At 46.7% G+C, this 576716-nt stretch overlaps 1 protein-coding gene, 1 long non-coding RNA gene and 1 other non-coding gene across 8 annotated transcripts; 1 reads left to right on the top strand and 2 right to left on the bottom strand.

The window, feature by feature from the left end:
• Positions 1 to 105653: 105653 nt before the first annotated feature.
• LOC147710101 (U6 spliceosomal RNA) lies at positions 105654 to 105760 on the bottom strand. The gene has a single exon (XR_015296260.1). It is a non-coding gene; the product is annotated as a U6 spliceosomal RNA (small nuclear RNA).
• A 69415-nt stretch (positions 105761 to 175175) lies between these two features.
• On the top strand, positions 175176 to 529047 carry LOC147710099 (butyrophilin subfamily 3 member A3-like). Of its 6 annotated transcripts, XM_086920795.1 has the most exons (16): positions 175176 to 175305; positions 198236 to 198339; positions 216815 to 216894; positions 225635 to 225711; positions 267012 to 267365; positions 276910 to 276942; positions 288626 to 288658; positions 364706 to 364726; positions 367832 to 367852; positions 370311 to 370331; positions 374956 to 374976; positions 395193 to 395213; positions 405011 to 405031; positions 442102 to 442122; positions 442851 to 442877; positions 525411 to 529046. In XM_086920795.1, exons 2-16 carry the CDS (start codon positions 198238 to 198240, stop codon positions 525920 to 525922), a joined length of 1365 nt encoding a protein of 454 aa, XP_086776921.1. In that variant the 5' UTR covers positions 175176 to 175305; positions 198236 to 198237; the 3' UTR covers positions 525923 to 529046. The 6 variants fall into 6 exon arrangements, with proteins under 6 accessions (XP_086776921.1, XP_086776923.1, XP_086776922.1 ...); XM_086920797.1 differs by lacking the exon at positions 288626 to 288658; XM_086920796.1 differs by lacking the exon at positions 367832 to 367852.
• LOC147710100 (uncharacterized) lies at positions 406730 to 430341 on the bottom strand. The gene is made up of 5 exons (XR_015295842.1): positions 430277 to 430341; positions 430140 to 430196; positions 429995 to 430056; positions 429875 to 429899; positions 406730 to 407870 (listed from the first exon to the last, which is right to left on the bottom strand). It is a non-coding gene; the product is annotated as an uncharacterized LOC147710100 (long non-coding RNA).
• Positions 529048 to 576716: the final 47669 nt, after the last annotated feature.

Raw genomic sequence — 576716 nt, 5'->3', positions numbered from 1 at the left:
TCTGTAGCCGGATAAGGGTGTTGTGCGCAGAGAATCTACTGCCAGCTGGCTGTCCCAGTCTCAAAGCACTGGTCTTTTACAGGCCGGCGCGAGACCAAAGTGTTACTACATTGGCCCCATAAGCAGGTCGATCTCTGTGACTTACCAAAGGCAGGACTCCCTTCCGCGGCAATTTCATTGGCGCGGCCGAGGGTCAAATTTACTGCAACTGCAGAGACAGCTGAGGCCTGCAGCGGGGGAGGCCCGAGGGGCAAAAGGCAGCACTGCCTGCGTGCCGTGATCATGATGATGTATTCGAATTTTCCGCAAAGAAGGCCAGCACCTTGGCCTACTGCCTCCCACAAGGGAACTTTGGAAGCAGGATGTGACATCAGGTCCCAGCGGAGCCTACATCAGTGTTACATAACCTAACTGGCTGTGTCATGTCTCAGTAGTAGCCATTGGGCACTACCTCGACCTGACATCATCAGATAACCGCGCCACAAATCATCTCCAAGGCGAGAATTCAACTAATGATACAACACCAAAGAGCTCTTCAGCATCGTGAAAGAACTCTCCAAGCCCAGCTCCAACGCCAACGACATTCCATCATCACAGGACCTGTGTGACTCCCTGGCCAACTTCTTTCACCACGAGATCATCGACATCCACAACAGCTTCAACTCCGACACCCCTGCACCCACCACCGAGACTACCACCCCGTGACCTCCACCCGCACCCACCACCGAGACCACCCCCGCGACCTCCACCCGCACCAGCTGCCTGACCACCTGGTCCACCGTCAGCGACAAAGACACCATCAAGACCATGAACTCCATTCACTCCGGATCCCCATCCGACCCCTGCCCTCACCACGTCTTCAACAAAGCCAGCACAACAATCACATCCCACCTCCGGAAAGCAATCAACATCTCCTTCGAAACAGCAACCTTCCCAGAAAGTTGGAAACACGCAGCGATCAATGCCCTACTGAAGAAACCCAAGTCAGACCTCAAGGACCTCAAGAACTTCCGGCCCATCTCCCTGTTCCCGTTCCCGGCAAAAGTGACAGAGAAGATTGTCAACAAACAACTAACCCTCTACCTCGAAGAAAACAACATCCTGGACCCTTCCCAATCTGGTTTTCGCAGCAACCACAGCACCGAGACCACCCTCATCGCTGCCACTGACGACATCAGGATCCTGATGGACAAGGGAGAAACAGCCGCCCTCATCCTCCTGAACCTATCAGCAGCCTTCGACACGGTCTGCCACCGCACCTTATCAGCACGCCTCCACGACGCCGGAATCCAAGAGAAGGCCCTGGCCTGGACCACTTCCTTTCTCTCCGACAGAACCCAGAGCGTCCTCCTCCCACCCTTCCGCTTCAAAATCACCGAGATAATCTGCTGCGTCCCTCAGGCATCCTCCCTCAGCCCGACGCTGTTCAATATCTACATGGCACCTATAGCCCACGTCGCACGACAACATAGCCTCAACATCATCTCCTACGCCGACGACACCCAGCTGATCATCTCCCTCACCGAAGACCCCCACACCGCCAAAGCCAATCTCCACAGAGGAATGAAGGCCATCACCGACTAGATTAAGAACAGCAGGCTGAAGCTGAATTCAGACAAGACAGAGGTCCTCATCCTCGGACCCACCCCATCAGCCTGGGACGACTCCTGGTGGCCCACATTGCTAGGCACCGCCCCGGAACCCCCCCGACACAAGAAAAACCATCACCCAGGCCCTCGTCACCAGCAGACTCGACTACGGAAACACCCTCTACTTAGGAACAACATCCAAGCTCCTGAGACGACTACAACGAATCCAGAACGCCTCGGCATGACTGATCCTCGACGTATCCCGACGCAGCTACATCACACCCCATCTGAGAAGTCTACACTGGCTCCCTGTCAACAAGAGGATCACCTTCAAACTCCTCATCCAGGCACACAAAGCGCTACACAACACTGACCTACATACCTCAACAACCAACTCAGCTTCCACACCCCCACCCGCAGCCTCCGCTCTGCCAGCCTCGCCCTGGCCTCAGTTCCTCGTATCCGGAAAACCACCGCTGGCAGCAGATCCTTCTCCTACCTTGCCGCCAAGACCTGGAACACTCTCCCTACCAGCCTACGACAGACCCAGGACCTGCGGGCATTCAGAAGAATTCTCAATACCTGGCTCTTCGATCAGTAGCAGCCCCCCTCCCCCCCCCCAGCGCCTTGACCCCCTCACGGGTAAGTAGCGCGCTTTAGAAATGCAGTGATTGATTGATTGATTGATTGTGGCATTAAGCAGCAATGTGAGTGCCACAAGCCTGTCAGAGCTGCACACACACACACACGCCACGGCTGCTAGCTGCCCAGTGACTCCACAGTTTAATTTGGCAGCCGAGCACTCAATAAAAGAGGATGTCTTCCAGCTGAGGCGCTATGAATTATGAGTGACAATGCATTTCAGTGCGTGAGCACCACACTGAAATGCGTTAGTGTCACGTTTGATGCATGATACTTGGCAGGACTTGAGGAAACACAGCTAATAGGGACTTATCACAGGGAATTTGCAGAAAGTAGAAAAACATGTGATATGTAACATCTGTGTGTGTGCGTGCGTGTGTGTTTGAGTGTGTTGTGCGTGTGTTGCATTGGTGGTTCCACAATTAACATTTGCAAGAGCTACTCTACGCTTAACTCTGCTGATATCTGAGCAATAACAAGCATTTCAAATGCAATAGGTCTCGCATTTACGTGAGTTTAAGCTATTGGCATTGTAAATGACAAAGCCTTTTACTTATGTTTTAAAACCCAAAACATAAATAAAAGGCATTGTAATTTTCAATGCCAATAGCTAAAACATGTGTACACGTGAGACCTATTGCATTGCAAATGCTTGTTTTTTTTATCACACCGTGAATAAAAGGGATACAGTCGTGTTTGCAGGTAATTTTAGCCCAAGACCCCGGCGGACGAATTATCCAAAGTGCTCGCTGGGGCATCGTCCTGGTTTTTAGGGTCCAGGGTGACCCCCGATGATGAAGCATGACATCCATAGGGTGTGCAAGAGTCTACCTAATAAAACCATGTGATGTCCAGAATATGGGAATAGATTCACTCCGTATGCACTACTGTTCCTCCATGTTCCAGGAGGAGCAGTTAAGCATGTAGGAAACCTTGCGGTGGAGATGTAACCACGGAAGAGCCACAATTTAACCACGGAATTAACCACGGAAGAACCGCAATTGCCCCACTAACAAGCCCATCATCCACTGTGATAGAGGGTGAAGGATCAACACAATTTTTGCATTTGGCAGAAAATGTATCCTAAAAAAATTGAGAGTTCATCACAGAGACATTGAGAATGCTCAAAGTGGAGCATTAGGGAGAGAACAATGAGCGCACTACGGACAAATTCTCATTTGAAGAGTTCAGTGTAGCCGACATCTTATTGACAAAGAAATCTGCTTTAGCAGAAAACACTAGTTTCTTCTACGTCTTGAGTGCAGATTGCAGCTGGAGTTTGGCCTCTAGAGAGTATAGTGGGACAGTCAGATCTTTGCTAACGTTTCCAGCCGCATCTTGTCCATTTTAAAGAAGAGGAGTAGCCAATTGCTATGAAAGCTCTCAGGAGGAAAAGTAGCAACTAGGCCACGATTTAGCTAGTCTACATCGCCCTTCTAAACAGGGCCAACCAAGCCCATGTCTCTCACTCTGATCAAGGAGTCAAGAGGGTCTCTTAATTTGTTAACAGAGTTTCCGCCATGGACCTGCCGGCTCTGGCTTACTCGCAGGATGAACCTACATCCATTGATGTCCAAGTTCCCAAAAACGGACTGTCCATACTTAGGGCAAGTGTTCTTACAAATTACCCTGCATATAGGGCTGAAAATAAGGTCAGGCGTTGGCCGCTTTGGTGGGCAGGTCCTGCAACCACTTGAGAAGGTTCACAGGGTTCCAGAGTATCAGAGAAATAACAAGATGCCCGGCCTGCCAATGGGAGGCTCCTCGAGGCAGATAATAAAACCACCCAATACCAAAAGAGCAGAATGGAAGAGAAGAAACAGTAACACAGAATCCACAAAGGAATCAGTACTTCCGCCCCAAGGGTCCTAAGGGAGAATAACACATGATCCCACTAAACAGAGCCAAACCAGTCCTTCAGAGGGAGAAACCAATGATTTTTACGAGAGAAGGGAATTCAAACACAACTCTTCATCCTTTAGGCCAACCTTGAAAATGATGACAACCCTCCATCCCGCCATTAAGGATGGTGGAGAATGGTAACGCCCTGGAACAAAATCAGCACTGAACTACGTTTCAGTGACAAAGAATGAATCCAAATAACCCCTTGAAAGCAAATGAAAAATGTGAGTTGCATGCTTAACTGAAGGACACATCAGAGTGTCCTAATCTAGAACCGGGGGATGGGGGGGTCAGATGGTTCGCATCATTCCAGCCGGCACAACAGTTACCTGTGGATTACTCTTCCCAGGTGTAATCTGCAGGGGCTCCATTAGGGCCGAAAACTGGGATGGACGAAGCCGGACAGATCAATAGTTAGTAAGTCAAGTCATCTTTAGAATACCCAATGTGATATGGTGGACAAACAACAGATAGAGATCCATCATTCTCTAGAAGAAGAAGAACTGGCAGCATGTCTTCAGCTGAGCACAGATAGAAACCCACCATTCTCAGAAGAACAGGCAGCATGTCTTCAACTGAGCACAGATAGAGACCCACCATTCTCACAGGCAGCATGTCTTCAGCTGAGCACAGATAGAGCCCCACCGTTCTCAGAAAACCAGGCAGCATGTCTTCAACTGAGCACATACAGAGACCCACCATTCTCAGAAAAACAGGCAGCATGTCTTCAGCTGAGCACAGATAGAGACCCACCATTCTCACAGGCAGCATGTCTTCAGCTGAGCACAGGTAGAGACCCACCATTCTCACAGGCAGCATGTCTTCAGCTGAGCACAGGTATAGACCCACCATTCTCAGAAAAACAGGCAGCATGTCTTCAGCTGAGCACAGATAGAGCCCCACCATTCTCAGAAAACCAGGCAGCATGTCTTCAGCTGAGCACATATAGAGCCCCACCATTCTCAGAAAAATAGGCAGCATGTCTTCAGCTGAGCACAGATAGAGCCCCACCATTCTCACAGGCAGCATGTCTTCAGCTGAGCACAGATAGAGCCCAACCATTCTCACAGGCAGCATGTCTTCAACTGAGCACAGATAGAGCCCCACCATTCTCACAGGCAGCATGTCTTCAGCTGAGCACAGATAGAGCACCACCATCCTCATAAAAACAGGCAGCATGTCTTCAGCTGAGCACAGCCGGGCTTGGATTTCCCTCTTGTCTTCAGCTCTTTCCTAGGTCAGAGCAGGGTTGGAACAGGCTAGATGGATACATGGATCGCGTTCGACAGCTTTGGTACATTGATGTAGAGGGCCTTTTGCTTCATTTGTTTCATCCTTCGTCTCACGTCTGATGGTATCCTAGTTGCTAAGAGCAACTGGAGCTGTTAAGCTTGTCAGCCAGACAGGCCGGGTAGCTGGTTGTGATTCAGCTGGTGTGAAGATGGTGAGGGCTGCCAAGTGAAGGCTGGGAGCTTGCACTGGGTATAGGATGGTGACACATTTTCCACTAAGTAGGGTTAGGGTGTACGTCTGCTTCCGTGGCGGTCCCCACCTTCCTCATCCAGACTGCTTTGAAATGCAGGTTCCTAAGTTTGATACTCCTCAGAGTAATGATAATGGGTGGTGGTCACTGCTCTATTTGCTGCAGTTTAAAACATGAGACAAGTTTGATCCATAACTAGGCCCAAAAGGAACTGTGAAGTAACTGAGGCCCAGTTAGTGCTGGTGAGCTGGGCAGATGCCAGGTAGACCTCTGGAAGCCTCTTTTGTCCCTGTGGTTCAAACAGGATGTCAGCCAACTGAACCTTGTAGTCACTTCTGGGTTCCTGGGTTCAAGGCAAGAATGTCCAGTCTTCCTTCTTCACACAGCCGGTCAGTCCTTCTTCTGAATCTTCCACAGGTCCACTAGTGTTCCAATGAGAAGTTCTGAGGGTGTCATTTTTATACCCTGAGCCAGCCTGTGTGTATAGAGTTCTTTCTCTACCTCAAAACTGGGTTTTGTCAGTTCTTCCTCTTACCTGGAGTCAGGCTTCAATCTGTCTGGACTAACGAAGGGCAGGTAGGCTCAGATGTGGGCTGAATTTGCCAGTGACAGGGAAGGAAGTTTCGCAAGTCAGGAAGGATGTGGGCACAGCTCTCAAGCTACCCTATGAAGCTCAAGAAGGGCTAAGTACAGCCCCCCAGGCTGTCAGGCCGTCCTGCTCAAGAGAGGAAGACCGTCCCCATATCCAAGGCCCTTTTGAGTCCTGTCTGCATAAATTAACATCACACCACAGGAAAGCCATTAACAGTCAATTGACTGTGGACACTGTCAGAAAGACACATTTGGTTTAGGCAGGAGATTGCCGACTTAATAAAAGTAGCATTTTCAGAATAGTAACTTAAAGTCTGATTTTACCATTAAAGTGGGTTTTTGAATTAGAATTCAAATGGGTGGAAGACATATTTCTCTACTTGCTAAGTGTAATAAGGTAACTGAAACTGACTCGGACAAGACGGAAGTCCTCATCCTGGGATCTTCTCCCTCTGCCTGGGACGACTCCTGGTGGCCCCCCGCCCTGGGCAGCGCACCCAAACCAACAGACCACGCACGCAACCTGGGCTTCATCCTGGACTCCTCCCTCTCCATGACCAGACAAGTCAACGCCGTCTCCTCGTCATGCTTCAACATCCTGCGAATGCTACGTAAGGTCTTCCGGTGGATCCCCACCGGGACCAGGAAGACGGTCACCCAGGCCCTCGTCACCAGCCGTCTGGACGACGGCAACTCCCTCCACGCCGGAACCACCGCCAAACTCCAGAAGAGACTCCAGCGGATTCAGAACGCCTCAGCACGACTCATCCTGGACATCCCCCGTCGCAGCCACATCTCCGGACACCTGAGAGATCTGCACTGGCTCCCGGTCAACAAAAGAATCACCTTCCGTCTCCTCACCCACGCACACAAAGCCCTACACAACCAAGGCCCAGGATACTTCAACAGCCGCCTCAACTTCTACGCTCCCACATGCCAACTTCGATCAACTGGCCACGCCCTCGCCGCCGTCCCCCGCATCCGAAGAGCCACCACAGGAGGAAGGTCCTTCTCCTACCTGGCCGCCAAGACTTGGAACTCCCTCCCGACCTACCTCCGCCTGACCCAGGACCACCTTGCCTTCAGGAAGCAGCTCAAGACCTGGCTGTTCGAACAGTAGCGGACCCCCCCTCCCCTAGCGCTTTGAGACCCTCCGGGTGAGTAGTGCGCTATATAAATGCTTTGATTGATTGATTGATTGACCAAGTGTTAGTCTATAGGAGAGTTAGCCTTGCTTTAGTGAAAAACTACTTCGGGAGTTGTTCACTGCTAGGACATATAGCCCTAAAGTACACATATACTACATTTTAAATACCATGCACCCTGCGTACGAGCTTTTAGGGCCTACTTTGGGGGGGTATTAGAAGAATTAAAAATGAAGGTTAGTCCTAGCAAAAAAAAAGTATCTTACCAGGTTGAAATGGCAGTTATAAACTGCTCTACAGGTGCAGTGGCCAGAGGCATGATTTACAGTGCTACTTCAGTTGGTGGCCCAATGAGTACTGCACCCACACTGGCATTTAATTCACAGGCTCAGAGTGCATGTAGTGCCATTTACTAGGTACTTATAAGTAAATTGAAAGGGCCAATTAGGTGAATACCAATTTTACTGTGTTTAAGGGAGACAGCACAAGCACTTTACCAGTGGTTATCCAGGGTAAAGTGCACAGAGTATTAATGCCAACAAAAACGGGTTCAGCAAAACAGGGTAGTGAAGGCAAAAACTGTGGGGAAATGCAACATCAAAGGTGTCCGTTCACCCAGCTGGAACTGGAGATCAGTTTTAGGCACCCTAAAATCACCATTTACTTTGCCTTGGATAGCATCATTATTCGTTTGGTTGTGCATTTTTGGACAAAGTGATTTTTACTAGGAAATTCAGCAGCTCGATCTTTAGCCGAGTTATCCCATTTGCACCCACAGTCAGAGGAGCGGATCTATCACACGTGTTTACTAACCCTGCTGTAAACCCAACAAGTATTGAAGAGAGCTGGGAGCTTTCAAACCCTGCCCCATGGAATAGCACTGGAAACTTTCACTAAGTTGCATCCTGTGCTCTGATGTATCAGAGTTTGTAACCCTCCTGCCAGAGACAATGAGCCTTGACAGCTCCAATTCATTCCCACTCAACTTCATTCCAATGGCAGTGCAGCAGCACTGATGGCTGTGGAGCTCTCATGGTAAAGACACGTCACCAATAAGGACTAGCTAGTTTTAAGGAAAGTAGAAGACTCAGGTATGTACGTCAACAAATAAGGAAAAGCACTGTTTTCCTTATAAAGCCCTCACCCACCGACCTAGTCGGTGGCATGCTTCATCATCGGGCCCACCACAGTGGCACCGAATGTGCCCCGGGTGTGCTTCAACGCCAGGTGACTGCGGAGCTGGTATGTTGCTGAGTGTGCGGTGAATAGGGTGAGAAAGGTGAAGTTTAAAAGCTATACAGAAGGTCCCAGCACCCGAGGGTTACTTATTTGTTAGCAGATAAAAGGCAGGAAGACTGGAAAGGGGCGACCATTCGGTCCCCCCGAACGTATGGCGGAGTACCACGATCCCCCCGGGAAGCCATCTTGGGCGGGAGGCGAGTCTCGGCTGGTATGCCCGAAGCGGCGTAGCCGGGCGCGCTTTTTCCCGCCCTGGGGTGGGCTGGCCTAGACACTGACGCTGATGGCCACGCCCTTTGGGGCAGGCAGGGGCGGGTTTACGCCCGCCCTGAAGACGGATAAAAGGAGCAACAAGCCAAGAAAGCATCCTCTTGTTCCTGTGCTCTGAAGCTGCACCTCCTCGCTGCACGTGAGCTCGAGACGGAACGAAGAGCCAATTTTGAGCGTGGTAATCTTTCTTTTTGTCTTACAGATACTCTGTCGAAGAATGCCTAAGAAAGCCGGAAAGCGAATGACTACCGACCAGATGCTGCGGATACTCATGAAAGAGGTGTCCGATCTGAAAAAACGGGTGGCGGATAGAGATGGGGATGGGGGACCAAAGCGACCTTTGGCAGGAGCAGCTCCGGGAGGAAAAGGCAAGAGGCCCAGAAGGGGAGCTGCTGGGGGGGACATCCCGGTTCCCTGTGCCCCACTCAAAGAGCCATCTCCGGTGCCGGCAGAGGGGAATCCGATTCCCGTGTTGATCACCCCCGCGTCGGGGGGGGATATGCCGCCCGAGCTGGCGGCACAATTAGCAGCGTGGTTGGGGAAAGAAAGCGAGGGCGCCACGGCTGACGACGCACGGTTGTTAATGAAGCAACTGCGTGAAACGAGGGAGGCGGCGAAGGCATCATCGCCTGTTATCACGCCGGCTGCGGCAGTAGAAAAACCACCAGGAACAGGTCCAGCCGCAGATACAGCTTCCGTTTCAGGTAAGCGGCCATTGCCGATTGCGAGGGATGAGTCTGCACCTTCACGAAGGGAAAAGTTGGGTCAGCATGTCCCTCGGGATATTAAGGAAAAGATATGGGCAAATGAGTATATAAACATCTTCTCGTTGCTTACCGATCATTATGAGATGGAGCATGTTAAGAGCCAAAAGGAGCTCATGCATCCGAGTGTTTGGCGCGCAAAGATGGCCGCCTTTAAAGTTGATGAAAACATTGGCACTTGGGGGAAGGCGTGGGGAATTTTTACCTCCATCATGGGCGAACGTAGACCCGAGTTGCTGTCCGAATTGCCGATATACCAGACACGGATCATGGAATATTCCGTATCATATGCGGGCAATCAGTGGTTCTGTTACGATAATATTTTTAGAAAAGCAAAGGAACATGATAAAAATTTAACTTGGGATTGTTACGATGCTGTTTCATGGTCAAAAATGGAGAGTACTGGTATGTTGAAAGTACCATTAGTAGGGAGTAGCGGGGGTGAACCCTCCCGCCAATATGCCGGGAACCCCTTTCGATCAGGTACAGGCAACGAATACAACTCGAGGCCGAACGGCAACACAGGTAAAAGGGGAATTTGTTGGAACTTCAACAGAGGTAAATGTACGAGGCCCCAGGGTTCATGTAAATTCCGTCACGAATGTGGAGGGTGTGGGCAGCCATCCCATCCCGAGTCCATGTGCAGAGCCAAAACGGGTGATAACGGGGGGAGAGGAGGCGCCAAACAGGTCTAAAATAGTCCGAGGGGCGCCTTTACCTACTCCGGTTGATACCCTGGCAATGATTCCTTGGCTCAGCGAATACCCGGATCACGCTTCCGCTGGGGTGTTGAGGAACGGGTTTTCATATGGTTTCCGCATCCCAGTGGGGGAGTTTCGGGGTGTAAGTAAATGTAAAAATCAAATATCGGTCTTGCAGCATACGACCGTGGTACAGGAAAAGATTGGGAAAGAGGTTACTCAAGGTCGAGTCGCCGACCCATTTGGTGAGCCACCGTGTGCTAACTTTGTTTGTTCTCCTTTGGGGGTGGTCCCTAAGAAGGACCCGGGTGAGTTCCGACTGATACATAATTTATCAGCCCCACGTGGTCTGTCCGTAAATGAGGCAATAGACCCGGATGTGTGTTCGGTGCGGTACGCATCTTTCGATGAGGCCGTGGCCATGTTGAATCGCCTAGGGCCCGGGGGGCTGATGGCAACGTCAGATATTGAGTCAGCGTTCCGGTTGCTCCCGGTACACCCAGACGATCAGCGTCTCCTTGGTTTCATGTTTCAGGGGCAGTATTACATGGATAGATGTATGCCAATGGGTTGCTCTATTTCTTGTGCATATTTTGAACAGTTCAGTTGTTTTCTGCAATGGGTCTTCACAAAGAAGACGGGTTTACAACATGTCATGCATTATCTCGATGATTTTTTGTTTCTGGGGGCGGCCGGGGGTCCGGAATGTGGACAGGCTTTGAATGAATTTTGTACTTTAATGCAGCATTTCGGTGTGCCATTGGCACCAGGTAAGACTGTGGGTCCCTCGACTTGCCTCGAGTTCCTGGGGATCGAACTCGACTCTGTGGAAGGTTGTTTTAGATTACCTAAAGAGAAGGTGATAAGGTTCAGGGCTGCCCTGGAAGCTTGTATTAGCGAGTCCAAGGTCAGGCTGCATCAGTTGCAACAATTGGTGGGACAGCTGAATTTTGCCCTGAGAGTCATGCCGATGGCCCGCCCCTTTTCCCGCTCGATCGCTCAAGCCATGGTCGGCCTGAAGGAGGGTCATCATCGCACACGGTTATCGGCAGAGGTTCGTCAGGACATGCGCATTTGGTTGGCATTTCTGGCGGATTTCAATGGTCGAATTGTCTGGAACAAACCGGCGGTGTCCTCCGAGGAGCTGGGGCTGTGGACAGATTCAGCAGGGAGCACTGGTTTTGGTGCCATATTCGGCACACGATGGTCGGCCCAAAAATGGCCGTTATGGTGGCATAAGTGTGGACTGACAAGTAACATTGCCTTTTTGGAACTTTTTCCCATTCTTGTGGCCCTGAAAACTTGGCCCGAAGGGTTCAGAGAGCACTCTGTGGTGTTTTGGTCTGATAACATGACCGTGGTTGAGTGTATCAACAGCCAGGCAGCACGTTGCAAATGGATTCTGAGATTGCTCAAAGAAATTGTGTTATTGTGTATGCAGTTGAACGTACTATTCAAAGCAAGACATGTGCCAGGGGTAATGAATAAAGCGGCTGATGCGCTTTCTCGTTTTCGTATGCAGGCCTTCTGGGGTTTTCTGCCCACAGCGGACCCGGTGGCGGCACCCTTTCCCGAAGCTCTCTGGTCTCTCGGTGCCCCGAATTACAGAACCTCGTGGGAGAGAGTTTAGCACCCAGGACGAGGAAGGCATACCAAGGGGCGTTCCGATCCTACTGGGCCTTTGTGGGGGATGCTAGGAGAGAGCTTTGGGGCCAGGAAGAACTAGTAGTGGATTTTCTGCTGTCCTTACACCAGGCAGGCAAATCAGTGGCTACGGCCCAGAGGCATCGGGCCGCCATTTCCTTTATGGCAAGGGCTCATGGGATCCAGGACCCGACTGCGTCTTTCATTGTGCAAAAAGCGCTACGTGGGTGGCAACGCCTTGAGGGTCGCAGAGTAGATGAAAGGCGCCCGATAGGTCTGGATAGGTTGGCTTTGTTGTTATCTGTACTTCCTGCAACGTGTTCATCCCAGTATGAAGCAGTGTTATTCCGAGCCGCTTTTGTGCTAGCATTCCATGGGGCTATGCGGGTAAGCGAACTAGTGGCAAGGAACAAGCAGGATACCCTGGGGGGACTGTGCCGAGAGCACGTTCAGGTCAGGGGGGAGACAATGACTGTCTCATTTGTCAAGTCCAAGACCGATCAGGGTTCGATGGGGGACTGCGTAGTGATACAAAGGATTCCCGGGTCGCCCATGTGCCCGGTGGGTTGCGTTGAGGAATATTTAGCGCAAAGGGTGGCATCATGGGGGGGGACCCTGTTGAGACACGCTGACGCCACCCCACTGACGAGGTTTCAGTTTCAGCGGGTGCTTGCGATGTCGATTTCTGCCGCGGGCATGAACCCCGGCGAGTTTGGGACCCATTCCTTTCGGATAGGGGCTGCTACCGAGGCTACAGCCAGGGGTCTGAATGTCGATCAAGTAAAACGTGTGGGGCGTTGGTCCTCGAATTGTTATAAAAGGTATGTGCGGTTGCACATGTTGTGAAGCTGTAATGATGTACTCACGCTTCTTGTTTTTGTTTGGTTTCAGTTGCGCAAGCCTACGAGGCGGGGCGGACTGTGCAGTCGACCCAACACCGGGCCAGCGGTCAGACATCACCGGCTGCGAAAAAGGAGGTGTGGGTTGTGGGCCACTCATACGTGAGGCGTGCCGCGGACGTATTCAAAGCAGGTGACATGATTCACGTGGCTGGGGAATACGGGTACAGTGTGTCCTTCTACGGAAAGGGCGGGCTCTGTATTGACCAGTTTCGATCATTTTTCGAGGGTTTGTTAGAGCGGACAAGGTCACCGCCGTCTGTAGTCATAGTACATCTTGGGGGCAATGATTTGGTGACCACTGGTAGACGACTTCTTCTTGAGGCGATGCTTTCCACGGTAAGTTGGTTAGCGAAAAGAGTTCCAGGGTGCACAATTGCATGGTCCCATATGATCCCACGGAAAGTGTGGCGGGGGGCTCTTTCGGTTTCTGCTCTGAATTATTCAGTAAGGAAAATTAATAATAAAATGAGTAGATTGTTCCGTTCAAGTACACTGCACTCTATTTCGCATGGTTGTATTAAAGGGGACAGTATGTATTTGGGGGATGGTGTTCATTTGTCCCGGGTGGGGAACGAGTTACTCATAGGAGACCTGATAGCTTGGCTAAGGACTTTGTGACATGACCTTTAGGCAGGAGTGTTGTGGGGGGTCCGGATAGCCGGTCAACTATCCGGCCTGTGGCGGTAAGGTCATGATCGGTGAGCAGTAATTGGAAGATCCCTATGGGTGGGCGTCACCCATTACGGATGGGAGTGCTCGAGGGAGGTGGCCATTGGCCCCTCAACGGGGAGGCGGTCCCTTCTAAGGATGGGCCGCCGGAAGGAAAGGAAAGGCGGTCAAGGCCCCTTCCTGGGTAGGAGGGGCTACAGCCCCCTCCTGGGGAATTTCCCGGGGCCAGGACATCTGCGACGGCAGATGTGGTAAGTGGTGTGGGGTTTGGGAGGGGGTCTACGCTACCTTCTAGATACCTCACACGAGTCCTCGGACGACCTTTAAATGGCGTCGAGTTTATTGGGGCCCCCGTCAAGTCAAGGGAAATTGGTAAATGCACTTGAGGTACACCTCTGTGCGGTCGCCCCTCACAAGTGAGGGGGATATGTCTGGTTTAGGGATCTTGACACCGGTTACGACCTTGCCGTTGGCCCTTAACGTTAGGATGTACAATTTCAATTTAAAAGTTTTGTAGGATGTTAGTTCGGCTAGGAGAACCTTTGTATTAGAGAATATGTTAAGGTTAGCCAAACATCGCAATGTGGAAATGAAATTGTACATTAATATGAAACTGTTATTTTAATGTTTTAATTTTGTTTCATATTTTAATAAATACGGCCGGGAGGGTCACTCCCTCCCGTCTTCCAAAAGTTCAGAACCGTTTCCGGTTTCCCATCATTGGGGATTGTGTTGAGAGGGGGTGGCGGGTATCTCAGCCATATGGAAAGGGGCGACCATTCGGTCCCCCCGAACGTATGGCGGAGTACCACGAACCCCCCGGGAAGCCATCTTGGGCGGGAGGCGAGTCTCGGCTGGTATGCCCGAAGCGGCGTAGCCGGGGCGCGCTTTTTCCCGCCCTGGGGTGGGCTGGCCTAGACACTGACGCTGACGGCCACGCCCTTTGGGGCAGGCAGGGGCGGGTTTACGCCCGCCCTGAAGACGGATAAAAGGAGCAACAAGCCAAGAAAGCATCCTCTTGTTCCTGTGCTCTGAAGCTGCACCTCCTCGCTGCACGTGAGCTCGAGACGGAACGAAGAGCCAATTTTGACCCACCCACCAGCCCCTGAGGACAGCAAGTGGTTTTGAATAAAGTTTGATGTGATAACGCTAATTTTTGCAGGTCGTGATGATTATAGTGATAACTTTGAATATGCAATAAAGAATGGATAAATGGTAGTATGTTTTTGCGAATAAAGTAATTATGCACTAGTGTTGACCAGTAATCATGCCTTTTTATAAGTCGTAATTGTTACTGTCTTTAGGAAATTAGTCATTTAGTAAGTTAGTTAGAATTGTCGTATTTATTTTGGTCGGGCGGTAAGGTCATGATCGGTGAGCAGTAATTGGAAGATCCCTATGGGTGGGCGTCACCCATTACGGATGGGAGCGCTCGAGGGAGGTGGCCATTGGCCCCTCAACGGGGAGGCGGTCCCTTCTAAGGATGGGCCGCCGGAAGGAAAGGAAAGGCGGTCAAGGCCCCTTCCTGGGTAGGAGGGGCTACAGCCCCCTCCTGGGGAATTTCCCGGGGCCAGGACATCTGCGACGGCAGATGTGGTAAGTGGTGTGGGGTTTGGGAGGGGGTCTACGCTACCTTCTAGATACCTCACACGAGTCCTCGGACGACCTTTAAATGGCGTCGAGTTTATTGGGGCCCCCGTCAAGTCAAGGGAAATTGGTAAATGCACTTGAGGTACACCTCTGTGCGGTCGCCCCTCACAAGTGAGGGGGATATGTCTGGTTTAGGGATCTTGACACCGGTTACGACCTTGCCGTTGGCCCTTAACGTTAGGATGTACAATTTCAATTTAAAAGTTTTGTAGGATGTTAGTTCGGCTAGGAGAACCTTTGTATTAGAGAATATGTTAAGGTTAGCCAAACATCGCAATGTGGAAATGAAATTGTACATTAATATGAAACTGTTATTTTAATGTTTTAATTTTGTTTCATATTTTAATAAATACGGCCGTGAGGGTCACTCCCTCCCGTCTTCCAAAAGTTCAGAACCGTTTCCGGTTTCCCATCATTGGGGATTGTGTTGAGAGGGGGTGGCGGGTATCTCAGCCATATTAGATTGGAGTGCTAGTTATGACCTCCAACGTCTAGTGTGGTCTACATGTTTCAGCCAGTGCCTTGTAGATTTTAAGCTGGCTTTCCTCAGGACCGTTTAGATATGTGAAAAAAATGTGCAGATTAAATAATAAAATTAAATTTAAGTGATTGTGTAGACTTTTGGCTATGTGTAGCGCACACTAAGGCGCTATAACTGTTAGAGGGGGATTCCCTCAAGCTTGATCTGTTTTATCTTGTAAAAAGCTTCATGGGTCGCCTGGCAGAGAAAGAGACCGAGTATTGCAGTCTGGTTCCTCCTTGGACCTATTCGTCCTTCCGCGGCGCTTTTCCTTATTTGTTGACGTACATACCTGAGTCTTCTACTTTCCTTAAAACTAGCTAGTCCTTATTGATATATATATATAATCCAGGGGATACGGTCTAGCCTATCTAGTCCTCTCTCTCTCGTTGATTTAAGCAAAGAAACGTCACCACCATGAGCACTGGCACGCTGACTGCTGCCAAGACTGCAGGAAAGGCCCCTTGTGCCCATGGAATGTGCCCGCTGCATCGGTCATTGGGTCATTGACGGAGGCCACCTCAGGCCGCACTCATCCCTCTTATACCAAGAACAGTCCTGCCAGCTCTTTGAGTACTTACAAGGGGCCTTCAGGATAACCCTGCCGAGCCCATTAGGAAGAATACCCTGCCAGAAGCTGCCACCCCCACCATGCCAACCCAGGCTGGCAAAGGCTCCCTTCCCCCATTAGGGTGGACTCTACCTGAATGCCCCCCCAACCCTGCCAAACCAGGCTGGCAAAGGTTCCCCTCCGCCAATAGACTGGACTCTACCTGGATGCCTGGAGGGATCTGACGGGCTTCGCTTATGCAGTCATGTGCTCCCAGTGGGATATTCACTCTTAAGTGGGGATCCCATTGAATGCTCATATTAGAAGCCTCAGTGCCCACAGCCTGGTTTAACAGCCCCTCCTGCATTGAGGGGGATTGTGTTAACCGCAAAACTAAGGTATCTGAGGGGCTTTGCACAGCTGTGATGTGTGTTTGGGAAGAATTCACAAAAGACCCTTTCTTGTACTTAAGAGGAGATACCACCTGTGAGAATGATAAAGCCACATGACTCTCCCACGCCTTACCCTCACACTCGCCCTCTTTCATGGTTATCCCTTCGTGTGCACGTGCATTGATGTGCGGAAGTGATCAGAGTGTAATACGGCAGGGCCAAGGGCGGCCAAGGCCGTCCATCCGTCTGTCCTGCTCACCCTACTACAGCTGTTCCATCCGGGGCTTTTGCTTATCCATGAGCGGCTCAGGATGCTGAGCCATCGAGGGGAGGGACCAGTGTCTGCTTCGAAAGAGAGGCTGCTAGAGGGAGTGACGCAGACTGTCACAGGCGCGGGTCCGACCCCCAATCTCCTCGTGAGATGCGGCTCAGCGAGCACAGCTGGCCGGGTCCAGGGTACTGGGGGGTGAAATGGCAAAAGGAGGTCACAAGCCTCTGCCCCTTCAGATACTGCAACTCGATTGGATCTTAGATTGGTCACTTTGACCACTCTGGCAAGAAGATTATAGTACTATTTATATTTAAGGATCACCCTCTTATGAAAAAAGTAAGGACTGTAATAGTTAGATATGAGAGCCTTTTGAGTGCATTTTTACTGCCACCTCCAAATGTTCCATGGGTCGGCTGTTCTGGGTTAATACCCTGTGCACCTTTTTGTGCACATAGTTAGAAGCCCCTGTTCTTCGGTGGTATGCACGCCAGTGCCAATGCAATGCTTGTTCCAGGGGATGCTCAAGGAATCGCCGTTCAGTCCCACACATCTGCAGTTACTGCCCCTCATATCTCCCTTTCTGTCCGACTCAGAGATACTGGGCCTCCTGCACTCGCAGCGTAAATGTCCGCTGCACACACCGTGGAGCCGATGCCCAGGGCTGTGAATGCACCTGCAACCAGGGCTGTGAATGCGCCATGCTCCTGCAGCCAGGACTGTGAATGCACCTGCAGCCAGGGCTGTGAATGCGGCTGCAGCCAGGGCTGTGAATGCGGCTGCAGCCAGGGCTGTGAATGCGCCTGCAGCCAGGGCTGTGAATGCGGCTGCAGCCAGGGCTGTGAATGCACCTGCAGCCAGGGCTGTGAATGCGCCTGCAGCCAGGGCTGTGAATGCGGCTGCAGCCAGAGCTGTGAATGCGGCTGCAGCCAGGGCTGTGAATGAGGCTGCAGCCAGGACTGTGAATACTTCTGTAGTCAGGACTGTGAATGCGGCTGCAGCCAGGGCTGTGAATGCGCCTGCAGCCAAGGCTGTGAATGCGCCTGCAATCAAGGCTGTGAATACGCCTGCAGCCAGGGCTGTGAATGCGGCTGCAGCCAGGGCTGTGAATGCGGCTACAGCCAGGTTTGTGAATGCGGCTGCAGCCAGGGCTGTGAATTCGGCTGCAGCCAGGGCTGTGAATGCAGCTGCAATCAGGGCTGTGAATGCGGCTGCAGCCAGGGCTGTGAATGCAGCTGCAGCCAGGACTGTGAATGCAACTGCAGCCAGGGCTATGAATGTGCCTGCAGCCAGGGCTGTGAATGCGGGTGCAGCCAGGGCTGTGAATGCGACTGCAGCCGGGGCTGTGAATGCGAATGCAGCCAGGGCTGTGAATGCGGCTGCAGCCAGGGCTGTGAATGCAGATGCAGCCAGGGCTGTGAATGCAGCTGCAGTCAGGACTGTGAATGCTCCTGCAGTCAGGACTGTGAATGCAGCTGCAGCCAGGGCTGTGAATGCAGCTGCAGCCAGAGCTGTGAATGCGCCTGCAGCCAGGGCAGTGAATGCGCCTGCAGCCAGGGCTGTGAATGCGGCTGCAGCCAGGGCTGTGAATGTGGCTGCAGCCAGGGCTGTGAATGCGCCCGCAGCCAGGGCTGTGAATGTGCCTGCAGCCAGGGCTGTGAATGCGGCTGCAGCCAGGGCAGTGAATGCGGCTGCAGCTAGAGCTGTGAATTCGCCTGCAGCCAGGGCTGTGAATGTGCCTGCAGCCAGGGCTGTGAATGCGGCTGCAGCCAGGGCTATGAATGGGGCTGCAGCCAGGGCTGTGAATGCAGCTGCAGTCAGGGCTGTGAATGCTCCTGCAGTCAGGACTGTGAATGCAGCTGCAGCCAGGGCTGTGAATGTGCCTGCAGCCAGGGCTGTGAATGCGGCTGCAGCCAGGGCTGTGAATGCAGCTGCAGCCAGGGCTGTGAATGCGCCTGCAGCCAGGGCTGTGAATGCGGCTGCAGCCAGGGCTGTGAATGCAGCTGCAGTCCGGACCGTGAATGCTCCTGCAGTCAGGACTGTAAATGCAGCTGCAGCCAGGGCTGTGAATGAAGCTGCAGCCAGGGCTGTGAATGCACCTGCAGCCAGGGCTGTGAATGCGTCTGCAGCCAGGGCTGTGAATGCAGCTGCAGTCAGGGCTGTGAATGCTCCTGCAGTCAGGACTGTGAATGCAGCTGCAGCCAGGGCTGTGAATGTGCCTGCAGCCAGGGCTGTGAATGCGGCTGCAGCCAGGGCTGTGAATGCAGCTGCAGCCAGGGCTGTGAATGCGCCTGCAGCCAGGGCTGTGAATGCGGCTGCAGCCAGGGCTGTGAATGCACCTGCAGCCAGGGCTGTGAATGCGCCTGCAGCCAGGGCTGTGAATGCGGCTGCAGCCAGAGCTGTGAATGTGGCTGCAGCCAGGGCTGTGAATGCGGCTGCAGCCAGGACTGTGAATACTTCTGTAGTCAGGACTGTTAATGCGGCTGCAGCCAGGGCTGTGAATGCAGCTGCAGTCAGGGCTGTGAATGCTCCTGCAGTCAGGACTGTGAATGCAGCTGCAGCCAGGGCTGTGAATGTGCCTGCAGCCAGGGCTGTGAATGCGGCTGCAGCCAGGGCTGTGAATGCAGCTGCAGCCAGGGCTGTGAATGCGCCTGCAGCCAGGGCTGTGAATGCGGCTGCAGCCAGAGCTGTGAATGTGGCTGCAGCCAGGGCTGTGAATGCGGCTGCAGCCAGGACTGTGAATACTTCTGTAGTCAGGACTGTTAATGCGGCTGCAGCCAGGGCTGTGAATGCGCCTGCAGCCAAGGCTGTGAATGCGCCTGCAATCAAGGCTGTGAATACGCCTGCAGCCAGGGCTGTGAATGCGGCTGCAGCCAGGGCTGTGAATGCGGCTACAGCCAGGTTTGTGAATGCGGCTGCAGCCAGGGCTGTGAATTCGGCTGCAGCCAGGGCTGTGAATGCAGCTGCAATCAGGGCTGTGAATGCGGCTGCAGCCAGGGCTGTGAATGCAGCTGCAGCCAGGACTGTGAATGCAACTGCAGCCAGGGCAGTGAATGCGGCTGCAGCTAGAGCTGTGAATTCGCCTGCAGCCAGGGCTGTGAATGTGCCTGCAGCCAGGGCTGTGAATGCGGCTGCAGCCAGGGCTGTGAATGGGGCTGCAGCCAGGGCTGTGAATGCAGCTGCAGTCAGGGCGGTGAATGCTCCTGCAGTCAGGACTGTGAATGCAGCTGCAGCCAGGGCTGTGAATGTGCCTGCAGCCAGGGCTGTGAATGCGGCTGCAGCCAGGGCTGTGAATGCAGCTGCAGCCAGGGCTGTGAATGCGCCTGCAGCCAGGGCTGTGAATGCGGCTGCAGCCTGGGCTGTGAATGCGGCTGCAGCCAGGGCTATGAATGCAGCTGCAGTCAGGGCTGTCAATGTGGCTGCAGCCAGGGCTGTGAATGCAGCTGCAGTCCGGACCGTGAATGCTCCTGCAGTCAGGACTGTGAATGCAGCTGCAGCCAGGGCTGTGAATGAAGCTGCAGCCAGGGCTGGGAATGCGCCTGCAGCCAGGGCTGTGAATGCGTCTGCAGCCAGGGCTGTGAATGCGTCTGCAGCCAGGGCTGTGAATGCGACTGCAGCCAGGGCTGTGAATGCGCCTGCAGCCAGGGCTGTGAATGCGCCTGTAGCCAGGGCTGTGAATGCAGCTGAAATCAGGGCTGTGAATGCGCCTGCAGCCAGGGCTGTGAATGTGGCTGCAGCCAGGGCTGTGAATGCGCCTGCAGCCAGGGCTGTGAATGTGCCTGCAGCCAGGGCTGTGAATGCGGCTGCAGCCAGGGCAGTGAATGCGGCTGCAGCTAGGGCTGTGAATTCGCCTGCAGCCAGGGCTGTGAATGTGCCTGCAGCCAGGGCTGTGAATGCGGCTGCAGCCAGGGCTGTGAATGGGGCTGCAGCCAGGGCTGTGAATGCAGCTGCAGTCAGGGCTGTGAATGCTCCTGCAGTCAGGACTGTGAATGCAGCTGCAGCCAGGGCTGTGAATGTGCCTGCAGCCAGGGCTGTGAATGCGGCTGCAGCCAGGGCTGTGAATGCAGCTGCAGCCAGGGCTGTGAATGCGCCTGCAGCCAGGGATGTGAATGCGGCTGCAGCCTGGGCTGTGAATGCGGCTGCAGCCAGGGCTATGAATGCAGCTGCAGTCAGGGCTGTCAATGTGGCTGCAGCCAGGGCTGTGAATGCAGCTGCAGTCCGGACCGTGAATGCTCCTGCAGTCAGGACTGTGAATGCAGCTGCAGCCAGGGCTGTGAATGAAGCTGCAGCCAGGGCTGTGAATGCGTCTGCAGCCAGGGCTGTGAATGCGTCTGCAGCCAGGGCTGTGAATGCGACTGCAGCCAGGGCTGTGAATGCGCCTGCAGCCAGGGCTGTGAATGCGCCTGTAGCCAGGGCAGTGAATGCGGCTGCTCAGACAATTCACGGCCTCCAGCTGCAGCGTTAGATACCCAAGGACACAAGCTCTATTGTCACTGTCTGGTGCTGTCAAGAGTAAACAGATGGGACAGAACAACGTACACAGAGAAGAGAGACAGGGCTAGATAGGAGATGGAAGTGAGAGAGGAGGTACAATGAAAAAGGAGGTACAGGGCAGAAGAGAAGAGAGGAAGAAGAAACGAAAGAGATGGAAGCAAGACAAAGAAGCTTTAGAAAAGAGGATTAAGGATAAAGAATGGAGACAGAGGGGAAGATGGAGAGGGATTCCAACAGGGTAGGAGATGAGGGAAGGACCTGAGAGTATACAGGAAAAGAGATGGGGAACTGGGAGGGAAAAGGGAAAGGTACAAGATGGAAATGAGAACGAGAGTGGACATTTATAGTAAGAAAATGGGAATAGAAACATGGAGGGGTGAGGAGAATAAGAACAGAGAGAATCGATGAGAGAGCAGAATAAACAGGAAGGAAAATGAGATGGGGAAAGCAGGGCTTAGGCCGTAACAACTTGCTATACAAGGAAAAGGTGTTGGATTGAGTATGTTGTAGAGAAGGAAGAGAGAGCAAAGTGGCAGGGAGAATGGGAGCCTGAGAAAGAGAACTGCAAAGAAAGAAAAGAGAAGTTGAAGAAGTGAGGTGATACATGGGAGGGAACAAGGATGATCCATAGATAAAAAAAAGTGAAGAATCGATAGAAGGTACCAAGAAAGAGTTGATAAGGAAAGAATTGGAAGGAGGAAGAGACAGACAGTGAGAATGAAGGGGCATTAACGCACTTCTTGTTTTAGATGAAGGCACCAAAAATGTATTTTATTAATGTGCCTAAACATTGATGAAATAGATTTGGAGCAGTTTCTGTATGGTATGCTCAGACGTGAGTCCCGTGCTCTCCATGCCACTGGAGTCAAGCTATCCTGGCTGATGACGGCTGATAGCCAGACACCGGTCCTAGGAAAAAATGATGGATTTAGGCCCAGATCTCTGTACTGGGGTGAATGTATGACATTGTTCTGCAGTCTGTCCATCAACTGTTGTTTTTGCTCTTTTCTTAATGTGGCCCAAATATGTGCAATCTTCTGCCTCATTGCCTCTGTTTGGGATCTGGTCTTCTGTCTTCCAGATGCTCTTTAAAAACTTGGTTCATTTGTCAAGCATAATGTATTTACCAGTCCAACACATTTTGTTCAACTCATGAGTTAAAGCTAAGAAACCTGGGGGTGAATGTGGGCGCTACAGATATGAATACAATACCATAACAACATGATGTAAAACAGAATGGGGAAAAAATGGTCTGATTTTGACCCCAACTGTACGAAATGAAACTGGGTTGGCAACGGGCAAGAAACGATGTGGTTAGTAAACATGCTTGATGTTATTTCATTCCTTTTGGTAGGTCATTGTTTACCACATGAGACATTAGGAAAGTATGAAAGTGTTACCGAATATGCTGGGTATGGACAATGTTTTGTGACTGGAGAGGGTGTTCACCTGCTTTTGGTGCCAGTGACTGATTTTCCACACCAGGTGACCTGCATGATTTGCTCTTTCCCAGAACAGGTGAGGAGCAGTGAGACTTTACCTGCAGCAGAGAGAACAGGAGTGGAGCAGTAAGACTTTACCTGCCGCAGAGAGAACAGGAGTGGAGCAGTAAGATTTGACCTGCCGCAGAGAGAACAGGAGTGGAGCAGTAAGACTTTACCTGCTCCAAAGAGAACAGGAGTGGAGCAGTGAGACTTTACCTGCCGCAGAGAGAACAGGTGTGGAGCAGTAAGACTTTACCTGCCACAGAGAGAGCAGGAGTGGAGCAGTAAGACTTTAACTGCTGGAGAGAGAACAGGTGTGGATCAGTAAGACTGTACCTGCTGCTGACAATGATGTAGATGGGCGGGTACTATAAGGTGCTGAGTAGTTGCACTTCTGCATTTTGAAAGTAAAGTACAAGCATTTCTTAGCAGTGTCTCAATAAATGTAATAGGAAAGTACCAAGACTTCTCATTAAAGAACAAACACTGTGGATAGTCATTCCCTGCTGTTATCTCCATTTTAGACTATGGCTCCTTTGGTGGCTGCGTCCACTCACACCTTTTGTTTTAGCCTTGCACTGCAGGATACGGATTGATGTGGGGATTCCTGAAGACCAGATGAGCGCTGGCAGAGAACACTTGAGTGCGAAAGGGAGATCGGCGAGAACAGTTTGAATGTGAAAACAATTTGCTTTTGCATAATCCTGTTATATGTCGGAAAAATCGCATGAAATTACATGTGATTGCACCAAATTCAAATAAGATGGTTAGCACTATAGTTTACTGTTGGACTTGGCCCTTTTTGCAGAGTCATACCTGAACTTTGTGCCTTTCTCCTGTACTGTTTCCGGCCTGTTTTTATTGGTGTGATGGGCACTTTACCACTGCCGATCAGTACTAAAATGCATATGCTCTCCTTATAAATTGATCTATGAATTAGTGACTCCATGATTGGCTTGTTTGATTTACTGTCAGACCCTAGTACAGTGCACCGCGTGTGCCCAGGGCCTGTATATCAGATGCTGCTGGCAGGCTTGCAGCACTGGTTGTGCCACCCACCGGTGCAGCTTGTAAAGTGTGTCTCAGGCCTGCCATTGCAGAACCTGTGTGCAATCTAGTACTGCCATGTCGATTTGGTAAGTGCACCCACTTACCAGTCCCCAAAACCTCCCTTTTCTGCATGTTAGTCACCACTAAAGTAGGCATGCAGGCAGGGTGCATTTTATGTTGAAGGTAGGACCTGCCCTGATGTGTGTGGCATGTCCTGATAGTGAATTACAGCCAATTTCGTTTTTCAATATTGCATTGCTACCTGCTCCCATAGGCCAGAATGGACAGTTTGATTGTAACATTTCATAATCCTAACTGACCCAGAGAACATGGTAGAAAAACGAATTTAGTATGCCTGGACTCAGAATGATAAAATACATCTTTTTGTTGAGTTGGTTTTAACATTGTGTGTTTGAAAAGACCACTTTTAGAAGTAGGTTTTTTCTTGCCTAACCATCCAGTATGCTCTGCTGTTTTGTGTTTTGACTGTCTGGTTTTGGAGGGACAGGAGCTGGGGAGGGCAGGTTGAGTCAGCACTGGGCTAAATAGGAGAGCTGCATTTGGAGTAGGGGGAGGAGTTTTCCCTTTCACTTGCCTGAGTCGACATAGAATAGAGAGTATATGGAGGAGTTGTTCCCCGACCTGAATAGGGCTGTGCCTGCCCAGGTGAATGCTGGCTCCACCCCCTGTGGTGTGTGGGATGGCAGATCCCCAAGCTGATAAAGGAAAGAAGGAACTGTAAACAAAGGGCTCCAGGACTGCACATAACTGGTTTGGGCTATTAACAGGCCCCCTCTGCCTTTAGAGTACAAAGGATTTAGTAGTATAAATATTGGGGCCCAGACCCCAAGACTTTAGCTCATTTCTGGGAATCAACACATACCTTTGCCAAGGAGAAAAACCACGGAAGCCGAAGGAGGAGACTACCCCTATGCTGCGTGTTGTTGGGGTTGGCCTGCAGTGGTTGTTTTACTGCCAAGGAAAACAAGAGGACAGAGTGTGCTTTCATCATCTTCAAGAAGATCTCCAAGGGCATGAACATTGAGCTTGCTCCCGCCTGAAGTCTCAGAGATACAAGACTTCACCCCCAGGTCCTCTCCTGAATTTCCTTTGCAGGGAATTGAAGTGCCTACTGCTGTTGGGCCTTCTGAGAGACTGTGTGTCGCTGGGACCTGGAAGCACGGCTCAACGGAGAGGAAGCATGTTGCCGCCGCAGCTGTTGCATCACCAAGGAAGTGTGCTGCCGCCCTCACATCGCTGTAGCGGCTCGCATCACCGGAGAAGCATGCCGCCGCTGCAGAGGTCACAGTCGCATCACCGGAGAAGCGTGTTGCAGGGCCTGTCGCGGCTCAGAAGTTCATCGAGTCGCTGCACGGCTGTTGGGTGTGCACGCATCATGTCTAAGTTGTCCCACCAAAGCAAGACGCCATTTTGCTGCATTGGACAGGATCGTCATCACATTGAGGCACCATCTTGTCGCATTGTAACCGGGGCGCACACGAAACCAATGCATCACCTCCCCACGCGGTGAAGAGCCGACGCATCACTTCCTCTCTGGTAAGGAACCAACGCATCACCGTCCCTGCGCTGCAGTAGAGAACCGACGCATCACCTCCCCCGGAGCAAGGAACCAATGCATCCCCGTTCTTGCATGAAAGGAATCGACACATCACCTTCCCTGCAACCCTTTTGTTTGTTTAGGGTTACGCATCCAAAGGTGCATTAAGAGTAAAGTGTTGCATTTATCATCTACATTGAACTGAACTATTTTTACCAATTGACAGTCATATTTTGGAGTATTGTGGATTTTTGTCGTTTGGATCTTGTGTTAAGTCTATATAAAAATACTTATTTTTATATGTGGTGGTGTCTAAATGTAGTGTTGTCACTGTGTTACTGTATGTGTTCACAAATGCTTTACACACTCCCTCTGAGATAAGCCTGCCAGCTCGTGCCAAACTACCAAGAGGGTGAGCAGGGGTTACTTTAGGAGTGTACTCCCTTATCCTGACTAGAAGCAAGGGTCTCTATTTGGATAAAGGTGCAAACCATTGCCAACTAGAGACCCACAGTTCTAACATGTACCAAAAAAACCATTTTGTGCTAAAAGAAAAAATACACGTACTGTGAATGACTGTTTCACACGTTCCGCTCATTCACATTGTTTCCACGCTATGATTTTGCCAGAAATATATGCCTTATCGCTCGATAAGACTTAGTTGCATATTTACAGAAATTTTGAGTGGCAAGCATAATGTGAAATCCCCCAAATTACCCAAACGACACTATTTTAATTAAAATTTCACCCCAGCCTGGAAAAAGCCCGAGTCCTCTCTATGTGCTCTCAGCATGAACAGCTAAATATCAAACATAGGGGCGACCCTTCACATTTAGCAACAAGAGGTTGCTATGAACAGGTCATGGGAGGGAAGGAAGCTTCACAGTCACTGACAAAATGATGCCAGTGAGCGCTGCCCTCCAAAACATAACTTGTGGGACTAGGAAAACCCAGCGGACTTGAATGGCCGGATCCAGGCCCACCTTACAGCAGCCTACAAATAGTGAGCAGGAAAATACATCCAATAGCTTTAGGCCACCCACCAACCTTCCTGCTTCAAATTTACACCCTTTTTTGGGCATATATGTTAAATGTCACCGACAGCTAGAGGAAACGTTGCACAACCCTCCTCTTCAGTGAGCTTTGAGTGCGGAATGCAAGGCATGTGAGGTTGGGCTCAGCATCAGTACTCAACGGGTGCGTAGCCAAGAACAACCAGAACCTGTCTGCCAGGATGTGGGGCTCAGCATCAGTGCTTAACAGGAGCGTAGCCAAGAACAACCAGAACCTGTCTGTCAGGATGTGGGGCTCAGCATCAGTGCTTAACAGGAGCTCAGCCAAGAAGAACCAGAACCTGTCTGCCAGGATGTGGGGCTCAGCATCAGTGCTTAACAGGAGCATAGCCAAGAACAGCCAGAACCTGTCTGTCAGGATGTGGGGCTCAGCATCAGTGCTTAACAGGAGCTCAGCCAAGTACAACCAGAACCTGTCTGTCAGGATGTGGGGCTTAGTATCAGTGCTTCACAGGAGCTCAGCCAAGTACAACCAGAACCTGTCTGCCAGGATGTGGGACTCAGCATCAGTGCTTAACAGGATCGAGCCAAGTACAACCAGAACCAGTCTGTCAGGATGTGGGGCTCAGCATCACTGCTTAACAGGAGCTAAGCCAAGTACAACCAGAACCTGTCTGCCAGGATGTGGGGCTCAGCATCAGTGCTTAACAGGAGCTAAGCCAAGTACAACCAGAACCTGTCTGCCAGGATGTGGGGCTCAGCATCAGTGCTTAACAGGAGCTAAGCCAAGTACAACCAGAACCTGTCTGCCAGGATGCCATTAGTAACTTTAGCTCAACTTCGCATGTTTTAGTGATCTTTCACTATCTGACTTGCAAAACAATAAGAAATTAGGTAAAGAAGGAAGTGACTGATCTTTTAAAGTACTTCATACAGCTTAACTGTTCATGTAAATTAATAAGAAGCTCTGTCATTCTCAAGGGGCCTCCTTGAAAAGGGGGGCGGGGTCAGAGCCCACTTTGTCCATGCCTTAAAACGTCTCTGGGTGGTTGATTTTTTCTGCTTGATTCCAAACAGTCCTGGGGGCAAGTTAGGGGCTTAACACAGCCCTCTGCAGTCCCTGTGGTGCAGAGGGGCCTCCAAGGAGCCCCCAACTCTTCAAGGGGCCCCATCCAGCCCTATGTCAGTGAATATCCGTGAGGTTTGGGAAACTCAGGGGCCTTTCACATTCTGCAGAGGGCCCCATCATTGTGAGTTATGATGCTGGGGCAGGTCCCAAGTTATGATTGCTCCCCCTCTTTGTGTTTAAGGTGTCCGACCTGTCCTTCAGGGGTGGAGTTTACACCTTGCACTCTTGCAGTAGGGGCTATAAGTGCCCTAAGGCTATTTCAGAATTGTGTTTACCACCATCTCCATGGAAGCTGTCAAAAGAGCAGACTAAAGTGTCTCCCTTAAAACAAATCAGAAATATGCCTGGGATTGGATAACTTTTAGTGGAATGGTGGAAGAGGTACAAGGGGGCTGACCAGATCTATTGAAGCCACGCCTATCTGAACACTCATATTCTTTTCAGGGCGGAATCGCACATTCCACACATACATTTGAGTATTTTCTTTTCTTTATACAGCGAAAACTAGACCCACAGTATTGGAGTCCTTTACATGAACACTGTCTGGGGAGAAAAAATAAGGCGAGAATGTGCCATAACAGCCAAAGCTGCTGACTTTGTAACTAGACAACCAGGCTTAAGTCTCAGCGTCCCTTCAACATCATGGGATTCTGAGCAAATTACTCAATCTCCCCATACTTGAAAAATATAATGTAATCTTCTGTAATGTAACTGATACTCATGTAAAACATTCAATACCTGGGTGGTGTTGAGTTTGCACTCTTTAAAACTGGAAGCACAGGTATCAATAGTTCCTCAATCACAGGCTATGGGCACTAATTAGGTTAAAACAAAACGTTCTTTTAAATAATGCACACTCCACCATAGCCTGAAACTTCCAATGTGCTGCTACCATAAACAAATCAAGCAAGCACCAGGAGTAAAAAACAGCGTAATGTTTAATATATAGGGGACTTAAAATTTGCACTGTCCCTTTAGGAAACCAGCAGCCTCTTTATTTTAACATGTCCTGCACTGGCAGTTATTTTACAGGCTCCACTCTTTATTGCAGCTCATATAAAGAGGATCTCAGAACACTTGTCATCATATTCTATGAGGTTTTTATCTAAAAAAAAATATTTTTGTGTCTTAACTTGACATTTCAACATGTCTGAAGCCTTTCCAGCAATATGTTCCTCTACACTTCATCCTTTCTCTGCCCCTACAGTATATGAAAATCTTCTCGCAGGAGCAGTTGTTATTTTTATTATTATTATTATATGGATGTATAGAGCGCATGGCTGCCCTAGGGCTTCCAGCGCTAAGAGACACATAGTTAAAAGGAATTGAACAGACCTTAAAGGTGTTGCTTGAGCAGCCATGTTTTAATTGCTTTGTGAAATGCAGTTCTTTGTCCAGTGTCCGAAATTCCCATGGTAGAGAATTCCAGAGTGTGGGGGCCAGGTAGGAAGAAGATCTTCCTCCCCACCTCTCTCTTGTGACCCAAGTTGGTTTTAGAAGTCCCTCCGAGCTTGATCTCAGATGATTGTTTGGGGTGTAAAGGGATATTAGACTCTTGTTTTTCCTAGAGCCCCTATTATGTAGAGCTCCGTGCGTCATGACCAGAATCTTAAATTTGATTCTAGACTCTACTGGACGCCAGTGTAGCCCTTTTATGGGTTTTTTACCGACTCCAGAGCAGGAATATTGCATAGCATCCTTGCTGCCGCATTCTGGACCACTTGCAGTTTGTGGGTCACATATTTCGGTGCCCCTAAAAATAACGCGAAGTGACCAGGGATTGGACGACCCTCTTCCTGCACTGCATAGCAGTTTGATCTAAGATTTTTTGGAGACTTCTACGTAGTCCAAAGCAGTTGGCTGTGACTTTCTTGGCTTGTGTCACCATAGAAAGATCATTTTCTATCTAGAAACCTACGTTTTTTGATTATTTCTTTAGGTACAGGAGAGCTGTATAGACATTCCGGCCAGCATATGGAGGGCCTGGGAATTTACTTTTTCCAGAGGACCATTAACTCTGTTTTGTCCCCGTTTAATTTTAAGCAGCTTTTTGTCATCCACGGCTTGACTTTTTCCATGCAGGGTGATATTTTCTCGGAGTCCCTACAGGTTTTTGGGTCAAGGGAAATCACCAGCTGGGTGTTGTCCACGTAAGATGTCATGGAGATGTTAAACTCTTTAGACAATCTCCGAAAGTGGTTGCATATATACAGTGAATAGTGTGGGGCTTAGTGAGGAACCCTCTGGTACCCCACAGCTTAGTGAAATAGTTTTCGAGAGGGTGGTGTTTTCCAATACTTGGAATGTTCTTCCCTTCAGAAAATATGCCAACCACTTGAGCATAGTACCTTGTACCCCGATGGCCGAGAGTCTCTTTCGTAATATGTGGTGGTCTACCATGTTGAAGGGAGCACTCAAGTCCAAGAGGAGTAAGGCAACTAATTTTCCCTGGTCTAATGATGCTCTGAGTTCCTCCACCACCAAAGCGGACTCCGTGCTTTGTTGTGCCCGGAAACCCATCTGGGTGGGGTGGAGGCATTGATTTGTTTCTAGAAATTCTGCCAATGATCTATTGATGTGCTTTTCCACTAGCTTACCACAAAAGGCAGCAAGGAAATAGGGCGGTAATTAGCTAGTTGTGAAGCTAGTTGTTATCTAATCTTATGAAGACCCTGGTGGTTCCTCATTAATGTATGTTATTTCAACATCTCAAACACAGCCCTTGGGATATGGAGTTCCTTTTGATATCCCCTTCTCACAGCCACACCAGGGTAAGCCTAGCTAGATGCAACAAATATACTTGACTGCAAACCATACTTTGCTGAAAGTACTAAATTATTGGTATATATCCTCCAAAAATGAGTCTTCAGGCACACAATGATTTAGTCAAAGAAGCCCAGTACTAAGACGTCGATTACAATGGCGGACAGAAGGACGACCGCCGGCCTGGAGTATGCGGAAAATGCCTTTTCCAGTCCGCCAGCCGCGGCTAGTCCGTCCGCCATATTAGGATGGGAAGCACTGTCAAATTTCCGTACGCCGCGGAAGATCATGCACCATCGCCTAAATACACCCGACCCCGTGGCGGACGTAACCAATCCAGAGACACCGCCGTACAGAATGACGTCTCGACCGTCCTAGGAATCACGACGACGACGCAGGTACGTAAACACACCAACCGCTGTCGGAAGGGGAGTACCTGGCAGGGCGGTGACATGGGGAGGGGAAGTGGCATGTTGGGAGACAATAATGTATGGCAAACGGATGTATGCAGGTAAGTAAACATAGAAATGATTTGTACGAATATCTTAGCGTCCACTGCATCGCATTTGGTATGCAGTGCACACCACGAAAATGTAATGAGCAACACATATGTTCACTTACCTGCAAACATCCATCATCCATACATCACAAACCCCCAATGCCCCTCCCCCTCCCCACGTCACCACCCCGGCAGGTACTCCCCTGCCGACCACGGTTGCAACACACACACCACGCACGTGTCGGAGCCCCTGCCTACAGCAGAACATCTGCTCTGGACATGAAAACACAATCATGCACCACCAGCAAAACCACCTGGGCACAACAGACCCCACTCACCCAGAACACACGCACCGCTAACAAACAGCCACACCACAGACAACGCTACGGAGCAGAGCAGATGACGGAAACCATGCCCACATTCAACTAGGCAGGCAGGCTAGAATGGCTAGGCCACACAGCTCACAAGCCCACATATACACACCAACACACAAGGCATACCACACATAAGGAGACATGCTGGCCCACCCTCAGGCAAACCCCACACCTACCCCACCAACTGGCAGATGCCCATACACCACACACCACAAAAACAACACTGCTGCACACACATAAACAACCAACACACACACGATGAGCCCTGACATGTACACTGACAAAGTCACTGACAAAGTCGACACTGAACAACCTACTGTCTACCCACAAATCCTGAGTGTGACACATGCACCAAATGAAAAACATCCACATTACCTGCAGTTCATGGTAAGCCACTGTTGTCCCAAAATGAGACTCTGAGGGCCTCCTCCACCCTTACACAGTCAACAGCCACATTGCAATGACTATCCCCCCAGCCAAAGTAAATGAAACAGTGCTGGGCAATCGTAAAGTGAAAGTGGCAGACACAGCATGTACGACAGCAACAAAATATTAACAATGCAAGGAGACAACCAGGAATGACACAGAGAAACCACTACACATGAGTAACTTGCTTTATTGCACATAATTGAGGTTGACTCCAAGAGTAGCCAGGAGCATGGCCACTGGATAGAACAGAGAATGTACATCTGAGGCAGCACATGAGTAGGGCAACGAGCATTAACAGCCCATGGCACAGAATAGGTACATCTGAGGCAGCACATGAGGGGGGCTAAGTGCATCAACAGTCCATGGCACAGAACAGGTACATCTGAGGCAGCACATGAGAGGAACTAAGTGCATAAACAGTCCATGGCACAGAACTGGTACATCTGAGGCAGCACATGAGAGGGGTTAAGTGCATCAACAGTCCATGGCACAGAACAGGTACATCTGAGGCAGCACATGAGGGGCTAAGTGCATCAACAGTCCATGGCACAGAACAGGTACATCTGAGGCAGCACAGGAGGGTCTAAGTACATCAACAGTCCATGGCACAGAGCAGGTACATCTGAGGTTGCACATGAGTAGGATAACGAGCAGCAACAGTCCATGGCACAGAACAGGTGCATCTGAGGCAGCACATGAGAGGCTAAGTGCATCAACAGTCCATGGCGCAGAACAGGTACATCTGAGACAGCACATGAGAGGGGCTAAGTGCATCAACAGTCCATGGCACAGAACAGGTACATCTGAGGAAGCACATTAGGGGCTAAGTGCATCAACAGTCCATGGCACAGAACAGGTACATCTGAGGCAGCACATGAGTAGGGCAACGAGCATCAACAGTCCATGGCACAGAGCAGGTACATCTGAGGCAGCACAAGGATGTGTGTCATGCGCACCGTCACATGGACAATAATAATGCAAGGGTGGTTACAATGGACATTCCTGACATCAATTACAATCACATTTCAGTGATGTGAACTGCACCTCACAGCACAGAATCAGGTGGACTGTGTGAGCCCGTAGCTTCGGATCTGATACAGGAGTGTGAGACTCAGCCACAGCTCTAGTGACTGACACATGAGCCATAGACCCAGACACACTGGCAGCACCAGATACAGTAGTGTGAGACACAGCCACAGCTCTAGTGACTGACACATGAGCCATAGACCCAGACACACTGGCAGCACCGGATACAGGAGTGTGAGACACAGCCAGAGCTCTAGTGACTGACACATGAGCCATAGACCCAGACACACTGGCAGCACCAGATACAGTAGTGTGAGACACAGCCACAGCTCTAGTGACTGACACATGAGCCATAGACCCAGACACACTGGCAGCACCATATACAGGAGTGTGAGACACAGCCACAGCTCTAGTGGCTGACACATGAGCCATAGACCCAGACACACTGGCAGCACCAGATACAGGAGTGTGAGACACAACGACAGATCTAGTGACTGACACATGAGACAAAGACCCAGACACACTGCCAGGACATGTCCCTGTACAGTGACCACACAAACCATGCTAGCATCTGAGACATGAGAGTGGCAACACACACAGTGGCAGTACCTGAAACAGGAGAGAGCACAGCTGACACAGTCCCACTATGTGGCCCATGAGAGTGAACTGCAGCTGACTCACTAGGACCACTGAAATGATGAGTCTCAGGGCTGTATGGTCCAGGAGGCAGGGTGGCTCTGGGAGCTGGGGACAGCTCTATTGGAGCGACATAGGGGTGATCAGGTGTCACTGATGTGTGTTTCCGTTTCTTTGGGATATGTAAGGGCACCCTGGACATGACTGGACTGGTAAGTGGTGCGGGCTCATCAGAAACATCACCCATCAAAGGTGGATTATGTGCTGGTGGGGGTCTGCTCTCTGGGGATGTGCTGGACTCTGCTTGCTGTGACAAGTTAACAATCCTGGCAACCACTGTAGGAACGGGTTTGGTGTCCCAACCCAAAACAGATTTGATCTTTTATCAGGCCTAGAAGCCTGTGACTGACTTGAGGGCCCAGGAGAACAGGGAAGGGAGAGTTCGATTGACCGGGATTCACAGAAGCTACCTTGGGCAAAAGGTGCTCTAACAATGTAATCTCTTGGAACATTGCCGGCTTAAGTGCCAAGATGCAGGATTGTAATTGGATTACTTACAATAAACAGTATCTCATAATTTGTCTGCAGGAGACCTGGTCTATTGAATGTAATCACTTTTTAGAAGGGTATAAGGCATATTATGTTCCAGCCATTGCAACCAACAGGGGAAGACCTAAGGGGGGGCTGGTTACATATATCGCTGTTGCACTGATTTGTAAAGTACGTAGAGTACCATCTGCTAACCCTGGTATTCTTGTTTTAATTGTAAATGGAGAAAACTGTCTAGCTGGTCTGGTAAATTTTTATAATTCTGTCAACTCATGCTCAGCTTTTAGTCACTTATCTGCTTTGAATGTTTTCATTAGTATGTCAATGAAACAGAGCCTGCATAATTTTATGATTGTGGGTGACTTTAATGTTCATCCTTGTGGTGACCCCTTATTCAAATGTATCCTAGATCTAAACTGTGCACGGTCTAATGGTTTACACTTAGAGCATTCAATTGAGGGGGAGCTTTTCAATGACTTTTTGAATGATCTGGATGTGACACCAACCATGGCCTTGATGGATCCCGCTAAAAGATTTGAGACACCTACTTTTAAGGGTCATGGGAGGGAAACTTTCATTGACTATGTGCTAATCTCATTATCTATGCAGTGTTTTGTGGATTCTTTTATTATTGAAGAGAGTGAATTTAGCAACCATAACCCTCACACTGTACGTTTGCTGGGGCCCTGGATAGCTAAGGAAGGGCAGAACCCCAGTCAGGGAAGACTGAGCACAACTGATGGGAGACGCAGACTGAGATGGTCCAAGATTATGCCAGATCTGCTGTATAAAGACATTAAAGTCATATGTGAAGATGAAATTACCATCTGTACCCAAGAAGGCACAAATCCGAGAAAGGTGCTTGCGGTGTTTCAGTCACTCTCACATAAGGTCTCGAAACTGTTGTCGGCACCAGCTAAAAATCAAGCCAATGTGGACCCAAAGTGGTTCAATCATGACTGCACTAAAGCAGAAAGTAATATTAGGCTGACTTTAGTAGCTAAACCAAGAGAACAGGCGACCGTACAACTTTGCCGGAAAGAATATAAATCTATTATAGCCAAACATAAGGAATCCCTAAGGGAAGAGGCCTGGAATGAGATACTGGACCCCATAACTCTAAAGAGTAGCTCTAGATTTTGGGCCGTAATGAAAAAGCCTTTTCTTGTCCAGGAGACCGGTAATGGTCTTGAATGCCATATACCCAAGGGGGACTGGGAAGTGCACTTCAAGCAACTATACTGTAGTCCCATGGAAGAAACTTTTACCCCGGCACCTGCCATTAATGGAAAGAAGATTAGCATTGACAGGGGTGAAATGCCGCAGTGCAAAGTGGATGCCCACAATCCTGGGTGGTGTCTACAATTGTCCCAGTTTTCAAATAAGGAGACAAATGTATCCCACATTGCTATAGACCCATTTCGCTCATCGATTCCATGGTAAAAGTTAAAGGAAGGATACTACTGCAGAGACTTTCAGGTTCGATGATGGAAAATAACATCATGTCCATCTCCCAGTATGGATTCTGCAGTGGTCGTTCAACAATAACTAAATGCCTTAACCTGTTCTTAATTTTAAGTAAGTACACAGTGGCTCAGAGGGGCACCGTCCACCTCGCCTTCATGGACTTGTCCTCAGCTTTCGACTGTGTGAACAGGCGGAAGCTGTGGCAGTCCATGAGGGCGAGGGGGGTGGACAGTGGTATTGTTGATTTTCTTATAGATCTCCACAGCAATACCAGAGCCAATGTTAGATACTCTCAAGATCTGAGCGTGACAAACAATTTTGATATCAAAAAGGGAGTCCGCCAAGGATGCATCCTGGCTTCTTTCCTTTTTAATTTTTATATTGATGATCTGGATAGCGTTTTACAGGAGGTGTCGGCTGACTGCCCCAGAGTCGGTCGGTGGGGCATTCCAGTTCTCTTTATATGCAGATGATGCAGTATTAATATCGAGGACTGAAAGGGGCCTTCAAGCTCTTTTGAATGCTTTTAAGTCCTTCATGACAGATAGAGATCTAATGATTAATAACTCTAAATCATTTGTCATGCAAGTAGGTCAACAACCCAGAAGAAATTTTCTATTTAAAATAGACGAAGCAGTAATTTCCGATATCAAAAACATTCTCCTATCTTGGGGTCCTTTTTGATACTAAGTTGAACTGGGGCCCGCATCTACTTAAAAAGAAAGGAGAACTGGTCAGGGTGAACACCTCTATTTTTAATTTTGCCTCAAAATTGGGGAAAAAACATACTGGTGCTATGCTGCAAACCTATAATGCCAAATCAGTGGCCACGGCTACATATAGTAGCGAAATATGGGGGTATGTCGGTGGTGAGCAGCTGCAGATTGCTGAAAATTCTTTTATGAAGCGTCTCCTGTGTGTCCCCTCAGGTACGTCCAATCTTGCAGTTCATGAAGAACCGGGGACACAATATATAAGTGATATCCTCTCCCTACGCCCACTGACCTGTTGGATAAAACTTTGGCTGAATCCTGACATCCCATTGACACACCTGATTGTGATGGACTGCTTGTCTCAGGACAAGGCACTGGCTATCCCATAGATAAAATATCTAAAATCCAGTTTCTCTAGACTGGGGCGTCCTGATTTGTTTGAAAATCCCAGTCATATTGTCAAGGGGGACCTGGAGGTAACGAAACAGGCCTTCCTCATGGACAGGAAGACCCAGAGGGAAGGCATAGAGCTCCAGAAGCCGAGTGTCAGAAAATAAGTTATGTTGAAAACGTGTGTAACTACTGAGCCGTATTAATTGGGCTCCCTGACCTTTCATGAAATTTTTTTATTAACTAGGTTCAGGCTGAATCTTTTTCATCATCTGCTTATTAGGCCAAGAACTGCTAATTTTAACAAGACTGCAGCTCCCTGCGGCTGCGACGGAAAGTCTCAGCAGGATATGCTGCACTTTATATTTTTATGTAGTTTTTATGAATACCTCCGTAAGCACTATCTGGTGAATCTTTTAAGAAATCTTAATTTTACTCAGATCAGATCGGCCCTGATGTATTTTGCACAATGATAGTATTCTCCAAGTTACTGAATTTTTAAAATTAACTGTTAATTATAGAAAATGTATGGATCTGTAACGGGCCTTATGCAATGAATTTTTTTTTCAATCTCCTAGTTTTCTTGTAATGATGACATTATATCCTTGCACCTTTGCACTTTATTATGATATGTGTTTTTAACAAAAAGTATTATGAATTGCTAGCATTACTGTATATGTACTTTTATGGTTTTGAACAAAAACCGAAATAAAGTTTCAATGACGTGACTGGACTGTTAAGTGGTGCGGGCTCATCAGAAACATCACTCATCAAAGGTAGATCATGTGCTGGTGTGGGTCTGCTCTCTGGGGACGTGCTGGACAGTCACCCACCGCCGGGTGCGGGCGGTGGGTGACCGCCCACAGCATGGCCATCCATGCCAGGGTGACATCATTAAACAGGGTGGTCACCCATCGCCCGCACACGGCGGTGGGTGACCGACCGCTCCCAGCGGTCTGCGGTGGGTGCTGTAATGTGACTGAAAGGGGGGGTACCAACTGCCATTTCCACTTGCACATTCAAATGTATGTGTTAGCCTGCCCCGCCCCCGCGGAATGCGTGCTTCGCCATTGCGCTGCCAGTGAGTGATGAATTTCAAATGATGCACCATCGTGATGGACCCTGACCATGCAGCCAATGGCACGCACAATTGCAGTATCAAGGATCATCTTCTGTGATTGCGGAAGGCGTACCCGGATGCCGTGTGTAGACACACTGCATTTCTCCACACACATGTAATGATTATAGGTGTACATGTGTGTCAGGCCATGTCCGTAATGCGTCAAAACCCGTTATGTCATTTAAATGGCCCCTGTCCACGTGTCACATTAATGTCCATTTGTTGCATGTGTGATCATACTATTGACCTTCCCAGTGCTTTACAATGGACAGGGATGTGAGCCCAAGCTGCATCAGATGTGCATGTCAATGTGGTGACATCTTGGTTTTGGGATCACATGCTGCTGATTGTACACATCTACACAGTCCATGAAGGCTGTGTACCCACATTTTTAACTACTTCGATGCTGATGACGGAACCGCTCCGTCATCAGCTGCGGTTGAGCTGTGCTGATGACGGAGCGGTTCCGTCATGGCCCGGCCGCCGTGCCTGCGCGGCGCGTTCTATTAGGCGGGCGGGGCCACGACGGAACCGCTCCGTCACGAGCACAGCCTAACCGCGGCTGGTGACGGAGTGGTTCTGTCACCAGCATGCGGCCGCCCCGCCCTTTTAGCGCTGCGGCAGAATAGCCACCGCAGCGATGTGGTTAAGAAGTCATGAGTGTGTGTTTTGTGTGTGCAAGTAGCAATGATGGGGGTATACATGCTTTCTGTGTATGCGTCTGTGTGTCGTCTGTTGTGTGTCCATGCCTGTCATGAGAGGATGCACAGCATTGTTGGTGTGGTCATGGGCGCATGAAGACACGGAGGGTGTGTTCCATGTTCGAGTTGTGAGTGCACATCCATGTGTGTATGTGGGGATGGTTGTCCACACATGGGCACTCAGTCATGTGATGTTGGCTGTTCTTTCAACATGTGTGCACGTACCATTGGACATGATTGCACACAGGATGTTGTTTGTGGGTGAACAGTGTGTGTGTAGTTAGCTGTAGTGCCTTATATTTCTGTCACGTCACACATACAATCAGTGTCTGCAACATGTATTATTTGAATTGTGTTGGTCAAGATGTGATAGTGTTGTTCAGGTATGCGGTGCTGGAGAAATGACATCTGCTTCCATCTACTCCCACACAGGAGGGCTCCAAATGTGCATCGACCATACACTGTGCTGGAGGACATGGTTGATGAGGAGGTGATCTGCAAATTCCGGCTTTACTGACCGACATTGCTGGACCTTGTAGCACAATTGGCACCCCATCTGCAGCCACGAAGGCCATATCCTGGAGCAATTACACCCACAGCAAAGGTGACAGGCACATTCCAGTACACAGTTGGTCATGCCGGGCAGATGTCCCAATCCATGTTCAGCATGGTACTGCGGGATGTGCTGGACGCCATGATGCGTTACAAGGATGATTACATCCGTTTCCCGCATCCAGGCGAGCTGGCTGCAGTGAAAGGGTACTTTTATGACCTGGGCCAGATTCCACACGATTTGGTCTGGTTCCACCCCAGGCACGTGAACCTATCTATCGCAATCATAAGCACTACCATTCAATCAATGTGCAAGTGGTGTGCCTGGCTGACAACATCATCTCCCATGTGTGTGCCAGATTTCCCGTGTCGCACTTGACTCACACATCCTGCGGAGCAGCATTGTCCCCCAACTGATGGCCAATCTGCATCAAGAACGTGCGTGGCTTGTAGGTGAGTGTGCTGTGATGACTACTGTGTTGTATGTGTGCCATGCTGTTCACACCAGTCCTGGTAATGATGTATGTGTCTGTCATCCCCCCACCTAGGTGACTCTGCGTACCCAAACCGCCTGTGGCTGCTAAGCCCCCTATGAAATCATACTACCACCCGTGAGAAATGCGCTCTAATGATGCCCATGGGAAGACACGTAGGGTGGTGTATCATACTTTTGGACTGCTGAAGTCTAGCTTTCGCTGCCTGGATAAAACCAGAGGGGCCCTGCCATACTCACCCGGCAAAGTATGCAAAATCGTGGTTGCCTGCTGCATGGTCCACAACCTGGCCTTGCGCAAGGATATTGAACTGATCATGGTTCCTGCTGACCAACAGGTTGCTCCGCCTCCCATCGCAACCATGTCCAGTGATGAGGATAGTGGGGAGGAAGAAGGTGTGGACCAGAGGCGTCAGCTCATTGATCGCTACTTTCCTTGAATGTGAGTAACTACCTCTTGTGCTGCTGTTCAATGCATGATGTATGTCTGCTGGTGATGGGTGGATGTGGTGTGTGAATGCTGCCTGTTCTGTTATCTTCTGTTTGCACATGTGTGTGGGACATGGTGTACGAACAATGCTCCCTGATGTGTGTCCTGTGATCTGCTTACTTTGTGATGATTGTGGTTTGTGGCATGTTGCAGAATGTTGTTGTGTGATGGGTGTGATTCAGTTTCCTGACCTGTGCTTGTTGTTCTCTGATTGTCCCTAGGTCACTCACACAGAGCCATGATTCCAAACAACATTGATCCCTGCACCTGCTGATGACAACAACTAAGACAAATCTGTGTTTAAACATGAAGACCTTGAGTGTTTCCTTGAGTTGTATTTACAGGGTGTGGATTTGTGTTAGTAGATATTTACAAATGTGTGGTGGAGGGGAAGTGTGAGTTGAAGGTCATGTCAGATGACACTACCGTGGGGGCACCACATTGTGTGATGTACACCTAGTCCAACAGACATGTGCCAATGCTTGGCAATGTGGGGCAAGATATTTCACAGAGTCAATGCCAGGCTCAAGGAAGGGTGTAGTCAGTGCCTGCCCAAGTTCGTCCGGGTGTCTAGTGCTTTGCCACTGCTCTGTCCTGGGTCCAGCCTTGGATGGCCCCTCCGTCTTGGAGCCTGAATGGAGCCAGCTCTGGGGGCAGATTGTTCGGGGGACACCTCCCTGTCAGTGGCCTCAGGTGATGTTGGCGGTGGTGATGGTGCCCTGTCCTGCTGGCCACTTGGGGGAGGGGGAGGTGATGTTGTGTGGGATAACCACTCCCTCCAAAGAGTTGTTTGCTGCCCCATGAGGTCCACAATTTGGCCCATACGGTTGTCCATGGACCGCAACAGCTGGCAGGTGTCATGTGAGTCTTGGCACGCCCGATCCGCCTGTGCCTGCGACTGCTCGTACGACGCTTGCACTCTTGTAATGGCATCCAGGGTCTCGGTCCCAGGATTGTGTTGGTCTTGTCCCTGACCTCGCCTTGCACCTGCCCTCGTGTTCGTGACCTGTGGCCTCACCTGTGTCCTCCCCCGTCCACTCTCCCTGCTAGCCTGTGATGTTGATGGACCATCATCGTCCAATGGGTCTGGCAGGATGGCACTGGCAGGAGTGGTGGTGGTGGTGGTGGTAGTTGCACAGGTCACATGGGCAGTAGCTGCTGTTGTTCTAATGGCCGAGGTGGTGGAGGCAGGAATGTCCGGGGGGCCTGATGGCCCTGGGAGTGTAGTTGGACCGGCATCGACCTCCGCACCCGAGTTGTCCAGGGAATCATCACCGGAGAGTCCAAGCTGTGAGGGGGCGGACTGGTGCTGGCGGTTGGTGTTTTCTCCTGTCAAGTCTCGGTCACCTGAGGGACAAGAATTTAAGAATCAATGCTGTGGACATGACAGGTTTGTTGTTGTTACATTTTAATTTACTAGGGACATGAAGGCCTGTTGGGAGTTGTAGTGCTGGGCCCACCCCCACCCCCACCCTCCCTGTAGACATGGGGGTCTGTTGGGAGTTGTAGTGCTGGAGCCACCCCCCACCCACCCTCCCAGTAGACATGGGGGCCTGTTGGGAGTTGTAGTGCTGGAGCCACCCGCACACCCACCCTCACCCTCCCTGTAGACATGGGGGCCTGTTGGGAGTTGTAGTGCTGGAGCCACCCCCACACCCACCCTCCCTGTAGACATGGGGGTCTGTTGGGAGTTGTAGTGCTGGAGCTACCCCCACACCCACCCTCACCCTCGCTGTTGACATGGGGGCCTGTTGGGAGCTGCAGTGCTGGAGCTACCCCCACACCCACCCTCACCCTCGCTGTTGACATGGGGGCCTGTCGGGAGTTGTAGTGCTGGAGCCACACTCACACTCACCCTCCCTGAAGACATGGGGGCCTGTTGGGAGTTGTAGTGCTAGAGCCAACCCCACACCCGCCCTCACCCTCCTTGTAGACATGGGGGCCTGTTGGGAGTTGTAGTGCTGGGCCCACCCCCACCCCCACCCTCCCTGTAGACATGGGGGTCTGTTGGGAGTTGTAGTGCTCGAGCCACCCCCCCACCCACCCTCCCAGTAGACATGGGGGCCTGTTGGGAGTTGTAGTGCTGGAGCAACCCGCACACCCACCCTCACCCTCCCTGTAGACATGGGGGCCTGTTGGGAGTTGTAGTGCTGGAGCCACTCCCACACCCACCCTCCCTGTAGACATGGGGGTCTGTTGGGAGTTGTAGTGCTGGAGCTACCCCCACACCCACCCTCACCCTCGCTGTTGACATGGGGGCCTGTCGGGAGTTGTAGTGCTGGAGCCACACCCACACTCACCCTCCCTGAAGACATGGGGGCCTGTTGGGAGTTGTAGTGCTAGAGCCAACCCCACACCCGCCCTCACCCTCCTTGTAGACATGGGGGCATGTTGGGAGTTGTAGTGCTGGGCCCACCCCCACCCCAACCCTCCCTGTAGACATGGGGGTCTGTTGGGAGTTGTAGTGCTCGAGCCACCCCCCCACCCACCCTCCCAGTAGACATGGGGGCCTGTTGGGAGTTGTAGTGCTGGAGCCACCCGCACACCCACCCTCACCCTCCCTGTAGACATGGGGGTCTGTTGGGAGTTGTAGTGCTGGAGCTACCCCCACACCCACCCTCACCCTCGCTGTCGACATGGGGGCCTGTTGGGAGTTGTAGTGCTGGAGCCACACCCACACTCACCCTCCCTGAAGACATGGGGGCCTGTTGGGAGTTGTAGTGCTAGAGCCAACCCCACACCCGCCCTCACCCTCCCTGTAGACATGGGGGCCTGTTGGGAGTTGTAGTGCTGTGCCCACCCCCACACTCACCCTACCTGTAGACATGGGGACCTGTTGGGAGTTGTAGTGCTGGAGCCACCCCCACCCCCACACCCAGCCTCCCTGTAGACATGGGGGCCTGTTGGGAGTTGTAGTGCTGAAGCCACCCCCACACCCACCCTCACCCTCCCTGTAGACATGGGGGCCTGTTGGCAGTTGTAGTGCTGGAGCCACCCCCACACCCACCCTATCCTCCCTGTAGACATGGGGGCCTGTTGGGAGTTGTAGTGCTAGAGCCACCCCCACACCCACCCTCAACCTCCCTGTAGACATGGGGGCCTGTTGGGAGTTGTAGTGCTGGAGCCACCCCCACACCCACCCTCACCCTCCCTGTAGACATGGGGGCCTGTTGGGAGTTGTAGTGCTGGGCCCACCCCCACACCTACCCTCCCTGTAGACAAGGGGGTCTGTTCGGAGTTGTAGTGCTGGGCCCACACCCACACCAACCCTCCCTGTAGACATGGGGGCCTGTTGGGAGTTGTAGTACTGGGCCCACCCCCATACCCACCCTCCCTGTAGACATGGGGGACTGTTGGGAGTTGTAGTGCGGGAGCCACCCCCACACCAACCCTCCCTGTAAACAAGGGGGCCTGTTGGGAGTTGTAGTGCTGGGTCCCCCCCCACACCCACCCTCCCTGTAGACATGGGGGCCTGTTGGGAGTTGTAGTGCTGGGCCCACCCCCACACCCACCCTCCCTGTAGACATGGGGACCTGTTGGGAGTTGTAGTGCTAGAGCCACCCCCACACCCACCCACCCTGTAGACATGGGGGTCTGTTGGGAGTTGTAGTGCTGGAGCCACCCCCACACCCACCCTCACCCTCCCTGTAGACATGGGGGCCTGTTGGGAGTTGTAGTGCTGGGCCCACCCCCACACCTACCCTCCCTGTAGTCATGGGGGCCTGTTGGGAGTTGTAGTGCTGGGCCCACCCCCACACCCACCCTCCCTGTCGACATGGGGGTCTGTTGGGAGTTGTAGTGCTGGAGCCACCCCCACACCCACCCTCACCCTCCCTATAGGCATGTGGGCCTATTGGGAGTTGTAGCGCTGGGCCCACCCCCACACCCACCCTCCCTGTAGACATGGGGGCCTGTTGGGAGTTGTAGTGCTGGAGCCACCCCCACACCCACCCTCCCTGTCGACATTGGGGTCTGTTTAGGAGTTGTAGTCCTGGAGCCACCCCCACACCCACCCTCACCCTCCCTATAGACATGGGGGCCTGTTGGGAGTTGTATTGCTGGGCCCACCCTCACACCCACCCTCCCTGTAGACATGGGGGACTGTTGGGAGTTGTAGTGCTGTAGCCACCCCCACACCTACCCTCCCTGTAGACATGTGGGTCTGTTGGGAGTTGTAGTGCTGGAGCAACCCGCACACCCACCCTCACCCTCCCTGTAGACATGGGGGCCTGTTGGGAGTTGTAGTGCTGGAGCCACCCCCACACCCACCCTCACCCTCCCTGTAGACATGGGGGCCTGTTGGGAGTTGTAGTGCTAGAGCCACCCCCACACCCGCCCTCACCCTCCCTGTAGACATGGGGGCCTGTTGGGAGTTGTAGTGCTGGGCCCACCCCCACACCCACCCTCCCTGTAGACATGAGGGCCTGTTGGGAGTTGTAGTGCTGGAGCCACCCCCACACCCACCCTCCCTGTAGACATGGGGACCTGTTGCGAGTTGTAGTGCTGGAGCCACCCCCACACCCACCCTATCCTCCCTGTAGACATGGGGGCCTGTTGGGAGTTGTAGTGCTAGAGCCACCCTCACACCTGCCCTCACCCTCCCTGTAGACATGGGGGCCTGTTGGGAGTTGTAGTGCTGGAGCCACCCCCACACCCACCCTCACCCTCCCTGTAGACATGGGGGCCTGTTGGGAGTTGTAGTGCTGGCCCACCCCCACACCTACCCTCCCTGTAGACATGGGGGCCCATTGGGAGTTGTAGTACTGGGCCCACCCCAAACCCACCCTCCCTGTAGACATGGGGGTCTGTTGGGAGATGTAGTGCTGGGCCCACCCCACACCCACCCTCCCTGTAGACATGGGGGCCTGTTGGGAGTTGTAGTACTGGGCCCACCCCCACACCCACCCTCCCTGTAGACATGGGGGCCTGTTGGGAGTTGTAGTACTGGGCCCACCCCACACCCACCCTCCCTGTAGACATGGGGGCCTGTTGGGAGTTGTAGTGCTTGACCCACCCTCCATGTGGACATGGGGACCTGTTGGGAGTTGTAGTGCTAGAGCCACCCCCACACCCACCCTCCCTGTCGACATGGGGGTCTGTTGGGAGTTGAAGTGCTGGAGCCACCCCCACACCCACCCGCACCCTCCCGATAGACATGTGGGCCTGTTGGGAGTTTTAGTGCTGTGCCCACCCCCACGCACACCCTCCCTGTAGACATGGGGGCCTGTTGGGAGTTGTAGTGCTGGAGCCACCCCCACACCCACCCTCACCCTCCCTGTAGACATGGGGGCCTGTTGGGAGTTGTAGTGCTAGAGCCACCCCCACACCCGCCCTCACCCTCCCTGTAGACATGGGGGCCTGTTGGGAGTTGTAGTGCTGGAGCCACCCCCACACCCACCCTATCCTCCCTGTAGACATGGGGGCCTGTTGGGAATTGTAGTGCTAGAGCTACCCCCACACCCGCCCTCACCCTCCCTGTAGACATGGGGCCTGTTGGGAGTTGTAGTGCTGGAGCCACCCCCACACCCACCCTCACCCTCCCTGTAGACATGGGGGCCTGTTGGGAGTTGTAGTGCTGGGCCCACCCCACACCCACCCTCCCTGTAGACATGGGGGCCTGTTGGGAGTTGTAGTACTGGGCTCACCCCCACACCCACCCTCCCTGTAGACATGGGGGTCTGTTGGGAGTTGTAGTGCTGGGCCCACCCCACACCCACCCACCCTGTAGACATGGGGGCCTGTTGGGAGTTGTAGTACTGAGCCCACCCCACACCCACCCTCCCTGTAGACATGGGGGCCTGTTGGGAGTTGTAGTGCTGGGCCCACCCCCACACCCACCCTCCAAGTAGACATGGGGACCTATTGGGAGTTGTAGTGCTAGAGCCACCCCCACACCCACCCTCACCCTCCCGATAGACATGTGGGCCTGTTGGGAGTTGTAGTGCTGTGCCCACCCCCACACCCACCCTCCCTGTAGACATGGGGGCCTGTTGGGAGTTGTACTGCTGGAGCCACCCCCACCCCCACCCTCACCCTCCCTGTAGACATGGGGGCCTGTTGGGAGTTGTAGTGCTGGGCCCACCCCCACACCCACCCTCCCTGTAGACATGGGTGCCTGTTGGGAGTTGTAGTGCTGGAGCCACCCCCACACTCACCCTCCCTGTAGACATGGGGACCTGTTGGGAGTTGTTGTAGTGCTGGAGCCTCCCCCACCCCCACACCCACCCTCCCTGTAGACATGAAGGCCTGTTGGGAGTTGTAGTGCTGGGCCCACCCCCACACCTACCCTCCCTGTAGACATGGGGGCCTGTTGGGAGTTGTAGTGCTGGGCCCACCCCCACACCCACCCTCCCTGTAGACATGGGGGCCTGTTGGGAGTTGTAGTACTGGGCCCACCCCCACACCCACCCTCCCTGTGGACATGGGGGTCTGTTGGGAGTTGTAGTGCTGGAGCCACCCCCATACCCACCCTCCCTGTAGACATGGGGGCCTGTTAGGAGTTGTCGTGCTGGGCCCACACCCACACCCACCCTCCCTGTAGACATGGGGGCCTATTGGGAGTTGTAGTGCTGGGCCCACCCCCACACCCACCCTCCCTGTAGACATGGGGACCTGTTGGGAGTTGTAGTGCTAGAGCCACCCCCACACCCACCCTCACCCTCCCGATAGACATGTGGGCCTGTTGGGAGTTGTAGTGCTGTGCCCACCCCCACACCCACCCTCCCTGTAGACATGGGGGCCTGTTGGGAGTTGTAGTGCTGGAGCCACCCCCACCCCCACCCTCACCCTCCCTGTAGACATGGGGGCCTGTTGGGAGTTGTAGTGCTGGGCCCACCCCCACACCCACCCTCCCTGTAGACATGGGTGCCTGTTGGGAGTTGTAGTGCTGGAGCCACCCCCACACTCACCCTCCCTGTAGACATGGGGACCTGTTGGGAGTTGTTGTAGTGCTGGAGCCTCCCCCACCCCCACACCCACCCTCCCTGTAGACATGAAGGCCTGTTGGGAGTTGTAGTGCTGGGCCCACCCCCACACCTACCCTCCCTGTAGACATGGGGGCCTGTTGGGAGTTGTAGTGCTGGGCCCACCCCCACACCCACCCTCCCTGTAGACATGGGGGCCTGTTGGGAGTTGTAGTACTGGGCCCACCCCCACACCCACCCTCCCTGTGGACATGGGGGTCTGTTGGGAGTTGTAGTGCTGGAGCCACCCCCATACCCACCCTCCCTGTAGACATGGGGGCCTGTTAGGAGTTGTCGTGCTGGGCCCACACCCACACCCACCCTCCCTGTAGACATGGGGGCCTATTGGGAGTTGTAGTGCTGGGCCCACCCCCACACCCACCCTCCCTGTAGACATGGGGACCTGTTGGGAGTTGTAGTGCTAGAGCCACCCCCACACTCACCCTCCCTGTTGACATGGGGGTCTGTTGGGAGTTGTAGTGCTGGAGCCACCCCCACACCCACCCTCAACCTCCCTATAGACATGTGGGCCTGTTGGGAGTTGTAGTGCTGGGCCCACCCCCACACCCACCCTCCCTGTAGACATGGGGGCCTGTTGGGAGTTGTAGTGCTGGAGCCACCCCCACACCCACCCTCCCTGTTGACATGGGGGTCTGTTGGGAGTTGTAGTGCTGGGCCCACCCCCACACCCACCCTCCCTGTAGACATGGGGGCCTGTTGGGAGTTGTAGTGCTGGAGCTACCGCCACACCCACCCTCTCCCTCCCTGTAGACATGGGGGCCTGTTGGGAGTTGTAGTGCTGGAGCTACCCCACACCCACCCTCATCCTCCCTGTAGACATGGGGGCCTGTTGGGAGTTGTGGTGTTAGCTGCTTGACCACATGCAAGCCTGGGAACGTAGGAGGCTACATTTGTGGTTGATCATGGTGGGTGCATTTGAGCCCTGGCCTCCACATTTTGGTGACTGTGTGGTCCACATGCATGGATTGGAGCCTGGGAGATGTGTCTTAGCAGTTGTTCAAGGCAGAACATGACAGTGTGATAGTGGTCATTGGTTTGTACTTACCAGCCTCAATTCCCTCTTCTATTCCTTCCAGACTCTCAGGGTGCAGTATGCCTAGCACCTTCTCCTCCCATTCGGCGTATGGTATTTGCTCCGTGGGACCGCCACCGCCAGTGTCGTGTGCCTGCAGGTGGTTTTTGGACCCGATGCCTTTCACCCTTGCCTTGAGGTCGTGCCACCGCCTCTGGATGTCGTGTTTGGTGCGTGGCACGGTCCCTGAAGCATTGACTCTGGTCACTATCCTGTCCCACATAGTGGTTTTAGTTGCCAAGGTGGTCTGCTGCACTAGGGTACCAAACAAATGTGGTTCGACACGGATGATTTCATCCACCATGACCTTCAACTCACTCTCTGTGAACTTGGGGTTTTTCTTGGGTGCCATGGTGTGTGATGTGCAAGGTGTTGGTGTGGGGTGTGCAGGTGTGTGGTATGTAGGGATGGTGTTGTGGGGGTTTGTGTGGTGGGTGTGTGGGTGTGCAGGTTGTATATGTGTTTGTGTGTGTCTGTTGTATGTGATGTTCTGCCTCTTTCTTGCAGCTGTGCTGTGTTGCAAAGGATTGTGGTTATGGGTGGGATTCCTTTTATACTCTGTGTGGTGCTTGTGTCCCAATGGTTTTTTGCAGTCAGGTGTTCTGTGGGTGTGGTGACTTGGGTGCTCTTGTTAGTGCTGGGTGGGCGTTCCAGGTGGGTGTGTGTCCTGTTTTTGGGGTTTTCTATTTACTTCCGTCTGCCATTTTTGAATCGGTTTGACGGCAAGGGTCTTGTTTGTTTGGTCCTTCCGCAGTCATGCTCCGTTTGTCGATGCTTTTTTTCCGCAGCGGTCGAGGACGGTGGTGAGTTCCGTTGGGATGGCGGGGTTATCCTAATTGTGCGCCCGGACCCTCCACAGGTCTGGCGGCGTTTGGGCCTGTTTCCACGGTCATTGCGTCCGCGGCGGACGGTGTTTCTGTGGTTCGTGCGGTAGTCTTTGATGTGATCCGTCCGCCGCGGTTGGTGTGTGATGACAGAAATATCCTAATCGCACCCGCGGTTTATCCGCTGTGCGGACGGAGGTTTATTTGCCGCGACCATGGCGGTCGGACCCATTTCCGTCCGCCATTGTAATCGACCCCATAATTAGGGCAATTATCCCACCTGAATACAGGATGCCATGCCTAGGTCTTTCAAGGCTCGACTATGGCAAGCCCTGTTGACTGACATTCTCAGAATCCCTTTGACCCCCTTAAAAGCAACCTGGTTCCAGAATAACTGGCCACATTGCCTGAATCACTATCACTCTTAACCAGCCCCATAAAAGCCAAAAGGTTTTTAAGCTGGCCTGTGTAGTACCCAGGTCCTTAGATGGGCAGCAATCTATCTGGCACGTGAATTTCTCGCATCAGGAGGATGCCACTTAGTTTGAAGTGGTAACCTTCTCTGCCTGGAAACTTCAAGCTTCAAGATAGTGAAAGTCTGAAGCAAACCTTCGCAGGGAGTGATGTCAAAATCTGGGCCTCTATCCACCAGCTATGAAGACGCACCCTTCATAAGACTAAGGTGCTTCAACAGCTACTGTTTCTGTCCATTTCCAGCTGTGATCAGTTACAAACCAGTGTTCAGTGGTTGTCAAGAATTAGTGAGCTGACATTTGTGCCTAGGAAGGGCAAAGATATCCCACAGAGACTGAGTTGCACTCTAGTGGGGAGCTCCGCTCTATACCATCGCCTTAGTTTCCTCTAATCCTTCAGACTATAAGCTGCCACTATGGCCGCTGCTCCTCTGATACTATCATTTCTGTCTTGTATGTTATGTTTTCAGCTATTAACCTCCATATGCTACGTGCTATTTACATTCCTATACTACAGTAACTGTGCTGCTATTTATGATGCTCTACTGCCCTGGAGGGTTGGTTTACAGTAGATAAACCTGAAAAATAAACAAAGGTAATTGCAGGTCAGGCACTGTCCCCATTCTCTCCCCAACGATTCCTCAAAATGGGGGTTTCCCTTCCTGCTTGGATAGCTCTCCTTCAGGGTTTGGGAGTCAGCTGTTTATGCCACCCAGCAGAAGCCAGAGTGCATTAAACTCTGTGGAGCTCAGGGAGATCCGGCTAGCCATCAAAGCCTTCCTACTGCAAGCAAAGAACTCTTAGTAAATGGTTTGCATGGAGACTACAAAGACCATGTATTAGAACTGGGAGCAGAGAGGGGCAAGAACTCTTCCTTTGGCGCTAGCAGCTCACTTGTAGCAGTGGACCCTGAAATACATCCTGAGACAGTTCAGCTAAAGCTGCTCCAAGAATCAGGCTGTGCACCTACAATGCTGCAGACAGCTGCCCGTAATAGGAGAGGCACACCAGACAACTGTCACTTATACTAGCCTGCTGGTGAATGCTGCAGTGGAACATCTTTGCATCTGATGAGAACTTCAGATCTCTCCTTCACACCAGCAGATGGAGTTATCACAGGGTCCCATGGAGCGGTCTATTCAACAAGATTACATTTATTTAATTTTACAGGGTTTTTTATTGCACGAACTTGACCCGAATCGGGTATCCAAGTGCTTTACATAGAGACAGCTGCATACAGGAGGACACACTCATTTTTGTTAGGCACAGGGAGATTAAGTGATTTGCCCAGAATCACAGGATGTTCAGCGGCATCGCCGAGACTCAAACCTGGATCCCCAGACTTGAGGTTGACCCCCCTAGCCGTTCGGCCATCTCCTCTGCCCTAGAAGATGGTTTGACACATTTTATTACTAACTTTCCTCCATTTCCATAGAGTCTGGGGAACCATCCGCAGTGATCTGAATGGCACCGGCTTGGGCCGGAGAGCACGCATTCTTAGAGCTTTGGGAAGTGTAGACCTGGACCCAGATGCCTCCTCTGTTACCCTGGTGCAGGTGAGCGCGTCACCATCTTGGCACAGTCGCCGCAATAAATCCGTTGCTCAGAACTCGGAGCTTGACTTGTAGACCTGTCACAGAGAATATCAGGACTCCTCCTACTTTGCATCTTATGTGGCACAACTGGAAACACTGGACCTACTCTCAAAGTATCCCCAGCACTACTTGCCCTATCTTCTCCCTCTAGCAAGAGCAGGACTCAAATACTTGTGAATCAGGGTATATCTGGCTGCCATCCTTAGATACTTAAGGAAATCAAAGTGTCCCTCTTTATTCTCTTCAGTATTTTCAGCGCTCATGAGGGAACTTTTTCAATATGTTCCACCAGGAAGACTTTGTCATAAGAGCTGATTCTGGTGCTGACCACTAAAAAACAATTTGGAACTCATCCATCGGAGCCCCATCCAGCATTTGTCTTGGAAGACTGCTTTCATGCTCACTGTCACAAGAGTCAGATAAGAGAACAAGATGCACACCTTTTGCTGTAAAGAGCCTTACTTTTGTTTCTTCAAGGACAGGATGGTCCACAGAACTAAGAACATGTGTTCCCAAACTACCTTTTCCAGTTTATCTGAATCAATGTTATCATTTATCTGCACAGCCATCTACTGCAGCAGTTACTGCTTCACTCTCTCAACGTCCAAGATACTATTTATGGCAAATTTGAGCAAATCTTAAAGAAACAAGGTTACACAATGGTGTAGGAAGACCCTTTCCCAGTTGTGGTAGAGTTCTCTCAGTGAGGGCTTCTTTGCGGGAGTGACTAAGAGACATCTGAGAGTGGTGACTTTCAGGCAGACTCATGCCTTGGCCAAGTATTCTTGCCTTGGTGTAGAGTCCAGACCAGAGTCTACGGGGGAGAACATGTCAGCTCAGTACCTTTTCACATAAGATGATTCTCAACCCCAGCTGTCAGCTTCTCTGCTACTGTTTTGCAGCCATAATTTACGCTTGTACATCTTCGAAAGATCCAGTATTGCTAAACACAGATGAGTATGGTATCTTTCATACATTAATTTGCAACTAGCATCTCCTCCCATTTCATGGGGCTTTGTAAAATATTAATGTTTGATCAGCTTTGAAAATCTAAGTAATTAAGAGTAAGTGTGGGTGGAAGACCCTTGTCTTTATTTGACTAATTGTCTGGAGTTTGTCACATAATGAAGAAGGTGGACTACACGTAGTATACGGCTGATTTCAATGTTAATTACCTGCACATCTGTACAGCTGTGTCAGCAATGACTACAGAGGAACCACATCCTGACGTGGAATAATTCAAGCATGTGAATCTATGAAAGTTACCAACGCTGTAGAACTTTAGTTGGAGGTGGGCAACACATTTCATTGCAGCCCTGCTCTGAAATGTCCTGATTGTGCAGATGTACAGAGCAGCTGCCGAGAGATCAGTCTGCATACAATTCTGCTACTGCACTTCAGTATTCAGTCCTATAACCCTCTGCTATTACGGGCCCACTTCAGGGTACCCAATCCTCACATCCAGCAACACCCCCATCCCGCCCCCTCACCCCCCAACTGTTCCAGTACTGGGCTCTGCGGTACTCTCTGTGATTGTATACATAGCTCTACCATTTCATGCTTAGCCTAACGTTTTCCATCCTTTGTATCTTGGCTACTCCATTCTAGGCTTGACTTTCGGTTTCAGTTGTTATAAAGAAATGATAACCAAAAATGTTTCTGCCTTTTTAACTTTAACATTATTTGTATATACCCTATGTGTTTTTTCTGTAGTAGGGTTTATGTGCAGGTTTGTCATAATATCACAGCTCTGAACTTTAGCTAGCTTTGTTGTTTTGAAGGTCTCTACTACGCAGGGCACGTTTGTTGCATAGGAGAGAGACATTTAGCTATCAGCACAGCTTTGGGGGCAAAAACGTGCACGCGTTGCATCGCTTGAAATGGCAATGTGTGCACGTCTGGCGATTCCCTTGCATGCTGGTTTTGATTGACAGAGTGACGCCCATGTTGCTGTTTTTAACCATGGCCACCCGCCCTCACTATTGGAGATTAACTGTGTACGTCGCAGGATGCTTACTGGAGTGGAGTCTTTGTTACTGTAGCCTGTGAGGATCCCTGGGTTGCTGATCTGTTTGGCACAACGTGCGCAGCATCTCCTGTCTGTCTCCCCTGCCGCCGCTAACCACCATCTCAGCGGCCACAGAGCGGGGGGACCACATTACCCAGAGGCCATAGCGGGACTGCCACGCCCACCCGCCGCATCTACGTGCCCAGAGGCGCTTAAAAACACCTGTGTTGCCTCTGGGAAGCGGGAGACCGTGTACGCCGCAGGACGCTTACTGAAGTGGAGTCTTTGTTGCTGTAGCCTGTGAGGATCCCTGGGTTGCTGATCTGTTTGGCACTACGTGCGCAGCATCGCCTGTCTGTCCCCCCCGCCGCCGCTAACCACCATCTTAGCGGCCGCAGAGCGGGGGGACCACATTACACAGAGCCCATAGCGGGACTGCCACGCCCACCCGCCACATCTACGTGCCCGGAGGCGCTTAAAAACACCTGTGTTGCCTCTGGGCAGCTGGAGACCGTGTACGTCGCAGGACACTTACTGGAGTGGAGTCTTTGTTGCTGTAGCCTGTGAGGATCCCTGGGTTGCTGATCTGTTTGGCGCTACGTGCGTAGCATCGTCTGTCTGTCTCCCCCGCCGCCGCTAACCTCCATCTCAGCGGCCGCAGAGCGGGGGGACCACATTACCCAGAGCCCTGAGTGGGACTGCCACGCCCACCCGCCGCATCTATGTGCCCGGAGGCGCTTAAAAACACCTGTGTTACTTCCGCCTCGCGGGACGCGCACGGGCGGCGCCGGGCTAAGCCCGGGCAAAGGGCGGGCCGTCTGTGGCCATCCGAGGCCTGACGGAGACTGGACTGGGCTACCCCCTTTACACCTTACATCCCGCCTCTTGGAAACTGCGATCAAGGTGACTTTTAAAAACTCTTCGGTCCACATCAAAAACATGTTAAGTAGTTGGTATTTGCATTTATTGCATTGTGTAGACTCATTTTGAACACATACTCACAGTTGTTTAAAGGCAATTATAAATATGAGTAAGAACAAAAGAACACCAATGGCGACTCGTTCGTCCTCAAGGAAAAAAGCACAAATTACTACCCCACTCCCAACCCTAACTGCAATAGATAGGATGCTCCAAAAGACTATAGGAGTTGTTGTCACTGCGATAGCGAGCACGGAGAGGCGCCTCTCATAACCTCCAAGTATGTGCCTATCCACTCAGCTTACTCAGGAAATTAATATGAATGCAAATACCTCCACAATAATGGCGTATTCACAGGACTCCATTCTTATGGAATCATGTGCAGGCTTTCCGGTAAAAGAAAAAGAGAATAACTGCGCAACCTCACTATATCAAACCTCTCCAACTGACTTTTTCACTCGGGAAACCAGGTTGTCATTGACTCTTAACATGCGGACAAATGTAGAATTCCCCCCATCCACTAATGTTTCGGATGGTGTAGAGGGGACGGATGTTTGTATTATTAATGACAGTAATTCTGTAGATAAAGTGTCCACCTCTGGAGATCAAATACAGACAAAGGCTACCCAGGGAACCACAGGCCCGATATAGAACTGTCTAAACAGGCAAGTGATAATAATACTTGCGTGGAAACCCTAATGCAAAGAATGGAACACTTAATGAAGTCACTCATGCTCCCAATGTACGAAAGGATAAAAGTAATAGGGTAAAAATAGGTAAAAATAGAGGAATTGCAACAGCATAACAATGAAATTCTGGTGAAATATACTAAACCCCCCCAAACACAGACCCAGAACAAAGTTAATGACAGGCCAGTAAATCTACCAAATAATAAGAATACTATAGAAGCTGCACCAGGCATACGCAAATCCGCCAAACGTATGCAGCTACGGACACTATTAGGCAACGGGCATAAGGAGCCATCAAAGGACCCGCCAGTACACTCAGGTGGGAATAGAGATGAGTTGCCTGCTAGTGTACAGTCCAGAGAAGCAGGACCGGAAAATACAAACAGGAAGGATGAGAGTAAGATGGTAGCTGAGGGTGTGAATAATAACAACCAACAGAAGCAACCCAATAGAGCAAGACCACCCAACAAGAACACACACATTGATTTGCCACCTGAGTCTCCCCCTTTTACTGTGGTCATGATAGGAGTACCAATTTTAGGAGAGGGAGAGTTAGAAAACCACTCTAAACTAAAGAAAAAGGTTAGCTATTGGCTAAATAAACACAGGCCTATCCCCCTTTCCTAAATGGTCAAATACTCCATGTAAGAAGATTAAGTTGGGTGGGACAGAGGAAAAAGGACCAAGAAGGTGACTGTATTATTATAAATTTTAAAGATAGGCATGTGGTGAACTATACTAGCGGTTTGAGGGAAGGTGACTTAGAAAGTAGAATTCAAACAGTAGATATCAGTTATTTCTACCCTTCACCACCCATGGCTCAACGCAATATGTTCTCAAACTACACACAAGGAAGTAGGTACTATGACCCTTATGACAATCAATACAGGATACCTAGTCTCAACCGATTTGACACCTTCCACTCTCAGGAAGGCCTCGAGGGAGTGGATTGACCCTTTGTTGAGATTGGGACCCCAGCAACTTATAATTCGTTTGAACCACAAACCAGTGTAGCGAACAGGGAACAGGCGCAAGCAGTTCTGCATTCGGTGCCCGCCTCACGGGATGGATTGGATTCGCTACTACTGAATGTCCTGGGGGAAAGGGATGAGCCTGAGAAAGTCGCAGGGCAATTGGTGGTAGATAATGAATTACTGAGTAACAAAAATCTAGTTAAAGACCCATCCGCACAAATGTGCCAACTTATAAGATTGCCATTAACTGAGTGGAACAACGCCCCTGACTTAAAAATACTCAGCTGGAACGTTGCGGGCCTTCAACCTAGACTAATGGACAAAGACTGGGTTGACCTAATTTCATGGTACGACATAATTATGTTCCAAGAAACCTGGGCACCCTATGACTTGCATGTTAACGGGTTTCACTGTTATAACACAGTGGCTCGTAAGTCACACTATGGTCGAGCAGTCGGAGGATTGTTTGTTGGATTCAGTATAATGGCCGGGGGAAAACACAGGATTATTAACATTAATAATGCTAATATACAAGCTATTGAGTATACGCGGAAAGTTTCCTTTGTTTTAATGCATTTTTATAATAACGATTTTATTTCGGTTCCAAATAGGAATTTCCTAGCACTTTCTAAATTTATCTCTAAATTAGAGGATACTCGGGGCAAAAGTAACGGATTAGAGATTATTTTGGCTGGCGACTTCAATGCTCAGCTCTCAAAGAATGTACGGCAGGCAGATTTAAGAAAGGGGGACTCAGCTAATCAAAGGGGCCAAGAATTGAGAGTTATGCTAGGCTAGCATATTTTGAGTAACATAATGGACTTTGGCCAAAAGCCCCTGTCGCAGCAGGCCCCTGCGCATAGAGGACTAGCTTGCACCTCAACTATTGATTTTATTTTTGTTTCTCCGGGTATGGCAGACTGTATAATAACAATTTACACAATAGTATCAGACTTTGGGGACCATAATCCCGTAACTGTAACTATGAAATTAGAACCGACCCGTCTTTAGTATGATGCAAGGAGCAAAGGATATAAGTGTAACTACAGATAAACTGAGGTTAAAATGGAAAGGCATAGATAAAGAGGGAACTACCATGTCCCTACTAAGGGAAGAACAGAGATCAATAGATTGCTGTCTAGATTCCACAACTAGTGGTCAGGTAATTATTACATACTTTAGTACAATATGCTCCACAGTCAGAACTTTGTTGACAGTACCAGTGCCCAGGACCCCAAAGACCCTAGGTGGTTCGACAACAGCTGTTCTGTGGCAAATAGGAATCTACGCAAGGCCCTTTCAGACATCCCCAGAGTCAGGGCAAATGTTAGTGCAGCAAGGAAAGCATACAAATTAGCTTTAGATAAACGGAGAGCCAAACTATTGGGTGAACGCTCGGAGGCCCTGGCTGAAACTGCCGGAGGGAAATCAAGTAACTTATTCTGGCCTGCAGTAAAAGAACTTAGGAATATGGCCCAACAACTCACCCCAATTAGTTGTACCATTGCCAGTAGTTCCTGGGAATCCCACTTTTCAAAAATGTATGCCAGACCATTAAATAATCCGACCCTCGATACATTCGAGGCGACTAGCAATCTAAAGATAACTCTGGGAGAAGTGGAGGAGGCAATTGCCCAAAGTCTTGGAAATAAAGCTCCCGGTCCAGACGGGCTGCCCATAGACCTTATTAAATGGAAACCTGATGTCTGGGCTCCGATATTGGTGAATGTTTTTAATAGCCTACCTCAAGCTACAATGTCTAATACTTGGGGTACTAGTATAATAGTCCCCATATATAAGAAAGGAGATAGGTCTGACCCTATGAATTACAGACCGATCTCATTGTTAGATACCACACTAAACATTTTGGGCCAAAAGTCATCTACAATAGGCTAATCTCATGGACAGAGGAAAGTGGGATTTTATCACCTTGCCAACGAGGATTCAGAAGTAGGGTTGGTACAGTTGAACAATGCCTCAACCTCAAACTAATTATTGATAAATATAACATCGCTCGCTCCGTCCCTATTTATTTAGCATTTATGGACTTGTCATCCGCTTTTGAATTGGTTAACAGGTCCAAACGTTGGTCTATTTAATGGGAGTATGGCCTGGACATTTCCCTGGTCCACTGTTTAGCTTTTCTACACACAGATCTAAAGTCCAGAGTGAGAATAGGAATGGGTGGGGAACTATCAGGACCGTTTAAAATTGGAAGAGAAGTTAGGCAGGGGTGCGTTTTAGCACCTCTGCTTTTTATTATTTATATTAACGGCCTCAGTAACCATCTCGGAAAGTCAACCACAGATGTCCCCCTAATAAATGGTAAGCCTATACCGGCCCTATTGTATGCAGACGACGCGGTAATAATGGGACGCACTCCGAATTCACTCCGTATTTTGATTTTAAATTTTACAAACTTTATGGACAACTTAGACCTGCGGGGTAATTTAAAAAAATCTTTTATAATGTCATGTGGGCCAGGAAAACGACAGATGAACTCCATACAGGTAGGTATGGGCGGAAAATCCGTTCCGCTCGCGGATTTTGCGGATTTTCGGGAAATCCGCAATCCGCGAGATTCGCGAATCTCCCGCAAAATCCGCAAATCCGCGAGCAGCGGATTTTGCTCGCACTGCTCGCACTGTTCGCGTGAGTTCGCGGCTTCCCAGTACAACTTCGCGCCCCGCGAATAAGTGCTAAATTGCAGAAATACGATCTTAGCAAAACTGAAACTACTTGCCAGGTTCAAAAGTTCAGGCTCATCATTAGTAGCCATTTCCTGTAGTGCTTCCTGAGGGGCCCCTCCAGAGTTCAGTTGCCAGTTGCAACTATTATGTGACCCTGCTCTGAACCTCAGAATAGTTACACATATGCCACAAAGGTCCTGAATTACAGCTAAGGGAGACAAGCAGGAGCCAGGCTGGAAGTTAAAATCCATTAATCAGCCCCTAATTCATTATTGTCAGTTGGGGCAGGGCAGGTGTTGTAACTAATTTTGCAACAATGAAAGCACTTAGCAAGTGCAAAAGATCACTAATCAGGGCGCACTAAGGAAGCAGGTGCCAGCTAAAAAAATATTCTGTGACACATTAATCAGCCCCAAATTAATTCAGGTCACTTGAGGCAGGGAAGGTGTGCTTTGCTTTGCCGAAAATAATGTACACTGGACAACCAGAGGGTGTGGTGATGAAACAGAGGGTGGCATGGGTGGGCCAGAGGGTGGCATGAGTAGTCAGAGAGTGGCAGTGGTGACAGAGAGTGGCAGTGATGAAGAAGAGTGTCCCAAACAGGCTGGACACGTAGAAACAACAAGTTTGCAAAACTTGCGACCCGACAGGTAAGTTCGCAAATTGCGAAATTGTAAAAACCCTCGCGAACTGGCAGAAACACGGGCGAACACACAAAAAAAAAAAATCCGCAAATTCGCGGGAATTCGCGGATTTTGCGGATTGCGAGTTCGCAAATCCGCAAAATTCGCGAACGCGAGATCCGCAAAATTCGCCCATGCTTACATACAGGTTGGTGAAGAAAAACTCACTGCAACCCATAATTTTCCATATTTGGGAGTGACCTTTGCTGGGAATGGATCGTGGACTGGGCATATGGCCCAGGCCACGAGCAAATTCTCAAAGGCCACTAACTCGAATTTAAGTATTCCTAGACCAAAGAGATCAAACGTCACTAAAGCGATTGTTAAAATGTTTAAATTACAGTGTGTCCCTGTAGCAACCTATGGGGCAGAAGTATGGGGCATTGGGAATAGTACCATTATCCAGCAAGAAGAAAATAGGTTTTGCAGGAAATTGTTAAGTGTGCCAATTTTCACATCTAATTTTATTGCACACAATGAACTAAACTTACGATTTGTCTCGGATTTTGTTAGTGCCCGACCAGTACTATTCTGGCATTCAGTTTGGATGTATCACCCAGCGACACTCACACAAGAGATAATAACTGACTGCTTAAGCTGTGATAGGGGTATGAAGATCCCGTGGCTTCATATGTGTATAACAACTTGCGCAAAATAGGCATGGATAATAACTTTGTTAATCCAAGTAACGCTAGTACCGTCAAGAAATCTGAACTAAAGGAAGCACTATATGCACTTTATTCATCGAGAAGAATTAAGATTGAATTGAGGAAAACTACAGTTGTTAGGTACCTGAACATAGAGACACCCAGACATCCTTTTGCACTGTATCTAACATTACCACTGACAAATTGGGAAAGAAGTCTTTTGTTTCGATTAAGGGCTGGCTCCATCAGGTACTTGCTAAACTTTCCCTTGGGTCACCAGCCAAGTACAGTTAAAATCAGTTGCCCTTGCAACGGGCAAAGTAACCAAAATGATTTGCACTTTCTTTTTTCCTGTAAATACTATCTGAAATATACAAAATGGCATTTAATTCTGTTTTTTTAAAAACATAGACCTATTACTTTGGACCAACCTTATCAGGCGCTGTTAACTCTTGACAATGAGGAAATAATCTGTCGTATTTGTACTTCTTAAAAATTGCTGTTCATGCTCGCAAGATGATGGAAAATGCCTAAAGTAATACCTTCACCCGTTTTATCCCTAATTTTGTATTTTTAATGGAACACAGGTTTTTATGAATTGTGTATTAGGATATGTGCTTTTATGAATTTCTGTAATTCGAATAAAGATTTTGAACTGAACTGAACTGAAGTACTTAACCCATGATTTGAAGGCAGGTTTTAGAGTTTCCATAATCTGTTCATAATATATAACCATACATTGCAAGAAGGCCAAATAAATCTGTCAAAATTAATATTTCACAAATAACCATTTATGCAGCAATAACTAATACGTCTTACTACCCAAAATAACCATTTCAGCAACCTTGGAATTAGGAAAAACTGAGGGAAAAAAATAGTAAAGTTCCAAATTTCTGCACTTCAGCCTGCAAACAGCACCTTGATGCCAGTTCATAAGTAACTGAGCTATGATTCAAGAAATAGAACTTGAAACTTGCGGGTGACAAAAGGATCTTTCCACAATAAACAGAAACTGACAAAATTGTCTACATAAAATACAAATCTGTGACCCGTGTATTACATTTTGTGTTTTGTAGAAGGCACATTAACCCCAAGCTATTTTATGAACCTGTAACTAGAGAGTTGAGAATTCTCCAGCAAGTGCATTGACCACCAGGTACCTTAATGTCAATTAGCCTTCCTTATCAGTTGGTTTACAGCAGTTTCAAGGCTGTTTCCTTCTTTGCAGCAGTTTCAAGGCTTTCCCTTGTTCAAAGTGGGTCATTTCTGATTTTCAACTATCCACATGGAGCGTTTCACTCGAACTGTTACATATTTGGTAGTGAAATGCCACTCAGAAGTACACAGGAACCATAGAAAATCTCACATATAAGTGGTCTTAAAACCTGGCAGTTATGTTAGTGGAGATGGAAGGATACACTAAAACCTCTAAACGCTGCGGCGGGGCTGGCCTATTATTCTATCAGGCATTTCCCAGATGGTCTGGAGCCATTGGAGGCTGGTTTTCAAAAGCCAAAGCCAGTGTAGCCGACAGAGACAGACTGATGGAGCGGGTGGAGGGGGCTTGGGGGATTTCGGGCGGCTGGAAGCATGCAGGGAGAGAGCACAGCAGGGGGCTTGGGGTTAATCATAATAGCATCTATTACTGGTCCCAGCAGTCCTTGGAACAACATCGGACTCTCCATCCAATCCCTGGGTCGCTCTAAAGCATGAGAGCAGCGTGGGGATTTGCCTGAGCGGATTGGATAAACGCCCGTCCGTGTGCATGTCATCAATTAGTCTGCTTGACAGCTGCAATGTCAAAACTGAAAAGTAAAAATAGAATAATTCCCGTTTCTGAAAATGTGCACAAGGTAGCTATAGTATCAGAGAGACCTTAGGAGAGCACTAATTATGATGCTGTGGAAGTTCTGGAAAAACATAAAACTGTTGATTTCTTAGCTTTTTACAATAAACATAATTTTTGTCAGGCATGCGTATAAGATCGCCATACAATTCTTCCCTCAAACACAATGCTCTTTCCTTTATTAGGCACACTTCTTCAAGCGGTCTCCCCATCCTTCGCTTGTTGCAGGGCATCCTGGCAAAATGCACAGCCAAATCACTCGGGTGCGTGGTTGGTGCACTCCTAATTACAACATGCAGCGTTTGCAGTTTACAAGGGTTATGATTGTGGACTCACAAAAAGATCGGAGAAACAAATTTGGAAATTCTCCTAAAACCCTTTGCTGAAAGGCAGGGCCGTCATTACAGCATATGGGCCCTCAGGCAAACCAGCGCACTGGGCCCTGCCTCCACTCACAGGAATAAACATTTCAATGGCAGATGTGTGTTAAATTCTGGTCTGCACGTGCCTCCTATACCCATGGGGCCCCCTGGCAACTGCCCAGCATGCTCATGTGCTAAGACCGCACTACTGAAAGGGATGTCCTGGTCATACATCAGACTCTAAAAAAAACACCTACATTTACCAGTTACGGTGAGTTATGCGAGTATAACAATAGTTGATGTTTTATGTTTAAGTGAACTGATGGAGAAAGAAAGGTTTTGGGGCCCACATAAAGTTTATATTTTTTAGAATTAATAAATACCAACCAAAGTTCAAACTTCCAAATAGATTAACCTAATTTTGTTTGAGCAAGAATGCAATTCAGAAGACTTCTATGAGGCTTTCCTTTAGTGAAGTCTAAAGCTGATGCGGCCATGAGCTTATCTATGTTGGCGCATTTGGCCTCCTTTAGAGTATGGCCAAACATGAGGATGGCCAAACATGAGGATGGCCAAACATGAGGATGGCCAAACGTGAGGATGGCCACACTCATGGTTCCCTCATACTTTGTAGAGTCGGCAGCAACACTGGGTTAACACCAGCAAGCCTTTGACCTCATGGCCTGAAGCCACTGGGCATGTCAGGTTAAGGTGAGAGACACCTTCTGTGATTTTAACTTTCAATCTTTCGAGCACAGCTGCGCGGCTCAGCCATGAAGGCCAATGCGATTGTTGAGGGCATTGAGTAAGGTTGAGTGGTTAACTGTGTCAAATGCAGGGGTAAAGTCAAGAAGGATAAGTAGGCAGGTCTCGGGAAAGGTGGATGTCGTTGACTATGTTGAGCAGCGCAGTTTCCGTACTGCAACCTTTGCGGAAACTTGATTGTAGGGGATCTAGTAGGTTGTACGTGTCAATGTGTTTGTCCAATGGAAGTAGGGCACATTTTTCGAGGGCTTTAGAGAGGAGGGGGAGGTTAGAGATAGGGCAGAGGTTGTTAGGGCCGTTAGGGTCAGCCTTAGGGTTTTTCGGGATGGGAGTGATTTGTCCAAGTTAGAGGGAGATAGGAACACTCCCTGTTGAGAGGGAGGCGTTAATGATGCTGGTCCAATAGGGGACAATGACGTGCTTTGGTTCTTGGACAAGCCTTTCTCTGGCTTTATTATTAGTTTGTGGATGTATGTTGTTACTACGCATGCTTTTACAATGCATACCTTTACCACGCAGGTTTTACAACGCAAGTCGTTACAACGACTTGCGTTGGGGGGCGCTGGATAGTGAATAGTTTAATTTACTATTCCAACTCCAGTCTGGAAAATAGGGAAGGTTTTGGATAGTAAATTAAACTATTCCCTATCCTACAGCGCCCCCCAGCGCAAGTCGTTGTAACGACTTGCGTGGTAAAAGTTGCGTTGTAAACGCTGTTCCACACCTGGAACTATGATGACACCGTTGAAACCCAGCCAAGGTCAAGCTGGCAAGAATCACAAGAGAACTTAAACCATTGACAGAGGAACAAGAAATAAAAAAAATTGCATACAATGTATTGAGCATAATATGAAATGCGGGTGTGGAATAAAGCTTTGGGAAAGTAAATTAAGGGGCTGGAACATTGAACAATGAACCTAAAGTAAGCATGGTGTGATGAACCCACCCTCTTGCCCCGTCCAATCAGAAATAAGGGATTCACAATATTGAAACATTTGGGGGTGGTACACGAACACAGAATAGTATAATTGAGGTAGGTTGGTTAGTTAGATGTGTCAGACCCGTCATTCTGACCCGTCACAGACCCAACACAGATGCTGTCACAGACTCTGTCAGAGACGCTGTGCAGACCCTACAGATGCCAAAGCCCCTATTTGAGAGACCGAAATACTGATTGATAATCCAATCATCTAGAAGGGGAGTCGCAGAAGAAAAATCGAGGAGAGTAGTGCCAGAGAAGGGTGCAACGCTGGTATTGCACTTAGAAGAGGTCACCTTTCGGTCCTGAACCTGTCCTGATCCTTTGTCTTCCACCTGATCTGGTGGACTCTATCTGACCCATCTTCAAGGAGTTGGGTTCATCTATCACCTTAGCTAAATATAATTCTGTGAAATCTGTCCTTGTACCTGCTCTCTGTTTTCTCCCTCTTCAGGTGCTGTCATCACAATATTATATTGAGACTTATTATTGAACTAAACTTGATTTCTTCCTAAATGAAACCGGATGTTAACATGTATTTGATCTTTGACCCACAAAATTCTGATTAGATACAACTTTTAAAACTCTTTGAGTCTGTGGTTATTGGAGAAAGCCTTAAATGTTATTTCTACCTATTCTCCTAGCTACTAGATTCCTTGACCAGAGGACATGTATTAACAAGGAGATTGGAATGGTAAGATTTGGGTAAAGATAACAAAATCTTGCAGGTAAATAAAATTGACATCGGCAGTACTACGAGCTTATTGTATGAATGTTATGGGCCCAGGTGAGTATAAGTTGTGTGAGTAACCCAAGCTGGTAATCTGATGAATCAATTATGTATATCTTTGTACACATATACAATTGCGCAAATCCTTTCAGTAGAACAGAGTGAAAGAAAACGAAAAAGGCGTATTTACAGCCAATAAAAATGTCTGAATTTCGTTTCATTTTCATTTAGAAAAAGCAACCAGTTCAAATATTCCTTGATTACATAAAAGTGACCATAGAAATCTTTCATACACCTTCTTTAAAAGGAAATGGAATGAAGGGCACTGTGAGCCGATAGTCTGCCACTGGCCACTTGGGGACCTCACTGTCCCCACTGTATCCCTTCATGCCCCAGGGGTGATAAGTTAGTTCATTTTTACGGCCCCTACTAACAAGATCCTGGGGAACTGAGCTCTGACTTTTGGCTTTATTTTTCATTGGAAAGCTTTCAAAACCCGATTCGCTGGGCATCTCTGAAGACTAAGAGTACATTTAAATACTTTTCTGACAGAAAATACTTATTTTTCTGTCAGGATGCCCTCACTCTTTGCGAAGTTCCCTGCAATGGTCTTACTCTTTTGTGGGGGGGTCTTTGTCCCACCCTAAACCCCTTACTCCTCCCAGGAGCCCTTCCATTTTGTAGTAAGTAGTCCGCATTTTTCAGGTATTCCCCCCCCCCCTCCGTCCATCCCAAATTTACCACAAAAATGTATATGCAATCTAGTGATTTTCACGGTTGGGGCAGATGTATCTGCACAGCAAAAAAGGCAGAAACTTATTGTATTATGAGAGTTGACTGACTATAGTGCCGCTAAATGTGCTACACAATGAAGTTTAGGCCTCTTCATGTCATATACCTTTAATAGGGTATGTTTACAAAAAAAACATATGTTAAAAGTGATCTGGAATTCCAAACATCCATGGGACCTTTTTAGGTTTAAAACCATCAATCAAGATCCCTTGATTGACATAGTTGGCGACTGCGAAGTCCAGGTCAAGCACGGGTAGGTGGCGTGGCAGAATGGTTGTGCTAGGTGTTTTTCATCTAACTTCAAATTCATCCTTTGTTAATCCCCTTGGATTTCTCCATATCCCATGATTATACTAGGGGTTGGGTAAAAATGTACAAGTCAAAACTCCAAAAGGTTGTGGACTGCTGATTAAAAAGGACAAACAATAGATCTATTAGAAAGGTTTTATTCGCTGAAATGACTCAGATTAGACATCAGTGCAACACGTTTTGAAACCTGACATTGGACCAACAGTTTCTTTTTCTATTTGAGCTTCAATATCTGCCAAACAGTGCTTCTTTCTTGAGGCCCTGGTTGTGTATGGACGGATTCAAGGTGCTATGGCTTACATCACAATTTTTGCAGAACCACATTTATCAAACTCAAGCCCTGGTGAAATCTGTGTTAGTCCAATGAAATGGAAATCCTCCAGATGGAAACAAATTACAAAAATCAGCTAACAGCAATTGATTTATGGCAAGCAGACTGTCACGGAATCGCTCTTCCCCGTCCCTGAAAATGTTCATCCTCCCTAAATCACCCGTTTCAGTTTGCTGCATCATCTCGCTTCCGGTTCCACATGCCCCACTTCCGTCATATCTCTCTGCTGCTTTGGGCAGTTGCCTTCTGTTCCTAAGGAAGGTGGGTCCTTTCCTTCTTGGTGTGCAGATTGCCTGGCCCAGTATCCATATTGAACACAGAGCAGGAGTTCAATTTGCTGCAAGAGTTCTACAATAAAGTAGTGCTGAAGCCCTGTGCATGCCCAGCCTCTTCTGTCAGTCTGTGCATTACTTACAAGCATAGCTGCCATATTGGAGTATCTGCCTTCAGGCACGAGAGCCAGAAGAGCCCGCGTTGACCACAACACGAAGGTTGAATGATAACGGAGGTTGTGGTTACACAGCATTTCAGAGATAGGCAGAATTGAAATGGTTTGCAAAATTGTCCCTGGTGCTACTCCCTACATTTTTAACAAACTCTACACCCCAGATGTGAGTTAAGGCCCTGATATGAAAAAGTATTGGAGCAGAGACCCGCATCTACCAAAGGTTGAGCTTGGTAATCGCTCCACGAATAGAACTGAAGGAGTTGTGAAGAAAAAGAAACCGTTCCACACATGAGCTTACAGTCGCCAGCTTTGGTATCCTTCACTCTGATTGACCCATTGATTATCGCCCTATCAGAAGGCTGCTCATGTCCCACAAGATGAGTCCATTCAAAACCCAATGCTGGGGGAATAGGTTCATCGCCAGCGTCACTCATGCGGCCAGTCCTCTGACTGCCTCAGTCTTAGCTCCATGGATTCTTCCTGGCTGTACCATAGTTCACACTTGCAGGGGTCAGAAGGAAGCCTCAGCCCACAGGAGACTAGAAGAGGGAGTAGAAATGCAGACAGGCAGAGTTAGGTTGGCCAGGTCCTTGATGAAGCGACCACAGTAGTTTACCATGCCAAGAAAACTCCTGACTTCAGTGACCGTCGTGGGTGGTGGCGCATCCTTGATGTCTTTGACTTTGTCAGGATCGGGGTTGACGCCTTCAGCTGAGAAAACATATCCAAAAAACCCTATCTTGGTCCGCAAGAATTCACACTTGTCTCGGTGTAGCGTGAGCCCCGCACTGCGGAGCCTGCGGAATACCTGTGCCAACCGGTGATTGTGTTCTGGAATTGTTTGGGCATGCACCATGATGTCATCGCTGACATTTATCACTCCAGGTATGCCGGCAATCAGCTCCTGAATGACATTTTGGAAGACTTCAGCCGCACTGGATATCCCAAAACTAAGCCTAGTGTATCTGCGGAGTCCAATATGGGTGGAGAAGGTTGTGATATTTCTTGACTCTTTATCTAGCACCAGCTGATGGTACCCCGCACGGAGGTCAAGTTTGGAAAACCAGCAGGCTCCAGCCATTTCCCCGATTAAATCGTCTATTGTGGGGGTGATGTGGCGCTCCCGTTTGATGGCAGCATTTGGGAGGCGCATATCTACGCAGACCCGGACTGCTCCCGGCTGTTTTGGTTTCCGCGTGACCACAATAGGCGAAACCCATGGGGTGGGGCCTGATACCTTCTCGATTATTCCGGCTGCTTCCAGCTTGTGCAGTTCTTCTTCCACTAGTGGCCGAAGGTGGAATGCAATGCGACGGTGTCGCAGGGCCACAGGTTGCACTGTGGGGTCCACGTGCAGATGTATTTCACGACCTTTGAGACACCCAATTCCCTCAAATAGATCTGGAAAGTCCATGATCAGTTGTTGCACCAACTCTTCATGTACTCCAAAGGCAAATTTGACCACCCCCAGGTCCTCGGCTGTTCTGCAGCTCAGGAGCATGCCTTGGCCCACTTCCGACACGAAGATGTTGGCTCTTGTGACTTTGTCCCCATGGCGGACTGCCGCCCTGAACTTCCCACGGATCCGGAGCGGGATGTCTTGACCATAGGCAAACACAGTGATGGGGGTGGGGCTGAGGCTCGGAGGTGTAGGCATGGTTCTGTAGAGAGACGCACTCATAAGGTTTATAGATGCGCCTGTGTCCACTACCGCCATGATCTCCTGATCCGCCACCTGGATGGAGCATTGGGGCAGTGTCCTGGTGCGTCTGGTGGCGGTGCCGATCATGTGCACCTTGTGTACGGACCGCTCCTCTTCTTCATCGTCATCCATGTCGCTGTTGCTGGGCATCGTCATCCATGTCGTCTCGCCAGGCGGGCCGAGGTGCGCTTCACGCACGTGCCACCGAGCTCGGTGCGGCACCGTATGGGGAGATCCTGCGGGAGAAAAACCGCACACGACCAATCGTGCCTCGATGCGCAGCAGGGTAGCGTTGGGCAGCGCCGCTCACCTCCAACGTGCCAGGCGTGGAAGTCGTCATCTCTCCAGGCGCGCTGTGTGGGGGCGTGTGGGACAGCAAGGCACGAGCACCACGAGCGATTGGCAACGCTCGCAGCCGCCTCACCCGAAAGTGGGCACACACACACCCCAAGCGAGGGGTCGGCAACCACCCTCGTCGCCAATTGTTGTGTCCTGTAGTGGGGAAATGACCGCCCTAGGGGTATCAATCTGGGACCTACACTCCGGGGCATCTAATCCTAACTAGGCCTAACACGTGGCCCTAGAATAAACTCAGTCGGACACTGGGAATAACTTTGTTGCTCGGTCTGCGCGCCTCCGAATGCCTGCGTGCGAGACCTCTTTTTATTATAGGGAGTCACATGACTAGCGCGCCCCACGCCCGGGGCGTCAGGGGCGGGCCTCCGGGAACATAACAACCGTGGAGGAAGTGGTCATACTCCTGGGTGGCAAACTGCATCCCATTGGTAAGGGGTGCCTCCCTGATTGACACACAGGAACACTGAATAAATATGGGAGAGCTGCAGAGCATCTCAGATCCCTGCCTGAAACAACAAGGAGAAGAAGAACTGCCCTGCTGGAACCTGATCTGCACACCAACGATTGCACTTTGAAGAACTACAGCCCTAAGGACTCTGTCTGGCTTCACAAGGATTAAGTAATGAACTCCCTGAAAGCAACAGGTTAACAGAACTCCACCTGCATCATCTCCACCAAGAAGGACCCATCGTGACTGCGTCCAGTGGACTTTTAAGGATTCTGCCAGGTGCATTGTGGGAAACACAGTTCCAACATCCTGAGTACCATTTCAGTGCTTCTAGACCCTTGGAGTTGTGTTGTGGACACTTTGCAATCCCAAAAGGACCTTATGAAATAAGATCCAGAAGTTTGGATAATTTGTGACAAAAAGCTCCATAAGGTGACTGACCCGTCAACGAGAGTCAACCCGCAGATGTGAAACCGTGACCCGGCCTGGATTTCTGGTTCGTCCCGCTGAATGCTCTGGAGCTCAAGGATTTCCCTGAGGTTTTGCCCTGAACGAAGCCGCCGTCATCGACTCGAAACCCAGCCTGAAAAAGTTTCTAAGTGTGAAAGTAAAATTTTGGTCCAGGCGTCCCGCTTAGTGTATCCGACCCACGCTCCATCGTAGTTAGTCTCAAACTTTGACTTTGTCAAGGTCAAAAGCGACCAGATGTCCTATGCAGGCACTTTTGTTTTTTAAGCACTAGAACATGTCTCTGGTTCCCTACATTGGCTTTTTATCATGTTGGTGTGTATTTGATCATACAAATATAACCTATTTTTATAAATTGGTGTTGGATTTTTATTGTGTGTGGTGTCTTACTTATTTCATGTATTGGCGTTTAAAAAAAAATCTTTTTATTGACAAATAAAATGATAAACAAATAACAAGCATCAGGCAACAACAGATGAATTTACAATAATCACTCATTTAGCACCGACCATCACAATGGATACATCACGTTTTGTGGGGTCATGGAGATTCCGACTCCACAGTGTCATTATGGTCAACTGGAGGGGTACAAATATCACCTCTATAACTGTTCCAGGTTCCCCAAATTTTCCCCCACGTTCCAGGGCGGCCCCTAGCCACATATACCGATCTCTCCCTAAACATGCTCCAATCAAGATCTTCCATCCATTTCCCCAGTCGGGGTGCCTGAGCAGCACCCCAAAGTTGCGCGATATTACACATGGCGATCATACATGCTAGCGTCACCCATCGTTTCCCATGCGCTGTGAGGTCAGAGGGCTCCCAGACATTCAAAATACAGTGTCGGGCCTCCACCTGCACACTCATCCCCAGCACTTCCCGAAACTTCTCGTATATCTCCATTCAATAGGACTGCACCTCTGTACAGTGCCACAATACATTCATAAAAGTGCCAGTTTCTCCACACCCTCTTCGGCATCTCTCATCTTCCGCCAACCCCATTCGCACCAATCGAGGCCCCGTCACATAGGACCGATGTAGAATCTTCAATTGCACCAATCGCCACCTCATGTGAATGGCCACTGTTTTAGGAGATGATACCACCTCCCTCCAATCTTCATCGTCTATGACTAAGCCGTCAGCACTCCACTGCTCTCTAAGTTCCACTAGCGGATCCTCCATTGATTAATCAATTTTCTATAGATCAGTGAAATGGTTTTTGTCGGAAGATGCCCATCTAACACCCGATCTTCGAGTGGGGAAGCATCAGGAGGTGTAGTGTCCCGGGGAATCTTTGTCTGCAGGGCGTGCCTAACTGAGATATCTATACCTCTCGCTTAGTTGGTAACTTTTTTGCAGGGCCTCAAACGAGAGTCCCGTCTTTCCCCCAGACATCCTTGACTCTTGAAATCCCAATCAGGTCCCATCGGTCAAAGCCTTTTGTTTTTCACAGATTGCCCAAGCCCTCTGAGCTCCATAGGGGAGTGGCCTGTGTGATTATCCCTTCCCACTTGAGGTACCTGTTGACTACGTGCCAGACCTGAACTGCGTGAGCTGCCGGCCCAATGAGAGAGATCTTACCCGACTTAGTATAGAGGGCTCTCATATAATCATGCCCAGGCATCTGGCCCCGGTCCATTGCATAACCGGGGTCCAGGGGTGACCTGTAGATTGCATGATTAATCGGCGCCAGTTGGGAGGCCCAATAGTATTTACGGAGGTCAGACAAGCGAATTCCCCCATCATGCCAAGGCAGTGTGAGCTTGGAGTAAGCAATCCGTGGCCTTCCCTCCCAGAGGAGTCATCGCTGAAGAGACTCAATGTCCTTAATGTATTGGCGTTTTTAAATGCATTACACACCTGTCTCCCAAGGTAAGCCTACCTGCTCGTTACCAGCTACTAAGGATTGAGCAAGAGAATAATTTATTGAGACCTTGACTGAACCTTATATTGTTTTTGCGGCCATATTACTAGTGGTAGGCTCGTCCTTATCACTACTAATTCACCACTTTACAAGAGTCACTTTGCTGAGCTGCACCGCGTTACAGAGGAAGGGCAGGAATGCACAGTATTTATTACAAGATGATGCTCTCTCGTCCTTTTCCCAGTGCTGACACCAATGAGCTGCCTAGAATCAATGCATACATTCTTGCATCATCGTGCACGGGTGCATGCATTGTATGCAGGATTATTTTAATACAAACTTTACTGTACTTTCCTGCACAAAAACAATCCTGAGAGGCATTTTTCTCTTACCAGAATAGAAAGAGAAAGGAGGAAGCAGACATAAAGATATATCTTCTTGTTCACCTCCCCTGAAAAGGCATATCTTTTTGGAGCATTCCCAGGTACAACAGTGATGGTAACTCTGAGGTTGCATTAAAATCCACAGGCGTTGCATGTGCACACCCACGCAAGGCCCATGAAATGCCTTTCCAGGGCAGAGTAAAGCAACACAAAAATTTGTGCTGTGTTACTACTGATTTGTCAAGCCAGGCAGGGCCACGAAAGTAGGTTTGCATGGCATGATAAATCACATTTTAGGGTTTGCATCATGCATGCACCACGATGCATGGTGCAAACTCAATGCAAACCCTGGTAAATAAGGGCCTGGGGCTACCGACAAACTCATGGTGGTTTGTGAACACGTGTCTTGTGGAACCTTGCAAGATGAACGCTAAAGATTGTTGGCCCTTTCGGGCATGGTTCCTATTTATAAAACCTATGGGTTTTTTTTACATTTAAGGAAATAACACAGCGGAAGTTGACCTCCACAGACTTATCTCTTCCAAGGCTTCCCGTTCGTTGAAGACATCAAAGGGCTTCCAGATGAACGAACAACAGAAAAGACAAGTAAGGGTCACAGCTCATATTTAATATTGCCAATTTCAGAGGACTGTTTAGATATATTTTTGGAAACTCTGAGATTTTTGATACACATTCAAGATATTGTTTAATCAAAAAAGCACTTGAAGAAATCACTGACTTGTGTTGAATTAGTATTGCTGTACTTAGGAGACTTTGGGGCACATGCATCAAACTTCTATTTATTAATTACCAAATAGCGCCTTTTAAGGACTCGCTATTTGGTAATTGCAAATGTTTATGCAAGTATGAATCGTAAAACAATTTGTGATTCCTTAACATTACTTAATAGCGATTCAGTAAATAGCGAACCGCAATTAGGTAATGTGACTCTATTCATTCCTATGGGCCTGCATGCCCATAGGAATGAATGGTAATGCATTCACTAATGCAAAGCCAAGGGTGCCCCTGAAGCACCCCAAAAAAAACAAGTGCACACATATAAAGCACACACATGCCCTAAGGGCATGAGCAGCGCTACATGGCACTTTGAAAAATGCATTCTTGTGCATTTTTATAAGTATACACATATTACAATTCATTTGAAATTGATGGTAGTTAGCATTTCCTAAATGCACAGTTCGCATTTAGGAAAGGCTTGTTGCATCTGCTTTAGGGAAATTACTAATAGTGATTCCCTATTGGGTCAGACAGGGCCATCCTTAGGGGTGAGTTATATGTATAACAAGCATTGGAAATGCAATAGTTCTCGCAATTGCTTGAGTTGGAGCTATTGGCATTGTAAATGGCAATGTCCTTTACCTATGTGTTTTGTAGTGTATGTGTGCAGTATGTAGTCGAATTATGTGGGTTGGGTTGGATTGAACTTGTTAGTTGTGAAATTGTGTGGCACTGAATTGAAGTGATGTCGTAGAGTGGTATTGGTTAGTGCGGTGATGACAGGGTGTTCGTAGGCTGGTCCGGGTGGTAGTGGATACTGTAGGGTAGTTAGGCGGGTGGTAGTTATGGTGGTGAAGGAGGGTGGTGGTTGGTAGGGTGTCACGTAAGGTTAGTGAGGAGTTTTCTATAGCTCCTAGAAAATGAAAAGGGGAGATATTTAGCACTTCGGGGAGCCAGAGCAAGCAGTTAGTAAAGTGCCAGCTCCATCACCTGGGATGGCTGCCTTTGCCTGACAGAGTGAAACCTGCAGGGCTTCCATCCCTTTGAAACTGAAAGCACACACATGCCTTGTTTATGTAATAGTTTTACTACCAACCCAGCTGGTTTGCCTCTGCGCTGTGGCAATCTTATTAATTGTATTCCTAGGAGATCGTGTTACTGTCTGAGGCAGTGCTCAGAGGGCTGCTGTGCACGAACAGCTGACCAGAGGCAACATGATGGATTTAAAAGACAATCACTGTATGCATCACGTTGTATGTTTAGTATATGATGGAAAAATACAGCCATGCAATGTCAGATAGCCACAATGGGCAGCTTTCAGAGTAGGATCATTATGTTTGTCCATGGAGCTGTCGCTTAGCCCTAAAGACTCTTTGGTTAAGGGTATCCAGTCTTTACTGTTCGCTATAATAAATAACACGGAGGCAGCAAAGAGGCGCACAAAAAAATGAGAGAGCAAAACGAGAGGAAGTTAGAAAGTCATGAGCGAAACAGTAATGTGTTACGGGGTGCACAGGAGCACACAGAGCTTGAGAGGGCAGAGGGCAGGGATGAAAGAAGCATACAACGGACACAACTGAAAAACATTTATCTTTGCAACAGCGTATAAGCACCACAGATACCAATACCTGGTGTCACAGTTCTAAGTCCGCTCAGCGGATAACCAAATCCTCGGGAGCGAAGAAGGACCTCCACTCTCCCTCAGGGTACCACCAGGTCTGACTATAACCAGATTACTAGCTGCCTACCCTTAGGGCAGAGAAGAGTCAGCTCAGGACCACCAAGTAGAATGGAAGACACCAAATTCCCCGAGACTTGGGAACTTCAAGAATACTGAGCACAGGAGCGGATGCCCTAATAGGATACAAAAAGAAAGAGAGCCAAACATACATGGACACTAACTGTACACCACTATATGTATACTGACCCTAGAAAACTATCCCTGCGCATGGTTGTGCACTCTCTCAGACTCACCGTGGACAACAAGGAATGTGCTGAAGGAAGATCAGGAATCAAGACGCAATGGTGCAGGAACTCAGTGTAGTAACTTCTCAATCTGACACGGAGATGCAGAATAATGCATGTTTCCAGCTTCTCAAAATTCCAATAAAGTAAAAGTCCATGTGTCGTTGAAAGAATATTCTTCAACTGAGGCAATTCCAGAAAAGAGGAATTCACAAGCTGCTCAACGCACAAAGGATCAGAAAAAATAAAGATCACAGGAAGGTGTCTTGAAAAGTAATCACCACCGCTAAACAAAAGTGATTATGTGGTTAGGAAACCCACCAAGACAAAAGAGGAAACGCAGCAATAATATTAACCGCCGTAGACCTTGGCAGAAACTAAAGAAAAACTACCGCCGTTAACCGAGGCGGCAACGTCACAAAATAAACAACCGCCTAGAACTAAGGCGGCAACACACTCGGGCGTGAACAGAAAAAATTGTAGTGTGAGCGCAGCACTTCAATCCTTTCAAATGAAAACAGTGGCAGCGTAAACGCACGTTGGTGATTAGCACAAAAAGGAAAAAACGAGATCCAGCAATAAACGTAGAAGTTCATCCGAAGATGACAAGAACATAGGGAAAGATGTCAGCAATAGCAAACAGAATCCAAACAGAGTTATTGCACTGATACTGGGAAGCGTTGTCCATCAAGAAGAGGTTGCCAAGCACCTGTGCCTGGGGGAAGACTTTCTTTTTTGATCTAGGAAGTCACATGATGAGGTCTGAGAGTGCACACAAGCACTTCCCTAATAGTGCATTATGGGTATCGTAGTTTTACTCTTTAATGATATGTCAGAACCTCGCCCTAACGTGTAACACCTGGCCTTTGTCGTAGTGCGCCACGTGCCATGCAGGGACTGCAAAAGGCACCTGTCTTAGAATGGCCTTTAAAACCCTTCAAAGTTGGTGGCCTGTGCATGACTGCACATGCATGGACAGCCATCTTGGAGTGAAAGTAATGGCCAAAAATGAAAGTAATGGCATCAGTTGCCAATTTGCGACATGAGCAATACTGGCCTGATAAATGGATCATGGATACAAAGCGACTGACGGCAGCAGCCTGTCATTTAGTCTTCAAGCATAGCGCTGCAGTCGGTGTGCATTGCAGGTCACAGGAACTTCTCAGCATCAAACTGGCTCCTGCAGGGTGCCTGCTCTCCCCTTCCTGACATCAGAGGTGGGATAATTAAGAGACGCCGTGCGCGAGCAAAGAGACGCCGTGCGCGAGCAAAGATCCAGTCCTGGTGGGTGGGGGGCCAAAAGGAGACAGCACGGGAACAAATAAGCCTCACTGTCAATCAGAGGCCAGCGTTCAGCATTAAGGATGACGGCAGCCAATGAGATTCATGGGCGGAGTTTCTACCCCACTTCCGAAAGCAACCCGTTGACAATAGATGTCGCAGAGTGGGCAGTGCATGCGCTGCGACGCTAGGCGAGACCTAAAAAGGTCTGTGTTTCTTGAGAGCAGGGTGAAAAGTGAATGATATCAGGATGCCTCTGAGCACTAGGCAGACATGCAGTTTCTCATAAGACCCCGCCCAAAACCTGTTTACTCAGCCAGTGTATGACCATAAAAGCACATAGCATAAAACAATTTAAAAACCTTAATTTAAAATATCACTTTAAACAATCGCAGAATAAAAGTTTATTGTCCTCATGTTGCATATTTTTTTCTCAGTTTCACTGCTGGTACAAGATCATTTACAACCGCAAATCATAATGTGGGGGAGTCTAATCGCTGTATAAACTGCACCCCTTCTTGATGCCTGCTAAAATTTCTGCCACGTAAAAGGGATATATAAAACGAGATTGTAAAGATGCGGTATAAAGTGCTGAAAAGCATAAAATGCTTTGTCGAGTGAACGGGCACTCCATCACAAAGGTAACAAGGGAAAGACATGAACCAGGTCCCAGGTTGAGGGAAGACAAGTCGATTTTGGATTGTACTAAATCTCAGCCTAGTCAAATAGAATCCTAATTCTGCGTTCTCTATCCATGTCAGATATGGTTCCATGCCAGGCACAGGAGAGAGTGATTCTGTCAAGAGATGCTAAGATTCTCTTGCTCTCCTTGCATTCAAGGAACCTTTGCTTTACTAACTCTCTATCTTGTTTGTTAATGTTATATGGGGTGTAAAATAGTCTGCTTAAACCCAGATCACAGAGGGAAGAAGCCACGAGATGGCTTCCACCCTACTCAATTTAAGACAGTCCTCTAAAACTTTATGTGTGAATTTCAGCTCAGGGGTGACCCATATTTTGAGCCATAATAAAATGGGTGCCAAACTTGCACCATCTTCTTTATACATGTAATGCATTATGATGGAGGTATAGACGGCCAAGGCCCCCATTGCAGTTCGCATGTCCCTTCTTCCCATCTGATGCACATTCTCTTCCCTTACCAAATAAAGTTCTAAATGAGATCCTACAACTTAAGGGATGGCGTGTGGGAATGTTTAATACAAGTAAAGGATTCTAGGCAGGATTGTCATTCTCGCTGTTTCTATTCACCACATCATCCCATGCACCTTTTACTGAGGTTTGAAGTCATTTCCCTATTGACTCTAGTCACTTCAGGTATGAAGATATTTTTTGTGGTAACTGATCCTTAGTAGCCTATCTCATCTTCCTACCATCAAACGGGAGTGGAGATTTTAAGGGGTTAGATTGTTTGTATGAAATAATAATGTTTAGTTCATCACATTTGGACAGGTTGGTTTTGAACCAGGGAACACCTGAAAGTATTGAAGTTATGACAGTAGATCTGTCCTCAAGATTAGTGGGTGACAAATGTTATCATTGGCGAATGCTATGACCTTAGCATTATTGTCCACAGTTTAGTCCTCGGATGTCTGAGGTATCTTCGATTATCTATAGAAGTGGCTCAAGGGCTTCAGTAAAAATTTGTGGTGAGTGCAGCTCGCTCATGCTCCTTTCTGTGAAAACTATTTGAGAAAGCTTGTCATGTGCTCTGATTCTTGCTTCTGAGCACTGATGATTTGCTAAGACCCATCATATGAAGCAGTGTGCAAACCCTGATGTCCACAGATCATCCACCACAAAGACTAATCCTCCAGTCCGACACCTCTTTAGCATCTAATGCCAGGAGGATCATTTCCTTCTAACTTTTCATAGCTAGGCCCATAAAAGGCAGATTTTTTAAGTATGTCCTCTGATTTTCCTACCCCTGAAAAACTTTACCTGATTCAGTTGCATCAAACCAGGCAAAATATTTTCTATCAAAATAATGCCTTGTTACAGGCCTATTCAATTGAATTATCTGTGTGCCCTTCTGACTTTCGAATCCTTGGCAGTATATAAGTGATATCAGCACAAATACTGAGTGTCTCACCACATATATGGGCATATGTAAGGGCATTCATCTTAATTGGTAAATCATTTCTACGCACCATTATAAATTAACCTCCCAAAATCTCTGAGCAGAAAACAACCAATGTAGGTAATTGGGTAATAATTCAATTTATTACTAACTAGCGTAATCCGACGATAGAAGCTCTTCATGCAGTATCCCCCCTATGCCTGATCGGTGTTCCACCAGAGGCCCCCTCGAGTCTCCCTAGCCCGGCGAGGTTTCCACCCTCAGAGCTCCAATGTGACACAGCTTCAGAATGCCAGTGTCATAGATGAGTCTTCCAATCTCCTCTGAACGTTGCTTCATACATCAGTTTCCGTCAGAATCCAGTGCGCCCTGTTTTCTGTTGGATACTTCTAACAGGAGATTCCTCGCCTTCAGAATATTCCACAGCCACCAGACTGAATCTTGACATTTCCATTGCAGTGCCCCTGCTTGCCACTAGGTTGCATGTAAGCGCCGCTCCTGCATGGAGATGTCATGTCTTTGTTTCTGCGCCTTCATGCTCAGATGTGTTCTCTTTCAGCAGTTAATACATTCCTTCAACCATTCTTTCCAGTGTGCAAGGGAACAATGTCCCCACTGGAGGTGACAGGAGTCAAACCGTGCTGTGACGCTCTGAAGCAGATGTTGGTGATAGCCCTGCACGCGGTCCGCCTCTGGTGCTCGGGGCATGACTCTAAGACCTGCAAAGGATGTACCTTCAGCTCCCACTGGCGGTGCACGGCAGTGAAGTGCAGCTGTGCATTGCTGCACACTGTACAATCTCAGCCCTTGGGTAAGTCCCACTTCCGCTCAAAGCTCTCAAGGCCTTTTCCACAGCAGGTCTTTGTAGCTCTCGTGGCGTCTGGTAAGGCAAAATCAAAGAGAGACAAGACGCCGAATAGGCTCTACTTCATAGCATCACTCTCTGTTCAAAGAGAAATCAGGGCAGCCTCAAGGTGCCAACCGATCCTGCTCCCGATCTCCGGTTAAGGAGAGGAATCCACAACCGATTCCACTGCACCCTGAGTTTCCCGTGGCATCAGCGACACTGCAACAAGTCAAGGCCTACAAAGAGGTCATGATGCATATTGTTGGCAGACTTCGGGCCCCAACGATATGCAGGAGCCTCCAGTTGGGTCACTGCTGGTGGGTCTGCCCTCTGTTCGGATGAGCCCCTCGAACCCACCTCTGGGGCAGCTCTGACTCTCGCGCCACACCGGCTTACACTTAGACTACAGATCCAAAATCTCTTTCAGTTCTTTCTGCACTGGCGTCTGTCACTTCATTGTTGGCACCAGACGTCGAGCCCATGCCAACTTTTTTTTTATTTTTTTTAAATGGTTTTTATTAGGTCTCGCCTTTTCCATTCCGAAGGAATGGGAAATGGCGAGAATTCAAGTGCTCAAAATACTCGTGAAACCACCGGTTTTTTCGTGCGGTTTTCTTCGAGTTCACGTGAATCACGTGACCCAACAAGCACGCGCATCTGCCTCCCTCCCTCCCTCCTAATTGCATTTTTTCACGGCCGCCACCACATCAAAGGCCTTCTCCCAGCGTGTGCTCTGCGGCTTCTCCTCCCCTAATTATTCATGGCTGGCCGGTGGCCGGCCGTACTTTCAGTTTCCCTATAAAATGTAGCAGTCCGAGTTCTGTCTCTCACTTTGAACACATAGTGCAAAGCTCTTCTGGATGCCATGATACAAATATGGTTTCTCCAAACGTCCTAACACCAACTAATGTGGTATCGATTGCACAGGTTATCCCTTACTACACTGCGCATGTCAATCCTCCCAGCTATTCGACCTGTCCTGAGCGGCGGACATGACAGAGACAGGCAGTACGTTTCTCCACCTCCTCTTCGTTTAAATAAAGTATTCATCTGTGCTTTCATCCTAAATGAAGGACGTGAGCGAGATTGAATTGTTTTAAAACAGCACTGTTATTATGTATTAATCCATACGTACAAGGGTTAAACTTTAACATCGATTGCTAACCAACTTCAAAATGCGGTTCTGAGAAACCTGGATAAACCCAGATTAACAGGCTGACGAGAGTAATGCAAGGATTTTTGCAGTTTACTTTCCCAATAGTGAGATTGGTTATGGTTAGAAAAAAAGCCCCTTCCAAAATACCCAGGCTGCTTAACCGGAAGAGACTTCACCACTGCTCCGGAAGGCAGCCACTCAGCCGCACGCGAGTCTTGGTTTCAAGGCAGTGTGCCTTATTCCCTGCCGCAGCACTCGAATGTCCCGCTGTTCGAACAGTTTGAACTGCCTGTCTTTCCATGCCTCCATGGAAGCATAGGGTTACAACAAACGGAAGCCCGGGCGGACATAGTCTACTTACTGCCAGCGTGATGCCGAGAAGCGTGCATCCCTGGCAGAGCTGACTGGATAAGCAACAAACGCCGAGGTGTGTGATTCCTAAAAAAAACGGATCCTTATTTATTCTGCAGTTCCTGGTAACTGCGTGCGCTTTCCTAGTAGCTATCAATTCAACGCTCATACATTTAAAAAGACAAACAGGTGAAGAAGAGTTGCTCTATTTTCCTATGATTATAGCTATGTCATTCGTGATGCGAAAGCTGCATGGTTGCAGTGGTCCCAGCCATTTAGTCCGTTTTAAGACATGTTCCAATTATATAGTTTGGTGCTGGTAATTTTACACATTATAGTTAGTTTTTATGATACATGCAGCCTCACTCAGCCTCACATCCTCACCCTCACACACTCTCACCCTCACACCCCCTCACTCACCCTCACAAACTCACACACCCACTCACCCTCACCCTCACACCCTCACACCACTCAGTGCTACAACACATATGTGTGTGTAGGTGCAAATGCAATGTTCTTGGATTTTCGTCACAATAAAATACACTGAACATAATCTTCACAAAATTTATTTACAAACGTTTAAGCTATTGCCATTATAAATGACAATAACTTTTATTTAAATATTAATTATTTACAAAATTAAAAGCCATTGTTATGTGTAATATCAATACATCTAAGTCACGTAAATACAAAACACATTGCATTACAAATGCTATAGGTGTCACATTTGCGAAAGTTATAACTATTGGCATTGTAACCGACAAAGCTATTAATTTTGCTATTTTCAAAACCAACACATAAATTAAAAAAGTGTCATTTACAGTGTTATTTACAATACAATACAATACAATACAATACAATAGGTGTCACATTTGCGAAAAGTTAAAACTATTGACATTGTAACTGACAAAGCTATTAATTTTGCTATTTTCAAAACCAACACATAAATTAAAAAAGTGTCATTTACAGTCTCATTTACAATACAATACAATACAATACGAATCGCTCAAACTTTCCTAATGCGAAAAGTTAAAAGTATGGGCATTGTAAATCACAAAACAAAAAAATAAAATGTCATTTAGAAGACCAATAGCTCAAACTTTCCTACTGCGAGACCTATTGGCAACGCCAGTGCTTGTTAAAATTTCATCAAAAAGAAAGCTCTCACGATACATCATATTGCGATCAGAGATATTACATTGGTATAAACATGCCATCAGGAGGTAGTGGATGTATGACATTACAACGCATGCTTTTACATTGCATGCTTTTACAATGCGGTTTTTACAACGCATACCATTACAACGCATAGTGCTTTGGGGTGCTGGATAGTGAATTGTTTAATTTACTATTCCAACTCCAGTCCCCGTGGATAGTAGGGAAAGTGTTGGATAGTACATTAAACCTATTCCCTATCCTAGAGCGCCCCCCAGCGCAATGCGTTGTAATGGTTTGCGTGGTAAAAGTTGCGTTGAAAAGGTTGTTTACCGGAGGTAGTCATTATTTATATGAAGAGCGGAATTGTGGCATGGTACCGCCAGTGACTGACGCAGTGTGAGCGCAGGGGAGAACTAGGGGAAGAGGAACAGGGAATCGAGTGTGGGAGGAAGAGGACTGATAAGAGAAACTGGGGGGGAAGAAAAAAAGGGGGGGTAGCAAGATGAAGACTGAGTATGAGGAGCAGAATTGGACATGTTGTTCAGGGCACATCTGCGGGAAGGCAATGGAGGGGGGAAGCAGAGGAGTGAGGGGAAGGCAACCAGGGAGATGGAGGTGATCAAGTTATATGCACGTTAATGGGGAGTCGGTGCTGCAGGGGGGGTGGCGACACCTTGAGAAGTGTTCGGGGTAGCATGCTTGTGGGCCAACGCAAACTGGTGAGATAGTGTGGCCCATTCTAGAGATATAGGGTGTTTGCGCTGACCTTTCGCCTCCTCCTCCCTCAGGGCGTCCTCCTCCGCCATCGCCCATTTTTCCACTGCTCCCACCCATGCCTCGAGCGAGGGGCCGGAGATCGCGCACCTTTGCATGGCTATATTCCTTTTAGCTAGTAGCAGGGATAAAGCAGCGTATCGGGACTGTACCTTGTGTGTCTTCGGTCTGCGGAAAATCCCCAAAGCAACCGCCTCCCAGGTGTGCAGCTCTTTGATACCCGTGAGGGTACTGACGGAGTCAAGTATGGCCGACCAGTAGGTCTGAATGATCGGGCAGCTCCAGAACATGTTTTGAAAGTGTGCGTCTGGGGAATGACATCTGGGGCATAAGTATTGCGTATCGGGGTAAAACCTCTGGAGACCCGCCGGGGTCTGATAGGCGCTGTGTAAAATGTAATATTGTATGTTTTTGAACCGTGCGTTTCTCGACACTTTCTGCGGAAATTCAAGTGCTCTGTCCCATTCTCAGTCGTGTAGTTGTCGCCCACACTCGTCCTCCCAAGTAGCCCGCAGGGCGTGCAGGGGCTTGCTCATGAGTTCTCTGATTGACTTATACAGCCAAGTAACAAAGTGTCTGCCACTGCCCATGTAAAGGATGGTGTGGACTACGGGGTGTGTCGCGGGCTCGCCGGCTGTAAGGTCACTGTGCAGGCGATAGCCGTCAATGAGTTGGCGATGTGTCAGAAACTGCCCCGGGGCGAGGCCGTGTTCCTCCATGAGGTGGTCATATGGGCGAAGCTAGCCTTCCGCGAAGAGTGCCTCCGCCTCTGTGATGTCAGATTCCGTCCAGATGCGTAACATGGCACTCGTGAAGTATGTGTCCCCTTGTGGCCATACCGCCAGTGGCAGTCGTGGGGAATAGCAAGGGGTCTGCACTGCCATACGGTGAATTAGTTGCATGCACTGGCGCGCCACTGTTACTTGCAGGGGGTAGGTCCTACCGGGTTTGGTACCAGGGAGCAACAAACGACAGAGCTCTGGCATGGGGATGTGACCTTGTATAGTGCAAGTCTCCCCAGAGTGTCTGCCCGCCGTCCAGTACGAGAGCTACTGGAGTTGAGCTGCGAGAAAATATGATTCGAATGCTGGGGCACCGAGACCCCCCTGCGTGGTGGGTAACTGGAGTTTGGTGAGGGCTATTCTGTGTCGCCCGTTTCCCCACACAAGTGAGCGAAGGAGCGTATCCAACTCGCGGAAGAAATGTCTGGGTGGCACGACTAGAAGATTGGTGAAGTAATATAACAAGGGGGGGACTATGATCATTTTCGCCGTGGCCACCCAACCGATAGGGGCGAGTGGGAGATTTTTCCAGAAGCCCACTGAGGCGCGGATGCTAGCGAGGACTCTACAATGGTTGCCCTCGTATGTGTCAATGGGTAAATGATAAAGACGGACTGCCAGTTAACGGGGGGCGCCCGTGTTCCAGGATAGGCTCTGCGAACTAATCCGGACCTCTCGCGGAGCGAGGGAATGGTGCAGGGGATAAATCACGGATTTCTCCCAATTCACTCGGTGGCTGGAGGCCTCCGCGAATTCGGACAGGGCCGTCCATATGGGGGTGAGGTCCACAGTTATGTCCCGGACGTACAACAAAATATCGTTCGCGTACATGGAGACGCAGTGAAGCGTGTCCGCTATGGGAATGCCCCAGGCTGTGCCCTCCCGGCGTAGGCGGACTGCCAGTGGCTCCACCGCCAGGGCGATGATCAGGGTCAACGGAGCAGCGAAGGTACTATAGTATTCAAGAGGGAGCCCGTCTAGGCCGGGGGCCTTGTTCCGCGCCAGAGAGCGTATCGCACTGGAGACGTCTGTCGTTGTTATTTTTGCATCCAGGGCGTCCCTTGTCGCCTCCGAGACATGGGCGAGCGGCAGCGGGTCCAGGAACTGGGCCTCTGCCTCTTGCCCGTAGTGTGTCTGAGCACTGTACACGGCAGCGTAATAGTGCCTGAGCGCATCAAGTATGTCCTGTTGGGAGCGCACCAGTGTGCCCACGGACGTCTGGATCTCTGTAATTGGCGCTGCTGTGTCTTGGCGTGCCAACCATGCCAGTAGTGTGCCTGTTTTGTCACGTTCTCTTTGTACGCGAGCGGCGTAAGCACGGAAATGTAATTTTCGCAAGTCTGCTAAGGCTGTTACATATTTCGTTTTGGCCTCGGCTACCTGTGCTGTCGTAGCTGACCGGGCATCCTCTGTTTTGGTGAGCGTCGCCAGCGTGCATTCCGAGTCGGTGAGGGTGTGTTTGAGTGTGCAGTGGGCCCCCACTATTTGTTTGATACAGGCACCTCTTACAACTAGTTTGAAAGCGTCCCATTCCACTAGCCTAGAGGTGGCGGTCCCGGCGTTGTGGGTGAAGTAATCTTGGACCGTGTGTGTGTTCGTGTCTGATTACCTGGTCTGTGAGGCAGTCCCTCGGGAGGCGCCATGTGGGCACCGGAAGGTGTGGTGGTCTCCAGCGTATATTTAGGATGTCTGCATTGTGGTCTGAGACTACTCGGCCTAGGTAGATCAGTGTATTTGACCTTGGGTATCAGTGACGGGGTGCATAAAAACCTGTCAAGTCTAGTCCGCAAGTCATGTGGGATGGAGTGGAAGGAGTATAGCCGCGTGTGGGGATGGTGAGCCCTTCATGCGTCTACGAGCATCCAGTGGTTGACCCAGCGGCGGAATCTTTCAGTTCGTGCCATGACTTGACAACGTTGGGGTGGTGGGTGGGACCTGTCAAGTGTTACGTCCAGTTCACAGTTGTAGTCGCCCCCTAATACCCATGGGAGAGTGGCGAATTGGGCCAACACTCCAGAGAGGGAGTCCCAGAATATATCCTGCTCAACGTTGGGCGCATAGATGCTGCCTAATAGGATTGATTGCCCGTCTAGCAGACCCTCCAACAGGGCATACCTCCCCTCCTTATCTACTACTCTGCGTGTTTCCTGAAAAGGGGTGCCAAATGAGCACGCCGCGTGCGAACGCAGAGTATGATGTGGCGCATAGGTTACCCCACCAACAAGTTCTCAGTTTGTCTTGCTCGGGCGCTGCGTTTCTTGCAGGAACGCAATGTGGGCACGTTGGCACTTAATATATGCATATGTCGTGTATCGCTTGCGTGGCGTGTGCAGACCCTGCACGTTCAAGGTGAGTATACTAACGTCTGCGTGTTGCATGGGTAGGTGGGCGAAGGACTATCTGCGCCATCGCACTTGTTCTCGGATGTGGCGCGCGTCGTGGCGGCGGGGGAGGAGGCGGCGCTGCGCGTGGAAAGTGCCCCCCTCCATGTGTGTTATCTGCCCTGGTGCTCATGTCTTCTATTGGGTGTAGGGGAAGAAAGAACAGGGTGAACCAAACATACAACTGAGTGGGAAAACCGTCCCAATACTTTGGACGCATCGGCAAGCTCGATACGTCCAAACTATCGCTCCAGGAACCAGGGAGCGAGCAGTTAATTCGTAGGGGTGGCGGGCTGAGCCTGCGAGGCAAGTGCCTTTCGGGGCGTTAGTAGGAGAAATGGTCGTTGATTCAGGGTGTAGTGTGTCCAATGTGTTCTGATATGGATGGCGGGTGGCCCCCAGCCGGGGTACCACCTGTCAAGATCTATCTGCGGAGCACGTCGTCAGGCAATAACTGGGATCGCTCCTACTGGGTGATGACAGTGATCACTGGTGTGATCGGGGGCATAGTAATTGAGTCTGCTGTGGGACGAGCCGAGTTACGGTCCTCTCCGCTACTTGATGTGAAAAGGTGGGGGACCCCCTCAATGTCCTCCTCCGATGGGAGGGCACGAGATCCGCCGCAGCTTGAAGGGCCTTTCGACGCTCCTGCATGTGTTGTTCCAGGTCCGGGGATTCGACTTCCGGAAGCCTGGCGGGGTCCCCGCTGTTGTGTTTGTTGTGGGGCACGTTTTCTGTTGCGGGGTGCCCTGTGGCTGCACTTCTGCGGTTGGGCTGCTGCCGATCTTTGTGTGCAGTGGCGATCTGCCCAGTCGCAGGACTCCTCTGCCGTGGTGAAGAAGTGTGTGGAGCCAGCATGGATGACTTTCAAGCGAGTGGGAAATAACAATGAGTACTGTATGTCTTTCGCTCGTAGGTGCTGTTTCACTTCTAGGAAGGTCGCCCTAAGTTTTGTACCGCTTTGGCATAGTCCGGGAAGATCATAACATGCTGTTTTTCGACTTACAAGGGGCCTGCTCATCTGGCCGCCCATAAAACCACGTCGGGATCCTGAAAATTTTGAAATTTCACGAGCAGGGGGTGAGGGGTGCCGCCAGGTGGCTGTCTCCCAGTCGGAACCCGGTGGACTCGTTCCAACAAGAAAAAGGCAGTGCGGTCCTTGGTTGGAGTGAAGGACTTTACCCAGGCCTCCACATATTCAAAAGGGTGGGCTACCTCGACTTCCTCCGGCAGTCCGAGCACGCGTATGTTGCAACGCCGAGAGCGTCCATCCAAATCGTCCACCCGCTCCTCCATTGTCGCCAAGCGATCCATGGCTGTCCGAAGTGTCTGTTGCTGGGTCTTCAGGGTTGGCTGTACATCCGCCAGAGTCTTCTCTCCCTCCCGGACCCTATCGGCTAGTTTCCGCTGGTTGTCGCGGATGAGGTTGATATCCATAGTGAGAGTACCTAGGCGCTCGACCATGGAGGCCCTAGAAAGTTCAATGGCTGCTAGGACCCTGTCCAGCTTGTCAGATATAGTAGGGTCCGGTTGCGGCGATGGCACCTTGGAAAGGACGCTGGTGTGGGGTTGATTTTCTATCGCCGTTTCCGGGACCGCCGTTTGCTGCGTGGCCCTCGGCTTCCCCATGGCGGTGTCCCTTGAGGTTGTTCCCGCGGGGAAACATCCTTTACAACGCAACTTTTACCACGCAGTGCCTTTACGACACAACTTTTACAACGCAAACCATTACAACGCATTGCGCTGGGGGGCGCTCTAGGAAAGGGAATACGTTTAATTTACTATCCAACACCATTCCATAGTGTCCACGGGGACTGGAGTTGGAATAGTAAATTAAACTATTCATATCCAGCACCCCAAAGCGCTATGCGTTGTAAAGGTTTGCGTTGTAAAAACCGCGTTGTAAAGGCATGCGTGGTAAAAGCATGCATTGTAATGTCATACATCCGTTCCCGCGTTATGTTCTGTCCGGTGTGGGGGTGAAGTCGAAGTGTCGTGCCCCTGCGTGGCGGACGCATTGCCCGTCGCCTTCTTGTGGTAGGGGGCATAGTGTGCCCTGAGGTCTCCTGCGCCCCACTGGGGACCGCCCCGCCGTGTCGCCAGCCGGGTGGGGCCCACCGTGTGTCATCGAACCTTCGCCGTGCTTTCCAGCGCTCCCGCACCCAGGGTATGCCACCCTCCGAAAGCGATCGGCTCCAATACAGCAATGAATGCCCAGTAAATACCCTGAGGGTCTGCTTTCTTTATGGCTGGCCGGGGGTGGGCCCGGGTTCAGTCCAGGTCAATATGCTGCAGTCACCATCTTACAGTCAGGCAACGTCAGTGTGTTATTCAGCCCACCTGTAGCATGTTCAGGCCTACGGGGAGTCTCGTGGGGGGGGGCTCGCAGGGAAGCCAGCAGTGCGAGGCACTCACCCCTTGATGTCGCTTCTGATGTCCCTCAGGACCGCCGGGGGAGCCATCTGCTTCAGCGCAGTCGCATCATGGGCGCCATTTGGGGTCAGGCTGGTATCGCCTCGGAAGCCCCCGTCGGGTGTCTGACCCCCAAGAGGGCTGGGAAGTCTGGCCGCCGGCTCCCTCCTAGGCCGATGCAAGTGTTGGGGTGGGGGCCACCTCTCACTCCCCCTGTGGCCCGCACCTCTTTGGCGGTGTCCCCCGACGTCCAGCGGCCTCCGCCGCCTTGGAAATGGCACAGGCAGCCTGCCGTTCTCAGGTAGCGCCGCCGATCACTGTTGCGGAGGGTGGGGGTGGAACCACCTTGTGGCTGGTCCCAGATTCGTGAATCAGCCGAATGTGTTTGTGGGAGGTGCAGCGCCAGGCGGGATGCGCCGTCTACTCCCCTTTCAGCGGTGGGCCTCCGCCATCTTGACGATATATCCGCGGGCTAGGGACAACGCTGTTTTCTGCCCATGCAGAGTGGGGCACCGCAGTTTCACCGGCTGTACCGGAAGCCGACAGAGCTCCGCCGCAAGGAGGGATTTTTTTTTCCCCCAACGACGAGGATTACAGGGCTGTTGGGCCACCCGCCCATGGAGCCTCAGCACTGCACAGCCACTATCGTGGCTTGCTTAGCCACGCCCTCCGAGCCCATGCTAACTTCACCGTAAGACCTAGAGTGGGATTTGCTTTGACCCCCAACTGAGGACGTGCCTTGATTCCATTCCAGCGCTCCTTGTCCCACTACATTTCAAAGTCTTCCTCCAAGGTTTCACTACCTTTTAAGGTCGGATTCTGGTCAGCCTGGTAATGATGACTGAGAAGACAGGCTGATTTACCTTGACACTATGATGGTGATAGAGATGACATTTACATGGCCTTGGAAGACCTCAGTAGTTTGGATACCTCTCCCGACACAGTTGGTTGTTGTCCCTACAGAAGGGCACATCTTTTGCAGTGATAAATAGACATGCAGCTTAGGTCCTGGACTTGCAGCCACTCTCATTGTCTCAATGTACTAACTGAAACTTTGCACTCAGGGCTGGCTTCATCTGAGCCCTTACTCCCATTTAATGAAGCTTTGACTGATAGCCTATTGGTACCTATTCAAAGCTCATCTCTTTCCCGCTAGTAAATAGAAAGAGGCAGCGTGACCGTACCCCGGCTCCAGGAGAGCTAGGCTTTGTTGCTTAACACCTAACTCCTGAGAGTTTGCTGGTCCAAGCATCCACCAGTGAAGTTAACTTGAATATATTTCCTGAAGATCTCTCCGTACAGGAAGTTGAAAAGGATTGAGGCATTTATTAAAAGGATGTTCTCCTCTGCCAGTTTAGTGTTGATTTTAATCAGTGCAGTCTGCCTGTTAGGCTGTCACACATATGCCTTTTGGGATATGGCTAGTGAGATGTCACTCGTGGTTTCAAAGGAATTCCAGGCTTCTTTGGCCCAAACCATCCAGAACGGCCAGAACAATGTGTCATCCGGGCTGGCATTAACACTGCAGGCTACTTGGGTGTGTGGTGGGCACTAGTGTGGTGCTCCAGTGTGCCGTGTGGATAAGATCCACCAGCTTTTCTGGGGATGTACAGTTGTCCCTAATGGATATGCCTTTGGATGGGTCCACCTTTTTGGAGAAATGGTTAATTTTTCCTTCAAGTTCTTCAAAGAGAACAGTCACGGTGAATTCATAGGGCCTCTCAACTCCGGCCTAACAATTCCCACGGAGGTTGCGACCCTTTTGAGGCTAGTCCTGAGAGCAAGAATATAGGCATCTCCAAGCGCCACAACAACCTGCCTTTTTATGGCACGTCACAGGGTTTCAATAGACATCGCATAGCTCAGCAGTGTAGGAGAGTAGGGTCTGCAATCCTATGATCACCCAGATTTTTTGCTTTTGTTTCACTGGTTTACGACTTTCTCTGGCTGTGGGCCTGCTAATCAGACCCACAGCCTGGCTGTTCTCTTTCTAAATTACGATATGTACCCTAGGTGCATTTACCAATTGGTACTGGGCCACCTTATCAGACCCCGTAACGCAGGGCATAGGTGTACCCAGGGCCGCCAGGGGCTGAAGCATGTATTATGCCACCCCTGGCTGGCCTCCTAAATTTGACACAACTGGCTGCACGACAGCTGGGGCGAAGACGTGTAAACACCCTTCGCTTTAGGTATAGTAGCTCTATATCTAACCATACAATGGACACCCGAGTTCCTATCAGTCACTCCTATGGCAGGCCTTAACGATCCTGAAGGCAGAGTGCGTGGGCTCGTGTGAGCTAGGTTCAGGCCCGAGCCGAGCCCGGTTGCAGCTTGCGGAATCAAGACCCAATGGCTGTTCTATGATAACGCGTACCATATCGGTAACTCCGGTGTCGCGTTATCAAGGCATGTCGAGTAAGGTGTCATACGAATCGGGGTGCTGCCCTCTCACCAATTCTGGCGATGAGGTTAGCATTCCACCCTTCTAGAGGGACACGACATGTACGTAACTGTGAACCCCGGTTAAAGTTAACTGAAGCCTCAGCTCCACAAAATGGATGCTGCCACCACAGACACGAGTCTGACCTCCTGCTGCTGGGAGTCCTCCCAGCGAGGAGCACTTGGACAAAGGGTTTCCTGTCGAGGGCGGTGTTCGCACCGTCCCAGACAGGGTTTGTGTATTCTGGGTAGGTAGGGCTTTGGCGAGAAGGTGACTGCGGAGTGGCACCCCGGTGCTCACTACGCATCTGCCGGTTAGAACCAGTTCCAGGGGCGACATACCTGGCCTGGGGAAAGCCCGGCAGGGGAGAGGGGTGTAACTACCCCCCTTCCTGGTCCCACCCTTAGGGCAGGACCTAGTCATGTACCCACCCCTTTCTTTAGAATAAAGACCGGAGCGGGGACCCTTCCAAATTAGATCATCTTTGATTCAAGAACTACTTTCAACGAAAGGACATTCAAGACTCTTCTCAAGATTTCTCCCTTGTGACTAAGGAGTAGTCACCCTGCATCAGCGGGCACCAACTAAGAACTCTGCGGTTTGCTGTAAGTCCTTCCTCAAGGAATCCGACGGCCCAGCTCGACGAGAACCGGCTTCCCTGGCACCTCTGACCTCTACCCACGTCATCAACTCAGCTGTGATCTGTGGGTGCGACGAGACCTCGAGGGACCGGCCATCATCAGAACCTGCACGCTCTTAAAACCAGCACGACCATCGAGGTAACTCTCTGGTGAGTGCTCTGGGGTCCGAGAAGCCCCGACCCTGAGCCGCTCTAGCACCGAAGTGCAGTCTCCCAGCATCTCCACGATCTGCGTGGGGCCCTTCTGCTCGTCGCTCAGCACGTTGTCTGGTCACTAGCCGCTGGCTTGTGCCCTTCTGTGACGACATCCGAGAATCATCACTGCTGGTCTGGTTGCTCCAGACTGGCCCTTGCTTCCATCTTTGCGAGAAGCACCCCGGACCCTCCTGGTCCACTCAAGACGCCATCTTAGGCCCACCACGTGGCCCTGAGGTCTGCCAAGGCTTGTTGCCCCATCCTGGGCCCAGCGACGCCGACAGCATCATCCTTCGTGGGACAGCTCGCACCTCCACCGTGGTCGCCGACAACGCCTCCTGGTCCGTGAGACTGCAGAGCCTAGCGTCGCCCACTCACCTGGTCGAGGTGACGGCCAACCGGTGCCCTCCGGGTACCCTCTGACTACTGGCTAGTAGTACGAACTTGGTCCCCTCTGCTTTCAGGTTTCATCAATCTCCGATCCAGGCTTGGATCTCTACGAACTATTCAGCACTGGTCGCCGGCCAGCAACTCCTTTCTTCCGGCTCCTGGCTCGTCAGCGAAGACCCCGACGCCTGTAAGACTTGTGCAGCCGCAGCCCTCGTGGCTAGGTAACTCGGCATTTCGGTGCCTGCATAGCCTCCTTACTCTAGGGTCCCGAGTCCCTCGCTTCCGACTTGCCTTATCGGGTCCGCCCGAGACCTTAAACTTTCCGTGTCCTCGGACACTTGTTTTAATTGTGCACTTGAAGTATTTGCTAAAGAGATTTGGTTTGTGCTTAGTACCCTGTCCTCATAAAGAGTACAGGGCTGTTGTGATTCTTAATAAATATACTGTTTATTTTCATAACACTTGTGTGGTGTCCTTTCACTGGGTGTTCAAGGGGTACATGTGTGGTAAACAGCTGGCTTAACGCGCCCTCTCGAGTCTTTAGCCTTAGACTGCTCGTATCCACGCTACTAGGATAGCTGGTCTATAGGTTGACTTACAACCAAACACCATAAGGGTCGTTGGAACGATACATAGCGGTCGCTAGAATAGCGAACGTTGCATATCGGGCCAACTTCTCACATTGGTGAGCAGCGGTTGGGATTTGAGCTTGCTGTTGTTTTACCACACGTATCCTAAGAATATCTTGTTGAAAGATCGCACAAGTACTGTTAGTACATATAACTAAAGCTTAGAATACTCTGAGTTCTACTGAACCAGCTGTTGTAGCTCCTCAAGGCTTAGCACACCTTGGCTACAACTCTTAGCAAGGGTACAGTAGGCAAACACGTAGTGTAGGTAGGTGCATCACTTACACCACACTAGAAACAGTATGTCGGACAAAGGAGGAAACTCTGGGTCTCCCCTTGTGTCAGTTGACCCTCCACAGGTCATCCCTTCAGGATATACTGTGCTGAGCTTCAAGGAGTTAAGACGACTGTGTCACTCCAGCAGATTCAGCAGGGGTCTAACCCCACAACGTCCTTTCTGATTGGTCTCTTGGAGACTTATGATGCCAGAAGGGCTGAGAAACTTCGCAGCTCTTCTAATCCAGAAGGAGACATGCCTCCCCTCGAGGGAACCCGAGACGATCCTGACCTCATCCACCTCGCAACTGAGAACGAAGATGTGGAGGAGGATGAGGATGAGGATCTCTCTGGGGATGAGGCAGATAAGGGACAGGTAGAAGTCGTCAGACTAAGCAGGTCCAACTTAAGCAAACATGATAGCGGTACTAGGGGACTCCTGGGGCCACTATCAGGTCAGCTTAACATTGGGAATGGACGAGCCCGATCTCTATCAAGAGACTCTGGCAGATCCCTTCAAACCAATGGCTCTCACAACTCTTCTCAGAGAGGGATGACGTCCCCTCAGAGGAGAGTGTACGAAGCTAAGGAAAGGGCAGCCAATCTAAGGATTGAAAGGGAAGAACTTGCCCTGGCCAAAGAAAGGCTTGCCTTTGCTAGAGAGCAACAGTTAAGTGGGGTAGTCCCCACTGGTGGCAGCAATGTACCTAGTAATAGGGAAAAGAGTTTCGATACGAAACACCTTGGGAAGATAGTGCCCCCCTTTAAACAAGGGGACGACATCCACAAATGGATTACTGCTTTGGAGAGGGCCTGCACTGTGCAAGGTGTACCCCAGAGTCAGTGGGCAGCTATCTTGTGGCTCTCCTTTGAAGGAAAAGGAAGAGACAAGCTCCTCACCACAAGGGTGGAGGATGCTAACGATTACCAAATCTTGAAAAATACACTAGTTGAAGGGTTCGGCCTAACCACTGAGCAGTACAGGGTGCTGTTCAGGGATACCCAGAAAACGCAGTCTCAAGATTGGTCTGACTTTGTCGATTGTGCCACTAAGGCTTTTGAGGGCTGGTTGCTGGGCAGTAAGGTTACTGATTACAAAGGATTGTATAATTTGATGATGAGAGAACAGATTTTAAACAATTGTCAGAACCAGTTGTTGCATCAGCATCTTGTCGACTCGGATCTGACCTCTCCCCAAGAATTGGGAAAGAAGGCAGACAGATGGGTTCGTACAAGAGTTAAACAGAACCAGGGCCAGAATCAAGGTGGTCAGAAGAAAGCAGACCAGAAGGGTAAAGATTCTAAGGGGGAACAAAATGACCAGAAGTCTTCGACAGGTCCCCAACAACCCAAAGAGGGTGGGGGTCAGGCTCCCCAAAAGAAGAAAGAAGGCCAATCCAAAAGATGGTGCCAGTACTGTAAAAGTAAATCTCACTGGTTTAGTGAGTGCACCAAGAAAGGAGGAGGGCAGACTCCTGCCACTGCAGCCCCTAAGGCACCTGTGCCCCCTAGTACAGTCAGCAGTGGTAGTGCGCCTCCCAAGGGTTTAGTAGGGTTAACCCTGGGTTCTGAGGGGCGTGACAACTTAGTTGGCACACTCACTCAGGCTGTCCTTGTCAGTACAGGGGACGTGGACGTGTCCCCTGACGTAAGCCCCAATTCTTTGGGCAAATACCGACAGACGCCTTTCATAAATGGAAAGGTGGCTCAGGCCTATAGGGACACTTGTGCCAGCGTCACCATGGTGACGCCTAACTTTGTGGACCCTGGACAGATCATGCCAGGTACAGAATTCCTGGTGACCAATGCAAGCAATGTCACTACCAATCACAGTATGGCAATTGTAGCTTTCTCCTGGGGAGGGGTAACTGGCCAAAAGAAGGTTGTAGTTAGTCCAGACCTCCCAGTGGATTGTTTGTTGGGCAATGATTTGGAGTCGTCACAATGGTCAGAAGTGGAGCACCGGACTCACATGGAAATGTTAGGTTTGCCAGCACATGTGTTCGCTGTGACTAGGTCACAGGTCAGGAAATGCCCCGCTGAACAGGTGCTGGATCCTGGAACAACGGACCAGACACCTCCCAAGAAAAAGAGCAGTAGGGTTAAGGCTGCGCCTTCCCCCTTGCCCCAGGTCGAGGATCAAGTCTCAGAGGAGGCTGACCTACAGGAATTGAGGGAAACTGAGCCTAGGGAATTCGAACTTGATCAAGTTGAATTCTTGGGTTCAGGGGGACCCTCAAGGGAAGACCTGGGGAAGGACCAGTTAGACTGCCCTTCTCTTGAACCCCTCAGACAGCAGGCTGCTGCTGAGGCTGCTGGGAACGCCACAGGTACCCACAAGGTATACTGGGAAGATGGACTCCTGTACACTGAGTCAAGAGACCCCAAGCCTGGCATGACCAGGAGGCTGGTTGTACCCTTGTCTCAGCGTGGTTTCCTACTTACCTTGGCCCACGAGATTCCCTTAGCAGGTCACTTAGGCCAGACGAAAACGTGGGACAGGCTTGTCTCACACTTTCACTGGCCTCACATGAACGAAGATACCAAGGAGTTTTGCCGCTCCTGTGTCACTTGCCAAGCCAGTGGTAAGTCAGGTGGCACAACAAAGGCCCCCCTTATACCAATGCCTGTGGTGGGGGTGCCCTTTGAACGGGTGGGGATCGACATCGTCGGTCCCATGGAACCACCTACAGCATCAGGACACAAGTTTATACTGGTGGTAGTGGATCATGCCACCAGGTATCCTGAAGCTATTCCCCTTAGGACCACTACAGCACCTGTTGTGGCAAGAGCCCTAGTTGGAGTGTTCTCCAGGGTGGGCTTCCCTAAGGAGGTCGTCTCCGACAGAGGTGCAAACTTTATGTCGAGCTACTTAACTGCTATGTGGAAGGAATGTGGTGTTAACTACAAGTTCACTACCCCCTATCATCCACAATGCAATGGGCTTGTTGAGAGATTCAACAGGACCCTAAAAGGGATGATTCATGGACTACCGGAAAAGCTTCGGCGTAGATGGGACGTCCTGATCCCCTGCCTCTTGTTCGCCTACAGAGAAGTCCCGCAGAAGGGGGTTGGCTACAGCCCTTTTGAACTTTTGTACGGGCATCCTGTAAGGGGACCCCTGTGTTTGGTGAAGGAAGGATGGGAGAGACCTCTCAAAAAGCCTGCAGCCAACATAGTGGACTATGTGCTTGGCCTCCGCTCGCGGATGGCTGAATACATGGAAAAGGCATCTGAAAACCTTAAGGCCAGCCAAGAACTCCAAAAAGCTTGGCATGACCAAAAGGCTGTCTTGACTGTTTACCAGCCCGGACAGAAGGTGTGGGTGTTGGAGCCAGTGGCCCCAGCAGCACTCAAGGACAAATGGTCCGGGCCCTACACCATCCTGGAGAAAAAGGGAGAGGTCACCTACCTGGTCGACCTGGGAACTCCCCGGAGCCCCCACAGGGTGCTTCATGTCAACAGGCTAAAAGCATATGCCGACAGGAAGGACATGAGTTTGCTCATGGCCCTAGATGAGGGACAGGAAGAAGAGAGTGACCCTCTCCCCGACCTGCTCACTCAGAATCCTGACGATGGCTCGGTAGATGGTGTTGTCTTTTGTGGCAGCCTCTCCGAACATCAACAGAGCGACTGTAAACAGGTTCTTCAGTCGTTCAGGCATATGTTTTCTCTAACACCCAGCCAGACCGATTGGTGCACCCATGAGGTTGACACTGGTGACAGCTTGCCCGTCAAGAGTAAAATCTACAGGCAGCCTGATCACGTTAGAGACTGCATCAAGAGTGAAGTGCAGAAAATGTTGGAGCTGGGAGTCATTGAACCCTCGGATAGCCCTTGGGCTAGTCCCGTAGTTCTGGTGCCGAAACCTCACACCCAGGGTGGTAAGAGAGAGATGAGGTTTTGCGTAGACTACAGGGGTCTCAATGCAGTCACTAAGACTGACGCCCACCCAATACCAAGGGCAGACGAGCTTATCGATAGATTGGCTTCGGCCAACTACTTAAGTACGTTTGACCTGACAGCTGGGTATTGGCAAATCAGGTTAGCTGAGGACGCCAAGCCTAAAACCGCATTTTCAACCCCTGGTGGGCATTATCAGTTCGTGGTGATGCCCTTCGGTCTGAAAAATGCACCTGCCACCTTCCAACGGTTGGTGAATCAAGTCCTTACTGGGCTGGATGACTTCTGTGCGGCGTATCTTGACGATATTGCTGTCTTTAGCTCCACCTGGGAGGATCACCTGGTCCACCTGCGGAAGACGTTAGAGGCGCTGCAAGCAGCAGGTCTCACTATCAAGGCCACCAAGTGCCAGATAGGGCAGACACAGGTTGTATACCTGGGCCACCTTGTAGGTGGAGGTCAGGTTCAGCCACTGGAGAGCAAGATACAGTCAATCAGGGACTGGGCTCCTCCAACCACCCAGACTCAGGTTCGAGCTTTCTTGGGCCTGACTGGTTACTATAGGAAGTTTGTCAGGAACTATGGTTCAATTGTGACACCATTAAACGAACTGACAAGTAAGAAAATGCCAAAAAAAGTTCAGTGGACAGCGAGCTGTCAAAAAGCATTCGATGACCTAAAGCAGGCCATGTGCACGGCGCCTATCCTTAAGAGTCCAGACTACTCCAAACCATTCATTGTCCAAACAGATGCTTCTGAGTTGGGTGTGGGAGCTGTTCTATCTCAACTGAATTTTGATGTCCAAGACCAGCCCATTGCTTTTATAAGCAGAAGGCTGACCCCTAGAGAGAAGAATTGGTCAGCTATTGAGAGGGAGGCCTTTGCTGTGGTTTGGGCCCTGAAGAAGCTGAGGCCATACTTGTTTGGCACTCACTTCAAGATTCAGACCGACCATAAGCCCCTCTTGTGGCTAAATCAGATGAAGGGTGAAAACCCCAAACTGCTTAGGTGGTCCATTTCCCTACAGGGGATGGACTTTCCAGTGGAACATAGACCTGGTACTGATCATGGCAATGCCGATGGGCTCTCCAGATATTTCCACTTAGAACAAGAAGACTCACCTGGTCAAGGTTAGCTTATTGTTCCGACGTTTGGGGGGGGGTCATGTAGGAGAGTAGGGTCTGCAATCCTATGATCACCCAGATTTTTTGCTTTTGTTTCACTGGTTTACGACTTTCTCTGGCTGTGGGCCTGCTAATCAGACCCACAGCCTGGCTGTTCTCTTTCTAAATTACGATATGTACCCTAGGTGCATTTACCAATTGGTACTGGGCCACCTTATCAGACCCCGTAACGCAGGGCATAGGTGTACCCAGGGCCGCCAGGGGCTGAAGCATGTATTATGCCACCCCTGGCTGGCCTCCTAAATTTGACACAACTGGCTGCACGACAGCTGGGGCGAAGACGTGTAAACACCCTTCGCTTTAGGTATAGTAGCTCTATATCTAACCATACAATGGACACCCGAGTTCCTATCAGTCACTCCAATGGCAGGCCTTAACGATCCTGAAGGCAGAGTGCGTGGGCTCGTGTGAGCTAGGTTCAGGCCCGAGCCGAGCCCGGTTGCAGCTTGCGGAATCAAGACCCAATGGCTGTTCTATGATAACGCGTACCATATCGGTAACTCCGGTGTCGCGTTATCAAGGCATGTCGAGTAAGGTGTCATACGAATCGGGGTGCTGCCCTCTCACCAATTCTGGCGATGAGGTTAGCATTCCACCCTTCTAGAGGGACACGACATGTACGTAACTGTGAACCCCGGTTAAAGTTAACTGAAGCCTCAGCTCCACAAAATGGATGCTGCCACCACAGACACGAGTCTGACCTCCTGCTGCTGGGAGTCCTCCCAGCGAGGAGCACTTGGACAAAGGGTTTCCTGTCGAGGGCGGTGTTCGCACCGTCCCAGACAGGGTTTGTGTATTCTGGGTAGGTAGGGCTTTGGCGAGAAGGTGACTGCGGAGTGGCACCCCGGTGCTCACTACGCATCTGCCGGTTAGAACCAGTTCCAGGGGCGACAGCCCTGGCCTGGGGAAAGCCCGGCAGGGGAGAGGGGTGTAACTACCCCCCTTCCTGGTCCCACCCTTAGGGCAGGACCTAGTCATGTACCCACCCCTTTCTTTAGAATAAAGACCGGAGCGGGGACCCTTCCAAATTAGATCATCTTTGATTCAAGAACTACTTTCAACGAAAGGACATTCAAGACTCTTCTCAAGATTTCTCCCTTGTGACTAAGGAGTAGTCACCCTGCATCAGCGGGCACCAACTAAGAACTCTGCGGTTTGCTGTAAGTCCTTCCTCAAGGAATCCGACGGCCCAGCTCGACGAGAACCGGCTTCCCTGGCACCTCTGACCTCTACCCACGTCATCAGCTCAGCTGTGATCTGTGGGTGCGACGAGACCTCGAGGGACCGGCCATCATCAGAACCTGCACGCTCTTAAAACCAGCACAACCATCGAGGTAACTCTCTGGTGAGTGCTCTGGGGTCCGAGAAGCCCCGACCCTGAGCCGCTCTAGCACCGAAGTGCAGTCTCCCAGCATCTCCACGATCTGCGTGGGGCCCTTCTGCTCGCCGCTCAGCACGTTGTCTGGTCACTAGCCGCTGGCTTGTGCCCTTCTGTGACGACATCCGAGAATCATCACTGCTGGTCTGGTTGCTCCAGACTGGCCCTTGCTTCCATCTTTGCGAGAAGCACCCCGGACCCTCCTGGTCCACTCAAGACGCCATCTTAGGCCCACCACGTGGCCCTGAGGTCTGCCAAGGCTTGTTGCCCCATCCTGGGCCCAGCGACGCCGACAGCATCATCCTTCGTGGGACAGCTCGCACCTCCACCGTGGTCGCCGACAACGCCTCCTGGTCCGTGAGACTGCAGAGCCTAGCGTCGCCCACTCACCTGGTCGAGGTGACGGCCAACCGGTGCCCTCCGGGTACCCTCTGACTACTGGCTAGTAGTACGAACTTGGTCCCCTCTGCTTTCAGGTTTCATCAATCTCCGATCCAGGCTTGGATCTCTACGAACTATTCAGCACTGGTCGCCGGCCAGCAACTCCTTTCTTCCGGCTCCTGGCTCGTCAGCGAAGACCCCGACGCCTGTAAGACTTGTGCAGCCGCAGCCCTCGTGGCTAGGTAACTCGGCATTTCGGTGCCTGCATAGCCTCCTTACTCTAGGGTCCCGAGTCCCTCGCTTCCGACTTGCCTTATCGGGTCCGCCCGAGACCTTAAACTTTCCGTGTCCTCGGACACTTGTTTTAATTGTGCACTTGAAGTATTTGCTAAAGAGATTTGGTTTGTGCTTAGTACCCTGTCCTCAAAAAGAGTACAGGGCTGTTGTGATTCTTAATAAATATACTGTTTATTTTCATAACACTTGTGTGGTGTCCTTTCACTGGGTGTTCAAGGGGTACATGTGTGGTAAACAGCTGGCTTAACGCGCCCTCTCGAGTCTTTAGCCTTAGACTGCTCGTATCCACGCTACTAGGATAGCTGGTCTATAGGTTGACTTACAACCAAACACCATAAGGGTCGTTGGAACGATACATAGCGGTCGCTAGAATAGCGAACGTTGCATATCGGGCCAACTTCTCACAAGCAGGGTCTGCACTCCATTCAGTCCTTCTCTCCTACGGCATCAGTCTTCAAGCTGCTTTTATTTAGAAGACTAAAGCGTCTACTTTAGTGGCCTGTGTTCAACCTCATGGTCACAAGTTCAAATCCCAGCGGGTCCACTCAGCCAGCCATTCTTCTGAGGTCGATAAAATGTGTACCATTTAGTTGGGTAACAATAAACATCTGTTATTCAGCACCAAGATATACTTGGGTGAACGTGTGCTTTACAAATACACGTTTGGTTGTCTTTGACATTCAGGATGCATACTTTCATCTGCCGATCCTGCTGTCCCACAGGACAGCATCTGTGGTTCAGGGTCAACTAGGGCACGTTCAGTTTGCTCTTTTCCCCTTCAGCCTTACCAGAGCCCCTTGGGTGTTCATGCTGCCCTTTTTCAGAGTTTGAGGATACTTCTTTTCTCCTACCTCGATGACCAGCTGCTGAAGACCACAGTCAGTCGTAGACCACCTCCAGATGACAGCAAAGTCCAAACATCCCGGGGGTTCTTGATCAATGAGCCGAAGTTGTACCTGACTCTTTTGCCGAGGCTCCCCTTTACTGGAGCCATTCTGGACACAGTGCTGTTTATGGCCTTTTCTCCACCAATAGGAGTCCAGGACATTTGGACTATGGGGCTTATGTTTCATGCTTGAGCCTGGCTCTCATTCGGAGCAGCTATGAGACTCCTTTGACTGTTGGCATCTGCTAAAGCATCCGGGCACTACCCTGATTGAAAATCACCTAGTGGGATCTTTAAACTTCAGGGCAGACTAGCTCAGCGGATGCCGACGGGGATCACAAATGGCTCCTATACTCCGATGTGGCAGAGGGCATCTTCCAACAGTGAGGAGAACCCTGGCTTAATCTGTGTGCCACTGTCAAACCTGCAGTGTCACTACTTTGGCGGGCTGGAATTCTTAAGAATGCTCTCTCAATAGGAGATGCATTCCGATTAGAGTGGACAGGGGTCTCCATCCTTGTCTGTTGTAAAAGCTACCTAAGTTCAGTAACCGCTGAGCCTGTAACCAGGCGAGGTCACCCCCACACACCCCTGCTACTGCCTCCATCAGCTGTGCCCTGTTGCTGCCTTCGTTGTTAATCTTCGTTTTTCCCCTCTCCTAGCTGCCTAGCTGTGAACTTCTCTGCCTGTTGCTGCCTTCGTTGTCTCCCCTCTCCTAGTTGCCTAGCTGTGCCCTTTTGCCACCTGCTGCTACCTTCGTTTTCTTCGTTTTTTCCCCTCTCCTAGCAGCCTAGCTGTGCCCTCTCTGCCTGGTGCTGCCCTCGTTTTCTTCTTTTCCCCCTCTCCTAGCGTCTGTTCACAGGGCGACCCAGCCGCCGCTGAGCCGCCCTCTGCCCTCCTTCCCGCCACTGCATCCCTGCGGCCCCGCCCCCCTCCTGCCCATTCGCAGCCCCGCTCCCGCCACCCAGCTACTCCTCCCTTCCGGCTCCTTCTTATGTCGCCCCCACGTACGCGCAGCCTTCACGCGTAGCGGGCGCGCCGATTGTGCGCCGAAGGCGCGCCAAAGGCAAGCCCGTCTGCGCCTGTCCGCGCCTGCACCGCGCCCAGTGCCAGAACCCCTGGTCCCCGCCGTTGCAAGACGACCCGACGGACCTACGACGCCACCGCCCTCAACGCACTCAATGCCGGCCGAACCCCCGCCTGCTGCCGAGCCACCCCGAGACGCATCCACGGACCCTTCACCTGCAAAGCCTGCAAATTCACCTGCCTCCAAACCTGCACCGCACCCGCCAAGCCAAGCACCAGCAGGAACCACCTCAAGTGCATCCTGCTCAACACCCGCTCCGTCCATAGACACGCCGTGGAACTCTGGAACCTCCTCGACGCAACATCACCAGACGTCGCCTTCCTCATGGAAACCTGGATGAACACCTCCTCAGCCCCCGACATCGCCATCGCGGACGGGTACAAGATCATCAGGAGGGACCGCATCAATCAGACCGGAGGAGGCATCGCCATCGTCCACAGGAACACCATCCGCATCACGACCGACCCCAACGACACCTTCGCCGCTGCCGAGCATCTCCACTTCCAGATCCACACCGACCCAAAGACGACCCTCAGAGGCACCCTCGTCTACAGACCCCCGGGACCACGCACACAATTCAGCGAGGACATCACAGACTTCATCAGCCCGCACGTCCTCCCCTCCGCTGACTACATCCTCCTCGGAGACCTCAACTTCCACCTGGAGAACAACAAGGACCGCAACACCGCCGCCCTGCTGGACAACCTCGCCAACCTCGGACTCAAGCAACTGGTCAACACCCCCAACCACTACGCCGGCCACACGCTTGACCCCGTCTTCTCATCCAGCAAGCACATCACCTTCAGCCACTCCACCGAACTCCACTGGACCGACCACAGCTGCGTCCACTTCAGCTTCAGAAAAACCACGACCCACCACCACCCGCTCCAGGGTCCCCACAGAAGCTGGAGTAAGATCACCACCGACCAGCTCACCACCTCCCTCAGCCAGAACCCACCCGCCAGCGCAACGGACACCAACGAAGCAGCCCGCAACCTCTCGCAGTGGCTGACCGCCTGCACCGACGACCTCGCACCACTGAAGAACCCTCCCAGCAGACCCAGAATCAAGAAGGCATCCTGGTTCACCGACAAACTCAAGGACTCCAAGAAGACCTGCCTCACCCTCGAGAAAGCCTGAATCCTCGACCAGACCACCGACAACATGACCACCCTCAAACACGCCACCCGCAAGCACCACCAGCTCATCCGCACCACCAAGTAGAAATCTCTGAAGGAACGACTGGACAACAATGCCCATGACAGCAAGGAACTCTTCAGCATCGTCAAGGAGTTCTCCAACCCCAGCACCGGCAACAATGACATCCCTCCGTCACAAGACCTCTGCGACTCCCTCGCCTCGTTCTTCCACCGCAAGATCGCCGACATCCACAACAGCTTCAGCGCACCATCCACGCACCCCACCGTCGAACCAACGCCCCCCACCACCACCCTCCGCACCTGGACCACGATGACCACCGAGGACACAGCCCGCACGATGAACACTATCCACTCCGGATCACCGACCGACCCCTGCCCACACCACGTCTTCAACAAGGCCGACTCCACCATCGCACCCCAACTCCGGAACATCATCAACACCTCCTTCAACACCGCCACCTTCCTGGAGAGCTGGAAGAACGCCGAGCTCAGCGCCCTACTGAAGAAACCAACAGCGGACCCCACCGACCTCAAAAACTTCCGCCCCATCTCGCTCCTCCCTTTTCCTGCAAAAGTCATCCAGAAGATCGTCAACAGACAGCTTGCCGCCTTCCTCGAGACGAACGGATCCCTCGACCCCTCGCAGTCCGGTTTCAGAGCCAACCACAGCACCGAGACCGCCCTCATCGCAGCCACCTACGACATCCGAGCCCTGCTCGACAACGGGGAAACAGCAGCAGTCATCCTCATGGACCTCTTTTCAGCGTTCGACACTGTCTGCCACCGCACCCTAGTTCAACGCCTCAGCAACATCGGCATCCAAGAGAAGGCACTGGAGTGGATCACCTCGTTCCTCCCCGGAAGAACACAGAGAGTCCGCCTCCCCCAGTTTCGATCTGAGGCTACCGAAGTCATCTGCGGCGTTCTGCAAGGATCTTCACTCAGCCCCACCCTCTTCAACGTCTACATGAGACCTCTTGCAGCCATCGCACGCCAACATAACCTCAACATCATCTCCTACGCCGACGACACCCAGCTGATCCTCTCCCTCACCAGAGACCCCGACACCGCCAGAACCTGCCTACACAAAGGGATGAAAGACGTCGCCGAGTGGATGAAGAACAGCCGCCTGAAACTGAACTCAGACAAGACGGAAGTCCTCATCCTGGGACCATCGTCCTCCGCCTGGGACGACTCCTGGTGGCCCCCTGCCCTGGGCACCGCACGAAAGCCTACCGACCACGCACGCAACCTGGGCGTCATCCTGGACTCTTCCCTCTCGGTGACCAGACAAGTCAACGCTGTCTCCTCATCGTGCTTCAACACCCTGCGTATGCTCCGAAAGATCTTCCGATGGATCCCGACCGAAACCATGAAGACGGTCACCCAAGCACTCGTCACCAGCCGGCTAGACTACGGAAACACCCTCTACGCCGGAACAACAGCCAAGCTACAGAAAAAACTCCAACGCATCCAGAACGCCTCCGCCCGACTCATCCTGGACATCCCCCGACGCAGCCACATCTCCGGCCACCTGAAAGACCTGCACTGGCTCCCCGTCAACAAGAGGATCATGTTCCGGCTACTCACCCACACTCACAAGTCTCTCCACGACCTGGGCCCCAAGTACCTCAACGACCGCCTGACCTTCTACACGCCCACCCGCCAGCTACGGTCCACCAGCCTCGCCCTCGCCGTCGTACCACGCATCCGAAGAGCCACCGCCGGAGGAAGATCCTTCTCCTACCTGGCGGCCAAGACATGGAACTCCCTCCCCATCCACCTTCGGCTGACCGTGGACCATCTCGCCTTCAGGAGACAACTCAAGACCTGGCTGTTCGAGCAGTAGCAAACCCCTTCCCCCAAGCGCCTTGAGACCCTCCCGGGTGAGTAGTGCGCTATACAAGTGTTATGATTGATTGATTGATAGTAAAAATTATCATGATCTACTATTGTTAATAATGTTGTACTATTGACCAGACACGACTACATTAGTTGCTGCCATTTACAAGAATACTAGCAGTTATCACCTCAGTTTTTCAGGCACTGTTGCCAGTTGTAATGTAAAAACTGTATTAGAAAAGCAACAGTGGCAATGTGGTAAGCCTAGCAACAACCAGCACCTCTGTCTTAATGTTGGCAACAATGTAATAACATACAAAATATTTTTCAAAGCGTGCTCTATGTCTGATACAGTGCCACCCACAGTATCACTTAATACAATCGGAAAGATCCGATTGTTTTAAACAATTCAATAACAAAGACAGAGCACAACTAACACACAAGTAAATAGCTGATTGAGCCCAACCAGCAAACGTATTTAATGTAGAAATTGCGACAAATAAAATCTGTTCAGCAAATCAATCTTCTTTTACAGATGTTCTCAGTTCATAACATGGATACAGGTACAGCCAGCTGACACGTGTTTCTTCGCCATAAAATAAGTTTGTTGCGACTTTTTCAAGGCTTTAACAACGTTCTCTTGTGACTTCTGGGAATGCCCCGGTTACTTACCGGTAATCTTCATTACTCCGAGTATAGTCTTCCTCGCCACATGATTTACAAAGTGAGCTTTAGCTCCACAACAGAACCCTCCAAAGCAAAAAGAAACCACCTCCCACCCCCTCCCAACATGGCCGACCAGTCCCACCTGACCTCTATAAGAGGCGGACCGGCCCAACCAACAGCCTGATCTACCAAGCAAACAATGAAGCCAATAGCCAGACAGGGAGGGGGGGAGGGAACTCATGTGGCGAGGAAGACTATACTCGGAGTAATGAAGATTACCGGTAAGTAACCGGGGCATTACCTCCTCGTTAGTCTTCCTCGCCACATGATTTACAAAGTGAGCCAATACCCAAGCCAACAAGGCTTCATTGACCACCATAAGAACAACACCACACGGTGATGCAGAGAAACCAACACAAGGTTGAAGTAGAATAAATGAAAAGAAAACAGGGATCACAGGAAACCTGAAATCAAGACCTCCAGGAAAAGAAGGCCAACCAGGAGTCGCAGCTCCAGTACACAGAACGGCCCCAGCGAAGTCCCCCCGGGACTGCTAGAGACCCACGAACAAGGCGGGGGACGACCACGCCGAAGCCCGATAAAACTCCACCGAGGAGACATCCATGAAGGGGGCCCAGGGAACAGAGCCACACCCCGCGGACCGACCCTGGACCCCCGCCGGGCCCACCGAACCCAGTGAAGCCCAGGACAGGGGGGCAGCCCGAGTAAGCCAGCGACCCCTGCTGGGAAGAGAGAGTCCGAGGCCCGAACGAACCGGACCCAAAAGACACCAATAGGCCGACCCACCGGGAAAGGGAAGACGGGCGGCTAAGAGAAACCAACAACCGCTCACCGGACAACCAGCACGGACAAGAGAGGAACCGTGTCGGCAGGGAAAAGGCGGTAAAGACACTTCCCGAGCCCGGGACACCAGGGAAGGAACCCCGGGAAGGAAAACGGGGGACATGCCGGAGGAACAAAACGGTCCGGCAACACCCGCAAGAAGGGAGGGGAGCGGAGGCACGTCCCCCGCATGCTCCTCCGCCCAGCAGACACCACCGCCACCGGGCCTAAAACCACCCAAAAGGTGAGGAACCGCAAAGCCACCGAGGCCAGGGGCACAAAGGGCAGACCCTGAAGAGCTCGTAGAACGAGAGAGAGAACTCATATGGAACGCCTCACGAATTTGCGTGTCACCCCAGCGCAGGGGCCCTGCAAATCTCCTCCGAAACGTTCCAAGATCAGCATATGCGCTGCCGAAGCGAGCACCCAAGGGGGAGACCGGCAGAGCGTCCGTGGGCGATGGAGAAACAACCCCGGATCCAAGCGAGCCACCAGGGAAACTAGCCCGTCGAACACCGGACTGTGGAAGGCCCGCAAGGCCGCCCACCGGGCTCACCGGGATCCTCAGACCGGAAACCAAGATCCGCAAGGGGACCACGGAGGCGGGGACAGCACCAAGCCGACCGCGCCAACGCGAGAAGGACGCCCAGTGCCGGGCACAGGATCCGGCCTGCAGAAGGAGGCGGGCCAGCCGACAAGAGCCGGCCCAACACCGGCGCCGAGAGCGGGGGACCCAACCACGGTACGGGAAGCTCCGGGATCGGCCAGGAGGCTCGAACCGCCAGCTCGCCAAAGGAAAAGGCACCCGGGGCGGGGGACCCAGCCGGGAACTAAAAACCGGAACGCACCACGACTAGCGTGGTAATCACGCGCGGGTGCCAGGCAAAAGATCCACCTCGGGATACCTCAACAGCATAGGCAGGAATCGAACCCTGGCCCGTGAGGGCAGTCTGCACCCAAGGTACAAGACTCACCTGTGAGCTATAGCTCCATAGTTATTCATCACTGCCATGTCCCAAAACAAGGCCACTCGCTGCCGAGGCGAGCACCCAGGAGCACCCCGGCCCTGCCCAAGCGAATCCAGCCGAGGGCCCGCGATAACAGAGGGCACGGGGGAAACGCGCACATCAGACCGAATGGCCTTGCAAAAGACCGGGCACCACAAGGACCCGGGCGGAGACACCAGACTCCGGGCAGGAGGGCCGAGACCCCCTCCGTGAACAGAGTCACCGGAGGCAGACCGAGACGAGGCCCCAGGCGCTGTAACACCACCGGGGTCCGGGTGAGACCAGGCAACGAAGGAAGATCCGACTCAGTCGATCCGCCACCACCTAGTCGGACCCCGTAGAAAAGACAGCCCGAAGGGCCAGGACCGGCTACTCCGCCCAAGAAAACAATCCCCGAGCAAGGAAACCAAAGGGAGCGGATCCAGCACCCCCACCGAAGGCTGACACCGCTCCACACCACCAGGTCGACCGTCCCGACCAAGACCAGGGGGCATCAAAGCACAGGTGCAAACGAAGGCAGGTCACCCCTTAGCCAGGAGGACCGCCAGCAACTTCCGTGTTGCGCGACTGTCGGAGAACCAATGACCCCCAAACGACCCGGCGCCAACGGGCGCCCCCCCCCCTGAGCGAACCAGAGGGGAGGACGGGGCCCAGGTACACGACCCCCGAAGGAGGACAAGCCCGAGAAGGGCACCGAAGGGACCACCGCCCCTAGAGCAGGGAGCCGACGGAGGGGAGACACCGCAGAACAAGACGAGGCCAAAATCTAACACACGTCCAGACGGGGAACACCCAGATCCCCCCCCCGGCGAAGAAGAACCACCAGGCGGGCCAGGTGCACAGTACCCCTAGCCTGCAACCCCTGGGAACCCCAGGCAGTCTCCCCTCCCGGAACTAACCGGGCCCGACCCTGCAGAAATACTGAAATCAGACGAGATCAGGCGTAGGCAGGGAGGAATCGCCCTAGGCCCCACGGGCCAGAAGGCAAACCCACCGGAAGTAACCGCAACCGAGGGTGGGATCCACTCGCAGGTCGTAGCCTACAGCACCAGGTAATCCTTGCCACACTTCTGAGATCGGACGAGATCAGGTGCTATTAGGGTGGCCTGGCCATAGGCTCCCGGAAAGCCCTTCAGGGCAGACCCAGGAAGGAGCAGGTACCCCAACCCGTCCGAGAAGGAGGGACACCGCGGAGAATCCGCAAGACCAGCAAGGCCAGCCAGCCCGAAGAGCCCAAGAACCGTGCCAGCCACGGCCCCAGATGGGACGAAATGGAGGCGACAGCCCCCCCCACCCCCAGGGAACCCCCTGGAGCGGGACGGCCGAAGCCAGGAACTCGGGATGACAAACACGGGAGCGGCCGCACCAGTACCAGACCGGGAAACGCCGAAACAGGGGCCTGGAAGCCAACAAGAACGCACCTTGTGGAGACCGTCCTGTCTCCGGGAGGAACGTGCCAAACAACCCCCCCGCGGGAATTAAGTCCTGGACACCCCTAAGGAGGAGGCCAAGCATCCCAAGGAGAGAAAGCAGGCCAACTAACGTCATCAGGTCCTTTTGAGCCCAAGACCTGCCGCGGCGAGGAATCGACCCCTGGTCCCGGGCAAGACCTCTGCATCAGAGACAGCAGCTCTAACCATTGGGCCACAATACTCCATCTGGGCCATACACCCCTCCGGGGCCACCGAGAGGGCGACGAGGCGAGGAGGGGGCAGGGCAACCCGCCGCGCAAGGACCCCCCTATGGGACAGCGCGGTAACACCCGGAGAGCGCAGACAGTGACCGAAGAGGAGGCTGAACCCCCGCCACCTGAGGAGAGGCATCGCAGCACAGAAGAGCACCCCGCACACTAGTCCGGCGCTCAAGAAACTCGCCCCCCCGATGGGTCAGGGCGAGTTCATAAGGCATAGATCCAATACCCGCCGAGGCGGGTAAGTGCACCCAGGACTCGAGTTAGATCGCCGCCTTTAACAAACCTCAGACCCATAGACAGTATGGCTGCTCTCAGAGTCGGCACGTGGCGAGTATAAGAAATGCATTTCCTCTCACACGTCCTCCTTAAGTAGGTAAAAATAAACATACATGACATCAGCGAAGTGAGTAACATGGACAAGCCCCATTGAAAATTACCCACCTTGGGACATTTCTACAGCACTGGCAGGATGCGAACCCTGGCCTGTGAGGGCCCTCCGCACCGAAGGCACAAGACTCCTTTTGAGTAAGAGCTCCTTTCAATGAAATGGAGCACCGGACCCGCCGAGAAGGAGACAGACGCGCTGCCCACCATCCCAGCACGCCGTCTGCTGCGGCAGCCGGAGAAAACCGCACACGACCGATGACGTCAATCATCGGTCGCACCTGGTGGCAAAAACACCCCGCCCCCGAGAGGTGGGAGGCGCCCGGAGCCAACCACAGCGCGGCAACCCGCCGCGGCCCGTAGGGCCGCCACAATCCAAGACGGGAAGCGGAGGCGAGACTCGGCAGCGACCAGCGTCCCAGGCCTGCAGGAGGGGAGCACCCGGCCCGGACAGCAGAGCCCCCGAGGACCCGCCGTCAAAAAGGTAGGTAGGACCGAGCCCGCCCCCCCCCCCCCCCCCCCCGAACCACCGTAGCGTACCTGAGGGACTCCCAGGCTCGAAGGCGGACATGCGGCCTCCTTACCAGCAGCGCGCCCACCGGACACAACGCTCCGCAGAAGCGCCGCAGAGCCAGGCAAGGCTCCAGCACGCCTCGCACCACATAAACAATGTGGATGTATTTGCAATGCGCTCGAGGTGTCCATGCACCGGGAGAAAGTGACTTCCAAACGCAGGCAGTGCAACAGCGCCATCTGCTGAGCCCGCACCAAAACGTGAGTCAGCGCCCATGGCCACAACTCGTGGCAAGTAGACAGAGCGCACTTCCAGGCGGACTAAAGCCAGGCCTGAGGTTTAAAAACATGGCGCAAAACACCCCGTTACCGAGGCACACCCCACCTACACTGCCGTGAACAGGCGGAAACAGCACAGGAGAAAAGAAATTCACTGTTTGAAAATTTATTGGATGTATTAGCAATCACAGTACTGGCAGGATTCGAACCCTGGCCAGTGAGTATACATCCTAACTCCTGAGGGGTGTTGCAACCACCAGCATGTATCAACACACAGGAGAATGCGCCGGACCCAGAAGCCCACATAATGGCTCGGGCCCATCAGTAACGACCGGGGGAGACACGGGCAAGTATCACTCCACACCCCCGGCCGCCCCCCCCCCTGTAGACCCTTGGCACGCTATAGCAGCACCTAACCGGCCCCACAGGACCGGGGGAAGGAAGAGGGGGGGGGGATTAGTAGGCCTAAGGCACCAGGGACCGCTAGAGCAGGTCCACCACCCTAAACCCCAAGGGCCAGCTCACGCCGGCCCATCTTACCTGGCCAGCGCCTCTGGAGAGTATCGCGCAGAACAAAAAAAACAGGCTGTTGGTTGGCCCGGTCCGCCTCTTATAGAGGTCAGGTGGGACTGGTCGGCCATGTTGGGAGGGGGTGGGAGGTGGTTTCTTTTTGCTTTGGAGGGTTCTGTTGTGGAGCTAAAGCTCACTTTGTAAATCATGTGGCGAGGAAGACTAACGAGGAGGTAATTAGTAACAACCAGAAGGATCCATATGTTTCATTACCGGATTTAATAGTCCAGGCACGACTGGAACTACCACTGAGAGAAGGACTGTTCGATAGCACTAATGAAAGGACATTGGTGTCGTCTTTGAGTGACCTATCACTGTGAAAGAATTGTTCCTTCAATGGCCATACACTTCAAATATTAGTATACATACTACTAATTTAAACTTGGCGGCAAAGTTATTCTAGACAGATTTTATTTCAACATTTCTTTTATTTTCATTTTATATGATTTCTTATTTTTAGATTTGTAAAAAATTATTTCATCATGAATACATTTTTTATGAATATTTTTTCTTAATACATGTAAACAATTATCACAAGAATAGCTATACATATGTACAAAATAATGTGACACCGATTATTTAAGAAGACACCACCTGATACCCTACACACAAACTCAATATACTGACACTCTCACACCCATACTTCATTCAGATCACACCAACAAGGAAAAAGGGAAAGGCTGAGTTTCAGTTGGCAAGATCTAAGTGCCAATTCTAGGGTCTCAAGATGCAATTTGAGACCCCTGCACCAGGTCGACGCGCGTTTCGGCGGCTCTAGGCCACCTTCCTCAGGACCTTTTTCTCACAGTTTATTTCACAGATATCAAGGGATGGTAAAAACAGATATTTCCTATTGCTTTAGTTCTATCTTCATATAAGTCGACCAATTTTGAGAGACAGGATGTATAAATAAGAAGCACCAATTCTCGGTACAATATACGGTCCGTTATTAACAATAGCTCAGGTCTCCATGGTGGTATATGACAGTTCCTCCTGTGATCAGGGCGACTCCTGGTCGGCTAGTAGCTACCAATTCTCTTTTAATCGAAGTTTAGATGGTAAAACGTGTCTTCGCGATGAGGGGGGATTGGTCTGATTATAAATAATTTGTGTCAATCCTGCGGTACATTCCCATGGAGAATAGATTGAGAAAGTTTTACCGCGTACATTTGAAGAAGAGAGGGGAGTTCATTCGGCTACGTGAGACGCCCTGATGGTCGTACAGAGTTAGCGGTTTTAAAACTTTCTCAATCTATTCTCCATGGGAATGTACCGCAGGATTGACACAAATTATTTATAATCAGACCAAGCCCCCTCATCGCGAAGACACTTTTTACTTCCTGCTTCCTGCTGGCAAGGAGACCCCATGCAAAAATGTATGGGAAAGTGTTTTTTTAACCTAATTTTAAGGTTTGCAGGGAATTCTGGGTAAGAAAACGTTTGGTAGTTTCCAAAGAGGGCCGCCGAGCACGGGGCAAAAACCTCTGGTGCCCCCCCAAAAATAAGGTAGTTTTGCTATAGGTAATTTTTAAGTCTCCACCGTACTATTTGGGCCTTTTCCAGTTGCAGCCACTATGCCTACCCACACAGGTGAGGTACCATTTTTATCGGGAGACCTGGGGAAATGCTGTGTGGGAGGAAATTTGAGGATCCACTCAGATTCCACAACTTTACCACACAAAAAGGTGAGAAAAAAGTGATTTTTTTGGGCTAAATTTGAGTTTTGCAGTGGATTCTGGGTAGGAGAATGATGAGAGACCCACGCAAGCCATACCTCGCTGGACTCCCCCGAGTGTCTAGTTTCCAGAAATGTATAGGTTAGGTAGGTTTCCCTAGATGTCCGCCGAGCCCCTGAAGGACTGGGTTTTTAGAGCCCAGCGGCGTCAGGGAAAACGCCCGATGCCTTCGAGTTCCCCTGCCTCGGCAAACAGAGACACGGGACGCTTCTTGATGACGTCAAAGACCAAGTTTATTGGTTGCAACCAGGAACAGAGATTTACGAAGCACAACACGGGTGGTTCGACAGAGACTGCGCACTTTCAATGAGCGGAGCATGGTCTTTTATGCCAAAAATCAAGCCTTAGGCAACATTCCAGACTAGCATACAAACCAACCAATGAGGAAATGACATTTCAAAAGAAAAACATGACGACAATCCCATTTTCTGTTGTCCAGCACACCAGAAATGACTAAACACATTCCAAATTCTTGTTCGATCAGGCCGGACAAAACCATCATAAATCCTCAACCCAAATCAGTGATTATGTTGTAAAAGAAGGAGCAGGAACAGATTGGAAACAAGATAGAAAGGTGGGTGTAGTGTACTGTAAACTTCGGCATGTCCTGCTCTTTGATCTTTATCTGGCCAGCTGCTCAACAAGGAACTGGCTCAGAGAGGTCAGCTTCAGGCAAGGGAATCAGTTCGGCCAGGTCACACAGAAGTCAGCTAAGGTGTACGTGTCCCAAGGACTCGCTTGGCCGTAGTCATCGGCCTATGTGAGGGCAACCACACAAAATGGCTGCCGTACACAAAATGGAACCCGAAGGTTCAAATGAGATCCCTGATCGATTAATGCGAAAACACTCGTACCCACCGCACTCATCATTTGCGGTTCGCTGATACCAAAATCGTCTATTTCCGACGACCTTTATTGAACTGGTTCGGAACACCGAACCATAGGTCCTAAAACTACGGAATTACAGACCCTCCTTTTGCCCTCATATAGGCAATAAAACCAAACTCATGTTAATCTGAATCTAGGTCTATTTTCATCAGATCATCAAGATGTTGCTATAGCATCATCCTAGTAATTAGTACCTCTCTCCGGACAGGTCTCCCTGCACACGAAGTAGCACAAAGGCCACATATAGCAGGAGCACACTGTATGCAGAGACAGAACAGGAAAAGGATAGCTAAGACCATCCCAATGACCATCAGAATCTTCCATCCCCAGGTGGATACCAATCCCCAGAACCATCCCATCAACAACCAATCTCCTTTATCTGTATGTATGGAATCAGAGATTTTATATAGCTTGGAAATGGCCTGGAAGACTGTCGGAGCGTTGTCTGGGATGAAAACACAACTTGATTGGATCAGTTTACAGACTCCACCTCGGTCTGCAAGTATAACATCTAATGCAACTCTATTCTGAAGTGTCATAAGTCTATCCGACTGGAGCTCAGCAGTCAAGTTACTAAGGGCACCGGCAGTTTCGACTATGGTGGACTCAACCACTCTTGTCAACTGGCGAATGTTCCTGCTGTTTGCCATTGGTCCCCAGAACGGCAGAAAACCCTTAAAGAAATCTCCCAACTCTTGCCCTGCGGTATCTTCCTTACTGAAGACACCTCTAGCAACTCTCATTTTATGGTAATCTGCCGCAGCTGTAAAAGTGGGGGGCAACAGGAAGGAAACAAAACATGTGCCCGAGAAATCAGGGGGCAACCATGTGTACGCTTTGTCATAACAGATGAAATAGGAACCCTTAGCTGCTAGAAACAATGGGGAATTCAGGGACGTAAAAACATATGTCTCGGCACAAACGCTCTTTCCCAACTGAGCTCTCGGATTCCTGCTGTTACCTTGCAGACAATAATGACCCTGTTGGGGCATTATCCAAATCGGAGGTGATCTTTTTACTCGCTGACTAATGCTCAAACTAACTCCATATCCAGTCAGATTCCATCCAGTGTATGCTTGCAACTCATCCCTGGGAATCGTCCCATATGAATCCATATCTCTGCTCATATTCGTAATTCCCATTAGCAAGGCTTTGTTACTCGAGTTACTCCTCACAGAACGAGGAGGATATGGTTCGATGGCATATAAGAACATCGTCTGAAACGCCCACAAAGAACCATTGTAGCTAAATGGTAGAGTCAAGTAAGGAATACCCTTATCTGTCGTATGGGGCATAAGGCCGCATACCCAACAATTGGTTGTATTCACTACTAGTTGGTGGTGATGCAGAAGTTGGACGAAGGAATTATTAGCAAATTCCATTCTTCTAATAGTTTCATGTTCGGGCACAGGGTGAAAAGAATGTGAAGAAGCAGTGAGAGCAGGTATGGGTTGTACAGTGGGTGCAAACGTCACTTGAAATGAGAATGTCACATAACCAATTAAAAGCATCATTACACTAAATAACATAAACAAACACAATATTAAAAACTTTTCCGGATGATCAGTTTGTGTATCTTGTTTTTAAAACTCATTGTCTCTACAGGTCTCTCCAACTCGAAGAAATCCATCCTCACTAAATATGCTGCTCGCGGTGGTAGGGTGTTCTATGCTAAGGAATGCCTCTGTTAACGCAGGGCAACTCCCTTAGGCCAACCAGAACCTTCGACCTAGTGTCTCAGGCTTGCACTCCAAAGACTTCGGCGGTTGGAAAAACAAAAATGATTAGATCCTCGGAGGAGAATTAACCTGTAAACAGAAAAATTATAAAAATAAACGTTTATTAATTTTATTAGTCTTTTACTCTTGGTCGCAAATTGTAACGGTTTCTCTCAGGCAATGTTCAATTGATTCAAAGGAGACACAGCTTCTTGCAAGAGATTGTCACTTTCTTTGTCAGAGTTTGTTCTAATCAGGCGGGCATTGCTGAATGGCAAAAATTGTGGCACAGTTTCAGTCTCAGAGTCTAGGAGTCCTTCCTGGACCCACCGGTCCTACGGCAAGGGCAATGGAGCCCGCTTGCAGTGTACCCCGTGGATCCAGTGTTTCTTGCCTTGCACTCGAACTGCAGAACGTGTAGACAGAAGGACCAGATGTGGTCCCGTCCAACGGGGCTGATTTTTCTTGCTCCGCTGAAAGTTTTTCACAAGGACCCAGGCACCGGGTTTGATGGCGTGACCTGGATCTTCGGAAGCCTGTGGCAGACTATCGTGAACCTGTTGATGCAAGACACGCAGTTTAGCCGTCAGTTCGTGCAAGTAATCAAGCAACACTACACTTTGTTGGTGTTGGTACACCCCAAATGTTCGCCGGGCGACCAAACACAACCTCATACGGACTCAGACCCATTCGCGAGTGCACAGTCATTCTAGTGGACTAGAGCGCTAAAGGCTAAGCATCTGGCCATTGCAAACCAGAGCTCGCTTGGATTTTTGCTAATTTCAGTTTTAAAGTGCCGTTATAGCACTCAACTAAACCAGCTGATTGGGGGTGATTTGCAGCGTGGAACTTCTGCCGGATTCCTAATCCCTCGCATACTTTCTTCATCACTTGACCCACAAATTCACTCCCATTGTCACTCCAGATAATTCCCGGCAAACCAAACCTCGGGAAAAACTCTTTGATTAAGGCTTTCGCTGTGGACAAGGCAGTATTGTCCTTCAAAGGGTAAGCTTCCACCCATCTAGAAAAGGAGCAAACAACCACCAAAACATATTTTAGGTTGTTGCACCTCTCCATGTGGATGAAATCTAGCTGCAAAGCCTCGAACGGATACGTAGGAGGAGCAAAATGACCAGCTGGTGTTGGAGTTCCCTTACCAGGATTATACATCAGACACACCATACAATTTTTAACCAAATTCTCTGCACATTTGGGAATCCCTGTATTCTGCCAAACCGGAGCCAACAACTTGCAAATCCCTTTCACGCTAATATGTGCCAACCCATGAGCCATTGTAGCCACTGGAAGCACATACGCGTCAGGCAACAACCATCTTTGATGTTCAGATAAATCAGTCCAACAACCATTCGAATCTAATCTACCCTTATTTTCTCTCCATTCATTCAACTCATTTTCTGTAGCTTCAGCTTGGATATATTTCACGCTCTCAATCGTATCTTCACACATACTTTTCTCTGGAACCCATCTCGCCGGACCTGCAACATACATTCGGCTCATCACATTCCTCGCAGTTTCTTTCGCAACTTCATCCACAAACGCGTTTCGGCAACCAACATCATCCGTCACTTTCTTATGGGCACTACATTTCACAATCGCTACTTGCAATGGTAAAGTAAGTGAGTCGAGAAGTTCATTCACCAACTGCCCATGCTGGATCTTTGTTCCATGCGAAGTCAAAAACCCACGTTCACGCCACAAACGTCCAAAACTATGAGCCACACCAAATGCATACTGTCTGTCAGTGTACACATTCACTCGTTTTCCTTTTGCCAACACACATGCTCTTGTTAATGCAATCAACTCTGCTGCTTGTGCTGAATTGTGTGGGATACGTGCAGCTTCAACAATCGTATGCAAAGTCGTAACAGCATATGCCGCAGTCGTATCACCATTCGGAAGCTTGAAACACGAACCATCAACCCACAAAGTACCATCACACTCTGAAAGAGGAGTATCCTTGAGGTCTATCCTCCCTTTCGTTTCTTCCTCAGTTCTAAGAAAACAGTCATGTTGTTTTTCAAAATTCTCTATCTCAACTGAAATTGGCAACAACGTGGCTGGATTCAACGTGTTGCATCTTTTAATGTGCACATGACTCGCTAACAAAGTCAACTCGTAACCCGACAACCGGGCACTAGTTAAGTGCTGTGTCTTGGTACGGTTCAACAAGGTATCCACTGCATGTGGAACCTTTACGATTAACGTGTTATCCATAACCAAACCAGCAGACTGTCGAATCGAAACAGCCGCTGCCGCTGTAGCTCTCAAGCAACTCGGCAACGCTCTAGCTACCGGATCTAAAGTTGACGGAAAATATGCACATGGACGTTGCTTATCGCCAAATTGTTGAGTCAAAACTGACAATGCACATCCCTCTCTCTCATGGACATACAATGTGAAAAGCTTACTGTAGTCGGGAGTACCCAACACAGGAGCCGGACACAACGCATTGCGTAGTTCTGAAAAACTCCTCTGACATTCGTCAGTCCAAGGAATAGGATTTGGTGTATCCTTAACAGTAAGAGCTATCAAAGGCTTCGCTAGCAAGGAAAAATTAGGGATCCACTGTCTACAGTACGATGTAATACCCAAAAACGCACGTACTTCTCTCTGTGTAGTAGGAACACTCATTTTCACAATCGCTTGAATTCTTTCTGGGGTCAGTTTCCTTCCCTCCTTCAATAAGAGGTGACCTAAATAGGTAACTTCTTGTCGACAATATTGCAACTTCGAAAGAGACACCTTATGATGGCAATCAGACAAATGGTGTAACAACGACAAAGTAGCCTCTTTACAAAGTTCTTCATTGTCAGCAGCAACTAGCAGATCGTCAACATACTGTATAAGAGCAGCACCATCAGGTAAAACCAACAAATCAAGCTGCGTCTTCAAATCTTGGCTATAGATCGATGGACTCTCGCAATAGCCTTGAGGAGCGCGCTTCAAGCGGAAGCTTCGTCCTCCTAAAGAGAATCCAAAAATATCTCTACTCTCAACGGCAATCGGGATGCTGAAGAAAGCATTCTTCAAGTCAATCACTGAAAACCACGAAGCTGTAGCCGGGATTAAGGTCAGTAAAACAGTGATATCAGGCACAACAGGAAGTTGCGGAACAACAATCTTGTTCACCTCGCGAAAATCGATCACAAACCTATATACAGGCGGTTGTGAAGAATCAGTCCTTTTCAGAACAGGCAAAACCGGACTATTGCACACATTACCTCTCGTTTCCTCAATTACACCTTTTTCGATCAGATCATAGATGATCGCCAAAAGTGCTCGTTCCCCATCACTGGAAATCCTGTATTGTGGAATACGAGGCAGTCTAACATTTGCTTTCAACGTCACAACATACGGCGGAATCTCCAAAAGACCCACGTCGTTAGGACCAGTAGCCCAAAGAGAATCAGGAAGGGACAACAATTCAGCTGTAAGTCGGTCTTTAGACAAATACATCGGAGAGGTCACTCTCTTACCCAATGTAAGCTGTACTCCTGAAGGAGAACAATATAACGTCGCATATAATCTCTTCAGCAAATCCAATCCCAACAAATTCTCACTGCAACCTGTAGTCAAAATGAGGGGTGCTTTAAATTCACAAGGTCCAACAGAAATAGACAAAGGACTAGAGATCGGATTCGAAACCGGGGCGCCAGAAAAACCTACTGAAACATTTGTTAAGCCAGACAAAGGTGCGCCAGGGAGTTTAGAGTGCATAATAGAACTCTTCGTAGCACCAGTATGTAACAGAAAAGGCTCTGACACACCTGATGCAATCACTTCAACATAAGGTCCACTCTGATCTACTGGAACTGAAACAACTCCCTCTCTTTGTCCATGGCTGTCCTAACAATCATTACCATCCACTTCCTCACCTTCAACATAATAATCGTCCGTATAGTACTGAGCTGTCCTGCCAGATGAACCCTGTTGCTGATCAAAACTATTCATCAAATTCTGTCGGGGCAAAGAACGCACATTCTGTCCACGACCTCTACCTCTAGGCGCTTGTTGAGCACCTCGACCTCTCGCACCAAACCCATTTGTGCGCTGTAACAAAACCGGACAACTACTCTTGAAATGGCCCTCTTCTTTGCAATAAGCCCACTGGTTAGGCCCATAAGGAAAACGTTGTTGAGAAAACTCGTTCCTTTGCGAGTTTCTCGAATTATGATGATTCTGCTGATAATTGTGTTGATTATTAGTACGGGGTGTATAAGCTTGCTGTAGAAGAACTTTAGTCTTCAATTCCTTAGTCTTCTTATCCGCTTTCTCTATCTCATCTTTGTGCCTATTTTCATAGTACTGGGCCGTAGCTAAAATCTGCGCTGACATAGAAACAGCCCAAGCACTCTCAGAATCCTTTAACTTAGTGCACAATTCGGGAAGCAAATTATGCACAAATTTGTCGACGAACAATCTCTGGCCACCCTCAGTAGCCATATCCTGACCACTATGATCTACAAAAGTCTCTTCAAACCGCGTGAAAAAGTCGGACACCGTTTCATCTTTCTTCTGCTTACACGCAGACAACTTGTCCCAATTGACACGCAATTCAGGCATTAGAGTCTTCATATAAGTAATAATCTTACCAGGGAGTTCAGTAATCAAATCGTCAGGCTTAGCGCCACCTACTTGTCCATTATCGGCATTTCTGAGATTAACCCAAGTATCACCTAATTCGTCCGCGTGATCCGAATGACAAATCTTACTCCAAATAGGCTGTGGAACAACATTTCCAAACAACATATCTATGTCTGCTAGATTCATGATACATGAACCCACAGTCTGAGTGAGCTCTTTATAATATCCTGCTGGATTTTTGCGCGGATCAGGCAAAGACTGCTTAATTGCTAAAACTTCAACACGCTTCCAAGGAACATGTACCCAAACACGCTGAAAATGTGCATCAACAGCTGGATTAGCATTTAGATCAGCAGGTCTCCAAACTGGAGGAACCTCACGCATCGGATATTGGCGCGCTGTTCTCCTAACCGACGAATCAGGCTCAAACAGTCGCTCTGAAGGAGTGTCATTACAAAACGACAATATGGTCGCAACTGCTCTCCCAACATCATGAGGACCCACAATGGTCCCTTTCGCAAATTCGGAACGTATTCGACACAACTCATTAGGAGCCTTACCTATGTCCTCAACCCATTTGTCGTGAAGGAACATACACATTATCTCAAAAACATACCGTTGTTTTGGTGCATCCCATTGAAGAAAAACATCCATAACACCCTCAAGATCATACAGTGTAGTGCATGTAACCCAGTTACGCGCCAGGTGATCCAAAACCATACGTTCATCAGCATCAGGCAACTGACTACGTGATTGTCTACATTCAGTAGCAGGAGACATACCTAATTGTCCCAACAAAGGAGAAAAGAAACCGGAAACTGCAGCAGTCATTCTCTGTCCGGCAGAAGGAGAAGGTGAAAGAATAAGAGAAGACGGAACTATAGTGGAAGGATCCAAAGTCGAAACAGAAGGAGTATTATAGATAGGCGTAGGAGTAGCAGATGAAGAAGGAGACACAGGTGGCGGCCCCTGAGGAGGCTGCGCCAAAGGAACAGTAGCCAACGAAAGAGGAGCTGGCTGTGGAGGAATTGCAAGTGGCACAACAACCGGGTGTTGTGGAGCTGCAACTGGTGGCGGTGGTGCCGTAGCATTCTGTGCATAAGGGGGTGGCGAACTCAATAGATGTGACATTAAAGGATCTTTTGCAAGATCTTCCTTTGCTTCCTGTTCTTTAAGTGGCAAAACTGGGTAGCACTTATCTACCGCCAACTTCCTAACCCTAAGCATCTGTTCGCTCTCTTGCTCTTCCTCATTATCCCTATACGCTATAGCAGCTTGCACCATTGACAAACCTCGTTCTCGTTTATTCTTCTTCGCTAACTTAATTTCTTTCTGTTTGGCTTCCTTTCGCCATAAGCGGAAAGAGTCAAACATTGCCGGCCGGGCTCTCTTTTTGAACAATTGCACCTCGAGGTTATCTAAAATCTCTGTTTCAAAACTACCGTAACGGGGCCACTGTAGGACACCGTCCTTCCTTGCATACTTTACCCATATGTCATTATACGCGATGGGGCCCACTCCATGCTTCACATACAGTTCATAGATCGGAGTTCCAATCGGAGGAACCGGACACGAGTCCTCCAATCGGGATTCCCTAGTAGAACCACAACAAAACATCTTTCCAAGTCTGCTAAAACCAGGCATCTTCGCTCACTAGCCTAGCTTCAAACTTCAAGGGAAATCTTAAAAACGATAGCCTCGTGAAAACATGAGTCCCTCGGCTTTTGGGCCTGCAGGTACCAAATCAAAGCGATCCCGAAGGATACAGAAACACACTAAGGACTGGGAGAGGCTCCACTCATACTTAACTGAAATGTCGATGGCGTCACCAGAAGACCCGTCTATCATCTTGCTCTACAAAACATCTAAGGGCTCCAAGACAGGGCGACAGTCAGGGCAGCAGTCCTTCGTAGCCGTCAGAAAGCGGGGAACCTCGCAGCAAAGACTTTCAGACCACGACGACATACAGGGGGCGATGATGTGGCTGGCCTTCCTCCAGAATTTTCACACGAAGCTCCTCACGATCTTCGGGCTTGGATCGGTACCACTGAAGTCGCCCTACGTTGGGCGCCAACTGAAGGACTGGGTTTTTAGAGCCCAGCTGCGTCAGGGATAACGCCCGATGCCTTGGAGTTCCCCTGCCTCGGCAAACAGAGACACAGGACGCTTCTTGATGACGTCAAAGACCAAGTTTATTGGTTGTAGGAACAGAGATCTACGAAGCACAACACGGGTGGTTCGACAGAGACTGCGCACTTTCAATGAGCGGAGCATGGTCTTTTATGCCAAAAATCAAGCCTTAGGCAACATTCCAGACTAGCATACAAACCAACCAATGAGGAAATGACATTTCAAAAGTAACACATGACGAAAATCCCATTTTCCGTTGTCCAGCCCACCAGAAATGACTAAACACATTCCAAATTCTTGTTCGATCAGGCCGGACAAACCCATCATAAAACCTCAACCCAAATCAGTGATTATGTCTTAAAAGAAGGAGCAGGAACAGATTGGAAACAAGATAGAAAGGTGGGTGTAGTGTACTGTAAACTTCGGCATGTCCTGCTCTTTGATCTTTATCTGGCCAGCTGCTCAACAAGGAACTGGCTCAGTGAGGTCAGCTTCAGGCAAGGGAATCAGTTCGGCCAGGTCACACAGAAGTCAGCTAAGGTGTACGTGTCCTAAGGACTCGCTTGGCCGTAGTCATCGGCCTACGTGAGGGCAACCACACAAAATGGCTGCCATACACAAAATGGAACCCGAAGGTTCAAACGAGATCCCTGAATATGTAGTGTTCTCACTGATCGATTAATGCGAAAACACTCGTACACACCACACTCATCATTTGTGGTTCGCTGATACCAAAATTGTCTATTTCCGACGACCTTTATTGAACAGGTTCGGAACACCGAACCATAGGTCCTAAAACTACGGAACTACACCCCGGGCCAAAAACTCATGGGAACCCCCTTGCAAAACCAGGTTGTTTTGTGATAGGTAATTTTGATGTCGCCTCATTAGGTTTTGGGCCCTTGCCTGTTGCAGGTCCTTGAGCCACCCACGCAAGTGAGGTACCATTTTTATCGGGAGACCTGGGGGAACGGTGTGTGGGTGGAAATTTGTTGATCCATGCAGATTCCAGAGCTTTCCACCACAGAAATGTGAGGAAAATGCGTTTGTTAGTCAATTTTTTAGCTTAGATTTGCAAGGGTTTCTGGGTAACAGAACCTGGTGGGAGGCAGTCGAATCACCCCATCCTGAATTCCCCTGGGTATCTAGTTTTTAAAAATGTATAGGTTTGCTAGGTTTCCTGTTGTAATGTACATTGCTTGTTTCTTTTGGTTTGTACTATGACATACTGCCATTCCTTTTCCTTGTACATTCTTTCCTTCTCCTTATGATTCCATGCTCAGATGAGTCTTGGAGCCTGAAGGAGCTGGCAGAGTTGATGACAGCTATTGGTGATATTTTCCATTAAAACCTACTTATGAACCTTATCTGGTGTTACAGCATCTTTTTAACACTGGCGACGATTGGCAGCTTGGAAGGGACAAGCCACATCACCACTTAACCCTGAACCCACCTACTTGGATTTACATGGTGCAAATTGGATTTATTGATTTTTTCCACTTTATTTTCTTTCTTGAAGAATAATTTCATTGTGGATTTTGAGATTTACGGATTTTGGACTTAGTTTGCTAATGCTTCCTGGATCGTATTACTGACTTTCTTTGGATTTTGATCTACAGACTCGTTCACCAAACTCGGACCTTTTGGACTTTATTTTGCCTACATGCACTGCCTTTTGATTTTCTACTCCAGGTAACCTCCTTGTTGTGGATTTACCCCGTTTTTGTCTGCTCATTTACACCTTTCCACTTGATTATTGGAAAGAAGCGTGCTTGTTTACTCTTGACTGCCAACGGTCCTACCTGCCGTTTCAGGCGCGCTCCAACTTTTGCTTCACTCTCCCTCCTTGCTCCGGTGTCTTCAATCACCATTCCCGAACGAGCTGGTGCCGAGCTGATCACTCCCGCACCCGCCATAGCGCCGTTTCCTCATCCTTTCTTCTGACTTCCCAGCTGGCTTTGCGTGTAACGCAATGACGTAGTGACGCCACACGCATGCGTGCCGCCATTTTGGCCTCACTGGTTACCTGGTTACCGCCCGATACGCTGCTTTCTAGAGACCGGATCATCAGCGTTTTCACCCGGACTGTTTAAAATTGCATTTTCACTTGGGATTTTTACTTCTCTACATTTGACTTTGACTTTTCAACCTCGATTTCTTCAGGTTTGCTTTAAAATTCAGACTGTGTATCCTCCTCTTCTTCAGTGATACACACACTTTGTTTTTATTATTCATTCATTTGTTTAACTATTCTCATTTCTTTACAATGAGTTCATCCTCTTCTATGACGCAACCCCCTGCTTTTCTTTGTGAGAAGGGTGAACCCATTCTCCCTTGGAAAAGGTGGAGAAATCTATTCGATTCTTATTTACTGGCTATAGGGGGAGAAAAATTTTCAGCTGTAAGAAAACAAGCTATTTTGCTACTCAACTTAGGAGTTGAGGTCGTAATATATATGACAGTATTGATGAAATACCTATAAATGATGGTTCTGGTGATTCACCTTCGGATGTTTTTCACATGTCTCTAAAAATGTTAGAAGATTATTTTGGTCCCAGAATCAATGTTGTTTTAGAACGACATAAGTTCTTTATGAGAGTACAAGAGTCTAAGGAAAAGGTTGGAAATTACGTAGCTTCCTTAAAAACGTTGGCACGTACTTGTGAGTTTGGGGACCTTACAGATTCCTTGATTCGTGATCAATTAGTCAGATGCACGAATAGTTCAAGGGTACAAGAGAAACTCTTATCGAAAAATCCTTCTCTGATGGAAGCTTTAGCCATTGTGGAAGGTATAGAAAACACTTCTGGTTGGGCTAAAGAGATGAAAGAACATAAAGTTTCACCTGATTGTTCCTCCAGCTCCAGCAGTATTCATGAGGTTACTCAAGCTATGACCTCTACTCAACCATCTAATTCAGATGATAGCATTTGTAAGGTTATGCAAAACCCCAAGTCAAAGATTCCTTTTGATCGTAGTAAGATCAAGTGCTATAGATGTGGTAGTTCTAATCATTCTTCTTCCTTCCCCAACTGCTATGCCAAGTCTTCCACCTGTCTCAAATGTGGTATAAAAGGACACTATGCCAGGGTTTGCAAATCCACTACTTAAGTACACTCCATTGAATGTCCAGTATCTTCTCCAGATGCTCCCAGATTGGTAATTTCGAGTGTCACTAGTGATGGCAGCATTGACACTGATCCTATCTTCATGCCTGAGTGTAATGTGATAATTGGAGGGGAAAATGTAATAGTTTTAGCAGACTCTGGTTCGCCCTTCACTCTAATTGGAAATGAAAACTGGAACAAAACCTTTCCTAGAGTGGACTTATTTAAACCTGATATTAATGCTGTTAGTTACAATGGTTCCCGTATTGAAGTATCAGGTTATACTGTCATGAGAATTCATTTCAAAGGTCGTGAAACAGTTGGTAAGATTTATGTTGCTTACAGAGGTGGCAATCTTTTAGGCTGGAGGCATCAGAGGGATTTAGGCATTATCCTCAATCCTAATGCTCTCAAACCCTCTGATCAAGTCATGCTTATTGATCAAATCTCTTCTTCCAACATGTTTTTTGAGGAATTTCCCCATGTTTTCTCTGACAAATTGGGCTTACTGAAAGACTTTGAACATCGGATTATTCTAAAGAAAAATGCGGTTCATTGTGTATATAAAGTTAGGAAGGTTCCTAACATGATGCTTGCCCCACTTAAACAGGAACTTTCTAGACTTATTGAATTGAATGTTATAGAAGAGATTGAGTCATCAGAGTGGTTGGCCCCAGTGGTTTTGGCCCCCAAGGATGGTGGACGAACATTCGCATGTGTGTGGACCTTAGGGGGTTAAACAAATGCATATGGGTGGATCGACAACCTCTACCTAATATCCCTGAATGTATCACTATGCTGTCTGGGGCTAAAATATTCTCTGTCCTTGACTTGTCCTCAGCTTACCACCAAGTTCCACTCCATCATGATTCAAAACATCTTACCTCCTTTGTCACACCTCTTGGAGCGTTTCGTTTTGTCAGGATGCCATTTGGCTTAGCATCAGCAGCAGCTTGTTTTCAAAGAAATATGAAATTGGTAGTGGGTGATGTTTCTAACGTCATTTTCTTCCAAGATGATATTTTGGTTTTTGGCAAGGACAATATTGAACATGATAATGTTTTGAGGGCAGTTTTATTGAGATTGGCCGATAAGGGTTTGACGGTTAACAAAGCAAAATGTAAGATTGGTGTAACTTCGGTGACCTATCTTGGTCATGTAATTTCTGGGGAATGAATACAGCCTAAGTTGGAGTTAGCAAAGAGTATTGTAGAGGCTCCCACTCCATGTGACAAGGATCAAGTCAGATCATTTCTTGAACTAGCCGAGTTTTATGCAAAATTTATTGTGGAGCCTATTAGAAACCTTCTTAAAGGAATGTAAAGGCAAAGAGAGGCAAAGAGAGGTAAAGGGTGGTGAAAGTGAAAGAAATAAAGTGATAATGTGACAATGTAAAAGGAATAAAAGGAATAAAAGACTAAAAGATTAAATGAAAGAAGTGCAACTACAGCAGCCACAGCAAGTACAGCAGCAGGAACCGGAGTGCAAGTGCTGCCCAGCTGCAGCTACAGCTACAGCTACAGGAACGGTGGGCAAGCAGTGCAAGCTGTGGGGTTGAGGGGGGTCGGCGCACTGTTAGGTTTAGATAACACAGATACTTCCTCTAAACCTGTGATCAAAATTGAGCTGCGAATTAAAATCCACATAACCGAGCAAACCTGCAATTCTACAGGGTCTCAAACCCCAAGCCACCTCAAAACCCACAGCAGATCCTTTACAGTGCCTAAAAAAAAGCCTGGGCTGTTCTAAAATCGCTAATAAATAAAAAATCAAATAAAAGAGGGGTGTCGGTCCCCCTCGAAAAAACAAAAGGTCAAAATCAGCCACAAGATCAGCTTTGGACGTCAACACCTGAGCAACCGCAGATAAAGGATATGGCTGAAAATAATGGAACAGAGGCACAAAACTCATCACTGCCTAATCTAGAAAGAGGGGAAAGAGAAGAGGAGGGAGCTTCAGCAACCCGAAATATGCAAGAAATACAGACACGGGCGCAAAATCTTGAAGATCCAGACAGAGAGGTAGAAAGTACAGAGAGTCCGGAAAACCTAGGGAACAAGGAAGAACAAAAAACTACACAGAGTATGAAAAGCCACATCCCACACGAACACAAGGACACACAAAGACGGCCTGAAACCAGAGGATTTAAGGCCAAGGAGAATATTGTGGAGAAAGCTACACCTGAAGAGACCGATAAAAGCAAAATTAAAAATAAAAGCAAAAACACTGAAAAGGACAAGGAAAAAGCGAAACAAAAACAGAAAGAGAACGACAAAGAGAAAGACAAAGAGAAGGAAAACGATATAGCGGACAAAGCTAATTTGGAATTAATGACTAAAAAGGCTCAAAGACTGCAAACAATAAAAAACTTGAAAGCTGCCGCTAAAAATACTGGGCCCCCTACCTCCTCTCAGCCTCGGATATCTAATATCTTCATCCCAGTAGCCAAGGAGGGACCAAGTGACCCTACTGAAGCTACAAAACAAAAAAGCAACCAAGCAGGCATTGAGAACGGCATCAGAGGGGTCGAACCAAACACGTCTGTGGAGCAAATCACCGTGGAGGAGGAAAATACAACTCAAGCTCAAACTTCCACCTCACTATGCGCGCAGACATCCCCACCTGAGCCAGATCCACAGCCTGGTAATATGGCACTCTCCGAAACAGACTCGGACTCAGACATATATGAAACAGGGATGTCTACCTCAAGCAAAACAAGCGAAATAAGCGAAACAAATGATGATGAACAAATATTAGAAGCAACGGCCTCTGAAATTCCAGACCTAATGAAACCAGAAAACTTAGTGAAACATGTCAAAACTCGAATTCAAAGAAAAAACGGGAGAAAAAGAGGGCGAGAGACAAAAGGAGAAGAGCTAACCTACTCAATGATGAGACTACGGATCCTGGCAGTAACAATGAATATGCCATAACAAGACCAAAACCCATACGAAAAAGCCCGACTCCATAGCTACCAGGAGAAACTGAGCATGAGCATGATGATACCCTAGATGAGCCAGAAGGAAAAAGTCAGAAACAATCCGGAAATGGACATAGCTCAGCAACACCAGGAGAGCCACTGTTGAGTGAAGTGCTGAGCTCCATAAAAATTTTTCATAAGGACATTAAAAAGGAAACCCAAAGGAACCACGTTGCCATTGAGAAGCTACAAGGGGCAATTAAAAATGTCGGCAACATCTGCACTGAGATCTCGGACAGAATGGCATCAGTGGAAGCACGCGCAGAAAATTTGGAAATGGATGTAACCAAGCTTCAAAAACAGGAGAATGAGCACGATGGAATCATAAAGGACCTCATGATGAAAGTGGAAGATCATGAAAATAGATCGAGGAGAAACAATCTGAGGTTCCTTGGAATACCAGAAGGCTTTGAGGAGAATGACCCCAGGGGCTCCATGATTAATCTGCTGAAATCAGCCTTCCCGGAACTTGGTACCTGGGACATGGACAGAGAAATCCAGCGCGCCCATCGATTTCCTTTGACGCTATCCAAACATGCACAAAAATCACGTCAATATCCTCGAGCAATGTTGGTTTACTTTGGGAATTTCCTTTTAAGAGAAGCGCTCTATGATCTGGCTAGGCCAACAAAGCAGAGGAAACATAAAGATTTTATGTTCTTCACCAGACCAGACTTCGCCCACGCAACTGTTGAGAGAAGGTGGAGAATGAGACAATTAATCACTCCCTTTGAAAAAGTCGGAGCAACAGTCTACCTACAAAATCCAGCACGGCTAAAAATAATATACAAGGGATCAACAAGAACCTTCCCAAGCGAAATTCAAGCCGAAGCTTACCTAAGAGAAATCTCAGTAACCGAGAAAGGGAACTCAGGAATATAAATGCAAATCAGCAACCAGTCCATGAACACAAAAACATGGGGAGCAATCAGAAAGGGTTGGGGAAGGGGGGTGGGGGGAATAAATGCATCTGAAATTTGGTATGAATATTTGTGTACCCCACCCACTCGACACCACCAAAGTAAAAAGGGCCTGCCCGCGGGACGCACTGAGGCGCACTCTGCCCACACTGACGCCCACACCTGGGTACTCAGGGACCCAGCAAGCCTCATAGGATGGTAAGGGGGGAAGGGAGGGGGACCGAGGGAGGGGAACTGGTAGTGGGGGGGAGGAGCAATATGTGGGAGGGATCAGGGGGAAATAAGAGAGGGCCGGGGAGGGGAAAGTGGGGGGAAAAACTCCATCACATCAAGCTATAGAAGAAATTAAAGATGCCAGGTTAACAAAAACTGATTGGGGAAGAGTGAAAATGAAAAAGAAATGCCTATGCGGATAGTTTCGTTGAATGTCTGCGGACTAAATGATGGAAAAATACGAAGAGCAATGAAGGAATATTTAAGAACAGTGCATGCTGAGCTGATATGTCTACAAGAAACACACATAGAGGCCTCTCAAAAGGGGCTCTTAGAACAGCTGGGATACCAATTAGTATCATATACGACACAAGGAACAAGAACAAGAGGGGTAGCGATCTTAGCAAGGCATGGATGTGTGGTAGTAAATAGGCAAAAATCAGATCGCTATGGTAGATGGGTCTTGGTGGAGTGCCAGGTACAAAGCTTTAATTTCACACTATGTTCATTGTATGCTCCCACCGTAGACGACCCTGAAGCTATGGACTCTGTTAACCTAGAAATACCCAACTGGCCTCTGCCATTAATAGTCTGTGGAGACTTGAATGTGAATGGATTGAATGGCCTGTGGAAGAATGATCCGGGGAAATTCTCTGGTCGGAAGAAGAGAAGTCACAGAGCATTGATTCAATTAATGTGTGACAATGGTTTAGTAGATATATGGGAACTGCAAAATAATTTAGGGACCGGCAGTACATATTACTCTGCCCCTCACAAGGTCTTAGCAAGGCTAGACTATTTTCTGGTATCACCAGCAGTAGCATCCACCGCAAAGATTAGCATACTACCCCGGGTAATGTCCGACCATAACCCGCTTATCTTAGATATAACAACCGCTGTCCAACAAAAGAAGATGACAAATTGGACTTTTGAGAGAGCTTTGTTACAGGACTCAGAATACACTGCTCTAATGAAAGAATGGAAAAGAAACTTTTTGGTACTAAACAAAGGTTCTGCTCCCCCTGCAGTAGTATGGGACACCCTAAAAGCAGCTATAAGGGGGGAGACAATCAGATACTCGATTAGGCGGAATAAGGCAGAGAGGGAGGAAGTAGAAACGAGAATAAGGATAGTTTCCAGACTAGAACATGAACTCAGTAGCGCAATTAGGGCGAATCAGGATATTGTTAGAATAACATACGAGCTTGCTATGGCTAAGGCAGCGGTTGGGGAACTATTTGCGTCTAAAGCAGCAGGGAAATATTTGGCTTGGAGGAAAGATCAATATGAGTATAGTGAGCAGATAGGTCGAACGCTAGCTGTTCGAACAAGGCAGGCTGCTACAAAGGGGGATATATCTGAGATCAGATCTGAGAATGGAAGTGTCGCAACAACACCCGAGAGTATATGTGCTAGCTTTCGAGACTACTATCAGAAGCTATATGAAGCTGACTATATGGCATCTAGCGAAGATATATATAATTATCTTGGGAGTGTCAGATTAGAGAAACTAACGACCGAGGACAGAGGGACATTGGAGACGGCATTTAATAAAGTAGAAATACAGAGGGCAATTCATGACTTACCATCTGGCAAAGCAGTAGGCCCGGACTCTATACCCTTGGAGTTTTACAAAACATTTTTGCCAGAGATAGAAGAAGAACTATATGAGTTGGCTGTAAATATACAAGAGGGTGCGATACCTCCGGAGTCATGGGGAGAGGCAACTATGATTGTCTTTCTGAAAAAAGATAAACCTGCAACCAATCCTGGGTCGTATAGGCCGATAAGCCTAATGAACAGCGATGTGAAAATTTACTCCAAGATGCTGGCAAATAGGCTAGGTGCAGTAATTGGCAAGATTGTTTCCCCATGGCAGCACGGATTTATCCCTGGGAGAGGAACAGCGGAACATGTCAGAAGAGTGCTCACGTTATTCGATGGTACGGCATCCTCACGAGACCCTATGGCATTGATCCTTTTAGATGCTGAGAAGGCTTTTGATAGGGTCTCGTGGGGATTCCTCTGGGCTGCGTTGGAGAAGCTGAATCTGGGGGAGGGCTATGTGGGAGCTCTGAAAGCCTTATACCACAATCCAAGAATAAGAGTTAGAACCATGGGGGAGATGAGTGGTACAATAGTTATTGGACTGGGAACTAGGCAAGGGTGCCCCTGCTCCCCGCTACTCTTCGCTCTATACATAGATACATTCATTAGGAGAATAGAGCAGAACAGAAACATCTTGCCCATAGCATTGAACGGGTATGAAACTAAAATACTAGGATATGCGGATGACTTGGCCATAACATCAAGCGAACCAATGTCAGCCCTAACAGAAATAGAACAGGAAGCGGCTACATTTGGAAGACTGTCTGGGTATAAATTAAATGTAAATAAGACCCAAGTAGTGATAAATCAGAATACATCTTTGGTCGATCCAAGAGTGGTAGAAACAGCAGTATATTTGGGGGTTCGCATAACCTCAGACCTCTCGAAAGTGGTATCGAAGAATTTAAGCCCCATTATAGATAAGGCCAAAATTGATTTTGACAAATTGAATAACCTACATCTAACAACAATTGGTCGCTGCAATGTTATCAAAATGGTGTTTATGCCAAAAGTGCTTTATTTATTTAGGACTATACCATTAATTTTTAATAATAGTTGGTTCAGGGAGCTAGAAAAGGTAACAAACAGATTTATTTGGGCCAAGGGAAAAACACGTCGCAGCCAAAAATTTCTGTCACTCCCAAGAGAGAGAGGTGGGCTGGCGCTACCAGACTTTAAGGCATATTATTGGGCAACGGTCTTGCAATATACCAGAGGCATGCTGGGGGGGAGTGTTATAGACAGATGGAGAGGCAGAGATGGGATCCCAGACGTATACAAACTCGTAGTGAAAAACTCTAGTCAATGGTTACTCACTTATGAGGAGAGGAGCTATCACAAAAAAGTAAGGTTTAAGACCTTGGTGGCCGCAAGATCAGTCTGGTCTGGGATAAGGAGAAAATGAAAACTAGGGAAAATGAATTACTATACCCCTCTGTATGGGAACCCATCACTGCCGGGGGTATTTCACGACTCAGTTATGAGGGGATGGGATGCATTAGGGGTTAAAACCATCGGGGACCTTAGAGGGGCAACCGGTCTGATCTCGTTTGAACAAGCACAACGCTTATATAACTTAGGACGCAGAGATTTTTTTAAGTACTTACAAGTGAGGTCAGTTCTGGTAAAGAAACAGGGAGGAGACATGAATTTCCAGAGGGTCGAACTACTGGAATGTGTAAGGGAAGAAGGGGGATCCTCCATCTCGCAATTATACGAGGAAATCTGTAAATATAAAAAGGATGATTGTGATAGAATGTATGTGAAGTGGAGAGTCAAACTAGGTCTAACAGGAAATGAGGCAGAGAAGTCATTAAAACTGTCAAATTTGGTCTTAAGAGTAGGAAATTTACAATCTCAGCAATATAAGACTATGTTTGAACTTTATTATACCCCTCAAAAAATAGCGCAGTGGGGGGGAAATAACGGGGGCATCTGTCCGAGATGCCAATCCACACAAGCAGATACAATCCATATGTTTGCATCATGCCCCTCTCTGGATATATATAAAAAATCTTTGGAACAATTCTTCTCCGACTCTCTGGGGATACATTTAACTCTGACAGATGAAGTCGTGATTTTGGGTGTAGTGAGGGCGGGTGTAGACGTTCTTCACCATGAGTTTCTGTACTTAGCTATGACTCTCAGCAGACTATGTATAGCAACACTCTGGAAAGACCCAAACCCCCCAACATTACAACAATGGATCTCTTGTGTACTGGCCATATATATATTAGAAATGGCCCTATATGACAAAAAAGGTAGGGAAAAAAAAGAGGCTGGACGGAGGATATGGGCCCCAATAATTGAATGGAAAAGAAGGCTGGGAGAGACTTAAGATGAAATAGGTGGAAAGTCAGACGCAATTAAGAATATGTGATATCTCTTAATGATGGTCTTCCATTGTGTCTAAAGCTCTTTGTGTATTTGGAAAAAAATGCTTCATTAGTTTTAAAATTGACGTTAATGCTTTCCGAATTGCAAGAATATATATATATATATTTTTATTTTTTTTGTTGTTTCTGTTTCTCTGGCAATGTATTATGAATATGTAATTCTGATGTTGATGGAAAAATAAAAAAACTTTAAACTAAAAAAGAAACCTTCTTAAAAAAGGTGTTCATTTTGAGTGGAGTGCTGGTTGCAATGATGCGTTTCAAGTTGTGAAAAAGACTATCAGTCAATTGCCTAGTTTGGGTCATTTTGATACCAAGAAAAAGACATTCCTCTCCACTGATGCTAGTTTATCCAGTTTGGGAGCGGTTCTTTCTCAGTTGGATAATGGTGAAGAAAGAGTTGTGGCATTTTCTTCTAGAGCCCTGAAAAAGGCTGAAGGACAATATTCTTGCATCGAAAGAGAAGCTCTTGCTATTGTTTGGGCTATTGAACATTTCAAATTATATTTGTGGGGGATTCCTTTTATTGTAAAATCTGATCATAAACCCTTAATACAAGTGTTTTCTTGCATGGAGAGTGAGAGATTAACTCCTAGACTTAAACGCTGGAGTGAGGGGTTAGAAGAGTTTTATTTCATTGTGCAATATTTTCCGGGGTCTTTAAATAAGGCTGCGGATTGTCTCTCAGGTTTACCCTTACAAGATCAGACTGAACATCTTGATTTGGGCAGTGTCAAGGTGTCCTGGGTGAGTGAAAGTGCCATTTCTTTGGAAGATTGGGTTGGTGCTCAAGCTGGTGATCAGATTTTTCCTTTGGTAAAGGTTTTAGTGGTTAAAGGTTGGCCTAATAACAGCAGAGATATTAGCAAGGAGCTTTTGCCTTTTTGGTCGGTTCGTGACGAACTTACTATTGTTGATGACATTGTGATGCGAGGTGAGAGGTTAATTCCTCCTTCTTTAATGAGATCGAAGCTAATCAATCTTGCACATGATGGACACATGGGTAGGAGTCTTACCAAAGCACGTCTGAGAGAGAGGTATTGGTGGCCCAATATGGACAGTGAGGTTGAACTGGTGGTTAAAGATTGTTATCAGTGTGCCATTAATGACAAGTGTAAAGTTGTAAGCAAGGCCCCATTATCACCAGTAACAATTCCTGACCAACCTTGGTCCAAATTGGGTTTGGATATCATGGGTCCATTTGATTTGTTGATACCTTCTGAGAGATTTGTGATTCTTCTTGTTGATTATACTTCCAAATGGGTGTCCACTAAGTGTGTAGCCTCAGTCACTTCTAAAGTGGTCATTGATTTCTTACGTGATGAATTTGTGTCTGAAGGCATTCCCAAGTGCGTCATTACAGATAATGGTGTGCAGTTTATATCCACAGATATGGAGACTTTCTTGAATGACCATGGCATAACACATCTTAAAACTGCACTTTATGCACCCCAGGCTAATGGTCTTGCTGAGCGGATGAATCATGTTGTCAAGGGGTGCGTGCAGAGAACTATTGAGATGAACAGTTCTCTTAAAGATGTTTTACGTGATACCTGGTGGGCACATCGCACCACTATCAATTACATTTCAAAGTCCTCTCCAATTTTTTTTGTTACGGGGTAGGCAAGCTTGTTCAAAATTGAATCCCTCTTGGCTTCCTTCTCAATCTCTTCTCCCTTTGGATAAGGGGAATGTGGAGGACAGAATTCTCTGTTATCAACAAAAATATAAAGAACGTTATGATGTGAAGAATTCTACCAAACCTATGTTGTGGAGTGTGGTTGAATGGGTTCTGGTTAAAAAACCTAGGTTTTCTAAAAAAGGTGTTTCTGAGTTCTTGGGTCCATTCAAGATTACTAAGATTTACAAGAATGTTGTTACTATGCAGAATGGTTGTAAATGGAGCATGTCCAGGCTTGTTAAGTTTTCTCCAGCTTTGACTGTTCTTTCCCTGCCCCCTCCTCTGCTGGTCAAAGTGCTGTATCCTCTAGAAGGCTTCCACAGAGAACTCATCAAGCTCCTGTACGCTACAGAGACTACGTCTAGGTTATTTATTATATTCTTATTTTTCTGTTATGGTATTCTTTTTTGCTCATGATGTAATATTGTGCTTTTGTTTTTATTTCCTATTATTGTTCTTTTTCTCATTTCCTTTAGTATATGGGGATGTGTTGTAATGTGCATTGCTTGTTTCTTTTGGCTTGTACTATGACATACTGCCATTCCTTTTCCTTGTACATTATTTCCTTCTCCTTATGATTCCATGCTCAGATGAGTCTTGGAGCCTGAAGGAGCAGGCAGAGTTGATGACAGCTGTTGGTGATGTTTTCCATTAAAACCTACTTATGAATCTTATCTGGTGTTACAGCATCTTTTTAACATTTCCCTAGGTGCCTGCAGAGCTAGGGTTCAAAAACGGCAGGTAGGCACTTTGCCAAAAAAGGCCCATTTTTCAAAGCGAAATTGAGGAGCAACCACGTTGCGTTTTGTGCTGTTTCCTGATACAGGCACAAGGCAGACCCACGCAAGTGAGGTACCATTTTTCTCAGAAAACTTTGGGGAATACGGGGCGGGAGGAAATTTGTTGATCCACGCAAATTTCAGAACTTTCCACCACAGAAATGTGTGGAAAATGCGTTTTTTTGTCAATTGTTTTGCTTTGCAAGGGATTCTGGGTAACAGAACCTGGTGGGAGGCAGTTGAGTCACCCCATCCTGAATTTCCCTGGGTGTCTAGTTTTCAAAAATGTATAGGTCTGCTAGGTTTACCTCGGTGCCGGCAGAGCTAGGGTTCAAAAACGACAGGTAGGCACTTTGCCAAAAAAGGCCCATTTTTCAATGCGAAATTGAGGTGCAACCATGTTGCATTTTGCGCTGTTTCCTGACGCAGGCACTAGGCAGACCCATGCAAGTGAGGTACCATTTTTCTCAGAAGACTTTGGTGATCGCGGGGTGGGTAGAAATTTGTTGATCCACGCAGATTCCAGAACTTTCCACCACAGAAATGTGAGGAAAATGCGTTTTTTTGGTCAATTTTTTAGCTTTGCAAGGGATTCTGGGTAACAGAACCTGGTGGGAGGCAGTCGAGTCTCCCCCATCCTGAATTTCCCTGGGAGTCTAGTTTTCAAAAATGTATAGGTTTGCTAGGTTTCCCTAGGTGCTGGCAGAGCTAGGGTTCAAAAACGACAGGTAGGCAATTTGCCAAAAAAGTCCTATTTTTCACTGCGAACTTGAGGTGCGACCACATTGCGTTTTGCGCCATTTCCTGAGGCAGGCACTAGACAGACCCATGCAAGTGAGGTACCATTTTTCTCAGAAGACTTTATGAAACGCAGGGTGGGTGGAAATTTGGTGATCCACGCAGATTCCAGAACTTTCCACCACAGAAATGTGAGGAAAATGCATTTTTTTTTGTAAATTCTTTAGCTTTGCAAGGGATTCTGGGTAACAGAACCTGGTGGGATGCAGTCGAATCACCCCATCCTGAATTTCCCTGGGTGTCTAGTTTTCATAATGTTATAGGTTTGCTAGGTTTCCCTAGGTGCCGGCAGAGCTAGGGTTAAAAAACGACAGGTAGGCACTTTGCCAAAAAAGGCCCATTTTCACAGTGAAATTGAGGTGCGACCACATTGCGTTTTGCGCCATTTCCTGAGGCAGGCACTAGGCAGACCCGCACAAGTGGGGTACCATTTTTCTCAGAAGACTTTGGGGAACGCAGGGTGGGTCAAAATTCGTTGATCCACGCAGATTCCAGAACTTTCCACCACAGAAATGTGAGGAAAATATGTTTTTTTGTCAATTTTTTATATTTGCAAGGGATTCTGGGTAACAGAACCTGGTGGGAGGCAATCGAGTCACCCCATCCTGAATTCCCCTGGGTGTCTACTTTTTCAAAAATGTATAGGTCTGCTAGGTTTCCCTAGGTGCCGGCAGAGCTAGGGTTAATAAACTACAGCTAGTCACTTTGCCAAAACATGGTCATTTGTCCCTGCGAAATTGAGGTGTGACCACGTTGCGTTTTGTGCCGTTTCCTGTCGCAGGCACTAGGCCGACCCACACAAGTGGGGTACCATTTTTCTCAGAAGACTTTGGGAAACACAATATGGAAGGAAATTTGCGGATCCACGCAGATTCCAGAACTTTCCACCACAGAAATGTGGGGAAAATGTGTTTTTTGTACACTTTTTTAGGTTTGCAAGGAATTCTGGGTAATAGAACCTGGTGGGAGGCAGTCAAGTCACCCCATCATGGATTTCCCAGGGTGTCTACTTTTGAGGGGTCTATTTTTAACTGGGAAATTGAGGTATGACCACGTTGCATTTTTACCCGCTTTCTGTCGCAGGCACAAGGCCGACCCACACGAGTGAGGTACCGTTTTTATCGGGAGACTTAGGGTAATTCAGATTTGTAAATCAACTGTTATTACCTATTGAGTTTTTATGCATTTCTCCCTTCAAAATGACCGGGCAGGGTATGCTCAGACGTGAGTCCCTTGCTCACTTTGCCACTGGATCAATCAATCAATCAATGACATTTATAGAGCGCACTACATACCCGTAGGGTCTCAAGGCGCTGGGGGAGGGTGGGGGTGCCGCTACTGCTCGAACAGCCAGGTCTTCAGCTTCTTCCTGAAGGAGAGGTGGTCTTGGGTCAGGCGCAGGTCGGTCGGGAGGGAGTTCCAGGTCTTGGCGGCCAGGTAGGAGAAGGACCTTCCTCCTGTAGTCGCTCTTCAGATGCGGGGGACGGCGGCGAGGGCGTGGTTGGCTGATCGGAGGTGGCGTTTGGGAGCGTAGAAGTTGATTCGGCTGTTGAGGTAGCTCGGGCCTTGGTCGTGTAGGGCTTTGTGTGCGTGGGTGAGGAGGCGGAAGGTGATTCTTTTGTTGACGGGGAGCCAGTGGAGGTCTCTCAGATGTCCGGAGATGTGGCTGGTTCGTGGGATGTCGAGGATGAGTCTGGCAGAGGCGTTCTGGATCCGCTGGAGTCTCTTCTGGAGCTTGGCGGTGGTACCGGCGTAGAGGGCATTGCCGTAGTCCAGTCGGCTAGTGACGAGGGCCTGGGTGACGGTCTTCCTGGTCTCGGTGGGGATCCACCAGAAGATCTTCCGTAGCATGCGTAGGATGTTGAAGCACGCCGAGGAGACGTTGTTGACTTGCCTGGTCATGGAGAGGGAGGAGTCCAGGATGAAGGCCAGGTTGCGTGCATGGTCTGTTGGTTTGGGTGCGGTGCCCAGGGCGGGAAGCCACCAGGAGTCGTCCCAGGCGGAGGGTGAAGAGCCCAGGATGAGGACCTCCGTCTTGTCCGAGTTCAGTTTCAGGCGGCTGGTCGTCATCCACTCGGCTACCTCTTTCATCCCTTCGTGCAGGTTGGCTCTGGTGGTGGCGGGGTCGTTGGTCAGGGAGAGGATCAGCTGGGTGTCGTCGGCGTAGGAGATTATGCTGAGGTTGTGTTGGCGTGCGATGGCCGCGAGGGGGCTCATGTAGACGTTGAAGAGGGTGGGGCTCAGAGAGGATCCTTGAGGGACGCCGCAGATGACTTCGGAGGCCTCTGACTTGTACGGTGGTAGGCGGACTCTCTGTGTTCTTCCGTCGAGGAAGGAGATGATCCATTCCAGCGCCTTGTCCTGGATTCCGACGTTGCTGAGGCGCTGTACTAGGGTGCGGTGGCAGACAGTGTCAAATGCCGCGGAGAGGTCTAGGAGGATGAGGGCCGCTGTTTCTCCGTTGTCCATCAGGGCTCGGATGTCATCGGTGGCGGCGATGAGGGCGGTCTCGGTGCTGTGATTGGCTCGGAAGCCGGACTGTGAGGGGTCGAGGGATCCATTAGTCTCGAGGAAGGCGGCCATCTGCTTGTTGACGGTCTTCTCGATGACTTTGGCTGGAAACGGGAGGAGCGAGATGGGGCGGTAATTCTTGAGTTCGGTGGGGTCCGCTGTGGGTTTCTTGAGTAGAGCGCTGAGTTCGGCGTGCTTCCAGCTCTCAGGGAAGGTGGCGGTGTCGAAGGATGTGTTGATGATGTCTCGCAGGTGGGGTGCGATGACAGCGTCGGCCTTGTTGAAGACGTGGTGAGGGCAGGGGTCAGTCGGTGATCCGGAGTGGATGGAGTTCATCGTGCGGATGGTGTCTTCGGTGCTGATCGGGGTCCAGGCGTGGAGGGTGGTGGTGGGGGGTGGTTGTTCGGTCTTGGTGTGCGTTGGTTGGTTGTTGAAGCTGTTGTGTATGTCTGCGATCTTGTTGTGGAAGTATGAAGCGAGGGAGTTGCAGAGGTCTTGCGATGGGGTGATGTCGTTGTTTCCTGCGCTGGGGTTGGATAGCTCTTTCACGATGTTGAAGAGTTCCTTGCAGTTGTGTGCGTTGTTGTCCAGCCGGTCCTTGAATGCAGTTTTCTTGGCGGCGCGAATCAGCTGGTGGTGCTTCCGGGTGGCCAGCTTGAAGGTGGTCCTGTTGTCCGGTGTAGGTTCCCTTCTCCAGACTTTCTCGAGGGCTCGGCAGTTCTTCTTGGAGCTCTTGAGTTCGTCGGTGAACCACGGGGCTTTCTTGCTGCCGGGTCTGCTGGGCGGGGTCCTCAGCTGGGCGAGCTCATCCGCGCAGATGCTGATCCACTTTGTGAGGTTGTCGGCAGCCTGGCTGGGGTTCGCTGAGCTGGCAGGAGGGTGCTGGCTCAGGGAGGTGGCGAGCTGGTCTGCTGTGATCTTGTTCCAGCTTCTGCGGGCGGCCTGTTGCTGGTGGTGGTGGGTCGTCGTTCTCTTGAAGGTGAAGTGGACGCAGCTGTGGTCCGTCCATTGAAGCTCTGTGGCGTGGCTGAAGTCGATGTCTGTGCTGGAAGAGAAGACTGCGTCGAGTGTGTGTCCGGCGAGGTGGGTGGGGGTGGACACCAGCTGCTTGAGTCCAAGATTGGCGAGGTTGTCAAGCAGGGAGCTGGTGTTGCGGTCGTTGTTGTTCTCCAGGTGGAAGTTGAGGTCCCCCAGGAGGATGTAGTCAGCGGAGGGGAGGGCATGCGGGCTGATGAAGTCGGCGATGTCCTCGCTGAATTGTGTGCGTGGTCCCGGGGGTCGGTAGATCAGGGTGCCTCTGAGGGTGGTGTTCGGGTCGGTGTGGATCTGGAAATGCAGGTGTTCGGCGGTGGTCAGGGTGTTGTCGGTGCTGGTTGTGAGACGGATGGTGTTCCTGTGGATGATGGCGATGCCTCCTCCCATCTGGTTGGCGTTGCGGTCCCTCCGGACGATCTTGTAGCCCTCTGGGATAGCGATGGCGATGTCGGGAGCTGAAGAGGCGTTCATCCAGGTCTCCGTGAGGAAGGCGACGTCAGGGGCTGTGGCGTCTAGGAGGTTCCAGAGTTCGATGGCGTGCCAAGCCGGGCTGAAGACGGCTGGAATGCCAGAAACCGGTCCTTGGAAGCTTGTTTCCGGTCCAGGGAAGACATGGCTTGGCAGTTCGGGCTGGACTGTTCCCATGAGGCACAGGGTCAGACTGATTTGCATATAGCCATGTCTGAACTGGGGTGGCAGAGTGGGCTAAAGAACGGTGATGGATTAAACCCAGATCATTTGACTGGGTGTGAGTGTTTGATTGATTCAGATGATCCGTCCATCACCACCCCCTTTTGTACCACTTTTGGCCACCATAAGTGTGGCAGGGTATGCTCAGACGTGAGTCCCTTGCTTACTTTGCCACTGGATTCAATCAAGCCGGGCTGAAGACGGCTGGAATGCCAGAAACCGGTCCTTGGAAGCTTGTTTCTGGTCCAGGGAAGACATGGCTTGGCAGTTTGGGCTGGACTGTTCCCATGAGGCACAGGGTCAGACTGATTTGCATATAGCTATGTCTGAACTGGGGTGGCAGAGTGGGCTAAAGAACGGTGATGGATTAAACCCAGATCTTTTGACTAGGTGTGAGTGTTTGATTGATTCAGATGCTCCGTCCATCACCACCCCCTTTTGTACCGCTTTTGGCCGCCATAAGTGTGGCAGGGTATGCTCAGGCGTGAGTCCCTTGCTCACTCTGCCACTGGATTCAAGCAAGCCGGGCTGAAGACGGCTGGAATGCCAGAAACCGGTCCTCGGAAGCTTGCTTCCGGTCCAGGGAAGACATGGCTTGGCAGTTCGGGCTGGACTGTTCCCATGAGGCACAGGGTCAGACTAATTTGCATATAGCCTTGTCTGAACTGGGTGGCGAAGTAGGCTAAAGAACGGTGATGGATTAAACCCAGATCTTTTGACTGGGTGTGAGTGTTTGATTGATTCAGATGCTCCGTCCATCACCACCCCTTTTGTACCGCTTTTGGCCGCCATAAGTGTGGCAGGGTATGCTCAGACGTGAGTCCCTTGCTCACTTTGCCACTGGATTCAAGCCAGCCGGGCTGAAGACGGCTGGAATGCCAGAAACCGGTCCACGGAAGCTTGTTTCCGGTCCAGGGAAGACATGGCTTGGCAGTTCGGGCTGGACTGTTCCCATGAGGCACAGGGTCAGACTGATTTGCATATAGCCATGTCTGAACTGAGTGGGCTAAAGAACGGTGATGGATTAAAAGCAGATCTTTTGACTGGGAGTGAGTGTTTGATTGATTCAGATGCTCCGTCCATCACCACCCCCTTTTGTACCTCTCTCTCCACAGAGAGGCCCAAAGCAGGTGGTGTAGTCAACCCCTGCCGATCAGCAGGATTGGTGGAATAAAGAAGGGAAAAGTGATCAAACCACGCTTGCCCTGTAATGTTACATGTGATAAGGGTACAATCAGGCCTGTTCCTGGTCCTTACCAAGTTCCAGAAGCAACCGGCATGCCTCCCTGCAATGGCAACCATTAGGTCGCACCAAAACTGCCCATCCCAGTCCCTCCTAGCTTCCCTAGTGGTGAGCCTATAAACCTTCCTGGTGGCTCGAATCAGCTCTAGATCTTTTAGCTTGACAGCCTTCACCAGGGCTGTTTTCGACTTCCGGCACTTTTTAGAAAACCAACCTGAATTGCGCTTAGGTTTCTGGTGCCCCCTTGCAAGGGAATCCCTACACGGCTTTATAAGTTGGCTTCCCAGTGCTTGGGTTGTATTGCAAAAGAGACAAAGAACCACAGACGGGTCCAAGGTGGAGGTGTCCAACCTGGACATAGCCCCTTCCATCAGTGCCCCTATATTCTGCACCAGACCCTCATCAAGGGCAACCGTACACCATTTGAGGCGCCTCCCTCCATTTGATGAGCGAACTTCTGAGGTTATTCTTGATTGTGGTTGGTGAGCATCATTTATGGATGACCAAATCGACTTTAAACTTAGAGGTAGCGGATTGTGGTCACTATCGGCGGTGAACAGGACTTCCATATCTCGCATACAACTCCAGAGCTTTAGATCGAAAAAAATGTAGTCTATCCGTGAGGAGTGGTCTACCCTATTGAACGTATGGGCTCCTGAAGGGTCTGAAGGTGTTCTACCATTCACTGCCCTCAAGCCAAATTTTAGGGTTAAGATGTTAAGCTGGATGGACCGTTGGGACCATCTCTTAATAGGCGGAATAGTAAGAGCTGGAATACCCCTTCTAACATCCTCATCGGAAGTGTCCAAAATGTCTTCATCCGCCAGGGGCTCAAAAGTACAGTTGAAGTCCCCTGCAATCAAGACGTATGAATTCTTACTATATTTACTAAGCTCCTCTCCAAGAATAGAAATAGTAGGAGATTCAGAACCACCATTAATGCCTCTAGCGTAGGTGTTAGGTATCTCCAATGTACGCCCTCGGTGTGGACTCCTGACTGACAGTCTTAAAATATCAGGTGATTTAGATACAAGATGTCTAGTATGGCAGCCCAAGGAAATATTAATCCAAATTAAAAGACCTCCTGAAGGGCGACCTCTCGGGTGGGGCGGGATTGCTGGTATAAGTCTGAGTGGGGGGGGATTGCTGGTACAAAAAACGTAGTGAAGCCAACCTTGTGACAAGGTTCCACACTCCAAGTCTCCTGGAAGATACGAATCCCAAAGGACTCGATAAATAAGTTCCAATCAGGAACATCTGTTTCCTGGAGATACCTGCTATATTCCAGCTGAGGAACCTCAGATCATTGCTCATACTGACTACCTCAGAAGGATATAGTGTAACCACCGGACTGGGCCCAGCAATAGTCTCCACAGAAATGGCCTCCCGCTCCCCAGACCCACTGGTATTCTCAAGAACCAAGGGACCAGAGGATGATCAGGACTGATTAAAGACTCTGCCATCGGGGTCCTCAGTCACCTTTCTACACCCAGACATACCCATAGCCTTTGGGGGGGACTCGGCTAGCTTGGCAAGGGAATAAGTATCGTGTCACCAGCCATAGCCCATCCTATGTGCCGCTCTACCTCCCAAGGGCATATAACACTGATGGGAGTCATAGTTGGCTTGAGGATGGAACCTATTGTCCCTCCAACCCCTTGGATGATGACTAACAATGGGTTGAAGGATCGGGAGAGTTTAGAAGTGGCTAAGTTCGAATGTGCCAATTCCTGTATTCCTTGGGTTCAGCTGGAGGTTGCAGATATACCTGGCCACCCTGGGGTCCCTAAAGTTAACCAAAATGCAGTCACCTGGCAGATTCTTGGTCCTATTCCCAACCCAACTAACTCTTCTAACGTGGAGAACCTGGCAATCAAATGAGTTAGGAAGAGGTCTATTTTTGGATAACCAGAACATCATTTTATTCTTGAGCTCATTATACGATTCCTGGTTGCCAGGCTTACGGAGAGGTACCCCTGTGAGCACGACTACATATGGCTGGCATTCTGGAGGTAGGTTAATAATGGGGAGATCAATGTCTTTATTGGCTACAGTGGATGCTTGGATTAAGTCAGAATGTTTACCATTTGGGCTCTCGCTATTTCCCGTAGTGGTCTTAGAAGCCTTACTCTGGGCAGTCAAGCTTACGCGGCGCCTTTTGGGCCCTTTATCCTGAATAGAGGTCTTACTAGCTTGGACATTGGTTTGGATAGATCCGCCTTGGGTGGCAGAATTATCACACACTTGGAACCCTATTGCTTCCTCTGGTGCTGTTTGCCCCCTTGCACCTGGGGATGTTATGTCCAACTGTGTGACTTTAGTCGTTACAGGTGCCCCCTCCCTGATTTTGGTATGTAATTTAATAAGGGACTTGAGAGAGAAAAAGTAATCAAGAGTGGCCTGCTCGAACCGATCAAGCCTCTCGGTCAAAACTCTTACACTTTCAAGAACCGGGAGAATAATTGATTTCATCATTTTCTCGATTTGGGCTAAGGGGGGCAGATTGTCAGGATTAGCCAATGTACTAGAGGGCACCTGCTTCCCACTCTCCGACTCACTCGGGGTGGATGACACCTGAACTCCAGACGGAGGAATCCCATGAGAAGCAGGGGAAGAAGTAATAGTTTGGTGGTTCCCGGGCTCATCTCCCCTTATTAGTTTACCACATCCCTTAGGACATTTACCCTTGAACTTCTTAGAGGGTTTTAGATAGTCTGCCCTTTGATGGAGTGCAGCTCTTTTCCGCTTGATAGATACAATTCTGGGTCTGCTTATCGGCACTACCTCTAGTTGTACAGGGGGTTCCTTTGAGGAAATGGGATTGCTAATAGTAACTTGACCCCCTATAAGTGGACACGAATCAACCCCCAATGTAGGCTGTGTAGTCGGATATATACTACAATTAAGGGCATTAAGCCTATCGAGGCTAGCCCTAATGGCTCCTATTCTTGCCAAATCTGGGGCAGAGGGGCTTCATCAGGCGGGTCATCAGCCAACTGTACAGGAGATACTGCCAAACCCGCTGGTCCCAGGGTGGAGCGCTTTTGATTAAATAGTTAATGTGAAAAACGGCGCTCAGTGTTGGCGATCTCCTTATCAATAGCCGAAACGACTCTGGTAATAAACTAATCCATCGAGCCTATAACAGAACCTCCCCTGGCCCCCTTCCCCTTACCAGATCGAGTTGTCATTGGCATCCGCGGTCGCACTGGGCTTAGGAACAGACACCGCCAACAACTAAACTGCAAAATGTATCAAAAGAGCGATACTGTACAAAAATATAGAACCATACAAGTTAGGGGTGTGGCTCAACCCAACCCCGACCGGCCCCGGACGGCCACAGATGGTCCCGCCCTTGTCCCGGGCTTCTCCCGGGACGCTCCCGCGCAGCAGGCTTCTGGGTCAGTTAAATATCACTTGTGGCAGCCGTGGGCGGGGCTCTGAGCCGAACGCGGGACCAGCTGGATCAGGTCGGGCAAGGGCTCCTGCAACTTGGAGTCCCTGCTAGCGTTCGGCATGATCTTTCCTCTCGCCCCCTAGCCCCACAGCCTGCACACACAAACAGCCCAGTGACCAAGGCTCCCACCACAAATTCCAAGTCACGAAGCGGCACCCGCGGAGCAGGTGCGGCGAGAAGTGGCGTTCAAGTCCTGAGACTCCTCTCTTGGCAACAGTAGCAGCAAGGCTCCACTCGCAAATGCACAAACAGTTCCAGGATCCATTATTGCTTTCGAACTCATTTCTACCCTTAACTGGAAGGAGGTTGAAAGCACTAAAAATAGCAAAAATAGGCTATGTCCCAGAAAAATGCCAAAACTGTGTAAAAAATGTTGGTTCTCTAACAAAAGACTGTCATTTCCTAAAAGCTTAGAAAATGCTGATTTCAGCCCCAGAAACCGATTTTTGATAACATTTGCAGGGAAAAACCCAGAGGCTTTCATTTGCAACCCGTTTTCCCCATTTTTCTGAAAAAAACTACATTTTTACTGTATTTTACCTAATTTCTGGGACCCCTCCAAGGGAATCCACAAACCCTGGGTATCTTTAGAATCCTCATGATGTTGGAAGAAAAGGATGCAAATTTGGCATGGATACCTTATGTGGTCAAAAAGTTACAGGGGCCTAAGCGCGCACTGACCCAAATTGCCAAAAAATGGCTAGGCACAAGAGGGGAAAATGCCTAGCAGCGAAGGGGTTAACTCTTTGTGAAAATGTGTTCCACGATCTGTTTCAATGGTTACTGGGAAACCGTAGCGTGGAATGATTTCTCGCAACAACAGTTTTGCAACAGTCACTTCATCATTCCTCCTTGTAGGAAAGGCCTCCACCCACCGAGAAAACAGGCATATGATCACAAGTACCTATCGAAGTCGATTACAAGGTGGTAGTTCAATAAAATCCCATTGCATTCACGTGAGTGGACCTCCCTCCCATCCTATGGTTCCCAGACTCACAACTGTCTTTCTTCTTGGGTTCAACTGTTGACAAACAAGACATCGCTGACAAAGGCTCTCAGCATTCATCCTGAACTTAGGATTATACCATGTCTGTCTGAACATACGGATCATGGCATCCCTACCAATATGGGCTTCAACATGGCACATTCGGACCATATTTGGCATCATGTTATCAGGTATTACTGGTCTTTCATCTTTGTAATCCTAAATTTCATCCTCTTCTCTTTGTCTACATCCTGATTTTAACCAGACATCCTAATCCTCCTCACCTGCTTCTTCCTGCATTTATCTTACTTCCTGCCAAGTCTTAACTACTGTGGTTAGCATTAAAGGACTTGAAACATGTTTAGCTTTTCTGTCCCGATTTATAGATGCAATATTTTTAGCACAGTATTTTGCAATTGAGTCAATAAAACGATTACCTCTGGTGACATAGTCATCTCCTTTTTTGTGAGCTGCACATTTCACAACAGCAATTTTATCAAGTAACTGGATTGCATCAATCAACATTTTCACAAATTTAGCATTTCTAATTGGGGATCCTGCAGAAGGTATATAACTTCTTTGGGGCCACAGCTGACCATAATCATGGACAACCCCGAAGCTATATGGACTGTCAGTCTCTATGCTGACTCCTATCTCTTTTCCCAGTTCACATGGCCGAATGAAAGCAATCAATTCTGCTATCTGAGCAGAATGAATTCCTTTTAGACAAGATGCTTCCAGGACATCTGCCACTGTGCATACAGCATATGCAGTACTCGGAAACCCTCATCTGTTCTCAGACATGAACCATCAACAAACATTACATAATCAGATTCAGGCAATGGTTTATCTTTAACATCAGGTTTTGGCTTGGTACAGTATTCAAGAACATCCAAACATTTATGATCAACTTCATTTCTCACCTCAGCATCAGGTAACAGTGTAGATGGGTTTACATTCACACATCGTGACATTGTCACGTTATCTGCACCTAGAATTGTCTTTTCATATTTTGTCATCCTGTTATTAGTAAGGAACTGTGTCTTTGTCCTAGTAAGGAAAATCTCCACTGAATGAGGTACATATACCCTCAAAGGAAATCCCATCACTATACCTTCACTTTGTTCCAAACTCACACTTGTAGCATCTACTGCTTTTAAGCATTCTGGCAATGCTTTTGCAACGGGATCCAAAACAGCTGAGAAATATGCAATTGGCTTTCTCAGTTTTCTGTGTCTCTGAATTAGAACTGACAATCCCCATCCTTCTCGTACACTGCAATATAATTCAAACTCTTTTTCATAATCAGGCATTCCTAATGCTGGTGCTTCACATAGCCTGGTTTTTAGTTGCTCAAAAGGTTTCATTTCAGTTTTATTCAACACTATGGGATCTTTTACATCTGCTCTTGTCAATCTCTGTAATGGTTTGGCTATTAGTGAAAATCCACAAATCCATTGTCGACAGTAACCTACCATTTCTAGAAACATTCTCACTTGTCTCTGTGTTTTTGGAGGTTGCATTCCCTGAATCATCCTGATTCTCTCTATGGCGACTTGTCTGATTCCTTTAGAAATTTTGTGACCTAAGCATTTTACTTCCTTCTGACAAAACTGTAGCTTCGATGGGGACACCTTATGTCCTCCATCTGCCAAATGGTTCAGTAATGCAATGGTGTCTGAAACACATGCATCTTTTGTTCTTGATGCCACCAACAGGTCATCAATATATCAAACCAGTACTGATTCTCCAGGCATGTTTAGACTCTCTAATGATTTCTTTAGCAATTGATTAAAGATAGATGGACTCTCAGTATACCCCTGAGGAATTCAGCACCATGCCAAATTACGATCTCCAAACCGAAAAGCAAATATTGGCTGGCAATCAGGATGTAATGGAACAGTAAAGAACGTTTTACATAGATCAATGACTGTATACCATTCTGTATCATGTGGAATTTGGTACAGGATTACTGCTGGGTTAGGCACAATTGGACAACATGGGACAACAATTTTATTAATTTTTCTCAAATCCTGTACTATCCTGAACGTTCCATTAGGCTTCTTCAATCCCATTATAGGTGAATTACATGGACTGCTTACTATTTCTCTTAAAATTCCTCGTTCAATCATTTTGTTTATCACTGGAGTTATTCCTTCCACTATTTCTGCTGTCATTTTGTACTGGGGAATGTTTTAGTAACCCACTCCTTCCTTTACAGAAACTGTCACAGGATCTACATTTTTTTAGTCCAATATCTTCTTTCGGTCAAATACAGGAAACATACTACTCTTTCCAGATTCTATTAGTGACATAGTCATTTTATAGAGGCTATCTTCATCTGGGGTTTGAAGCTCAATGCCATCTGGTGAACAGTAAATGGCTCAATTCATTTTACACAGAATGTCCCTACCAAGAAGGTTAACAGGACTACTGTCACACACTACAAATCGATGCATGTTTTTGAAATTTCCAATTTCTACTTCTACTGGTTTTGTTAGGGATGTTTTGATCTGCCTATTTGCTACACCTACAACTTGGATGCTATAACCAGAGAGAGGAAGATTTTGGACTTCTACTGATCTAACAGTAGAACGGGTAGCACATGCGTCCACTAGGAAGGTCACATTTACATCATTCACCTTTCCATTCACAAAAGGAACAGAATGATCTACCTCTAGAGTTGCGCCAAGTACGCACTCTTCTCCCTCTCTCAGGCACCGTCAGAAGCTGTCATCCGACTCACTCCCATCTTCCTTCAACCAATACTGCGAACTCACATTCACTCTAGGTGATCTTATTACCTGTTCTCCTCCACAGAATCCTGTCTCTGCACTGTATTTCTGTAGATTTACACCATGTGGAAGTGGTGGTTGGGGCACCTGACTCTGTTGGGTAACTACCTGCTGCTGTGGCGATGGCTGTTGAATTACCTCATTCTGCACCTGCGGATTCAATTATGTATTTTCGGGATTAACTGTTGGTGGATACTTAAAGTCTTTCTTCCAATGCCCTAACCTGCCGCAATTGTGACAAGGAAACTTTTTCTTACCCTCATCCAGATTTCCCATTACTTTTGTTTTATTAAAATTTCCTTTCATTCTTACTTGACCTCCTTCTGAGTTCTTATTCTCCAATTGCGCTGCTTGATGTTCCGCCACTTTTACCTGTGCCCACATTGCTTTCTCTTTAAGCTTTCTTTGCTTATCCTCAATCTCATCACTACACTATTTTGCAAGTCTCAAAACCTCATCTACCGAACATGACTGCCATCCATCATATTATGCTTAATCATGTCTCCTATTTCTGGTCTTAATCCAAATACAAAGTGATACACAAAATAACTCATGTCCTTCCCATTCAACTCCTCATATCCACTCTACTGTTTAAACACTAACAGCAATCTCTCATAAAATGCATGTACTGATTCTTTTGGTTCTTGCAATGTCCTGTCAATCTTTACCCAATCGGTCTCTTTTGGTGGGATTTTATTTTTCAGAAACCCTATTACTTGTTCATACTTTCGCATTACCTCAGGTCCAGGAGCACATGTTACTGGATCTCGTGGATATTCAGTTTTTGGGCAGTCCACGGTAATTTTGCACTCAGACCATAGGTCTGCTGGTACTACTATGTCAAATAATCCATCTAAACCTTCGCGTAATACCTTTGAAACCTATACAAATCGATCCACTTGTTAATACCATTCCACTGGTTTTTCTCTCAACCTGGTGAAATCATTTGTGAACAACAATATATCCTGTCTAGTCCATGGAACATGTACATACTCTCCTCCCGGTATTTCTCTCATAGGGAATTCTTTTGCTACAGGCTCTTTTTCTTGCACTGGGAACGCAATGTTGTTTTATCATTGCTCTCTTCTTTTTTCTTTGCCCATCTAGCTTTCTATATATCTACAGCTCCCCAGTTTCTCAGCAACACAATTATTTCTTTTATCTGGGTTAATCTTCCAGCAGTATTCATGTTGTCATATCTTTTTCAGTAAAATCTACTCTGTAAGGTTTTTGCAACAATTTATGCTTTGCGAAATCTACATTTAGTTCACTTGCCAATTCTTCTAATCGATTATGCAGGTTTTTTGCTCTCCAAGTAATGCTTTTTCACATAAACATTAATTCATCTGCTTGGTATGTTTTCAACCTATCTGTTCCAATTGTTCCAATTATTAATTCTTCCATGTCGATTTTCAGCCTAACCACATCTAATACTTTAGGTTCTTGGGGCCAGATGTAGGTAAATATCATTTACAGATTCTAAAATTCCGAATTTTACTGATTCGGTATTTTAGAATCGGTAAATGATATATAGATAATGATTTGGTAACTTTTACCGAATCGGTAAATTTCGATAAATACTGATTTGGTATTTACCCAATCGGTATTCCCCATTCATTCCTATGGGCCTAGAGGCAAATACTGAATCGGTAATAGGGGGTAGACCTACAAGGGTGGCAGGGTGTCACATTGACACCCTGTTGCACCCCTGTATAGTGCATGGGTGCACATGTGGCACACATACATGTCCTGAGGGCATGTATGTCTGCCTCATGGCACAGTTGGAAAAAGCCCAAAATTGCTTTTTTTAAGGTTTTCGATATTTACCACCAACTATTACTTGGTGGTAAATAACAAATCCTTACAAGTGAAAAGCACTCACTTGAGTGCTTCCTACATCAAGGATTTGGTAAATTACTGAATCGGTATTTAGGAATTCGGTAATTTACCAATTCCTTAAATTACCGATTTGGTAAATTACCGAATCCTTAAATTAGGCCTCTACATCTCAAATGCTTAAGCCAATCACTTAATTCCTGCTCTGTCGGTCCTACCGGAGTTAGTGACAAATCGATTTTCTCTATACTTCTCTCGGGTGTTGCAGAATCTGATTCTGCACCAGTTGGAAACTTATATGGGAGACTTTAATTAAAAGTCAAGTCAGGCGGTGTCATATGGCTAGTACGCCTAACCTCGGACAAATCTGGATAAACTTTTTCTCTTACTTTTTGTAAACTTTGATGCAAAGAAATTGTGAAGGACGGTTCTTTTATTTTCTGGTTTTAAAACACTGGAATTACAGGACCTATTGTTACTCGGACAGTTACAGCTTCTATATTTTTAGTGAGTTCCTGTATCTTTTCAGTCAATTCATTAGTAGAACATATATATTCAGAAGTACTTGGTTGTTCTTCAATTCTACTCTCTACTCTAGCTACACTTGCTCTGTTTTCATCATTTTGTCTGGGTGTACCAGTAAGTCTGGTTTCCATTAATGGGGCATTCGAATCATATCTCATTTCTACCCTTTCCGGAAGATCTCTGAAATTAGAAAATCGTCTCGGGGTACCAGTAAATCTGTCCTCCATTAGTGGAGCATTTGGAGTCACATTTACAAAACTTGGTATGATATGGAGGTGGTCTTCTATTTAGTATCTCCTCCAGCACTACATCCTCTGCTTCACAATCCTCATAACTTTTCCTTTCTGACTCCACATTATTTCTTTTCTCCGTACATTTTCGTCCTACCATTTCATCAACTGTTCTTACCGGATACATTCCATCACACATATCAGCATTTCCCATCTCCGCATTCTACTTTCATGAGTCGTTCCCCACAATCCTTGCAATCTACCTCTCGGTCCTCTAAACTCTTCAAGCCTTTCTAGCTCCAATTCATGCATCTCATCTTCCCATTCAGCTAATGCTTCAAATTGAGTCAGTCTGGGTCTTGGTTCTAACTTTGTCATCTTTTCTCTCAAATTTCACAATACAGCAAGGCTAAAGGAACCTACTTCTGGAAATGCTAATGCACCATCATTCTTGGTATATCTAGCCCAATTTTCTAACCATATACATGTATGGTAGCCATATTTTGTCATCATATATGATGCAGGCATTTTAGGCGGAGGAAGCATTTTTCCCTCTCTTGTCACTATTGCCTTGTCCTTTTTAACACATTCTTCAACTTTTTGAACCATGTAGGTTTTTCTTTTTCCCCTCCATAATAAAACTCAATTTTTCTAACGATTTCCTGTCTTTCAAAACAATTGTGCACTCTTCCGCAAACTGATTCGCTACACCAACCTATAGCAGCACAGTTCACACTAATGCACCAATCAAATCAAGATACGTTTCACTTACTCACAACCAATGATTGCACAGCCTTTGCTCACACACCAATCAATGTTTATTCGGTCCTAGTCATGGGGACCATTCCCAGCGTGACACTTTTGACGTCAGCCATGCTCCGGCTACTGCAGCTTTGACTGACCCCTCCTTTACAAAATTTATCGGCACACTGTATTTACACCTTTATATAACTAAAATCAGTTAGTAACGACAGAAAACACAGAATTTTAGTTTTGCCAATAAAGTAGCACATCCCTCTACCTTACCCTCTCTCAAGCTTGAGTTAAACTCTATTACTCTCTCAGGGATAAGTTTTAAGTCAGATTACGCAATGATTCCTTTGCTTAAGCCCAAAATTTTATAGGTTGCCTGCGCTATACATTTACCACTTCTACACATAAAGGTCCTCAAACTTGTAACATACGATGATGTCACCACTTTGAAACAGATGTGAAGTGTGACTTACATGCCACACAGTGAGACTTACATGACACACGTTCCTCTTCCTAGGCAGAGTAACCAGCTTCCTACTTCCCAGAAGCCTCAAATTCCGGATTACATATAGCGCAATACAGACTCAACATATTATGTTAGTCCTAATTTCTGTACATCAAATTTCTATATACATTGCCCTATTCATTTTATACATTACTTATCCTAGTTAACCTATAGCAACCAATGCTCTGCTACCAGGTTTTACTGATCCAGCGCGGCTACAGACAAACCCTGCAAAACCATCACCATACTCCCTAGGAGCTATTCACGCATTACTCAGTAGGGCCAATAACACCGCGAGACATCTGTATACATACATTCACCCTGCTCCCAGGATTGGTGAAGACTTAGAGGAGAGCTGCTGGATTTTAGCGGAGTGTCTTATTTCATACTAAAAATGTATACACTATATACATCTGCAGTTTATCGATATTACCATGGTTTTATTTTCTAGAAACATTAAAACACCCCACCATTATTGTCAATTCATCTGCTAGTAAAAGTCAACTAATGGACAATAAGACCAGGTTAATTCTCCATGTATTTAGTTTTTATTTAGAGATTAAATCTCCTAGCATGACCTTACTTTTTTTCACTATATTTTAATAATCATTTAAACATTTAATAACCTAGAGAGAAAGAGAAGTTAAATTCAAACATTTATATTTATTAGCTAACAGTTCAGAAAATAAATTGAAAATATATAATAGCAAGATTTCAGGACACGGACATCAGAACAAGGACAGAACAGTTCCCAAAAACCACCTCTCTATTCTTTCTTGATGTTCACCTCCCATCAGGACTCCGCACCCCTTCAAAAGTTAAAGTCTAGAAAAATGTCAAAGTCTTTGCCCCATAGTAAAAGTTTGTCATTCCAACAGCATGTCATGGTGCGAAATAAAATTGAAAAGCAAGCTTTTTTTTAACTTCCAAACGACCACTTTTATACCCTTTTTCCCTAACTTATCTATCTAAGATTCAAAACTTTTAGGGTCCTCATTCATTCTTATTGGTCGAATCAAGGGATGGATGAACATAACCTCCTCTCCTCTTTGTCCATATTTCCGCCAAGTCACCGTTAAAATAAAAAAACAAAGTCTCAATTGTCCTTTAACAGTTCTTTCCGCTTGTGTCCTTTAAATTGTTATTTATGATCATTTTCCCATGCTCATGATGTGGACATACAAATTGTTGACACTAGCTCGAACGTCCAGGCCACGTTGACCTTGACCCACGCTGTACAGGCACAGGCTGCTTGCACTTCTCTCGAGCACAGTCGCGCATGCGTACATCATCACAATCTCAGAGTCTCGAAACCCCCAATCTTTTTGTAGGCCGCATGGGCCATAATGGGAACTATTATAGAAACAAACACAATTAAACGTTAATTTTGTGTTTACCCCCCTCGTTCTAAGGTAACCGTGTTAGTTATTACCTAGCAATTTAGCCACATATAAACATGGCTTACTCACTGTGAGAAGTTGGCCTGATAGGTAGTGTTTCCAATTCTGGAACCACTGGTTATCAGTCCAAACAAACCCCAAAGATGTCAGGTTGTAAGTCAACCTTGTAGACAAGCTATCCTAGTGGTAGCATGGACTAAGCAGCCTTAAAGGCTTAACTTAAGAGGTCGTGTTAAGCGAGCTTGTTTTACCACATACAATCCTGTAATCAAATGAAAGGACACCACACAAGTATATATTATAAAAATATATGTATTTATTACTAAATTACTCCCCAGTACTCTTTATGAGGAAAGGGGCACAAGCGTTAAACCAAAAGCACTGTTAAACATACAAAGTTGGCACAATTATGGCTGAGGGCGGGGGGGCCACTCAGACCATATACTAAAAAAGTGGTATAAGTAACACTTTACGAACAATGGTTAGGCCTAGGGCCTAGAGATTCGCTGGGAGCAGTCAGGACAAGCAATGAAGAAGTCGGGAGTAGCCCACAGGAGACGGGTGCAGCACGGAAAGTGCGGCGCGCACCAATGCACTGTCAATGGTGCGTAAAAGTTAGTTAAAGTGAATTAAATGATACTTCCGCTGAACCTAGGAACACAAAACTTTAGACACAGACCCTAGAGGTGTGTACCAGTGTAAAGACACCGGCGTTGCAAAGTTACCTCACCCACAGGCCGTGGGTGCACAGGGTCGAAGTGGCGTCGGGTTCTGTCACGCAGGTTCTTGGTGCTTGAAGCTGTTGCAGCTGCAGGCGCTGTGAAGCAGAAGTGTCCGGTGCGATCCAAGGGTGGATCGAAGTAGAAAAGTACCTGAAAGCAGAGGGGACAGAGTCTGGGTCACTCAGCAGTGACCAGGGTGGAACCAGGACGGAACCAGGCAATGTCGGGCGCAATCAGGCGGTTGTCGATAGGCTTCTCTCCGCTGTCACGTGGGCTCTGGGGCATCTGCGACGTCCAGGAGCAGGTCACGATCTGTCCCACGTAGGCTCTCGCCGTCAGCACCGTCGGCTTGAAGATTGTAGCAAACAGCACTTGGCAAAAGCAATCCACGCGGAACCGGGAGATTGCTTATCACTCGAACCAGGAGGGTCAGAGTGGGTGCTCCTTTTCACAGGAGCTGGTGCAGATCTGGAGCAACCAGAAAAGCAAGTCGGATTTCAAAGTTCGTCGGCACAGGGGCCACAAGCCAGCTGGCAAGTGACCGGGCCAACGCGTCGAGCGCACACAAGCAGAAGGGCCCCACGCAGCACTCAGCGAGTGTGGAGGGGTGAGCTTTGGTGCAAGTGGAGCTCGGGGCTGGGGCTTCTCAAACCCCGGTGCACAGCTTCGAGGGTCACTCGTGGGCTGCACGGTCAGCGTCTCGTGGCCTTTTCAAGATGGCGTGCCCCACGCTTCCGGTCGCCTCCACGGGTCTCAGCTCTGCAGGGACTGTGGATCGGGCAGGTAGAAGGCAGGCAAGCTTGATCTCGTCGATCTCTGTCGCTCGAGTTCCGGCGGGAACTGCAACAAAGCAAGGGTCGAGGGCTGGATGGTGCCTGTTTGCACAGGGTGGTCACTCCTTGACCACAAGGGAGATTCTTCAGTCTTCTCACGTCGTGTAGAAAGTCGAAGGGTCCAGATTTCGTTTCTTATGTTTCTTCAGGATGATCTGAGGTCCGTTGGGACTGCTCCCCCTCTTATTCGAATCTAGGGGGTTGGACATCCTGCTAGGTCCCCTCCTATGGGTGGGACCCAGGAAGGGGGTGGTTACACCCCTCTCCTTTGATCCTGGCCGCGCTGGGACAGGGGCTGGGAGGCCCCAGAACCGGTTTGGCCGGATCCTGCAAGGGGCAGCCTTGTGCTCCCCAGGCAGTGTCTGGTTTCATTGAAACCTCCCTACTCCAATCCACTATCTCCTGTCTGGGGTGGTTTGACACCGCCCTGTGACAGGAAACTCTTTGTCCAGGCCTCCTCTGCCGGGTTTCGGTCAGCAGCAGGAGGTCAGACCCGTGTCTGTGGCAGGGGCATCCATTTTGTGGATCTGAGGCTCATTTTAAATCAACGGCGTTTCAGTAAAGTAACATGTCTTCTCCCTCTAGAAGGGTGGAATGCTATCCCCGTCGCCAGAACTGGCGAGGGGATAGTATTCCAATTCGTATGACACCTTACACGACATGTTTTGATAAAGCCAAACCAAAGTTGCTATATAACCGCGAGGATTATAATGCGCTTAAGAGTATATGGTATGGCATTATCCCGGATCAGCTTAGGGAGTTGTTCCCGACAGCTGCAGACAGGCTCAGCTCATGCCAGAGCACCATCTCACATAAAACCACGCACTCTGCCTCCAGGATTGATGAGGCCTTCCATAGGAGTGGCTTACAGGCTATATATGTGTCCAGATATAGGTTTAGATATAGGTATACTATATCTAAGCAAGGGGTGATTACACCCACTTGCCCCAGCTGAGTGATCAGCCAGTTGTGTCAATTTAAGAACCAGCCAGGGGTGGCAAAAGCTATGCTTCAGCCCCTGGTAGGCCTTGGTGGCACCTATGCCCTGGGCACCTATAGTGCATGGTACAGGGGCTGACAAGGAGTCCATTTCCAATTGTGGTATGTACCTATAGCACATGTATTACAAATTTAGAGAGAGAACAGCAGGCTGGGGGTCTGATTAGCAGGCCCACAGCCTCAGTAAGTCGAAAACCAGTGAAGCAAAAAGCAAAAATTGGGGTGACCATAGGATAGCAGACCCTACTCTCCTACATAACCCCCCCCCAAACGCAGGGACATTAAACTTAACCTTGACCAGATAAGTCTTCATGTTCTAAGTGGAAGTACCTGGAGAGACCATCTGCATTACCATGGTCAGTCCCTGGGCGGTGCTCCACTGTAAAGTCCATCCCCTGTAGGGAAATGGACCACCTGAGCAGTTTGGGATTTTCACCCTTCATCTGATTTAGCCACAAGAGGGGCTTATGGTCTGTCTGAATTAGGAAGTGAGTACCAAACAAGTATGGCCTCAACTTCTTCAGGGCCCAAACCACAGCAAAGGCCTCCCTCTCAATAGCTGACCAACGTTTCTCCCTGGGGGTCAGCCTTCTGCTAATAAAAGCAATGGGCTGGTCTTGACCATCTTGATTAAGTTGTGAAAGCACAGCTCCCACCCCCAACTCAGAAGCATCTGTCTGTACAATGAACTGTTTGGAGTAGTCAGGACTCTTCAGGATAGGTGCAGAGCACATGGCCTTCTTCAGGCCATCAAATGCCTTTTGACAGCTAACTGTCCACTGAACCTTTTTGGGCATCTTCTTGGATGTCAAGTCATTCAATGGTGTCACAATGGACCCATAGTTCTTTACAAATTTTCTGTAGTACCCAGTCAGGCCCAAGAAGGCTCTGACTTGTGTCTGGGTAGTTGGAGGAGCCCAGTCCTGTATGGTCTGGATCTTGCTCTCCAGTGGTTGAACTTGACCCCCACCTACTAGGTGGCCCAAGTACACAACCTTGCTCTGCCCTATCTGGCACTTAGTAGCCTTGATAGTCAGGCCTGCCTTTTGCAGGGCCTCCAGAACCTTCTTCAGGTGGATCAGGTGATCCTCCCAGGTGGAGCTAAAGACAGCAATATCATCTAGATATGCTGCGCAAAAGTCATCCAACCCAGCAAGGACTTGGTTCACCAACCTTTGGAAAGTGGCAGGTGCATTCTTCAAACCAAAGGGCATTACCACAAACTGATAATGCCCACTAGGGGTAGAGAATGCTGTTTTGGCTTTTGACTCTTCAGCTAGTCTGATTTGCCAGTAGCCAGCTGTCAAATCAAATGTGCTCAGAAACTTGGCAGAAGCCAATTTATCAATGAGCTCATCTGCTCTTGGAATGGGATGAGCATCTGTCCTAGTGACAGCATTGAGACCTCTGTAGTCCACACAAAACCTCATTTCTCTCTTTCCATCTTTGGTATGAGGTTTTGGCACAAGGACCACTGGGCTAGCCCATGGGCTCTCTGATGGCTCAATCACTCCAAGCTCCAACATCTTTTGCACCTCAGCCTTTATACAATCCCTGACATGGTCAGGTTGCCTGTAGATCTTATTCTTCACAGGCAGATTGTCACCAGTGTCCACCTCATGGGTGCACCAGTTAGTCTGACTGGGTGTGAGTGAAAACAATTGTCTGTGGGCCTGCAACACCTGTCTGCAGTCCACCTGTTGCTGCTCAGTGAGGCTGCCTGCCAAGGCTACTCCATCAACTGAACCATCATCAGGGTTCTGGGAAAGCAGGTCTGGGAGAGGGTCACTCTCTTCCTCCTGTTCCCCATCTGTGGCCATGAGGAGACTCATGTCCTCCCTGTTAACAAATGCTTTCAAACGATTGACATGGAGCACCCTGTGGGGGCTCCTAGGGGTGCCAAAGTCAACCACATAGGTGACTTCTCCCTTTTTCTCAATGATAGGGTAGGGTCCAGTCCATTTGTCCTGGAGAGCTGCTGGCCCCACTGGGTCCAACACCCACACCTTCTGCCCTGGCTGGTACTCAACCAGAACAGCCTTTTGGTCATGCCAGGCTTTCTGTAATTCCTGACTTGCCTCAAGGTTTTTGGATGCTCTCTCCATGTATTCAGCCATCCTGGAGCGGAGACCAAGTACATAGTCCACAATGTCTAGTTTAGGCTTTTTGAGAGGTAACTCCCATCCTTCCTTCACTAAACTCAGTGGACCTCTTACAGGGTGGCCAAACAAAAGTTCAAAAGGGCTGTAGCCAACCCCCTTCTGTGGGACCTCTCTGTAAGCAAAGAGCAAGCAGGGTAAAAGGATGTCCCATTTCCGCCTAAGCTTCTCTGGTAAACCTTTTATCATTCCCTTTAGGGTCTTGTTGAACCTTTCCACAAGCCCATTGCACTGTGGATGGTAGGGTGTGGTAAACTTATAGTTTACTCCACACTCTTTCCACATTGCTTTTAAGTATCCAGACATAAAGTTGGCACCTCTGTCTGAAAGAACCTCCTTTGGAAAGCCCACTCTTGAGAAAACTGCAATGAGGGCTCTTGCCACCACAGGAGCTGTGGTGGTCCTCAGGGGAATTGCTTCTGGGTACCTGGTGGCATGATCCACTACCACCAGTATAAATCTGTGCCCAGATGCTGTTTGAGGATCCATGGGACCCACAATGTCTATTCCAACTCTTTCAAAGGGTACCCCCACCACAGGTAGTGGTATCAGGGGGGCCTTTGTTGTGCCACCTGACTTACCACTGGCTTGGCAAGTGACACAGGAGCGACAAAACTCCTTGACATCTTCTGACATGTGAGGCCAGTGAAAGTGTGGAACAAGCCTGTCCCAAGTCTTATTCTGGCCTAAGTGTCCTGCAAGGGGAATATCATGGGCCAAGGTAAGAAGGAAGCCCCTAAGCTTCAAAGGTATAACCAACCTCCTGGTGGTGCCAGGCTTGGGGTCTCTAGCCTCTGAATAAAGGAGCCCTTCATCCCAATACACCTTATGGGTACCTTGAGCATTCCCTGCAGCCTCAGCAGCAGCTTGCTGTCTGAGGGGTTCAAGTGAAGGGCAATCTAATTGGGCCTGCCCCAGGTCTGCCCTTGAGGGTCCCCCTGTCCCCAGAAACTCAACCTGGTCAGGTTCAAGCTCATCTGAGACAGTCTCCTCTTGGACTGCAGAATCAGTTTCCTGTGAAACTTGATCCTCAACCTGGGGCAAGTGGGAAGGCACAGCCTTAACCCTCTTGCTCCTCCTCTTGGGTTGTGGTTGGTCTATGGTTTCAAGATCCACCACTGGTTCAGGAAGGCACTTCTTAGCCTGAGACCTTGTCACTGCAAGGACATGAGCTGAAATCCCTAGCATTTCTGCATGAGTCCTGTACTCCACTTCTGACCAAACTGAGCTTTCAAGATCATTGCCTAACAGACAGTCTACTGGGAGGTCTGCACTCACAACAACTTTCTTTAGGCCATCTACCCCTCCCCAGGAGAAGTTCACAACAGCCACACTATGGGAAGTAGTGGAGTTGCTTGCATTGGTCACTAGGTAACTTTCACCTAGTACAATTTGTCCAGGGTCCACAAAGCCAGGTGCCACCATTGTGACACTGGCACAAGTGTCCCTGTAGGCCTGAGCCAGTTTCTCATTAATTAAAGGAGTCTGCCTATATTTGCCCAGGTTACTGGGGCTTACTGCAGTGGGCAAAGATATGTCCACATCATATAGGAGAACTGCCTGTGTGGGGATTCTGACTAGGCCAGATTCCACCTCAGTACCCAGGGTCAACCCTACTAAACCCTTTGGCTGTGTACCACCACTGTTAACTGTACTAGGGGGTGCAGGTGCTTTAGGAGCTGCAGTGGTGGGGACTGGATTTTTCTTAGTGCATTCACTGCCCCAGTGTGAAACTGATTTGCAGGTATTACACCAAGGTTTCTTTGGGCCATCACTCTTCTTTTTCTTGTTTCCATTTTGGGAACCCCCCTCCTTATTACAAGTTTGGGGGCCTGAAGACTTCTGGTCCTTTTCTTTATCTTTCTGATTCCTACCCTTCTGGTCTGTTTTCTTCTGGTCACCTTGGTTCTGGTTTTTCTGCTTAATCCTTGTTCTGACCCATTTGTCTGCCTTCTTTCCCAATTCTTGGGGAGAGGTCAAATCAGAGTCAACAAGGTATTGATGCAACAGCTGGTTCTGACAGTTATTAAGGATCTGTTCTCTCATCATAAGATTGTACAATCCTGTATAGTCTGAAACTTTACTTCCCTGCAGCCAACCCTCCAGAGCCTTAGTGGCACAATCTACAAAATCAGTCCAGTCCTGAGTCTGTGCTTTTTGGGTGTCTCTGAACAACAACCTGTATTGCTCAGTGGTTAGGCCAAACCCTTCAATAAGAGCACTCTTCAGAACAGAGTAGTTTTTGGCATCCTCAGGTCTAACAGTGAGGAGCCTGTCCCTCCCTTTCTCAGAAAAGGAGTACCATAAAATTGCTGCCCACTGATCCTCAGGGACCTGCTGTACCATGCAGGCCCTCTCAAGAGCAGTCATCCATTTGTGGATATCATCCCCTTCCTTGTAGGGGGGCACAATTTTTGTCAGGTTTCTATTGTCATAGGCCCTGTCTTTTTCTTTAGGAATTTTGCTGCCACCAGTGGCATATAAGCCACTTATTTTTTTCTCCCTTGCCAAGGTAAGTTTAGCTTGTTCCAAGGTAAGCTTAGCTTGAGCCAGGGCTACCTCTTCCCTCTCTATCTGGAGTTGGACAGCCCTCATTCTGGCCCTATGCTCTTTTCTCTGGGAGGAAGTCATCCCTCTTTGAGATTCTCTTGAGGCACTAGAAAGGTGAGAGTCCCCTGATAGAGACCTCTCCCTCCTATTACCTGGGAGAATTTGGTTATGAGATCTGGGGAGGTGCTGGCCCTCTCCATTCCCATGTAGGTCCAAGTTGGCCTGGTTAAGCCTGGCAACCTGTACCTGGTTTCCCACCTGATCCTGATCTTCAGGCTCTTCTAAATCAGAGTCTTCCTCTTCCTCTTCAGGAAGATCCTCATTCTCAGGGGAGTTTATCCCTTCACCTGATTCTAAGGGAGCCTGGCTCACCTTATCTAGGTCATCCTTTTCTAGGAGAGCTATTAGGGAAGGAATGGTAGGGCCTCTGCCCTTTTTTAGCCCCCTGGCTGTGCACAAGGCACCCAGGTCTTTGTGGCTAAGGTTGTCATATCTGGATGTTGTCCCTATAGGATCAACTTCTACAGGAGCAGAGCCTGAGGCTCTATCTGCATCAGACATGACTGCTAGTGAGGTGTAAGTGGTGCACTTACCTACACTAAGTGGTTTCCTACTGTCCCTTGCTAGTGAGTTGTAGTCAGGGTGTGCTAATCCCTTTAATCTACAACTACTAAGTTCAGTAGAACTTAATATGCTAAGCTTTTGATTTATATGTACCTAGAGGTACTTGATGTGATCTTTCAATTTGATAAAGATTGCAATGGTAAAACAAACAGCAAGCTCAAATCCGCACCGCTGCACACCAATGTGAGAAGTTGGCCTGATAGGTAGTGTTTCCAATTCTGGAACCACTGGTTATCAGTCCAAACAAACCCCAAAGATGTCAGGTTGTAAGTCAACCTTGTAGACAAGCTATCCTAGTGGTAGCATGGACTAAGCAGCCTTAAAGGCTTAACTTAAGAGGTCGTGTTAAGCGAGCTTGTTTTACCACATACAATCCTGTAATCAAATGAAAGGACACCACACAAGTATATATTATAAAAATATATGTATTTATTACTAAATTACTCCCCAGTACTCTTTATGAGGAAAGGGGCACAAGCGTTAAACCAAAAGCACTGTTAAACATACAAAGTTGGCACAATTATGGCTGAGGGCGGGGGGGCCACTCAGACCATATACTAAAAAAGTGGTATAAGTAACACTTTACGAACAATGGTTAGGCCTAGGGCCTAGAGATTCGCTGGGAGCAGTCAGGACAAGCAATGAAGAAGTCGGGAGTAGCCCACAGGAGACGGGTGCAGCACGGAAAGTGCGGCGCGCACCAATGCACTGTCAATGGTGCGTAAAAGTTAGTTAAAGTGAATTAAATGATACTTCCGCTGAACCTAGGAACACAAAACTTTAGACACAGACCCTAGAGGTGTGTACCAGTGTAAAGACACCGGCGTTGCAAAGTTACCTCACCCACAGGCCGTGGGTGCACAGGGTCGAAGTGGCGTCGGGTTCTGTCACGCAGGTTCTTGGTGCTTGAAGCTGTTGCAGCTGCAGGCGCTGTGAAGCAGAAGTGTCCGGTGCGATCCAAGGGTGGATCGAAGTAGAAAAGTACCTGAAAGCAGAGGGGACAGAGTCTGGGTCACTCAGCAGTGACCAGGGTGGAACCAGGACGGAACCAGGCAATGTCGGGCGCAATCAGGCGGTTGTCGATAGGCTTCTCTCCGCTGTCACGTGGGCTCTGGGGCATCTGCGACGTCCAGGAGCAGGTCACGATCTGTCCCACGTAGGCTCTCGCCGTCAGCACCGTCGGCTTGAAGATTGTAGCAAACAGCACTTGGCAAAAGCAATCCACGCGGAACCGGGAGATTGCTTATCACTCGAACCAGGAGGGTCAGAGTGGGTGCTCCTTTTCACAGGAGCTGGTGCAGATCTGGAGCAACCAGAAAAGCAAGTCGGATTTCAAAGTTCGTCGGCACAGGGGCCACAAGCCAGCTGGCAAGTGACCGGGCCAACGCGTCGAGCGCACACAAGCAGAAGGGCCCCACGCAGCACTCAGCGAGTGTGGAGGGGTGAGCTTTGGTGCAAGTGGAGCTCGGGGCTGGGGCTTCTCAAACCCCGGTGCACAGCTTCGAGGGTCACTCGTGGGCTGCACGGTCAGCGTCTCGTGGCCTTTTCAAGATGGCGTGCCCCACGCTTCCGGTCACCTCCACGGGTCTCAGCTCTGCAGGGACTGTGGATCGGGCAGGTAGAAGGCAGGCAAGCTTGATCTCGTCGATCTCTGTCGCTCGAGTTCCGGCGGGAACTGCAACAAAGCAAGGGTCGAGGGCTGGATGGTGCCTGTTTGCACAGGGTGGTCACTCCTTGACCACAAGGGAGATTCTTCAGTCTTCTCACGTCGTGTAGAAAGTCGAAGGGTCCAGATTTCGTTTCTTATGTTTCTTCAGGATGATCTGAGGTCCGTTGGGACTGCTCCCCCTCTTATTCGAATCTAGGGGGTTGGACATCCTGCTAGGTCCCCTCCTATGGGTGGGACCCAGGAAGGGGGTGGTTACACCCCTCTCCTTTGATCCTGGCCGCGCTGGGACAGGGGCTGGGAGGCCCCAGAACCGGTTTGGCCGGATCCTGCAAGGGGCAGCCTTGTGCTCCCCAGGCAGTGTCTGGTTTCATTGAAACCTCCCTACTCCAATCCACTATCTCCTGTCTGGGGTGGTTTGACACCGCCCTGTGACAGGAAACTCTTTGTCCAGGCCTCCTCTGCCGGGTTTCGGTCAGCAGCAGGAGGTCAGACCCGTGTCTGTGGCAGGGGCATCCATTTTGTGGATCTGAGGCTCATTTTAAATCAACCGCGTTTCAGTAAAGTAACATGTCTTCTCCCTCTAGAAGGGTGGAATGCTATCCCCGTCGCCAGAACTGGCGAGGGGATAGTATTCCAATTCGTATGACACCTTACACGACATGTTTTGATAAAGCCAAACCAAAGTTGCTATATAACCGCGAGGATTATAATGCGCTTAAGAGTATATGGTATGGCATTATCCCGGATCAGCTTAGGGAGTTGTTCCCGACAGCTGCAGACAGGCTCAGCTCATGCCAGAGCACCATCTCACATAAAACCACGCACTCTGCCTCCAGGATTGATGAGGCCTTCCATAGGAGTGGCTTACAGGCTATATATGTGTCCAGATATAGGTTTAGATATAGGTATACTATATCTAAGCAAGGGGTGATTACACCCACTTGCCCCAGCTGAGTGATCAGCCAGTTGTGTCAATTTAAGAACCAGCCAGGGGTGGCAAAAGCTATGCTTCAGCCCCTGGTAGGCCTTGGTGGCACCTATGCCCTGGGCACCTATAGTGCATGGTACAGGGGCTGACAAGGAGTCCATTTCCAATTGTGGTATGTACCTATAGCACATGTATTACAAATTTAGAGAGAGAACAGCAGGCTGGGGGTCTGATTAGCAGGCCCACAGCCTCAGTAAGTCGAAAACCAGTGAAGCAAAAAGCAAAAATTGGGGTGACCATAGGATAGCAGACCCTACTCTCCTACACTCACCATTCTCCATAATTTCTGCCACAATTAGAAATAAAAAAGCATAAACACACAGATTTTGGTTAGATTATGACATTTGTGCACAGGAATAAAATAACAACTTCACTTAGAAAAGACTCCAACGCATCCAGAACGCCTCCGCCTGACTCATCCTGGATATCCCCCGACGCAGCCACATCTCCGGCCACCTGAGGGACCTGCACTGGCTCCCCGTCTACACGCCCACCCACCAGCTACGATCTACTAGCGTCGCCCTCGCCGCCGTTCCACGCATCCGAAGAGCCACCGCCGGAGGCAGATCCTTCTCCTACCTGGCGGCCAAGACATGGAACTCCCTCTCCATCCACCTTCGGCTGACCCAGGACCATCTCGCCTTCAGGAGACAACTCAAGACCTGGCTGTTCGAGTAGTAACGGACCCCTTCCCCCAAGCACCTTGAGATCCTTCCGGGTGAGTAGTGCACTATACAAGTGTTCTGATTGATTGATTGATTGATTGACTTAATTAGTAAATTATGATTTGCAATACACGCAAATTAGTATCCCACGTGTATTTGTGTGTGCATTCTATTCTATATTGGTTACTTTCAAAACCAAACACTTAGTACATATTACTGTTATAGGTAAATGACTTCACAAGGGGTATCCAAAAAATTTAGTTTTTATCCTCGCTCCATCACATTGCGTGGTATTTTCTGGGGGTATGCCGATATGTCCCCCCATTCCCTGTCCGTGAGGTCCCGTCCTACGTCCACCCCCCATTGTGCCCGCGTGACATGTAGCGGAATTTGGGCATGTGTCCGGATACTGAGATATAACCATTTAATAAGATGGTTACCACTCCCCAGGTAATACAGGAATTTAACCAATTCATTTGTCTGGGGTTCCTCCCGCTGTGGGGCCCATTGTCTTTCAATATATTGCAGTAGGGCGGCGTGTGTCATGCAGAGTGTGGGAGGAGTGTGGGAGGAGCTCCCGTGGCTTGTATGAAAGTGTTGTGGTCCATAAGTATCTAATTTCCATAAAAAAGCACCAATGGTCTCCACCCCCACAAGAATTAGAAAACCTAACTGCCACATAAAATGTTAATCTAGGTTTCAAAAGCCGTTCAAAGTGGTTAAAACTAGGAGAAATTATGCACGCTGGAAAGATGGAAGGCAGTGGAATGCTAACCGAGTTTACAAAGTGCCCCGTGATTTGCCTTGTAAACGTGAAGCAGCCCCAAGATTCGCACCTTCAGTGGCCGAGCCACAGCTGGGAGGAGGACCTCGGGACAGTGGAAGAGGGAAAAGGCAGGCTGGAGATGGGACCTGCATCAGGGCACAAGTCCTAAAAAAAGAAGTGGGGGGACGCTGACATCACAACAGGAAGTGACGTCATGAAATGTGTCTTGCATTCAGTTGCAGTTTATAGTTATCGAGCGCCCGGTAAAAAAAGTGGGGGGACGCCGTCCACCGTGTGGTACCCCGACTCGAGCCCTGACCTGCATCAAGAGTCTACACATCCCCCCAAACTAGCGCGTCGGTGCGCAGGCAAGCGTGCCAAAAGGTGAACTCTCGGGAGGGGAGCGAAGGCCGGAAGCGGCTGAGGAAGACTGCGCCCGGATTGGACGGGAGAGTCGGCGACTTTTAAACAGGCAGATCCTGGGTAGATATGGGGGGCAGCAAAGTTGCTCCTCAAAGACAACCACCTTGCACTGAGGGAAGATTGTTGATTATTTGAATTTTCACTCTTCGTAATTATTATTTTTATTCAGTATCTGTTCTGACGCCTCGAGCTCTGTCCTATTCTGGCTGGCTAGTTGATCCTACACGAGCCAATCTTTAAAAGGCCCAGCTTTAACCCACTCGTCATTGTGCCTCATCCAGATGCATGACATGATTCTGGGTTTTTTACTCACTCGCTCCTATCCCTGGGGAATAAAGTTTTCCCTGAAGCCGTCTCTTGCGCTGGATGTTTGAGCCACAGTGTGTTCCGGCTGCTGAGGTGCGACGAGGGTGAGGCCGCACTGCTGGGATATCAAGGGGTTGCTGTGAGATGGAAAGAGGCGCGACAAGGACACGGTCAGTACTACATTTGTGTAAAGAAAAAAACAAGCATTTCAATAACTTTGTATACCAATGGCAATCTCACAATGCAAATATGATTAATTAACTGCTAACAGAAACACACAAGTAAAAAACATTGTCTTTTTCAAAGCCAACAGCTCTAACTTTAACAAATGTGAGACCTATTGCACCGCAAATGCTTGATTCCAACTGTTTTTTTCAGTTTTTAGAGTTGAGAGTTCAGGTGCAATTGCTATTTCTTTATGTTGCACTCAGTGGTGCGCCTTCCTTGTTAGTACAATGAGCAACGTGTCCGGCAGCACAAGTGTGAGGGAAAATGTTCCCGCAGGTGGCTCCACCTATAGGACAAGGGTTACCTTAATAATCAAAAGCGCGCCTTTCATTGCTATCCATGGAGTCTCCAGAAAGACTGTCATGAAAAAATGCATTCAGTGAAAATGTGAACAATGTTTTAAAGTACAGATGCTTGGTACTGGCAGGTCGAACCCCGGAATCAGAAGAGAAAAGTTAAAAACCAAAGCCAGTCACCACCACAAAGCACCGAGCAAGTGTCTTTTAGATGTGAATTTGTCAACCTGAAGAATTCCTCTAAATAGTCTGCGTATGCAACCGACTTTACACCTGGAGGGGCCTGGCGGGGCTGCTGATGTGAGGCGCAGCTGGTGTAAGCAATGCCCTGCTCTCAACACCATCTCCAAACACACGCGGGCCCAGATTAGAACCCAAGAAGCGGCCATAACCCTGGAAGGGATGGCATGGGAGCCCCTTTACATCAGGCTCCACGTCTTCCAGCTGCACAGGATAAAAGCCACTATCGGGTGGCCGTGAGTAGGGTGTCTCTGGGGGATCCGGCGCCGAGCTCTGCTGCTCCACATTGATCACTGGCGCGTCCTTATGTCTACTGCAGAGGCAGCGTCAGCTCTTGCCTACAAGTATTTGGCTAAAGCACTCAAGACTGCTTCTCTGACAGGGTATTCGTAAATTGTGTACTGCAGAATGGTCTCATAGCGCACGCTTGAGTAAAAAGAACCCCTTCCTGCCTCCTGCTCAGAGATGCGCTGGCACCAAGCAGCTTCGTGGGGGGTCAGAGATCACACTGCTTCACTTCCCAGCAGGTGCGCCCCTAGGCATCATGGTCAATGCAGTCGACAAGTGTGTGTACTTGCAAAGTCTCTCGAGTGTTTCACCAGGTAGGTGCAGATTAGTGCTGGCCATCTCTAAACATGTGTTTCTGGATTGTTATCCGTCATCAGTAGAGATTAGGAAATCCGAATGAAAGGGGTTGCTGAGCAGGCTGCCAAAATATTCTCGGTTCTCAGTAACTCTCAAGGTGCGGAGGAGCCTCTCCATGAGCTCGTCAGCTCAAATGGCTCAAGGGAGCCTTTTAAACAGGAAATAAATGTGGGCTCACACTGCTTCACCTCCCAGCAGGTTGGCCCCTAGGCATCATGGTCAATGCAGTTGTTTGGAGATACGTTTGGGTTTGGCGAGCTTGATGGGGCGACTCTATATGTGCAATTAGTGATCAAGACAAAGGAATTCTTGGCAGCCTGTTATAGGTTGGCTGCAATGTCGGATGGCATTAGTTGCTGCATGTAACAGCAAAGAGAGGGAAATTGAATGTCAAATAGCAACATATTGGTACAGCACTCTTCAGAGAATAGCCAAGTGGGACAAGACGAAACAGGGTTCCTGCTAGAGTGGATGTGGGCCAACAGATTCCCTGTTTTATCTACTGTGCTACTGCCCCACATTGGGGGGATACTGGGATGACGGTCTGACAAAATTGGAGAAAGTCTTTGAAATTAAAGTACAAAGAGAATGAGAGATCCCTGTTTCTTTTGATTCTGGAGATTTCCCATCATAGTATTGGGCTGACTGATCCTCGGAGGGTGATCTTATAGAGTGACGCCTCCCTACCCACGAACACTCAGAGGATGGTGATAGATAAAATCATTGTGGAGGAACCAGAGGTTCTGGATATAATTAGCTTAGCAAAGGTAGCCCTACAGAAGGAAGTAGATAGAGCTTATCAAGCATTAGGATAGGATAGTTTGGAATTCACACATAAGATGTGGTATAATGTCAAAAGATAAAATTCGGGAGTATTACGTTCAATGGGAAATAGTCAATGATAAAACCTTCTAACAACAGGTGTACAAGGAAGGGAATCCATGGGACCCTTTTAGCCTGGTGGACAAAAGAAAAGACTAATCAAAATCGAATCTCTAAAATCTAGGATCCCAAGGCTTACCACCGTACTGAAATGCTGGAAGAAATGAAACATGCCTACCCTAACTATTACTCGAGATTGTATGAGGATGAACTTGCAGGGAGTGACACAATGGTTCAGCAGGTGACAGATTTCCTTGGAAAGATACAACTGCCTGCTTTGATGGCGGAAGCGGCCTCTATCTTGTTCCGATCCATTACAGAGGAGGAGGTGGAAACACCATTAAATGTCTCCTGAACAGGAAAGCCTTAGCAGAAAATGGGTTTGGCCCCAAATTTTACAAAACCATTGTTTCAACTCTTAAATCCCCTTTGGACATCCATTTTAAGCAATTGCTAGAGGGAGTAAAGGTTCTGGTTTACGTCTGCAGGGGGGCCTTGGTGAATTTCTTGAAACTAGACAAATTACCAACAGCTCTGGGATCTTATAGACCAATAATCTTATGGCTGTAAGATTTATAGAAACGTTTAGGTTAATAGGATTGATAAGGTTGCTCCTTTTCTCATAACCAAAAATCACAATGCTTCCATCAGTGGGCAGAGACTCTATGTCAACACACAGTTCATGAATGGTTATATTGAGATGGTCCCAAAGAATGCCATTCCTGCTGTTATCATGATTATTGACGCCGAGAAGGCCCTTAACCTTGTTGACTGGAGTATTTATTTAAGATTTACATATGTTTAGGTTTTCTTTTCTGTTTACGAGATCTATTCATCTACTGTTTCAAGAAGCCTTGGCACTGCTTGTTATTAATATTTCTTCTGCAGGTCAAATTGGTTTGAGATGTGGCACACGGCAACAGGGGCAGCTCTAGGCTCATGGTGGCCCAGGGCAGGGAGCGTAGGTATGGAGCCCCGGAAGAGGGGGTCCGGGTGGGGCAGAGCGCAGAGGCCAGTGAAGAGGGGGGGTCAGGGTGTTTGGAAGTGGAACAGAGCCGGAGGCCACCAAATCCCTGCCAGGGGCCGCCACGCAAATATGTAACGATCCTCAGAGGATTATTATATTAAGGATATATATTGGAATGGTTTTCTGTCGCTCTTCTCTCTTATACCCGATAAAAAAACACACATGGGTGCTTTTGCTCGATTCCTCTGCATTTCATTGATCGAGCGCACAGACCTTCATCTTGGCACAGTATCTAGCCATACTATTAAGGTTTAGAAAAATGTATACTTTAACATCATTGACCTTCCCTACCGGGCTGTAATTTGAGACAGCCGTAAATTGAACAGGCTGGGGAAAAGATGTGTCTTTTAAGCTGAGCTCTAGAGAGCTCTTCCTCTTTCATTAGTTTTTCTTCTTTTACATTCAATAGAGCGGTGCTCCATTTGTACCTGAGCTGTAGCCGGGTGAGGTGGAGAGCTCATTCCCAGATTGTGGGTGAGTGAATATAATATTTTCTATACAAGAGACTTTTTTTGCCTTGCCTTCAGGTTGATTAGTAAACAATCATTGACTAACATTGGTTGGCAAAACATGCAACATCACAAGAGATTTTCTTTGTGTTTGAAGCTATCGTCATTAACTGTGTGTATCTTTTTGTGTGTATGTTTGTTCGGCTTTTGGTGACCATCTGGATCATTCTGACTGGCGATCTCAGGTGATATGATTTTGATCACTTAATACACATTTATCAGCAGTAGCATATCATTGTTAAGGTCCTGAGGAAGCAGACAGGTATCTTGTGAGCCTACAAATCTGCAGAAACATGTCGACCTGGATTACATCTAAGTAGTTATTTGTAAACACTACCCTGCACTGTTTTTTAACCTTGGGTGTGGGTAGGATCCTATTAAAATTCATTTTTCCACTCCCACAACCCAATATTAATTCACCTAATTACACGCTGCATATAGCACTTTCTGCACTGCTAATTATTTTTACCCCCTGATACCAACACATAGCTTTCATCCATACATCACTGCATCCTTCAAATACGATTAGGACACAATCCACCTAATCCATAGTGGATTTGATTCCACTTCCTTCGGGTGAAGGATCCCAAATGATGTAGGGCGGTACAGGACGGGTATCTGATGGGAATCTATTTTTCACCATGAATACCTTGGATTCAGGGATTGCAGCCTATCATTAACACATAGTTGTCTAGATAGCTTCATTTTGTTCTTTGACCCATTGTTATACATGGTTTTTCACTACTTACTAGGTAAACACATTGGTAACAAGGACACACCAGTGAAGTGCAGCAGCTGCAGGACAGTGTTTGACCTGATTCTTCTCATCCTACAGGTGACAGTGCGTATGCTGTCTGTGACTACTTACTGACCCCGTACCTGAATCCTGCCACCGCTGAGGAGCGGAGGTACAACAGTGCCCACACAGCCACCCGCTGTACCATTGAGAGGACCTTTGGGATACTCAAGAGCTGTTTCCGCTGCCTACACAAGAGTGGATGGGCACTACAGTACAACCCCGAGACCTGTTGCAAGATTGTGGTTCCGTTTGCCATGCTGCGCAACATCGCCACCAGGAAAGGCACCCCAGAGGAGCTCACCGATTCCGAATAATCTGATGAGGAGGGGCCAGCTCCAAGATGCAGGCCAGCTGGTGTCATTGGCGCGCTGGTTGGCGCCAAAGGCGAGATGAGATCACACAGAACTAATTCTAGGTGAGAAATGATGACACAATGCTGCAGATTGTTGTAAGACTGTTTTAATTTCCTTACAAACAGGGAGGTTCACATCACACAGCCTGTGTTGCACACTATATAGTTTTAAATGCCCCGCACATGTTATAACACACAGTGCAAAAAAATCATATTTATCATGGGTCTGTGTGCAATGGGTTAACTCACCCATTGCCATGTGTTAGTCAGGGCACCTCAACGTCGGCGTTCGCCCTTCGCTCAGAGTGCCCTTTCCTGAAGCACCGCCAGCCCTACCCTGAGGCACACTACGGCGCCTGTCCACTGGAAGGGGTGGAGTGATGCTGCTACACCTCAATTGCCCTTCCTCCTCCAGTGAGCTGAGGGCTCCTGTGCCAGCAGTGGCTGCTGCCCGCAGGTGGTCCACCGCAGGTGGCCTATACTTGTCCCCTGGCCACGGCCTTGCTGCAGTGTGCCAATTTATGCTGCATGCTGATGCAGCGACGTGACATCACTGAGGTGGCTGAGGCAGTCCGGTTAACAGCCCTCGAATGTAAGTGCAGGCGCTGTCTCTCCCTGCACCTGGCTGCACGTCCTCTCGCATCTCAGTGCACAGTACCTCCAGGGCACCCATCAGGACCTTGAAGCTCACCCTCATTTGCCGCTGAATTGATTTTATTGTCTTTGCCTGCAGGTGCTTTACCTCCAGCATGTGGCCCTCAAGCCCTCAGAAGACTGTGTCCTCTCCTGTGGCAGCTGTGCTTGTGTACAGATGTGCCGTGCACCTGGTTGTGATAGCTGGAATGGGATGTGCAGGGGACTGTGCTCTGTGTTGTGTGTCAGACTGGCCCTGGACTTGCTCCCCATCCTCCATCTGTGTTGGGTGTTTCTGACTCCAGTGGTGGCAATGGTGCTACTGTGACACTTCTGCCCTGTGGGATTCGTCCTCCCCTCCTTCCATTGGTCCCTGTGTTTCTGGGTGTGCTGTGGACATAAATGCACACATTAATTTGGTGTCCTGCCTTGCTTTTGTCATGGAATAAATTACACTGTTTGGAGTTACATGGGTCCTAATTGTCTGTATTTTGCCTTTTCGTGATACGCACATACTGATTGACCCTTGCTGGTTGTCACTGCTCCACTGTTTGGTGCATGTGACTACATCTCCCATAATGCATTGCTGTGTGTGCTTGTGTGCATGCACTTGACATGCATTTCTGTTGGGTGCCTGGGTCTCTCCTGGGTGTGTGGGTGAAGTAGGGAGGTATCAGGAGTGTGATGGCATGCTTCTTACCTTATCTGGGGTCTGGGGGTTCGGAGCTGTCAAGATCTGCCACGCCACTCACACTCTCCAGCAGCAGGGTCCCCTCGACCAATTCCTCCAGTGGCGTTGAATCAGTGGCAGTGGACGTCCCACCACCGGTCTTTCTTGCCCCTTCCAGCCTGGCAGCAACCTTTTCTTTAGAACGCTGGCGCAAGTCGTACCAGCGTTTTCGCAGGTCTTCTACGCTGCGGTGGGTGACACCAATTGTGTTGACCTTTTCCTGGATGTCAGCCCAGATTCTGCGTTTCCGGGTCTCTGGCACACGCAGGGATTTTTTCACAAATAGCAGCTCATGGCTCACCACCATCTCCTGGATGAGCACCTCCTGATCCCTTTCAGAGAACTTCTGTTTTCTCTTCCTGGTTGTTTTCCCTCTGCTGCTTATCCTGTGTGGCCATTTCTCCCGTCTCTGTAGCAGTGCACTGGTGCCTCAGCCATCCTTCCAGCCTCTCACTCTGCTTCTGAAAATCAGGTGCAGCATGGGTAGTCACAGTTCCTGGTCATCAAGCTGCACCTGAGTTTCCAATTCGCCGATTTGCGATTCCTTATTTGCGATTTCGCAATTAAGGAATCGCAAATTTGGTATTTGCATTAAATTTCTCACATTTATGGGAATCGCAAACTTTTTGCGAAGTTTTAATTACATCGGGTTTTGCAATTCTAAAAATGCGATTCGTAAAATCTGAGTTTCATACATATGGCCCTTACTTTTTAAGTAAATACATGTCAAATAGTAATGTGAAATTAACAAAATTACTCCAATTACTTCATGGAAGTAAAATTTCACCAATAACTATAATTGCATTTGGTTGATGAAGCAAATGTTGCACTTGCTGGTTAATGGATGTAGGCAATCTCTTCTGTGCATCAAAAATAAAAATAAAACGTTGACATTAAGGGCCACTTGCATCAAAAGAAAAACCGGTCACAAACAGGCAGATTCTCAGAATCTGCCCCTTGTGACCGGTATTTTTGCGTTTGGGATGCATCATCAAAAATGCAAAAAATTGCAATTTAAGGAATCGCAAAAGTAATGATTCCTTAAATTGCGATTGCATTTAAGGTGTCGCAAATTGCGATGCCTCAGATGCAATGCATGATGCCACTGAAAATAGAGAGTTCACTATTAGGGGATGCAAAGTACCGTCAAATGAAACTTGACGATAATTTGCAAAAACTTTGAAAAATGCACTAAAGTGCATTTTTCAAAGTTCCTGCTTACACACACACACACACATGCCCTTGGGGCATGTGTGTGCGCAGCATGTGTTCACATTACAATTTCAGGGGTGCAACAGGGTGTCCTTTTGGCACCCTTACACCCTTGAAATTGCATGCACAATTTGTGAGTACCTATTGAGTACTCGCAAATTAAGCATGCAATTCCCATTCATGAATGAAAGGGAAGCAATTTCTTAATTTTGACTCACAATTTGCGAGTCGCAATTAAGGAATTTGTAGAAATCGCAATTTTGTTTGCGATTCCAACATGCATCGGCAATAGCGATTCTTTAATTGTGATTCCTTAAAAATTGCAATTAAAGAATCACTATTGACTGCTTTGATGCATGTGCACCTAAATGTATAGTCTCTGGTCTGTAATGGAAATTGATTTGTTCAGAAAAATAACGTCTGATTGTTTGAAACTAGCTCTAAGACCTATGCGTCTCCTTATGGTGTACCACAGGGCTCAATCCTTAGCCCTGCGCTATTCAATCTCCATGTTAGCCCTCTAGCTACAATTGCGGAAAAAGCTGGGTTGTCTATCTTTTCTTATGCGGTTGACACCCAGCTTATCTACTCCTTATCCTCCAACGAGCCATCGACGGTATCATCTTTACAGGTAGGGATGCAAAAGATAGCTAGCTGGATGCACACTAATTGGCTAAAGTTAAATGGTGGAAAAACTGAGGTTCTGATCCTGGGGAACCACAAAGACCTTTGGGGCCCTAGTCACTGCCCCCCCCCAATGGGCACTCTGCCTTAACTGGTGCAAACAGCACGTAATCTAGGTGTGTGTCTATAGATGATCAGCTATCTATGAGGCAGCAAGCAGTCAAGGTCACATCAACTTGCTTCACCATCCTAAAATGGCTCCATAAAATACTTTGGATGTCGCCTGGTCCCACACAAAGAACTGTGATCCAGGCCCTGATTATGTCCAGGCTGGACTATGGCAACGTCCTATACCTAGGAGCAAATAAGGAGGTCGTTCGCAAACTGCAAGTTGTTCAGAACTCTACGACTAGACTGCTCTGTCATGTACCGAAAAAGTCTTCTACCTCATGCGCTCTCCGTGACCTCCACTGGATCAGAATAGAGAATCGCATTACATTTAAGGCCTTATGTTATATGCATAAGATCAAGCTGGGCACAGCACCCCAATACCTGAGCTCCTTAGCACATTCATATCTTCCGACGGTCCTTTTCGTATCTGGCCCGTACTGTGGAGTTCGTTACCCACACCTCTCTGTCACAAAACCAGTCACAAAAACGTTTGTAAGGGCCTTAAAACTTGGCTATTTAATCAGTAGATGTTGTTCTTTCTTTCGTATTGTGTCTGTTGGCGCCGATAAACCTCTGGGTAGCTGTGCGCCTTATAGATTTTAATAATAATAATAATAAAACTAGTTACTGGATAGTTTCCAGGATAATGACCCTGAAAGAGAAGCTGATGAAAGACAGAGTTCTCTTATCTGGAAGGCAAATATTCTCATGTTGTGCAACTCTAACCAGAAGAGTGCTAATTTTTCAGAAGTCATGTGATCATTTCCTGGCAGTGATTGAATTCCTGCTCTACCTAAATCACCCCCCCAGCAAGGAATACACAAGGCATGACCATTCAGCCCTTAAAAAGGCTGCACACCATAGAGTTTCTACTTGGCTGATACAGCTAAAGGTTGGCCATGTTTCTTCTCAACAGTGAAGGGTGCCGCATATGTTCCAAACTGAGGTAAACATTATCTGTTGTGTGCTGGGATTCAAAGTCCTTCAGACCAGGTAAATGGAAAAAATGTATTGACGTGTTGAAAGAGACGGGTGCCGGAGTCCTTCAATTTAACACTTTTGTAAATACAGCACAAAGATACAGTCTACTCTAAATGTACTGAAATGAAAACAGATTTTATAAAGCGCGACAATCACCCGTGGGTATCTAGGCGCCAAGCAGAACCTGACAGGCTGACATTGAGAATCATTTTTGAGACCCCGATCAAGGAATAAAGAATAGAAGCAAAGTAAAGGGAGACTCAGAGTGCACGGGGGGCATATTTACAGCAGGATGGAGGAGTGTGGTGTTAGGCAAATTGAAATAAGAAGTGGAGTCCGATGGCGTTGTAACAGGTAAGATCTTTATTTAAGATCAGAAAGTTGGAGCGAACCAGCAAATACACGTATTACACAGACATTGTTAACATCACGCTTCTCCATTCTGAAAATACAGGGGTGTGATGTATTCACAAGAGTGCAGCGCACCCCTATGTTCTCTCTAGCGCTGGCTCTGAGTTCAGCTGCCTGTCGCCAATGCAGGCCCCCTTGCACTGTAGATCAAGGGTATCTGCATTGGGGAAGATTGTTTATAGGCAGGAATGCCCCCCTTCCTGCACATAAACAATCATTAAATGTCGTTTTTACTTCTATGTGTGCTGCTTAATGCAGCACACATACAAGTTGCAAAATGGCAATTTAAAAAAAAGTATTGTCTATGTGTAGAAGAGGGACCTTCCTCCACATAAACTATCATAGGTAATTTGCTGTTTCTATGTGTGCTGCACAAGGCGACACACATGGAAACACCAAAAACGAGAAGAAATAAAGCCTTACTCTTTGTTTCACCTTTTAAGGCCAGGTTTTCCCTAATCTAAATTATGGCGCTGGCTTCTATTTACGCTGCCCTTGTATGCCCCGGTGTGTCTTGTAAACCTCATTTTTACACTCTCAAGAGGTGCACTCAAGATGCGTTTGCATCAGTGATGGATGTGGTAGTGCCGATGGATGCTGAACAGTAGAACCCATTAAACCCTTGTGTGCTGTCCAATTTGGAGTGGAAAGCCCAGAAAGGCCGAGGTGACAGCAGTGAATGATGAAAGACTAATGATCGCAGGAGAGTTTTGATACAGATCGAATCCACCATATTCTCATTGTCTCTTGTGTTCTCTGGTATTCGCTGGGGAGCTATTACCCATTTTCTCCTGCACATGGAATGTAAAATGTAATGTAATGGTACTTGTATAGCACACGAATCACCCTGAGGCATCTCGGCACTTGTACGAATACCGCTGAGGAACACTTCCTGGCCTTTCCCTGTGAAGTGCCCACTCCTGGGCATCCCCTAAGGTGAAGCCAGGCATCCTAGCGTTGTTGGGGCCGTTGTGGAGATTAAGCAAGCTATTGCCCAGAGTTGCAGAGTGGGACCAATGATTAGAATAGGCACCGAGGCGAGAATTATCAGGTCCGGGGAAATTGAGCCCAAGAGCTGCCGAGGCGGGAATTGAACCCTGGTCCCGGGCCAGACCTCTGCATCAGGGTCTGCCGCTCTAACCATTGAGCCACACTTCTCCACTGAGACACTGGAAGTGCCAGCTAGCCCACAAAAATCACCCATCCACCAATAATTTGATGAAATCTAATTATACCTTAAGTGTTCTAAATTATCAACATCCTTAAAAATTGATACTGTCGGACATCATTCATGTGGGGCAGATTTACTAACATTTGATGCAACACAACGCAACGCATCAAGACAAGTTGCTGTGCTGCGTCATATTGAGAGAGCAGAAATGGGCCGTAGGTACTAAGATACAGAGTGTTGCCTAGCCCCAATGCAGGCACCCTTGCGCCATGGTACACGTGTGTCTGCATTACAGGCAGCTTTGTTTCTGTGCAGCAAGAGACACCTTCCTGCACAAAAACACTCCTCAGAGGCATTTTCCTCTTTCTATGTGTGCTGCCGAAGAGGAATTCGAGAGGGTAAATAAACATATTTCTCCTCATTATGCCTTTTGGGATGCCGTAGCATTTTGACGCATTCCCAGGTTGATTAACCTAGTAACTCCAGGAAAGCGCCAAAATCCATGCGTGGATGCGTGGGAACCCATGGAACACCTTCGCAAAGCACAGTAATGCAAGAGAGTATACGGCGCTGCCCTGCGCACTCGGAATTCACTAACTCACACCAGGCGGCTTTGAGGGGCTCAGGAAATATCATGAAGCATTGCATTGGGGAAATTACCTTAACAAGCTCAACCACTCGTGCCTTAGCTACGCATGTGCCTTAACCATGCATATGCCTTAGCTACGCATGTGCCTTAACCACGCATATGCCTTAGCTACGCATGTGCCTTAACCACGCATATGCGGGGTTAAGGTAGTGCTCAGTCTTGATGCTGGGATGGGAGGGCCCAGGAGCAGGAAGGATCGGGAGAGGACGTGGTGAGGTAATTGGGGTTGGGGGTAGTTTATAGGGCTCAGGATAGTGTGTAGGTCTTAGGGTGGTATTGGGATAGTGTTTAGGGCTCAGATGGGGTCAGAGTAATATTTAGGGCTCAGGCTGGGTGGTGTGTAGGGCTTGGGGGGTCAGGATAGTGTTTTGGACTCAAGGGGGGTTGTGCTAGTGTTTAGGGCTCAAGACGGGAGGATTGAGGTGTGATCTTTACCACACATCCCTTTACCAGTCATGCCTTTACCACAAAATGGCATGGTAAAGGCATACATGGTAAATACATGAGTGGTAAAGGAATGCGTTGTATAGACGCATTCGCTGTTGGGGCCTCATGGTAGAAGCACGCATGGTTTAGCCATAAAACCCTTGCATTGCATTGCATTGTCTAGCATGATGCAAAGCCAATGCAAAGGCAATGCAAGCGCTCAGTAAATCTGGGCCCTGATGTCTGTTGTGTGTCTGCAAACTAAAGTCTCATTTGTCCTCATTAACAGAAGAATCTCTAGCAATTCTTAAACAGTGGGAACATATATATGACCCTTGACCATGCTCCCAGGGCCGGTCGCTCCACGCACCGCACGGCTCCCCGTGTGTTTCCAGGACGTCACCGCTGCTTCCGCGAGTTTGCCGCTGCTCCTGCGCCCTAAGTATTTTGTGTTTTGCTGTTCTGTGCCCCTTTGCATTTGTTTGTGACCACTGTTGTTCTGCCTGTATCTTTATTCATTTTTGCTCTGCCCGTGATTGTTTTTTCCCACTTGGTGCCCCCCCCGATCCCCGCCGCTGCTCCCCGGCAGCCCGCCCCTTTTTTCCTTCTGTACCTGCTTCCCCGCCGCCCATTCGCCGCCCCGCTCCCGCCTCCCAGCTGCGCCTCCCTCCCACTTCACCATATATGGAGGAGACTGGGCGGAAGCGCAGCGGGCACGTGCTTCGACTCCCCTCTTCCAAAAAGAGAGGCAGCGCTCAGTAAGCTCTATCTCTTGAGAAAGAACATTTGCGGCCCTTGTTAAAAAAGCATCAAGTGTATTAACTAATACCCCTCCAGTTATTCATCCATTGCCTTCCACTTACCCATTTTGGAGGTGCTCCTTTTGACAGTGTAGAGCAAATGGACCTCCTCCAAGTTCACATGTTAGGGGCGGGCCAGCCCGGCCTCTTTTGGGCTCTGACGGGTGTGGACGGGCCCGCCATTGGCACAGGCTTTGCTCCGGTGTAGCCTGGGTGCATCCCACACCTCAGGGCTTTTTGCGTCCTTTGTAGATCAAGGTTCCTGGAGGGTGATGGGAGATATAGTCTCCAGCGATGGAGGTGTCAGGCATGGCTCTCAGCCCCTCTCAGGCGTCAATTTCAGTTTGTTTTCTACTACAAAGGGTGCTGGCTGCGTTGTTTCCTTTGTAGGTCAAGCCTGCTGGAGGGTGATGGGAGATGTAGTCCCTACCGGTCTGGGTGTCAGGCATGGCTCTCGCCCCCTCTCCAGCATCAATTTTGGCTTGTTTTCTACAACCTTTCTAAGACCTTCATGTCCAACAGGGGGCAGACAGTGAGCAAATAAGTAGTGGTACATTGACTGTGGAGGAGTTTTTGTTGTTTACTGAGGAAGAAAGGAAAAGATCGGAGAGTGAATGCAAATAGTGAATTTAGTTTCTGGGTCACTGATAGATACTGCAATGATAACAGCCACCCAACATTGGGACAAAGCATCCATTCTGCAGGGCCTGTTCCTCCTGCACCTCATTTCTCAGCCCCCTCCTCCAGCAACATCAATGTACCCATCATTTTCAGGTCCCTACATACACTGTGAAAAGAATAACACACACAAGCAGGCACTGGCTACAAAACCAGGCTTATCACATGTCACTTATTTCCACATATCTCTGGGAGTTGATTTAACTATGGTATCTGACAAGTTAACTAGCAACAGAGAAGGCAGTTTTAGAACACCAGTCCTGAATGAGCACTTATCAGTTGGAAGAGACATGCTACATGCTTTGAATCACCAGCCCAAACTTCCGCATTTTGTCTGAGTGAAGAAGAGAGAAACAACCAGGAGGAAGGCAAGGAGTTGGCACACCTGAACAAGGAGGCAGATGAGTTCCAAGAAGATGTGAACACTGATAGGGAGGGAATACAATGCTCCATTAATAAACTCCAGTATAAGCTAGAGAAGAGGGAGCGGCTGATACATGCACGGTCAGGCACAGAGGCACTAAAGGGAAATGTTGAGAACTCATATACGAATCACTGACATATTATCAAACACAAAAATATCTACCTACACAAATATCGATGCAGAAATATCAATAGCTAAAATATCGACATCCTATGCTTATAAGGTAAATTACAAAAATATTGAAAAAATAATATTGATGTAAAAAATATCGATGTAAAAAATTTCATTTTTATATATATAAAAACATGTTAAATAAATGCAATAATAAAATTTACTTTTAAAATATGACAGGTGTAATGAACATATACAAAAATATAATAAACAAATGTAATTTGAAAAACTTTAAACATACATATATAAAATGTAATGTATAAGTATATATTTACTTTAAAACAATAAACTAATAACTTTATTTTTTTTATATTTTAAATATTTAAAAATGGAACGTTTAAATATATATTTGTGTATACATACACCTATAAGACAAAATTTAATAATAAAAACATTACATAATACAATAAATTGTTAAAATATTTATACATTTTTAAACTTACATTTTGCACTTCATTGAGTGCAAGGGTATGACATTTTTTGGATAGCGTAGGGGTGAACATTACTATTTCCACTCCAGTGAGTGCAACAGCAGGGAAAGTGTTGGATAGCGGAGGGGAAATAATTACTATTCCCACTCCAGTGAGTGCAACAGTAGGGAAAGTGTTGGATAGCAGAGGGCTAAAAATTACTATTCCTACTCCAGTGAGTGCAACAGTAGGGAAAATGTTGAATAGCGGTGGAGTAAATATTACTATTCCCACTGCAGTGAAAGAAACAGTAGGGAAAGTGTTGGATAGCGGAGTGGTTCAAAATACTATTCCCACTCCAGAGAGTGCAACAGTAGGGAAAGTGTTGGATAGCGTTGGGGTAAGAATTACTATTCCCACTCCAGTAAGTGCAACAGTAGGGAAGGTGTTGGATAGCGAAGGGTAACAATTACTATTCCTATTCCAGTGAGTGCAACAGAAGGGAAAGCGTGGGATAGCGAAGAAAAAAAATGATTATTCCCACTCCAGAGAGCGCAACAGTAGGGAAAGTGTTGGATAGCGGAGGAGTTCAAAATACTATTCCCACTCCAGAGAGTGCAACAGTAGGGAAAGTGTGGGATAGCGTTGGGGTAAGAATTACTATTCAATCAATCAATAAATCAATCAATCAATCAATCAAGCATTTGTATAGCGCACTACTCACCCGGTCCGCTACTGCTCGAACAGCCAGGTCTTGAGCTGCTTCCTGAAGGCAGGTGGTTTTGGGCAGGCGGAGGTGGGTCGGGAGGGAGTTCCAGATCTTGGCGGCCAGGTAGGAGAAGGACCTTCCTCCTGTGGTGGCTCTTCGGACGCGGCGAGGGCGTGGTTGGTCGATCGAAGCTGGCGTGTGGGAGTGTAGAAGTTGAGGCGGCTGTTGAGGTATCTTGGGCCTTGGTTGTGTAGGGCTTTGTGTGCGGGGGTGATGATACGGAAGGTGATTCTTTTGTTGACCGGGAGCCAGTGCAGGTCTCTCAGGTGTCCGGAGATGTGGCTGTGTCCGGGGATGTCGAGGATGAGTCTTGCTGAGGCGTTCTGGATCCGCTGGAGTCTCCTTTGGAGTTTGGCGGTGGTTCCGGCGTAGAGGGAGTTGCCGTAGTCCAGTCGGCTGGTGACGAGGGCCTGGGTGACCATCTTCCTGGTCTCGGTGGGGATCCACCGGAAGATCTTACGTAGCATGCGCAGGATGTTGAAGCGCGACAAGGAGACGGCGTTAACTTGTCTGGTCATGGAGAGGGAGGAGTCCAGGATGAAGCCCAGGTTGCGTGCGTGGTCTGTGGGTTTGGGTGCGCTGCCCAGGGCGGTGGGCCACCAGGAGTCGTCCCAGGCGGAGGGTGAAGAGCCCAGGATGAGGACTTCCGTCTTGTCTGAGTTCAGTTTCAGGCGGCTGTTCATCATCCACTCGGCTACGTCTGTCATCCCTTCGTGTAGGTTGGCTCAGGCGGTGGCGGGTTTCCACTCCAGTGAGTGCAACAGGACCGAAAGTGTTGTATAGCGTAAGTGAAAACATGTCTATTCCCCCTCCAGTGAGTGCCACAGTAGGGAAGGTGTTGGATAGCGAAGAGTGACACTTACTATTCCTATTCCACCGAGTGCAACAGTAGGGAAAGTGTGGAATAGCGAAGGAAAGAAATGTATTATTCCCACTCCAGAGAGTGCAACAGTAGGGAAAGTGTTGGATAGCGGAGGGGTTCAAAACACCATTCCCAATCCAGAGAGTGCAACAGTAGGGAAAGTGTTCGATAGCGGAGGGGTTCAAAATACTATTCCCACTCCAGAGATTGCACCAGTAGGGAATATGTTGGATAGCAGAGGGTTAACATTTATATTTCCAAAATAATAAATTCTACATAAAATGAAACAAAATATCAACTACAATACAACATTTGTCAATAACACAAAAATAAAAAATATATATAAAATATTAAAAATTTCAAGAGATAGAAACATAAAATGTTAAAAATACTAAACATTAACCACAAACATTCATTTATAAAAAATATTTTAAAAATATATATTTAATATAAATTAGTTATAATCAAAAACATTAATTATTACACAAAACAATACTTTTTATTTCCCACTCTATAACCCTACACCTTTCATAACACACATCTACATTTCTATCAAAGTGTAGCCCTATAATTAATATAATTAATTATCAAATAAACAATTATTATTAATCAAACATCTATTTTAAACATATACAAATTAATTTGCGCACCAAACATTACCTTTATAACTTCATAATTCTTGCACAAAATAAAAGTAAACATTTAGAATAAAAATGTCTAAATTAATAAATCAATAATAATTAGCAAATATGAACCAATTAATAAATCTTTAAATAATTTCCACCCTCTACGAAACACACACATACAAATTATTACACAATTTCCATAACTAATTTAACACTATAACATTATTATTAATTAGCAACTTATTAATTAATTAAAATTAATACACTCCCCACCCTTTACTACTATAAACCCCACAACTCACATCTCTAATTAATTACGCAATTTCCATATTTAATTTTCAATCAATAAAATACCATTAATCAACACATAATTACTAATTAATTTTAAATAAATAACTTCACACCCTATTCCCCTATAAACCTGCAAAGAACTCCTACATAATTGACACAATTAACATAATTACCAATTAGGTATTAATAATTATCAAACAATTAATAGCTCATTAATTAGAAATGGAATACCACAAACAACACTATAAAATATAAATCAAAAAAAGTAATTACTTTATTAAATTAAATTAGTTCCCACCATATTCCCCAATAAACCCCAACCCACTCATAAAAAACTACCACAATTAACATTATTACAATTAATTAATTAATTAATTAATTAAAATGAATAACCAATCAATAATTAATTAATACAAAATTAATTATAAATACTAATAAATAACAATTAATAATTACCTAATTAGAATTAAATGACTTCCCACCTTACTCCCCTATAAACCCACAACCTGCTCCTAAATCAAATAACACAATTAATTTAATTATCAATTAATTTAAAAAACTAATAACCAATTAATAATTAATACAAATACAAATATTCATAAATACTAATAAATACAAATTATTAATTACTTTATTATAATTAAATTACTTCCCACTCTATTCCCTTATAAACCCACAACCCACTCCTGAAAAAATATAACACTATTAAAATATTTATGAATGAATTAATTAATATATAATAATAAAAAATAAACAATTAATTATAAAACATGATTTATGAATACTAATAAATAAAAAATCTTAAATACCTTATTATAATCAATATACTTCCCATCCTATTCCACCATGTACACACAACCCGCTACAGAACAAAAAAAAGCAAAATTTCATTAACATAAAATTATTCACTTATACAAACAAATTAGATCACATACTTTTAAAATACAAACTAAAATACATAACACAAACATACAAATCGATATTATAAACAACTATATTTTTACAAATGTTATTACTGACTTCGATATTTAAAAAATATATATATTTCTTACCTTACTGTCGATATTCTGGGCCATGACATTCTTGCAGTCGATATTCTTGTATTACGATATTTGCAACTCGATATTATGGTGGTTCGATAAGCACAACTCGATATTCTGTCTGTGCACCCTCATATACTGATGAAATATTATTAAACACTAAAATATCTGCACCAAGCTGGGGAACATGGCGGCCGCTAGTTAGCAACGTTTGCAAGCTCTCCGAAGCGGATGGTGGACTTGGCTAGCTAGAAGCAGCAGTTTGTGCTTACTGTAACTGATTTGGCGATGTAAACCTGGCGTGAGGATGCTGCTGGGTTAAGTTTCTCTTTTTTTGGCAACATTTGGGTGTTTTTCTTTAGTTTCCTTGCCACGCTAGCCCCGACATTTTCGGCGGTGCTGCGCGGTGGAGGACAATCGTTAGTGAGAAGCGGGGAGGAGTGTGGGTGGAGGCGGCAGCGTCGCTTGGGAGGAGTCGCCGTGCTGCAGCAAGGAACGGTTTCCCGCAAAGGAGCACCGACGGGCTGGGAATACTCAGCACTGCCCAAGTCTACGCAAAGAAGAAATGCCTTGAGAAGTGTATGCTTAAAAATCCTGCTTTGATCTCTAATCAGAAGGCGCAGGGAAATGCAAGTGGACCAACCCCGGTAAGGAGGCGGGGCAGATCTCACCAGAGGATTCTGGTTCTGGAAAGTGGGCAAAAATTCCTGGTATGAACACAGTTAAAACAGGGAATAAGGTAAAACAGGCAAAAAAGGATAAGAGAGGGGAGTTTAAGGTAACAATAAGTAACAGTAATACCATAAACAGGTATACACTAAGGAGTAGAGGGGTTTGGTGTAGGGAGGATCTTACTTCAAGCATTGTGAATACAAAATCAAAAATCCAGGTGATCTCCAACCACGCAACCCGAATTTCTTCCAGATAACGCAGCTGCGTTTGCATCTGCACCAGACGTGAGTAAAGGGGCTGCATAGAATCAAGGGCATAATAAATTCAAACAGATAAAGAAGGAGAAGCCCAGGAAAGTAAAAATCACTCCCTCTCTGCGTTAATATTTTAAGGTACAAGCGCAGGAATCATCAACAAAAACAAGAGACTACTCGAGTCCAGGCTCACAACAACCCCCTAAGGCTGCACCAAATAGCCAGAAGGTGGAGGAGAGTATGTCTACTGCTACAGGCTCCAAGGAACTATCCATAATCCAAATAACAACAAAAAACAGATTTAAACCGTTAGTAGGTCTTGAAGACGGTTCAGACTTGTGTTCGGATAGCATAACTCCTAGGACCGAGCAGAGTCTGATCACTTCACAATCCCCTCAGGATGATCTGGCACCGGCTATGTTATGAGAATCAGAAACATTGCCAGCCCAGCCGAGCTTCCCCAATTTAGAGAACTTAATGACGACAATGGGAGAGGTTTGTTATCTCTGAAACTAATCAACAAAAAATACAAGGGCATTGTGAATCAATGGAAGAAAAAAATCAATAGTTTAGTGGAACGAGTTGGAGCTATTGAACTCGCACACGAACAGCTCTCAACGAAGGTGGCAGATAATCAAGAGGAGATTCTGAAGTTAAAGAAAAACTAACAAGAATTGAGAAACAAGTTAGAAGCCCTGCAAACAATGCAAGATGAAATAATATAGGAATTCTGAATGTTACTGAGGGGTCAGAAGGTGGGGATATTAAGGCCTTCGTAGTTTCCCTAATAATGGAGCAGAATAAGGATCTTGATCAAGCTTTACTGGAGGAAGATATACAGAGAGTTCATCTGGATCCCTTTGTACTGCGTATAGGTAGTAAGGCAGTGAGAAGGATCCTAGTAAACTTTAAAACCTAGATACTGAAAGAAAGCATCCTTACAGGAGCACTACAAGTGAGATCATACAGGAAAAATGACTGGTCATTCCGTATCAGGTCAGATAAATCCCGTACAACATCGGATAGACAGTGGGAGCTTGGCCAATATATTCAGGAACTAAGAGTTCTTGGCGCCACTGTGAATATCCGGTTCTCCGCAACCCTTAGGGTCATGAGGAATAATAAGATGCATAATTTCTGTGATCCAAATGATGTGAGAGTCTTTATAGAACAGATTAAAGCACAAGGAGAGCTCAAAAAAGAGGTGTAACCAGTATACCTCAAGTTGTGAGGGAGGGTTACCCAGGGAGGGTGGGGTGGGTAATAGGCATAAAATCGAAATGTAGGAAAAAGCAAAATAATAAGAATCACAAGGTGGGGGAGCATGTGGGAAAAAAGTTAAAAAATCCTCAAATGTCATTTATGTTTAATTTTTTAGTTAGTTTAGATGTGTTATGGTTGTCTTTATTATTTGAATTTTTACTCAAAAATTTACAGGAACGTTACCCATCTGAATGGCAGATTTAACGAAGTCTAGATGTCTGAAAATTCTGACATGAAACGTCAATGGGTTGAGGGTGATACTAAGCAAGAGAAGGATATTAGAGTATTTGAAGTTGTGTGATTCAGATATTATTTTTATTCAAGAATCACATCTCTTAAAAGAAGAATGGTCGGAAATTTTAAAAAATCATCCACGGATAGACCATTGTATTTGTACCGCTCAAGCAGGTACATTAAAAGGGGTTGCAATTGTGTTTAAGAAAGCTTCCCAATGTATTTTAAGTGAAACTTAGGTTGATCCATTAGGTAAATGGGTAATAGCAAAGGCAAAGATCCAGGGAAACTGGGCCGCACTCGTAGGTTATTATTGGCCAAACCTGGATGACCCGACTCCCCTAAACACATTATTTTTTATGTTGAATTGAGATAAACAAACCCGTTATCATGGGGGGATTTTAATGTACCCCTTAACCTTGCGCAGGATACAACCTCTAAGAGGGCGGCTGTCACTACACCAAAATTGAGAGTGACCCTAACACAAATAATCCAAGACCTAGGTTTTGTCGTTATTTGGTCCTTAAAATGCGTAGAGTCAGGGTCAGAACCGGGAAGATATACTTTCCATAACAAAAAACACAGTCTCCGATCGAGGATAGACTTTGCTCCTGGTAACCGTTGCTATTAGTGACCATCTTAAGAGTGTGGTACATATTCGGGAGCACTTATCCGATCATTCGGCAGTTTCACTGCAATTTTTGATGAAAGAAAAGTCAGCCGAAAGGCGCTGGACTTTGAACCGATCGGTGCTTTAAGATACTTTAATAATTAACAAATTGAAAAACTCTACGAACAAATTTTTTTCTTTTCAACCTGGACTCTGCTCCCTTAAATGAGGTGTATGGGACACATATAAAGCTTATATCAGAGGCATATTAGTTAGTTGTAATTTGTCACACAATAAAAAGGTTAAGAAGGAGATTACATTTTTAGAAGATACAATCAAAGAAATCGAGAGGAACATATGGTGTACTTCAAATCCAACAAATGGATTGGGTCTTGAAACAGAATTAGCAAAAGCAAAAATTCATTTAGTCTATTATCTGGAGATTAAGGTATAGCAAAAATGGGAAGCAAGTAAACTTGCTAACTATGAATATGGGGAAGGATGTGGCAAACTTTTGGCAGGGAAGGCGAAAGCAGATCAAACCAGAAATGCGATTAAATAAGTAAAATGCCAAACTACCGGGAATAGAATCACTGAAGATGGGGAGAATGAACAGGCTTTTGTCCAATTCTTCCAAGAACTCTACACAGAGGATACAAACCCGGACAGGGATTGAATAGCAGCCAAGATATTGATCTCCCACTCCTCAGTGATGAATTTAGGGTAGAATTATCCGCCCCCTTCACAATAGAAGAAATTTATAGCGCAATAAAAAGCCTAAAGAAAGGCAAGGCTACAGGACCAGATGCTCTCCCAAACGAAATCTATTCCCATCTGAAAGAAGAATTGGCTCCCATTTTGTTGATCTTTTTGATTCAGCATGTATTTTAAAACAAGAACTCCCCCCATCCTGGGACCTAGCCACAATAATCATCTTATTAAAACCTAATAAACATCCAAGGTTATGTGAATCATATAAGTCGATCTTCCTTCTCAACAGTGATTATAAATTGTATAATCAGATAATTACGAAAAGGTTGGATCGGATGGTTTACCTCTTGATTCACAATTATCATAAGGGTTTTATAAAGGGTAGGCATTAACATGACTTAACCCATGAGTTGGTAGGCGCAATTGACTTAGCCATGGAAAGTGTCAGCCCCTAACGGAGATGACATGCAACGCAGCCAAAGAGTTTGATAGGGTTAGTTGGCATTTCTTTCAAAAGTTGATTCAGCGTTTTAACCTAGGTCACAATTTCATTTCTGCAATTAAGACTCTCTATAAAAATCCATCAGCCCGAGTTTTAGTAGATGGCATTTAATCTAAGCAGGTTACAATTGGCAGGGGTGTCCACTTTCTCCCTGGTTGTTTAATGTGTATATAGAGGCACTCACCATTAAATTAAGGGTATTTAAGAATATCATACCATTCTGCTGTAACGGGTGGGCTAAGAAAATTTGCCATTATGCAGATGACTTGATGATATTTACCAGCCATTTACAGGACTCAATAGTAGCCATTTGGGAAACGTTAGAGAGATTGGGGGAAATATCTGGATATGCTGTTAATCCAGCCTAGACAGAGATTATGCAATGGAACACAAATTACAGGTGTGACCTAGTCCGACATAGCATCAGGTATTTAGGGACCGAGGTGGTCCAGGGACTTGATTTATTAGCAAAAACAAATTTTGATAAAGTTACTTCTAAAGTCAGGAAACAATTACAACAGTGGGAATCGCTACCTCTATCTTTCCTAGGCAAGTCTAATCTCCTGAAAATGGCAATTGTACCTAAATATACCTTTTTATCATGCGAGGCTCCTGCATGAGGGCGTATGGGGCGGAGCACCACCAGTCTCGGAGGAAGGAGATTGACAGACTGGTCTGAGGCTGCAGCACTTATTCTGTCTTATAGCAGTGCAGTACGGCCGTGTACAAACACACGCTGCACATGCGAGATGGACAACTTCAATATCGCCCAAATCACGCATGTGCAGTGTGTGTCTGTGAGGCAGTGGTGAGGGCAAACAGGCGCCACCTAAATCAGCTGTTTTTCCAGGACTTCGGTCGAAAACTCGGCTCGCCCGGATATCTGACGTAGCTCAGGACATTTTGCTAACATCCCGCCTCCTCCTCTGACTGGCTGACCCTTGAGATGGTCACTCTATGACAATAGGAGGCGGGATTTCAAGTACTGCTTCCTGTATTCTGTTCGTATTTCTCTCCTTGCTTCAGCCAGGCCCGAGAGAAACCTCTAGGAGAAATGGCGTAATCAAGCTGAAAACACTGAGTACAGGTGAGTGAGCCTTGCCTCGTTAGTCAAACTGCCTTAAATGCCTGGCCAGCGTCATCTCCATTCCATGGCTGCCACATTTACAGTCTGCAGTAAGCATAGGCGATTGTCCCCACCCCGTCTGCAGTTTGGGGGTTCAGCTTCAGTGAAGTGTCTGTGTGGCGAGGCCGATCTCAGCTGCGACTCTCTGCCCAGCCCAATGAAACGAACCACAAAACACTGCTGACTGTTTGCACCTTCAAAGGAAGAAATGCAGAATGCACTCCGACCTCAGCAACAGGAGCACAACCCATTCGAGCTGCCTTTTCAGTTGACAGTGTGTTAGCAAACTCCAGTAACTTCGTCCAGGCAGAAACGCTGCCACCCCCACAATAACAGCAGCCCTTTCAACCCTCCAGCCACCGCTTCTTGCAAACAGACATCATAAACAGTTATCACAAATTAACCTTAGGCACTTCTTTTAGCCATGCACAAAAACCGTAAGTGCAACACTTCATCTTTCCAAAGAGTTTTGTTTTAATATCAAACGAAAGCTAAACAAGTTCAGTTTTCCTTGTGTCTTTTTAGCATTGATAGACGATGCAAAAAGAACGAGAACACGTCATGAGCATAAAAAAAGAAATAGGGTTTGAGGTTGCAACAGCCCAGTTCTTTATGCAGAATAAAAACTGAAAGACAAGATTTAAATGAGATGCAGTGTTGGCAACCCCCGGAAACACTGCGACTACATTGCATAAAAGCCCCAGCGTGCACCCGCTCTCGAAGTTAATCTGTTTCCAAAACAAAATAATGTTTTTTTAAATCACTGGTCACCTCTCACTAAGACTTTAAACTGCACAAGCACACCTGTTGTGCACCTTTCGGTCACGTTGCTCTCGCAGAAATGGTGCCCATTTTCCAAGGAAAGGTGCAATTTAAAAATAAAAATGCCCAACAGAAATTCATAAATAAATGTGGTGTTTAGTGTATAGCAGCCATTTCATTCCAGGTTTAAGTTTTGCCTACCAGATGGTTTCAGAATGTAATTGTCCCCATGCATTGGGCGTATTTTCCTTTCCCAACAGCATATAGATATGTGTCTTTTTTAAATCTCTAGAACAAAACAACAATAGTAAGTATCCGTTTGACTCCATTATTTAGTGCACAAGGCCTCGTTACCTGCCTCTGTTAGATGCGATACTTGTTTGAATATTTCTTGTATGCTGGTAATACATACATACTATCATTAAGACGTATTCGTTTGTTTTTAGGTTGTTTTTTTCCATTAAACTCCTGAGCTAAAAAAAAAGTAGCCCTCTACAAAACACCGCAGGGATGACGCTTCTGTTGGGACAGGCTTGGATATAGTCTCCTGCTTGCTTCATCGCGCTACATTCATTCTCCTTGCGAGCCTCGCCTTCACACTTTCTGCTAATTGATTCCCACCAGCATCCCCACTAACTCCCATCTCCCATCTCCCTTCTTCCATTTTCCTGCTTTGCTGGAGCAGCACAGCCACAGAATGTGCTATATTATACCACATCATTAGCTTTTTCTTGCCGCATAATAAACAAAACGCCCCTCCACTCTTAAAGTTCACCGGCCGCAACTGCTTTTTATTTGACTCTATTCCTTTAGAGTTTAAGAAGGACTGGATAAAGAAAGTGCAAGGCATTTTTTCTAGTTTCATATGGGGCAAGAAAAGACCTAGAATAGCTTGGCGGAAATTCCCAGACCTCCTTCAATACCAAAGAGCCTTCCATCTAAAAATTTCAGTCAACTATTAAGAGACACCGCTGACCTTTCACTGTTTTTTCAAGCTCTTTCTTTCGGCCCTCCGGACCGATCCAGCTTTTTTCTTTTTAAATTTGAACCCGAAACTTTTTAAAAAGGTGAGACTGAAAATTCTTCAGGCACCATGTAAGGTATGGTTCCAAACGCGGGGGATATTGCATATCCTGTATTACCGCAACCACGCCCCAATCTGGAAATCGCCTGGAACACCAGTTTGTTCACAAGACTCTCTTCGGTTTCAATTAAAGAATAAGGAATTGACAGATGGGGCCAATTGTTAGAGGGCTCGGAACTAATTTCATGGCAGAAAATACAGGACATTACAGTAGGTTCTGTCTCCAAATCCAAATATTACCAGTTGCTAAGCTGGGCCAAAGAGTTGAGAAACGTGGAAAGGTTAATAATTTTTTTTGAGTCAAAATTAGTTTTGTCTCCACCGGGTCGAGAGGAAATATCAACAAGGTACTGGATGTTGATACAGTCTCATGAAGATTCACAGCCTTGGTTTAAAGCAACTTGGAGGAAGGAGCTGCCGAGCTACGATTTGGACATACTATGGCAAGTATCTCTATCTTTTTTATGGCACAGTGTTAAGTTTGCACCTCTAAGAAAAAATCACATATTTATTATCCACAATGCATATTGGACTCCGCGAAGGCTCTCCTAAATGGGTTTACAAGTCATGAAGAAGTGACTAAAGTGCAGCAAAACAAATGCAGACGAAGCACATATGTTTTGGCCGTATCCTTCCATGCAAGTCTTCTGGAAAAAAGTAGGTGCAACGATTTCCAGTATTGTGGGGCATGAAATTAAAGTGAGTCTAGCGCTGGTCATTTTCGGAGTAATTCCAGATGAAGACCCTATAATTAACATAACTAAACAATATAAAACCCTTATTTTTAGTTAATTTTACTGGTGCATAGAGAACTGTGCATTAAAAGGATTTCACCCGTTTCACCTTTAGAATGCAAATGGCTCAATTCTATGCATAGAACTGCAAAATTAGACAGGGCAACATATAACACGAAAAAACAAAACTTTGGAACTTATGGGATAATTGGTATAAGAATACACCTCCTTAAGTGGAATTTCTACAAGTATTCTTTTCCTATTTCTTTTTGTTTTTTCTCTTCTATGTTTTTTCCCTTTTTAGCTTTTTTTGTTTTGCTGGTTTTACAGCGATGTTCCCTGCAAAACGGCAATAACCTTGCTAATATGACCCACAGGTTCGTATCAGCATAATCCACCCCAATGTTGGTGAGAGGTAAGTCTGTATTTTAGCAGACGTTAGTTTTTGGATAAAACAGCGGTTTTCTCCAAAGACTAACGTGTGGTAAAATGTTGGGGCAGCCTTGTAAATATTGCAATGTGTACATCAGCGATATTTACAAGGTTGTCCATCTGGGGTATGCCCAGTGATCCCCAATGTGCATCTCTTTAGATATGTAAAGGGAGGCAATGGGAAAAAGGGTGCTAACATGTGATTATGCATGTTAGCACCCTCTTGTAAATATGGTGATATTTTAATCTCCGCTTTTAATAAATCCCTTGTAAATATGCCCCGGTATTTTAAGGATAAGGAAGGGCACCACTAAAAATGACAAAAGAATGATGTTTCAGCAAGAACAAAGAGAGGAGGAGCGAGATGGAATGTGCTATCAGGGGGCACCGCATAGACAGTATAACGGACAAGGACACCAGAGAAGAAACAAGAGTGGGGCTCATTGTTATGTTTGCCAAATATTCAAGCCCGATGCCAAGCGTCACCTATGGTGGAAAACGATGCCAAGGAAAATGCATTTCCTGCATGTATAAAGCATCATACTTAAGACATTTAAAAATTAGCAAGTGAACTGACATATTAGAATTTGATGATAGCACAGGTAATTGGAACATAAGGGAGAGACAGTTAGTAAGTAGGAACTGGACAGCTAAGGTACAAGGGAAACAAGTGAACTACACTTTACATTACTGGAACATCATTGTAGATGGAGAGACACTATTAATAACACCTAATGGTATTCTATATGATCCAATAACTGAGCAAAAGCATGCTTATGCTAGGGCACCAAATGTGATTTCTAAAATATTAGAATATCCATCGTGGTCAGCTTGCTGCTTACACATGGCACAGTGGACAAATGTTACGCTTATAAATTCATCATGGAGTGGTTACAAATGGTGTGATCAATTTCAAAACACTTTCCCTGAAAGGGTATGCCTTCCTCTCAGTAAATATCTCACATTGGACACACAGTTACAGGGCGGTATGCAGTTTATTTGTGGCCCATGACTCATTAAATTTGGGGTATTTTGTTCACAGATTTTAAAGAGGCATACATGCGCCTATTCTGAATGCTAGACAAGTTCTATTCTTTGAGGTAATGCGTATATTATTTACTGGATATGGGGTTTATGATTTAGAATTGGCCCATGTTAACGTGTCTACTGAGCCAGCTTTAGCATTCAGTGCAACAAGAGATGCATTTCACCAGTTCCAGATGGAAATAAATTCCGTGGTTGCCATGACTATTCAACATAGAATTGCACTTGACCTCCTAACACAACAACAAGTAGGACTGTGTGTTTTATTGAATTCCTCTTGCTGTTATTTTTTATATAATAGTGAACACATAGCAAGGGATGTGGCATGCAGTTCAAATATTCTGTGGAGCAGAGAAATTGACTGATTCTGATGATTGGTTCTGGCTATGGTCAGGGCTACCAACAGGATAGTTAAAGAGCTTAGAGGCCTATTAGCATAGTGGGCGGATCACCACCGCCAGCCCGGCGGTGGCAATCCACCCGCCAAATTACCCATCTTCGCCCGCCATATTAGCCTGGCGAGGGGCACCGTGGTAGACGGAAAGACCATGCAGCGCTTTCCGCCGGTTGGATTCCCGGCCGGGTGGAAAAGGCCCTCAATATGGTTGCGGTGCCTTGCAGGCACCGCTATCCATATTAGGATGTGTTGTTTTTAGGACCTTTCCATGGTGGAGACTCCGCCATGGAAGGGCCTGTGGAGTTTACTTTGTGGGCCCGTTGCGGGCCCCCAGAGGGGTGAGGGGCTGTACTGGGGTGTACCCATGGTACCCCCCCAACATTGGCATACACAAGGTGGCAGGTGGCAGGCACTACGTGGTTCCTGTCACGTTGTGCATGCCAATGTACAACATGCATATATTGCATTGTGGTGGGTGCTGCTAACAGCACCGCCCGCCAAATGTAAGATATGCGGGATGCCACCTCCCGGGTGGCGGTGGCATCCAAATTGCCATGGCAGGACCGCTACAACTCTGTGTACCACTACGTCCGCCTGCCATCATAATGAAACCCTTAGGGCACTATTACGATGTCCTTCCGCCACCGTAACAGTATGCGGGCCGCCCGCCAGGGGTGTGGCAGCCCCGCTGTGCACATTATGATGCGTCCGCCGCACTGGCGGGCGCAAACATTGCAGGATGTAAAATCAGCATGTTGTGCATTTGCATACAAATCATGACAGGCACCACGTGGTGCCTGCCACCTTGTATATGCCAATGTTGGGGGGTACCATGGATGCACAGCATATAGCACGGGGCAATGACTCAGCCTACTTGCACAATTGGCTTCTCTCCGGCATGTTTTGGTATATTAAATACCAAACTAATATGACTCTACCCTGTACGTCTTGTCTTTGTCCTTTGTGTTATCTGTAGTCAAGCTTGAGGGAATCCCCCTCTAACAGTTATAGCGCCTTAGCGTGCGCTCCACTTAGCCAAAAGACAACACAACCACTTAAATTAAATTTTATTAGTTAATCTGCACGTTTTTCACATATTAAAACGGTCCTGAGGAAAGCCAGCTTAAAATCTACAAGGCACTGGCTGAAAAATGTAGACCACACTAGACGCTGGAGGTCATAATTAGCACTCCAATATACATCTACCTGCCTTTTATCCGCTAACAGAGGCCCAGTTCATTAAAATATTTTACCCTCGGGTGCTGGGACCTACATTATAGCTTTTAATCTTCACCTTTCTCACCCTATTCACTGCACACTCAGCAACATACCAGCTCCGCAGTCACCTGGCGTTGAAGCACACCCGGGGCACATTCGGTGCCACTGTGGTGGGCCCGATGATGAAGCATGCCACCGACTAGGTCAGTGGGTGAGGGCTTTATAAGAAAAACAACGTTTCTCCTTATTTGACGTACTAACCTGAGTCTTCTACTTCCCTTAAACTAGCTAGTCCTTATTGATATACATACATAATCCAGGGGATACGGTCTAGCTTATCTAGTCCTCTCTCTCTCGTTGATTTAAGCATAATTTTTCTCAAAAACATTTCTTCTTCCTTTACCGTTTTTTAATCTAGCAAGACTGGAGGGAAGGCAGCAGCATTGGCCGCATGCGTAGCCTGATTGTTATGAGCAAACAGTAGAATTACCCGACTGTATTCATTAGAGTGCCCACATAGCGAAGGCCGCTGTCATCTGGGGAGACAGGCCTTGAGTATCTGCACTTTTTATTCCATTGCCATAAGTTGTTGGTTAATACTCGAACAGCTCAGCTAAATCTGACATATCAAGGGTTAAACTATAACATTTCAGTCATAGCCCCCCCATTACCACACTGACACATTTAAATCACCAATTCTCTGCTTGTTAGAATAGGGGGTTTCTGGTTGGCGCAAGTATTCACTTGTGACAAGCAGGGACCCTCTCCTCTAAGTCAGGGCGAAGGATGACCCCTTAGAATTACCCTTGCTCACCCTCTAGGTGCGTGGCGTGAGCAGCCAAGGCTATTCTTCAGGCATTATTGGGTTAAGCATTTGTAATCACACACACAGTAAATGTACCAATCCCCCCACAAATGGACACCAGGCTGTGAATATGTGAAAATAGTATTTATATATATATATTCTCAAGAAGACTTATCACAAGACCCAGTAACGTTGTTCAAGTAAGCCACAATACTTATAAAATAAAGAGTTCTTTTAAAACCGTTCAAGCAGAGACCGTGCGATGCGGCAGCCAAAATGGCCGCTCCTTCGTGAGCTCCGCAACCATGGCGGCGCTTCAAATACGGAGGACTCGCTTTTGAACGGTGTATCCTTCAAACAACGGTGGATTCTGACGTCGGAAATTCCCCTGTGACCCAGGGTATGCTTGCTGCTCTCTGCGCTTCTTTTTTCACGAAGAAATATGTGAAAAAGTAATTTATCCGATAATGGCCGCCATTTTGTTTTTCTGTTCTTACTTCCGCTACCTCGGCGGCGCTTCAAACACGGAGCACTCGCTTTGGAACGCCTTATCCTTCAGACAACGGTGGTTTTAGATGTTGGAAATACCCCTGTGAGCTTGCTGATCTTTGTGCTTACTTTTTCACGGAGTAACATGTGAAAAAGCGATTTTTCCGATAATGGCAGCCATTTTGTTTTATTGTCCTTATTCACACTCGTTTTTTTAAACAATCAAGTGACTTTCTACTCCCATTCTTATTGCTATAGACTTTGTGCTCTCCTGCTCCTCTTTGCTGCACCTATATCTCTGCAAGTCCTGTTCTTTTGACTCCAGCAGCATATAAATTGCCCACACCTGTTTTGCCTTAGCCTCTTGTGGTGCTCTTTGTCATTGGACTTACGGAACAGTAATTGACTCTGCCATTTTCGTGACCTCTTTGGTGCTGCTGCTCGATTTACATGTTCACACTGCTTTTTTAGGCAGTTTTTTTACTTTTTGCTGTGGCTCTCTTGGAATCTTCTGTCATTGGGGCATTTGTGTGAGGTGCTCGCTCATTTCACTGCATTGAGCCCCCTGCCTCACCCGCAATGGACCATACGCAGAATTCAAAGGCTTCTTCTGCGACTCCTGCAGTGCGCAAGGACTCTACCACTTCTGGTAAGCGCCTTAAAAAAGACCCTCCTTCACCTTCCAAGTCTCCACTTCCTGTAATGCTTGAGGATATTATGAAGGAACTTCGCCTTATTTGCCCCTTCATGGCGGATACCACCACAACTCGGTAGAGACTCGATGAAAAATGGTCTACCTTAGACAAAAGGATAACTGATGTTGAACAACAGATTAGTGATGTTCAGGATGTTGCCGCCAAGGGGATGTACCATGTTACAACGCATACCGTTACAACTACCTACCATTACAACGCGACCATTACAACGCATACCATTACAACGCATAGCGCTTTGGGGTGCTGGATAGTGGTAAGTATAATTTACTATTCTAACTCCAGTCCCCGTGGACCCTAGGGAAGGTGTTGGATAGTAAATTATACTTATTCCCTATCCTATAGCGCCCCCCAGCGCAATGCGTTGTAATGGTATGCGTTGTAAAAGTCGCGTTGTAATGGTAGTGCGGAGTAACGAATGCGTTGTAACAGGTGCATACCCCGCCAAGGTCGTCAGTCTCACCAAAGAAGTTGATATGCTTAAGAAAACTTCTGAGGACTTGGAAAATCGAAACAGGCGCAATAATCTGCGATTTTATGGTGTTCCAGAAAATTCGGAGGGGTCTTATATCATCCACTTCTTGAAGTCTCAAGTCCTGCCTATCACTGGTATCCCTAAACATTTGGACGTCAACATTCAGAGGGCACACCGCCTTGGCCCTAAAAATTCTTCTGCCTCCTTGAAACCCAGGGGTATCATTGCGTATTTTCTCCTCTACTCAGACCTAATGACCATCCTTCATTCTGCTAAGCAGCATAAGCAGTTATTATGGTCTGGTCACAAATAATTTTTCACTCAAGATGTATCGAAGCTGACCGCTGCTCGTCGTAAAGAATTTTTGGACTTAAGACCCATGCTTCGCGCCATGAATGCTAGATATGGGCTCATCCATCCATGTTTCTTCAAGGTCACGTATAAAGAAAGGTCATTCAGCTTCGACGATCCAGCTGACCTTCGCAAGTTCATTAACACTCATAAGGAGGATACTATGGAACACAGCGGGTCTTAATGTTTAACTGTTTCTATTTTGTTGTCCTATGAATTTTTTTTTTTTTTTTTTTTTGCTGCAACTTTTCTTGTTATAACGTGCTGTTGTTCTCTTCCCTTGTTTTTTAGATATGTCTTCCAAGTGTTTGATCCCACCTCTCCTTCGTTGTGTTGTCCCACCGTGCGATGTTTCTGTCACATCCCAGTATGACGTCTCCCCTCATGGTTGTCTGGTAAGTCTCCTTCAATTGTATTACATTGTCGGGCCTAGTCTCATTTTATTTGTCTTAGTTTATTTTACTTCTATGTTCCTTTTATATGGGGCTTTGCTTTCGACTTTCCCTTTTGTTGTGCGGCCGTCTTTCCCTGTTGCTCCTGCTCTCACTTTATTGTCTGTTTTGCTCTTGTTGTGTATGGCTAGAACCCTTTGGTTTTTTGCCATTCTGTTTTTCCCGTTTTACCTCATGGGAGTTTCTGTCTCCCGTTACTTTTTCTTTCTCTCTATCTTTCAGCTTCTTTCCCACTCTTTTCTATTACTTATGGCATTCGTTACTCACTTCTGCTTTCCTCTCTCCATTTTCCCTTGGCTTTCAATTCTAAACTCTGCTTCTTCCTTTCTACTTTCTTTATTCCTTACCTATTCTTTCTCTTTTTATAGTGGTAGTTATGTAACCCATTTTTTCACAATTGTTTCTCTTTCTGCAAGCATTTCTCCTTCCTCCTCTAAGCTTCTTATCTCTGGTCTCAATATGTCTTTCCTTTCCTCATCTTTCTTTATTTCTGTGCTTACTTTTTTCTCCAATCTTTAAATGACTGGTCTTCGAGTAATATCTTGGAATGTTAAGGGTCTCCGCAACCCGGTGAAAAAGCAAAGAGTTTTATCTCATTTAGCAAGATTAAAATGTCAGGTTGCTTTGTTACAGGAAATGCACCTCTCCCAGAAAGACCTATCCTCTTTACGTAAACAGTGGGTGGGAGAATTATTCTGTTCACCTTCAGTTAATAATAAGAATGGTGTTGTGATTTTGTTCCATAAGTCATTGTCTGTTCAGCTTACCAATGAGATCTCAGATTCCCATGGTAGATGGTTGTACTTAGATGTATTAGTTAATAAGTCTGCTTTATCTTTTTGCAATGTTTATAGTCCTAATGGTATAGACCTTACTTTTTGGAATGATTTTTCAAAATTTGTATCCTCCCACTCAAGTGTTGACCTACTTGTGGGGGGTGACTGCAATAAACTAAAGGACCCTTTCCTGGACCGTAAATCACAGACCAGATATATTCCTAATAAGATGCAAAAATCATTTTCCAAAGCAATTTCTTCTAGAGGATTAATCGACTCCTGGAGGTTGTCACACCCTGATACCTTGGAATTTTCTTTTTTTTCCCCTGTTCATGCTTCTCACTCCTGAATTGATTATATTTTCCTTACTCAACATACTTTTCAATTCATGACAAAAATTGAAATCGGTTCAATACTTATTTCCGACCATGCTCCAGTCATTCTTGATATGGATCTTCCTTCTCACGCTCCTTCTTCCCGTTGCTGGCATTTTAACAATTCGCTCCTTCTGGATCCTCAATTCATTGATCAATTTATTCTTTTCTTGGATGAATTCTTTCATAATAATCTAAACTCCTCTTCCCAGTTTCATTTTGTTTGGGATGCTTTTAAAACCTCGGCTAGAGGATTTATCATTGACTTCGTCTCCCGTAAAAAGAGGCAGGCCCTATCCAAGTCCTCTGCTATACTAAAACAGATTAAAGATCTCGAGCACCTTTTTTATACATCTAACTCCCAAGAAGCCCTTGCCTTTCTTATTAAAGCTAAACTCCAATTTAATAAATTCTCTTGTGAAGCGGCCTGCAATCATCTTTTAAAATGTAATTCTAAAATGTATGGCGGGCGCAATAAAGCAGGTCGATCTCTTGCCAATTATTTAAAAATCAAGAAACAAAAATCCAACATAGCTGTTATTACTGATTCGCATGGTACTCGCCATAGTACAGATGATAAGATCCTTTCCTGCTTTGTCCAATATTACTCCTCTTTATATACCCCTGAATCGCACCCTTCCTGCTCTCAAATAGACTCTTTCTTTCTTAATATACCTAAATCTTCTTCTACAGATCTTGATTTCTCCCCGCTAGATGCCCCCATCTCTGAACAAGAAATTTTACAAGCAATCACTCTTTTACCCAAGGATAAGTCTCCTGGCCCTGATGGCTTCATTGGTCGTTTTTATTTTCAATTTAAAAAACATCTTATACCTCACCTCTCCTTCTTGATAGCTTCCGTCCTCGCCATAGGAGAATCCAAAGGCTCTATCACCCAAGCCATGCTATGTTTACTCCCCAAAAAAGATAAAGATCCCTCGCTTTGCAAAAACTATCGACCCATTTCTTTAATCAATACTGATTGTAAAATATATGCAAAAATGTTGGCCTCTCGATTAAATACTGTTGTTCCAGATCTCATCAACATTTATCAATCCGGCTTCGTCAAAGTAGATCCATTACAGATAACTCCAGAACATTTCTCAATATTATTCACCTGGCTTCCAAGATGAAGGACCCCCTCGCGGCCATCACCCTTGATGCGGAAAAAGCCTTTGATAGAGTGAATTGTGACTTTATGTTTGGGGCTTTACTATGGCATGGTTTCAGTCCTCACTTCATTAATCTAATTCAACTACTCTATTCTGCCCCCTCCACTTCCATATGGGGTAATGGCGCTCAGTCTTCTTACTTTCCCTTGCATAGGGCCACCAGACAGGGCTGTCCTCTGTCTCCCCTCCTTTTTATTCTAGCATTAGAACCTTTCCTTGAAAAGATCCGGCGCTCTACCTCTTACTCCGGTTTTGTTTATAAATCTTTAGATATTAAGTTTACAGCATATACTGATGATATTTTACTTTATATTTCTAACCCTTCTACTTCCCTGCCTGCCCTATTTTCCTTACTCAAAGACTATTCCTCTGTCTCTGGTTACAAGCTAAACATCGATAAATCCGAAGTTTTGCCCGTAAATAAGCACTGTCTTCCACATATGTTTCAGGATTCGGGTTTTGAATGGAATCCTATTAGTATCAAATGCTTGGGTGTTTTGTATTCTAATTCTATCAAAGAAACTATTAAGATGAATCCCAAAGATATTTTTTCCAAGCTCTCTGCTCTTATATAACGTTGGTCTCCATTATTTTTATCCTGGTGGGGAAAACTGTCAACTATTAAGATGATGCTTCTCCCTATTGTTAACTTCTACCTCTCTATGTTACTTATTTCCCTTCCTGCCTCCTTTTTTACACAAATTAATCGCATTCTTGTTCGCTTCCTCTGGAATAACCGCAAATCTAGGATTTCTCTCTCTCGTCTTCAGCATCCAAAGCACATGGGAGGGGTAAATTTTCCGAATATTGTTTGTTTTCATTCATCCTTCACTTTAAAACAAATGTGGCCATTTCTATCTGATTCGCTCTCTCTTCCTATTACTGCATGGAGTGCCTTGGAGTTGGCGCAACTCTCACCCTTCACCTTCCTCGCTGCCACTCATTTATCTCAACCCCCTAAACGCTTCCTTTCACCCACTTTCAAACTCTCCAGGGCGCTTTCCCTCTCCCTGTTTCGCTCCTCTTTTTCTCAAGCTCATTTGCATTCCCTCACACCGTTATGGTACAATGCCTCCCTTAAAATAAATAATAAAGCTCTCTTTTGGAAGGAATGGACAGATAAAGTCATTATACTTGCTGATCAGCTTTTATCACACGGTTCTTTCATGGATTTTTCTGATATTTGTTCTTCTTTTTATCTATCTAATAAGTATTTCTCCCAGTTCCCAGCTTTTAGGCTGTTGCGTGCTTATCTAGGATCCTGATCGATACTGTGACCTTATGCCCCTATTCGGCTATAAATCCATTTATTCCCTATATTGGCATAACCGTTCAAGTACAATATTCAGAAAGTCATCTCTGGCCTCACACGAACAGAGCCACATTCCAGAATAGTTTTCTCTGCCACTTCCTTTGCAACCAACTAGTGCAATGACAGAGCAGAAGTCACTATCTGAGATTCCTAGATTAACACTCCGAGTTCTTCAACAAGATAAAAACTCAGCAAACCTGGAAATCCCCGCTTGCTGTGTTTTGATTAGTAATGGAACTCTAATGAGCAACTGATAGCGATCACTTCCTAGTGACATCTTTAATTGACGTCTTATGTCCAGCAAACTTACGTCAAACCAGGCACCTGTCAGGTGTAAATATTACCAACGTTGCCTTAAGCAAACGCTGTCTGCAGTACGCTGATGCTGCTGCTGTCTCGTTGCTGTTGGTGAAGCTACTGATACCATTATCGCTGCTAAAGCGCGAACGATGGTGTGGTGAACTTAGGAGCTGAACAGCCGTCCCTCTGCGAAGAGCCCAGCAGATGCCAGCTGCCCGCGGACGCTGTCCCCCCTCCTCCTCCTCGACGCGCTGAAGAAGAGACGCTGCCTTTCTCCTGCCGAGAAATCCAGCTCCAGCGTTTCTGGTCTACCCTTGCGGGTGACTGGGATACCGAGTTTTCCTGAAGGAGATACCAGACCTCCATCATTCTATTCAGAGGTATGGTGTTGACTAAACCCTTAGTGAGAATTCTTGAAGCAAACCTTGGCAAAACCAACTTAACTTAAAGCTCCTTACTTACTCCCCTCCCACGTATTAGGCTTAGGTCAGGTACACTGGGGTAGGCGTAGTTAGAAGCACCAGTTGAGTATGTTAGCCTAATGTATATATGACTGTATATATGTTTTATTACTTTTAAACCATTGTATGGCTAAGAAACCATATCAATGCTTTTACAGTATTATTTCGCAATACTTATCTTACTGTACGTACTTTTTATAATAACAAGTCTTGCAATTGTGGCAATTCATTTCTCTTGTACGAGAAGAAAGACTGTTCAATAAATGTTAACCCTTTATTGACAAACGCCCGTCTCTCTATTCTCTACATATTGTGAAAGTAATCTGCACTAACCTGACTGAGTAAAATAACTGTCTATTGTTTCACACGACCCTAGAGATCGACTCTTGATCTGAGGAGCAAAGTTGTCATGTTGCACGGTTGTTGGAAAACTGAATCCCTTCTTGTCTGTGCCAGGGAAGCTGATCACTTCCTATTTCAGTCAAGAAAGTTTCCAGTGACCTCTGAGCTAGTTGGTAACAAACCCAATTAAGTTTAGCATAGTCAGTAGAGGCCTGGAAGATCCGCACTTCTACGTCGATACTACTGTTTATGTTATTCCAATGCGCAGGGCCTAGTGGGAAACTAGGAACTACACTACAAGGCTTGCTTTATCCTCTCTTATCTCATACCATAACTCCCTCTCGGATGACATTCCAACACACTCTATTCATTTAGACTTTACCACCCCGCACAAAGCTGCTACTATTTATAAGATCCTCTCTCGTTCTATACCCGATCGCTCAAAATCCAAAACCGAACTTGCTTGGGAGAAGGATCTAGCACATGAATTTTCTTTTCCTGTCCGGGATTCCCTCTGGTCTGGGATTCACTCTGTGTCCCATTCAGCTAGCACTACTCAGACTCTGTTTTTCTTTTACAATCGACTTTTTCTTACCTCTTCTGACCTTCATAAGTTTAAAGCCTCAGACTCTAGTCAAAGCTGGTCATGTACTCATCCTGATAGTAACCTTTTCCACATGTTCTTTCAATGCCCCCTAGTTAATTCCCTATGGAAAAACATATGGTGCAAGCTGAATGACGCTTTTGATATTGCGCATATTTTTTTAGGTGGTTCCTCTCCTATATGGAATGTTTCTAATATTGTTCGTAAATTTATAGACTTGTTTATAGCCATTTCCTTGCAGATTATTACCACGTACTGGAAAGACACTTCTAAAATCTCTTATACTGCATGGTGGAACCTGTTATGTCATCGCCATAGACTTGATCATGCCCTTGCAATGACTACCTCTCTTTTGATTAAAAGAGATTTGTTAAGGTTACCATTAACTGAATTTCTTTCCAGATGTGTAACATAATATGCCTTACTGTTATTACTATGTTATATTTTTTACTCTCGTTCTCTTTTCTTTTTTTTCTCTTCTTTCTCTCCTTTTTCTCTCTCTCTCTCTCTCCTTTCTTTTCTTTTTTTTTTCTTTCCTTCTCTCTTCTCTTTCTTACTCATAAAAATTCTAAAAAAAAGCATTTTCTCTTAGTATAGGTATTATGTTTTCCCTTCCCTTGGGGATATCTAATATTTTACACTTCTCACTTATAATGTACTTATTAGTTTTTTTTCTTCTTCATCCTTTAATATCTTTTCATTTTCTGTTTCTCATTGCTTTGTGAATCGTAAATTGTACTTATGTTTTACTTTGTATATTTGATCTAATAAAGCTTTTTAAACTTAAAAAAAAATAAAAGTTCAAGCAAGTGCAGTTCATTCAGCCATGGGGTAGTTCCTTTAAAAATTGTTATTCACAGGTTTCTAGATACGTGGTGCCAGCCTTAGGCCCGCTGGATGGTTCGTAGCGCTTCTGGACACCTAAAACGGGAGGAATCACTGCACCCTACCAAGTCTCACGCATCTCGCGTGAGTCGCGTACACCGAGGCCCTACCAATCCTCACGCATCTCGCGTGAGACGGCGTACGCGGCGTACAGCTTCCAGGCAATGCAAAAGAATGGTGCGAGCTGTACCCAGCTTGTGCGGCTCGTACTGCGGGGTGATTGCAGCGTACTTGTGAGAACTACAGCGCGCACAGCTCACAGTTCTCAGTGTACTCTTGTGAATGCGGAGCGTACAGGTCACAGCTAACTGTACAGTTCGCTTCCTTAACTGCGAAGCACTCAATCTTTTCAATGCGCACCGTACCTTGGTTCTGATGATATCGGCGAAGGTGAATGCGAGGCGCACATCGGCTCCTAGGCAGAGCGAGGCTAGCGCCCGAGGCGTCCAGACTTCAGGGGGTCTGCTCTCTGGATCTTTGGGTCCGGTGGGGGCTTCAAGGGGGAGCGTGGGGGGCACATCAGCGAGCCTCCAGTGGCAAGGTGACAGGGCGGCCTGACACAGCGGGGGAAGAGCGGCTCAGGAGCGGGGCTATTCCTCGGCCGGAACGGCCAAACAGCAGCAGTCACGGCCTCAAGGAGGGGCTGGAGGGCACCAGGGTCACGGCTCCGGTGGAGCAGAAATCCTCACAGTTACCTGCAGACGAGCAGGGAGCAGGTTGAGCCAGATGGTCCTGTGGCTCAGGTCAGGGGGCAAGCTCTCTTCCAAGCCCTTTGAGATAGTTGAAAAGCACAAGTTCTTTGTAGATAAACAAGATGCAGCAAGTCTTTAAAAGTTCCTCTCTGCTCTCCTTTGGCAGCAAGGTCACCACTGCTGGCCAGTCTTCCTCCTTACAGCTTTACTGGCGCCTCCTCCTCAGGCAGAGCTTCTTCTTGGCTTCAAGCAGATCTTGTTTGTTAGGAGCAGGGCTCCTATATTTATACTCAGTTTCTTTTGTCTTTTCTGGCCAGCGGGGCCTTTGCATAGCCCATTTCAGTTTTGAAGCACTCTATTGTGCTGTTCCTGGCTTTTCCTTTCAGTGTGAGGGGCAGGCACATCAGATGCTCCACAGGAGGTGGAGCCAGCATTGTGATGACAGGGGCAGCCAGGAGTACTCTGATGACAGTCCTCCCACTTCATGGGCCAGGTGTCGGGCTAAGTCATCAGTCGCTCCCCAGGAGGCAGAGCCAGCATTTTGGTGGCAGAGCACAGCCCTATTCAGAGTCCAGGGGTACTCCCACCTCCCACTAAGGTGTAATCCTTGCATTCACCACCTGTCATACCCCAGCCCTTTCACTCACATAACCCAGACAGTCAGATACACATCCTAGCAGAGGCGGGCTGAAATGGTTAGGCAAGCAAAGGCTAGCTTTCTAAAAGTAGCATTTGCAAACACAGGATATGAAAATAACCTTTAGTAAAATAAGTATTTTGTTATTCTGAGTTCAGGCATACTAAACTTGACTTTCTACCATGTTCCCTGAGCCTGCTGGGATTATAGGGTGTAATAATTCCAGCAGCCCATCTTGGCCTATGAGAACAGGTAGCCTTACAATACTGAAAAACGAAATTGGCTGTAATTCACTATTAGGACATGCCACACACATCAGGGCTTGTCCTACCTTACACTTACAATGCACCCTGCCCTAGGGCCTACCATAGGGGTGACTAATATGAAGCAAAGGGAAGGTTTTTAGGCTGGCAAGTGTGTGCACTTACCCAGCCAGCATGACAGTACCAGACTGCACGCAGGTTCTGCAATGGCAGACCTTAGACACATTTTAAAAGGCTGCTTCTGTGGGTGGCGCAGCCAGCGCTGCAGGCCCCCTAGCAGTATTGGTATTTACAAGCCCTGGCACCACTGGTGCACTTTACTGGGGACTGACAGTAAATCCAATGAACCAATCATGGACATCAACTGTAGGTACACTTTGCACAGGGAGAGCATATGCACTTTAGCACTGGTCAGCAGTGGTAAAGTGCCCAGAGTCATTAAACCAACAAAAACAGGTCAGAGAGAATATTGGAGGAAGGCAAAAAGTTCAGGGATGACCCTGCCAAGAGGGCCAAGTCCAACACAACCCCCTTCCAGCCAAAACGCAGGGTAGACCAATTACCACTGTGATGGTCTTCCGGGCTTTGGGCGATAGAACATGGACCTGGCCCGCAACAGCAGGGGCACATTCCAGTTCTACGCCAATCTGAGCATATCTCAAATCCTCTGTCCATACTCTCAGGGTCCACCCAGCTAATCCATGGGGCATCCTTCTCTTCCTCTGTGGACAACACCTGTGCAGCATCTAACCTTAACTTGCTCATAGGTGTGTCCCAACAGATAGCCATCAAATCGCAGTGGCCACTGACAGTAGTCAGGGCTGAGACCCATGCCTCATGCCTCTCAGGGCTCTCAAGCCTCTGTGGCCTCAGAGAGCGGGGAGCGGTAGCCCCAGGTGCTTGGCACCCTTTGTCCACCCTCCCTCCTGTCAGGTCAGGTATGTCATCCTGGCACTGATCCACCAGCCCCAGGCCTGTAGCTGGTGGCTGGACCAAAGACTGGGGTGGGCTCTCACCCGGTCCTCCTCCTTGGGGCTCTGTACCCTCCCACCTGGAGTGGTACCCCCTTCCAAAATTGTCAGGTCACCTGTGGCAGGTGACCTGCACCATTCGCCCACCAGTTCAGGGGTGCTATCCTGCAACTGGGGCACCAGGTCAGGGGGGACACCCTGCAACTGGCCCTCTATCCTAGGGTCTAAACCCTCAAACTGCACCGGGGTCAGAGGCAAGGACTCCCTCCCTCTGCACCCCCTTCCAGAGTACTGCCCAATCTCCACTGGAGTGGTACCCCTAGAAGTGACATGGGTCAGGACACTGATTACAGTGGTCCCGCCCTCCAGGTCAGACAACACTTGAGCCTGGCTCTCCAACTCAGGGACCCAACCCTGCAGTTGAACACTTGCCTGGCGCACCAAGACTTCCCGGGGAGCACCCATGCCCCCCCTGAGGGTGGCACGTAGCTCATGTGTCGTGCAACAGTCTGCCTGGCTCAGATCCTCCAACCCCTTTCCCTCTGACAGTGTGGGAAGATCTCCCAGGACAGAAGTGGTGTCCCCCTGGTCATTCACTGGGGATGCAGCCCTGCTGGCTGGCCCCTGACCCACTGGTTCTTCCACTGGGGACTCTTTCCTCCTCTCGCCCCTCTTTCTGGACTTCTGTACCCTCCCAACTGGAGGGGTACGGCCAGACACCAGAACTACTGGAGCTCTGTTTACAGAGTCTCCACGTTCTCTAGCCACTGGGGGATCCTCCTCAGCGGGTGACTCATCCGGACAGCCTAGGCTCGCCACCTGGTGTTCCCTTAAAGAACCATCCAGGCTCTGAGACTGAGGTGGGGCACTACCGGGACCAAACCCATTTTCACTCCTTCCCCTTAAGGACAGGACGTGAGGCCCTTCACCCCTCTCACTACTACAGGACCTAGCTGGGCTACTCTGAGCCACTTCCACCACTCTGGGCTGGAAGATACCTGAGCCACTCTCCACAGGATCACACCCCAATGCCTCTCCAGACCCTCTGGAATCCACCACAAGGTCTGCCTCCAGTGTGAGCTCCCTGGGGTCAGAGAACTCACTCTCTAACAGGTGTTGGCATATCTCTGGAAAACTGGGACTTAAAGTGTGCTCACCCACAATTGGATTACACAGCCCGCTAGCAGGGTTAACCAAACTATCCTTCACCTCTCCATCCAGTGCCTCACACACATACTCCACACCATTCTTCTGAGACTGGCCAGACAGTAGCGGACTGTCTCTGTCACACAACCCACACTCTTCTGGGCGGTCTTTACACTCACCCACCAGGACCTCAACCATGGGGGAATCCCTCCCACGACGAGGACCATGAACTCCTACGCCAGCTACCCTATTCCCTTCAGGGACGCTGTGCACTACTGGAGCTACCTCATGCCCTTGAACCTCCTGGTGTATGTTAACCCCCTCCAAGTCAGGTGCCATATCTCTAGGTGTGCGCATTATGCTGTCAGCACTAGATACCCGAGTGTTGCTGCCACCAGCTGAGCTGGACTCTGCCTCCAACTCAGCAAAGCTCAATCTATTAGCTACACAAATCTCTGGATGTTGGGCTGAAGCCCTCCTGGCTTCAAGCTCCTTGAGCTCCAAATCAAGTTCTCTCATTTTCAAGTAGTGGTCTCTTTGGCGTTTTTGCGCCTCCATGGCTAATCTCTGTTTCTCCATTTCCATTTGTGCCTTTAATCTTGCCATCTCCATTTCATGTGCCCTGGTTGCTGCCCTGTCTGCCAACTCCTCTGGCGACAGACATCTGGTTGCTGCCTTTTCCATCCTCACTGAACCAGGCATGACGTTTCACAAGCACATGGAGATCTCCCAGCAAAATTAAAAAATAATAAAATCTGTGGCTGCGTTATCGGTCTGCTCTCACTATGTGGTGATCAATAATTCACTGTATGTTAACTACAAATGCAAATTCACAAATCCTCACCGCTGCGTCCAATGTTAGAATTGGGGGTCTCTGGTTGGCGCAAGTATTCAATTGTGAAAAGCAGGGACCCTCTCCTCTAAGTCAGGGAGAAGGAGGACCCCTTAGAATTACGCTTGCTCACCCTCTAGGTGCGTGGCGTGAGCAGCCAAGGCTATTCTTCAAGCGTTATTGGGTTAAGCATTTGTAATCACACACACAATAAATGTACCAATCCCCCCACAAATGGACACCCGGCTGTGGATATGTAAAAATAGTATTTATATATATATATTCTCAAGCAGACTTATCACAAGACCCAGTAACGTTGTTCAAGTGGGCCACAATACTTAATAAAGAGTTCTTTTAAAACCGTTCAAGCAAGTGCAGTTCATTCAGCCATGGGGTAGTTCCTTTAAAAATCATTATTCACAGGTTTCTAGATATGTGGGGCCAGCCTTGGGCCCGCTGGACGGTTCGTAGCACTTTTGGGCACCTAAAACGGGAGGAATCACTGCACCCTACCAAGTCTCACGCATCTCCCATGAGTCGCGTACACCGAGGCCCTATCAACCTTCACGCATCTCGTGTGAGACAGCGTACGTGGCGTACAGCTTCCAGGCAATGCAAAACAATGGTGCGAGCCGTACCCATCTTGTGCGGCTCGTACTGCGGGGTGACTGCAGCGTACTTGTGAGAACTACGGCGCGCACAGCTCACAGTTCTCAGCGCACTCTTGTGAATGCGGGGCGCACAGGTCACAGCTAACCCGAAGCACACAGGGCTGCGAGATGCTTGCCTTACAGTTCGCTTCCTTTACTGCGAAGCGCTCAATCTTTTCAATGTGCACCGTACCTTGGTTCTGATGATATCGGCGAAGGTGGAGGCGAGGCGCACAGCGGCTCCTGGGCTGAGCGAGGCTAGTGCCCGAGGTGTCCGGACTTCGGGGGGTCTGCTCTCTGGATCTTTGGGTCCGGTGGGGGCTTCAAGCAGGAGCGTGGGGGGCACACCAGCGAGCCTCCAGTGGTGAAGTGACAGGGGGGCCTGACACAGCGGGGGAAGAGCGGCTCAGCGGAACGGGGCTCTTTCTCGGCAGGAACGGCCAAACAGCAGCAGTCACGGCCTCAAGGAGGGGCTGGGGGGCACCAGGGTCACGGCTCCGGCGGGGCAAAAATCCTCACACTTACCTGCAGATGAGCAGGGAGCAGGTTGAGCCAGATGGTCCTGTGGCTCAGGTCAGGGGGCAAGCTCTCTTCCAAGCCCTTGGAGATAGTTGAAAAGCACAAGTTCTTTGTAGATAAACAAGATGCAGCAAGTCTTTAAAGGTTCCTCTCTGCTCTCCTTTGGCAGCAAGGTCACCACTGCAGGCCAGTCCATAGGAGAGGGACAGTCTTCCTCCTAACAGCTTTCCCGGCGCCTCCACCTCAGGCAGAGCTTCTTCTTGGCTTCAAGCAGATCTTGTTTGTTAGGAGCAGGGCTCCTATATTTATACTCAGTTTCGTTTGTCTTTTCTCGCCGGGGGGGCCTTTGCATAGCCCATTTCCTTTTTGAAGCACTCTGTTGTGCTGTTCCTGGCTTTTACTTTCAGTGTGAGGGGCAGGAACATCAGACGCTCCACAGGAGGTGGAGCCAGCATTGTGAGGACAGGGGCAGCCAGGAGTACTCTGATGACAGTCCTCCCTCTTCCTGGGTCAGGTGTCGGGCTGAGTCATCAGTCGCTTCCCAGGAGGCAGAGCCAGCATTGTGGTGGCAGAGCACAGCCCTATTCAGAGTCCAGGGGCACTCCCACCTCCCACTAAGGTGTAATCCTTGCATTCACCACCTGTCATCCCCCAGCCCTGTCACTCACATAACCCAGACAGTCAGATACACATCCTAGCAGAGGCGGGCTGAAATGGTTAGGCAAGCAAACGCTAGCTTTCTAAAAGTAGCATTTGCAAACACAGGATATTAAAATAACCTTTAGTAAAAGAAGTATTTTATTATTCTGAGTTCAGGCATACTAAACTTGACTTTCTACCATGTTCCCTGAGCCTGCTGGGATTATAGGGTGTAATAATTCCAGCAGCCCATATTGGCCTATGAGAACAGGTACCCTTACAATTGTGAAAAACGAAATTGGCAGTAATTCACTATTAGGACATGCCACACACATCAGGGCTTGTACTACCATACACTTACAATGCACCCTGCCCTAGGGCCTACCATAGGTGTGACTAATAAGAAGCAAAGGGAAGGTTTTGAGGCTGGCAAGTGTGTGCACTTACCCAGCCAGCATGACAGTACCAGACTGCACGCATGTTTTGCAATGGCAGACCTTAGAGACATTTTAAAAGGCTGCTTCTGTGGGTGGCACAACCAGCACTGCAGGCCCACTAGCAGTAATGGCATTTACAAGCCCTGGCACCCCTGGTGCACTTTACTGGGGACTGACAGTAAATCCAATGAACCAATCATGGACATCAATTATAGGTACACTTTGCACAGGGAGAGCATATGCACTTTAGCACTGGTCAGCAGTGGTAAAGTGCCCAGAGTCATTAAACCAACAAAAACAGGGCAGAGAGAATATTGGAGGAAGACAAAAAGTTCAGGGATGACCCTGCCAAGAGGGCCAAGTCCAACACTGCTCCTTTAGCTAGACCCCTCCTTTTAAATCAGATTCATGTCATGTGGAAAATGGCAGTGGGCACTTATTTGTGCCTCTGACTGAAAGCATTAAGCAGCTCGGCCCTTCAAGATCTCCTTGTGATTAAAGAAAAGGCATGCATGCCAGGATAACTGCTGGGACACTTGTGATGTGGAGATGACCTCTAATCGAGAAAGTTGCTACTGCCTCTTGCAACTTCCTGCAGTCAGTGTCTGATTCTGATTGGTAAGTCATACTGGTCAACATTCCTGGGCCACCTGCTTCTGGGCTCATTTTGGGCCATATGTACACAGCTTTTTTTCTTTTGCAAATGCCCAATTTGAAGAATCAGGCAATTTACAAATGCAAAAAGACATTTTAAACTGTACACTCTATTTGTGATTCAGTAACCTATTACCGAATCACAAATTGGGTCTGCGATTCGGTATCAGGAAGGGGTGTGTTTAGGGTGTCGCTTGCAAATACCAATTCACATTATTATGCACAAATCTTTTGCAACCGAAATGCGGTTGCAAAACAGTCTCACTTCACCAACAACTCAAAGTTGGTAGTAATCCGAACGCAAATGGAAGGGGGTCCCATATTTTTTAAGAGCAGGCAGTGGTCTCAAGAAAAATGGGGTGCATAACAAAATAATTTGCTTTATTTAAAAGCAAACGTAGACGTGGTGGTCTGCTGACCCCAGCAGGCCATCAACCCCAACACCATCAAACTCATGGTGGAGAAACAGTGGTGGTCCAGGCACCGCTGCAGCAGCAGTCTGACCGCTGGATTACAACTTGGGTGGCCGGACAGCCATGGAACAGCCGCCACCTCCAGGAGGGCTTCAATATGCTTGGTCTTATTACAACTTTCCTCACCGCCAGCGGTGTCAGGGAGGTTCTTACTCCATGAAATTGCTGGCAATTAGGAAAGACAGGCAGACCTACTGGGCCCCATCTTGGTCCTGTGCATGGGGGTGCAGACAGGGAGGCACATGGTGTGCCCCCCTGTGTGCATGCACCCCATTCCTGCATGGCATGGAGTGCACAGTCCATGCCATGCAGGAACGTGCACTGGTGGTCCCGCGGCGGTGCAGTTTAAGGCTCACATATGAGCCTTTAAACTGCACTGCTGCGTCCTGCTCACTCCAGCCGCCAGACCACGATAATACTCAGAATCTGGTGGGCGGCCGGCAGCCCTGTTTGGCGGTGTGGGAGCGGCCCCGGTGTGGCAGCCCGCTTCCACGCCACCAAACTGACGGACCCAGAGTAAATGCAGATCAATCACACATAACGAAACAACTTCCAGCAACCCATAACTGAACTCTGATATTCTGAACACATGTTGTAAATTAACACCTAAAAGTGAACTCCAGAAGAGTGCTTAGTGACAACAAAGGGATGTCACTTTGATACTTGTGTACCACATTGGCACTTTAAATGTGCATATTTAGGTGGGATGCAGAGCAGTGGCCTGTTGGGCCAGTGCATGTGAGTGTTGGCCTGTGTCTGGGTGTCACATACATTCCATTGCTGGAGGCACTTCTTGTGCCACTGTATTTCAAGTGGCCTTTGAGTAGCGCGTCATTGCTGTTTCATCCTGTTATCTTGATTAATGTAAATGTCCTTTAATTCTCATTACTTTTTTGGTGACACTTGAGTCATAGTCTGAGTTTTACGAATTTTAAAAGCGCACAATTCCTTTCAGTGCGAGGCTCCAGAAGGCAAGGAACTCCATGCGACTACATTCCTATACTGCTGGATTTCTAGTCCTCGAAAATGAGATGCCAAAAAAGAAATATGGACAAAAAGATGTATTGATTAATTCTTTTCCTTGAAAAGTAATCAATAAAATGGTGCACAGACAAAATATCGACTCCAAAATATCGACTGGACATAATATCAACTTTTAAATATAGACTGGACAAAATATCGACTGGACAGAATATCGACTACAAAAATATCGTTTTTAAGGTAAGTGAAGTAATATCGACTGTATAAAATATAGATAGCAAAAATATCGATTTTTTAATAATATATAATATTTTATAGTGTATTTTTATGTAATAATATGTGTGAAAAGTGTGTATTAATGTTATAAAATATTTTATTAAATGAATTTTGTTTTTATAACAATGCGTAATGTAGTTCTGTAGCGGGTTGTGGGTTTATAGGGGAATAGGGCGGGAAGTAATTTAATAATAATTAATTAATTAATATATGTTTGTAAATATTTTTAATGAATAAATAATTGATAATTAATTAATATTAATTAGTTAATTAATTAATATAATTTTGTACATATTTTTTTATTAGTAATTAATTGGTAATTAATTAATTGTAATTAGTTATTTACATTAATTAGAGTACATTTTAAATATATATAATTTTGTGTTATTGTTAAGTAATTAATTGGGAAAATATAATATTAATTATTAAATTAATTATAGTAATGTGCTAATATATTTACTTTATTGTTATTGTTAATTAATAATTAATTGGTAATTAAATAATATTGATTAATTTTGGGTAAAGGGGTATTTTTAGGGTTCAGGGTCAGTTTTCAGTTTTTGGGTAAAGGGGTATTTTTAGGGTTCAGGGTCAGTTTTGGGTTTTTGGGTAAAGGGGCATTTTTAGGGTTTTGGGTCAGTTTTCAGTTTTAGGGTAAAGGGGTATTTTTAGGGTTCAGGGTCAGTTTTGGGTTTTTGGGTAAAGGGGTATTTTTAGGGTTCAGGGTCAGTTTTCAGTTTTTGGGTAAAGGGGTATTTTTAGGGTTCAGGGTCAGTTTTCAGTTTTTGGGTAAAGGGGTCTTTTTAGGGTTCAGGGTCAGTTTTCAGTTTTTGAACGATATTTTAGCAAGTCGATAATGTGAACGTCGATACTCTTTGGAGTGGGAATAGTATTTTTTACACTTCTGGTATAGTATGGTAATATAATAGTATCTTATTTAATTATTGTATGTTACTATATATATATATGTTTTAACAAATATGATTGTAAAAAATTATTTTTATTATTTTCATTTATTATTTAATTATTATAAGTTTATTTAAGTATTTTTAAGTATATTTTAGTAATAAAATTTTAATATTAATTTAATTAAACACTGTTTTTAATAAAGTCGATATTTTTTATAACTATATTATTGTAAACGATATTTTGTACTCGATATTTTTGTACTTACCTGTTTGTAGATACAAACTTGATATTTTGACTGTCGATATTTTGTCCACGATATTTTTGCAAGTCGATATTTTGTCCCTTGATATTATTTCATTGATCCCAATAAAATATTTGCTGTTTCACATTCCTAAAATATATCGAGTGGAAAACTATGCTATAATTGTACACCTTTTGTCGCTGGTTCATAATTTTTTTTAATGCAGGTAAGTTTCTTCTTTGAATCACATAGATTGTGATTCATTGATTACCACGCCCCCTAGCAGTAAAGGTGAGTTCTGCAGCATTAAGAGCAACATCCTGTTTGAGCCACTAACACACTGTACTCACACAGCTTGGTGGAGGGAGTGTGGAGCAGGCGTAGCATCATTCTTTCATTGTTTCTAAACACGAACAAAGAGAGATGTCTTCTATTCCTGCCAAGAGGGTACATCCAATTGATGGTGCCAGCTTCAAGAGCATGGCAGGCCGCTAGGTGGCCGAATGGAGCCAGCACACATACAAAATAGCAAAAATTGGAAGTCACTTAACTTTCATTACAGAAAAGCCAGACAGATTGCCTAATATTTATAAAATCATGGGAAGGTTTGCAGAATCAATTAGTCCTTGCATTTTGGATTTGCACTCAGCATGAAAATGTGTTCAATGTTTGCGACTAGTTTTTCAGCATAGTCGATTAGTAATTAAATTAAGGTGCTACGTTTGATGGGTGTATTTTCATGCAAACGTCAGAGCTGTTGTCCTTTAGAGGGCTTGTTCTATTCTGTGAAGACTGCCAGACCCTACCTAAGCTTTGCTGGTGCTTGCACCGTGGCCCTGCCCATGGGTGCACTATTAGCAGCACCAATCTTTAAATCTAGGAAACTAAAGTGATTCAGAGATCACTACCAGTGCATCTGTATGCAGCCATCTTTGAATGATGTTTGTTACACTTTGCTAAGCACGATTGAAAGAGAACAAGCAGTGGAAAAGCTAATAGTTAGGCAGCCAGTGCCAGACCTATTGGCTTTGCCAATGCTTGTTTACTGTGGTACCTATTTCCTTCTAAGACTCCACCAAAGCTTCTTACCCTGAATCCTTTGCGCAGACAGATGCAGCTACCACAGCAGCTCCAGTATCATAGGCTCCCCCTGGGAAAGCATCACTCCCCCCTAATATCTGATTCTGCGGGGGGGGGGGCCTCAGGAGGAAACTCTCTCTGTCTCTGATGGACATGGCCTCCATCTCACCAGGGGGCATGTGGTGCTCAGCAGGACACCCACAGCCAGGCACTTCACTCTGACAATAAAGGCCCTTATTACAAAGCGCTCAGAAAACAGGCCAATCCGTCCATACCCTGGAGTTACCCATAGGGGGGGGGGGGCGTAAATCAGGGGGAGAGAAATCGAATCCCTGATGAACCGGAGCCTGAGGGGCCTCAAAGACATGAGGGATTGAGATGGAAACTGTAATCCGGGGTCTGATTCACCCAGTAATTCCTCATTTCATCCCAGTCTTTGACAACGAGATTTCATCATTTTGTAATCAGTGGGGGCTGGGGGGGCTGGGGGGGGGGCAGAAAGAAGGCGGCATGGACATGCACATACATGTGCCCCATTCCCGGTGCACTGTTGGAGAAGGGTCAGCAGCTGAAGCCCCTCAGCCCCTCCAGGGCACAGAGGGCACAGCCATCCCTCCCTGTGAGTGACACACGCTGACATCAAGCTGGCATGAACCCCAGGGGCTGCCCCGGCCCTTCTGTGTATTTAACCCTGCTTCCTCTAAACTGCACTGTTTACATTTCTATATGTGGAAATCACCATCGAGGCCAGAATTCAGACTTTGATCCCAGCTGTTGCCTTTTATTCCAAAGCTGCAGCCTGGCCACTCTTGTGGGAAGTTTCTTCGCTGCACCTGGTCCCTGAGCCCAGAGAGGTTCTTGTCTTCAGGCAGGTGAGTGACCATTTATCAACATTCATTGCATGTCCTACATGTTGTAAGCATCTCATGGCGCATATTTAAACCTGTTGTGAAAACAGCACAGAGCACTTTTGTCCCTCCCAGGCCACGCTCATTTCTTTTGCTAAACGAGTCTAAGAGGCAACTGCAGCCCGACAAGCTCATGACATGCTGTGGCTGCAAAGCACTTCACCTCGGGCACTGCAACAAAGTGTAAAACAACCGGGAGTTACAATGTGGGAGGATACAGGCAGACAGGAGACAAATGGACCTGCAACCATTAGAGCGACCTATAGTGCCTTTTCAAACAAGCATCGACAAAGCCAACAGCTCCGACATTTGTCCTGTGCATGAATATATTGGCATAGATCACACACATGTAGACCCATATGAAGATAGCAACATGCATATTGACATACAGCGCACCTACAGCAAAACACCTGCATGCATTCATGCACACACAGTTCAACACACAGACAGAAACATACACAGTCCAGGCATACATGTGTCAGTGCGCACATGACCTACAAATATCAGGGCACATGGAACCCAGACACTACCAGACATGCAGCCACTGACTGATGCACACAAACACATTAATGCTCAAAGAGAGAACCCTATAGACACACACATATCCACAACACACAAGGGCAGTCACAAATCACACATGCAGGCTTCAGTCTCTAGACAAATTTACTGACGGAAAGAGAAATCAACAAAGACACGTATTCTGACTTCACCACCATGTAATGTTTAACTCCTCTGTGCCCATTCAGTCCTTGGCCTCTCCTTTAGTGATGGGTTTGTTGCATGTAAGCATACTGAGTTTTAAAGACCCTAGACAAAAGGCAGAAGTGCACCATACCTATTTGAAAGAAGGTAGGTGGGTTCTGAGAAGCGAGGTGGTTAAGCATGTAAGTGTGGGGTGTTTCTGTAAGCCCAGCAAAATATGTATGATGTGTATGTACATGATAGAAGGCAGGCGGTCGGAACAGGAGAAAGATGATGATACCTCAGCTGATTAACAGTGTTGTGATTGGAAATGCTCCAAGAAGGCTGGAGAACAAAGAATGAAAAAATGAAAGAATCATTTCAAATACTGCATCAAACCAAGTCACCAAACCAGATCCAATGTTCTTTAAAAAGATGCACGAAAACGATGAATTAACTATCGTTCATGCGATATCTGCTAAATGTGTTGGGTCTTGCATGTGTAACAGCCCCTGAACTTCTGAAACAATTCTGTCTGTCTGTAGAATATAAACGCCAGCCTCTAAAGTCAAAGCGACATCTTTTTGCCAGAGAACAGGCATTAACATGTTTCAATTATCAAAACACATAGACTTCAGGTTTATACGAGGCAAGGGATGCGACTAGTGCTATTTTAAGGCAGTGGATACAAGGTCTTTCCACCACACTGAATAATTTCTGTAACTGTTATCAAGTTCTGCTGTCCGAGCTCCAACCCACAGCAGGTAACATTTGCTAGAAATAAATGAGAACCATTATTCAGGCGTTCTTGATGAGTAGGAATGGAGGCAATGGGGAAACAGGTAAAACACAGCTTAACCCTGGCATTAAAGCACTACACATTCTGTGTAAGGATATGGTGTCTCATAGAAGGGAGCATCCAAGAGGATTTCTGCAATATGCTGTGCTGCTATGCAAAACGTCTTATTCATTTTCATTTAAACAAATGTGAGAAAAAGGAAACTTCATTGAATAGAACAATTGTGCATTGTGCATAGTTTCAAACCACCCAAAGGATTTATATGTCTGACTGTCATGAAAATAAAAGGTTTAAATGGGTAAGGAAATAAGCATGCATAAGCCAAGAGATAGTTGGAGTGTCACTAACGGTAAATGGTACATCTTCTGTTTAGTAAGGCCGAAACAGGGCTGTGGATAGAATCAGGTTTAATGAGTACACTCTCTTAGAAAGTGTGCACATTCCATTGTTTTCTTGGTCTAACTGTCTAATTTCATTCTGCTGCACCTTTTTCTGAATATTTATTTCATTCATTATAAATAGTGTATATTCCTGTGGTGAGGAAACGTTTATTTCTTTTAGAACATGGTCAGAAAGAAATCTAAAAAATCCATATCATATTTTCCTTAATGAAGTAAAAGGGTTCCTTTCCAGCTATCATTGGCACAGCTTACTTACACTGTATGTGGTAACTATTGCAGGTGTTTGTGTTTGATAACACTGATCTGGATGATTCATTTTAGTTCCAGGAGTGTTGGAAAGAAAACGTTGCATGTGGCTGTCAGAATCATGAGGCCATAAGTCTAGTTTTCAATAGTCAGTTGAGTGGGATCATAGGCTCCATTTTGTATCATCTCATTTATGTGTGAGAAAGACATATTCATTTGGATATGCCAATTATTCAACACGGTCAAGTCGACTTTGGTAAAAAAAAAAAAAAAGGTTTCTTCAAGTTCCTCATTGCTCCCCATCCCAGACAGGTTGTCTGTGGATAGTTTTGTTCAGAAAGATTGTTTCTTTCTGAATTATTCAGGCCCAAAATGAGGCCTCTTTTCATTAGATCTGCCTGCAAAAAAGGGGTTCCCCAAATACTTTTTTCATCAACATTTACTTTCAAGACTCATATCCTTGAAAGATTTTGACTCAACTCAGTTGAGTAAATCAGCTTGTTGGTAGTGATTATATTTTTTGGAAGATGTTGTGGTCTCTGTGTGAAATGGTAGGCTGAAGGATGTGATCTCTCAGCACTCTGAAAATAGGGGATTTATTCAAGAAATTAGAATGACTATCAGGGAGCAGGGCCTTGCAACGTTCCTATTGTGTGCAATTGTGAATTCCTCTAGGATAGATAGATAGATAGATAGATAGATAGATAGATAGATAGATAGATAGATAGATAGATAGATAGATAGATAGCCTATGTGTGAAACAATGGGCGTTGTAGTCATAACAATCAATTTCCTCATAATAAGGATTTTTATTATTCAAAGTAGCTTATGCCTGTAAATCAGAAATCATTCTTTTAACAGTCTCAATGTCCCAATCATCTGATATAGAACCAGATTTTATCACATCATTCATTCAAACTTTTATCACATAAGGCAATTGGAATATTTCAGAGGGTTCCCTAATCTGTTATGGAATCTTTTCCCATACTGGGGCACAGGATAAGCTGCAATTTTTCAAAGTAAAACCTTCTTTGGGTTCTGAGAGATTAAGAGTGAGGCTACACTTCAAGAACCACAGGTGAGGCAATTGTCCTTACAGGGATAAAAAGTCCATGAAACAATGAGTATCATTGTCAACCACAAAAGGAGAATAACATTTCCCAAAGTGATCCAGGCGCAGGACCGCAGTGAAATCAAAAACTTGTCCCAAAACCATTAACAAATGCAAAGCAGTCTTTGGTGGTAAGAGACTGTATAAAGGGTTGAAAAATCTGTGAAATATCCAGAGTTATTTTAAATATTGTTGGTCTGTTGAGGCTCTTGAAAGGGTACTTTTCCAAATGATGTCGCATCAGATTGAATTTCATAGAAAACTATGGAATTAGGGTAGACAGTCACCACTGTCATGTTGTCAGCATCAGCTGTATATGTTGAACTCAATGTTCTGTGTAGACTGTTGCACTCAATTATCCCCAGCCGGGAAATCAAGCCAGTCATGTTACTGCTTTATCCATGGAATACGGCATTCCGAGTCGGGAGAGGCTATGAGGCACTACTCTGAACCTTTCTTGGTCCCTTCCAGTGGTCTGCTGTAGAGAACTAGCCACATAGTGTTCTTTAATGTGATCAATAGACACTTGTCTGGTTATTCTTGATCCAGGCAAAGGAGGCAGTATAACAGCTCTGTTACCTTTTCCCCCCAAGAACAGAGACAGGTGGTCTGTAGGATGATTCAAAAGCTTGCTTGCCATGGAGTTTCTCATGAACTAAGTCCCAAACTTTGGGAAACTGACTGTCAGCAGCACTGATAACCTTCTCTTCCCAGGTGGAGACGTCAGAGTTGTTTGTATTAGACAGCATGTCTCTGATGTCTTGGATACTCTGTAAAACATTCAAACATTCCTCCATGTCAAATATATCTTTAACCGCCACCTTCTCAGGGACATACATAGGAACTTCAAAGAGAAACTCATATGAAGTGCTTCCTCCCAATACTCATCTGCAATTTATTTAATTCTCGCAGATTGTGGTACCAGCTACGACCTGAGCTTCTGTCCCCAGCAGGCATCGCCTGTTGAAAAATTCCACTGGCGCTCTCTGCAATGCTGTTCAGTTCAGCTTTGAATGGGCTGCTTAATTGCAGATAAACTCTCAGAGCAGACATTGAATCCATGTAAGCCTTAGAGGCAAATGCAGGACCGTTATCTGAATAAAATGAATGAACTGCCCCCATTGACACTAGAAACTGCAAATCTTTCACTACTGCTGAAGAGCTTGCTTCTGTGGCCAAACCTATAGGAATTCAGAACATAAATCACTCGCTACCAACATATACTTGAATGGGTTAGCTGGATTGATGGGACCGATGTGGTCAAATAAATCACCCAGAAGGGGCTATTCGAAATCATGAGGATAATTGGCAAAAGTATTTTTACAGTGAAGTGTTTAATCTTTTAACAAATGTCATACTGTCTAACATAGTCCATAGTATGTTTATATAAACTGGGCTACCAGTAGTGGTTGCTGTACCATTACTAAAGTTGCTTTAATTACTGCATGTGCAGAAGCCCACCCCTTATGAGCTTCTTTGATGAAAGCTAAACTAGACAGACTATTAGGTATTATTACGTCTCCCACTGCTGATAATATGAGCACAGAAATGTTATCTGAATTGAGGGTGTAGGAGTATTTGAGAGTAAAACCTTTAGGAGACTTCGCTGCTTGCTTGGTTGCATTTATGGTTGTTCAATATCTGTGTTGATCTTTGTTTAAGATCTGGTTAAGACTGCTACTCCGACGGTCTGAAATGCAGCTTTTGCCATTAGCTTTCCTTTAGCGTGAAAGCCCTCACACTGATGGCCTCAATGGTGCCTTACATGGACAAATGGAAGCTCGTCTTCGTAAGATAGCTTCTTTCCCCAGAGCTGTTTATTCTTTATAGGTTTTACCTTTGAATCTTTGATTCCATTCAACCAATGATGCTGGAAATCAACATTGTAACCCTGCACACAAAAGGATGAACTGGACACAATAAGTGTGGGAACAGATGAGTCAGCCTTTTGAATGCAAGTAACAGGGCATGTAATTCTGAATGTTGTGCAGTGCTATCACCTATGATTTTATTGTGAGTGTGCTGTGGGATGATCTCATCATCATGCGCTACAACTTGTAAAGCAGCACAGGCTGTGGAGTTTTGTACTTCATACCTAATGCAGGTTGGGCAGAACCATCATTATAGCATATGCTCTGGTAAGACTCAATGGGTAAAGTAGCAAGAGTCAGAACAACATCTTGTGCATTTAGAAGGAAAGCTTGTGTGCAAAGAGTTGGATCATATTGAAGCTTTACATCCACTGTACCCATCTCTTGAATATGGCCTGAGCATTAGGAATGCTTGCCTTGGTGGCTGCTTCTAGTGCTGGTACGGGAGAAAAAACAAATATATGTTTTCCCTCCTTCAAAATAGATGTTTGCACAGCTGCAAGGATTTTTTCAATAGAAGCACAACAAGCTTTGCTAAGGAATACAAATGAAACTTGTAAGCAATAGAAATGATAAAACGTATATGCGTTTGTACCAAGTGCAGGTTGGGGGCAAAGTCCTTGGAATCCGTTCTAGAAGATATCACACATACAGAATGTTTTAACTTTTAAAAGCATTGCAGTGTAGATGATCTTTTAAAGATGATTGACTGATTTTTTATTATTATAACATATCAATGTTTGAGTTTGTTCTGTGTGGGAATGCAAGGACAGATTATAGCAATGAGAAAGTCACATTATTAAAGTTTACACTTCTTGTCTCACTAACTTGGTATTGAAATAAGTAGTTTATATTTCCAAATTATATTCTGTGAATGCCTTGCCACATGGTGTGATGAGAGCCTAGGAAGAGGCGACTGGTGAAAGTACTATACAGTTTGGTGAAAAGATTTATGTAACAAACATTGATTTGTAGGACCTATTGCTGATCTTTGTACAACTGTGAGGAATATTTATACTGACCATGTGAATCTACACAGTGAAAAAAACAGATAATTAGAGGATTTTGCTTGAAAGAGATGACAATGCCTGTACTCAGTCAGTGAGGAAATATTTCATTTATGTGTAGAGAGCATTAGAAATTAGAAAGACAATGGAGGAAAAACTATGATCCCGCCATCAAAAGCCAATACAAGCTGGGTATTAGACAGTACCATAATGGGAGCATCCAAGCCCAAGACAAATATTTTGATGGAAAAATTAATTCAGCATGTATCTCCTCAAGAGAGCTATTTAAGGTAGTGCGCTCCTTAACCTCCACTGATCAGGAAACTAACAAGCACTCCTCATTCAAAGAGAGATGTTATGTAATCAGATGGGGAAACTCTTCAAAAATAAGGTGGAAATAATATTTAACTCCCTGCAAAGAAACAGTAGTCCAAACAGCGCTGATGTTCACCCTAGTATCAATGATAACATGAGAATTAAAACAGAGACTAGATCTAAGTGAACAAGATATGACCTCAATCCTGCAGAAGATTAAATCTGGTCTCCACAAGACCCGATTCCACCAGACATCTTGCTGCAGGTAGGGAAAAGATCTAGGTCTACCACTGCAGCACTCGTATCACTCTCTCTTACACAAGGGATTATCCCCAAAACCTGGAAACACACCATAATCCAGACACTGCTGAAAAAGCCCCATTTTGACCCGGCAGAGCCAGGGAATTATCAACCAATATCACTTTTGCCACTGTTAGGCAAAATAACTAAAAACACTTCAATCAGGCCCTGTCCATTATCTAGAAGAGAATCAGGTGTTGCATACCACTCACATGGGTTCTGACTGCAACACAGCACAGAGTCAGCCTTGTTGGTGGTCACAGAGGAACTAAAGGAAATCCTAGACCGGGGGTGCACAGCAGCTATCCTGCTTCTCGATCTTAGCGCTGCGTTTGACACAGTGGATCACTATACCATGATCCACAGGCTAAAGGAAGAGGGTATTACAGGCTCTGTGCTTAAGTGGAAAACCTCATTTCTAGAAGATAGATCCTTCCAATTACTGGAAGGTGAGCACCTATCTAACACCCTTCAAATCTCGTGTGGAGTCCCACAGGGATCTGCATTAAGCCCGACACTATTTAACCTGTATATGCAACCACTAGCAGAGATAGTGCAAGATTTTGGATTATCCATAGTGTCATATGCGATGACACCCAGCTGATTCTATCAGTAATGGAAGGTCCCCAATCCATACACAACAACCTGGCACCGTGCATGGTACAAGTAGCATATTGCATGAATAAGTGTAGCCTAAAGCTGAATGGAGGAAAAACAGATCTCATGTTCTTGGGCAATAAGGCGGTCGCAAGCAACATTATCAGCTGGCCTCCAGAATTGGAAGAACCCCCTGTCCCAAAGAATGCTGTTAAAAATCTGGGAATATGGCTAGACGAAAGTCTGTCCATGGAAACTCAAGCCAAGAAACTATCAGGTGTATGCTATGTACTTCTGTGCATGCTCCGGATGATCCTTCCTCTTATTCCTGAACATACTCGCAGAACCATGGTCCAGGCCCTAGTGGTGTTGCAGCTGGAGTATGGTAACTCTGTATCTAGGCGCACCCAAATACGATATTGCTGCACATCCCGAGACAAAAGTCAGCTAAGGCAGCCCTGAAGACATTACACTGGCTCCCTATCCAGGCCAGGGTCGAGTTCAAGTCAATAACTATTGACCATGGAGCTATGAATGACAAAGGTCCGGCCTTAATCGAAAAGCTTATCCCACACTATATCCCAGGCAGACCCTTAAGATCCTCTGCAGATCTACTCACAAAACAGACTAGGATGAAGAGATCTAGGTGGGGCGGTAGATACTTCTCGCAACTAGCTCCTAGCCTGGGAAACGCACTGCCTATGGAACTGCGTCTGTTGACTGATGAATTGGCATTCAGGAAAATACTTAAAACTTGTCTCTTCCTTTAATATCCTTGCACCCGGACTGCCAACTTTCTCCTAGTGCTGGGAAGCCTTTGGGCATCCATGCGCTCTACAAATCCATAAACAGAGCTGAACGTAGGCCCAGTGGGGAGGACCCTTACCTTGTATGTGTTGTTATTGTTAGACTGAATCCCGAGTAATAATCAATTTGCAGTTCATACCATAGTTAATACTAAGCAGTGACAGTGAAGTGAATCTGTTCAAGCAAAATAGTAGAGGTGTAGTTAGTAGCTTTTTGGGGGTATGTATACTAAGCATAAGATTATTGTGATCTGAACTAATAGTATGAATTTCTTTCTCTGTTCATTTTGTTAAATTGTTAAGACATTGCATACAATAATATCTCACATTTTGTTTCATTTTTAATTTTGTAAATTTAATGTATTTTTTAACTTTTATTGTAAAGATGTGTTTGGTAATGCACATCTGCCATATTGTGTCAAGTATAAGGATGGCAACTCTTAGCAAATATTGCGCCTTCTACACTAAACCCTTAGTGAGAAGTGTAGTTATTTCATTCATTGCATTGTTTTGTTCATCACTGTGATCTCTATGAGAAACCTGTGGGATTTGTTCTTTCTCCTCTCACAGAATGATGGCCCTTCCGTGCCTGCCAGGACTCTTCTCACTGCTGGTGCTGTGTCAGTACCATGAAACACCTGTCTCAGGTAGGTTAACTCTGTTTTCTTGTTTTATAATTTCTGGCCTTATTTATTTTTACAATCCTCCAGTCTAGCAGAGTCCCTGAACCCACCACATTTGTGGAAGAAAGTCCCTCATATTCAAAGACAGCTCCCACAGTGTAGGGAGGTTTTCTCATAACGTGGGTTCTGCTGCAAAGACTTGAAACCACTTTGGGGGAAACACACTGTTCGACTCTCCGCCAAAAGATCACTGAAACAATATTGTGGTAAAACATATATGTACGTTGTTCTCTGAATTGATTACGATTCCAGATTCAGAAATAATATTTATCTGTGTCAAAAATAGTGCTAAATACTGCACTTCTTTCATTTCTAAGTGCACTAAATAAAATATGTTATCATTACACAATTTACTGACCAACGAAAGAATCGAAGGCTAATCCGACCTTTTGGGATTTGAACTCATGATCTCCAGGCACTGCAGTTTGGCAGTGGCTGGCATTCAAATTACTGACTCATCCATGTGGCTGACATGTTATGCTGTATGTATTTGTAAAGCGCACCAGCACTTGTAGGGGTTTCCTGGCACTGAGCAGGTGTATGTGACTAGCCTTGCCTATAGCTGGTTGGTTAATTGGAAAGCCAAGTCTTCAGCTTCTTGAGATTTCAAGAAGTGAGGAGGAGGCTCTGATGTGGAGTGTGAGGCTGTTCCACGCTATAGGAGAAATGTATGCTTTAGGAGCAATGTAAGATAAGTCCTGCTCTCCTGAACTGGCGGTGTGTATGTGTGGGGTGTGTGTGAGTAGAAGTCCTGCTGAGTTGAGGTCCCTGGGTGGTTGGTGGAAAGAGATGTGGCTGTTCAGGTAGCTGAGACCTGTGTAGTGCCTTGAACGTGTGTTTTTTTGTGTCAGGAGCGTGTGGAGTTTCCTGAGGTGTGGTGCGAGGTGCATTCTGTGTGGGGGGTTGAGGATGAGTCTGACTGCCAGGTTCTGGATGATTAGTCTTCTTCTGGTGAGTTTATTGGTGATCCCGGAATAAAGTGTGCTACCAAAGTCCAACTTATTGGTGACTAAACTCTTAGTGACAATTTTTCTAGTGTTGCTTGGAAGCCATTTGAAGATTATCTTCTACATCCTCAGGATGTGGAAGCAGGATTCATTGACGGCGTTGACTTGTGTGGTCATCATGTAAAGTTTGCTGTCCATGATTATTTCTGGGTTCCTGGTGTGGGATCTGGGTGTGGGTGTAGGTCTGAGTTTGGTGAGGTGCTCTTGCAGAAGATCACTACTCTTGTCTTGCCAGTGTTTAGATTGAGACAGCTGCTTTCGACCAGTTAGCAACTTCGGTCATGCAGACGGTAAACTTGTTTCTTGTGTTGGAAGTCTTGTCCGAGAGGGAGAGTAAAAGTTACACACTGTCTGTGTGGGAGAGGATGTTGGTGTTGTGCGCACAGATGAAGTTGATAAGAGGGATCATGCATGCATTCAAGAGTGTAGGGCTGAGCAGTGAACACGGTGGCATTCTGCAGAGGAGTTTGCGAGCTTCAGAGAAGTAAGATGCCAGGATGACAGCTTGTGCGATATCCATTATGAAGAAGCAGACCCAGCCAAGTGTGGGTTCTTGGATGCCTTTCTCAAGTAGGCTCCTGATAAGGATGGTGCGTGAGACCGTGTCTTTGGAATACCTCCTAGCAGAAGCGGTGTTGCATGGAGCAACTCCCAGCAAAGGTGGTATATCCATATGGCAGACTTTATAAAAAACGTATATATATATCCATAAACTAGCCTTCAACACAGTTGATGTAACTAAGGAGAACTATATAACAGAGGTATTATATCTATTGAAGAACATCTGAGATAGCATGGAAGAGTGTCTAAGGTAACGATGGATAAAACCCAGATCTGTGACTGTGGGGTGAATGTTTTGCCAATGTGCAACATTCCGTCCATCATCTTGTGTGTTTTGCTGTTCACTCTATGTGGGAAGGGTATGCCCAGACGTGGTTCCTGTGCTCACTACGCCACTGGAGTCAAGCTATCCCGGCTGATGACGGCTGATAGCCAGAATCCAGTCCTAGGTTGCTTGATTACGGTCCAGGGAAGACATGGCTTGGCAGTTCGGGCTGAACTGTTCCCATGAGGCACCGGGTCAAGACTGATTTGCATATGGCCATGTCTGAACTGGGGTGGTGTGATGAGCAAAATGACAATGGATTAAACCCAGATCTGTGTCTGGGGTGAATGTTTTGCCAATGTGCAACATTCCGTCCATCATCTTGTGTGTTTTGCTGTTCGCCCTATGTGGGAAGGGTATGCCCAGACGTAGGTCCTATGCTCAGTACGCCACTGGAGTCAAGCTATCCTGGCTGATGATGGCTGATAGCCAGAAACCGATCCTAGGATGCTGGATTATGGTCCAGGGAAGACATTGGCTTGGCAGTTCGGGCTGGACTGTTCCCATGAGGCACAGGGTCAAGACTGATTTGCATGGCCATGTCTGAAATGGGGTGGCGTGGTGAGCTAAATAACGATGGATTAAACCCAGATCTGTGACTGGGGATGAATGTTTTACTAATGTGCAACATTCCGTCCATCATCTTGTGTGTTTGGTGTTCACCCTATGTGGGAAGGGTATGCCCAGACTTGGGTCCTGTGCTCACTATGCCACTAGAGTCAAGCTATCTTGGCTGATGACAGCTTATAGCCAGAAACCGGTCCTAGTTTGCTTGATTATGGTCCAGGGAAGACATGGCTTGGCAGTTCGGGCTTGACTGTTCCCATGAGGCACAGGGTCAAGACTGATTTGCATATGGCCATGTCTGAAATGGGGTGGCGTGGTGAGCAAAATAACAATGGACTAAACCCAGATCTGTGACTGGGGGTGAATGTTTTGCCAATGTGCAACATTCCATCCATCATCTTGGGTGTTTTTCTGTTTGCCCTATGAGGGAAGGGTAGGCCCAGTCGTGGGTCCTGTGCTCACTACGCCACTGGAGTCAAGCTATCCTGGCTAACAACGGCTGATAGCCAGAAACCAGTCCTAGGATGCTTGATTACGGTTCAGGGTAGACATGGCTTGGCAGTTCGGGCTGGACTGTTCCCATGATGCACAGGGTCAAGACTGATTTGCATATGGCCATGTCTGAACTGGGGTGGCGTGGTGAGCAAAATAACAATGTATTAAACCCAGATCTGTGACTGGGGGTGAATGTTTTGCCAATGTGCAACATTCCGTCCATCATCTTGTGTGTTTTGCTTGTAGAATATATACTGCATCGTAGTGTTCCTTATAGAAGTGTGTAATTGACTCTTTTTTAAATTGAAGAAGGGTGGGGGCAATCCTGTGTTGATGGTCCATGTGAGATGTTATGCTCAGAAATATTTTGAGGCAGGGGAAAAGTGGACAATAGCTCAGGGCCCCAAACCTTCAAGGAGCCGCTGGTAAAGTGAGTGTTACAGTCAAAAATCATCCCTCAAAAACATTGCTGATAAAAAAGAAGCAGGCTTTTTTCTAATTTGTGAACAGAGTGTAGCTTAACAGAAAGTTACTGTTACATTTACTAGGGGTTTGTGTCAAGGCAAAGTCCAGCAAAGTGAAGGAAAGCAGCACACAATTTTGTAACAGTATTTACTTTAAAAAAAGGTATTCTGTGCTGAAAAGTGCCCTTTTCTCTGCACAAATAACACTTTCCACTGATTTCCCCTCAATTTGTGTCAAGGGGGTCTCATTGCTTATAAGATTAGCACAAGTAGTAATAGTTTCTGAGGCAAACTCTGATCTAGTTAAATAGCCAGAACAGGTTTTGGGTAAAACAATAATGCCTTCTTGAAACAGGCACTAACATGGAAAAAAAATATATTTCGCCACAATTTCCTTACATTGAATGTGTGGTGCACTGTACACCACATACACAATGAGTGTAAAGTTTATCAATGTGTCTACTCATAAGAGTTTCTACTGCAACTGTATACTTCTAGTGCATCTATGCTAAACAGCCACGCAAAAAACTGCACCATGATGCACAGCTTGTGTGTGGCAATAGGCACCCTGTTTGAGCACAAGGCATAGCAGTAGTGAACAGTAGCAGGCCATTTTTCACAAATGTAACTTTAAGCTGCTTTCTCCATTTTGCTATGAGCCTGCTTAGCCTTAACCCTCACAAATTAAGGCAAGTAAATTGAAGGATGATCTTTCTGCATCATTTCTCCCTCATTGCTTCACCTTATTCCTTTTTTTTATTTTTTATTATTTTTTTATTATACTTCTGTTCACACACATTATACATTCCACAATTTGTTTACTCCACAAACACAAATTCATTATGGTAATACATCACACGCAGTTTACAGCAAGAAGAAAGGAAATGAAAAGAAACAAACAAAAAAAAAAATGATAACCACACCATTATACTTTTCATTATTCATAAATCACCAATTTTTTTTTTTAAAACCAAAATCAGAATTTAAACAGAATCCTAATCATAGTTATATTACCCTATCCCTTGCCTCCAGCGAGCTAAAGGCTCCCAAATTCTTTCTCCTCGGGCTCTCCCTATGCTACCCTTCCTAGCATATATAGGTTTCTCCAAATTGTATGCAGCTATTACATTAGCCAACCAAAATTGCATCGTCGGGGGGGATCCTGTCAAGCCAAGCCCTTGCTAACGTTAATCTGTAGACTGCCATAACTAAGAACAAGAAGTCAGCCTGTGCAGAATTACTTCCTTCTGATACAATTCCCAACAGGATCCAAATAGGGGTTAAAATTATCTGTATCCCTAATGACCTGTCCAGGAACCCCTCTATGCCTTTAATTAAAGTGTGAAGTTACGGACAGGTGGCGAACATGTGAAAAATATCTGCATCAGAGGAATTACACCTGGGGCAAGTCTTCCCTCAGAGCCCTCCCATTTAGCAATCCTGGATGGCGTGTAGTAAAGTGAATATATAAGGTCTTGTAATGCTGGGATTGCAGGCGTGATGAACACAGGATAGTGCGGCCCAGATCCAATGACTCCTTAAAGGCTTCAGGTTCAGCCCCTATTTTCTCTATCCACTTACTGCTGTATTTAACCATATCATCTGGCTTGCCACTTACTAAAAACGCATACGCTGACCTGATCGTAGACTCACCACCCGAGTTATATTGTCCATAAAATCATTGCAATTATACCCTGCTGGGCCCCCCTGTTTATTGCTCAAAAAACTCCTAACCTGTAGAAACTTAAAAAAATCTCTTCTGTCTACACTATACTTACTTACAAGATCCCCAAACTGCATTATTCCCTCATGATTCCTTAAGTCGCCTATCTGTCTAATTCCTTTAACCTCCCAAGCAGCCATTACTGAATCAGAGAAGATTTCTGAAGGAAAGGATTTATTATTATATAATTTAATATACCTGTTGTGTCTCCCCAGTCCCATCTTTTTCAAAAAGGCATTCCATATTTTAAGGGCAGCACTAATAGTCTTAGATTGATTCCTTCTAAAGTAACCTAACTCAGTATAATATAAGAAACAATTTTCTGCCTCTTGCCCTAGCACTACTGCATATATTTCTGTGGACATAGTTGTAATTTTCTGCAGCTGACCCCCCCCTACAATCAATCCCTGCATATATTGCAGTGCAGCCGCCAGATAATACAGCCTAAAGTCCGGCGCGCCCCAACCCCCTCTTTCTCTTGGTAGAGACATATATCTATACCCCCTCCGAGTTCTTCCATGAGCCCATATAAACCTATTTAAGGTGCCTTCCAGGATATTAAACCATTTGGTCTAAAAAAAAAAAGGGGAATCGATCTAAATAAATAAAGAAACCTAGGTAAAATCATCATTTGCAAAACATTAGTACACCCCACCAAAGACAGATGCAAATTATTCATCCTTTCTAAATCTTTTTTAACTTTAGCCAGTAACGGAGCCATATTGATCTCAACCACAGTATCCAAGTTCGCGGAGATTAAAATCCCCAGATATGTTGCTGAACTAAACCCCCTGTTGTCAAAACTCCTCGTGAAATTGTTCATGACAATTTGCGTCTTGGATTTATTTAAGCTATATCCCGAGACTTGGCCAAACAGATGAGCTTCTGTGTCTACCCCCCCCGATAGCTGTGTCTGGGTCCGGAGTTAGTATAGCCACATCATCAGCGTAAGCTAAAGATTTGACTGTGTAGCCATTCAGTTTGATTGGTGGAATCCCTTCATTTCTATCTAGTCTTCGTAGCAGTGGCTCCAGATGTAGTGCAAAGAGCAGTGGGGACGACGGGCACCCTTGTCTCGTCCTCCTTAAAATTTTAACTGCCTCTGAGTGTCCCCTATTTACTCTGATCTTTGCGGTGGGATCATTGTACAAGGCTTGAATAGCTGTTATAAAACCTTCACCAATACCACTCCACCTCAGAACTGCCCATAGGAATTCCCAGGCGACCCTATCAAAGGCCTTTTCGGCGTCTAAAAAGAGTGCCGCGATAGGGCCGCCCAAGCCCCCTGCAGCATCGAACATAGTGACAACCATTCTAACATGCTGGGTCGTGCCCTTCCCAGGTATGAAGCTGTGTTGAAATGAGCTTACCAGCTGTTCAATACTCCCTGCAAGCCTTTTTGCCAACATTTTTGAATATATTTTGACGTCTGAGTTCATCAAAGTAATAGGTCTGTATGAACCAGGAAGTGTTGCAGGTTTCCCTTTTTTTGCCATGACAATAATATCCGCACCACCCCAGGTCTCTGGAGGTAACCCACCCCGTTGTGTATGTAACATAATATCAAACATGTCAACCAGTAAAACTTTTTGAAACACTTTATAAAATTCAACCGGGATTTGGTCAGGCCCAGCTGCTTTCCCCGAGGGGAGGCTACCCAGAGCTTCAGCAAGCTCCTCCAAACGCAGTGGGGCATCTAATATCTCCTTCTCCTCAGAAGACAAAGAAGGGGCAGGAATATCGCTAAGATATCTATCTATCTCGTTCTGACTCGTTGCATCACCTACGGCAACGCACTCTACGCCGGAATAAACAAAAACCTCATCCACAAGCTACAGAACATCCAGAATGCCGCCGCAAGACTGGTCCTCAACCTGCTAAAACAATGCCACATCTCCCAGCACCTGCGCACACTCCACTGGCTCCCCGTAGAGGCAAGAATCACCTTTAAGATGCCCACCCACGCACACAAGGCCCTCCACGGCACCGGACCAGCATACCTGAACAGCCAACTCAAATTCCACGCACCCCATAGGACCCTACGATCAGCCCAGCTTTCCTACGCCGTGGTCCCCCGCACCAGAAAGACCAGATCGGGAGGCCGCTCCTTCTCCTTCCTCGCAGCCAAAGCATGGAACGCCCTTCCGGTCCGCCTCAGACAGACAACATCGCTCCCCATCTTCGCAAGAAACCTCAAAACCTGGCTCTTCGACAGTCCCCCTCCTTGATGGAATGGAACCTGCAACCCCCACCCCTAGCGCCTTGAGACCCTTACGGGTGAGTAGTCACGCTTTAACAAACTCCTGATTGATTGATTGAGAGTATAAATCATCATAAAATTTCCTAAAAACTTCCCTTATCAGGTCTGGATCTGTAACAGAAGCCGCCTGTGAATCTAGAATCTCCTTTATATCGGTTGCAGCTGTACGCTGCCTGGTTCGCACCACCAGGATGTGACAAACTCTCTCACTCAGTTCGTACGCATCCTGCTTTTTAACCAAATAGTTCTCAGCTGCTTTCCTACTGAAGCCTTCTATAGCGTCCCCTTTGAGGGCTATAATTTGAAGCAAGAAGGGCTCCAATGAGATATTCTGTCTTATAGCTGTGGCTAGTTTTTCTTCCACTACAATTAGCCTTTGTCGAATTTCTTCAATTTTATTTCTTTCCCTTTTTCGACTTGCCAACACATAACTCATCGTCTCCCCTCTTATACTAGCTTTGAAGCAGTCCCAAACTGCCCCTGGAGATGCCGAACCTCTATTTATATCCCAGAAAAACTTTATCCAAGCTTCAATATGCTTCTGATAAGCCCCATCTTTTAATAGAACACGTTCAAAAGTCCACTGTGTGTTCCTACTCTGAACCATAGGCATATTAAAAGTTAACACCAGGGGACTATGATCTGAGATGATCCTAGGTTGTTTTCCACTTGCACACCCGGAATTAAAGAATTAGAAACTAAAAAATAATCCAATCTAACCAGGATTTTATGCGGGGCGGAAAAAAAAGTACTACCATCCAAAAAGGGATGTTGCTTCACCCAAGGGTCAGCTAAAGAGTTGTTCTGAACCATATTGGCTAATGCACTGTATGTCTTTTTCTTTCTCCCTACATATCTACCCCCCCGGTTGTGTAAAAGAGCTATCTGGATCATGAATGTTGAAGTCCCCACAGCATACTATGGGTTCTGGCCACTGGGCAACTTCCGTATCCATAAACTGCCAAACATCAGGATCGTCATCGGTGGAACCATATATTGTAACTAAAGTAAACCTCACCCCCTTAAAACATATTTCCACTATAACCCACCTACCCCATTGATCCTCCTTCTTCCTATGGACCACAACATCTCTGTGCCTCCCCAAAATTGCCACCCCTCTAGTCCCAAGTGATCCAAAAGATATACCTGTGGTGCCTCAATATGAGTCTCCTGGAGACATGCCAGATCTCGTTGGAGAGCTCTCAACAAACCCGCAACTTTCGATCTCTTATTAGAACCATTAAGACCACATACATTAATTGAAGCAATCTTACAAGACATTAAGAACCTTCAAACATGTCTCTGCTCATAAACCATGTAATGTAATGTAAGAAACATTTCTATAGCGCTACTTTCACTCCAATGAGTATCTTGGCGCTCACCCAACCCAGATGGAAGAGTTGGAGGGAAAAGGATGACTTACACTCTACACCACAAATTACACCAACGCCCTACATGCCGCATCGGGCAAAGAGAAGATCCAGGTTTTTAATGCCTTCCTGAAAGAAGTTTCTTGGGATAGTGAGCGTAAAAGGGGCGGAAGCTTATTCCAGGCCTTAGTACCTAATACAAAAAGGGATTTACCACCTTTTGTGGCCAGCTTGAATCGGGGAGGTGTAAGTAAATTCTGACTGGCAGACCTCAGACAACGTGTCGGGTGATATCTTTTGAAACCATTGCATAGGTATTTTGGGCCTTTCTGATGAAATGCCCTAAAGGTAATTATGAGAATTTTAAACACAATTCTTTTACCTATTGGCAGCCAGTGGAGGGTGTTAAGTGCTGCTGAGGCTGAAGACCTACGGGGCCAACGCAGTACGAGGCGGGCCGCCACATTTTGGACCATTTGTAACCTGTGGAGAACGGTTTTGTTAGCTCCAGCATATAAACCGTTACAATAGTCCAACCTGGAACTTATTAAGGCCACTGCAACTGTTTTCCTAGCCGACAACGGAAGTAGATCAAAAAACTTCCTCAGAGCTTTTATGATCTGGAAGCACGTCCCAGCTACTGCCACAGCCTGATGTTTAAAAGATAGTTGATCATCAAATTTGATGCCCAAATTGCGGGCAGATGTAATTGTGTTGGGAGGGGCTTCTGCATCCACCGGCCAGCACATTTTTGGGGAAAATAGATTATGACTCCCGAATGGCAAAATTTCTGTTTTTCCAGCGTTGCATTTTAAATGATTGTTGGTCATCCATTTAAAAGTTGCTGCTAGACATTCCTTAAGATCTTCCTCGGCACCTGGCCGTTCCCTATCCAACACCAGAATGAGTTGGGTGCCGTCAGCGTATGAAATAGAACTGATCTGGAATGACGCGATCAGTTTCACTAGGGGTACCATGTACAGGTTGAAAAGTACGGGACTTAGGCTCGAGCCCTGAGGGACCCCATAGCTGACGGCTTTAGCCTCAGACTGGTATTGACCCAACACTGTGACTTGGTGTCTGTTGCTAAGGAAATTCCTAAGCCAGGCCAAGACCTGCCCTCCTACCCCTGCGGCAGCCAATCGGGCCACTAAGATGTTATGTGAGACCGTATCGAAGGCTGCCGACAGGTCAAGTAGGATAAGGACAGCCTTCTTTCCTTGATCCATGGCCGCCCGTAGGGTCTCTGCTGTAAAAAGCAGGGCCGTCTCAATAGAATGTTTTGACCGGAACCCTGACTGGTTAGGATGGAGGATGTTGTTCTTCTCCAAAAAGTTTGTCAGTTGACTGTTGACGAACTTTTCTGTCAGTTTGAACAGGACAGGAAGCAAGGAGATAGGGCGCAGGTTGGAAAGAGTGGTAGGGTCAGCAGGTGCCTTTTTTTGGAGAGGCTTGACAGCTGCAAGCTTCCAGTCATTGGGAATGTCTGCCGTAGTTAGAGAGGAATTAATGATCCTGTTGATTATAGGATTAACCATCTCTACTAAGGTGTGTAACACTGGAGGAGGACAGGGGTCAAAAGGGGATCCCGATTTGCTGGCCAAAATAGCCTTAGAGGTGTCTTCAAGAGATACTGGGACAAATTCCTCCAGACGGGTGGAGGTCTTCATCTCCACTGTCTGTTCAGAAACCACCGGCGCGATTGGTCCTGGTGGAAAAGTCTTCACGATGGTAAGGATCTTGTTGTCAAAGTAATCAGATATCGCATTGCAAAGATCTTGAGATGGAGGGATCTCCTGCGATAGAGCTGATGGATTTATAAAGTCCTTTACAATCTTTATGATTTCTTTTTGTTCCTGGGCTGCCATGGATAGGGCCTGTAAATAATGAGTTTTCTTTGCGGATTTTATTCCAGCATGGTACTTCCGTCTCGCTGCCCTATAGATATTACGGGCGGTGGCATCATAATTTCTACGCCACCTCCTTTCCAGTGCTCTGACCTCACCCAGCTCTAGTTTCAAGGCCATTGAGAACCAAGGGGCACTTTTTTTGGTCTTAATGGTTCTTGAGTTATTATTTCTGGGTGAACTTGACAGGGCCCCCACTCCAGCAATCCAGTCACAAAAAGTCTGATTATCTACAGAGGTGAGGTCAAATAGGGCTGGTATACTGGCTTTTAGCTGTTCAACCACATCAGGTCTACTGGGTAGTGATTTCCAATTAGGAATGGGTTTAGCTTTGGAATATTTTGTGCTCATTATGGGGTTGGCGATGGATGTCGAGTTCCACACAATGTTAAAAGGAATAAAAAAATGATCGGTCCAGGTCTGAGGGCAAATGTCCCGCCTGATGAGTGGGTTCCCGATTCAAAAGCGTAAGTCCTAGCACATCAATGATGTCCATAAAGCAGCCTACTCCAGGTTCTTTAAGGGAATCTAGATGCAAATTTAAATCACCCAGTACTGAAAAATGGGAGAATCTAAGTGCCAGTTCACTCAGAGCATCGCCCACAGTTTCCAGGAACTTTAATGGAGGTCCCGGAGGGCGATAAATGAGAGCCCCGGAAAAGACAAAGGAGTCATGAATCCCCAAAGAAAATGCTAGCGCCTCTGCCCCCTTAATGTCCGTCAGTTCTTGAGTGGAGCACTTAAGAGTGTTACGGTAAATGATAGCAAGACCCCCTCACCGTAGTTCAGGTCTATCCAAACGTTGGATAAGAAAGTTCTGCGGAAGGGCTATGGCTCAGTTGGGGTTACACCACGGTTTTAACCATGTTTCGGTGACCAGAAGCCAGTCAAGATTAGTTTCGACGATAAGGTCATGAATATTCTGGGCATTCTTGGAGAGAGATCATGCATTAATTAATCCGCCCCGTATGACAGGGGAATCTGCAGATATTTCCATAGGGGGCTCAGGGGTCAGCGTCGTACGACACCGAATACAACAAACGGGGCCATGCCAATTGCCGGGATGTAACACACCATGCAGTGGACATGGGACCCTTTGCACGGCAACAAGAATTCCCTCGACATACCTAGATCATGAAGGAATCAAGATGGCCGCTGACCAGTAGTCCTAGGCAAGAGCTCCGGGATTTGGGATCGCCAAGTCTGGCATAAATCCCTGAATATCCCCCTCTGCAGCCTAAGATCGTCAGGACCGTCGACCCGTGACACGGGAACCGAAAGGAAAATCCAGGACAACACAATACCTCGTAAGGAGACGTGACAGCCTCGCAGTCTTCCGACTCCCGTGCTGAGAGGGGCGCTGGACTGGGAGGACGCCGGGCAGAGACGACATCGCCTGGCACGTTGGAGGCTGTTGGCGGAGCGGGTAGAGAGCGGAGGGCTCTCAGGGCGAGACGAGCGAGGTCCGTGCCGATGGTGGGCTGAGACGGCGTCACTGGGACCAAGGACGGGGACCAGGGACAGAGCACAGCAGAGAGGAGGTACGGGGCGATCGGAGGTACAGGCACCCGCGCTGCTGCAGCGCAGCTCCCCAACGCCCATCCTCGCCCCCCCCCCCGCCGCCACACTGAGGAGAGAGCAGGAAACTTACAATAAGTCTGCAGTCCGCCCCGCCTGACCTTAAAATGGCGGCCAATGCGGACATTTAACATGCATCAAATATTTTTGAGGATCTGGCACAAATATCCACACGTGTGTGAATAGCGGAATCTCTACAACACACAAGGTCACAGCAATATGACTATCTAAAGGAGAGCCAGGGAAGCGGGACCAATCGACGAGAGAAGCTGGTCTGGAGTAAGAAGGGGAAAGAGAGAAAGGTCTCACTGCCTGTATAAAAACGAATATAACGGCAGCCATCTTTCAAGGTTCTTACTAGGATTAGCTTTTACACCCAACACAGAGCTGAGCAAAGGTCAGCCGGCTTATAATTAATGAAATATTAAGCACTCTGAAACTACAACTACCAGAGGTAAATGTGGAATAATCATGGAATAAGAGAAGCTATATCCAGTACTACCTAGCAAAGTATAATCACACACTTCTAGATCGGGGAATAAATCCAGCATCAAATAACACCAGCAGTGGAGCTATCTGGAATAAAACGGAGCAAGAATCACCATAATTTGTGCAATTCGGAGCAAAAATGGCTGAAAGATACCTTGAGTCTGCTGGCTTAAGTGTCCAGAGTATAAAATACCCCCATAATCTATCTAAAAATGCAGCTAAGCAGTTTAAACATGACTCCCTGAGAAAAAACCCGGACATACTATTCGCAGACCTATACTTCAATATAACTAATGGTACGAAAATGAATGACCTAATATTCTACACATACAGAACAGCTAAATGGCGCAATGCCTTCTCGAGGATGCTTACCATAAAAACCACGAAAAACATCCCTCATGGCTTAAAGATGTCAACCTCTCCGTCAGAAAGATGCAGAGCCGAACTTAGAATCACGATTTATAAATCGGGAATGGTGCTGATACAAGCAGCAAATCGAGATCTAGAGAGATTTGCCAAGATTTTCCAATCGCTAAAGGACTCAATGGACGACCTGAGTAATATACGTCGCCTAACCCCACCAGTAGTAACTCTAGATATTCACGATGTCACCATCAGAGGCGCAAATAGAATTCTAACCCCACCAGTAGGCACTCTAGATATTCATGATGTCACCATCAGAGGCGCAAATAGAACCTGGAACGATCATGCGCAAAACCCTAACCAGGTAGAGACTACTGGTCTAGTAATGCCAGTACCGGAGAACACGACTGTAAGAACTGAGAAGTCCACCTATCAGACAAACAAAGAACACTACCAGTGCCAAAGAGAAGAGTCGCCCCTACTCCTGAACCACGAGGCCCCTCTCGTAGAGCATACACTGGTTGAGACAGAAGTCACCAGCCTTCCTACATCCCACACCCTCTCCAGCACAATTCCAACGGCGCTCACACCTCCACCATCAAACGAACTACCAACGACTCAGGATTTATCTAACTACATCAACCTCCCGTTACCGCTCGCTATGACAACGCCAGCGACATGCAGACCTTCACCCACACACATGCCCCTAGTAACTCGGAACATATCCAACACCAACGTCACACCTCATAGAATTGGAACCGACAATCAAAAAGAGGTGATAAAGGAAATAGCAGCGCAACTAAGAACCGAGCCAAAAAGGAGAAGAGTAGAAGGGAGGTACAGATCGGCCGCACTTAAGAAATCTCATCAGAACAAGAAGGACTTTAATAAGCTTCAGAAACTAGTGAGTAAGCTAGCAAAAGCCACTATTAATACCGTACAGACGATTGAAAAAATTGGAGATATGACGGTGAACATTCATGCTAAAGTCACGGATATCCAAAACCTTGCTCATTCTTCACATAGAGAGCGTAACGAGGCGGACATGGGTTTAAAACAGAGAGACAACAGACCAGACAGGACTAAACCACTATCTAAAGAGGAAACGCTTGCCTTAATCCGAACATATGATCGATCGGACCACTTCGAAGGGGAGAGAATCAAAACATTACCACCTGATGCTAACAGAACATCGAGAAAAAACAATAGAACATCCAACCCCCACAACTTACAGCATATACGGGTAACTCCTAACGAAGCCGAAAATGTGAACACTAGTACAAAGGAAAAACATCTGACCTGTCTACTACTCAACTGTCGATCAGCAACCAAACATGCATCGGACATAGCAGACCTCATCCTCAACAAGGACATTGACCTGGCAATCCTTACTGAAACATGGCTTACAGAATCTTCATCCCCAACCATGGATCTGTTAGTACCACCGCAATTCAACATTTTGAGACTTGATAGACCCATAAAGCTAGGGGGAGGGATAGCCTGTATTCATCGATCTGACATAGAGGTTAAACAAATTCAGGCCGACCCGCTAGAATCCTGTGAGTATCTTGGTCTTAACATAAGATCAACCAACATTCAACAATGCAACCTGCATACATTTTACCACCCACCAGGAGATAATGAAAAGTTTATAGTAGAGTTAATGGAGATCATAACAGCCAACTCTAACAACGCTGCCAATAACATATTTCTAGGCGACTTCAATCTTCACTGGGAGAACTGCAATGACAAACTGGTCAACATGCTGAAAGGCTTCCTCACTGAACTAAACCTCACTCAAGCGTGCACACTACCCACACACTCTAAAGGAGCGACGTTAGACTGGATTATCTCAAGAAACAATGCTGCAACAATCCACTCCATAACACCATGTGACTGGTCTGATCATCATGCCATAACTTTCATGATACCCACATTGAGAAAAGGTAGGACCAGACAACCTTTCAAAGCCAAAAAATGGACCCGGGAAACAAAAGAAGCAAATATGGAACTACTGGTCGAAAGCTGCGAAAGAGACTTAAAGCCACCCAACAACATGGAAAAAGTTAACGAGCTGACGGATCACTACATAGCAGCTGTTGAAAATATCGTTAATAACACCATGCCATTAAAATTGAAAAGAATCTCAGAGAAGACAAAAAACCCATGGTTTAACGAAGCACTAAACGAAGATAGACGCAAATTGAGAATGGCCGAAAGAAAATGGAGGCAACACCCATCATCTCCTGAACTGGAAGCCCTCAGAAAAATAAGGAACCAATATAATAAAAAGATCATCAACTCAAAAAAGGAATTTATAAGAGCAGAACTGGATAATGCCAAAAACAGACCACGAAAACTATTTGAAATCATAAAGGAGCAATCAAACAAACTAGCCAAATCAGTGCTAGAAAATTCAAAAACACCTCTAAACTGTGATGAATTTTCCACATTTTTCACGGAAAAGGCCAAAACACTCGAAGTAGAGCTTAGAAACTCGGCGTCGAACCTTCCCAACGAACCTCCGTTTACTAACGATGCTGACTCTACAACGGATCGCACAACGAATTGCACCATCACGAAAAACAAGGCGAGCTGGGAATCATTCGAACTATATGACCAACACACGATTGCTAAGACGCTCGCAGGAATCAAACCTAACAACCACTACCAAGACCCTCTGCCTGCAAAATGCGTAAAAGAAATTAATCACATCCTGATTCCAATATGGACCAAAATAATAAATGCGTCACTTTCACAAGGGATCCTTCCCGACTGCCTAAAAACAGGTCAAGTCGTTCCCATAATCAAAAAACCCACAGCGGATGCATCAGATCCAAATAACTTTCGCTCAGTGACCAACATCCCTTTACTGGCCAAGCTGACTGAGAAATGTGTGCAGAACCAACTGAGCCAACACATCACCAAATTCTCCTTGCTAGACGAATGTCAATCGGGATTCAGAGCAGGGCACAGCACGGAAACAGCGATTCTCCATATTATTGATGACGCGCTGCAGGCCCTTGACCAAAATCAAGCATGCTTATTGATTCTCCTAGACCTGTCATCGGCATTTGATACGGTAAACCATGAGGCATTACTGGCCAGGCTACGGGACAGGATGGGACTATCGGGAATTGTGCTGAACTGGTTCGAGTCCTTTTTACAGAACAGAACGCAACGCTTCCTGGTTAACCAATCAACTTCACCTCCGTGCCCTATCTCAATTGGAGTCCCTCAAGGCTCAACATTATCCCCTGATCTGTTTAACCTATACACGTCGAACCACTCACAGAAATTCTCCAAAAATCTCAACTATCTTATCACATGTATGCTGACGACACGCAAATATACTTAAAGATCGCATCCCTAAAGGATTTGGAATTAATGAATGAGACACTAAAAATGGCACTTCAATGGTTAACCACAAACCACCTGAAGCTGAATGCACATAAAACAGAGTTCTTACTAATTTCTCCACCAAGGAGCCATACAGAAATAAAGGAGTGGACGAAAGTCGTGACTGCGCTAAACTGCACCCCAACCCTTGTCAACTCAGCTAAATCGCTAGGAATCACCCTTGACGAGAATCTAGACATGAAAGCCCACATCAACTCAATGGCGAAAAGTGCACGCTTTCACTTGAACTACTTAAGAAAATTGAAACCTTACATCACAGAGTCTGACCTCAAAGTGGCAATCCAATCCTTAGTTATCTCGAGGATTGAATATGGTTGCACTACCTTGGCTGGATTACCAAAAACGTCCACAGCACCATTGAAAGCCTGCCTTAACGCTGCGGCAAGACTTATCACCGGAACCAGGAAATATGATCATATATCCCCGCACCTGAAAGTATTGAACTGGCTACCATATGAAGCAAGAATCCAAATGAAGATAGCATGCATCACACACAAAGCATTACACGAGAACACCCCAAGATATCTAGCCAAGAAAATTCAGTTGTCCGGTGGCAACAGACCAGCTAGGAGTGCTAAGGAGTTGCTTCTACAGCCAGCCTTCTTCCGAAAGAAAAAAACCTGTGACAGAGCGTTCTCAGGAGCTGCCCCCAGAATCTGGAACTCACTCCCTCCAAACATCAGGAAGATCCAGAATCTGGTAACATTCAAGCGTGAAGTGAAGAGCCTGCTGATGAATAGATACATTACTTAGTACACTGTTCTTGGTTAGGATTTACTGCTGCCCTGTACTGATCTTGTACGCCTTTAGAAAGGGAGACATAGGTCATTCTATAATGGAATACGTATCCTATGATATGAGAACAACCGAAAGGCCATTAGTAATGGCTACTTTGAGTGAACAGGAGAACAGCATCTTGCATGAACATATACCGAGCTACCTCATATCTGTAATATATACATGCTTTTGTTAGTAATTTTGCCATATCTGTTATATATACATGCTTTTGTTAGTAATTTTGTCATAGCATAGTTATGTACGCTAACGTCCACAGGTGTTACGAATATATATATCATCTACCTCACAGCGGTTGCTTGCTAACTGCTTATATATATGTTTACATTTTTTCTCTCTCATGTTACGAATATATATATCATCTACCTCACAGCGGTTGCTCGCTAACTGTTTATATATATGTTTATACTTTTCTCTCTTATGTTAAGCGCTCTGATACCCACGGGTCTTGTTCGCGCTATACAAAACTTTATAATAAATAAATAAATAAATATAGATCGGAATAGGTGAATAGCGGTGGTGATGCCTGTGCTGCATATGGTATAGCCGACACTCAGTGAAAATGTGTGTTATTACACTAGAAAAACCAACAATTTTAACCGTTTTTAAAACCCCTACCCCCCTCCCTTGCCATACCCTCCCCTTCTGTCCCCCCCGCTACAGGCAAATAGGTCAGAGATGACCTATATGTGACTGTTTCTGGGTTGCGTCGGTCGCCCCCCTCCCCCATCATCACCCGCCATCTAGTAGCCCCCTCAAGAAGGGCAAAAAGAGAAGAAAAAAAAAAAAGAAGAGAGAAAAAAAGGAAAAAAAATAAATAAAGGAGAAATTCCCCCTCCTCAACCGATGACCCTACTTGGCTCCTGATGCGTCTTAATGCTGCTACTTCTCTACCCAACCAGCAACTCAATTCAAACTGTTCCTTGTACCTCCTATTTTTTCAAGTCTTCCAAATATTTCTGTGCTATAACTGATAACTCTGATAGGAACATTCTGACTCTCCCTTTCGTAACTACTTTGAGTTTGGCAGGAAACAGTAGATAGGCCTCTGATCCCAGTGCCTGAAATTGCGAAATCATCTGCCTCAACCTCCACCTTCTCTCAACTGTCACATGGCAAAAATCTGGCCTGGCAAAAAATGTGGTACCCTCAAAAGATCTCTTCCTATCAGGTCTTGCCTTGTCGATAATTTCTTGTCGTAACAAAAAGTTCCCTACGTATACTAGAATAGCTCTAGGAAAGGATGCCTGGCCTCCTCCTTCTGCGCCGTGCACTTTCTTCTGCGTGAAAGGGAACCTATGTGCCCTCTGAATCGCCCTGTCCCACTGCCACTGGGACTCCGGGAACGCACCCTCAAGTAGGTTTATCACAAAAGGCCTGATGTCTTGCCCTTCCAGCCTCTCAGCCACACCCAAAAGTCTGACATTGTTTCGCCTTTGACGATTTTCAAAATCCTCCATCTTCCACTGGAGATCTTCTGACATCTTTTCCTGCGTTGTTTTAAAGGATTGCCAGTTCCCAAGATCATCTTCAAGCCTGTGCTTCACCTTATTCCTACCTTAACTCTGTTGCTCAGCCTTTCTCCTAGTCTATCTTAACTTCTCTACATACCCGCATCCCCTTTCTCTCTAGCTTTGCTTTCATTGTCTCACATTTATCTCCTTCTCTCTAAGTATACTTATTCCAAGTCATTCAATTTCATCTTTCCCTACCTCTTTCTTATGACCTTGTCTCCCTCTCAATCACACTCTGTGCCTCTATCTATGTGCCTCAAACCTCTCTCTCTACCTCAACACTCTGCACGTCATCATCTCTGCCCTTCACTACAATTTTTCTGTCTGACCTCCCATTATCTCACCTCCATCTGCTTCACATATCACGAAACCTTAAATGTCTCTACCTCTCCTCTCTCTCCATGTTTAACTTACCTTTCTCTCAGTCCCTTTTCTACCTAACTAATCTCCTTCACCTCTATCATATTTCTCTCTCCACCTTGCATCTATCTCAATATATCACCACTCTCTATCCCACCTTGCTCTTTCAGTACCTAATCTCACACCTACAAATCCCCTTTCTCTTGGTCCACCTCTGTTCCCTTTTCTTCAACTCTCTAAATTTCTTGCTGCATTCTGGCTACCCTCTTTTTTCTACCTCTCACGCTATTTCTCTTCCATCAAATCCTCTCACACCGTCTGTCTCTCTCTCACACAAACACATGGCTCTCTCTCTAGACCTCCTTCCCAATTTCAGCTTACTGTTCCACGTCTTACTTTATTAATCTCTCTATCTCACCAGCTTTTCCTCTCATTCACAACTTTCTACCACTGTATAGACCTCATCTTGTTATCAAATGCATGCATGTATATCTGTGAACAACAGATGCTTTCTGCCACAGGAGCATGGTTTCCCCAGATAACTCTGCCCTCGTGTTGTTCTAAGTCTTGATCATCTGTACCATCTCCGCATGTGGTATTTGGTGGTTGGAAAACCTTACGCCAAAGGGAGAACAGTGCCTCTTCAAAATCTAAGACACGTTCACAACTCAAAGGATCCAAACAAGTAAGAGTAGTCCCATGGGTTAACACACCTACTTCAGACACATGGTCTACTTGATTCCTGACTTTTCAGAGTTCTCAAGACAAGAGTTTTACTTTGTTTTTCTTCTCAGGCCCACTTTTTAATTCCCATGTGCTAGAGTGCAGTTTAACTTCCATTGCATTTCCCATAGATAGTCACCTAAACCTCAGCACTGTTCATCCTGGCCTGTGTCCCTCTTGACCATCCCTCCACGTGTCGCTGTCTTCTCTCCCATTCTCTGTCATCCTCCCTTTTCATTTTCTCAACCTGCTCATTTCCAAACAATATATTTCACCTTTGTTTTGTTTCATAATGAACATTGTCTCCTTGTTGCAGCCTGGTCTTTCCTGCTTTTCCTAAATTGCTTCACTACAGATGCAGATCAAAAGAGCGTACCAAATAATATAAAAGCAATGAATATTAAGAAGATGTTCACAACAAAGTGCACTCTGGGACAGAGAGGGTGCACTGTTGAGAGGGGATAAGAAGACAGGCTAAATAGAGATCACCACCATCTGTCCAAACTCTTAGAGCACAAAGTCAACAAAAAAATCACCATTCAAAAGGATAAAGTCGATTAGGTATCCAACAAAGTTCGCTGTTTCAGCCTCAACTGCTGCTCTCTTCCCAAACATCAGCTTCATCTATAACTTTCTTGATGATACTGATCCTGATGTGGTTTTCTTAAACAAAACCTGGCTCCATGATGGGTACTTAACTGATGTGATTGCTGCACTCCCTGACAACTTTGCGCTGTTAGGTATAAAATAGCAGCTGTATTGCCATTGTCTTTAAGAAACTCCACAATTGTTAAATCGTCAAACTCCAGATTTCTAACTGCCGAGCCATGCTCTTATCCATTCCTTTCTCCCCCAAATTCACCTTTTCGGGTGCTCTTATTTATCACTCCCCTGAGCCTTCTAACAGTAGGGGCGCAGCTTTTGCAGACTCACTGCCCCCCCATAGTCTCTGGGTGATATATTTCCCAGTGCTTGGTAACCTCAACCTCCATCTTGAGGACTCTAATAATAAATTGGCATTAGCTCTCATAGAAGACTTGAAGACTCTTAACCTCCAGCTTATTGATTCCTTACCTACTCACTCAGTGGGGCACCTCTTGGACCCCATTTTTTCCAATCTGTCTACCTTGTCTGCTGCACTTCCTATTCAACTCAGTTGGTCTGGCCACTTTGCTGTTCCTTTTATAATCAATTCTGTACTGGTCTCTCTTACTCGACTTTATCGCAATGATCCAGGAATTGGTCCAAACTCGAGCGGCTCTTAAGCACAATCCCTTGCCTTATATCTTTGTCTGGGCGGTGAACTCCATTCGGCTTGTGGAGTTTGCAGAGTTTTCCGCACTCTGCGTTACGTGGAGTTCCAAAAAACTCGGCTCCATGGAGCAGATTGTAGTTTTTTTCCTCGCTTCCATTCGTCAACATCAAGTTGGCGAGTGAGGAAAATCCACTTCATGGCAAGATTTGTCCTCATTCACGAATGTCAACATCAAGTTGGCGAGTGTGAGCTTGGAAAATCAACCTCTCTGTGAGATTTCTCAACGCAGGAGGTTTGATTTCTCATTGTGAATGGTCGTGTATGCCCGCAACCACTCGCATTGAGAAACCATCCATTCACATTGAGAAAGCTGCAGCTCAAGTAAAAATCTACTCAAGCGGCAGAAAGGAAGAAGCGCCCGCCCCTGAAAAGCATTGCAAACAGCATTTATCTAACGCACTCTGCAGCTTGCTGAGCTCCGCGTAACGTGGCAGAGTTTTATTTGCACTCTGCCCAGGCTTACTCATATCCCAACCTGACCCTGATACATTTTCTGTGCATCATTGGCTTTCGGAGGCTATTGAATCTACCCTCCCCCTATCAGCCAAACCTCAAGTCAGAGTACATCCTCCGGCCCTTGGTTCACAGACTCCCTCAAACAAGATAAAAAAAACATTGAAAGGCTTTAGAAAGACAATGGTGGAAGTACTACGTACCAGAGGCTAAGTTAGCGTACCTGACTGCACTGAAAAAATACCATGCTCTGTGTAGATCAGCTCGCACCACTTTCTTTACAGAAAGGATTACGAATTCCCAACACTGCCAGAAAACCCTATTTAAGGTTGGGAAACAACTTTCAGCATCTAGTACTTTTCTGCCTTCTCCTTCACTCTCACTACATCAGTGCAACAAGTTAGCATTGTTCTTTTTTAATGAAGTAGAGTCTATTCACCGCCAGCTTGATTCAGATTCTTCCCATCAAGGCAACGTTACCTTCCCTGCTACTTTTCATGCTGATCAGGCTGATATACTCCCTCAGGCTACCTCACCTGATGAGACTCGAAACATCAGCATCTGGCTCCCTCTAGACTTGGTTACTCTTCAATCTTCGTTGGAAACTTTGAAGTCTGGCTCTCCACTTGACCCTCTTACCCCATCCAAGATCAGACTTCTTCACAAGTTGGCCCTTAGCCTGATTCTTAATCTTCTCAACACCTCTTTAAGCTCTTATCTAGTTCCTCAGAACTGGAAACACGCTCGGGTGCTCCCCCTACTAAAAAAGATCCATCTTGATCCTCTCTGCTGGTCTAGTTATCGTCCTATTTCCCTCCTTTCTGTCTTCTATAAAGTCTTGGAAAGGCATATCAACTCCCAACACTCCTCTCACGTGGCTACTCACAATCTATTTCATCCGTCACAATCTGGCTTTTGTTCTGGCTACAGCACCGAATCAGCTCTGCTTGGGTCACTGAATATCTCAGGCTACAGCTTGATCGTGGTGACACAACAGCTTTCGTTTTACTGGATTTGAGCGCAGCCTTTGATACGGTCTCACATTCCATCTTGTTTGATCGTCTTGAAGCCTCAGGCATTGTGGGTGTGCCTTTGAGGTGGCTGATCTAATTTCTTTTTAGAGATCGCTCATTCCAAGTCTTCTTACCTACCACTAAATCAAATCCAGTAGCTCTAACTTCAGGAGTGCCGCAGGGCTCGATTTTAAGGCCTCTGCTTTTTAATCTTTACATTTGCCTTCAGGCGGACATTGCGGAGAAGTCGGGACTGACAGTGTTTTCCTACTCAGATGATACCTAGATCCACTTCTCTCTATCAGCTGCTCAGCATCAGGACTCTTCCTTCCTCCAGCTCCTACTGTGCAATATCTCTTTGTGGATGTCAAGAAATTCCTTGAAGCTGAAAATTTCTAAAATGGAGGTCCTCATTCTGGGAAACAACCCCGAACAATGGGAAAGTACCCATTGGCCTGACACTCTGAGACCTTAACATGCTCCGGTCTCTAAAGTTAAGAACCTGTGTTTCATTATTGACAACAATCTCTCCCTAGAGTCAGGTCTCCAAGGTCACCGCAATCTGCTTTGCAGCTCTCAAGTGGTTAAAAGAAATATTCTGGTTAATTCCACCTGCTGCCCAGAGAACAGTAATGCAGACGTTGGTGATTGGCAGACTTGAGTATGGCGATGTTTTGTACCTGGGCTCTGATAAAGCCTCTGTCCATCGCTTACAGCTCATTCAAAATGCGGCCGCTCGCCTTCTTTTTCTGCTGCCTCGACATGCCTCAGTCTCACCGTTGCTCCATCAACTCCATTGGCTCAAGGTGAATAAACCCGTCGAGTTCAAGGCCCTATGCTACATGTTCTGGCTCAAACATGGTTTGATGACCTCTTCTGTACAAAGTCTGGTCAAACCCTACGTGCCCTCTCGACAGCAGAGATCAATGAGCCTTTCTCTGTTTTTTGTTTCCAGAGTCCGTCTAATTCATTTGAGAGGTCGCTCGTTCGCATATCTTGGCCCCACATTTTGGAATTCTCTTCCGTTGCAACTTAGGTTGTGTCATTCGCTTTAAGTCTTCTATAAGAAATTAAAGACTTTCCTTTACTAAAAAGCATAACCCGCTTTCTGCTCCTTCTGCAGTCTGTGGCTTGTGTATTGTCCTGCTCAGTCCCAGGAAACCCTGTGGGTAGCTGTGCACTTAATCAATCTATAAATATAAGTTCATTGCAGTGCTTTTTTTATTAAAGAGAGGAAGTGGCTGTTCTTCTCGAGATGGGTTAAACACTTAGAAGGAATTAATTCCACTGATAAATGTACGTTCTTGTGCATACAGGGAGAGTGGAGCTAGGGCCTCAAAAATACCTTATCATCTTGTAGAGCTGAACTAATTCCTTTGTAGATAGAGCTGAGCTCCAGCACAGAGGCGGCCAAGTCCCTGCATACATAGTGCTAAATCCATGCACAAATAGAGCAGAGACTGCATACCAATAGGTCATTTCTTTCATTGAGCTGGAGCTCAGTTCCTGCATACATAGTACTGCAGCCCCGGCAGACAGAGTTGAGCTCTTCCAAGTATGCATTTGAGCTCTATTGCAGACAGTTGTGAGCCACTTCACAGCCAGAGTTGAGCTCTTTCGGCATTCATTCCCATAATGTAAAACCTGAGGTTCTGTGAGAACTAAGAACCTGGACCACCGAATATTCTGTGGGGGTATCACACGTCTCTCACCCTGGTTAATCTTCCTGATAGGGGGTGAGGAAGAGAAGGTGGAAGGGAGGTTGACAGTGAGAGAAGCGGGAGTGAGAGAAGCGATTGAAGAGAGAGAGAAAGAGAGAAAGACAAGGTAGATAGTAGTGAAAGAGAATTTAGCATAAGTGCGAATATGAGAAAGAAATGAGGATAGTGTGACTGAGGTGGAAAAGAAAAGAGAGGGAGATAAAACAAGAGACACCAGTGATAGATCTATGAACAACACCTAAACAATAATGCTAAGGCAAACCTTGTTATGTTCAGGGTATCTGTGAACTGCATAGCTCACCCTGGAAAGTATCCTAGTGCTGAGAAAGCAGGGGTTTTGCCATCTGTAAATGTGACTTCATCATCAAAATGCTTTATTCGTTATGCAGTGCACGACCATATAAGCAGATACAAATACACATGTTAAAATCATCACAGATACATAGATATTGATAATACTGCCAAGTTTGAAATAGAAAAGATGAGGAGACAAAACGTCTATCTCTTGAGGCTTAAAGTGGATGTTATCACTAAAAAAGGATGAAATTATTTCTAATTTCAGTTCAATTGCAGGAATGACGGATATTTTTAGCAGGGAACATCGTGTGGAAATAGCAATAAAGTGCATTTGTCTAGGCTCAGCAATGTGCAAATTTCGCTTTTAGATACTTACAAAAGGTGCAAAATAATACAGTGCTTGAGGCTGAGCTCAAAGATGTGCAAATTACGGTTTTAAGTGCCTACTGGAGATGCAAATTACACTGATTACATCATGAGTGCCCCGCTTATAATGGGAAACAACAGTTACAACGCAACTTTTACAACGGACTACTTTTACAACGCAACTATTACAACGCAGGATCTTTTACAACAACTGCATTTACAACGCATGGCATTACATAGCAGATGCTATTACAACGCATGCCATTACAAGGTAAGTATAGGTAAGTTTATTTTTTTTTAATCTTTTATTTAATTTGGGTTTTGGGGTATAGGGGTATTTTAAGGGTTCAGGGCTAGGTTTGGGATATGGGGTACAGGGGTATTTTTAGGTTTCAGGGCTAGGTATGGGTTTTGGGGTACAGGGGTATTTTAAGGTTTCAGGGCTAGGTTTGGGATATGGGGTACAGGGGTATTTTTAGGTTTCAGGGCTAGTTTTGGGTTTTGGGGTACAGGGGTATTTTTAGGTTTCAGGGCTAGGTTTGGGTTTTGGGGTACAGGGGTATTTTAAGGTTTCAGGGCTAGGTTTGGGATATGGGGTACAGGGGTATTTTAGGTTTCAGGGCTAGGTATGGGTTTTGGGGTACAGGGGTATTTTTAGGTTTCAGGGCTAGGTTTGAGTTATGGGGTAGAGGGGTATTTTTAGGTTTCAGGGCTAGGTTTGGGTTTTGGGGTACAGGGGTATTTTTAGGTTTCAGGGCTAGGTTTGGGTTTTGGGGTACAGGGGCATTTTTAGGTTTCAGGGCTAGGTTTGGGTTTTGCGGTACAGGGGTATTTTTAGGTTTCAGGGCTAGGTATGGGTTTTGGGGTACAGGGGTATTTTTAGGTTTCAGGGCTAGGTATGGGTGTTTGGGTACAGGGGTATTTTAAGGGTTCAGGGCTAGGTGTGGGTTTAAAAATTACTTAAAAAAATTACTTAAATAAATTAAATAAAATAAATAAATTAAATTATTATTACTAACAATTTATTAAAAAATGATATACTTACTTATACTTACGTTGTAATTGCATGCGTTGTGATAGCATCTGCTATGTAATGACATGCGTTGTAAAGGTAGTCGTTGTAAATGATCCTGCGTTGTAAAATACGCGTTGTAATGGTATGCAATGTAAAAGTTACTGTTGTAACGTCATACATCCGCTTATAATATATACTATGATATATAAGTTTCTCTAGGGACTTTCTTTAGTGACCGAGTAAAATGCATTAGGAGTTTTCCTGCTAGATCATGAAATACAAATTGCAATAACCTCTTAAAAAACATTATTAATCTGCTTTCTTAAAATGTTTCTTATCTAAATGTAAAAACATAATGTATAAAAAGAAATTCGTAAAACTAAGCTCAGACTACAGGTTGGTTCGATGTCGAATACAACATTTTAAAAACCTTGCCATATTTGTAGCTATAAACTCTGAGTACAGCATTTGAAGAGCCAGAAAGGCTGGTCGGCATTTACGTAAACCCATCAGTTTCAATAGCGGGATCAGCCAACGTTTTCTGGGTTCAGAATAAAATTTACAGAAAAGGGTTACGTGGAGAAGGGACTGCACTGAGATACCATCACACGGGCATTGGATTAGCTGCTTTGACCAATCGTTTGTGGATGGGAAAGTTATAAGACGATGGAAAACATTTAGTCTAAATCTAGTCAGTAGGAATGTGTCGTAGTTAGATACTGCAATGTGACTTGTTCTGGGTGGAGTGCCATGTTTTCAGTTTCTTGCATGGCGCAAGTACTGAGGAGGCAGATCAGATGTGCTGGGGTAGGTTGTTCCAGGCTTTGGGCACGAGGTAGGGGAAAGCTGGTTCTTTGTATGTGGGAGAGGTGTGTGAGCAGGATTCTGGCTGAGCAGAAGTGTCTGGAATCAATCACTCCTGGCCTCAACACAATAGAAGATTGGAGGGAAGCAGCGTTTGAATACTTCAATCTTTGTGTATATGATGGTAAATGAAAGTAGTTCACAGGCTCTCTCTTCCCAAATGCATCTTTTTGATAATTGAGTCTGACCTTGGAAAGGTTTGGCCATCTAATGTCAAAATATATTATGTTACATCCTCTAAATTATTTGTAATATTGCAGTGTATAAAATGGTGAATGACAGAAATTAAGGTGTTGTTATTACAAATTCAATCTTTTTGAATGTTGAGCTTTATCCTTTGAAAGTGATGGTCATTTGATCATCACTTATGCTATGCTCCCTCCTCAGTATATTCCTTTACATGTGTATTTTATAATAGATCATGCATAGTTTATGTTCTTCCTGATTCTATCTTATGTCAACATTGACAAATGGGTTTGCATAATCTCACGTAGAATAGATTTTGAATGCATGACATTTCCAATAGGGAATACCCTTAATACTCTGTGATTGTTTTATGTAAATACAATACTACACCTCCCTACAGGACTCATTTGTTTTCTGAGGTGATAGCATTTTTAAAGTGTACATACATTTGTTTATGACATTTTCTGAAAGGCCTTTTTCACCCTTAGTCAATTATTTTCTTTATGTTTTCCGGTATTTATCACAATAACTTAGGTACCATGAATTTAGTATTGGTAACTAATTTTGGAAGGCCATTAGTAACAAAAGACTCTGTTCTCATCGTGCGGGCGTCACTATGCACGTGTAGAGATGTAAAAAGATAGGCTCCTCACATTCATGCTTGTCGGCCTTGGAATCATAAGGCCTGCATACCTGAGTCAATGCATGAGACCCCTGGCTTTGTGGAATTCATGCATAGTTGCATGTTAAATGAGCTGCCAGCACATCTACTGTTTATTGGCAGTGTTACAGTCACAAGGGCTGCTTTGTCGCAATTTTTTTTGAGAGATCAAATTAGATTTTTTACCTTGCATTTGCATTGATGTAGCCTTATAGCCCACTGTAGCGGGCTTACTGGCTATTAAAGGCCCGCTCCAGCGTGAAATGTCTGAGCCCAGGGCGAAGGCCTTTAACTATAAAGTGGAACTTTAATAGCCGGTATAGCCCAGCTATGAGCATTCTGCCTCTAGTGGGCAGAATGTTCTAACAAATAAAACAAAGGACTCTCAAGCCCGAGGGGATTGAAATCCTTCAGGCTCCAAGAGACCTTTGTTAAAAAAACATTGGAATGTTGTTCTGCGGGCTTTTACCGGCCCATAGAAGCACGGAGCACTCCATTGTATTCATTAGAGTGCTCCACATTCCAATGTTCTAATACATGTTAGGCACGTGCCTAAGGGTGGAATTTATAGGATTTTAAATGGCCAGATGAGTATTCAATCAGCAGCCCCAGTGGTTGCCTTTTAGTGACTTACTGTTTGAAGGGGCGATCTCAGAGGGCCAGGTTATGCTCACCCGACCACCCCAGGACCCACCTCTCCCACAGATATTGCCGAGTCTTATCGTGAGGTCCCCACCGGGGGGGGGGGACTTCGAGTCTAGGATCGTACACACTGAACTCACACCACACATACGAACAGATACCACACCGTAGGTTTTCAGTAACAAGTCCTTTATCAAACAGTAAGAAGAAATTAGCACTCTTATTTACAAGCGATTGAGGGATCGTAAAGTCTTTGGGGATTCGGGAAGAGGGAAGCGGGACAGTCTCAGTCTTTAGGCCAATACGAAGCGTACCCTGCGCACAGCTCTCAATCCTCGAGCCGGGGGATACGGAAGATGATGGTCGTACTGGCTGCTTCACTTACTTCGAGTCGACTCAGGTCGGGGTGGTAGCGTTGATGGTCCAGCCGAACCAGAGTACTCCTCGAGCCGCGATGAGGTCAGCAGGGCTCAATCCGGAGATGTTCTTGAGGAGCCACGACAGCGTCAGCAGGGCTCGGAGGTCTTAGTTCGGTCCTTGCGAGGATGAGCCGAAACAGCGTCAGCAGGGCTCGATCCGGAGATGTTCTTGAGGAGCCGCGACAGCGTCAGCAGGGCTCGGAGGTCTTAGGTCGGGTCTTGGTAGAGAGGTGTGGCTCACTGGTTAGAGGTGTGGCTCACTGGTTAGAGGCGGCAGACCAGGAGGCTGAGAACGGCCCGGGACCAGGGTTCGATTCCCGACGCGGCAGGGTCGAGGACCAGGGTCAGCGGACTGATAATTCTCGCCTCGGTGCCCACTTTGGTCAGTGATCACACTCGGTAACTCTGGGCATTAAGCTTGCCTCATCTCTACAACGGCCCCCCACAGACGCCGGGGATGCCTGGCTTCACCTTAGAGATACCCAGCATGGGACCATCTCACAGGGAAAGCCAGGACGGGTTCCCCAGCGGTCATTCGCGCCAGGATACTCCGGTAGTAATTGAGCGCGCTACAAAACACCTTACATTTACATTGGCAAGGATGAGCCGCGTCAGCGTCAGCAGGGCTCCGATGGTCAAGTTCCGTGTTACGAGTAGGAGCCGCGACAGCATCAGCAGGGCTCGGATTCACAGGTTCAGTTCTCCCAAGGGTCAGCCGTGATCAGATCAGCAGGGCTTTCTTGTACAGGATACAACTGCCCGCTAGTTGTGGTGCGGGCCTTGATATAGTCCAGTGGCCCTTTGATGTCCGGACCCTCGCAGGCGGAGGTCTCAGGCCTTGGGGGCTGGCCGTTGGAGAGGTCCGGCGGTTGGCTCTTTGATCCTTTGAAGATGTGTCCGGGAATTCCCAGATGCCCAGCAGGTCTGGAGCCAGCCCTCGGGGAGGCCAGAGGTGCAATCAAAACTGGCCCCCAGGGGAGGGCAAAAGGTGTGACAACCACCAGTCTCCTGGGGGAGGCCGGAGGTGCCATAGAAACTCCCTGGCTAATCTCACTCGGGGAGCCCTTTACCCCCAAGCCGGGATTGGCGCGCCTTGGAGTCTAAGTTTCGCTGGGGCCGGGGTCATGCTAGGCCCAGGGAGTCAGGGGTCTCGGGGAAGGAAAATGGCTGCCGGGCCTTGTGGGGCATACAGGTTCTGGGCGCTCGGAGCCGGGAGCGGGACGGGACATGCAGGGCTGGCCGTTGATTACGGGGTTTGGGTGTACAGGGAGCAGGGTGACCAGGGGACTCGGGGTGCAGGTCTACGCTAACGGGGTGCTGAGGAACGGGAGGGAACAACGCCACGAGGCCAGGTCCAACACGCGTCCCCCCAGCTGAAAGGCGGAGAGAACTACTCATCCTCTTGGGGGTTCTCTTCACTGAGGCGGAAGAATCGGGACAGGCCGTCTGTGTTGGCGTGGTCAGCACCAGGCCGGTGCTCAACAGTGAAATCCATCCCCTGGAGGGAGATGGACCAACGCAACAGTTTGGGGTTCTCCCCTCTCATTTGCATTAGCCACTGGAGGGGTCGGTGGCCGGTCTGGACCCGGAAGTGAGTACCGAACAGGTAGGGCCACAGCTTCTTCAGGGCCCAAACCACCGCAAAGGCCTCCCGCTCGATGGTGCTCCACCTTTGTTCTCGAGGGAGAAACCTCCGGCTAAGGAATGCCACTGGCTGGTCTAGGCCTTTGTCGTTCAACTGGGACAGGACCGGTACTATGCCATGTTCGGACGCGTCCGTTTGGACCACGAACTCTCGGGAGTAGTCGGGGGCCTGTAGTACCGGGGCAGTGCACATGGCTTCCTTTAATGAACGCCTCTTGGCAGGTGGGGGTCTGCCAAGGTGGGGGTCTAGATGACTTTCTTTGGCTGGTTTTTGGAGGTAAACTCCGTGAGAGGGACTGCGAGGCTGCTGTATCCTTTTATGAATCTTCGGTAGTACCCCGTGAGCCCTAGGAACGCCCACACTTCTGTCTTGGTCGTGGGGGCCTCCCAGGCCATGATCGCATCGATCTTGGGCTGGAGGGGGGCTACGAGGCCGCTTCCGACCTGGTGGCCCAGGTAGACTACGGACCCTTGTCCGATCTGGCACTTGTTTGCCTTAATGGTGAGCCCGGCCCTCTGCAGGGCCGTTAGCACCTCTCAGAGGTGTTGGAGGTGCTCGGACCAGTGGGGGCTGAACACCGCAATATCATCTAGATACGCGGCGCTGAATTCCTCCAACCCAGCCAGTACCTGGTTAACCAGCCTCTGGAAGGTGGCGGGGGCGTTCCCGGAAATGGTAGTGACCATCCGGGGGGGAGAAGGCGGATCTCTCTCTGGCCCCCTTTGTGGGGGCGATCTGCCAGTACCCGCTGGTCAGGTCGAACGTGCTGAGATAGCGAGCAGTCCCTAGGCGGTCAATAAGCTCGTCTGCGCGGGGACTGGGATGGGCGTCGGTTCTGGTGACTGCGTTGAGCCCGCGGTGGTCTACGCAGAACCTCAGCTCGGGAACAGCACAGGGGGCGTCCGCCTTCGGAACCAGGACCACGGGGCTGGCCCATGGGCTGTCAGAGGCTTCGACCACTCCTAGAGCAAGCATCTTAGAGACTTAGGCCTTGATGCAGGCCCGGACTCTGTCAGGGACGCGGTAGGCTCGGTGCCGTACCGCAGGGCTGTCCCCGGTGTCTACGTCGTGGACGCACCAGCCGGTGATGCCGGGGGTGAGAGAGAAAAGGTCCGAGAATTGTCCCAGTAACTGGCGACAGTCCTCGCGATGCTCAGGGGTGAGGGAGGAGGAGAGACTCACTCCCTCTACGGAGCCATCATTTTCCTTCGCACACAGGAGATCGGGGAGAGGCTCCGTTTCCTCTTCTTCTCCGTCGTCAGTGGCGAGGAGCAAACTCAGATCGGACCGCGCGAAGTGGGGTTTGAGGCGGTTCACATGGAGGACCCTCAAGGGGTTCCTGGGGGACTGCACATCGATGAGATAGGTCACCTGGCTCTTGCGTTCCACCACCTTGAAGGGCCTGGTCCATTTGTCTTGCAGGGCACAGGGTTTCACTGGGGCCATCACCCAGACCTGCTGCCCGGGTTGAAACTCGACCAGAGTGGCATTCTGGTCATACCAACGTTTCATCTCTTCCTGACTGGCCTCGAGGTTTGCCTCGGCCAGTTCTCGTAACTTCCGAGTCTGGTTTCGGAGGGCCAGGATGTATCGAAACACATCCGGAGGGGGCTCTGGGGCCACCGTTTCCCAACCTTCCTTGACCAGGGTGAGGGGCCCCCTGACGGGGTGCCCATAGAGCAGCTCGAAGGGGCTAAACCCCAATGATTCCTGGGGGACTTCGCGGTACGCGAACAGGAGACAGGGAAGGAGGATGTCCCACTTGCGCCTCAGGGGCTCTTCGAGGCCCATGATCATTCCCTTGAGGGTCCGGTTGAATCGCTCAACCAGGCCGTTCCCTTGGGGTGGTACGGGGTGGTGAACTTGTACATCACCCCACATTGTTGCCAGAGGGACTTCATGTACTTCGAGATGAAGTTTGTTCCTCGGTCGCTCACTACTTCTCGGGGGAATCCTACCCGGGAGAAGATCCCCATGAGGACCCGCCCCACTACGGGGGCCGTCACCGTTCGGAGGGGGATGGCTTCGGGGTATCGGGTGGCATGGTCCACCAGGACGGGGATAAATCGGTGACCAAAGGAGGTCGGGGGGTCAAGAGTAAGCATGGGCGGAAAATCCGTTTCGCTCGCGGATTTTGCAGATTTTCGGGAAATTCGCAATCCGCGAGATTCGCGAATCTCCCGCAAAATCCGCAAATCCGCGAGCAGCGGATTTTGCTCGCACTGCTCACACTGTTCGCGTGAGTTCGCGTGAGTTCGCGCCCCGCGAATAAGTGCAAAATTGCAGAAATACGATTTTAGCAAACTGAAAGTAACTACTTACCAGGTTCAAAAGTTCAGGCTCATCATTAGTAGCCATTTCCTGTAGTGCTTGCTGAGGGGCCCCTCCAGAGTTCAGTTGCCAGTTGCAACTATTATGTGACCCTGCTCTGAACCTCAGAATAGTTACACATATGCCACAAAGGTCCTGAATTACAGCTAAGGGAGACAAGCAGGAGCCAGGCTGGCAGTTCAAATCCATTAATCAGCCCCTAATTCATTATTGTCAGTTGGGGCAGGGCAGGTGTTGTAACTAATTTTGCAACAATGAAAGCACTTAGCAAGTGCAAAAGTTCACTAATCAGGAAGCACTAAGGAAGCAGGTGCCAGCTAAAAAAATATTCTGTGACACATTAATCAGCCCCAAATTAATTCAGGTCACTTGAGGCAGGGAAGGTGTGCTTGCGTTGCCACAATAATGTACACTGACTGGACAACCAGAGGGTGCTGTGATGAAACAGAGGGTGGCATGGGTGGGCCAGAGGGTGGCATGAGTAGTCAGAGAGTGGCAGTGGTGACAGAGAGTGGCAGTGATGAAGAAGAGTGTCCCAAACAGGCTGGACACGTAGAAACAACAAGTTCGCGAAACTTGCGACCCAACAGGTAAGTTCGCAATTTGCGACATTGTACAAAACCCTCGCGAACTGGCAGAAACCCGCGCAAACACACAAAAAAAAAAATCCGCAAATTCGCGAGAATTCGCGGATTTTGCGGATTGCGAGTTCGCAAATCCGCAAAATTCGCGAACGCGAGATTCGCAAAATTCGCCCATGCTTAGTCAAGAGGCCCCACGATATCGATGTCCACCCGCTCAAAGGGGGTACTGACCACGGGGAAGGGTTGGAGGGGGGCCTTGCGCCTCCCACCGCTCTTCCCGCTGGACTGACACGTGGGGCAGGACTTGCAATGGGCCTCCACATCGGAGCGCATGCCGGGCCAGTAAAAGTGTGTGACCAGGCGGTGATACGTTTTGTCTTGTCCCAGGTGTCCCGCCAGGGGTGCATCATGGGCCAGGTTCAGGAGGAAGCCGCTGAAGCGTAGGGGTACCACCAGCACCCGGGCTGACCCTAGCTCGGCAGACTTCTGTTCGCTGTATAACAGGCCGTTTTTACAATAGACAAGGTGGGAGCCGGACTGGTCACCGGCGGCCTGCTGCCGCGGCCCAATTAAGGACGGACAGGAGGTCTGTTCTAGGCAGAATTCCTCTCGGGACGGTCCTCCCTCCTGGCGCCACTGGGCCAACTCAGGAAGGTCGTCCAAGCTCGGGGTCTGTTCGACGTCAGGGCCGAGGGGACCTGAGTCGGGGACAAGGCTCTTACTGGGAGACAGCTCGGGGGTTTCAGATGATCCGAAGGCCTCAGGATCCTCGGGGACTGGCTGGGAGTGCTCGGGGCATACCCCCTCTGGGGAGGACACTCAGGCGGTCATGGAATGGGTGCTCACACAGGCCCATTCGGGCAGGCCCACCATCTCCAGGTGGGTCCCTCGTTCTACCTGCTTCCACGGGGAGCTCTCCAGGTCGTTACCGAGTAGGCAGTCCATGGGCATGTCGGTGCGGACTGCTAGTCGTAACTCTCCGGAGACGCCCCCCCATTCGAACGGGACCTGAGCTATTCGGCAGGTGCGGGTGGAATTGTCAGCTGCGATCACCCTGCAGGAGGCGTGGGGTACAATTTGGTCTTCTGTGACTAGGTGACACCTGATGGCAGTGATGCTGGCCCCTGTGTCTCGGAGCGCCCCTATGTGGTGGCCATTGACGGTCACCTGCTGTCGGTACTTCTCAGTGTTGTCTGGCAGGGGGGCTCCGGGGACCATTTCCCTATCACCCAGGGAGACTAAAATCATGGCGGCTCGGTCACCCCCCTCGAATTCCTCCCCCTCTTCTTCTTCTAGGGCTACGGAGGCTAGCTGGCGCTCTGGGGGACCTGCCGCAGCAGGTTTCTTGAACAGAGGGCAGCGGGGGTCATTGGCATAATGCCATGGTTGCTGGCAATGGAAGCATGTTTGGCTGACTCAGGGTCCTGGTCTGGTGGGAGGGAACCCTGCTCTAGCTGTAGGAGGAGAGGTTCCGGACTGGTTTCTGGGGGGGCTTCGTGGGGACCCTACCTGGGACCCCCTCTGTCTACGCTCGTGCTCTAACTGGAGTCGTTTGCCTTCATGTTCTCTCTGGAGTTTCTTCTCCTCCAGTTCTTCTTGTAGCCGCAACTGCTCGATGGCCAATTTCTTCTCGGCCAACTTGAATTCTCCTTCTATCTTCAGGCGCGCTAGTTCTAGCTCGTGGTTTCGGTTGCGCTCTCGGTCGGTCATCTCCTCCGATGACAGACCTCTCTCCTCCGTGCTGGGACTCGGCGTCGGGGACTCTGCTCTCTCACCCTCTTAGCCGTGGGTTTCGGTCGGGGGTCCTCCCTCTCCACCGTCTTCTGCTGGTGGGGGAGGATGGGCTCCGGCCTCTATCCATGCTGTCAGGGCTTTTTGAAAGTCCTCCTTGGTGTTTAACCCAGTTGTAGTGATATGAAGGTCTTTGCAAAACTGCTTTAGCTCTCGGTGTGTATAATCTTCCAGAAGGTCCATCTGGAAGGTGGTCTTGTCGCTCGTTAGGATGAGACTCATGGTTGTTCTTCGTTCGAGTAGTGTGTCAGTTACTGTACGATCCCTAGACGTAGGTTCTTATCGCGTCGCTGCCACCAATGTTAGAAGGGGCGATCTCAGAGGGCCAGGTTATGCTCACCCGACCACCCCGGAACCCACCTCTCCCACAGATATTGCCGAGTCTTATTGTGAGGTCCCCACCGGGGGGGGGGGGACTTCGAGTCTAGGATCGTACACACTGAACTCACACCACACTTACGAACAGACACCACACCGTAGGTTTTCAGTAACAAGTCCTTTATCAAACAGTAAGAAGAAATTAGCACTTTTATTTACAAGCGATCGAGGGATCGTAAAGTCTTTGGGGATTCGGGAAGAGGGAAGCGGGACAGTCTCAGTCTTTAGGCCAATACGAAGCGTACCCTGCACACAGCTCTCAATCCTCGAGCCGGGGAATACGGAAATTGATGGTCGTACTGGTCTGCTTCACTCACTTCGAGTCGACTCAGGTCGGGTGGTAGCGTCGATGATCCAGCAGGACCAGAGTACTCCTCGAGCCGCGACGAGGTCAGCAGGGCTCGATCTGGAGATGTTCTTGAGGAGCCGCGACAGCGTCAGCAGGGCTCGGAGGTCTTAGTTCAGTCCTTGCGAGGATGAGCTGTGACAGCGTCAGCAGGGCTCGATCCGGAGATGTTCTTGAGGAGCCGCGACAGTGTCAGCAGGGCTCGGAGGTCTTAGGTCGGGTCTTGGCAAGGATGAGCTGCGACAGCATCAGCAGGGCTCCGATGGTCAAGTTCCGTGTTACGAGTAGGAGCCGCGACATCGTCAGCAGGGCTCGGATTCACAGGTTCAGTTCTCCCAGGGGTCAGCCGCGATCAGATCAGCAGGGCTTTCTTGTACAGGATACAACTGCCCGCTAGTTGTGGTGTGGGCCTTGATATAGTCCAGTGGCCCTTTGATGTCCGGACCCTCGCAGGCGGAGGTGTCAGGCCTTGGGGGCTGGCCATTGGAGAGGTCCGGCGGTTGGCTCTTTGATCCTTTGAAGATGCGTCCGGGAATTCCCAGACGCCCAGCAGGTCTGGAGCCAGCCCTCGGGGAGGCCAGAGGTGCAATTGAAACTGGCCCCCAGGGGAGGGCAAAAGGTGTGACAACCACCAGTCTCTCGGGGGAGGCCGGAGGTGCCATCGAAACTCCCTGGCTTATCTCACTCGGGGAGCCCTTTACCCCCAGCCGCGATTGGCGTGCCTTGGAGTCTAAGTTTCGCTGCGGCCGGGGTCATGCTAGGCCCAGGGAGTCAGGGGTCTCGGGGAAGGAAAATGGCTGCCGGGCCTTGTGGGGCATACAGGTTCTGAGCGCTCGGAGCCGGGAGCGGGACGGGACATGCAGGGCTGGTCGTTGATTAGGGGGTTTGGGCGTACAGGGTGACCAGGGGACTCGGGGTGCAGGGCTACGCTAATGGGGTGCTGAGGAATGGGGGGGAACCACGCCACGAGACCAGGTCCAACACTTACTGTATTCACACTGTCCTTTTGTTTGTAGATGATTTGAATTTCTTGTTGGTATTGGTATTCCTGTAGATACCACTGTTTGAATGTTACCACAATAATAACAACACTAAGACACATTCCTATTTCTTCACAGCCCCATTGAAATGACCAATTTGGGAATAGACATATGATTTTTTCTTTAGTGTTTTAAGCTTGTGTAAGTGTTCACTGCACATCGCATTGGAGGTTATACCACGCCATTACATCAAGGGATATGCGCCTTCCGCATGGATCTTTGGACGGTGGTGGTGACTTACCTAGTTAGTAAGTCATTCTCAGCAGTGTATCACATCAAACATATAGGCTCATTAATTAAACAGTTTTTTGCATCTTTACACCTTAGAAGCACCTGATGTGTGTATGTAACTGAGAACCAAATTACAATTAATTTCCTGATTTTAATAAGATGATTTCTCTAATAAATGATTTTCTTTAAATTCAACCTTTTTAATGAAGGTTTGTTCTTAACTATTGCAAGCTATTGCCTTGGAAGTCTTAGGTTATATTTCCCTTCTTAAGAACCATTTCTGTTTTGAATTATTGTCTCACCGAGGACACAAGGTTATTGAGTAGCCCCATAATCATTTCAGTTGGCATAGAGGGCAGAATATTCATTCATGTAGTGGGATAGTGCTTAGATGTTAAGACAATATGACATTGAATAGAATTGTGCTCTGATTTCCTGAGATTGTAACTTTTTTCATCTCAACACAGTAATTTTGCAGTTTGTTAATTTAATATGCAAAATAAGATATAAAACGTCTTGATTTAGAGGTGAGGCTGAAGAATTTTCTGAAGACGAGATGCTGGTGGGGTGCATTTTTTTCTCTTTTGATTTTGCTGCCCATTTGGGACTTTTTTATATTTAATTTCTCTGTATTGCCCTATTCATTAAGAACCTTCATGGAATTCACTCTGTATCGCTTAGTTCTTAATTTGTAATAAACCCCTTTAATTATTCTGGTCATCTGGAACTCGGTTATTGAGTGGGCGCTTTTACCTAATTAAATGTATTTTCAGATTTTTAATGGGAGTTGCCTTTTCCCTGGAACACATTGCCTCATGAACTTCAGGTTTAGGACTGGTTCCGATTCATCCTATTGTTGGCGTTCTCTAATGTAAATTTGGTGTGCCATAATTATGGACTCGCCGTAGCCGCCCACACTACCTCACATTTTTCTATTTACTTTTCTGTTGTCCCTACCTCCTGTATCTTTTTACATCATCTTTGTTTCTAACTCCTTTTCCCACTACTTTATATCTCTTGCTAAGCTGTTCTATTTCTGTGTTTGTCTGTCTCCTCTATGCTGTCCTTCCCATTTCTCTTACTCAGCAGGGTCACAGGTGACTGTCTAGCCAGAGAAGTGCACACATACAAAGGGAAGAAGGAGGAAGAGGTTGGTGAAGAGAAATCAGGGGAAAGTCATTAGATTCATGGAATAGGGAATATCCTGAGAGCAGTGCTTTGATTTTCAGTGTTTCATTAAGAATGCCAGGAGTGAAGGGGGATGTATTTGTGGTTACAAATATACAGAATCTAAAATTCCATTTCCAAGCGCTGTGGAATATGTTCTGTTTTAGCATCATGCTCTAATTCACTAATCATTTAACAAGTCACCATAAGCATATTGTTTTCTACATAGGGAGTAATAAGCTCGACACTGAATTCCAAATAAAATGTGGTGTTTGCACAAAATATTCTAGATCCAAACAAACAAAACACATAGCTCTATTTAGTTCAAGATTTAATTGCTACTGTTTGGCTGGCAGACGCAAGGCAGGTTGAGCTTTTGGCTGTTTTGTATATCCCATTTTCTACAGCTTTAAAATATCAATATTATTGGCATCAAAAGAGCTTGAATGAGCTAAGAAGAGGCAATATATTCAACGTTGTTAAGAACAGGGGTCCAAAAGATTAATTGCCCAGACCCCATAAATCCTTCAGATGTAGCTGGTTATACTGCACCAAAAATGGGCGATAGAGTAGGGTCTCTCTTGATAGACTAGGGTTGATTCCTCTCGCCCACGCATCGCTAGCTCACAGCTACTCAAGTAGGAGGATGGTTATGTAGAGCAGCAACATCTCTGAAAATAAGACCCTATATTGGCAAACATTCATGCAATGCACAGCAACAAACAGAGTTGCTGCACTGCACTGCATGAACTGAAGATAGTTGGAAAACGATAAATGTACTGAGATACGGCGCTCTTCGACTCTCTTCAAGTGCTAGGAAACTTTTGGCTGCCTAGCACCATTGCACGCCCCCTTGCACCATGGTACAAGGGTGTCTGCATTATGGGCAGGATTTATTGTGTGCAGGAAGGTATACCTTCCTGCACAAACATGATCCCAATACAATCCAAAGAGACATATTCTTCTTTCATTGCATGATGCAGAATGCATCGCACATAGAAAGAGGAAGTAATGAGGAGAAATAAACATGTTTCTCCTCATTATCCCTTTCTGTGATAGGTGTACCAATTTCACTCAATTCCAGAATTGTAAACTTTAGTGTTAGATCTGATAGGCTTATGGTGGTCTTTCCCACAACTTTTTGCCTGCCTCCATCTATTTTTCTGATCTTGTTATGCTGGCATTAGGACTCTGTGCACTTTAGGACTGCTTGTGCTCTCTCCCCTTAACATGGTAATATTGGCTCCTCCCCAGTTGGCATATTTAATTTATCCATAAGCCCTAGTAATGTGGTACCCCTTGCACCAGAGCCGGTAGATGAAATTATACTAGTGGATCTGCAGCACTAATTGTGCCACCCACATAAGTAAACCTTTAACCATGTATCAGGCCTGCCGCTGCAGAGCCTGTATGTGCAGATTACACTGCCATTTTGGCCCGGCAAAACAAACCTCCTACCAGGCCTAAACCTTCCCTTTTTGTACATGTAATTCACCCCTAAGGTAGGTCCTGTATAACCCATGGAACAGATGGTAATTTTGGCACAGCATGTACTTTTAAGTTGTATATGTCCTGGTAGTCAAAAACTCCCAAAGTCCATTTTAACTCTTTCTAGGCCTATATCTCCCATAGGGTAACATTGTGATTACCTTATTACATTCTATAGGTGTCATTTCCGATTGGGAGGAGATGAGAACCCCAAGTCTAGTGTCTCTGGAATCACAATATAAAATCCCAACTTATGGTGAAGTTAGATTTTAAATTGCAATTCTGAAAATGCCACTTTCTGAAAGTTCAAATGTACATATACTATACCCCCTCGACCATAGATTGATATTTCACTTTGTTTGATGTGTAACCCTTACACGTACCATAGGGCAATTAAGGCATCTGATCTCTTTCTTGAGGTGCTCTTTCCCTCTCATCACTCTCTCAAGATTCTGGTCTTTTAGTAGCATCTATATATATATATATATATATATATATATATATATATATATATATATATATATATCCCCTATATTATGTCAAATTAAATCTATACAATTAGGAGCAGTGAATGTGCTATGGCAAAGAAGACATTTATTGATTTGTCACTGATTTTTTTTAATAAGGTTATTACATGTATAGAATAGTGTTACAGAAAGAAGCGATATACTCATCTAATGTTTTTACAATTCAGACACATCTTACAACACTTCACTTACATATATTGTGTCTTTACATCTATACCACTTACACATATGCGTCCAACATAAAATTCACAAAGAATAGGTTTGGGGATGTATTACACTCCCTCAGACATATAGCATTTAATCTTTTAATGATGTTATTCCCCTCCTGACCACTTATTACAAAATGCCGAAAGGTTTCAACCTTCACAAGGGGCCTCCTGGTTTGCACGAAGCTCTTCCTCCGGGCTGGGTATGTGCTTTGATTGGGACACAGTGTTCCATTTGGACTGATCAGTATGTCTGTCTAATCTTGGAATGCCTAGGCTGCCTCCTCAAGGAGTAATTCGTTCTCTACTTCCTATCTTTGGGCTGTTATCTTCTTTCTGAATTCACTTTGTGTAAATACTGTTTTCTGGGAGTTACTCCTGAATCTTCATTCGCCTAGCTTTTTTGCTTCACATTTCATTTGGTTGTTGAAGGTTCAGGACACACATTGATGCGTTCAATGACACAATCTGCCTATAACAAGACATATTAACGTGAAAGAAAATAGGAATTTAGCTTAGATTTGTAAGAGTAGAAACTAAAACCCTTACAGAATAAAACATGACTTGGCTGGTTCCTTCCAGTGTGCTCCCTGTGAGCAGAACCACATCTGCTTTATCATTGTGCTGAAAGTTGTTATCGTCTGTCTTCCTTGACAGATGCAGCTGTGCAGTCTGTGGAGAGGGTGGGACCCACCCTCTCCATGTGTGCCATTGTTGGTGGGGAGACCATACTTTCCTGCCATCTCAACCCCCCTGTTAGTGCAGTGGAAATGGAAGTCTACTGGGAACATCGAAACTACCTTGTGCATCTCTATGAAAATGGGACGGAATATGATGATAACCCAGATGAGCCGTATAAAGGGAGGACAAAAATGATAAAAAAAGACATTACACAGGGAGGCGTGGCCGTGTCATTGACCAATCTCACCCGCTCTGATGCCGGACGATACATGTGCGCCTTCAGAACTCGGGATATGGACACCTATGCGGAATTTGAGCTACAGGTAGCAGGTCAGTGCCCATGTGGAGTCAGTTGTAGTTTTGTTATACTATAGGACTTGAAAATCATATGTACAGAAGAGGATCCATTGATAGAAAAGTGTTGTGCTAATCTTCACATTGGCAAGAATGTCTCTGCCCCCTGTGCTCTTGTATTATGTTTTGTCATGGTTTTGTTTTAGTGCAATGTGACAATTCAGAGCAGCCCTCTTGATTCCACCATAAGCTTCCATGGATGTATAGTACTGTGATCTGTGTTAAAGAGTGAATGTGGCACCTCGTATGAACTCATTCTACGTGTGAGAATTGCTCTGGATGGTTCCTTTGAATGGACCAGTTCATGCTTGTTCATTCTTTGTCTATATGTATGCATGTATGTGTATATGCGTGTGTGTGGTCATTTTATAGCATAAACATAAGCAGAAGGCAGTAGTTTATTTAGTATTATCCTAGATTCAGTGTGACAGAGACTTGTGCCTCCTTTATATTCACTTCCTGCCCATATGGAGTGATTGCTTGTGGTAGGGGCAGGGTTGGACTGGGACAAAAAGAGGCCTGGACACCAGAATAAAAGCAGCCTCTGTTAGAAAAAACAGATAGCTAAAAATAGTAAACGTAGCCACGAAGGAGTATGCAGTTCCTATAGGGAAGGGATGTAAATGCCGGAGGCTGGGTTGGCCAACACCCCTGCTCTAAAGTAGAGTCAGGGTCGCTCCCGATATGGGATGTGGGGCCCTCACACACCCGGTTGAGTGTCACGCTTCATCATAGGGCTTGCTCCTCGTCAGGCTGGCGCTGCAATGCCTGACGGGCAACCCGTGAGGGGCTCTTTGGCGGAGATCTTTTTCCCAAGCCGTATGGGTGAAGTGTGGGTGAGGGGCCTTGTGGTGTGGATGTGATAAGGAAATGTGTGGGAGAATAAAATGAGTCGACATGGTGCTCCAAAATGAGTTTAATCTGCAATCCCACTCATCTCATTGAAACAACATTGTATGCTGGATCTACAAGCGCCCCTTTCCCTTTTTGTACAAAAGCTAAAATAGTGACCCACATTTTGAATCAAGACAATTTAGAACTCTTGTGGATGCGCTTTATGGGTATTTTGCAAGGTATTGGACACTGCATGCATTTGTGTTTGATGAAGACAATGTTTGTGGTAATATTGGGGAAATCAACAGTCAAAACTGCCCCCCCTGGTCATCTGGCCAAGAAACTACAAAAAAATTGTCCCTACTGTAGAGGTGCTTTATGAACTACACTTGACACTACCCGTTGCCCCCTACGTGTGCTGCTTTGTCGTTGCATTGTTACGGAGTGAGTATTTGCTGAACAAGTGCTGTCTGGAGTGCCTTTCTAAGTGACTGAATCTTTCTATTTATTACACCCATATATATAGTATCTCAGCCCCACTTACCTGTCCACGTCCTCTCCCAATCCTTCATCTTCATTTGCCCGTCCATCTCAGCATCTAGACCGTACAGTGCCTTAATCACGCACATGCGTGGTTAAGGCAAGCGTGGTTCCGCGTTTGGGGAAAGGCACATGTGGCTCAGCCTGTGTTGTTACGGCTGTTTCCCTTTAAGGAGGGTTGTGCTTGCTTTAGTATTTTTAAATGTCGCAATTCAGCAGCAGTTGACAAACAGCAGCAAACAGGTAATGCAGACAGATAGGTGGTATCTGGGCCCCAGAGGGAGTGGCAAGTACCATAGGAAGTTAGTGCTTGGAGGCACAGTGTTTAGGCCACTTGCAGGAGGCAAATTGAGTAATGAGGCCTCTGTGGAATGGGGAAGTGATAGCAGGAGCCAGGAAAGTAATGCCCTGGATAATTCACAGGAGGAGTTCACTCTGCTGCCTGTAAATAAATGCAATTTTTCATAGTATTTACCCAGTGGAGTAGGTTACAGGCAAAGATGCTTATTGGTCCCATGTCATGGGAGGCCTCTTCTGGCACACTGACATGTTTTTGTCACCTGAACAATATATCTTGGGAATGGCAGTATTGATTTTTAACATGCTAAAAAGTGTTTAGTTGGACAAGGTCGGAGATCTCTTTTCTGTACTTGACAGTGCTGTTTCTGCAAAATAAATGTGAAAGCCACAAAAAAAAGAAGAAAAATCTGGGTGAAAGGAATGGAGCCTGTACCTAAGGCCATTGGGAAGAGGGTTTGGGGAATGAAGGTGTACGACCACTAGGAGCAGGTTGCGGGCAAGTAGGAGCATGACGACCAGAACGTGGACCACCAGGAGGGCTAGGACGGCCAGAGGCATGAGGAACAGGACAAGAAGAACCAGGCCTAATGAGACATAATCTATGAGGACCAGTGTTATCAGTGCCAGAGGTCTTCAGGAAGAAAGAGACGATATGGAACAGAACACGGACAGGAGGCGGTTAACACCTTAAATATTCTCCTTGATTCCCGCGCTTCAAAAAGCTTCAAGTTTAATATAAGAGAATTAGCCCCGCTGTTTCAACTTTAGATCAGATTGATTTAGTGCAAAAAAATGAAGATAATATGTTCCTAACGTTGATTCAAGTATTTCTAAGTGCATAAAAAGACTCCGTGAAATCACCTTACCTTTCATAAACTGGTATCTCCACCAGATCACACTAGCCAGCCGTTCACATGATAACTTGCTAAGCCAATTTCTTCACTTTGTACATGTACCGGGCCAGACACTTTTTCGATCATGCATTTTCATTTTTTCCACAGGGTTGGATGATCCACTCTCAAATGCTGTGGAAAATTCTATGAAGGCAGCGTATACAAGGGGCTCAATATAATGTTGGGCAGATCACCACCGACAGGCCATTGGTGGTGATTCGCCCAACAATCAGGGATGCGGACCAACTGCCTCATTACAGAATATATGTCATTATAATGCATGCGTTAAATCACATGCCATTACAACACGGTCGTTACAACGACCGCGTTGTTACATGGCAAGTCGTTACAATGACTTGCTGTAGGGGGCCTGCTGGATTTAGGAATAGAATAATATACTATTCCTACTCCAGTTTGTACAGTTGGGAAGGTGTTGGATTGTAAATCCAACACCTTCTGCCCCCTACAGCAAGTCGTAGTAACACCTTGAGATGCAATTTGAAGCAATGTAACAACGCAGTTATTGTAACGACCGCCGTGTAATGGCATTCGATGTATCGCATGCGAAGTAAACAATGTCTCTCCTCATGTTGATGCCGGTGGTTGCAACAGAAACTGTCGGGGGAAAGACCACTGCTTCTGACAGGATCTACGATCCCGCCGGGGTGACGGTCGTAATCATATTCCCTTAATGGCTGCGGTGCTCAGCAGACACCACCATCGAGATTATGATTACCATTTCCCAGAGCCTTTTCATGGCAGTCCGACTACCAAGAAAAGGTTGTCAAAAATGGTATTTGGGGCCCCCAAACAGGGCTGAAATGTGGCCCTGGGGACACATGTAGTGCCCCCACACACAAACATGCATGTGTGCCATGCACCACATGGTCATTCACCACATGGTGAATGGCACACGGTGCATGGATGTGAACATACTGTCCTTTTTCCTTGCGACATGTGCTGCAGCCCTTAAGCTGGGCCTCAGCACAAGCCACATTGGAAAAGAACAATTTCTCACCGTAACACCGGCGGTCATACCACAATATGCCTGCATGTCAGGCAATCTTCCGTCCGCCGTGATGTCGGGCTGTGGTCCTGCTGCCCGAAATCATAATCAGGCCTTAGTTTCAGCATAAAGATGCTATCTAGCATGCTGTAATTCTTCCCAAACCCCGCTTTTTTAACAGGGAGCATCTTTGGTCCTCAACCCACACTGAAAGATAAGAAAAACATACTGAAATGGCAGTAAGGGATTTATCTGTTGCACCACCTGACTATAAACTAGAGGTTTTTTAGTGAATATGTAATGTAATGATGTCTTGTAAAGCGCATGAATCACCCCACATGGGGTATCTCCACGCTGTAGGCCACTGGGGAACCCGTCCTGGCTTTCCCTGTGAGATGGTCCCTACTGGGTATCTCCAAGGTGAAACCAGGCATCCCCGGCGTATGTGGGGGGCCGTTGTGGAGATGAGGCAAGCTAATGCCCAGAGTTGCCGAGTGTGATCCCTGGTTAGAGTAGGCACCGAGGCGAGAATTATCGAGTCCGCTGACCATGGTCCATGACCCTGCCGCGTCGGGAATTGAACCCTGGTCCCGGGCCATCCTCTGCTTCCGGGTCTGCCGCCTCTAACCAGTGAGCCACACCACTCCACAAATGCTGCCCACCTTGCTAGTCCACTGCCACAGGACTAAACAATTATGAACAAACCAAAAAGCACACAGAGAGGCAGCAATAAAGATACTTATACAATGCTTAAATACATCCAATGAGACACTTGTCCTTCTTTTGATGTGAAAAAAAGTCCTTTTTATTATTGATATATCCTCTTGATAAAAGGATGTACAGATCGACAGCCGATGTTCTTAATAAGTGAAGACCAAAGAAACAGCCAACGCGTTTCGCCCGTAGGCTTCTTCAGGGCTAATATTCAAGGTAAGCACAGCTAGACTGGTTTCCACTTGAGTAACTATTCAAAACGTATCTGTTAGTAACAGAAACGATAAGGATGAAACGTGAGATCACAGGGCAGATGCTTTCAGTTTATTATGCCTCAATGGTACTTTCTAAATTCCCGTTAATATTTCACTGTTTAACAAGCGTATCGGCATTTCAGGCATATTTTTGGTTAATACTATGATATGTACCACTCCCGTAGATCCAGTATTACTCAGACCATCCCAATGTGGTCCGTGGTCTCACAATTCATCAGTTTCTCTGTACAAATTTTGTGCGAAAAGATGACCACGTATACTTCTGTCAAATATTTTACTACCGCACCACCTATGGCAATTTGACTGCAATTAGAGGGGCGATTTTGGGACCCTTTTTATGTAAATGAACTAGAATGCTCCAGGCCAGAAAAGGGGAATTATGCTATGGTGGTAGCAGTGTACAACAAAAGGAGTAAGAAAAGTAGCCCAAAGTGAGTTCTCTATTTTAATTACGGAGAGGGTAATCTCATGGGGCACCATCTTCTCATCTCCCTTGAGACTCTCAGTCTCCCTATATTAGCTGCATCTCCTTTGTTTGTTGATTCAGGGCCAAATGCTGCTGCGGATATAGGAGGAAACGAGAAGGGCAATAGGCAACTCTACATCATAATTCCATGCATAAAGATCACACATGTAATGTGCCATTCACCTTCCTTAATTGGATTTGGAAAAGATTTTATTCTAGAACCAAAGCAGCTAGAAATGATCTCCCAAAATCTTTCTGTGTTCTTAAGGGAGGCACCTTCTTTTAGCTCAAACCATTTATGATCATACTTCTAAGGAGCAATTTGTAGTCTCTGCCTTCATCTTTTCAGGAGATTAATTAAGACATGAATTGACTTCTCACTAGTCTATGCATCTCCCTATTTAGGTGGCCAAAAGGATTATAATGGGTTCTTTGGGGGAAAACAACGTGTTTGATTTTGGTTTAGCCACCAGGGACTTTTTATAGCTTTCAAATTCAAATAGTGGCTCTCGGTGCAGAAAATGGGACTCTGCAGTTAATGCGATAAAGATTCCTTCACTTTAGCAGTTCGCTTCATATTTCAATGAGTTCTAACATTTGATTTACCAAATTTGCCTGTTGTTTCTTTGACGGGCCCTACTCCCTTTTGAACTAAATTGATCATAAAGGAGAGTGCTTTAAGATCACCAAGGGATTTATCATTGACATTCATATCACAAATCATACCAAAAGTAGCAAAAGGGACAACTACATAGTCATTGAGCGGACAGAAAACAGTAGATTGAAGTGTAAAATGTGCAGGAATCTCATTCTCAATTCTTCCATTGAGTATTATGCATTACTTTTTTCATGGTACTTCAAAAGGAGAACACCTCTTTTATGAGTTTTACTGTTGGTAGGGATGATTGACGGGCTAATTTTTAATGCTATGTCTTTGTCCTCACTTGCAAATAACCTAAGGACATGGGTGGATACTGTGGCATTAAAGTCACCTACCAATATTATATATTTACAATCCTTTCACTCCCTAATGCCATAGATAAAGGTGACAAATGTGGTTACTGGACATGCACCGAGTCGGTGGGGATATATGGGTTCACCACCATAAGTGCGACACAGCATAAATCAAAATGATTGTATCTCTCTTAGTAGAATAACCTGTTTGAAGTCCTTATTCGCCTGACTTCATAGATGTATAGAAAAGGAATTGGGCAGATAAGATATCTAAAAAAATTGGTGAAAATCTCCTATCGTATTATTCTGGCGTTTGTAGTTACAACGTTGAGTCTATCGCAGTCAGCTCTCAACAACTGAAATTAATTTGCTGCAGCCCGTCACTTCCAAGTCAGTTCAGGAGCAAGACTACTAAGAGAGATACAATCATTTTGATTTATGCTGTGTCGCACATTCCCACCATATTCAGAATTTTCGTGCTTGAGGGTCTCCCAAGATATGATTTTTTATGTCCTGAGGATGGTCTCGGAAACGCAAGAATAGAGACCGAAACGTCGACGATTGCTTTTTCTACCGGATAATAAATTAGATTGTAAATAGGTAGAAAAGCTTTTGTAATTGTTGTATAGAGAATTTTTATAGATCAATTTATTTGTATGTTCTCTTACAACGTTGTTTATCTATCATGTACCCTTGTAACAAATATTAAATCCGAATACTCTTTCATATACACCCTTTCTCTTGCTCTCTTTTGTCTCAAAAAGATTACTGTTCAGTGACAAACAGAAATTAACTTAAAAAGACATTTGTCACAGTTGTTGTGCATTAACGGCATCAAATATATCAGGTCGTACAATTGTAGATATTTAAAATAATATTCGAAACATTAAGACAATTAAAACCCTTGAAGGTTCAATTACCATAACATATCTATTGCCCAAACCCTCAAGGGTATATTGGGTTGCTCACTTTTGTGTACCATGATGAATGGCTGGCAGCCTATTTTGGGGAAGAAACAACCACCCTTTCCAACATTTGCACATTGTCTTTTTTCTTAACTTCCACACCAGCATTGGCATTTAAGTTGAAGCAAAGTTTTCAGCGTTTAGCTTGTTTTCTGCAGATGATACATTGTCCTAAGCTGTTTTATAATCCTCTTGTTTCTTTGTTTTTTGCCCCCTCTATTCTTCAGATTTTTCTTACCGCCCATTTTGTAGACACAGGGACTTCTTCATACACAGACATTGGGAAGAGATTGCTCATTTTACCCTTAATAGGGAGAGACGAGGGCCCAGTTACTGATTCCATTGACGAAGGCTGTAAGAGACTTTTCAGGGAGAAGAACAGCTCATTCTCCTTCAAAATGTGCTCCAAACTCCCTGAATCGAGAGCTAGACAGAGGTACCCTACTTGATTTATCATGTTGGACAACTGGTTGTGAGGGACAGCAAAGATTCCCTCCCGCTTTCTTTACTTGGAAGTGGGGGGGGGGCAGGTAGTATTATCCGAAGAAACCCTTATATCCTGGGTCTAGGACTTTAATATGGTCAGGAGAGAATCTAAAATAGGATCTGAATTGCTGACAGATTTTTTCAAGTGAGCCGAATTAGAGGTCAGAACTCTCTCTAAAACCTGTAATGATTCAGAGTACTTTATGGATTAGAGCAGATATAACTCAAATGATAGTAGCAGACGTCTTTCAAGTGGTAAAGAGATTCTCACCGTACTATTAAAGAGCTGCATCCTAGGCTGCAGGATGTGGCCCACAGGAGTGCTTACCTCACAGGTGATGCAGTTGATATGCAGTGGGGTCTGCTCACGAGAAGCCGCAGTGGGGCGTGGATCGGGGAAAAGGGGAAGGCGGGTAAAAAACAAATGACTTACCTGCCAGCCGTCCATCCGGCCGCCAACTCTCCACTGTCCGCTCCGTCCACTTCCTGGCTTCTTCTGTGGAAACGGGAAGCACCCGAGCTCCCAGGATCCCCATAGCCAATCACAACTCTGCAATGCAGCGTTGTGATTGGTCTGAACGCTGTGCTTCGGTGCTCAGATAGGGAATGAGGGCCTGAGCATGTGCTCCATGCAGGTTGTAATCCAGCCTGCATAGAGAACATGCAAAGAGCGCATAAAAGGCCAGTAAAACATTCATGTGCACTTATATAGTGCACCCCACTCCTCCCATTGCTCTGAGAGCAAATTCACCCCACCCCTTACTTAGAGTTCTTATTAGTTTCTTTTTCCTTTTTTTTCACTGCCAAAAGCAGTGGGGCAACACTTCACCTCCCTGGCAGAGGAACCGCCACTGATTGATACGCGATGATGCTGGTTAAGGTCAATAACTAGGTCAAGGAGAGTAAAGTCTCCTATGGGAGGTGCTTGTTCCATGATCTCAAGGCTCTTAGAGTTCATGCACGCACCCTCGCCATCGGATAGCTCTTTGAGTAGATATGATTTCTGGAGCCTCTCCACGCCGCACCGCCGGCTCTGCTTCCCAGTACCAGCATCCGCTCAGGTATGAACCTGGCATTACTAAGGTGCCACGTTGCCCAGACGTTAAAAATACCTGTTAAGATGGCAAAATAAAAGACAAAAAATACAGGAACATTGCCACTGTCATGTAAATTAGTCGTCCCCGCCACATAATTCCAGTGGCCCTGGATATACACTGACAAATATCACTTAGACGTACACTCTCCATTTTAGTGGTCCTAGGGTGGCTTCAGTGTATGATTCAACATTATGTTCCTGTAAACTGAATTTCAGCATATACTTTATATCATCTCTGGTTCTCATTTATTGGCTTGGGGGAGAGGGGGAGGGGGAGATAAAACTGTGCACATATGAACAACATATCACTATAAGTAAAATCATTTCCCAGAGTGCTGTAAGGTCTGTGTAGGCAGGCAAAGCCCATGGTACTCATAACTACTTTAAAAGGATCGGAACACAGGCAGATGCCAATGAAAACAATACAATCTGTTGAATGGGAATTACTACTGAAAATGACTCTTTGCAGTCTTCTAGTTCATGACGTGGTGCTCATTATATCATTAGAGATAACAACCAAACATAGGCAAATCCTTCCTAATGCTTAAACAGCCCCCCTAAACTCCCCAGACACACTTTGACTTTGATGGATCTATCTGTTGAGGGGCAGCATGATTCTGGGGCACAGCTGCATGGCCAGTATCGGTCACACCAGGACCGCTTGGGAATATGCTGCAGTGATACTTCCAATAGTCCGTTCTTCTGGTTTGCTGTTGGGGAGCTGTGAGCTTTACTCTTGTGAATTACATTTCATGTCTGGTGTCTGTTGTCCATGGTTCTCTTTTAACTGTGGGGAAGAAGAAGGGTGATGATGACTCGTATATGTGTGAATTCAGTGGATGCTCTTAGCGTTCACCCCCAAACGAGGAGAGTGGCCATGCAACTAATGTGAATGTTGTGTTTGAAATGTACCAGTGTGTGCTCACATCTTCATCATGAGATGGAAACATTCCAAAGTAGATTGTGTCTGATATTTCTCTTCTCCCCTCAGGAGCCTCAGCCTGTGACCTGGAGAAGGAAAGAGGTAAATGACATATTAGTGAATTTGAATATTTATAGGCTAAATATGAAATCTGTGGAGATGGGGTCAAGTGTAAGCACATATGTTTTGATATGCTTCCACACTGAAGGAAGGAGTACCTTTTAGAGGTGTTAGAAACTCATTTAGTTTGCTTTTGTGTGAATAAGTGACATTTCATAGGAATCATGCAAGATTATGCATAATTAAATGAGGTACAAATTTGCACTAAATGTTAGCACAAAATTATTAATAGCGTAAATTTTTTATGTGAAGGAATCTTTTGTGCAAAAAAAATAGTGCCAAAAAAAGCACCATGAACAACACCCATTGTGTTCTGTTGTTCCTGTGTTTTCATTGTATATTTGAACCTGGAATGGCATAAAAAAAAGTGATGGATGGAATGCTTGAATTACTCTCAGGCACTGGCGATCACTCTGGGCCACATCCCAATCCACCATTTTCCCCCACCATTCCACCTCAGTTTGGACCCACTCATATGTAGATAATCTTTTACCCTCATCCAATCAGAACAGTCCAGGTGAAACTGTGAGGCTAGGACCTCCCTCAACTGGAAAACAAGCGGCCCAGGACCAGTTTTGCCATTATTATGGGTTCGACAGCCAGGTATAGCTTGATTCCAGTAGCACAGAGAGCCCTGGACCCATGTCTGGGCATACCAGTCACACTTAGGGCATCAAAAGCAAAGCTTTGGATGAAAAGCTTGAATTTTATCTAAGCCACTGGCGATCTCTCTGGGCCGCATCTCAATCTTTCATTTCATGCCCGCCATGTCACTCTCATTTTGTACCCAGCCATTTGCATACCAGTCTTGACTCTGCTTCAAACAGTACAGACAGAACTGCAAGGCCAGTTCCTTCCTGCAGTGGAACTCAGGCAACCCAGGACCGGTTTCACCTTTATTATGGGCTCATCAACCATGAACACCTTCATTTCGGTGACACAGTGAGCACGGAACCTCGTCTGGGCATACCTGTCACACTTAGGTCATCACATAACAAAGTGGCGTATGGAAAGCCATGTCCAAATCCATAATTTTTTACCCACTGTGCCACCTGAGGCAAGACCCAAACATGCAAATCAGTCTTGACCCTGCTCCAATCAGAACAGTCCAGTTCCAAATACCTAGGCAGGACCTCCCTTAACTGGGAAAAAAGCAACCGAGGACTGGTTCTGCCTTTATTATGGGCTTGTCAGCCAGGTATACCTTGATTCCGGTGGCACAGTGAGTACTGGGATCCAAGTTTAGGCACCCCGGTCACACTTAGGGCATCAAAAAACAAAGTGATGGATGGAATGCCTGAATCAATCTCAGCGACTGGTGATCGCTCTGGACTGCATCCCAATCCATTGTTGATCACTGACCATGCCACCTCAGTTTAGACCCAGCCATTTTCAAATTAGTTTTGACCCTGCTCCAATCAGAACAGTCCAATCAGAATAGCGAGGTCTGCACTTGCCACAGGAAGGCGTTCCATGGGTGGAGTGTGGGTGCCTGCGTTGGCACAGTAAGATAGCAGGCATGCGTCTTATCTTAGTAGATACGTTGCATTCCTGTCCTCTCCCTGTCACACAACATTGTGCAGTAAGGTGTCTTGCAGTGTTGCGCTGTGTGACTTGTTAGCAAATCTGGCACTAAATACATAAATACATACAGGCTAGGGATATAAAAAGAAACCTAGGTATTATAATCATACAGGGTAGGGATATAAAAAGAAACCTAGGTATTATAATCATACACGCTAGGGATATTAAACAAAGCCCAGTTATTATAATCATACAGGCTAGGGATGTAAAAAGAAACCTACGTATTTTAATCCTAGAGGCTAGGGATATAAAAAGAAACCTAGGTATTATAATCATACAGGCTAGGGATATAATTGTTACTAGTCCCTCAGGCTACACATACGTAGTTTACAATGTGGGACAGACAACTCCTATAGCTTCAAATTTACATTTGTATTCCGCAGTCGAAGCCCACTTCATTCTCATGAAGAAAATTATTATGTAGTGCACATGGCCAAATTGAAGGAGCGCCTTTGGCACAGCGGAAACTAATTATCATATGTCTCCTGTTCCTACACTGAAAGCGATGACAAAAGCAAGTATACCTAATCTTTACACTTTTTACCTGCAGTGGGCAGTTCACAGTTCACATTCGCAGTACTATACCAAAAATACTGATGGAAATAGCTACCTAAAGAATCTAAAATGATATGCAGCAACACGATATTGCAAACAAACAAATGTTGCCAACAAATAGACCTGCATAGAATCTTCTTGCTGGCTCTGAATAGAAGTTTGGAATAACTTGCCTTGATCATATCATATCAATCACAGCAGTAAACCAATATGCTAGTTGCTGCTGATTCATGCTCCAGATTCATGTGTTTGACCACAAAGAACTGCTGATGCCTGAGCAGTCATAAAAGACTTGCTATGACTAGTCGCAATTGGCGCACTTCATTCAGACAAATGTCCTGTGTTTGCCGCAAAGGCATTCAGGGATTCCATGGGCCTAATTCACAAAGCTAAACTTACACTTTTGGAGTAAGATTGTACTTGATCTCAATAGATCTGAGCCGGCAGAGAGAACATATTTGACCTGTACACTCACTTTTATTGCAAAATGTCCAAGAAGTCAGAACCAATCTATCTATTGTGAAGCATTCCAAATCCACCACTGGTGAAGATAAGGTTTCTAAAGCGGCTGGAGGGTCACTCCCCAAAGTGGAAGTGCTAGCTCAAGAAAAGATCCCTGAAAAAGAAGTTTACATACCATCTTACAGACCACCCTTTCTAGTTCTTGAGGTAAAGACACAAATAGTAACCCTGCTTCGACTGATTGGTTCAAAGAAAAACAGGAAGGTTCCATCTACCACCTCAAAAAGCATTAAGTGGTCGATTCTATTCAGCAGACCCCTCTTGACACCAAAATGTCTTCAGAGTAGAATCTCACAACGTCTCCCTCCCGCCTAGAAAAGAAGCACAGCCCTGTTGAAATTCTGAGTCTCATTCCGGGGACTCCAAATCCTTCTATGTCTCCAGCTTTACTCCAAGTGCCAGTTTCCATGGAGGGCCTTGATGCTGCAATTTCATCAATCCCAATGATTTAATCTACTGCTGTAGTGTGTTATGAAAACTATACATGAAACTATCTATGAAATGTTCTATGAAACAATAACACACTCCAATGTGGGCCCAAATAGATTGATTGACTAAGGAGACATTGCCAAAGGACTATCAAAAGTCATTCCTATATTGACTAAATATTACTGTTCTCTGTATGTCTGTTTAATGGTTTGTACATTCAAGTTAAGTGTGTGTATTCATTTGGAGAGTAAAGTCTCCTATGGGAGGTGCTTGTTCCATGATCTCAAGGCTCTTAGAGTTCAAGCATGCACCCTCGCCATCAGATAGCTCTTTGAGTAGATATGATTTCTGTAGCCACTCCACGCCGCACCGCCGGCTCTGCTTCCCAGTACCAGCATCCGCTCAGGTATGAACCTGGCATTAATAAGGGGCCACGTTGCCCAGACGTTAAAAATACCTGTTAAGAAGGCAAAATAAAAGACAAAAAATACAGGAACATTGCCACTGTCATGTAAATCAGTCGTCCCCGCCACATAATTCTAGTGGCCCTGGATATACACTAACAAATATCACTTAGACGTACACTCTCCATTTTAGTGGTCCTAGGGTGGCTTCAGCGTATGATTCAACATTATGTTCCTGTAAACTGAATTTCAGCATATATTTTATATCATCTCTGGTTCTCATTTATTGGCTTGGAGGAGAGGGGGAGATAAAACTGTGCACATAGGAACAACATATCACTATAAGTAAAATCATTTCCCAGAGTGCTGTAAGGTCTGTGTAGACAGGCAAAGCCCATGGGACTCATAACTACTCTAAAAGGATCGGAACACAGGCAGATGCCAATGGAAACAAAACAATCCGTTGAATGGGAATTACTACTGAAAATGACTCTTTGCAGTCTTCTAGTTCATGACGTGGTGCTCATTATGAGCGAACTGTGATGGGAAATCACTGTAAGGCGCGCAATTTCACATGAAACTGGTGGGTTTCTTCAAATGTTATTATCACAAATCCAAACTGAAACATCTTTTAAAGCTTGAATCAGAATTTATTTCATTCCAATGTAGTATTCATTTCAAGAATTCATTTTTCAACAAGGATCAAAAATCATTCCATCTTCATATTACTCGTTACTTGCCCAATGCATTTCGGGTTAGTGGGAGTAACCCTTCGTCAGGGGCCTAAAAAATGAAAACATACAAGACCTTAACTTTCAGGAAAAAGAGCCATGGGGTCAAACTGACCAATCATATACATAACATAAATATTAAGATTATACATAATACAGCATACATGTTGGGGTTATACATAATCATATGAACGTTTGTCACTACAGGGTGTTAAACATGTTATAAACGAGAGCGAATCTAACCAGCTGGTATCGTGCACGATAGCGGTAAATCAAAAACAAGTAGCTGGCATGCTGCCAAAAGTGTGTATACGGGTCGAAAATACGTGCGCTAAAAAATGATAAGGAAAGGAGTGCAAGCCTAAGGGGAAGGACCAACTAAGCCCAGAACCGGAGAGCTTACCGCAATGGTAACGAGTCCTCGTCTCGCAGTTCCGAACGCGGAACTGATCCTGATGGATGAAGAGCCAATGGGAAACCTGGTTATAACTAAGTCCAAAAGTCACGTGATACGGGTCCCGAAAACAGTAATCGGGATAACAATATGCACCGCGATGTGGGAAATAATCAGCCGGGTGAAAAGACACCCGAGTTTAGAATAGAAAACTAATAATTACGGAGTTTGGCAAAAATCAAAGTCTGCAAAATGCGCAAAAAAAGCGTGGCGATTAAGCGTGATATGATAGGTCTGCTGGAGTCACGTGTTACGCCATGAAATAGTAAACAAAGGCTAATTAATGTGAAAGCACGGCAGAACATCAATAAACGACCTATTATTAGATAAAGCTATGCAGACGAACTCAAGCATAATTAAAATATGACAATCATGGATGGCAACATAAATATAAATGAAACACAGAGCTGTGTTGAGTGACATCATGAAAAAATAATATGCGAAAAGATAATATACAAAAGTGAAACATGCTGATTAGATGGATCTATTCATGCGATGTGAAACATTTGATCAATATGATTTAACAAACTGAGAGAGTTCTGTAGGAAAATGTTCATAGGGTCATCCTTAGAGGAGTGGGGGGTCGCTCATGTAACCATATGGAGTGACAGGAATTTACAGGAAGCATGAAAATTCAATTCGATCATTGATCCCTGCTGGTTGGAGGGAATTCAGTTTCTTGATCCAGTGAAATTCAGCTTGTAATCGTTGCTTAGTGGGATCCATGTCTTGGCGTTGCGGAAGTATCTCCAGTATAGTGAATTTGAGTTGGGTGATCTGATGATTGTTTTCAAGCCAGTGTGTTGATAATGCTGATTTCATATTTTTTGTACGAATATTGCTTTTGTGTTCTGATATTCTCGTCTTAATCTTTCTTTCTGTCTGGCCGACATAGATTTTTCCACATGGGCACTTGATTGCATAAATTACATTTTTTGAGTCACAGGTACCTGTATACAGTAGATCAATTTTGTGACCTTTGGTGGGATGCATAAAAATGTTACCAGGTATTATGTTGTTGCAGTGTATGCAATTCAAACATTTCAGCATGCCTTTTGGTGCAGTTTTAGTGACTTTCTTAGTGTTTAGTGTCTCTTTAAGATTTTTCGATCTTTTAAAGGCGAAGGTCAACTGATCGCTGTAAAGATTGGTTAAATCAGGTTCTGTTCTGATGAGGGTCCAATGCTGATTGATAATTCTTTTGATTTGTGTTGATGATGTCGAGTATTTTAAGACACACACTGTCTTGTTCTCTTTTGATTGAGGCTTAGATGTCAGTAATTGATCTCTTGAGAGATTGGTGACTTTTTTGATTGATTCATCCAACACATCTTTGGGATATCCGCGTTTTTGGTATTGATGTAGCTGATCGGTGAGAGTCATTTCCAATTGATGGGGGTCCGAGGTGATCCTTTTGAGACGGATGAATTGGGAAGTGGGTAAATGCTTTTTTAAGGTTTCAGGATGGAAGCTTTGGAACAGCAAACTGGAGTTCCGGTCAGTCGGTTTTTTGTACACTTGGGTATGTAGTTTTTGGTTGATGATTGTAATCTGTACGTCTAAAAATGCAATGGTTTCCTTCTGGATGGTATGTGTAAACTTGATTCTAGGATTCAGCTGATTTATTTCCATGATGTTAGCAACGAGTTGTTCTTTGTCGCCTTTCCAAATTAAAAATAAATCATCTATGTATCTTTTAAACGTCACGAGGTGATCGGTCCAGTTGTTGTTGTTCAGGATGTTCTCTTGTTCAAATTTAGACATAAACAGATTGGCATATGAGGGGGCCCCCCCAAAACCCATTGAGGTTCCGTTGCACTGGTTGTAAAACTTGTTGTCCCATTCGAAATAGCTGTGATACAGCGCGAAATGCATAAGTTCCACTAAGAAGATTTTGTTGGCTTCACATTCATCATCTCTTAAAAGACTCCATTCAAAGGCTTCAAGGCCTTCATTGTGTGGTATGGAAGTATACAGTGATACTACATCAATTGTACTGAGCCAATATTCTGCATCTGGTTCCAGTTCTATGGTTTTGAGTAAGTTGAGGAAAGATGTAGTATCCTTGATGTAGGTTTGTCCTCTCTGTACCATCGGCTGTAAAAAGTGATCTAGATATTTGCCTACACTGTCAGATATTGATCCGCACGCGGACACGATGGGTCTGAACGGTGGTCTTTTCAAGTCTTTATGAATTTTAGGCAACATATAGAGTTTTGGTCTCCTTGGATATTTGGTTGCCAAAAATTTGTGTGTTCTGTCGTCGATCCATTTTTGTTCAAGGGCATGATCCAAAATTACTGTGAGAGTTTTCAAATATTCTTCAGTGGGGTCACAGTCCAAAGGAATATAGGTATTTTTGTCTTGAACGTGTTGATTGACACTTGCATTGTAGAAAGTAGTGTCCATGACAATCAGGGCTCCCCCTTTGTCTGCTTTCTGGAAAGTTATTTCAGTATCTTTAGACAACTGCATGATGGTACTGCGTTCCTTCTTAGACAGATTGTTTTTAGTAATTTTGTTAAAGTTGATTTTTTGAATGTCCGTTAGTGTCATCCTTTCCACAGTTTCTATGGTTTTGTGAGAATATGGAGCACAGAATGTGCTTTTTGGCTTAAAAACTGCAGTGTCGGTAATAGATGTAGGTATCACATCTTTGAAAAAGTATTTCAGTTTGAGGTTTCTGAAGAATTTGAATAGCGCTATCTCTGTTTCAGCGAGACTGGTCTTATAGGTTGGTACAAACGTAATTCCTTTATTTAATACCGCCATCTGGGCTGGTGTCAGAGGTTTAGATGAGATGTTGATGACTAAGTCGGTTTTGTTGACTTCTGGCTCCTTGTTCGTTTGGCTATTTCTTCGGGAGTTTCTTCTCCCCCTCCTGATGCGACTGTAGGTGGTGCGTTGGCTGCGGGACTGATATCTAAAAAAGGCTGCTTCTTGGTAGATGAACTTGGTTGTTGGGTTTTCTCAATGGGTTGTCTTGTCTGTGCAATGTCTGATTCAGATACTAAACTTTCTTGAGACGAGGTAGTGGATGGTTTAGTTTTGGGTTGTTGCCATTTCTTTTGATTATAAATTTCTGCCCAGGTGTACACTTCGTCATATTTATAATCAATAGTATCTCTCTTGTATTTTCTGACTTTCCGATCGTTTACCTCCTTGGCGTATTTGTCTAATCTTTTGTTCACATCCTCCAATGTTGTTTGTAAATCTGGAAATTTTTCAAGCTCCTTTTTCATGTTGTTTAGATCGACGTCAATTTCTTTAAGAACTTTAGAAAGTTCCTGTATGATTAACAGAATCAAATCAAGTGAGCACTTGTTCAAAATTTGATACCACTTTTCAACAAAATTTTTACTGTTCTTGCACAACATAGGTTTTAGGGCGATTCTCAACCCTCTGGGGATTCTCCTATTTTTATGATAATGTATCAATGTCGTTGCATGTAATCTTTGATTGATTTCTTTTTTGCTAAGAAATTCAAATTGCCGAATTAATTGTGCTGTAGTGGAAATGTTAGGACTGAAAGCTCTGGTCTCTTGTATGAGTCCATAAATTTCTTCTGCCGCTTCAGAAGTGAAAGCTAACAACTCAGCTTGATTGGACGTTAATTGTGCTATTTCATCAAACTGCATTTTCAAAACAGTATATTGGTGCACTAGGAGATGAGGTAGGCGAAAGTCAATATGATACAATGAATAGTATCTCCGTGCACTCACTCTTTGATTGAGGTTTTATTGGTTCGAGCGCGTTCCCTTGTCGCACTATGCCTGGTAGTGCCTTAAATCATATGAGCGAACTGTGATGGGAAATCACTGTAAGGCGCGCAATTTCACATGAAACTGGTGGGTTTCTTCAAATGTTATTATCACAAATCCAAACTGAAACTTCTTTTAAAGCTTGAATCAGAATTTATTTCATTCCAATGTAGTATTCATTTCAAGAATTCATTTTTCAACAAGGATCAAAAATCATTCCATCTTCATATTACTCGTTACTTGCCCAATGCATTTCGGGTTAGTGGGAGTAACCCTTCGTCAGGGGCCTAAAAAATGAAAACATACAAGACCTTAACTTTCAGGAAAAAGAGCCATGGGGTCAAATCCTAGAATCAAGTTTACACATACCATCCAGAAGGAAACCATTGCATTTTTAGACGTACAGATTACAATCATCAACCAAAAACTACATACCCAAGTGTACAAAAAACCCACTGACCGGAACTCCAGTTTGCTGTTCCAAAGCTTCCATCCTGAAACCTTAAAAAAGCATTTACCCACTTCCCAATTCATCCGTCTCAAAAGGATCACCTCGGACCCCCATCAATTGGAAATGACTCTCACCGATCAGCTACATCAATACCAAAAACGCGGATATCCCAAAGATGTGTTGGATGAATCAATCAAAAAAGTCACCAATCTCTCAAGAGATCAATTACTGACATCTAAGCCTCAATCAAAAGAGAACAAGACAGTGTGTGTCTTAAAATACTCGACATCATCAACACAAATCAAAAGAATTATCAATCAGCATTGGACCCTCATCAGAACAGAACCTGATTTAACCAATCTTTACAGCGATCAGTTGACCTTCGCCTTTAAAAGATCGAAAAATCTTAAAGAGACACTAAACACTAAGAAAGTCACTAAAACTGCACCAAAAGGCATGCTGAAATGTTTGAATTGCATACACTGCAACAACATAATACCTGGTAACATTTTTATGCATCCCACCAAAGGTCACAAAATTGATCTACTGTATACAGGTACCTGTGACTCAAAAAATGTAATTTATGCAATCAAGTGCCCATGTGGCAAAATCTATGTCGGCCAGACAGAAAGAAAGATTAAGACGAGAATATCAGAACACAAAAGCAATATTCGTACAAAAAATATGAAATCAGCATTATCAACACACTGGCTTGAAAACAATCATCAGATCACCCAACTCAAATTCACTATACTGGAGATACTTCCGCAACGCCAAGACATGGATCCCACTAAGCAACGATTACAAGCTGAATTTCACTGGATCAAGAAACTGAATTCCCTCCAACCAGCAGGGATCAATGATCGAATTGAATTTTCATGCTTCCTGTAAATTCCTGTCACTCCATATGGTTACATGAGCGACCCCCCACTCCTCTAAGGATGACCCTATGAACATTTTCCTACAGAACTCTCTCAGTTTGTTAAATCATATTGATCAAATGTTTCACATCGCATGAATAGATCCATCTAATCAGCATGTTTCACTTTTGTATATTATCTTTTCGCATATTATTTTTTTCATGATGTCACTCAACACAGCTCTGTGTTTCATTTATATTTATGTTGCCATCCATGATTGTCATATTTTAATTATGCTTGAGTTCGTCTGCATAGCTTTATCTAATAATAGGTCGTTTATTGATGTTCTGCCGTGCTTTCACATTAATTAGCCTTTGTTTACTATTTCATGGCGTAACACGTGACTCCAGCAGACCTATCATATCACGCTTAATCGCCACGCTTTTTTTGCGCATTTTGCAGACTTTGATTTTTGCCAAACTCCGTAATTATTAGTTTTCTATTCTAAACTCGGGTGTCTTTTCACCCGGCTGATTATTTCCCACATCGCGGTGCATATTGTTATCCCGATTACTGTTTTCGGGACCCGTATCACGTGACTTTTGGACTTAGTTATAACCAGGTTTCCCATTGGCTCTTCATCCATCAGGATCAGTTCCGCGTTCGGAACTGCGAGACGAGGACTCGTTACCATTGCGGTAAGCTCTCCGGTTCTGGGCTTAGTTGGTCCTTCCCCTTAGGCTTGCACTCCTTTCCTTATCATTTTTTAGCGCACGTATTTTCGACCCGTATACACACTTTTGGCAGCATGCCAGCTACTTGTTTTTGATTTACCGCTATCGTGCACAATACCAGCTGGTTAGATTCGCCCTCGTTTATAACATGTTTAACACCCTGTAGTGACAAACGTTCATATGATTATGTATAACCCCAACATGTATGCTGTATTATGTATAATCTTAATATTTATGTTATGTATATGATTGGTCAGTTTGACCCCATGGCTCTTTTTCCTGAAAGTTAAGGTCTTGTATGTTTTCATTTTTTAGGCCCCTGACGAAGGGTTACTCCCACTAACCCGAAATGCATTGGGCAAGTAACGAGTAATATGAAGATGGAATGATTTTTGATCCTTGTTGAAAAATGAATTCTTGAAATGAATACTACATTGGAATGAAATAAATTCTGATTCAAGCTTTAAAAGAAGTTTCAGTTTGGATTTGTGATAATAACATTTGAAGAAACCCACCAGTTTCATGTGAAATTGCGCGCCTTACAGTGATTTCCCATCACAGTTCGCTCATATGATTTAAGGCACTACCAGGCATAGTGCGACAAGGGAACGCGCTCGAACCAATAAAACCTCAATCAAAGAGTGAGTGCACGGAGATACTATTCATTGTATCGTGGTGCTCATTATATCATTAGAGATAACAACCAAACATAGGCAAATCCTTCCTAATGCTTAAACAGCACCCCTAAACTCCCCCAGACACACTTTGACTTTGATGGGTCTATCTGTTGAGGTGCAGCATGATTCTGGGGCGCAGCTGCATGGCCAGTATCGGTCACACCAGGACCGCTTGGGAATATGCTGCAGTGATACTTCCAATAGTCCTTTCTTCTGGTTTGCTGTTGCGGAGCTGTGAGCTTTACTCTTGTGAATTACATTTCAGTGTCTGGTGTCTGTTGTCCATGGTTCTCTTTTAACTGTGGGGAAGAAGAAGGGTGATGATGACTCGTATATGTGTGAATTCAGTGGATGCTCTTAGCGTTCACCGCCAAATGGGGAAAGTGGCCATGCAACTAATGTGAATGTTGTGTTTGAAATGTACCAGTGTGTGCTCACATCTTCATCATGAGATGGAAACATTCCAAAGTAGATTGTGTCTGATATTTCTCTTCTCCCCTCAGGAGCCTCAGCCTGTGACCTGGAGAAGGAAAGAGGTAAATGACATATTAGGGAATTTGAATATTTATGAGCTAAATATGAAATCTGTGGAGATGGGGTCAAGTGTAAGCACATATGTTTTGATATGCTTCCACACTGAAGGAAGGAGTACCCTTTAGAGGTGTTAGAAACTCATTTAGTTTGCTTTTGTGTGAATAAGTGACATTTCATAGGAATCATGCAAGATTATGCATAATTAAATGATGTACAAATTTGCACTAAATGTTAGCACAAAATTATTAATAGCGTAAATTTTTTATGTGAAGGATTCTTTTGTGCAAAAAAAATAGTGCCAAAAAAAGCACCATGAACAACACCCATTGTGTTCTGTTGTTCCTGTGTTTTCATTGTATATTTGAACCTGGAATGGCATAAAAAAAAAGTGATGGATGGAATGCTTGAATTACTCTCAGGCCCTGGCGATCACTCTGGGCCACATCCCAATCCACCATTTTCCCCCACCATGCCACCTCAGTTTGGACCCACTCATATGTAGATAATCTTTTACCCTCATCCAATGAGAACAGTCCAGGTGAAACTGTGAGGCTAGGACCTCCCTCAACTGGAAAACAAGCGGCCCAGGACCAGTTTTGCCATTATTATGGGTTCGACAGCCAGGTATAGCTTGATTCCAGTAGCACAGAGAGCCCTGGACCCATGTCTGGGCATACCAGTCACACTTAGGGCATCAAAAGCAAAGCTTTGGATGAAAAGCTTGAATTAATTTAAACCACTGGCGATCTCTCTGGGCCGCATCCCAATCTTTCATTTCATGCCCGCCATGTCACTCTCATTTTGTACCCAGCCATTTGCAAACCAGTCTTGACTCTGCTTCAAACAGTCCAGACCGAACTGCCAGGCCCGTTCCTCCCTGCAGTGGAACTCAGGCAACCCAGGACCGGTTTCACCTTTATTATGGGCTCATCAACCATGAACACCTTCATTTCGGTGACACAGTGAGCACGGAACCTCGTCTGGGCATACCTGTCACACTTAGGTCATCACATAACAAAGTGACGTATGGAAAGCCATGTCCAAATCCATAATTTTTTACCCACCGTGCCACCTGAGGCAAGACCCAAACATGCAAATCAGTCTTGACCCTGCTCCAATCAGAACAGTCCAGTTCCAAGTACCTAGGCAGGACCTCCCTTAACTGGGAAAAAAGCAACCGAGGACTGGTTCTGCCTTTATTATGGGCTTGTCAGCCAGGTATACCTTGATTCCGGTGGCACAGTGAGTACTGGGATCCAAGTTTAGGCACCCCGGTCACACTTAGGGTATCGAAAAACAAAGTGATGGATGGAATGCCTGAATCAATCTCAGCGACTGGTGATCGCTCTGGACTGCATCCCAATCCATTGTTGATCACTTACCATGCCACCTCAGTTTAGACCCAGCCATTTTCAAATTAGTTTTGACCCTGCTCCAATCAGAACAGTCCAATCAGAATAGCGAGGTCTGCACTTGCCACAGGAAGGCGTTCCATGGGTGGAGTGTGGGTGCCTGCGTTGGCACAGTAAGATAGCAGGCATGCGTCTTATCTTAGTAGATATGTTGTATTCCTGTCCTCTCCCTGTCACACAACATTTGCAGTAAGGTGTCTTGCTGTGTTGCGCTGTGTGACTTGTTAGCAAATCTGGAACTAAATACATAAATACATACAGGCTAGGTATATAAAAAGAAACCTAGGTATTATAATCATACAGGTTAGGGATATAAAAAGAAACCTAGGTATTATAATCATACACGCTAGGGATATTAAACAAAGCCCAGTTATTATAATCATACAGGCTAGGGATGTAAAAAGAAACTTAGGTATTTTAATCCTAGAGGCTAGGGATATAAAAAGAAACCTAAGTATTATAATCATACAGGCTAGGGATATAATTGTTACTAGTCCCTCAGGCTACACATACGTAGTTTACAATGTGGGACAGACAACTCCTACAGCTTCAAATTTACATTTGTATTCCGCAGTCGAAGCCCACTTCATTCTCATAAAGAAAATTATTATGTAGTGCACATGGCCAAATTGAAGGAGCGCCTTTGGCACAGCGGAAACTAATTATCATATGTCTCCTGTTCCTACACTGAAAGCGATGACAAAAGCAAGTATACCTAATCTTTACACTTTTTACCTGCAGTGGGCAGTTCACAGTTCACATTTGCAGTACTATACCAAAAATACTGATGGAAATAGCTACCTAAAGAATCTAAAATGATATGCAGCAACACGATATTGCAAACAAACAAATGTTGCCAACAAATAGACCTGCATAGAATCTTCTTGCTGGCTCTGAATAGAAGTTTGGAATAACTTGCCTTGATCATATCATATCAATCACAGCAGTAAACCAATATGCTAGATGCTGCTGATTCATGCTCCAGATTCATGTGTTTGACCACAAAGAACTGCTGATGCCTGAGCAATTGGCGCACTTCATTCAGACAAATGTCCTGTGTTTGCAGCAAAGGCAATCAGGGATTCCATGGGCCTAATTCACAAAGCTAAACTTACACTTTTGGAGTAAGATTGTACTTGATCTCAATAGATCTGAGCCGGCAGAGAGAACATGTTTGACCTGTACACTCACTTTTATTGCAAAATGTCCAAGAAGTCAGAACCAACCTATCTATTGTGAAGCATTCCAAATCCACCACTGGTGAAGATAAGGTTTCTAAAGCGGCTGGAGGGTCACTCCCCAAAGTGGAAGTGCTAGCTCAAGAAAAGATCCCTGAAAAAGAAGTTTACATACCATCTTACAGACCACCCTTTCTAGTTCTTGAGGTAAAGACACAAATAGTAAACCTGCTTCGACTGCTTGGTTCAAAGAAAAACAGGAAGGTTCCATCTACCACCTCAAAAAGCATTAAGTGGTCGATTCTATTCAGCAGACCCCTCTTGACACCAAAATGTCTTCAGAGTAGAATCTCACAACGTCTCCCTCCCGCCTAGAAAAGAAGCACAGCCCTGTTGAAATTCTGAGTCTCATTCCGGGGACTCCAAATCCTTCTATGTCTCCAGCTTTACTCCAAGTGCCAGTTTCCATGGAGGGCCTTGATGCTGCAATTTCATCAATCCCAATGATTTAATCTACTGCTGTAGTTTATTACAAAAACTATACATGAAACTATCTATGAAATGTTCTATGAAACAATAACACACTCCAATGTGGGCCCAAATAGATTGATTGACTAAGGAGACATTGCCAAAGGACAATCAAAAGTCATTCCTATATTGACTAAATATTACTGTTCTCAGTATGTCTGTTTAATGGTTTGTACATTCAAGTTAAGTGTGTGTATTCATTTGGACATGTCGTCTTTATGTGAAGTGATCATTCTGTTTTCATTTGAAAATGACTTGTTGAGGCATATGGGCTGCAGACCATGATTACACTTTGTTGTTGTCTTGGAAGAGTATTTGTCTGCTGGATGACTCCTCCCTTAGATCGATCGTAGTGCGCATGGGCATCGACCCCATCTTCAGATTGTTTTTTTCCGCCATCGGGCTCTGATGTGTTCATCGTTCGTTCCCGTTACTGATCTCTTCTCGAATCCATAAATCAATCTACAAACATAGACATCGTCTTCGACACTGATTCCGGTTACCCGCGTCGAAGAAAGGTTCCACTTCTCGATTCCAGCGTTCATCGGGGCCGTCGGGTCCAACTGCGCCATTGGGCCTTTTGCACATGGAAAGAACACCCTTCAAGAAGTGCCCTCAGTGTGGACACAAATTTCCCCACACTGACCTGCATGAGGTTTGCAACCTGTGCTTGTCTCCAGAGCACGAGAGTCGAGACTGTGAGGCCTGCGCTTCGTTCCGGTCCAAGAAAACAATCAGGAACCGTCGAGCTCGAAGATCCATGGAAAAGTCATCTTCGTCGACACCAGACCTCATCATCGACGAGGAACCGATCGAGGTAGACGCCGAAGAACAGCAAGAAGACGTCGCTTCCGAAGCAGAGGATTCAGCTTCCGGAGCCGAGGATCGATCCGAAGATGACAATCTTCTTCCAGCTGGTCAACAGGTCGTGAGTAAGAGCGTCGACCCTGGTTACCCCACCATACCGGGACAGGCTTCGGTTCCACCTCCACCTTCGGGTCCAGGTGCACACCGACCAAAACCTTCCGGCGCCCCGCCTTCAGGCTCGGCAGCAAAGAGTACTAAAAAACCTCCAGTCAACTCGGGCTCGAGTCAGTCTGTCGGTCCCGAAAAGCAGAAGGTGCCTAAGCCAAAGTCAACACCGGCACCAAAACATCCATCGGTACCGAAAACGGGCGAGCCGAAACCAAGTTCGGCGGCAAAAGACGTTCCCAAAGTTACCGAACCGAAAATAACCCCGGTTCCAAAAAAAGCAGACACGAAGACAGTTCCAATACCGAAACATACTTCGGCTCCAAGAGCAGGTCAATCTAAACACCCGGGAACAAAACCTTCGGATCCAAAAAGCACAGATTCAAAGAAAAGACAATAAAAGTCTTCAGAACCGAAACCAAAAACCGTTCTAAAGACAATAGACACTGCAAAGTCTAAGCCTGTCGGCTCCAAACAAGAAAAATCGGCGCCGAAAAAGGATTTAACAATAGAAGAGCTTTTCCAACCTGATTCAAGGCAAAAGACTCTTAAAATTCATCCAAAGACTGGACACATATACACAGTGCCTGAAAAGAGGAAAATGGACCAGCCTAAACCATCGCCAGTTCCTTCAAAAAAGCATGTTCAAACTTCCCCTATAAGAATTCCTTCACCTAAAGTACAAATGCCAGTAAATATCTCTCTTGTATATTCACCAGCTAGTACACATAGTCTTATACCTCAAGATGATTAAGAGGTAGGGAGAGAACATTAAATGGATGATATTAATGACCCAGATGATATGGCTGGGCTATCAGGTGACCCATGGGAAGATTATAATGCACCAGATGCACCAGATCTACCACAAGACGAGGCATACCCGTTTAGGCCATCTCCCCCTGATTATACCATTGGGTTCACCCAGCTCATTCATAGAGCAGCCACTTTCCATGGAGTAGACTTACATACAGATCGTAGAAGAAGACTTTCTAATGGACACACTGTTAACATCACATAAGACCACAACCACACTGACAATACTTAATGGAGTGGTAAGACACGCACCACAAATATTTAAAGACTCAGTCAGAGCCAGGGTATTTAACCCCAGACTAGAAAAGAAGTACAAAGCGGCTTCAACTGATCCAGCATATATTAAAGGACAGTTGCCACTAGGCTCAATGGTAGTGTCAAATGCGAGAACGAGAGCTAACTCACAGACAACAGGGCATGCTCCACAACCCGACAAAGAGTCTAAGCTTTTAGATGCCTCAGGAAAACGCACCATCTTACAAGAAGCCAATATATGGAGGATTGCTAACACTCAAGCCCTGTTAGCAAGATATGACAGAGCTCATTATGATGAGTTAGAGTCACTCATGCAACACTTGCCAGAACAATATAAGACTAGGGCTTCTGACCTAATACAAGAAGGCAAGGTTATAACAAATACCTCTATAAGATGCGCACTAGACGCTGCAGACACATCATCTAGAGCAGCAAATACAGGGATACTGTTGCGTTCAAACCAGAAGTACAGGCTAGTATCCTTAAGTTCAAAAGGATTTTATTGAAGTATTTTGTAGACAAAAGAAATAGACAAGTACAATACAAAAAGAATAAATCTTACATGCGTAAATGATTAAATGATGAGCATGAAATGCAGTAAGCCAAAAATGAAGAGTAAGGGAAAAGGGAGAAAAAAGGGGGGGAGGGGCGGGGGAGTGAACATATCATAGAATCATAAAATCATAAAATATAGAGTCACAATTAAATTGAATAGAAAAAAGATGGTAAATAAGGAGAAATTAAGCACCAAAATTCATAAGAGAATACTTAATCATATCATTGCATAACATATGAATCAATAGGAGACCAAAAAGATTGAAATGACTGTGAATTGTGAATACCGCCTTTAAGAGACAGCTGAGCACCTCTTCTTGTAAAGGTAATCCACGACCACCAAGCATGAACTGAAAGAGAAGAAGCATCTTTCCAAAAAAAAGTAATGGACTTTAAAGCAGCTGTAATTAAAAAATTAAATAATTTTGCCTCTGACTCAATAAGAGGATGGGAAAGGGCAACCGATTTACATATTAACATAGCATAAGAAATATCATCATGTAAAGGCAAAATTTTCAAAATGACATTCCAAACATCCGACCAAAATTTCATAATAACTGGGCATTCAAATAACATATGACGAAGTGACCCAGAACTTGAATTGCAGTGCCAACAAACATCAGATGGTAACAATTTCGTACGTCTTAATCGAGATGGGGTCCATAGAGCGTTAAATAAAATATAAGCATTAGTCTGATAAAGAGACACCGGAAGCCAACCAGAGATACTGTTGAGCCATATTGAGGACCATGAGTCATCTGATAGGGAAATGGAAAGTTCATTATTCCAAAAAGATGAGATTGCACCAACATTGGAGCCCTGGGAGGTGGTACATTTTTTATAAAAAACAGAGACAGCTTTGGGGGAAGACGTAACAGCCGTAAGGTAAATTAATAGGTCATTAGTGGTTGAAGAGGGAATACCATTGAGAAAAGAGTCCAAAATGATTTTAGGACTCTATATCAAACCAAATTGGATGTTTGACCACATGTGAATTTGTAAACCATAAGGAGCTTTGTTTTAAGATAAAAGCTTTATGGTAGAGGTAAAAGTCTGGAAGGGCAAATCCCGCCTGGGACGTTTTAATTTCCTGTAAGCAATACGAGGAACTTTGTTAGACCAAAGGAATTTAGATAACAGTTTATCAACATCTTTATAGAATTTTAGAGGAAATTGAGGGGGAATCATAGCCAAGGAGTAAAAGGTTTTTGGTGCAATATTCATTTTTACAGCCTCCATTCTCCCCCCACCAGGTGAGATGAAGGGAAGACCACTTGGACGTTTTGTTTTTGATATAATCAAGTATAAAATTGCAATTTCGTTTTAATGTAGCAGGCAACGAGGAGGCAAATAGGCTACCTAAGTACTTAAGCTTAATGTTTTGCCAAAGAATATCTGTGTTTGGTAACATATCCGAGGTACAAAAAGCATTCAAAGGAAAAAATTCAGTCTTACTTACATTTAATTTATAACCTGAAACCACAGAATAATTTGCAATGATGTCTAATAGGGAGGGAACAGAGGAAAGAGGATTACTAATAAACAATAAAACATTGTCTGCATAAGCCAAAGTATTAACAGTGACATCATTTATCGCAATACCCTGAATATTGTCACAGCAGCGGATATAATTAAGAAAAGGCTCAATTCCTAATAAAAATAACAGTGGGGAAAGGGGACAACCCTGCCTCGTACCTCTAAAGAGAGGAAATTGAGTAAAAATTTGACCATTAATAAACAAACGAGCAGTAGGGGCAAAATATAAAGCAGAAATCATACGAATAAAATGGGCACCAAAATTAAAAGATAATAAAGTTTTAAATAAAAATTGCCAATGAATTTTGCCAAATGCTTTTTCTGCATTAAAAGCCATCACTCCCGCAGGGGAAGTAAGGTAAGGGCTCTGTTCAATAACGTGTAAAAGTGTTCTGGTATTATTAGCAGAGTACCTATTTTTCATAAAACCAGATTGATCTGGATGAATGATGGAGTGAAGGACACGAGCTAATCTAGTGGCAAGGATTTTAGCATAAAGCTTACAGTCCTGGTTTATTAGGGAGATGGGACGATAATTAGAAACCAGGGTAGGGTCTTTATCAGGCTTGGGCAAAACAATGATTAGAGCATCCGTAAAGGACCCCGAAATAGTACCAGAGGAACCAAAATGGGAAAAAAGTGCACTTAGATAAGGTAAAAGGTGAGACTGAAACTCTTTATAAAATTCAGCTGGGATACCATCCGGGTCTGGGGATTTATTCTTAGGAAGTGATTTAATAGCAATTAAAATCTCATCACAAGTATTTGGAGAATCTAAACCTATTCTATCTGAGGGAGAAACGTGAGGTAAATTACACTTGTTTAAAAAGCAATCAATTAAAGAATCATCACAGGGGACTGGTTTACTATATAGGGTAGAATAAAAATTTAAAAATTCTTGGACAATGTCATTATGGGAAATAGCAACTTGGCCACAGGAACCGCGTATTGATGTTATTTGAGTTTTATCCCTCTTGATCCGTAAATAGTTTGCAAGGAGTTTCCCAGATCTATTGGTATTAAAGCGAAATTTAGCATTAGATTTTTAGAGTTGGATTCATGCTCTAGTTCTAAGTAAAGCATTAAATTCATAACGAAGCTTTTGTAGTTTAAATTTGTGTTGAGGGTCATTAGAAGAAATAAATAAACGTTCATATTTAGCAATTTGTGTTTCCAAATGTTTAACATTAGAGTTAAATTGTTTGTGCTCATGGGCCTTAATAGAAATTGTGGTACCTCTAATGTAGGCCTTAAAGGCATCCCATCTATTGGCAATCGAAGTTGAACCTTCAGGGTTGAACAAAAAATAGTCTTGAATAGCTTGTAATAGTTTAGATTTATGCGTATCATTAAGTACAATGTTCATGTTCATACGCCACCTACTTTGTTTGGTAAAAGTAGAGGAAATGTTTAAAACAAAGGAAATTAAGGCATGGTCCGAAATATCAATATTACCTAAAACAGGGTTGGTGGCTGATTGAAGTGATGAAGGCGAAAGCCAAAAATAATCAATCCTTGAATGAGAATTATGGGGATTAGAGAAAAAGGAAAACCATTTATCAGTAGGAAAGTGTAGCCTCCAAATATCAGCCAACTTGGTTGTGCGAAGGAAAGATTTAAAGGCATGAAAAACTTTAGGGGGTTGGAATTTTGTAGTGGAAAGCCTATCTAGCAACGGATCAATAATCACATTAAAATCCCCCCCAACAATCAAAGGAACTTGCCCCAACTTTAGAACTTCGGTAGTTATAGTAGACCAGAACGAAGGGTCATCAGCCGTAGGACCATAGATATTAAGCAAAAAGAAGGTTGAGTCATGAATTTTAACCTTAACCACAATATATCTACCTTCTGTGTCAGTGAACTTACTAAGAATCTGACAGTGCAACCTTTTTGCAAAGAAAATTGCAACACCATTTTTCTTCCCCAGCGCAGGAGAGGAAATAATATTATCTACCCACTTTTTCCTCATATATTGTAAAATTTTTTCATCAACATGCGTTTCTTGGAGAAAACAAATGTCAGCGTTGCACGCACCCAGGTAGTCCAAGATTTTAGTGCGTTTTACTGGATACCGTAGACCCTTGACATTAAGTGAAACAATTTTAACATTATGAGTATTAGCCATTAGGAATTAGAAAGAAGAGGATAGAAAAAAGAATCAGAGGAAGAGGAAATGAAAAACAGCCATGGAGAAAGAGCAACTCTATGTAGAGAGCAAGAAAAGGAAAGACACAATAGGGAGAAACACAAAGGGAAGGAAAAAGGACAAACAAGAAACATAACCATGAAGAAGAATATAGAGACGCACACCCGTTCCTCAAGCATGGCCATAAAACCGTTGGAGCCCGTGAAGAGAGAAATATTTAAATGCCAGGATAAATCAGACTATAAGCGTTCAAGTAACAGGATCATGAGTGTCCATTGACGGTGAAGCTTGTTGTTCCAGAAAAAGTCTTAGATCTTCAGGACGATGAAAAGATTTAGAGAAGGTGTCTTTCCAGACTCTCATCGTAGAAGGATCAAATAGACCATACTTAAAACCAAGGCTTCTCAGTTGTGGGCAATAAGAGGAAAATTCCTTGCGAATAGCAACCGTTTCCTTAGCAAAGTCTTGATGGATAAAGATTTTACAACCATTCACTAAGAGTGAGGGAATGTCTCTTGCTGCTTTCCTGATAAGGACCAAATGATGGTGTCGCAAAACCTTAAAAATCATTTGCCTGGGTTTAGTGTGGCGAAGATTCCTATGTGAGGGAGTTCTGTGAGCCTTATCCACTTCAAATTGTTCGGGGAATTTGATATTTAGGAGGCCAGGTAGCAATGACTCTAGATATAAGCGACAATCAGATCCCTCAATCTCTTCAGGCAGATTGAAAATACGGAGATTGTATTGTCTATTACGGTTTTCCAACTCCAGCAATTGAGTATGCATTGGTACTATTTGATTCACCAACGGTGTAAAAGAGTCCAACTTATTTTTATTGTTCTGAATTTTGATAGTATTATCAGACACTTTCATGGATATAGAAGCCATATCTTTGCGAACATTTTTCACTTCAGTCGCAATAGTATCAGTATTCATGCGCAGCGCTTGAATTTCCTCCAAAATTAGAGCAAGTGACGGCTCAGAAGATTCAACAACATTAGACTTAGATGGAGTAGGCGATATCTGCTTTTTCCTTTTATTAGCAGCCAAATTTTTATTTTCCATCTTGAGGTAAAAAAATACCCTTTTGCGTCAGTGAAATGTAGGATATGAAAAAACACCTCAAAATGTAATAAATATGAGGGAAAAAGGACGTAAAATTCCCCAAAAGCTCTTCAAAAGGACTGGTGCAGCAGCTAAACTGGGTCGTGGGTGTGGCCAGGCCCTCTCTTTGTGAGCACTCCGCCCCCTATGCAGAGCAAGCCGGCAGAAGCTGAAGCAGAGGCAGGGGAGAGGAACCAAGGATCCAGCAGAAGCACTTCCCCACAGAGAAATCGTTCAAAATTCAAGCACAAGGTGGGAAATATGTATAAAATGCAAGCGCTGCCACAAATTGGTGATTCCTGACAGGAATATCGTCGTTTATCGGCTAATTGGGCCGGTACACTTACGGAGCTCCGGTGGCGGCGGCCATCTTGGTCGACGTGCTCGCGCGACTCTACATGCTAGTATCCTAAACCAACCATTCGACCAACAACATCTTTTCGGTCCAGCAGTGGACAGTGCACTAGAAAAGATGAAGAAGGATACGGACCAGGCAAAATCAATGGGAGCTTTACAGACGCAAGCCCTTAGACCTTCCTTTCGTCGCTTCTCATATAGGGGCGCCTCTAAAAGTTTCTAAACTGATAACACCTCCTCTTCTTACAAAGATACCAACCAAACTTCGCCCAGTAAGGGATATTATAGAGGAGGGTATAGGGGAAACAACAATAAGGGTAGCGGTAGAGGCAACAACAATCGCAACACCTCTGCCCCCAATAAGTGACTTCCCTTCCAACCCCCTAGACCATTCCACTCCTGTCGGGGGGAGATTACAACAGTTCCTACCTGTCTGGAACTCCATCACCACAGACAGGTGGGTGAGACAAATAATTCAGTCAGGTTATTGCCTGGAGCTCACTTCCACTCCTCTAACAATACCACCCAGACTGTGTCCCATGTCACGGGAACACCTCATACTATTAAGACAAGAGGCGGAATCTCTACTGCAAAAGAATGCAATAGAACCAGTCCCAAAACAGCATCAAAACACAGGGGTTTACTGTCTTTATTTGCCTCCCCCAGAGGGTCCAGCCGATTTCAGGGCTGTTTGACCTGCTGGCAAGGGTGGAACTATTGCGGAGGCCATCTTGGGTAGGGCTATCCTTCCTTAGGGGCGAGAGTCACCGTTATAAAAAGAGTAGAAGGACTTTGGCGTACCATCACTGCTATTTTCGCCTAAGGCTTGAGCCGGGCAGTCATTCTTCTCTCTTGCTGCATTTAAAAAAAATGTGCTTATTGTTTTCACTTGCCCTTTGTGTCCTCTCCCCCCTGCACCAGCGCGCGGATTTAGCGCGACGCTGTGGTGTCTCTGCCGATTTTGGGTAGAGATATTATTTTAAATCACTGACCATTTTAATAGATTGGTTGCACTCCTCCTGCATAGTGCTGCCTCCCCCAGAGGGTCCAGCCGATTTCAGGGCTGTTTGACCTGCTGGCAAGGGTGGAACTATTGCGGCGGCCATCTTGGGTAGCTCTAGATCAAGGCAAGAAGGCCGTCCTGATACTATTAGACCTGTCGGCGGCCTTCGACACGGTCTCACATGCTATCTTAATAGACCGGCTAATAACATCTGGCATTAAAGGCATTGCCTTAGAGTGGATAAAAAACGTTCTTAGTGACAGGCGACAAGTGGTGACCTTGGGGGAATTCCGTTCCAGTGAGAAGTCACTGTCAACGGGAGTACCTCAAGGTTCTAGTCTGAGTCCGACATTGTTCAATGTCTATACCGCACCCCTGATACAGCTGATATCGTCCTACGGCATAGATGTAATAGCATATGCCGACAATACTCAACTGATCCTGGTCATGGACAAAGATAACCAGGTCTGGGAGGAAAAACTTAAGTGCTGCTTAACGGCCACCTTTGAGTGGATGCGGAAAAACCACTTAAAATGTAACACAGGCAAGACCGAGATCATACCTATAGGCCCAAAAAATGAATTCATCCCCAGACTGTGGTGGCCCGAGAAGGCAGAAATACCACCCCACACTACCTCCTCGGTTCGTAACCTTGGGGTACAGTTTGACGCCGATTTATCCTTTAAACATCAGGCGTCAAAAGTGGCAGGCACTTGCTTCGGGGTAATAAAACTGCTCAGGAAGTTCTTTGACTTGCTGCCCCTCGAAGCAAGGAAAACAGTCACGATTGCATTTGTTACTTCTCGTATTGACTATTGCAACAGCCTGTATGCTGGTACCAATAAGGTGGTCACCCATAAACTCCAGATGGTACAGCATGCGGCGGCAAGGCTGGTTTTGAAATGGCCAAGAAAATCCTCAGCAACCAAAGCCCTCAATGTATTACACTGGCTGCCTATAACTAAAAGGGTCCTCCACAAAGTATTGACAATCACCTTTCGCGCTGTACATAATTCAGGCCCCATATACCTAAGGAAAAAATTTGTAAAATACTGCCCAACTCGCGCACTACGGTCCTCAAATGCCAATCTTTTGACCATTCCAGGGTTCAGACTCAAAACCCGCGGGGGCAAATCCCTAGCGGTATTGGGTGCCAAAGCATGGAATGCCCTACCCCCTCCATTAAGAGCACTGGACAAGGAATCTGATTTCCGCAAACAACTGAAAACCTGGATTTACAATCTTCCAGACTCAACTGCCAGAGCACTAGTGTGACTCCGGTCTTGGTCTCCTCAAGCAGTAAGGCAACCTTTACATCTGGTTGTCCTTTTATTGGCGCCGAGATGCTCCTTGGAGCGATTGTTAGCGCGGTATAAATGAGCCTTACATCTACATCTAAATCATACTCATAAAGGACGGGTCCCTCAGACCTATTCTAGATCTGAGACCCCTAAACCTGTACATACAATCAGACCACTTTCATATGGTCACACTACAACAGGTTCTACCGTTACTAAGGAAATGCGACTTCCTTGCCACATTAGACCTCAAGGACGCCTATTTCCATATTCCCATTCATCACTCTCACAGAAAGTACCTACGGTTCATACTAGAAGGTCAACACTACCAATTCAAGGTACTCCCTTTCGGAGTAACTACAGCACCTTGAGTGTTCACAAAGTGTCTAGCAGTAGTAGCAGCACACTTAAGAAGGGACAACATTTATGTCTTCCCATATCTGGACAACTGGTTAATAAAATCCAAGTCATACAACCAATGTGTACAGCACACGCATCAAACAATCTGCCTGTTGCACAAATTAGGATTTACGGTAAATCAAAAGAAGTCACATCTCAAACTGTCCCTGTCTCAGCAGTATCTAGGTGCCACAATAGATACCTCCAAAGCAATAGCGTACCCCAACCCAACAAGAATACAAGCTATGCAGAATCTCATACAAAGATTCCAGCCACAACACTCGCTACAAGCTCGAGTGTTCATGCAACTAATAGGAATGATGGCATCTTGCATTTTCATAGTACCATACGCAAGACTACAAATGCGTCCCATACAAGAATGCTTGGCAAGGCAGTGGAATCGACTCGGCAACAAATAACAGATCTGGTGGTGGTAGACGACCGGACACATCGCTCTCTGCAATGGTGGAACACCAAAAACCTTTCCACGGGTCGGCAGTTTATAGAACCTGTTCTACCAATGATACTAACCACAGACGCATCTCTCACAGGATGGGGAGCGCATTTACAAAGACACACAGTACAAGGTACATGGACACTGCAACAAAAACTACTTCACATAAATCCTCTCGAGTTACTAGCGATTTTTCTAGCTCAAAAATCGTTTCAACATTACCTATCAAGCAAAGCTGTACTAGACGGAACAGACAATATGACAGCAATGTACTACATTCAAAAGTAAGGAGGGACTTACTCCCTACAGCTCTCCCGGCTGGCGCAGAGCATATCGAGGTGGCCCATTCCTCAAAACATGTTTCTGTTAGCAGAACATCTACCAGGAGTTCACAATCAAGTGGCAGATCTGTTAAGTCGTCAGAGACAACAGATACATGAATGGGAACTTCATCGTCAAGTTCTTCAGCCATTTTTTCAAAGATGGGGTCAACCAGAGATAGATCTGTTTGCTACACACCACAACTCCAAATGCTCAAGCTTCGCCGCCAGATATTTACACCCATTATCCAAAGGCAATGCGGTATGGATGAACTGGTCAAACAAATTTGCGTACGCCTTTCCACCTCTCCCTTTAATTCCATTAGTGGTACACAAGCTACAGCAACATTCTCTCACATTGATTCTCATAGCACCAACGTGGGCAAGACAACCGTGGTACACCACGCTACTAGAGCTCTCAGTAGTACCACATCACAAACTAAAACTCTCCCCACATCTACTGACACAGAACCATGGAGAGATTATGCTTCCAGACCCAATGCAGCTCATTCTAGCGATCTGGCTCCTGAGGTCTTAGAATTTGGATATCTAAATTTACCTCCTGATTGCATGAATGTCATTAAAGAAACAAGATGTGCTACCACTAGAGCATGTTATGCAGAAAAGTGGAAAAGGTTAGTTGTGTTTTGTACAAATAACAACGTCAACCCTTTAGATGTTTCCATACAAAACATCATATGCTACCTGTTACATCTGCAAAGATCTAACTTAGCGTACTCCTCAATCAGGTTACATCTTGCTGCTATAGCGGCATATCTCCAAAACAGACAACATTTGTCATTGTTCAGAGTACCTGCAATCAATGCGTTTATGGAAGGACTCAAAAGAATAATTCCTACCAGAATACCACCCTCTCCAGTATGGAATTTAAATATTGTCCTCACCAGACTTTTGGGTCCACCTTTTGAACCATTACATAAGTGTGAGTTACAATTTCTTACATGGAAAGTTGCTTTTCTTGTAGCAGTTACCTCACTAAGAAGAGTAAGTGAGATCCCGGCATCAACAATTCAAGAACCATTTATACAACTTCATCACAATAAAGTGGTTCTTAAAACAAATCCTAAGTTTCTGCCAAAGGTCATTTCACCGTTCCACCTCAACCAATCTATTAAGTTGCCAGTATTTTTTCCCCAACGGCAAACGGTTACAGAAAGAGCTCTACATACATTAGAGGTAAAAAGAGCACTTCTCTACTACATTGATAGGATAAAACCATTTCGGAAAAGTAAATAACTGTTTGTGTCCTTTTCACCTCCACATAAGGGCAATCCTATTTCTAAATCAGGCATTGCAAGATGGATTGTTAAGTGCATTCAATTTTGCTACCAAAAAGCAAAACACACTCTATCCGTTCCTCCTAGGGCTCATTCTACCCGTAAGTTAGAAGCATCTAGGGCATTCTTAGGGAATATACCATTAGATGACATCTGTAAAGCAGCTACATGGTCTACTCCGCACACATTTACAAAACACTACTGTGTAGATGTGCAGGCAAAACAACAAGCAAGTGTGGGCCAGGTTGTACTAAAAACATTATTTCAAACTATTGCAACAGATGCGGGTGGTTGCCGCTAAGGGAGAAACTGCTGTGCAATCTATGCAATAGTGTGTGGTCTGCAGCCCATATGCCTTGAATGGAAAATGCTACTTACCAGTATGCATCTGTTCTTGGCATGTAGGGCTGCAGAACCACACACGCCCACCCGCCTCCCCGGCTACCTGTATCTGTTCCAGTATTATCTTATTTAGATACACAACACATGGTCATCTTTATCTGTACTCATACAACTCCATCATTTGCCCAATGGCGAAAACAATCTGACAACAACAAAGTGTAATCATCCAGGCCCACCACCAGATGGTGATCTAATGCAATAGTGTGTGGTTCTGCAGCCCTACATGCCAAGAACAGATGCATACTGGTAAGTAGCATTTTCCTTTTGCATTTTTAACCTATATATATGTTCAGGTTACCAAAATATATGTTGATGCCGTGTTCTCTATCAAAATAAATAATAGAATAAGTAGAGAGCAAGTGCAAGCACACAGGGCTGTTTCTTTGTGTTTTAACAAAGGTTCAAGGGGGATTTGTTATTCACGGTGTTGCTATTGATTATTCCACCTCCTGCCTTACAGGACCACACCCTTTTTCTTGTTTAGGTAGTGTAATATGAGCCATCCACTTAGCCAATGCCACTTCAAATGATGGCACTTCAGAAATTGCATGAGAATGGCATTGATACAGATTTTGCATTAAACATCATACACACACTCCACAGTTACTCAACGCCACCGAAGATTTATTGTTAGCTACTGGTTTTGAGATAGGTATGTCATTCCACGTGGTCCAATTTCTGGATTGCTACGTCTGGAGTATTTTCCACTTATTGTGGATTATCATGCTGATTGCAATCTTGTTGCTAATGAATGGAATTTACCTTCCTGATAAAAATGCTGTTTACCATGGTTTAGGAATTGCAACCGCATTCTTCTCACACAGCACTTTGGGATCATCTTGCTGTGAACATTGCTGCATAACCTGTGCTGGACGGTGTAATTTGGGGCAAGGTTCCCTATCTGATCCTGGGATCCACTGAGTTTCTTCAGATTTTATATGGTTCTAAAGTACATCTATATGATTTAATAACTCTTTCAATTATACACAATGCGAGGCGGTAACGTGGGCTTTGTGAATGGGAGCACTGCTGGGTTCTACCCATAAATAGCTATCGAAATGTTCGAGAGATTTCTTATTTCTGTGGTGCTGAAAGGTCAAACTCATCCGCTTGTATTGTTCCCAGAAACCATACATACTTTAAAACCACAAACTGATATATTGTACCCAGTTTCTTGACAATCAGCTATAAAGGGATATGAGAATTGAAAAGAAAACATTAATGAGAGAAAATATTTAAGGTACAATTTTGTTGTGGAGGCTTTATTTAGAACATGTATATGACCCCCAAAAATTATTTTCCTGAATAAAGCAGTTCAGCAGACAGCCTGCTTGGGATTTGGGTCTATTAGAGATTTGAAAACACCCTCTATTACAAACGTCAATTCAACACCGTTTTCAGGTTTGCAATGAAGACACAAAGTTACAGATACAGATTTAAATGAAAGGATCCAAAATAGCACTTATAACTTGACAGTGTTCCAGTCTAAAAGAAAAGCTCTGTGGCCAATTGATATGAGTGTACTTATAGGAGGCTGGCTTAGTATATGGTGTTCACTTATGTATGTGTAGCACCCTGCACTAATTCAGACAACCCTTATGGTGATTTTAGTTGTCTTAGAGAACAGAAGGTGTAGGTTAAACGAAAAATAGCCACACAGTGTAGTTTTTTTGTTTGTTTTTTTTTGTCCTCATTAGCCAAAAAGTCGATCCAACTATGCTCTTGTCCTCCCAAACACGAGGGCCGACCCCCCCCCCCCGTAGCCCCCGGAACCCATTGCTGAGCTCCAGGTGCCCCAAGAGTCAGCCTCATTGTCACCAACAGAGCTTGGACAGACATACTCCCTTCAGACCAGTTCGGCCAGATGTCCCGTAGCTGTACGATACCACCCTTTAGGACAGAGAGATTTTAGGCCTAATCATCGGACCCGGGGGAAAAAAAAAAAAAACCCCGGGTTGTCTAACTATCCCTCGTCCAATCAATCAAAAGGTCCCAAAATTTAAGAGATCGAGGGCTGCATGTTCTCGATAAATCCAGCTTTGATGTTGCATAAAGTGAAGACAGCCACTCTGCATGTGTTGGGGGATTCATGTTAACCCAATTTTTACAAATTTCTCTTCTTGCCAGTAAGATGGCATAAAACAGAAAATCTCTCTCTAATCCCTTAATATTGTGGTTTAATCCGAAAATAATTAAAGACCATGTGCACGGAATAGTGATACCAAGAATAGATAAGAGTGTTGTTCTGACTTCGTCCCAAAAAGTGGCAATATTTGGACACTCACAAAACATATGAAGGTCTGAGGCTGCTGGTAAAGAACATTTACAGCAGCACTTCCCTGGTTGAAATTTCGACAGCCTTTTAGGGGAGTAATACGCTCTGTGAAGTGTGAAGAAGTGGTTGCGCCTCAACCATGCTGGCTTAATGATTTTGTAAAGGAGGGTGAAAGATTCCTCCCAAATAACCTCTCTATCTGGTTCTCCCTCCGCACCCCAAAGTTTTTCCGGGAGGTTAAAATCACGCTCTCCATCCTCTATAATATGCCAATAGAAGAGTGCAACTTCCTTTTTTCCCGCAGGTTTTTCAACTAGGATATTTTCTAAAGGACTCTCCTCTCCCATCATTCCTTTTTTCTTAATTTGAGTCCGAAACCAGCTTCCTATTTGTAGATATATTATCCAGGAGAGTAATGATGTTGCTTTTAGCTTGAAGATATCCCAGTCCATGATTGATCCTTCCATCAGCATATCACCCCACTTTGTGATCCCTGCGTCTAACAGGACTCTTTTGACTATATTGACTTCTTGTGGTGCTAGTCCAGGTAGGTCCCAAATTGGTGCATGTTCAGATAAGTATCCTATCCCGGCCTTAGATTTTATTTGAGACCATTCTTTCAAGATGCTCAATAGTGTCTTTAGCCTGACTTTTTTGAAAAACTTCTGGTTGCCGAACTTGAAGAGAAAGCCATTAACCGGTAGGTCCGAACCCAATAGCATTGCCTTGTACATAAGCCCATTTGCATTTTCCCAGGGGAGCTTAAGTAACATCCTAGAATGGGTCAGATGAAATGCCCAAGCGTAATATTCCAGGTCTGGCAATGCAAGCCCTCCTTTTTCTCTTCTCCTTCTCAATTTTTTCCAAGCTAATCTGCTGGATTTGTATCCCCAATTGAAAGAACTAATATTCTGCTGACATTTTGCAAGCTGTTTGGTGTCAAAAACTAGCGGAATGGAATTGAAAATAAAAGTAAATTTCGGGAGAATACTCATTTTTATCAGGCTAGATCTCCCATAGATGTTAAGTGGAAGGAAGGACCAGGCTTTCATTAAAGTTTGGGATTCTCGGGAAACACGGGCTAGGTTATTTTGCGTCAAGTGTTCTAGATCATTAGTTATTGTAATTCCCAGGTACCTCATTGATGATTTTACCGGGAGTTGAAGATTTTGAATGTTCCAAGCCATAATTTCGGTTTTTCCTGCGTTAATTTCGTAACCCGAGAATTTCCCAAATATCTCCGCCTTCTGTGTAATTATGGGGAATGCCAGTGTGGGGTTAGTTGTATAAATAAGTATGTCATCGGCATAGAGGCCAATCTTCTTTTCCCAGCCCGAAAAAGTAAAATGTGGAATGTTGGTATCCTCCCTGACGGATTGTGCAAACGGTTCCACATATAAATTAAAGAGGAGAGGGGATAGGGGGCAGCCCTGCCTTGTTCCTCGGCTAATTTTAAAAGGAATTGTTTGTGTACCATTTATTAATAAAGATGCTCTAGGGTTGTTATATAATAGGCCAATGGTCCTACAAAATTTGGGTCCCAGATGAAATGTATTCATTATTGAATTTAGGTATGCCCAATTTACCCTATCGAACGCTTTAGTGGCGGCGAGGGTCATGATGGCCAGGGGTAGACCGAAAGTTGAGGCAATGTCCGTGGCTCCCACCAGATCATAGGTTAGATCAGCCAATTGCCGGCCTCTAATAAACCCCTTTTGATCAGAGTGGATTATTGACCCAATCTCGCTTCCCAATCTCGTAGCCAAAATTAAGGTAAATATCTTGTAGTCATTGTTGAGAAGCGAGATTGGGCGATATGATCCACATTCGGCTGGGTCCTTGCCTGCTTTTAATATTAAGGCTATATTTGCCTCCCCCCAGGAGCTTGGTGGTGTCTGCCCTCTGATCATTATGTCGTTAAAAAGGTTTGTAAGGACTTGGGTAAGCGTAGAATTGAGTACCCTATATAATTCTCCGGGGAGGCCATCTGGTCCGCGGCTTTGCCCTGTGACAGTTGCTTGATGGTGTTAGAAACTTCTAGTTCCGTTATGTCTTTATTGATATTTTCCGTTTGGGAGCTCTTCAGTTCCGGGAGAATAATATTATTCAGCCATTCGTTCCTTTCCTCTATATTATCGTTCAGTTCCTCCGTGCATATGTTCTGGAAGAACTCACTGAAGGCTTCCCCTATGGCCGTGTTTATTGACCTGCTATTAGCTTCTCCAGCGACCCTCACTTCTTTAATAAAATTTCTAGATTGATCGGCTTTAATTTTCCAGGCCAACAATTTTCCTGCAGATTCACCATATTCGAAGTGGTCCAGTTTGCTTACCTGCCATCTTTTATTTATCCTCTCCTGTAGTAGTGTGTCTAACTTGGTTTTTAATTCTGTTTTCTCCTCATGATTGTCTGAAGGGAGCTGATCTAATGATTCTAGATGAATTAATTCTTGCTCAATATGTCGAATTCCCTCTTCATATTTCTTTCTCCTGTATGAGGCCCTTCCTGTAATGCAGCCCCTAATGAAGGCCTTCCAAGCCTCCCATACTGTGACCAGAGAAGTAGAGCCTAAATTTTGCTCTAAAAAGGAGACTGTTTCATGCATCAGATAAACTTTCTCCTCTTCCTCCAGTAAAATTGTTCGGTCGAAAGACGAAGAATGGTGAGTAGAGTTCTGATCTAATTTTACAGAGAAAAAGATAGCAGAATGATCTGACAGGTGTAGAGGGAGGTATGTTATATTTTTACCCGATCCTTAATGGAGCGACTAAATAGAGCGTAATCAATTCGTGATTTATGTTTGTATTTGTAGTTGTGGTAGGAGACTCCCATAGTATTGCCGGACCTTTGCCTCCATAGGTCTATTAGGCCGAGATTCGACATACATCTGAGTAGTGTGTCCCTCATATTACTATGAGCAACTGCTCTCGAAAGTAGGGGATTTATCTAACTTTGGGTCTAGGACAAGATTGAAATCTCCCACCCATACTATAGGGTCAGAACAGGTAATCAAATGGTTCTGCAGGATGTTTAAATAAGAAGGATCGTCCTGATTAGGTCCATAATAGCTGATAATAGTAATGTCCTTCGAATGTAATTGAACATTAACTATCAGCCATCTGCTACTTGCATCTATTTCCCAACTCGTAATCTGGGCCCTAGCTGCTTTTTTGAAAATGATAGCTGTGCCGCGGATACTGGTGTTGTGGTCCGTAGTTATAAATTTATCAACCCATTTGAGCTTTTTAAGTATATCTGTAATTTCCTGTTTATTCAGGTGTGTTTCCTGGTTCGCAATGATCTGCGTGGGTGAATCCCTTAAGTATTGTAAGATTCTATTTCTTCTAGCCCTAACACGAAGGCCATTTACGTTCCATGATATGAATTTAATGTCTGCCATTAATATTTAGCAAAGTTCCCCGCCCCCCTCCTCTTATTTTTTTTTTAAAAAAAGCCTATTGTTAATCTTATCTTTTGCTATTTTGACCAAACAGCCGCTTTGGGACACTGATCGATCTATATTCTTCATGATTATTGAATTCGGTTTATGAGGACTTTTATATTTTGCCTTTCCCGTGCCACCCCCCCCTCCCCTGGAAAACCCCCCCAACTTACTCTGGCTTGATGTATTGCCAGCTTGTCGTCTCTGACGTTTTCCTGCTCCATGCTCTGATATCTATTTTGTTGGTCGCTATATTTAAGATATAGGCAGTGGCAACTCCTAAAAGCTCTAATTTTAGTTCTTTATATATTAGTTATCTTATATCATTTTATTCCTAGTGAAGGTTCTCGGGTGGCCAAGGGTGGATTTGGGCGAAAGTATGGGGATTGAAAATAGTCCCGATGCACCTTATACGTCAAACTTTTGAGAGTAAATTTGCTAGGGCTTTTAAGATCTATAGTAAGGTTCTGAGGTTGATTAACTAATGTTTATCTATCACACACTGTTTAGTATTCCTGAATTTAATCTCGAAATTATATATCAACACCCAAGTTTAAATCCTTTTTGTTTTCCCTTTTATTTATTTGTCCCATTTTTTTTAAAAAAAAATGTATTTATTTATTCCCCCCCCACCTTTTTTCTGTTTCTTTACTTCCCCTTTATTTTCCCTTTTTTTTCCCTTTTTTTCCTTTCCCATTATTCCCTTCTTCCCCTTCTTCCCTGCTTTTTTTTTTTAACCCTCTCCCTTTGTGAATTTTGTTCTCTTTTTTGTATTTCATATCTATTTTATTTTCACACCCTTTTTTTTAACAAATTGCTCTGTTATTTATTTATATTAAATTATATTATTTTTCACACTTGATCCGGAGGGTTTGCATGTTCGCTAATAGTAACAAGTAGCTCATCAGCTTCAAAGGGGGACTTGACATTGTACATTTTGTTGTTGTACATTACCCTTAGAAAGGCAGGGAATCTCATTTGAACAGTCGCTCCTAGACTTCTGAATTTTTCCATCCGTTGGCCTAGTTCCCACTGTCTATCCAGTGAAGTTTTGGACAGGTCTGACCTCACTTCAAAAGAGAAGTCTAAAGTTTTCAAGGTCTTGACTTTGAGGGCTGAAGTCAAAATCCTCTCTTTTAGAGAATATGTTAAGAAATTCACCAGGATCTTCCTTGGTTTATCTCTGCCAGGTTTAAGGCGGAACAGATCCCTGTGCACCCTCTGAATGTCTGTTTCTATCTCGGACAAAGATTCATCCAGATTTAGAGAGTCTTCTAATATAGTTGCGACAAAGTTCTTTAAGTCTCCACCTTCTTTCCCCTCCGGTATTTCTAGGAGCCTTAAGTTATTTCGTCTAGAAAAGTTTTCTAGGGATTCAACCCTCTCTTTTACTGTATTGCCTTCTCGTCTTAATGTTTGAATCTTTCCCTCGGTAGCCTCCAGTTTTGCCTTGAGTTCTTCAACACAATTCTCTAGACCCCCTGTTCTTAATGAGAGACCGTCCACCTTAGACTCTAGATTTTCACACATTGTACGGATCTCTGATTGAGTGAGTCTGGATTCCTCGAAACATCGCTTTGATTCCTCAAATCCGTTTCTAATCTCTTTCCTCATGCTGAGAAGTATGGCTTGAATGGTATCACAGTGTAGTTATAAAAATATGTATTTATTATCAACACTCACTTACACATTGCAATATCTCCTACCTGGTGATATAAACATCATACACTAAAATACTTTGGAAATAGAACACGTAAGTAGCATACATACACAGTGGTCTCCAGGAAGAGGCCAAACCATATACTAAAATAGTGGAATGTGAACCACGACTTAAGTCTAGACTGGACCCAGAAGACGTAGAAGAGTAGGGGACCCAAGGAACCACCCAAGGTGAGTATCTAGGAACCTCACGGAGGCTGTGTGCAGTGTGGGAACACGACTGCGTGTTCAATGCTAGTCAAAGGGTAAGTTGCATTGCAGTTTTAAACAAGAAGAAGGCTTCCCAGCAGACCCTGAAGAAACCCCGTGGAAGATGGAAGGTTGGAGAGGCACCCAACCTGTGGATACACCAGGAACCAGAATACCTACAATAGGGAAGCCGGGTGCATAGGTGCGAAGTGACGTCAGAAACCGACGTAGAAAACAATGGAGGACTTCAGAAAGGATGCCGCTGGAGAAGAAGGTGAAGGAGTCCGTTGGAACCCAAAGGTGGATTCAAGATGAGAGGTATCTCTAAGCAGAGGGGGCAGAGTCTATGCCATTTCAGGATTGTCCATGAGGCACGGAAGACGAATGCTCGCCAATGTCGGAGATGCAGGAAAGTTGACGGTGCCCTTGAAGTTGCAGCTGTTGGGACCAGGAGCCTTTCACAAGCTGTCCCAAGTTGGGTCTCAAGAGCCAAAGGGTCAGTATCCCGCGGGGGCACCAACAAGCCTTAGCACCGGCAATCAACATAGTCATAGAAAAAGGTGCAGTGTTGGGACCAGCAAGTTCCTTGTGACTCACCATGAGCAGGTAAGTAAGAGCAGGTACCGAGCAAGCAGGGGAGCCCACTGGAGCCGAAGAAGACCCTCAAGAGGACCCACAAGCCAGAGGAACAGGAGTTGCAGGAAGATGTGGAGCAGCTCAACAGAGGAAGAAGTACCATGGGGAAGAGGATGTGGTGCGGGCGGAGATCTTGACTGCAGGAGATGCTTGAGGTTGGAGCTTCTTGGAGCCTGAAGGTCACTGGAGTAGAGAATCAGCAGGCCTTGGCAACGGCAAGTCAACGCGATGCACAGGGGTACTGCTCCAGTGGTTCCAACAAGGGATACTGGCTTCAAACTTGCTATGAAGACAGGGTGGGCCTTGAGGGAGTTGCAGAACTACAACCTGTGTTGTTGAGCCTTTTGGAGTCCATGGGAGCCCAGGATCAGCAGACCGGTCAGCTGCACTGCGGTGCCGGCAAATGCAGGTGATTGACTGCTTCACTCCAAGGAAGATTTCTTTGCAGTGTCTTGGATGGCCACAGGCCTGGTGAAAAACCTGTATGGAGCACAGGCACAGACTTTGCAGAAGACTGGCAGGATGAGGAGACCAGGAGCAGCAGGAGTCTTCCCAGTTGGCCGACTCGGTTCCCAAAGCGAAGTCCAGAGTACCCAGATGGTTGAAGTTGAAGTGGTTTCGGATCTGAATCTTGTCCCACATCGAATCCAGGGTCCCACCCACAGGTAAGCCCTCAAGTACCCTAAGGAAAGGGTTGGTATGATTCATGGGTCTCTCCCAGAGGAGGGGCTAAATAGTGGAGAGGATAATCCCATATAGTTGAGTTTCGCACCAGCACTGGTTTCAACTAGAGCATGCAAGGAGGGCACCAAATGTGCTCTTCAAAGCAGTCTTGTGGCGTTGGCAAGCGCCCCACCCTGCCCTAATACACTAACTCCTGTCTGGGAGGTGGTCACACCTCCCTGTGACAGGAAAACTGTTGTCCTGCTTTCCCCTGCTTGAGCTTTGCTCAGCAGCAGGAGGGCAGAATCGTATCTCTGGTCGGCAGCAGCCATAGCTTGCTGTCCGTGTCTAGAAGACTGGTAACGGGAGCACTGAGGGCCTCCCGAAGGCGCTTTACAGTCCATAGAATCATACCTCCAACACCATTTACAGTATTGGTGTATGATTCCAACATTTACAGCCAGTTTAGAGATAGCCATCCGGTAATGACGCATGGCCACTCAATATATTGTAATGGCTGATGCACTTACAACCCGGTAGAATGGACTTCGAAGGATGTAGGGGTGTCCTGCTCAGGCAAGGGCACCCTCACACTTAGAACCGAGCACCCTGACTTCAGGATTTAAAGGCCTGCCTTAGGGCTGACTCATAGGTTTTAAGTGCACTGAGCTCAGAAATAAAGAAACTTATATGTGTCATAAGTGGTGCTAGCACCAGCTTACACAGGCTGCAATGGCAGGCCTGTAATCACAATTTGAGTGCTCTCCCATGGGTGGCATAATTCATGCTTCAGCCCATGGGGGACGCTTAGTGTACCTTTGTCCTGGGTACCTTAGTAACATATACTAGGGACTGACAAGGGTACATCAGTTGCCAATCTGGAGGGTACCTAAGTACTCACCATGCCCAATTTAGGAAAGAAACATCGAGAATGGGGCCCTGATTAGGAAGATCCCAGTCAGACTAGCCAGAAACAGCATAACACCAGGCAAAAAAGTAGTGGTAACCATGCCAGAAGGATCCTACCTTCCTACAGTACTTATGAATCTAGTTCTTTCTGAGACTCATGGTCCAAATCACCCATTCCCCAGATATAATAAATACACACCAGTCATAAATACAGTGTGGGTCAGCTGTGCCAAAGATGACAAGCACACTAATGGGAATACATTGATTTGAATGATTATCTATAGTGTCCACATCTTGATATAAATAAATGCTTTGCGCTGTTCTTAGGTTATGCCGTATATAAGTGCAGACTTATTCAGAAATAGAAGTGCTTGAAAGAATTAGAGAAACCGAATGAGCGATAATGCAAACCACATCTAAAGTTATTGAAAAAACTTCTAATCATTGTGAAAATGGGTGTAACTATAAGCACTATAATGCCCTCACCTCTTAATGTCCTAAAAGAAAATGTAAGTCTTTTACAACCATTACATACTCAGATTACTAGGGTAAATTGGGCCTTACAAACGTTAGAATCTGCCAAGTGTCAAGGCAGCTGATGAATCAGAGTGCTGTGTTTGAATCTGATCTTGTACGTTTTACCCAAAGGACACAAAAGAAGCCACCTACAACCTTTAAAGTATTGTAGCTGCACACCAACTAATTACTTGACTACACATTGGGTAATCCCCTTACCCATTACTGCGTTTCACTTCTGTGAGTGTCAAAACATAGGTCCTTGGGTTTATGAAAAATATACAACAATTTCCTTTTGCAGACATTGAAGTTTCTGTTCGAATTCCACTGTCCCATCCATTCCAATGCAGTGTTCATAAATACAGCTACATGTACCAAACCTCTACATCACTCATTCCTCTACAAACCCATCACTCTGCATGGAGCCTCTAACCCTTTGACACGTTTAAGTTGTAAACTGCTAGTCTCACCTGTTCCGTTAATCCCTTCCCTTCATACACTCCTAAGTAATGGTGCTTATTTGATAAAGACAAATGAAACATGCTGCAGCATGGCTGCTGAGTTCTCCTGTGTGTTAACTGTACTAGAACATTTTGTGGTGTAATCTTGTATCTTTCCCCATGTAGGGTATTTGAAAATGCTCCTTGACCTCAAACAAATATGGAAGATATGCACCTGATTAATTAAACAAACTTGCATTGTATTGTTGTATTGCAGAATTTATCTAGTTCTAACTATCTCTTTGTGGGACATTGAACCACTTGCCCTCATGAGTATCAGGCTGCAGGGTGTGAGGTTTGTTGGTGGAAGGATGTTGTATTGTTTGGATCGTATCTGTGGAGTGTTTCCATGTCATGCGTGATGGCCGCCAAGGTGCAGTTCTCGTGTTATGGGGCACAGCACGCAACAGGGTGTTGGATGATTAAGTGTGAGAGACCGACCCCAATTGTATGGTTTTCAGTGTGCTGGTAGCTTCAAACAGCTCTGGAGATCCCTTTAGGGTATTTCATGATATAGTCTGCTTAGCTGGTCCCTTGCACTGGGTTGTCCAAGCTGAGATGATGTGTATAGTTGTGGTCCCCAGCTGTCATGGTTGGAGAAGAAAGAAGTGGAGAGATCTGTTGGGTTGGGCATCATTTGATATCTGAGTGTCTTTGTGAGATATAAAGAAGCAGTCAGATTGTACTGATATTTTGGACCTGCAGTGGTGGAATATATTAACTCCTCAGAATTGTCCAGAAGTGTGAGACAGAGCTCTTGTACAATGCTGGTGATGGCCAACACCCATAAGAGATCTGCCTGTTTTTAATTTAAGGGGAAAAGGCTGACAGATGTGCATTATGGTTTTAGTATTATTGTGAGCGATAACCTTTTTATATGGACGTATAGATCTATATATAACGCCACAGAAAATCATAGTTCATCTCATCTCAGCTGATGGGCATCAAAATCCGTTTGCTGATTGGGTGCTGATTGGGTTGTTTTGAATTTGTGGGTTGTAATCTGAGGATTGCGTTTGAAGGTGCTTGACTGTAACTTGTAGGTATACCGGTTCTTTCCCTTAGGAGACTGGATAATGCAGAACCCCTTGAGCATTGCCCTTCTAGCTATAGGTAGTCAGTGGAGTGACTGCAGGACTGCAGTCAGGAGTTCTCTTGGGTGAAGGCAGAGAAGAAGCCTTGCAGCAGCATTCTGGATGAGTTGTATTTTATGTATAATGAATGCGAGTTCACCAAGGTATAGTCTTTTAACATAGCCAAAATTAGAGATTACGAGTGTGAGGATGGCTTGCAGTTTATGCTGGTGTGCAAGATATAGGAAAAGGCAAAGTAATGTTTTCATTACATAAGAGGCACTCTTTGTGACATTTTTAGCATGTGGTATCAAGGAACGGTCCTAATTCTTGGTTACTATTAGGCCTCTAACTTCTCTTGATGTTGTTGGAGGTGCTTCAAGTTCCTTAAGCCACATGGCTGTAGGCTGGTGCTTTTTTTGTGCCATTGACGTTAGGTCATGATCTTTTTCTTGAAGGTTATTCATCATCCATGTGTTTATGAAATGAAGGCAGTCATTGAGCTGTGAATGGGAGAGTACTTCAGTGCTATATATTTTTTTACTGATTTAGGTGTCATCTGCATAGTTGAAACAAGTCACGTTGTATTATTTGATCAGATTAGATAAGGTGGGTAGGTAGAAATTGAATAATAAAGGGGTTATGATGGACACCTGAGGAACACCACAGTGTTATGTGGGAGGAGGTAATGTGAAGGCGGTAGGTAGACTACACTCTGCCCATCTGTGAGATAAGAAGCAAACCATTTTACAGCATTTTCATGGATTCTGATATTGTGAAGTCATCTGGTGGTGGACAATTTCAAATGCGGCTGATAAATCCAGAAGCAGCAAGGTAGTACTCCGTTATTGTTCACTGTAAATTTTAGATCATCTCGGATGGATGTGATAGCTGATTCTCTGCCTCGACCTGGTCTGAAATCAGACGGTTGGTCTGACAGTATGCCATAATGTTTGATAAAGTTAGAGAGTTGAGTAAACACTTGTTGCTGAAACATGAAATACCTTGAAAAAACAAGATAGAAGGTGCATTTGGCAAAACAGGAAAATTTCATTTAATTAAACAATGTGGTTGGGAGAACAGTAACAAGCATAGGATCTGAGGGCTGTCTCAACTTGCAGCGATGTGAGATCTGTTTATATACAATTCATTGGATGCCATAAACAGTTCCGGCTATCCCTGTATGGTAAGGAATGTGAGTTGCTGCCTCTGGAGTTGTAAATTAATTTATTTGATGGGGAATCGAAGTGGGCTTCAACCTCACATTGACAGAGCATGTGATCACTGCATGAGCTGGGTCCTGTTTGGCTATATGTTCCTAACTTATGTGGCATCTGGCTGTCTGGTGTTTTGGGAGCACGCGCACCCTCTCACCCATGTGTGCTCTATTGGGCCCATCTCCCTGGACCATTGGGATGTTGCTGCACCCATCTGTGGAAATCATCTGGGGTTTCCTATTCGTGCATTTGTCTGCCACCAACATGCCACACCTGTGACCTGTCAATCAGTGACCTCAGACCTAGGTCTCAGAGCCTTCCTGACTATATATTTTCAAGTTGGGGTTGACGTGGAGCTCACAATAGGCAAATTTATAAAGAAAGGTGTGATTTTGTTTTTTAAACATGAATGTATCGTTCCTCATATTGACATCGACTTTCTCAATATTAACAAACCTCATCTCTAGTTGAATTTTTAACTACACTATCTAACCCATACTTCGTGACAGTTACTTTATTGGGGACCTGTTGTGATTTAAGCTTTAAGCTCGCTTTTGACAAATGCTACTTTCTTAGGTACTTGTAATCTACCCAGTTTGAGGGCTGTGTTTTTGTACAGATTCACACAAAAACAAGAACACAGTGAAAACCAGCAACAGTGATGTGCACCGGCCAGAGATCTACCAGGGGAGCAAGGAGAACCAATATGACAACCACTACTGCTCAGAGGCACCTACCTCCTCACGCATGTCTCTTCATAAATGGTGCAGTGCTTGGATGCTAAAAATCAATGTTCCATTGTCCATATTGTTCCCTGGAATAAATGTGCAGCAGGCTGCATCTATCTTGGCACACACCCCTTCCTCCATCACCCTCGTTAAGTCTAGCACATATCAATGCTGCATCACCATGAGGCAGTTTGCTCTCAGTTCTTCCTTGATTAAACTAAGGCCAAGCTCAGTGCTATTCATAATTTTAAGCATCTTCTACCTAGTTAATTGTAACCAGCGAGTGTTCACTTTAGTCTGTACCCTTAAGAAGAATAAAGCCCCTCCTGCCGATACTTGTATGTCTGTAAACAGCCTGAATTCTTCTGAAATGTCCTTGTAATGAGCCCAGCGATAATAATACAGTGCTTTTTTCATGAGCCTGATCCAGCAAGGTTGTCTTCTTCCTTAGCGGATGCGAGTGCAATTCTTACAGTTTTTCGCCGGGAATGACCAGGTTCAAGGTGCGTATGGTTACAAGGAAGACAGAGGGCCATATTCTCAAGGAGCTATCACCGAGTTATCGGCACTTTATCGCAGCCAAAGTCGAGATACATTTATCACCCCATTCACAAGCAGGTGTTAACAGCCCATAACACCAGTTTACCAGCCATAGCAGCCGCAAAAAACATTGCCACAAATGACCCCCGCAGCTATCGCTAATGAGATGCAATGTAGGTGTTCCTGTGCAAAAAGCAGCGAAAAAACCACACCGCAACATTCTCAACAACCAGCCAGATTTGAGATGAGAACACAAAACAGGCGATAAGGCGAATTAGCAGCTGGAAACTAACACCTGCTCTTACCTGGTGTAAAGTCGGACAACAACCGGCACCAGACAAAGGAGCACAGCCCATAGCCAAACATGAAGAACAACAGATGCAATGGAGCCACTCATCATGCAGGCCGGAGCCCCAAGAGGGCAACAACACACACCACCACCACCCCCAGGACCACCCCTCCCCACCCCCCTCTCCAGCTAAAGACATGCAATATCAACTACATGGAATCACGTACCAAATAATCCTCCTGATCTCGCACAATAACATTTGTTGACATGCATGTGTCGTCACAATAATAAGCATCACCGATTCACTATCGATGTAACAAATGAACATTTATTCAAAGAAACACAGAACAGAAATGAAGACACATGTCGTCTCCCCTCGGGACAATCCGTGGGTTACAGACTGCAAGACAAAAACCATGATGAGAAGGTGTGTCTTGCGCACATCAAAGGACAGAGAGAGAGCAAAGGAGAGAAAAAGAGAGAAAGAGAGGGGGGGCGAGAGAAAGACGGACAGAGAGGGGGAGCGAGACACAGACAACAGAAGAGATGGACAGGGAGAGAGAGTGCCAACAATGTGCAACCAGGCCACACTGCTCACCTGCTGCCACTGGTGTGTCTCCTACCACGATCCTGTATGTAGTGCAGTACACCAGGTCACACATCTGAAACAGATCCGTCATCTGAAACAGAGTACAGATACATGAATGGCAAAGTACATACAATTGCACAAGACATCATCGCCTGTCTACCCCTGCGTACCCGGGCAGATGCACCCCAGCCCTTCCTGCTGCCCAGCGGTGCATGCCCGCCCCTGCGCACCCAGGCAGATGCACCCCAGCCCCTACCACCACCCAGTGGTGCATCCCCGCCCCTTTCCACCCAGGCAGATGCACCCCAGCCTCTTCCGCCACCCTGCGGTGCATGCCCACCCCTACGCACCCAGGCCTCACTTCTAACCTTCTGCCCTTATCGTGTAGCAACGAAGGCCCACCACTTGCTGCTGCAAGCCACATGCCCGGGGCCCACGGACATGGCACCGTCCACACCACGCAGCCCCGCTCCACAGGCCACCAGGTCTCACATTGGATGCTGGATCTTGATTGAAGTCCCACAACATGAGCAACATGGATGTGAGGTGCAATCATTGGCCCTAGATGCATTCATGCCTCCACACCTGCAAGATCATAGGCATGACACATCGTTGTGAAAATTAATGTTTAGTGCTCTTTCAAGGTAGTGTTGTATGGGGATCAGTACAGAGACATGGAGAACCCACCTTGCAGCGTCGGACCGTGGCGGGCCAGCCAAAGCCCTTCTGTGAATGACATGTTCCTCAGTAGTGAAGGAGTTTAGTCCGCAGTCTGCTATCTGTGTCATGGGTGAGCAAAACGTCTATGGCAGTCCATGTCAAGGTCCGAGGTGAGTGTCGCAGAATACATCGGGGGACAATATGATGCTGAGGGCAGGACCAAGCAGTAACAGGCCAAATGACGGACATGGATGCTACAGCTTCCTTCTGACCATGAGGCCAGATTCATCTGCATCTTTGTCCACTGCTGTTTCAGGCGCCTCACATTTGGGTGGTGATGGTCTTTTTCCAGCACAGTGTGGCAGTGACACCGCCGGAGCTGGAGGCGAAATGTCCGCTGCACTGAGTGGCCCTGACACATCAGGGACAGGAGATGTGGATGGAGCGGTAGCAGCAGCCTGCATTGGCGCCAGGCCTTGTGGCAGCAATGCCATGAGAATGTTCTTTATGTCATTGAGGGACCCAGCCACCTCTCACTCGTGCGCAGCTGTGTCAGTCATTGTTTCCGCATGCTTACACCTGCTTTCCTCCATGTACCTCTGGATGAGTCCCAACTCCCGGGTGAGCTCGCTGGAGGCACTTTGACTGGACAGTAGTTCTTGCCTCTGAGTCAGGACCCTGGCGATGTCGCACATGGTTCTTTGGAGAGCATGGTTCGGACTGTTGGTGCCCGCCAAGGACTGCGAGTGGTCCCTGATGGGACTTAGACCCTGACGAATGTCGTCTAGACTATCTGCCATGCGGTCGAACCCCCCCCCCACCTGCATCTGTTTTGCTAGCTTCTCCTGGCACCCCAACACACGGAGTTGGAAGGCCATGTGTTGGTCGTGGGGGTCCTGGGAGGCAGCCGTGGTGGTGGATGCTGCCTGCTGTGTGTACTGTGCAGGGGGGTGGGTTCTGCTCATAGCAGCTTGGCTGCCCTGCTCCTGGGGGTGTGCTGCGGAGGCAGTCCACGAACTGTTGGTGGGCGTTGGAGTCGAAGGTCTGGTTGTCCTCTTCGTCATCAGAGAAGAGAGGTTGGGACTGCCCTGCAGGAGGTGTTGAATTTCCCTCTGCAATGTGAAGGGTAGATGCAGTTTAACATTGTGTTCAAATGTATGTTGATGCATTGAACATGTTTGCATGACAGTGTACATTATGACTGTTTGTGGGGAGCTGCCTATGTGGTGTGGGACAGTGGACATTTCAACCACTTCACGGATGTGTGTTTGTATTTGTACATTGTCAACTCACATTTCCCTGCAATGCCATATGTGATTGGATTGGCCAGGTACTGTACACAGTCGGGACCAGTGGAGTCCCCAGTGGTGTTGTGGACGTGTCGCAGATTGTGCCACATCGCTGTCAATGTTGATGTGCTCTGCATGTAATGTGTGTGCCAATTTTTGGGGAGTCGCACCTGCAGCTCGGAGTTGGCTGCCCCTGCTCCCTTACATGCAGTATGTCTCTGCCTTCTGTGCTTCTACAGTGCTGGGTTGTGACATTTGTGGGTACAATGGTATCTTTGTGGGATTTGGGCGTCTGGGGCATGGTTTGTCTGATGATGTGCTGTGCTTGTTTGTGCATGTGTACCATTGTGCCCATCTCCCACTGTCCCCCTAGTCCCTGTTCGTTACTCACCCTGTTTCAATTGTGTCCAGTCCTGTTGAACAGTGTCCGGGCCCCCGACTCCTGCCACCGTCTCCCCACTGATGACTGTGGACACCAATTCTTCCATCTCGTCCAGCTCCTCCTGTGGCGCTGGACTGCCACCTCCAGTCTGCATTCCTGCCTTCCGGTTGTTGGAGAATTTCTGCTTGGTTTTGCGCTTGACATAATTTGAGCGCCTCTTGACCTCTTCCATTGACCTCTTCAGCACTCCGACTACATTCACCTTGTCCACGATGGTCTGCCATATTCCATTTTTAGTTGTCAGTGACACAGTGAAGGTGACGAACAGTAGTTGATGGTGTTCTGTCACCTCTGTTATCAGGATCCTGTTTTCCTGCGGACCGAACTTCATCTTCCTCTTCTTCTCCTCCTTGCCCTTCCCTGACCCCGAGGTTGCAGGCTGGTCCTCCAATGGGCTTGTGGGGTCCACCTGGTCCTCTGCACTCGGTCCTGGTGCATCCATGGTGCTACGCAGTTTAATGTTTGTTTTTTTATGTTTTGACTGCTTTTATTGTGCATTTTCCCGCATGAGACGTGGGCATTGCAGGCCTGTCACTGGTTTTAGCTGATTTTTGTATCGCGATTGGTGTAATCACCGCTTTTTTTGCAATGGTGTTTTGCAATTGTTTGCAGTGTCGCATTGGATTTAACGCAGTAATTTGTCGCGTTATGGTGGAACTATCGCATGGTGCCGCCAGGTTGAAAATTCCACGTTTACACTGTGTTTCTTTCTTGCGATGTACTGCGATGTGAGAAGTTGCGTTAAGCTAAATTTGTGAAAATTAACACACGTTCTTGAGAATATGCACCAGAGTTTGCACCATCCGGGGAAAAGCTGAGTGTAGGCAAACTCGGCGCACTGCCAGTAAAAATTGTTCAGTGTGAATGTGTCCCATTGCATACCTGGAATGTGCACAATTTATTTTTTATATATTTTAAATGCTTATAGAGTGCCCGAATCACCCCATAAGGGTATCTCTGCGCTAGGACCACCTAAGGAGCTGATGAAGGATGATAAGAACTATTATGTTTTCAGTAGTTTTCTGAATGCTAGGTAGTCTGTGCAATGACGCAGATTCAGGGGAAGTTCGTTCCAGTAGTGTGGGGTCAGATGGTAGAAGGCCTTTCCACCTTTGCTGTTTTTTTGAAGCACGGGCCTTGGAGCAGAGCTTTGGTTCTGGACCGGAGGGGTCCGGAGGGAACATTGTTAACAAATTTTTGATTTAGGTAGCTGGGGCCAAGTCTGTTTATAGCTTTGTATGTCATACAGCAGATCTTACATTTTATCCTTTTCCTAATTGATAGCCAGTGTAGTTTTTGAAGCAAAGGGAGGGAAGTGGTTCTTAGGGGGCATTGGTCACTAGTCGGGCCGCAGTGTTCTGGACCATTCGGAGGCTGTTTATGGCACTTTCTTTAGCTGAAATCAGTAGTGCATTACAGTAATCCAGGCCATTTAAGATTAGTGCCTGGATCACGGATTTATGGGTTAATAAAGGCAGGAAGGGGAATACTCTTCTGAGCATGCTGAAGCTATGAAAGCAGGCTCCAACTGTGGAAGACACATGGTCTCCCAGCATGAGAATGGGGTCCAATCGGACCCCAAGGTTTTTTGCCACTTGTTTGGGACATGGGGTAGGACCTAATTCCTCTGGCCACCAGCTCGGTGATCATTTCACGGTGGCTCCGCCAAATGACATTATCTCCGACTTAGCTGTATTGAGTTGGAGAAAATTGACTTTCAGTCACTCTGCAGTGGCCTTCATTCCTTCAGCGAAGGTGTTCTGAATATTGGGAGTTGGCTTTGTCAAAGGAGAGGAGTAGTTGGGTGTCATCTGTGTAGGATATGGGGATGAATCCCAGTTTCCACAACAGTCTTGCCAGGGGAGTAACGTAAATGTTGAACAAGGTGGGGCTCAAGCATGAGCCCTGTGGTACTTCCTTGGTCACCTTGGTTGTCTGTAAGTGGAATGGGCCTAGGTTAATGATCTGAGTTCTGTTGGACAGAAAGTTGGACAGACATTTTAGTGCATTTCCTGTGATGCCTATGTCTTCTGATCTTCAGAGCAGAGTTTGGTGGGAGATGGTGTTGAATGCTGCGGAAAGGCCCAGCAGCACCAGAAGCACCGCTTGATCCTTATCCAGCAGCATCCTGATGTTGTCTGTGACTTCCACCAGGGCGGATTCAGTGCTGTATCTGGGACGGAAACCTGATTGTGAGGGGTCTAGGCAGTTATTGGATTTCGTGAAGTCTGAGAGGTGTTTGTTAAAGTGTTTTTCCAAAATTTTGGTGTGAAGGGGAAGAAGAGCAATGGGGGAATTTTTAGGGTTCTCTCTAATCGGTAGGATCTGCACAGCTTTCTAATCCCGGGGAGGACCCCTTCCTGCAGGGAACTGTTTAAAATAGAGCAGATGGGATCGGCTAGTTGTTTGGACAGAGTTGCAGTAGTTTTCGCAGGATTGAGGTCAAGTGGGGATCCGGATTCTGCGCATCTTAGTAGGGCTTCTCTTCCTTCTGGAGTGAGTAATCGGAAGTTCTCTAGCTTACGAGAGATGGGCGGGATAGGTGGTAGAGCAATTTCTGGATAAGTTGGAGAATCTTTCGTAGAGGTGATTTTATTATAGATCGTGTCAATTTTCTGAGTCAAGTGGCTAGCTATGTTGTCGCACAATGTTTGTGATGGGGCCGATACAATGTCGCAGGCCTTAGGGTTAGTGAATGTTTTTACGATCTGATAGAGAATGTTCTGAGAGCTCCCTGCTTGTTCAAGTGTGGATGCAATGTGAGATTTCCTAGCATTTTTTAAATTACGGTGATAGTGTGCTAAAGCCTGCTTAAATTTTTCTTTATCTGTCATGTTCTGTGAGCACCGTCACAGGCGTTCGAGTTTTTTACATGTACCTTTTTCTAACTGCAAGGCGGAAGAGTACCACGGTGCCTGGTGCCGTTTTGTGTCATGCTGCAGTTCTCATTCATGCCCTGTGGAAGCGTTCCTTTACCTCTGAAACACAAGAAATTCAGTGTATGTTTTCTCTACAATTATGGGTTGTCCCTTCCCTTCTAGCCAAGTACATCCACCCACCTCGGTATCCCAGATTTCCTGGCATAGGGTGGTCATGTGCTTATTCAATGCACCCCCATGTGACTGTTTCCTCTTTTTATCCTTGTGCAGGACAGCCCTAAATAGGAACTTCATGTTGGAGGTCCATTTGTTGTTAAAGAAGACAGCCCCAAATAAGCTAAGAGCCACCTGTGGACCACAAATGGAGGCGGGAGCGGACACGTTTGTGCATTGAGTTGGTGGTTTTCCTACCTCCTAGAATCTCTTCTCTGGGAAGTCCTGGGGCCAAACAGTATCCTCCCCTATAGTGCCCTCTCTGTGCATCCTGTCCAGCTCAATTTGGATATTGTTATGCTCGGTGAAAAGGCATAGAACCGTTGGGGTGGTTTCGTATAGTGTCAGATTCCCTTACTACCCTGTGGAGGTCTACTTTGTTAGGTTGGATTTTGGCCCTAATTCTGCATAAGGATATAAGTGAAGTAGGCATTTTGCTTTTTTGTGGGGCTACCTCTTGGGACAATTAAAATCTGTCTGTGCCCACTGCATGCTGTATCAGTGAACAGATGTAACATAAGCTAGCTAATGTCTGGGAGCCCACTGCAGTAATGAGGTGAAACCACGTGTTGTGCAAGAGGCGCTGTGTAGTGCATGCGGGATGCTAGTATTTGGTGTAATTGTAAGTGACATGGGAGAGATCCCTGCACAAGCGTTGTGACGGTTTTTAAACTGACTCCATTTGCCAGGCAGTTCTTAAGCCTTAGCAGTAAATAGGTGCGGCAGCCCCCAAAAAAGACGGAGGGAAAATAGAAGTGCAATAATATATAACTTATTTAACATTGTAGGTCCCTGTATGGATCCAGGAGAGGTGTCTGTGCTCCTCTTGCGACTTGGAGTTCCCTTTTAATAGTTCATAATCTTAATTCGTACACTTTGGATCCATGCTGGGGTGTTGATGTGGTAGCTGAAAGATGGTGCACTTGGAGATTCTGTTGTAGACCTGTTGGAGAAGCATTCTGTTCATTTTAATAATTCAGAAACATTACATGTGTGGCGTATTCAATTATTCTGGGGTTCTTGTACTTCCCTTGGGGGTGTGCTCTCCCCACTCCACTAGTAGCAATTTTAGTGAGGCACCGGAAGGTGTCCCTGGTAAAGGTAACTTTTTAATAGTTTGAAATTAGAGGTAACTTACTGGTAATCAGGTGGATTATTCTCTTTTATGAGCCATGAGGACCACCTTTCCTTCTTATTGAACTGGGCGCTTTGACTAGTGCAAAATATTTATGGAGTGGTCTTGCGATCTTAGGAATGGATAGCATCAGTTTTTAGATAGGGTTCTATGGGCTCCACCAGCTTTCCAAGAACATGTCTGTCCTGGTGGGTGCCTAGAGGCACAGTCAGTGTGGGCTACGTCTTTCTCCCTACACCTGCGCAGCACTGTGCAAGAAATGGGCGTCACTTTTATGTGTTGTTGGTTTTTGCAACGTGCCCCAAGATCACATGTATGTATCTCTCAGTTCCTGGCATGTGGTTTGCAGTGTGACTCTTCCGTGTGGTGCCTGATATCTCGACTCCCCCTCTCTTTAAAGACTTCTTTTTGGGCTAACTTTTGGCTTCTTTTGTTGTTTTTAGGTATTTCCCTAGGTCTTGCAGGATCAGCTACCTTATTTATCGTGAGGCGGATGGGGTCGGAAATTTGATCCGTGGCCCCTTTGTACCCCCTGATTATGCCATCTTGTCGTATTCAAGGTCTGGCTCTACTGCTTTTCCCAGATGGTGCATGTGAGGCTGGGTACATTGGTTAGTTGCGAGACCTGATATGGGATTGAGCTCATTTTGTGTTCAACTCAAGCTGGGGTGGACGCTGGGGATGCCTCATCCCCCTGGCACCCCCCTTTCCCTCGGTCCACGTCCTGCCTCCTTTTAGCACATTTAGACCATCTGTTTCTGGCTTGTTGCGAGGGACTTCTGACAAGCGGACATGCTTCTGTTGTAATTGAATTGTGGAGGAGTGTGGTACTGTGGTCAGACTTGGAAAATTGTAAAAACCTGAGAAAAAAGAGAAAAAATAATACTTGGAACATAAGAATGGGAAGAGCCCGGGGCTATGGTCAAAAAACTTTTGCTGAAGTCTGCCGAATATTGATGATGAACTGCTGCAGCAATTATGGGATGCCTAACTACTCTGTAGAAACCCCCCACCTAAGGGCTTTGACTTGACATAATGTGGACACTTTGCAGCTTATTGGTTCTTGTGCGTGCTTTGGATGGTGTAGGGCCTTCATTATCCTAGGCGTACGCTACTGGAGGACAGTTTCATTTTAGAAGTGAAATGGGGGCTTCCATTGGGTGGAGACCTCTGGTTTTTGGAGTCGCTGTTGGGGTTACGTGCCACAAAGGAAACTTTGGTCCTGGGTGGAATGGGGACACTTCGACTCGGTGCTTGGAAACTGCCCGTATCGATTTTTGTGCATGGGGACCTGGGTGCCTGTGTTTTGAGTACTTAATCTGGGAGCCACTCAGTCCCGATGTCAGACTGCCCTCCCGCTGGGGATCAGCAGCAGCAGAGGGGGTCTTGGCTCCCGCAGGTGCCCCTGAAGGCTCATTTTAGTGAGGATACCCGGTCGACAGAGCACATACAGCAGCCCTTGTTATTTCTGAATCCCTGAACGCAAGTAAAGGTTTGCATTCCCAGTGCTGTCTCATTGGTCCTTCTTTTGTCTTGATGCAGTTTTTGGGGCTGTGGGTGAAGTGGTCCTATTTATTCTGGGGATTTATCTTACTGCACATTTAGACCCTGCGCTTGTGTGAAGGCTTACCTCCCCAGACAGTAATCAATCCCTTCCGAGGTTTTGGCCCTGGTCCCTGTTGGGCTGAGTTCCCTGTCTGTGGTAGCTGCTGCCACATGTTTGTCCAACTACCTGATCTCCTCTGCGGGGTACAGCGGTTGATGGACCTCCCTTTGCCTGAACGTAAGCTGCATTAGGGTGTCCTTCCACTATATCCATGTCATCTGGTTCGAAGTTTCCTTCCTCCGGCCAAGGTCTATCGTACTAGTCTCTTTCTTTGATCCAGCATGCTTACAAGTGGCAGAATGGGCTCCCAAAGATCTTGCCTTCCTCTCTTTCTACTATCTCCCTTGGGGTCAGTTTATCCTTCCCGTGTGTTCGGGTGGAGCAGCTTAGGTCCTTGTTGTTGCTCCCCACGTATGTGCGCTAAGATGCCATCTTCATTGTCCTGTGTCTTGGTTGGGTCAGTACCAGGCTGGCCTGCTCTCTTAATTCCCAGTCAGACCGTCTCCTAGGTTGAATGATTGGTGAGGCTCGGATCCCTGCAGAAGCTTCCCATCTAATTCTATCTCTGATTTTTCCCAGATCATTGCTCTGTACCCTGTATCTACAACGCTTCCCTAGGTGATAGGTGTGCTGCTCTGTTTTCTCTCTGTGATTCTTAGGTGCAAGCTGTTCCTCTCTCTCTCTCTTCTTAGCTTGCGCTTTTCTTCTTCTTCCCGTCTAGTTTGCCTCCTTCACTCAAGGTGAAAGAACTCCTTCTGCCACCAAGCCTAGTGTTGCCCATTGCAATTGGCAATATTTAAATTTGCTAAGTGGGATTGGCCATCTATATTTCCAATGTTCGAGCACTGAGCCACCTTCTGACAAGAATTAATTCAATGGCAATGCCTCCATCACTGGATTTCCTGGACATTGATGATCTGTTCCACTGCATATATACATCCACCCCATTAGAGATTACTGAATCAAGATTAAAAGGTCAATTTATAGACCACTCCTATGTCATTCAACCAAGCAGTAACTCTTTTCTGGCAGTAAAACTTGGATTTCATGAACATTTCATGACATCATCATCACTGATTAGGAAAAAGTAGAAATGAATAAATTACCTTCTAGAACAAAAGTAAGAGACTGTTCCCTACTTTTGGGAGATAAAATGATGAAAATTGTGCCTAATGGCAGCTATTAACTTTTTATTTTTTAACCATTCCTTTTTCACTTAACGTCAATAGTGAAAAACAAATTAATTTTATGGCAAAACCGGAGGCTAAGATTATGCAATCTTCCTTGATTGCGCCACCCACAGCAGCACCTTTGAAGAATATAGAACACAACCAAACTTCTAAGAAATCTAACAATGTGCCTGAACCTGCAGTCATCTTCCTTCTTTTTTTTTTGCTGTTGCCCTTAAGATAAGTCTTGTGCGCGGTTGCTCTGATACTGATCCAGCGGTTTACCAGTTTGGATTACTTATAAACCATATACTCACCTGGGCCCATAAACATTTTTTACAAATAAGCTAGTGATTTACCGCTGGGATCGATTTTGATACTCCTGTGTGATGTATTTACCTTTGCCAATTCTTACCGACCTTATCTCATTTGGGTATAATTTTCCTCTGATCAATAGATCTAATTAGTAGCAGAAAAGGTAGAAATAACATTATGTTTTTCCTTCAAATGAACACAGACTCAAGAGAGTTTTAAAAGTTTATCTGATCAATAATTTCGTGAGTCAAACATCAAATATATGTTAATTCACCGTTTTCATCTGGAATTAAATCAAATTAGCTCAATATCAGTCACAGTTAGAATTCCTGTAATGACAGTACCTGAAGAGGGAGAAACAGAGGGCAGTACAAGGACATACTACATAGAATTATAGTTACCTAGAATGGTGTGAGGACCAACCCCTGGCCAACGAGCTGGATAAGGACCACAGGACAAGTCAGGAGCCACAGGATCAGGACAGGTTCAGGACAGGATAGGTGACTTCTTCTAGATGCAATGCCAGTGTTGCATCCTTCTCTGGCACTACTCTCATCGATTCCCTTCTGCAGGCCCTTTCTTGTATCTGCCTCCTCGATTTTCTTCCGTGATCCCCTTCTAGATGATTAGATTCTTCGATCAGCTCACGGGCAGTATCTCGGCATGCTCTTTAGGGTCTGTGTCATCTGCAGCATCCCCCTCATCTGTGTGTCTAACTAACTAAACTACCTCCGTTATACTATTCTACGAGTATGTTCCACCCCAAAATTTTTCAATATCGTGAAAACCCCTACTTCTGATTGGGCCAGGCAAGGGAAGAGGTCATCACACCAGTCTAAATGTAATGCTTTTTCTTTAGTCCTTTGTTTAATATTCCCGCCCCTTAATTCACTTTCGAACCCGCATTTCACATTATGATCAATACATTGTATGCAAATTTTATATTTCTCCTTCCACTCTTGGGTCAAGAGTAATGTTCCCAGGAGATTCTTGCTTGCGCGACCTTGGCTGAGTTTGAACTGTGTCATCATAGGTCAGGGCGGGTTTGGATACGTGTGAGCATAAGTCAGGTGGGGTAGGGATTTCAGTCACCCTCCAAGGCCCAAATACGAACTAATAATAAAGTCAGAAAAATACATGTTAAAATACAAAAATAAATGAATTCACTGTATACCACTTATCTCTACTCTAATCCCATTTACTTGTATATATATTTCTCATTAGCAATTTGGTAAAACTTCCAAGGCTTAGTTCAAGCATAGCATGCGCATTAACATATGAGTTTTAAGTGGCCATTTTGAGAGCTATTGCGCAGCTGCAAAGTTTTCCCCCCAGCATAGAGAAAGTCATACTACGTAGATGCAGTACTAATTTCCACTACTAAATCAGATGCCAACATTTAGCACTTTTCCATTTCAATTTCTTCTTCAACTCTTTCATTTCTTTCCTTCTCCTTTTTGTATTGTAAACCCCTCATGCTTTTGTAAATATCTCCTCTTATTTCTTCAAGCTGTATTTCATCATATTTTCTTTTCTTTCCCTTCTCATTCACTTCATACATATTTTCCTGCAACATTTGTGCCAGAACATTACTACCAAAACTAATAAAGTTATGCCCATTATTGACATTAGTATTTGACCTAAAATACTCTTACCTATGTTAAAAAACCAACTACCTATGGTGGTTATACTATTAGTTAGTTTCTTCCATACACTGTCAACTTCCATTGGTTTCAAGTCTTCCTCCAAATGTGTCATATTTTTGATATATCCTCCAATTTCAACACTTTCATCAGGAATGTAAGTGCAACAATGTTGCACTTTCAACATTTTACAGACTCCAACTTCTTTTGCCAATAATATATCAAGGGCAAGTTGATTTTTATAAAGCCATAGATCTGACTGCAACTAATTCTGTGTTGATCTTCAAGAATCCTCCAGTAGTGTCAGTTGATAACCGATCAACTACTGTAGACAATTGACAGATTCTTTGTGAATTTAGCAGAACTCCCACTGAAGGTATCAATGCACCAAATATGTCACCTACTATTTCTGCAAAACTAGCCCTTTTGTTGTGTGGTATTCCTCTATTGTCTTCATTGCTTCCAGTGATTCCTTTAACATGATATACTTTAGGGAATACTATTCCAAAATAGCAACTCCCATACCAATGACCAGGTAGCCTAAAATAGGCTTTGTTACCACACACATAATAGATTCCAGGAAATACTGAATCTGTTCCTCCTTTAAAGTCCTCATCCCCTGTTTACTAAGAAATTATGTTCACACTCACTGGAACCAATAAATGCAATGTTATATTCTGTCTTTAACCTATGGAGACAGATTTTCCCTTTCTTCTCAAAGTCCTGGGACATAGTAGCAGGAGTTTTGTCTGTAGCCATAAGGTCTTCCTTCTCAGCCCATTTAGGTGTCTGAGGTTTCGGATCAGTGGCCCTTCTTAGGAAATCCTGTCTTCTTTGCTCAACTAAATTCAGAAATATCTTTTCTTCTTCATGTAATTTACAAGTTAAATTGTGCTTCAGCTATATCTATTGTTCTCATTGTTGGAAAGTATTCACCCATGAATTGTGAGTCTCTAGTGCTAAGAACTGGGTTCATGCTCTTTCACATAGGAACCTCGGATAAAATCACATCTACATTCGAATAATAATATTGTAACTTTCCGGTTCCATAAAACAAACTAGCTAAAACACTACATGAACTACCATATGTCAATGGTAAATGATGATATGTTACACCTTCTGCTACTGATGTTGGCAGTTTCATACATACAAAGCAGTCTCTAACGTCAATGGTTTCTACATAATGTACTAATAAATTTGCAAAAACAATAAAATCAGTGTCATTTTTATTTACAGTGTGATGTAAATCTGACTCATCTGGTGTTTCTAAGTCTACTCTATCTCCTTTAGTGTTAGCTACCCTTTCATGTGTGTTAGTACTATTCTGTTTGTCCGTAACCATCAACTAGGGAATGGCCACTGTTAGTACTAACCATATCATAAGTACTAAAAATATGCTACAGACACATATTCTACATAATTTCTTTATACAGCTTTGTTTCTGTTTTCCAGCAGCTCTATTATCAGGCATTTTTGGGATAGCAAGATTTCTCTCCTTTAATTCAGAAATTTAGTATGAGATAACACCTTGGGTGTTTTCTTTTCTTTCAAGTTGGTCTCACTTCTTCGTCAATTTGCTCTGCATTTAATTCTTCATCACTTTCTTTATTTATTTCAGGATTTTTAAAATCTTCAAGAATTACGTATATCCATTCAATACCCCTGAATTTATTATTCAATGTTTTCAATGTTTGGCTTCTGCGTTTGGGAGTCTCAGTTCAAGGTCCAGACAGGCTGGATACTTTGTTTACTTGATCAGGCTCTTCACTTATTGTTTTAATGTGATATTTTATTCTTTTGATAAAACTGGACCAATTATCGCCTTTTCTGACTCTTTTAGCTTGCACTGCACTTTCAGTTTCTTCAAGAGTTCTTTTGTTTTCATTTATTTGTGGCACAACGTGATCACCTTCGTCTACAGAACTCCTCTCTATCTGACCTTGTCCAGGGCTTATTACCTTAGCTTTTCTGCCCGGATGTGTTCTTCTACCCTAATGTGAACCTGTTCAGGATTCGTTTCAATTTGTTTTTCTTCTTCTCCCTGAACTCGTTTTTCTTTGCCTATCTGGTCTTGTTCAGGTCTTTCTGCCTCTTGGTTTTCTTATGCCTGAAAGTGTACTCTAAGGACTATCTGCCCCTCCTCTGACTCGTGGACGGGGCTTTTATTCTCTTCTGACTGAGTACATTGCTCTTTGTTTGTCTGTTCCTGATTAGGTTTCCTAATAGCTGTATTTTTACTCAGCTGAGCTCGTTCTTCTAATCCTAACTGGTCCTCACTTCCTAATCTGGTTTGACTTCTTGTTCTTATGATTACTTCAGGTATGTCTACTACTGGGACCCAATCATCCTGACTGGTGCTTGGTTGTTCTTGGTCAGCTACCTCAGGATCTGTTATTCTAGATACTTCAACTGCACAACCTTCAGCAGCCACAAATGCTTGAGTCAGTTGAGGTTCTCCCTCTTCAGGAGCTGGCACTCTTTTTGTATGGCTTGCATGAATCCAATTAGGCAAGCCTGCACATTTTACTGCTGTTGTTGTAACCAATATAACCTGATGTGGTTTGTCCCACCTGGGTGTTAGGCACGATTCTCCGGTGTGATTCTTCACAACTACCCAGTCGCCGGGATTCAGATCATGCGCTTTGTTTGGCTGCCTGGTGACTGCGTCTTCTTCAACCTGGTGAGAGAGAGAACGCACTCGGTCAGCGAACTCTGCAGTGCTCCAAAACGAAATCATCAGATATATTCAACAGCCTGTGTCCTGGTATACATGCTTGCCTCTTTCCCATACTGACCACTCTTCTCCTGCCTGGATTCATTTGTTGAAATGTTAAGCATCTCTGGCAAAGACTCTCTGCGACATTCCTGAACTTTTCATTAAACCAGTCTTGTCTGAAAAGTCTAATCATAGCATCCCTGCCTATATTGGTGTCTCCTTGATACATTCTAGCCATGGGTGCAAGCATACAGTGTGGCATTACTGGTCTGCCATCTAAATAGACCAACACACCATCTTCTGCCCTTCTTTGACAACCTACTTTTACCCACTACTCCTCTTCCTTTATCTCCACTTCATCTCTTGTAGATCTTTTACCTCCTCCCATGTTCCCAATCCTGAGAGTAGCATAAGTTGGCAGCTGAGTCCACATGTTTCAATGTTCTTGTTTAATGCTATTGTATGCTTAGCACAGTGCTGGGCAACCTGGTCAGCATATTGCTTACCTGCTGTCACATAGTCATCTCCTGACTGGTGAGCAGCACACTTGACCACTGCCACTTCTTTTGCCAATTGGATTGCCTCAATCAATTCTTTTACAAAATGTCCATTTTAAATGGGGGATCCTGAAGAAGTCATGAAATCCCTCTGCATCCAGAGCCGGCCAAAGCCGTGCACATCCCCGTAACCATACTGACTGTCAGTGTAAATGGTTACTTTCCAATTTTTCCCGATTTTACATGCTTTAATTAAAGCTATCAATTTGGCTACATGTGCAGAATTGACTCCTGGTAAATAGGATGCTTCGACTATTCCAGTCATTGTACACACAGCATTAGCAGCACTCAATCCTCCTTCTTCATGGCACATACACAACCTATCTACATAGAACTCATGTTCCGCATCTTTCAAGGGTTCTTCCTGTATGTCTGGAGGGGGTTTGGTATTGAGTTCTGTCACGTCGAGACATTCATGTTCAACTTCATCTTTCACCTCTTCTTGGTATGAATCTGGCAACAAGGTAGCTGGGTTAAGAACAGTACAGCTTACTCGGGTCACGTTTTCAGCCCCTAATATACTTATTTCGTACTTTGTTAATCGACTAGGGGAAAGATACTGGAAAGGGGCGACCATTCGGTCCCCCCGAACGTATGGCGGAGTACCACGATCCCCCCGGGAAGCCATCTTGGGCGGGAGGCGAGTCCCGGCTGGTATGCCCGAAGCGGCGTAGCCGGGGCGCGCCTTTTCCCGCCCTGGAGTGGGCTGGCCTAGACACTGACGCGGCCGGCCACGCCCTTCGGGGCAGGCAGGGGCGGGTTTACTCCCGCCCTGAAGACGGATAAAAGGAGCAACAAGCCAAGAGAGCATCCTCTTGTTCCTGTGCTCTGAAGCTGTACCTCCTCGCTGCACGTGAGCTCGAGACGGAATGAAGAGCCAATTTTGAGCGTGGTAATCTTTCTTTTTGTCTTACAGATACTCTGTCGGAGAATGCCTAAGAAAGTCGGAAAGCGAGTTACTACCGACCAGATGCTGCGTATGCTCATGAAAGAAGTGACCGATCTGAAGAAGCGGATGGCGGATAGAGACGGGGAAGGGGGACCGAAACGACCTTTGGCAGGAGCAGCTCCTGGAGGAAAAGGCAAGAGGCCCAGAAGGGGAGCAGCTGGGGGGGACATCCCGGTTCCCGGTGCCCCACTCGAAGAGCCAACTCCGGTGCCGGTAGAGGGGAATCCGATTCCCGTGGTGGTCACTCCCGTGTCCGGGGAGGATATGCCGCCCGAGCTGGCAGCACAATTAGCAGCGTGGTTGGGGAAAGATAGCGAGGGCGCCACGGCTGACGACGCACGGGTGTTGATGAAACAACTGCGTGAAACGAGGGAGGCGGCGAAGGCATCATCGCCAGTTATCACGCCGGCTGCGGCAGTTGAAAAACCAACAGGAGCAGGTCCAGCGGCAGATACAGCTTCCGGTTCAGGTAAGCGGCCATTGCCGATTGCGAGGGATGAGTCTGCACCTTCACGAAGGGAAAAGTTGGGTCAGCATGTCCCTCTGGCTATTAAGGAGAAGATGTGGGCAGATGAGTATGTAAACATCTTCTCGTTGCTTACCGATCATTATGAGATGGAGCATGTTAAGAGCCAAAAGGAGCTCATGCATCCGAGTGTTTGGCGCGCAAAGATGGCCGCCTTTAAAGTTGATGAAAACATTGGCACTTGGGGCAGGGCGTGGGGAATTTTTACCTCCATCATGGGCGAACGTAGGCCCGAGTTGCTGTCCGAATTGCCGATTTATCAGTCACGGATCATGGAATATTCCGTATCATATGGGGGCAATCAGTGGTTCTGTTACGATAATATTTTTAGAAAAGCAAAGGAACACGATAAAAACTTAACTTGGGATTGTTACGATTCTGTTTCATGGTCAAAAATGGAGAGTACTGGTATGTTGAAATTGCCATTAGTAGGGAGTAGCGGGGGTGAATCCTCCCGCCAATATGCTGGGACCCCCTTTCGATCAGGTACAGGTAACGACTACCACTCGAGGCCTAACGGCAACGCAGGTAAAAGGGGGATTTGTTGGAACTTCAACAGGGGTAAATGTACGAGGCCCCAGGGGTCATGCAAATTTCGGCACGAATGTGGAGGGTGTGGGCAGATATCCCATCCGGAGTCCATGTGCAGAGCCAAAACGGGTGATAACGGGGGGAGAGGAGGCGCCAAACAGGTCTGAAATAGTCCGAGGGGTGCCTTTACCTACTCCGGTTGATACCATGGCAATGATTCCTTGGCTCAGCGAATACCCGGATCACGCTTCCGCTGGGGTGTTGCGGAACGGGTTTTCATATGGTTTCCGCATCCCAGTGGGGGAGTTTCAGGGTGTAGGAAAATGTAAAAACCAAATGTCGGTCTTGCAACATATGACCGTGGTACAGGAAAAGATTGGGAAGGAGGTTACTCGAGGTCGAGTCGCCGGTCCATTTGATGAGCCACCGTGTGCTAACTTTGTTTGTTCTCCTTTGGGGGTGGTCCCTAAGAAGGACCCGGGTGAGTTCCGACTGATACATAATTTATCAGCCCCACGTGGTCTGTCCGTAAATGATGCGATAGACCCGGATGTGTGTTCGGTGCGGTACGCATCTTTCGATGAGGCCGTTGCCATGTTGAATCGCCTAGGGCCCGGGGCGCTGATGGCGAAGTCAGATATTGAGTCAGCGTTCCGGTTGCTCCCGGTACACCCAGACGATCAGCGTCTCCTTGGTTTCATGTTTCAGGGTCAGTATTACATGGATAGATGTATGCCAATGGGTTGCTCTATTTCTTGTGCCTATTTTGAAAAGTTCAGTTGTTTTCTGCAATGGGTCTTCACAAAGAAGACGGGTTTACAGCATGTCATGCATTATCTCGATGACTTTTTGTTTCTGGGGGCGGCCGGGGTTCCGGAATGTGGACAGGCTTTGAATGAATTTTGTACCTTAATGAAGCATTTTGGTGTGCCATTGGCACCAGGTAAGACTGTGGGTCCCTCAACTTGCCTCGAGTTCCTGGGGATCGAGCTCGACTCTGTGGAAGGTTGTTTTAGATTACCTAGAGAGAAGGTGGTAAGATTCAGGGCAGCCCTGGAAGCTTGTATTAGCGAGTCCAAGGTCAGGCTGCATCAGTTGCAACAATTGGTGGGACAGCTGAATTTTGCCCTGAGAGTCATGCCGATGGCCCGCCCCTTTTCCCGCTCGATCGCTCAGGCCATGGTCGGCCTGAAGGAGGGTCATCATCGCACAAGGTTATCGGCAGAGGTTCGTCAGGACATGCGCATTTGGTTGGCATTTCTGGCGGATTTCAATGGTCGAATTGTCTGGAACAAACCGGCGGTGTCCTCCGAGGAGCTGGGGCTGTGGACAGATTCGGCAGGGAGCACTGGTTTTGGTGCCATATTCGGCACACGATGGTCGGCTCAAAAATGGCCGTTATGGTGGCATGAGTGTGGACTGACAAGTAACATTGCCTTTCTGGAACTTTTTCCCATTCTTGTGGCCCTGAAAACTTGGCCCGAGGGGTTCAGAGATCACTCTGTGGTGTTTTGGTCTGATAACATGACCGTGGTTGAGTGTATCAACAGCCAGGCAGCACGATGCAAATGGATTCTGAGATTGCTCAAAGAAATTGTGTTATTGTGTATGCAGTTGAACGTGCTATTCAAGGCAAGACATGTGCCAGGGGTAATGAATAAAGCGGCTGATGCGCTTTCTCGTTTTCGTATGCAGGCCTTCTGGGGTTTTCTGCCCACAGCGGACCCGGTGGCGGCACCCTTTCCCGAAGCTCTCTGGTCTCTCGGTGCCCCGAACTACAGAACCTCGTGGGAGAGAGTTTAGCACCCAGGACGAGGAAGGCATATCAAGGGGCGTTCCGATCCTACTGGGCCTTTGTGGGGGATGCTAGGAGAGAGCTTTGGGGCCAGGAAGAACTAGTAGTAGATTTTCTGCTGTCCTTACATCAGGCAGGCAAATCAGTGGCTACGGCCCAAAGGCATCGGGCCGCCATTTCCTTTATGGCAAGGGCTCATGGGATCCAGGACCCGACTGCGTCTTTCGTTGTGCAAAAAGCGCTACGTGGGTGGCAACGCCTTGAGGGTCGCAGAGTAGATGAAAGGCGCCCGATAGGTCTGGATAGGTTGGCTTTGTTGTTATCTGTACTTCCTACAACGTGTTCATCCCAGTATGAAGCAGTGTTATTCCGAGCCGCTTTTGTGCTAGCATTCCATGGGGCTATGCGGGTAAGCGAACTAGTGGCAAAGAACAAGCAGGATACCATGGGGGGACTGTGCCGAGAGCACGTTCAGGTCAGGGGGGAGACAATGACTGTCTCGTTTGTCAAGTCCAAGACCGATCAGGGTTCGATGGGGGACTGCATAATGATACAGAGGATTCCCGGGTCGTCCATGTGCCCGGTGAGTTGCGTAGAGGAATATTTAGCGCAAAGGGTGGCATCATGGGGGGGGACCTTGTTGAGACACGCTGACGCCACCCCACTGACGAGGTTTCAGTTTCAGCGGGTGCTTGCGATGTCGATTTCTGCCGCGGGCTTGAACCCCGGCGAGTTTGGGACCCATTCCTTTCGGATAGGGGCTGCTACAGAGGCTACAGCCAGGGGTCTGAATGTCGAACAAGTAAAACGTGTGGGGCGTTGGTCCTCGAATTGTTATAAAAGGTATGTGCGGTTGCACATGTTGTGAAGCTGTAATGATGTACTCACGCTTCTTGTTTTTTGGTTTCAGTTGCGCAAGCCTACGAGGCGGGGCGGACTGTGCAGTCGACCCAACACCGGGCCAGCGGTCAGACATCACCGGCTGTGAAAAAGGAGGTGTGGGTTGTGGGCCACTCATACGTGAGGCGTGCCGCGGACGTATTCAAAGCAGGTGACATGATTCACGTGGCTGGGGAATACGGGTACAGTGTGTCCTTCTACGGAAAGGGCGGGCTCTGTATTGACCAGTTTCAATCATTTTTCGAGGGTTTGTTAGGGCGGACGAGGTCACCGCCGTCTATAGTCATAGTACATCTTGGGGGCAACGATTTGGTGACCACTGGTAGACAACTTCTTCTTGAGGCGATGCTTTCCACTGTAAGTTGGTTAGCGAGAAGAGTTCCAGGGTGCACAATTGCATGGTCCCATATGATCCCACGAAAAGTGTGGCGGGGGGCTCTTTCGGTTTCTGCTCTGAATCATTCAGTAAGGAAAATTAATAACAAAGTGAGTAGATTGTTCCGTTCAAATACACTGCATTCTATTTCGCATGGTTGTATTAAAGGGGACAGTATGTATTTGGGGGATGGTGTTCATTTGTCCCGGGTGGGGAACGAGTTACTCATAGGAGACCTGATAGCTTGGCTAAGGACTTTATGACATGACCTTTAGGCAGGAGTGTTGTGGGGGGTCCGGATAGCCGGTCAACTATCCGGCCTGTGGCGGTAAGGTCATGATCGGTGAGCAGTAATTGGAAGATCCCTAGGGGTGGGCGTCACCCATTACGGATGGGAGCGCTCGAGGGAGGTGGCCATTGGCCCCTCAACGGGGAGGCAGTCCCTTCTAAGGATGGGCCGCTGAAAGGAAAGGAAAGGCGGTCAAGGCCCCTTCCTGGGTAGGAGGGGCTACAGCCCCCTCCTGGGGAATTTCCTGGGGCCAGGACATCTGCGACGGCAGATGTGGTAAGTTGTGTGGGGTTTGGGAGGGGGTCTACGCTACCTTCTAGATACCTCACACGAGTCCTCGGACGACCTTTAAATGGCGTCGAGTTTATTGGGGCCCCCGTCAAGTCAAGGGAAATTGGTAAATGCACTTGAGGTACGCCTCTGTGCGGTCGCCCCTCACAAGTGAGGGGGATATGTTTGGTTTAGGGATCTTGACACCGGTTATGACCTTGCCGTTGGCCCTTAAACGTTAGGATGTACAATTTCAATTTAAAGTTTTGTAGGATGTTAGATCGGCTAGGAGAACCTTTGTATTAGAGAATATGTTAAGGTTAGCCAAACATCGCAAATGTGGAAATGAAATTGTACATTAATATGAAACTGTTATTTTAACGTTTTAATTTTGTTTCATATTTTTAATAAATACGGCCGGGAGGGTCACTCCCTCCCGTCTTCCAAAAAGTCCAGAACGTTTCCGGTTTCCCATCATTGGGGATTGTGTAGAGAGGGGGTGGCGGGTATCTCAGCCATATGGAAAGGGGCGACCATTCGGTCCCCCCGAACGTATGGCGGAGTACCACGATCCCCCCGGGAAGCCATCTTGGGCGGGAGGCGAGTCCCGGCTGGTATGCCCGAAGCGGCGTAGCCGGGGCGCGCCTTTTCCCGCCCTGGAGTGGGCTGGCCTAGACACTGACGCGGCCGGCCACGCCCTTCGGGGCAGGCAGGGGCGGGTTTACTCCCGCCCTGAAGACGGATAAAAGGAGCAACAAGCCAAGAGAGCATCCTCTTGTTCCTGTGCTCTGAAGCTGCACCTCCTCGCTGCACGTGAGCTCGAGACGGAACGAAGAGCCAATTTTGACCCACCCACCAGCCCCTGAGGACAGCAAGTGTTTTTGAATAAAGGTTGATGTGATAACACTATTTTTTGCAGGTTGTAATGATTATCGTGATACCGTTGAATATGCAATAAAGAATGGATAAATTGTAGTATGTTTTTTGCAAATAAAATAATGATGCACTGTTGTTGACCAGTAATCATGCCTTTTATAAGTCGTATTGCTACTGTCTTTAGTAATTTAGTCATTTAGTAATTTAGTTAGAATTGTCGTATTTATTTTGGTCGGGCGGTAAGGTCATGATCGGTGAGCAGTAATTGGAAGATCCCTAGGGGTGGGCGTCACCCATTACGGATGGGAGCGCTCGAGGGAGGTAGCCATTGGCCCCTCAACGGGGAGGCGGTCCCTTCTAAGGATGGGCCGCCGAAAGGAAAGGAAAGGCGGTCAAGGCCCCTTCCTGGGTAGGAGGGGCTACAGCCCCCTCCTGGGGAATTTCCTGGGGCCAGGACATCTGCGACGGCAGATGTGGTAAGTTGTGTGGGGTTTGGGAGGGGGTCTACGCTACCTTCTAGATACCTCACACGAGTCCTCGGACGACCTTTAAATGGCGTCGAGTTTATTGGGGCCCCCGTCAAGTCAAGGGAAATTGGTAAATGCACTTGAGGTGTTTCATATTTTTAATAAATACGGCCGGGAGGGTCACTCCCTCCCGTCTTCCAAAAAGTCCAGAACGTTTCCGGTTTCCCATCATTGGGGATTGTGTAGAGAGGGGGTGGCGGGTATCTCAGCCATATGAGTTTGAGTTCTTGTTAAAAGAATCACACTTTTACAGTGTGTCCCATCACAATTGATTTGCTTTGTTCCAGACTAATGCAAATTGTGGCTACAGCTTTTAGACAACCTGGCAATTCAGATGAGACAGGGTCTACAGTAGCAGAAAAATATGCCACAGGAGGTTTGCATTAGACCATGACTCTGAGTTAGGATTGTTAGTGCACAATCATCCCTCTCGTAGCAGAATAATGCAAATTCTTTTGAATAATCTGGCATACCCAGGGCAGGTGCTTCACACAAACAGTTTCGCACTTTCACAAAAGCTCCCATGCTTTCATCATTCCACTGTATTGGGTCTTTTGCTCTCTACTTGGTCATCTGTATCAAGGGTTTTGCCAGTAATAAAAACCCCACAATCCCCTGCCTGCAATATTCTACGACTCCAAGAAACATCCTTATTTCTTTTTGGGCTTGTGGCAATTGCATTTGTCATATTTTTTTTTTCTTTCAGCGGTCACTCTCCTAAGTCCTCGTTCTATTTGATGTCCCAAATATTTGACCACTATTCAGCAAAACTGTAGTTTCTCTGGGGACACTTTATGTCCGCCCTCAGCCAGGTGATTTAGCAAGGCAATGGAGTCAGTAACACAGTCTTCTCGTGTATTTAATGCGATCAATAGATCATCAATATATTGCACCAGGACTGAATGTCTGGGCAAAATTAGAGATTCAAGACATCTTTTCAGAATTTGGCTCAAAATTGAAGGAATTTCAGTATACCCTTGAGGCACATGATTCCACGTGTAAACACGCTCCTCAAATTTGAACGAAAATAAAAACTGACAGGATGCAATGGAATGGAGAAAAATGCACCATTAATCAATTACAGTAAATGGTATCTGGTACAGAAACACAGCTGTGTTGGGCACTACAGGGCAATATGGCACAACAATCCTGTTGATCTTTCGCAGATCCTGAACCACCCTATATTTCCTGTTAGGTTTCCTAGTGCCAATTATGAGTGAGTTACAAGGACTGCTCATTATCTCTTTCAAAATTCCTTGCTCAACCAATCGATCAATTTCTGCTGCAACTCCTACTTTAATTTCCCGACTCATTTTGTATTGTCCAGTATTTGGATAAATGGCACCTTCTTTCACAGTCACTCTCACAGGATCTACATTTGCCATTATTCCGAATTCTCTTCCTGTAAAATCCCATACTTCAGGATTTACGGTTGCTTTGACCTCATCTTGTAACTCATCTTTTGTCATCAGGGATTACATTTCATCTACCTCTGTTCCTTGTTTGGTTAACATGAATTTGTAGACTCCATCTTCATCTGGGGTCTGAATTGCAACACCGCCCGGCGTGCAGAATATCGTGCAATTCATTTTGCATAGTAAACCTCTTCCTAGTGAATTTACAGGACTGGAGTCACATACTACTTTCTTTAAAATTACCAATTCGTACCTCCATTGGTTTTGTGATAGGGGTCCTTATTTGTTTATTAGAAACGCCTATACTTGGATTGTTTCTCCCGAGAGGGAGTAGAAAGAGTAGCACCAATGTCCAACAAGAAGGTAATGTCATTTCCTTCTACTTTACCCTCAATATATGGACCTGACTGATCTACCGGTAGGGATGCACCAAGAACACCCTCCCCTTCCTCCCCCCTCAGGCACCGTCATTGGATGTCACCTACAAAATATGAATCCTGCAAAAGAAACTGTGATGTTACAATAATTTTCTTACTACTTCCTTCTTGAAATCTGGCGTCCACACTGTACCTGGCTTGACTCACAAAATTTGGCATAGTGGCAGTTGGCAATTGGCTCTGTAGATTTACAACCTGCTGCAGTTGACTCATTATCACCTAATTTTGCGTATGTTGATTTAAATTTTGATTTGGGCCATTATTAGTCTGTATGTTTTTACACTCGTGTTCCCAATGCCCCAATTTTCCGCGCCCGTGTCAGGGGAACTTTTTCTTTGCCTCTTCTCTGCTCAATCGCCCTCTTGGTTTACCCCCACTAATTTCACCTTGGCCTTGCCCCTTTCCTTGGTTTCCTGCCTGAATATTTTACTGGAGTTTTTGCTATTCTGCTAATTTGACTTGGGCCCACATTACCTCTTCTTCTAAAGTCTTTAGTCTGTTATCAATTTTATCTCTGCAGTACTTTCGTACTTGAGGATCTCTTCTATGTGTTTTGATTGTCAGCACAGCCTGTGCTGCTTAATCATTTGAGATGTAGCCAACCTTAACCCAGACACAAACCGGTACACAAAATGTTTCATGTTCTGGTCTCCAATACTCTCAAAACCACTGTACTGTTTGAACACCTGTAAAAGGCGCTCATAGTAGGCATGTACGGACTCGTCTTTTTTTTCTGGGTTGTTCTGTCTATTTTTATCCAATCAGTTACTTTTGGGGGAATTTTCCCTTTCAGGAAAATGATCACCTGGTGATATTTTTTTATTACTTCTTCTGACGGTGCTCCTGTCTTTTCATCCCTTGGGTACTCATCATTGGACCAATCTATGGTAATGTGACATTCTGTCCACAAATCAGCAGGTACCACTTTATCGAATAGACCATGCAGGTCTTTGAGTAACACCTTTAAAACCTTCACAAACCTTTCGACTTGTACCATTCCACAGGTTTTTCTCTCAACTTTGGAAAAACATTTGCAAAAGACAAAATATCCTGTCGGGTCCATGGGACATGTACATACCCCCCTCCTGGTACCTCTCTCATTGGACACAGTCTCTCAACCTTTTCTGATTCTCTTATCATATATTCAGATGTCGTTTGATTTCCCTGTGCCTCTTCCTTTTTCTATGTCCACCTAGTTTTCTATCTGTCTAAATCTCCCCATTTTTGCAATAAAGACAATAATTCTTTAATCTGTAACTTTCTTCCCAAATCTTTATCAGAAAATTCTGCTCTATAGGATTTCTGCAACACTTTAGATCTCCCTATTTTAATTCCCATTTCAGAGGCCAAATTTGTAAAATTTTCATGAAATATTTTTGTATTGAACTAAAATTCCTAACCTTCCTCTGCTACCAAGAAAACTGATCCAGCGGGTTACCAGCTTGGATTACTTACAAACCATATACTCACCTGGGCCCATAAACATTCATACAAATAAGCTAATAATTTACGGCTGGGATCGACTTTGATACTCCTGCGTGATGTATTTACCTTTACCAATTCTTACCAGCCCTATCTCATTTGGGTATCATTTTCCTCTGGTCAATAGATCTAATTAGTAGTAGAAGAGGTAGAAATAACATTAAATGTATCCTTCAAATGACCAGAGACTCAAGGGAGTTTTAAAAGTTTATCTGATCAATAATGTTGTGAGTCAAACATCAAATACATGTTAGTACACCATATTCATCAGGAAGTAAATCAAATTAGCTCAATATCAGTCACAGTTAGAATTCTTGTGATGACAGTACCTGAAGAGGGAGAAACAGAGAGCAGTAAAAGGACATACTACACAGAATTAGTGTTACCTAGAATGGTGTGAGGTCCAACCCCTGGCCAAGGAGCTGGATAAGGACCCCAGGACAAGTCAGGAGCCAAAGGATCAGGACAGGTTCAGGACAAGATAGATGACCTCTTCTAGATGCAACGGCAGCGTCACACCCCTCTCTGGCACTACTCTCCTTGATTCTCTTCCGCAGGCCCTTTCTTGTATGTGCCTCTTCAATTTTCTTCCGCCATCCCCTTCTAGATGATTGGATTCTTCGATCAGCTTACGGGAAGTATCTCGGCATGCTCTTGTAGGGGCTGTGTAATCTGCAGCATCACCTTCATCTGTGTTTCCAACTAACTAAACTACCACTGTTATACTTTTCTATGTGTATGTTCCACCCCCAAATGTTTCAATATCGTGAAAACCCCTAATTCTGATTGGGCCTGGCAAGGGAAGAGGTCATCACACCATACTAAATGTAATGCTCTCTCTTTAGTCCTTTGTTTAATATTCCCGCCCCTTAATTCACTTTCGCAAGCGTCCTTTCTGCATTTCACATTTTATGATCAATACATTTTATGCAAATGTTGTATTTCTCCTTCCCCTCTCTGGTCAAGAGGTAATGCTCCCAGGAGATTCTTGCTTGCGCGAACTTTGCTGAGTTTTAACAGTGTCATCATAGTTCAGGGCGGGTTTGGATATGCATGCGCATAAGTTAGGTGGGGTAGGAATTTCAGTCACCCTCCAAGGCCCAAATAGAGCTAATAATAAAGTCAGAAAAAGACATGTTAAAATACAAAAATAAATGAGTTCACTGTATACCACTTATCTCTACTCTAATCCCATTTAATTTATATATCTTCCGCATTAGCAATTTAGTAAAACTTTCAAGGTTTAGTTCAAGCATAGCGTTGCATTAACATGTGAGTTTCAAGCTGCCATTTTGAGAGCTATTTCACAGCTGCAAAGATTTTCCCCCAAGCATAGAAAATGTCATACTACGTAGAAGCAGTAGACGCATGCGCAGTAAGAATCCTGCATTTTTAGCGGCCATTTTAGTGACAGTTGGGTTACTGGTTAGTAATACACATAGTCAAGCTTCCCCTAGATACTGTATAATGTGTGTAATACAATATTAGTATTAACAAACAGGTTGATTATAGTGTTACACGTTATTTGAGAGGATTGCATCCAAGCAAGTCTCTTTTATACAAGACCTTGCTCCATCAATACTAACTTAATTAGAAACTGTAATGGTGCATTTTTATTGGCCAAGGTTTGTGTGAGTCTTTTATGACCATATCTATGAGATCACGAATATCTGAAATTCATCTATTGGCTTTCAAAACAAAAGTAATGCCGGATTTCAGCACAAACCTCCATTGGAGGTCTTAGTGGGGAGAAGTGGCCTTCATCTGGTCACTGTTCATGTTCCAGACTTGCACAAGCTGCTAGACTGTGAAAGGAAATAGCTAACTTGCTATTCCATAACAAACACGTTGTGTGAACCATCTTAAAAACTCAAGAAGAGACTCTCTATTTACTGCTCCAGCAAATTTAGCATATGTCCTCAAAAATGCAAGAGGGAGTTAGGATGATTAGTGTTGTAATCTTCCTTGCTGTAGGATTTACCTAGAGTGATATGTTACACTTGGTATGCCCCTTTCCCCCCCCCCCCTCCCTTTCCCCTGCCAGTGGTTTGCCCCTACTTTGGAATGTTGGTGAGGAGTTCACCTTAGAATGTTGGAGTGAGGCAGTGTTGGTACTGAGGATCAGAGTTGAAATAAACTGCTCTTTCTTCCATTTTTGTGTCAGCGGTTTCTTAACATTTTGGCCACGCTGCTGTGCTGGGGGCAGCTTCTGATCCTCCCCCTGTTTCTCCTGTACCAACTGAGGTGATACCATCCAGCCAATTAATAAATACATCGTAACCGCTGTGGGATTTTCTTGGAGCCAGCGGTAACCCTTTGAAGATTGAGTTTGTTCCTTCTTGTGGGCTGCCTCCTTATAGTTTTGCCGCCTCATGACTTTTATTTTGGTAGCTGCTTAATTCAAGTGGTGGTCCGTTTTCATCCCTGCATGCAGAGTGATTCTTGGCAGAAACTCCTTAACTTAATAATAATTCTATGACGCATTGTTTGAGTGCACGTTGTGCCTTTGAGTGCGTTCTGCCTCTTTCACTTGTCACATTTACGGAAGTGCGCTCGTTGAGTGGTTCATGCCACTAGAGGCTGTGTTCCTCTTTTGGTTCTGCTCGCCTGAGGCGCAGTCCGAGAAGTGGAGAAGTGTGGTTCAATGATTAGAGCGGCAGACCCTGATGCAGAGGTCTAGCCCGGGACCAGGGTTCAATTCCCCGCCTCGGCGGGTCTTGGGCTCAAAATTCCACGGACCTGATAATTCTCGCTTCAGTGCATATTCCAATCATGGAGTCCCACTCTGCAACTCTGGGCAATAGCTTGCTTAATCTCCACAATGGCCCCCACAACGCTAAGGATGCCTGGCCTCCACCTTGGGGGTGCCCAGGAGTGGACGCCTCACAAGGAAAGCCAGGATGGGTTCCACAGCGGTATTCGTACAAGCGCCTTGAGACCCTTGCGGGTGAGTAGTGCGCTATACAAGTATCAATTTAATTTACATTTAGTTCGACAACAATTTAGTGCCATTGCCCTTCTATTGGAACAAAGCAGCTGCTCCGATCTGTGGATTCCTATGCGGTCCTGTTCGCCTGAGGCTAAGCCCTGCTCAGCTGCCCTGTCAGCTTGACTGTGTTGACGTCTCGATTCTCCATCATTGTTCGCTCTCCGTGAACGTTTTGAGGAGAGTGTGGGACAGTTGTGTTTCTTCAGCTACAAGTGGCTCAGGGACCGTTTTGGGTGCTATTTCTCTCCACATCGTTTTCTGAGGAAAAAAAAAATATATATATATTATTTGGTGGTGTGTTTCAGCAGTCTGGAGTGCGGAGGTGCAGTTCCTCACATCCTCCACAGACGTCTCACTGAGAGGGAAAAGTCTAACCTCTGGGCGTCAGCATCACACAACAAAGTCACCACCAATCTAGCACAAACTAAATACTGGCTACTCCACAAAACATACTGGACCCCTTCCCGCCTAGCGACAATAGGGCAACGTGACAGCGACGTGTGTTGGAACTGTAACAAAAAAAAAGGGGACCTGGCACACATAGGGGCCGATTATGATTGCGGTTTTTCCGCATCCTCGGGGCCGGCGGAAGCCACCGCCGGCCCAAAGGATGCGGAAAAACCGCAGCGGACTGACCAAGGACCCACCGCCACATTAGGATGGCTGGTGGGTCCTGGTTTCCGTCCGCAGCTTTTCCGCCGCGGTCGGCTTACAACCGCGGCGGAAAAGCACTGATATGGTGAAGGTGTCTTCCAGACACCGTCCACCATATCAGGATGGGCTTTAAAAAGTGCTTTTCCGCGGCGGGTTTTCCGCCGTGGAAAAGCAAACGGATCTTCACTGCGGGGGCCCGTTGCGGGCCCCCTAGGTGAAGGGGGGTGTGGGGGGTGCACATGGGGGTACCTATGGTACCCCCCTGCATTTGCATGCAGAAAGCGGCAGGCACCGCGCGGTGCCTGCCTCTTTCTGCATGCAAATGCAATGCGTGCATTTTTAACATTGCCGCGGGTGCAGCTTGAAGCTGCACCCTCGGCAATGTTAAAAATAGAGGATGTGACCGCCAGGGTGGCGGTCACATCCTAATTGCACAGGAGGGAACTCCGCATGCCATGCGGAGGTTCCCTCCTGCTCTGGGGTCGCGGACGGACGCAAGTCCGTCCGCGATCCTAATCGACCCCTTAATCTTCAACTGCCCTAAGGTCAAACGATTCTGGATTAGAATAAACGACTTTATAAACAACGCTCTAGGTCTATCACTACAGCTAGATTTCCACGGTTGGCCACGGCCTTCTTGGCACCGTCAATCCAATCCAAAGAAGACAGAGATCTGACTGACCTCCTACTCACAGCAGCAGTTAAGACGGTCCTAAATAACTGGAAAGACACAGGTAAAGCATCCTTCAGGAGTTGGTTCAACTGGATCACCTTCCTACGGGGGCCGACACCATAACCTCAAACCAAACACCAAACACCCGCACAAGGGGCGAAATGTGGCTCTCCCTAGATAACTACCTGTCCACACACAAGCCCCCATAGGCAGCCATCCAAGGGGTACAGCATCCCCACATACATCGTAGGAGCACAGCCTGGCCGACCCAATCGACACTTGAACCAGGTGTTCCTCCCGTACTCTCAATTTTCTTTTCCCACTTTCCTTTCCTCTCCTCGTCACCTGGGGGTACATACACGAGCATCTCACAACGACACACACCAAGTATACGAATGTCGCATGCATGCTCTAATAAGAGGCCGTATGTTACCCAACCGGCATATAATGTGATCAAGTTTTTTTTTTTTTTCCTCAGGCGATCCACACTGTACTCCTGTATACTGTATTCTGTATACACAAACTTCTTCCTCAATAAAATTCACTTGAAATAATAAAAATAAAAAAAAGAGAAGGCGCACTTGATTCATTATTGTTTGGTGCCCTCTAGTGGTACTTTTCCATAGCAACTCTGTGATTTTTCAGCGGTGGAAGCCTTACTTTTATTTTTTTTCTCTCTCTTCAGTATTCTCAATGGCGTCATTTGCAATGTCTCAGCCTCCCCCATTTTTTAAGTGAAGAGGGGAACCTCTCATTCCGTGGAATAGATGGATCAAATTGTTTGAATCATATCTAATTGCTATTGGGCGGGATAGATTTTCTTCAGTGCGCAAACAACATATTTTATTACACAATCTAGGAAAACAAGCTAGAGAAATCTGCGATGATTTACCTGACACTATCACAGTGGGTGAGGGAGGGAGTTAGGATGCCCATAGTGACCCTCAACGTGACGTATACCAAATTACTCTTAAAAAATTTGAAGCTCAAGTTGGAAAAAAAAATATATAGTTTTGGAACGTCATAATTTCTTCTCCAGATCGCAAGGAAGAAATGAAAAAGTAGCAAATTACATTGCTGTACTGAGAGGTTTGGCAGCTACTTGTGATTTTGAACCTATTACTGAATTACTTATATGAGATCAATTAGTGCGGTGCACAAGTGACAAGAAAATTCAAGAGAATTCAATTCAATTTCAATTCAATTTTATTTAAATATGATTTTGGAACTCCTTGGAGATCCACATATAGCAAAGTAACAGACAAGTAATATAAAAGTAAAACCACATATGATCTGGCTTATTCTGGCAAAATATACAGAGTATCATGCAACTCATCTAATACAATTCTAAAAAACATTTAAAAAAGTTAAAAATTCTATTACAGAAAATTTCATTTGGGGGACAGAAGATAGCATCAATAAGAGATCTTGCCGATAAAATACCAAATTGTATACATACAGGTTTCACCCACAAACGGCGGTGGACCATTAGTGCTGGACAAACTAACAGAACATGTATAGAGTCTTGGACTGAGTTATTACAGAAATTACATATATTAGATATACCATACCATTTGGCCAGCAACTTATTCAGTGGAAGAAGATCCTGCCTAAGAAGCAGCCAGAAACGGCGCAGACCGTGAGGTATATTCCAGGAGGCATAAGGTTGTATTTGTCTAAACTGAAGAGAATCAATAGCTTGGGTAACCCCCCTCTTCTGTACAATAGCGTTGCGATCCCTTTCGTAGCTTAGCTTCCATGTGGCTTGTTTTAATGTAAATTTTAGTTGTTGCATAGAGAGGTCCAAGAGAGTGGCTTCCTCCAGGTCCAGGAGAGTAATGGCCTTCCTATAGTTCTTTATGAGCAACGAGTGCTCTTTTAGGGGGCCCATCAACTCTTTTGTGATGTGGGATCTTAATGTAGCTTGCTTTTCTTTGATCAAACAGGTAACCCAGCGAATGACTCCTGCCAAGCCTTGTGCCCAGCTACTTCTTAAGCCGAATTCTAATCGGAGGGCTGCTGCACTGCAACTATTATTAACCGAAGTTAGGTTTCTCAAGAGGGAACCCTCAATAATGTCCAAAAAGCCCCATTCACCTAAATCGATGAGTTCTATGCCGTAAAGCAAAGTTGGAGGGATTTTTGCCCGGAATACCTCCAGCAGAGACCTGAAGTGTCTTTTACCGGTTGATTTATATAAAGCTCTCAACCCATTTCCCTGCGACTTTGCCTTACGAGAGCTATTATCTATATGGGGTTTGTTGCTCAAGTTGCTATTAACAACCTTACCCAAAAATACATATGATTTTACTCTTTCTAATTTTTTACCTCCCAGCTTCCAGCTAATGTGTTCCAACTTCAGTTTTTTCCGCCCCTCCATACACATTACCTTGCTTTTAGAGATATTTATTTTCAGGAAATGATCTTCGGAGAATACATGTAATGAATGCAGACGGTTGTTAATACCTTTCGGGGTAAGGTCTAGGATTAGTATGTCGTCCGCATACATTAAACAGGAAATGTGTGTATCTCCCAGGCGTGGGGCAATTCCTTCACATGTGGATATAGTATGGGGGAGATCACTAACATACAGGGAAAACAAAAGGGTAGCTAATAGACAGCCTTGTTTGAGGCCATTCGCAGAGGGAATAAGCTGAGATAAGCCCCTTTCTCCCCCCCAAAAGCACTCTACACCACGTATTGTCATGCAAGTCTTGTACCAGAAGTAAAAGTCTATGAGGCATTCCCAGAGCAGATAGCTTTTTCCACAGTAATTGTCGATCGACCTTATCAAAGGCCGTGGAAAAATCTATGAATGCCACATAGACTCTCCCCTTTCTGGCTCCAATGTATTTATCGGTTATTACCTGGAGGGCTGTTAGATTGTCCATGGTGCCATGGTTTTTCCTGAAACCGGTCTGCTCGAGTGAAAGTATGTTTGAATACTCCACCCAGTCATTTATTCGTTTCAGCAAACATCTTGTAAAAACTTTGCCGATTGCATCCAGCAGTGCAATCTGGCGGTAGTTCTGAGGGGATAAGCGATCTCCCTTTTTAAACAATGGCACCAGGATACTTCCCTTCCAGGTGGGCAAAACCTTACCTCTCAATAGACAAATATTACATACTCGACAAAGTAATTTGCTCCATTTAGCGCTGTTTCGTTTTAATACAGTGATGGGCAATTCGTCCGGGCCCATTGCCCCGGAATGCCGCATTTCTCCAATAGCTAAATCTATGTCTTTTTCTGAGAATGGCTCTATAGGCAGACTCATCTCTTTTGACCATAATTGTGGGGCCACAGGGTTGTTGCTTGCATAAAGGTTAGAAACAAAGTCCCTCCATATTTGTTCCTCAATAGGGATGGGTAAAGGTCTTGTTCTCAGTCCGCACCCCTCACCTATAAGGGACCAAAACTGCCTCATTTCCCCGTTAATGGCGGCTTCTCTTATTTTTACACAGATGGCATCCTCTTTTTCTTTACGTATTGTTGCTAATAGCCTTCTCCTTTTCCTTTTTAGCAATGTTATTTTTTGCGCTATAACAACGGATCTATTTAAGTATTGGGCCCTTACTAATTTATTAATTTCTATGTTAAGCAGTCTCAGAGGGTTTGGCAGGATTCTAATGGACTTTTTCTTATTGGACTTTTTTGCCCCCGCTATCACTGTTTTCATGAACAGAGAGAAATTTTCAATTTCAGAAACATGCCAGGAAGGGAGCTCAGATATTGCTATGTCGAGCATTCCTTCCAAATTTCGTTGCGCTCTTGCATTCCAGTAACACCTTCCTGATTTAGTGCCGAAATTTATTTGATCGCTATTCAGAGACCACTGATCACATTTAGAGGGCTTTACATTCACCAAAATAGAAAGTATTCTGTGATCACTTAGCGGTGTGTCGATAATATTAAGGTCCTTCAACAACTCAAATGAGTGAGTCCTCACTATAACATAGTCTAAAATCGATTCCCCCTGATATGATTTATGCGTAAAATTAGCCGGGGAATCCGAGGGGAGTCTCCCATTTGCAATAATCCCATCCATTTCCGCGAACTCATTTAATAATAGTTTTCCACGTTTATTTGTTTTAGTATTTTCGGGAAATACTGCCCGAGGAATGTGGAGAGTTTCTTCTCTAAATTTATCGCAAAATAAATTTATACTTGAATTGGAAATCTTGCAGTTTAAGTCCCCGACTAAAATTATAGCCGTCATTGGATCTTTCTCCCTGATGCTCTGAATATGTAAAAAAACCTTTTTCAAAATTACATTAAAGCCAGCTTCCGGTGGTATATAAGCATTAATCAAAACCTGGGGCCTTATTTATGAAGGACTTGCGCCGCCGGTGCGTCACTTTTAACATGGGAAAAAGTGACGCACCGGCGGCGCAAGTCCTTCATAAATAAGGCCCCAAATGTTTACCAGCTTTAGTGTTACTAGACCTAAATAAAGTTACTACTTGAAAGAGATTACTGGGGTCCATATGATGTGCATAGTTCCAGTTTATTCGATTCAATAAAAGGCAAGCTATCCCCCCACTAGCATGTCCTTTCTTATTAAAAGTGGCACTACCTTCCAATACAAAATAGTCTTTCCCTGCTTGAACTTTATCGGGGCACCATGTCTCCTGGAGGCATATTATATTTGCTTCCAGGGACAAAAGGAATGCCATTTTTTCCGGACTGTTTTTTAGACCAGCTGCATTCCAGGATATTATAGATAACTTTTTGCTAAAGATGCAAATTAGACGGTTGTTTATTTAGGGATTTTTCTGCCAGAACTCTAGGAAGCCAATTCCATTGAACATTATCATCTCCAGTATCTAGTTGGCGAGATAACAGAGGCGGATTAGCATAGGATACTAAACGAAAGTCCTTAGACTTACATATTTTTAACTCTGTAAGCTCACCTACCTTATTTATACTACCTGTTGCGGCTTGCAACAGAGAAAAAGGAGACTTCTGACAAATTTGGGATTTAGGGACATTATTTTGTCTAGTGTACCCTAACACCGGGATTACATCTATCCCTCTGCTCTGTAAATCTTCTGAGCGTTGCAGGATTAAATTAGCTACTAACTTAGAGTGAAACTTCACCCTAGTTATCATCCCCACATCTGATTTTAATATTTGTACCCTGTCTAAATCAGCTGATTGTATTAATTTCAAGTTAGCCGATTCTTGAAAATATTTAAGCAAAAGCGATCTATTCAAAATGCATTCTACATCAAAAAGGGGAGAGAATTCTACCCAGACAGTGTCAATGCTTTTCTCCTTAGTCTCTATTAACGAGACGCCTCGTGCAACTACTCCCGCAAAGGAAGTTGCTAGGGGATTAAGGATAGGAACTACATGGCCAGGGGGGTTATGCTTCTGTCTCAAAGGTATAGTATTTTTTGTCCCACTTATTTCCCTAATAATGGTAGCTTGTTGGGAGAGGGTATTTGTGTCTATTGTTATAGATGGGAGGGGGGAGGAAATAACTAGTTCTGGGGTGGCCGGAGGCGGGGGAACAATATTTTCCTTATTGTTCTTATTTTCGGGGTTATTATCATTTCCAGCTACCACCTGAGTTTGATGTACCTCATTATATATAGGGGAGTTAAGATGTTTTCTAAAAAGGATTTTCCTCCGCCTATTTTTTTCAATCCGTCTTATTAATTTCCTCTAATTCTTTCCATTCTTTTTTGGTTTCTCTAACTTCCCTTTATTACTATTCTCTTCCAAAGCGGCATCCACCTCTCTATCTCCTTCTCCCTGTTGCTTCTTAAAAATTGGGAAAAGATCATTCCCGGTTTTTGGAGGGAATTCCCCACAGGATTTTATTTCTAACTCATTAACTGTTGAGCAATTTAAAATAGGGAGTGGCTGAATAGCACTTGTATTTGCTTCCTCATTTACTATTTTTGGATCATCATTGTCTATGGGTAACTGATCTATTATTACTACCTCATCTTGTACTAGAGAGGACTGCTCCTTTTGGACTGCATCCTTCTCGCTTCGAGTGCCCAATAAAACTTTCAAAATTTGGGTCACTGTATCTAGTACACAGTCGGAGCCCCCCACAAATTTTTCCAGTAATTGTAAAATGGAAGACAATAAGTGTTCTAATATGTGGAGAGAATCAGAAATAGGTTTATCTATCCCCTGGTGTTGTAGTGCATTTATACCAGTCAAATTTAGGTTGGGGCTTATAGAAAAATTTGTGTGTGAGGATTTGGAGGGGGTGCTGCTGTAGAGCTGTAAGCCAGCATGAGTTGATGTTACAGGTGTTTTTAAATCTGTCTCGGCTTTGACCAAGTCAGTCTCTATGTATCTTTGACATAAATCCTTATCTAGGACCATAGGAGACAAGCCGTTGTTGAAGGAATCTCTTACTGGTGATGTATTTACTGTGTGATGAACATCATCATATGGAATTTTCCCTTTGTGCAAAATATCTTGTTCTATGTCTTTCCTTGTTTTTATGATTACTTCTGGGGCTAATTCAATATTGTTTTTCATTGTGGAAAATAAAGGGGGTGAAAAACCACCCTCAGAGAGTATAGGTACTACTCTTGTTGCTACTGAACTGTTATCCACAATTACCTTTCTATTTACAGGCGTCTCTCCTGATATATTGGGTAACATATCTGAATGAATAGCTCCAGAGTCCTTAATATCCTCCGACTTATTGTCCACCATGGTAGCTTTATTCCTACCTTTTTCCCAAAGATTGAAAAGTTGACAAGTGCTTTTCAAATGAGTAGCCTGGCTACTCTTGTTTCGAAGGGGGTTCGATCTGGTTTTTGAGCATGATCTTCCTACCAGTATTCTCCCAGATCTCAATTTTTTTGTCATCATCTCAATCAGTGGGAGCGGAAAAATATATGATAGAAAGTACTATTCAACACACATAAACTAGAATACTTGACAATTTTTTCTCGAAAGTATATATTGTAAAAACGAAACCAGAGCTAATAAACTATATCTACAAAACCTATATAGTAATCTTAAACGTCTAATACTTTTCTCAAAGAGAGCATGGGAGTCACAAAACAGGTGGGAGTAATCTGGGCAAGCAGTATGTGAATAGACAAATGTTAGAGGACTGGCCTAGCCTGGCCTTCTCGTGCCTCTGAGGGCCTCAGAGGGCCTGCCCTTGTCCCGGGCTTCTCCCGGGCGCTTCCCGTGCGCTCCCGCGCAGCGGAAATGTACTCGGTATAATATAGTTAAGAAGTTGAGGGCGGCGTGTCCAACAGGGAGAGCATCACCAGGTGGTTGCGGTGAGCAGCAGGGACTTGCTGCTTACAGTGCCCAAGGATATTCACAATGACAGGAGACACTTCCACGAGCATCCAGCGACCAAAATTCCGCTCCAAGATGCAGGCAGCAAAGAGAAGGTAACCGGCAAGGGTTCGTATCCTGAGGTCTTTTCAATGCAAGCAGGGGGGCGTGTCCAACAGGGAGAGCGTCACCAGGTGGTTGCGGTGAGCAGCAGGGACTCTTGGGATCTGAAGTCCTGCTGAGAAACCGCTCGCAGCCCTGTGTTTGAAGTGCCCTCAATGTGTTGGGTCCTGTGTCCAGCACCGCGTAGCGGGACCCGCGAAGCGGGTCCGGCAAGAAGTTGCTGCTTACAGTGCCCAAGGATATTCACAATGACAAGAGACACTTCCACGAGCCTCCAGCGACCAAAATTCCGCTCCAAGATGCAGGCAGCAAAGAGAAGGTAACCGGCAAGGGTTCGTATCCTGAGGTCTTTTCAATGCAAGCAGGGGGGCGTGTCCAACAGGGAGAGCGTCACCAGGTGGTTGCGGTGAGCAGCAGGGACTCTTGGGATCTGGAGTCCTGCTGAGAAACCGCTCGCAGCGAGGAGAGTGGTGTGTAGGAAATGCAACAAACGTGGACATTTTTCAAAAGTGTGTCATGACATGAAAGGTAATGTATCTCACATGGTGCATGGTGAGGACATACCCAATGCAGACATTATTTTCCATGTTGAGAACCTTCAGAATGTATCTAACATGAAGTATCCTGAGTGTAATATTTTCTTGATGACATGCAGTACAAGGTTTATGCAGACTCCAGTTCCCCATATATTTTAATCAATGAAGCCACATTTAAGGCCAACTCATGAAACAAAGTATATGAGATGTTGACCCCAGATATTAACCAAGGTGGATATAACCATGACCCTATACCACTAGTGGGTATGCTTGTTATGCAAATTAACTTTAAAGACAGAGTTACTGTGTTTAAAATTTACATCACTAAACATGGATCGAACTTACTTGGATGGAGGCATCAAAAGGATCTTGGCATAACATAAGATCCTAATGCCTCTGAACCGGTGTATCTGGTGGAAAGAGATTGAATTGGGAAAGAAGTTTATGATGAGTTTCCTGAGGTGTTCTCTGATGAATTAGGCTTATTAAAAAGCTTTTTGCACAAAATCAAATTGAAGAAACAGTATAAACCCTCTGTTCACAAAGCCAGATCTATTCCTTTATCCATAACAGATCCCCTCAAGAAAGAATTAGAGAAATTGGAGTCAATTGGGGTAATTGAAAAGATTGGAAGCTCGGAGTGGTTAGCTCCCATAGTAGTTGCATCCAAGGAAGGGGGTAGAGGTATTCGTTTATGTGTGGACCTGAGAGATTTAAATTCCAACATCTGGGTGGATAGACATCCCCTTCCTAGAATCAACAAAATGCTCAGTATCATACAGGGTGCTAAATTCATCAGTGTCCTTGACCTCTCCGCAGCTTACCACCAAGTTGCCCTCTACCCGGAGTCCAAAGCTTTGACTTCATTTATAACACCTTTTAGGGCATACCAATTCAATAGAATGCCGTTTGGGTTGGCATCAGCTGCGGCTGTAATTCAACAGATCATGCAACATATTTTAGGAGGTCTTAACAAAGTGTTGTGTTTCCAGGACGACATTTTAATCTATGGAGAGTCAGAAAGAGAACACAACAAGATTCTCAGGGATGTTTTAAACAAGCTAAGTAAAGCAGGTTTCACCACGCACAAAGACAAATGTAAGATAGGGGTGAAATCAGTAACATATCTAGGACACACTATATCTGAAGAAGGCATTAGACCTAAAACCAGTTTGGTAGACTCTGTGAAATTAGCCCCCCCTCCTACTAACAAGGAAGAACTTAAATCGTTTCTTGGCCTTGTAGAGTATATGTCGAAGTTTGCGGAGAATTTTGCGGGGCATGTACACTCCTTAAGAGACATATTAAAAAAGTGTATTCCTTTATCTGGAGTTCTCAGTGTCAAGATGATTTTTACTACATCAAACAAGCCATTTCAAAAGCTCCCACGTTAGGCATGTTTGACCCCAACGCCAAAACTTCTCTAACCACTGACGCCAGCAAAAAGGGACTTGGTGCGTCCCTTACCCAAACTATTGATGGCAGTGAAAGAATAATTGCATTGGCGTCTAGAGCCTTAAAAGAACCTGAATATAATTACTCTACAATAGAGAAAGAAGCACTTGGGTGCTACTGGGCAATAAACCGCTTCAAATTTTTCTTGTGGGGTATTCCTTTTATTTTGCGCACGGACCACAAACCCTTACTCCCCATTTTCTCTACAAAGAGCATAGAAAGAGCCACTCCACGCATCTCCAAATGGGTCTTAGCATTTCAAGGTTTTAACTAATCCATGTGTTTTGTAGCGGGTGAGAAAAACACTATAGCGGATTGTTTATCCAGACTCCCCATTTCTGATCATAGTTTCCAATGTAATCCTCCGGATGAAACTATTTTAGCCATTGATTGTCCTGCTAATAACCATGAAGAATGGGAGACAGGTATACAGGAAGACTCTGTTCTAAAAGAACTTAAACATTTGATTTGTAATGGATGGCCTGATCCATCAATGGGATTACGGAGAGGTTGAATTCCTTGTGGGTGGTAAGAGATGAACTATCCATAATTGGTGATCATGTACATAGAGGGAATAAAAGTCTGCCACCTGCAAACATAAGAGAACGCATTATATTGATTGCACATGAAGGGCACCCAGGTAGAAGTATGACCCAAAGCAAGATTAGACAGTATTATTGGTTCCCCAATATGGATAGTAATGTTGAAAACACTGTGAAAGATTGCATAACCTGTGGAGCTAGTGACAAATTCAAAGTGGTACGTAAAGCACCCTTGCTTCCTGTATCTGCTCCATCCAAAACCTTGTGTAGCAGGGATTCCGTTCTCCTACAGAACTGTGCATAGAGATCTAGAACCTCAGTGACTTAGGGTGACCCAAAACTCACCTCAGTATCCAAAATCCCCTTACCGAGCTAGCTACAGTGTCTCATTGGTCATAACAAACTCCCAATGACTTAGACAAACCAGAACATGAACTTAGGTTACCTCAGGTATCGTGGAACACATGAACACGCTTTCGCTCTTTAATCATTTCAAACCAGAACTTGGAGTAAATGAGGACACGTGCATATTTGAAATATTTATTAATCAATGCAATGTTCTCAAACGCAGTATCTTGTATAATACTGACAAACAGATTATAAGAATCAAAGTTATCAGCATAGTTACTAGTCCATAGTAAGCAAACGGTGATAGCATATTATAATGCTGAAATGAATAGGAATTAACAACACCTATTTCTCACCTCCCTATTTAGCATATTATATTATATTTATGAAGGTCTCTTTTGGGTTTTAGCAGGGCGGGCCCATACCTCTAAATGTCAGGAGGAGAGGATCACATCATCTGCCACCAGCTCTCTGCATGCGAAGCATCATCAAGTGTTTTCTTTCATTCCCTGTAACTCTATCTTAAACCCGCTTAGAGCCCAATGTTGGCAGCAACTGTATTTATGTTATGTCTAATGTGGTGCGAAGATCAGACCTCCCAGCAACCTTGTATTGAGTTATTCTTAGAGGGTTCAGCACTCACTGTTCAGACAGTGTACCAAGCAAAACTGATATCAGAGTAATAACATATTATTCTCAAATAAATCACATTGCTCTTCTAGGTTGAAAGCTTCAACAACAAGTATGTGTTGTGTGCAAACTGAAGCCGAAGGAAAAATGGTGTTTAACCCCTTCTACGCTGATGACGAGCTGGGCTCGTCATGGCGTAGCCCGCTCGCACGCTGATGACGAGCCCAGCTCGTCACGTAACATGCGGTTTTAAAAAACTCAGCGTACGAGCGGAATTCCGCCCGCAAGCATGCGGTTAAACATGTAATAAGCTCATGCTAACTTAACACAGTATATATAAAGAAGTATCTATATGACACTTGGGACAAGTTAGGGTTAGATCAAACAATAGATGAGGAACTCACTCTTGCACCATCAGAGTTTTCACAGACCCGGGCTGAAACGCAATCTACCTTTATCCCAACTGATGCGAGTGAAAAGAATAGTATCCTCGGAAAACACTTGTCAACAGGAAGTCACCAACATGGTGGAAAGATTTAAAAATCGAGGGTATCCACAACAAACCTTAGACACAGCAGTCAGCCGAGTCGGAGACATGAAATGAGAAGATTTGTTACAAACCACGGTCAAGCCAGTGAACACCAGGATGGTGGTGGTCTCCAAATACAGCATTCTGAGTAACTGTTACAAGAACATCATTCGCAAACACTGGGCACTATTGAATTTCGAACCAGACTTCCGAGGTATCTTTGATCAACCACCCATGTTTGCGTATACCAGGGGTCGCAATTTGAAGGAAATCTTGAAGAAACCCATCAAAGAAAGTGAATCAACCACATTCAGAGGCCTACGTCCTTGTTACAATTGCAGCAATTGCAACAATTGCATCCCAGGGAACACCATCAGTCACCCTATGAAGGGTCAACCCGTGAAATTAAGAGTGAATGCCACCTGTAATTCAGCCAATTTAATTTACATGCTCAAGTGCCCATGCGGCAAGTGTTACATTGGACACACGGAGAGGAAGATCAGGATCCGTCTACTTGAGCATAAAAGCAATATAAGAACTGGAAACTTGAAATCCACAGTTGCTGCACATTTCGTTGAACAAAAACACTCTGTAGCCCAACTCAAATTTGTCATACTGGAACAAATCACCCCCACTCACATTAACAAACAGACATTGCTCAAAAGAGAGAATTTTTGGATTCGCTATATGGCATCGATGCAGCCACACGGTCTGAATGATCGGATGGAGTTTTTGTGTTACTTGTAATTTACAATGTTCAGTTTTACATGCATTTCATTTCACATGAATGTACCTGAATTCTATTTGATGTTACCATGCTCTTCACACCCATATTCTTTATTTACACTTTAAACGCCTCACTCAATATGGCCGCCGCGTTTTTGTTTGAGCCCGTTTTGTAGTCCGTTTTTACTTTTTGCATGCAATCACGAGCCGGTAAAAACAGCACCGAGTGAGAACACCACTGGGGTTCCCGACAGATTGACGGCTATGCGCGCTTCCAACTGTATCACCTAGTAAGTACTCTATCCACGAGACCGCGCTACTAATTGCACACACGAGCTGGATGTTTTAATGGTAACACGCGCTGTTCTGTTGCAGAGACAGCGTCACAGCTCTTTGAAACAGTCCGTGAGTATGCTGCTCACGCTAACGCCTTTTAGAAAGCCTGGATCTTTTCCAATACACTATTCGGTGATCGGGGCAAGTGGTTGTTTTAACACGCGTTTTTTCGTTTATTTGCTAGATTCATTTTCACGAACGCACCAGTTCACCGGGTGATCTAGGAATAGGATGTGAAATTTATAACACACGCATGGCTCTTTAGCGTTTATATAAACATCTTGGCACTTTCTGATTGACATGAAGTGACGGTCATAAACTTAGTGATGTGAAATGATGTGTGTATAGCAATTATCTTTGACACACATAGTGATATGTTGATTTGTTCCTTTTTTTGTAGGGTTTCCCCTGAGGAAGGGCTTCCTAATTAGCCCGAAATGCATTGGGGAATGAATGATACTGGATTATGTTGATGTTGATGTTGGATACACAACCAGAAATTTATGTTTTGTGGAAACTTTGATGAAAAATTAAATACTTCTTGGAACCCCAATATGAGGAGGAATTAATTTTGATGATTAATTGGAAAGACTTACCCGTCTGAATTACAAAGCTGTGCAACAGGGTGTCTCCTTCCAAAGGGAGGAGCTTTGTACAAGTTAGGGTTAGACATCATTGGTACTCTAAACTTCCTAGGACTCTCTAAGAAATTCATATTTGTTCTTGTGGACTACCAATCCCATTGGATTTCCACTAAAACGGTTTCTTCAATCACCACATCTGCTTTGATTGAATTCTTAAAAGACATTTTCTCGAAAGAGGGAATACCCAGTTCCCTAGTTACGGACAATGGGGTTTAATTTACATCTGATACTTTGACACAGTTTTCATCTAATTTGGCCATATCACATATAAGAACTCCTCTTTATTGTCCTAAGGCTAATGGGCTGGTTGAGAGAGAAAATAGAATGTTAAAGAACACCATTCAATTAGCTGTTACGGCACATGAACCTATTGATGATGCTATAAGGAAGACTTTATGGTTGTACGATTCTTCTCCCAATGCAGTCACTGGAGTTTCTCCCTTTTTGTCCCTCAAGGGGAGGAATCCAGGGACCAAACTTAACCCCAATTGGCTCAATGGGGGTAGTTCTGTCTGGGTGGATAGAGAATCAATTTTGGATAAAATTGGTCTCCATCAATCCAGTTACAAAACAAGATATGATCAGAAGTGGGGTACTAGGAATAGGCAATGGTGTGTAGGTCAGTGGATAGTGGTCAAGAGACCTCAAGTAGGTTGTGCAAGATTTTCATCATTTTCCAAACCTCAAAGGATTCAACGAGTAAATAATAATTTGGTTGTTTTGGAGGATGGTAGCACATGGAGCATGAACAATATATGTTGCTGCCCCAGTGTATGTATTCCCTTGTCTGCAAGAAGAGATAACCAAGAAGACATGCTTACCAAGAACCCACTGACTAGAGAGACCAGGTCATTCTTTCATCCACTATGGCAAGAGGACTTTGTGATGTAATGACCATGCACAGAATATTCTGATGTTCCTCTTCTGTTGTAAATACTGTGTATAGAATATTTCACTTGTTCCATTTTTTCCCTACAGAAAGAGGTGTGTTGTAATCTTCCTCGCTCTGGGATTTACCTATAGTGATATGTTACACGTGGTATGCCCCCTTTTCCCTTTCCCCCCTCCCTTTCCCCTGCCCGTGGTTTGCCCCTACCTTGGAATGTTGGTGAGGAGTTCACCTTAGAATGTTGGTGTGAGGCAGTGTTGGTACTGAGGATCAGAGTTGAAATAAATTGCTCTTTCTTCCACTTCTGTGTCAGCGGTTTCTTAACAATAAGGACTTAACATCGAATGTTTCCCTGCTGTTTCATATCACCATGACAGTATATACTACATTTATTTTTACAGTCTGTGTTGTTAACCTTCAGAGTTTAGGTATTGAGTTATAAGTTTAAAATAAATATTTTTAAACACATGTCCTGTTTCTTAGTGGTTTTGAGTGTATTACTCATCAAAGAAAGAGGGGTTAGAGTTCGACTGTATCCCTGAAAATATCAGATATTGTAATGATTTGTCACTCCCTCGTTTCGAGAATGGCCTAATTAGAAACCCCAATAGGATTTCTTCCTTTCAATATTAGATAATGCTGCTGTGTTTATTAGCTACACCGGATACATAATAGCTGAGGATTTACATTTTAATCCTGACTTTAATTTTAGCAAGATTTCTTTTCAGTTCAAGTAAGCATAATAACATCTTAGTGTAGGATTCGTACAAGGGTAGGTGGCTGAACAGCATCCATTTCATTCTCTTCATTGACAAGCATCTGAAATATTCCTGGATTTCACAACAGACACATGTAAGCAATATAGGCTTGGGCCACAAGTTATACCTTATTGCTGCCGATGTGGGTGGACATAAGCATTACCTATGGTTTCAGCATATATAAGAAACAAATAGAAGAATGAGGCAGAGACAGATCGATGATAAAGGGATGGCCCCATGGTTATGATTTAAAGTATTAATATGTGGCATTATTTAAAAATATATTTTCTGCATCACATTATGAAGGCATCATGTAAGCTAAATGTGCATACAGACACAAAGGTTTTACACAGCCTCGAAAATGGTGCACATGGTTGTAGGTCTTGTATTTTTCAAAATGCAGATTTATCTGTTCTGGTCAATCCTGACTGTTGAATGCTCATTGTGGTGGGCATTTTCAATGTCACCATTTTCAACATCATGCCAGTAATGTTTGTGAATAGTTTGAATTGTGAGAATTTCACATGACCACAGTTGCCATAAGCATAGAATAACTCTTGAAAGTTTGCGTTTTACATTATTAACAATGGAGTCTTTAATCTGTACAAGTAACACATTTGTCTTCCCTTTTTCAGACACTCTTCAGAAGGAAAAAGGTATGTGAAATTTCATTGAAACAAGGGTGAGGATAAGGACGCATCTACTTAAGTTAGAGTACATATGTTAAACAACTTGTCTGTATATTGTTAGTTCCTGTCGTGGATCATTTGCTTTTGTTGAAGTTGTGAACTATATTTTGCTCCACAGGGACCATTAGCTGAAATCTGTTTCCTTTATGCAAAACCATAAGTCCCCTACACAGTAAGCAAAGCAAGTCCCACTCTGCACTGCAGCACTAAACACCAAGACACACACCAAGGGATTTTACTGAATTTAGACTCTTTGACTCCATCTTAAATATATTCATAAATTACATTTTCAAGTTCGAAAATCATTTGTTTGCTATTTGAGCAGACATATCTAAGAAAATATTTTCCAATTGATAGTACATCTAAAGAAAGAATTTCCAAATGAAATAGTTTTGAGGTTTACATCATGACCATTTTGTTTATAACATAACTTTGAAGCCTTTTTATAATCTACATTGAATGTATTACTATTTTACAAACCCCCTAACTACCATAGTGACAGACAACTTTAAGTCATATACTTCAACAAACCATGCCCATAATTGAAGGGCTATCGAAAAGTATAATAATCGTAAATGTGATAGGTCAGTTTCAAACATAGAATCTATTTATTATGACTATATGAACAGAAATATCTTATGTTTATCAAATTTTCAGATGTTTTGCAAAACAAAATTAGAATATTGAGAAAATCCTCCGAGATAGATAATGCTACTCTTTCTGAGTTCTCTTTGTTTGTCTAGTTCCACCAGTGGGCAATGTAGAAATGAATTTCACATCCTCAAAGCAAGATTAAATTAGTCTCCTCTATAGCTTCTCAGATAGATGATTTAATTAAAGCAAGAGGAAAGTTTCTAAATTGAGCTATAATAGATGGATCATATGGAAAAGCAAATTCAATGATTTTCCCCTGCCTTGGTAGTTGCAAAATCCATCTCCTATTATTTGCAGACAACACCCTCCTGATCACAAAGACCCTAGTGGACTACAATGTTTGGTTAATACATCAATAAATCTAAAGACTTTAGCACTGAACAGTGGGCTTGTAATAAACCATTCTAAGACCAAGTTTATGGCCATTACCCCTCACAAAACATTTAGGGGTTTGATAATGCTGGAGGGGTCGACCTCTGGATAGGAAATGTGAGTTTGACTCTTTGGAGGTTAGGTTAAACAGATTTAAGGTGTGGGCACCACATGTTGAGAAGAGCAGACTAAATTTAACTCCGCACTCGGCTGCAATTTTAGGACACTATTGGATATCCTGGGCCAGGTGTATTTCTCCTGTACTCTAGGTATCCAGAGTTTTTTTTTATATCTTTTTTATTTGCATTTATACATATAGTGGGAAGATAACCAGCACAGTTAATGAAGTATAGCAAGAGCACGTTCACTACAGCATGTTTGGATTACAGCTAGGATAATAAGGATAACATTTCAGGTGCATCCTGCAAGGCAATCTTAGGTTTTAGGCTCAGTATCGCATACACATACAGTAATATAGGCGGCAAGAATTCCTGGCAGATACAAGCATCTTCGTAACAGTCAATTGTTATTAACTCCGATTCAGTGAGGAGTTGGTGAGCATCTATTTTTGTATCTTGTCGTCCATATACATATGGTTGTTGTCTACCTTACCATCTCTGCAGTATACACTCAATCAGTGCTAGGCTGATAAAAGACGCCATTCATAAAAAGATAAACCATACAAAACAAAACAAACTTTGGATAGGATATGTGAGTTTGACTCTTTGAAGGTTAGGTTAACTAGATTTATGTTGTGGGCACCACATGTTGAGAAGAGCAGCCTAAATTTAACTCCACGCTCGGCTGCAATTTTAAGACATTAAATTGGAAATCCCGGACCAGGTGTCCAGAGTTAAAGCCGAGGGCAGTGCCCTGTAGGGGGCTGAAGTATGGGGCACTTGGAATCTGACTAAACTTGAGGTAGAGGAGAATACATTCAGAGAGTACTGACTAACCTCCTGTATAATACTCCGCTAATACAATTAAGACGAGATTGGGACCTCAATTCAATGACATATGAGGCCTAATTGAGGCGGTTACATTATTGGAGAAGGTTGAAACACTATGCAGATCTTGATGACCATCTTGGACCCTTGGAGGAGCTATTATCACTGGACAGTCATGGTAGAATTTAGTGGTTATCTTATGTCCAAATGTTGCTAGTACATCGGTTTAGGGGGCCCATGGGCCTACTCAGCATCCCCGACCTATCTATTCAAGACTACACCTAAGGATGCATTTTGGTACCATGTAAATTCCAGTATGTGTCCAAAGGGTTGCTTAGTACTCTTTTTTTTAATTTTAAACTTGAATTTCAATTTGAACCTTTCTTGGATATTATTAACCCATTAGCTGCAAAGTCCCTTTACCTTAAATCCCTCCTGGAAACTTTACCATTAATGTCTTTATTATCAAAGTGGAACCCTTTAAATTCAATAAGTACTGTATGTCCAGTTTGCCAACGGCTAGAGGAGTCACTAGTTAACATTATTTTATTCTGTTCTGGTTATACCTGGCCAAGAAAAACATGGATCATCCCTTTTTGAAAGCAATTTGGATGCCGTCTACCAGAGGTTAGCACACGGTTCCTCTGTACAGTATCCTCTCAGTTAGTTACTTTGCGGTATCCAAGTATCTTCCTTGGAGCAGGTCCATCAGATACAGGGTGCTGGAGTTATTGGCTTTCACATTATGCTTTGTCTTTGTCTTAGCCTCCCTGTACCTATGTATTTGTTATATGATGCTTAGCATCGGTGTCCTTTATTTGTTGTATTTTAACTATATATATTTTTAAATGCCAATTGTAACTAATTATAAAGTATTTTATTTATTACAATTTAAAGGTACACTTCCATGGATCATTTAAAATTTGTAATGGCATGACAAAGCACCGTGTTGTAAATTGAGTTTGTGTATCTCTAGTTTTACATATGTACTGTTATGTACTTTTATGGTTTAAAACTCTGAATAAAGTATTTGATGATGAAATATTTGACACATCTGAAAACAAAATTAAATTAGTTTTCTCTACATTTTCTCTTATAGGTGATTTAATTAAAGAAAGAGGTAAGTTTATAAATTGAGCAATCATAAATGGATCTTATATAAAAGTAAATCTGAAAGAAACATGTTAGTTATAGATTCCTTACCTTAGATTTACCCCCAGGTGTCAGACTGGATCCGGAAAGTTTTTTCATCAGCAGTACCCCTGCGTGTTGAAAGGTGGCGTCGGCCAGCTCTGCGATTGTCATTGGCATTGTGGTTGCCGGGATGACGTTGCGTCAGCTACTTAGACACCGACCTCGCGAGCCAACATCAGTTCTTTCTTTTTCTGTGCTAGCCAGCGCAGATCCGGGAAGAGTGGTACCACTAGTAAATTTTTTACTAATCTTATTGCGACTTTTGTCGACTTCTTTTTCGAGTCGTATGACACCTGTTGTACGAGGGATGCCCAGTGTCTAGCAATGCAGTTCCTGTAAGCTACTGATGTCAGTGACGGATCCGCACAGCATGTGTCTTTTTTGCCTGGAGCATGACCATGACCCCTAGTTGTGCTCTGACTGCCGGCCCATGGCCCGACGACTTTGCGGGAGCAGTCCCGTAAGTTACTCGAGGCTGGGCAGCTGGCTCCATGCCGCTCAAGGTCCTGGTCCCTTGGGAGGTCGAGGGACCGGTCGCGGAGTCATCATCATCACTCCTCGTCGATGTCTTTGCACTCAGGGCTCAGGTAAGTCGAAACATAGGAAGAAGTTGAAGAAGCACCATCGCTCTTAGACTTCCTCTCAACCGTCGGCTGGCGCAGCTCACGGTGCGGGTGGTGCCACTCCCAATGCTCCGCATGTGGAACCTCCATGGTCGACTCTGGGCTTCCCTCCCTTTCTGGGATCGAGCTCGACCCCTGCCCAGCTTCATCAGTTCTACGAATCGATGCACACCATTTTTGGGCGGCCCGATTCCGCTAGCGCTCTGTTGTGCCAGACGGAGCGGGGTGGGGCAATAGATCTTTGAAGCCAGCGCCTCCGGCCCCGGCACCACAGGGCATCCTTGGATCCAGACCTGGTCTGGATCGGCGCCAGTAGTCCTTGTGACACCTCCTCCGGTGCTGGCTTCACTACCCCACATCCATAGCCGGCACCAGCTGGACCCCCTGCTGGCATTGACCCCAACCTCATCCCGGACATAGACACGGAACCAGACCGGCATCGCCCGATGCCAGATCTGGCACTGATGGGTAATTTTGCCTCTGTGTTCAGCCCTGGCCCTTATCAGCCATTTTGGAAGCCAGGGGAGGATGGTGAGGACTGGGAGGGTTATGGTGTCCCTTTATCTGACCAGAACTTGGATGAACAGGACTGGAGAGAGGAACTGGGGGAAGCCAATGGTCTAGATATATCCTCAGACATTGGCATATTGTCTCCTCCTACCGTGGCTACAGAGGAGCGTCTTACCCAGTGGTGTCGCATAGGGCGGCCGAGGCCCTAACTCTCGAACTTCCTATGGTGGCAGTCAGGAATAAAGTCAGGATTGAAACACTATGCAGATCTTGATGACTATCGTGGACCCTTGGAGGAGCTATTATCACTGGACCATCATGGTAAAATTAAGTGGTTATCTTATGTCCAAATGTTGCTAGTACACATCGGTTTAGGGGGCCCATGGGCCTACTCAGCATCCCCGACCTATCTGTTTAAGACTACACCTGAGGATGCATTATGGTACCATGTAAATTCCTGAAAATTCCAGAATGTGTCCAAAGGGGTGCTTAGTACTCTTTTTTTAATTTTAAACTTGATTTTCAATATGAACCCTTCTTGGATATTAATAACCCATAAGCTGCAAAGTCCCTTACCTTAATGTCCTCCAGTGAACTTTACTATTAATGTCTTTATTATCAAAGTGGAACCATTTATATTCAATAAGTACTGTATGTCCAGTTTGCCAACAGCTAGAGGAGTCACTAGTTAACATTATTTTATTCTGTTCTGGTTATACCTGGCCAAGAAAAACATGGATCATCCTGTTTTGGAAGCAATTTGGATGCCGTCTACTAGAGGTTACCACACGGTTCCTCTGTACAGTATCCTCTCAGTTAGTTGCTTTGCGGTATCCAAGTACCTTCCTTGGAGCAGGTCCATCAGATACAGGGTGCTGGAGTTATTGGCTTTTGCATTATGCTTTCTCTTTGTCTCAGTCTCCCAGTACCTATGTATTTGTTGTATGACGCTTAGCATTGGTGTCCTTTATTTGTTGTATTTTAACTATATATCTTTTTAATGCCAATTGTAACTAATTATAAAGTATTTTATTTATAACAATTGAAAGGTACACTTCCATTGATCATTTAAATTTTGTAATGGCATGACTCAGCACCGTGTTGTGAATTGAGTTTGTGTATCTTTAGTTTTACATATGTACTGTAATGTACTCTTATGGTTGAAAACTCTGAATAAAGTATTTGATGATGAAATATTTTACAAATCTGAAAACAATATTAAATTAGTTTTCTCTACATTTTCTCTTATAGGTGATTTAATTGAAGAAAGAGGTAAGTTTATAAATTGAGCAATCATAAATGGATCTTATATAAAAGTAAACCTGAAAGAAACATGTTAGTTATAGATTCCTTACCTTAGAATTACCCCCAGGCGTCAGACTGGATCCAGAAAGTTTTTCGTCAGCAGTACATCTGCGCATCGAAAGATGGCATCGGTCAGCTCTGCGATCGTCATTGGCATCGTGGTTGCCGGGATGACGTCACGGCAGCTACTTAGACGCCGCCCTCGTGAGCTGACATCAGTTCTTTCTTTTTCTGCGCTAGCCAGTGCAGATCAGGGAAGAGCGGTTCCTCTAGTACATTTTTTACTAATCTTTTTGAGACTTTTGTGGACTTCTTTTTCGAGTCATATGACACCTGGTGTACGAGAGATGCCCAGCAATGCAGTTCCTAGAAGCGACTGATGTCGGTGACGGATCTGCACCACATGTGTCTTTTTTGCCTGGAGGACGACTATGACCTCAAGTCGTGCTCTGACTGCCGGCCCATGGCCCGAAGACTTTGCGGGAGCGATCCCGTAAGTTACTCGAGGCTGGGCAGCTGGCTCCATGCCGCTCAAGGTCTCGGTCCCGTTGGAGGTCGAGGGACCGGTCGCGGAGTCATCATCATCACTCATCGTCGAAGTCTTCGCACTCGGGCTCAGGTAAGTCGAAGCACAGGAAGAAGTCGAAGAAGCACCAACGCTCTTCGACTTCCTCTCAGCCGTCGGCTGGTGCAGCCCAGGGTGTTGGTGGTGCCACTCCCAAGGCTCCGCATGTGGAACCTCCATGGTCGACTCCGGGCTTCCCTCCCTTTCTGGGATCGAGCTCGACCCCTGCCCAACTTCGTCAGTTCTATGAATCAATGCACGCCATTTTTGGGCACCCCGATTCCGCCGGTGCTCCGTTGTGCCACACGGAGCCGGGTGGGGCCATAGACCTTCGATGCCTGCCGCTCCGGCCCCGGCACCACAGGGCCCCCTTGGATCCAGACCTGGTCTGGATCGGCACCACTAGACCTTTTGACACCTCCTGTGGTGCTGGCTTCACTGCACCATGTCCATAGCCAGCACCAGCTGGACCCCCTGCCGGCGGTGGCCCCAACCTCATCCCTGACATGGACACGGAGCCAGATATGCATCGCACAATGCCAGATCTGGCACTGATGGGTAATTTTGCCTCTGTGTTAACCCCTGGCCCTTATCAGCCATTTTGGCAGCCAGGGGAGGATGGTGAGGACTGGGAGGGTTATGGTGTCCCTTTATCTGACCAGATCGTGGATGAACAGGACTGGAGAGAGGAACTGGGGGAGCCAATGGTCTAGATACATCCCCAGACCTTGGCATGTTTTCTCCTCCTATCGTGGCTAAAGAGGAGCGTCTTACCCAGTGGTGTTCCATAGGACGGCCAAGGCCCTAACCCTCGAACTTCTTATGGTGGCATTCAGGACTTACCCCCTGACAGAGGTGCTTCAGCCATCAGCGAGCTCTTAGGAGTCCCTACAGCTGTTTAATGATGCCCTCACCAAAATCCTTTTGAGCACCTGGTCCTGGCCCAACACAGGGGCTCCTGTGGATAGGATTGCTTGCCCGACGCCATCACCCGGCTCCAGGCGAACCCAATTTCCTCTGCCAACATCCCACCGTGAGAGCTTGGGGGTCCAAGCCTCAACTTCCAAAGGCGCATTCCCTAACGCACCACCTGATAGGGAATCCAAGAAGCTGGATCAGCTTGGGAAGAAGATAATTTCTCCCTCCAGCTTAGGACTGTAGTCCACAAACACTGCATGATTGTTGGGCTATTATTCCCACTCCGTGTGGGATACAGTGGTTCAGGTGCTGCCCAGTATCCCCAGGAGGCCCGGGCCGTACTCCGCGTACTGAGTCAGAGGGGAGAGAAGCAGCAAAGTTTATGATTCGCTGTGGACTGGACACTGCCGATTTACTGGGTAGGACCATTTCAACGTCGGTGGTGCTTCGCCATCACACCTGGTTGATAGCGACTGGCTTTTCAGGGGATGTCCAGAACTCTCTCATGGACACGCCTTTTGATGGCCATCGCCTGTTTGGCAACAAAGCAGACAGTGCACTAAAGCGTTTGAACCTCTCCACCACATGTCGCGCAGAGTCTGCTTTTCGCGCCCTTCGTGGGTACGGAAGCGTGCCCCAACACGTCCCATTTCCAGCCACAGGCCGGCACAAGCTGTTCCGCCCCAGCGTGGCCAGGGACTTGGGAACAACCAACATGGTTCTGGGGGCCAGCGGGTGGGCCAGTCTACCACTGCCCCCCTGCAGCAGCCTCCAAGCCCTCCTAGTCCGATCTTTCGGGCCCATCAAACGCTAGTGGGCGGCAGGATCCGCCATCACCTCCCCCACTGGTGCACCTTAACGTTGGACAGGCCGGTTTTGCAGATAGTCTGAAGGGGCTACTCCCTTCCTTTCGAGACCACCCCTCCAGCCATGCCACCCCAGTACCATTGCATGTCAGGGGATCATCTGGCACTTCTCCAATATGAAGTTGCGGCTCACTTGGCCAAGGGAGCCATTAAGCGCGTTCCTGCCCCAAAAGTAGGGTGTGGTTGTTATTCCCAAACTTTCTGGTGTCCAAGAAGGACAAGGGCCTGCGTCCTATCTTGGATCTCAGGAATGTCAACAGCTTCCTACAGAAAGAGAAGTTCAAAATGTTGACCCTTGGCTCAGGTCCTGTCTGCCCTCAACCGTGAAGACTGGATGGTAGCGTTCGACTTGCAGGACGCTTACTTTCACATCCCTGTCCTGCCAGCCACTGGCGCTACCTACGGTTCAAGGTAGGCCAAAAGCATTTAAAGTTTACTGTGCTCCCCTTTGGCCTTACTAGTGTCCCTCGGGTGTTCATAAAAGTGATGGTGGTTGTCGCAGCTCCTCTGACCTCCTACTTTCGCTGGGGTTCTCCATCAACGTGTCAAAGTCATATCTGACTCCCTCTCAGAAGCTCCTTTTCATTGGCCGGGTTCTAGACACGATGCAGTTTCTGGATTATCCTCCTGAGCAGCTCGTACAGGATATTCGGGCTATGATTCCGATCTTTCAGCCTCTATGCCAGGTTTTGGTCAGACTGACCCTCTGGATGCTGGGTCTGATGGCCTCCTGCATCCTGCTGGTAGATCATGCCAGATGGCAGATGCGTACTCTGCAGTGGAACCTGAAGTTCCAGTGAAATTAAATGAAATGAATTCATACTTGTATAGCGCACTTATACCCTGAGGCGTCTTGGCGCTGTACGCATACCGCTGTGGAACCCTTCCTGGCTTCTCCCTTTGAAATGCCCACTCCTGGGCACCCCCAAGGTGAAGCCAGGCATCCCAGCACTGTTGGGGCCGTTGTGGAGATTAAGCAAGCTATTGCCCAGAGTTGCAGAGTGGGACCCATGATTAGAATAGGTACTGAGGCGAGAATTATCAGGTCCGAGGAAATTGAGCCTAAGACCCGCCGAGGTGGGAATTGAAACCTGGTCCCGGGCCAGATCTCTGCATCAGGGTCTGCCGCTCTAACCATTGAGCCACACTTTTCCACGTGGGCACAGCATCAGGGAAACCTGTCCAATTACGTCCAGATCCCAGAGGGCACTGCACACCAACTGCAGTGGTGGCTCACAAACCAGGATTGAAACACAATGCAGATCTTGATGACCATCGTGGACCCTTGGAGGAGCTATTATCACTGGACAGTCACGGTAAAATTAAGTTGTTATCCTATGTCCAAATGTTGCTAGGACATATCGGTTTAGGGGGCCCATGGGCCTACTCATTATCCCCGACCTATCTATTCAAGACTACACCTAAGGATGCATTCTGGTACCATGTAAATTCCAGAAAATTCTAGAATGTGTCCAAAGGGTTGCTTAGTACTTTTTTATTTTAAACTTGATTTTCAATATGAACCCTTCTTGGATATTAATAACCCATAAGCTGCAAAGTCCCTTACCTTAATGTCCTCCAGTGAACTTTACTATTAATGTCTTTATTATCAAAGTGGAACCATTTAAATTCAATAAGTACTGTATGTCCAGTTTGCCAACGGCTAGAGGAGTCACTAGTTAACATTATTTTATTCTGTTCTGGTTATACCTGGCCAAGAAAAACATGGATCATCCTGTTTTGGAAGCAATTTGGATGCTGTCTACTAGAGGTTACCACACGGTTCTTCTGTACAGTATCCTCTCAGTTATTTGGTTTGCGGTATCCAAGTACCTTCCTTGGAGCAGGTCCATCAGATACAGGGTGCTGGAGTTAGTGGCTTTCGCATTATGCTTTCTCTTTGTCTCAGTCTCCCAGTACCGATGTATTTGTTGTATGACGCTTAGCATCGTGTCCTTTATTTGTTGTATTTTAACTATATACCTTTTTAAAGGCCAATTGTAACTAATTATAAAGTATTTTATTTATTACAGTTTAAAGGTACACTTCCATTGATCATTTAAATTTTGTAATGGCATGACACAGGACCGTGTTGTAAATTGAGTTTGTGTATCTTTAGTTTTACATATGTACTGTTATGTACTCTTATGGTTGAAAACTCCGAATAAAGTATTTGATGATGAAATATTTTACACATCTGAAAACAAAATTAAATTAGTTTTCTCTACATTTTCTCTTATAGGTGATTTAATTAAAGAAAGAGGTAAGATTATAAATTGAGCAATCATAAATGGATCATATATAAAAGTAAATCTGAAAGAAACATGCTAGTTATAGATTCCTTACCTTAGAATTACCCCCAGGCGTCAGACTGGATCTGGAAAGTTTTTTCGTCAGCAGTACCCCTGCGCATCGAAAGGTGGCGTCGGTCAGCTCTGCGATCATCATTGGCATCATGTTTGCCGGGATGACGTCGCGGCAGCTAATTAGACGATGCCCTCGCGAGCTGACATCAGTTCTTTCTTTTTCTGCGCTAGCCAGTGCATATCAGGGAAGAGCGGTACCTCTAGTAAATTTTTGACTAATCTTTTTGCGATTTTTGTCAACTTCTTTTTCCAGTCGTTTGACATCTGGTGTACGAGGGATGCCCAGTTTCAAGCAATGCAGTTCCTGTAAGCGACTGATGTCGGTGATGGATCCCCACCGCATGTGTCTTTTTTGCCTAAAGCACTACCATGACCCCAAGTCGTGCTCTGACTGCCGGCCCATGGTCCGAAGACTTTGCGGGAGCGGTCCCGTAAGTTACTCGAGGCTGGGCAGCTGGCTCCATGCCGCTCAAGGTCCCGTTCTCGTGGGAGGTCGAGGGACCGGTCGCGGAGTCATCATCATCACTCCTCGTCGAACTCTTCGCACTCGGGCTCAGGTAAGTCGAAGCACAGGAAGAAGTCGAAGAAGCTCCGTCGCTCTTCGACTTCCTCTCACCCGTTGGCTGGCGCAGCGCAGAGTGTTGGTGGTGCCACTGTCAATGCTCCGAATGTGGAACCTCCATGGTCGACTCCGGGCTTCCCTCCCTTTCTGGGATCGAGCTCGACCCCTGGCCAGCTTCGTCAGTTCTATGAATCCATGCATGCCATTTTTGGGCAGCCCGATTCCACCGGCGCTCCGTTGTGCCACATGAAGCCGGGTGGGGCCATAGACCTTCGTCACCAGTGGCTCTGGCCCCGGCACCACAGGGCCCCCTTGGATCCAGACCTGGTCCAGATCGGCACCAGCAGGCAATGTGACACCTCCCCCGGTGCTGGCTTCACTGCACCATGTCCATAGCCGGCACCAGCTGGACCCCCTGCTGGCGTTGACCCCAACCTCATCCTTGACATGGACAGAGAGCCAGACCAGCATCGCCCGATGCCAGATCTAGCACGGATGGGAAATGTTGTCCCTATGTTCAGCCCTGGCCCTTATCAGCCATTTTGACAGCCAGGGGAGGATGATGAGGACTGGGAGGGTTATGGTGTTCCTTTATCTGACCAGATCGTGGATGAACAGGACTGGAGAGAGGAACTTGGGGAAGCCATTGGTCTAGATACATCTCCAGACCTTGGCATGGTGTCTCCTCCTACCGTGGCTACAGAGGAAGGAGCGTCTTACCCTGCGGTGTTGCATAGGGCGGCCGAAGCCCTAACCCTCGAACTTCCTACTGTGGCAGTCAGGACAAACCCCCTGACAGAGGTGCTTCAGCCGTCAGTGAGCTCTTCCAAGTCAATACTTTTGTTCAATGATGCCATCACCAACATACTTTTGAGCACCTGGTCCTGGCCCAACACAGGGGCTCTTGTGGATAGGATTAATTGCCCGACTCCACCACCCGGCTCCAGGCGACCCCAATTTCCTCTGCCAACATCCCACGTGAGAGCTTGGCTGTCCAAGCCTCAAGTTCCAAAGGCGCATTCCCTAATGCACCACCTGATAGGGAATCCAAGAAGCTGGATCAGCTTGTGAAGAAGATGATTTCTCCCTCCAGCTTAGGACTACAGTCTGCAAACACTGCATGTTTGTTGGGCCATTATTCCCACTCCATGTGAGATACAGTGGTGCAAGTTCTGCCCAGTATCCCTAGGAGGCCCGGGCCGTACTCTGCCGTACTGTGGCAGAAGGGAGAGAAGCAGCAAAGTTTATGATTCGTTGTGGACTGGACACTGCCGACTCACTGGGTTGGACCATTTCAACGTCGGTGGTGCTTCGCCGTCACGCCTGGTTGTTATCGACTGGCTTTTCAGGGGATGTCCAGAACTCTCTCATGGACAAGCCCTTTGATGGCCATCGCCTGTTTGGTGACAAAGCACACTGGCAACGCGTTTCAACCTCTCCACCACATGTCGCGCACAGTCTGCTTTTTGCCCCCTTCGTGGCAATGGAAGGGGTGCCCCAACACGTCCCTTTTCCAGGCCGGCACTTGCTGTTCATCCCCAACGTGGCCGGGGACTTGGGAACAACCAACGTGGTTCTGGGGGCCAGCGGGCGGGCCAGTTTACCACTTCCCCCCTGCAGCAGCCTTCAAGCCCTCCTAGTCTGACCTTTCAGGCCCATCAGACGCCAGTGGGAGGCAGGATCCGCCATCACCTCCCCCACTGGTGCACCAGAACGTTGGACAGGTCGTTTTTGCAGATAGTCTGAAGGGGCTACTCCCTCCCCTTCGAGACCACCCCTCCAGCCATGCCACCCCAGTACCATTGCTTGTCAGGGGATCATCTGGCACTTCTCCAATAGGAAGTTGCGGCTCTCTTGGCCAAGGGAGCCCTTGAGTGCGTTCCTGCCCCAAAAGTAGGTTGTGGTTGTTATTCCCACTACTTTCTGGTGCCCAAGAAGGACAAGGGCCTGCGTCCTATCTTGGATCTCAGGAATGTCAACCGCTTCCTACGGAAGGAGAAGTTCAAAATGTTGACCCTCGCTCAAGTCCTGTCTGCCCTCGACCGTGGAGACTGGATGGTAGCGTTAGACTTGCAGGACGCTTACTTTCACATCCCTATCCTGCCGGCCACCGGCGCTACCTGCGGTTCACAGTAGGCCACAAGCATTTTAAGTTTACTGTGCTCCCCTTTGGCCTTACCAGTGTCCCTCGGGTGTTTACAAAAGTGTTGGCGGTCTTCCCCTATCTCAATGACTGGTTGTTGAAGGCGGGCTTGCCACCTCCAGACTACATCCGACCTCCTTCATTCACTGGGGTACTCCATCAACGTGCCAAAGTCATATCTGACTCCCTCTCTGAAGCTCCTTTTCATTGGTCGGGTTCTGGACATGACGCAGTTTCTGGTTTATCCTCATGAGCAGCGAGTCCGGGATATTCGGGCTAAGATTCTGATCTTTCAGCCTCTATCCCAGGTTTTGGTCAGACTGACCCTCTGGCTGCTGGGTCTGATGGCCTCCTGCATCCTGCTGGTAGATAATGCCAGATGGGAGATGCAGGCTCTGCAGTGGGACCTGAAGTTCCAGTGGGCAGACCATCAGGGAAACCTGTCCAATTACGTCCAGAACTCAGAGGACACTGCACACCAACTGCAATGGTGGCTCACGAACCAGGATTGGATCATCGTCAGACCCCTCTCCCTTCCCCAACCAGAGTTCACAGTGGTGACTGATGCATTACTTCTGGCACGGGACGGCCACATGGGGGATGTGGAGATCAGAGGACTCTGGTCTCCAGCGGAGTCCGGGTTCCATATCAACCTTCTGGAGCATCGGGCGATTCGTCTTGCACTTAAGGCATTCCTTCCCTCTGTCCGGGGAAGAGCAGTTCAGGTGTTCACAGACAACACCGCCGCATATGGTACGGTAACAGACAAGGTAGGGTGGGGTCCATGGACCCTCTGTCAAGAGGCCCTCCGTCCTGGATATGGCTGGAACATCAGGGCATTGCCCTGGTAGTTCATCACCAGACAGGTTCACTGAACACCAGGGCGGACGAACTCAGCCGCAGGTGCATAATGTCTCACGCATGGCTTCTGAACTCGGAGGCGGTGCAAGGTCTCTTTCTACAGTGGGGAGAGCCTTGGTTAGATCTATTCACCTCCAAAGAGAACGCGCAATGTCAGCAATTCTGCGCGTTGGAATTTCCGAGGCGGCACTCGCTCAGTGACACTTTTCGTCACAAGTGGAGTTGTGGTCTTTATACGCCTTTCCGCCTATACCACTTCTGCCCAGTGTGCTGAAGTAGATCAAGTGTGACTGGGCCCAAGTCATCCTTGTGGCTCCAGACTGGGCATAGAGAGTCTGGCATCCCGAGCTCTTGAACATGGCCATTGATCGCCCGACTCTACTGCTTCTTCGGGCAGATCTTCTGTCGCAGCAGCAGGGGACGGTCCTCCACCCGAACCTGTCCAGCCTCCACCTCCTTGCGTGGAGATTGAGCGGCGACAGATGACAGCTTTTGACCTTCCCCCCGAAGTCTGTGATGCGATCTTGGCCAGGCGTCCCTCCACAAAAAACGGTATACGCCTGCCGATAGAACAAATTTGTGGCATGGTGCACAGCAGAGGCTGTGGATCCCCTTTCTGCCCCTCTTTCTGAGGTTCTCTTGTTCCTCCTTTCTTTGGCCCAGCAGGGATCTGCTCTGGACACCCTAAAGGGCTACCTCTCGGCCGTTTCAGCCTTTCTTAGGCTTACTGATCAGCCTTCTCTTTTCAAGTACCCTGTTGTATATCACTTTCTTAAGGGCATTACTCATCTCTTTCCTCCTATTCCATTCGTAATGCCTCAGTGGGACTTGAACTTAGTTCTTACCTACCTTATGTGCGCTCCCTTTGAGCCGCTACAAAACTGTCTTTTTAGACTTTTGACACTAAAAACTGCCTTTCTCGTTGCCATCACCTCTCTATGCAGGGTGAGTGAGCTACAGGCTCTCTCCCCAAAACCTCCTTTTCCTGCTGTTCATCCAGACAAGGTTGTCCTTCGGACCGGTCTGTCCTTCCTGCCAAAGGTGGTCACTTCTTTTCACATTGGCCAAACCATCACTTTGCCCACCTTCTTTCCACCTCTGCACCCTTCAAAAGAAGAAGAGCAACTCCACCGTCTGCATCCAAAATGTGAGCTTTCATATTACTTGGATCGCACGAAACAATTCCGGGTGGATGACCTACTCTTTGTTGGCTTTGTGGGCGCCATGAAATTTCAGGCAGTGCACAAGCAGACCATTTCTCGATGGGTTGTCTTGTGCCATCAAGGCTTGTTTCTCTTTGGCTAAGAAGGAGCATCCAGTGGGGTTAGGAGCCTATTCTACCAGGGCGACGGCAGCTACCACTTCTCTGTGAGGTGAAGTTCCCCTTAATGACATCTTTCAGGCAGCTACGTGGGCATCACTGCACACATTCACTAAACACTACTGCCTGGACAGCTAAGTCCGGAGAGACAGCTTCTTTGGCCATTCTGTTCTCCAGGACTTTCTGGTGTGAACTTGGTTTGCAGACCCACCTCCAGGGTTGATATTGCTCGGGTATCTATTCTAAGGTAAGGAATCTATAACTAACATGTTTCTTTCAGACGGAACTGACGTCAGCGCACAAGGGTGGCGTCTAAGCAGCTGCCACAATATCATCTCGGCGATCACGATGCCAACAATGATCGCGGAGCTGACCGTCACCACCTTTCGACGTGCAGGGGTACTGCTGACGAAAAAACTTTCCAGATCCAGGCTGAGCCTGAGGGCAATTCTAAGGTAAGGAATCTATAACTAACTTATGTTTCTTAAAGATATATTGTTACCGAAGGTAATTAACTTTTGCTTCTACTTATCTCATATTAATTTGTTTTTGTGTACACAATCTCCAACATGAAAAAGGGGAGTGTGATGGTATTTCTATTAATATAGTGGCATTGTACACAGTAGTTCATCTATCCCAGTTCAAGTTTGGAAATAGTTTTTTTGGCATCAATATCAGGAACCTTAGTGGCTTCTTGCATAAAGCTCTCAAATGTTGAAATCCTTCTACGCATTGATGATCTGATTCTGGAAAGTAAGGATATGACAGGGGACCAGGCAGGGCTGTCCCCTTTCGCCCCTTTTATTTTCCCTCTTCATCGAGCCATTGGCAATAAAAATACGAGTTAAAACGTCAAATCTGGCCCCTCTACCAGGGACAACAAAAATTAAGCTCTTTGCAGATGATTTCATATCTGAACCCAGATAAGGCAAATATCCAGTTGGTGCTTGGGGAAATTCAAGCATTTACAGATTATGGGGAATAAAAGGTCAACAAGTCCAAAATGGAGCTCCTCCTTTTTAATTCACCTGAGGTCAATCTTCCTTAAGGGTTAAAAGTTCGGCCATTAAGACCTATTAGATATCTGGGCTTATTTGTCAACACAGATTTCTCTCAACTGTTTTAATTAAACTACATAAAAACGCTCAATAAAATTAAAAATGTTTAGAAAAATTGTCGCTATTACCTCTGACAATAGTAGGCCTAGTCTCTTTAGTGACGATGTCAATTCTTCCTCTGCTGATACTCTGTTTTTTTAATCTCCCCTTAAAAATACTGATTTTTTATTTTAACAAAGTAAACAAAACTCTATGGCAGGTTGTATGGACAAAAAAAGCCCAGGAACAAGCTTCTATTCTTCAACTAGACGTGGAGCAGGGAGGACTTGCCTTCCCTCATTTATCTATCTATTATCAAGCTGCATTGATGAGCTTATTAACATAGCTGATGGTTCCTACCTCGAAATTTGACAACATATTTTTTAATCTGATGCTGGCATAAACTGAAATTAAGTTACCAGCATTTCTGCGTACTGCGAAGCTACCCAAAAGAACAAGGTATAAGGTGGTGAACACTATGACTAACCGCAATTAACGGTTCCATAAAGCTTACAATATTCCACTGTGCCACCAATTTATTCCCCTTAAAGACTGTGAGTTGTGGGGTCTCCAGGTTTCACAAAATGTATTGCCGTCCTATAATAGGCTAGGATTCCGTAAACTTGGAGATTCCTACAACGGTACCATTCTTATATTGTGGGAGGTATTTGTATCACATTGTGCACTTCAGAGGGGCAATCTCAGGTTAAGTTTTAGACAGACAATTTGTTTCCTTACGAACAAGTATAAAATAATCATTGAGAGGGAAAGAATAATTCTGAAAGCAGCACAAGAGTTGAACTTAAGCAGAATTGGTAATTGGTATTGTTTATTACGACAAGGTTTGAATCAGGAGCTCATTGAATGAATGAATGAATGAATGAAAAAAGAATTTATACAGCGCACGTTCACCAACGGTTTCTTGGCGCTTTGGGACAGACTGGAGCTAACAGCGGAGCAAAAAGATTCTAATCAAATGCTTGTGCGAATAACCACGTCTTCAGGTCTTTCCTGAACACCTGGTAGGAAGGGATGAGGCGAAGGTCAGGTGGGAGGGAGTTCCAGAGGTGGTGGGCTTGTGAAGCAAATCTTAAGCCCACAAGCTTTTTACGCTTGAACAGGCAAGTGGAAAGCAAATTGAGGCCCGCCGACTGGAGTGCTCGGGAGGGGGTGTAACGGTGGAGCAAAGCGGCAATGAAGGAGGGGCCTTGGTTTTTGAGGGCTAGGTAGGTCATACAGCCCACCTTGAAAAGACTCCGCTGAACAACAGGAAGCCAGTGTAAGCTTCTCAGAAGCGGTTTCACAGAACAAGACCTACACTGCCGAAAGACCAGTCTGGCGGCCTGGTTTTTAGCCAGTTGGAGTTGATGGTACTAGTAAAGGGGGATCCCGATATAGAGAGAATTTGCATAATCAATGCGGGACACTACTAGACCCAGTATGACGTGGACGAGGGCATCATGGGTAAGGAATCTGCTAATCTTCTTGATGCGGCGCAGATAGAAAAAGCAGGCCGACATCACTGATTTAATTTGAGGTTTCATAGACAGATCCTTACTGATGGTAACACCAAGACTTTTAACCGAACTCGCCGGGCAGGGTGCGCCGCCCAGCGTGTGCAGCCAGAAACTAGGGTTCCAAGGATTATTCGGGTGACCAGTGAGCACCAGCTCAGTCTTGTCTGGGTTAAGCCTGAGCTGATTGCCCCTCATCCAGCAGCTGATAAGGGTCATAGTGTTCTGGAAATTCGCCACTGAGGAGGGGGAAGAATCAATATTGAAGATGAGCCGCATGTCATCTGCATAATTGAAAATAACCACAGGTTTCTCCCTGAGTTTGGCGATCAGTGGGAGGATGTAAAGGTTAAATAGCAAGGGGGAAAGGGAGGAGCCTTGGTGGACCCCACAAGTCAGGTCCTTCGCCTTGGACATGAAGGAGCCAAGACGAACTGCTTGCTTACGGTCTTGCAAAAATGAAGCAAGCCATCTAAGCGGGGTGCCCCTGATGCCGGCGTTCTTGATCCGCTGAATAAGGATGGAATGGTCAACGGTATCGAACGCCGGCGACAAATCAAGGAGCACCAAGGCCTGAGAGATGTTCTGGTCCGCCCTGGACTGCCACCATGACCGACTCGGTTGAGTGCTGGGGTCTGAATCCTGCCTGGTGCTGGTCCAAAAAGTCTGAGCTTTCAATAAAGGTGCCCAGGCAGCTGGAAACATGGGCCTCCAGTAGTTTCCCCAGAAAGGGGAGCAGGGAAATCGGCCGATAGTTACTAAGGGTGGCTGGGTCAGCCCCAGGTTTTTTCAGGATAGGTGTAACAATGGCCGATTTGAAAGAACTGGGAACTATGCCCTGGCAAAGAGAGTTGTTCAGCAAGGAGAGGGGGACTTCAGGGAGGTCGAGAAAAATCTTCTGAGTAATATGGGCAGGGGAACTGTCAGAAGGAGAGCCAGAGCGAACTCTGCAGAGGAGCGGGGGGAGGGTGTCCATGGTGATAGGAGGGAAGTTCAGCAGAGAGATTGAGTTTATTGGGGGGCAGCCTGTGTCAAATCCTGGGTCAGGGTTAGAAATGCGAGCTTTAATAGGATCAATCTTCTCAACAAAGTAATTATTGAGGGAGTCGCAGAGGGGCTGGGAGAACACAGGGGTCATCGTGATCCGGTCATGTTTAGCAAGTTCATTGACTATCGTAAAGATCTCCCTAGATTTATTGGAGGAATTGAGGATTTTCTGCGAGAAATACTCTGTTTTCGCCGAAAGAATGGCTGATTTGTATTCTTTCAAGGCTGCCAGAAAGACCAGCTTCTTGCAATGGCAGTAGTCAGCCCTCCACTTACGCTCAGCTTGCCGAAGGGTAAGTTTCATATCAGAAAGATTTTTAGTAAACCAACGTTGGGCGTTATGGGGGCGTTTAGACCGGAGTTTCTTTAGTGGGGCGAATGTGTCCCGGGCGTCTGCCAACCAGGTGTGGATGTTATCAGCCTGAGCATTGACGGACAAGGGAAGACCAGTCTCCCCAATCAAAGGGGGGATCGTTGTAGTCAGCGAGAGACAGAGTGAGGGGAGGTTGACTCGGCCCCAGTTACGAGTTAAAGGGGGGTTGCAAGGGCACGCTGTGGTTGTTGGGGGCTTGGGGACCGTGAAAGAGAAAAAGAAATGGTCCGACCAAACACATGGGGAGATCTCTACGTTAAGGATGTCCTGGTTTAGTGACCAGATCTGGTCAAGGGTGTGTCCCTTGACATGAGTAGGGGCATGGATGAACTGGAGAAAGTTGAGACCAGCTAGCAGGTCTGTGTACTCCCTAGAAAGGGCGCTTTCGTGCAGCGCATTAGGCCAGAAGTTGAAGTCCCCAATAACGAGGATCCTGGCGTAGTTAACTGCCAGTTCAGCTATCATGCTGCCAAAGTGATGCAGAAAGCTGGGCGAGTGACCAGGGGGGCGGTAGAATAAAGCAAAAGTAAGAGGGAGGGTATCCAACTCAAGTTTAAAAATGATATAATCAGCAGAGGGTATCGGAAACATTGTGAGGGATTTGGATTTGTAGGAATGGGAGATGATGGCTGCCACCCCTCCTCCCATTTTGCCTCGGGCGCGATTGGCCTGAAGGATATTGTAGCCGTCAGGGACGGCTGCCAAGATGTCAGGAGAGGACTCTTCTGTGGGCCAAGTTTCAGACAGCAAAAGTATGTCTGGCTTTGCTGCATCTAGAAGATAAAATATCTCAACCTGGTGTTTAACCAACGATCGGGTGTTGAGATACCAGATGGACAGGCAGTCGAGTTTGACACCCGAGCTGTCTGAGGGCAGGTTGGTTAGCGATGGGACCAAGTTGAGGTCACTAGAAGACAGCGTGGCAGCAGCAGAGATAGGGGGGGGGGGTTCCAGTGAGCTGGGGCATACATAGTTGTCTGAGGCAAGCGTAAGCTTAGGAGGGGGCACTCTTCCGCGTAAGGCAAACATCTCCTCAGCCGAATACACCCTAGTGGATATCCGCACAGCAGGGGGACTGGCCCCTGGTCCCGGCCGTGCATGGACGGGTGCAGACGGGCTTGCCTTAGGCGCGCCTTTGGCGTGCCATCGGCGCAACTGCTGCGCATGTCCGCTGCGCGTCGTGGATTGCATAGGGTAATAAGGAAGAGAAGGAGGTCGGAGCACTAGACCGCTCACCTCCTTCTACCGAAAGTGGGGAATCCCTAGCAAGTGTTGCGGCCAATGTGCTCCCTCCACATCAATCGAGCTTGCAATCAGCTTGTGGTGGACCAGGGAGTCCAGCGGCACAGCCACACACACGGAGTGTAAGAGAAGAAATGCGGGGAAGGTTAAAACAGCACATACAGCTCTTAGTCAGCTGTAGTGATGGTAGGCATAAAGAAATAAAAGATTTTAAAATTACGATAACAATCGCGGGGAAAGTGTAAAACAGCACACACAGCTCTTAGTCAGCTGTAGTGGTGGTAGGCACAAAGAACAAAGATTTTCAAATTACGGTAACAATCACCGCACAGCCGCAAGCAGCAGCGCATCCAGCCCGTGTCCTTCCTGCCCCGGCTTTTGAAGCGTGTCCGCTGTGCGTCGTGGATTGCATAGGGTAATAAGGAAGAGAAGGAGGTCGGAGCGCTAGACCGCTCACCTCCTTCTACCGGAAGTGGGGAATCCCTAGCAAGTGTCGCGGCCAATGGGCTCCCTCCACATCAATCGAGCTTGCAATCAGCAAATTAAAATTACGGTAACAATCAGCGCACAGCCGCAAGCAGCAGCGCATCCCATTGAGGATTGAGGTATTTAAGGACAGCGCATTGAGGTAATGCTTCCAGAAATTGCCCAGGAAACTAACTGCTGTTTTAATAAAAAAATCGTCAGCGTCTATAAAAAAAAAGCACCACCCTACTGCTCTTACCTGTATGGGCTGCGGCTACTACTTAAGGCCTTCCTTGTGTGTCCCCAAAGTAAACATCCTGTACACTTCCCTTTTCTTCTGATATCTGTTGTCTTCACTTCCTCTAATCTGATGGATCGCCTCCAAAATAGTTAATTTGAAGCAATTTTCAGAATGTTCAAGTTGCGCCCAATGTTGTTTAAGAGGGGCAGGGATCTTATTATTGTGTTTAGCCAATTTCTGTTTACGGAACTTTACCCTAAATTCGCATCCCGCCTTACCTATATATCCCAAAGCGCATGAGCATGGACTCACTATATTAACAAAATAGGGCAACCCAATCATACCCAAGGAATTGTGTAAAATATAATTTTATATACAAAATATCCCTTGAGGAATTGTTTATATCACAACCAAGATTGATTTTTACTCCAGGTCAATGATGTGATCCAAACCTTTAAAGAAGGAAGATTACATTCAAGGATGTATTCAAATATAATTGTCTTTACTTCATTCATATTATATTTCATTCATCTTACAGAACACTCATAATTATAAACAATATATACACAAAAAACAAATAGACAAATATATATCGCAACACTGCCACTACCAAAACAATCCCATTGAGTTTCTCAATTTTGTAATGGGATAGCAGGAAGTGTAATCACCTGTTTTCAAAATAGTATGGACAGTAAATATAATAGCCCATATACTCCAAACATCAAATATTTACATCAGATAGAGAATGTTCACATCATGATATTCAAAAGAAATAAGGTTGTTTTGTCGACGTGTCAGTCTTTAAAAGCCATATGGGTCCGCAAGACCCTCCTCAGGACACAGTGTGGCACAAAAGATGATGACTTCTGAAAATACTAACAAAAGAAACTAATCAATACATCCATGATCTAAGGTATCATCTGCTCACAAAAAGAACCACCATTGACCATCATACCAAACCGTGTATCCACGATACTACCAGCATATTCTAAAAAAACAAAAACAAACACCATGAGTGTCTATTCGTGTTAAACACCACATAGAGCAAGTTTGACCTAGTACATCATACCTAAAAATCTATTGAAACAGTATACCTTGCTGCCTTCTTATGAAGATTCAATGAGATTCCAATGATTCTAATTGTCCAATTATAAACAAAAACAACAAACGAAAAATAGAAGAACTAAAATCAGTCAAAGTGAACTGCCACCGAATGTGCTAGGAAGACTCATGGAAAATTATTGATTCTGTGTCCTTACCCGACTTCAAAGAAATTACAGTCATCTCTTCTACAAATTATAACAACAAACATAAAGTGACCACATGTTGCTAATTGGATGTAATGCAATCAAAGACCAGCTTCTAATAACTGATAAAGTTGGCATCTAGGGCGGTATGTACTTACTCGATTTACTTCAAACAAACAAATGGCTTACGGCGTCCAACTACTTCATATGACCAGCACACATTGTGCTTCTACAAGCCTAATATTAATCGACTCGGTTAGCGTGCACAATTAGTAGGTCACGTGTGCCGGCCGCACAAAAGAGTCCGCCATCTTGATATTACCAGCGTATTATACCAACCAGTGTGTGGTGGTCTCCCAAAAAACTATGTTCACACAAAACTCCCAACATTTACTGTTAATACAGAGATTCCAAAAAAGTACTGCATCTATAAACGAAGCAGCAAAAAATCTTCACGGACACACTAGAGCGGAACTAAAAATGGGTGCCATTTTGACTTGGGACCAAAGATATAATTCACAGTTTATCACTACAGACAATAAATGGCCCACTGGACATCCAATTAGAACAATAATAAAACAATAATAATAATAATGATAAATGAAACTAAAACTAAACATACGCAACAAGAGCTCCAGATCTCACATAAGGAGATATTTTTCTCAATGGCCTGAACATACATGCTAGTGGAAAACAAAAAAGCACAAGGGCACTTTAAGGTACTCACCAATTCAGGTTCCTCAATACTGCGTAGGTTTTGGCTGACCAGATCCACCTGTTTTCCTTCAGTGTGAGCAGGCGATCAATATCACATCTACGTCTAGAACATTTAACCGACTCTAGTACAAACAATTTCATTTAATTCGGGCCTGAGCCATACTCATGTAATGTTCAACTGGGGGTGCAGTAATTATTTTACAACGTACACGCGACTGGTGTTGAATGATATGTTTCTTAACTTCTTCTGTTGTTTTTTCCATTTAGTACAGTGAACACAGACATTCAATGCAATACATTACATTCTTTGACAGACAGTTTGAATGATGTTTCAAAATCCACTTTTTATCATTAAGCATACATGTTTTCACTACTGATGTTGTAGCGCAAACTGTACAATGGCCACTTGGATAATGACCCACTACAGGTGTCAAGCCCCAAAGCTGTTGTAATGAATTAGGTTGACAATTGTTGTAAGCTTTGACCAGATGATCTCTTAGATTTTTTAAATGCAAACAATTGTTTATCTCTCTGTGTGTCCACTTTCTGTATTACATTTTTAATATAATCTTTTTTATTCTCTTGGATTCTGTTCCAAATGTGGTCACACAAGTTGGTCTCTTTGATCAGATCCCTGATGTTCTTTTACTTTGAGCAAGGCATCACAATCGTAGTACCAGGGGCATTTGAGTGAGTGTTTCACAAGACGGTTAGGATAAACCCTCAAAACCAATTGGGACTTGAGGATTTTTAGCGTTTTTGAAATAGTCTTTCTTTTAGATATATTTGCGTTTGATCCTCAAAAACTGCCCAAAAGAGAGATTATCTTTCAGATTATGAAGATGATAACTCGTGTATTTCAAAAGTGTGTTCCTAGCTGTAGGTTTTGTATATAGACTAAGTGATAAAGATCCTGAGTCATAACTAATATTTAAATCAAGAAAGCTTATTGACTGGTTATGGTAGTCTATAGTAAATTGAAAGTTATTGTTTTGTCAATTCAACCACAGATGGAAATCCATAGGTTCATCCACGGAACCGTGTCAATTCAAAAAGGCATCATCAATGTATCTTAGATATTTCTTCACAATATTTATAAAAGGGTTGTTATTGTAGATAACCTTATTTTCAAAGGAGGAGACATCAGATTGGCTGGGTTTTCTGGACATTGATGATCTGTTCCACTGCATATGCACATCCACCCCATTAGCGATTACTGAATCAAAAGTAAAAGGTCAATTTATAGACCATTCCTATGTCATTCAACCAAGTACTTACTATCAACTGGCATTAACACTTGGATTTCAGGAATATTTCATGACAACATCATCATTGATTAGGAAAAAGAAGAAATGCATAAATACATTCCAGTGCAAAAAAAAGAGACTGTTCCCTACTTTTTGGAGATAAAATGAAGAAAATTGTGAAAAAGGGCAGCTATTAACTTTTTATTTTTTAACCATTCCTTTTTCCCTTTACGTTAATAGTGAAAGACAAACTAATTTGCTTAGCTTGCATTTTTATTGACCAATGTTGAGTCTTTTAGGACCATATATTTGATATCACGAACATCTGAAATCCAGCTATTGGCTTTCGAAGCAGGACAAACCTCAATTGGAGGTCTCACTGGGGATAAGTGGCCTTATCTGTCACTGTTTATGTTTCAGCCTTGCACAAGTTGCTAGGCTGTGAAAGGAAATAGCTAACTTGCAATTCCATAACAAAGCCATGTTGTGTGAACCATCTTAGAAACTCAAGAAGAGACTCACTCTTTTCTGCTCTAGCAAATTTAGCATATCACCTCAAAAAAGTAAGAGGGAGTTAGGGTGATAAGGACTCAACATCCATGTTAGAATTGTTCCTGCTGTTTCATCTCACCATGACAGTATTTACTACATTTCTTTTTATAGTCTGTATTGTTAACATTCAGAGTTTATGTATTGAGTGATAAGTTTAAAATAAATATTTTTATATACACGTCCTGTTTCTTAGTGTTTTTGAGTGTGTTACTCATCAATGAAAGAGGGGCTCGAGTTCGACTGTATCCCTGAAAATATCAGACATTGTAATGATTTGTCAGGAGGAGCCATTTAGTGGCAAAGGAAGTTTACAACAGCATATCCCCAATATACATCATACCATCTACGAGAGTTCCCATAGAACAACCTCCCTAGCAAACAAACAAGCCATATTAGATAAACAACCCAGAATTCTGACGTCTGATCCGCCTGGTCCTTTAAGAACACCAGAGTTAAGAAATGCTATGGACCAGAACATGCCTCCAAATATAGTTTTTATGGTTAACGTCCCTAAACTTACGGAGGTAAGGGGATTGAAAGTGGCGAACCATTAATCAATAAATCTATTCATTGGATTTGCCACGTTCGTGGGTGTCGCTCCATTATAGGGAGGACATGATTAGAGCAAGAAGATGCACCATGCCCAATTCCGCATTGGATAATATTGAACTGACCGTGGCTAATCCCATGTTGGCGGAATACCTCATAGCATTAGAGTTCCGAACATCTTCTCCTGACTCTTCCCTCATACAGTTAAGGTGTTTTCCCATTATAAATATACAAGATAGAAGGTGGGATCCCGCTTTAGTGGCAAATGGGATTGAGTGAAGCCTAGATATAAACGATTGACTTCATCAAGAACTCTCAAAAGCAGGGAATAGGAGCAGTTATTCCATCTGTAGTAGCTCTTCTGTTTTGACTAAGTCTGTGTCATCCCCAGTACATTTTGATATTATCCCACCAGTAAGTGTTATTCAAAAGGAAATAGTAAGTTCAACCCCAGAAGATCAATCTCATTTAAAAATCCTGTCCTGGAATATAGCAGGGCTAAAAAAAAACTGCTATTGCCCCAGTGGAACGAGTATGTGAAAGCATTAGACATATGCCTATTCCAGGAGACTTGGAGCATAATTCCTTTACATAAATCTGGTTAGAACACTTTCTATGCTCCGGCAGTGTCTATAGGTAAGGGGCAGCCTTCAGGAGGATTGGTTGCATGGATTAGATTAGACCTGGGCTGGACGGTCTACCTACATAACACCTCATCTTCCGATATTATGTAGTTAACAATAAAGGACACAAAGGGAGGAGAAATATTGGAGTTCTTTAATGTTTATATTATAGGGACAGAGGATGGCAAGTCCTCACCCATCCTAGCACACCTGGAAGAAGAACTAAGTAATTGCCTCCCTCTCTCCAAAGTCATTGTGGCTGGCGATTTTAACTGTACATATGCGCCACTAAGTAGTGAAGACTTCCTAGGGATTATGGATGAGGATAGTAATTGGGAAGTGCCACCTTTATACATGCCTCCTATAAAAAAAAAGGACCCGGATCGTAATCCAAATAAATACTCTAACAATAGAGTATGGTCTTAGAGCTGAGAATGGTAGAACTCCATCAGACATCCGGGGGTCTAACATTTTCAACAAACTTACATGTCCTTCCTGTATTGATTATATTTTGGTGGACTTGAATCTTTGGTCCGGTGTTATAGATATGGAAGTGGGTCAAACCGTTGATAGCGACCATAATCCATTAATGCTTAAACTTAAGAACCTGTGGTCCCCATCTATAACAAATGTAGGTGTGACCCCTTTTTCTTACCCTAAGGAGTTAATTCCCTTGAATTGTGGTAGGTGTTTAAGGTGGTCGAAGGTCGCAGGGCAAGATTTGAAACTCAATAACATTTCTTCAATTCTTCAATTTTACTGTTAAAGACAGCTGAACTCGAGGCAGCATCCTCTGAAGTCCGAGGGAGGGAGACGGTGCCTACAATATATCTAGAAACAATTGGCCAGATTGGTGCTTATTTCCTTGCTCGATCAAGTAATTAACACAAAAAGAGACCAACAAAATGTCCCCATACATGGTACACAAAGTCATGTAGAGGAAAAAGGCAGGCATTAGTTGCAGCAGTAAAAGATAAAAATCTCTCTAAGGTCTGAACAGCGAGGAAGGAGTATATCCAATCCTTGAAACAGGCAAAACGCAGTTGGGATGATGCCAACTGGCAGGATTTAAAAGATGCGTGCAATGCAAGGGACTCCACCTCCTTTTGGGATTTAAACACAAAGGGAGAAAGGAGAGATAACATTGTAATCCCTAATCACATTACCATTTTGGCTTGGCAAGATCATTTCCCTCAATTGTACATGGAAGCGGATGACTGTCCCCACACAACTCCATCAAAAGCAGACACAGGTCCCACTAGCTATTGAAGCCACCAATCTCTTCCAATTGAAAGAAATTGAGGTGGCAATAAATTGTATCATTCCTGCAAAGGCAGCTGGACCCAATGGCATCCCAGGTAATGTAATTCTTGCAGAGACGCAGAAGTGGGCCCATTATATTTTGCTCCTAATTAATTTTATATTAAAGGGACCTTAAGTCCCAAATTCTTGGAAGGGGGCAGAGCTCGTACCTATATTTAAAAAGGGAGACTGCCAGGACCCTGCTAACTATAGGCCTATTAGCCTAATTGATGTTATTCAGAAAGTGGTCGGCAGAGCCCTTTTAAATAGGATTCAGAACTGGATGGAGGATGAGGGTATTCTCTCCAATTACCAAGCGGGTTTTAGGAAATGCACTAGAACGGTGGATCAGGTATTTAGACTACTTCTCCTTTATTGGAAAGTGGTCGTAATTGGCAAGGGAAGCCTCTACTTTGCTTTTATTGATCTTAAGACCACGTTTGATTTAGTCCTTCGTGAAAAGCTATGGGTAGCGCTCCAAGAAAATTACATCCCTTCCTATATCTTAAACTTTTTAATACGGCTCCATGAGTATATTTATTCCCGAGTCAGATGGGGAGAGCAGGGACAAACCACAGAGAGGATACCAGTTAACAGGGGGGTCCGCCAGGGCTGTGTGTTGGCTCCTACCCTCTTTTCACTTTATGTGAATGGAGTGGTTAGTTTTTTAAGAGAATACCCAACTGATGCCCCAACCCTGGCAGGAGGAAAAAAAATACCAACTCTCTGTGTTTGCCGACAATACTTTTCTTATGTCCAAAACCCTAGTAGGACTCCAGAAACTTCTCATCCGCTTCCAATTGTTTTGCAGCTTAAGGGGCCTAACGATAAATACTTCTAAGACAAAGTTTATGGATTTTAACCGAGGAAAACGCTTTAGAAGCAAAATTACTCTAGATGGATCTTCATTAGAGAGAGTCCACACATTCGACTATCTGGGTATTAGGCTTTCCGATAATATGCAATGGCGGTCCCACTTGGACAAAATGTTACTCCATCACAAGCGGGTGTCGGGAGCTATTGGTAAAGACCAACGCTCATCGTCAAGCAGACTGGTAGCCCCAGCCATTGCAGTTTACGAAGGAAAGGCTGTGAGTTCAGCAATGTACGATGCAGAACTCTGGGGTTTTGGAAAAAACGAAGAGATTGGTAGATCAGAAAATAAATTCTTTAGAGACTTTGTATCTCTCCCTATTAGCACACCACTTAAGCCTCTATTCTATGACATGGGCAGACACTCCTTTAGCGATATGGCTAGAATTCGCCCCCTATTATTTTGGGTAGGATTAAGGCGCACCCCAGAACTCATCAGCTATGCGACTGGCCTTACTGAGCTCATTACACTAGATACCAATAAAAGGGTCAAATGGCTCAGGGATCTAAGGAATATGTTGATAAACCTGGGTCTAGGCGAAGCCTGTGTAAACCAGCTCCCGCCGCCCAAGAATGAACTTAAACGGATCTATTGGAACTGGGTCAACCAACAGGATTTACACAATCCAAAGCTCGGGAGATTAACCGAGGAGTTTCTGCAACATAAATTGGCCAGATCCTTTGAACTATATTTATATTTTATTAAGACGCCTAGAGACAAGGCACTGTATATGCAATTTAGATTTCAACACTATATCTGCCAAATGGGACTCACCAAAACGCACTTTACCAAACTGCCCTTGCTGTGACGCTCAGCAAGAAACTGTAGCTCACCTACTATTTACCTGCCCTGCTTATAAACAGGCTAGGGCCAAATGTCTCAAGCCCGTATGCAGTCAATTAGGTACTACAAACCATCTAGTTGCCCTACGTATTCTGAGAACTGATTCATCTATGTCTCGGCTTGTATGTGGAGTTGCCAAGTTTCTGGGCTGTGCCTGGATTGTTCGAACAAAAGTGATAAGCAATAAAGCCCAATAAGTAGTATCCAACTCATGGTTATTGGAGTAAGGCCAGGCATAGGATTGTGTTCCTCACGCTACTAGCGATTAATTAGTAATTGTGAGCCATACCTATTAGTAACATATATATTTTTATTCTTTTAAAAAAAGAGTTGTCTATTTATTAAATTGTCATGTATAGCAAGATTTTATTGTGTTTTAACTCAATGTAACTTTTAAATGTACACTCATACTATAATGTATGAGTGCAGAATGCTTTTGATACTTGATATTGCATAAAGCTAATTTGACTTGACTTGATTTGTCATTTCCCCGTCTCTAGAATGGCATAAGCAGAAACCCCAATCAGACTTCTTCCTTTCAGTATTGGATAGTGCTGCTGTATTACTTAGCTACCCTGATACCTAGTAGCTGAAGATTTACATTTTTATACTGACTTTAATTTTAGCATTTCTTTTCAGTTCAAGTAAGCATAATAAAATCTTAGTGTAGGATTCGTACAAGGGTAGGTGGCTGAGCAGCATCCATTTCCTTTTCTTCATTGACAAGCACCTGAAATATACCAGAATTCCACAACAAACACATCTGAGCAATGTAGGCTTGGGCCACAGGTTATACCTTATTGCTGCCAATGTGAGTGGACATAAGCATTACCTATGGTTACGGCATAAATAAGAAACAAATAGAAGAGTGAGGCAGAGACAGATCTATGATGAAGGGATGGTCCCATGCTTATGATTTAAAGTAGTAATATGTGGCTTTATTTAAAAATATATTTTCTGCATCACATTATGAAGGCATCATGTAAGCTAAATGTGGGCAGAGGCACAAAGGTTTTACACAGCCCCTAAGATGGTGCACATGGTTCTAGGTCTTGCAATGTTCCCAATGCAGATAAATCTGTTCTGTTCAATCCTGACTGTTGAATGCTCATTGTGGTGGGCATTTTCAATCACATAATTTTTAACAATTTTTGTGAATAGCTTGAATTGTGAGAATTTCACCCGACCACGGTTGCCATAAGCTTGGAACAACTCTTGAAAGTTTGCCTTTTACAATTTTAGCAATGATGTATTTAATCTGCAAAAGTAACACATTTGTCATCCCTTTTTCAGACACTCTTCAGAAAGAAAAAGGTATGTGAAATTGCATTGAAACAAGGGTGAGGTCAAGGACACATCTACTTAAGTTAGAGTACGTATGTTAAACAACTTGTCTGTATATTGTTACTGCTTGTCGTGCATCATTTGCTTTTGATGAAGTTGAGAACTCTATTATTTGCTGCACAGGGACTATTAGCTGAACTGTGTTTCCTTTACACAAAACCATAAGTCCCTTACACAGTGAGAAAAGCAAGTCCCACTCTGCACCGCAACACCAAACACTAAGACACACACCAAGGGTTTTTACTCAATTTAGACTCTTCGACTCCATCTTAAAAATATTCATAAATTACCATTTTCAAGTTCAAAAATCATTTGTTTGCTATTTGAGCAGACATATCTAGGAAAATAATTTCCAAATGATAGTACATCTAAAGAAAGAATTTCCAAATGAAATTTGAGGTTTACATCATTAACATTTTGTTTGTTACTTATATTTGAAGCCTTTTAATAATCTACATTGAACTTATTACTATTTTACAGACACGCTAACTACTATAGTGACAGGCAACTTTGTCATATACTTCAACAAACCATGCCAATAATTGAAGGGCTATAGAAAAGTATAATAATTATAAATGTGATAGGTCAAACACATAAGCTATTTATGACTATATGAACAGAAATATCTTATGAATATCACATTTTCAGAATATTTTCAAAAATAAATTAGAATATTTAGAAAAATACCCCCAGATAGCTAATGCTACTCTTTCTGAGTTTTCTTTGTCTGTCTAGTTTTACCAGTGGGCAATGTAGAAATGAATTGCACTCCTCAAAGCAAGATTACATTAGTCTTCTCTATAGCTTCTCAGATAGGTGATTTAATTAAAGCAACCGGTAAGTTTATAAATTGAGCAATAATAGATGGATATTTTTCTTTTTTTTAACCACATGTTGAGAAGAGCAGCCTAAATTTAACTCCACACTCGGCTGCAATTAAAAAAATTATTGGATATCCCGGACCAGGTGTATTTCTCCCGTACTCTAGGTGTCCAGAGTTATTTTTTTTTAAATAGCTTTTATATTGGCATTTATACATATAGTGGGCAGATAACCTGCACAGTTACTAAAGAAGAGCAGGCTCACTACAGCATGTTTGGATTACAGCTAGGATAATATTTCAGGTGCATCCTGCAAGCCAATGTTAAGTTTTAAGCTCAGTATCGCATACACATACAATATTACTGGAGGCAAGAATTCCGGATACAAGCATCTTCATAACAGTCAATTGTTATTAACTCCGATTCAATGGGGAGCTGGTGAGCATCTATTTTTGTATATTGTCGTCCATATACATATGGTTGTTGTCTACCTTACCATCTCTGCAGTATACACTCAATCAGTGCCAGGCTAATAAAAGACTCCATTCAAAAAAAGATTAACCATACGAAACAAAACAAAGTTTCAACTACAACTAAATCTAAACCACCAGAAGTCTGTGCATTTAAAATACAATTGTCATTTAAAGAATCTCCATCAGTTTCTATTAGAAGAGGGGCGGGGGGAAGCAGGTCCCAACATAGATAGGGGAAAGTGAAGAGTCATAGTATCTAAATAAATACTTCTAGCTATCCGTCCGTCGGTCGAGGATGAAATCTGGGTCTGATCCGGTGTGTGTGTTTGTTCCCACATTTTCACCATATCTGCCCAGGGTTCTGCCAGCGATTTACCGTTTTCTAATCCTATCTTCTTGAACAAAGCTTGTTCCTCTGCTGTAGTCCAGCGAGTAACGTCCTCCTCCCAAGCCACCACCAGCGGGGCATGTTTTGATTTCCACCCAAGAGCTATCCGTAGTCTGGCCAGGATGAAAGCCAAGTCTATAAACCTATGCCCTATTCTCTGTGGATTGGGTCTCGGAAATAATCCCAGCAGACAAATCTCCCGGGAACACGCTAGTGATCTAGAGAATACCCCATTACCCACAATTGTGCACCAGAAGTCTACTAGCTGCCCACAGGACCAAATCATATGGTCAGAGTCTGCATCCAGTTGTGAGCACAGAGCACAGGCCTGGTCCTCCCTGCCATATACCACATTTAACCTATGTGGGGTAAGGTAAGTTCTGTGTATAATGTCAAATTCCACTAGTTTAAAGGCTGTATTCCGGGATATGTTTTTTGGACCACACAAAACCCTCCTCCATTCTTTCTCAGTCGATTGTCTATTTAGCATGCTCTCTCGCTATATAAGCTCAAATACAACAACCACAACCTCTCATCGCTCTAGCAGTTTAGGCAATAATGGTGAAGCAAGTTCACACATTGCCAGATACAACCATTTAACCAAATGCCCTGCCAAACCCAGAGTCAATAGTGCGTGTAGGGTCAGATGGGTACCCGGTTCATTCTCTGCTATACCCAATAAGTCTGTCATCGCCCCTCGAATTATATGGTAGTTTAAATATTGTCCTGGTGGGAGTTTGTGATATTCAAGAAACTCATCTAATGGCAGCAATTCGCCATCTCTGTAGTAATCACCAACTGTCCGTATGCCTGCCTCTTCCCATTCCACCAATTGTCGGTCAGTAAGGGGAGGACCTCTTTCCACCTGAGGGATACCTGTAAGTGGAATACCGGGTGCTAGAGCAGGGTTCCCTTGGAACGTGCTATGCATCTATCCCAGCAAGTCACCGCCACAGAGAGCAACACCCCCATTCGATTAATTCTCTGACGACAATTAAGCAACCTAGGGAGTAGAGACATGTGTGTAGTCTTAGGGGTAAGCAATAATGTAGACAGGTCTCTCCCATCCATCCATCTAGCAAGCCACTGAAGCTGAGCTGCCAGACAGTAGGCTCCAAAGTCAGGGGCCCCCAGTCCTCCGCCCGCCAACAGAAGCCTTGTGGTCTGCAGCGACACTCTATTCCGACCACCATCCCAAACCAAATCCCGCATTATCCCATCGAGAGTCTGGAACCAGTGTTTGGGCACCACAACTGGCAGGTTGACAAAGTAATATAAAAGTCGTGGCAGTTTTACCGTTTTGGATAATGCCATGCGAGCCATGACTGGAAGTTTGAGCGTACGCCAGAAGGCCACATTCGCCCGATGTGTTCTCAAGGCACCCCCTAAATTACTGTCAAATAAATCACTTTGTGTGTGATAAATCTGTATCCCCAAGTATTTGAAGGAGACCAAAGACCATTCTAGGCTAGGCGGTAATACTGGTGGCCTTGGGAGAGCAGGGTGCAGCAGTAACACAGAAGTTTTCCGCTGATTCAAGCGTAGACCAGAGAGTCACGCAAATTCTTCCAATATGCGTACTGCTGTGTGGATCCCACTGAGGCCATCCCCCAAATATTTCAACACATCATCAGCATATAGCGATATTATGTGTTCGGCCCCGTTGAGGGGGATCCCCAATATACTGCCTTCTTGTCTAAAGTGTTCCGCCAGTGGTTCCATCACTAGTGCGAAAATCAAGGGTGACAGGGGACATCCCAGTCTGATCCCTCTATGAATAAGATACAGAGTCGATAATATGTGGCCAGTATTCACACGTGCTCGAGGTTTTGTGTATAGAAGACAAATCCACTTCTGCCATCCTTCTCCCATCTGCATTTTCTCCATTACTGCTAGTTAAAAATCCCAGCGCAAAGAATCAAAAGCTTTTTCCAAATCTATCGTAACTACTACTGCATCTGGGAAATTCCCTATATCCGAAAGGAACATGACGCGGTACAGACGCCGAAGGTTGTTGGACGTGGATCGTGTAGGAATAAAACCAGTCTGGTCCTCATGAACCAAGCACCTCATTTGGGGCACGAGCCTAGTCCCCAGCACCTTGCTCAGTATCCTAAAATCCATATTTAACATGGATAGTAGTCGAAACTCAGTCAATTGGGCATGTGTGTTTTTGGTTTTAGGCAGTGGGATCACTAATGTCTCATTAACTGAGGGCAGCAGTAGCTGTTCTTTAAGTGCAATGGCATACACCTGTGCTAGTTTTGTGGTTTGAATATCTCCAAAGGTAGCGTAAAATTCAGCAGGTAGGCCATCAGGTCCCGGTGTTTTCCCTCTAGCCATATCTCTGATCGCCACTCTAATTTCTCCCGCTGTAACTGATTGTGCCAACGAGGTTTCAGTGTCGCGGTCTAAGCTTGGCAGTCTCAAGCCTTCGAGATATAAAAGGAGTTCACCCTCCCGGCTCACCTCCAGCAACCCATATAGCGACTCATAATAGGTATGAAACGCAGCTTGAACAGCCCTTGGAGAGAAAATTATCTGGCCCTGTGTATCCGTTATAATGGGGATAGGTTTACCCCTACTTTCTGGCCTAATCAACCAGGCCAGTAATCGTCCACCTGTACCTCCCTCCATGCGTTGTTTCAATTGGTAGGTTTTGAGGTCTAATGCCCTCAATCTATCCCATGTGGAATTATAGAGGCTTTTCAGTTCCACCAATTTACCCTGCGAACAAGACCCACCTGCAAATTCCATATCCAGTGTCAGGATTTGTCCTTCTAGGACATCTAGTTCCTGGGTCACCATCCTTCAGATCCCCACCTTCTGTCCCATACAGTGTCCCTGGATCACCACTTTAAACACTTCCCATTCCACTAATGGGGAGCTTGCTGTCCCTTGATTTTCGGCAAAGTAGTGTACCAAAGCTGCAGAAAGGATTTGGCGGAAACTATCTTCCTCCAACAACGCTGGGTCTAACCTCCACAAGGGAATGGGGGTCCTCCTAGGGGTGGGTGTAAATCGCAAGAGTAGGGGACTATGATCAGAAAGGGATCTACCCAGATATTCCTCCCGTCACCACATTGGACAATGTGGCCAAGCAGAAGAACATATCCAATCTTGTGTGTAAATCACATAAATGTGAATAATAGGAGTATTATCTGCATTGTGTATTTTGTAACCTCCATATGTCCAGCAAGTCCCATCCCGCAGGCCAGCTCCGAAGAACCTTCACCGTACCCTTTAGTGGAGGAGTCGATCTATCCTACTCCACATCATACACGCAATTGAAGTCTTCTCCCACTACAAAGTTTCCATGTGATATTCCTGCCAATTTACCCGATAAATGTTCAAGAAAGGGAAGCTGCTCCCAGTTAGGTGCATACACACTGCATACCTCTTTCCCATTTAAAGTGATGGTGATAGCTACGAACCTCGCCTCTGTGTCTATTATTTTCCGAGTGAGGGAGAAGGGAACCCCAGGGGATCCATATTAACACGCCCTTTACAAAGGCCGAGTATGGGGTTGCAAAGAGTTGTCCTCTCCACCTGAGTCTGAGTCTAGTGACCTCGATCTCCATAAGGTGCGTCTCCCGTAGGAGGACCACGGGTGCATCCCTGCATCTGATATAATTCTGGATACTGTAGCATTTTGAGGATGAACCCATACCTCTAATATTCCAAGTTAGAAATCTATACTCCTCCACTTGATCAGCATTGCCAGCCATTAGCATGTACAGCCCCTTCCTTCCATCCCCCATCCGCCTGCAAAATCATGCCAGACCATCCGGTGTGTTACAACAGTCCCAACCATAAAACTCCCCAACCCACGAGTGGTCTGACAACTGTCAGCTTCCCAAACTTACAGTAATACTGCATAACAGTTACCTACAACAGGCAGTTAAGGCACCAGCTAACTAGCACCAGTGCCTAAGGGGGAGCATGGTCTTCCCTCTCAGGTTATTTAATAGTGAAAGAGGCAGGAAGACGTCACAGCCTGGCGGGCCGTTCCAACCCCACCCAGGTAAGCCCACCCAGATGCCCACCCAACCATTCCCCAACACAGCAGAAACATAAAATAGAAATTGAGAAACTTATCACAGGTCACATGAGCTCATCAGCCATTTGAGGAGTCACTACAGGCATAGAACCACTATCAGCGTGTGAGTCATCAGTCTCAGAGTTCTCAGTTCCATATTTCGCTTCCGAGTCCGTGTCCAGGGAGGCATCTCTGCTACGCATCATGACAGACATGGCCTTCAGTGCTTCCGCTCTCTCTATTGCTGTCTTAGAAGGACTTGGTTTCATTGTGGTCTATCGTCTGTCGTCTCCTCAGTCGTTTCTCGTGGGTTACCGATTCAGGTCTGTATTCCGAGCGCGGTCTGGGAGAACCCTCTGTTCTGTAGGCCTCAACCCATTCCCAGGTCGTCTTGGGATCCTCATAGAAATGAGTTTTCCCATCTAGCATTATTTTGAGTTTAGCCGGGAACATCGGTGCATACTGAATCCACTCATCCCTTAGAGCTCTTTTTACTTCCAAAAAGGAGTTATGGAGTCTCTGGACTTTCATGGTGTAGTCCAGGAATAGGGACACCTTGTTATTATCCACCTTGTAGGGCCCAGCTGTTCGTGCTCTCTTTAACAGTAGGTTCCTGTCTCAGAAATTGAGAAATTTGGCCACCACAGATCGCAGTGGCCGCCCAGGAGCCAGTGATCTGGCTGGCACTCTGTGCGCACGCTCCAAAGTGTAGAATCGCGAGAGTCCTTCAGGCGCCACTACCTCCCAGAGCCATGTCTCCAGATATTGGGCCATGTCCGATCCTTTCACTCCTTCCAGAAGTCCAAGGACCCTTCCATTGTTCCTCCTATTGCGTACGTCTGCATCCTCTGGCCGCCTTTCTTGGATATTTGACTCTGGTGGTCAAGCCTCCGACCTGTGCAGCGAGGGATTTGATGCGCAGGAGTAAGTGTACCCAAGGATTGTTCGGTTTGTTTCACTCTCCGACCAGCGATGGTATGATGCGCAGGAGCAAGTGTACCCAAGGATTGTTCGGTTTGTTTCACTCTCTCCGAAAGTTTAAAGTTAACATCCCCAGACCCACTGCCACTGTACTGATGTCCTGGTGCAGGGTCTCCTTTGTGTCGGCTATAGCGTCTAGTATCTTAGCAAATTGTTGGTGGATGGGTACTCCCGGTTGCTCTCCCCCGTCGTCAACTGATACAGTGCCTTTCGTGTTCTCCTCTTGGTCTGGGGGGGGACCTGCCTGTTTCCCTCTAGGTTTCCCCATTTGCATCGCGGCAGGAGCTCTTGTGGAAGAGTGGGAAGGGTGAAAGCGCTGCTCTCAAGGGGGGTACGACGCACACGCCAGTGTCCCCGGCCGCCACCACTCAGTTATCCGATCAGAACTTTCCAGGGCTCTATGTATCTCAGCCAGTTTTAGATGGACTATTATTGTGCAACTTCATCTGAGGAATTACCTTTTGTGCCTTCCAGCTCCTGTAGAAAGATCACCTGCGAGGATGAGCTACCTCCAGAGTCACGTCAGCTTCCATCAAATATAGAGCCTCCCAGGTCACAAGTAATAGTCTCAGCGAGAGTACCCCTAAGTGTTGGTACATCCCCCTCTGGGCACTAGCGAGGTACCATGCAGCTGCTATGAATATCTTCCAACCTACCTAGTACCCCTATTCGATGTCGAGGCAGTGCACTGATGAATACAAACCAATGACCTTTGGTCCATGGGGGCTGTTAGGTAAGGGTGAGCAATTTAACAGTCCCACCTCAAGACAGCGGCCAGTCTGTGGGTGCCTGTCCCACTCAGACTGGTATGTCAAGTAAGACTATGAGCAGCGGAGGGCGACGGGTGACAATTTGCGGCCCAAATCCTGCAGAATAATACTTCATGCAATTTCCAAACTCACTCGCCCCAGGATAGTCCCTCCTCCACCTCACTGGCCAACCCAAAGGTACTCAAGCACACCCGTTTTTGCAGTTTGTGGGGCGGCGCAGGGAACGGAACCCCCTTCTCATGGAACCACACCGATCATGGTGAGGGGAGAAGGTCGAGCAGCAACACATCTCTCAATCGTGCAGATTCTCAACCCTCTCAATTGCTGGGGGAAGGTCTGATATTAGCCGTCTTCAGGCAGGTCCAGGTGGCCCTGCTCCTCGATCCTGACTCCCCCCACTCCACAAGAACCATGGGGATCTCGGCAAGCTCTGCACAAGCCAGCATACGCCTCCCACCGACTGTGTGCCGCCGGTCTATTATCCACTGCGTTCTCTTCAAGCTACGGTGCACCCAACCGATCCTCTAATTGCTCAGCTAAGTGCTCATCTCACGCACCACCCCAAGGCTGATGATTTTCCCGGTGCCTGTTCTTCACTCACCTCACCAGTGTCAGTGGCCGCACTTCACTGAGGCCGCAGCGCTGCTCTCAATTGTGGGCTCTCAGCACCTGTGTGATGTCTTAGCGCACTTGAAGGCTCGCCGTTCTCGCAGTCCCAAACTCAGCCTCGGCATCACACCAACTTCAGATGTAGTCCGTATTACTTTAATGTGCCTCCAGGCCGTTGGATATGTGTGCCGGTCACCGCTGACGGCCGGTACGGGTGAACCCGTCCGATGCTCCATGGTCCGTTTCTCCTCAGGCCGCCATTTTGCTGCAGCAATATCTGCATGGGTATAGTCGTTTGGAAATTCTCAGCAGGTGCTCGTGGTCAGCATACGCCAGCAGCCTCTCTAATAGTTCTCGTGACATGGGCCCCCATTATTGCGCCCCCGGGGCTGGGTGGAGTCACCTATATTCAGGATAATTAACCTGGCTGGTGCGGAGCTCTCAGCACATGCGTCTGCCATTGTTGGCTTCAAAGCCATGCCCCCACTCTAGGTGTCCAGGGTTAAAGCTGAGGGCAGTGCCCTGTAGGGGGCAGAAGTATGGGGCACTTGGAATCTGACTAAACTTGAGGTAGAGGAGAATACATTCTTGAGAGCACTGACTAGCCTCCCGTATAATACTCCGCTAATACAATTAAGACGAGATTGGGGCCTCAATTCAATGATATATGTGACCTAATTGAGGCTCTTACATAGTTGGAGAAGGTTGAAACACTATGCAGATCTTGACGACCATCGTGGACCCTAGGAGGAGCTAGTATCACTGGACAGTAATGGTAAAATTAAGTGGTTATCTTATGTCTAAATTTTGCTAGTACACATCGCCTTTAGGGGACCCATGGGCCTTCTCGGCATCTCCGACCTATCTATTCAAGACTACACCTAAGGATGCATTCTGGTAAAATGTAAATTCCAGAATGTGTCTGAAGGGTTGCTTAGTTCTCTTTTTTTTATTTTAAACTTGATTTTCAATTTGAACCCTTCTAGGATTTTATTAACCCATTTGCTGCAAAGTCCCTCCTGGAAACTTTGCCAATAATGTCTTTATTATCAAAGTGGAACCCTTTAAATTCAATAAGTACTGTATGTCCAGTTTGCCAACAGCCAGAGGAGTCACTAGTTAACATTATTTTATTCTGTTCTTCTGGTTATACCTGGCCAAGATAAACATGGATCATCCCTTTTTGGAAGCAATTTGGATGCCGTCTACTAGAGGTTGCCACACGGTTCCTCTGTACAGTATCCTCTCAGTTAGTTGCTTTGCAGTATCCTAGTACCTTCCTTGGAGCAGGTCCATCAGATACAGGGTGCTGGAGTGATTGGCTTTCGGATTATGCTTTCTCTTTTTCTCAGTCTCCCAGTATCTATGTATTTGTTTTATGACCCTTAGCTTCGGTGTCCTTTATTTGTTGTATTTTAACTACATATCTTTTTAAATGCCAATTGTAACTAATTATAAAGTATATATTTTAATACATTTTAAAGGTACACTTCCATTGATCATTTAAATTTTGTAATGGCATGACTCAGCACCGTGTTGTAAATTGAGTTTGTGTATCTTTAGTTTTGCATATGTACTGTTATGTACTCTTATGGTTGAAAACTCTGAATAAAGTATTTGATGATGAAATATTTTACACATCTGAAAACAAAATTAAATTAGTTTTCTCTACACATTCTCTTATAGGTGATTTAATTAAAGAAAGAGGTAAGTTTATAAATTGAGCAATCATAAATGGATCTTATATAAAAGTAAATATGAAAGAAACATGTTAGTTATAGATTCCTTACCTTAGAATTACCCCCAGGCGTCAGACTGGATCTGGAAAGTTTTTTCGTCAGCAGTACCCCTGCACGTCGGAAGGTGGCATCGGTCAGCTCCGCGATCGTCATTTGCATCGTGGTTGCCGGAATGACGTTGCACAGCTACTTAGACACCGCCCTCGAGCGCTGACAGCAGTTCTTTCTTTTTCTGAGCTAGCTAGTGGTGATCAGGGAAGAGCGGTACCTCTAGTACACTTTTGACTAATCTTTTTGCGACTTTTGTCAACTTCTTTTTCGAGTCGTATGACACCTGGTGTACGAGGTATGCCCGGTTGCAAGCAATGCAATTCCTGTAAGCGACTGATGTCAGTGACTGATCTGCACCGCATGTGTCTTTTTTGCCTGGAGCATGACCATGACCCCAAGTCGTGCTCTGACTGCTGGCCCATGGCTCCGAAGAATTTGCGGGAGCGGTCCCGTAAGTTACTCGAGGCTGGGCAGTTGGTTCCATGCCGCTCAAGGTCCTGGTCCCATGGGAGGTCGAGGGACCGGTCGCGGAGTCATCATCATCAATCCTCATCAAAGTCTTTGCACTCGGGTCAGGTAAGTCGAAGCACAGGAAGAAGTCGAAGAAGCACCATCGCTCTTTGACTTCCCCTCGCCTGTCGGCTGGCACAGCACAGGGTGCGGGTGATGCCACTCCCACTGCTCCGCGTGCAGAACCTCCAGGGTCAACTCTGGGCTTCCCTCCCTTCCCGGGATCGAGCTCGACATGAGATACAAATAGATCCCACCCTCTGCTATGGTACAAACACTGACTTTGTCTGGCCAGAACAGCCCAAGAGGTAAAGGCTGCTGCTCCAGTATCCCTTTCTGGCTTTGAAAACTCTTTTTATTTACCTATAGTCAGCATGCAATGATTCTAGATAGGTCTATCAGGAGCTCCGCAGTGGCTCATAACTTTTGGAGAATCACATTCAGACTTTCCTTTTTCCATCACGTTGTCCTTTCAGATGCTACAATTTCATCTTTTTTGGCTAATTTCAGTCTTTTTAATTTTTTTTTCCTAGAAAGCGTGAGGTTTTAGAGCTGCGGATAAATACTATAAATGTCTGCACCATTTCCATCTGCTGTCAAGGATTGTATCAACATGTTATCAATATCTTCTCACTATGATGATCGACATTGGTGCATTTGCAACAATGAGCATTTGTCTTATTTTGATATAATCAGCAATTAAATACTATAAAAATCCTATTATCAGTCTTTAGCTAAATAGAAGCTTCTCTCCAGGGATATTGAGGCAGACGTCATGCAGTCGGGTAGCAGAAACCTCAGTCGGAGGCAACCGCAGTGAGAAGTGGCCTTCAGACGGTTGTGTTTATGTTTCAGCTTCTGCTGCAACTCTGAGGGGGGCGGCCCAGACGGGGTATCATATTAGCACACACGACAGGGCTCAGAATGCCTGGACCTTTGAGCTGTTTTTCATGACACACAAAAAAAACAATTACTACAGTATAAGGGAAACCTTTGTTGTAATATTGGGTACTTCCTTCATGTGAGATGGGTATCCCCCATTCACTGTAGCTCTTTGGAGTTTCACTTATAATAGGCATAAAAAAGTATTCCCCCTTCTGTGATTTCTAAGTTTTGAATCCCATGTTTATTTAATCTGTTCAATACAAATGACACAACCTCTTGCAATAGGTATAAATTACAGGGCACAAGTTACAAAACATCTTCCTAACAGTGGCGTCCTTTAGAGGGCTTACAGTGGCATACATGTCCTATACTAGAACGTGAGAAGTATTTGAGATGTCTAGAAATATCAGGAATGCCTGCACCATAAGTCCCTGCTGAGCAGGATTGTTTATAAATGTTAACAGTATCACTATGATAAAGGAGTTGGCTCATTTGCTGCTCGATTGTCTTGTCCGATTCTTACTTTAATGTCTGAAAAACCTGTCATTGTTTTCAAAATAAAAAGTACGATAAGATAAATCGGACGTCAGATAATATAGAAACTCAGATTTCGGACCATGCATAAAGAGCGCCTTCGAGCCATGGGTATCGAGGCAAATATTATGTGGCAGTGAGGAGATGTGGCCTTCAGCTGGTGACGGTTTATGTTCTAGCCTCGCACACACTGCTAAGCTGTGATAGAAAATACCTAGGGGCATATTCTCAAGGACGTATCGCTGAGTTATCGCAACTTTAGTGCAGCAAACGTTGTGATAAGTTTTACGCACCATTCAAAAGCTTGTGCTCCCCACCGATATCACAACTTTTCCTGCTGTAGCATGCACAAAAAACATCGCCACGGGTGACACCGGCAACTAACGCTAATGAGATGCAGAGTAGGCCTTCCCGTGCAAAAAGCAGCGACAACACCACTTCACAACATTGTCAACTACAAGCCCGATCTGCAATAAGATCACAAAACATGCGATAAGGCGCGTTAACAGCAGGGATTTAACATCTGCCTTTTACTGGTGGTAAGCAGGACCCCCCCTTCTCCCCCGTGGCCTTATCCCGGGAACGCCTCCGCCCCCCACCCCCCTCCTGGAAAAAGATATTTCACATAAACATTACAAAATCATGAACAAAACAATTCCCATGACGTTGCACAATTACAACAATTAACATTTATGTGTGGTCAGAAAAAGGAGAATCATTCATCCATCATTAAAATTCCAAACAAAATATTACATTCAAATTTAACTCAAGACAACTATTTGGAAGAGTCATGGCGGGTCTTCCCTGGACCATCTGTAGGTCACAGCCTGCAAGACAAAATTCAAGATAAGAAGGTGTGTCATGCGCTCATCAAAAGACAGAGAGAAAAAAGAGAAAGAGAGAGAGAGAGAGGGAGTGAAAGAGAAAGAGAAAGAGGGAGAGAGAGAGCGAGAGAGAGGAGAGAGAAGGTGGAGAGAGAGAGAGAAAGAGAAAGAGGGGGAGAGAAAGAGAGAGGGAGAGAGAGAAAGAGAAAGAGGGAGAGAGAGATAGAGAGAGAGGAAGAGAGAGAAAGAGAAAGTGGGAGAGAGAGAGGTAGAGAGACAAAGAGAGAGAGGGAAAGACATTGTACAAGGAGCACAAGGCCAATCGGGCTCTTGGCTCATACATTCCAACAGTTGTGTGTGTATCCCTATTGATGCACCATAAGCCCAAGGCCTGGCCTCGATTGCTGCACAAAAGTTACATCACATTTCCAGAATGCAAGCAGTAGTCAGACTAACATTAGGGATGAAAGCTCCTTTGACTCAATAGATCAATCAATCAATCAATCAAGCACTTGTAAAGCGCGCTACTTACCCGTGAGGGTCTCAAGGCACGTGGGTAGGGGGTGGGGGGGTGCTGCTACTGTCCGAAGAGCCAAGTTTTGAGGAGCTTTCTGAAGGTGAGCAGTTCTTGGGTCTGCCCCAGATGGGTGGGGAGGGTGTTCAAGGTCTTGGCAGCGAGGAAGGAAAAGGATCTGCCGCCAGAGGATGTGCGTTGGATGCGCGGGACGGCGGCAAGGGCAAGGCTGGAGGAGTGGAGCTGGCAGGCGGGGGTGTAGAAGTTGAGTATGTCGTTCAGGTAGGCTGGTCCGGTGTTGTGGAGTGCTTTGTGTGTGTGGGTGAGGAGCTTGAAGGTGATCCTCTTGTTGACAGGGAGCCAGTGCAGGTCTCTTAGGTGGGAGGTGAAGTGGCTGCGGCTGCGGCTGGGGATGTTGAGGATCAGTCGGGCGGAGGCGTTTTGGATGCGTTGTAGTCATCGCAGGTGTTTGGCTGGGATTCCTGCATAGAGTGCGTTGCTGTAGTCCAGCCTGCTGCTGACGAGGGCTTGGGTCACTGTTCTTTTTGTTTCGGTCGGGATCCATTTGTAGATCCAGCGGAGGGTGTTGTAGCAGGAGAAGGAGATGGCGTTGACCTGCTTCGACATGGAGAGGGCGGAGTTGAGGATGAATCCTAGGTTGAGTGCGTGGCCCATGGGTGTTCGAGCTGCTCCCAGTGTGGTCGGCCACCCCGAGTCGTCCCATGCAGAGGGGGTGGGACCTAGGATGAGGACCTCCGCCTTTTCCGGGTTCAGTTTCAGATGGCTGCTCCTCATCCACTCGGCGACGGCCTTCATTCCCTCGTGGATGTTGGTTTTGGCGGTGTGCGGGTCCCTGGTGAGGGAGAGGATGAGCTGGGTGTCATCGGCGTAGGAGATGATGTTCAGGTCGTGCTGGCGAGCCACTCGTGTGAGGGGGGCCATGTAGACGTTGAACAGGATCGGGCTGAGGGATTAACCCTGGGGTACGCCGCAGATGATGTCGGTGGCTTCGGATCGGAAGGGCGGGAGGCGTACTCTCTGGGTTCTGCCGGAGAGGAAGGATGTGGTCCAGTCCAGGACTTTCTTCTGGATTCCTGTTTCTTGGAGGCGTGTTCTTAGTGTGCAGTGGCAGACCGTGTCGAAAACGGCTGACAGGTCCAGGAGGATGAGGGCTGAAATACATAAGGCGGAAGGAAATCTGCACCTCCGACCTTGGTCTTGAATGCAGCTGGCGACCCTTAGAGAGATACCATACCAGATTATTACGACTCTCAGACCACACACAGAGCTAATGAAAGACAAACTTATCCACACCACACACGGAAGTCCCTGTAAGAGGTATCCTTGCATGGCATGCCCTTGACACTTACATACACAACAACTCATACGTCCAAACGTTGCACACACATAGGACTCATTGCTCCGAGCTGTGGCATATCATCCACATAACTGCCGCAGATCAGAAGAGTGCCGATTCTACAAGACCATCAATACAATGGCAGGACATCCCAGGCACATGCACAACCCCCGTCACGTGGAACTGTACAGTGCACATATGCTGCATCTGTTTGGAGCACTGGCACTGGCAGTCTTGTGCATCAGTTACCGTCTGAGCTGCCATCTAGCGTACGTCACCTGCGTCCAGCCCAGGTTCCACTGTTGATCATGCATATTTGAGTGGCCCATGGATGTCTGCCTATCCAACACAACGGTAGCTGAACTGGATCATGACTTGTGTGTGCCCCCCCCGTTGGCCCATGACCAGGAGTGTAACCGTGATACCCGTGCATGGGATGCCTTGATCTCTGGCGTATTTGCTGACAGTTGGGCATGGGAGATTGTACAAGTCCTCATGTGCAGTGACCACATCGAGGCGCTCCCATATTGGAATGTGTTGCGGATTGGTGAAACAGGGTGGACGGAACACATCTGTCCAGACCACTTAATAGATTGGCTCTCCCTTGTGTTCGTTCCTTCAAGCTTCTGTACCAGAGCATTGGTATATAGAGTGAAAAGGAACGGCGCAAGAACACAACCTTGTCTCACCCCCCTATCCAAGGTAAATGGCGCGGTACATACCCCTTTGGAACCATAGCGCACCTTAGCAATGGCCCCAGAATATAATTGTTTTAAAAACTGGACCAGTACCGGGTCCATCTTCAGATTTGTTAGGATGTTACACAGTTTATTATGTATGACACAGTTGAATGCGGCTTTAAGATCTACAAACGCCACATAAAGTTTCCCACCCTTAGCCTGAGTGTACTTTCCTATTATGATATTAAGATTTAAAACATGCTCATTTGTCTCTAACCCCTGTCCAAAACCATATTGCATATCACTTATTATATTGCTCTCTTCTGCTGAGGTATGTAATTTGTTCAAGATGACCCTTCCCATTACCTCCAATCAAGTAGGGATATCGGGCGATAACACGCCTTGTTTTCTCGTTCCCCTTTTTTAAAAATTGGCATTATTGCTGACTCCGACCAGGTCTTCATAAAGCCCTTCGTGCAACTAGCTTGCAGGACCCTTGTTATCAGCGGTGACCAGAGTAGTGGGATAGATTTAAATAGGTCAATGGGGAGCCCATCGGGCCCTGGGGCCTTACCACCCTTGCTTGCATTTATTGCCCCAATTACCTCATCATGGGTGATTTGGAGGTCAATGAGTGAGAAAGTAGTAGAGTTTTCCACCTGTTGAGTTATAAAGTCAGGAGTGATTTCCTCGTTCCCTTGGGTGCTATAGACCTTTGACAAAAAGTCTACCCATGTTTTTCCGTCTTTTGCGACCGCTATTGTTGCAACATCCTTGATTTTAAAAAACAGCACGTTCACTGCTCGCCAAAATATAGAACAATCTTTACTCAGTGATGCTTCGTGAAGTGTCACCCATGATTGATTTTTGAGCTCCTTCTTTCTGGATCTTCGTGCCAAATTATAACACTTTTTACACTCTCTCCTCTCTCTGTCCTATGAAGGGCCCCTTTTAATCAAGAGTATGATTTTGTGCAATTTGAATCAAACCACCCATTTTTGCGATCTTGTGTGCCCTTACTTTCAACTCTGAGCAGATTTTGAATAGTCGAAGTAATCTGTGAAAAGGCATTCAAGGTTCTTTTGTGAGTGGTACCTTCCTGCAAGCATACTAAAATTGAGTCATAAGCCTTAGATCTGATTTGCTTATTCAGCTCGACCGAGTCACAACTGTCCCAATGCAAGGTGTATCCATTTTGACGGGAGAGGGGTACGCCCTGTGTCCAGACCAATTTATTATTTATTTGTTGATCAATGACGTCTGACAGTACTATGTCAATACTTAGGGGCAAGAGGTCACTCATGACATTTGAGTGGATTTTATCATTTGCTGCCTAGTTTAAATAACAATTTGGAACAATTATAAAATCTATTATAGATTGGAAGCCTCTGCCTATAAAGGTATAGTCAATGTTCTCTCTAGGGGTACACAACCGGTTTGCAAAACCATAGTCGTGAGAAAACAGAAATTCATTGAACTTTTCCCCACTTTCTGAATGATCAAAATGTGTTAGTGGGTTGTCCTCTTCTGACGTTAAGGCACAGACATCTAGCCTGCTTTTGCGCATAGGTTAACATTAAATCTACCCCCAGATAGTAATCATATCTGTATCCTTTGGAATCCTCAATTTACCAACACCATTACTAAGCTGTCCTAAAATGTCCCCCAGCTGGCCCTTCTCTATATTATTGTAAACCTGTATTACAGTTAAAATACAATTTGGGTCCACATGTATCGAAACTATCTGGTAATAAATAGCAGATTTTATCAGGGTCATTTTTTGTACCTCCAGCAGGTTTGAAATGTAAAGGTAAAGCCCCCTCTTGTGTCTGCCATATTTTGAGTGTATTGCTGGTGTGTGGTAAGTCTTATATCCTTCAATGTGGACTTTGTCTACCAACCAGGTCTCCTGGAAACACAGGATTTCAAATATATCGATAAAGCCAAGCTAAGTTATGTTCTTTACACCGGAGGCCTGCTATATTCCAAAGGAACACAATAATAACCTTCTGAGAAATCGGTTTGTCCGGAATCATTATTTACGGGGGAGAGTTGGTCTGACAAGCCAGCTCAGGCCCCATACTCTCATCCCAATTTGGGACACTGGCCAGACTTAACTTTAATGGTCCACTGGTTCTAGGCCCCGACCCAATATCTCCTTCCTTTATATCCATGTTCTCCCTCCAACCTGTACCTTTTTATGATTGGTCCTACGTGCTTCATAGTCCATTAAGTTATCATAGTCCCTCAAATCAAACATCTGTTCTCTATTTACAGATAGTCAATCGTCCTCATCTAGTGATTGGAGGGGCCCAAATCTCTTTGACACCTCCAGGTTATAGTACATTTGGGCAGTACTCTGTGCTCTAGGATGACTCCCATTGTGTCTGTTAATCCAATTGAGTTGATAAAAGAAGCCCAAAGGGAGGACATTTATGCCTGTATCAGTGATGTTTTTATATCTTACTCTTTTCAACACTTCCCTAACCAGGGATGGTAAACCAAAGGATAGAACAACACAATCCCCTATAAAAGTTTTTCTACCTTTTCCTACCCAGGGTACACGCCTTACCATCTTAAAAGCCCTAAACATTTCCGTAGTCAGACCTACTCCGCTCCCCAGGCAGTGAATGGCCTTTTTCATCAATGTGATCCATGTTTCAACTTCTCCTGGGTGGGGATCATGGACAATTGCCAAAATCACTGCAAAGGGGGTTGCTGCCGTCGGAAGATCTAGGTTATATACATGTTGTTGGCTTTCATGGGAGCTAGGTGTAATTGAGCGTGGTCTTATTTGCGTTTCGCATGCTAGACTTCCCCCCTGATGTCTCTCTGGTGTTCTCTTCCTTAACATACGTGCCCCTCCAGCCTCTCTTGTAGTGCTACTATGTGTGAATACAGCGACATTCTTTTGTACCCCACCCCTTTCAGCTGGTTTTCTGTCCATTCCTAAAGAGTTATCAGTAGAGTTTGGGCTTTTGGCATCTAGTTATGGTAAATATGCTATTAATAGCGCCCGGTTTGCGGCCCTCATTCTGTAGTATAGTGTTCTGGTTTTTAATAACCTTCTCTAGACCTATTTCGATTCGGTCTAATCTAGCTTCCAGACTGCCTATATAGTGTTTAACATAACTTGTTAGCTCTGTAAATAGATTTTCCATTTTTTTACTATCAGGAAATGGATTGGGCAGTGCATTTGTTTTTTGAATGTGGAACATTATCTTTTCCCTTTTGGTTCAGCAAGCTTCCCTTTTCCCCTGTTGTTTAATCAGAATAGTCTTAGAATGGCCATTCACGGGGGCCTGATATGTTTCTACCTGGATAGTTTTGGGGTTCTTTGACAGCTTTGGGTTACTTCGGTCTTTGGGGGGGTAGGGTTTCAGTATCGTGATCACTGTTTCAGACATCATCTATATCATCAAAAACAACTTGAATGCAACCATTTCTACTTTGCCCTAAACTCGGGTTATCTGGTGGGCATTCCTCCACAGTCCCTTTACCAGGTATAGTTTTTTGTTGACTATTCCCTGTTAGACCCTGCGATTCTACACTCAATGACTCTTCTATTGTGGAGATCTGTTTTTTGATGGTGCCCACTGCTCCCGTGAGGTAGTTTAGCAGGGTCATTTTCATAACTTTTGGTTTGCTAAACTGTTTCTTTAATTTAGTACTGGGTAATTTCCTTTTCCCCATTTTCAACATCCAATCTGCATGCAGCCTCCCACTAGTAACTTTCATGATAACCACAAATAACAGCGAACACTAGCTATTGTTAGGAGTGACACATACATTTCAGATATAATCCAGCACAACAACTCCACTCACGGTTTAATGAGACCAAGAGAGGGGGCCCAGCCCAACCCAGCCTCCTCCTGCCGCAGACAGCAAGGGCGCGTCCCCCGCCAGGGTGATTGTTGGCGTGCTTTGAGTGTGCGGGTGCAGTGTTACTCCTCCCCCTGGGAGTTGAGTGGATTCTGGGACTAGTAGTCCCCCCTGGTTGGTGCTGAACGGCTCCTGGCGAGTTTGTGGCAACCAATGTCCCTACATTCATCCATACTTTTATACTTGATTCAACATAGATGTTTGACTTGGCCCTTTTTGCAGGGTCATCCCTGAACTTTTTGCCTTCCTCCTGTATTTCGTCTGACCTGTTTTTGTTGGTTTTATGACTCTGGGCACTTTACCAATGCTGATCAGTGCTAAAGTGCATATGCTCTCCCTATTGTAAATTGTTGTATGGATTAGTGATTCCATGATTGGCTGATTTGGCTTACTTATCAGACCCTAGTATAATGCACTGAGTGTGCCCAGGGCTTTTGAACCAAATGCTGCTGGTGGGCTTGCACCACTGGTTGTGCCACCCACAGAAGCAGCCTGTAAAAGTGTGTCTAAGGTTTGCCATTGCAGAGCCTGTGTGCAGTCTGGTACTGTCATGCTGACTGGGCAAGTGCACCCACTTGCCAGTCCCTAAACATTCCCTTTTCTTCATATCAGGCACTCCTATGATAGGCCCAAGGGCAGAGTGCATTGCAAGTATAAGGTAGGACATGCCCTGGTGTGTGTGGCATGTCCTAATAGTGAATTACAGCCATTTTCGTTTTTCACTATTGCAAGGGTACCCTTTCTCCATAGGCCAGAATGGGCAGTTAGATTATTACATTTTATAATCCTAACTGACTCGGAACATGGTAGAAATTCGAGTTAAGTATGCCTGAACTCAGAATGATAAAATACATCTTTTAGTGAAGTTGGTTTTAACATTCTGTGTTTGAAAATACCACTTTTAAAAAGTAGGTATTTTCTTGTCTTAATATCTAAGCCTGCCTCTGCTAGGTTGTCTATTCCTTGTCTGGAGTTTGAGTGCCAGGGCTGGGGGATTCGAGGAGACAGAATGAGTCAGCCCAGTGGTGAATAGAGAGATCTGTATCTAGATGGGTGGGAGGAGTTGCACCTGAACCTTGAATAGGGATGTGCCTGCCCTCCACAATGCTGGCTCCACCTCCTAAGGGGCGTCTGATGTTTCTGTCCTGCACTGATAGAGGAAAGAAGGAGTCATGTAAACAGAGTGCTCCAGAACTGGTTTGGACTAGGCAAAGGCCCCTTTGCCCTCAGAGGACAAAGGATTTTTGGGTATTGGGACCCTGATCTCAAGAATTTAGATCACTTTTGGACTACAAGAAGAAACCTTTGCTGAGAAGAGGAACCTGAAGAAACTGAGGAGAGACTATCCCTAAGCTGAAGTGCTGCTTGGGGGATTGGCCTGCAGTGGTTGCTTGACTACCAAAGAAAGGAGAAAGGAATTTTGTGTACTTTATTTTCAACTTGTGAAGGATCTCCAAGGGCTTGGAAAAGAGCTTGCCTCCTGCTGAAGTCTCAGGGACAACAGACTTCAACCCCCAGCTCCTCAGAGTTCTTTGGAAGCGCCTGCTGCAGGTTTTGGGCCTTCTGAGGGACTGCGTGTCGCAAGGAGATGGAAGCACGACTGAACGAGGAAGAAGCGTGTCGCCGTCGCTGCTGCTGCTGTCGCATCGTGAATGTCGGCTCTGTAGCTGTCGTATTGCACCGCATCGAGAGAAGCGTCTCGCAACGAAGAAGAAGCGTGTCGCCGTCGCTGCTGCTGCCATCGCATCGTGGATGTTGGCACTGTATCTGTTGTATTGCACTGCATCAGGAGAAGAGTCTCGCAACAAAGGAGAAGCGTGTCACCGACGCTGTTGCTGCTGTCGTATCGTGGATGTCGGCGTTGTAGCTGTCGTATTGCACCGCATCGAGAAAAGTGCCTCGCATCCCCGGAGAAGCGCACCGCCATTGGAGCTGCTGCCGTCACATCTTGGATGTCGCCGCATTGTGTGGAAGGCTCTCGCAACGTCGGAGAAGAGTGCTGCAGCCGAGGCTGTTGCCTCGCATCGCTGAACAAGGGTGTCGCCGCTGCAGTCAACGCATCAAACCGAGACTTCTCGCATCCTCGGAGAAACGTACCGCATCTGGAAGATCTTCACGTCTTTATTTCTTTGCACCGGAACTTTGCCGCATTTCCATCGCTGCAACATTACTTGTTGTGCAAGCGCAACGCATCATAGGGTACATTGACGCAAAGTGTTGCATCTTAAGGACTGAACTGAACTAAGTTAAAACTGCCATTTTTAAGTATAGTATTGTGGATTTTTGTTGTTTGTGGTCTTGTGTTAAGTCTATATAAAGAATATTTATTTTTAATATAAACCTTGTGTGGTGTCCATTTGTAGTGTTGTCACTGGGTTACTGTATGTGGTCACACATGCTTTACACACTGCCTCTGAGATAAATCTGTCTGCTCGTGCCAAGCTACCAAGGGGGTGAGCAGGGGTTATTTTAGGAGTGTACCCCCTTACCCTGACTAGAGGCAAGGGTCCCTATTTGTCACAAGTACCTACCTGTGCCAACTAGAGACCCCCAAATCTAATAATAGACATGACACATCTGTGTGATTTGGAATGTTTTATTCACATTCTGTGGTGTGATTCGAGCTGGAGCAGTACATGGCCATGCAAACCCCACATTACATGTTAGCCCAGTGGATGGCCAACCAGAGTCCTTTGGGGAATGACAAGTTAATCGGAAGAGAAGGAGTTCAGTCTGCAGCCTCATTGCTGTGTCATTGGTAACCAAAGCAGATATGGCAGTCCATGTCGGGGTCCAGGTGAGGTTCATGGACTGCGCAGTAAAAAAACTAGGGAAGGGGAGATGCCAATCGGTAGCTCAGCCAGAGGCGCAGATGCTTGGACCTCCACAATAAGGTCAATTACTGCCATGTGGGCACCTCGAGAAAACCGGACGGAACTGCAAAAGTGCTATCAACACAAATATAGGGCCTTGCACACAGGCTGGATACCTTTAATCTGCTAAACATAATCCTGGCCACAATAATTTGAAGAGTTAGGGGCAGATGTATCAAGAATCGATTTTGCGATTTTTAAGGAATCGCTATTTAGAAATCGCAAAATGGAATGTATGTACAAAATTGCTATTTTTTAGCGACTCCTTATTTTTCCTTATTTGCAAATTCGCATTTTGCGAATTCGCATTTAAGGATTAATTCCCATGCATTCCTATGGGCCAGGAGGCCCATAGGAATGATTGTGAAATAATTCTGAAATTGCGAATTAGTATTTTGCTAATCGCAATTTGAGAATTATTTCAAGGGTGCAGGGGTGTCTCAAAGACATCCTGCTGCACCCCTGAAATGTACATGTGTGTGCATGTGGTGCACATAAATGCCCTATGGGCATGTATGTGCGTCACATGCCACCCTCACAAATGCCAAATAGGGCATTTTTAAAAGAAATCGCAAATTACCACCAACTATAAGTTTGTGGTAATTTGCGATTTCTTAACCCAAATTCGCAATCTCAAAAAGTTACATACATCTCATTTAAGGAATCGCAACATTTGTGATTCCTTAAATGCTTGAGCAAAATAATGAATCGCAATTTTTTGCGATTCCTTATTTTGCGATTTTTTTGTTACATATCAAAAAATGCTAAAATGCCTTTTGCGAGTCGCAAAGGCCGAAATTGCGATTCGCAAAATGCTTGATACATCTGCCACATAGTCTCCAAAGGTCCATGGCACAAATAAGAGAGTTCAGACACATGGTGGGCTGGGCATTCTTTTATTACTTTTACTACTGCTATCATACAAGTGTTCCATTTTTACTCATAATTATATCAATTTAATAAGCATCAAAATGTTTTATCTTTTGTATTGTGCTAAGGTTTTTTTTTTAAATCACGCAATAAAGTTTTTACTTTAAAAAAAAAAGAAAAAAGGTCGGAGTGCAGGTGAATGTCGCAGAGTGTTTTGGAGGACAGTGGAGGTGTTGTTCCAGGGCAGGATGAATAGTGCTGAACCAGGCAGGAACAGGCCATTTTGCGGGGATGAATGCTACAACCTCCGTTCTCACACATTACCATTACCATCCACATCTTACTCCTCTGATATGTCTTTTGTGTCCGGTGTGTCAGGTGTGTATGGTGGTGTAATGGCTGCATCACTGTGTGCCACTGACACATCAGGGGGCGGAGGTGTAATGGCTATATCACAGTGTGCCACTGAGACATCAGGGGGCAGAGATATGTGTGTCAAAGTTCCTGCAGCAGACATATGGGACAGGCTCTGTGGCAGCAATGGCAAGATGAGTATCTGCAGGGCATGGAAGATCCCAGCTACATCTCGCTGGTGTTCAGCCATTGCATCCATTCTTCCAGCATGCATGCGCTCCATGGTCTCCATTGTCCTCTGCATCTGTGCCAACTCTGTGCTGGCATCGCTGGAGCCTGTCTGACTAGATAGCTCTTGTACCCGAGTGATGGCCCCAGCGAGGTCAGCCAAGGATTGTTGTAGAGCATGGAAAGGACTGTGGGTGTCCATTAGGGAATGTAAGTGGTCCCTGGTGGCAATTTTGCACCCACGTATGTCATCTAGTTTGTATGCCATTAGTTCGAAACCCACCCGCACCTGTTCAGCCTGCTCCCTCTGGCAGTCTAACACACGGCGTTGGAAGGCCATGTGTTTTTCCGTGAGGTGCTGGGAGCCAGCCGTGGTGGTGAGTGCTTCCTGCTTTGTGGTCTGTGCAGGGGGTGGTGTCACCTCGATGCAGCTGGGCTGCCCTGCTCCTGGAGGTGGGGTGCGGAAGCTGTCTATGAGCCGTTGGAGGGTGTTGGAGCAGATGGCAAGGTGTCTTTTTGATCATCACTGAAGAGATGTCTGGTCTGCTCTGCAGGTGGTGTGGCGCCGCGGCTAGGGTGACTGCTTCCGGAATCTGGGGATCACGGTTTGATCCCCGGCACCGGTGGCAGATTAGCCCAGCACCATGTGACTGTGGGCAATAGCTTGCTTAATCTTCCCGACGGCCCCCAGCGCCTAAAGACCCTTACGGGTGGTTGTTCGCTTTACAAATGTGGATTATAATTATTATTGTTGATTGTCCCTCTGCAATGTTAACCTCATAGCTGCTATTACACATTCCTCCCCAGTGCTGCGCTGTCCATTAGAACTAGTGCTGAATGGACGTTCAATGGTCGTGCGCAGCACTGGGGAGGAAGCGCTGCTGACGACCATTGGCCGTCAGCAGCACTTAAGGGGCTAATGGGAGATGCAGGTTAACAGTGTGTTCCATGTATGTTGACGCATTGTACATGTTTACATACAGACTGCATGACAATTTACATTGTGACTGTTTTTGAGGAGCTTGTTATTTGCGGGGAGGCAGTGGAAATTTCGACTACATGACGGATGTGAGGTTGTACTCGTACATTATCTTCTTACAGTTTCCTGCAATGACAGATGTGATTGGCCAGTTTCTATGCACAAGCGGCAGCAGTTGTGTCCTTTGTTCATTGATCAAAGTGTTGCACTTTGTACCACATTGTCATCGATGTTGATGTGCTATGATTGCTATGTGTGTGTGCTGCATTGTGGGAGAGTCACCCCTGCAGCTCTGATTTAGCAGCCCCTTATCCCTTTGAGGCGGCGTGCCTTTGACTTGTGTGCTTTTATGGGGCTGAGATGTTGGTGGCATGGGTCATTTGTGCTCTTGGACGTTTTTTGTACTCTTGTGCATTGTTTGTCTGCAGATGTGTCGTTGAAGTCAGGGGTTGTATATGCATGTGGATGTGCGAGAGTGTGACCTGCTCCTTTGAGGATGTGATCCACACTGGGCCACCTCAGTGTCATGTCATGTATTTTGACTGCAGCCATGCTATTGGTCATGCCGTGTCACTTGCATTGTCAGTGTGGCTCACAGAGCCGCTGCTTTGCTGTATTCAGCACATGTGCATGGGTAGGTTGTGGGATTGGTGATAGGGAGGGGTGCCCCTTTGTGCACATAGTGGACGGGGGCCTAGTTGGTGTTTCTATGTGTGCTGCAGTGTGCCAGGGACATGTCCCACGATCATTGTGGGGGTGCAGTGTGCCACGCAGAATTGTGCATGTGTGCCATAGTGCCCATCTCCCCCCATCCCCCAGTCCTTGGTCCTTACTCACCCAGTTGTTGTTGGGTCAGGTCATATCGAGCTGTGTCCGGACCCCCAACTCCTTGCACCATCTCCACACTGATGACTGTGGCCACCATTTCCTCCAGCGATCCAGCTCCTCCTCCTGCTGTGACGCAGGACTCCCACCTCCAGTCGCCGTTGCTGCCTTCCGGTTGTCAGCGAGTTTCTGCTTGGTTTGTCTTTTCACTTCATGCCACCGCCTCTTGACCTCCTCCATTGACCTCCTCAACACTCCGACGGCATTCACGTTGTTCACGATGGACTGCCATATTTCCGTTTGTGTTGCAAATGACACAGTGGATGTAACGAACAGTTGTTGGTAGTGTTCCATCACCTACGTGACGACGATCCAGTTTTCCTGCGGACTGAACTCTGTCTTCCTCTCCTTCTTGCCGTTCCCCGACCCTGGGGTTCCTGGCTGGTCCTCAGTGGAGAGACGCCGTGGAGAATGCTATATCGCTAGGGAACGTATCGATATTGTGGCGATCTAGTGCCCCTCCATATCAAGGATGGTATAATCAGAATCCTACATCTGACTTCTTCCTTTGGGTATTGGATAATGTTTGCATGTCTGATTCACAAAATTCCTTTGCATTCGTGGCAGGGGCCCGCAGTTGTGGCAGGTTCCCGTACTTGTGGCGGGGGATCCCGCACTCCTGGTGGGACCTCCACAATGAGTAACGGCAGTGCAAAGTTTCTGCCACGAGTGTGGGCCCCAGCCATTTCCGTGGGCCCCTGCCACAAGTGTGGGGTATAGTGTGAATTGGGCCCTGATGCACAGGATTTACATTTCTATCCCAGCTGTGATTGAAGCATTTGTATACAGTTCAAGCCAGAACAATAGCATCTCAGGCCCAGTTTTACAAACATTGTGAGCCGTGTTTGTGTCAAAAAATTGAACCAGACCAGAGCAAAGTTGGTTTTGTTGTTATTTACTTTCCAGCACAAAACTTGTTTGGCACCGAAAAGTTGCCTAAAAGTAACAACAATCAGAGCTAAGCGCCGCTTTGCGTTACTTACCTTCAAGGGGGAATTACATGGATGGTACATAGGCATTCTCATGCAACCATCCATGCTTTTTGATGCAAAACCCTATTTACTAACATCAGAAGACAGTGTTTTGCGCAACAAGGTACACCACTTTGAAGCAGGTGTTAGAAAGAATAAGTGCCCTCATTTCCCCTAATACTTCCCACTTTTCAAGTGTGCTGTACTCTGCAGCACACATCCAACGTGGGGCACTTTTTTAGAGTTAGTCTAACCATAGGATAGGGTCACCTACCAGTTCAAAAGAAACCTACGCTATTCTCACTCATGCACCCTTGCACTCTGGCACAAAAGTGAATGTCTGGCGGTCAGCACCCTGATTGTGCGCCACCGGTAAAAAGAGGGGAAGAGAGAGCCATATCTCTGTGGATATGACGCTGTCCTTCTCTCTCCCTCTCATGCAACGCAGCGTTTGTGGGTGCTGCGCTGATTGTGCGCATGTTTTGTAAATCTGGGCCTTAGTGTGGGGTTTCTCAAGGGTATACGGCTGAGCAGCATCCAGATACCTTTCTTCATCAAGATGCTTCTGAAATCTTACAGGACTTCCAACCTGACACATCTGACAAATATTGGCACATCTGAGGAATATATGTGTGCGCTAAAAGTATATGTTATTGCTGCTGATGGAAGTGGACTTAAGCATCATCTATGCTTCAGGATACATAAAAAGCAAATAGAAGAATGAGACAGAGACAGATCTACGATGAAGAGATGTTTTCTTGGCTATGATGCCAAATGTTGATATGGGACTTATAATAATGTTAAATACCTTAGAGACTGCCTGTGTCACTTCTGAGGTCTCTTACAGAATCTCCATCAGGCAGTGTTGATCACACAGATAAGAATAGTAATCCCCTCCCTGTCTAAGCCTAGAACTTTCCTAGACATTAATCCCTCTGCTTTTCTGGTTGGATCAGCCAGTATGCTGGAATTCTTTAAGACCTACAGAGAAATGGCCCAGTCCAGAGAAGCGAAACAGAAACAAATGCAAATTGTTTTTTTAATGTGTTGGGTTTGATGACCCTATTTGGATGTGAGAAGGGCAGCTATTTTGGGATTTCTGAGTAGGCCTGGGTGTAAAATTCGGCTCTGCTTGCTGAATTTGCTGAATTTATTTTAAGTTTGTGCTCTTGAGACGGGATTTTGCGAGCGCTTGCAAGCACCGGCGAGATTTCCTGGCCACCCACTGCGGCCAACGAGATTTGCTGGCCGCCTGCGAGCACAGGCGGACTTGCCAATGGACAGCAAGTGCTGGCGAGACCGACTATTTATAATGCGGTCTTGTTTTAACATGTGCCAAGGGATGCTGCTTTGTGTCAGCTCCTTGTGTCTGCTTGTGCAGCGTGTTTGTGAGCTGTGACTGTGCCACTGAGCGTCTCTCTGCTTCTAACATCCATTGCTACCCACCACCACCACTGTCCTGCCCTCACTCGATCTGGTGTCTGTCCACACCGCTGCCCCAGTATCTCAGGGTACTGGGGGTATTTGTGGAAGAGTTGGGCGTGAGCTCAGTGTTGCACTTCAGTGTGGCAGGAAGAGGGAGACGGTCCTCCTTCTTCTTCTTCTTCTTCCTGCAGCTGAAAATGTCTCACACAAACTATGAACCTGCTGTGCGTTGTAGCTTCTGTGTGGGAGATAAGTGGAGCTGGGGTCCGGCCTGGGGTCTGCATGCAAGGGCCGCTCGAGCTCAGCTTTCGGCAGGCAACAGCCCAGGAGTATTTCACATATTACACTCACATTTCACGAAAGTGGTGCATGTCTCAAGTGGGGAAAAACGCAATTTCGCCCACATTTAATCCCGGTGTATTGGTGACAATGCCGTGGTCTTTTTTTTAAATATATATTTTAGTCTTTGTAAACTGTTTTTGCCACACGTTCCCCCCATGCCGTGCATTTTTAACAAGAGGCACGTGCTTGTGAGCGCAGCGCTCTGCCCCAAAGTGGGCGTCTGCCCTTGTGGTTAAATATCGGTGAACTCCTGAGAGGAGACGCCCTCCCCGCTCTCAGGGATACAGCTACCCATTCACTGCCCCCAGCATTCACATCTGTTCTCAGCTGGGTGCCACCGCTCTGGGCGCACTCTTTCCAAAGTGCCTAGGCGCTGTACAAACGGTGCTGCAGAGCCACGCTCGCATAAAAGACAGAGCACTGGTTTTATCGACCTCCGAAGGATGAAAGGCAGAGTAGACCTCAGTCGGATGTGGACCTGAAACAGCGCAGATGTTTACAGCCACAGCAGTATTTCTAGAAGTGATTTCTAAGGGCTTGGGGACAGGGGAAGGAGATGCAACTGGCCACAAATATAATTGGTGGAGCCCCCTATAATGGGCAATCGTGAAGGGTGTTTGTGCACATGTGTGTGTGTGTGTGTGTGTGTACACACATCTGTACTCACGCACATACAACGTTATAGGAATCGCACTCACAAAACGCTGTCAGTTACAGACTCATGCATTTCCTCTGTCACTGATTTACAGTGAGAGGTACTTGGACAACATGGGAAAGAACAGATTTCAATTGTTTTTCACCATCACTGATGCTAACACACCGACTGCCAGCTGAAGGGCACAGCCTTTCAAAGCAACATTTGCATTCCAATGCTTGTTAGGTTTATTTTGAAGATGCTATATGAAAACTGGCGCAAGATGAGGCCCGGCTGCTCATAAAGTTTGTGCTGTCACAGAGGTTGCGCCCTGTGAAGCAAGGCTGCTTATTATTTCTGTCCACCTCTTGTAAGGTTGCTGAGCTCTCAGGCTTATAAGCAGCTACCATATTTGGGTGAACTATATCCACTGGTGGTGTGTTTCTGTCTTCATTTCAGCCGAAGGATGCCAGGAAGGGGAAGTTTATAAACAAACTGGCACGAGCCTACTGGTGAGATCGGTGCTGTGGGGGACTTAAACTCCCTGGTTGAGGCACTTTGACACTATGAACCATCTGGAATGTTCCCTACTGGAGCCAGCGGAACGCTCTCTCCGGTCTCTGTTTTGGCACTCAGCAATCTGGTTCCAGGGAGATGGACTGCCCTTGAGTGCTGATTCATTTCGCTTTGCTTCCCCAAGCATGCATCTAACATGAGAAACATACAAATAGTCCTCGCACATCTGCGTACAGTGAGTACGACACCCCACATCTGTGCGTCATGAGCGAGCATCCTAACACCCACCCACAAGCCCTGTGCGTTGTGATTGTGCACCTCAATCTCATCGAGACTACTTCAGCGTCACATCTGCAGTCGACTCCCTTATTATCAGGCCAGAGTCATTGTGTATGAACGCACATGCTATTGTTAGCTAATTTACACCATTTTCTGCTCTTTTAACTTGAAAGTTATGTCGCAGGGATTCTGCTCCTACACAGAACTGTGCACAGAGACCCAGGACCCCAGTGAATTGTGGTGTACCAAAAAACTCACCTTAGTGCCTAGAAACCCTAACCAGATAGCATCAGTGTCACATTAGCTCTTCGTCCTATAGCAAATGAACCAATGATTAGACAAGAACATGCAACTTAGGACCATTACAGGAATGGTGAGAAGCAAGAACACTCTTTCGTTATACTCTCATACCAGTCCACTACACATAACGAGTAAAAAAGAGACACGGGAAAGTTTAAAACATTTATTTTAACAACGTGCTCTCAGATGCAGTATCTTGGCTAACATAAGCAGACATATAGTCAGAAATATTATGATCAGCATTGTTACAATTCCATAAAACAGAAAAGGAGAAATCATATTACAATGATGGTGAAAACAGGTATTATAGTGCCTAGTATAACACCCTCCCTAGATAGGAACTATGTTTTATAAAATATAGAAGATCTCTTAGGCTTGTTTGGGGGACCCCATACCTCTAAGATGAGCAGGCGTGAATCACATCAGGATCTACAAAAGCTCTCTGTTTATCTGGAAACAGAATGCTTCCAAGTGCCTGAAATCATGCTTACAGTGAATTATTAAAGGCGCCAGAATCACGTTGGCTGCAGCTGCATGTATGTTAGGGCTAAAACGTGAGCCGAGCCAGAACAACAGCTACCTTGTTATGATAACCTTGGAGGCTTTAGCTCTCAGTGTGCAGACTAGAGTCATAATGTAAGTCTAGGGATGCTGAAAACAAGCCATTCTCATGTGAAGCATTTCACGCAGCCGAACTTCCAGCAACAGTTATATGCAGTGTTGTGTGCAAAAGCAGCAAAAGGGTAAAATGGCGTTTAAACTTCTAATAAGCGCATGCTAACCTAGCAGTGTAAGTAAGAAGGCCCAGCCCTCACTACAGTTACAAATGTCTTTCTGTACATTGAAGGCCACCGACATTCTAGACATGCGGCTGATCTTAGAGGGTGTGGCTTAATGGCTAACGCGGCGACCTCAGAGCTGGGGAACCAGGTTCAAGTCTGGCGGCAGGATGAAACATCCTGTGATTCTAGGCAAATCCATATTTTATTTTCTAAACGTGAACTCGACTGGAAGGTATCAGAGCGCTTTACATGGGCACCATTTGCCTTACAGATTAACACATTCATTTTTAGGCACGGGGAAATGAAGGGATTTGCCCAGAATCAGAGGAGGCTTGAGCCTCCGGTCAGGCTCGAACTTGCTTCCTCAGCTCCAATGTCGGCCGCCCTAGTACTTTAAGCAAGACTCTGTCTCTGCGTCTAAAGAAAAGAATATATCAGTCTGTAACGCAACTTGTGCTGGTGTAAATCGCTGTGATACCGTAAAGTCGAGTTTGCACTTTATAAAACTAAAAAGAAATGCGGCCCGTAGAACGACACCTAGAAATACTGTGAAAGGCACCACAAACCCCAGCTCAGTTAGGGGACTTTAAAAATACATTTAATGCAACCATGTATGCCTTTCTGTCCACGCCACCCCCTTTCAGGAAACACTCTCCCCACGGAAAAATGCCAGCTAAGCAGCTTGAAGCCCAAAACCTTTCACTAGTAACTACCTTAGCATCCTGAAAACCCCCATTCCGCATCCGCACCCCCCGCTTAATTTGTGCTAGTGCTTTCCGGTGCTTAGCACCGGCACTTAATTTACAGCCCTCGCTTCGGTGCTTTCCGCACTTAATTTACAGGGCCGGGTCTACAGCATCTCGCACAATTTGGGGTCACAGCAGGGGTGACCGCGATGATCACACTCTGCTATGCCTCGTGCTTCGAAGTGCAAGGCAATAGGCAGGCGCTACTCAAAGCTAGATCACTGTTTCGTGGTCTGAGTTTCTCGGTGGTGTCCCCTCAGTGTAACTCTGCCATTTCTCATAGGCTGCCGGAGCCCCTAGACTCGTGGTACCCAAATTTCGAGATAATTGCCCGCTGAGAGGGGGGCGGGGCCCAAAAGGGCCCTGGGAACGGTGTTGTTGTGGTGCGAGAATAAAGGAGGCCTGTCTCGTGGTCATGGGTAATCCTCCGAGCTCATTTGAATATCCTAGACTGAGTGCTAACAAGAGCTAATCGATCAATGAGCCGAGGGGACACACACACGCCCCTGGGCCCCCAGCCCTTCAGAGTCACGTTTACAGTGCGGGGGAAGGGCACCCGTCTGCTCAGGACCCCCAAGCCCCCAGCCCTTCCCCTTCAGAGTCAAGTTTACAGGGCGGGGCTGCTCTCTGGCATCAGATCCTCTCCACTTAATTAAAATAATAAATGCACGGGGCCAGGGGGCGGGGGGCATCCTGACATCCCAGCGGCGATTGATCCGATTGAAAGTTTCCATTAGCAGCCCCCGGGGAGGGATTGACCGATTTACAGTCTGATCCGCAGTATGGGATCTGATGAGCTCAGGAGGATGGGGTGCGCCGTGCAGCGTATGCTTGGTATTGCTTTCATTTATAGAAATGTTGTCAGGGGCAAGCAAGGGCGGAAGATTCACACTTCCAGTAGTATTTTCTCCTTGCGGGAGAGTCGGTGTCCAGACAATACTATTGTTGAGGAGAATGCTGCAGGCTCGTCTCTAACTGCTTTCTGCAGAGACAAGTGTGTTCCTAATGAAATGCATGATCAAATACCACGCTTTTTAAACTTGTGCAGTCAAACCTGCTTTCTGCTACTGTTCCCCGGGTAGTGTCAGGTCCCACATGGACACACTGTTGCAGAGGAGCCATGTCCGGTCGGCGCGCATTCTGTGGCAGGATGTTGAATTTCCTGTCTGCAAACCGGGCCCCAAAGCACCGAGGAAACCTCCTGCTGCATGGCCCAGAGTTAAAGGAGGAAGCCGGTCTTCACTTCTTCCTGACAGGCCCGGACTGGCCGTTGAGAGCACCGGGCAATCCCACGGTGGGCCGCATGGTTGGGGGCCGGTTTTGGGCCCCTGGGGCCGTTTTTGTTATAGGGCCGTTATGCTGCAAAAACGGCCCTGTAACAAAAACGGCCGAAAAACGGCCCTGTCACAGAGCGCGGTCGCACCTCTCCCCCCTCCCCTCTCCTCCCGGAAGGGGGGAGGGGGGCCGGCCGAGCACTTTGCCAGGGCCGGTTCTGGTTCCCAGTCCGGCCCTGCTTCCTGACCTCCACATGTTCTTTTGCTGTGCCCTGTCCAGGCAGAGCCCAACTTGTGCTGAGTCTGGGTCATAGTGAGAGCAGGTGGCACAGATTGAGGCAAGATAGCATGGCTCGCTCTCAAACTCTGAAGAGGCAAGATAGTGCCACAGTGCCATGGTAGCAGCTCCTCTCCGTGGATCATTCCGACAGCTATAAAGAGATTCGGGTAAATCAGATATTCATTTATTAATATGCTACTGTCTGATGACGTGGTATGTTTGTTACTAGAATGGGGAGGGGGCTCCAGCACGGGATAGCGCCTTGGATAATGGGCACACTAATGCTTTCTCTCTGTGCTGTAAATGCAGTGCCATCGAAGGTGGACCTTTTCTCTAAACTAGCAGCTTTTATGATTTATTAGTGAAAAGTGTTAAATATCCGTGATTGACAGTGGCACAATGAAGCAGCAGCCTTTATTTTCCCAGTGCAAAGAGACTTGCTATGTCAGAGATGAGGCAGGTGATTAATGTTCCCGCTGGAGAGAGGTCAAAATTTTATCTAGTGGCAGTTTCAGTTTTTACTTTAACCATGGAGTAGCCCAGGGGGTTAATATAACTACTGGTACCGGCATATTGTATTTAACTGTATTGTATGTGGATAGCTCAGTGGGTTGCAGCTTTTGTCACAGAGATCCCTTTGTTACATGTGGTTCAGCCACAACTGAAGCTGAGTTTGTGGTGGAGGGTGCTGGTTTTTTAGAAATTAAATAATCGCCTTAAAAGCACCTGCTGCAGAGTTCGAATTTCTTGTTGCTCAAATGAGTGTGATTACTGATATTTGTCTATTTCCATTGAATTCATTTCATGATTTTGGTCGCAAGAAAGTGCCACACATTTAGTCAGTGAATGACTCATAAATCCACTGAATGTATGAAAATGTCACACATAAGCAATCTGAAACATTAGCAGCTAGACTCAAATGGGTGCAATTCCTCGTCTTCATTGCTTGATTTTGCCCACAAGAAAGGATCACTCATAGTGGGACACACTAGTGCCTCAGACAGTGCCAGCCTCAAGGGGGTGAGTCACAGCGACATCACAGAGGCCACAGAATACCACACTTGGGGCAGGGGGCAGGGGGCAGGGGGACAGAACTGGTGCCTCGCAGCCTCAGACAGTACCACCAGACACAGGGGGCAGACGGCACGCAGAGAGACATCACTGGGGGGTCGCAGAGAGTGCTAGACTCAGGGGTCAGAGAGGCATCACCGGCGAAGCCACAGTGTGTGCGAGGGCGGCTAAGGTGGCACAGAGGGGTCTTTGGTCACAGTCACAGACAGTAAGAGACTCTGGGGTCAGAGAGAGGTGGCGTAATTCGAGAGAAATAAGGCCTAACCCCACAAGGGCTGCTGCGCACTACTGACTCTGAATTATAAGCATTCAAACAAAACTTTTCAATTTGATCAGCTATGTATTTAATACATTTTCATATGCTTAGGCCATCAATAAAATTAAATATTCCATAAATCAATTCATGTTAAACTTTCAATGTTGCTTTTTTGAAATATTTCATGAACCACCACCCAATGCATTTCGGGACATTCTTGTCCCTTCGTCAGGGGTTCCAGTTGACAACTAAAAAGAACAAGGAAACCAAGTAAAACAATGCCATACTGCATATTCACAAAAAATTAACAGTTAGGCAACGTTTTCAAATTTTCAAATATTCGGCAGCGTGTTATTGCCATTCAAACTTCAGAACTTTATGATAATTCACAATAAATACAGGCGTCATCACAGTCATGAAATAAATGATCAGATCAAAAGTATGTGAGAAATACATAATCGTATGACTGAAACCACTATTGGGCTGATAGCAATTTGACCAAAACATACCTCGTCAAGATGTGAGGGACGCTATCTGAAAGAAGCACGTGCGAAAATAAACAATCACTATAACTGATTGATATGGAGAAAACAGACCTACAACTGCGCGTTAACTCAACACGTGCTCACCTTAATCAAGAAAAAGACGAACGTCGTGGATCAGCAACCAAAAATATAAAATGTAGACGACTCTGTTAGGGAACAAGTATGTATCGTCAGTACCAACGCGATTACAATAGAGACATAACGTGTGACCAGTAATTTAGAAGCTCACCTCTCTCAAGACGAACATATGTAACCCATCTGTAGGAGGTTAAATATTCATCTGTGCCTGCAGGAATAACGGTAACATCAGTACCTTTGAAAATATGCCTAGTAAGTAAACACGAAACAACTAACACTCACGCTTACCTATTCTCAATTCAAGCAGCTCCGAACTGACCCGCCTTGCTGTTTCAACGATGCACTTCCGTGTCATCGTACTCGGGTTATATGCAATGTTTCCGGGTAATTACTCGCGATCAACAACAGACTACACTTGAATCAAAATATCGCCTCTAAATATTGTTATGGCTACGCGCAAGTTATTCTTAAATATAAAACATGTCTCACTGTTACGCAAATGGTATTTCAACTCCCACATGTGTCACTATATTCTCGATCAGGGAAAGCCGGCACTACAAAAAACCGAGCGTCATAATTCAACCGAAAATAACTTTATGCAACGAACAACATCCTGAGGGACACTGTGTTTCTCGCAGTTACATGACCAGAGGTGTTATTGAATACAGGAACCGCGAACATAATACTAGTGTGTGTTTAAACTGAAAAAATCATAATTCTAAACTGCCTGCCTGCTATTTACACCTTGTCATTCATTATGATAACATCAAAATAATTGTGAATTACCCGCCTGCTATTTACACCTACTATATACACAGAAATAGACTTTCATAGGTATACACAATGATTACTAACCCTATCCATTATGGTATAAACAACTAATATGTAGTCAGATGTGTTTGACTGGTGTATTTAAAAGGATTCGTAGAGGCTTATTGTACTGCATTATGCTGCAGCGTTTGCCTTTTCTTTGTGCCTAATTTAGGTAGACCTAACGCATAATTTGGACCTCCCCTAAATCATATTTTCAGTGGCCCTACTCATAGGTAATGTAAATACCAACTCTGGGGCACTCACCATTTTAAATGCTGAAGTCCTGTCACTGCACCACCTGTTATGCACTCCTGAACTGCACCTATGTGTCATTGAAGTGAGCAGTGCTTGTAGACATTAACCCTAAATGAATGTCACAAAATACCCATAATCCAACACAGCTGTAAATTAGCTAAAAAAGGAATTATCCTCGAGGCGCTACATATTTAACATGACGCCTGGCCACAGCGTTGCGTCTCGCTTCCTGAGTTTTCACCTATCACTTCTAAGTTTAGAAAACATAGGACATACATGAAATGCTAAATTAAATTGTGGATGAGAACCTAATTTCTAGGGATATTTATATGTCAATATCTTTGTCTCTTATGGAGTTTCTATAGTTCCACTGTGTCTGCTGGTTTATATGTTGTGGCTCTGATCCCAAAACAAATTCAGAAACAGGGCTTAGACATGGCATAGAATTAAACTTGGGCTTAAGTTCTGTGAAAGTAAGATTTAGAACAGGAGAACCGATATGTCCGCCTAAAAAAACAAAAATCATAGTATGAAGCGCAGTATTCGTCCAGCATTACTGGCCTCCTTCTGCCTCCACTCCACTCCACTCCACTCCATTCCACTCCACTCCACTCCACTCCACTCCACTCCACTCCACTCCACTCCACTCCTTTCCTACCTTTCTATGATACAATATTCTAGTGCTCTTTTCTCTCTCATTCTTCTCCATTACATCCACGCTCTAACACGTTATGTCCTTCCTTTTCATCAGATATCACTTGATTACAGTCGCTTCCTTCCTCGCTCCTTCTTTTCCTTACCTCCTTCCCTTCTCTTCATTACTTACATCACCTCAACACCACTCTTCTTCTCCTCATACTCCCTATCCTTCTCGTTCACCAATTCCTTCTTTTGTCTCCTTTCATTTTCTTCCTTCGCTAAACCTCTTCATACACAAACTACCTATCCCTCTCATTCTTACTTTCTATGTATTTTATACAGCTCTCATTCCTATCTATTCACCATATCACATATTTACAACACACAAATACACGACATACCACAGAATTCCAGCTCAAACAATTCAAAAACGAATAATTCCAATTCAAACCGCATAATTCCACTTCAAACAACATATTTCCACTCCACTCCAAACAACTAAACATAAATAAAAAACCAAAATCATTTACAACGCCAAAAATTAAAACTTCCACAAATGAGAGACCGATTGCATTGCAAATACTTGTTTGAAACCTTAGTGTGTGAGTGAGACAGCAACTCCCAAGGAGGTGTGAGATCCAAATCTCCTACATATGCCAGACATCCGGCCCCGGGTATGTGTGAGACCACAACCCACAAGCATGGCGCGGGGTCCATATCTATCGAGGATGTCGGCCAAGGAGCCCTATACATGTGAGTGAGACCTCAGCTCCCACGGGTGGCGTGAGATTCACATCTCTTACATATGTCAGACATCCGGCCCTGTGTGTGTGCGAGTATGACCTCAACTGCCAGGAGTGGTATAATATCCACATCTACTACATAAGTACATACATCAGCGATTCAACCCTGGTTTTGCTATGTAAGTGAGACCCCAACTCATATCCCTCGACGGTGCCGGTCATCGAACCCTGTGTGTGTGAGTGAGACTGCAACTCCCCAGGGGGAGGGAGGCGTGAGAGACACATTTACTGCACATCCCAGAAATGCAACCCTGGGAGGGTGAGACCCAGGTCCATATCTATTCAGAATGTTGGCCATCTAGTCCTGTGTAAGAGAAGACCTCAGCTCCCACGGGAGGTGTGAGTTCCACACCTCCTACATATGTCAGACAACCAGCCCTGGGTACATGAGGGCACCCGCCCCCAGAGATGTCATGAGATCCACATCTCCTACATATGTCAGACACCCAGCCCTGGGTACGTGAGTGCACCCACCCTCAGAGATGTCATGAGATCCACATCTCCTACACGTGTCAGACACCCAGCCCTGGGTACGTGAGTGCCACTTCTACCGAGAGAGATGGTGTGAGATCCACATCTCCTACACATGTCAGACACCCAGCCCTGGGTACGTGAGTGCACCAACCCCCAGAGATGTCATGAGATCCACAACTCCTACATATGTCAGACACCCAGCCCTGGGTACGTGAGTGCATCCACCCACAGAGATGTCATGAGATCCACATCTCCTACACATGTCAGACACCCAGCCCTGGGTACGTGAGTGCACCAACCCCCAGAGATGTCATGAGATCCACAACTCCTACATATGTCAGACACCCAGCCCTGGGTACGTGAGTGCACCCACCCCCAGAGATGTCATGAGATCCACATCTCCTACATGTGCCAGACATCCAGTCTTGGGTACGTGAGTGCACCCATCCCCAGATATGTCATGAGATTCACATCTCCTACACGTGCCAGACATCCTGGCCTGGGTACGTGAGTGCACCCACCCCCAGAGATGTCATGAGATCCACAACTCCTACATGTCAGACACTCAGCCCTAGGTACGTGAGTGCACCCACCCCCAGAGTTGGTATGAGATCCACATCTCCTACACGTGTCAGACACCCAGCCCTGGGTACGTGAGTGCACCCACCCCCAGAGATGTCATAAGATCCACATCTCCTACATGTGTCAGACCCCAGCCCTGGGTACGTGAGTGCACCCACCCCCAGAGATGTCAAGAGATCCACATCTCCTACACATGTCAGACACCCAGCCTTGAGTACGTGAGTGCACCCACCCCCAGAGATGTCATGAGATCCACATCTCCTACACATGTCAGACACCCAGCCCTGAGTACGTGAGTGCACCCACCCCCAGAGATGTCATGAGATCCACATCTCCTACACATGTCAGACACACAGCCTTGTGTACGTGAGTGCACTCACCCCCAGAGATGTCATGAGATCCACATCTCCTACACGTGCCAGACATCCAGCCCTGGGTATGTGAGTGCACCCACCCACAGAGATGGTGTGGGATCCACATCTCCTACATGTGTCAGACACCCAGCCCTGGGTACGTGAGTGCACCCACCCCCAGAGATGACAAGAGATCCACATCTCTTACATATGTCAGACACCCAGCCCTGTGTACGTGAGTGCACCCACCCCCAGAGATGTCATGAGATCCACATCTCCTACACGTGCCAGACACCCAGCCCTGGGTACGTGAGTGCACCCACCCCCAGAGATGGTGTGAGATCCACATCTCCTACACGTGTCAGACACCCAGCCCTGGGTATGTGAGTGCACCCACCCACAGAGATGGTGTGAGATCCACATCTCCTACATGTGCCAGACACCCAGCCCTGGGTACGTGAGTGCACCCACCCCCAGAGATGTCATGAGATCCATATCTCCTACATATGTCAGACACCCTGCCCTGGGTACGTGAGTGCACCCACCCCCAGAGATGTCAAGAGATCCACATCTCCTACATATGTCAGACACCCAGCCCTGGGTACGTGAGTGCACCCTCACCCAGAGATGTCAAGAGATCAACATATCCTACATATGTCAGACACCCTGCCCTCGGTACGTGTGTGCCCCCTCACCCAGAGATGTCAAGAGATCCACATCTCCTACATGTGTCAGACACCCAGCCCTGGGTACGTGAGTGCACCCTCACCCAGAGATGTCAAGAGATCAACATATCCTACATATGTCAGACACCCTGCCCTGGGTACGTGTGTGCCCCCTCACCCAGAGATGTCAAGAGATCAACATATCCTACATATGTCAGACACCCAGCCCTGCGTACGTGAGTGCCACTCCTACCGAGAGAGATGGTGTGAGATCCACATCTCTTACATATGTCAGACACCCAGCCCTGTGTACGTGAGTGCACCCACCCCCAGAGATGTCTTGAGATCCACATCTCCTACACGTGCCAGACATCCAGCCCTGGGTACGTGAGTGCACCCACCCCCAGAGATGTCATGAGATCCACATCTTCTACATGTGTCAGACCCCCAGCCCTGGATACGTGAGTGCATCCACCCCCTCATGAGATCCACATCTCCTACACGTGCCAGACATCCAGCCCTGGGTACGTGAGTGCACCCACCCCCAGAGATGTCATGAGATCCACATCTCCTTCATATGTCAGACACCCAGCCCTGGGTAAGTCAGTACCACTTCTAACGACAGAGTTGGCGTGAGAGACACATCTCCTACATATGTCAGACACCCAGCCCTGGGTACGTGAGTGCACCCACCCCCAGAGATGTCATGAGATTCACATCTCCTACACGTGCCAGACATCCTGCCCTGGGTACGTGAGTGCACCCTCCCCCAGAGATGTCTTGAGATCCACATCTCCTACACGTGCCAGACATCCAGCCCTGGGTACGTGAGTGCACCCACCCCCAGAGATGTCATGAGATTCACATCTCCTACACGTGCCAGACATCCAGCCCTGGGTACGTGAGTGCACCCACCCCCAGAGATGTCATGAGATTCACATCTCCTACACGTGCCAGACATCCAGCCCTGGGTACGTGAGTGCACCCACCCCCAGAGATGGTGTGAGATCCACATCTCCTACACGTGCCAGACATCCAGCCCTGGGTACGTGAGTGCACCCACCCCTAGAGATGTCATGAGATCCACATCTCCTACACATGTCAGACACCCAGCCCTGGGTACGTGAGTGCACCCACCCCCAGGGATGGTGTGAGATCCACATCTCCTACACGTGTCAGACACCCAGCCCTGGGTATGTGAGTGCACCCACCCACAGAGATGGTGTGAGATCCACATCTCCTACATGTGCCAGACACCCAGCCATGGGTACGTGAGTGCACCCACCCCCAGAGATGTCATGAGATCCACATCTCCTACATGTGTCAGACACCCAGCCCTGCGTACGTGAGTGCCACTCCTACCGAGAGAGATGGTGTGAGATCCACATCTCTTACATATGTCAGACACCCAGCCCTGTGTACGTGAGTGCACCCACCCCCAGAGATGTCTTGAGATCCACATCTCCTACACATGCCAGACATCCAGCCCTGGGTATGTGAGTGCACCCACCCCCAGAGATGTCATGAGATCCACATCTTCTACATGTGTCAGACCCCCAGCCCTGGGTACGTGAGTGCACCCACCCCCTCATGAGATCCACATCTCCTACACGTGCCAGACATCCAGCCCTGGGTACGTGAGTGCACCCACCCCCAGAGATGTCATGAGATCCACATCTCCTTCATATGTCAGACACCCAGCCCTGGGTAAGTCAGTACCACTTCTAACGACAGAGATGGCGTGAGAGCCACATCTCCTACATATGTCAGACACCCAGCCCTGGGTACGTGAGTGCACCCACCCCCAGAGATGTCATGAGATTCACATCTCCTACACGTGCCAGACATCCTGCCCTGGGTACGTGAGTGCACCCTCCCCCAGAGATGTCTTGAGATCCACATCTCCTACACGTGCCAGACATCCAGCCCTGGGTACGTGAGTGCACCCACCCCCAGAGATGTCATGAGATTCACATCTCCTACACGTGCCAGACATCCAGCCCTGGGTACGTGAGTGCACCCACCCCCAGAGATGTCATGAGATTCACATCTCCTACACGTGCCAGACATCCAGCCCTGGGTACGTGAGTGCACCCACCCCCAGAGATGGTGTGAGATCCACATCTCCTACACGTGCCAGACATCCAGCCCTGGGTACGTGAGTGCACCCACCCTCAGAGATGTCATGAGATCCACATCTCCTACACATGTCAGACACCCAGCCCTGGGTACGTGAGTGCACCCACCCCCAGAGATGGTGTGAGATCCACATCTCCTACACGTGTCAGACACCCAGCCCTGGGTATGTTAGTGCACCCACCCACAGAGATGGTGTGAGATCCACATCTCCTACATGTGCCAGACACCCAGCCCTGGGTACGTGAGTGCACCCACCCCCAGAGATGTCATGAGATCCATATCTCCTACATATGTCAGACACCCTGCCCTGGGTACGTGAGTGCACCCACCCCCAGAGATGTCAAGAGATCCACATCTCCTACATATGTCAGACACCCAGCCCTGGGTACGTGAGTGCACCCTCACCCAGAGATGTCAAGAGATCAACATATCCTACATATGTCAGACACCCTGCCCTCGGTACGTGTGTGCCCCCTCACCCAGAGATGTCAAGAGATCCACATCTCCTACATGTGTCAGACACCCAGCCCTGGGTACGTGAGTGCACCCTCACCCAGAGATGTCAAGAGATCAACATATCCTACATATGTCAGACACCCTGCCCTGGGTACGTGTGTGCCCCCTCACCCAGAGATGTCAAGAGATCCACATCTCCTACATGTGTCAGACACCCAGCCCTGCGTACGTGAGTGCCACTCCTACCGAGAGAGATGGTGTGAGATCCACATCTCTTACATATGTCAGACACCTAGCCTTGTGTACGTGAGTGCACCCTCACCCAGAGATGTCAAGAGATCAACATATCCTACATATGTCAGACACCCTGCCCTGGGTACGTGTGTGCCCCCTCACCCAGAGATGTCAAGAGATCCACATCTCCTACATGTGTCAGACACCCAGCCCTACGTACGTGAGTGCCACTCCTACCGAGAGAGATGGTGTGAGATCCACATCTCTTACATATGTCAGACACCCAGCCCTGTGTACGTGAGTGCACCCACCCCCAGAGATGTCTTGAGATCCACATCTCCTACACGTGCCAGATATCCAGCCCTGGGTACGTGAGTGCACCCACCCCCAGAGATGTCATGAGATCCACATCTTCTACATGTGTCAGACCCCCAGCCCTGGGTACGTGAGTGCACCTACCCCCTCATGAGATCCACATCTCCTACACGTGCCAGACATCCAGCCCTGGGTACGTGAGTGCACCCACCCCCAGAGATGTCATGAGATCCACATCTCCTTCATATGTCAGACACCCAGCCCTGGGTAAGTCAGTACCACTTCTAACGACAGAGATGGCGTGAGAGCCACATCTCCTACATATGTCAGACACCCAGCCCTGGGTACGTGAGTGCACCCACCCCCAGAGATGTCTTGAGATCCACATCTCCTACACGTGCCAGACATCCAGCCCTGGGTACGTGAGTGCACCCACCCCCAGAGATGTCATGAGATTCACATCTCCTACACGTGCCAGACATCCAGCCCTGGGTACGTGAGTGCACCCACCCCCAGAGATGTCATGAGATTCACATCTCCTACACGTACCAGACATCCAGCCCTGGGTACGTGAGTGCACCCACCCCCAGAGATGTCATGAGATCCACATCTCCCTCATATGTCAGACACCCAGCCCTGGGTAAGTCAGTACCACTTCTAACAACAGAGATGGCGTGAGTTCCACATCTCCTCCATGTGCCAGACACCCAGCCCTGGGTACGTGAGTGCACCCACCCCCAGAGATGTCATGAGGTCAACATCTCCTACATGTGTCAGACACCCAGCCCTGGGTACGTGAGTGCACCCTCCCCCAGAGATGTCTTGAGATCCACATCTCATACATGTGTCAGACACCCAGCCCTGGGTACGTGAGTGCACCCACCCCCAGAGATGGCGTGAGATCCACATCTCTTACATATGTCAAACATCCAATACTGGGTATGCGAGACCACAACCTGCGGCGTGACGCGAGGTCCATAGCTCCTGGAGGTGTCGGCCATCGAACCTTGTGTAATGTGAGTGAGACACAATACCAGAGGGTCCATATCTCACAGGGATGTCGCTCATCGAGCCATGCGTGTGAGAGTGAGAAATACATGCCAGGGTGGTGCAGAGGGATGGATGCAAAAAGGCCGGTCCGGGAGTCATCAGAAGCGGATCATTGATTTTTGAATGTTTTCATCAGTTTGAGAATAATAACCGGCCATTAATCTTGGCGTAACTAATCCCCTACATGACATATTGTTTTTTCAATAATTTCTGATCATCTTGTTTCTAACAGATAACTCTGAGATTCCTTTTTTCTTCTACTCCCAAGGGGAGACCGTCTTACCCCACATCCCTTACCTAACCCTACATTTCCGCATACTTCTCATCCTGGCGCTATTCCTATGGCGCAACCTATTGCGAATTGTCTCTTAGCCTCGCCATCTGCCCCCAAACTGTACTTTGAAACCCACTTTTCTACACCCCAACACCCCAGTAGAATGGATAATGCTATTACCTTAAGCAGAGAGATGGTGGTTCTTACTGAAAGCCCAGAGGTCGCAGTGTCTCACCCTGCTCCCTCGTGTCATCCTGTTCCCTAGGATCTCACCCTCCACTCCCACTGCCCCAGTGATGGGGAACCAGAATCCTCCCTATTGACTGACATCTTAGCCTTCTTCCCTCCTTCCACTAGTAATAGTCACACCCTTCCTCTAGGGTGTGAGGCTCCTCTCTAGCTGTTACGGGGTCGCCATCCTCCACAGTGATTGCGGTCTCACCCTCATGGCCCTTAGTTAACGTATCGTCCACCCCCCCAATCCCATCCTCGTTACCAATAGTTGTGATGGTATTCCTACACAGAGTAGGGGAGAAGCTATGGCGCCTTGAAGACGGGGCTCAACCATGCACCTCTCGGGGCTCCGCGTCCTCAGACATCTTGATCCGGCTTTGGTGCGGGCAATACATCGGGCGATAGCTTGGTGGGTTGTAGCTCCTTCCGCTCACTCCTCAGGGTATCCCGAGGGTAACGTGATACAAATCCTGGTAGGGCTTTGCACGCGGAAAGAAATAAAATATACATCCGTTGCCACCAAGCGCAACTCCTGGAATTCCTTAGCAACGGCATCAAACAGCTCTTGGATGTCCAGGACTATAGCGCCAAGTAAGAAGGCGAGGCTTTCATCATTTCCACATCCATAAAATTGATGTAATTGTTGTGAATGAGAAGACCCTGTTGTACCAGCATTTGAAGACTTCAGCCATGAGGCAAGATTGGGTGGTGTGGAGCAAAGGAATTCTGATATTAAAGCCACAAACTGTGGGTGTCTTTCAGCAGAGTTTAATACAGTTACGTATTTCATGTGTTTTTTCCAAGCACTGTGCGCTGCGTTTCGACTCCTCTCTAAGCGCTCTGTGAGGAATAGAGAAGCCAGTAATGGAGACGGACAATTGTAACCGTCTACAATCCAGTGCTTTATATTTAGACGGTTTTGTACAGTGCTGTGCACTGCAGCTTCACGGCGCTCGACTGGGCTCAAGAGTACGTGCTGAACAATAAGGATTGATATGCGGACTGATCTCCGAGGCAGGCGTGCCTATATCACTCTCTCATTGTGTCACGTGATTATGCGAAAACCAGTGCTCACGGCCAGTTTTCACCAGTCCCTCGAGCCTAAGACAGCCCGGTGGGTTCAGTCGGAGATGTATTTATCAGCGTTTCACTTCCAGAGGCCCCAGACCCCAACCAGAACTATCTTGAGAACGCTCCCCAATCTGCATACGATTCTTGAACCTCTACGCATCCCCGCACTGCTGCAGGTGCCTGGAAGACACATATTTGAAAAAAAGCGCTTCTTCCGACTGAGGGCTCGATCCTCCTCGGATCTATGAACCGATGTATTTTTCCGTTGTGATGTGTACATGTGCCCCATATTAAGGCGTTCAAAGTTCATCAGATCCATTTCCTCACCCAGCTATAGAAAAAACAAGCATCGATCTCTTGCCTTTATGGGGCCATGCGTTTAAACACATGGCCCCCAAAGGTAAGAAAGTGCTTCACAACAGCCGTGAAGCAGGGAAACCAGTCCGATCGCAAACCCAAGGGCGACAACCAAAAACCCTAACTTCCAATGGCAGGCCACCATTTAGCATAAACGGAGACACGGGCCAATAGAAATGAGGGGCGAGGCTTAAAGCCCTCTTCTGAAAATCCTCTCCTACAAAATCTCTTGTTAAGGCGGAGCAGGGCTCTGCCCTGCAACACATGCGAGACCTAAAAATGAAGAAAGTGCATTGTTCTAGGGAATTGCAAATTACCACCAACTTGAAGTTGGTGGTTATTTGCGATTCCTTAAAGCAATATGGCAATTTGCTACTAGAATAGCATTTAGGTATTCTCAAATTGCGGTTCTCTAAATGCGTCTGCAAAATAGTGAATTGCAAATTTTGGGATTCCTGATTTTGCAAGTGATTTTGAGATCATAAATGGTGAAATTCTGCAAAATTCACCATTTACAATCACAATTTTGCTTGATACATCTGACCCAAAAACATTAAAGATAAACTGATGCGAGCAAACACCCAAGTGAAGAAACCAAATCTCTCTATCCAGAGCATTTGCCCCTTCCCCTCATTAAAGGGCATCACCGATGCGGAAATTGTACCTCGTGCATGAATACATTTGAAGGCGACAAATTTGTATATAGAGGAAGAATTACCACACATGAAGAGTTAACCAACTGCAACACGTCTAATGTAATCTATTGCGTTTGTGGTAATTCATGGTCTGGGAGGTAATTCATTGCAGAGACGTTCAGTCCGTAACTTAGCATGAATGGGCTTGTTGAGCATCTCCGCCCACACGTTCGATTCCACAGAATCTCGCTGAGTTTTTGGGCCGCTCTGCAGATGTCCGGTTAGTAGAACTCCGTGAGCTCCACCCAGGCCTATTTCTGAATATCTTTACTTCATTGTGTGCTTTATTTATGTCATGTATAGCTCTTTTCTTATTTCAATCTTTCATAACATTGTACAAAATACGTTTCTAGGTGCAATTTTACGCATGCATCATGCAAGTTGATTTTGCACACATACACAATTTTTTTTCACAGTCCTTGAGATGGTGCACACTGTTTATGTCTTGTAATGGTCCAAATGCAGATTCATGTGTTCTGTTTAACCCTGCCTGTCAAATGTTCATTGTGGTGGGAAGTTTTCAATCTCATCATTTTTAACTTCATACCACAATGTTTGTGAATAGCTTGAGTTCAGGGAATTACACTCAAACATTGTTGTCGTAATATTCAAGTGTGAAATAACTCTTGGAATTTTACCTATGAAATTGTGAATAATGGAGTACAAAATCTGCACAAGTAACACATTTGTTGTCCCTATTTCAGACTCTCTCCAGAAGGACAAAGGTATGTGATATTGCATTGAACGAAGAGTGGGGGAGAACTATATTTTGCTCTATAGAGAGACTATTAGCTAGACTATGTCTCCTATATACAACAACAGAAGTCCTCTACCCAGTGAGTAAGGCAATGCCTACTCTGCACAGCAACACAAAACAAAAAAGTCTCTTTGACGCCAGTTTGAAAATCTTCAGAAATGCCCGCTTTGAAATTCATAACCTATTGTTGTCTGTCAGAGCAGACATATCAAAAGAAATAATGTGAAAATGACAGTAGAGTGTTTGAAAAATAGCTGTAAGGTTTATAAATTTTGCACATATTGTTTGTTACATATCTTAAAAACCTCTTTATAATCTGCATTGAAATTGAATTTACTTCTATATTACAGACTTCTAACCATTATAGTGCAAGGCAACTGATATGATATACTTCAAAATACCATAGCAATGTTTGAGGGATTTTAGAAAGGTATAATTAATGTGAACATGATAGGTTTGTTTGAAAAGTGTAAAATATATATGGCTTTATGAACAGAAATATTTTATGAAAATCACATTTCAGACATTTTGATTTTCAAAAAGTATTTTGAATATTTAAAAGTCCTCCCAGATAGCCAATAAGACCCTTTCTGGATTTTCCTTTATCTGTATAGTTTCAATAATAGGCAATGTTGAAATCAATTGCACAGCCTCAAAACAAGATTATAATATTCTTCTCTATATATTCTCTGATAGGTGATTTATTAATTAAAGCAGCAAAAGGTAAGTTTATAAATTGAACAAGAATTGATGGATCTTATATACAAAAATTCTAGTGAACTCCTATTAATTTGTTTTTGTGTACACAGACCTTCTCCCAAAAGAAAAAGGTCTTTCTCTCAATATAGCAATTATGATCTCTGTAAGTAGTATTTTGCTGTACCTTTAACAGAAAAACATCGATTCCAGTTCATTTTTAGGGCTCGGCCTACGTCCCACGAAGTGGGCGAGGCTTAAGAGTCCTTTTCTGAGGGCTTCGAAAATCTAACCTACGAATTCCAGAGAAGCTCGTGATTATTGCTCGTTATTTATGGCAGCTGCTTGGCAATTGTGCCTCGCATGCCTGTGTTTTTACAAGCCAGCACGCAATAGGCCGTAGGCGGTAGAGTTGCTCCGCCTCGTGCATATTCCGTGTGGACACGCACAGCAGAAGGCTATATTTCTTCAATTACCAGCTGTCATGGCTCGCGGTAATTGAAGACAGATGATGGGCGTGCGTGCACCATTGTTTGCTGTCTGCTCTGCGAAGCCTCGTTTTCTCTGCTGTGTGTGTTGTGTGCATGCCGCCTCCCAGTCAAAGTTTGACTTCAGTCTGACATTCTGACCCTCAGAGAATGAACCTCCCCACTGTCTTTGCTACTTCTTGTACGTTGTACACTCACAATTGTCACTATTGCCTCAGGTATTGCGACTTTTGCTTCTGTAATTTGTTCACTTGTAATGTTCTCTTATATCAGCTCTGTTGCTTTTGTCGAGCGCTCTGTCACCTTCGGGTAAAGTCCGCGCTATATAAAATAGCATAAATAAATCCACCGACTTCGCACCTCCCCTCCCTGTTGTTATCTCATCACCTCTGCTGCCACCAATGCTAGCTGCCTTCTAACTGACTAGCTAGCTGCCTAGCTAACTGCAAAAAGTGCATGCCACTGCCAAGCATAAATGACCACGCACATGCCACTCTCAAGCTCGCGTGACCACATGCACGCTACAACACCAAAATACCCACAGCAGTCACTGGCGACCACTCAGAAACTTGACATTTATTGCTGACTCTTTATTCAGAAAGTTGCGGTGTGCAATAGAATCATAATACTCGGATTTGTATAGTGCTAAAGACTCGTGCGGGTCTCCAGGCACTGTGAGATGAAATGATTTGCCAGAATCACAGGAGTTCAGCCGATGCCGAAACTCGAACCTGGACCCCCCAGCTCCAAAGTCGGCTGCTCTGGCAGTTACGCCACACCCTTTAAAGACAGTTTGGGCATGACACGTCATCATGCGCTTGGAGTGCACTGCAGACCCGCCCCTTCCAGGCACCTCGGGCTGCTGTGGTTTCCTGCCCCTTGTGTGGTTCTCGCTATTTTATGTGTTTGTCTCTTCGGGTGATGCTGACAGACAGACAGACCGCGCTGCCTCCTGACACACTTCGGTTTTGCTTCTTCCTCAAGACGCCGCAGCCCCTCCTCTCCGGTGTTCCTGCTCCTGATGTTGAGTTGAGAGGGATAGAATGTGCTCCGATGTCTGGAGCAAGTGTTCAGAATCCGTCCTGAGGTGAATACGCTGCAATGCTGCTCTGCGATACTCTGGGCAACTTTCAGGTTTATACGACAACTGTCTTGTTTCTGATTTCACTAATGGTTCATGTTTAAAAACAGTCCGATAAATAAGTACTTCCCAGTGCATTGATATAATGTGACATATTAATGTCACAGCTTCTACAAGTTAAAGAAATGCACTTTTTAGTGCAGAGTGTGAGTGAGTGCAGAGTGTGCTTCCCTGCCCCTGTAGCATGACCAGCAGTGCCTTTAGAGCCTCGATACCCGGATCACAGACCCAGGTCCCAGCGGCACTTACCGGTCAGCGGTTTGTTGCTCGGGTGCTCCTCGCAGGGTTCTATAATAATAAATTTATTTATTGCGTGATTTAAAAAAGCATTGCAAATACGCAGGGTTCTATGGAGGAGACATATTCCAAGATGCCACGGACGCCGTATGTAATTGCGGGCTGAGTGTAAGCCAATAGCGAAGGCTCGGTGAGTGCTGTCGAGCCGCTTAACAAACAGCCACCTGCGTAGACGGCAAGCGGTTAGGTCCAACTCGTGCAATCGCCTGCATTCAGTACAGCGGTTGCAGCGTGGTAAGTCTTTTCAGCTGGCAATCCGGCAGTCCGTAGTCCTGTACGAGCGAGAAACAATTACTGGTATTTGTGAGGGATGATTTATGCGTAAACCTCCATAAACCTCAGTTTTGTGACATTCTCCTGTTTCTCAAGTCAGGAATCGCCAGAAATAAAAATACCCAGTTCACTCTGATTAGAACAGCTGAAGATGCTCTGTTATTACCATCTTGTATAGTCTGAGGCACACATCTACGTTTTGACGTAATTGAGGTCGGTTGCATCCGAAGTCGAGAAAAGAAAATGTCAGACACCCACTGCTAGTAGCAAATCCTGCTACAATTGTAGCTGAGTCAGATAGTAAAAAATAACAAATAACAAAGTTTCTACTCACTGAGAGTTCCATAGGGGTCTCTGTAATTGATGGAATGCTACGGTGAATTGACAGGGCCAAGGCCTGGCAGCCGCAGAGTTCAGCGGTTTCTTTTTTTTGTTTTATTTCAAAGTATTTTATTGAAGATTATATAGATATATACAGTACAGTAGTAGTGATGCGTGAGGGTGAGTACAGACGCCTTCGAGGTTACATTAGGCGTAGTGGCTCGTATGGCTTAATTATGTCGACACTTCTCAAATTACTGGCTGGCGTAAATTGTTCTCGGTCACAATGTTGTGCACCCACTAAGAAGAAAGAAGAAAGAGAGGAGGTGTGGGGGGGGGGGGGGGGAGAGACAGAGCGGTAAGATGTTTGGTGGTTCTCCGCGGTGACGATCCAGTGCTCTTTACTGGCTCTTTTTGGCTTCGGTGGACCGGGTATGGAGGCCTCTATGGGGGTTTGTTTGGGGGTTTGCTTGTCCCCAAGTGTCTGTCCAGCGAGGCCCACATTTCGCCCCTTGCTGTGTGGTTGGATGCATGTAGTGCCGTTATGTTGTCCGCCCCTCTGAGGAAGGTGACCCAGTTGACCCAACCTTTGAAGGTCGCCTTGCCCGTATCTTTCCAGTTTGCCAGTATTGTCTTGACTGCTGTGGTGAGGAGAAGGTCTATCAGGTCCCTGTCCCCCTTGGAGTCTAAATCTGTAACCATGAATGCAGTGGCTAGCCCCACAAAGCCTGGTTGTATTTCCCTCCCTGCTATCTTAGTGATGAAGTCCATGACCTTGCTCCAAAAATTATTTACTTTGGTGCAGTAGAAAATCAGGTGGCTGAGGTCGCCTCTCTCTTTTTGGCAGTTCCAGCAGGTGTCGTTGTCTCTGACTCCGACCTCCGCTAGGCGGGCCGGTGTCCAGTAGACCCTGTGCAGTAGCCAATATTTAGTTTGTGCCACCTGGGGGGAGACTTTGTTCTGGGATGCTGAAAGCCACAGGCGGAACTTTCCCTCTCGCTCAGTTGTCTCACGAGCAGTGTCTCCCAGAACCCTACTGCCTTGGTGTTGAGGTTCGATGTGGAAGGGCACAGGAGTTTGTATATGTGTGAGGTCTGGTGGCCTATCTTGTTCAGGTTGTGCATGTATTGTATGATGGAGGGGATTTTTTTGTCTAGGTTTGCTTTTGTGATGGCCGCTCTAATTTTGAGAAATTCATAGAACTCGACCGTAGGTAGATTATGGGCTTGTTTTAGGGCTTCGAATGTTAGTGGTGTCCTGTTCTGTTCGAGTTGTGTTGGGGTTGAGATTCCTTTCCCGTACCAGGTGCTGTTGTCTAGAGTTTTCCCTTTGTATTGGACCTTTGAGTTGAACCAGATGGATTCACAACTAGTGTTCCTGATTGTCTGTTCCATCTTTTTGTCTATTTTTAGTAGTGCGGCCTTTGTGTTCTTGAGGATAATGTTTTTGCTCTTTGGGTGTTTGTTTGCTGTGAGCATGGCTAAGGGGTCTAATCCGCCAATGATCGCCCTCTCCAGTGTTAGCCACACTAGTGTGTATCCCTTGTTAGGGATGAGCCAGTGGTCTCCCTGTTTTGCTGAGCATGCTCTTTGGAATATTCTGAATATTCTTTGCAGACCACGTTGATTAGTGAGATCGGCCTGTAGTTTTGGGGGTACTCTGGGTCTTTCCCTTCTTTGGGTATTACTATGATGTTGGCCTCTGCCATTGTGTCTGTCATACGGCCTTCTTGTGCGCAGTACGAGAACACTTCTACCATGGTTGGTTTTAATATCTGTAGGAAGAGCTTGTAGAAGGCTGCCGTGTAGCCATCAGGGCCTGGCGCCTTGTTCACTTTGAGTGTCTCTATCGCCTTCTCTACTTCTGCCCCCGTTATGTCCTGCCCTGGGGCTGATCTCTGGTTCTCTGTCAGCGTGGGTAGGCTTAATTTGCTCAGTAGGTTTGTCCCCAAATCCGCCGCTAGGTCTTTGTCTGCCTTGTATACGTTACTATAGAAGTCTTTGAATACTTCCAATATCTCCTTGTTTGCTGTGTGGGTCTTTTTGTTTGTGTCTGTTAGTGCTACATTCGAGTGCTGCCTCTTCTTTGCCTTTAGATATGCCGCCAGTGCCCTCCCCGCTTTGTTAGCCGTACAAAGATTGATGGCTTTATATTTGTTTATCCATGTACCAGCTCTTTCGCTCAGGATTTTGTTGAGTTCATACTTCCTCTTCGTAAGGTCGGTCAGCGTGTTGCCGTCCGCCAGGTTTACAGAGTGGCCTTTCTCTAAATCCCTGATCTCATTCTCTATTCTCAAATTCTGTAATCTTCTTGTTCCTTTCTCTGTTCATCCTGCCCTTGATGTTTAGGAGTTTGCACCTTATCGTAGCTTTGAGTGCATCCCACAGGATGGCCTTGTCTACCTCGGCGTTGTCATTGAAGGAGAGATACTCCTTGATAGCCTCCTCAATCTCAGCCCTGTTTGTCGGGTGTTTCAGGATGTCATCATTAAGCCTCCATCTTCGGCTAGGATGTTCATTGTGTCGGCCACTGAGGGAGAGGCTGATGTATGCGTAGTCTGATATTGTTATTGCCGCTATTTCCGTCTGGTCTATGACGTGTGTGTGTGAGTCACCGACATGAGTATGTAGTCTATTCTGCTGTATGAGTTGTGTGGGTGTGAGTAGAAAGTGTATTCTCTCGCGTCTGGGTGTTGTAGTCTCTGAGGTGGAATTTGGAGCACAAGTTCTCGAGTGTGCCCTGCTCTTGGGATCTGTGACTCTGCCTGATTGGGTGTCTGTCTATGGCCTGGTCCAGCACTTGGTTCATATCCCCGGCGATCAGAAGTAGGTCGTCCTGGGGGAGGTTCCCTAGTTTGGCTTCCACCCCTTCCCAGAAGTCCTTGTTATCTGAGTTGGGCCCATATATGTTGGCTATGTGTATGATCTCATCCCCTCTCTTGAGACTGGTTATTAGTACTCTCCCATCATCATCAGTGTGTTTCTCGTGTAGGGGGAGGTTGCTTTTCTTGTGTATGAGTGTTATGACCCCTCTTTTTATGTGTATGGCTGGTGAGCAGATGGAATCGCTGATCCAGCTGGCTCGGAGGCGCTGCGCGTCCTCTTCCGAGAGCCTCGTCTCCTGGAGGACGTAGACGTTGCCTTTGAGCTTCGCTAAGTAGTCAAGCGTCTTTTTCCGTTTTACAGGGTGGTTGAGGCCTCTGAAATTCAGGGACACCACCTTTATGTCAGAGCTCAGCTGGCTATGCGTTTGTGCAGACATTGCTTGCGTGTTTGTCGTGTGACAGTGTGGTGTTCTCCCTTAATACCTTCCATCTATGGTCATTCACCTGTGTTCTCATAGGTTCCCGAGCACTGCACGTCAGCCCCGGAGGCTCTACACCGATTGCGGCTGTGGTCGCTCTGTCTCTTGGATATATAGGGAGTGATGAAAGGGAAAAGGAAAAGGAAAGTAGGAAAACATAGAAAGTAAGAATCACATACCACTGTACTCGAGGGCCCCCCTCCCCTGTCCCCCCGCCTCCCTCCCCTCCCCCCTCCCCCGTGCATTGTGCAGTAGGCGTGCAACAGCAAGGACCACCCTACCCTCGCCCCCGAGTTCAGTCCTGGGCTTAGCCCCCCCCTGTTACGTCTGCACGTAGTGCAGTTTTGAAGCAAAAAGGATATGATCTCGCCTATGTCGGTTATTCGTTCTGGCCTTGGTTGCGCATTCCAGAAGACCGCCTCTTATTGTTCTGTTTGGCCAGGGTTCAAGTCTCAAGTCTGAGGTCTACGTTAGGGTATTCTGGATGCACAACAATGGTGAAAGGGGCAGTTCGATGAGGTAGATCGGTTCACAAAAAGCGATGAGGTAGATCGGTTTACAGAAAGCGATGAGGTAGCTCGGTACAATGAGGTAGATGTGCATACGCGTTGAGGTAGTTCGGTTCATGTTCACATTCCGTTGCCGCTCTCCGCATTATCTGGCGGGGCTCTTCTCGTTCCTGTACCTGGGCTTTGAGCCTCCATGTCTTCTGGGACTGGTCCTTGTAGGTAACGTCTAAGCTTGCTGGGATCTTCGAAGACCAGTGTTCCTCTCATGTCTGTGATCCTCATCCATGCCGGTCCAGCGAAGCTGAAGGTGATGTTTTTGCTTCTTAGGGCTAGGAAGCCTTTCCTAACTTCCACTGTTTGTCTTGAGAAATCCTGTGTTATTACTATTTTGTTTCCGTTCCATCTCATGTTCTGGCTTTTCCTTGCAACTGCGAAGATTGCCTCTGTGTGGTTCGCTTGCAGTGGTTTGCAAATGATGGGGCGCGGTCCTCGTCCTTGCTGGGGCTTGGTCACCGGCACTCTATAGGCCTTGTCTCTCTCGAATTGCTTGTCGAATTTTAGCCCCGTCAGCTGCGGCAGTAGGGCCTCTAGTAGGGCAGTGCAAGACCCCGGAGCGACTTCCTCTCCCTCAGGAACTCCCAGGAATCTTATGTTCCCCCTCCTGCTTCGATCGTCCTGCTCAGCCAACAGCTTCTGGAGGTGGTTGGTGGTTTTCATCACGAACCCCAGTTCTTTGTTCATTTGTCCACTGGTGTCTTCGAGGTCTCCGATCCTCTTCTCAGCTGACTCTAGCCTGTCGTTCGTTTTGCTTTGGTCTGCTCTTATGCCCGCCAGTTCCAGTTGCTTGTTATCTATCGTTTTCTTTGTTGCTTTGGCCAGTTCGTTCCCCTCATTTATTTTCTTTAGGATAGTTTCCAGCGTGTTTTCGTTCCTGAGGTCGCTCTTGAGCTTCGATGGGGAATCTGGCTGGTCCTTCCTTAGTTTTTTGAGGTCGGTTTTACCTTCTTGTACTGCCATTTCACCAAATGTCCGTCTGGATAGGTAGGTGTGGAGTCTATTGTCTCTTTGCTGTTCTGTTGTGGTCCCTTTATTAGCGTTAGCCCTGTCTAGCCGGAATCTGTTTGGTTCTCTGATTGTCCTCGTTCTTGTCTTGGCTACCACCAGCCCGGCTCCGGCTGCTCTGCAGTGTGACCCCCTTGTCGGTCGTCTATGATCTTATTCGGTGTCGCCAGGGCTCAGTTGGCTGGTCTTCTGCTGGCCGCTGGCTTAGAGAGTGTGCTACGTTTGTCTCCTTGCTTGGTGTGCTCTTCTATGCTTGCGCCGATTGTTAAGATCCTAGTTGGCAGTCTAGGCTTTGTTGATTTCTCCTCGGTCGTGGCTTGTCTCCCCTTAGCCAGGGTGCTCTTCCCCATGACTTGGCTGCTGCGTTTGGCTTCGTATCGCCGGCGATTGCTCTGGGCAGGCTGCGGCGGTTAGTGGTCTGTGCCTTTGGGGTGATGTCGCCGCGATGGTGTCTCCCCCTTCTGGGGGAGTTGCCACTCCCCACACTGGTCTAGCCACTGAGTTCCAGTTCCTAGGTCCGGGCGGGCTATTCTCTCATGCTCTGTGCAGGATTGTGCCGTTGCATTCGACCTCCCTCCTTGGCGGCTGCCGTGGTGTGGTGTTACTTCTCCCTGCACAGTTTGCTTGCGATATGGGAGTCTCTCTCTCGCTGTGTCGGTTCCCAGCTGCTTTTAATTGTGGGGGGGGCGCTATGCGATACTTATCGTTTTTGCGCGGCGTTAATCGTTCCCTGCCAAACTAGCTTGGTGGAAGCGGCTTCGCTTCTAACGTCACTCTGTACCCCCTCCGTAGCTCCGACAGCCGTGACGATCCCCTGGATTACGCCGGGTGATTGTTCCGCTCGGTGGCAGTGGGAGACTTTTGGCTCGGTAGACCCGTGTTGTTGGTGTCTTAATCTCTTGTTTTTTACGCTCTCATTCCGCGTCTGCGCATGCGCAAGATGGCCACCTCCAGTGCTGGCTCTTTCGGTTTCGTTTCCGCCTTTGCTCGCGATGATGTCTTTAGTTGTGGTCTACTCCCGTTACCTCCTTTTAGCTTATCGGTGAGTAGGGTTAGTTGGTGGGCCTAGATTGGGAGGGCTGTGAGATCGCCCTTACCTCTAGCCGCGCTCGGATTCTCTCTTGCTCAGTTCGTCCGTGTTAAAGGGAGCACGCCGCCATCTTGTCTTGTAGGCTCGCCCTCTCCTCGAAAGTTTTACGGCTGTTTTGTTCGACTCTCTTCACCAAAAGTACCCTCCGTTGGTGTTCCTTGTTGCCCTGTATATTCGTACACAGCTTCCTTAGTTTTGTTGTGGGTTTTAAGCCCGTTTCGCTGGTTTCCTCGCCGTTATTTGTCTCGGGGTGGCGGAGGTAATGGACTCAGGCTCCTGTCCACATTTCCGTCCAAGCCACGCCCCGAGTTCAGCGTTTTCATAAGCCACCAAAGCCACAAAAAAGTGTAAAGGAAACAGCTGACCTGAAAGCCTAGGAGGAGATTCACTGTAGGGAAAGCAGGTAATCTTTGAACTAGAGAGAGAATCCGATTCAGGCGGAGGAAATCAGCTGATTGCGCAGTGAGGCAGGCAGTCTCTTAGCATCAGCGTCAACACCCACTTGCTGGGAAGGGGCATCCGACCTTGACGGGAGAAATCTTCAGGGTAAAATGAGAGGCATGCAGCCTCCCTCGGTGGTGTGTGCACACTTCAACAGAGTTGGAATCCTGCCACTGGCCACAAGTCCCAAGCTGCAACACATCAGCTGTCAGCGTCAGCGGGCTATCAGCAACAGTCAGCAAGCTGTGGGGATATGTCAGCCGCTGACCGCCACCCGCCAAGTCCCTCCTGGTGCGGTCGCTTTTCCCTCGCTTTTTCACTTCTTTGATCTTTTCGCTCGACCCCTGCTGACACTTACATATAACAGGCATGCAGGCTTGCAGGAGAGAAAACAGGAAACAAAAGCCGAAAAGCTGGTTCCTCAATTTAGCAATATCAGCGTTTTAGCAGCATTTGGCAGGGGTATCTTAGAGCGACCACCCTCTCTGCATTCTCGGCGTTTACTGCGTTTTACTGCTCCTCAGTGTTTACTGCTCCTACACATCTCATCTTAACCGCCGATCACTAGCTCCAAAAGCCTCGGGAGCCTCTCTGTGTTTGCTGGCTCTCAGCGTCAGTCCGCCATTTTGTCTCCTCCCCCCCTTGCTCTCAAAGCTTTTGAGTGTTGATGCTTTATTGTTGCTCGAATGTGGATTTACCTTAAAAAATAAAAGACAAGACCCTTTGGCAAAAAGGAACAGTTGGTTTAATTAAATGCAGCGTCCGGGAGAGCAGTTACAGAGTCGGCGTCTGAAGACTGTCTCAAAGTACAGTGGTTTTGGCCGTCATTTTATACATTTTACAAAGTGTGGTAGAACAATTTGTACATTCCTTTAGAACTGGAATTCCAGGCCTAGTCAAGGGCTGCGGATTTGACCATCTAATAAGGAGCACAGGTGGCTTTCAACAGTGAGTAACAGATCCAGATCTCCAGCATGGAGAGCACATGATTATTGTGTGTAGTGTGCATGGTGTGTTCTGATTGGCTGAGTGTTCCTAACTGCATGTGGCATCTAACTTTATGGGTTTTTGGCAACGTGCATTCCTCCGGCCAAACGTGTTTTTTTGTGGCCAATCTTCTCTAGCCTTTGTGTTGTCGGTGCCTATCTGTGGGACTGATCTAGGTTTACCTTGTTCACGGGTTTGCCTTCGGGCTCTGTGTCACCTCACCTGTGATATGTCAAAGAATTGCTTCTGGCTGAGGTCACAAGGCCTGCCTGACCATGCACGTCTGACTCGGGGTTGATAGAGAGGTCATATCAGGTGTATTAGAAAACAGTGATGCTAGTTTGTTGTTCTATGTACATATATCATGGCGTACATCTACATCGTATTTTCCCATATTAACGTTAATATGCTAGTAATATTAAAGGCATACTTGCAAAGGGCATGTACACCCAGCTTGGTAAAACACACATGCTTAATATCATCCCACTCAATGGAATTCCTTTTATTTTTTCAGAAAGGCGAAGTCTGGTTCGGTGAGCTTGGATTCAAACCTTTGACCATGAGGTCAAACAAAGACAGCTGCAAAGCATGCACTAATCCACTCATCCACCAGGCACAGTTTAGAATTATGAAATGTCTGCACTTCTCAGTAGAAGTATTGTGCCATAAATGGACAGAACCAGCACTTCTTAAAGGATATTAAATGACTAATTATAAGACTCTCACACCTAATTGTAGCACATGAAGGGCCAGATGTAGGTGGCCCAATACTGGTCAGTAACGGCCGAAATTACCGAATTTCGCCCATTATCGACCGGTATTGGGCATTTGGGATGTAGGTGGCCTAAATTGCAAATTCAGTAAATTACTGATTCGGTATTTTAAGGAATCGGTACATTACCGATTCCTTAAAATACCGAATCGGTAAATTACCGAATTTGCAATGTAGGGAACCCTCAAATGAGTGCTTTTCCCATTTTAGGATTCGTTATTTACCACCAACTATAAGTTGGTGGTAAATAAGGAATACCTTTGAAAATGCAAATCTGTGCATTTTCTACTGTGCCATGTGGCAGACAATTCAGGGGTGCAACAGGGTGTCAAAGTGACACCCTGGCACCCTTGAATGTGTCCCCCATTTTTCCCGAATCGGTATTTACCAATTCGGTAATTGACATTCATTCCTATGGGCCTCCAGGCCCATAGGAATGAATGGCAATCACCGAATCGGAAAATACCGATTCTGTAAATACCGATTCTTATAGATTCAGTAATTTTTACCGAATTGTTTGCTACATAGCATTTACCGATTCGAAAATACCGAATCTGTAAATTTCAGTATTTTAGAATCGGTGAATACTATTTACATACATCTGGCCCGAAATGACCAAAAACACACAGATATTCCTAATCTCAAAATATTTCTTGTTAGATGTTTATTCTAGCAGAAGACATCTAGCAGAAGACATCCATATTTTTAAAACAACACTGTATACGTTTGTAATTGATGAGTCGTCCATTATATATCAGCACATAGAAACTGTACCAGGTCACCACCTCCTTCAGTCTTCATTCCCCAGGACCATCAGAGATGAAGGAGCCCTTAGCTTGACTTGTTGTTGGCTAATATTGGAAATTTGCCCTTCCTGCAGGGTCACTTGCGATTTTTTCCCTATGCTCTGAACTCTGTTTTGTTATCTTTAGAACTCTGTGCTCTTTACACCTGGTAACCAGTGGTAAAGTGCGTGTGCTCTCTTTTTCCAAAATGGTAACTCTGGTATATACCTCATTGGCACATTAATTTGCCTGTAAGTCTATATTATATGGTACCATCTGGACCCAGGTCCTGCAAAATAAGTGAGCTGTAGCACCCATTGTGCCACCCACTACAGTAGGAGTGCAGAACATGTCTCTAGGCCTGACACTGCCGGCTGGGTGTGCAGATTTAAACTGACATTTTGGCCTGGCAAAATAAACCTTTACAAGGCCTAAACTTTCCATTTTAATGCTTATAAGTCACCCCTAAGGGTACATTGCATTTAAAATGCAGGATATGTATATTTAATGTTTTGCATGTCCTCAAAAGTCATATTTCATCGTTGCATGACTGGCTCTCCCAAAGGTCAACACTGGTTTACACTATTACATTTAGTAATTGCTAAATTCAATTTTGAAATAGCTAGAAAACGGTTCAGGGACTCATTTTCATAGTAATTTAAAGTTCAACCTAATGGTCAAGTCAGATTTTACATTACTATTTTGTAAAAGTTGCCATTTCCATGCCTAAAAACCAAGAGGCTTTCTTGACCGTCCCCAGCTGTCACCTGACCCCTGATGGCTCTCCTGCGGGGAGATGTGTACTGATCCCAGAAGTGGACAAAGGGCTCTGGATGTGGGGAAGGGAACTCCGTCCTTGTCAAGATAGCCTTGAGGGCTGTGCCCAGCCCTTACTGAGCTTCAAAGGATGCCTGCCTTGTCACTGATAGATGAATCTCACACCGAGTCCTGCCCCCTTTTGTCACTCTAGCCAGGCTGTCACCCAACCCAGTGCAGGCCTCGAACAATCATACAAATGTTACTAGACCTGCAGGCCTCTAATCCGGATTAAAAGGGACCAGATAGAAAAAGCGGGCGATTCCAAAGGCAGACAGAAAGTCTGTGGGTGTGTGTGTTTGTGTGTGTGTGTGTGGGGGGGGGGGGGGGGGGGGTGGGTGTGTGTGTGTGTGTGTGTGCGGGTGTGTGTGTGTGTGTGCGTGTGTAGCCTGCCTGTATCTCTCAAACATGAGGGTTGTAACTGGCAAACAGTGTGACTGAACTTAGCTTTCCACAGACTACAACGCCCTCTGTGGTGTGGGTAAGTTTTTGCATTTCCCTCACTCATGAAGTCTAGCAAGAAGGGAGCCACTGAACAACTTTCCTGATACATTACAAAGATCAATGCAACGAAACAATTGTTTGAAATGCTAAGTTCGTCCTGCAGACGCGATCCCTGAAATCCTTGAATGTAGTTTGGAGCGCAAAGGTGCATTTTAACAAAACAATCTGAGGAGAGCTTGCGCTGCTTATGCCCATGTTTCTGTGTGTGAAGGAAGCTTGCATAGCAGCTTTATGCCTTACCTCTACTGCGTGTGTGAGCGAAGCCGGTAATGCTGCTGCCTAAGGTATATCTCTTCAATGTGTGGTGAAATCTTGTCCTCTAGTCGTATTCTAACTGTTTCTGTGTGCATGAAGCCTGGATGCTGCTATCTGTTTGGTGTCTGTTCTGCATATGATATGAGTTACGTTTAAAATACTTCCGCCTGTGCCACCCTGCACACTATGCAGCAACTTTATTTGTTGCAGCCTTTGTATCCCATTGCATACATTTATGTGATCTTTATGACCATCCCTTTCCCTCGATTTTGAGCTATGCACTCAATCGCAGCGTCATAAGTAATCGGGTTGAGAACCTGTCTTGGCTGAAGGGCTTCAGGGAAATGGACTCCAGAGTTGAGGCAGAAGGACAAACCGAGTGATGTTAAAGAAGTGGGAGGACAACATGCAATGAAGGGAATGAATGCAAGGGGAGAGGAAAAGAAAAGAAAGGAAAATGAAGACGCCAACCCTTTATAGAATATACCTTTTCACTACCACCCTATTTCTCTCCTTCTGTTTTTAGCATGAGCTTTAAATTTGGCATATTATTCTCAACTTAATATTGTGGCGCATAGCCTGGCATCCTCCTTCATGTGCAAGCAGACTTTCTTCCACCCCATAACTTATGACTTAGTGCTGTCGATCCTTGGTGACCTGAGAGGAGAGGTTTATTCTGGACGTATCAGTGTCCAGAGTCTTGCAGTTCTGTTGGCATTATTGACAGTTGTTGTCTTTGACAAACAGTTTTACAGAGGAGGTATCCATTGCACTGTCTTCACTTACATTGCCAAGACAGTGCCTTGAATATGCATCTATAATTTAATTTTGCAAAATCCCTTCAGGTGTGGTTTGTCAGCTTTACTAGCTGTAAGACATTGAAGAATTACTTGAGGAAGTGAGAACCACCTCAAATAATAATCACAATCCTTGTCAGGGTGAACCACTAGAGTCACACATTTAAAACATAGAGTACATTTTAATAAATAAAATGACACCAAACACCAAAACACAGCAAGTAGAGCCGGGGATATGATTATTTGCATTTTTAATAAAAAATAGCACCAAAAAGCTCAAAACGCCAATTTCAGTTACCTTGTCATTCTCGTCAAAGTCAAAGTCAAAAGTTAGGGCCAACCACGAAGGACTGCAGGTTGGAGATATATCGTGTTGAATAAGTGCCTTGGAGCCTGCCCATTGCTTACCATTTGTGGGCTTCATTGACACCCTCATGTGCTGCCTTCTAATTGGGAGCGCAAGCTGTTTTCAGTTCCTCTTCTTTTAGCCGGAGCACGGACCAAGTACTGATACCTTCATATTGATTAAGGTCCTTCCGCTGCTGGCGCTGTGATTTAGGAACCTTTTTAAAATGTATTTTCTTGCTTCTATTGTCTATACCACTCTGTGTTACATCATCCCCTCCCACCCCATAAGTGTTGGTTCTTACTTTACCACACCCCGTCAGAGTTGCTTCTTCCTAAAAAGCTGCTGATTCATAGTGCTTTTTTACTGCCCCATTATCCACCCCCACACACTCTTCTGGTATCCGTAGAGCACTTGATAGTCTGCCAAGATGTTTACACCCCACAGGACCACTTTTCTTACCTCATCAATCATGAACCACTACTCTTATTTGTCAATGTTCACTGATTCATGGAACCCACTTACCTATTGACCTGCACTGGGGACATGCCAGAGAAGCCCTTACCTTTGTGCATAAAATAAAGGCCCAAGTATCTGGGCAATTATGCAGCTCACTAATCTGTTAATGTGCACTTTACGTAATCTCCCTGTGCCTATAAACAATGAATGTGACCTTTCTCAATGTTTTAACACAACTAAGCCACCGAAGTAAATATTCAAAGACAATGCTTCCTCTTACAGCAGCCTATCTCTAGACATACACAGAAATGTGGCGGGATGTCCTCACACACCACCAGGTGTCATGCTTCATCAGAGGACTCCCCCCGCTCTTCAAAAACCCACATTGATGAAGAGCGGGCCTACACCCTGGAGTCAGGTGTGAGAAGTTGGCCTGGTATATGCTGTCCACTAATTAAAGCGGGCACCTTGTACCAGTCCAAACAACCCCTTGTGGTGATTAGGTTAAAGACAACCTTTATTGAAAGCTATCCTAGGGGCAGCTGTGGAGAGCTGTGGAGAGTCTTGAAGGAATGTAAAGCAGCTTGTTTTACCAGACTATAATCTTGTGAATGACCAAATAAAAGAGATCCACACCAGGTATATATATAAAATATATGTATGTATTACTAAACACACCCCTCTAGTCTCTTTAGGAGGCTAGAGTTCAAAGTACATAAGTTTCAAGTCAGTTATCTACAGTAAAAGCACAAATACACGACTGTGCCCTAGGGGCGTACCAGACCATATACCAATAAAGCGGTATAAGAACCACAACTGAACTAGACACAAGGCCTAGAGCCTTTAGAAGTGCCTGGACCCCAAGGAACCACCCAAGGTAGTGACACAGGGGACCCACAGGGGACGCGTGCAGTGTGAGAACACAGCCGCGAATCGCCGTCAACTTCTATGGGGAAAGTCGAGGTTGGAAATTAAGAGTTTAAGGGCACTTAGAGGACGACTGTAAGCAAACCCTTTTGGACTTAGAGGTGTCTAGGGCCAACACCCACAGGAGCACCAGAGTACTCGAGTCACCAGGGAAGCCGGGTGTTGGGTCACGGCGTTGTTTTCAATGGGAGCGGAACAAGAAGTGCGGCTGCGGTGAAGAGGAGAAGTGTCCGAAGAGATCCTAGCCTGGATCAGAGATGGAAGGAACCTGAAAGCAGAGGAGACAGAGCCTGGGTCACTAGCCAGTGAACAGGGGCACAATAGGCGAATGCCCACCGATGTCGGGTGCTTCAGCAGAGTTGATGGGTGTCTTGACTCTTTAGCCACGAGGTCTGTTAAGTGCTGCGGTATCGGTGACTAGATTGGCCCCAACAAGCCTTGGCAACAGCAAGTCACTTGGAATCAGAGTTTTGATGATGGTGCAGACCAGCAAGATCTGGGGGACTCACCCAACAAGGGTAAGTCAGGGCACATCTGGAGCAACCAGGAAAGCCCAATCAGAAGAGGAGTTGCCTTCAGGGGGACCCACTAGCCAACAGACTAGAGATCGCAAAGGAGTCCCAAGCGGCTGCACTGGAACCCGGCCCACTGGTCACTCGTGAAGTGGAGGACAGAGCTCTTCGGTGCAGTCGGTGCGTGGGACTAGGGCTATTCAGAGCCCAAAGCACATCTTTGAGGAAGACTAGGAAGATAATGTATCAGCAAAAGTTTACGGTGTTCAGGGTTCATGGTTCCATTTCACCCACGATAGCCATGGGCCTCAGCTTTACTGTGGACTTAGGGTAGCCTCCAGTAAGTCTGGAAATCTACCTCTGGTGATGCAAAGACTTTGGCATCCAGCGGGAGCTTTAGCGATGCAGACCAGACAGTTGCTTCTTTGGTGCCTGCCAAGCAGGGGAGTCACTCCTTGGCCCCAAGGGAGATTTCTTCAGTCTTCTAGTCGAAATAGAATGTAAAAGGTCTAGGATATATGTTGCAGAGTTTCATCCAGGGTAATCTAAAGTTCTGAGGACAGGGTTCCTATACTTATACGAAGACAGGGAGTTGGACTTACTCTGGGGATCCACCTACGGGAGGGTTTGGAAAGAGGGGTGGTTACACCCATTTCCTTTGTCCAGTTTTGCACCAGAGCAGGGGCTGGTAGCCCCTGCAACCGGTTTGAACTGGACTATGCACAGGGGCACCAAATGTGCCCCCAGTGCAGGACTTCAAAGCACCAGAGAGTGCTCCCGCCCAGCCCCAATACACATCTGTCTGTCTGAGGAGGTGGTTACACCTTCCTGTGATAGGAAACCTATTGTCCAGGCCTCCCCTACTAAAGTTTCGGTCAGCAGCACGAGGCCAGACCCGTGTCTGTGGCAGCGGCATCCATTATGTGATGCCAGGGCTCAGTCAAGCTGGTACGGGGTGTACCGGTAAAGTCATGTTTCTTCCTCTAGAAGGGAGGAATCATACCTCCTAACTGGCGGGGAGGTATGATTCCAAGGTGTTTGACACCAAACACGACATGTTTCTGTGCAGCCATTCCAAAGTTAGCATTTACCGCAAGGTTATAATGCACTTAAGAGTATATGGTCAGGCTGCACCACAAACAGCATCAAAGGAGGTTCTTCGAACGCTGCAGAGGGGCTCTGCTCATGCAAGGGAACCCTCTCACATAAAAACCAAGCCCTCTGCCTTCAGGATTGGTAAGGCCTGCCATAGGAGTGACTTATAGGTTTTATATGTGTGTGCAATGGTAGTGATATAGGTAGCCTATACCACAGTAAAGGGTGTTTTGCACCACCTTACCCAGGCTGCAGTAGCAGGCCTGTGGTGTTGTTTTGGAGGGATTCCCAGGGGTGGTATAATACATGCTGCAGCCCCTGGTAGGCCTCTGGGATACCTATGCCCTTGGTACATAGTATACCATATACTAGGGACTTATGAGGGCACTCCAGAATCAATCAGATATGTACCTAATGTGCATGGAATCCATTTTAGAGAGGAAGCAGCTAGGCTGGGGGCCTGGTTAGCAGGGCCCTAGCTAGACTGAAGTAAAACAACTGTGAAACATCAGGAAAAAGTGGGGGTACCCATGTGAAGCAGATCCTACTCTCCTACATCAGGGACGCACTTCTAACTAGGTATGGACCTGTGACATGATTCAAGTAAAAACCAGTGTGATATGCCAAACTGACCTTTATGTTAAGTCCGATACCACTTGGTATTAGAAAGCAGTGTGGAGTCAAGGGGAGCTAGTACCTCTTCACCACTCAAAGCGTCAACATGTTTCTGCCTGTTGGCTCAGAAGAGTCTGTGGCATTGGCAGGACAGAAACAGGGGATTCTTTTGTCGCAAATACCAATGTACATGCCACTCTTAACAAAGGGCTGACCTTTGTTGACCCGCTCGTTTCCTAAGTCCCTAAGACCCTGTAAAACAACAACAATACAATTGTACTAAATCCTTTCGCATAAGGTGACCATCAAGGACAAGCGAGCATCAAGAGCATCAAGAGCATCAAGAGCATCAAGAGCATCAAGAGCATCAAGAGCATCATGTGCATGCACTGTGAGTGTGACACTGCACTCATGCATCATGTGCATCAAGAGCATCAAGAGCATCAAGAGCATCAAGAGCATCAAGAGCATCAAGAGCATCATGTGCATGCACTGTGAGTGTGACACTGCACTCATGCATCATGTGCATCAAGAGCATCAAGAGCATCAAGAGCATCAAGAGCATCAAGAGCATCAAGAGCATCATGTGCATGCACTGTGAGTGTGACACTGCACTCATGCATCATGTGCATGCACTGTAAGAGTGACACTGCACTCATGCATCATGTGCATGCACTGTGAGAGTGACACTGCACTCAAGTATCATGTGCATGCAATGTGAGAGTGACACTGCACTCATGCATCATGTGCATGCACTGTGAGAGTGACACTGCACTCATGCATCATGTGCATGCACTGTGAGAGTGACACTGCACTCAAGTATCACATATTAACAACTGTTGTACAGTGAGCCCAGCTCACAGCCTCTTAGCCTAAAGTTTGGGTCATCTGGGCCCCATGGAGAAAGGGCTCAGGAATCCCTGTAGTCCCCCATTATATATAAGGGAGGCAATAGAGAATATGACATCTGCCCCATTACATAAACAGGGGGTGGCACTGTAAGAGGACCCTGCCTCCCACCACAACCCACTTACTACATCCCGGAGCTTTCCTTCTTTGTTCACCTACTGGTACTGGCTCCTTCCTCCTGTTGATTAAGGGAGTCATGGTGAGACTGGTTTAAATATACATACTACTCCATCTGATTGGGGGCAGCTTTTCCTTCTAACCCTGTGCCACTGTGTTTATAAAGCATGCGTGAGAATCCGAAATGCAGCCCCTTGCCGTCAGACGTGTTGTTTTTCAATCAGAATCCCCCGCCCAATCGACTGCAGCTGTGTTGTATCAACATGGGCTGTGCCACAGCTGCCGATGTTAAGCGGGGTAAACAATCTCAGATGTTTTGAGAAGCTGCCCATTTACTCACTACTTGCCACACGGCTATAGCCTATTGCTGCATAAATCTAAACTTCATGCAATCAATGTGTTATTCTGCAGCTGCAATATGACGAGGATACGTCCTGTCGCCCGCAACCGGGGTGGATCAATAATGGCAGTTCGCGTCAGCGCGTGACGTTGCATGTAAAGGTTGGGTACAGCCCAAAGAAATTGTGGGAAGCATTGTCCACCTGGAGTGGAGTTTACCTTGAGAAGGAAAACAGACTGGACAGAGGGGCTCTTTGCAAACAAAGCATTATGCTGGAGCTGTGGACATCTCTGACAGCACCCATAGGAGCTCCCCATACACATACACCCAACTGAGGGTCTGATAAGTTTGTTCTGGGTACGAACCAGGTGTCCTCATATGGAATATGTTCCCACCTGAAGGCCCCTGTAGGTGGTCCAAACATTTCCAAAAAATGCATTAAAACCACCACAACGGGACATGAACACTTCTAAATAAAAAGGTGCATATCATAACCGGGGAAAAGATGGGGGGTGCACACATGCTTCGACCAAATTGGCACCCATTCCCCATGAATCTATTCCCAGACAGTCCGTTTGCGTGCCACAAGCACTAGGGACTGCTTGCCCATCAGTCTGCATGTGGTCTACTCCTAGTCCAGGCCCATGTTCATAATTGCATCCATAGTATCTCATCATTGAGGCCCCTTTCCCATGTTTTGGGATGGAACACCCATCTCTGTTCATGTGCAAACAGTTTCTTGGTTATATCAGGGATATTAACTGCTTCTCTTTCGAGTGCCATCCAGGCTATGTCTGCGTCATTATGGTTAGCTTCCAGATAGTAGTGTGCCAATTTAGTATTATTCTTCATATATCGTGTGGTGCTCTGATATTCATTTATGTTCACCTTTAGTTTGTGAGTCGTCATGCCAACATAGAACAGGCCACACTGGCAGGGGATAAGGTACACTACGTTCTCGCTATGGTAGTTTGCCAAAGTTTTCAATACCATGGTCTCCATGATGTGTACTTCTTCATTGGTTTGGTAAAGTGGCAAGCTACACAACAGACTCAGGGAAAATGAGCAACATGGTGTTGATTAGTTTAGCTCCACTATCCAGTATCCGCCAATGTTTCCTGATGTTTTATTTGAAATGGGAGGTAGGTAGGGTCACAAGCAATTCTGTCAGTCTCTGGTTTCTGATTAGTCTCTAAAAGAGCCTCTCTGTTATTATTCTTCACCATTTTATGTGCCTTCCTCACTGTCTTTTTAGGGTAGTGGCCTGCCAGTAGTTTTTCCTTAAGAGTGGTAGCCTGTGTTTCAAAAGTTTCTAGAGTGGAGCAGTAACTGTCCCACTGGGAGATTCTCACGTAGAGCCCTAGGATGAAAACTGTCATATAGCAGCAGGCTACTTTTGTCTGTGGTCTTACTTTGAACCCTCTGCCCTATGCTGATCGCAAAATACAAAATCACTACCTCTTGTTTACATATTGAGTGAGTGAACCTCAAGTGTTTGTCTCTGGAGTTAATCCAATTAGCGAAATCCTCGACTGCTGCTCACTTTCATGCCATACTATCAGTATATCATTGATGTACTAAAACCACAATGTAATATTATCTTTGTAAGTGTTTTCCTGTGGGAAAATATGGTTCGCATCAAATTGGTGCACATTGAGGCAGGCGATTCTTAGGGCAAAGGAACTCCCCATTAGTGGTTTCTCATAAAACTCATCAGTTGTATAAAGGAACACTCTCTCATGACTGAATTTCTGCACATCTTTCCCCAACTTTGGGAGTTCAGATTGATTAAGGCAATCCCTATTCTGTGATTGATCTGTATTCATTTCCTCCAATTTCTTTGTGAATACCAAGATGTGTACAAAGGATTTCAGATTATTTCTGCTGGTCTGGGTTTCGAACAGCAGGAGATCTTCTAGCTTTTTCGCTGTATTTATGATCTGTACCAGCCAATCTCTTGTACACTTCCAGGCAATGAATGATCAGTTGCTTCTAAATTAATTGTTGTTTGTTAGAAATGGAGGTCTCTAGTTGGCAGAGGTAGGTACCTTTGTCCAAATAAGGACACGTGCTTCTAGTCAGGCTAAGGGGGATACAATCCTAAAATAACCCCTGCTCTCCCCCTTGGTAGCTTGGCACAAGCAGGCAGGCTGTAGTAAGGAGTGACGCTGAGTTCTAGTTCAAGGGTTTTTTATTGTCATGTGGATAACATCAGACTGCCGTCAACTTGCCAACCTCGAAGCCTGGGTCACTGTGTCAACATTCCACAGTGAGCGCCCGGCTGACATAAGGGATGTACCAACATGGAACTCTGAGGAGGGGGGGAAAAGCAGGGAACAGGAGAAGGGTAAGGCATGGCTAGGTTACAACACATCATCCCCCTTAGGGAAAGGAACCAGGGAGAATCTGGGTATGTGTTCAAGGTGAAAGAAATACTATGACTGTCCAGTGTGTGTGTCTATCTCATTATGTACTGTTTGTGCCACTGAGGAGAGGTTCTAAATCGGTCACTCCTTCTGTCTTGTCTGATGGTTTCTCTGACGTCATTTCCTTCTGCTCTTCTCTCTACGGTCCTATGTTCTCTCCCTTCAGCTGGAACCAAACGATCATGGCTCCATAGTCTCCCATCTTCCATGACTGCAGAGTTTCTATTTGGCCGCCGGATGGTCTTGGAGGCATAGAACTTGTTGCCACCTCTCCATAGTCTCTCAGGTTTCTTTACATAAACCCCTTGTCCTTCCTGAAATTCTCTTTCCTTCACTCCCCACTTCTTGTCATACCATTCCTTGTATTTCTGTTGACTGTCTTCAATCCTCCTCTTGACCTCTTCGTGTTCGATCGCCGTTGTCTGTTTTCTCCCCATCCAACCTGGTGTGAGTTTGGTGCCTGCTTTTCTTCCTCTCAGTAACTCAAAGGGCGTGCATCCAGTGGTGGACTTAGGCGTGGTGTGGTATGCCCACAACATGTCCCTTATGGCTTCCTCCATGTTCTCCCCTGCCCGGTTGGCCAACTGTATGCACTCCTTCAGCATTCGGTTGACTCTCTCCACCTTTCCATTTGCTTTAGGACAATACAGTGGTGTGCGAATGTGGGTCACTGAACAGTCTTTGAGGAAATCCTTCATCTCTTCCGATACAAGTTGGACGCCATTGTCGGTCACCAGTGTGGAGGGTATGCCTTCTAGGGTGAACACCCCTTTCAGGAAATCTACTATCACCTTAGTGCTAACACTGTGGACGGTCTTGCAGGTTATCCAGCTTGAGAAGTAGTCTACTAAGACCAATAAGTAACAGTCTTGGGGTCCTCCACCCCGGATGGGGCCTGCAATATCAAATCCTAACTTGCTCCACGGAATATCCGGAACTTCAACTGGTGATAGCGGTGCTTTGCTCGTGATCTTAGTTTTATCACTCAGGGCACACGCGTAACAATCACGTACCTTGTCCTCCATTTCTCTGTCCATTGTAGGAAACCAGTAGTCTGCCCGAAGTCTGGCCTTGCACAGGCTTCTTCCTAGATGTCCTTCGTGGGCCAGTTCCACTACTTGGTTTCTTATTGCATCTGGAGGGACTAATTTTCCTGACTTCAGTATGAGAACCCCTTCCACCGATAGCTCCTCTCTCACGTTCCAATATGGCTGGATCTCTGACTCCGTGTCCTTGCATTTCTTGGGCCATCCGGACACAATATATCTTCTCACCTTCTTCAGTACTTCGTCTTGTTCCATCTGTGTTTCCCATGACACCTTCTCCACAGCTGCTAAACGCACCTCCAGGATTGAGCTACCCTCCTCCTCTTCTTCCTCTTCTCCTTCTGTGGGTGCTCTCGACAAGAAGTCTGCAACTCTGTTTTGTTGCCCAGGTATGTAGGACACTGTGAAGTTATAGGCTTGTAGGCCCACTGCCCATTTTGCTATCCTTGGCGTCATGCTTTCCATGTTTTTTTTTGTAAAAAGTGAAACCAACGGTTTGTGGTCCGTCTGTATTTCAAACGGAATTCCCCAAATGAAAAATTTGTAGTGACACACGGCCCAATACACAGCTAGTGCTTCCTTTTCTATGGTCGAGTAATTTTTTTCAGATACTGTGAGGGTTCTTGATGCAAAAGCTATCACGTTTATCCTGCTGCCTTCTCTCTGCGCCAGGGTTGCCCCAATTCCTCTGTTGCTTGCATCCGTGGAGATGATGGTTACACCGTTAGGATCAAACTTCCCTATGTACGGAGCTTCGATGATTGCTTTCTTTATGCACTTCATGGACGTTTCTTGTTCTTTTCCCCACTCAAACACACTGTCCTTCTTTATCATGTCTCTTAGCGGCTGTGACACCATCGCAAAATCCTTAATAAATTTGGCCATATATTGTGCAAGACCTAGGAAAGACAGTATGTCCTCTTTACTCTTGGGAGCGGGAGCATTCTCCACTGCCTTTACCAAGTCTAGTTTTGGCTTGATGCCGTCTTCGGATAGGGTGTGTCCCAAGTAGTCCACCGAGCTTACTCCCAGTTTGCATTTGGAGGGTTTCGTGGTGAAGCCTACCTCTTTCAACTTCATCAGGACCCTTCTAGCCATTTCATTGTGTTCTTCTTCACAACTTCCATAGATAAGTATATCATCTTGGAAACAGATGGTGTTCCTACAGTCTTTTAACGCATGTTGCATGACTCTTTGGAAAGCAGCTGCGGCTGACGCCAAACCAAACGGCATTCTCTGAAACTTGAAATTTCCAAATGGGGTCGTAAATGCTGTCAGTAGTTGTGAATCTGGGTGGAGTTTGATTTGATAGTATGCCGATGATAGGTCCAGCACACTGAAATACTTAGCCCCCCTTATGGTGCTTAACATCTCCCCTATCCTGGGAAGGGGAAACCTGTCCACAAGGATGTTCGCATTCAGGTCCCTCAGGTCCACACAGAGTCTTATGCTGTTCCCTTTATCTTTGGCCATGATGACAATCGGGGCAAGCCATGCTGAACTCTCAATTTCTGTAATGACCCCCTCACTGACTAGTCTCTGGAGTTCCTGCTGGAGAGGCTCCCTCATGCGCAATGGTATGGACCTAGTCTTGTGCACTACTGGCACAGCTCCCTCCTTTAACACTATCTTGTGCATGTAATTCTTGAATACACCCAATCTATCACTGAACACTTCTCTAAACTCTTTGGTGAGATCCTCTGATATTCCTTCAGGTTCAATTAACAACACCTGCTCTCTATTGTTTGGATCCAGAGTGATCCCCAGCTGCTTCTGATGCTTCCAGCTCAATAGAGTCGATCCTCTCGTGGACACATACACCTTCCCTACTGTGTGCCTATCCTTAAATGAGATTCTCATGGTCACCATGCCCTCCAGGGGAATCCTCCCTTCATTGTAACCCTTTGGACTGATGTCTGGCGGCAACAACTTTACAGGATGGTTGGCAAATTTGTCATCAAACACTTTCTTGTCTACTAACGTATATGGGGAGCACGAATCTGCGAACATACTGAACTTAACCCCATCAAGTAAAACATCACATTTAGGGTAAATATCATCATTGCTGTCTTCCTCATCCCCCACTGGAAAAACGTAAGACTTTTCCCTTTCCTCTTCCTGGTGTGTCTCCTCAATGACATGTACTGCCTTTCCCGGGGCCTTACACACCTTAGAATAATGCCCCCACCGGTTGCACTTTCTGCACTGTACATTCCTTGCCGGACATTTCCAATTATTTGCTAGGTGATTGGGGCTACCACATTTATAACACACTGAGGAACTGGGCTTGCTGCGATTGACTTCTTTACTCTTGTCACCTACTTTGCACACTGTTTCACTCTCTGTACTGAGTTTACCTTCAGCCCTCTCTCTGTTAGTCCCCTCTGGTGCTTTCATTTCCCTCATGCAACGTGCAGTGTGTTCTAGTCCCTTAGCAATGTTTATTGCCTCCTCCAGATTTGGGTTCTTAGTGAGTAATTCCTCTTGTATCTTTGTGTCATTGGTGCACCTCACTAGTTGGTCTCTTATTAAAGAGTCTGTGAGCTGACCAAACTCGCATGTGGCTGACAACCCTCTTAACACTGCTATATAATTGCTCACTTTCTCCTCCCTCTTCTGCACTCTCTTGAAGAACTTATGCCTTTCCATCACCACGTTTATTTTCTCCTTAAAATGAGCCGCTAATTCCCTCAGCGTGCTTTCATAAACATTAACTCCTTCCTCAACCACCTCCTCCTCATCCTCAATCAATCTCCCTGTAATATCTTCGTATATTTTCCTCCCATGTGTGCCTAAATTGTGTAGCAATATATGTTGTTTGCGTATGTTAGTGTAGTTACTACCCCCTATCACTATTAGGTAAGATTTGAAGATTCCTTCCCACCTTCTCCAGGGAATAACTGGTTCTCCTAACTCATTGAGGAAAGGTGGTGGTTGGCTCATTCCTGCTCCTGCCATTGCCATAAAACTTCACAAATCCTATGGGTATATCAAAACTTAATAGAACTTCACTATGTCTCCAGGAGCAAACTACTCTCTTCCCCTAACTGCAGTGGCTCTCAACTGAGGGATAACACATTTAAATGCATCAATAATGTCACTTTCCCTGTTGTGTCACATAAACCATGAAAATGCAGGAGAATCACATTAACCCAGTGTCCCCGCAGTCCCCTTTCTACTTCGACTGGTTATATATGCTGGGTCCAATGGAACTGCTAATTTCCACCGACTGGCGGGAACTTCCTGTGGTGAAGCTTCCTCTCAGAGCAGTTCCAGTCAGAAGAGCGTGGGCTGCAGGCTGAGCTAAATGCCTCACTAACGTTCACTTCGAAGAATCAAACGCTTCTGCACTGCTCACTGGGGGCTCCCACAGAGGAAAGAAACGGACCCTGAACACGGAGTTATCAACATCCCTTCAGGGCGACTGACGGTGAGCGCGCTTCATTCATGTGTAATTTCAGTCAGAGCGCCGTCTGTTGAGGGCGCAGGCAGCTTGGGGTCGGTTACAGCCTCGGCGTGTGTCAGAGCGCGGATGACAGAGCGTGCAGGGGCTTTATGAAGAGACAGGGAATACTGATTAGCTAGAAGCGTCCTTCAGCTGGAAACGGAGCAATTTCATGCGCTGGCTGACACTGAGTGTATCGCTGCGCCTTTCCTCCCTGGGGTCGTTGGATGTCCGACCTGGCAGCTACGCTCCTTTCCTCCCCTTAAATTTGAATCTCACAGTCTAAGCAGCAGGCACGATGCCCGACTCGGCACCCGAGTGTGCTAATTGGCCCTCTGACCCCTCAAGTTTCGCGTCGCTCCTGCCTTATGACACAGTCAATGCACTCAATGTGATGCCCGACCAGGCACCCGAGCAGAAAGTGAACATCACGCGCTGTTTATTTTTAAATAAGCAATGACATCACCGTGTCACCTACTTGTTAACCTTCACTGCTTTCATGTCCGCCAGCTTTGTTGAGACGCTCCTGGTCGAACTTTCCTCTCAGGCTCCGTGTATATTTTCCTCGTTGACAAGCATGGATAAATACCAGGGAAACGGCAGTCACTGTCCCTGGCCCAGTTTCCTCCTCCTCGTCGCCAGTAAATGTAGTAAGGAGTGACGCTGAGTTCTAGTTCAAGGGTTTTTTATTGTCATGTGGATAACATCAGACTGCCGTCAACTTGCCAACCTCGAAGCCTGGGTCACTGTGTCAACATTCCACAGTGAGCGCCCGGCTGACATAAGGGATGTACCAACATGGAACTCTGAGGAGGGGGGGAAAAGCAGGGAACAGGAGAAGGGTAAGGCATGGCTAGGTTACAACACAGGCTTATCTCAGAGCCGAGGCAGTGTGTAAAGCATTTGAGAACACAGACACTAATACAGTGAAAACACTACAAATAGACACTACACCAGTTTAGAAAAATAAGTAATCTTTATCTAAACCAAAACAAGACCAAACGACCAAAACAAGACCAAACAACAGAAATCCACAAAACAGTAATAAAAATGTGACTTTCAGATGGTATAAATTGTTCAGTTCAAAGCAAATTGCAGATGCAACACTTTTCACACAAAGTACCTGGGAGGCGTCATTTAAACAAACAAAACAGGCTGCAGGGAAGGTGATGCGTCGGTTCTTTACACTCAGGGAAGGGGATGCGTCAGTTCCTTGCTTCTGGGGAGGTGATGTGTTGGTTTCTTACTGCTGCGCAGGGGATGTGATGCATCTGTTCCTTATTGGAGAGGAGGTGATGCGTCGGTTTCTTACTGCGTGAGGAGGTGATGTGTTGGTTTCTTACTGCGTCCCCCAATGATGCAACAAACTTGACGCCTCGATTTGACGATCTGTGACAATGCGTGGGTTCTTCCAGCTTCCAGCGGAAAACAGTCTCTAGAGGTCCAAAACAACTTCAGGCACCTCTTTGCTGGTCAGAACTCCCTGCAAGGAAGTAAAGGGGAGCTAGTGGTGAAGTCGTTGTGTCCCTGAGACTTCAGAACAGGAGGCAAGCTCAGTTTCAACCTCTTGGAGATCTTCCTCAAGCAGGGGACACAGCAAACAGCAAAGCCCTTATCTTCCTTCCTTTGCAGCAAGTAGCCACTGCAGGCCAACCCCAGACAGCAAACAGCACAGGGGCAGTATTCCTACTCAGCTTCTCCGGATCTTCTCCTTGGCAAAGGTACCTTGTGATTTCCCATAAGTGATCTTTGAAGTCTTTTCTCTCCCTAAGACTTCCAACAGGAGGCAAGCTCTACTTCAAGCCCTTGGACAAAACTCAAGCAGCAGGATGATGAAAGCACAGTCCAGTCCTTTCCCTACCCAAGATAGAAGCAACCAGTGCAGGCCAACCCCAACAGCACACAGCACACAGCAAAGTGGCTGTACTCCTCCTCCAGCTTTACCGGTCCTTCTTCCTGGCAGGTTCCTTAGTTCAGCAGTGATCTAAAAGTCTGGGGTCTGGGCCCCTCTTTTTCTATATAATAATCCTTTGTTCTGTGAAGGCAGAGAGTATCTGTACCCAGCCAAAATCAGTTCTGTGGGACACTTTACAAGTGCACAACAACCTCCATTGACAGTGTGCACCCTGGCTCCAGACATACCACAGGGCGGCAGAGCCATCATTGTGTAAGGCAGGCACAGCCCTATTCAGGTGCAGGTGCTACTCCTCCCACCACTCCAAATGAAGACCAGGCCTAATCAGCCCAACTCTGACTCATCAGGATCTCTGGAGCCATCGCTCCTCCCCAGCACCTGACAATCGAGAGCCAGACATGCAATACACAAACCTAGCAGAAGCATATGGATGGCTAAGCAAAAAAACACCTACTTTCTAAAAGTGGTATTTTCAAAAACAGAATGTATAAATCCCACTCACTTAAAGATGCATTGGAACATTCTGAGTTCAGGCATTTCAAACTTAATTTTCCTACCTTGTTCCCAAGGGTAGTTATATTTATAAGATGTTATAAACAAACTCCCCATTCTATCCTATAGGAGCAGGTAGCCTTACAATAGTGAAAAACTAAATTAGCAGTATTTCGCTATCAGGAAACGCCCCACACATCAGGGCAAGTCCTACCTTTCACATACAATGCTCCCTGCCCAAAGGGGAACCTTGGGCCTACCTTAGGGGTGACTAACAAGTAAGAAAGGGGAAGGTTAGGGACTGGCAAGTTTGTGCACTTGCCAAGTTGACATGGCAGTACTGGACTGCACATAGGCTCTACAATGGCAGGCCAGAGTTACATTTTACAGGCTGCTTCTGTGGGTGGCACAATCAGTGCTGCAAGCCCACTAGCAGCATTTGATTTACAGGCCCTGGGCACACAAAGTGCAGTGTACTAAGATCTGACTCGTAGATCAAATAGCCAATCATGGTAACCCCAATTCATAACAACAATTTACAGGGAGAGCCTATGCACTTTAGCACTAATCAGCAGTGGTAAGGTCCCCAGAGTCATAAAACCACCAACAACAGGTCAGAAAAAATACAGGAGGAAGGCAAAGAGTTTTGGGATGACCCTACAAAAAGGGCCATATCCAACACGATTCATAAAAAATCGGGGCTCATTAGTTGTAATCAATCCCCTGGGGGCAGCATTCTTCCTCAGATATTCAGTCATAAATGCTCCTTATAAAGATGTTCCAATCTGTTTGTTCTTAATGTTGGTGAGTGATTCCCAGTCGCCCGATCACACCCAAGACTGAGTGACTACAGTCTCTGATAAGAGTGATGGGGCTTTTAGAATTTCTGTCACTGCAGCATCATCAAAAGACAATTTGCTGCCTCCATGCATTATGACCACAAGGGTTGGTAGTCCCACATTCTGGGCTACAACCAGTGGTAATGAATCCCTCTCTTGGCTTTACCCTGATAAAGAGTAATACCTGTTTCATATTTATTGCCCCAAAAATGATCCCGCAGCCCACTGGCTGTACTCAAGCATAAACACACAAAACCCTGGATACAATGTTCGGTAGGGAACTAGAGGATAAGGGGCCTCAAGGGTGAGCTGGCCTCCATGTGACGGGATTTCAATACTTAGTGGTATCCCACTTAACATAAATGTCAGTTTGGCATATCACATTGTTTTTTAATTGTATTCTTCAAATGCGGAACTGACCGTACCTGGGACGCTGCCCTCTCCCGAGCGACTTCGGATTCTGCTGCTACGCGGTCTGGGAGCCAGCTTTCAAGGACTCTGTGCTCTGTGCCTTGTTTGCCCGGGGAGAAAGGATTGACAACTTCAGGGGTGGAGCGCTGCAGGGACTCGCATTCCCAGGAGTCCCTGCGTGACCCTTGTCAGCTGGTCTGCGCCCCCTGATAGCCCCGCCCCCGGGACGCCATACTTCCTATTTAACAGGCCCACTCCCACGCTACACGGGAGCGCGCGGGAGCGCTGGGCGAAGCCCAGGCAAAGGGCGGGCCCTCTTAGGCCCTCAGAGGCCAAAGGAGGCCGGGCTGGGCCCCCTCCCTTTCCATGTGCACATCGATGTTCGTCACAGTATAAGGACTTCTACCATAACTTCCGAGTAAGCAGACCCCTCTAAAATACTGTATGTGGTCCTTCATAACAATTGCCTATTTAGTAATTGGTCTGAGATTACCTCTAGAGTTTTAGTGTGCCCTAACTAGGTCCCTAAAGCCACTAGTGATTGTTATGATGTCGTCTCTCCCAAAGGACAAGCCTCTATTGGCTGGAGGAGCCAATCGAGGTACACTCGATAACTACATTTTTAGGGTTGCCACAGAAACTGATAGGGAAACTGTGCTTGCGGAGCGACGGGCCGAGAGACGCCGCTCAGTGGAACTCATTAAGAACAAGCACTCGTCTCTGGGCACGTTAGAGCTAGCTATTTCGCCTGTTCCAAATCCTAACTGCGAAAGGGAGGGTTGTGAGGTATCCCTCAGTGATAGTATCCCATTACTTTTCCAGGACAGATCCCCTACACTAGCTGAAACTAGCGACCTGATTATAAATGTCTCAACCTCTTCTCTTAACCAGATTCCAGAGGTTGAAGTTTTGTCAGATACTCCTCCACCAAACGTAAAGTCTATTAAAAAAACAAAGAAGACCCATAAAACCCCTCAAGCCCAAGGTCCACCCCCGAAAAAAAGGAGAAAGAGGGGAAGTGGTCCACAGAAAAACAAGATCATCCACACTAATTTGGGAAATACTAAAAGCTCTTCAAATAATGTATCCCTAACATCTGTAGCAGTTACACCACCATATGTCCCTATAAAAGACTCATCCACCACTGATCTGGTTGGCAACATGGAACATTTAATTAGATCACTCATATTGCCACTAGCAGAGAGGCTGAAAAGAATAGCCCAATGTGAGACCTGGGGTTACCAGCTCTTATGGGGGTAGCATGGCACGAGCAGCAAGGCAGCCAGGGGCTTGTGTGTAAAGCAGCTACTTGACGCACACATCCAAGGAAACACACAGTGGCGCAATAATGGAGACCACACCAGTAGTTGTGTTTAAAGAATCAAGTTCTTTTATATAAGTTTTAGATTAAAGCGATGCAGCATTAATTCATCAACAATTCAACTAAGCATTTCATTGGGATATTTCATAAAGCTTATTCAGAATGCATTTCTGATCAATACGTGAGCATTACATTTAAATAATAACCAGTTCATTTAGCAGTAACATGCTAACTAACCCCGCCTGTAGCAACAGACTCTTCGACAGGCAAAAGGGTACCTGTATTAACCGGGAGGATCCTACAAGAAGCGACTATTGTAATGCATTTAGATATTACACCTCATGGTCGCTTTTCCTCAAAGGTAGTAAAACATATCGGTACTCAGTAGTACTTATCAGTCCCACCAGGAACTCTAAAGAACACAACCTTTAATCATATGTGACAAGCCTTTCTTCTTGTAAATATGGGTCGGCTAGCGACCGGGATCAGATCATCAGATTACTATGGAACCCACCTCTGTAAGAAAATTCAGTACAGTGAAGTGAATCTCCCTCTCATTTCAGGCTTGTAAATATGGTGCACCATAGCATTCCAATAGAGCATTTGATTATGCGATTCAATAAAGCATCTCAAATAAGCAGGCAAATACGCGTTTCAATGAGCATTTTAAATAAACATATAAATATGCGTTTAACTCTCCCGAACAGGGCAGAACAGGCCACTAGGGCCAATTCAATAGGTTCATGGGCATAAGCAGGTATAAGCTGCTGTCACTTAGGAGCCTTGCAGAGGCGTTAGGCTCCTTGGGGCCAACAGGGCCCAGTCTCACTGTTCCCCGGGGGAGGGGCGAACACGGGGCCTTTTCCGGCCTTCCGCCCTCCTCCCGCGGGGGTTACCTGGTTCTTCGGCACTTCCCGGCCCTTGCGTAGCTCTCCAAGGCCTCGGATGACCGGGCGCGGTGCAGAGGACAACTGCGGAGCACCAGCGCCGGTCGCGAGGCAGGTAACACACTGCAGGGGCAAATTGGGGGGGTGTATTTAGCTTCGGGGCCTCCTTCGCAATGGAGGCTAAGGCCGCAAGACTCTTCTCCGTGTCTCCGCTCAGGGACTGGGGCACGGTTCCACGGACCACTCTGAGCTGTGAATTCGGGGGCGCGGCCGGTGACGAGACTCGCGCCCGTCACATGGTCCGGGCTGACAAAGGCTTCCGACTTGGGGCGGCCTATGCTCCTACGCGCACTTACTTCAGGGCGCGTCACGGACACAGTTACTTCAAAGTGCTTCAGGCACAGTCACTTCACAGCGCGTCACGGACATGGTTACTTCAAAGCGCTTCAGGCACAGTTACTTCACAGCGCGTCACGGACACGGTTACTTCAAGGCGCTTCAGGCACAGTTACTTCAAAGCGCTTCATGGACACAGTTACTTCAAAGCGCTTCACGGACACAGTTACTTCAAAGCGCGTCAGGCACAGTTACTTCAAAGTGCTTCACGGACACGGTTACTTCAAAGCTCTTCAGGCACAGTCTCTAGCGCTTCTGAGGGGAACAGGCAGGGTTTGCGCAGGACTGTTGGTCCAATACCTGGTTGATCCTCAACAGTCTTCTTTGTCAGATAATCAGTCTTCTTGGCGCTTGGATAGCTTTGCGCCCTTGTGATGTTGTTGCTTCCACAGGGGGGGGGGTGAGTTGGCTGGTCCCTGGGTTTCCTGACGCTGGCCAGATGTCCCAACTGACTAGAAGGTTTCCCTCCTTTTCCTTTTATAGTCAGTTGACAGTTGGCAGTGGCAGTTGGTGCCTCCCCTATTCTGGAAGGTTCCAGGAGCTTCCCTAACTCTAGCTATGGGCAGGCTGGCAGGCTGGTATGGCAACATTGTTTAAGGGTTCCAGCCAGCTCCTGGCTACTAGAGTGCGCCTATTCAGACCACGCTGCAGTAGTAGGGGTCAGTGGCAGCCATGTTGAGGAAAGCCAAGCACCTGCATCTAGCATGGGTTTTCACATTACCCAGGGCATTTTAGCCTCACAGGGCCTATACAAATACATTACAAAGGGGGGACATCCTGAATTAGGGGAAGCAAAAAGCGAAAAATTTCAGTGAAAAGGGCCAAGTCCAACACCCAACAACTGGGAATTTTAGAACAAGCTATTGGGGAAATCAAAGGGGCTACTAAGGACCTATTAGAGTTCACACCAGCGCCCCCAATTTCTGTCTCAGCTCCAAATATCATAATTCAAAAAGAAACAAAAACTATGAATTCAGCTAAAACAAAACTGCCAAAATTAATTCCTCCTAAAACAACAGAGCCAAATATTAAAAGTAAAGGGAAGGAGGCTCAAGTGGGTGGAAAATCTAACCTTCCTCGAAGTGTCTCAAAAGCAAACGACAAAGAAAACGCTGTGAGGGTAATTCCATCTAAGAGGCTCCTAGTGGAATTGCCGCCGGAAGCAGTTCCGTATGTGGTAGTTCTCACTGGAGTGCCACCTTTAGAGGAGGGTAGTACAGAAGCTGAATACCAACTGAGAAACTAGGTCATATTTTGGGTAAGACAGAATCACCCACTTCCACCAAACATAAACGGCAACATTTTATATGTCAGGCGTCTTCCCTGGCTGGGACAAAGAATAAAGGACATAAAGGGAGATATTATAATAATAAACTTTAGAGACGAAAGAGCTGTTGGGCATTTTGTTAATTGGCTCCCCCAAATTGGCAGTAATGTAATCACCGCACTTGATTTGACATACTTCTATCCTAGAGGTTCAATGGCCCCTGTAAGCAACGTTAGGCCCCTGCTTCATTCCAAGAGTAATTATACAGGGCCCTCATTTCGAAACCAGAATGATTGTTTCAGGCTTCCATCCCAAAATCTGGAAGGTTGCTCTAGGTTCTTTTCCCAACAGCAATTTGACCATGCTATTCCCATTTATAACCGCTATGCAGTTTTTTCGGGCATGGAGGGAGTCGACTGACTCGATTCTGGGATTATACTTAATAATGCTGTTGACAGTTCACAAGAGGTGTTGCCTATGATCATAGAACCATCTTCTAATGGTATTTCACGTGGCCAGTTTCCAAAACAAATCTGTTTGCAGGATACAGTGATTGATCTCGCGGCTAAGTCAGCGGGTCAGAACCAACCATGCTTAGCTCCCATCTTTAAACAGGACTTAATTTCTAAACCAACCAATAGACTGACACCGGATAATGGGGGATATAAAGGGGCTGAGAAAAAACCTTGTATCTCAGTTCTATTTTGGAATGTGGCAGGGCAGCGGTCCAAAGTGTCTAATGATAAATGGGTGGATTTCACTCCTAAATTTGACATCATAGCACGACAGGAGACCTGGGCATGTGATGCGATACATATGGAGGGTTTCAAGACCTACTTTTCACCTGCCCAACCATCTACCTCAGGCAGAGCGAAAGGAGGTTTAACAATCTATGTTGCAAACCTCCTTAATACAATCGAAGTTGTGCCCATCATATTAGATCCGAATTTCCAGATTCTAAGGTTAAGCCTCAACAACAAGGATAACTTCCTTGTAGTTAATTTCTATAATAACTTTTCTGATGTTGAAGCATTGAATGTGGGATCCCTAATTCGCTCTACACTATTAGCTCACAAGAGAAAGGCAACCAAGGAGGAGGTAATTATCGGCAGGGGGGATTTCAATCTGGGACCATGCATCTTCGGAAGAAATGAGATTTGTGGTATCCTAGATGAATCTGGAAATCCCATCACACACTTTAGGCATTCCACCCTAGGTAACCTTCTCAATGAAATACTGTTCGAACTAGACTTAGTTCTAGCAAACAATCTCAACAAGGCAGATTTGTCACTTGCTACAACATTCCATGGGAGGGGACACCAAACAGTCATAGACTATATCTTAGTCTCAAATGGAGAAATGTCTGTAGATGCAGTGTTTACCTCACACAAAATAGCATTAAGTGACCAAAGCCCAATTAGCATCTCAATGTCATTGTCCCAGAACCCAAGGAGTGGCTTTAGTTCCATCTTAGCACAAAATAATCTGGCTCTAAACAGAATAAATGGTTACGCATTGAAATGGGGGAAAGTAGACCCTATAGAAATAACAAAGCGAGTGGTAGTAAGGGCCTTCTCTCCCCTTATAAAATGTCTTGCCTTAGACGCCACAGACCAAGAAATCATTGCCAATTTCGAGACAATTATAAAAACGATTAATGAGGCTTTGTGGGTTGAATTAAAACATAAATCCACACAAAAAAGGGCTGGTTTAATCATGATTGTACGGTTGCCTATTTTAACTTAAAAACAGCTTTGAGGAAGTCAGTTAGGATCCCACAAGAGGTAAAAAATGTAAGGAAGCAATACAACTCTGCGCTGAAAACAAGGAAAAAAGAATTAAAAAGGCAAATATGGCACCAACTGCATGAAAGCTGCACTCATAAGAACTCGGCTGCCTTCTGGCAAGTGGTCAAGTCTCCGTTTTTAACTGATAACAATAAGCTCCCAAAGTTAGAGGTAGCAATAGAGGAGAAGGATTGGGTTCTTCATTTCTCTAAGATTTTTTCTCTTAGTCCGGATTCTCTAAATCCACAGGACCCCAAATTCAATGACCCAGATAGCCCTTATCCTATTGATCTACAATTCACACCAAAGCAAATTGCACAGGCTCTGAAAGCTAGTAAAAATGGGAATGCACCGGGTCCCGATGGTGTTCCCATCGACTTGTTTAAAGCCCAAATGGACCTCTGAACCCCCCTTCTAACTAGAGTTCTGAATGCAACTTGCAATGTTGGTCTATTGGAATCTTGGTCGAGGTCCCTGCTAGTTCCCATTTTTAAAAAAGGGGACAGGGGGTCGGTTACCTGCTATCACCCAATCTCTCTTTTAGACTCCCTTGGTAAAGTGGCTGGTCGAGTCATTTTAGAACTACTACAAGATTGGGCAGATGATGGCAGAATTATCTCAGACCTACAGTATGGGTTTCGTCAAGGCTTAGGGACCATTGAACAGGCCTTAAATCTCTCACTCCTGATCGATAAGTACGTTTCCATCAAAGGAGGAGATCTGTACATGGTCTATATGGACTTATCGTCCGCATTCGATTGTGTCTCCCACTCCAAACTTTGGTCTTTATTGATCGACATGGGGGTACCATTGAATGAAGTAAAATTTCTGAGAGAACTTAACTCAAACACCACAGCAAAAGTCGCTATGGGGTGGGGGGGGAGCTGACGGCGAAGTTTCCAGTAGAAAGAGGGGTGAGGCAAGGGTGTGTCCTGGCACCCTTTCTCTTTACACTATATACAAACGGGCTGGAAAGAGAGATGTTGAAGGGGTGCCAGGATCTTCCAATGGTGAACAACCGCTCAATTCCCGCACTCCTTTATGCTGACGACACAGTCATACTAGTTCGTATCCCCCTTGAACTCCAAAAGAACCTGGACAGATACTCCACGTTTATGGCAGGCCTGGACCTGAAAATAAACATCAGTAAAACCTTTGTTATGAGGGCTGGTTCAGGTCGCAAAAATAAAATGAGGGGGGATCTACCTTAACAAGGAAAAAATAGCGACAACAGATAAATACTCTTACCTGGGTATAACAATAGACCACAAACTTTCATGGAAACCAGCTGTGGAAACACGTAAATTTAATTTTACCAGAAATTTGGGAAAGAGAGTTCCTCCAGAAATTATTATGATATATAAAGCCAAATGCCTATCTGTGGCTTTGTATGGGGCTGGTCTTTGGGGTTTTGTGGCCACAAACAGTATCCAGAGGGTAGAAAACTCTTTTTTGAGGTTCCTTCTCGCAGTACCTAGTAGCACGGGTACTTTTGCTTGCCACACTGAGTTGGGTCTCGCATATGCGACGTACTTAGCAAAAACTGAACCTTTGTTATTATGGCACAGGATTTGGACCTCAGATAAGGCAACCTTTACCCAATCTATTCTTTCTGATTGCCTAAACATAGATAATGCTAATAACTCTAGGTGGCTGTGGTATATAGCGAGGTTTTTTCATGATTTAGGATGGGACCAATATTATTCAAACTCCTCCTTAATTCGCGAGGTACCGAGAAAGGTCTTAAAAAAGAAATGCCTGGCTCATCTTGAGGACCTGAGACTGATGAGAGAGGTCACTAAACCTTCCGTTATTCACACTTTGCTTATACAAGCGGTACCCACTATACAGCCATATCTCACCTATGATACCACGAGCTATGAGCGTTATCTTCTCGTAAGGTTCAGGATTAATTCTTTTTACAGATTGCTTGCATTTCCTACCAGGAAAAACTGGGCCAAAGTGCTGTCGCCCTGTCCTTGTGATGGTACCTCTTCTCAATCTACTTTGCACACCATTCTTGTCTGCAAATTTTACTGTGAACTCAGGAAAAAATGGCTTATACCTCTTTTAAGGAGCACTGGTTTTAGACAATGTCGTCCAGCCTTGCTTTTTTTACAACTGCTACAGGGTGAGCAGTTGGTACTTTTAGTGGTTAGCTTTCTTAAATGTCTTGTTCGACATCGCATGAACTTAGACTGTACACTGTACAACAGTTAAGTCTGAAATCTAACACTGTAATAAGCAATGCCACATTTTTAAATGTATTCATTCTGCTGGTTCCCAATCGTCTCATATTTTTATCTGTAAATATTGTATTTTTTAAAATTGTACTATATATGGTTATTTGATTGTATATATTTATGCATATATGTATGTTTATTTTTGCATGCTTTTATGATTTGCAACCAAAATTGAAATAAAGCAATATTGAATTGAATTGAATAATTGTATTATGTCACAGGTCCATAACTAGTTATATGTGTCTCCTGACCCCAGGGGGTAGGCCAACTCTTCATCAAACCAGGCTTTTGAAGAGCGAGGGAGTCCTATGATGAAGCATGACACCTGGGTGTGTGTGAGGAAATACCTTCACATTTTTGTGTTTGCCCAGCGATAGGCAGCTGTAAGATGAAGCATTGTTTTTAAATATTTACTCAGGAGGGTTAGTTGTGTTAACACAGTTGTGATTGGAGGCCAGCTCACCCTTGAGGCCCCATAGCCTCTAGTTCCCTATCATGGATATTGTCCTGGGTTTTCTGTGTTGAATCTTGTGTAATGTAGTTGGTGCTCATTATTCCCCCATGAAATCACATTCAATATGTGGATGCAGAATACCAGTTGTACAAAAGCCTGGTGTGCTTGATTTAATAGACTATAATGTTGGTGTATGTTTGTGCCGCATACAGGGTTTACATGACAGCTTTCTTGCCTCTTTGTTCATTAAGACATATTACATTATAGGTTATAACGTATGTCCTGTCCCAACCTCTCTGTATTGCTTCTTCCCGCTTCCACCTCCCTGGTCCGCTTCTTCTTCCCTTCCCTCATCACTCCATCTGGCTTCGCCCTCTCCTAAACTTTGTGTTACTTCTTCCCCCTCCCACCTACCTGGTACTTTTCCTCTTTCTCCTCCTACTCCACTCTTTCTTGCCTTACCCCTCCCAGCCTCTGTCTGTGTTGCTTCTTCCATCTCCCACCTCCCTTGACCTTTTCTTCTTTCCCTTCTACTCTGCTCTTCCCTGCTTCAGCCCCCCAACCCTTGTCTGTGTTGCCTCTTCCCCCTCCCACCTCCTTGGTCTGTTTCTTCTTCTTCTCCCACTCCACTCTATTTTGCTACACCCCTTCCAACCTCTATCCGTGTTGCCTCTACCCCCTCCACAGCTCCCTGGTCTGTTTCTTCTTCTCTTCCCACTTTACTATTTTTTGCTTCACCCCTCCCAACCTCTGTACCTGTTGCTTCTCCCCCTTCCAACCTCCCTGGTCCCTTTTTTCTTCCCCATTCTATTCCAATCTTTCTTGCTTCATTCCCTCTCAACCCTTGTCCATTTTGCTTCTTCCCCCTTACAACTCTCTGGTCCATTTCTTCTTCCCCTTCCCTGTCCCCTTCCACTACACTCTTTCTTGCGTTATTCCCTCCTAACCCGTGTCCATGTTGCGTCTTCCCCCTCACTCCTCCCTGGTCCATTTCTTCTTCCCCTTCCTCTCCACTCTATCTTGCTTCGCCCCCTCCCAAGCTCTGTCTTTGTTGCTTCTTCCCCCTCACACCTCCCTGGTTAATTTCTTCTTCCCCTCCATCTTGTCTCTATCTTACTTCGCCCTCTCCCAAACTCTGACTGTGTTGCTTCTTCCCCCTCACAACTCCCTGGTCCATTTCTTCTTCCCTTCCCACTCCACTCTTTGTTACTTCACCTCTCCCAATCTGTGTCTGTGTTGCTTCTTCCCCTCCCACCTTCCCGGTCCTTTTCTTCTTCCCATTCCATTCCACTCTTTTTTACTTCATCCCCTCCCAACCCTTGTCTGTGTTGCTTCTCCCCCCTCCCACCTCCCCAGTCATTTTCTTCTTCCCCTTTCATTCCACTCTTTCTTGCTTTGCCCCTCCTAACCCTTGTCTGTGTTGCTTCTTCGTCCCAAAACCTCCACCCCTCACCATCTTGTTTCTCACCCTGAAAACTGCACTCTATGCAGCATAATAACCTGGGTGCTGAAACAAATACTGTTCTTTACATGGAGGAAAAGTAAGCACCAAACTGCGTGACACGCCAGGTATAGGAACACATGGAGAGAAATATTGCCTATCAGCTGGAAATTGTAGAGTCCAAAGCCCTGTTTTTAATAGAAAATTAGGGCCTTCAATTTTCATATCACTGAAAATACAAGATTTGAAAATAATATTATTGTCTACGGGTGCTCGTGGACGACAATTTCTATGGACTGGGATCTAGAGAATTCTAAAGTTATTCTGGTATTTTACTGACCTCTGCTGGTCGTTTTCTAGCAAGCAAGTTAGATAAAGGCAGTTGCTAGAGAAATAAAAATAAGAAAGTCCCTCAGCAGAAAGCAGTTCTGGTATTTTACTGACCTCTACTGGTCGTTTTCTATAAAGACCGTTAAATAGAGGCAGTTGAACAGGCAGAAAGCAATTCTTGTATTTTACTGACCTCTACTGGTCGTTTTTTATCAAGACAGTTAATTAGAGGCAGTCGAACAGAAAATAAAGTCCCTAAGCAGAAGCAGACAAGTCATAGGTCTGATCTCCAGAGCCCCCAAAATACATACACATATAAGTATATACTAAAGTTTAAACAAGAGGTCTCGAATGCTCGACCTAAAAATGGTAATATTACGAGATCGACTGTTACGTTAAATGTATAAATGTCATATCTATATTAGGCATTTCCTACAGCACAAAAGTTGTAAGACAACTCAGCACACTAGGGTTCATCGACACTCCTTGTAATTAACACTCACTTCTAAATAATTCCATTTAATGTTAAGGAAATTAATGTTCAACCGTTGAACCTGACCGCTTAGTGTGTAAACATCATCAGTCTGATCTTTGAACGTTAGGTGACATTCAGCCTATAGTTGTTTCCTTGCATGTCACAAACATACCTAGAAAGACTTACGTCACACCCCAGGTTAACACTGAGGAGATGTGGAAGCTAAGGAAAGTCAGATCTATCTGAGAGCCACAGGCAGTAATCAACCGGATACAGAAAGCGTGTGCTGTAGATTGCATACAGTCTACAGTGAGGCAGCTACATGTATCTACCGCATGGGTACTCGCAAACATTTTCCCAAGGGCCCCAAACTTTGGTCTTTTATGTGACTGAGGGCTGCATCGATGGCAGCAGGGCGGCAATCGCGGGCAAAGGGGGTGGGAGTGCAGTTTTGATGCAAGATGGCTTTGAAACTCAAGTTGTTACTAAAGTAAAGTGGTGAATTTCCTTCCTTTACCTTCAATTAACCTTTAAATAAAATCTTGCCTGTATATTTAACATCTTTTTAATGTTAGTGCTGACTCCATTGAACAGCAGCCCAGTGCTGCTGTTGTTCAGCAGACTGCATGTAAAGGTCAGAAGAGACGCATGCGGCCCCGGGCTGTACTTAGAGTATCACTGCTCTAAAACCTTGTAGGTCACATCAAAGACAGGCATGCACTCTGTGTTGTGTATCACAGGGACAGCAGATGCAGTCTGCAGCCGGCCATGTCTAAGAATCTTGATACCTGTTTATTAGAGGGACAGCAGACCATATACCAGAAGACTCTGAAAAGGGCAGTGTATCACATGGACGGGGCGTATGCTCAGAGACAGCCATGTCCAGTGCTTACTTTGTACAAGAAAGTGTTGGTGCCTGAAGCTCTGGCCAGACGTCCGTGACTGTTACAATGAAATGTCTGCACACAGCATAGCAAGACTGAAAGTCTTAAAACCACCAAATATGTCTTTTATCCATCACCAGATACTCTTTGCCGCTTTATCTCTCAGCTGCAGTTGCCAGTTTTTAAACTTTTTGACATTTTTTCTGTCTTTCTCTTCCTACGTATATTTTTACCTCTCTTGCTTTCTGGAAATATCTGATGCCGAAAAATAAGTTCTAGTCCCCAAAAATGAGTGCTGGGGTGCCCCTCTTGCACGAAATAAGCACTGCTCATGTCTCTAGGGAGCCAACAGGAATTAATAGTGTATACTAAGTGATACAGGTCTCTGCAATGGCCTACTAGGCTTTACTACTTGTCAAAACATGGGAAACTAAAGAATCAATGCAAACAGTAGACAGGACTTTTGGGATGGTGACATGGATTATGACATAAATGAGAAAGGTGTCACAACTCTCACATTCACTCACTCATCCACCTATGCACTCCTCTCAGTGAATGAAAAAAGAGCCCCAGAGATCATTCTTTAATGCATACGTCACTTATGCCATAGCTGTATATATTCTGAACTTGCTGCCTTCAGTGAGAGAGGAAAGCTTGCTTTCCTACTGCCATGTTGCAGGAAGCACAGCTTGCACTGCTGCTGCCTGATGTGTGCATGTTCAGTGATGGGAAAAGCTTGCACTGCTGATGCTCTAGTTCTACCTGTCCCCTGAAGATAAGAAGGTTGTACTGCTGCTGCTCTCATTCCACCTTTCCCATGAAGATACAAAGCTTGCACTGCTGTTGCTCTAGTTCTACCTGTCCCCTGAAGATAAGAAGCGTGTACTGCTGCTGCTCTCATTCCACCTGTCCCATGAAGATACAAAGCTTGCACTGCTGTTGCTCTAGTTCTACCTGTCCCCTGAAGATAAGAAGCGTGTACTGCTGCTGCTCTCATTCCACCTGTCCCCTGAAGATACAAAGCTTGCACTGCTGCTGCTCTAGTTCTACCTGTCTCCTGAAGATAAGAAGGTTGTACTGCTGCTGCTCTCGCTCCACCTGTCCCCTGAAGATACAAAGCTTACACTGCTGCTGCTCTAGTCCTACCTGTCCCCTGAAGATAAGAAGGTTGTACTGCTGCTGCTCTAGTTCTACCGGTCCCCTGAAGATAAAAAGCTTGCACTGCTGATGCTCTAGTTCGACCTGTCCCCTGAAGATACAAAGCTTGCACTGCTTCTGCTCTAGTTCTACCTGTCTCCTGAAGATAAGAAGCGTGTACTGCTGCTGCTCTCATTCCACCTGTCCCATGAAGATACAAAGCTTGCACTGCTGTTGCTCTAGTTCTACCTGTCCCCTGAAGATAAGAAGCGTGTACTGCTGCTGCTCTCATTCCACCTGTCCCATGAAGATACAAAGCTTGCACTGCTGTTGCTCTAGTTCTACCTGTCCCCTGAAGATACAAAGGTTGCACTGCTGCTGCTCTACCTGTCCCCTGAAGATAAGCTTTTACTGCTGCTGCTCTCGTTCCACCTGTCCCCTGAAGATACAAAGCTTGCACTGCTGCTGCTCCAGCTCTACCTGTCCCCTGAAGATATAAAGCTTGTACTGATGCTGCTCTAGTTCTATTTGTCCCCTGAAGATACAAAGCTTGTACTGCTGCTGCTCTAGTTCTACATGTCCTGAGGTTATGTAGTTTTCGACTTCGCTTCGTATTCAGCCGCCATTTTGTGCCTAGCCGCCATTTTGTGTTGCCTCACTCAGGCAGCACGGCTAACGCGGTAAACGTGGTGTTTTTGCTCTTTCAGCTTCTACGTGTCTTTCCTGTTAAAGAGTAACTCTTGCCCTTGTTTATGAAACTGATGTCAGGGTCTTGCCGAGTCCGTAAATCCATGTCTAGACTGATTAATCCATGTCTTACTCCACTGTTTGGGTCCCACCATTCTTCTCGACTTTATCTTGTTTAACTGTCCTTCACTATTCTCTTTGTGTGTTCTATTGTTATATAGCCTATCCTTTTGAAGCATTGTAACATGTTCTACCACCTGCAAATTGAATTACGGGCACTAGTGTTGATTAACTTGATGGGAGGAGAGCACACGGGGTCTGAAAGAAGGGTGTGATTTAGACATTCGATAGCTTGTTTTCGAACTATTCCTATTTGTCAGTTAGGCCTCCAGAGGCTCCTGAACAACTTCCAATCCTTTTGTTCCAAACGGGGCCTGGTATTCAATACGAGCAAAACAAAATACTTTGTGTTGAATCCTCCGAAAAAGTTAGTACGCTCCCCTACCCTGAATGCAGAACCTTTGGAGAGGGTAGAAGTTTTTGACTATCTTGGTATTCGTCTATCACACAAAATGCAATGGACCTCACATTTAGATAAAATGCTACTAACCCACAAGAGGTTAACAGGAGCCCTTTTGAAAGAACAACACTCCTGTTTAATCAGACCAATAGCTGCTGTCCTCGAAATTTACTCAGCCAAAGGGGTTAGTTCTGCTCTTTATGGGGCGGAACTATGGGGTTCATCTATCACTAATGACCTGCCAAGATCTGAGAAGAAATTCTGTAAAGCGATTATGTCACTCCCTCAGGGTACTCCTACGGTCCCATTAATGCTGGACCTAGGATGTCGCCCAATTGACGATCTTGCAAAATTCCGTCCACTCTTGCTATGGGCACGCCTCTAGCGAGTGCAGGAACTCAGTAAGTACGCGCAAGGTCTTTCGGAAATCATGTCATCACCAGGGTGGCATAAAATCAAATGGTTGAAAGACATGAAAACATTGCTACTAAACTTGGGCCTTAAAGATGCCTGGGAAAATAGATCTTCTCCCCCAAAGGCAATACTTAAGAAACTTTATTGGAACTGGATCCTGCTCCAACGTAATACCAATACTTCTTTGGGTACACTCACCGAAGACTTTTTGAAATTCAAGGACCTCCCAAAACGGGAACTATATTTAGATGTCATCGAAAAACCTTTTGATAGGGCCCTTTATTTCAAATTTAGAGCAGGAACTCTACCTTTGTATGCCTTCTCTTCACGATGGAAATCCCCTGCCCAAACTACAGAGTTCTGCCCAGTATGTTTAGATAGACCAGAGACAGTGGCGCACTTTATGTTTGAATGCGGAGAGTATGCCTTGCCCAGGAGGATATGGCTTAAACACTTATGTCGCCAGCTGGGCACTAAGCGCCATATGGACGCAATACGCATACTAATGTCTGACAGTCGCACCACCTATGCCTGCGCCCTAGCGAAATTTTTATCATGGGCCTGGTCCATTAGAGCCAAAAGGCTAAAACTAACTGTTTAATCCTTTTTTAAATTAATCATGAAATGATTCTTTTTAAATCTTTTTAAGAAAAAATTGTTTGCATATAAATTCTTGTTTCTTGTACATACCTGTCTTTGTTTTTAACTGTACTTATGTATTTCATGTAAAGCTTTTATGATAACTTTTTTATCGAAATAAAGCCTTTTTGACTTGACTTGACTATTTGTCAGTTTTGTGTGTTTTGGGAGTTGTCATTGTAAACTTGTGTTGTATAATAGACTGTGCGCCACAGAGTGAAGTGGCAGTCTCTTGAGAATATACCCGTTTGGTACTTCTTAGACAACTGTGCTTAGCTGCAGCTAATAAACCTGCTTTTCTATGCCTAACAGAGTGTCTCGTGTCTCTGTCTGTCAAGGCAGGTGAACCCGGAGATCTTAGGCGTGCCCTGCTCCGCCTGGCCCATAAGTTCAGGTTCTCCAATTGGCGGCCCAACGTGTGGGCGACTTCAGTGGTAGTAGTTTTTGCCTGAAGGTCGTGAGGAGCTCCGCAAGAAAATTCCGGAGGATTTCACGAGCCACGTGAGCGACCCCTGTATGTCGAAGTGGACCGAAGGTCTTTTGAAGCGCGGCTACTCCTTCCCGACGGCTGCTGACGACTGCTGCCCTGACTGTCGCCCTGCCTTGGCCCTCTGGTGATGATTGGTATTGCGAGACGTTAGACGGACATCTGTTGGTGTGAGAAAGCATTTAGTTAAGTATTCCTGGGTAGCGCCCACTCTTTTTTTTGTTTTTGTTATTCGATTAGCGCGCTAACCGAATCCAAGGGGTAAGTACGTTTGTGCTGTGACTATATTGTCTAAAATCCCTTGACGTTTGTAAGGAAGTCCAGTTCGTTAAGAAATGCCTGGATTCAGTAAGTTTAGAAAAATGTTGTTGTCTTGGTTGTTCTAGGGATTCCCGGCTAGAGGATTCTTGTCCGATTCCTCCGGTTGGAACACCCACTTATGAGCTCTATTCAAAACATGGTCTTGGTCCTATTATTTTTAATGAAACCTGGATTCGATATACGAAGAAAGATGGTGTCCTACAGTGGCCACAAAATGGTACTTTTGAGCCTGATATACTAGATAATTTGGAAGCGATTTTATTTAAGAGAAAAGCCCGGCCGGCAATGTTTGACTCTTTCCGCCTCCGAGGATTGTAAAGAGGAAGGTCATTTTAAGAATGGCTGTGCGGTTTTGTTGCAACGTTATGGTAGATCATTAGCACCACGGGGTCGTGGTGATTCTCGGTCTATGTCCAGAGGTAGAGGTAGAGGACGTGGTGCGTCATCTCAGGAACGACGTCCCTCTCCCCCTCAGGACTCTACAAATTATTTTGATCAGCGGAATTCTCAGTCTGCACAATATTACAATGATGACTATTGTTCAGATAGTGAGAACGCTGATTTTCACACCAGCTAGGACAGCCATAGACAGAGTAAGGGAATCGTATCAGTTCCAGTGGATCAAGATGGACCTTATGTTAATGTTGTAGCATTGGGTGTTACAGAGCCATTTCTTTTGGATACTGGTGCAATGAGAAGTTCTATTATGCATTCCAAACTCCCTGGGGCACCTTTGTCTGGCTTAACAAATGTTTCTGTAGGAATCTCTGATGCCCCAGTTACTAACCCTGTTTCCTGTCCTTTGCCCATTTCTATTGGTCCGTACGATTTGGAAGCTCCACTTCTCTTAACGACGGGTTGTGGAGAGAATTTATTGGGTTTGGACTTATTGAAACGCTTGCATGCCACATTGTATTGTTCACCCTTCTTCTTCGATGTATGTATCTAAAGAACAGCTGCCACTTGAACTGCGTTCACTTCCTGCTACACTTTGGGCTACGGGTCCGAATGATGTTGGTTTACTTCAAATTCCACCTTATGTGATTAATGTTAAGCCTGATGTTAAATTGCCTCGTATTCCTCAGTTCAAAATATCTAATGATGGTGAGAGAGCTTTGTTGGCTATTGTTTATGACTTGGTTCAGAAAGGTGTGGTCGAAGAGACCAGAGGTAATGTTTGCAATAGCCCTGTTTTGCCTGTTCTTACGCGTACTGATCCTTCACAGCCACCTGTGTACCGTTTTGTGATTGATCTCCGAGAGGTCAACAAAATTGTTGTCCCTCAGTTTCCTGTTGTTCCGGATATCACTGCTTTGCTCACTATGATTCCTGCTTCGGCAGCTTGGTTTTCGGTTATTGATCTCAAAAATGCTTTCTTTAGCATTCCTATTGCTGAGGCGAGGAGGGATCTCTTTGGCTTCTCTCTCAGAGGCCGAAGTTTCCGATTTAAACGTGCACCTCAAGGCTATTGTGAAAGTCCCTCCATTTATAGTCAGGCTTTTAAATCCCAGCTTGACACCTTCTCTCTGTCATCGGGTGCTACTCTTATCCAATACGTAGATGATTTGTTAGTAGCTGATGATTCTGAAGATATCTGTAAAAATACGACTGTGTCGCTTTTGCAACATTTGTCTGATCTACATCATAAAGTGTCACCTTCTAAGTTACAATATTGTTGCCAAGAGGTTACCTATTTAGGTCATCTCTTGTCGAAGGAGGGAAGGCGATTGACCCCAGAAGGTATCCATGCAATTGCACGAATGCCTGTACCATCCACACAAAGAGAGGTGCGTGCTTTCTTAGGCATTACCTCTTATTGTAGACAATGGATTCCGAATTTTTTCTTACTAGCAAAACCTTTGTTGGCGCTCACTCTTAAAGATACGCCTCAACCTCTTCCTTGGACTGATGAATGTCAAAAGAGTTTCTCTGATTTATGTACTGCTTTCTGGTCTGCTCCTGTGTTGGGTACTCCAAATTACAGTAAACCTTTTACACTCTATGTTCATGAGAGGGAAAGTTGTGCATTATCAGTCTTGACACAAAAATTTGGAGACAAACAGAGGCCATGTGCCTATTTTTTGGCTACATTAGATCCGGTAGCTAAGGCATTACCCAGTTGTCTTAGAGAGCAACAGCAGCAGCGGCGATCTCTATTCGTCAATCTGCTGGATTGGTGTTGGATCATACTCTTAATGTTATGGTGCCACATGCAGTAGATACTCTTTTGAACAGGACAAAAACCCAGCACTTAACGAGTGCCCGTTTGTCTGGATATGAGTTGACGCTTTTAGCCAGCCATATACATATCAAGAGATGTAATGTTCTGAATCCAGCAACATTGTTGCCTGTTTTGGATGAGAAAAATGTACAAGATCAGCATGATTGTTTTCTTCGTACTGAAGAGGAAACAAAAGGTCGAATTGATTTGAAAGATACGCCACTTGTGGATCCGGATGGGATCCTGTGGGTAGATGGGTCTTGTTTCAAACTTCCTAATGGCGAAACAACAGCTGGTTATGCTGTTACAACGTGACACACAGTAGTGGAAACTGCACACATTTCAAAGAATTCAGCGCAAGCTGCAGAATTGATTGCATTGACAAGAGCATGTGTGTTGGCGAAAGGGAAAAGAGTGAATGTTTATACAGACAGTCAATACGCGTTTGGCGTTGCCCATAGTTTTGGCCGTTTGTGGAGGGAAAGAGGATTCTTTACCTCCCATGGCACTGAAATACAGCATGGTCAGTTGGTGACGGACCTTCTTGAATCACTTGCTTTGCCTACTCAAATAGCGATCGTGAAGTGTAGTGCGCATAAAAAGATTACTGATGACGTGGGTCAAGGAAATGCATTTGCGGATGAAATAGCGAGGGAAACAGCGAAAAATGTTGAAAGTCGCATGTATGTTGCAGGCCCTGCAAGATGGGTCGCAGAAGGTGGATTGTGTGAAGACACAGTAGAAAGTGTGAAAACTATTCAGAAGGAGGCCGCTGAGAAAGAATTGAGTAAGTGGAGAGAGAGTACGGGAATGTTGGACACGATGGGATGCTGGACGGAATTGTCAGAGCATCAGCGATGGTTGTTACCAGATGCGTATGTACTACCTGTAGTTACTATGGCTCATGGACCAGCCCATATTAATGCAAGGGGTATATGTAAACTTCTAGCTCCAGTATGGCAGAATGAAGGTATTCCTAAATGTGCAGAAAATGTGGTGAAACATTGCATTGTTTGTTTGATGCATAATCCAGGAAAAGGAACTCCAACTCCAGCAGGTCACTTTGCTCCCCCTACGTATCCTTTTGAGGTACTGCAAATAGACTTTATCCATATGGAACGTTTTAACAACCTCAAGTATGTCCTAGTGGAGGAGGAGCTACGCGAGCATCCGAGATGGCTGCGTAAGCACAGGGCTCCCGGGACCCTCGCCGCTCTTCGCAAAATATCCTGACGCTATCCTGATTTTTCAGATGGGTTACTGAAGATGAACCCTAGCAGATATCTTTGCTCTTTCAAGAATTTGATTTGGACTTCGGAAACCGCAGTTACGTCGATCCGAACCTTTGAGGCCTACCTTGCGGTGAAGCCGGGGGCTTGGCAAGCTGGCACGCCGGAACAAAGTTGAACAACAACGGCTGAGGGGTCTTCCCCCAGTAGCCCTACCTCGACTTTCACTTTCGTTTTTGGGTCCTGGCACTATCAGATAGCACAACTGTTCCGTGTTGTCGGAGGTCCGGTCCGACTCTGCCTCATCAATGTGTGCTTTCGGTTCTCAACGCTTCTGTATCGAACTGCGTTGTCATCTTGGCCACGCAAGCCTACTCTTGTAGACTTTTGGTGACTTGCCTGCGTGCGGCCATTTTCACCAGGTCTCACGGGCCCCTTCGGGGCGCATCTTCCAGTATGGCAGCCAGGGCCGACAGCGAGAAGCGGAAAACCAAGGTGCCTATTCGCGGGGGGCGTTCCAAAGTAATATCATGGATCGTTATACCCAATCTAAGGGATCCCCCGGTGGCGCCAGCCGCACTCCGGATGACGCCAAGGACAACCCGGCTGTGCCGACCGAACTGTCTCTCCAAGACGTCATGAGCGCCATTGCCAATATGAAGGCTACCATCGGCCAGCAATATGAAGCTCTGGCTCATAAAATTGACACCGTTGCCATCGATGTCACCTTGATCAGAGCCGATCTGTTTAAAACCAACGAGAAAGTGAAATCGTTGGATTTGAAGAATTCTAGCCTCACGGCCGATGTGTTGGAACTACAATTATTGGTGTTCCTGAAAATCCCGAAAATCCTTCAACGGACCTCCTGGTGGAAGACCTCGTTCTAAATCACCTTGCTCCTACAGGACTGAGCAAATTCTTTGCTGTGGAACGTGCCCACTGTGTGCCCGGTGGAAAACTGCGGCCGGGCGCCTCTCCGAGGCCTATCATTGCCAATCTCTTTTATTTTAGAGACCGGGATGCTATCCTGCAGGCCTCGAGGGTGAGCGGCCCGGTAAAATTTGAAAACACTACAGTAAGCTTTTATCCGGATTTCACTCAGCTTGTCCAGAGGCAAAGGATGGGCTTTCAGGGTGTGAAGCGAAGACTTGGGCCTGAAATATGCCATGTTGTTTCCTACCAGACTCCTTGTTGTGTATGAGGACCGGACGTTTTTCTTTGACCGTCCTGAAAGTGTGAGTGACTGGCTGGATTCTCTGCCTGCCCGGAACGATCGAACTGAGCACCCTGGTGGCGAGCCAGAACAGAAGTGACAATGTGGTTCCTGATCTCCGAATACTTGACTTTTCACAGCTGGGTTTGATTATTTTAATATTGTTGTACCTCATTGTAGTTTACCCGAGGGTGGCGGGGGAAACGAGTCTCTTTCCTCCTCCGGGGTTTCTTTTTGTAGATTACTGTACTGGTAGGGCGACAGGCACACTGCAAGTTGGGGTGGCTTTTTAGTCTAATGCAGGGGTGCAGGGTGGGGGGAGGTGTAACGGGTTCGAGTTGGGGGGTGTGGGGGGAGTGTTTGGGGGTTTGTTAATTTTTCTCAAGGCATCGTATTGTTCTTTCTTGTGATCTGTCTTCTGTGTTCGTTGTGGGGTGTGGGGTGGGTTCCACATTTCTTGCTAGGATGGGTGGTAGTGGGTTGAGGCTAATATCTTGGAATGTCAACGGGTTGGGTGTTAGAATAAAACGGGGAGTGGTGTTACAATTTCTGCGTCGCCTGTCCCCGATGTTGTTTTTCTACAGGAAACACATCTGGTGGGGAATACGTGTCACGCCATGAACAGGTGGGGGTACCGTCTCGTTGCACATTCCGGGTTCACCACTGGTTCTAGGGGCGTTGGCATTCTTGTTCGGTCCTCTCTCCCCTTGGAGATAGATGACGTAATCCGCGACAACAGAGGGCGCTACGCCGCCCTCACTGAATGATGGGAGGGCAGGACTATTACGCTGATCACAGTATATGTTCCACCGGGTCTACAGACCTCTACTTTCTCAGATATTGGGCAAGTGGTGCTGGAACTCCCCGAAGGTACCCTGGTTATGGGTGGGGATTTTAATTCTGTTGTTTCTGGCAATGTAGATCGCTACCAACCCAGAGATCTTGCCAACTCTCAATCATGGCTGAGTGGGTTTTTGGAGACTTTTGGTCTGGTGGACTGCTGGAGGTTGATGCATCCAAAGCAGATACAATACACTTTCCATTCTGGGGCCCATGGAAGTCTTTCCAGACTTGATTACATTCTGATGCCTGCAGCGCAGTCCCCTTCTGTCAGAGAGATCAGACACCTTGCCCGGGGCATTTCAGACCATTCCCCATTGTGGCTCTGTATGGATAGTAGAGTGTGTGGTGCGGGACGAGTCGCCCCCATAAACCCCTGGTATTTACGTAACCCTAAGACCCGTGCTGGTTTGGTGAAGTCTCTGGATCAATACTTTCTCAAAAACGAGGGGTCTGTGTCCTCATCTTTGTCACTGTGGGAGGCCTTCAAGACGGTCATTCGTGGGCAGGCCCTGTCTTTAATTGCTGAAGCTAAGAAAACCAAAAATCAAGATGTTGTTCGTCTTGAGACAGAAATAGTTGAGCTTGAGAGTGACTTGGAATCAGGCGTTACTCATGCCAAACTCCACGCCCTTGGTCTGAAACAGCTGGACTACAAATCCCTGGTTACGGATGCTGCCAAAAAATACACTATACAGAGAGGCAGTATATTACACCTTCTAATAGCTCTCTCATTCTGAACCATTTATTACAGTATACTGACTAGCACAGTATACCTTGGAGTAGGTCTGTTCCTCTACATCATATAACACAGTGTACTGAGTAGTGCAGTGTAACTTGGAGTAGGTGTCAGTTAGTCTGTACAATCTCATACATTGTACTGACTAGTACAGTATACCTTCTAGTAGCTCTGGCACTCTATTCCATCTAATACAGTGTACTGATATAAGTAGCCCTGTCACTCTGTACCATCTAATGCAGTGTACTGACTAGTACAGTATACCTTCTAGTAGCTCTGGCACTCTATTCTATCTAATACAGTGTACTGACTAGTACAGTGCACTTTGGTGTAGCTCTGATACTCAGTACCATCTAATAAACTATAGTGATTAGTACGGTATACCATGGAGTAGCCCTGTAACGCTGTGCCATATAACACAATGCGCGGACTAGTACGGTATACCTTGGAGTAGCTGCGTCACAATGTACCATCTAATTAAGTGTACTGACTAGTACGGTATAATCTGGAATAGCCCTGCTACTTTGTACCATGTAGTAGTGTACTGAGTAGTACAGTATACCGCGGAGTAGCTCAGTTACTCCTTACCTTTTAATACAGTGGACTTATTAGCACAGTATAGGAAACATCTTTTACCACACAGTCTTAACAATGACATACCTTTACAACGCAGTTCCTACCCCGACCACACGTTCCTGTACCACTCAAGTTGATACAATGACTTGTTTTAGGAAATGCCCTGTTGGACTGGTGTTGGATATTAAGTCCAACACCTTCTCTACTGATGCACAAACTGGAGTTGGAATAGTAATTTATACTATTCCCAAGTTCAACGCCCCCCTAACGACTTGCGTGGTAAATTAATGAGTGGTAACTTTGCAGTCGGGGTAGTGACTGCATTGTAAAGGCATGCGCGGTAAATGCATGAGAGGTTCTGTCACCATTTAGTTTTTTCACTATTGCAAGGCTACCTGTTCCCCATAAGACAGAATGGGAAGTTTGTTTATACCATCTTATAAACATAACTGGCCCTGGGAACTAGGTGGGAAGATAACATTTAGTATGCCTGAACTCAGAATACAACTATGCATCTTTTAGCAAAGGTGATTTTTACACTCTGTCTTTGAAAATACTACTTTTAGGAAGTAGGTATTTTCTTGCTCAATCATCCCGTGTGCCTCTGCTGGAATGTGGATTGCCTGTCTGGGTTTTGGACGACAGATGGCTAGGAAGCAAGGGTGGCTCCCGATAGTCTAGGTAGGTCAGGAAAGGGTTGAATAGACCTGGGCTGCGATGGGGAAAAATGGAAGAGATTTCCGTGCACCTCAAGGGGCCTGGTCTGCCTCTGACAATGCCGTCTCCACCCCCTGCCGGGAAATCACACCAGAGAAGGCAGAACTGGTTCTGGCTGGGCACGGACACCCTCTGCCTAGAGGATCAAAGCATTTTTAGATACAAATACTGGGGCCCAGACCCCTTAACTTTAGAATTCTTTTGGATCGAGAAGACTGCCAAGATGAAGAGCTGGAGAAGCTGTGAGGATGGACTACCACTTTGCTGTGTGCTTTGCTGTGTTGGCCTACAGTGGCTCCTTCTGTCTTGGGCAGTGAAAGGACTGGTCTGAACTTCCTGCAATCTACTATTGTGAGTTTCTCCAAGGGCTTGAGGTAGTGCTTGTTCCCTGTTCAAGAAGTCTCAGAAACAACAACGACTTCAAGCTCTTCTGCCCTCAGCACTGGGGACTGTGTGTTTTGTGCTGCGACAGCAGAAAATCAACTCGACGACGTCTATGATGCTGCTGCTGACTCCGTGTTCTGAAGGCAATGCAGAGGACCCCGCTGCAATGCCGCATCGTGACCCAGGTCTCACTGACGCCGCCTGCTGATGCCGCCACTGAGCCTCTGCTCGCACCGCGACTTTTGGGCACCGCACTCCGCACCGCCTTGCTTCACGCCGTAGCCTGGGCAGTGCAGAGAGCACCACCGCAACTACGGACCACGACCCTGCTTTCACTGACAACGCCTGCTGACACCGCCACCGAGCTGTTGCTCGCACTGCGACCTGTGGGCACTGCACTCCGCACCACCTCACTTCATGGCGATGCCTTGGCCTCCCCGACGTTCCACGCCAAAATTGACGCCTCTGCTTACACCGTGGTTCGAGGGCACCACTCGTAAAGTTACATGACACAACGCCCTCATCCTGCACCGCAGCCTTGGCCTACCAACGCCGGCACCATCGACTCCCGTACGTTAGCCGATGACAGCATTTCAGCAACGACAACGCCTCTGCTTGCACCGTAACCAGCCAGCACCGTCATGAGCACCGCCTTCACCTCGCACTACGACCCTGGTCCCACCGATGACGCCATTTGACTCCGCCACTTCGCATCTCAGCACCCGAAGCCTGCCGACGCCAGCGCTCCTGATCCCAACAGAAAGGAGCTTGCCCTGCAACGTGAGTGACTTCAAGGATCTCGGCTCCCTACAACTCTGACAGGTACCGTTTGCGGGTCTTCCCAACACTGTAGCTGGTCAGCGACGCCGCGTCCAGCCTGAACTGTTGGATTTGTTTGCTCAAGACGGCGTGATAGCCCCGGACGGAGCAATCGACATCAAGGAACTGTTTTAAAGTGTTTTTTGATAACTGTAGATTTTTAAGTATTGTAGTGTGGATTCTTCTCATTTTGGTCTTGTATATAAAAATATTGGCTATTGTTCTAAACTGGTGTGGTGTCCTTTTGTAGTGCTTACCGTGTATTACTGTCGGTTATGTGCAAATGCTTTATACACTGCCTCTAGCATGACTGCTCGTGCCAAGCTACCAGGGGGGTTAGCAGGGGATATTTTAGGAGTGTAACTCCCTTATCCTGACTAGGAAGAAGGGTCCCTGATTGGGCAAAGGTGCAAGCCCTGCCAACAAGAGACCCCTATTGCTAACACCCATATAATACAGTGTACTGACTAGTAGAGTGAACCGTCCAATAACTCTGCCATTCTTTACTATCTAATGCATTGTACTGACTAGAAATGTTGACCTTGTATTAGGTCTGACACTCCATGCCTTCTCATACAGTGTACCAACTTGTACAGTATGCCTTTTAATAGCTCTGCCATTCTGTACCATCCACTACAGTATACTCATTATTACAGTATACTTTGGAGTACCTCAGTCCTTCTGCACCCTCTATTAAAGTGTACTGATTAGTACAGTATACCTTCTAGAAGGTCTGTCACTCTTTTCGATCTAATACAGTCTACTGACAAGTACAGTATGCCTTTTAATTGCTCTGTCATTCTGTATTCTCTAGTACAGTGTACTGACTAGCAGTCTACCTTGGAGTAGCTCTGTTGTTCTGTACCATGTATTATAGTGTACAGACTAGTTCAGTATACCTTCTAGTAGTGCTGTCACTCCATGCCCACTAACGCACAATACTGACTAGTTCAGTATACCTTCTAATAGCTCTGGCACTCTATTCCATCTGATACAGTGTACTCACTAGTAGTATACCTTCTAATACCTCTGTCATTCTACACAATGTAATACAGTGTACTGACTAGCACGGTATACCTTGAAGTAGCTCTGTAACTCTGTATCTTCTAATGCATAGGAACTGGCTAATGCCCGGTTACTCACCGGTAATATTCATTACTCCGAGTCCTGGTCTTTACGTCTCATTCCTTAACAGTGAGGAGCTAGTCTGCTCCACAGAAACCTATTACCTAGCCAAGCTTTTCGCACTTCCCCCAACATGGCGCCACCATCAGATGACAATAAAGGAGGAATGCGTCGTAGACACATCCTGAGAATACCAAAGAGAAACCCAGAAAGAAAACAATCACCCAAAAAAACAAAAACCATGGAGGGAGGGAAGGGCTCAGGAATGGGACGAGAAGACCAGGACTCAGAGTAATGAATATTACTGGTGAGTAACAGGGCATTACCTCATTGATCAGCCTTCCCGTCCCATTCCTTAACAGTGAGCCCATACCCAAGCACACGGTGATTGTAATAAAACAGACCAGAAATTGTGAGTAAACAGGTCCATCTAATCAACAGAAAGCAGTACAACTCATAAACGATGTACAGCAGACAAAACATGAGAGCCAAAGGCAGCTAAGGCCGCCATCCCCAACTGAAGACGATAATGGGAAACAAACGTATGGGGAGAAGCCCATGTGGCAGCATTACAAATGTCCCTCAAGGAGGCCCCCTTGAACATGGTCCAGGAGGAGGAGACGCTGTGGTACTGAAAAATTCTGGGCCCATGTTATAAACATTGTCGTATCATGACGATTTTGGTATCAGCAGACCGGAAATGACGAGTACACTACATACGTGCATTTCCGGCGTGTTCGAGTGTTGGGATCACCCTTAAACCAGAGTTTCCGTCTCGAACCCTCGGGTTCCATTTTGTGAACGCCAGCCATTTTGTGATTGCCCTCACATAGCCAAATGACTAAAGGCCAAGCCCGAGTCCGAAGGACACGTACACCTTTGCTGACTCCTCTGTGACCTGGGCAAGCTGACTCCACTGCCTGAAGCCAAACCTGTTCGGACAGCTCCTTTCCCAGTGGCCGAGTGAGATTAGTATCAAGGCACCACATATCATAAACCTTTCATCGCACACAAACCATGCCTAATCTTACACACACCTGTCCCTGATTCCTTCTTTATGACTCGCTTTACGAGGAGGAGGTTCCCGTTTTTATTGGGGGTCCGCCGATATCTGATGGAAATACTGGACCTTGCTGGGTAATTGATTATGGGTTGGACAAACTGAAATGTAGGATTGCCATCATGACTCTGCTTTTTCTTTGTAGTGAAAATATGTGAATGGTCAAACTGTAAAATAAGGAATGTTGCCTAGAGCAGAATATTCTGTATAAAAGAAGAAGACTGGCTTTGTAACTTTGAGCAGTCTCCTGAGAACCTACTTGCTGTTGTACTTCTAGGATATCTGTTGCTGGTTGCAACCAATAAATGCGATCTTTGATTTCACCTAGAAGACTCTGTGTTTCTGTAGTCCGAAACAGGAAGGACTCGAGGTCTTCGGGTGTGGTCCCCTGGCACCACTGGGTTCTGAAAAACTCAGTACCTCAATTGGCGCCCAATGTGGGGCGATTTCAGCGGTACCGGTCCAAGCCAGAGGTTCGTGAAGAGCTTCGTGTGGAAATTCTGGAGGAAGGCCGCCACTTCATCGACCCCTGCATGTCGACGTAGTCCGAAAGTCTTTGCTGCGAGGTTCCTCACGTCCCGACGGCTACGAAGGACTGCTGCCCTGACTATCGCCCTGTTTTGGACCCTTGATGATTGGTAGAGCGAAACTGTAGACGAGTCTTCTGGTGACATCATCGATACCTCAGTTAAGTATAAGTGGAGCGTCTCCCAGTCCTTAGTCTGGTTCTTAGTTTTTGGTATCCCTTCGAGGATAGGTTTTGTTTGGAACTTGCAAGCGCCAAAACCGAAGGACTCGTGTATTCACGAGACTATCGTATTCGATAATCCTTCGAAGTTTGAAGCTAGACTAGTGAGCGAAGATGCCTGGTTTTAGCAGACTCGGAAATTTGTTTTGTCTTGGTTGTAGTAGGGATTCCCGATTGGAGGACTCGTGTCCGGTTCGTCCAGTTGGAACTCCAACATATGAGCTTTATGTGAAGCATGGCGTAGACCCCATCACATATAATGAAGTATGGATCCGATACACCAGGAAAGATGGTGTTTTAAAATGACCCCAATATGGTAGTTTCAACACCGAAATCTTAGATAATTTGGAGGTTAAACTTTTTAAGAAGAAAGCCCGGCCGGCAATGTTTGACTCTTTCCGCCTATGGCAAAAGGAAGCCAAACAGAAAGAAATTAAATTAGCAAAACGAAATAAGAGAGAAAAGAGTATCTCGATAATGCAAGCCGCTACGCAGTTTAAAGATAACGAAGAAGAACAGGCAAGTGAGCAGTTGCACAGGCAACGTAAAATGGCGATTGATAGATGTTACCCAGTTTTACCAACTGTCCAACAAAATACAGCAAAAGAACTTGAAAAAGATCCCGTAATGTCTCATTTGCTGAGTTCGCCACCCCCTTATGCGCAGAGTGCTACAGCACCCCCGCAACCTTTAGTAGTGCAACCCCCGGTTATTGTTCCTCAGGTCCTTCTACAGCCGCCAGTTCCTTTTCTGCCGGCCCCTAACCCTCTGGTGCAGACTCCTCAAGGGCCGCCGGCCACACCTGCTCCACCTGTGCTCTCTACGACTTTGCTTATTACACCGACTATTTCTCCTAATACTCCCTCTGCTACTGCCTCCACCTCTGCCTTACCTCAACATGTCTTTCTTCCTGTCCTTCCGTCAGCTTCTCCTTCCGTTCGACAGAGAATGGCCAACACTGTTACTAATCTTTTCTCACCTTTCTTCGGGTCGCCTAATACGACCCCTAACACGGAACGTAGACAGTTGCGGAGTCAACTGCCTGACTATCGAGAGAGAGAATTACTGAATCGGTTAGCGCATAAATGGGTTGTCGACACTGTAAGATATGATGTACAGTCTATCGTGGAAGTCTTCCGTCAATGGGAAGCATCGAAGCAGAGATATGTTTTTGAGCAAATGTGTGTTTTTCTCTGGGAAGATTTGGAGGAAAATTATCTGGAATACGACCCGCCTGAGTTGTGCCGTGTACGGTTCGAGTTCTCAGAGGGCATGATCATAGGTCCCGATGTTGAGAGAGCGGTTGCGACATTGTTGTCGTATTGAAGTAAGGCGGGAACTTCTCGGTCACTATTTGAGCGTGACGCATCCGGTAGGAAAAAGGCGCGACAGTATCCCATGAGAGAGGTTCCGCCGGTTTGGAAGGAAGAAGTGGCCGCTGGTCCAGGTAATAACCCACCAGTTGTACCGGCTCACTTTCAGCGTGTTTGGGTATACGTCCCATGGAAAAGAACAGAGGTTTTGGCTCTCAAACAGACGTTACCTGACCCCCGTAAAAATCCCGCAGGGTATTATAAGGAATTATCACAGACTGTAAGCTCGTGCATTATGAATTTAGCCGATATAGACACGTTGTTCGGGAATGTTGTTCCACAGCCTTTATGGGGAAAGATTCGCCACGCCGATCATGGTCAGGAGTTAGGTGATACATGGGTTAATATTGCTGCTACAGATAACAGACAAGTTGGTGGTGCTAAACCCGAGCCTTTAATAGCAGAACTCCCTGGTAGAATAATTACTTATATGAAGACATTAATGCCTGAATTGCGTGTCAATTGGGATAAGTTGTCTGCGTGTAAGCAGAAGAAAGATGAAATGGTGTCCGACTTTTTCATGCGGTTTGAAGAGACTTTTGTAGATCATAGTGGTCAGGATATGGCTACTGAGGGTGGCCAGAGATTGTTCGTCGACAAATTTGTGCATAATTTGCTTCCCAAGTTGTGTGCTAAGTTGAAGGATTCTGAGAGTGCTTGGGCTGTGTCAACGTCAGCACAGATTTTAGCTACAGCCCAGTACTATGAAAATAGGCGCAAAGATGAGTTAGAGAAAGCGGATAAAAAGACTAAGGAATTAAAAACTAAAGTTTTTCTGCAACAGGCCTATCCACCCCACACTAATAATCAGCGTGATTATCAGCAGCCTCAGCAGTATTCGGGAAACTAGCAAAGAAACGAGTTTTCTCAACAACGTTTGCCATATGGGCCCAATCAGTGTGCGTATTGCAAGGAAGAAGGCCATTTTAAGAGTAGTTGTCCGGTTTTGTCTCAGCCCACAAATGGGTTTGGTACAAGAGGTCGTGGTGCTCAACAAACACTTAGAGGTAGGGGACGCGGTACGTTCCCACAGAAGGCACGTCCCTTTCCGCCACAAAAATCAATGAATAGCTTTGATCAGCATGGTAATGCGTTTGGTAGGACGACTCAATACTATGCTGATGACTACTATGCAGACGACGAAGATATGGAAGGTAACGATTGCTAGGACAGCCATAGACGAAGAGAGGGAGTTGTTTCAGTTCCAGTAGATCAGAGTGGACCTTATGTTGAGGTGATTACATCAGGTGTGTCAGAGCCTTTTCTGTTGGATACTGGTGCTACAAAGAGTTCTATTATGCACTCAAAACTCCCTGGCGCACCTTTGTCTGGCAAAATGAATGTTTCAGTAGGTTTTTCTGGCGCCCCGGTTAGGAACCCGATCTCTAGTCCTATGTCCCTTTCTGTTGGACCTTGCAAATTAGAAGCACCCCTTATTCTGACGACAGGTTGTGGTGAAATTTTTTTAGGATTGAATTTGTTGAAAAGATTGTATGCGACATTGTATTGTTCTCCTTCGGGAGTACAACTTGCATTGTGTAAGAAAGTGATCTGTCCGATGTATTTGTCAAAGGATAGTGCCAAGGAAGTGCGGGGTGCGGCAGAACTCTATCTTCCTCGTCATGGCCTCTTCCACCATCAGATACTGTAGAGCAGACTTATTGGCCTTTCGAGAACGACTTTCCATCTGTCCTCTTCCGCTAGTAACGCCGCTAAGGGGCCCTTATCGGTGCACTTGCTGTTGCTGGCGCCTGCCTCCCCCTTCCCGCATTAGTTCCTTAGAAACCTCATCCCGGCAGATTAACGTGTCTGGGGTGAATACTTTTAGTATATACAGCTTAAATGTCAGATCTCTGGTCAAACATCAGGCGGAGATCTTTGATATTGTCACTAATGACTCCCCGGACGTGTTCTTCATGACCGAGACCTGGCTACAGGATGCTGACACTGCGATTTTAAACCTTGCTTTCCCCCCTGATTACACCGTGGCTACTCTTAACCGCGGCTCGAGAGGGGGTGGAATTGCCATGGCAGTGAAACGTTGTTTTCCCTGCGAATGGAAAGAACTAAAACTTCCGGGCTGCGAATGTGCCCACTTTAGAATCTCTCTTTCCCACTGCTACAGCCTTTCAGGTCTCCTAATATACCGGCCTCCGGGCTGCGATGCCGCCTTTAGGGCCGCTCTCCCGGACGTCATTAGCACAGAGGCTCTTGGCTGTGCAAATTTTAATGTGGTAGGCGACCTCAACCTGCACTTCGATTGTACATCTCAACCCTCCATTAAGAGCTGCCTAGCCAATCTAGAAGCCTTGCAGCTCCTACAGAGAGTGTCGTCCCCCACCCATTTAGGCGGGCACACACTGGACCTGTTCTTTACCACCTTAGAGGACATAACTATATGTCCACCTGTCCAGCTGACATGGACGGACCATATGCTGGTGATGGCAACTATTCCCGTGGTAGATCCTCTTTTTGTGACACAGAATAAAACCTCTCTTTCTCGCCAGTGGAGTAAATTAAAACTAGAAGACTTTTATCTTCTACTAGAAAAGACACCCTTCCCTCCCTTTTCGGATGTTGACCGTGGGTATGACTCATTCTGCATCTGGATTGGCATGGCCTTGGATTCTCTTATTCCCCTGGCACGTTCCAAGTGCCGGACTAAGGCCCATAGCCCGTGATACGATGAGACCTTGGCGTCTCTCAAGAGAGAGTGTAGGCAAGCAGAAAGGCGATGGAGGAAAGCCTATGACCCCGCGCTCAAAACCTGCTACCTTACTTTAACCAAGGCATATCATAGAGCGGTCTGTCGAACACGTGCCGCATATTATGCGCAGGAGTTTCGGAACAGCCCTAACCCCTCTAAACTAATCTTCAAGGTCCTAAAGGACCTTACGACTAAGAGGGCTTCTGCAGCAGAAATTTGCACAGACGCTCATTGCGAGAGTCTGGCCTCTTTCTTTGTGCAAAAGGTGCAAGCAATCTATCGCACCTTCCCAACTATCATGCATCGCTCGGACTCAGCCGACTGTCCAAAGGGCAATGATATGACCCTGGATATTCTAGCCCCCCTTTCTGAGGAGGGTTTTGATCTATTGAGCCTAAAAATTAAATCCGGCTCTCCTGCTGACCCCCTCAAACCGGCCCAGTTTAAAAACATGCAGGTAACATGTCGTTCACCTTTGCTGGCCCTTATCAATATGTCACTGGCCTCAGGGATTGTGCCCTCCAAGTGGAAACAAGCAGTAGTCACACCCATCCTAAAAAAGCCTACCCTAGATCCTATAAAACCTGAGAACTATCGCGCCATCTCACTGCTGCCGTGGGCTGCTAAAGTCACCGAAGCCCACGTGAATGGGATCCTGGCCGACCATCTTGCCAAAGCTAACATCTTGGATCCCACGCAAAATGGATTTCGTGCAGGCCACAGCACGGAGACTGCCTTGTTATACATGGTCGAACATCTGCGCTCCGTGCTGGACACCGGACGAACAGCGGCACTCTTGTTGTTAGATCTGAGTGCCGCCTTCGATACGGTGTCCCATGAGATCCTGTTGCGGCGGTTAGAGGAGTCTGGGGTCAGGGGTTTGGCTTTAGGATGGTTCCGCTTCTTCCTTTCCAACAGATCCTTTCAGGTTGCGATACCACCCGGCAAATCCACCTCTCACCCGCTCACCTTGGGGGTCCCACAGGGATCATCTTGGAGCCCCACTCTATTTAATCTATATGTGAGACCGCTGGCTGCGGTAGTCAAACTCTGGGGCCTGACAATGGTGTCCTATGCGGATGACACGCAGCTGGCGGTCACATTAAGTGGGGACTCAGCTGTGGACGCCCTCAACTTCTGTGAGGGGCTACGTGCGGTGGCCAATTGGATGAACCAAAACTGTCTCCAATTGAACACAAAGAAGACAGAGGTGATGGTGATCGGTAAGCAACCTGGATGGTGGAATGACAACTGGTGGCCCCCCGAGCTAGGAATGATCCCTTCTCCTGCTATGGAGATAAAAAATCTCGGGGTCTGGCTGGACCCTACACTTAGTTTTACCTGCCAGACTAAGAGGGTGGCTGCCTCCTGTTTTGGCATAATCAGGGCTATCAGGCCGGTGCTTAAATTCTTCGATGACCCCACTAGACAGCTTGTGGTCCAGGCCTCTGTACTATCTAGGATAGATTATGCCAGTGCTCTGCTAGCAGGTACGAATAAGGCAGAACTTATGCGGCTGCAACGAGTGCAGAATGCCGCCGCAAGAGCGGTATTAGGGTTACCCAGACGTTGTTCAGTGTCCAGAGCATTGAAAACGCTCCATTGGTTGCCTGTTGCTCGGCGGATCGAGTTCAAGGTGCTCTGCCTGGCTTTTAAAATTTTGAAAGGCACGGCCCCACCTATTCTGATGAACCTACTGACCCCATATGTTCCCTCTCGATCCTTGAGATCGATGGGCCAGAATTTGTCTGTTGTCCCACGCTTTCGGTTGAGCAGGATTGGAGGCCGCTCCTTTCGAGTAGTAGCCGCCAATTATGGAACTCTCTTCCTAGTGAAATTCGAGCTCTGGCTCATGGGATGGCTCACATCAGTGTGAAAGGGATTTGCAAGTTGTTGGCTCCAGTATGGCAAAGCGCTAGAATTCCTAAGTGTGCAGAGAATGTGGTCAAGAACTGCATGGTGTGTCTGAAGTACAATCCTGGTAGGGGAACCTCAACTCCAGCTGGTCATTTTGCTCCTCCTACGTATCCGTTCGAGGTTTTGCAGCTAGATTTCATCCACATGGAAAGGTGCAACAATTTGAAATACGTACTCGTTGTTGTTTGTGCCTTTTCAAGATGGGTAGAAGCATATCCTTTAAAGGACAACACTGCCCTATCCACAGCTAAAGCCCTTGTCAAAGAATTCTTCCCCAGATTTGGAATGCCAAGAATGGTCTGGAGTGATAATGGGAGTGAATTTGTGGGTCGAGTGATCAAGATAGTATGTGAAGGGCTAGGCGTACATCAGAAGTTCCACGCTGCAAAATCACCCCCGATCAGCTGGACTAGTAGAATGCTACAACGGCACACTAAAGCTTAAGTTAGCCAAGATCCAAGCGAGCACTGGTCTTAAATGGCCTGACGCTCTGCCGTTGGCACTCCTATCAACGAGAATGACTGTACACTCGAGAGTGGGACTTAGTCCACACGATATCGTGTTCAGCCGCCCGGCCAACATATGGGGAGTGCCAAGGCCCACTAAGTTCAGTGAAATCGAACACCCTGTACTGCTTGATTACCTGTATGAATTGACGGCTAAATTGTGCGTTTTACACCAACAGGTACATGATACCCTCCCTCAAGCTACTGAAGCTCCAGGACATCCTATCGATCCTGGATCCTACGTATTAATAAAGAATTTCTAGCGGACAAAGAATGATGAGCCCCGCTGGACTGGCCCCCATCTAGTACTTCTTTCGACAAGATCAGCTGTTCGAGTGGAAGGAAAGAAACACTGGATCCACGGGATCCATTGCAAAAGGGTCCCTTTACCTCTACCGTACGACCGGTGGACCAAGGAGGGGATCGCTGACTCTGAAACTGAGACTCTGCCTCGTTTTCTGCCTTTCAGCGATGCACATGTGAAAGGAACAACTTCTGGACAGGAAAGCAACAACGTTTTGCAAGCAGCTGTGCCACCGTCAATTCGATTGAACACTACAGAGCCTGAACTCCTGTTCTGAGACCAGACAGCACCTGGAAGAACACGTTATAATTTGAGGCCGAGAGCTATGACTATGGACAAATACATTTTTTCTCTTCTATTCTTGAAAGTACAGCTCTCTCATCTGAGAAACTTGCTTATTTTTTATTTTTCGAACCGCCATCCGGGTTCAGCTGCTAGGGTTGCGGCTGCCCAAGTCTTTGGGGTGCAGCCGAAGACGTTAGGTCAACGGTTCTGGTTGGTCTAAGGGAGTTGCCCTGGACTGACAGAAGCATTCCTTAGCAGAAACACCCTACTGCCGCGGGCAGCAATTATAGAGGATGGAGTTTTACAAGATGGAGAGACCTGCCAAAGAGATGAACTTTAAAGCCAGAATGTGTATATTAATGACAAAGACACGATTTTTGATATTATGTATTTCCATGTTGCTTAGCGTTATGATGTTTTTAAGAGGATATGTGACATTTGCATCCACCACACAGCCCTTACCTCCTTCTACTGTTCCCTCACATTCTTTTTACCCTCTGCCTGAACACGAGTCCGCTAGGAGATCAGAATTTGCCAATAACTCATTCATTCAGCTTTTACACCAACACCAACTAGTGGTGAACACAACTAACTGTTGGGTGTGTGGTCTTATGCCACATACTACCGATAAGAGTATCCCGTACTTGGTTCTACCATTCAGCTACTATGGCTCCTTGTGGGCGTTTCAGACAATGTTCATATATGCCATCAAACCATATCCCCCAAGTTCTGCAAAAAGTAACTCGAGCAACAAAGCGTTAATAGTGGAAATCACCAATATGAGCAGAGACATCGACTCGTATAGAACCATTCCCAGAGATGAGTCGCAAGCATACACTAGATGGAACATAACATGATATAGAGTCGGTCTGAGTGAGAACGAGCAAGCGAAGAGATCTTTCCTGATCTGGATTGTACCCCATCAGGGCCACCTATGTCTGCAGAGTAATGGCAAGAACTCCAGAGCTCAGTTAGGGAAAAGTATCTGTACTGAAACGTATGTTTTCTCATCTCAGACTTCCCCTTCATTCCTAGAAGCTAAGGGTACCTATTTCATCTGCCATGATAGAGCATATACATGGTTGCCCCCTGACTTCTCGGGCACATGCTTCACTTCATTCCTGTTGCCTCCCACCCACACAGCCGCAGCAGATTACCATAAGACAAGGATAGTTAGAGGTGTCGTGAGTAAAGACGACACTGCGGGACAAGAATATGGAGACTTCGTAAAAGGCTTTCTGCCGATTTGGGGGCCTATGGTGAACAGCCGGAACATTCGCCAATTGACGAGGGTGGTTGAATCTACCATAGTTGAAACGGCCGGTGCCCTTAGTAATTTGACTGCTGAGCTCCAGTCTGACCGCCTTATGACTCTTCAGAACAGGGTCGCATTAGACGTCATACTTGCAGACCGAGGTGGGGTATGTAAAGAGATCCAATCCAGTTGCTGCATCTTTATCCCAGACAACGCCCCGACAGTATACCAGGCCATCTCCAAACTGCATAAAATCTCCGAATCCATTCACGTGGATAAAGGAGACTGGTCACTGATGGGGTGGGTCTGGGAACTGATATCCTCCTGGGGATGGAAGATTCTGATAGTCATTGGGATGATCTTAGCCATTCTTTTCCTGTTCTGTCTGTGTGTACAGTGTGCTCCTGCAATATGTGGCCTCTGTGCTACATCGTGTATAAGGAAACCTGTATCAAGAGATGAACTAACAAATAGGATGATACTACAGCGACACCTCAGTGACTTTATGAATATAGACCTGGACTCAGATTAGCATGAGTATAGGTTATTGCCTATGTAAGCGCAAAAGGAGGGTCTGTGGTACTGAAAAATTCTGGACCCATGTTATAAACATTGTCGTATCATGACGATTTTGGTATCAGCAGACCGGAAATGACGAGTATACTACATACGTGCATTTCCGGCGTGTTCGAGTGTTGGGATCACCCTTAAACCAGAGTTTCCGTCTCAAACCCTCGGGTTCCATTTTGTGAACGGTAGCCATTTTGTGATTGCCCTCACATAGCCAAATGACTAAAGGCCAAGCCCGAGTCCGAAGGACACGTACACCTTTGCTGACTCCTCTGTGACCTGGGCAAGCTGACTCCACTGCCTGAAGCCAAACCTGTTCGGACAGCTCCTTTCCCAGTGGCCGAGTGAGATTAGTATCAAGGCACCACATATCATAAACCTTTCATCGCACACAAACCATGCCTAATCTTACACACACCTGTCCCTGTTTTCCTCTTTATGACTCGCTTTACGAGGAGGAGGTTCCCGTTTTTATTGGGGGTCCGCCGATATCTGATGGAAATACTGGACCTTGCCAGGTAATTGATTATGGGTTGGACAAACTGAAATGTAGGATTGCCATCATTACTCTGCTTTTTCTTTGTAGTGAAAATATGTGAATGGTCAAACTGTAAAATAAGGAATGTTGCCTAGAGCAGAATATTCTGTATAAAAGAAGAAGACTGGCTTTGTAACTTTGAGCAGTCTCCTGAGAACCTACATGCTGTTGTACTTCTAGGATATCTGTTACTGGTTGCAACCAATAAATGCGATCTTTGATTTCACCTAGAAGACTCTGTGTTTCTGTAGTCTGAAACAGGAAGGACTCGAGGTCTACGGGTGTGGTCCCCTGGCACCACTGGGTTCCGAAAAACCCAGTACCTCAACGCCCCTGGTCGATCACCCTGAACAGAAGAGGGGAGAGGACATTGAGCAGAATTGTAGGCCAAAACCGCAGCACCCTTGACCCAACGTGTCAAGGTGGACAAGGAAGGACGAAGACCCCGCCCAGAGAGGCCGTAGGTGACAAATAAGGAATCACCGTTACAGAAACCAGAGGTCTGATCCAAGTAGATGTGGAGATCCCTCAGCACATCCAAAGAATGGAAGACCAACTCCTCCGTAGAGGCAGGATCCAGAAAAAACAGGGAGAACAATATCCTACTGGCAGTGGAAAGATGACAACACTTTGGGTAGAAAAACTTACTGGGACAGAGAATAACCTTGTCAGCGCAAAAGGGCAAAAAGGGGGGGGAGACATCAAAACCCCAATCTCACCAACCCTCATCCCAGAAGTGATGGGCACCAGGAAAAGAACCTTAGCAGGAAGGAACTTAAGGTCCACTGAGACCAAAAGCTCGAAAGGGGGACCCATCAAGGCCTGGAGATCCATGGGAAGATCACAGGTCAGCACAGGAGAGTGAGTGATAGAACACTGAAGCAAAAAGCTCCACAAGAGGCGAGCTACCAACGGTGAGACATAGGACACAGGAACCCCGAAAAGCAAGAATGGCAGCCCACTGCGCATGCAGGGAAGAGATAGCGAGCCCCAAGATGAACCCATCCCGTAAGAAGTCCAACACCCTCACAGCCTCACAGGAGGAAGAAGAGAGACCCTTCCCAAGACACCAGGAGGAGAAGTTCTTCCAATGACAGTCGTAGGACTTCAAGGTGGAAGGGCGCTGAGACAACTGGAGGCACTGGGCAACCACAACCGAGCAACCCTGACCCAAGAAACTCAACCTCTCAAGTGCCAAACCCCAAACCGGAGGCGGCGCAGGGAGTTCCTGAGAAGAGGAGCCCGCAGAGTAGAGGGACACAGGGGAAACCTCCAATGGGGGCACACAGACACGGTCAGAAGCAGGGGAAACCAAGACTGAATAGACCACTCCGAGAAGAACTTCCGCCCGGTCCAACCGAATCTTCCGGAGGACCAGCGGAATCAAAGCAAACGGAGGAAAGGCAAACAGGAGCCCCAGTGACCACGGAACGGAGAAAGCGTTGATCGCCCATGCCAACCGGGAGGGAATGAGGCTGCAAAACTGATGAAGAAGGGCAGAATCCTCCGAAGCAAAAAGATCCAGCCAAGGAAGGCAGAACCCGGAGGACAATCCGATCAAACAGATCCGGGGACAGATAAATAGTCACCGAGGAGGGGAACACCCTGCTCAAAGAGTCTGCAGGCCCATTCTCCTTCCACGGAAGATAGACCGCCATCAGAGGCAAGTGATTCTGCTCGGCCCAAAGGCTGATCCTCCTGGAGAGGGGAAAAAGAGACCGACACATGCCCCCTTGATGATTGACATAAGCCTGAACAACCTGGTTTTCGGTCTGCACTGAGACAGCACGGCCCAGAAGGAGAGGAGCAAACCACCGAAGAGCCAACCAAACTGCCCTCAACTCCTTCCAGTTCGAGGACTGGAGAAACTTGAAATGGGACCACCGACCCTGAGCCTTGGAGGCACCCATCATAGCACCCCAACCCATGGCACTGGCATCCGTGGATAACACAACTACATTCTGAGGAGGAAGAAGATCAAACCCCTAGAAAGGGGATGAGGGGACAGCCACCATTGCAGATCCAACTGAATCCCAGGAGAGATGGGAATCAGGGCCTCGCAGTCCAGGGAAAGCAAAGCAACACCAAAGGGGATGATGGACGGAGTGTTGAACAGTGCAAGCTCTCACCCCCAGTCAACTGACCTGAGTTTAAGCCATCATCATTGTTTAGCTCACTCCACCACCCCAGTTCAGACATGGCCATATGCAAATCACTCTGATCCTGTACCTCATGAGAACAGTCCAGTCCGAACTGCCAAGCCATGTCTTCCCTGGACTGGAAACAAGCATCCTGAGACCGGATTCTGAGTAATCAGACGTCATCAGCCAGGCTAGCTTGAACCCAGTGGCAATTTGAGCAAGGGACCCACGTCTGGGCATACCCTGCCAACTTAGGGCGAACAAAGCAAAACCAAAGAGGATGATGGACGGAGTGTTGAACATTGGAAGCACTCTCACCCAGTCAACTCATCTGGATTTAATCCATCATCATTCTTTAGCTCACTCCACCACCCCAGTTCAGACATGGCCATATGCAAATCAGTCTGACCCTGTGCCTCATGGGAACAGTCCAGCCCGAACTGCCAAGCCATGTCTTCCGTGGAACGGAAACAAGCATCCTGGGTATCGCTTTGTTCGCCCTAAGTTGGCAGGGTATGCCCAGACTTGGGTCCCTTGCTCACTTTGCCACTGGATTCAAGCTAGACCCGGACACATTCCTCCTCATCAGGACTGAACTCTCCCTCAGGAGCGTCCAGCGGATCTACAGACCCACAAGGCACCTTGGCAGGAGGTCCAGCAGCAGCCACCGCCTTAATTAATCAACAGGTGCAGGGAATCAAGGAGGAGAGCGGATGAAGAGGCACCCGAGTCCATGACAGCAACTTCGGGGATCAGCAACGCTTAGAAACACAGCAAAATGCCACCGGAACAGGCACTCACAGAGGACAGGTGCATAAGGAAAAGGACCCCATTTAAAACAAACGAAGTCCCCAGGTCCGAGCTCACGCTGGACCAGGAAAAAGGGCCAGCAAAAAAAAAAGCAGCCGGCCACCCAAATTTTTACCCCAGAGAACCAGCAACAACGCGGACCACTTGTGTGGCATGAAATCACCGCCGCAAACCCCGCCCGCTAATTCAGGGCTCAGCGGGACCGTCAGGAAGGAACAGGGCCACGAGACATCCCCCATCAGGTGAGCACAACCGGCACAAACGGCCGCTGAAGCGTACCGCGACCAAGTCAGGCACAGCAGGCAGCACAATTGGAGGGTCCAGGGCATACATACACAAACAAGAAGGCGGCAGCTAAAGCAGGCCGACCAAACATAAAAGAAAATAAGGGAAAAGTAACCTCACAGCTCCGAAAGGCACACAAAGGAAACTGCAAATGAAGAAAAAAAAAGAACAGGATGTTTCTATGACGCACTTCCCCCTTTATTGTCACCTGATGGTGGCGCCATGTTGGGGGAAGTGCGAAAAGCTGCTCACTGTTAAGGAATGGGATGGGAAGACAGGTCGAGGAGGTAATACAGCATACCTTGTAGTAGCTGTCAGCTGCTCTACCATCTCATACAGTGTACTGACCAGTACAGTATAACTTTAAGTACCTCTGTCAATTGGTTATATGATATTTAATACAGTGTACTGACTTGTAAAGTTTACCTTCTAGTAGCTCTGGCACACTGCCCCATATAATACACTGCACTGAATAGGTCACCATGTACCATCTTGTACAGTGTATTGACTTGTGCAGTACATCTTGGAGTAGCTCTGGCATTCTGTAACATCTAATAAAGTGTACTGACTAGTACAGTATACCTTCTAGTAGCATTGTAACTCCATGTGATCTAATAACGTGTACTGACTAGTACATTATGTCTTGGAGTAGCTCTGTCACTAAGTAACATCTACTACAGTGTACTGACTAGTACAGAATATTTTCTAGTAGCTTTGTAGTTACATCTGATGCAGTGTACTGACAAGCATAGTATACCTTCTAATAGCTCCGTCACTGTACCATTTATTACAGTGTACATACTACTACAGTATACCTTGTAGTAGCTGTTGGTTACTCTGTACCTTCTAATACAGTGCACTGACTCATACAGCATACCCTGGAGGGCGTCTGTCACTCTGTACAATATCATGTAGTGTAATTAATAATGCACTATACCCTCTAGTAGCTCTGTCACTCTGTACTATCCAATGCAGTGTACTGAGTAGTACTGTAATTCCTTTGAGTAGCTCTGTCACTCTGTGTCATGAAATGCAGTGTACTGATATATCTTCGAGTAGCTCTGTCACTCTGTACAATATAAGGCAGTTGTCTGACTAGTACAGTACACATCCACATCTAGTACCTGCGTGAATGTACCAATGCAGTGTACTGACTACTACTGTATACCTTGTAGTAGCTCTGTCACTCTGTGCCATCTAATGCAGTGTACTGACTGGTGCTGTATACATTCTAGTATTTCTCTTACTCTGTACCATCCATTATACAGCACTCACTAGTACAGTAAGCCTTGGACTAACTCTGTTACTCTGTACGATCTAATGTAGTGTACTATCAAGTATGGTATGCCTCTAGTACCTGACCCCAGGCCACTCCCCACGCCGCTCGGCTCCTCCTGTCTGCCCGAGTCTCTGCCCCACTGCTCCGCCGGTTCGCCCCTGGTAACTGTGTTCTTGTCCCCCTCTGCACTGCCTCTGCACTACCTTTCCTGGTACTGTAATTGTATTTTGTAATTTGTAATTGTATTTTCGTTATTGTACTGTAATTTCAGGTGCCCCTTGTGCCCCTGCCCTCTGTGCCCCCCCGCTCCCTGCTTCCCACCGCTGCTCCCCCCTCGGCCCCGCCCCCTTTTCCCTTCTGTAACCCCTGCCACTTGCCCATTGGCCGCCCGCTCCCGCATCCCAGCTGCTCCTCCCTCCCACTTCGCCTCTTATAGAGGCCGCGCGCAGCGGGAGCGCGCCGCAGGCACGCCAAAGGCAAGCCCGTCTGCGCCCGTCTGCGCCTGGACCGGGCCCAGCACCAGAACGCCTGGACCCAGCATCCCCCGCAACGCCAGACTGCTCTACGACTCCAGCACCCTCCACGCACTCAACACCGGACGAGACCACCCCTGCTACCGAGCCATCCTGAAGCACACCCAAGGGTCCTTCGCCTGCCGGAACTGCAGATTCACCAGCATCCAGCCTGCCAAACCACCAACCAGAGAACCCAACCACCTCCGCTGCATCCTCCTCAACACTCGCTCTGCCCGCAAGCACGCCATCGAACTCTGGGACTTCCTAGACTCCACCACCACCGACGTCGCCTTCCTGACGGAGACCTGGCTGAACGCCACCTCAGCACCAGACGTCGCCATAGCCATCCCACAGGGCTACAAGATCTCCCGCAGAGACCGCACCAATGGAGTGGGAGGGGGAATCGCCATCATCCACAAAGACACCATCAGAATCTCGACCAACACCGACGACACCCTCAACACAGCCGAGCACATGCACTTCCAGATCCACACCGACCCCAACACCACCCTCAGAGGAACACTCGTCTACAGACCTCCCAGACCATGGCCACAGTTCAGCGACACCATCGCCGACCTCATCAGCACCCACGCCCTTGCCTCCACGGACTACATCCTCTTCGGGGACCGGAACTTCCACCTTGAGAACAACAACGATGCCAACACCACCACCCTGATCGCCAACCTCGGACTCAAACAGCTCGTAACGACACCCACCCATGCCGCGGGACACATGCTGGACCCCATCTTCTCCACAAGCCCCCACGTCTCCTTCAACCACACCACCGAACCCCACTGGACCGACCACAGATGCTTCCACTTCGCCTTCAGGAAACCCACCAAACACCACCGCACCCAACAGCTGCCACACCGCTGCTGGGGCAAGGTCACCAAGGACCCACCCTCACCCTGAGACCACTCGCCGACCCCACTGACCCAGACACCGCCGCGACCAACCTTAAACAGTGGATCAACGACTGCGCCAACACCCTCGCCCCTCTGAAGACCTCAACAACCAACCACACCAACAAGAAAGCCGCCTGGTTCACTGAAGACCTCCGAATCTCCAGGCGCACCTGTCGGAAGTTGGAGAAGAAATGGCTCCAAGACCGAATACCTGACAGCCGCACAGCCCAAAAGAGCACCACCTGCAGACACCACAGCTCATCAGGGACGCCTAGAGGACCACCTTCAAGGACCGCCTAGACAACAACGCACACAAGACCAAAGAACTCTCCATCATCGTGAAAGAACTCTCCAACCCCCGCTCCAACACCAACGACATCCCACCATCAGACCTGTGCGACGCCCTGGCCTCCTTCTTCCACCGCAAGATCACCGACATCCACGACAGCTTCGACTCCAACACCCCCGCACCCACGACCGAGACCACCACCCCGGCGACCTCCACCCGCACTAGTCGCCTGACCGCCTGGTCCAACGTCAACGACGAAGATACCATCAAAACCATGAACTCCATCCACTCCGGATCCCCATCTGACCCCTGCCCTTACCACGACTTCAACATAGCCAGCACAATCATAGCGCCCCACCTCCGAAAAACAATCAATAGCTCCTTTGAGACAGCAACCTTCCAGGAAAGCTGGAAGCAATCCGAGATCAACGCCCTTCTGAAAAAGCCCAAGGCGGACCCCAAGGACCTCAAGAACTTCCGTCCCATCTCCCTGCTCCCGTTCCCAGCAAAGGTGACAGAGATGATTGTCAACAAACAGCTAACCTGCTACCTCGAAGTCAACAACATCCTGGACCCTTCCCAATCCGGTTTCCGCAGCAACCACAGCACCGAGACCGCCCTCATCGCCGCCACTGACGACATCAGGATCCGAATGGACAAAGGAGAAACAGCCGCCCTCATCCTCCTCGACCTATCAGCAGCCTTTGACACAGTCTGCCACGGCACCCTATCAGCCCGCCTCCATGATGCCGGAATTCAAGAGAAGGCCCTGGCCTGGACCACATCCTTCCTCACTGGCAGAACCCAGAGCGTCCGCCTCCCACCCTTCCGCTCGAAACCCACCAAGATCATCTGCGGCGTCCCACCGGGATCCTCCATCAGCCCGATGCTGTTCAATATCTACATGGCACCGCTCGCCGATGTCGCACGACAACATAACCTCAACATCATTTCCTATGCCGACGACACCCAGCTGATCATATTCCTCACCGAAGACCCCCACACAGCCAAAGCCATCCTCCACAGAGGAAGGAAGGCCGTAGCCAACTGGATGAAGGACAGCAGACTGAAGCTAAACTCTGACAAGACGGAGGTCCTCATTCTCGGACCCACCCCATCAGCCTGGGATGACTCTTGGTGGCCCACATCGCTAGGAACAGGCCCGGAACCCACAGACCAGGCACGCAACCTGGGGGTCATCCTCGACTCCACCCTCTCCATGACCAAGCAAGTCAACGCCGTCTCCGCGTTCTGCTTCAAGACCCTCTGCATGCTCCGCAGGATCTTCAAATGGATCCCTCCCGGCACAAGGAAAACCGTCACCCAAGCCCTCGTCACCAGCAGACTCGACTACGGGAACGCCCTCTACTCAGGAACAACAACCAAGCTCCTGAGACGACTGCAACGAATCCAGAACGCCTCGGCACGACAGATACTCAACGCCCCTCGACGCAGCCACATCACCCCCCACGTGAAGAGCCTGCACTGGCTCCCCGTCAACAAGAGGATCACCTTCAAGCTCCTCATCCACGCACACAAAGCCCTTCAGAACACCGGACCTGCATACCTCAACAACCGACTCAGCTTCCACACCCCCATCCGAAGCCTCCACTCAGCCAACCTCGCCCTCGCCACAGTTCCCCACATCCGAAGGGCCACCGCCGGCGGAAGATCCTTCTCCCACCTCGCCGCCAAGACCTGGAATGCTCTCCCCACCAGCCTACGACAGACTCAGGACCTGCTGGCCTTCAGAAGACTCCTCAAGACCTGGCTCTTCGACCAGTAGGAGCCCCCCTCCTCCGAGAGCCTTGAGACCCTCACAGGTGTGTAGCGCGCTTTATAAATGCAGTGATTGATTGATTGATAGTAGCTCCAGGTGTGGCCCATTCAGGTAAGAGCGGTGGGGCAGGGTGGGTGTCATTCGACAGACTACGACAAGGAAAACTTCAATTACATTTTTTATAAATTTAAGTTTACCTTCTCGTCATCTGTCGAATCGCCCCTCCCACTCCCTCCAGCGACAGCTCTTACCTGCACGGGCCATGCCTAAGTCACTCTGTTGTCTAATGCAGTGCACTGTCTAATACAGTACACCTTTTAATAGCTCTGCCACTCTGTTCTATCTAATGCAGCCTAGTGACTAGTAGAGCAGACTTCTAGTAGTTCTGTTACTATTTACCATCCAATGAAGTGTACTGATTACTACTGTTTGCCTCGGAGTGTTTTAAAAAAAATCCGTTTTTATTAAATTGTTTTTTTTTTTACCAATACTCAGCAACTATTCAAACATACATAGTATATCATAAATTCAGTGTTGGTTTTGTAATGGACCACAACAACAACATTTGCATTGTAGCATATATCCGTAGGCAGTGTCTGTTTATGAAGTACATTAATGTATTATCTATGGTCATTCATGCATATCGTTGCCTTAGTGAATAGCATTTGCCAGTGCTATGGTTTGTAGTTGTGCATTGTCTTGTGACTTTGGATGGCGGGTGATAAGTTAACCGGGACAACTTTAATCATAACAGGTGTTATATAACAGGTTCAGAGCCTTCCCCCAATTCCCCCACCTAATTCACTTCATATGCTGGTATGTGTAAAGATGAGTTTAACATCTATTTGTTAATTGGATGTGATTGGGATGCAATCATGTTTGTCACCTACTACTTCTGCTCTGCCTATTCCATTAGGGTTTTTCCTGCTTTTCGTGTGTGCATTCCTAATTTGCAGCGCTATGAACTTGCGAAAGCTCGGTCAACAATCAGGGTCTTACGCATACCCATGGTGTCCTCTATGTGGAGCGCTATACTCTCTGCTTTGGCCCACACGAGCATGGAGTGTCTCCATGCTAGTGTATGAGGTGGGTCCTGGGCCTTCCATTTCCTAGTGATTAGTCTTTAAGCTACCACCATACCCAGATCTAGGAATCTAGAAGTTACTCTATTATCCCAGTGCCTATTATATAGATGTAGAATGTAAGTATGCCATTTAAAAGGAACTGTGTGATCCGTGCATGTGGCCAGTGTGTCTGCAATTTCCTTTCAGTATGTGTAAAGACGGGGGCATCCCCAGAGCATATGTAACAAGTCTATGTCAGTGAAGGTGCAGCGTGGGCAGGTGGCATCTATGCGGTTGAAGTACCAGTTGATTTTACCGGGTGTGAGATATGGCCTCTGTGTGATGTAATACTGGATTTGGCAGAATCGTGTGTTTCTGGTGTTACTCACCTGGCTTTCTAGCACTGAGGTCCACTAGGTGTCTGTGGGTGGGCGACCCATGACTTGTTCCCAGCGGTGTCGGAGCGCCATTAGATTAGCTGCTGTGTGCTGCCTCAACAAGGTTACGAACCACCACGTGAGGTGCCTGCCTTGCCCCATAACGTGCATGTATTGTGTGGTAAGGTGGGTTTGAGGCTCATTCGTTAGGTCGCCCCATCTAGACGCGAGGGTAGTTATTAGTGAACGGTGTAGCAGGAATTGGCCTGGTGGTAACTCGTCTTCTTCTATTAATGTCATGTATGTGATTAGTGCGCCATCTCAGTATCAATCTCCCATGCATTGAATACTTACCTCATGCCAGTTTCATAGTTCAGCTTCTGTAACCATCATTTGGCCACTGAGTGTTCCTTCCAAAGGTAACCCAGGTGAGTATGGCGTGATATGTCGGGTTAGGTACAGACTTCTGCGGAAGCTTCTATACGCCATTTTGAGTAGCAATGTTTCCAGTTGTCTTGTGTTTGCATCGGGATGAAATATCAGCTATGATTGCATGGAGGTGGGACACGTAGTATTGTCACGTTTGCAGTTGGCTAACCATCTAGCCAACTATCTAGCCACCCATTGTAATTGAATGGCTAGGTACTACTTTTCAAAATTTGGGACCGCTAGACCCCCCTGGTCTGTGGGTAGATATAATATTTTAACAGCTACTCGCCCCATATGAAGTCTCTGATTAGTTTCTCCAGTAAGTGGAAAAGCGGAGGGATATATATTGTCAGATTCGCAAAATAGTTTAGGAATAATGGGAGGATCACCATTTTAGGGAGAGCTACTCTGCCTGTCACTGCTAGTGGGAGCTTGCTACAGAACAACATCTGGGAATGGATGGCGGTTAATGCTCCGCCCAGGTTGTCATCAAACAAGTCTGTTGACTGCCTATACACTCTTATGCCTAAGTACCGGAATGTGTCTGCCCTCCACTGTACTCGTACCCCATTGAGGATATATACAGGGTCTTGGTTTGCTTTGTTAAAAGGGTAAAGGAAGGACTTAGCAATGTTAACTTTCAGACCCGAAATAGCAGTGAAATCTTGTAAGATACGTGCTTCTAAATGCTCAGCATGTTCTGGGTGCATGTTCGCTGCATCTCCCACATCTGTCACAGCGCTTGTTTTGTGTCGCAGTAACTGTCTCTCTATTTTATTAAGCGAGTCAGTCAGTTGCCACCGTATGTTCCAGGCAGCACCCAGGCAGGGACCTCTTGCGGTTACTTTGAAGTTGTCCCATTCCAGCAGGGTGTAATCTATAGTGCCCTTGTTTGCCTCAAAGCATTCCAAGAATTCAGTCTCCAAAGATTATCTGAATGCTTGGTCCTCCAGCGCCGCTGGTTGAAGCCGCCATGTAGGAATTGGGGGGCCTACCTCCCAGGTGAGTTGTAGGTATTGAGAATTGTGATCATAGTGTCTGCGTCCTAAGTACTCGATCTTCTTGATAAATGGGGAGAGGACGTGTGATCCTACTATGCAATCCAGTCTTACATGTAACCCGTGTACGACTGAGTAGAACAATTAAAAACTTGTGTTGGGATTGAGGGTGCGCCAAATCGCTTTTAGTGACCAGTGAGCTAACCACTCTGCCAATGCCTGGGCTTTGGATCTTGCTGTGATTCTCCTCAGGGGTGGGATTGATCTGTCTAGGTCTACATTTAGTACAGAGTTAAAATCCTCCCTGTTAGCCACGGTATTCCACTCAATCGAACTCCTCCTATTTCACGTATGGAACCCCGGCTATTATCTATATTAAGGCCTCACGTGCTTGGGAAGAATACTTATTGCCATATACTTGGACCCTCCCCCGTTGCTCCATTTCCATTTGGGTCAGCTGTATTTCCTGCAATAGGGCTATGCTTGTGGTTCTGCGCTGCAGATAGGAAAATATGGCGTATCGGCATGCTTGTGTGTGCATTCCCCTCATGTTCCATATGATTATGTTAGCCCGAGCCATGTATTGGCGGTGTTTTCTCTGTTGTGTGGAAAGACAGGTGCCTGGCGGAGGGTTGGGAGGTCATTGAAAGCACTCTGAGGTCTCCAAACTAATATTGAAACAGGGGGTTTACCTGTATTGTTCATAACTGTAGGAGTGCAAATTCGCTATTGATGTTTGTGCAAACTAGGGTGCCCAACCTGGGCAAAAACGATACTTCTTTGCAACTAGGTATGCATGTGCCTGGTATGAACCTGTGTGTTTTGGCTTTCCCTCGGTGCTCTATCAAGGTAGTTAGTGATCCCTTCTAGTCTGTTAATATGGGAGTTCATGTGACATATTTAGTGCATATGTCAGGCTTCATGTGGTTGTGTGTTTAGCGGTGCGTAGTCTGGCCCCCCTACATACTAACTATGTATTCGTTAGTGCAACTGGTTGGGGCATGTCAGATTAATGTTTATTTGCTATATAGTAACAGCCCTTATGGGCTGGCACGCGGTGCGCTTGCCCACGAACTGCTGAGACAGCACGCTTTCCGGAACTAACTCCCTTAGCCAACACTCTACATATTCCACTGGATTATGTCTTTCTTCTCCTTCAGGAATACCCACTGCGCATATGTTATTGCAGCATGAACGCCCTTCTGGTTCTTCCAGTTTATCTCCTAGCGTGTGCACTCGATCCAGGAGATCCTGCAGAGCTGCCCTATGACTGTGTATAATTGGTTTCAGGTGCATTGAGTAACATTTCGTTGTCTTGAACCTTGTCTGACAATTTACGATGGTCAACTCATAGTAATGTAAAGTCTGATGTGACCTTGTCTATCTTGGACTCTAGAGAGGTCCGCGTTTGGTCTAGTGTGGCCCCTATCTTCTCCACTGCCGCCAAGACTGGGTCCAGTTTAGGGGAAAGACCAGAGTACAGCTCGTCGCTGAATCTATGCCCCTCCGCTTGTGTGGCTTCTTGGGCTTTGGGATGCCTGGTAGCTTGTTGCATATTGGTGCGCAGTCGACCCACGGCCAGATTTTGTGCTGAGGGCATTCAATAGACAGTGCTGGCGCGTGCCTGGGATCTGGTCTCTATGTTGGATCAGTTGGATCTGAGCATGAGTGGTGACGTGTGTGTTGTTGCTATTGTGGAGGCAGTGAAGATGTCACATCGGACCTCACCTCTACGTCGCTCCTGTGGTGTGGATCCTGCCGCCTAGTGCGGGAGGCTGAGATGAGAGGTATGCAGGGTGTCCAGGATGAGCCACTGCTCCCCCGCTCCTGGCTTGTCGTGTATGCTGCGTGATTTGTGCCTGAGCCAGTCTCCGTATCTGTGGAAGTCTGGCTTGGTCTCATTTTGGGCGGAAGGGTGAAATGAGGGGCCCATGGGGTTTCCCAGACGTGTTGCTTCCTCCCTGCACCAGGCCTGTCTTGTTTGTTACTTTTTATGGTTCAGAGCCAGCGTTGGGATACATATAGGCCTGTCTAGGCCTTAATGTATCTCCCCTGAGGGTGCTGATCGCAGCTGTGTGGTGTGCCCCTGCTGACTCCCGCAGTGTTGCCTCCTTAGTCCTGGTGCCCGACCATTATAAAGCCTCTCTTGCTTGCGACCTGAGTCTAAGCCGGACCCTGGATCATTATAGGTCTGATTAGGCTGCAATGTAAGTAGAGGGGTGAGGCGTGCAGTGTGCGGGCAACCCAGACTTCTCGCCGCTCCTCCGTGCTGGGTCTTTCTTGTTTGCTTTGTGAACTGGGCCTGTTCCAGCCCCCGGAACATTACAGGCCTAACTAGGCCCCACTGCGTTTCCCCTTAGGATGTGTGGAGCAGTTCTGACATTCCTCATGTGGTGTGCCTCCATATCCTCCTGCAGTTCAAGCTCGATGTTCTGGGTGCTGAATCACCTCCCTCCCCTTCTTGTGCGCTCTGCTTTAGAGAACCAGGGCAGCGCTACGTGGGCCGTGTAAACTCCAGTGGGGAGGGCCCAATCTCCATTCCGTCCCTATGCCTTGGCCCAGCACCTCCTTCGATGCACTTTGTCTGTTCTTGCAGTGCCCCGAACTTGTGACGGATTAAGGCACCAGGCCTACTGCTCGAGAGCTGCCGATCGCCGCTTCCCACCGGCCATCCGGTCATCGCTCATGTCAGTGATGGCGTGTGACTGCTTTGGTCTTTTACCTGCTCCGCGTCCTCTGGGTTCCTGACTGGCACTCCTACTCAGCGATGTCCTGTATGGGGGTTCCACAATGCCAATGCCTGGGGACATGTCCGGCAGAGCCGGCGCGCCTGCGAGCTCCCGGGTGGTGCAGGGGCAGCTTCTACTCACCACCTCTCAGCCGACGACCCTCGATCCCCCCGGCACTCTCTCAAAGTACATTGCCTGCATTTGGGTCTTTTCCTCTACGTCCACGCTCAACGCCTCTGTCGTGGTATCACCGCAGTCCACTTCTGCAGTGATGGTTGAGTTTTTCGATGGCAAGGCCAGAGGTACTTTCTCACCGCCATCCTTCGCCGTACAACCATACTGTTCACCAGTCCATATCAGCTCGCACTCCGGAGTCTAATGTGACTTGTTTTGTAGTCCGCTGGAGTAGAATTCAATAGTTTTTCAGTATAATAGAGGGTTTGTGTGCAGAGCGTTTGGAAATTGCGTCTGCCAAGTTGGCTGGCTGGCCACTTCCCCCCTTGGAGTGGCTTTATTACTCTGTAACATCTAATGCAGTGAACTGACTAGTAAAGTATACTTTCAAGTAGCTCTGTCACTCTGTACCTTCTAATGCAGTGTACTGACTATTACAGTCCACCTCTAGCAGCTCTATCAAGCTGAATCATCGACGCAGTGTACTGACTAGTACAGTATAACTGCTGGTAGCTCTGTCCCTCTGTCGCATCTATTAGAGTGCACTAATTAGTACTGTATACCTTGGAGTAACTCAGTCACCCTGTGGCATCTAATACAGTGTACTGACCAGTACCATAGTTTTTCTAGTATCTCTCTTACTGTTCAAAATCTAATATAGAGTACTGACTAGTAGAGTATGCCTAGGAGTAACTCTCCTACTCTGTATGATATAATGCAGTGCACTGACTAGTACAGTTAACCTTCTAGTAGCTCTGTCACACTTTACCATCCAATACAGTATACTGGCTAGTACAGTATTCCTTAGAGTAACTCTGTTACTCTGTACCATCGTAAATAGTGTACTGAATAGTACAGTATACCTTCTAGTAGCCCTGCTACTCTGCATAATCCAATGCAGTGTACTGCTTAGTACTGTTTACCTCCTAGTTGCTCCGTCTGAATAATACAGTATTCCTGATAGTAACTCTGTTACTCTGTACCATCTAATACAGTGTACTAATTAGTACTATATATTTTGGAGTAGCTCTGTTACTCTCTGGCATCTAACATTGTGTTTTGACTAGTACGGTATACCGTGGAGTAGTTCTGTTACTCTGTACTATCTAATGGAGTGTGCTGACTAGTACAGTATACCTTCTACTTGCTCCGTCACTGTGTACCAACTAATGCAGTGTACTGAGTAGTAATTTATACCTTGGAGTAGCTTTGTAACTCTGTGCCTTCCAATGCGGTGTACTGACTAGTACGGTATACCTTCTAGTAGCTCTCTTACTCTGTACCATCTAATGCAGTGTACTGACTAGTACACTACACCTTATAGTAGCTCTGTCACTCTGTACCATTTATGTCAGTGTACTGACTACTACAGTATTCCTTCTAGCAAATCTATCGCTATGTACCATCTGATGCAGTGTACTGGCTAGTATAGTATATCTTTGAGTAACCCGATTCCATCCTATGCAGTGAACTCACTAGTCCAGTACACTTTCTAGTAGCTCTCTCACACTGTACTATCTAATGGAGTGTGCTGACTAGTACAGTATACCTTGGAGTAGGTCTTTCACTCTGTAGCATCTTATACAGTGTACTGACTAGTCCTGTTTTCCTTGTAGTAGCTCAGTTACTCTGTATCATTTAATGGAGTGTACTGACTAGTACAGCATACTTTGGAGTAGTTAGTACAGTGTCCTACCTGCTGCAGTGTTCAATCTAATGTGGTGTTATGTAGTATGCTGTATGGTGCAGTGTAGTGAGTAGTTCAGTCAGCACTGTGTGTGTGTGTGTAATATGCTGCTTGATGAAGTGTGGTGTTAAGTAGAATTTCCTTTCTATTTAGTGCTGTTTGGTGTAGCGTGTGCTGTAGATGAATGCACGACTGCGAGCAGCGTGTGTAGTATGGTGCATGGTGCAGTGTAGTGTGTAGTAGAATGTCCTCTCTATGTAGTGCTGTTTGGTGTAGTGTGTGCTTTAGTGTAGTGGTAGGTCTATGCTGCATGCTTTAGTGTAGTGATCAGTTTAATGCAGCGCGCTTTAGTGCAGTGAGCAGTCTAGTGCCGCACGCTTTAGTGTAGTGAGCAGTCTAGTGCCGTGCGCTCTCTAGCGCCTCGCGCTCTCTAGCGCCGCGTGCTCACTCCAGATGTGGTGTAAATTAATCATATGTAAAACAGAAGCAGTAATTACAGCCTTTGTTTGTGTCATTAAATCTCTAATTGTGAATCTCTTCTCTGCAGTGATGGTGACTCTGGATCCTGACGCGGCTCATCATCGGCTCCACCTGTCTGAGGGAGGGAGACGAGTGAAAGAGACGGACACATGGATTACCCTGCCGGACACCCCCAAGACATTCACCTACTACCCCTGTGCGCTGGGGAGCGAGGGGTTCACCTCCGGCAGACATTACTGGGAGGTGCAGCCGCTGCAGTATGGGGACGCGTGGGAGGTGGGGGTCGCAGCAGAGTCTGTGAATGGAAAGGGAGCGATCACATGGTCACCTGAGGGAGGAGTCTGGCCTGTGGGGTGGAGGAAGGGTCAGTACACGGCTCTCACCTCCCCTCGGACCCCTCTGTCCCCTCGTGAGAAGCCCCTGAAGCTGGGGGTGTATCTGGACTATGAGGGGGGGCGGCTGTCCCTGTACAATGCTGACTCCATGGAGCTTCTCTTCTCCTTCCCGCAGGCCCCCTTCACACAGAGGCTCTTCCCCCTCTTCTGTCTTTGGGGAGGAGCGGAGTTGAGGCTGGTGTGAGCCCCCCCTCCCCCTCAACTGTCTTCCACTGTTTAAACACCAACATTCCAAAGACTCTTAAAACACCAACATTCCAAAGAACCTTCTTCACAATGACTCTCTCACCTGTTTCCATGACAACCAGAAGCCTCAGTGAAACTATGTATCTCTCTTCCTTGTACATTTTTAAAACAAGGTCAGACAATGATTGCCGTGTGAATCATGTACCAAACCGCATGTAACATATGATAAAGTCTCTGCAGAATTAAACAAGCGTTGACGTAGCCAATAGGTCTCGCCTTTGTGAGCTTATAAGTCTTTAGCCAGAGCTATTGGCTTTGGCAATGTTTCTAAGGTATGTTGTAGAGCAGTGTGGCTGCTGTGCTCCGTACTGCAAACCTGGTGTCTACTGCAGTGACGTGGGGCAGTGGCATGGTGTGGTGTGTTGTTATAAGGTGTGTGTTGGTGGGATGCATGTGGGTACTGTGCTGGGGTGCATGTGGGTGGCATTTGCATCTTTACAACAAAAATAACCAATTGTAATTAGATTAATAATGCTTGTCTGCAAACTATTGAAAGGGCAACAAGGGTAAATGTAATATGCACGGCCCCATGGACAATCAAACAAGTTTATAATAGTAAAATATCGATTAAAAACAACGAAATTACCGGCCTGTCGGTAACTCTTACGTTTACTGTTTGTGTTTCCAAATTGTTCAAACCCTAACCACATCGATTGGCGGCAATTTCCCAGAACCCAGTCACACATTGCAATGATCTTGCAACCTTTTTTTAAAAAATATCTGTAATTTACTGTTCCCTATAAAGTACAATAAATACACCAAATTCTACCCCAAAAGGAAAGACTCTGGACTCACACACCGTTTGCCTCACAAACTCCCCCTCCTCATTACCAAATAAACTCTTCCAACACTTTTTAGTAAAGTGAAATCTAGTTCCGCTGTAGACCCCGCACCTCCCCACATACTCCCTCAAGGATACAGCCACTAGATACAACTTCCTTCTCTCTCACGCAGGAACCTTAATCGCCAAAGTTAACTTTACATTGTTATTGTTGCCTCAAAATCTCAGCATACACAAGAGCATGTTCTTTGCAGCAGGCATCTTAATCCTCTGCGCTACTTCAGCATGAGTGAAAACAGTCATTAGATAAAACTTCCTTCTTTTTCCCCCAGGAACCTTAATCGCCAAAGTTTTATTGTTGCCTGAAAACCTCTGGACACATGAGGACATGTTCTTTGCAGCAGGGCTCTTAATCCTCTGTGACACTTTAACATGAGTCGGAACAGCCACTGGATAAAACTCTAATGTCTCTCTCCAGTAGGAACATTAATTGCTAAAGTCACATTCACATTTTTATTGTTGCCTGAAAACCTCTGGAAACACAAGGATATGTTCTTTGCAGCAGGCATCTTAATCTTCTGCGCTAGTTTAGCCGAAGTGGAAACAGCCACTAGATAAAACTTCCTTCTTTTTCCAGCGGGAACATTATTCGTCAAAGTTACCTTTACATTTTTATTGTTGCCTGGAAACCTCGAGACACACAATGACATGTTTTTTGCAGCAGGCATCTTAATCCTCTGTGCTACTTTAGCATCACTGGAAACAGCCACTGAAATAAACTCCCATCTCTCTCCAGCAGGAACATTAATCGCCAAAGTTACCTTTACATTTTTATTGTTGCCTGAAAACCTTTGGACACACAAGAACATGTTCTTTGCAGCAGGCATCTAAATCCTCTGCAAAACTTTAGCATGAGTGGAAACATCTAGTAGAGAACACTCCATTCTCTCTCCAGGAGGAACATGAATCGCCAAAGTTACCTTTAAATTTTTATTGTTGCCTGAAAACCTCTTTGCAGCAGCCATCTTAATCCTCTGCGCTACTTTAGCATGAGTGGAAACATCTAGTAGAGAACACTCCATTCTCTCTCCAGCAGGAACCTTAATCGCCAAAGTTAACCTTTACATTTTTATTGTCGCCTGAAAACATCTGAACACACAAGGACATGTTCTTTGGAGCAGGTATCTTAATCCTCTGTCCTACTTTAGCATGAGTTGAAACAGCCACTAGATAAAATTCCCATCTCTATCCAGCAGGAACATTAATCGTCAAAGTTACTTTTACATTTTGATTGTTGCCTAAAAACCTCTGAACACACAAGGCCATCTCCTTTGCAGCAGGAATCCTAATCCTCTGCAAATCTTTAACATGACTGGAAACAGCCACTAGATAAAACTTCCTTCTCTTTTCTGCAGGTACATTAATCGCCAAAGTTAGCTTTACATTTTTATTGTTGCCTGAAAACGTCTGAAAACACAAAAGCATGTTATTTGCAGCAGGCATCTTAATCCTCTGCGCTACTTTATCCTGCACAGGGAGGGTGACCTGCTCTTTTTGCAGCCACCTCGACCCCCGGTGTGCAGCTGCTCTGTTACTGCTGGGTTCGCTCTGCTCCTTCACGTGTTGGGTGACGGCCTCGTTGTTTATGCGGCTCATTTTACTGTTGGTCTGTGGCTCCCAAAATGCAAAAACACTTTGCCACTGGATTCAAGATAGCCTGGCTGATGAGGGCTATGAACCCGAAACCGGTCCTCGGAAGCTTGTTTCCTGTCCAGGGAAGACATGGCTTGGCAGTTCGGGCTAGACTGTTCCCATGAGGCACAGGGTCAGACTGATTTGCATATGGCCATGTCTGACTGGGGTGAGCTAAAGAATGATGATGGATTAAAAGCAGATCAGTTGACTGGGAGTGAGTGTTTGATTTGCTCAAGCGCTCCGTCCATCATTCCCTTTGGTATCACTTTGGTCTGTGGCTGCCCTCCATTTTGTTCTCCCCTCTCTCTTCACTCGTAACTGGTGGTTTTCCACAAGAAGGCCTTTTAAACCCCATATTAGTCATATTCACAAGACACTCGCAATATAATTCTCCATGAAAACGGAGGTAGGACTGCCTCTTATCACTTTCTGTTTGACCGTGGGCTCCCCTCAATTTTGAGTGCCCCTCTCTTTTTACTTTCACTGGTAGTTTCTCAAGATGGCCTCTTTATTCTCACAGTAGTCATGGACTCAAGACACTACTAATAATAACCTCTAAGTAAACGGAAGTCGGACTAACTTTTTACTACTTGATCAAGGACTACAATTTGGGACAATAATAAAAAAAATTAAAAACTTTATTGATACTCAAATTGGTCTTGATGTTGTGTACTCGATGTTGATGTTTTTCGATGTTAATTGTTTTTTAGCATTATCCCATTACCTGTTTGGTGTTCCTACATTGGATGTTTTTTTACTCTGACTTTACCTTTCTCCCATTACCCGACTTGGTCTTTTCCCCCTTCGAATATCTTCTTATTCCAGAACCTCGCCCCATGTTGCACTTTTCCTCTGCATCCATCCTTGTCCTGCCTCCATCCTGTCCTTGCCTCCATTCTTACTGTACATTGCACCATGTCTTCTCTCAAGCCCCCCGACCCATTGCCCCCAGATCCTGCCCTCTCTAGACATGGCCCTAACTCTTCGAGCAATTCATATCCATCCAACCTTTCAAAATACGCTAAGAGAAATTTCAAACACAAATTACTGAAGATTCACCCTGAAACACTATTAGGTGATACCTACCACAGCCTCTCTCGTCCAATGAAAACAGATTTTATTTTCCACTCCAAACGCACCACTAAATAGAAAAACACTTTCCTTCTCCACCTTCCTATCACCAAATCTGTCAAAATCCCATTCGGAATTAAACTGTAGGTTTACCCTTTCCCGCCAATTATGGGGGAAAACAATATTTCTATATTCAGAACAGGCAACATCCTCATTCAAGCATTGGATATCCACCTCAAAATTTTTGAGACATTGCAGTACCTTGGCCTATCAAATCTCCCATTCGACTCATAATCCCTCAATAACTCAACTGCCCTGCACCCATGAGTCTTTACCCTCTACCTCCATTGAGGCCCTCCTCCCCCTCTCCATCTCTTCTGCTACTCACCTGCATCCCCTTAGGACTCCCCCGCACTCACTTCCCAGTCTAATTCTCCGGCTCCTCTTAACATCGATCAAACCTCGCCTGTCCCCGCCATCATCCCTGACTCTCCCTTGCACTCCTTTCTAACTCATTTGGCTCTTCTTGGGTTTCATACTTGTCTCCCCTCTAGGTCTAATTATCTGATGCCCATGACCGATCCCCTCCTATCCCTTCCCTCTTCCCAGAGGCGCCCTCCTACTCTCTTCCTACGCACTCTCCTCCCGTGGGATCACCTTGTGCACTCACCTCTTTGTACAATTCTCTGACTTCTAATAACTTCCTTCCTAAGCAATCCGATGTGGTTTACCCCTGCATCCCGTGACGCTCTCATCTCTAAAATTGACTTGATCTCCCTGACCATCATCGTCCACATTGACTGGTCTGGCCACCATCTCATTCTGTTCGAAATATTAACCAGCGCCCCTCTCCCCACATATGTTAACAAAAAACCTAGGATATGGTCCAGCAACCTTAAACAAGTCCCTCAAAGTCAACTCAAGTCTAAACTTAGATCTCAACTTCAACTCATACCTCCCTCCCAGAACGCGAATGAGCTGACTGATCATTTCAATAAGGCCATTGGCGATGCCCTGGATCAAGTTGCCCCACTCGAACTTAAACAAGAAAGGACAACCCAATCCAAATCTTAGTTCAATCTCGAACTTAATTAGGAAAGAAGACAGCTCCGACTATCTGAAAGATCTTGGAGACAACACCCCTCGCCCTCTCATCCCGCCCTCCTCAAAGAAGACAACTATGACTATTTGAAAGATCTTGGAGACAACACCCCTCACCCTCTCATCCCACCCTCCTCGGATGTACTAGATCAACCTATAAGAAGTACATCTTCAATAAAAAGTCTTATTTCTTTTGTGCACAACTCGATTGTGCCAAAACAGGCTCAGAGAACTCTTGAACATAGTCAGAAGACAAACATCACCTACCCCTCCAGAGCTGACAGCCTCAATTGAAAGATTTATTTTTGGAAAAAATTATCAAAATTGATCAATCCTTAAATACAACTCTGGGACCTCCCAGCCCCCAATGAGCATTGACTTTCCTCCGCTCTCGACACCATCACTCCCGCCTAATCCGCCCACTCAACTACCCTCTCCTACTATTTCTGGTGACTTCCTTTCCAGCTTGCAACTAAAAAATAACGTCTCCTGGTCTAACTTCCATCCTATGACTGAGCTTGAAGTCTTTAATATCATTTCAAAATCAAAGCTGACCTCGCACACCAAAGATCCTGTCCCATCTACTCTAGTTCACAATCTCAACCACATTATCGCCCCATGGTGGACTAAAATCATTAACGTCTCTTTTGCCACTGGTTGTGTACCTGACTCCCTCTAACTAGGGCAAATCACCCCATCCTTAAAAATCCTACAGCTGACACTAACGATCTTAGCAACCTTCGCCCCATCTCCAACATCCCACTACTAGCTAAAACCCTTGAAAAATGTGCCTTACCTCAATTGGATAACCATATAAGCAATTTCAATTTACATGACTCCCTTCACTCTGGCTTCAGGAAAGGCTGCAGCACAGAAACCGCCATGCTACACATCGTTGATGACATTCAATGCTCTCTTGACCATGGTGAGGCTTGCCTTCTTATCCTCCTTGATCTCTGCAGCATTTGATACAATCAATCATCCTTCCTTACTCGAATCGCTCAAATCTCGCTCTGGTCTTAATGGCTTGGTCCTTAAATGGTTCCCTTCCTACCTCCAGCAAAGAACACAACATATAAAAATCAAATCCTGCCTCTCCAATCCTACCCCCATCCCCCTGGGTCTCTCCCAGGGATCAATATTCTCCCCCTCTCTCTTTTAACCTCTTTATGGAACCCCTAACTCTCATCTTGAAACAAGCCGGGATCAACTCACCTCTATGCTGATGACACCCAACTCTACTGTAAGATCGAATCCAGCTCTGATGTTCTTCACTTAAAAAGCACTCTGTGCATGGTGGCGGTGGATGCTCTGGGGAACCCTGAGGCATGCGAGGATGAACGCGCTGTATTCCTGGACGAGACACAGATGCGGTGCGCTCCTGGGCTGCCGGAGGGGCGAGCCGAGCACAGAGCATGCGGATGACAGGCTGGCTGAGCAGTCTCCTCAGGAACCCAGAGTGGAGTCAGAGGAGCAAGCACGACTGAAGGCGGAGTACGGCGCACTTTCCCAGCGCCATAGGGTTGCTCTCCCTGAGGCTCACTCTGAACAACCTGAACATGGATTGAAGACATCTGATGCTGCATCGGAAGCAGTGCCAGAGGCGCAGGTATGAGCAGCGGCTGTGTGTGACTCGGATACCCGGCGCAGGGGGGCGGTTCCTTTGGGGGTTCCTCCGAATACTGACGGTGGAGCTGGATTAACCATTTTGGGCACAAGTTTAGATAGAAATGCTGACTTTAATAGGATTTCTGGGCACGAGACTCTCCCTGGGGCATCGCAACTAAACCCACCGGTATGTGCATCTGCAGGGCCGGCTGCCCCTAAACAGATTCAGAAGGTGGTTTCCCTAGCTCAGTTCAGGGCTCTCCTAATGATGACTGTTTATTCTCCCTTAATGACCATTCAGGGTCGTCGGTCTCGAGTGGGGATAGCTTTACGGGGGACTCTGACTCGGAATACTCAGATGAAGAAGGTATTTCTGTTCAAAAGGCTTCAGCCACTCAGCGCGTGAAGCTACGGAAAGAAAGATCCCGCTCCAAACCAAAGTCGGTAGGAAGTCCATCGCAGGCAGAGGTTGTTAAAAAGCTGGACTGGGATTACTCTGCCACATCTCAGTTGTATCAAGAAGAAGGGGGTGCAAATTCACAATGGCATTCTACTAGCCCACCACAGACCCCCACCTTGGACTTGTTGTATAATACGATGAAGCAAATGCAGGGGGAGGCCAGGACAGAAAGTCGTAGGGCCAAACAGGCAACCAAAAAAATACAGGGGTCATTAAGGAAAATGAATAAGCTCTATGCGGTCATGGCAGGCAGAGTCACTCAGGTGGAGGAAAGGACAGGGAAACTTAAGGACGATGTCAGCAAATGGCAGGCTTTTAAGGAGGCACAAGAGAAAGTTGCTGCGGATGTACAGTGAAAACTCGAAGATTTCGAGAACCGCCAAAGGCGGAATAATATCCAACTTTTGGGTGTGGAAGTGGCAGAGGGGCAGGATGTCCGGGCATTTGTTATCTCTTTGCTGAGGGGGGCTTTTCCGCAATTATCAACATGGAACTGGGAAAACAAGGTGCAGCGGTCACACCGGTTCCCTCTGACACAGAGGAAAGGATATGGGGCATCCCAGTCTGAAAGGCCCAGAGCTTATCTTGTCTTTTTGGGGAACTATCTTCTCAGACAGGAGGTCATGGACAAAGCAAAACCCGAGGCCAGACGCTCATTTGAGGGTGCAACATTCTTTGCCCACCCAGACTTTTGTCACGCTCCTGTCGAGAGGAGATGGCGGTTAAGACAGTTGATACCTGCCATCCAGAACTTGGTCTGCAAGGCTTTTTTGTTATTCCCTTCTCGCCTTAAAGTGTTGGTAAATGGCCAAGTCAGGAAGTTTTTCTCAGAAATCAAGGCTCAAGCATATTTGACGGACCTAAAAGAAACAAGCATTGGCATAGCCAATAGATCTCGCCTATGGGAACTTATAAGTCTCCATCCGGTCGTCGACGCGAGCCGTTGGGCCTTTTCGGCGGCATATGGGCCTGCTGCTGATGGAAAGGACCCCGTTTAAAAGATGCCCACAATGTCACCCCAAATTCCAACATACTGATAAACATACAGTTTGCAAAAGGTGCCTATCTCCGGAGCACAACGAGGAAAACTGTCCAGCTTGTGCTCAGCTTGTGCTCAGTTCCAGTCGAAGAAAACTATACGGAACCGAAGGGCCGCTAGACAAGAGATGCAGCGGCAGGCACTGGAACTGGAGAACATTTTCGACGACGAACATGAACTCCCAGAAGCGGCGGACTCCGACCTAGAAATAGTCACCGTGGAGGACCAGTCGGACTCCGATGACCAGATCACACCGGGGCAAACCGTGAGTACTAAAGCCCTACCCCGCTTCCACCTCAAGACAAGGCTCCGGTCGAAGCATTGCCTAAAGGCCTTAGCCGGGATCGACAGACTCCTTCAGAAGACCCGCCTTCCGGCTCGGCTCCGAAGACCATACCCAAGCCTTCTGATACCCCAGGAACGAGCAACACTCTTCCCAAAAAGGCTGTCGAACCAAAAAGGATCGTCGATCCGAAAAAGGCCGTCGAGCCGAAAAAGACCGTCGACCCGAAAAAAGGTGTTGATCCAAAGAAGGCACATCAGCCAAAGAAGCCTGTCGACCCGAAGAAGGCCGTCAAGTCTATAAAGATCCTCGAGCCGAAAGGGGTCGTACAGCCCAAACAACACGTCGACCCGTAAAAGGTCATCGATCCAAAAAAGGTCCTTGAACCGAAAAAGGCTATCGAACCGAAAAAATCTGTCGAGCCAAAAAAGGTTGTCGAACCAAAGATGGTCGCCGAGCAAAAAAAGGCAGTACAGCCACCAAAGGACGTTGATCCAAAAAGAGTTGTCGAACCAAAAAAGGTCCCCGACCCGAAAAGAGCAGTCGAGCCGACAAAGCCAGTCGAGCTGAAAAACGCTCCACAGCCTAAGGCCCTCGAGCCGGAGACTTCCCAAAAAACAAGCAACAAAGTATAAGTATAAGTATAAGTATAAAAGATTTTATTACGCGCTCTGCTACTACAGAGTATCCTGGCGCGATATGTGAACTAGAACAGAGCCGAACCAAGGAAGAAGGGAAGCAACTAGATACTGAGATTAAAAAGGTGAGTTTTTAACCCCTTCTTAAATTCTGCCAGTGTGGCTGACGCACGCAAAGAGAGCGGCAGGGCATTCCAGGATCGAGCTGCTTGGACAGAAATAGATTGACCACCCAATCTCACATATCTGATTTTAGGCGTAAACATCAGAAGGAGATTAGCTGATCGGAGTGCACAGCGAGGGGAATAAAACGTGAACCTCTTGTGCAAATATTGTGGTCTGTGTTGATGCAGGGCACGGAAGGCCAGGACCAGAGATTTGAACACAATGCGATGGGCCACTGGAAGCCAATGGAGCTTTCGGAGATGAGCAGAAGCGCTAGTTCTTCTCGGGAGATGGAATAAAAGTCGGACCGCCGCATTCTGAATAATCTGCATTCGGTTGATGAGATATTTAGGAAGACCGCTAAAGAGGGCATTGGAATAATCCAGCCTTGATAGAATCAGAGCACGCAGAACCGTCTCTTTTGCTTCCCTATGGAGCAGTGGAAGGAACCTTTTTAGTGACTTGAGGGTCGCAAAACAGGTCGCCGTAAGTTTTTTTAGATGTACTTCAAACTTAAGATCCTGTCCGAACCAGACCCCCAAGTTTTTGGCCGGGCCTCCAAGAGAGCTGGGACAAGCAAAATCAGGCGGCCAAATGAGATCCTTAAAATTGGCCGGAAAGTTGCCATAAAACAACAGCTCTGTCTTGTCCTCGTTGCATTTAAGTTGGGCTGACAGGAGCCACCGAAAGACATTGGATAGACAGGAGCAGACAACACTAGCATCTAGGCAATTCTTAGGCCAGGTAAACAACAGCTGAGTGTCGTCGGCGTACGCCATTATTTTGGCTCCCCACTGCTCAGCCAGATAGATCAGCGGGGTCATATAAACGTTAAACAACAGGGGGCTTAACGTCGACCCCTGGGGGACCCCTGTGCTGAGCTTCTTGGGAGACGAGGCGTAAGGAGGCATCCAAACTTGCTGCGTCCGTTCCGACAGAAACGAGGACAGCCAAGCCAGAACCGCGCCTGACAGTCCCACCTCTGCCAACCGATTCAGCAGCAGAGCGTGGGGAACCGTATCGAAGGCGGCAGATAAGTCCAGCAAAACCAGGACCGCTCTGCCGCCTCCGTCCAGACACTCCCTGATGGCCTCCGAAACTTCCACCAGAGCCGTCTCGGTGCTGAAAGCCGCCCTGAAACCCGATTGAGCCGGGTGCAGGGCCTGAGAGGACTCAATAAAATTATTCAGCTGCCTATAGACAACCTTTTCACAGACCTTCGCCAGTGCCGGGAGCAGCGATATCGGACGATAGCTGGACGTGGCTAGAGGGTCCAGGCCAGGCTTCTTAAGGAGGGGAAGCAATTTCGCCTGTTTCCAGCAAGGTGGCACAGAGGCAGAGGACAGAGACAAATTGACCACCTGAGTGGCCTCCTGATATACCAAGCTCGCAGCTCCCCCCAGAACCCTGGCGGGGCAAGGGTCAGAGGGTGAACCCGACTTTAGTGACTCCAAGATGGCCAGCACGTCCGCTTGCACAGCTGGCTCAAAGGTGGTAAATTGGCTAGTAGATTGCTTCCCCCCAGAACAAGCCAAGGGTGACAAGGGCCGAAGAAGCAGAATCCCAGAATTGAGAAAAAATATAAACCAGCCCCCACAGACCCTTCTTATATTAAGTCTCAGTTACCATTAGACTCACTAGTGGTATAAAATGCTAGAACAAAGCCAAATACCTCAGTGCCAAAGCCACGGACAGTTGAGGAAGAACTTTTCCATCCTGATCCTGTGAGCGCAGAACAACCTAAACAATATATAGATCATGAAACAGGACATGTAACGATTTACAGAAGGAAGAAAATATCATTGGATATTGATACTTCTTCTCCTGTTCCTCCTAAAAGAAAAGACTTTGGAACATCTCCTTCAAGGCCTTTTACTCCTCCTCCTTTCATTCCTGACATGCCTTATGTGCCTTACTCTCCTACACCTTCAGGTTATGAGGACACAAACAACATGGGGGATGATCCTCATGATGCTTTTACAGAACCTGAAGATCAGGGTATTCAAGATAACACATGGAGTGATCATAATGATCCTTACGATACATATGATTCACAACCCATCCCTGATCCCTCTCCATACCCTACAAAGCCATCTCCTACTAACGACACTGTGGTTTTTAACCAGCTAGTGGATAGGGCAGCTCAGTATCATGGTGTAAACATGCACACTGACCCAATAGAAGAGGATTTCCTATTTGACACCTTTCCAACATCTGAGAAAAGTGTGCGTATACTTCCTATGTTAAAAGGGGTAGTAAAGCATGCGCCAGGCATATTTAAAGACCCAGCCAGAGCGCGTGTACTCAATCCCAGAATTGAGAAAAAATATAAACCAGCCCCCACAGACCCTTCTTATATTAAGTCTCAGTTACCATTAGACTCACTAGTGGTATAAAATGCTAGAAAATGAGCTAATTCGCAATCAACAGGAGATGCTCCCCCTCCTGACAAAGAGTCAAAGATATTAGAAGCCTCAGGTAAAAGAGTGGCCTCCCAGTCAGCAAATACCTGGAGAATTGCCAACACACAAGCTCTCCTAGCACGTTATGATAGCGCACACTATGACCAACTGTAGGGTTTACTACAACACCTACCAGAACCTTTTAACGTTAAAGTAAATTACCAAATACGGGAAGGCAAATTTATCACTAACGCTACCATTACATTCGCCCTTGACGCAGCTGACACAGCCCCCAGACCAATTAATACTAGCGTATTACTACGTCGGCATGCATGGCTCCGCATTTCCGGCTTTAAGAATGAAGTGCAATCAACCATCCTCAACCAGCCCATCAACCAAGATTTCTTGTTTGGCCCTGCGGTAGATACCATCTTAGAAAAGATGAAAAAAGATACAGATACCGCTAAGTCCATGGGTGCACTTCAGTTTCAACAAACTAGGAGTTCCTTTCGCGGCTCCTCCTTTCGAGGCTCAGGTAGAGGCAACACATCCCAAACTTCCTCCTCATTCAAAAGTAATACCCAAAGCACCTTTAATAAAAGTGCCAACAGAGAAGGTTATAGAGGCAATAACAACAAGGGCAGAGGACTGGGTGGTGGTAACACCCGAGCCTCCACCACTAACAAACAGTGACTCTCTCACACTCCCTCCAGACCATTTAACACCAGTCGGAGGCAGGGTAACACAATTCCTACCATTCCGGAACGCTATCACTAGAGACAAGTGGGTGAGACAAATTATCCAGTATGGTTACTGCCTGGAACTCACTTCTACACCACCCAACATACTGCTCAGACACCGTCCAATGTCCGAAGAACACATTAAGCTGTGACAACAAGAGGTGCTCTCCATGCTCCAAAAAGGCGCCATAGAGCCAGTCCCATTGCAGCATCAAGGGACAGGCGTATACTCTCTAAACTTCCTAATTCCCAAAAAAGATGGCTCTCTCAGACCAATACTAGACCTCAGACCGTTAACCCAATACATACTCTCAGATCATTTCCATATGATCACTCTACAACAGGTACTCCCACTACTCCGGCAAGATGATTTCCTCGCCACACTAGATCTCAAGGATGCATTCTTTCACATTCCTGTACATCCAGCTCACAGGAGATACCTCAGGTTTACAATAAAAGGTCAGCATTCTCAATTCAAAGTTCTCCCCTTTGGAGTAACTACAGCACCAAGGGTGTTCACAAAATGCCTAGCAGTAGTAGCAGCACACCTACGAAGGCAACACATTCATGTGTTCCCCTAACTCGACGATTGGCTCATAAAAGCCAACTCATACGCACAGTGTGCCAGCCATATTTCTCACACAATACAGCTACTGCACAATCTAGGATTTTCCATAAACTACCCAAAGTCACATCTGCAACCCTCCCACATACAGCAATATCTGGGAGCAACAATCAACACCTCAGTAGTTATTAGTACAAAGCTTTATTTCGATATAATAATATCCGAAAAGCACATGACAGTTAAAATACAATTCATATTATTAAAAAACACTCAATAAATAGTTAAAAAGACAGTTTAAAACAGTATTAAACAATTTGCAGCTTTGAATTTTAAAAGAAACAAGAAGCCAAGGATTGCCTGAAAGAGGGTTCATCACATAGCTTTACATCTGATCACCCACGCCCAACTAAGGAATTTGGCCACCCCACACGCCAGTACTGTGTTAGGATCAGATTGCAAAATTCTTAAAGCTGGGGCATAACATCTGGTCTCAAGAAGGAGACAAACATGTTTTAACCATTTGGATCTGGGCTTGTTGTAGGCACTGCAGACAAAGAAAACATGTGGAATAGTTTCCAATTCAGTGCTGCAATGCGGGTAGGTGGCAGACGTCTGGTAAGGGGGTTTCCATTTGGAGGTGCGTTCACGAACTGGTAGGGTTCCTATTCTAAACTGTACATACAATGCCCATTCGTTTGGTTTTCTAATAAAGTCCATGTAGGGTTCAAGTAAGGGAACAGTTTTGTGCAGTCGAAACTCATTGGTGAGCATGCCCAAGTTATCCGCTCTAGATTCCTGGGCGTCGACCCACCACCAGTAAGCCCGCTTGACTTCTAGTTTGGACTATGAAGCACCGGATTCCCATGCCACCCAAAGGCCGATGGCCAACAGGAGTTCCTTTATTTTGAAAAGCCAGGCTAAGTTGTGTGACCCCTGCAAGCTCATGATTTCTTTGAGGCCGTCCGCGTAGCATTCTAGCTCTGGTGTACGCCACAGGCGAGCCCAATAAAGAAGCAGACGCAGAATTATAAGGTCTTTGATAGATCTGCGTCCAAGATCGTATTGAATGGGCTTGCTAGGGGAACTCCTGGGGATGGACAGCAGCTCTTTATAAAATTGGTTTTCAGCCATTACTAGCAGGTCAACATTACTAAAACCCCAGAGCTCTGCCCCGTACAGTGCACTGCCTACTGCTTTTGCCGAATAGATCTCTAGGGCAGGGGCTATAGGTCTAGAAACTGAAGATCTATGCTCCCTGCTTATGGCGCCCACGACCCGTTTGTGGTTTAGGGCCATTTTTTCAATGTGGGGTTTCCACTTGAGTTGGTCGGATATCCTAATCCCAAGATAATCGAACGTTTTAACCCGCTCTAGCGGCTCTTCGTTGAGGGTAAGCGCGCGATTAGCTTTTCTGCTGGGATTGAAATAAAGGAGCTTTGTTTTGGAAGTATTGATGACCAAGCCCCTTAATTTACAGAAGTCACAAAATCGGTTTAGCAATTTTTGGAGCCCCATGGGCGTTTTGGAGACTAATAACGGGTCGTCGGCGAAAAGCATGGCGGGGACCTTCACACCAGCCAGACTGGGGGCTTCAGCATCGATGTCAGTTAAAAAAGAAACCACCCCATTAACAAATAGGGAAAAGAGGGTTGGCGCCAGAACACATCCTTGGCGGACACCTCTGTTCACCGGAATTTTTTCTGTTAACTGCTCCTTCGTTCCCCACCAAATGCGTGCGTATGTTCCATCGTGCATGTGGGCCAGCAGGTGCAGGATGGGCGGAGGGAACCCCATCTCGTGGAGGACCGCCCACAGCCGTCCTCGGGGGACCAGATCAAACGCGGTCTTCAAATCAATGAAGGCCAGGTACAGACCACCCTTGCTAATCAAGACTGTCTTCCAATGCAGTAGTAACAGTCTGAAAGCCTGGTCAACAGTACTTGTACAGGCCCTGAACCCCGCCTGGAAGGGGGAGATAATGTTATTCTCCTCTGCCCAGGATAGGATCCTTTCAAGGAGGACTCTGCCAACCACCTTCTGGCCAGCGTCAATCAGGCTGATCGGCCGATAGTTGGCAGGGTCACCCCTTGGCCCCTTCTTATATATAGGGATCACTTCTGCTCCCTTCCAGGAGTTTGGGACTGGAGACCCTAGGAGGAGGGCATTGGTCAAAAAGGAGATGAATTTGGACCATTGCTTAGGGCTGGCACGGAACAGATCGGCAGGAATACCATCCTTGCCCGGTGCCTTGCCTTGGACGATTTTACTGATTGCAGATTCTACCTACCTCTGCCCTATTCGGTCCATGAATGGGGGTATATCGTGGTGGAGTGGTGAGTATTCGGCTGTTGCTTCAGAATTCTTGGGGGCCCCTACCCCTGCATACAGTTTCCTGAAGTGGTCGTACCCTTCCCCGTCCGTGATGTGGTTGGGTAGTTGGTCTATTCCATCATCATTATTATTTCTCACTAGAGCACAGAATCGTTCCCCATTCCTATTCTGGCTAGCCAATTTTAACTCCTCCCAGTGGGAATCATCCCAAGCCCTCTTTGCCACTAATAGTGCGCGCCTATACACGGCACGAGCAAGGCGAACCTCAGTTGGATCTCGGGTTTTGATGGCACAGATTAAATTGGACTTGGCCTCCCTGCAGTCGGGGGTATACCACCTGGCAGCAGGCTTCCTTCGTTTCTGCCGTCTAGTCCCACCTCCGTCATGGAAGAGGGCGGCCATCCTATCTATTGTCCCCTCATATGCCATATTGACTTGGGCGGAGCCAGGATCATCGGCACAGAGTGTAGAGAGCTTCTCCGTCTGATCTTTAACAATTTCCCCAAGGGCATTGGTCTTTTGCTCATTGATGGCAAATTTGTGCCATTTGATGAACCTTTTGCAGTTCGAAGGTACTATTTCTCTTGTCGCCATTGTAAGTCTATTGCTGGACAGGGGGTTTCCCACATTTATCAGATTGCACAAGCTAAGAGATAGGGGGTTGTGGTCACTATGAATTGACGGGATAACCACCATATCCAACACATGTTTCCACAATCTCCTATCTACCAGAATGTAGTCAATTCTACTGGGGCAACTAACTCTATTGTAAGCAACCCTCCCACATACAGCAATACCTGGGAGCAACAATCAACACCTCAGTAGCAAGGCATATCCAAACAAGAACAGGATAGCCAACATACAGTCTCTCATTCACAAATTTCAGTCACAACACTCTCTGCCAGCTCGAGTGTTCATGCAGCTCATAGGCATGATGGCCTCCTGCAAATTCATCATCACTCACGCTCGGCTGCACATGTGTCCCTTACAACAATGCCTAGCACGCCAGTGGAACCAAGCTCAAGGACAATCAAAAGACCTAGTGTTGGTAAACAGTCGCACTTACCGCTCTCTGCAGTGGTGGAACCCACAAAACCTTTCCAAGGGGCGACTGTTCCAAGAGCCGGTTCCACAGGTAGTATTAACTGCAGACGCATCACTGGCAGGTTGGGGAGCCCATCTCCTTCAATATACAGCACAAGGTCTCTGGACAGTCAAACAGAAGACACTACATATAAACTACTTAGATGTACTAGCAGTATTCCTATCAATGAAAGCTTTTCAAAAATACTTGAGCAACAAGGCTGTGTTAATCCGGATGGACAACATGACAGCCGGGTGGTGTCAGAGTGCGCCTCCCACAGCAGCAAGCAGCAAAGCAGTGAAGGTGATTTGGCCCCAAACACGTAAACGCTGTGATTTTTGCAGAGATCAGATAAGATTCACACGGATCTCAACACGGGTCTGAACACACCACCCCGGTGCTTTCCTCTGTGCTCCCCATGGACCCCACTCGGACAGGCTTCCAGACCCATCCACCTGGAACTCACACAGCCCTCGCCTTCTGACAGGAATCCCTCAGCTGGGTCTGATGAGTGCTGTGGTGGGAGACAGCTCCCATGAGCGCCGAGTAAATCACAGACTTTCAAACCTGCCACCCAGACATGCTCTGATGAGACATGTCAACTACAGTTAATGCCCATTTCGCATCCTGGCATTCAGGTGATAACGGCCCATAAAGGAGGCATGAGCTGGGGAATTGTTAATTTTTGTAACTCTTGTTTGCCTTCAACAGAGTGCAGTAACCTATTTGCACTGGCAGAAGCTATAAAACAATCATTAAGTTCTAGTCTTCACAGTCTCCTGGTAGCTGGTGATTTTAATATACATCCTTGTGGCGAGCCTTTTACGGCTTGTATGTCTGGAGTAGGTTGCCCACGAATACACTGATTTTACTTTGAACATTGTGCTCAAGGTGAGATGCTAAATTACATGATTAATGAATAAGATTTGATGGCCACAATGTCTTTAACTGCCCCATGCACTAATTTTACCGTGCCTACATTTAAGGGTCAGGGAAAAGGATCTTTTATATATTATATTTTAATTTCGTCCTCACTACAGTCATTTGTGAATAACTTTAAAATCTCAGGGAGCAAATTTATTAACCATAATCCCCTAACACTGTATCTGTCAGGCTTGCTGGCAGATAAGGGTGCGGAGGAAGTGAAACAGGGCCTACTACGACCAACCGATGGTAGGCGTAGATTAAAAGGGTCACAAGTAACTCCAGAAATATTTTATGATGAGGTTAAATTAGTATGTAGCAATGAACTGTCACTCTGTTTAGAGGAGCAATCTACGCCAATAGAGATCTTAGATGCTTATAAGTCCATTTCGCATAAGGTGTCAATGCTTCTATCCGCCCCAGCAAAAGGTCATGTTAGGTCTGGACCCAGATGGTTTGATTCCCACTGTTCAAAACTGCAAAAAGGTTGTGGGAAGCCCTGTTAAAAAAAAACAGAAATCAAACTGATATTATAAATTTTTGCAGGGGGTATAAGGCGGCCCTCACTATTCGAAAGGAAGTACTAAAAGGTGAAGCATGGAGGGAACTGCTAGAATCTAGAACCCTTTGAAATGGTTCGAAGTTTTGGGGCATTGTGAACAGGCCTCTGTTTACTCAGGAAGGGGGGGAGGGCCTTGAATCCTATATAACTGAGGAGGAGTGGGTAATACACTTTGAATCTATGTTTGACAGCTGGCATGGGCATAGTGACAGGGAGCTTCGTGATACACATGAGGCAGTAATAAAATTGCGAGATGGGCGAAATTCTGGAAGGAATAATGGGTTAAACGACGGGTAAAGCACCTGGGCCGGATGGGATCCCCCCAGATCTTTTTAAGTCAGATCCCTCCTTTTGGGCGCCGATCCTAGAACTTGTTTTAACGCGGCAGCACAGCATGGCTGCCCTGAGTCGTGGGCAACATCTACAATAGTTCCTGTTTTTAAAAAAGGTGACAGAAATAGTACTCTGTGTTACAGACCTATCTCTTTAATTGATTCAGTGGTAAAGGTGGTAGGTAGGGTCCTTCTTCAGAGACTGACATCTTGGGCTGAGGAACATACGATTTTGTCGGAAGTCCAATACGGCTTTGTGCGTGGTCGGTCTACTGTAGCTCAATGTCTTAACTTATTTTTGATATTGAGCAAGTACACCGTTGCACGTTCTGGGACCATCCATCTGGCCTTCATGGATCTTTCATCGGCTTTCGACAGTGTCAACAGGAGGAGGCTATGACAGTCCATGAGGGAAATGGGAGTGATAATAGTATTTTTAACTTCCTGGAGGACATGCACCAGTCCACCAAAGCCAATGTTAAGTTTTCACAGGATCTGCGGGTAACGAGGGATTTTAACATTAAAAAGGGAGTCCGGCAAGGCTGTATATTTGCTCCCTTTTTATTAAATGTTTATATTAACGACCTGGATAATGTATTAAGGGCAACAGGTGCTGATTACCCTAGTGTAGGACGGCGCAGGATCCCTGCCCTGCTATATGCGGACGACGCCGTTCTTATATCCAGGAATGAAAAAGGGCTTCAAACGCTTTGATCTGCTTTTGCAAGTTTTATGTCAGACAGGGATTTATCGATTAACAACTCTAAATCATATGTATGCAGGTGGGGCAGCGGGGTAAGAGGAACTATCAATTTCGAGTGGGAGATTCAAAGATTCCCTGCACCAATGTGTTCTCTTATCTAGGGGTCCTCTTTGACGACAAGATGAATTGGGGCCCTCTATTGCAGAAAACAAAAGGGAACATGGTGAGGGCGAATTCGGCAATCTTCAATTTTGCGTCCAAGATAGGGAAGAAGCCAACGGGAGCTTTGTTGAAAGTGTACAAGGCGAAAAGTCTGCCCATAGCCCCGTATGGCAGCGAATTATGGGGATATAATGCTGGGCGGACCCTCCAAATAACGGAAAATTACTTTTTGAAGCGTTTACTATGTGTTCCTCGGGGTACTTCTAATATGGTGGTTCATGAGGAATTAGGGGTCCCTCACTTAAATGATGTACTATCTCTGCGACCCCTGACCTGCTGGTTAAAAAGTTGGCTGAATATAGATGTCCCTCTTACCCATCTGATTTTAAGAGATTGTATGGCCCTTGATAACTCTGCACGTATTCTGTGGTTGAGTTATGTGAAGAGAAGTCTAGAAAGGTTGGGACGGGGGGAATTATTTGCAAACCCTGACTGCATTGTAAGGAAGGATGTGGAGGCAATCAAGGTAGCCTTTTTGTTAGAGACGAATATGGAAAGGGAAGCCAAGGAGGTTGAGACATCTAGTGTGCGTAGACATATTATGCTTAAAACAACCCCTAGGACAGAGCGATACCTTTTGGGGTCCCTGTCTACGCATGAACATTTTTTGTTAACTAGGTTCCGGTTGAACCTCTTTCACCTCCTACTTGCCGGACCCAAATATTTTACTAGAGGTACGGTGGCAGCTCCCTGCGGCTGCGACGATCAGTCTCCGCAGGACATGCTGCATTTTATGTTTTTATGCAATTTTTATGACTTCCCTCGTGAACGATTCCTGGTCCCAATTTTAAAAAGAATGAATTTTAGACAGGTTCGTCCCACATTGGTGTATCTGCAACTATTGAAAGATGACTGTTTACGTTTTATACTGAGTTTCTTAAAAGCTTGTGTGAATTACAGGAACTATATTGATAGATAATGTATGTTATCCTCAGGCTTTTTTTTTTAACTATTTATTACTTTTTATTGCAATTATGGTGCTCTTTTGTGTACAAGTACGGATTGTTTTAAACTGTATTAATGTTGTGTAACTTTTATGGTTTTAAATATAAAACCGAATAAAGTTTATGAACTGAACTGAACAGTCCGTCAGTCAGTCAGTCAGTGAGAGAGAGTGGGAGAGTTAGTCAGTGAGAGAGAGAGTGGGAAAGTGAGTCAGTGAGAGTGAGTGAGTCAGTCTGTCAGTGAGAGTGAATCAGTGAGAGTGAGTCAGTCAGTGAGAGTGAGTCAGTCAGTGAGAGAAAGTGAGTCAGTCAGTGGGAGAGAGTGAGTCAGTCAGTTAGAGAGAGTGAGTCAGTCAGTAAGAGAGTGAGAGAGTCTCTCAGTGAGAGTGAGACAGTGGGAGTCTGTCAGTGAGAGTGCGTCAGTCAGTGAGAGAGAGTGGGAGAGTCAGTGAGAGTGTGTCAGTCAGTCACTGAGAGAGAATGGGAGAGTCAGTCAGTCAGTGAGAGTCTGTCAGTGAGAGTGAGTCAGTCAGTCAGTGAGACAGAGTGGGAGAGTCAGTCAGTGGGAGAGTCAGTCAGTGAGAGAGAGTGGGAGAGTCAGTCAGACAGTGAGAGTGAGAGAGTCTGTCAGTGAGAGTCTGTCAGCGAGAGTCTATCAATGAGAGTGAGTCTGTCAGTGAGAGTGAGTGAGTCAGTGAGAGAGAGTGGCAGAGTCAGTCAGTGCGAGTGAGAATGTCTGTTAATTACCGTGGCGAGGAAGACTAGGACTCGGAGTAATGAAGATTATCTGTAAGTAACCGGGGCATTAACTGTTATGGATAAGGATCAGTATCTTGCCTATCATCTATTCTACAGTCAAACAAGTTTCCCACATAGTGACCCCCATCAGAAAATAATCAATGTTTGATCTGGATAGACCTCTCTTAAAGGTAGACAGACCTAGCATGTCAGAGTGACATCTGCCATTACAAGCCTGCAATCCATTAGAAACTGCAAAAAGGCAACCTACGACGCTGCCACTGTACAAGGAATATAAATATTGGTATTAATGTTAGGTATACCCCAAACCTCATCCTCCTCCTCAGTAACAATATCACAGCCACAGTAACTTCACACAAGCATGTACAGCAGCAAAGCACCGAAACTATATAATAATGATATTCTGTTCAAATAAACTTTGCATATGGAAAGCAAACATTGAGTCTCTGTGCATGGATTCACAGAAATGTATCCAATGTCTTGCTTATTATTCCTCATACTAATGATAGATACATCTAGTCATAATAGATTATTGATTATGAGCATTTAAGCAATTACTATTGCCTTCCTTGTTCAGACCAGTTTTCAGTCTAGATGTAAGGGCTTTAATCTAGGTAGGTGCACCCCTCCAGCCACTGAACATATTTTCTAAGAATTGGGTATTGTTAGAGACTGGGTATCAGCAAAAAGCCCTTCCTTTTTTAAAATCATTTTGAACAAACCACTACACATTTGCTTGTCTTGTAAAGCTAACTTTACGTTATGTGGTTCAGTGAGATGGCATTTGACGAGGCACATAAAAAGTATCAATGTGAAAAATAGCTTATTTTAGAAGTATGACATATTCATAAGAATGAGGCTCATTTTCATCTAGACAGATTCACTGTGGAACTTGGAGGCAGGCAAGTTTCAAAACATGTAAAAAAAAAAACCAATAACAATTTTCTTTTATCCTTGTGTGTGCGCAAGGCTAAACCACTCTGTTGATTAATAGTCTCTTTTTAATATCTTCTTTTTGGGTAAAAATGAACCAGAATGTACATATATTTAGGAATATTGCATCATATTGCACACTAGTTTCACCAGAAATCTCTCAGACCACCATCCCATCCAGCTCCTTCCCACTCTGGGTCCCCGCTTTATAGCATTTTCTAAACGTGCTCGTTCAGTAACGCCAGGATTTTAGAACCCCTTTCATTTTAGGGGCCCGATACCCGTGGCCCGCAACCCAGTCACAAAATTGTTCCGGCAGGACTAATGGTAAACACGAATACGTTGCACATATGGGCATAAAAAGGAAAGCCCGGACCCTCAAGAGTTGCTGTAAATATACTGAGCGCTCTGTGAGTGATGTATCTGACACACCGCGATCAGGTAAGCAGAAAAACAGACCCATCACTTGCAACTTAATGGAGAGACTGACTGTAGATTGTGCTAAACGCACCCGTGTGCCGCTGTAAAAGAACATGTTTCAAGATGTCACGTGACAACGCATTGTTGCTAGGGCTACCAAAGGGCAATTCCTTTTAACCTGAAACATGACCTTCGATTCGCTAATACTACCGCCACTAAAGCGTGCATACAAAGTAACAATAGCGAGAAAGGGATAGTCATGATTCAATTGGAACAGTCTCTAAGATTACGACATAAGCAATCAGATGGATAAATCCAACTAAGGATATTTATAAAATATCATAGCAAGTCGGCAAATTCTTTCATTTACATTTTGAATGGCATTATAAAAAGCTTAACATTTTTCATAATATAAAAACATGCCTCTGTTTATATACAATGAATAGAAACTCTTAAAATTATTAAATATCAGGGGAAAGCTGCCCGGTCCCCTATTTCAATCAACAGCGCTGTCCACTCTAAGATGGCGGACAGAGAACCGCGACTCTTCACTTTTTCCATTTCCGCCTCTTTTGCTTCCAGTGCCTTTGAATGACTGGCTCATCGGTTGCAGTACTGTACCGGGTGAGCGTGCACTTGGGAGATGGTTCTGTTGGAGAGTGATCAAGTAAGAGATTAAGCAAAGGAGATGAAAACAAAAGAGGGCACCAACGAGGTAGGGTGTGGCGACGCACTGGCAGCGAAAGTTACATTATAAACAAGCATTGGCCGCGCGGCCGCAAAAGTAACACTGCGCGACCGCGAAATGAAATATTAAACAAAACAAAAAACGCGAGTGGTGACGCGATTTGTGCGCACGCGCAACGGGAAAAAGTGCTGTGCACGTCGTGCGGGCTTGTGCGCGTAAAAGCAAGCTGGTGGCCGGCCTTGGTAGCACTTTTAAACCACCTACTAAATTTCTCGCAAGAGCAGTGCATACGCTGACTCTAGCGAGACCTAAAAATGTAATTCCGAAGGGTAAGGCTAAACTAAAACGAACATTGTCAATACCAATATGTCTGACTTTAACCCCTTGGCTGCGGGGGTAATTCCCCCACGGTGCAGGGGTGGAGGGGGTCCACGGCGCCGCTGTACTCATGACGAGCTCAGCTCATCATGATTCACAGTCATCATGATTCACAGTGGAGCTGTGATCATGACAAGCTGAGCTTGTCACAGACCCGCCCATTGATGGATTCTCCCGCACAGGCGGGGAATTAGCCGCGCATGGGAGGGCCACTGTGTAGGAAGGTGGATATCTGACTATGGTTACCCCCAAACTTTTTGCCTGGTGTTTAGCTGGTTGTTTACATAGTTGGCCTGGGATCCTGCTATTCAGGGCCCCAGGCTGATTGCTCTCTCCTTAAAATGGACTCCATGTACCTTAGGTGCATTACGAATTGGAACTGGTTCACCTTATTGGCCCCTGTAACAGTGTACCCTAGGTACCCAGGGCATAGGTGTTACCAAGGCCTACCAGGGGCTGCAGCATGTATTGTGCCACCCCTGGCCTGGCCTCCATATTTGACACAACTGGCTGATCTCTCAGCTGGGGTAAGTTGGTGTAATCACCTCTTACTTAGGTATAGTATCCCTATATCTAACCTTAAACTGGACACATATGTTCCTATCAGCCACTCCTATGGAAGGCCTCATCAATCCTGGAGGCAGAGTGCTTAGAAATATGTGAGATGGTGCTCTAGCATGAGCTGAGCCTGTCTGCAGCTGTTGGGAACCACTTCCTAAGCTGTTCCGGGATATTGCCATACCATATACTCTTAAGTGCATTATAATCCTCGCAGTTATATGCTATCTTTGGTTTGGCCTTATCAAAACATGTCGAGTAAGGTGTCATACGAATTGGAATACTATCCCCTCGACAGTTCTGTCGACGGGGATAGCATTCCACCCTTCTAGAGGGACACAACATGTGTGTAGCCTTAACCCCGGTTAAAGTTAACCAGCGCCTCAGCATCACAAAATGGATGCTGCCACCACAGACACAAGTCTGACCTCCTGCTGCTGGGAGTCCTTCCAGCGAGGCAGGCTTGGACAAAGGGTTTCCTGCCTTGGGAGGTGCGAGCACCACCCCAGACAGGGTTTTGTGTATTGGGTAGGACAGGGCTGAATAGATTGAGACATGCCCGAGGCACACAAGGTGTCCCCGTGCATAAGCCAGTCCAAACCGGTCCTGGGACTTTCCAGACCCAGGCCTGGCGAGGAGCTGGACAAAGGAAAGGGGGTGTAACCGCCCCCCTTCCTGGTCCCACCCAGAGGAGGGACCTAGTAGGTGATCCACCCCTCAGATTGGGAATAAGAGTGGGAGCAGTGCCATTGCACAGCAGATCATCCTGAATCAACTTGAAACTAAGAAGACGACTGGACTTCGACATTCTGCTGCACAGAAGACTGAAGAGAATCTCCCTTGTGGCCTAGGAGTGGCCACCCTGTGAAAGCAGGTACCAACCAGCGAATCGACGTCTGCTTTGCCGCCGCCTCCCGCCGGAGCCCAAGCCTAGAGCTTGACAAGACCCAGACTCCCAGACTTCTCACAGCCCGATCCACAGTCCCTGCAAAGAAGTGACCCATGGAGGCACCAAGAGATGTGGGACCGGACATCTTGGAAGACACCCGAAGAGCTGACTGCGCAGCATCAGAGGCATCCTTGACGTTGTGCTTTGGGGACTTAAAACCCACACCACCGAGCAGCCCTTGCACCGAAGATCAGCCCCCCAGCATCTCCACGATCTGCGTGGGGCCCATTTGCATTGTGCCACTCGATGTGCCATCCCGGCCTCTAGCCACGTTGTCAGCGGCCATCTTGGCGACAAAACTGAAGAACTACACTGCGGGTCTGGTTGCTCCAGACTTGCCCTAGCTCCTGTAAAAAGGAGCACCCGCTATGACCTTGCTGGTCTGAGTGATAAGCCTTTTTTGACTCCTGCGTGGCTTGCATTAGCCAAGGCCTGTTTGCTCCGATCAAGTTGCCGACACCGCCAACAGCGAGAAGCCTGCGTGGGACAGCTCGTGACCGACTCCTGGAAGTCCTCGACCTCCGGTGTCCACGTGGCTGCAGAGAGAAGCTACACCTCAACGCCTGTTTGCACCCGACATTGCCTGGTTCCAATCTGGTTCCACGGTAGTCACTGGTTAGTGACTTTGAACATTGTCCCCTCTGCTTTCAGGTCTTCACATCTTCAGATCCACCCTTGGATCTACCGGAACTCTTCACATCGAGCCGCCTGCAGCATCTTCAGCTCCAAGCACCATCGACCAGCGTGACAAAACCCGACACTACTTCGACCCTTTGCACCCGCTTCCTGCGGGTGAGGTAACTCAGCTCCGCCGGTGTTCCTACACTGGTGCACATCTCTAGGGCCTGTGTCTCAAGTTTCAGCTTTCTAGGTCACTTGGAAGGTTCGGAACTAACTAACTTTGTACTTTTTACGCACCATAGACTTTGCATTGGTGAGTGCGTGCAATTTAAACACTGCACCCGAGTCCCGCGGGCCTTTCCCAACTTAGTCACTGCTAGTCCCGAACAGCTCCAGCGATTCCCAAGGCCCTAGGCCTGTTTCCTTTTAGATTGGTATCTCTTATACCACTTTCTTAGTATATGGTTTAGGTGGCCCCTAGGGCTCATCCATATTGTGCAACTTTGTGTATTTTAAACTGTCTTGTGTTTAACGCTTGTGCTTCTGTGCTCATAAAGAGTCCAGGGGATACTTTTAGTTAATAAATCTATATATATTTTCAATATATATCTGTGTGGTGTCCTTTCATTTGGTATTCAAGGGGGTTGTGTATGGTAATACAGCTGGCTTCACATGCCTTTCAGAGTTTAGCCTAAGACTGCTTTGTCCACGTTACCACTAGGATAACTGGTCTATAAGGTTGACTTTCAACCAATCATCATAAGGGTTGCTTGGCATGGTACAAAGTGATCACTAAAATTAGTGAGCATTATATACCAGGCCAACTTCTCACACACTGCAGTTATGACGAGCTCACCTCGTCATGAGCATGGGAAAAGGGTAAAGGAACTTTGTATGGTAAAGTGAAGCATTACAAGTAAATAGCATGGGAACAGATATGGTAATACTGGTGTAGGTTTAGAAACAAAAAAAACAGGCTTCAGTTGCACTATCAAGTCAGACCTAGAACCCCATGTATGTTAATGACTGCTCTATTCCCATCTGTACTGCTGCGAGAAAAAAACAACATCAATTATCTAGTTATCGAAGACACTCTATTAGTTTTAAGCTGAAAGTCCAAGTTTAGGCAGCTGCATAAGCAAAAGTGATCATAGTTGTGTGGAGGGCATACACTTTTTGTGCAAGCACACAACATCTGCCCAATCAAAAAAGAAATAAAATATTACATATTAAATGATGTACATGAGTGAAATCAGAAGTCTTTAACACCTTGGTCGTCAGAGAAAGGGCTCCAAACAGTATAATAGATCTTAAGCAATAGGTGCTATAATTTAATTAGCATAGAGGCCTGTGCAAAATTATCCAAAAGTAGGTATTCACCAAGTCCAATGTGATGGTCCATGGTGCAGCGCAGCCAAAATTAACTATCCTTGCAAAATCACCACAACACTGTAGACCAACTCACACAAATGCAATGATACACTTTAACGCTCTATTACTTACCGGTAATCTTCATTACTCCAGATCCCGTTGTCCTCGCCCCATTCATTAACATAGTGGCGATAACCATCTCCCTACAGAAAAAAAAGAGCAGAGGCATGCTGGGACCCTAATACTGCCCCTCTCACCGGGAGTACATAAGCAGTACTTACTCAGCATCCCGTCTGTACAACCACGCCCAGACAGGAAGGCAGGCCGCCCGGGAGGGAGGGAGGGGCGTATGAATGGGACGAGGACAACAGGACCCAGAGTAATGAAGATTACCGGTAAGTAATAGAGCATTACCCCCAGGTCCCTTATGTCCTCATCCCATTCATTAACATAGTGGAGAATACCAAAGCAGAAAACCCGGCCTTCCGAAACCGCAAGCACAACCAGGAAACCACACCAAATGCAGCAACCCAAGGGAACACTGAGAAGGAGGGAAGGGGGACTGCAGTAAGCAACCGGCCAGCAACCCAGAACAGGACAGCAGGGCCAAAACAAGGTCCGGAGACAACCAAGAAAAAAACAGAAGGCCAGGGCCACACCAAGGAGGCCGCCAACCAGAGAAACAGGAGACAGAGCAACTAGGCCAAAAGGACACGGTCAAGGACGGACACGCCTGCCCAGCCAAGTACCACCAGGACCCGGCACTCGCACAGACACTGAGCAAACCCCGAACCACCCCGGAAAAGGCCAAAGAAAGAAGCCCAGCCAGGCAACAGGCCCAAGCACCCAGACCAACGAGGAAGGAGAAAGGCACAGGCCAAAAACCGTCCCACCCCACCAAACAGAACGACCCGGCCAGTAGAGAGAACAGAGGAGGAAGCCAAGGAAACCCCGCAGAGGAGGCCAGGACTAGGGAAGAAAAACCAGCTGCACCAGGGCCACCAAACGACAACCCCCAAGCAGCCAACACAGAGGGAGGCGCCCCAGCAAGAACCCAGGAACAGAACAGGAGCCAGACCCCGACCAAACCAAAAAGGATAAGGAAGGAGATAAAGACCCAAACACTGAAGGCCAAAAGGCCCACAGGGAAGAAGTCCGCCAACTGAACAGGGAGGCCAAAAACCCAGAACAGGCGGAGCAGAGGAACCAACCCGGAACCAAAACGGAACCGCAACACAGACCAGACAACAACAGTAGCCAACAAGGCAGAGGACTGCAAAGGCACCCAACACCCAGCCAAAGCACACAGCAAGGGCCGGAGCAACGGAAAGGCCCCAGGGCACACAGCACCCAGACCAGAAACGCACCAGCCCCCACCCAGCCAACTCCGAAGTGGAGCCAGGAGACAGTAAAAATAAGGGCAACAAACGGACAAGGAACCAGGAAGCCAGGACCTGAGCCAAGCAACCCACCCAGGCAGGAGGACCCACAGGCCCAACCAGCCCCAAAAAGAAGCCCACACAGAGCCCAGGGCAAAGGAAAGGGAAGGGAGGCCATCAGAGACTCCCAGCACCCCACCGCCGAACCAAACAGAAGGCTGGAAGAAAAGCAAAACACAGGAAAGCAACAAAACAGAAAACAGAGGAAGCAGAGAAGGCAGAGGGCCAAGGAGCAGCAGAGGCTGGACAACCTGCAGCCAGGAGGGAGGACTCCACAGGCGAGAGGAACCCCACAGAACCGCGCCCCAACCAAGAGGGGCGGCACCAAAACAGACACCCACCGGGAACAGAGCCCGGAGAAGCAAGGGAAAAAAACAGGAACGAGCCAGGACACAGGAACCAGGAAGAACCAGGAACACCCGTCAAAATACGCCCCAAAGCCCAGCAAGATGAGGAGGCCCAGCCAGAGGCCACACCAAGCCAGCAGGAAGCCAGCAGGCCAGGAGCAACAGGAGGCAACCTCGGTCACACCATCCCCGAAGCACTGAACACAAGGACCCCACACAGGACCGGACAAGGGAACCAGAGGCGAACCAAGCCCTGGAAGAGGGCCGCCGGCAGTAGCAGGCCCAGAAGGACCCACCAGAACACGGCCCGACACCAAGAGAACGCCCTGCCAGGACCCACAGAGAGAGCGCAGGCAAGGATGCAAGTTCGAAAAAAAGGACAACCAACAGACGTCCAAAACCAGCAGAAACCGGAAAAACCCAGCAGAGGGGGAAAAACAGGCGCCAAGGCAGAAGGGGACCGAAATGCAACCACCACCAGAAACACACCCTGGGCGGGACGTGAAAGGGAGCCGAGAAGTCAACAGCCACAGGCACCCCAACCAGGAACAAACCAAGCCAACCAAGTGGAACCACAGAGACCAGGTGAGAGCAGGCTCGCATGCGGAATTAGGAGGAGCGACCAGGACCCACCGAAAGAAGCCAAAGGCAAGCCCAGGAAACAGAGCAGGGGAGCCACAGAAGCCCAGGAACTTAAGGCCATCCCCTGAACCTCAGGGAGGCTAGAACCCAGAAAAGAAGAGGACCCCGAACTCCAGCGGACAGAAGGAGCAACCCCGGAGAGAGGCCGCAGAAGCCAGGAAGCAGAGGCACCCAAAAGAGAGCCGAACCGCAAAACGAGGACCGGAAGAGAAAAGAGAACCCATAACACAGCCAAGCAGGGTACACAACCCAGCCGAACTGGACTCCAGCAGAGGAACAGAGCCAGCAGCACAGGCAAGAACCCCCGGGAAGGGAGAGTCGACTCACACAGCAACTGCACCAACAACATTCCGAGGAGCAGGACAGTGTTGGAACATCAGAAAAGCGGGCAGGACCAGGATCCCAAGAGAGGCCAAGCACAAGCGAGCCGACGGCCAAGAGAGGATCACGCACCCGAGACACACCACCCAGGGACGCCACGCACAGCAGAGGCAAAGCAGCAAAGAGCAACAAAGCCCACGGGCACCTAACGGAGCACAACACGGGAGCCCAGGAGGGAATGCGCCAAGGGGACAAGCCAGCTCAGACCCGCTGCAAGCGGCAGCAGAAGTGCTGCGCCAGCCCACTCAGTCCGAGGCATCCCGGGGGCAGAAGGCAGCCGAAGCAGAGAGCCAGATTGGTGACCAGGCACCTGCAAGGGAAACAAGTCCAAAAATACCGCACACACGGTGAACCAAAAATCACCGGCAGCACTGCACACACCAGCACAGCAGCCCAGCCACCCAGAACACCCAGGAGGCAGGAGCCAAGGACGAGGAACAGCCCAAACAGGGAAGAACCCCATCCCTGCAGACCAACACCCGAGGGCAGAAGCGGGGAAGCAGCGCAGCGGCAGAGGACAGGCATCGCCAGCAGGAGGTCACAGGAACAAACACCAGGAGACACCGCCATCCAACTCGGCCACGGCCAACCCGCCAAAACAGAACAAGAGCAGGCGGACCGGCACCACACACCAATAAAGAGGCGCCACCGGGCCATGAACCAGGACCGAGTCACACACCACTGGGCACCGGGCACCCCCCTCCCCCTCACCAGCAGGAGAGAGGGGGCCGGGAAGCAGACTAGAGGAGCAAAACAGCAGAAGCAAAGGAATAAGGGCGACGCAGCCGAGACACAAACCCCAGCCGCGCGGGCGACCGCAATGGCCGGGAGACTACCTCCAATACCAACACATGCAGAGATACCAGGCAGAAGGGGGGCTACAGTGCAGCAGGGACAAACCCCTGCAGTAGAAGAAGGAGGCAGACCCTCAGCAGCCGGGCAGAAGGTGGAGCAAGGGGCCACGGACCCCAACACCACTGACGCAGACCAGCAGCGCAGCACCAAGGAAACAGCGTAGCCAGCAGAGAAAGGTGCATCGCGCAATAAATAGACCACGCAGTGTATTAAGCGTAAAAGGCCATTTATTAGACCAGGCTGCATAATCTTACATAACAGTAAAAATTTAACAAATAAATAACTTCAAACCCCAAATCAACACTTCACTTCTCACACGCTTCTCCCGCTTCACCTCATCACAACCACTCCATGCCCCATGCCGTACCTCATCCATATCCACCAATCATCTGTCATCCTACCCGCTCCTTGTGTCCTTCCAGTCATGCGTCCGTCTGCCATTCGAACTTCCCCCCCAAGGGATGGGTGTGCCCGCTCTTGACCCCCCTATCCCTTCAAAGTACCACCAACCAGGGAACCCCCTGTAGGGCGATTCCATGCCCCACCCCCCCACGGGTCCGCTGTCCCCCTGCTCACTGCACTCATTCGCACTCACTCCCTGCAACACCAGATCGCCTCATTCCACAACTTGCTCATCACATCTCTCATCTCCATCATGTAATACGCATTCCCCAAGCGGGACAGGTGCACTCCGTCGTCCCTGAAAACTAAGGGTTCCTCCAGTCGAATTCCTCCGTGCCAGATCACCTTAATGTCCTTGTCACTGCAAAAAAGTCTCATTGCCCTGTTGAGTTTCCTCCGTGCCCTCTCAATTGCCCCGTGCTTCATTGCCCCCCTCCAAACTTTCCTGGGCACCAACTCCGTCCAGGCAATGCAAGTCCCTGCAAGCCTTGACTTCAATTATTATTATTATTATTATTATTATAGGCTTTTATAGCGCGCTCTGTTACTAAAAAAAATAGTATCCTGGCGCGAAAGGGGTGAGAGGCAAGGCAGAGGGGGACCCTAAACAATGATGTTAAAAAGGTGGGTCTTCAGTCCCTTCTTGAACAGTGAGATGGAGGGAGCTGTTCTTAGCTGCTGCGGGAGAGTGTTCCATGCTCTCGCCGCTCTAACTGAGATGGATTGGCCACCGAGCCTGCTGTATTTGAATTTTGGGACAGTCATTTGGTGCAGATTGGCTGATCTGAGGGGGCGATTGGGAGCATATAGGGAGAATCTTTTCTTCAAGTAAAGTGGACCAGCTTGATGGACAGCTCGATAGGCAAGGACAAGGATTTTAAATAAAATCCTGTGGGCAACCGGGAGCCAATGTAGGGTGCGAAGAGGTTGACGGACACTTGAGCTTTTAGGAATATTAAATAAAAGCCGTACAGCAGCATTTTGTATAACTTGGAGGCGATGGATCAGATAGGCAGGAAGGCCGCAGAAGAGGCCATTAGCATAATCCAGTCTGGATAATATAAGGGCACGAATGACGGTCTCTTTGGCTGCTCTCGGGAGAAGTGGAAAGAACCTGCGTAAAGTTTTGAGTGTAGAAAAGCAGATCCCGGTGAGTTTTTTTAAATGACCTTCAAATCTGAGGTCATTGTTAAACCAGACGCCGAGATTTTTGGCAGGGCCTCCGATAGATTTAGGGCAAGGTAAATCGGCCGGCCAGAGAGAGTTGCCAAAGTTGTCTGGGAAGGAGCCATATAGTAAAATTTCCGATTTGCTTTCGTTGCATTTTAATTGGGCGAGGGCAAGCCAACGAAAGACAGATGACAAGCAGGTTTGGGCTCCAGATGTATCCAGGCTGTTTTTGGGCCACGTGAACAGAAGTTGAGTGTCGTCAGCGTAGGCCATTATTTTTGCTCCCAGTTGTTCAGCGAGGTAAATGAGCGGGGTTAGATATATATTAAAAAGCAGGGGGCTGAGGGTAGAGCCTTGGGGTACACCTGTTGCAAGTTTCTTGGGGGAGGAGGCGAAAGGCGGCATCCAGACTTGTTGGGATCTATTGTCCAAAAAAGACGTTAGCCAGTCAAGGGCAGAGCCTGTAATGCCTATGGCCGCTAGTCTGGTAGGCAGAAGGGAGTGAGGGACAGTATCGAAGGCGGCAGATAGGTCTAATAAAATCAGAGCCGCTCTGCCACCTTCGTCCAGGCACTCCCGGATGGCCTCGGATATTTCCACCAGCGCCGTCTCCGTACTGTAGGCTGCTCTAAAGCCTGACTGTGCTGGATGAAGAGCCTGAGAATTTTCGACGAATTGGTCTAGCTGAGTGAAGGCGACCTTTTCACATACTTTTGCTAGAGCCGGCAGCAATGATATAGGCCGGAAATTAGCAGGAATAGCAGGATCTAATCCATTTTTCTTTAAAAGTGGAAGCAATGCTTCCAGCAGGTCGGGACCGTGGCAGTGAGGAAAGAGCGAATAATAATATGCGTTACCTCGTTGCCAACTGTATCTGCGAGACGCGCAAGGACTCTGGCAGGACAAGGGTCAGAAGGGGATCCTGAATGTAGGGAGGCAAGGATACTGACAATGTCCGTGTTTTTTGCTGGGGTGAACTGGTAAAAGCGTTCCGTGGGAGTAGGTAACACAGGAGACGGGATGACCAGTGTAGGTGGAAAACTATTACATACAGAAAGTAGATCGTCCTGGATTTTGGTGATTTTATCAACGAAGAAAACAGAAAGTTCTTCGCACCATTTCTCCGAGGAGGAAAGTATGGGTTGGGCCGCGCAGGGAGAGGTGAAACTTTTCACTATAGCAAAGATTTCTTTGCTATTGTTATTGGCATTAGTTATGCGCCCTTCGAAATATTGGCTTTTTGCGGTTCTGATCGCCGCATAATATTTCTTTTGCGCCGTCCTTAGGTTCTTTTTAGCCTCAGGAAGATAGGCTTGTCTCCATGTCCGTTCAAGTTTTTTACAACCTGACTTAAGATCACGGAGGGTGGAAGTGAACCAGGGTTTGGAAGGAGTAGTACGCAGTCGGCAAACCCGACCTGTTTTTATTGATGCGGTCGATCCATCTTCTATCCAGGAATTAAATATGCTAAAGGCCGACTCAATTTCCGTAGGTAGAGTGGGGCGGGAGGTGTCAAGATGTTCAGACATAATCTCTACCGAGATTTTTTGTCTATGAGCAGTTGAGTCGTTAGTCGTAGCCGGGCGTGTGAGGGTCCAAGAAAATCTAATCAGCATGTGATCGGACCAAGGCACAATTTCGGGATTGGTTAGATTAATGTCGAAATTAGTACAGACCAGGTCGAGGACATGTCCACCAGAGTGGGTGGGAGTTTTTACCCATTGTTTGAGCTGGGCCATGGCAAGAGCTTCACTCAGGCGGGTCGTGTCGGGAAGGTCCAGATTATCCACATGTACATTGAAGTCCCCCAGAAGAAGGTATCTGGAGTATCTCAATGCCCGTGGGACTACTATGTCCTCCAATGTACTTAGGAATTTACCAACATGGCCTGGCGGTCTATAGACCAGAGTGCCCCCTAGAGTGAAGTGGGCCCCAAGTGAATACCTCCAGATCCCTATGCATCAGCTGCACAAGCGCCAAACCTGACAGCTGCACCAGATCGTTCTCTCCCAGATGAATAATCAACAGGTCCGGGCATCCTTTTTGCGGGACCATTTTGGCGAGCCAGGGCAGTAGTGCCCCCATCGCATGCCTCCTTTACCCCACCAGTGTACCTCATGTAAATGTCCTTTCAGTCCCAGGTTACGGCTGTACACCTGTTGTTCCGCATATTTAGATGCCCGAGGCACGAAGGAGTGCCCCACAATCCAGGTCACCGTCTTAGACCCTGGGCCCCCAAGCAACCTACGAAAGAAAAATATGTTAGCACAGAAACACAAAATTACGTCCCAGCCAATGAAACACCTACGACTGCCTCACTTCCTCACATACCGCTCACAACAGCGCAACTTCCATCTTCCAATTCGCCAAATCCTGTCCCAGGACCACCCCAGACGGGCCGCAGCTGTCGCGGCCCGATACGAAAAGAGTGGGTCCCAAAACCAGAAGCATCCAAACCCAACCGTTGCAAAGCCATGCGCAACACCGCCAACAACTGGCCAGCCATCATACGTGCACCCGATGCATGGCAGAAGATTTCACCTCGCGTCACGCTCGCAGTCCCCAAGAAGGCCCTCCACTTGGGCACCGGACACACTGCCCCACCATCCGCCTCATTCAGCCACACCCACTTCCCCCTACCCATCTGGTCAGTCTTTGAACACCCCAACCAAATCCCCAGGCACCCTCCATCCACACGAATCTCCTCAAACACCCTACCAGCCTTCGTCCTCGTACCCAACAATTCAGACATCAGAAACGCTCCAAAAAACATCCAAACCATACACAAACGGAATATCCTTAATTCAAAAACATCATAACAGCATCCTGGCAACACCCCAACCAGCCGAACCAACAGGTCAAACGTAACTGCCTCACGCAGTCTACCCCCCTCCCCTACATTCCCTACCCCATCCTCGGAGCATCCTGCTCACAATCACATCTTTCATCGGATCAAACCCCAAGAACAAAGTACAATAAAACGAGATCCCTGCCAGTTTACCAGAAATTGTAGCAGCAGTCAACCCCTTATCAATGCAACACAGCACAAAACGTTTAACACCATGTTCCACTCCGGTCCTGTCACCCATACTTGATACCTGAACACATGAATGCACAAAACTCTGACCATGCCAGCCGATACGTCTTCCTCGTGGTGTCTGCAACTGACCGTTCCACTAGGCCACTCATCCTCACTCCTCCAAGGCCCAGATGCCGTCCGGCAGCTCGGTCTTGCACATATCCGACCCCGGTGCCAGTTTCCGGAACCGCTGCCACTGCAAACGAGACAAAGCATCCGCAATGTCATTATTCACCCCAGGGACATGCTTCGCCCGAAACACCACATTCAGCCGCAGGCAAGCCAACATGAATCTCTGTAACAAACGCAGCACTCTCAGGTCCCTGGTCTCTGGCGATTCGGTTCACCAATTCCACCACTGTCATGTTGTCGACGTGGAAGTGCACTGATCTGTTCTGAAATTCACTCCCCCAAATCTCCAGCGTCACCAGCAAAGGGATGAATTCCAGGAAAGCAATGCTCCTTCCCTATTTCAACCAGTGAGCAGGCCAACACTCAGCGCACCACAGCCCGTCCCAAAAGACGCCAAACCCCGCTGACCCCGCTGCATCAGAGAAAATTTGACATTACCAAACCGCCCTGTCCTCATCAAAATCCAGTGACACACCGTTGAAATCATTCAAAAATATGATCCAGGTCCTCAAATCAGCCCGCACCCCCATGGAAATCCTGACTCTGTGGTGGGGAAGCACCGCACCCAACATGGCCATGCCCAGCCACCTGCAAAATGTCCAACCTGCTCTTACCACTCTACACGCAAAGTTCAGGAAACCCAGAAGTTTCTGCACCGCTCTCAAAGGGATGCGTTTCTCCTCGACCGCTCACCGTAGGCATGACAGAATCTCAGTCACCTTGGCCCCCGGAAGGCGTGCCAACCCCTGTACAGAGTCCAACTCGATCCCCAAAAACGTAAGACAACAGCTGGGACCAGCCGTTTTCTCGGGCGTCAAGGGAACACCAAAATGGAAAGCCAACTCCTGGAACCGTGACAGGGCCCTGCCGCAATCACCAGAATCCGCCCTCCCCAGGAAGAGGAAATCATCCAAATAGTGAGTGACCTCGCGGCACCCACTAAACCTCACCATTGCCCATTGCAGAAAAGTACTAAAAAGCAAGTATGGGCGAAATTTGCGAATTCGCGTTCCGCGAATTCGCGCCAAATCGAATTCACAATCTGCAAAATCCGCAAATTCATACGGATTTTTGTTTTTTTGCGTGTTCGTGGGGTTTTTTGCGTGTTCGCGGGGCTTTTTGCGTGTTCGCGGGCCGCTTGCACGGCAAAGTTACCCATGCGGTCGTGTATGAGCACAGCACCCTCTGGTTCACCACTACCACGCTCTGGTTCATCACTGCCCCCCTCTGGTTCACCACTGCCACCCTCTGGCTCACCCTTGCCACCCTCTGGTTCACCCCTGCCACCCTCTGGTTCACCACTGCCACCCTCTGGCTCAGCACTGTCACCCTCTGGCTCACCACTGCCACCCTCTGGTTCAAGTTCAAGTTCCAAAATTTGTATAGCGCACTACTCACCCAGAGGGTCTCAAGGCGCTTGAGGGAGGGTGGTGCATTACTTATCGAATAACCAGGTTTTAAGTTGCTTTCTGAAGGAGAGGTGTTTCTGTGTAAGTCGAAGGTGAGTGGGGAGAGAATTCCAGGTTTTGGCCTCTAAGTAGGAGAAGGATCGTCCTCCCATGGTGGATCTTTGGATGCGCGGAATTGCGGCGAGGGCTAGTTTGGATGACCATAGTTGTCGGTGGGTGTGTAGAAGGACAGTCGTGAGTTGAGGCATTCGGGTCCTAGGTCGTAGAGGGCATTGTGTGCGTGGGTGAGGAGACAGAACATTATTCTCTTGTTGACGGGGAGCCAGTGGAGATCCTTCAGGTGACCGGAAATGTGAGCATGGCGAGGAATGTCCAGTATGATTCTAGCTGAGGCGTTTTGGATGCGTTGGAGTTTCTTCTGTAGTTTGGCTGTGGTCCCGGCGTAGAGGGTATTTCCATAATCCAGTCGGCTGGTGACCAATGCGTGGGTGACTGTCTTTCTTGTTTCAGTGGGGATCCAGCGGAAGAGTTTTTTGAGCATGCGTAGGATGTTGAAGCATGAAGATGAGACGGCGTTGACTTGTCTGGTCATCGAGAGGGAGGAGTCTAGGATGAAGCCCAGGTTACGTGCGTGATCTGTGGGTATGGGTGCTGTACCCAGGGCCGGTGGCCACCATGAGTCGTCCCAAGCAGAGGGGGATGATCCTAAGATGAGAACTTCCGTTTTGTCCGAGTTAAGTTTTAAACGGCTGTTTTTCATCCATTCGGCAACTTCTTTCATTCCTTCATGTAGATTGGATTTGGCGGTGTTGGGGTCTTTGGTGAGGGAGAGGATCAACTGGGTGTCTTCTGTGTAGGAGATGATGTTGAGGTTGTGTTGGCGCGCAATGGATGCGGTGGACTCATGTATACGTTGAAGAGGGTGGGGCTGAGTGAAGATCCTTGTGGTACACCACAGATGACTTCAGTGGCCTCTGATTTGAATGGGGGAGGCGGACTCTCTGTGTTCTCCCAGCGAGGAACGAGATGATCCAGTCCAGAGCTTTTCCTTGTATTCCGACGTTGCTAAGGCGTTGTATGAGGGTGCTGTGACAGACTGTGTCGAAGGCGGCAGAGAGGTCAAGTAGGATGGGGGCAACTGTTTCTCCGTTGTCCAGTAGCGTTCGGATATCGTCTGTAGCTGCGATGAGGGCGGTTCCGGTGCTGTGTTTGGCTCGGAAGCCGGACAGAGAAGGGTCGAGGGAATTGTTGGATTCAAGGAAGGTGCGAGCTGCCTATTGACGGCTTTTTCAATGACTTTGAGAGGGAATGGGAGGAGTGAGATGGGTCGGTAGTTCTTAAGTTCAGAGGGGTCTGCTGTGGGTTTCTTCAGAAGGGCGCTGAGTTCGGCATGTTTCCAGCTTTCCGGGAAGGTGGCGGAGTTGAACGAACAGTTGATGACGTCTCGGAGATGGGGTGCGATGATGGAGTCTGCTTTGTTGAAGATATGGTGGGGACATGGGTCGGTTGGCGATCCTGGGTGAATGGAGTTCATCAGGCGGATGGTGTCTTCAGTGGTGATTGGGTTCCAGGCAAAAAGGTTGTGAGGGAGCTGTTTAGGTTCGGAGGTGGGTGGCGTGGGCTGCCACCACCACTGCCACCCTCTGGTTCATCACAGCACCTCTGGTTCACCACTGCCACCCTCTAGTTAACCACTGTCACCCTCTGGTTCAGCACTGCCACCCTCTGGTTCACCACTCTAACTCCTCGGTTCACCACTGCCACCCTCTGGTTCAACCATGCCACCCTCTGGTTCACCACTGCCACCCTCTGGTTAACCCCTGCCACCATCTGGCTCATCACTGCCACCCTCTGGTTCACCCCTGCCACCCTCTGGTTCACCCCTGCCACCCTCTGGTTCAGCACTGCCACCCTCTGGTTCAGCACTGTCACCCTCTGGTTCAGCACTGTCACCCTCTGGTTCACCCCTGCCACCCTCTGGTTCATCACTGTCACCCTCTGGTTCATCACTGCCACCCACTGGCTCACCACTGCCACCCTCTACCGAGACCTTTTGTGACGCAGCGGCAGCACAAAAGATGCGCCATGGTGCTGGGTATTAACAACGTCACGTTGTAAAGCCCCGCGTCATCAGGAAGCATTCCAGCGCAGGGGATGGCGTTCCTGCACAGGAACGCCTCCTAAAAGTGGCTGAGGGAAATCTACAAGATTTCCCTCAGTCACTTTTAGGCCAATGCTGCATCAAAACCCTGCGCCTGCTTGAAGCAGGCGCAAGGCTTGATGTAGCATTGGGGAGATAGGGCCCCCCAGAGCATTGCTGGAGCTGCGTCGCTGCTTTTATGCATCTGTGCCGTTTTTGCCACATGGTGCGCCGCATTGTAAATGCGGCGCACCATGGGTGGGGGAGCTGCGGCGCACAATAACTGTAAATCTGCCCCTATACATTTAGCCAACGAGGGAGCACTTACTGATTAGACAGTAGAAAGTACTCCAGTTGAGTAGAGGTATTGCACAAAAAGGTGGCATCTTCGTGGACAAACACGCAAGGCGGGATTCATTCTGCCCCCTGTTAGACTCATTTTTTGTGCCCTTCTGCCCTCTGTTAGACTTGTTTTTCCCTTGTTTTTCTGCCGTTCTGCCCTCTGTTAGACTCGTTTTTCTGCCCTTCTGCCCTTTATTAGACTGCTTTTTGTGCATTTCTGCTCTCTGCATCACCACATCATCACTCAGCGCTACCCCAGCATCACTCAGCACCACCACATTATCACTCAGCACCACCACATTATCACTCAGCACCACCACAGCACTACTCAGCACCACCACCGCATCACTCAGCACCACCACAGCATCACTCAGCACCACCACAGCATCACTCAGCACCACAACAGCATCACTCAGCACCACCACAGCACCACTCAGTGCCACCACAGCATCACTGAGCACCACAACAGCATCACTCAGCACCACCACATTATCACTAGGTACCACCACAGCACCACTCACCACCATCACAGCATCTCTCAGCACCACCACAGCACCACTCAGTGCCACAACAGCATTACTCAGCGCCACCACAGCATCACTCAGCACCACCACATTATCACTCAGCACCACCACAGCACCACTTAGCAACACCACAGCATTACTCAGCACCACCACAGCATCACTCAGCACCACCACAGCACCACTCAGCACCACCACAGCACCACTCAGCGCCACCACAGCATCACTCAGCGCCACCACAGCATCACTCAGCACCACCAAATTATCACTCAGCACCACCACAGCACAAGTCACCACCACCTCAGCATCACTCAGCACCACCACAGCATCACTCAGCACCACCACAGCACCAATCAGCACCACCACAGCACCACTCAGTGCCACCATAGCATCACTCAGCACCACCACAGCATCACTCAGCACCACCACAGCACCACTCAGCACCACCACAGCATTACTCAGCACCACCACATTATCACTCAGCACCACCACATTATCACTCAGCACCACCACAGCACCACTCAGCACCACCACATTATCACTCAGAACCACCACAGCATCACTCAGCACCACCACATTATAACTCAGCACCACCACAGCACCACTCAGCACCACCACAGCATCACTCAGCACCACCATAGCATCACTCAGCACCACCACAGCACCACTCAGCACCACCACAGCATCACAGCATCACTCAGCACCACCACAGGACCACTCAGCACGACCACAGCACCACTCAGCGCCACCACAGCATCACTCAGCACCACCACAACATCACTCAGCGCCACCACATTATCACTCAGCACCACCACAGCACCACTCAGCACCAACACAGCACTACTCAGCACCACCGCAGCATCACTCAGCAGCACCACAGCATCACTCAGCACCACCACAGCACCAATCAGCACCACCACAGCACCACTCAGCACCACCATAGCATCACTCAGCACCACCACAGCACCACTCAGCACCACCACATTATCACTCAGCACCACCACAGCACCACTCAGCACCACCACAGCATCACTCAGCACCACCCCAGCATCACTCAGCACAATCCCAGTATCACTCAGCACCACCACAGCACCACTCAGCATCACCACAGCACTACTCAGCACCACCACAGCATCACTCAGCACCACCACAGCATCACTCAGCACCACCACATTATCACTCAGCACCACCACAGCATCACTCAGCGCCACCACAGCATCACTCAGCGCCACCACAGCATCACTCAGCACCACCACATTATCACTCAGCACCACCACAGCACCAGTCACCACCACCACAGCATCACTCAGCACCACCACAGCATCACTCAGCACCACCACAGTATCACAAGGCACCACCACAGCACCACTCACCACCACCACAGCATCTCTCAGCACCACCACAGCATCTCTCAGCGCCACCACAGCATCTCTCAGCGCCACCACAGCACCACTCAGTGCCACCACAGCATCACTCAGCACCACCACATTATCACTCAGCACCACCACAGCACCACTCAGTGCCACAACAGCATTACTCAGCGCCACCACGGCATCACTCAGCACCACCACATTATCACTCAGCACCACCACAGCACCACTTAGCAACACCACAGCACCACTCAGTGCCACCATAGCATCACTCAGCACCACCACAGCATCACTCAGCACCACCACAGCACCACTCAGCACCACCACAGCATCACTCAGCACCACCACATTATCACTCAGCACCACCACATTATCACTCAGCACCACCACAGCACCACTCAGAACCACCACAGCATCACTCAGCACCACCACATTATAACTCAGCACCACCACAGCACCACTCAGCACCACCACAGCATCACTCAGCACCACCACAGCATCACTCAGCACCACCACAGCACCACTCAGCACCACCACAGCATCACAGCATCACTCAGCACCACCACAGGACCACTCAGCACCACCACAGCACCACTCAGCGCCACCAAAGCATCACTCAGCACCACCACAACATCACTCAGCACCACCACATTATCACTCAGCACCACCACAGCACCACTCAGCACCAACACAGCACCACTCAGCACCACCACAGCATCACTCAGCAGCACCACAGCATCACTCAGCACCACCACAGCACCAATCAGCACCACCACAGCACCACTCAGCACCACCATAGCATCACTCAGCACCACCACAGCACCACTCAGCACCACCACATTATCACTCAGCACCATCACAGCACCACTCAGCACCACCACAGCATCACTCAGCGCCACCACAGCATCACTCAGCACCACCACATTATCACTCAGCACCACCACAGCACCACTCAGCGCCACCACAGCATCACTCAGTGCCACCACAGCATCACTCAGCACCACCACATTATCACTCAGCACCACCACAGCACCAGTCACCACCACCACAGCATCACTCAGCACCACCACAGCATCACTCAGCACCACCACAGTATCACTAGGCACCACTACAGCACCACTCACCACCACCACAGCATCTCTCAGCACCACCACAGCATCACTCAGCACCACCACATTATCACTCAGCACCACCACAGCACCACTTAGCAACACCACAGCATCACTCAGCACCACCACAGCATCACTCAGCACCACCACATTATCACTCAGCACCACCACAGCATCACTCCGCACCACTACAGCACCACTCAGCACCACCACAGCATCACTCAGCACCACCACAGCACCACTCAGCACCACCACAGCACCACTCAGCGCCACCACAGCATCACTCAGCGCCACCACATTATCACTCAGCACCACCACAGCACCACTCAGCACCACCACAGCACCACTCAGCACCACCACAGCATCACTCAGCACCACCACAGCATCACTCAGCACCACCACAGCACCAATCAGCACCACCACAGCATCACTCAGCATCACCACAGCACCACTCAGCACCACCACATTATCACTCAGCACCACCACAGCACCACTCAGCACCACCACAGCACCACTCAGCACCACCACAGCATCACTCAGCACCACCCCAGCATCACTCAGCACGATCCCAGTATCACTCAGCACCACCACAGCACCACTCAGCATCACCACAGCACTACTCAGCGCCACCACAGCACCACTCAGCGCCACCCCAGCATCAATCTGCACAACCATTCAACAACAACTGGTTCAAATATGTTCTCTCAATGTTTCAAACTTTATTACAAATGTCACAAAAAGATGTTAATATTTCACTTCTGTTCTTGGATTTTTGTCACAATAAAATACACTGAACATAATCTTCACAAAAGTTATTTACAAAAGTTTAAGCTATTGTCATTACAAATTAAAATCACTTTTATTTAAGTATTAATTGTTTAAAAAAATTAAAAGCCATTGTAATTTGTAATATCAATAAAGCTAAGTCACGTAAATACAAAACATGTTGCATTACAAATGCTATAGGTGTTACATTTGCGAAATTATAACTATATGCATTGTAAATGACAAAGCTATTAATTTAGCTATTTTCAAAACCAACACACAAACAAAAAGAATTGTCATTTACAAGACCAATAGCTCAAACTTTCCTAATGCGCGGCCTATTGCATTGCAAATGCTTGTTTTTTACATCTGTCAGTGCTTCCTGTTGAGGTTTAATTTTCATGACAGGCACCTCATTGCCTACTTGTAACTATTCTCTGACCCTGCTTCAAGGGTCAGAGCAGGGTCAGAGAATAGTTGCAAGTAGGCAACGAGGCGCCAGGAAGCACTTACAGGCTTACAGCAGCAAGTGCCCAAGTTGAAGTTAATTTTTTTGTAACCCTTTTGTAAAAGGTTACAAAAAGTTAGCTTCAACTATTGCACCTGCTGCTGTAACCCTGTAAGTGCTTGACAATCACTTTGTGGACGAGGAATAGTGGATGGTGTTTCCCCGCCGGATATCAACAAGAAGAATTGCAGCGTTTTGATCCTTTTTCCAGTGACCCGTGCTTAACTCCAGCTTCCCGAATCTCCCGGAGTCTGCCTACGTGGTTTCAGGGGTCCCGCATCGCTGATCCCAGCTCACCGTGACCAGAGCTGCCTCCCGCCCCCGGAGGGGCCCAACGCCAAGGTATTTGCCGCGTTCCTCTGCTGTGGGGACGAATTAGCACGCTGCACAGGACTCCATTGACCAGGAGTCCGTGCGTGATACCACCTATGCTGAGGACCGCCCTCACACCCACCGGCACCTGATAACTTCTCGCGGAACCCGCTGGCGCGGGTCCCGCATTGCTTATCCCAGCTCCCCGTGACCAGAGCTCCCTCCCGCCCCCGGAGGGGCCCAACGCCAAGGGACTTGCCGCGTTCCTCTGCTGTGGGGACGACTTAGCACACTGCACGGGACTCCATTGACCAGGAGTCCGTGCGTGATACCACCTGTGCTGAGGACTTCCCTCACACCTACCGGAACTATTTAACACCTTCCGTCTCCCACGGCACGGGACGCGCCGAGCGAAGCCCGGGCAAAGGGCGGGCCGTCTGTGGCCGTCCGTGGACGACCGTGGACGGGCCGGGCAACTCCACCAACATTTTCACCTGATTTCCCTATCGTACTGTACCTAGAGGGACTCACACCATTTAAAAAGTATAGAGCGTATTGCCATTATATATCTAATCTGGTGTGTAGGTTTTACAAGTTGATTTGATTGTGAAAAGGTTGGACAAGGGATGGGCAAACGCAAATATATGGAAGGAGGGGGGGTTATTAAGGCTGCCAAGCGCCTAAAGCAGAGCAAAAAGAAGAAAGCAAAGGGAGCGCCTAAACATGCCGCTATGAACTCAATCAATCAATCAAGACATTTATAGAGCGCGCTACATACCCGTAGGGTCTCAAGGCGCTGGGGGTGGGGGGGGGTGCCGCTACTGCTCGAACAGCCAGGTCTTCAGCTTCTTCCTGAAGGAGAGGTGGTCAGGCGCAGGTCGGTCGGGAGGGAGTTCCAGGTCTTGGCGGCCAGGTAGGAGAAGGACCTTCCTCCTGTAGTCGCTCTTCGGATGCGGGGGACGGCGGCGAGGGCGTGGTTGGCTGATCGGAGGTGGCGTTTGGGAGCGTAGAAGTTGATTCGGCTGTTGAGGTAGCTCGGGCCTTGGTCGTGTAGGGCTTTGTGTGCGTGGGTGAGGAGGCGGAAGGTGATTCTTTTGTTGACGGGGAGCCAGTGTAGGTCTCTCAGATGTCCGGAGATGTGGCTGGTTCGTGGGATGTCGAGGATGAGTCTGGCTGAGGCGTTCTGGATCCGCTGGAGTCTCTTCTGGAGCTTGGCGGTGGTACCGGCGTAGAGGGCGTTGCCGTAGTCCAGTAGACTGGTGACGAGGGCCTGGGTGACGGTCTTCCTGGTCTCGGTGGGGATCCACCAGAAGATCTTCCGTAGCATGCGTAGGATGTTGAAGCACGCCGAGGAGACGTTGTTGACTTGCCTGGTCATGGAGAGGGAGGAGTCCAGGATGAAGCCCAGGTTGCGTGCATGGTCTGTCGGTTTGGGTGCGGTGCCCAGGGCGGGAGGCCACCAGGAGTCGTCCCAGGCGGAGGGTGAAGAGCCCAGGATGAGGACCTCCGTCTTGTCTGAGTTCAGTTTCAGGCGGCTGGTCGTCATCCACTCGGCTACCTCTTTCATCCCTTCGTGCAGGTTGGCTCTGGCGGCGGCGGGGTCGTTGGTCAGGGAGAGGATCAGCTGGGTGTCGTCGGCGTAGGAGATTATGTTGAGGTTGTGTTGGCGTGCGATGGCCGCGAGGGGGCTCATGTAGACGTTGAAGAGAGTAGGGCTCAGCGAGGATCCTTGCGGGACGCCGCAGATGACTTTGGTGGCCTCTGACTTGTACGGTGGTAGGCGGACTCTCTGTGTTCTTCCGTCGAGGAAGGAGATGATCCATTCCAGTGCCTTGTCCTGGATTCCGATGTTGCTGAGGCGCTATACTAGGGTGCGGTGGCAGACAGTGTCGAATGCCGCGGAGAGGTCTAGGAGGATGAGGGCCTCTGTTTCTCCGTTGTCCATCAGGGCTCGGATGTCATCGGTGGCGGCGATGAGGGCGGTCTCGGTGCTGTGGTTGGCTCGGAAGCCAGACTGTGAGGAGTCGAGGGATCCATTCGTCTCGAGGAAGGCGGCCATCTGCTTGTTGACGGTCTTTTCGATGACTTTGGCTGGAAACGGGAGGAGCGAGATGGGGCGGTAATTCTTGAGTTCGGTGGGGTCCGCTGTGGGTTTCTTGAGTAGAGCGCTGAGTTCGGCGTGCTTCCAGCTCTCAGGGAAGGTGGCGGTGTCGAAGGATGTGTTGATGATGTCTCGTAGGTGGGGTGCGATGACAGCGTCGGCCTTGTTGAAGACGTGGTGAGGGCAGGGGTCGGTCGGCGATCCGGAGTGGATGGAGTTCATCGTGCGGATGGTGTCTTCGGTGCTGATCGGGGTCTAGGCGTGGAGGGTGGTGGTGGGGGGTGGTTGTTCGGTCGTGGTGTGCGTTGGTTGGTTGTTGAAGCTGTTGTGTATGTCCGCGATCTTGTTGTGGAAGTATGAGGCGAGGGAGTTGCAGAGGTCTTGCGATGGGGTGATGTCGTTGTTTCCTGCGCTGGGGTTGGATAGCTCTTTCACGATGTTGAAGAGTTCCTTGCAGTTGTGTGCGTTGTTGTCCATCCGGTCCTTGAATGCAGTTTTCTTGGCGGCGCGGATCAGCTGGTGGTGCTACCGGGTGGCCAGCTTGAAGGTGTAGGTTCCCTTCTCCAGACTTTCTCGAGGGCTCGGCAGTTCTTCTTGGAGCTCTTGAGTTCGTCTGTGAACCATGGGGCTTTCTTGCTGCCGGGTCTGCTGGGCGGGGTCCTCAGCGGGGCGAGCTCGTCCGCGCAGTTGCTGATCCACTTCGTGAGGTTGTCGGCGGCCTGGTTGGGGTTCGCTGAGCTGGCAGGAGGGTGCTGGCTCAAGGAGGTGGCGAGCTGGTCTGCTGTGATCTTGTTCCAGCTTCTGCGGGCAGCCTGTTGTTGGTGGTGGTGGGTCGTCGTTCTTTTGAAGGTGAAGTGGACGCAGCTGTGGTCCGTCCATTGAAGCTCTGTGGCGTGGCTGAAGTCGATGTCTGTGCTGGATGAGAAGACAGCGTCGAGTGTGTGTCCGGCGAGGTGGGTGGGGGTGGACACCAGCTGCTTGAGTCCAAGATTGGCGAGGTTGTCGAGCAGGGTGCTGGTGTTGCGGTCGTTGTTGTTCTCCAGGTGGAAGTTGAGGTCCCCCAAGAGGATGTAGTCAGCGGAGGGGAGGGCATGCGGGCTGACGAAGTCGGCGATGTCCTCGCTGAATTGTGTGCGTGGTCCCGGGGGTCGGTAGATCAGGGTGCCTCTGAGGGTGGTGTTCGGGTCGGTGTGGATCTGGAAATGCAGGTGTTCGGCGGTGGTCAGGGTGTTGTCGGTGCTGGTCGTGAGACGGATGGTGTTCCTGTGGACGATGGCGATGCCTCCTCCCATCTGGTTGGCGGTGCGATCCCTCCGGGTGATCTTGTAGCCCTCTGGGATGGCGATGGCGATGTCGGGAGCTGAAGAGGCGTTCATCCAGGTCTCCGTGAGGAAGGCAACGTCAGGGGCTGTGGCGTCTAGGAGGTTCCAGAGTTCGATGGCGTGTCTGCGGACGGAGCGGGTGTTGAGCAGGATGCACTTGAGGTGGGTGCCGCTGGTTTTCGACTTGGCGGGTGCTGGTGCGAGGCAGGTCCGGATGCAGGTGAACTTGCAGGCGTGGCAGCTGAAGGGTCCGTGGGTGCGTCGTGGTGTGGCTTGGTGGCATCCTGGGAGTCGGCCGGTGTTGAGTGCGGAGAGGGTGGCGGCGGTGTACGTCAGGCGGGTCGGTCGGGGTCCTCGTGGGCCAGGGGTCCTGGCACTGGGCGTGGTCCAGGCGCGGACGGGCGTAGACGGGCTTACCTTTGGCGCGCCTTCGGCGCACAATCGGCGTGACCGCTGCGCGTTCGCACGGTCGCCATATAAGGCGAAGTGCGCGGGTGGGCGGAGCAGCTGGGAGGCGGGAGCGGGGAGGGAACAGAAGGAAAAAAGGGGCGGGGTCAGCGGTGGAGGCGGGAAGCGGGGAGCGGGGAGGGCGGCTACAGGCGGGAAAAAAGACAGTCAATACGGCGGAACAACAACAATGATCACAAAAAAAACGGTCAACAGGCAATAAGGCGGGAAAACAATTATAAACACAAAAGAGCACTAGTACGAGTCTGCACAGTGCCCCGGGGGCACAGGGAGAGGAGCGCTGAACACGGACCACGCCGCTCGAAGGAGGGGGCGTGGTCACGAGCCGGCAGTCGGGCAGCGAGGCACAAGGAAGGGGGCACACGCAGCAGCTAGTGGCCGTGCGGCGCGGGGGTGTTCTAAAGCTAGGACACACTCACCTGCGTCGCACGGTCGCCATATAAGGCCAAGTGCGCGGGTGGGCGGAGCAGCTGGGAGGCGGGAGCGGGGAGGGAACAGAAGGAAAAAAGGGGCGGGTCAGCGGTGGAGGCGGGAAGCGGGAAGCGGGGAGGGCGGCTACAGGCGGGAAAAAAGACAGTCAATACGGCGGAACAACAACAATGATCACAAAAAAACAGGTCAACAGGCAATACGGCGGGAAAACAATTATAAACACAAAAAAGCACTAGTACGAGTCTGCACAGTGCCCCGGGGGCACAGGGAGAGGAGTGCTGAACACGGACCACGCCGCTCGAAGGAGGGGGCGTGGTCACGAGCCGGCAGTCGGGCAGCGAGGCACAAGGAAGGGGGCACACGCAGCAGCTGGTGGCCGTGCGCCGCGGGGGTGTTCTAAAGCTAGGACACACTCACCTGCGTCGCACGGTCGCCATATAAGGCCAAGTGCGCGGGTGGGCGGAGCAGCTGGGAGGCGGGAGCGGGGAGGGAACAGAAGGAAAAAAGGGGCGGGGTCAGCGGTGGAGGCGGGAAGCGGGGAGGGCGGCTACAGGCGGGAAAAAAGACAGTCAATACGGACAGAATTGACTCAATTGTTGATGATTGTCAGGAAATTTTGTCTGATGACTTGGGGACCTCTGAGGTGTCTGGTCCCGTTATGGTGGCTGGGGGCCTGAAGTCTGTCACGCAAGAGACAGAAGGCCCATCTATTACAATCCCTGAAATGTTTCGATCCCAGGCTAAACCACTGGCGATTAGATCTTTACAACAAGGGCAAAAAGGTTGTTCGGGGGAGGAGAGGAAGATTGGTCTTCCAAGTGATGAAAGTGTTGGAAAACTCCCGGCTTCAACTGTAATCGATAATGACCCTATTCTATGTTCTAACAGATTCACGGTATTAGCAGAGATGCAGCATGAGGATAAAATTTTTAACCATAATCGTGAAAATAATATCCCCCTATCCACATGTAAAAGAGATGTTCGTGATTCCATAAGCCCCTGACATAACCCAGAAAATATTAGTGATTTAGTTAACCTAGTCTCTCTACTTAGGGATGAGATTGAGGCTATGAAAAAACTAATTATTAATTTAACTTCAGCTATAAAATCAAACCCGGGTGACCCACGGTCCCAATTGGGGGTTCCTCAAAAGAAAGCTACAGCTTATACAAATAAATCCACCCAAGGTAGTCTCCCACTAGTAGGGAAAAGTGACTCTACAATCAGTAAAACATCCCTGACTTGTTTTGTAGAAGGGAGTGCAAACAGTTCTGCAAATATCCCCACAACCACCAGTAATAGGGCTCAATGCTCCATGAGGTAAAATAAGAAAGTAAATCAGCCTAGCGCTAGCGAGCAGAGGATGCAGGGGGGCCCTAATTGGGGTAGGGGATCGCTAGAGCCTTCTCAAATAAAGGAGACAAGATGGATGGAAGGGGCACAGCACAATAGCATCCCTAAAAATCAAAATAAAGGACCATTCAACTTTACCTTAGAGTCCAGCAGGAGTCAGGCACATACTAAGGGTAATTTTGCTACAAATATAATATTTATGACTAACGTCCCTAAGCACGAAAGGAGGACTGATTGCCCCAGGGAAGGGGCAGACTCTCTGACGAACAAAGCCATTGATTGGCTACGGTACGTTAGAGGGTGTAGATCGGTCATAAGGGACGATATAGTTAAAGCAAGGAGAATGAGCCACCCTGTGGCTACACACGATGCCATTGAACTAACTTTGATCTCTGAAGACCTAGCAGAGAATCTATTCCAGCTAGAACTTAGATCTAGCCCCCCCATTCACTCGGGTATACAGCTGAGGAAGATGCCCCCTTTCCTATTCTCGCTTATCTCTGCCATGTCCACAAGTGAAAATAGGCAGAGGTATAACAACTATAGGCAGAGGTATAACAACTCTAGGCTCGACTGCATAGACTGACCATCAAGTAATGGGACAGGCGAAATATTCATTGAGTACCAGGGGCCTAGAGATAGTGACCAGCAACTAATATGTAGTATGGCCGAGGGGACTGATTATATGGGTCTGACAGGAGTTTGCCCAGTAAATGATGATGTACCCAGTGTTAGTGTTGGGGTAGTATCGGGTGAATCTCCTCCAGAGGCATTGAGGGGACTGGAATCCCCAAGTGTAAATGGTTTGAGTACTCATGCTTCAATCACCCCAGTGCTGTTGTGCGAAGCTAGTAGGGCTGGGGGTAGGATAGTATCCTGCAATATAGCTGGATTGGGCTCTAGATTGCATTCACCTGAATGGGTTTCTTTTATAAACGGCTTTGATGTTTGTATTTTTCAAGAGACCTGGGCCTGCGAGCCCCTGTTCCTCCTGTTTTTTTTTAACTTTTCTGTTCCGGCACTCAAGGGTCTCAAGGGCCGGCCGAAAGGGGGGCTAACTATCTGGGCACGACAAGCACTCTTTGATAGAGTGATAGAGCTCCCAACTGGCAACAGTGATATCCAGCTGATCAGGTTAAACATGGGAAAAGGGGATATTTGAGATATTTATAATTTGTACGTGAGAGGGCCAGGTGGTGGGAAATCTCAGGTTCTGGTAGCCCTAGACCACCTGATTGGCTCACAGCCATGTGAGAACAATATAATAATCGCAGGAGATCTGAATATGACGTTTGAGCCTCTTACAGTAGGTGACTGGTATTCAGGGGAAGAAGAGGATTCTCAGTGGGGGATCGCTAAATTGGACTTAAAACCTATAAACAGATGGACAGCTAGCATAATCCAGATTAATGCAATATGTAGCAAAGAGGGCTTAGAGCATTAAATGGAAGAACAGCGAGTGACGGTGAAGGTGAAAACACTTTTGACAACGGTCGCTCGCAAAGTAGGATTGATTATGCTATCTGCAACACAGCAATCTGGCATCTGATCAAGGACATGAAGGTAGTCGGTAGGCAAGAGAGCGATCATAACCCCCTATGTATCACTCACTTCCTATGGGGTAGGGATCCAGAGGGGCTAATTAATAACGAGGAGGCCCTAGCTGAGATTGTCCCAACAAATGATATGAGGCGGGTGAGGTGGGCCCAAATCGCGATGAAGAGTGAGGTGTTAGAGAGTATCAGTGATGAACTAGATACAACCATTTCTGCTATGGGAACCATAATGATGTTAGGAAATGAGAAT

Source organism: Lissotriton vulgaris, chromosome 5 (assembly GCF_964263255.1).
Source record: "Lissotriton vulgaris chromosome 5, aLisVul1.2, whole genome shotgun sequence".
NCBI lineage: Eukaryota > Metazoa > Chordata > Amphibia > Caudata > Salamandridae > Lissotriton > Lissotriton vulgaris.
This window is presented reverse-complemented; position numbering and strand designations above follow the sequence as displayed.

Bases quoted from the DNA above. Each gene is read 5' to 3' on its own strand.
- LOC147710099 (XM_086920795.1), top strand. From the start codon at position 198,238: ATGTCTTCCAAGTGTTTGATCCCACCTCTCCTTCGTTGTGTTGTCCCA. The intron at 405,032-442,101 runs GTAAGTTTATAA...TCCCTATTTCAG, and splicing joins TGATTTAATTAAAGAAAGAG to ACTCTCTCCAGAAGGACAAA. The intron at 442,878-525,410 runs GTAAGTTTATAA...TCTTCTCTGCAG, and splicing joins ATTAATTAAAGCAGCAAAAG to TGATGGTGACTCTGGATCCT.